The sequence below is a fragment of the Podarcis liolepis genome (genome assembly GCF_965112155.1).
Source record: "Podarcis liolepis genome assembly, chromosome: 16".
Classification (NCBI taxonomy): Eukaryota; Metazoa; Chordata; class Lepidosauria; order Squamata; family Lacertidae; genus Podarcis; species Podarcis liolepis.
This window is the reverse complement of record NC_139567.1, coordinates 17,210,632-17,787,347: the sequence shown is the minus strand read 5'-3', so window position 1 is coordinate 17,787,347 and position 576,716 is coordinate 17,210,632. Positions and strand designations below refer to the sequence as shown.

Here is a 576,716-nt window from a genome sequence, read left to right as displayed (position 1 = left end):
CAGACAGAAGGAGGGAGAGGTTCTAGAGGGGGAGGCGATAAAATGGTGAAACTTAAAAGCATGAAACTAGAGAAGACCATTTGTTCCCCTTTGCTCAGTTCTGAGTACATCAAATCCTGGTAAGGGCTAATCAAACTTTCTCTGAGGTGTGCATGGCTAACAAAGCATTAATACATTGCTTCTCTGCTTGAATGCACTTGAGGTGCAGTCATTTAAAAACTTTTATTTAAATGTACTTGTTTAAAAAGTTTATATCCCACTCCTCCCCTACCCCACCCAATGGATTCAATGTGGCCTACAATGTTGTTTTTGGTATTTGTCTGTCTTGGGAGACAATGGAGGAGTGAGCCTTTGGGGGTGAAGAAGAAGAAGAGTTTGGATTTGATATCCCACTTTATCACTACCCTAAGGAGTCTCAAAGCGACTAACATTCTCCTTTCCCTTCCTCCCCCACAACAAACACTCTGTGAGGTGAGTGGGGCTGAGAGACTTCAAAGAAATGTGACTGGCCCAAGGTCACCCAGCAGCTGCATGTGGAGGAGTGGAGACGCGAACCCGGTTCCCCAGATTGCAAGACTACCGCTCTTAACCACTACACTACACTGGGTGAAGTCAAACTGTTGGAAGGTTGCAGCACTTGCTGTGGCTGTAGAGATTGATACGGGAGAGACAAGTTACGTTGCGGTTGGGGCAGATGAAGGCGTCCGGTTACGCTGCTGCAGATGTACCATGGCATTTCTTCTCTCTGTGCTCCTCCCAGCAGTCATTTCTCCTCTGAACTGACACAATGCTCCCAACCTTGCTTGCAAATTGGAATACAACTCCTACTCAATTCATACACTTCTCCTGCATTTTATGCAAAAGATACATATATATTGCATACTTTACTGGTGAATGTGCTGGGAAGCATTGAGAACGTTGCATTTTACATCATATAAAGTGCTCCACAAAACACATTCAAAATGTGTATGCAAATGTGTGCACTGGAAGAAAACAGGATGGAACAGATCTAGCACTGAATGCCATTGAGACTGAAAATGGACAGCATTAGCTGCTCAGATCCTGGTGGGTCTCAAGTGGGTTCCCCAAGTGGGTTCCACTACCCAAATGGACATGGTCCTAGAAGCCATCCACTTTACCACTCAATGATCAAGAATTGTGGGAATATGTGGACTGGAGTATGTAGGAAAGAGCAGGTGGAAAATGATATTCCTTAAGGTATCCAGGTCCTAGGGATGATGAGAGATGGAGTCTAAAACATATGGAAGGTACAAGGTTGGGGGAGGTTGCTTTAAACCATCTTGAAAACACTTCCTGGCAGGGAAGATGGGCCAGCAGACCACCTTTTATCTGTTTCATAAGATGCCCATTGTGCAACACAGAAAGACCTTGACCAAGAGAACTTGGCTTTTGCATTGTCATGGCATTTTTCATCATAATGGGTGTATTTAGTAGGAAGGGACAGGGGAAGCTTTTTGAACTCCACAAGACAAATTGTGAACCAAGTTAATAGGCGCCAGAGTCTTAAATCACTGGCTGGCCAGCCAGTAGGTTAGCAGCTTTCAAAACTTTCTGAACTGAAGGAAACATCTGGAGGTGGCACCATTTGTTCTGGACGTTGCTTCTATGAATGATGCACTAAGACAATTTTCTGCCTTATCATAAATTCTGCAAACTCATGAACTTTGCAATCTCTCAAGCTCGGCACTATCTGGGAACCACTTATCTTGTGCTGAAAGCAATATAAAAACAGATGGCAAAGACGGCGTCGAGTGATAAATCAATGGCACTCCTGCCACTTGGTCTGTGGACATGTCTGAGACTCCCAAGTTGAGACAAAAGCACATTCAAGCTGGTAGAAAGGTAGAGGAGTAGGTGGCGTGGGTGGGAAAGGGGAGAGACAGGCTCCTGAGGGTGCAAAAACAATGAAGATTTTATTGGCCCAATGTGCTTTGAAGGAGATGGCGGGACCAAGGAAAGATGTAAAGACAGATGCCTGGCTAGGATAACCTACACCTGAGGTGCACTGAAGGAGGATACCTATTGCTGCCTGAGATGAAGGACCACCATAGTCTATGCATTGGTAACCCTTAAGGCTGGGTTACTGCAATGCACTCAAGGTGGGACTGCCCTTGGGCATGGTTTGGAAGCTCTATCTGGTGCAGAATGCTGCCGATGGGGCATAAGACCAAGAACATGAAACACCATTCATAAAACCATCTGTACTGACTTCCTTCTTCTGCCAAGCCTGGTTCAAGGTTTATCCCATCAGCAAGTGCCAAATGGAAATTGATCTTTGCTCTGCTGCCATGCCAACCCCTCTTGCCTCTGGTGGTCAATAAAGATTTGGTTTGATTTTCACCCAACACCTGGTGTCCCAGGTCAGTTATTTTGCAACTCTCGCAGGGCCACAGAATGCAGCTGCCTGGGCAATTTCGATTTTTCTCAGTTCTTCATTTATTCCCCATTCTTAAGTTTAGTTCTCAATGTTAGTTTGTGGGTTGTTGTTATTTAAGTACCCTGAAAATTCACCAGCAAATTTCTCCTAATATACAGATGTTTTGTACACACCTCTGCATAATGTACACATTTTTGCAGAGCCATTTTATCTCACGGAATGAGTTTTTTCACTAATACATGTATTTATATGCACACTTTCCCTAATATACACATTTTTTTTCTACCCATTACTTGGCAGAAGTGTGTTGCAAATTTCAGGAAAGTGCAAATTTCGAAGGATTTGGTGCAAATTGTGAAGGTTCAGTGCTTTTTTCTTGGCTGCATGTGCCAGTACGCACCAAATTATACTCCTGAAAGATGCATGTCAAATCTCTTCCACTCACACTCACTTTGCATACACAAGCATATTCCTCTTCTTTTAACCCTCACTGAACATCACTCATTAAACATGATTTTTAAAAAAAAAAAAAGTTTGAGAGGAGCATGGATTTCTCCTTTACTCTGGTTCCCAACTTCAAAGTAATTTCTTTCTCTATGATGGAAGGGGAGAGAAAGCTGCCATGTTTACAGGGGTACGAGCTGTTGTGGAAACACTAAAGCACTCAAGCATCCCCTGAAGTTGAAGCGTGCTGAGAATTTGCTGCGCTAAAACAAGTAGCCTTGTGGACATAGCTTTAGAGTCTACATGTGACAACATATGTACACATTTCCACATTGCAAGGGGTTGGGCTAGATGACCCATGGTCCCTTCCAACTCTACAATTCTGAGATTCTGTATAAAAGTGATCTGCTGAGAAACTACACATTATGTTGGTGTTCTGTGACATCCAACATACTTCCGTAAAAAGAAGGAAATGTCAACTGGGTTCCTGGTGCAGTGGGGGGGGGGAGGCAGTTTAACCTAGTTGGATCAGGCCCAATTGCCTTTATGATCTGGCCCTCGGACTGTCCATGAATTGGTGTGGGAGTTCTGTTCGTTTGGGCTGTACCATTTTTTCCCTATGCCATTCCATTCCCCCCCTCCCACACACATACTGCGGTGGCGCCTCCTCCCTCCCTCCTCCTGGCTTCTCCCCACCCTGCCTAGAGGAGGAAGGGGGCTGGGCTGAGCTGGCTCAGCATCTTTTTAAGCAGCGCCTCTCCGGAGACAGCCCTTTTGCGCCACTCATCTTCCCTCCGCCGCCGCCGCCACCCCTCTAATGTTCCTGTGGGCCAGAGAGTGGAGCAGATGAGCTCACTCTGCCTACCCATGAGAAGAAGAAGCAATGGTGGTGGTGGCGGCGGCAGCAGCAGCCCCTGGGAAGGTAAGCACAGCGGCTGGGGCTGGGGGGGGGGACAGATGGGGAGGAGGACTACTTGCCCTCCTCGCCTCTTCTTCCAGCTCCCCCCCCCCCGTGCCACTTTTCTGCCCTGCCACAAGGTCTGAGGGACAGCAGACCAGCTCGCGGCTAAAAAAATTTTGCCGACCCCTGGTTTAACCCTTTGTTGTCCCCATAAGCCGTTGATAGCAACGGAAGGAGATGTGACCACCATTTCCCCTCTCCACAGTTTATAACCACTCTAGAAAGGTGGTTTGGATCAGGGCTGTGGGGCAGGGGAAGCAGAGCGTTTGACTGTCCCCCACCCCCCACATGCCTTGGTCCCACTCCAAATAGCGCATCCAGGGGCAGCTTTCCGAAAAAGAAAACTCCAGTGTAATGTGTAGTTTGGTTCTTAGCCAAGTCCTTTGGAAGTCTGTACCGAAGCCTCTCAGAAATAATAATAAATAATAAATATTTATTATTTATAAAGTGCCATAAGAACAAGGCACTGTAGAGAAATTAAACTCGGATAACGGCCCCCTGCCTGCAGGCTTACAATCTAATATCATTCTCGACAATAAGAAATAATTATTCTGTTTTTAAGAAAGTTATCCATTTCTTGGTCCTGAAAGCATCCTTTAGTAGCAAGACTATGATGGCCCACATCCTGGAGAATAACAGAAAGGTGAATTTCTCCTGGAGGGGTTGGGAATCTGATACATTAACTATAGGGAAGCAACAGGTCAACAGTGCGAAGGAGGCCTTCCCTGCATCAATGCTAAATGGGAGAATCAGAAGCGGGCTTAGAATTGCAAGGTAAACAGAGATCCAGGCAGAGAGGATGGACAGAAATGGTTGTAGGCAAATGGTACTCATTTTTCTGTATGTGAATATATTATTTCTCCCAGCAGAGGGAATGTGAAAAATAAAATATATTCTGCCACTGCTGGTTGACTCGTCTCATTAATAACCTGCAAACATTCCACCATATGTTGTGCTTTTATCACTTGACTCAGATCATTATGACTTCATTTCAGAGGGGCCTGGAGTAAATGAAAAGCCATTCTGAAGGTTATTTAACTATTAAGACAACTATTAATTAAAGTTTGCCAAGTTTTAGGAGCTTGGAGGATAAAGAGACACTAAGTAAATATCACTTATTATTTAATAAAGAGGCGGTGATTGAAATGTTCCCCGTTTAGGCCACGTTTCCAGGAACGGGTGGGGAGAGGAGCAGGCCTTGACTAAATATTTTGCAGGCTGGCTGATGGCAAGCAAGTCCCCACAGAGCTGCCTGTGCATCACTGGTGTGCATCTCTGCTCATTATGGCAGGAGAGGAAAAGAACAAGGTCAGCTGGGAATAGAGATCACCCTTATTAATCTGACTATTATAGCCTCAACGTAATGACGTGACCAAATTTCATTTTTCCTGGCTTGGAAATCGCAATCTTGGCTGCTTGCAATGTTTGCCTCAGGTATGAGGTAAGTGTTAATTAACGCCCCCCGTTTTTTTCTCTGGCTCAGATTTTACCTCAAGTCATTGAAGCACTTAAGCCTCCTGCGCAATTTATTGCTGCTCCATTGGTAGGGAAATAGAAGGAAGGAGGGTACCTTGCAAAATGCAACGTCTGCAAGCCAGCACTCCCAGTAGAAGAAAGGGGGGGAGAGACCTCTCTGCTATCCTCTATAACCACTATCCTCCACTATGCTACAACAGCCAGCCCTCAGACTCTACAATTAGCTGGTGAGGCCTTGTTGGTGCTGCCACCACTGGGAGCTGCCTCGTTGGTGGTGACCAGTGACAGGGCCTTTTTGGTGGTGGCTACCATGTTGTGCGAGATGGTTGGACAGTGTTCTCGAAGCTACAAACATGAGTCTGTCCAAACTGCGGGAGGCAGTGAAAGACAGGAGGGCCTGGCGTGCTCTGGTCCATGGGGTCACGAAGAGTCGGACACGACTAAAAACAACACCATGTTGTGCAATGCCCTCGCTAGTGAGGTGCACCTATCTCCATCAATATTAACTTTCAGGAGGAATTTGAAAACATCCCTGTCCATTCAGGCATTAGTTAGCTGAAGAATACAGTTCATGGCAACCTCAAAATCATTGGATGGAAGCATGTTTTCAATGGCAATGTTTTCAGCTGTAGCTGTGTTAGAGCTTTTTATCTGTCTCAGAATTTTATTTGTTTTGTTTTAAATTTATGTATCTGTTTGCCACCCTGGGCTCCTTGGGAAGGAAGGTCAGGATATAAATCCAATAAAATATTAATAAACTAAGTAAATAGGCAAATAGCTGGAAGGAGGCTCATTGGGGGAATTCCCTGAACTGGGGCCCCATTGCATCCCTGGAGACTTCATCTGGAACGTGATGGAATCCAATTTGACACAGAAAAAACTGCACATTTTAAAAAGTGCTTCCTTAAGGGGGTGGGATAGTTTGGGTTTCCAAGGCATATTCTGAATTTACCCCATCTCTGCTCTTACCTCATGCTTTTGTTTTCAAATTAGGGTCGCCATATTTTGAAGAGCAAAAAAGAGGACACATTTGCCGACTTCTGCTTTTAACTATAGGTCTCTATGATAACTTTCGTTTTACATACCTTTGAAATAGAGGATGTGTCCTGGAAAAAAGGACAATAAACTTCAAAGTACGTAGCCTGGGAACTGTATCTATTATTCTAATGGGGTAAGGACCACAGCTCAGTGGTAGAACAGTTGCTTTGCATGCAGAAGGCCGCAGGTTCAATCCTCAGCATCTTCAGGTAGGATTGCCTGAAAACCTAGAGAGCTGCTTCCGGCCAGTGCAGACAGTACTGAGCTTGATGGACCAACACAGTTGAGTAATTTCACAGTGAGTTCTGCACCAGGGGACTGCAAGGGTTGCTTTGAAGCTGATTTTATCTAACGATAACCCAAGGAAGTTGGGCAAGCCATCCAAAATCCAACTGTGGAAGCAAAGATGCATTTTTGGAAACTAAACAGAGGAGCCACACACCCCTCAAGCAAGGTAAAGCCTGGTCCCAAGGGTCCATGAAGTCAGGATTGGTCCTAACCTTAGGAAAAAGGAAGTGACCTCCTCAGGCAGCAGACGCTGCTGGAAAGTTCTGAGGAGTGTTATGTATTCAGTGGTCTGTATTTGCCTGAGCTTGAGCCTGGATTCTGAGCTCCTGTGTTCTGATTCGATACATGATGTCCAATCACAGAACGTTTCAGGATTTGAGCCTCTGCCATTGGCCCTTAAACTCTGAGTTATGATTCGCAGCTTGGAAGTTTAGACAGCCAATCACGTTGGGAGTGGCCAAGACCTTCAGAAATGTGTGTGTGTGTGTGTGTGTGTGTGTGTGTGTGTGTGAAGTTGCTTTGCCCCTGTTGCCCAGTTCTGATAGTTCAATAAAGGTTATCACTGTTATCACTGTGTCTTGCCTCGTGGGAACCCAGCTACACTTCACAGTGTTTCCTACAAATCCTGCCCTGGCTGCCTAAAGTAGCCAGCTACCCCAGTGACTGCGGAGGACGCTACCCCAGCCAACCAGGGTTGAAGTCCGATTCAACTGTCAGTCCAGCCTGCTTTTTTGTGTTGAATAAGAACCAAAGAAGACTCTGGCTGCTGGATCATCCTGTTATCACCAAGGCCATGCAGGTGTCCATGGGATACAGGATACAGAGCACCCTGCCTCTGACAGTGGAGGGAGTTGTCTTCTCCTTCTGCCAAGCCTGCAAAACATCTTGGGCCAGGGCTGCATGAAATTTCACGAAATCTCTAAGATGTAAGGAGGGTGGAAGAGAGGAATGCAAGTAGTGATTTGAGCTTTTGCTTTTGAGAAAAGAATAGGAGAGGGGGACAAAACAAATGAATATGGAACAGAGAATCTAAGCAGTAAATCAGGGGATGAGACGCCTTAGCAATGTTTCTTAAAAAACAAACCAAGAAAATGAGAGGGCTTCATGCAACCACCATGCAGAGACAATAATCGCTAATCAAGTCAAAGTTTCATTCTAATCAGTTCAGTTGTTAAGGAAGGGGGGGAGAGAATAGCAAACGTCTCGGTTTGAAGAATTACCATTCATTACAGCCTCGTGCTTGACGATGGCACAGTCGTGGCTGGGTTGTCAGACTCATTATGGCCCTTGTTTGTCTTAAGTTTCGAGACATGGGCTTGTTTTTCATTGAAATTAGAAATAAAAAAAACACCTCACATCGGATTTCACCAGTGACCAAGGAAAATCTGGACATTGCATTGCCACCAATGATAGTCATAACAGACCCACTGAAAGCATACCCTCCAAGTCTCCCGATAGTCCAGGGACAGTCCTGGAATTACAAAAGCCAACCCAGCTTCTGATTTGATCCCGGAATTTAAACAATGGTCTTTGGTTTGAAAACTGGAGCATTACAAACATTCCCCTATTTTCAGTATAAAAGGGAAAGCCCCTTTTGCTCTTCTCTGGGATGGGCAGATGTGCCCATTTTGGTTTCTCTTGATTTCTTAATTTTGCAGACTTAGGTTCAGATTGCCACATTTCCACATAAGTTTGCATTTTTAAAAAGAAAAAGGAAGTCCTCACAAAAATTAATCACTATTTAAGTGTGTCATTCTTGTAGTTAACACATCTCAGTAAGCCTGTTGTTGTTGTTGTTTGTTTGTTTGTTTGTTTATATATGACAATATTTGTATATTGCTGTGTCATAAAAATGCATCAAAGTGATTTACAGAAATAGAAACATAAAACCATAAAATAAAGACCATAAAAAGTTAAAAACAAACAAATCAGCTGGTCCTGAAAGACCTACACTGGCTCCCAGTACATTTCCGAGCACAATTCAAAGTGTTGGTGCTGACCTTTAAAGACCTAAACAGCCTCGGCCCAGTATACCTGAAGGAGCGTCTCCATCCCCATCGTTCAGCCCAGACACTGAGGTCCAGCTCCGAGGGCCTTCTGACAGTTCCCTCCCTGCGAGAAGTGAGGTTACAGGGAACCAGGCAGAGGGTCTTCTCAGTAGTGGCACCTGCCCTGTGTAACGCCCTCCCATCAGATGTCAAAGAAATAAACAACTATCTGACTTTTAGAAGACATCTGAAGGCAGACCTGTTTAGGGAAGTTTTTAATGTTTGGTGTTTTATTCTGTTTTTAATCTGTTGGGAGCCACCCAGAGGGGCTGGGGAAACACAGATGGATGGGTGGGGTATAAATGTTGTTGTTGTTGTTGCTGCTGCTGCTACTACTGCTGCTGCTAAAGGATGTCTTTTTAATAGGCCTGGTGGAATAGAAAGTTTTCAGCAGGCATTTTCACAGATATATGCATTTTCCATGCACAATTTTCCCTAATGGATGTATTTTTGCATACTTTTTTTTGGTCGAAGGACTGCTGCATCTCGAAAAGTGTGAATTGCTTAAGTGCTGTTAGTCCTGCAGCAAAAATAATTGCTGGTCTGTGATACAGATTATTGTTTGGTATCCTCTGGTGTCAAGAATTTCAGCAAGAGGAAGGTAGGCTGGCTAACTCTCCATGGGCATTCCCTCCCATCCACGGTGCAGATGTGGACTGGCTTTAGATACCACTGTTCACTTTCATTTATGCACGCAAAAATGCCTCCCCACCTCCCTTCCCTTCCCTTGCGCCTCACCAAAAATTTACAAAACGCAGACTCCAGCGCTGCATGCAGAAAGGGCATTAGTTTTTCAAACACGGCGTGATTTACAAGAAAGAAAAGAAGTGATTATGCCCTCTGTGATTTACCTTCTCGATGTTTTACTACGGGAATAAATTGCAATTCGGGAAGTTGCTCTGGAATTATTACTTTATCTGGGGGAGCAGCAGCACCATGAATCTCGCACAGTGATAACTAATCCCCTCAGTGTATTTTGCAAGCACCACGCTGGAAGTTTAATTGGGGGCACTGCCATTTTGGGAAGAGGGAGAGTCGAACATCACAGGCGACACATGTTCAAGAACTTGGCCCAAGACCCGGGTCAGTCAGGTAGAAGACATCACTCCCTCGCTATAATTCTGTGTCTAACAAGAAGCTTCTCCTTCCCTCTGAAGCTAGAAAGCCAGTGAAAATCAAGCTTTCCCCTAATTATTTAGGATGGGTAACAGCCGTTTGACCAAATACATACATTGCCCTACCACGAAAAGGTTTTTAATCTAAGCATTTGAACTATTTAAAGATTATAGCAGGAGAGGCAGGGCTAAACAATGCAGTATTTGATGCTAGCATTGCACCTGGGAGAAAAAATAATGGCACCCAAGAATTTGACTCTAGCTGGGGTTGAATTTTACCCAGATTCTAGAGGTATCACCCTCCTCTGCAGCTGTTCTGCTCCATCTTATCCACTGTGCCTATGGTAATTTTAATAATGTGACAGAGAATAGGGTCTTTAGCCTTTAGGCTACTAGTTCAGTTGCTGCTCAAGGAGACAATGACTAGGAGTCATTCTGCACCTGGGGCAATAATTCACAGACTACAAGGCTTGCTGAAGGCTTGGGGTGGACTCATCTGTGACTCTTGCACATGATAGTCATTTCCCAAGAGTTTCCAGTCTGTAATGTTTATTGTGGGTGTGAATGAGAGGGAAAATGAGTTGCAGTAGCTTGCTCAAATACCACCAACATGGGAAATGTGAAGTCTGTGGTTCCCGTGATTGCAGGAACAATATTCTGGAACCCATTTGGGTTTCCTTTGGTTCACGTGCATCTATCCCTTGATGGCTGCTGCCTCAAGGGATGATGTACACACAGGAACTGTAAATCACCCCCATTCAAAGTATGCTGAATAATTTCCCTGTTGCTGACAATGTAATGGCTTCAGCAGAGTCTGTTCACACATTCAGCTGTCAACATCAAGGTCTGGGTAAAAGAGTGATTAACCTGCATAAATAAATGCAATTTCCTCCAAGTAGTGCACTACAGCGACTCTTCATTGTACCCAATAAAAGCACCAGCCATGGATCAGGAGTATATTTGAATTGCTCCTTAACTCCAGGACCAGTTTAAATGCTCTGTTCAGCATCCCTAAGTTGGTTCCCTCCAGATGTTTTGGGGCTACAGCTTCCATCAGCTGCAGCCAGTATGGCCATATCATGCTGCTGTTTAGTTTAGTGAAGACTGTCTTACAGCCTCATTGCAGTGGCTAGTATAAATCTCGTCATGAAGCTGCAGCTACTGCATGTGGAGCTGTATACAAAGTTCCCATTTTTCACCATGCCACACCAGATGCACAAAAGAAAAGGAGGGACAGTGGTGTGTAGGTGAAAATTGGTGCAAAGCAAGTCTGCAGAGCAGAAGAGAGAAATGGCTTCAGAAGTGGGCAAAGCAAGTCAGCAGGCCTTCCAGTGAACTAGCTATTGGAAGCTATACACCTGGTGAACTGTCAGAAGATGGTATCCCAGGCTAGACTAGATGCATCCCTCTTTGACCTGGACCCTGTATCCCCCCGCCTCCCTGCTCTCCTCTGCAAACATGTTGTTACTTATCCAAAGATAACAGCATGTTCATTCACAACAGCCTGCCACTGAGTATTATGCATGGCCTCCTTGGCAGATGGATGACTTTATACCTCTTTGGGTGTCCTTGTGCTACAGTGGAAAGAAGCATGAATCATGGCCAGTGGCGTAGCGTGGGGGATGCAGGGGGGCCGGCCACACCGGGCGCAACATCTGGGGGTTAGGGGGCGCAAATCCACGGGTTAGGGGGCGCAAATTACTTGTCTTGCCCCGGGTGCTGACAACCCACGCTACGCCACTGATCACGGCACACGTAAGATGCTCCCCTTGCTAATGTCACAGATGCCAAAGGGTATTCTTGGCGGAAGGATGGAAGTGTTGCCACTCCAAGGAAAAAGTGCCTTGTGCAGCCTGGCAAGAGTTTTGCTCAACTCTCTGCAGAGGCAAACAGAGGCTGCACGTGTATTACAGTCAACAATGGGCTGGTGGGCATCCCACTGTCCAAAGACAGCTGTGACAGTGGCACAGCCCCATACAGTAATATTGCATTTTGATTCCACCAAAGAACTCAGAAGGGCATGCATGGATCTTCACTATTGTATGCTCACATCAACCACATAAGACAGCCTTCACCAACCTGGTGCCTTCCAGGTGTTTTAGACTACAGCTCCCATTAGCCCCAGCCAGCAGAGGGCAGAAGCAAACCTCTGGGGATTGACTGAGCCACACACTCAATTTTTTGACAGTTATGATGCAGGAGCCACCCCCTACCCAATGATGTGGCCAGAGGGAATGGAGGCAGGCAGTGCTGTGTTTCCAGGGTTAGAGCCAGATAAGGCTCTCACTCATAGAGCTGGTGAGGGTATTAATAAAAGGCCTGTCCCATCTGAACCTTTTTGTGGTTTGGAAAATGACAGGGAAATGAATTGAAAAGTGTGTGATGAATGGCCAACAGGAAGGCTTATGAACACCCCACAAACAGATCAGGATGAATGCAGGGCAAATGCTCATTGTTGTATAACCTTCCTGTAAAGAAATCAGAAGGAATGCTCAATAAAGACCAGCCATTGTCTAACCACTGTGCACACTTTGTGAAAGCCAATCAGGACAAATGCAGGCAGCTGGAGGGACAACCAAAGTTAATAAGATTGTGGCCTTAAGTTGGGGTGACTAGCTGTTGTGGGATCACAACTCTCATGACACCTGACCATTAGCCCTGTTGGATAGCTGGGGGTGCTGGGAATTAGAGTCTAGCAAGATCTGGAGGTTTGACACCCATGACGTAAGTCACCCCAGTATACTGGATTGCATCCAATGTAGTGCTAAGTTACAATCACTTAATGTTACACATGTTTTGCTGGTGACATGTCTTGTACCAACAGAATACTATAGCCCAAGAAAATGCATACGCAGTCTACTGATAACTTTGTTGCATAATGGATTGCGCAATCTGTTGCACATGAATTTTGGCTATTGCAATTGTTGCGTAGGGTCCCTCCGTTGCACAACATTAAAACTTACCTGTTTGCAAGGTCAAGAGCCCTTGCCCTAGTGGACAAAGAAAGCTGGGTACAGCCCCTTGTGCCTGTATTCCAGATGTTACTACAAGGTAGAGTGCTGCTGAACTACCAGTCAAGTGTGGGCCAATTGAGTAACACACACACAAGTAAAGGGTAGATGCTTGTGTGTGAATGGGTCCTTAAGGTACAGTAACAGAACATATTATTCACCAAGGAGACATCCTCCCACCTCTTCTGGTTATAACCAGCCAGATGACCATAAATATGACAGATAGTGTGACTTGTCTTTGCCAACCAAGCAGTGTGTGTGTGTGTGAGAGAGAGAGAGTATGTGTGTGTGAGAGAGAGAGCATGTACACACACTCTTTCTTTCTGCCTTAATCAAAAAAGGGATTGTCTGAATTGCCATTCTAACAACCAAGTAAGCTGTCACCTTTTGCCTCTTTAATGTTGTCATCATCATCAGGAATGAGGACTGTGTTGATGGTAAATGGCTCATCTTGGCTGTGTTCACATCTGGTGCAAAATTTATGGCTACAATAAGAGAGAGGGGAGAGGGAAAGACAGATGCGAAAAATTCACTGGGTTCTTAAACAGAGGCAATTTAATTGCATTAGTCATGAAAGCGAAAAGCAGATCAAGGAAGCCACTAAGAGATAAACTAGAGGGTAGCCTCCACCAACTTGATGCCCAACAGTTGTTCAGTACAGATGGCTGTGCTGGCTAGGGCTGGTGGGAGTTATAGTCCAAAACATCTGGAGGACACCAGATTGGTGAAGGTTGCCCCAATGATGCAGCCTCAGATTTGATACTTGGGGAAATTCAGGCAGCAGTTCTCCAAAGGTGGAAAGAAGGGATGGTGTGGGAGTCTGCCCCAAATTAGTGAACCCTGTGACACATACACCTTAAGCAAAGACGGGAGTGGAGTAACATGATTAAGTCTGGGGTGATTTAACCTTAGCAACTCCCTGTCGATAAACAACCAAGAATTTGGGGTTCTCAGTATCTGGTAAAGGTAAAGGTAAAGGGACCCCTGACCATTAGGTCCAGTCGTGGACGACTCTGGGGTTGTGGCGCTTATCTTGCTTTATTGGCCGAGGGAGCCGGCGTACAGCTTCCGGGTCATGTGGCCAGCAGGACTAAGCCGCTTCTGGCGAACCAGAGCAGCACACGGAAACGCTGTTTACCTTCCTGCTGGAGCGGTACCTATTTATCTATTTGCACTTTAACGTGCTTTCGAACTGCTAGGTTGGCAGGAGCAGGGACTGAGCAATGGGAGCTCACCCCATTGCGGGGATTTGAACCGCCGACCTTCTGATTGGCAAGTCCTAGGCTCTGTGGTTTAACCCAATATAAACCTTCAGCAAGGACTCTTGATATTGGGGTTCTTGTGAAAGCTTATTCCCTGAAGTAGGTACAAATTAAAGCTGACTCATGATGGAAACCAAAACTCTATTTTTATTGACAAACACTCAAAGTGGGATAAAGCCTGATGGTTTCAATATTAAAGAAGTGGCACTTATTCTCTGCCTGAAATTCTGTTTCAGGTTTAAACAAGAACTTTTGAATTCTCCACGGCAGAACTGTTTGTATTAAAACAGTCTCCCCGTAGAATGACTATCCATTTTTACTCTTCCTGTAAAAGCATGCCTCAACCCTTTCTGGGTCCTTTCCCGCCACATAAAGAAATCAAACTGGTTTATCCTGCCTGACAAACCCCATAGCACACCTAGCTACGTCTGGAGCCAGGCTCTGTCTCCCCATTGACCTGCCAAATTCTGTCTTTACCATGCTCACTCTCTCCTGATTGGCCATTTCTCCTCCCTGCCATGATTGGTTAAGGGTCTACAACATGATGACGCATGGTCTGTCCCTCACAAACCTGAGTACCTAAATATTTATGCCATTGCAAACCACTTAGGGCTAATCCACACTCACTTTTCCTCCTCACGTTCCAGGCACAGATTCATGCAATTCCCAGCATCTGGCATTCAGACATGATGCCTCTGAAACTGGAGGTAGAACATAGCATTGTGGCTGATAGCCATTGATAGCCTTGCCCTTCATGAATTAGGCTAATGTAATGGCTCCAAAGTTCTGCCCATCGTTTCTGCTATAACTGTAAAATGTGGGTCTCATTTGAGCTAAATGAAGCCCTGACACTAATAGGATGAGCGAGGCTCATCATCACATTGGACACTATTACAACTGACCCTCTTCATTAAAATTCCCAAAGGAATTCTGAGTCCTCGTCTGTCTGCACTCCTGCCAGACACCTTGCCTGTTTCCTTTGAAGTGTCTTTAATTAACGGAGTCCAATTCATTCTGGGACTGGTCAAGTCCTCCCCAAAGATACACAATAGAGCTGCTAGTGTTTTCACAGGCATTAAACTTATCATACAATAGACGGAAATAAGCAAGCTTTGTACACGCTATTAACGCAAGACCTCTCTTTGCATACAATTGAATAAATTACCTTTTGTTATGAAACATTAATCCTCTTTGCTAAATGGAATAATTCCCACCTCGTATCTGTTCGTGAGCATTGGAGTGGCCTTGGAGCAAGCTCAGAGGCATCCATCTACTCGGCGTAATTACCAAAGGAACATGAGAACATGTCATTGTGCAAGCAGAGCGATGCCGGGTCAAGGAGTTGCCTATAACATACAAAGGTCTACAAAGGTCACCAAGTCAAAGGCACTGGAGATACAGAGAGCAAAGACGGGGAAACGATGGGGGGGGGGAGACACCAAGAAGGGCGAGAAATCACAGAGTATCTGTAAAACGTTAAAAGCACATTAAAACCATTTTGTTGAATTATATATAAAATGGAGATAATAAAATAAGGATGGCAAACATTATTCCTAGAGGCATCACTCGGCAAACACCTCACATCTACGGCTTGCATCCAAATAATTCAGATAAAATAATTTGTAATTGCAAATGATGGCAGTGTGCAGCAGCGGGTGGATCTCTGCGGTTTAACTCCCTGCAAATTTAATATTTTATCATTTACCCTTTTTTGTGCTAGTAGTAATGACCTACTCTGGGTTTCATTTGAATTATGGTGGAGACATGCCCAGGAGGCTGTTGGGTATATTTTTGAAATATTGCTGTGGATAATTAATTTTTTTATTTAAAAAAAAAAACCTTTGAAGTAAGATAATGCAGGTTAGGCAAATAAAATGAGCGAAAGGTGGAGATGGAAACTATGGGCACCATCCAGCAGACAATTCTCTTGTGCAGAGCCTAATGAAATGAGCAGAAGACACAGACACTTGTGCTGAGGGTGCTCTGATGCTCAATGAATGGCTACAAGATGGGAATTAATTCATTTAAGCAAAATAAAATTAATGTCTCATAACATAAAAAGGGTATTTGTTCAAGCGTGCACTTTCCTGTGAACCTCCCACTTCCAATTGGGTTGCGCCTGCAGTCTTCTGGAGCTTCAATCCCATATATATGACACAGCCATAAATAACCTTCCTTCTTTCTTATTCTGCTTGCTTAAATCCATGGAAGGGAGGAAATAGGCTGCCCCTGCCTGGGTTGAGATGATGCCCAGCCAGACTCAAAAGCATGATTTAAGACCAAAGGGGCAACTGATTGCAGATTTGAGGCCACACGTCCTCTGCAAAGTGGTGAATCTGTCAGATCACACTGTGCTTTCCTCAAGATCCTATTGCAGCTACTTAGATGGCTTGTGATGTGGGGGAGGGATCTTCGGACCGAGAGCCACATTCCCTTGTGTGCAACTTTCCAGGGGCCACATGGCAGTGGTGGGTAGGACTAGAGGCAAAAGAGGGTGGAGCAATAGATGTAATCCGTACATTGTACACTAGGGTACATGCCGGCCATTCAAAAGTCAAAGGTTTCTACACATACAATCTCTTCTTCATCCGTTCAGGGAAGAGTCATGATCACAGCTCATGCAAAAGCATTCCAGGAGGACCCAGAAGACCGTGCCTTTGGGAGAGTCTCAAGGGCCAAACAGAGAGTTGGAGTCCACATTTGGCCCCTGGGCCTAAGGTTCCCCACTCCCTATGTCATGTCTAGAAAGTGGGCTATACCCACAGTCATCTCGAAAGAAGGAAAACTCTTTCTGAGTCCAGTTTAGCCATCCTTGAACTGAAGAGGTATGCTTAACCTGTACTAGAAACTGGGCTGTTAGTGTTACAGCTCCTGCCTTCTGGAAACAATTGCCAGCTGAACTCAGTACATAGCTATCAACTTTTCCCTTTTTTTAAGGGAAATTCCCTTATTCTGAATAGAATTCCTCGCAAGAAAAGGGAAAAGTTGACAGCTATGACTCAGTGTGGCAATAGTGGGTTTAGGAAGGCTTTCCCTGAGCAATTCTTTAATTAATTTTATATCTGATGAAACTGCTTCGTTGTTTTTAGAGGCTTCTATGGCTGTCTTCTGTGTGTTTTTGTTTCAGAGTTTGTGGAATTAAATTTATTCTGTTTAGATCTTGCACTTCTGGGTTTTGGTCTGTTTTCACTGTGTACCCTGTTTTGATGGTTTTATGCTGCGGTCAAGAAATGCAAAATTAATAAAAGTAGCAGAGTTTAAAGACCAGAAGAGTGCCATTGTGCTCATGTACCATTTGTGGGTTCCCTGTAGGTACTTAGGAAGGTCTGGTCCAGCAGACCTGCTGTTCTTAAAAGCAATCACCTCGCACAAAACCCTTCATCAATGATCTCACTCTGCCTTGGAGCCCAGCAAAGGCTTTTGTTCCACTCATACAACTGTTGTCATTCCAGAAGTTCACTGCTCTTATTGTTAAAATGCTTCTAAAAATGGTTTTGTTAACTATCACTTTGTTTGCTGCAGCTCTCATTGTGTGTGTCTTTGTGACCTTTCTAGACAAAGCCCGTTTCGTGTAACCTGCCAAATTCACACTTTTTTTGTTCCTCTCAATAACCTGATGAAAAATAATTTGCCCTCTTCGGTCCGTTTTCTCTTATAGGGGAAAGCAAGCAATTTTGGATTTGTGTTATTGCTGCTAGGGACAAATTCTTTATTGGTTGTCTTAAATCGTTGCAGCTGTTTTATTGCTCTCTACCTGAATTGTAAACCACCTGGAGTGGCCCAGAACATACCAGGGGGGAAGCACCATTCTGCCAACTCTTCAGCAGACCAGAGTTCAGACCCCCCCCCCCCCAATGTATAGGATACTGTTGGAATGGGAGGCAAAGGATGATCAAGTAAAATCCTCAGTGATACACTGGGCAATAGATATTAGCTATAATATAGATGTGGAAGCATGGGAACTATTGTGGAATACGGATATAAAATTCACAGCATGCTATGGTTTAAGAGAAAATTATATGAAAATGTTATATTGATGGTATCTAACACCGAGTAAATTGGCAAAAATGTATAAAGCAAAATCAAATAAGTACATTGAAATACACTGAAAAATGTAAAGAGAAAGAATGTTATTTTTATTATATGTGGTGGTCTTGTAGTAAGGTTAAAGCTTACTGGGAAATGATATATAATGAATTGAAAAAGATGTTTAAAATAGCATTTGTAAAAAACAAAACAAACCCAGAAGCTTTTCTTTTGGGAATTATAGGGACAGAACTACTCAAACTGTATAGAAATTTATTTACATATGTAACTACATCGGCAAGAATGTTATTTGCCCAAAAATGAAAAGAAGAAGAAGTCCCGACAAAAGAAGAATGGATACAAAAACTTATGGAAAACACAGAAATGGCGAAACCTGCTGGAAAGATAAGAAATCAAGATAACAAACTTTTTTTTAAAAGAATGGAAATGGTTTACTGAATATTTACAAACTGTAAGCAGATAAGAACATTGGCGGGATTATTGTAATAACCTGCAGTTTTATAACAGTATACATTTAAAGTAGATGAAAAAATTATTAAGTTAATTTGAAATATGCAGAAAATATAAAAAATAAATTTAAGGAACCACAGAAAGAGGGGGAAGGAAGCAGAGTTTCAAAATTTTAAAATGATTGTAAAATTATTGAAATGTGTAAAAGTGAAAATCATTTTTTTTAAAAAAATATTTAATTCACTTTCAGTATCATAATTTCTTTCATTTTGACATCTCATCCTTACATCCATGATATTCCTGTTGTATTCCTTTATCTGCTGCCATAACTGCCATTTATTTTCTGTTGTATTATAACTTACATTGCAGTCATTTATTTATTCTCATTTCCTTGCCTATTATTCAAATCCTGCTCACGATTTCATTTGACTATAATTTTTTCCCCTCTGAAAAGAACCTCCACTCTTCTCGGCCTTTGGGCTAAGATCAGGAATAAATCATAATATATGCATTGATATGAACACTTTCCCTCAACATACACTCTCTTCCCCCCCCATATTGTTTGGCTGGAGAACTGCATTTTTTTTCTTTTTCAAAATTCTCAAAAGTGCCAATTCCAAAGGATGGATTTGTCTCAGCCTGCAGATTGTTTTGAAAAGTGCAAATTTTCTAAGTTCATCTTTAAAAGTGAGCTGCATCAAATTTCTCTTCCCTAGACGCTGGCAGGGTGCAGACGCTACCATCTTCACAACCCAGCGCTGTTGACTTTCCACAAGGATCCCTCCTTCGTCCTTTACAAGTTACACTCTTCTCCCAAGCCAAATAAACCTTACAGAAGACTTTCCCTCCTTCTTCCTTTCTTTTTTTTCTTTTTGCCTGGTTGTACAGCGCTCACATGCCCCTGACAAATGCACAACAGGCCTCTGCGCCGAGGCAGAACTGAATCTATTAGAACGAATACTCCAAAAAACCTCTGTAGGAAATGACAGCTCCTGACAAAATGAAAGGAAGTATCTTGTTCAGATCTGCACTTAAAACAATCCGGAGAGCCATTAGTATTCATCCCACATGATCTGGATGGAGTAATAGTGGCTCTATGAATAAAATTAAAATCAGGGAGCTTACACTTAGAGAGAGAGAGAGAGAAAGAGAGAGAGAGAGAAGGAAAGAGGTACCCGAGTCCAGGCGACATTACAATTGTTAATGATGACTGAAGATGCGCTCAAGTGGTCGGACCATCAGAGGAAGCTGCCAGAGAGACCCCCCAGAGAGGCTTGTGTAGGTAGGGAAGGATCTCAGATGCTAGGCACGCTTTGCTCCTTAGCTGGGTGGGCTTCGAGCTCCAGCAGGCGGAAGTAGGAACATTCTCTCGGCTGCTTACGTTATAAACAAGAGATGGACTGAGGCAAGAAGCCCATACAGCTGCCATGTCATCTGCTCTAGAATCTCTGCTCCAGGGGAAGCTGAGGTTGTATGGCAGTGAGAAAAGGCACTCTGCACATGTTCGAATGATTGCTCTCTAGAGCTCCGGGGAAAGGGAATGAAGGGGGAATTGCAGCATCGACTGAGAGGGCAGCTTATTTTCACAGCTGATAGCAGGGGTCTTGCAGAGCATCTCAACTATAGTGTGTGCCAAGGGGATTATTCCTGATGCCGCCCAGGCTTGATAGCTGGGTGCAAAGTTTATTTCAAGCAGGTTTTGATCAAGGGGGATGTCGAGGGGGAAGAAATAGGTAAAGGACCCCTGGACAGTTAAGTCCAGTCAAAGGCGACCATGGGTAGGGTCCAGTGCTCATCTCGCGTTCAGGCCGAGGGAGCCGACGTTTGTCCACAGACAACTTTCCTGGTCATGTGGCCAGCATGACTAAACTGCTTCTGGCACAATAGGATTGAAGCCAGAGCACATGGAAATGCCGTTTACCTTCCCACTGCAATAGTACCTATTTATCTACTTGCACTGGTGTGCTTTTGAACTGCTAGGTTGGCAGGAGCTGGGATGGAGCAATGGGAGCTCACCCCATTGCGGGGATTTGAACCACCAATCTTCTTATTGGCAAGGCCAAGAGGCTCAGTGGTTTAGACCACAGCGCCTCCCCCATTCCTGGAAGAAATGGACATAGCAATGGAACCCAATCCTAACCCCTCACTTCCTCGTGCACTGGGCCAAAGCAGTATTGCTCTTGCAACCCTACTGAAGGTAATGTCAGCTGCTTCCACATTTTGAAATGGAACCAGGCTGTGGACAGAGTGGGGCCGCCCACAAGCCAGGTTTTACGAACTCTGGTTTCTCTCCCATTGATCCCAATTAGTGTTTTTAAAATAGTGGCATTCTTGTTTTTAAAAAGTCACAAAATGACGAGAGTGCTTTTTTTGTGCTACCAATGTGAGACCATCAGGATAAGGTGATTCATCCACCTTCAATCCCCATGGCCGTCACCACTACCAGATGGCAACCTAATGTATGTATAACTCCTGCATTTCCACGATATAACCATCAAGTCAGCTTACAATGACCAAATTTCACACCCTGCGTAACAGAAAAGACAATAAATGGAAGAATATTTTTTTTAATATAGGAATATAAAATAAAATTCCAAAATTCACATTCAATCAGTCCATACTAAACAAAACAAAAAAACACCTGCTCAATTGCAGCATGCTGATTATGGGAAAGCAGACGTCTTTGGAAGGGTGGCGGCGGGGGTCCAGCAGCTGAAATCAATGCAAGTCTTAACCAGTTTCAAACCTTAGGATGGAGTTCATTAGCTGTAAAAGATCATTATAGAGCTATCCCAACTTCCTTGGGTCAATGAGATTGAAAGTGCTGCCCAGCTCTGCTCAGTGTGGCCACTGGATTCCAATTGCTTCTCCTGAATCCAAGAGTCTAAAATTATCATTTTTGGTTGGGAAGTTCTCCCTTCCAGTAGAGTGTGCCCTTGGGGTAAGTGTTCCTATGCCTCAATGTTTTCCTGCCCCTAATTTCAATCCCTTATGTTACAACATAAGTAGGCAATTTTCTTCCATTTTTTATAATATAATTTTTATCTAGGATTCCTTTCGGGGCAAACACATACATCGTTTCAAAAGAAACACTTTGGTGTTTGCTGTTCAAAACAAAACAAAACACCTTCAGTTGTCAGGACAATAACTTCCCAACCCAGATGTTTTGAACTACAACACCCATCGGTCTCTGCTGGCCAGAGCTGATGGGAGTTGTAGTCTAAAACATCTGGAGGCACCAAGCTGGGGAAGGTTAACACCTCCTCTCTCATTTCTGAGAGCTGAGGTTTCCTGGGTGGCAGCGCTGAGTTTTGACGCCCCCATGTTCCTGAAAAGCGAGGCAACATTTGCATTTACAATTTCACTCCTGGTCTCTTAGAAGATGCAGTGTATTATATCACAGGTTCTTAAGAGATGCTGGTATTATAGCAAGGGTAGACATTTTCCATATTCAGAAAAGCCACACAAATTTATCTCTGTATGTGGTGGGCGCATGTGGAAGGGAGGCCTTATGGTAACAGAAATATAAGCAAACTTTTAAGGCATCTTGAGGTGATGGAAGGTTGACCCAACAATACAAGCAATTCCCCCCCCCCCCCCCAGAATGCTGGAATGATTCAAAGAACTGCAATACCTCCAAAGCTTTCTCTTCCTCTGACAATTACCTATTTCTCTCTTTATTGCAAACGAGAGGTGCACTCCATCCCCCTGTTTTGCAGCAAAGGAAAGAGACTCCTTTGCAAACATGTTTATTGTGCAGGAAGGAACCGGAGCTATCTTTATATTGGAAGATTAAAGTCCTGCGCTGTCAGGACAGTTTGGGGGCACCGATATGTTTGAGGTGCCAGTAAAACGACGCATAATCTGGGAGCAGAAATCCTTGTAAGATCACAGGGGATGCTACGGCAAGCTGTCAACAGCAGAATGTTAACGAACAGTGATGCTTCTATCAGGAAAGTTTGTGGATTCGGTGTGTGTGTGTGTGTGTGTGTGTTTGTGGCTTCAGCCACAGTCTTGGGTCATGAGGAAGAGTGCAAGTAGCATACAGTGGTACCTCAGGTTAAGTACTTAATTCGTTTCGGAGGTCCGTACTTAACCTGAAACTGTTCTTAACCTGAAGCACCACTTTAGCTAATGGGGCCTCCTGCTGCCGCTGCGCTGCCGGAGCACAATTTCTGTTCTCGTCCTGAAGCAAAGTTCTTAACCTGAAGCACTATTTCTGGGTTAGTGGAGTCTGTAACCTGAAGCATATGTAACCTGAGGTACCACTGTAATAGAAAAGGCCTTCACTGAGGCTACTTAGTTACTTTTACATTTGCATAATACAAAACTGTCCAACCCATTACTAAAGGTAAAATTAAAAGGTAAAGGACCCCTGGACAGTAAAGTCCAGTCAAAGGTGACTATGGGGTTGCGGCGCTCATCTCGCTTTCAGGCTGAGGGAGCTAGCGTTTGTCCACAGACAGCTTTCCAGGTCATGTGGCCAGCATCTAGGCCCCAGCACTGACCAGTAGTGACTCTCTAGAGTCTGGCTGATATATTACCTGTCTTGTGTAACCTGATATTTCTAACTGAAGGTGCTGGGATCTTCAGCATGCAAAGCTGTTAGAAAGTGTTGCTGTTGTTTTCCTTTCATTTCTATACTGTTCTATATTTTTTGGGGGGGGGGATCTCAAAGCAGTTTACAACCTACTGTATTTTCTGACGTATAAGACTACTTTTTAACCCAGGAAAATCTTCTCAAAAGTGGGGGGTTGTCTTATACGCCGGCTACAGCAGCAGCTCCTGCAGCAACTCCCCACCAAAGGCTAAAACGACAGCAAATTAAATCAGAGGACACCAAGCTCTCTAGATGAAGCAGAAATACGCTTGAAAATTGGCCCCAGAAACCCCCGGCCACTGGGAAGTGGAGCGGATTTCCGAGCCGGACTGGAGACTGGTTTTTTAAATTTTTATTTGGTGTGCATTGGAAGAGGGGTAGTCTTATACGGCGAGTATATCCCAAACTCTATATTTTAACTGGGAAAGTTGGGGGGTCGTCTTATACACCCAGTCGTCTTATACGCCAGAAAATACGGTACATTAAAACATCAAATAAAGCAATCAAGTATAAAACATTACCAAAGAAAGTCAAATATAAAGTATACATTCAAAGCAACAAAATTAACAGGAAACTAGATTATTATCATAAAGTTTTCAAAATAAAACATTACATAGGGGGTCATTTTGGCTCTTTATTCTGGAACCCTTTGCCCCACCTGCAAGACATTTTGCTACCTGGAGATATCTGTTTCAGGGTCCGATGCAGAACCCTGCATTCCTACCTTCAAATAATAAATTGTCCCTCTTTTTTTCCTGGCTGCTGTGAGAAATGAGGCAGGAATTGGGAGGAAATTACGTCGCCGCTTCTGTTTTGCTAACAATAGCAATTCCTGCTCCTGAGGACACTATTTTGCTAAATGCCTCCCGTTCATCTGAGTGGTAAAATGTGACAACGAAATGGCGCTAGGATGTCTGTCAAGGGGTCTGGCTTCCGAGAAGAAAAACAGGCGGCTGTTTCTATCAGGAGAGAATGGTGTGTGTAAAGAAAATAAACGCCCACAAATGAGGGTCTCCTGATAGCACGGGAGTTTAATCTTCTCATATAAAGAGTGCTTTGATTCCTTCCTGTACAATAAATATATTTGCAAGGGGGAAAGGTGCTTGTTTCACTCCCTGCAAAGGAGAAGATGGAGGGCATTTCTCATTGGTGATAGAGAGAAAAGAGGCACATAGGCAGGGAAGCGTTTGAGATGTTGCCCAAACCTGGACTACTGGCATAGCTCAGTCAGTAGAGCATGAGACTCTCAGGGTTGTGGGTTTGAGCCCCATATTCGGCAAAAGATTCCTGCATTGCAGAGGGTTGGGCTAGATGACCCTTGAGGTCCCTTCCAAATCTGCAGTTCTATTATTCTATGACACACACCCCCCTTTGCCATTCCTCCCCAACAGGAAATTACAAAAGAGATGTCATTGTATGCACCACGTGACTTAGGTGGAACACACTGAGAGCCAGTGTGGTGTAGTGGTTAAGAGCGATAGACTCGTAATCTGGGGAACCGGGTTCGCTTCCCCGCTCCTCCACTTGCAGCTGCTGGGTGACCTTGGGCTAGTCACACTTCTCTGAAGTCTCTCAGCCTCACTCACCTCACAGAGTGTTTCTCCCATGAAAATAGGGGCAGCCTAAGGAAAAGCAGGACATTCCAGGATCAAATCAGAAACTGGGACTGTTTCTCTAAATCCAGGACTGTCCCTGGAAAAGAGGGAAACTTGGAGGGTCTGCCATTCAAATGGACTCTCTGCACATTATGTTTTCAAAAGGTTCACCTGAACAATGTAATGTGTAGATGCAGCACATTACCGTATTTTTCGCCCTATAGGACACACTTTTCCCCCTCCAAAAATGAAGGGGAAATGTGTGTGCATCCTATGGAGCAAATGCAGGCTTTTGCTGAAGCCTGGAGAGTGAGAGGCGTTGGTGCGCACCGACCCCTCTCGCTCTCCAGGCTTCAGGAAGCTATCCGCAAGCCTTGGGAGCCCGGCGGGAGTGCCCGCTGGGCTCCCAAGGCTTGCGGGCAGCAGCCTGCAGCCCGAAGCATGGGGCACGCTCCGGAGTGCACCCCGTGCTTTGGGCAGATGTCCGCAAGCCTTACGCGCCCGGCGGGAATTCCCGCTGGGCACGCAAGGCTTGCGGATAGCAGCCTGTTCTGGGGGCTGGGTGGGGGAAATAATTATTTATTTATTTATCCCCCCCCCCCAAAAAAAAGAGGTGCGCCTATGGGCCAGTGCGCCCTATAGGGCGAAAAATACGGTAAGTGTTTAGAACCACCTTAATCACACAGGTCCACTCATCAGACAGCTGGGACTGGGCACAACATTTCAACAAGTTTGCATTCACCTGCAGAACCCTGATTTGCTGTCATCTAAGCATGCCAATCAAATGAGTCATATTATCAACACAGCAATGGAGTAGCAGGACTGATTTCTGTATTTGTTGTGCGCAAGTTAGCTGGGAGGCTAGTTCCTAAAGAGTCTGAGCTCCTTGAAGATTGTTTGACATGGGGGAACTAAATCTACTATCCTGGTTTTAGTTCATTATCAGCCCTACAGTTTATCAACACTCCTGCAAGGACCTAAGAAGAGCCTTTCTGCTGGATCAGACCAAAGGTACATCCGATTCAGGATCCTGTTCTCACAGTTGCCAGCCAGATGCCTATGGGAAGATTATAGGCAGGACCTGAGTGCAGCAGTACTCTTTCCACTTGTGATTCCCAGCAACTAGTATTCAGAGACATAGAGCCTTTGAATCTTCAGACTGACTGGTGTATTTCTATCCTGTCCCTTCAGTTTAAAAAAAAACCCAAAAAAACTCCAAGGACAGAAGGAAAATAGGACTTAGCAAAACCAACATCTTGTTAACTTTGTAAGTCAGGGGTAGCCGTTTTGATTCCTAGAGACTATTCAGGCAGCACCTCACTTACACAGAACAGAATATGATCATCTTAATGGGGTTATTAATATCTGTCACTTTGCAAGATGGTAAAATAATGTATTGGATTTTGCTTTTTAATGCTTTCAGCCAAGAAGGTTATGCTAAAGCAAGAAAGAAGGTTCTTTATAGCCTGTCCCTTTCCTTTACATAACTTTATTGAGGGAGGAGGGGGGAAAGTTGACTTTGAACCCCATTGATTTCCCATTGGTTTTCCATTGAATTGAACTGAATTATGACCAAAGTTCGACTAATTTGTTCTGGATCCAATCCCTTGTAGTTGGACAACACACATCTTTAAGCAATCTTGCAGGGTGGATCAGCCTTGGTCAGACTGGTATCCTCCCGATGTTCAGGAGGTTGCTCACAGGGGCAAGATGGTTTGAGCATATAGTGTCATTCCCGACCTGACTGAACTGGCTGCCAATTAGTTTCTGGACCCAATTCAAAGTTGTTTGTTGTTTAGTCGTTTAGCGTGTCCGACTCTTCGTGACCCCATGGACCAGAGCATGCCAGGCCTTCCTGTCTTCCACTGCCTCCCGCAGTTTGGTCAAACTCATGCTGGTAGCTTCGAGAACACTGTCCAACCATCTCGTCCTCTGTCGTCCCCTTCTCCTTGTGCCTCCATCTTTCCCAACATCAGGGTCTTTTCCAGGGAGTCTTCTCTTCTCATGAGGTGGCCAAAGTATTGGAGACTCAGCTTCAGGATCTGTCCTTCCAGTGAGCACTCAGGGCTGATTTCCTTCAGAATGGATGCGTTTGATCTTCTTGCAGTCCATGGGACTCTCAAGAGTCTCCTCCAGCACCATAATTCAAAAGCATCCATTCTTTGGCAATCAGCCTTCTTGATGGTCCAGCTCTCACTTCCATACATCACTACTGGGAAAACCATGGCTTTAACTATACGGACCTTTGTTGGCAAGGTGATGTCTCTACTTTTTAAGATGCTGTCTAGGTTTGCCATCGCCTTTCTCCCAAGGAGCAGGCGTCTTTTAATTTCATGACTGCTGTCACCATCTGCAGTGATCATGGAGCCCAAGAAAGTAAAATCTCTCACTGCCTCCATTTCTTCCCCTTCTATTTGCCAGGAGGTGATGGGCCCAGTGGCCATGATCTTCGTTTTTTTTTATGTTGAGCTTCAGACCATATTTTGCACTCTCCTCTTTCACCCTCATTAAAAGGTTCTTTAATTCCTCTTCACTTTCTGTCATCAAGGTTGTATCATCTGCATATCTGAGGTTGTTGATATTTCTTCCGGCGATCTTAATTCCGGCTTGGGATTCATCCAGCCCAGCCTTTCGCATGATGAATTCTGCATATAAGTTAAATAAGCAGGGAGACAATATACAGCCTTGCCGTACTCCTTTCCCAATTTTGAACCAATCAGTTGTTCCATATCCAGTTCTAACTGTAGCTTCTTGTCCCACAATTCAAAGTGCTGACCTATAAAGCCTTAAACAGCTCAGGACTGCAATACCTCAAGGGCCACCTCTCCCCATATGAACCAACCAGTCCCTGTGATCACCATCTGAAACCCTTCTTTGCCTGCCTCTTCCATGAGAGGTTCAGAGGGTGACAACACAGGAAAGGGCCTTTCCTGCAGTGGCTCCCCTGGCCTTTGTTACATAACTTTAGGCGCCAGGCATAACTCTTCTCCCAGGCCTTTGACTTATTAAACAATCTATGGCCTTTTAAATTATGTGTGTGCAGGGGTGGAAGGTTATTGTTTTCGTTTGCTGTTTCGGCATGTATTTTTGTGGTTTTATATTGTAAACTGTCGTGTGATCTTTGGATTAAGGGAAATTTCAATAATAATAATAATAATAATAATAATAATAATAATAATAATAGCAGAACAACACCCCTCAGCTGGCTCGGACTCATAGGAGTTGTAGTCCAAACTGTCTGGAGGGCATCAGGCTCACACAGGATGGAAGAGATACAGGATGCCACACGTTTCCAAGCCCCTTTGAGACATTGGCTGAGTGTTTGGGCTGACACAAGATGCTCACATTCCTGTTGACATTTCCATTCCACCTTAAGGAGAAGACGTGTGGAACTGTTGTGTGTCATATGTCTGTTTACATTCCAGCACAGCTTGCTGGGAACTTCCGTTGTGTATAGCTTTCGTTTTTCCCTATTCTCTCTGAGAAGACGAGAGAGAGAGACGACATGTTTATTTGTCCTGATTTATGATTAATAAATCTGTAGTTGTAGTATGCTTCCACAAACCTCACGCCTATTCTGTGTGCACAGTTCGATTTGCTAATAGTGCACCCTGGCTTTGAAGCCCAGGTCGCTGATTTACGTCGGAGCAGAGGTGATGGTCTTCGCAGCGGGACGGCTGGAAGGAGACGGCCCAGCCGGGGCTAGTCAGCTGGCCTCCTGGCCCTCTGCATGCCGACAATACCACCTGCTCTGAAAAAATGTGTCAGCAGAATATTAGCAAACAGAAATGGTTTGGAGGAATATGTACTGAAAGCAATAAAACCATCACCATGCACTAATACAACGTACGAATGTAATTCCTTCCAAAAAAATTGTCACCTGTTGATATGTTTTTTAAGGGCTTCAATGGGAATGAAAGTGTTCTCCGATAAGGCTTTGTTTACCCTTAGTGAAGATATTTCATTCACTGTGTGATCCCTGATTGGCTAGAATTACCTCTGTGACCCAGCACTGTTCTTGTTTTAGATCAGCTTTGTTTGTCTTCATTGATGTCGGAACAAAGCTGAACCTCATCAGGTACATTACGTTGGGATGTCATCACATTCAGCACAGGACTCCTGACTGGCAAGGTTCCATCAAGGAAGAAGAAGAAAGACGACATAGCCAAGGGGAGAAAAATGACACAGAACCAGCAGCAGGCAGGAGAAAAAATAGCTGGAGATGGCTTCAGAAAAGGTACTATTCTTACATTTAAGTTTTTGGAGGGAATTATTCCTGCTTCTCTGAATATGTGCATTTTGGCCCATAAACTGAAATGGGTGAACATTCATTGCAGTCATAGAGAATGGTAAGATTTTATTTTTAAAAAAATGGAGCCTGAGGGCTTCTACATTTTCTGTTTGCTACTGCTGGAAATATCCTTAATAGGACTGCAATCTTTTAAACACACTCCTCTGAGCAAATGTCATTGATTTCAGTGATGCTTACTCATGAGTCAATAAGCTTAGGCTTGGGGCCCCTGGCATTCTCCTGCCAACTCCAGATCTCTTTCATACCATTTGCTTGCCCAGTAGGGAGAAAACGGGTGGGTGGAAGTTAATGTTTCTTGCATGTTCATGGAAACTGCAGACCATGGTGCACAATTGTCTCTGGGAAAAGGGAAATAAACCCAGCGGGTGGTCTTGTGATTAAGCCCAGGGCTGCAGAAAAGAGAGTCAATTAAGGCTCCTAGCAGGAAAGGCTCATTGCAGAATGGGGACAAAGTGTTTGGGAAGCAAGATGAGTAGGGTTGTCAACATGGGTGCCTCTTTTTCCCATTTACAGCGAGGCTTCATCACATTCACTTATTAAAGCTGGCAGCCAGTTTAAATGCTGCTCTTAAGTTGCGGGTTCGGCAGCCTCAGAGAAACTGAGCATCAGCAGAATAGGACACTCCCAATTATTTCCTTGCAATTTAACAGGAGAAGCCCAAGGGGGAGAAAGATTAGCATTTCAAGGCTGAAAAGCATACAGGTAACTAAGAGGCATGAGGAAGGATGCTAGTGCAGGCCAGGGACCCCTTGGCTTTGCCTGTCACTCTGCTCCCCAAGAATTGAGAGAGGGGCAAACAGATACTGCTTTGTCCAGGCAAAAGAAGACCAAGTCTGTCATCCATCACATTGACCATAGCTGGCAGCCAAGGGTACATTGACCATCCAATGTTGAGCGACCAGGTATTTGGGGAAAACAAGACGTAGGCTACAGTCCTGCTGCCACCCTAGTATAGCCGTTAGCGGGTCAGCCTGGGATTGGAGAAACCAGGCTCAAATCCCCTTGGCCATAAAGACCACCAAGCAAACTTGAAGGAGTCACTCTTCATCAGTCTGATCTGCTGCCTGGGGTTATTGGGAGGCTAAGATTCAGAGAAAAACATGTGTGCTGTCTTGAGATTCCTGGAAGGTGGGGTAGAAATAAAGCAAACAAAACCCAAAGCATTCTTACTCAGATGTAAGTCCCACTGAGCACAATGAGGCTTCCTCTTGAGTAATTGCTGTTGTTGTTGTTGTTGTTGTTGTTTGTACCCTGCCCATATGACTGGGTTGCTCCAGCCACTCTGGGCGGCTTCCAAGAGAATATAAAAGACAACCAAGACATGAGTAGACATGAAGAGGACAGCACTCTGAATTAGCTTCAGCCCTATAGCTCTCAGTTCATTTAGAAAGATGGTATATGCAGATGGATCTGGAAGGTTAAAGTTGTTGAGAATTTCATCTGTGAGTCAAAAGTTGTGTCTCCTCCACCATGTTCCAAGAGATATGGGGAGAGAGAGAGAACACCCATCTGCACCACCTCCAAAATTAAAAAAACCGAGCACTGTGCAAACTAGGGAAACAGATGGAAAATTTCCTTGCACGGTAGGCTAAAGTCATATTTGGGCCATTATTACTGTGATCCCCAAATCATCAACATTCTACAAAACTTCCTGTGGTTTTCTTTGCACTCCATCTTCAAAATCTGTCTGAATAGCTTTCTCCTCCAGGGCTTATTGGCACCTCCTTTTCCATCGCAAACATAATGTGCTGTAAAATACTGATTAATCAACCAATAATTGAGTTCTGAAATGTCAAAAACCCTATTGCATTAATATTTAGTAGATCACTCTAATGAAACTTACCTGTTCATTCAACAATGACTAACTGTTCTTTTCTTTCTCCCCTATTGTTCTTTCCCATGAATTTATGTTAATTTGACTTTTTCCTGAGAAGGGGAAAAACGGGATCACTTTGAAGACACACATTATTGTCTCAGAGATCAACGTCTAATGGGCTGCCAGCAATAAAGCTAAATCTGACTTACATCCGTCTGTATTAGATTCACCAGAGAATTTCACTACAGGGTGCCAAGGGATCCAGAGTGAACAAAAACATGCAAGCAGCTAATAAAATTTCTGGTTTTCCTTGCTAAGTTTTTAATAATAATAATAATAATCATAACAATAATAACAACTGCAGCAATAATGGGGGAAATGTGGTGTTTTCATGCTGGTTGAGATCCAACATTACCCAAGTTCCAAGCTCATTCACAGGGGAAAAGACAGGATCTATTTAATTAAAAGACGTTGCTGTGGTTTTTGAAAATGCTCAGAACTGCCGTGACTCCTAAACCTGATCCCTGAGGAACTGTGATGTGGAAGAAAGATAGGCTGGGTGGGTGGGGGACTTGAAGCGCACACCGTAGCCCTGCCTACGTTTCCGAGCACAATTCAAAGTGTTGGTGCTGACCTTTAATGCCCTAAAAAGCCTCAGCCCTGTATACCTGAAGGAGCATCTCCACCCTCGTTGTTCAGCCTGGACACCAAGGTCCAGCTCTGAGGACCTTCTGAGGGTTCCCTCATTGTGAGAGGTGAGGTTGCAGGGAACCAGGCAGAGGGCCTTCTTGGTAGATGCTCCTGCCCTGTGGAATGCCCTCCCATCAGATGTCAAGGAAATAAACAACTATCTGACTTTTAGAAGACATCTGAAGGCAGCCCCTGTTTAGGGAAGTTTTCAGTGTTTGATGTTTTAGCGTGCTTTTAATATTCTGCTGGGAGCCACACACAGTGGATGGGGCAGCCCAGTCAGATGGGTAGCATAATAATAATAATAATAATAATAATAATAATAATAGGCAGGTGAATGTAGTTCTCCTACCTTCCTCAGACTAAACCTTCAATAACATCCACATTCCTTCCACATTGTAAAAGTCAGGGCTTCTAGAATCAGGCAAAGTGAATCAGCCTCTGAATGCCATTTGGTGAGAATTACAAGTGGAAAGAGTACTGCTGAAATCAGGGCTGCTTGTGAGCTTCCTAGAGGCACCTTTTTGGCCACTGTGAGAACAGGATGCGGAACCAGATAGGACCTTGGCCTGATCCAGCAGGCCTCTTCTTCTGCTCTTTTGAGCTCGGGTGATCGCCGAAGAATGGATGCTTTTGAATTATGGTGCTGGAGGAGACTCTTGAGAGTCCCATGGACTACAAGAAGATCAAACCTATCCAATCTTAAGGAAATCAGCCCAGAGTGCTCACTGGAAGGACAGATCCTGAAGCTGAGGCTCCAATACTTTGGCCACCTCATGAGAAGAGAAGACTCCCTGGAGAAGACCCTGATGTTGGGAAAGATGGAGGGCACAAAGAGAAGGGGACAACAGAGGGTGAGATGGTTGGATACTGTTCTCGAAGCTACCAGCATGAGTTTGACCAAACTGCGGGAGGCAGTGGAAGACAGGAGTGCCTGGCATGCTCTGTGGGGTCACAAAGAGTTGGACACGACTAAACAACAACAGGGAAACAGAATTGTGGAGATGGGTTTTGATGGGGGGGGGGAATTCTTGTGCATTTAATCTCTCTGTGGGCCTAGAAAGGAATCGGGTAAGGGATTGTAGGACAAGACCTGCCAAGGAAAATAAAGAACTTATTTATGTATGCTACAACAGCGGCAAGAGTCTTGATAGCAGAAGGATGGAAGAATGAGGAAACCTTGACAAAAGAACAGTGGCAAGAGAAATGGATGAACTATGCAGAACTGGTGAAACTGACAAGCAATTTGTGAGATAAGGACAACTGTGATTTTAAAGAAGAATGGGAAATTTTTACAAATTATTTAAAAAGACCACAAAATGAACTGGACTCCTTGGCAGGTTTTGAATAAACATACACAAATTTGTTGAGGGTTAATATAGTAGATAGATAATACAAGGATGTATACAATTTTACAATATGCAGAGAACAACATGAGTTGAGAAATCAGAGAGAGGAGCTGAGGGAAGTCTTGAGGGGGCGGGAGGGAGGGTTTGTTGGGGAGGTGGGAGGGAAAATAAGGGGGGAAATAATGAAGATAATTTGTTTTGATAATTCGTTATGTTGAAATTGTTAATAAAAAAAATATTTTTTAAAAAAATAGAAAGGAATCGGGTAAGCTGCTCTGTTTGTACAAAAGCGGAGGACTCTGGGGGAGACCTTGGCTTCCCCATAACCCATTGGCCATGTGAAGTCAACCTCTCTGCATGTATCTCTAGACCTGTAGGGCTGGGAGGAGCGGTCTCTACAGTGAGCTAAGCAGTGCAACGAGATCCCTTTTGCTTGGAAAGGAGGCCCTATTTAGAAACAGAAGGCACTTCTGGAACTAATAGAGGAGTTCAAGGGACTTTGGAGTCGTGCCACAGGGCACCATTAAGTAAAGTTGCCTTCTCCGTCATCATCATAATGACAGAGTGGCCGAGAACAGCAAGCAAATGTAGGGGCATAGACAGCAACTGTGGCAGCCAAACCTCCACAGACTCCTTTGAAATAATAAACCAGATAGATCGGAGCAAGGAGTGAGTATCAGGGACGGCGGCATTGAGAAGGTAGCGGCAGGGTGAGCCACGCTCCTTGTTAGAAGCCCTGCAGGCAGGCGGAGATCCTCAGCGTGGCAAAGAGGAAAGACCATGACCCTTCCATGGCATGGCAAGGAGCCTTGCCTTTAAAGGCTGAGGGATTGCATCTTCCTAAGTGTGTTTTTTAATTAACACAAAAATGTGTCATCATAAAAACAGAGCTCCAAACCGTGGCTCTCAGTTACCCGAAAACCAGATTTATGGTCTCGATGTGAAGTGGTTAGGAAAGACATTTAAAAACAATTAGGCTCTCGGAGAGACAGATTCAAGCAGCTCCGACGGCACTCATTATGCCGCAGAACGGAAAAATAAGGCCATTAGGCTCACCAGATAACTAGGTTATTTGTACTTTTTGGGGAAAATGATTAGTTTCTTTTAATAATGCTTTCTGCCAGCAGTGAGAGGGGTGGGGGCGCCAGCCCTTCTCGCCACGCAATCCTGCACGTGGCACGTATGCCGAGTCACTGATGAAGGATGCTCCCATGTGACCCATCAAATCCAATTTTAATGTTTCATGATGCTATCAAAATGAATAAAAGGCAATTACTGCTTTCCTTCAGCACAGCGTCAGACGCCGCTGCCCGTTAAAGAATCAGCAGGAAGAGAAGAGAGCAGAGGCTGGACAGGGGAGGCATTAAGCACACAGTTGTCATTGGCCACGCCGTCTGCTTTCGAGGGTTTGTGGGTTTCTGTCAGAGGAGGACTCAATAATTCATGGGAAAGGAGCTCCAGAGGTGTCAAGATGGAACCTGCTTTGTTGCAGGTGCCTGGGCAGAGGCTCTTACATTCACGAGGGATCTCAGCCTGGTCCTTTAACATAGATTGGCTTGCAAAACTCAGGCTGTGACTCTCTGGGATCGCCCTACCCGAGGCCCCCCAGAACCAACAGCATCCACTTTTGGGAAGGCGAATAGGGGGGGAAATATATGGTACAAAATAAGCTTCAAGCTACATATGAATGCAACCTTCTGCAAACAAGTTCCGCTAAGGAGATTTTGCAGGGGGGAATTGTTTCTCAAAATGCATTTCTGCTTTCACTGATGAAGTAGGTCAGTTGCAAGGTGGGGGCACAATGCTTGGCCAAAGGTGGAGGAATGAGTTGGGAAAGTTAAGAACCCAGAGCTTACCAGCCATCAGGGTAAGCTCAGCAGCAGTAGCTGTGGAAGAAGAAGAAGAGGAGGAAGAGGAAGAGGAAGAGGAAGAGGAAGAGGAAGAGGAAGAGGAAGAGGAAGAGGAAGAGGAAGAGGAAGAGGAAGACATACCTTATATGTCAAAGGTCCCAGGTTCTACCCCTGGCATCTCCTGTTAAAAGGATCATATAGTGAGTGATAAGAGCATAGAAAGCTGCCTGTTAAACTATCAATCCACCTAGCTCAATCCTGCCTACATTGACTGGCAGTGGCTCTCCAGGATGTCAGAAAGGAAATGGTCCCAGTCCTTGCTGGAGGTTGAACCTGTGACCTCCTTCATGCAAACCAGGTGCTCTGGCACTAAGTTATGGTCCTTCCTGTCACTGAGCTATGGGAAGTACCTCTCTCCAAGGTGCTGGATTACTGCTAACCATCAGTGTAGAGACAATAGCAGGTTCCATAGTCTTGGTCGAAGGCAGCTGAATGATACAGCTTTGCATGCAAATGATAACATATCTGATCTCCATTTAACAGGACTAGGAAAGCCCCTGGAGAGTGGCTGCCAGGCACAGAGGACAAGAGTAGCCCAGATGGACCAGCAGTGGTCCTGACTCAGTGTGCAGATATACCACACTAGCTCTTTAGCACTGGCAGTTCTGCTCCTGGACCATTTTCTCACTTTAGTTTGCACTTTCACTCCATTATCTCCTCATCCATGGGCTTCATAGCTGGATCATCTAACTGAATCATGGGGGAACAAAAGCATGCATATGTGGAAAGGGTGGGGGAGCAGCAACGTTGTCCAATCATGTTTGTTGGTGCACACCCACTGGTGCAAATGAAATTAAGCATAGCATACCAGTATATAGGTCAAAAGGCTATAGTTCCATGGCACAACAGGCACTGCAGTGTGAAAGGAGCATTGGAAAGTGGGACAGAAATGCAAGCATTATAATCAGGAAAACTAATGCAGTATCCCCCATGTCTGAATGCAAGCTTAGTCTACCCGGAGGCAACTCCCCACAAGGCAAAAAAAAAAAAAATGCATTGAAGACTTCATTGGGTTGTCTCCAACAAGCGTCCACTCAGGGCAGACCCACTGAAATGAATGGACCCAAATCAATGAGACTTCGTACTATGACTAGCACTGGTTGCAACCCAATGTCATGACTTCCATGACTGCAAGGGATCGGCTCAGTCGGTAGAGCATGAGACTCTCAGGGTTGTGGGTTTGAGCCTCACATTGGGCAAAAGGTCCCTGCATTGCAGGGGGTTGGACTAAAATGACCCTTATGGTCCCTTTTAATTCTATGACTTGGAATAACTTTGAACCTTTCAGGCCCCTAAGTAAACAGCAGCTGGAAATGTAACACGTGTGAGGTGGGGCGGAACAGTGGGGCTCTGATTTTGCTTTCGAGAACCATCTCCTGGCCATCCCTGCTGCACCTTTGCCTCTTCGCTGCTCCTCAGCACAGCTTTGCCCAGCAGCCAGATGAGAAACACGATGACTTCTCAGCTTATTGACTCCTCTCTGCTGCAGATTGATTCAGGAGCTGTTAGTGGGTATTATATATATATCAAAGGGCCCTTTAGCAGGCCTCTGATGATGGGAGACGGGAGAGGCTAAAGGCAGGGGAAATGAGGGACATTATTTCTCCTTTTAATGGCACCATACTTTTCCCTTTAAAGAATTGCTATAGAAATGGAATATAAAAGAGTGTTTTAAAACAGCATTAATATTCTGGCTTAAACTGAAAAGCGGCAGGGAATTCAGAAAGAGGAACCGCTCCGCTTCCCCCCTTCCTTCAGAGTGGTGCCACCTCTGAAACACTCAATGTATTTTCATGTGTACTGGTAACAACACACAATTATTTCAACCGGATCCTGAATAAAACACAGTAAGCAGAGGGAGGTTCTTCAGACAATGGTGGCAGGCAGGCACATCTGTTTAGGGATCCAGCGCCCATTCACTTATGACATAGTGGGTGGGGCATCCTTTTTTTACACCAAAGGAGGCATGCAGGGGGGAGCTGAATCCTCCAACTCCCTCCCCCCCCCTCCACACACACTATCACTTCAGGAAGTTTTCCCTCCACCTGCCAAAACTGGGTCACTTCTAGTACTGGAGCCAAAAGGAGGTTGAATAGGGAAAGCAGAACTGAGCTGAAATTTCTTTGGCTGTTCTTCCCAGAGAAGACTTGTGAGGTTGTTCTCCCCACCCTCCCCAACAACTACTCCCCCCCCCCCAAATGCCACTGGGCAATACCAGGTCTTCTGCACTGGGGAAAGTGCTAAGTGATGCCTAGGCTGCCCACATGTTGCTGTCATGACTCCTTGCAGCATCAGCAAAAAGAAAACTGAAGATATGTGACTACCACCCCAAATGGCGAGCCTCACCTGCACCCCCCCCCAAAAAAAAACCCCCAGCAACTGCTGGGATAATTTCTCCTCCCTCTGAGGGATTTGGTGAAACAGTCTGAATTTGGGGACTGCTGTAGCTCATTGGTAGTGCATTCCCTTTTGACCTTTTGTATATCTCAACTGTTTTGCTTTTAAGTTAAAAATTGCATTTGTGGTTTCTTTTTTTAAAAAAAAAAATCCTGCCTTGTTCAGCTTTAATGAAAACAAAATGAAACCAGAGCTCAGCAGAACTCTGCAGGCAGCATTCTAGACAGCCTCACATTGTTAGGCCTATCAGAGGACACAGGAAAAGTAAGACTGGAGTGCAGGCAGGAATACACACCACTTGGCCACCTCTTAATTGTTCTATATTAAAAAAAGAGCAGCAGACACACAGCCCATTCTTCCCCTCCCAATAAGGGATTGTGGAAGAACGTGAATCCCTACACACATACACACAAGCTCCTTGTCTGTCATTTGGCAGGCTTACTCTACTTTGAAGGGGCTTTTGTGCCTGCAAATTTAATCTATTTTGGCCAACATAGGAAAAGTTACAATCACATTCCCCATTACAATGAATGGAAAGCAGGGGGCTCTGTTTTATGCAGAGTAGCAAACCTGCATTATAGACCAAAGTGGAGAGAATACAGAGTAACTCAGAAATGGACTGGGATTCTTGAAAACACACAGATGCAAGGTGACACTTGGGGCCCATGCACACTCTTAGCATGCTCATAATATATGTTTCAATCCTGTGGGCACTATTATATCACTCCAGCCATGCTGCCCACCTGCACTCCTCTAGTTCCAGACTCCTACGAGATCAAAGTGTAGGCTAACAATGACAGGGCAGCGGTGCAAGTGCTGCCTCATGCAGACAGACAGCAGGTGATGCAGTCAGACACTGAATGTGGTCTGTTGCTGGTCTCAGGCTGGAAAAACCTGCATGGAGACGAGGACCTGGATGCTCTCATGTTCCCCCTTTTTCCCCTCTGCAAAATGGCCAGACCAGGGAATCTGATGGAGGCACAGGAACAGACTGTGACTGTAAGATGAAGTCAGTTCTAGAGCAGCAGTCCAGGAAGGTAGGGACAAAGAGACATGTTGGTAAAGCTGAAGAACAAGGGGAAAGTGACAGGATCTTGGAGCCCAGACAGAGGTTTATAGAGGGGCAGGAAAGAGAAGTGACCAATCACAAGAAAGAGGGGTAGAGCCAAGAGCCAATAAAACTATTAGAGCCAAAACAGGGGGAATGCCTCATTGTTTCTATTGGAGATGTAGTGGCTTGGGGTACAGGGTGTCAGCCAAGCTCTAGAAGACACATGGTTCACATCCTTCTATAGGATGCCATTCCTCTTCAAGATTTCCTCTTGGGGAGTCTTGTCAATGGGACATTGTACCATACTTGAAGGCTTCCACTTATACATGGAACTCCTCCTTGTCGGTTCTGCTGTGGCCATAGGCTGACCACAAACATCTTCAGTAAGGTAAAGGGACCCCTGACCATTAGGTCCAGTTGTGACCGACTTTGGGGTTGCAGCACTCATCTCGCTTTATTGGCCGAGGGGCCCGGCCTACAGCTTCCAGGTCATGTGGCCAGCATGACTAAGCTGCTTCTGGCAAACCAGAGCAGCGCACAGAAACGCCGTTTACCTCCCCGCTGGAGTGGTACCTATTTATCTACTTGCACTTTTGACGTGCTTTCGAACTGCTAGGTTGGCAGGAGCAGGGACCGAGCAACGGGAGCTCACCCCATTGCGGGGATTCGAACCGCCAACCTTCTGATCAGCAAGCCCTAGGCTCTGAGGTTTAACCCACAGCGCCACCCGTGTCCCTAACATCTTCAGTAGCTCCTGCCAAACCCTTTCTTCCAGGATTGTCTGATTGAGGAAGAGACCTGGGGCCAATTTCACATGGCACAGCATTTAACACATCTCTGCTCAGAAAGCTTGAGGGTTGTGTGAATCCCGTTTTGAGTACAACAGATTGACCGAAGCATCTAGATAATAATAAATCACCGTTTGTAATCTTCATATTCCGCTCTGCTTCACATCCAACAAGGATCTTTGCTCCTGCAACTGCTCTGATGGCAGGGAGCTATTCTAAAATTACATGCCTCTAATAGTTAGGAATGACACATTACGGCCACGAGGGATTTCAGCCAAAGCGTCTGGAACCGTTTCAACAGCAATCACCTTCCTCATATCTACTCCACATACTGTGGAAGTAAATATTTCTGCAGGGAAAAATTACTTTGTAAATTGCAGAAATAAATCCACATGGAATGACCCAATAAATAGCAATTGTAGCATCCTGGCATTTTGCTGGCATCTGAGTCCATCCCTAGAAAAACTTTTCCCATTAAGAAAAAGGATCCCATTAAACACTTAAGACTAATTTCTGATTGAATGCCTGCTGGTGGAGGTGTGTGTGTGTGTGTGTGTGTGTGTGTGTGACAAAAATGCTTGAATCTAGCCAAAGAATCCCTGTAGCAGAGCACTGTATTCTGGCCATTTGCAGCAGCACCCATCATCTCGATCAACCAGGTATTTATCAAAATGCACAGGTCACATAATAGATATCATTTTCTGCCTATTTCAAGCCCTGTAGTTATTATAAGTATTATTATTATTATTAGAATTTATAACCCACCCTTCTTCCCCAAGGAGTTCAGGGTAGCAAGCGGATACACAGATTAAGAACAAAAACAAAGCCAAAATTCTAGAAATAATTTACAATGTAAAAGTCCTAAATTCTATTTAAAACCATTCTTCCATCCAATGATCCTAGAGGAGATTGGGGAACAATATTCTTCAGTCACAAAATGCCTGGGTAAACAGGAACGCCTTCCCATTCCTCCTGAGAGATGCAGGCAGCTGCACAACCAGGGAACCACCACTGAAAAAGCCCTGTCATGGGTCAATGCAATACAATAATACAGTGGTATCTTGGGTTACAGACGCTTCAGGTTACAGACTCCACTAACCCAGAAATAGTACCTCGGGTTAAGAACTTTGCTTCAGGATGAGAACAGAAATTGTGTGGCAGCAGCGGGAGGCCCCATTAGCTACAGTGGTACCTCGGGTTAAGCACGGTTTCAGGTTAAGAACAGACCTCCAGAACGAATTAAGTTCTTAACCCGAGGTACCACTGCACACCGCAGAATGCAGGTTACACAAAGACAAACAGTGGCAAGAGTGTGGTTGAGCAAATCCAGTAATGTTCACCTTGCAGCTGGAGGATAAAAGAGTTGGCACCAAGGAAATATTTCTGGAGAGTGGAGGCAGCTCATCAGGAGGGGAATAGCTGCTCCTCTAATTTTCTAGCAGGGGGGACAGACTGTATTTTATTGGGAGAAATTTGGGGAGGGGACCATGTGTCAGGCAGGTAGATGCCACTGAATCACACCAGGTGAGCCAACCCAGCGCTTCTGCTGCTGTGATTCCACTGTGCCAACATTCCCGCCATGGAAAATCTTTCACCACTGGGAAAATGGAATATCCATGTTGCTGAATTTCAGCTCCAGTGATTCTCTGTAGCGGGGGGGGGGGGTGGCTTTTCCCCTGGCTTAAAAGGGCATTGCCAATTAATTGGGCAACACTTTTAATTATATTATTTCCAATGTGTTTATCAAAGGTGCAGGTGCCTGGCACCAACTTAGAGGAGCCAATTCTTCCTCCTCTTCCACTCTCACCCCACTGAAAGAAATCCCACTTCTAAGCTAGACATAGGCAGGGGGAACCATGACCTTTGGCTCTCCAGAAGGTTGCTGGACTCCAATTCCCAGTGGCCAACAGGCCCAATAGTTAGGAGTTATGGAAGTTGGAGTCAAGCAACCTTCTGGAGAGCCACCCAGGTTCTCCGCTCCTGCTCTAAGACAAAGTCTGTTGTGCCACATATTCAAGCGCCGTGCAGAAAGAAAGTGAACATGCTTCTCACCCCTTTTGCTTTGAATAAAGTGCCATATTATGTACATTTGATATAGCAATGAAAATCCATTTGATTAATGGACTAAGATCTGTTTAATCCAGGGGCAGCCCTACCGCAATTTCCACCTGCAAAGAGTCAGAAGGCTTCATTCCTCCCAGGCTTGCCTGACCATTTCATCTATTTGGGTTTCATTTCGATTCCTCTCCCCCTAGCTGCCATTGATTGACTCACCCCGGGTGCCTTTCAACTCCCCTCTCTCGACATAATGTGAACTTGGCGTTTGTTTGCTCCTTCCATGGGGCTGTGCGTTGCCACATTTGTACCACAGGAAGCAGAAAACTAGTTTAACATCTCATTTATTTCATAGATGAGAAAGTAATTCCCTCCTGAATGATTGTCCTGAACCAACAATTCAGATAGTAGGAATTTACGGTGCCTGCCAGAGAACGGGGAGCGCACGGCTGAAGTGCCTGCGCAGAATGGTGCAGGAATATTTTCCCCCTCCTGTTAGCCTGAAGTGAAAAGCCATTAAATATGATTAAGGTTAAGAGATTGCTAAAATTACAAACAGCCGCCATTCAATTATTTTGCTCTATAAAATGCAACACAGATTGGAGTTATTCCTCCGAAATGTGTTTTTAGGAAAATAACATAACACAACTAATGTGGTTCGGAGTAGCAAGCCAGAGCGCAGATCCTTTTTCTAATGCAAAGCTAAAAGCTTCATAATTTAACACGCAAGTTCATAACTTAATGCCATCAGGGGTGTCCTCAGTAGAAAAAGGGAGGAGAGGAAGGAAAAAAGGGCCCTCCACAATCAATCGCCACCCCACCTAATATTCTGTAAAGATGCTGGGAGCTGTGCGAGTCCATCAATTTTATCACCCGTTAAAAGAAATGACAAGAGAACAGAACGCAGCAACTTGACATAACAGTTCTTTTAAAAATGGAGGGTAAATCACTTGGAATTTTTCTAGCATTCTCCAACATGACCACAGCTGGGATGGGGGAGTGGATTTATTGGGCTGTGGGAACTTGTGATAAAAAAACAAAATACTTGGAGTTAATAAAAAAAGCCAAAAAAAAAATATGTGTGTGTATATATAGGGGAGGTGGCAGAAGCATGTTGCCAAGCTCATAGTCTTTCATGGGAGGATACCAGCCATTTGGAGCCTGGCTTGCGCATTCTTTATGGCATCACTGCTGATGTTTAATGTGCTGCGAGAGTCTCCGTTGTGCTCCAAACAGCCTAACTGAGCTCAAATGCGTTTTCTGAGAGTTCTGTTCCAAAAGCTGAAAAAGAGGGGGTGAAAAAATAATAATCTCAATATGGATTTACTAGGGCCGGTGAGACTTGTGGTTATTATGGTTAATAAAATATGAAGAATTACATTATTCTACAAAACACACACACAGCGGAAGCTGTGTCTCTTGCGATGAGGTTCTAAGCTGTTTCCAAAAGCAAATAGGCCTAGGAGCTGAGCACAGAACATTTATATGTAATGGATCCATCAGAGGAATCTGAGGCAGGAGCGGGTGCAGCGGGAGAATCTCAGAGCTGTGGCGGGGATGTGCGTACGTTCTTTGTCTTGTGCTCAGACAGGCTATGGGGCACACTCTCCTCCACACCACCGAATAGTCACAGCCACCCCTTATCTCCAGATTGTAAGAATGCAAGGCCAAAAGTGGGATCTGTAGTAACGGGTAATGGCAGAGTTAAACACTGTATCTGATGCTTATGGGTTGGAGTTAAGACTCCACCCTTAAGGACATAAGAAGAGTTTACTAGGTCAGGCCAATGGCTCCTCATGTCCATCACCCTCTTCTCAGAGTGGCCCCACAGATGCCCCAATTGGAAGTCCAACCGAAGGACCTGAGCACAAGAGCACTTTTGCTTACTGTGGTTTCCAGCAGCTGATACTCAGATACATTACTGTCTTCTTCTGTGGAGGTGGAGCATAGCCGTCGTGGCGTCAGGTTTCAGGGAATCAGCTGCCTCCCCCATGGCAGTAAATAAGCAGATCAAATGAAAGGAAAGTCTTACCAGTTAGCTTCTTTAATAATCACAGTGAGAGACAAACAACACGTCTCCTTAGAATTGGCGGTGCTCCCAATTAAGGGCCACTCCCTGCTCCATCCCTATTAATCTACATCATTCCGACGTCTTGTAATCTGAGCTTGTACCCTCTGCGCTTTCTGTTCTAACACTCCCTGAACTCTCCTTGTCCTTGTGGATGGGGCAGGAATGCTGTCCAGAGACTGTGAATCTGTTAACCCTCTCTCTCCCAGTGTTTCTTCTTCCAGCTGTTCCCCATCCAGTATTTCCCAGCTTCTGCCTTCTGAACTAGGCCCCTCTGCAAACCACTGTTCCAAATTCAAGCTGTCCTCCTGTACCTGGGAATATTCAGGATTGGGGTGGGTGGGTGTGGCTCCCACCATCCCTCCTCAATGCAGCCCTCCTCAGCACGGTCCCTGACATGTGGCTAGTAGCTCCTTATAGCCTTACCCAACATGAATTTGTCTAATCTCTTTTAAAACCATTCATGTTGGTGACCATCACTGCCTTCTTTGGGAGCACGCTCTGCATGAACCCTGGGTCCCACTGACATTTTCATTTCCCGCAATGCCCTCGGAATGACACATTGTCCTTGTGGGAAATTTCAGTGGTGGCTACATCCATCACCAGCTTGATGCTGCTCGAAGCAGAGTGATGGGGAGGGTGGCGGTGTGTAAACATGGTTGCAGGGCGGACGTCAGCGGTGAGCGCCACGAGGGCATACGGTTCCCAGCATTTGCCCATGAATACAGGATTCTGACACCAGACCTGCCCACCATCACTGTATGCCTTCTGGTCCCTGGCAAAGACTTCTTTAAAGAGACCCTTGGGGGAAGTTGAATGGGTCATCTACCCTGTTTGCAGGCAATGTACAAAGTCTTAAACAGCTCAGGACCGCAATACCTCAAGGACCGCCTCTCTCCACATGAACCTACTCAGACCCTGAGATAAACGTCTGAGGCTCTTCTTTGTGTGCCTCCTCCATGAGAGGTCCAAAGGGTAGTGTCAGGGAACTGACATCAGAGCGAGAGGCGAAGGGGAGGCTCCCAGATGATGCTGGCGAAGGACCCATCAGCAGGGGGAGAAACAGCTCAGTAGAGGGAGAAGCAAATCAGCACAACACCAGGGAGAAAGGGGGGCAGATGGGGGAATCGGAGAGAGGGCTCCAGGACTCTTCACTGGAGATCAGTGAGGAGAGCACAGGTCCTCCGCTACCCACGCCCTCCCTGCGCAGAAGACTCCCGCGCAGTGAGAGGAGGAGGAGACTGGGTGTCAAACAACTTTTATGTTGGAAGAGGTTTAAGAAACGCCCACTGATGGATTCTGCCAGCGATTGAGGCAGCCACGATGAGAAAGGGCTGTGCAGTCAGAAAGGTTTAACAAGGCAAATTAGCCTAGAGAGGCACCAGTTTACGCACGAGTAACTCATACCCATTACAGGTAGCAACACACAAATGGGCCTTTTCTGCAGTGGCTCCCTGTTTGTGGAAAGCTCTCCTCAGGGGGTTTGGCTGGAGCCTTCATTTTACACCTTAAAGCGCCAGACGAAAAACGTTCCTCTTTAACCAAGCCTTTGGCTGATTGACATCTGTTGCCCTTTGAAAATGTGTTGTGGATTATTGGGTTGTATTTGTTTTTTATTGTGTATTTTCTGCTTTTTTATGTTGTTATTTCATGTTGTGAACCACCCTGAGATCTGCGGGTATAGGGTGCTGTGCAAATTTAAGAAATAATAATAATGTAATTTACTTCTCACGGAATTGCTATGCTCAGTGCACTTAGCAACCACTTGGGGGGATGTCATGTGCTTTAAATGTATAGTGTGTGTTATTTAGTTACTGGATCTATATTCTGCCTTCCTGCCAATGCATTATATAAAACGAAGACTGACAGACTCCTCGCATGGCAACTGGGAGATGATGGTCTCTCTGTTCCCTGCCTGGGCTCCCTCTTGTTTCTGCCTACCCTCAGGGTATGGAGGTTTTCAGTGGTACGAGGGACATGATTGCAGAAGACATGATTGTGCCATTTGACAACTTTTTTGGGGGGGGGGGGAGTGAAACAGAAAAAACCTAAATAAATAAAAACTTCCAGAGCCAGGATGAATCCAGTAGCACTCGATTCTCCAGCCTAGTTCCTGGAAGCCACTCTGTCTGCTGTGTGCCTGCGGCTTACAACCCCCTGGATGATAATATATTAGCCTCAGAAACAACACTCTCTTAGCCCAGGCTCAAAACAAAGCCAAATAAACTAGCAAAATTATTTGATAGTTGGTGTTCATTCTCAGCCAGGGGTAGGCAACCTAAGGCCTGGGGGCCGGATGCGGCCCAATCACGTTCTCAATCCGGCCCGTGGATGGTCCGGGAATCAGTGTGGTTTTACATGAGTAGAATGTGTCCTTTTATTTAAAATGCATCTCTGGGTTATTTGTGGGGCATAGGAATTTGTTCATTCCTTCCCCCAAAATATAGTCCGGCCCACCACATGGTATGCGGGACTGTGGACTGGCCCACAGCTGAAAAAGTTTGCTGACCCCTGTTCTCAGCCATGGTCTAATTTGAATCCCTCTCTGAATTCAGCTCCAATTGATTCATTCTCCCCCACCCATCCCCATGAAATTTAGGAACAGGATCAGCACAGAAAGTGTTAAACTTAGCTGCTGCTGCGACACTCTGAATAACAGAATTCTGTAGATGTGAGGAGGAGCAGGGAAAATATTAAATGGGGATGTGATATGAATCCCATTCATCATGGTGATGAGTGGAGGAGATAGGCCCGGGTGTCCCGCTGTGCCACATTGGATCGTGTAGAATTAAATCCACACAGCAAATTTTATCCCTCTCCCTGTCCCCCTCCCATATTCTCATACCCTCCAACATTTCTCCGATGAAAATAGGAGTATCCTATTTGAATAATAGGTTGAGCGTTTTCAGGTTATGCTCCGTGGTGACCCGGAAGTAACCGTTACTTCTGGGTTTTGCTGCTCGCGCATGCGCAGACACTCAAAATGATGTCACGCGCATGCACAGCAGCGAATCGCAACCTGCGCACACGCAGAGGTGCAGACACAGGTTGCGTTCACCTCAGGATGCGAACAGGGCTCTGGAACAGATCCCGTTTGCATCCAGAGGTACCACTGTAATAATAATACCTTACCCATCTCACTAGCTTGCCCCAGCCACTCTGGGCAGCTTCCCACATATATAAAAACACAATAAAAAACCAAAAATAAAAATAAGAAATATACAGGGCTGCCTTCAGATGTCTTCTGATGGTTAAATAGTTACTTACCTCCTTGACTCGGCAGACACCATACCTTCCAACATTTCTCTGATGAAAATAGGGGTGTCCTAAGGAAAAGCAGGACATTCTCAGCAACCAGAATGAGTTCTATAAATCTGGGGCTGTCCCTGGAAAATAGGGACCCTTAGAGGGTCTGAGCAAGTCCCCTGAGAATCTCAAAACATCCCTCCCTTTACTCATTGCCATAGTTGTATTGGATGAAAATAGTAGATCATTCTTTCACTGACAGGTTAGTGGAAGGGGGGGAGCCGATTAAAAGCAGAAGACATATTAACAAGAAAACAAAAGGCACATAACTTTTTTCTCAAGATGTACAGTACAATGAATTACTTTAATTTGCAACAAAAACTATTTTAGCAAAGGTTGGGAGGAAGATAGATCTTCATTTTCACTCGTTTTTGCAAATTGGTCTCCTTTGTCAACAGCCACACAGCAAATGACTGCGCCCAGTCACACATGCGCACACACACACACACACACACACACACCTCTGACATGCAGAGCATAATGGGCTTTGCAAAAGCAACTGTAGGGACACCATCCATTCACTGAACCAAACAAGCAAGCTGAGGCTTTAAAATAAGGCAATGTAGAGGAGAAAGATAGTGAAACCACTGGCTTCAGCCACCAGGATCATGGCTTCCCAAGATTCACATATTTAGCTAGGAAGCTACTTAAAGGTAAAAAACATATGCATTTAAGATATTTATAGACTATGTTCCAGGCAGACGAAGTTATTTCCATAAATTCATTAAAACAAGGACCATCAATAAAAATGATACCGCTTAGTTTACACAAAAAAGGAAGATAAAACACATAGGTGAAACAGAACCAACAATATTGCATGTTTTAAAATGGTTATTGGCAGTGCTTTTTTCTGGGGGACGCAAGGGTACCCCTAAACATTTGGTGAATCTAAGTTTGGCCTCATTGAAAGGCAGTATTTCAATATGAGTAGGTAAAGGATATATGATTAGGAAAGACATGGGTGGCGCTGTGGTCTAAACCACTGAGCCTTGGGCTTGCCGATCGGAAGGTCAGCAGTTTGAATCCCCACGAAGGGTGAGCTCCCATTGCTCAGTGCCTGCTCCTGCCCACCTAGCAGTTCAAATGCACATCAAAGTGCAAGTAGATAAATAGGTACCACTCCAGCGGGAAGGTAAACGGTGTTTCCATGCACTGCTCTGGTTTCACAAGAAGCAGGTTAGTCATGCTGGCCACATGACCTGGAAAAACAGTCTGCGGACAAACACTGGCTCCCTTGGCCAGTAAAGTGAGATGAGCACCGCAACCCCAGAATTGTTTGTGACTGGACTTAACTGTCAGGGGTCCTTTCTCTTTACCTTTTAGGAAAAGGAGAGTACCCCTAAACATTTTAATTTTTTTTCGAACAAAGCACTGGTTATTGGAGTACACTTCCCTCCATTCCTGACCATTGGCAATGCTGGTTGGGGTTGATTGGAGTTGGAGTCCAACAATCTGGAGAGTCACTGGTTACTCCCCCCCCCCCTTTATAACTAAAGCTATAGGCAACTAAACTAAGCTTTGCAAGAGCTGAGCTTCCTAGATAAAAGCAAAGCACTTTACAAGGGAGTTCCTTGTAAGCTGGTTAAAGCAAGCATTGTCGAACCTGAGCAAGTACAGTGGTACCTCTGATTAAGAACTTAATTCAATCCGGAGGTCCGTTCTTAACCTGAAACTGATCTTAACCTGAGGTACCACTTTAGCTAATGGGGCCTCCTGCTACTGCTGTGCAATTTCTGTTCTCATCCTGAAGCAAAGTTCTTAACCCGAGGTAGTATTTCTGGGTTAGCGGAGTCTGTAACCTGAAGCGTCTGTAACCCGAGGTACCACTGTAAATCAAAGCTGCCTTGCAAATAGATTTGTTATCCACTTTGTAAGCCTGAGTTGGACATGGGCGAGATCTGTGTGAAGGACCTTAATGTTATCTAGCAGCTTAGGCTCACTGAAGTGTATAATCAGCTCACTTGTAAAGGGGCTAATGTGTGGACTCTGCTCTGATCTTGCAACTCAGGTTGTGAGGGGAGAGAGACTCTGCAGGCAATAGCTTCTTCCATCTGCTTTGTCTCACCCTTCAGCCTTAGGAGCTGATTCTACTCGGTTTGCCATCAGGGGGTGGTTGGTTTCACCTGTGCCCAAGGAACCTTCAAAAGGGAGTTGCTGCCATGGGCATTATGTATATCCATATTTTAATGAGATGAACAGAGTGAAAGATTATGAGTCATGGGGGTGGGGAGCGTGTGTGAATGAACTTAACAGAGCTTAGTTTCTTTTTATATAATCATCATCATCATCATCATTTATTATTTATACCCTGTCCATTTGGGTTGCTATTTTCTTAATGTTGTTAATATTGTTTTACAGATTATAAACGCCGTATTGATGTGTGTGTATGTATGTGCGTATGCGTTCTTTAACTGTGTTTTATAGATTATAACTGATAAATTGTTGGTTATCCTATAGGCATAATAAAAGGTAAAGGGACCCCTGACCATTAGGTCCAGTCATGGCCGACTCTGGGGTTGCGGCGCTCATCTCGCTTTACTGGCTGAAGGAGCCGGCATACAACTTCCGGGTCATGTGGCCAGCATGACTAAGCCACTTCTGGCGAACCAGAGCAGCGCACAGAAATGTCATTTACCTTCCCGCCGGAGCGTTACCTACCGTATTTTTTGCATCATAACACTCACTTTTTTCCTCCTAGAAAGTAAGGGGAAATGTCTGTGCGTGTTATGGAGCGAATGTCTGCAGGTGGCGGGGGGGATCTGCTGCAGTCGTGAGCAGAGGATCCATAGTTCCCCTTCCTTCCCTCCTCCATGGTTACAAAGCATGGATCCACATGGATCCTCAGGATTTTTGCATTGGGCTACTCCAAACTCACTGTCAGATCACATGTCTGTGGCCACAGCATGAATCACAAAAATCATATATCCACTATTTCGTTTAGAATATTTTTTTTCTTGTTTTCCTCCTCTAAAAACTACGTGCGTGTTATGGTCTGGTGCGTGTTATAGAGCGAAAAATACGGTATTTATCTACTTACACTTTGATGTGCTTTCGAACTGCTAGGTTGGCAGGGGCAGGGACTGAGCAATGGGAGCTCACCCCGTCACGGGGATTTGAACCGCTGACCTTCTGATTAGCAAGCCCTAGGCTTTGTGGTTTAGACCACAGCGCCACCCGCGTCCCTATAGGCATAATACTTTATGCTGTATTTGTGATGTTCTATTATGTTCTATAATGTTACTCTTATTTCTTGTTTGTAAGCCACTTTGGGGGGTCCATTGGAATGAAAAGCAGCATAGAAATATATTAAATCAAATTAATCAAATTACACCCCAAACTGTCTTGCAAATGGAACAAGTGGAAGCATCAAATGAAGGCAGAAGAGTCAAACCTAACTCTCTTTCTTCATAGAAACTGGCAGGTATGTGTGATTTCTTTTCTCTTCCTTCCATTAAGTTAAACTTTAAACCAGTAACAAAATACAAAGCAAAAGGTTGAGGGGGTGGGGTTCAACAAATGAGCCTATTTTGTGCTGCCTTCTGGTGGCAAAAGGCCGCTGGGGGAAAGGAGCTTGAATATGTAAACACAGCAAAGGGACCTGGTAGGCACAAGGCAGCCTTTCATGTCTGCCAGTGCCATCCCCTCTCTGGTTATCAGGCAGGAACCCAGCCCCCAGCCCCCTGGAGCGTTTGATTGCTTAAGCATCTCTTTGCAAAGTGTTTATATCTTTTCCATGAATGTTTCATCAGATAGCAAAGCAGCTCGCACTCTTGGGAAACAGGCAGATGTGGAAACGAAGAACTCCCCTCTTCTTTTATTTGGAAAAATTCATCAAGAGAGAAGAGATCATTTATATTCTGTGGCCAAATACTACGGCCTGCAAAGATCCAGCCTTTGTGAGGCTTAACGACCTTTCTCCATCTCATATGGCAGACCAAGGTGGGCATTTCAGACTAGAATCAAAGGGCAACTAAGGCTATCTCTGCGCCATCTATTTCAAGCACTATCCTAGAGCCAAACCAGTGCCTTCAAGTTACAAGAAAGGGGATTCCGATTAAACATAAAGAAGAACTTTCTGACAGTAAGAGCTGTTCAGCAGTGGAACAGACCCCCACAAGAGGTGATGGACTCTCCTTCCTTGGAGGTTTTTAAGCAGAAATTGGATAGTCATCTGTCATGTGTGATCTAGTTGAGATTCCTTCATTTCAAGGCATTGCACGAGACGACCCTTGGGGTCCTTTCCAACTCTACAATTCTAGGATTCTATTGCTTTAAACAGTCATAGCTTCTCCCAAAGGCTCCTGGGAGCTGTAGTTTGCTAAGGATGCTGAAAGTTGTTAAGAGACTCTTGTTTCCCTCCACAGAGATGCGATTCCCCTGGGAAGAGAGTGATCAATAGTTAGAGCACTTGGGGAATTGTACCTCTCTGAGGGGAATGGGGTCTCTTAGCAAGTCTCAGCACCCTTAACAAACTACAGTCCCCATGGTGCGTTTGGGGAAGCCCCAACTATTTTTAAATGGTATGATACTGTTTTAAACGTATGCTGCTCCCCATAATTCTCTTCTGCAATTTTTTATGATATGGCCAAGCTGTTTTTGACACTTTCCAAGGGGTGAGGGAACCAAAAACAAAACAGCCTTGAAAACAGGAGTGGGGTGAATTTCATAAGGAGAGTTGACTTGCCTTCCATTCGATACTATGGGTAACATTATTCTTTCTCTTATACCTAAAAAAAACCCAACTTGTCCCAGATTGTAGCCAGGCTTCAGAGGCTCCTGAGCTCCCTTCCAGCTGTGCTTCCCTTGCCAGATCTAGGGATTAATGGTCAGTTTCAGCTTCTCTCGGTTTCACGTTTCTCCAGTCTTAAGTTAGAGTTTGTTCCATACTGCATATCAATTTGAGAATGATTAAAAAGTCCATGTGGAAAATGCATATTCATTTTAATGCACATTTCTTTGCATATACAGTGGTATCTCAGGTTAAGAACTTAATTCATTCTGGAGGTCTGTTCTTAACCTGAAACTGTTCTTAACCTGAAGCACCACTTTAGCTAATGGGGCCTCCCGCTGTTGCTGTGCTGCCACTGCATGATTTCTGTTCTCATCCTGAAGCAAAGTTCTTAACCCAAGGTACTATTTCTGGGTTAGCAGAGTCTGTAACCTGAAGAGTTTGTAACCTGAAGCGTCTGTAACCCAAGGTACCACAGTATACATTGATTGTATCCAAGCAATTTCTGCTAATGCAATGCATTTTTTGCCATGCAAATGTCGCCCCAAACATATACCCTTTTTTCGGCGGGAGGAATGGATCTCAAAGTTTGGAGAAATGTGGTTTGGTTTGGAAAGCTCAGATGAGTCCTGTTTGCTCTACAATACAAACTGAACAATTTTCTCCCCACACCTAGCCATTTCCCTCCAGCCCAATGTAAACAACATAATTAATGTTCAGCCCTTCCTCTGAAAAACTTTGTTCAAAGTAGTGTCTTAACCCAACATATTCCATCAAAAGCTGGGATGAAGAACCTGTGGGGACCCTCCAGATGTTGTTGAACTACAACTTGCTGACTGCTGAGACTGCTGGAAGCTGGAATCCAACAGCATCTGAGGAGCTTCCCCATCGCTGCTCAAAAGACACCGGATGTTTCCACCCAGAAAGCACCTCACTCCTCATTCATGCACCGTCTCCTTAAAGCTGCCTAGCAATAGGCCAGTCACTGCAGAGGAAATAATTCTCACCACTCATGAAGGCCCTGATATGTCAGAGGACATCCAGGACCCATAGATTACCTACTGCTGTCCATGTTTTCATTTTTAACTGCATTTCCCCCCACGGTTTGGAGATTTCAGTTTTACAGTTGTTTATGTCATTTCATTGCAAGCTTGGGGGTTCCTTTTATGCAGTTATAAATGACAATACCGCTGCTGTCAAGCCAAACCTCTATCCACTAGATCTTACAGACCCTCCACATGTCCCTATTTTCCAGGCAAAGTCCCAGATTTACAGAAGCCGTCCTGGCTTCTGATTTGATCCCGGAATGTCCTACTTTCCCTTAAAATGTTCCTATTTTCATTGGAGAAATGTTGAAAGGTATGGAGTTATTTGACACCCCCCCCCAAGCCGTCTGAAGGCAGCCCTCTATAGGGAAGTTTTAAAAAATGTTTTATAATGTTTTTATATATGCTGGAAGCTGCCCAGAGTGGCTGGGGCAACCCAGTTAGATGGGCAGGGAATAAATAGAATGATGATGATGATGATGATGATGATGATGACATCCCTATTTTCAACAGAGAAATGTTGGAGGGTATGATCTTACAGTGGCTGGAAATATTTATTTATGCCTCAAGTTCCTTACCTGGCCTCTGAATTTTCCCAGGACGCAGTTTTCAGGTGCAGTCAGTTTTAGCTGTTTAGAAGCGTGACCTGACTCTCACTGAGTCTCTCTCACTCACTTCCTTTCCAGCTAAAGGGGTGAACCTCAGCTAAGACAGAATGGTGCATTTTGGTTCCTTAATTCATTCCATGGCCTCGGCTATCCCAGGGTGATTACTCAGGTTCTTTTCCAGCCACAGAAAGGGCTCCGCTCCCCTGCTTTCCAAAGATAGAAAGTCAGAAGTGGCAGGTGTCACTAGAAGGGTCAGAACAGGAGTGTGTCAGTCTTTCGCAGGGGCCAGGGGGGAGTGTGAATTCTGTCACTTTTAAGAACCATGGGGACGGGGAGCCAGAGATGAAGCTGTGATGTCCACACTTTTGCCCAACAGGCAAGAGTCGTTCAGGTTCCCAGCCTCCCCCCTCCCCTCCGCCTATTTATCCTGAGGCCTTGCAGGCTTACGGCAAAAGCCATTACCACAGGATTACAGTTCAGTTTGATTCTCATCAAAGGCTCTGGTCACTGTGTATTTGCTTAACACCAGACCTTTCAGGCCCCATCAAATTTAACAAGCCTTGACAGATTTGGGATTAAACACAAAATGCCAGACAAATCCACACTTTCATCGAAGGCCCCGGTGAATGCAGCCGGATAGGCCGGGTTTTTGAAAAAGCGAAAAGCGAGAACAAAGAGCTAAAATTAGCTCCCTCGCACACGTCGGAGGGTTTTGTCACCTCAAAGCCAAGCGCCAATCTTGCCGTGAGAAGCTGTAAAACATGCCGTCTCAATGGCCCCCAAAATGTTAGGTCTCGAAGGGCACCGTCTTAGAGACCTCTGATCTCCCACCTGCTTTGTGGAGGCATGCGCGCCCTGGCCCAAGACAGCACACTAATGTGCTCTTTCATGTAAGCAATGCAGGCAAAAAAAATGTTATGAGCTGGTAGGGTGGCCATGTGCCGTGTTTTGCAAAAGGCAGTCTTCTGAACAGCTGAATGGCCCAAGTTGAGTTTAAAGATGAAGAAGGGGGAAAGGGGCAAACAAATGATCAAGGGGGTGGAGCAAGCAAACTAACCCCCCCCCCCAGTGAGGAAAGGTTGCAGCATCTGGGGATTTTTGGTTTAGAGAAAGGGCAAGTAAGAGGAAGCATGACAGAGATGTATATACTTATGCAAAGATCACCAGTGTTGAAGCAATGATTCTTCAACAACAACTTTGTTGGACTGGTCATGTAGTGTGGATGCCTGATTATCATCTTCCAAAGCAAATACAGTGGTACCTCGGGTTAAGTACTTAATTCGTTCTGGAGGTCCGTTCTTAACCTGAAACTGTTCTTAACCTGAAGCACCACTTTAGCTAATGGGGCCTCCTGCTGCTGCCACGCTGCCGGAGCACGATTTCTGTTCTCATCCTGAAGCAAAGTTCTTAACCCGAGGTAATATTTCTGGGTTAGCGGAGTCTGTAACCTGAAGCGTATGTAACCCAAGGTACCACTGTACTCTATTCCGAACTTAAAAATGGAAAGCGTAATGCTGGTGGTCAACAAAAGAGGTTTAAAGACTCTCTCAAGGCAAATCTAATTTTTTTTAGTATAACCGACAACTGGGAAACATTGGCTTGTGAGCACTCCCATTGGAGAACCCCCTTTACCAAAGGTGTCATGGGCTTTGAAAACGCTCCAGCTCAGGATGTAAGGGAGAAACGTGCTAAGAGGAAGGCATGCTTGGCAAACCCTCACCGTGATCAACTCCCACCCGGAAACCTACGTGCCCACTGTGGAAGGACATGTGGATCCAGAATTGGCCTCCATAGTCACTTACAGACTCTCTGTTAAAACCATGTTTATGGAAGACAATCTTACTCGGTTATGAGGGATCGCTAAAGAAGACGAAGAGCTTGTGCGTACTGAAAATGGATAGAGAAAAGTTCTTCTCCCTTGCCCATAACACCGGAACTCAGAGATATTCAGGACAGACAACAGAAAGTATTCCTCCATATAGTGTGCATGGGACTCATTCCCACAAGAGGAAGTAATGGCCACCAAGTTGCCTTTAAAAGAGGCTCAGGCAAATTAATGGAGGCTATCAATAGCTCCTAACTAGGCACGCCAACTCAGGTAGGAGATGGGGTGGCGGAAGTCACACATGACAACACAAAGCCCCAATGTGCATCCGTGCATCACACACAATGTCATGATGTTACATCAGCTCAGCTTCCATGGCCAGCAGCTCCTCCACCTCCTTCTCCTTCTGCCACGGCCACGGGCTGAGAACTGTTTCCCCTCCGTAGCAGGAGAAGGAAAAGGAGGAGGAGCCACTGCATTCCTGTCTTGTGCAACTGCCGCTAGCCACTTCCGGAAGTACATTGGCGTGGGCGGCCTAGCAGGCCTGCCGGCAGTTTGGCAATCCTTGTGGTGCTGGCACCAGTCTGGCAGGCCTCACGGCAGTGGCTTAACAGTGGTGACAGCCTGGTATGCCTTGTGCCAGCAACTGCCCATCAACTTTGGGGGGGAAGAGCTCAGCCCCACCAACTACATGGTGTGGGGGGCTGACATCACCTCAGCCCCTACAAGTTGGCACCCTGGCTACTAGCCATGATGATTATTTCCTTCCTCCGTGGTTGGAGGTAGTAATGCTGTTGAATATCAGTTGCTGACAACCACAGAAGAGAAGAGTGCTCTTGTGATTGGCTCCTGCTTGTGGAATCTGGTGGCCACTGTGAGAACAGGATGCTGGACTTGATGGGCCAATGGCCTGATCCTTCTTATGCTCTTAAGGGAGAGTAGCAAGACTTCAGAGCTGCTGATCAGCTGTTAACATCTGCACAACAGGCACATGGGTCTCATGGACACAGCTTCCCCCAGGGGTCCCCATTTGTATGTAACTTACAGCAATGATTTCTGAATTTGCAGCTTTACATAGAAATCAGCACATGCACATTTTTAATGAAAATCTGTACCATATTTCATCCTCTCTCTCTTTTGCGTGATGTATAAGTGCCCCACACTATGAGTTGGTTCAGCTTTTCAGATACCTGGATTCCAGGTGGTCATCCTCCGATAGGCGGGAACCCATCCCAGTCCCAAGGTAGGGCTGGGTCAAAGAATCTTCCCCAAGATATTTTGGCTGAATTGAAGAGAGTCGGTGGGTGAGCGAGGGAGTGAGCTACCTTGCCTCTTTTGCATGTTCAGGACGAGTGGGGCAGTTTTTGAAAAAGAAAAGGTTCTGACCTCCTTTTTACTCCTTTGCCTAGTCCTCAGACCTTAGTTGGCACAAAAGAGTCTTCGAGAAAGAGTACTCTTGCAGAGTATTGCTGCTTTTATTCTTAAAAAGTCTTCTTCTTCAACCACAACCGACAGCTTTTATACACACCAAACGCAACCAGCTTTCTACCATCCAACCAACCCACACCCAACACTAACATTGACCACTCTATATATACAAGTACAATTTGGCGAAAGGTTGTCTGAATCATTGTAGGCCGCTGACTCATGCTGACTTAGTTCTTTTAGCATTAAAGAAACAGCAGCAAATTTTTAGCCGTGACAGTTTTCATAAGTTTCCCTGGAAAGATGATGCTACGTCATGATATGTAATTGTCACAGGGCATTCTGGGAGAAGAAGAAAAAATGGTGGCTAGCAGCCAGGAGAAGCACCAGTGCTCTTGTGCACACCCACTCCTGAAAATGTCTACAATGCCCCAACTCCCAATTTCACAGCCTGCGAACTGGATCACATTTCAGCTCAGCCTGCATGTGACTGCATAGCAGCAATGAATTTGCTCTCCTACATCAAAAGGATGAGGTCAGAAATCGGAAGAGGAGAAGGCAAGTTTCAAGTCCATTTATGGTCATGTTATTAAACAGGTTTGTATGCTTTGTATCCTCCATGAACACAAAATGGGGTACAAATAAACAATGAACCGAGTAGTGCCAGTATCAATTAAATAGCAGTAATATCGCCACGTCTGAAAAGTCGTCCATTTTGATAAGTGGTGGTGGTGTATGGGGAGGGGTATTTTGTGTGCGCGCATGGACACGCATGTGTGTGAACATCTTCCCACTTCAAGGCAAATTTCTTATACATCACAGTGACTACCATCTGTTCACCTGGGAGGGGGGAGAAAAGGGGAATACCTAGAGCTAACGATGTCACCTGTCGCTAATGAACTGAGTGATTTAGGGTCATGACTTGTTTATTGGGAATGCTAGCATTCGCAGGATTCCTAGGATCTTTTGGTAGGAAGAGCAGGATATAAATCTAACAAGTAAGTATATAAATAAACTAAATGATATGTGGCAGAATGGTGAGAGCTCATCAGAAGAATGCAAAATAAGATCGTAGTTGAATATTATTTTATAAGAAACATTATATGGTCAGAGAGAGAGAGAGAGAGGAAGTGAGAAACCGAGATGAGCGAGGTCTCAATTGAACCACAGATCACATTTTCAGAATAGTTTGAATTTCAGGGTGAAACCACCACACTGCCTTTGCTAGTCCTGCAGGCAGCTGAAGTTCAGTTGCTCAGGAAAAAATCCATGCCAATATAGTCTTTTAACCCAGAGTTTTCACAATCCTGGAGGGCCTTGCAGTTGATTAATTTCACACACACCCCTAAATCTAGTTTGACTGGTATAAGCTCCTGTAATAAGGAAGGCACCCTGTTCTCCATTTTGATGAAAAGTGTACATTAAAAGTAGTGCTGCTCTCAGCTTATGAGTGGTAGCTCATATAGAACCATGGAATTGTGGAGTTGAAACGGATTCTGAGGGTCATCAAGTTCAACCCCCTGCAATGCAGGAATCTCAACTGAAGCATCCATGACAGATGGAGCCAACCTCTGCTTCAAAAACTCCAAAGAAGGAGAGTCCACCCCCTACCCGCTGAAGGAGTCTGTTCCACTCTCAAACAGCTCTTACTATCAGGAAGTTTTTCCTGATGCTTAGTCAGAATCTCATTTATTGCAACTTGGTTCAGGTCCTACTCTCCGGAGTGGAAGAAAACAAGCTTGCTCCATCCTCCATGTGACTGCCCTTCAGATATTTGAAGATGGCCATCATATCTCCTCTCAGTCTCCTCTCCTCCAAGCTAAACATAGCCAACTCCCTCAACCATTCCTCATAAGGCTTCGTGAACCAGACCCTTGGTCATCTTGGTCCCTCTCCTTTGTGCACATTCTAGCTTGTCAATATCCTTCTTAAATTGTGGTACCCAGAACTGGACGCAGTACTCCAGGTGTGGTCCGACCAAGGCAGAATAGCATCCTTTTCTAAGCATTCACAGACAGACCATTTAATTATCTGTTCTAGGACCTTTCCTGGTATTGATGTCAAGCTGTCTGGTTGGTAGTTACCTGGCTCTTCTCTCCCCCCCCCCTTTTTTTTTTTTTTTGAAGATGGGGACAAAATTTGCCTGCCTCAAGTCTTCAGGGACCTCACCTGTTCTCCAAGAATTCTTGATGAACATAGACAGAGGCTCTGAGATTATATCTACAAGCTATTTTGGGTGCAGCTCATCAGGCCCTGGAGATTTGAATTCATTTAAAGTAGCTAGGTGTTCCCTTACCACCTCTTTTCCTATAGTAGGCTGCAGCTCTCTCCTTGCATCATTTCTGCTGTCATCACCAGTTTGGACACGGCTTTCCTTTTGGGTGAAGACAGAGCCAAAGTAGGTGTTGAGCAGTTCTGCCTTCTGTCTGTCACCCAATAGCATTTCTCTGTCTTCTCCTTGCAGAGGAACTGCTACTTGACTGTTCTTCCTCTTGCTTTGAACATAGCTGAAGAAACCTTTTAAATTTATTCTTAACCTCTCTTGCAAGCCTGAGCTCATTCTGAGCTTTGGCCCACCTGACCTTCTCCCTGCAATTATTGGCTACTCTTGGCTACTCTTTCTTCATGATTTCCCCTTTCTTCCCTTTTCTGTACATGCCCTTCTTAAATCTCAGCTCAACTGTAAGCTCCTTATGCAGCCACACCAGTTTCTTTAGACACCTCCCACTTTCTTTCTTGGAGGACTTGTCTTGCTTATTACATTTCCAAAGGACACATACACACACACACAAAAGGGAAAGCTCAAAGCCAGTGTTGCACAAATGTATTTAAAACCCAATCAATTAATTGATTAAAAAGCCAGATGATTACATCGACAAAGAGCCTAGATAAGTTCCTTCATCTTTCTTGTTCCTGCAAACAAAGACGATGACCACACAGAGAGCAAGGAGGTAGAAGATGCAGCAAATTGCCTAGACTCCAGCAACAGCCAGGCCTGCAAAGTCCTGCTCTCCCCGCAGCCGCCAGCGTGCCACTTCCTTGGCTTCAGTCATTGATCTTGTTTAAGTTTACTCCTCCTGTGGGGGATGAGCAGCGCCCTTCTGCATCCTGGGAGGAGGAGTGATTTACCTGGGCGGCTTACCGTGAGCTACCGAGGCATGGGGAAAATTAATCACCACACTTTATCCAGCTCTCTCGCCTCCTTCTCCTCCTGGGGAGCTCAACACGCTGCTCTCCACCACTCCCCAGAAATAAAAGGCTTAAAAATAAAGGGATGGTATCGAGAAGAGGCCAATAAATCAGATTAATGTGGGCTGTTTTCATAGTGAGCATTTGAGCCCAGCACATCACAGCGATTGTATGCACTCTTTGGGAACGGGCCAAATGACTCTTCCTTTCTTATCCAGCCATCCCTTTGTAGCAGGGTGGGAACATCCGCTGACCTCCAACCCATCAGGTCACCCCAGAGGTGCCACAAGCAAAAGATGAGTCAACCACGGGAAGATGCCAGTGGAGGAGATGGGTTCTGATGATTCAACCAAATGATTCAGTCGAGTGGGTGGAACCGATGACTGTGTTAAAACAGTGTGTCTTAAAGGGTGACTTGAAGGAAAAGAGGGGAGAAATCACCTAGTAATAAAGAAGAAAGAGAGAATCATAGAATTGGAAGGGAACCCAATCCAGCTCCCTGAAGTGCAGGAATCTCAACTGAAGCATCCATGATATAAGGCCATCCAACCTCTACTTAAAAACTTCCAAGGTAGGAGAGTCCACCACCTTCCAAGGTAGTCCATTCCACGGTTGAACACCTCTTGCCATCAGAAAGTTCTTCCTAATGTTTAGTCAGAATCTCCTTTCTTGTAACTTGAAGCCATTCCCTAACATTTCCCTGATGCGCCAAGCTTGTAGAGAAAGAGAAAAAAGGGGAATTAGGCAAGTTAAGGGAGGACAGGGATATCAGAAGCTACTAACCATGGTGGTCATGCTCTGCCTTCATGATCAGGGACATCAATGTTTCTGAATATCAGTTTCAATGGGGGAGAGCTGGTCTTCTGCTCAGGTCCTGCTTGCAGTTTCCTCACAGGCATCTAGTCCACCACTGTGAGAACAGGACGCTGGTCTAGATGGACCTGATCCAGCAGGGCAGGCTCTCTCATGATAAATGCATGGGAAGCCAGGGCAGGGGCAGAATGTGCAATTTTTCTCTCCCCCTCCATCTATTTCAGTTCACATAAATTTTCAGTGTGTGCAAAGGGCTAACGAAATTCCGTTCCTACAGAATTCATTTTTTTGCTCAAAGCAGAGTTCTTGCTGTTGTTGTTTTTTGTAAGTGCCCAGCTCTTTGACAAACGTCAGAGAGCGAGCGAGCGAGAGCACTCTCCCTGCTTCGGATGCAGAGATAAGTTATGATTTATAGGTGGAATTATTTCTTGCCTGGAAATCAACTTGGATCCTGCCAAGAAGTCACTGCCTGATGGAATGCCACAGAGAGATTCGCTACCACCAAGCTCATCGGAGACAGGCAGATATGGCTGCGGCATTCAGACTCCTGTGCCCTTGTCTACCTGGGGAGGGCTAGCTCAAACAAATTGATTTTTGTTTGTTTATATTAAAATTTATGTCCCAGTTTCATTGTGGAAATGCTTTCTTAAGACAGCATGCAATATCTTAAGAAATAAGGACACCTGGATGGTTAAGTCCAGTCAAAGGCAACTATGGGGTTGCGGCGCTCATCTCACTTTCAGGCAGAGGGAACCGGCGTTTGCCCACAGACAGCTTTTGGGGTTATATGGCCAGCAGGACTAAACCACTTCTGGTGCAACGGGACACCATGACGATAACAGCGGCACAAGGCATTAGGAAGTATAATTGCACAATAATGGTGCCTGCTCTATTATCTTTGTCATGCTAGTCTTTGAACAAACCATCTAAAACCGTCATCTGAGCTGGTACAGTCATACCTCTTGTTACGTTTGCTTCAGGTTAAATCTTTTCAGGTTGTGTCCCGCAGTGACCCGGAAGTACCGGAAAGGGTTACTTCCGGGTTTTGCCGCTCACGCATGCACAGACGCTCAAAATTATGTCACTCGCATGCGCAAAAGCGGCGAATCGCGGCCCGCGCATGCGCAGACGCAGATTGCATTCTGCTCATGTTGTGAATGGGGCTCCAGAACAGATCCCTTTCGCAACCAGAGGTACCACTGTATATGCCTTGGCATTTAATTTATTTTACATTATTTTATTATTATCTGCATGGCCCTCCCCTCTCCTCATTCAATCCCCACAAAACCCTGTGAGGTAGGTTAGGCTGGGAATCATAAAATGGTAGAGTTGGAAGGGCGCCCTAGGGTCATCTAGTCCAACCCCCTGCAATACAGGAATCTCAGCTAAAGAACCTCACAGATGGCTGCATATGTAACTTGTTTTATATATGATTGTAGTGCAAATCACTTCAGGACGCTACATGGGAAGTGATTCATAAACGAAATAAATGCCACCATTAAAACAGCACAGCAAAGGAACATTGGAGGGGAAATTATCAAAAGATACCTGGGGAGATAATAGAGTTCGCAATGCTGGCTTAAAAACCAGCAAGGAAGATGCTGGCTGAATCTCTCTGGGAAAAGCATTCCATAATCTGCAGGCCACTGTAAGAAAGGGTCCTTCCTCTCATCCCTGCCAAGTCTGAACTTTGGTCTGGAGTGGGGAGAACAAGGGGAAGGGTCTCAGAAACTGAGTTCTAAAGCAGGCTTATACACAAGAGGTGGAAGAAAGGATCTGCTGGCCACTGCCCTGTGCGGTGAACTGCATCACTGCAGCTCCCAAGTGAAGAACATGACCCAGAAGCTGTCTGCGGACAAACGCCAGCTCCTCGGCCTATAGAGCGAGATGAGCGCGCAATCCCAGAGTCGTCCGCGACTGGACCTAACGGTCAGGGGTACCTTTACCTTTTATTTCCACCAGAGAAATGTTGGAGAGTGTGCAGTGTGACAGGATGAAATGGGAAGACTATCTTGATGTTTCTTGGGAGAAAAGCAATGACAAACCTAGACAGCATCTTTAAAAGCAGAGACATCACCTTGCCAACAAAGGTCCGTATAGTTAAAGCTATGGTTTTCCCAGTAGTGATGTATGGAAGTGAGAGCTGGACCATAAAAAAGGCTGATCGCAGAAGAATTGATGCTTTTGAATTATGGTGATGGAGGAGACTCTTGAGAGTCCCATGGACTGCAAGAAGATCAAACCTATCCATTCTTCAGGAAATTAGCCCTGAGTGCTCACTGGAAGGACAGATCGTGAAGCTGAGGCTCCAATACTTTGGCCACCTCATGAGAAGAGAAGACTCCCTGGAAAAGACCCTGATGTTGGGAAAGATTGAGGGCACAAGGAGAAGGGGACGACAGAGGACGAGATGGTTGGATAGTGTTCTCGAAGCTACCAGCATGAGTTTGACCAAACTGCAGGAGGCAGTGGAAGACAGGAGTGCCTGGCGTGCTCTGGTCCATAGAGTCAGACGCGACTAAATGACTAAACAACAACAACCTTGATGCAGCTGCACACTACCTAAGAACCATAGCAGGGACAGCACAGCTACCCAACATCTCCATTCCTAACCCCCTCACACACACTTCAGAGATGGTCTGTAGACAGAGGAGCAAGGCAGTTTAAGTGCTCTGTTGATTCCATCACCTCAATTCACCTCTCCAGCCGGCTCCTCCGTGGACAGCCACCAGCTCAACATCAGTTTCGTTGCAGAGTCCCCAGATAAAGGTGATGTTGTGAATCCGCCTGCCTTTCCATGACAAGTTTCTTTGCATTTTGTTATGAGAGATGCTCCATCCTCCCAGCTGAAGCATGGCAGACGCACACAGAGAAAGAGAGGCAATTAACACCTCAGTGTACATTAAACACAGCCGCTCTTCCTGCTGTATGTAGGCTGCCACCATGGAAAGGAGAAGCTGTGAAGAACATTTGGCAAGCGAGGGGCATCCCATCTCCCCACAAACCCCCTGATCATTCCTGGGCGCAGCGCATTGAGCATTTTCTGCCCTCGACTCATCTGGAGCCCGAGAGGTTTAGGCCCTTTGGAAGAAGAGGGATGAAGAAGGAAAAAAAGGTCTCTGATGTTTTATGCAAGCATCTGTTATGCTAAAGTAACCATCGCTCCCAGCTAGGCCCACCTGCTGCCTTTTTCAATTTTAAGTATTTCTAAGTAGCAATCAAAATCAGTTTAATTTGTTCTTTATCTCAGAAAAACCATTGTGCAAGAAAAATGTGACCATTATGAGGCATCAGGGAAAAATACAAGCCCTTTTATTTCCAGCCTTCTATATTCTATCAGATCACAGAGTCGTCATTATGCCAGTTGTATTTAATGCCGCTCATATGAAGAGAGCTGTCTTTAATCACCACAGATCTTCTCCCTTCCCTCTCACAAATGCATCTCTCTCTGCCCTCTTTCTCTTCCCTTCGTGCCCCCCTTTCCCTCCAAAGAAAAGAGCTTTTCTCTCTCCTTTCTTTACATAAATACTGGGGTTATGAATCTGTTATGGGTATCTAGGAGACAGCTTGGAAGATTTGGAGTGAGAGAGGCAGATACTGCGTCCACTCACAAAAGCCACTATTATGCGAGGATAAAGTTTACTTAGTATTGGTGAGGGGACACAATAGCATTAGAAGTTAATGTCACATACCAGTTTCTTGGAGGAGATTTCTTAAATAAATAACAATAGGGAAATGTGCGGCAAATATTGACTATATAACCAAGTGTACCATTCAGAATCGGCTTTGGCAGAGCATCCAGGTTAGCATTTGAAATATATATATATATCTATTTGATAGCTTTTAATAAGCTAAACAAATGAACGGTCAATAGGCTCAAAGGGGCATATGTAGGCCCATGACCAACACCCAATGAGTTCTGGTCCATTTCAGTTCAGTCAATTATTTCCTTCGAACATAGAAGTCTCTTCCTGGGAGGTGGAAGCCTTGAGTCTACCCTAAATAGACTACCCTAAATAACATATGTCTGGGATGTAATTAATGTGCTGGAGGCAGGATCCCCTCTACAAATGCCCTGCTAATTAATATAACCAGGCAGATGGGTTTATAGGGGACCATTTTTCTGATGCTTGCAATCACTTAGCCAGCATGCGACCCACACCAATTGTGTTTCCAACTTGATTGTTTGGGAATTCCAATGACTTTGACAAATGGACTTGTGTATTAAAACTTGGTTCCAGAATGGTCTTCCTTGTAGCAGTCACACATGATTAAAAAACAGCAACAAGCAAGTGTTGATCCCACTAGCATGCTAAATCATTAAACTGCATGCAAGATATGTCCTCTGCTTCCAGAGGAGCAAATTCTCCAGTACACTTAGAAGAGATGTGGAAGGAAGCATATCCACAGGCACAGGCAGGCAAGGCTGATGGGTCACCAACACCACTGCCACCCCTTCCCAAACTTACCAGCCCCAGCACCCAACACATCAAATTGCCAGTGATTATGGGAGTTGTAATCCCTTAACATCTGGAAATCCACCAGTTCCCCATCCCTGATTTATATCCCTGGCTTTCTGCATAAAAAGAAGTCCTTCCTTTTATCTGTCTTGAATCTCTCAACGCTCCATTTCACTGGATGACCCCATTTGGTTCTAGCATTCTGAAAGAGAGAGAACCTTTTGTGCACTTATATCATATTCCTGCTGCCACTACTTCATAGGGAGCTGCTTTATCCTAAGTCAGACCCTTGCTCCGTCTAGCTCACTATTGTATACACCAACTGGCAACTAGGGTTTCAGCCTACCTGGAGATGCTGTTGGGGGACCCTGGGACCTTTTGCATACAAAGCAGATCCTCTGTCACTGGGCTACAGCCTTTCCCTACTTCATCAGGAAGCCACCTAGGCAAACAAGTCATCCAAACCTTGCACTGTTGGTAAAATCCAAGCAGGAGGGAAGACACTCCTACTAAACTCTCACTTATTTATAAGCAGTCAGAGCTTAAGTGGTGGTTTCTCCAGCACCGCTCCTTTCCAGTTTCAAAGTGTGGATGAGTAATGGTTAAGACAGCTTCTGAGTTATAATGCACCAGGTACTTCCAATTAGGGTATTCTTATTAAAGTGTTAAGATAGTGAGAGAAGAAATGTGATGTTGCTTTTGAAAGAAAAATAAAGGCACTATCATCAGGTGGCTAACACTTACTCAACTAAAATCCTACAATAGCTGCGTCACTCAATGTGGTAGAGCCTTCTTGTAAGCTAAGCTTGGGTTATCCTGGTGGAAGAGGACAGACAAAATGAGTTACTGAAGACTGAGACAAACTGCTTCATGAATGAATGAATGAATGCTTCCTCCCCACCACAGAGTGTCAAGGATTCAAGAATTTAAGATTCTGTCTGTCTCAGGATTCACATATATGCACCTCTGGAGGAAAATGCCCAGCTCGTTGTTGAATTCATGCAAGAAACTCTACAAAGTCTAAAGATAAGGAACTGCTTCTTTTCCACACACCGTGTGCACAGGAGGGGTTTCACTGAGGACTATGAACAGAGGACATCTTTGGGGAGGAGACTCTGAAGAAGAACAGGGCGAATGGACCCTGTGTTTGTTACAAAAGGCCTAAGCAAATTCATGGAATGGGATCAGGTTATCCGTTACTACCGGCCATTACAGTTATAAGCTACATCCAGGATCAGGGGCAGCAGAGGTCTCTCTGCTGGTCTAGATAGACCTTAGGCCTGATCCAGTAGAGTTCTATGTTCTTAAGACAAGGGATGCACGAAAGCAAATAAAACGTCAGGAGAGGGGCATGTATTGAGTGAGTGAGTGAGACAGAGGCACACAGAGGGAAATGCACAGAACCTTTCAATTCTTTCGGCAAAAGCTGACACGTGGATTCCTGTGCGCATCTAGTGGGGTGGAAGGCTACCATGTAATAAAAGACATGCACATAGCAGCTCCAGCCTCCATTCTGATGAGAGCTAGGTTGCTAAGTTGCATAAGCCCCTAAAAAACATAGCATTCCAGAATGCATTGATGGAAGTATCTCCCCAGAACACAAGTGCTGGGGGCTCACTGCACAGCATCTCCCACACCTCCTTGTGTGTTTCCTTGTAGGGATTATGGGTGATTAATTTGCACACTGTTTCCATAGCTATTCAGATCACACAGGAGCAGCAGAGAAAGAGTAGCTGTCCCATGCCTTGGGCTTCAGCCTAGCTCTCACCTCCAGCCAGAGGGAAGCCTATCGGCCAAGTCTTCTTCTTCCAAGGAGCACAAGACAGACAGTGCCTACTGCAAAGTACTGTCCCTGTTCAGTCTCAAGTCTTAAAAAAACAACAACAAGGGGATGGGATCTATCTAAATGAGAGGACACAGCAAAGCACTCTGGGACAAAGAGTGCAGTGGTTGATGAGTGGAGAAGTCACTGGCCTTCCCCCACTTTGTCATGGAGAAGCCACTCCAGATACACCCCAGTCAGATTCCATAAGCAGGAGTTTTGAAGCTGAGAGAAGCAGTTATGGTTCTGTTGTATCCTTCAGCAACCTGCAACATCCATTTGCAAAGAGGAACCCCTTCACACATACCCACACACATCACTTTCCCAAGGAATCAGGATAAAAAACAAATCCAGTAGAATTAATCTGAGCCTTGAAAAGTACATAGAGCTGAAAGAGGAACTGGGAAAGAGCGTCACTCTTCCAACTTCCTCCTTCAGCTCTTAAGTACTTTACAGGGAGAAAAGGGTAACTACCCTCACTATGGGGGCAGTGAATGGGGGCGGCAACACACACACAGAGACGCTTCATGGCTCCCAGGGAAGACCTGAAGGGCACCACTGTGCCCATGGGCCCCACCTTGGTGACCCCTGGTGAACCTGCTCTCCTGCTCTCCAAAATCCTAACTGGAGCATATTTCAGAAGTATTGCAAAGACCCTTCTTAATTCTTGCCAGCTTCTGACAGAGATGGCAGGGTTATGCTTGAGCCGCCTCAGTTTTAATTGGACAGCATTTACAATGGTTTAATGTATTGTTGTGACACCAAGTGTAGCGGTTGAGGGACACTGCTAATACGGTGGGGAGTGGGTGACGGCAATGCAGAAATCTCATCTTAATAATGAAAGGCAGCTGCCAGAGGAAGAAGAAACACATTTTTTATTTATTTATTTATTTTATCTTTTTTAAAAGCCACCATCCTTGAAAAGTGGCAGCCACCAGGATCTCTTTGCCAGGCAGGCAACGAAAGGGAGCCTGCAACCAGAGGAGGTTGTTAAAGAGAAATGGCTGACTTCTGGCCTTGGATTAGTGTTTAATGATCCACACCTTGTATGCCGTCCTTTTAATCTATCGAAGATGTTCCCCCAGCTCACTTAAGGAGCCGTAACACTGTGTCTGCTGCCATGGAGAGTGGGGGGCTCTTTTCAGAGTGGCAACGGAGAGAGGGAAGGATCTTACAGAAACGTAGAGTTGAAAACGTGAAATATGCAGGAAATGTCCCTTTTTTATTCCTAGAGTGTGCAAAGCTTGAAGGAGGAATTTCATTTTGAAATCGCTTTCCCATCCCTTGGCATGTAGGTTTCCAGGGAACAATAGTCCAGCTGCCCATTCTAATGGCAGCCATTTCAATATGTCCTGCCTTTCATTTATTTTCATGCACACACTGCACCATGGGTTATGTAGTGGTGTTTTGCTTTACTGCTGTGCTGCAGAGGGCAAATCAACAAACATACACTGAACGAGTCTGAAGAGCTATCGCACAATTCAGTGAGACTGGAGGAATCAGCTCAGCACAAAATACATCTATTGTGGAGTATAAAGAAGATACCGTGATGCTACAGAACAGTCATCGTCATGGCATGGGAAAACAGAGAGAACGTTTTCTGGATGGATGGGTGAATGTGGAGGCAGAATCAACAGTTGGCACATTCCTGTTAAATGGCAAATTTCAGTTATGTCCACCAGCTGTTTCATAACCGTATTATGCTTTTTAATTTAATTTTTTTAAAAAACTACAAAAACCCACAACTGCAGATTTCAAGTTCAGTTCCTCTTTTTGCAAAATTATGTGGGAACATTCATATTAATAAGCAGCAAAGACAACGGAGGTGGTACCGCAATGCAGGGAAAAGTCTTATATCAGATTTCATAGAATAGCCATCTTTGCCCTACAATGACCTTTTTAATTTTTATTTTTAAAAAACAACCTCAGGTCAAGGCATAGGGATGTTGGAGAAGTGGAAACGGGAGCAGAAATGGCCAGTGTTCGCTTATTCATCCTATGTCCAGAATTGAAATCACGTTCAGAATTGGGGTTGGGGAGATGACTTGTAATCAATTATGTCTTGTGTGCAGACTGGAGAAGGTCTTCTGCTTTGCAGATTTTTTGTGCTGAAGGAGGTTTCTTCTCATGGACCCACTACCCATCCTGGAAGGGCCTGTGGTGTTGTTGTTGTTGAATTTATATACAGTGGTACCTCAGGTTACATACGCTTCAGGTTACATACGCTTCAGGTTACAGACTCCGCTAACCCAGAAATAGTGCTTCAGGTTAAGAACTTTGCTTCAGGATGAGAACAGAAATTGTGCTGCAGCAGCACGGCGGCAGCAGGACATCCCATTAGCTAAAGTGTTGCTTCAGGTTAAGAACAGTTTCAGGTTAAGAACGGACCTCCGGAACGAATTAAGTACTTAACTCGAGGTACCACTGTACTGCCCTATATCCACAGGTCTCAGGGTGGTATCAGACTGCTCCTTTCTGTTTCAACAGCGGCGGCTTGGGCCTCTTGCCTCCACCAAGAATATTTATTCTCTCTGTTCTCACAAAAGCTATTTCGAAGCTGCAAAGCCAAACTATGCCTAGTCCGTATTCCTGCGGGACCTCCACGCGGCAGCTCAATGTAAACACTGCATCTGCAGATGATGATCTGAACAGCCCCCGTGGCCATTCCTGCCACAGTGGCCCACTGAGGATGCAAAACACCTCATCTGTTACCCAGAGTTTACCGCTGCTCTGCGAGCAATATCTGAGGCTGCCGGGAAGGCGGCACAAAGCAGAGGCTGTCACCTTCCAGTCATCCTTTGCTACAAGCTCGCCGGGATGGGTCATCTGGAAGGAGGACCTCCTGACCCAATCACTCAAGGAGGCAGAGAAGGTGTCTGAAGAGCTGATGCTGAGATGTGCAGGCCATCATCCAAACAGGCAACTCTTCCTGGACAGGGTTTCCTCCCCACCCCCTTCATTGTCACCCAGAATGAAAACACAACACAACTATTTGTACTTTTGATTGACCGCTTTTTGCTTCTGCAAAAAAATAAATACAACAACACACAACTCCAAGCAACCTTTCTGAGAAGGCTGCTGTCTTCCTCTCTCCATGGATACCCCAAGCACTGCTTAATATTTAAGAGAGGAGGAGGAGAGATCCAAAGTCAGCTCAAACTGCATCGCTAATCGAGTACCCTTTCTTTTTCTATTCTCTCCTTTCTTTCAAACAGGAAGGAAGGGAGAGACCGGGCTCGATGGAAAGATAAGAGAGAAAGGAAGATAATGAGGTAGAGGAGTGATGGGACGATAGAGGCAAGCAGTGAATACAGAAGGGGAGGTGACTGGTGCAGCTGACCTTTGGAAAAATGTGGAGGGAAAGTCTTTTGGGTGTGGGGGGGAGGGAGGCTGCTTAATTCAGCGCTCCGCTTTCAAATACCAGCACAACCGCTGGGGAATGCATGATATTTTTATAACATTTCCCATTCCCATCAGCACCTCTCATCCCGAAGGATCTCAAGGGGCTTGTCAGAGAGAACGGCCTCGGTTTGCCGCCCAAGCATCTCCCTGTGCCTTTCTTCGTTGGGGTGTCCAGACATGGGAGTTGCATGAAGACTGCCCCAGACTTGGACTAAGGACCAAGGAAGCAGGGACTCCTCTTGAGAATTTTCACATTGTGGTGGTTCCAGAAATGAACTTCTTTTGGCCTAGAATTGTGTGGTTTATCTACTCTAATGACACTTGGTGACATTCCATTCTGCTCATACCCGCAAAGCATCTGTCTTAGGTCTTACTTAAGGTAAAGGTAAAGGACCCCTGACAGTTAAGTTTAGTCACATACAACTCTGGGGTTGCAGCGCTCATCTCGCTTTACTGGCCTTGGGAGCTGACGTTTGTCCACAGACAGTTTTTCCAGGTCATGTGGCCAGCATGACTAAGCCGCTTCTGGTGAAACCAGAGCAGCACATGGAAACGTTGTTTACCTTCCCGCCGGAGCGGTACCTATTTATCTACTTGCACTTTGATGTGCTTTTGAACTGCTAGGTTGGCAGGAGCAGGGACAGGACAATGGGAGCTCACCCCGTCGTGGGGATTCAAACCCCCGACCTTCTGATCAGCAAGCTCTAGGCTCAGTGGTTTAGACGACAGTGCCACCCACATCCCCTTACTTACTTACCCAGCAGGTAGAGGAATCCCTTGGTGATAGTAACTATCAGTAGCTATGAGCTACCCAGAAACATATGGGCAGGGAGGGGGTAGATTTGGACGTCAACTGGGCTCTAAATAATAATAATAATAATAATAATAATAATAATAATAATAATAATAATAATAATAATAATATTGTTTGTACCCCACCCATATGGCTGGGTTGCCCCAGCCACTCTGGGCAGCTTCTAGCATATATAAAAACAAAGTAAAACATTAAACCTTAAAAAGCTTCCCTATACAGGGCTACCTAAAGTGTTTCCTAAAGTGGTCCAGATGAGCAAATTTGTGGATTAGGTTGTTTACATTGTTATAAGAGTTTTATAAAGATCATATGTGTGTGTGTGTGTGTGTGTGTGTGTGTGTGTTCATAAATGTACCAAGCAAACACATACAAATATGTAAACCACATGTCTGAAACCCACAGAAAAGACCTGAAACCATTTTCTCTCTCCCAAAATGACCTCAAATATTTCGCTGCAAGGTCGAAGGAAATGGGAAATCTCCCCATTGTCTCTTTCACAAATCCTGTCTTAAGGGCACATTTAAGACATGAATAGGGTGTGAGCCTGTGAACTGTGACCTGAATTCAGGAATGAGTAGTTTTCATAACAAAAGAGTGGCCAGGATGCCCAGGTAATCCAATCAGGTAACCTGGCAGACAGGAAGAAACAACACACCCAGATTTCCACCCCTTCTCTGCTGTATTAAGGGGGTGTCTTGGGCCACACCCCTTCTGTGATGTATGTATGAAGTTTCTGGGGGTGGTCTTGGACTCCAGGGCGGGCAATTTAAAATGTCTATATAAGGACTTGCATGCATGGCTCAGGGTCCCTTCCCCCCCTTTCTGTGTGTGTGGGGGGGGGGAAACACCCTATTGCAACAGCTTTAATAAAGATCAGGCTTACAAGCTGCTTTGCTTCTCAAATTTCTCTGGTTGGTATCTGTTATTTCCTCCTACCGATAGAGAACCTAAAAAGAGGACTCTATATGGGCTCTTGGGTACCCCATAAGGGAAAAGGAGCAGTTTTTTCTCTCTCATAACATCTTTTTGGAGTGGAAGCAAAATGTATGGGTCTGTAATAGGCCTGTAATAGGCCTGAACCTACTTCTCTCTTAAGGCCATGAAGGTGGGAGAGAAGGTGGAAGAATGAAGTAAGACATGTTGGTGGCTTTGACTTTTGCCGTGCTGTTTTTCCTGCAAAGCTGGCTTCTCGTGGTATGTTATTAACTAGGATGCGACAGTTTTGTCATCCCTATAAGAAGCTGCTAGCTCTGTATGTAGGCAGAACATCCTATTGATCAGTTTGGAAGATATTCTGGCTGGTGGGGTCTTCCCCAGTGACATTGGCCTCATCTTGATAAACCAAGTCTTGGCCAGACCTTTAACCACAGCGTGAAGACTTGTGTTTCTTCCACATTGGGAAACTGCCATCTTCCTTCAGATTGCCTTTTAAGTGCCTCCTTCTCAGCACCAGTTATATCAGATTCTCGTTTCCATAAATAAGAATTAAACAAGCCCCTAATGAACACCATGCATATTAATCGTCTCCAGGTGAAGGTTAGCAGGAGATGTGATTGTAGCAAATCCACATTTGATTAGACTGAATTTAAAACAATAATAATAATAAAGCAGAAAGCAGGTAAAAACACACAGAAACCATTTTTGGAAAGGAATCAAAGTCATCCTGTGGCTGTTTTCCTGCAACTTCCGCCTCCTTTGTTCAATGTCATGTACAACAAATTTGTTTCTCTCCCCACCCTTTCCCTGCTGCAAAAGAATGAAAAAAAAAAGGAGGTGGCAGAGGGAGAAAGGGAAAGGGAAAAGAAAAAAAGGAGAAAGCAGCCCTGGCATATGAAAAGAAGAAAAAATAGGCTGCACAAGCCAGCGGTCCCCTTTCCAGCGTGGTTTCAGTATAACAGGTTCGACTCTTTTTTACCCAGCTGTCTAATAAGAACTCCTTAGAAAGTGAGAGACTCGTTAAAAGTCCCTCCTCCAGAGTCCAGGGTGAGAATTCGAAGCTGTTATATAACATGGAAGTGTCGGAGACCAGAGTGCCTCAAATCTTACACATGAGCTGTCTTCTTTAACAAATTAAAGGAGGGTTTATTTTTAACTGGCTGCCAGATCACAGCTGGGGAACACACTGTGCTAGAGATGGGGTGTGTGTGTGTGTGTGTGTGTGTGTGTGGTCACCGTGGCAGTGGGGAAATCACAGCAGGGCCCCCGAGATCTATTCCAGGGCTGGCTTTCAATTTTTACACTGGACAAAAGGATGGAGATACACACACGCACATGCACACGCGCACACAGCTCAATGATTGGCAGGACGGCAGCTCTGAATCAGACTACAGGGAGAAGGGGTTGCTGAGTACAAGGCAGTCTGAAAACCTGGTGACAAGCAGCTTCAGCACAGCAGGTAATCCTGGCAAGCCACAATGCTGTTTTTCCCCCTTAAATCAGGAGTGGGGAACAGGTGGGCCCACCATATGCTGGCAGGCCACAGCTCCGATCACTCCCACTGGCACAGCCAACTATTAGGGAAGGTGGGAGTTGAAGTTCAAGATCTGCAGGGGGTGGTGAAAGCGCTTCTCACACATTATCTCAACAACGTCCACACCATCCTTATAAGGTATGCCAGTACAGGGAAATGTCAGAATAGCCCCTACTGGTTTTGACCAAAACGTCTCCTTGACCCAACATCCTCTCTCCAAGCAAGATGCTCCAGGGACACTAACAAGCAGAGAGGGAACAGCCCTCTCCTGTTACCAGTACGTTTCCGAGCACAATTCAAAGTGTTGGTGTTGACCCTAAAAGCCCTAAACGGCCTCGGCCCAGTATACCTGAAGGAGCGTCTCCACCCCCATTGTCCTGCCCAGACGCTGAGGTCCAGTGCCGAGGGCCTAGCAGTTCCCTCATTGCGAGAAGCAAAGCTATAGGGAACCAGGCAGAGGGCCTTCTCGGTAGTGGCGCCCGCCCTGTGGAACGCCCTCCCATCAGATGTCAAAGAGATAAAAAACTACCTGACATTCAGAAGACATCTTAAGGCAGCCCTGTTCAGGGAAGTTTTTAATGTGTGACATCTTAGTGTATTTTTGGTCTTTGTGGAAGCCGCCCAGAGTGGCTGGGGAAACCCAGCCAGATGGGTGGGGTACAAATAAATTATTATTATTATTATTATTATTATTATTATTATTAGTCCTCTGCATGTGGTCTTCACACTTCTGTGTTCAGAGGCAGTACCTTTCACCTATCACAGTTAACAGTCATTGCATTTGTCTCATCCATTCCACTGCTGAACAGCTCTCACCACCAGAAAATTATTCCTAATGTTTTGTTGGAATCTCCTTGCTTGCCATTGGAAGCCATTGGTTGGGGTCCTGCCCTCTGGAGCAGCAGAGAGCAAGCTTTTCTCCATTTTCCCTAATAAATTTTGTTGTTGGCCTCCGGGGGTGAAGTTAAACCGCTGCGTTAGCAGCCCCAAGTTGTTGTTGTTGTTGTTGTTTCAATTTGATGCATCACCGTACACTCAAAGGTCTCAAGGCAACTTACATAGCAAACAAATAGTTTAACATGCAACAATAGTGCTGATCACCCCAAAGATATTCCCCAGTTTGTACATTTCCCACCATAACATTATCACAAATGATCGCCGTGCAACAGAGAGTAGCTCAAAACCATAGACTGAGCACTCAAGAGACAAATATCAGTATCCAAATGATTGGGGGTATTCACACACCCACGCAGGAGGGAGGAGCAACCCAGAACATTGGGTGCAAGCCCTTTGGCTCAAGACCACCCCCCAATACATCATACATACATCACAGAAGGGGCGGTCTACAGCAGAATCCTGTCTAGTAGGAAACCTGTTAATGGGTTTACCTGGACAGCCTGGCCATTCTTTTGTGATGATAAATACTTAATTCCTGAGTCCAGGTCACAGGCTCAGCATATTCATACACAAATGTGCCTTTAAGGCAGGATTTGTGAGCACAGAGACAATGGGGAGGCTTTTCCCATTTCCATTCAAACTGTAGAGGAATATTTGAGGTCACTGAAAGAGTCAAGATGGCTTTAGGACTGTTTCAGACATGTGGTTTATATATTTATGTATGTGTTTGCCTGGTACATTTATGAACATTTATTTTATATCTTAGACCTTATAATTCTCATAACAGGGTTGTTGTTTTTTAAGTCTTAGCCTGGTGCAGAAAAAAATGTTAAGACTTGGGGCCAAGCACATCTCCCTGAGAAGAGCATTCCAAAGATGGGGAGCCACAGCAGAGAAGGCCCTTTTATTCATGGAGGCCCTCTCTCTTGGAGGGGGGGGACTCAGAGAAGGCCCTCCTCCCAAGATGAACTGATGACCCAGGTGGGATAGTACAGGAAAAGACATTCTGCAAGATAATGAGATCCCCTTTAAAATGGAGCAGAGGAGAAAAGTGTTTGCTGCTCCTGCTAAAGAATCTAGTTGGAGGGACTTGTCATTCCCATCACTCAGTTGAACCCCACACTCTGGTCCTTTTGCAACTATTGTATAGGCCTTTGGGGTGCACCAGGAAACCGCTGCATATGCCCTTTTAACATCCACGCTAATCTCGACGCAGGCTCGTGTGCGTTTTGCAGGAGAAATTCACAAGGCACGAACCACCCCTTGCAGCAGCTCTTGAGCGTTTTAAACCAAAGCATTAAAATAGTTAAATTCCAACTTTCTTCCAGCGACAAGCAGAAGTGGGGGCAGGGGAGGGGGGAGGAAGAGATCCCAGAAGTGGAGAAAGGTCAACAAATGGCTAATAAATCGCTAACAAAAGGCACTTGGGAAGCAGCGGGCTAAGCCACGCAGCGTAAACCTCAGCAGGCCTCTGCTCGGCTCCTTTGCAAAAGGGATGGTTGCTATGGCAACTCAGGTAGCATTTTTAAGTTGGCAGGTGGTTATTCTTTGCCCTTGTCCTGCTGGGCAGTAATTAGCAGTTGAAACAATTGAATTCTTTGCACTCCTTAGTGCTAGGCATGACCATTCACTGCAATCCACCTTCGGCCAAACGGCACCCTCAGTTTAACCGCATCCAGGGCTGGCCCAAGACATTCTGCTGCCCGAGGCAAAGAGCACAACCACAAACACACAAACCCCATTCCACATACAAATGATGACTAGACTGGCAGCTGAACGTTACTTCAGAACTGGCAATGGGACAGCGTCTTCCATGGCACCTGACAGCAGCAGCCGAGTCTAGGAGAATGCTGGCGCCCCCCAGTATCTGCCACCTGAGGCACTTGCTTCGGTGTATCTAATGGTAGGGCCAGCTCTGACCACACTGCATCCCTGGCCAGCAACCACATAGGTGGGTTGAATGGGGCATGGTGGGTGTGCAAGTTTGTGTAATGCTGCCTGGACTTAGTCAACCCGCATTCACAACATACCAATTCGCCCAGGAGAACTGGAGAGGAGGCCAGTAGTCTAGAGAATGGAGAGCTGGATCCAGGAAAGGGAACTAATGGGCTGGCAGAGGAGTGTTGCAGCCCTCTGGCATCAGACAAGCCTAGTCAGATGCCTCCTCCTGTCAGTGAGGATGTAAACAAACCTTAATTATGCAGACCCAGCTCACTCAAAGGAATGCCCATTTGCTTGCCCAGTCCTGGGACCCTGGCCACTGGCTGTGGAAAAAGCTATGCCTGCCCTGCTCTTCAAAAGGGCAGTGCAGGGTGTGTGTTGCTTGTTGGATCAATGTTTTAGCTTGTGCACAGACCCCTCTTATGTACCTGCTGCACCTTGTAACCTGTGCCTTGCCTATGCACCAATCCGATTTATGAATTAAAGGCTTTTGCAGAACCTGAAACAGGAGTTCAAGTTCTTTGTCAGGCCAGGGCAAGGGGAGCCCTGAGGGAATCCAGCAAATGCAGGCTCAGTCAGTGGACTTTCCAGAAGGAAGCCCTTGTGTGAGGTTGAGAAAATGGAAATGTTGATGGAATGCCTCAATTTGGTTTGTCCATCCCCAGAGTTATGTGCAATTTTCTGGAATGGAAGGTTAATACAAATCCAGCCTAGACTAGATATGTAGACGTACCCAGACAATGTGAAAAGTAGAGAGGTCCTCCTGGGAAAACATCCAGCTTTTTATAACTCTTCTGTCTTCCAAACTCCTCCACTATCCTAGTTAATGGCCTTGACAGCTTCTCCCTTCACTGCAAAACTCAGTTATTCGTACAGATGATGAACAAGTAATTGTGGTGAAGACTCCCAGTGCAAACCTGCGTGGGCGCCTGGACAAAGTTCCATCTAATTCAACACATCCTGAAAGGTGACAGATGGACAGGTCCTGGCAGCTCTCAACATCCAGCTACTTTGGGAACTTTTTCTACTTTCAAACCAAACTGACGACACCAGGAAAGTGGCTGTCAAGCCAGCTGAAGGTGTCAATATATTAAGGACATTTGCCTGAGCTGGATGGCAACAATACATGCTTGAGATAATTTTATACCTGCTTCCCTGGGGCTTTGTACGTATCAGGCCCAGTGGTTCTCCCCAGTGAGGAGAGAAGCAGACCAAGGACATCCAAGGATCAGCCTCCTTGCCATATGACCTGTGGAACCTTTCCTGGATAGTCATTGTTAATGAAGGCTTCTTGATACAGTCAAGGGTAGCTGACACACCAGCCCATGCCAACCTTTGCCTCCTGGATGCTATGCAATCTGTCCCAATAGGAAGGAGGAAAAGAGACCAAGTAGACCCATTTGTATGATTGCTGGGCACTTGCTTACATTCAAGTACCTTGACCTAAGAAACATCAGGGACAGTGGAGTGCCTAGATCAGCTTATGGGGTGGGGCAGCCACAGACCCTCCAAGTGCCCCTATTTTCCAAGGACATACCTGATTTAGAGAAGCCATTCCGGTTTCTGATTTAATCCTGGAATGTCTCACTTTTCCTTAGGATGTCCGTATTTTCACAGGAGAAAAGTTGGAGGCCACGGAGTTATCCGACCCCTGAGCCATCTGAAGGCAATCCTGTATAGGCAAGTTTTTAAAAATGTTTAATGTTTTATTATGTTTTTATATATGTTGGAAGCTGCCAAAAGTGGCTGGGGCAACCCAGTAAGAAGTGTGGGGTATAAATAGTAAAATTATGGAATGGGACGTCCGTATTTTGATCAGAGAAATGTTGGAGGGTATGCAGCAGCCTGCTTTGCTGTTGCTTCCTGAGATGTGCAAGCACATGGCAGGAGCACTGGATGGGTTCTGCTGGCGCATGAACACCGTGCCAATCTCAGTGCAGCCTCCCTTCTCCTTCTCTACATTCCAGTAAACAGCAGTGGCATGGGCAACAGGAAGGCAGGTGAAGGCTACCACCCTGTCCATCACTACTGGCTTAGATAGTTTCCTCAACCCAACATGGTTTCCTCAACCCAAATATCAGATCGTTCTGAATTAAGTCATAAATAATTATTTGTGCAGTGGGATCATCACTGGGGAGTTTAGCATGTAACTTGAGAGTCCCATGGACTGTAAGAAGATCAAACCTATCCATTCTTAAGGAAATCAGCCCTGAGTGCTCACTAGAAGGACAGATCGTGAAGCTGAGGCTCCAATATTTTGGCCACCTCATGAGAAGAGAAGACTCCCTGGAAAAGCCCCTGATGTTGGGAAAGATGGAGGGCACAAGGAGAAGGGGACGACAGAGGACGAGATGGTTGGACAGTGTTCTCAAAGCTACCAGCATGAGTTTGACCAAACTGCGGGAGGCAGTGGAAGACAGGAGGGCCTGGCGTGCTCTGGTCCATGGGGTCACGAAGAGTCGGACACGACTAAACGACTAAACAACAACAATGTAGTCCCACTTTCATGCTGGGGAAAGGTTGTAGCTCAGCATTAGAATACCTGCCCTGCTTGCAAAGGGTTTTGACCCTGGCATCTTCAGGTAGGCTAGAAAAAGACTCCTGTCTGAAACCCTAGACAGCAGCTGGCAGCCACAGGATTTTAGTGTTGGAAGGACCACCAAGTGGCAGACATTCCAGACTGTGATTAAAAATCATTGTCAAAGAAGGGTCTGCCACCTTCAGAGATAGCTTCTACCCTGTCAAACAGCCGTTTCCATTGGGAGGTTTCTTCTAAAGTTAAAGTCTACTTTCTTGAAAGTCAACCCACTTTGGGTGGACTCTACCATCTGGAGCAACACAAGATGAATTTGACAGCTCTATGCGACAACAATGCCATCATCTACTCCACCTCTTACCAGATTTCTGATAAGAATTTAATGTCAAAAGCCCTGTTGAAATCAAAGTATACTACTGTATACGGTTCTCCAATCTAGCAATGTAGCAATTCTCTCTCTCTCACACACAAAAGATTTAAAGTTAGCCTAGGATGACTTGTTCTTGAGAAATCCATACTGGCTCTTGACAATCACAGTAATCTTTTCTAAATGCCCAGATATCAGCAGCTTAATAATCTATTCTAGAACCCTCCCAGGTATTCAGGTAATGCTGATCAGTCAGTAGTTGTCTAGAACCGTTTTCCCTCCTTTTTGAAGATGGAGACAACATTCGCCTGCTTCCAGTCTCCCAAAAGTTCACTGGCTCTCCAAAAACTCTTAAAAAATTATAGACAGATGCTCTGAGATTGCATATGCAAATCCCTTTAGTATCCTAGGACACTTCCTTCGGCCTTGAAGCCTTGCATTCATTCAGAGTAGTTAGTGTTGCAATACTCCTCTTTTACCTGTTTTCAACACTCAGCTAGGTACACTATTACAGTAATTATAATTGTTTCTTGAATTTGTTAGTTGCTTTATCTTGTCCATGCCAACTTACAACCAACCAAACATACAACCTTCTAAAAGACTCCAGATAGTTATAGAGGAAAGTTTATGCCTGGATCCTAAATATATATAATGATGGTGCCAGATGAACCTCCCTGGGGAGAGCATTCCACAAGTGGGAGCCACTGCAGAAAAGGCCCATTCTAAAAACACAAAGAAGGTCCTCAGATGATGATTTCAGGGTCTCTTCCTGTGTTCTGCTACCATACTGATGCCAGTTGTAATCTTCATTCAGTCCTCTCCCAGTTTGGGCCTAGAACACCAGTTTCGCAGGCCTCATATGCTGTGAGCCTCTGTCAAAAAGTCAGCTTCAAAAATCCACCAGATTCCTGATGAATTATTTTAAGCAGCGTGCTACGTTAGGGAGAGCAGCAGTAAACCAACATATTCCGACTGAAGTTCACTTATCTTGAATCAAGCCAAATCAATTAAACTAAAACTGGATACGAAGTGTTCTTTAATACTGCAAGCCAAGTTCTTGCTTTCAAATTGGAGCTATATTATGAATCGGTAGTTCACATGATGCCAACAGCATGTTTTCCAGATAATAAACTGAAGACAGACTAGAAGAAAAAGAAGATAAGAGGCCCCTGTACAAGCAATTAACATCAGAGAGTTTGGAAGTGCAGATTATTATTCATATATCACGCATATGCATACATACTCACATATTATATATATTGTAAAAGGTTGCAGTGACAAGAGATTACTCACTCTCTTTTATTGCTGTATTTGCCCCGTGCTTCTGAAGGTCACAATTCTAGCGTCATTCGCACTCCGAGAGTAATAGAATTAAAATAAGGCTCAAAACTGATCAAGTGTTTCTCCCTACTGCAGCAATAACACTGGGCAGTTAGGCCCCATCTGTCCAGAGACCAAAGAGTTCTGATTGGGGTGATTAAATTAAATTCACTTTAAAAAAAGCACAAATCACATTTTGCACTTTAAAAGAGAAGCATCTGCTTGCAACAGGGCACTCAGCACAGTTGGGTGCCTGGCTGGTGCAGAAGCAACAGGACCGACAAACTCTGGCATCCTTCTCTCCTTGGAAACCTGATAGCCAAATAAAGAGTCAGGTGCATTGGGCTGGGCTGAAATAGGCCCACTTTACTGATTTTGAACAAACCAAGCCAAAAAATGCCTGTGCAGAGGTAAAACCTCTTTAAGTGTGGGGATTAACTTTCAATGCCAGACAAATGGGGTGACAAAACCCCTGCCTTGGAAAAAGGTGACTACTGTCCACCCCTCTTCCTAGGCCACACCTTGAAGGTGAGTAGGTGGCTTTTCCCATACCACCAGCTCCAGGCGAATGTGGCAGGTTGGCCATGGAGGCAGTACCTAGCCAACTCCAGGATCCCACAGTCCAAAGAGCCCACCTCTCACCCTGAAATGTGTCTAAGGTGCAGTCATCTAGCTGAAACCTCCTGCCCCGCTTCCTGTAAAAAGGTAAAGGGACCCCTGACCATTAGGTCCAGTCGTGGCTGACTCTGGGGTTGCGGCGCTCATCTCTCTTTATTGGCCGAGGGAGCCGGCGTACAGCTTCCGGGTCATGTGGCCAGCGTGACTAAGCCGCTTCTGGTGAACCAGAGCAGTGCATGGAAATGCCGTTTACTTTCCCACCGGAGCGGTACCTATTTATCTACTTGCACTTTTGACGTGCTTTCGAACTGCTAGGTTGGCAGGAGCAGGGACCGAGCAACAGGAGCTCACCCCGTCGTGGGGATTCGAACCGCCGACCTTCTGATCGGCAAGTCCTAGGCTCTGTGGTTTAACCCACAGCGCCACCCGTGTCCCATCCGCTTCCTGTACCTAACCAAAAAAAGGTGACCAAATGAACCTATTTAGATATGATAGACCACTGTCTCCTCCTGCTGGCTATTCATTGTGGAGTAGATGGATAAACCAAACTATTCTAGGCCAATCAGTGGGTGGGCTAGAAATTCCTACTTGGCCCTGAAGATGCCAGGAATCACATTGAGAGTCAGGGAGAGAGGGCAGGTGTGGCCTGAAGGAAAATAGAGTGAGACTGGGGCGGGGGGCAGCCTCTTGAAGATGAAGGTAGCTCTGCTCCCTGCACCCATACAACAGTCATGATGTTGCAGTCACGTAAGGGAGCCAAGCTCTTCTCAGCCTAGTAGGCTGCAAATACGCTCTGGCATGCTACACAGAGCTGACTGGGGCGGTGAAATGGGGCTTTCCACAACTAATGCCTTTAAACATGGGGAATAGGGTTGTGATCATTGGAATCACAGGACCTTGAAATCAGGTTGAAACATGGGCTAAAGGAATGGATGTGTGGACATGCAAGGCAAGAGAGGCTGTCTGGGGTCTCTTCCTTGTTCCTCTGCTGCCCAGTTGCCCAACATTATAATGCCATACAGGCCACATATCTCAGTCTCATTGCATGGGATCGCTTCCCCACCCCAAATAATCTTGTGACCTCCCCATCCCCGACATATCTGGTGGAATTAAATTCCTTTCCCTTTTCTTTCTTTTTTTAGTAGCTTCTAAGTGCTCTGAGATGTTCAGTAAAGCAACAGAAATAGAGAATGAGATGCATTTTTAGACATTCAGCTTACACTATTGAGTCACCGTGGTTGCTTCGTGAACAGGGGAGAGTTTGAGATGTGCCTCCATTTGTAATTCAGTCGATTCCTTTTGGGGTCACCCAGAAGAAATGGCTTCAAATATCACAGTTACTCACTTCTAGGACTGGAATGATGAAAGGAAACAGCATCTGTGCTGGCTTAGAGACAGAGAGAGATGGAGGGAGAATTTAATTAATATATGTAGAACAATTATTTTACAAAATAGCAAGCTATGCTGGTGAATATACAAAAGGCAGCCTCACATTCACAGCAAGTTAACTTGTGAGCCTACATCAATCTTTTCCAACTTGGTGCTTTCCAGATGTTTTTGAGCTGCCTGGAGCTGATGGGGGCTGCAGTCAACAACATCTGGAGGACACCAAAGTTCGGAAAGACTGGTCTATATTAACAACTGGCTGTTATGCAAAATAGCTGCCAGTCTTGGGTTTTAAATTGGTTTATGCAGCAGTTAGCAGCTTGGGTGCTGCAGCTACCCAGTCCCATCCCAACCCCTTCTGTCTCATTCACACACAAGTATTGCTTGTAAGTATAAACAACAACACAACAGAAATGTCACTGGTAAAGAGAACAAAGGGATCTCTATTATAATTTCTTCATATTTACAAGTGTGCCTTTGCATTCTAAACTTACATGGTAAGAGCTGGTTTCTCATTGTTGCCTCATGCAGGAGAGAGAGTGGGGAGGGATGAAGGGGAAGATGGGGAGGTTGGGAGGAAACCACAAAGTATGTTTTTCCCCCTCCTGGCTATCTGTTATTTTCCACCCTGCCTTCTGCCGAATGCAGAAGTTGCTTATCCCCAAAAGTCAAAGTCCAGTTAATGTGTGAAAAAGAAAAGTGGGAATATTAATGTGTGAAACAGAGAAGTGGGAATATTGATGAGAGTGAACCATTTAGTGTTTCAGTTCCACATCTGAACTTTCTTTGGTGTCAACAGTCTGTCAAGGAAGGGTTAGATTCTTCTTTGAGAAGTATTACCATCACACACACACACACACACACACCCGAGCCAAAGGACTGGGCCAAAGCTACATAAAGCCCTCAACTCAGCATAGTACAACAAGCCTCTTTAAGGAGAGATCTTTCCCAGCCTGTGTCTAATGCTTTATTGTCTCTGTGCTTGCTGCCTGAGCAAGGGCATGACATTATTATTATTATGAGTTGGAGTCCAGCTGCAACCTCTGGAGGGCCAGAGGTCCCCAGCCCAGCATTTATGGATATACCTGTAGTTTGACCAGGCAGTTCGAGGTAGAGAGGCCCCCATTCCAGCAGCATAGCAGGGCAGGCAGGCGAAAGAAAACAAATGGCATCTCCCGACTTCCCCAGGTATTATATAGGCATTACTTCCAGAGGTACTATTATTGTATACACTATCAGCATTCCCCAACTGGATGCTCTCAGGAGGTTTTGTATTACAGTTCCCATAAATCCCAGGCAGCACAGCACACTAGTGGCATTCTTTCCTTCCTCAGACCGATTTTTTATTAACATTTGGGAGTTGTAGGGGTTTTTTTGTTGCTTGTTTAAAGTTTGCCTATATTCACACACATTCATATTCACTGCTATAATCTCTCTCTCACACACACATGCATAGAACATTCAACACATTAAAAATCAATTTTCACATTTTCCCGTCTATAAGACGCTCCCATGTATAAGACACCCCCTGTTTGGGGGGGACTCCAATTTAAGAAAATGGGAGGAGATGGGAGGGTACAAGACACCCCCAAATTTTGGACATTATTTTTTAGGGGGAAAGCCCAGTCTTATAAACGAAAAAATATGGTACAGTGGTACCTCGGGTTACATACGTTTCAGGTTACATACGCTTCAGGTTACAGACTCTGCTAACCCAGAAATAGTACCTCGGGTTAAGAACTTTGCTTCAGGGTGCACGGTGGTGGCACGGCAGCAGAAGGAGGCCACATTAGCTAAAGTGGTGCTTCAGGTTAAGAACAGTTTCAGGTTAAGAACGGACCTCCAGAACAAATTAAGTATGTAACCAGAGGTACCACTGTACTTCCTGTAATCTGGATCTCTCTCATTCTCTCTCTCTGGAGGTCAGACATAAGGAACTGGACCTGCTGCCTTCCAGGAGTGCTTGCCATTTGTCTCCACTTCTGTTCCATCAATCTTGTTAAACCAAGAACTTAACCTAAGTAGCTTTACCCATGGAACATCTGACCGCTCAGGGAATAGGGGGGGAGAGAGAGAAAGAGAGAGAATGAACAGAAAAGTAGAAAATAAAAAAGCCAAATGGGGGGGGGGTCATCCCCAGATCTCCTGTGTCCTTGGTCTAGATGTTATGGTGCTGAGACTGGCAATTTCCCATCATCACACACCCCAAGGGGAGAAGACATGACTGCAGAAATTCCTGCTGGAAGTGTGGACAAGGGTTAGACTGGAGGCTAGACCCTCTGCAGATTTAGTAGCGGCTGGGAAATGTACATTCTCCAGTTCCTGCAAGAGGTGTAAGATGCTGGGATGGAGCCCTGGTCCTCCTAATCTCTCTCTCTCTCTCTCTTTCCCTCCCTCCCCCTCCTGCCCGCCGCTCCCATTTCCATTTGGTGTCCTGCCGTTCCTGCTTGCCCAAACTAGTTTGCAAAACCCACTTAATATCAGAAAAGGGCTGCCGGCTGTGGAGAGTGGGGAGGAATCAAGCACCAGCAGCCTCTTCGATCTGCCGAGTGCATTTTCACAGCTCAAATTATAGGAGCCGCTTCCTCAACAAGGAAGCAAAGACAGCAACACGGAAGAATCGATGCGGAACGTGTGAGACCTCCAGGGGAGGGTGTGGAGCTGACTGGCTTGGGCAGGGATGGGGCCTGTTCTCTCCCCCCCCCCCGCCATAATACAGCTTTGTACTCGCTTCCAAGACAGCCTTGCCTGCAGACACAAGGAGGGAGAAGAAGGAAAGCTGCACATCAAAACAGCCGCTTCTCCTATAGGAAGCAGGATTGTGATATATACCCAAGTTCTGATGCAAGGAAACCTGGGCGGAGAACCTTTCTTTCAGCCCAAGGTCCATATTGCCTGAAGGACGCAGGTTCAGGGGTTGCATATCAGCCGTAGGTGGGGTCAGAAGGAGAAATGGGTGGGGCAATGGATGTGGCTCCTAAAGTGTCAGTCTTCAGGGAATGGGCTTCCTCCCTCCCCTGTGGCAGTAGATAAGCAGAACAAAGGAAAGGGAGTCTTCTTACCAGTTAAAAACTTTAATAATCATAGCGAGAGAACAAAGAACCCATCTCCTAGAAATGGCGGTGCTCCCAATTAAGTTCACCCCCCCCCCGTCCCTATTAATCTACGTCACTCCTACATTTTTGTAATCTGAGTTTGGAGCCGCTGTGTTTTCTTTTTTTCAATATATAAATTTTATTAGTATTTTCCATACAACAACAACCCGAAAGATATAGAAAGATAACAATACACAAAACACAAAAACCAACATTCAAAAAAATAATAATCCATATCTTACAAGTTAATAATATAAACACTAAAAAGAAAAACAAACATTGACTTCCACCAATCCCACAGCACCTCCTTTATCTCTCATTGTGTCTTCCTGTTTTCCTTATCATCTCTATCCTAACATCTAAATATAAATCCCTCTTTCTTATCCTTTCATTTCACAAGGTTATTCTAGACTCAGCCAAATTCCTGTCCTCGAACCTTGACTTTTTAATCTGAGTTTGCAGCCGCTGTGTTTTCTGTTCTGCCACTTTCTGAGCTCTCCGGGACTTTGGGGAAGGGGGGTGAATGCTTTCCAGAGACTGTGAATCTGTTAACTCTTTCTCTTCTAGTGTTTCTTCTGCTAGCTGTTCCCCATCCAGTATTTCCCAGCTTCTGCCTTCTGAACTATGTCCCTCTGCAAACCACTGTTCCAAATCTATGCTGTTCCAAATCTCCTGCTCCTGGGAAGATTCAGGATCAGGATTCAGGATTGTACTGTTTTATTGTTGTTAGCCGCCCTGAGCCCGGCTTCGGCTGGGGAGGGCGGGATATAAATAAAATTTATTATTATTATCAGGAGGAGGGGGTGTCTCCCACCATTCCTCCTCAGTGCAGCCCTCCTCAGCACGGTCCCTGACATAAAGGAGATCCAGCGTGGTGTAGTGGCTAGAGTGTAGGACTAGGACCTGGGAGACTCAGGGTTCAAATCCCCACTCAGCCATGAAGTTCTCTGGGTGACCTTGGGCCTGTCACTGCCTCTCAGCCCAACCTACCTCATGAGGGTGTTGTGAGGATAACATGGGGAGCAGAACTATGTAAGATGCATTTGTGGGCAGCGGCGTAGGCACAGGTCAGCCCAGCCACTGTGAGAGGATGGGAAGAACAGGGCTGGCTGGCTCCTTGGGTGGTGGACATGGGGGGGGGTTCCTGCAATGCACCCTCTGTGAAAAGGGCAGCAGTGGCAGAAGGTGAATCATAGAGTTGGAAGAGACCAGAAGGGCCATCGAGTCCAACCCCCTGCCAAGCAGGAAACACCATCAGAGCACTCCTGACATATGGTTGTCAAGCCTCTGCTTAAAGACCTCCAAAGAAGGAGACTCCACCACACTCCTTGGCAGCAAATTCCACTGTCGAACAGCTCTTACTGTCAGGAAGTTCTTCCTAATGTTTAAGTGGAATCTTCTTTCTTGTAGTTTGGATCCATTGCTCCGTGTCCATGAATCGCCATGAACCTGGTGAGTACCTGTACCTTTTATTTTTCTTTTAAAAAGGCTCTGCCTAAACCCCTTTAAAAACAGTCTTAAGCATCAATGTGAACCACCCAGAAGATGTGAAACACCATCGCTCTGGCCAGACAAACCATCTACCAACAGAGCCTCCATCCTGCTGGAATCAAGCCTCAGTCAGGCTTTCTTCTTCTTCTTATAAAGCACTCATATCCATAAAAGCAAAATCTATTTGAGCTGTTTTCAAATATCTCTCCTCTTGCCTTAATGGATTTTAATTTCTCCCCCCCCCCCCCCGCCACCCATCCACCAAATAATTTGCCTAAATCTGTGTCTTACTATCCAACAAAGTAACACAAAAGATAGAGGTCCTGGGTTATTTTAGATACTTTTAAAAAGAACATACACTTACATTTAATTAAAAGTATCTGCATTGGAGTGAGATTAATTAATTCTCCATCCACCCTAGAGTCCTCTCTTTGTGTTAGCTTAAATGAGGTTTTAAATGTTGTCTCCACGTCGTATCTCCAGACAACACTCTAGCAGGTACTGTAGGAGCGAGATTCATTTAGTCAGAAAATGAAACACACTCTGCTAGCCTCAGCCTTGGCTCCCGGTAAGCAGGGAAGGAGGAGGAATCTGGAGGCTGAATGAATCCTTTGCATAGGCCTTCACTGCAGAAGATTTTAGAGAGATACCCACATATGATCCATTGTTTCTGAGAAGATATGTCAAACAACAGGCCACAAAAGATGATGCTTTTAGAGCTAATTGACAAATTACAAATGGGGCCCAAATGCCACACATCCAGGAGTTCTTAAATAACTCAAATATGAAACCACTTGATTTTCAAATTGTGTGTGTACACAGTTTGCCAACAATATCAACCTCTTTACTAGAGAACAACTAAAAAGTATCCAATGGAACAAGTTTATTTTCCTTTCCTTTCAAAGGGATTCATGAGGGAACCTATTTTTATGAGCCCATTAACCTAATACATGTCCTAGAAATGGAACGTATTATTTTTTTAAAAAAAAAAACCAAATTCCTAAGCAAATAGAGGGACAAGCCATGCTTAAGAAGAATCAGCATGGCTTCTACACAGGTAAGTTCTGCCTCACCAGCCATTTAAAATGATTTGAGAATATTCAATAATGGAGAGAGGTGAACTGGTATGTTCACTGATTCCTGAGACTTTCAAAGGCCTCTTGAGAAAGTCATTCGAGGGGGTCTAAGTAAAAAACAGGATGAGAGTACAGGCCCCCTTATTTATCTGAAAGCAGGGGATAGAAACAAATAGAAAGAAAACACTATGATTTCCAAAAGACCTGTATTGGAACTAGTGTTATTTAACACTCTTAAAATGCTGTAGAATCAAGGATGAGTAGTGAGGTGCCTACCAAAATATTCCAGATGGAGAAATTCAAAGTAGGGTGTGAGGAACTTCAGAAAGATCTCTCAAAACAGGGTACTTCAAAGGCAACAAAAAGTGGATGTACATGCACATACTTTCTCATTTTTTGCACATTAGGACAACCCCACTACCACCACCACCACCACAAAAAACCCTTCATTTCACTTATGCACTGATGGGGTCTGAACTGACTGTGGTCCTGGGAGAAAGGAAATGTCATACCAGGAAATCCTACAGTTTTCTTTTCCACAGTTAAAGCTTCTAAAGTTTGGATTGATTTTCAGATGCACTCTGTCTGAACTGCATCTGACTCCATGATGTTGCTACCTGGGCGGAATACAATGACAAGTCACAGGGCGCCCAGATGAGCATAGGAAGCTGTCTTATATTAAGCCAGACCATTGGGTCCATCTAACTCAGCGTTTTCAACACTGACTGGCAGTGGCTTTACCAGGTTTCAGACAGGGGACTTTCCCAGCCTTATCTGGAGATGCTGGGGATTAAACCGGGGACCTTCTGCATGCAAGGCAGACACTGGAGCACTGAGCTATGGCCCTTCTCCTCCCAGGACCATGCCTGATCTGGCCCCCAACCCAGAGGAAGACCTTCAAGATGTGCTTTAAATAAAACAATGGCCAAGGGCTGAGTAGTTAGTACTTGTTCCTTTTCAATATATATTCAGATAGCTCAGTTGGCTATAGAATGGTGCTGATAATGCCAAGGTTGCAGGTTTGATCCCTGCATGGGACAGCTGCATATTCCTGCATTTCAAGGCATTGGACAATATGGTCCTCAGGGTCCCTTCCAACTCTACGATTCTATGAGTATTTTTATTTTTAATCTGATTTTCATGTCTTTGCTATTTTATATTTTGTGGTGTATGTCACTTGGAGGCGCTTGAGTGAAAAAATGTGATGATATTATTATTATTATTATTATTATTATTATTATTATTATTATTAAATGCAGGATAAAGTAGGGGGAGGTATATGCAACCCATAAGCATGTTGCATATTCTTGCCTATAAGGACATGTTTGCAATAACAAAAATTGTGTCATAACCCCCATGATAGAGGAAAGGGTTGCGGGGAGGTGTTGTGATACAGGACCACCACAGAATACCACCAGATTCCTCCGAGCTAATCAGATGGAGCTTCCTCCAAGCCACCAGCTTCATTCTTTCATGCCTCTTGCATTGCGCTCTCTGATCTACCAATCGCCCCACCGCTATGCTTGCACACGTCAGACTCCTGTAGCATAAGATTAATTGATAGGGGATCAGGAGATTTCTCCTCCAGAACAATGGGCCTTTTAGCAAGTACTAATAGGATGCCAATTAGGCTATTTACATTTTGAGTTAGAATATGAAGCCTGAAGGAGATTCCCCCAAGGTGTATGATTGAGGGTAATCTTGCTTGCAAGGAAAGGGCAAGGCAGAATTCCTAGGACACTGGATGCAAAGCTCCCATTATTACCTGGGGGTAATAATGCCTACAATGGGGAAGTTAAGTGAAGGAGGTGGCAGACACACAAAATAACCCCAGGTCTACCTTCTCAATTTGAGATGGAGGCCACCTTGCCAGTGACCCTTGACCTTTTATAATGGGAGCTTGCCAGAGCTGGAATCCAACAACATCTAGACGGCACCACAGTGACTACCCCTGCAATAAGGTGGAGCAGCTTCAAGCTTCACCTGAACATTGAGGTACCCCCTAAGAGGGCAAGGTTATTAGCGCTGGGTGGGGTCACTTCCCCTGTGTCGGGGTTCCTGACAGGGACTCAGATTCAGATAATGCACAAGCCACTCCACTTGAGGGGGAGCCCTTCTAACCTGCCCGAGGACATGACTCTCCCATCAGCATCTGAAGAGGACTACCCTGCAGCCTTTCCGGCTTCACAAATATGCATTAGCCAATGGCTGAATCATAGGCAATGTGGGCCCTTTAAAGATGGCCACCTGCTCTACCAAAGAGGTGGAGCCATTGGAAGGTCAAGCCTTGCCAGCCTTCTTAAACTTCCCAATGATTCTGGTCCCTGGTTGATGGAACATCCTTCCTAACTCAGCCACAAGGAGCTGTCCAGATCTCCCTTCCTGTACACTGAATGTGGCCCTGATAACTATTAGTGCTTCCTCTGCTGGCTGCAATCCGCAGCAGAACGTGGGTGGCTTTAGATGAATTCATGGAGAAGAAGGCTATCAATGGCTATTAGCCAAGGTGACTGGGTTCTCCCTTCCATGGTCAGAGGCAATAACGCTTGCTGGAAACTACAGGAGAGGAGAGTGCTCTCATGCCTATGTCCTGCTTGTGGGTTTCCCCACAGGCATTTGGTTGGATGGATGCTGGACTAGATGGGCTATTGGCCTGATGCAGCAGACTCTTCTCATGTTCTTATGTGAAACAAGGCAAGTGGTAGGCTGCAAGGTTGAACTGCAGAAGGTCGCAAGCTCTGCTTAGACAAGGATGACAGCCTGGCTCAGAAGGACCTTGAAGAACAGACGCTGGCCACAGCTGATGCCACCAGACTAGATGGAGCAATGGTTTGACTCAGCCAGAGGCAGCAGGAAAGACTCTGCTGCCTTTAGCGATGCTGCCATCACTGAGCTGGAATGAGATTCATGGCCCACCAGCTCTGACCCAGCTGCATCTCCAGCTTCCCTTCTACTCTGCTTACCTAACCTTGGTAAGTAGGGAATTAGATGCGAGGCATTTCCAGGAGAGGGATGGAAATGTAGCTGCATTTAAGAGACACCATAAAAAATACATCAGGCTTACAATAAACCTCGCCATAAAGGCACATGCTAGGGAGCTTATGTTTCATTTACTGTGAAGCCAGAATAACTACCAAGAACAACGACCTATCCTTGCCTCGCTCCACACCACTCAGTCCAGTTTCTGCTTCTGGAGCATGGTGTAAAGGCAAAATTGTTGGAACTGCTCAAGGGCCAAGGTACCTAGGCTTCATTCAGCCTGGAGCTGAGCGTCTGTCAGCTGGCTGAGTGTCTGTCAGTTCCAGACTTCCATAGAATTTTATGCACCCCTGAGAAGCCACTTGCCCTCAGCCTCAATGTAACATTGCAAGCAATAAAACTCAGATAGAATAAAATTTAAAAATGCACTGATTAACAAAACTCTTTGTTAAGTAACGAATGCTACATGAATCATCCCTGCACTGCAGAGGGTTGGACTAGATGATCTAGAGCAGCGGTTCTCAACCTGTGGGTCCCCAGATGTTGTTGGACCACAACTCCCATCATCCCTGAGCTCTGGCCTTGCTAGCTATGGGTGATGGGAGTTGTAGTCCAACAACATCTGGGAACCCACGGGTTGAGAAAGGCTGATCTAGAGGGTCCCTTTCTCCTCTTCCATTCTATGATTTCTAACAGAATGTCCAAGGCTTGTTCAATCTGTCAGACCACTGACTCCCATCAACCCCAGTCAGCACAGCCAGCGTGTGTCAGAGTCCAAGGTTGTATCCAATACTAGCCCTGCTCAGAGTAGACCCAGTGGTCCATCTTGTTCAATCCCCTCGGACTGACAGTGGACTTCCAAGGGCTCAGGTAGACCAAGATTTCTCTCAGCCCTTCTACATGACGTGACATGAATCGATCCTGGGACTTGCTGCGTGCCAAGTGGGTGCTCTGCCTCCCAGTCATGGACTTTGGTGCCTAGAAATACCTTCACAATCGCTTGCCTCTGATTCTTTTCCTCCTTGTTGTTCTGCATCTTTTTCGCCACACTTCTCCTCTCCTTCAGTGCATATACACCCCAAGTGGGGTGGTGGCAGCTGGAGCAGCGCTGCTGCTGCTCAGGCATGACCCAGAAGCTGACCTTTCCTCATGGCCTCACCTGAGCACACAGCCAGAGGTTGGGTCTCCTTGCTCTGGCTATTCAGCCCATCAGCAGCAGGTCTCCTCAAGGTCCGAGGATGTTTAAACCAACACATTTGCATCCAGCTTCTTGCAGGCGGCTCAGATCTCACCTGCAATTCCTATGACAAATCCTTATCAAAACCGCCGGTGGCAAGTCCACGGTGACTTTGTTCAGTCTTATTAGCTCTGCACAGATTAGCTCTCAGCAGCGCTTAGCCCATTTATACAGATTTCTGATAAATGTTTTGACTGATTTTCCCGACTCTGGAAAGACACACAGAGAAACTCCCTAGCTCTTCCAAGGATGCGATTACATTGAAAGGTATGAAATATTCATTACATTCTCTCTCTTTCAGCAGTGCAGCCTCCTAGAAATCCACCTTAGCCACATTCCCAGAGGGGCAAAGCTTAGGAAAAGGGGGGGGTTTGGAGGGGGAGGGAAGGTTACTTAAAAAAGCACACAGATTTACAAATGTGTCTTTGCAAATAGCATGAGCAATTGCATATTGTTGACACCACATTTTCTCTCTTTTATATTATTGTGAAATGAAGCTGATGGTGCAGAAAAGCACAGGGCAATGCAGCAAGATCACAAACCTTAGAAGAAAGAGGGGGTTGTGGTCTTTGGGGCATTCTGGGGCAGCACACATTAAACTATGGAACTCACTACAGCAGGAGGCAATGATGGAGACCAACTTGGGTGGCTTGAAAAGAGGATTGGGCAAATACACAGAGGGGAAAACTATCAGGGGCTGCTAGCCATGATGGCCATGTTCTGCCTCCTGTCGGAGGCAGTAATGCTTATGAATACCAGTTTCTGGAAACCATTAGAGGGAAGAGTGCTCTTGTGCTCAGATCCTGCCTGCAGGTTACCTACAGGCAATCTGGTTGGCCACTGTGAGAGCATGATGCTCGACTAGATGTGCCATGGCCTGATCCAGCAAGGCTCTGCTTGAGTTCTTATGGGGTTGACTTGTGGGACAGTAAGATTAAAACAGCCTGAAAAGAAGGTCACTATTGGGAGACTTTGGATGTGTGAAATGTATAGGCAGATCAGTGTGTGCATGTCTCTCTCACTCTCTCTCTCACACACACATATACATAATTGATTGGGGTATGGTCAGAAGCTTGCTGTAACTCACCCTGGGGACCTTAGAGTAAGGGGCGGGTAATAAATTAAAACAACAAACAAGAACACTGCCACAAATCTGGGTCTGCCTTGGCCGGCAACTTGAGAGTCAGCTACTGAAGCCAGAGCAATAATACTTTGAGACTGTTGTGAGCCCTTTCAGATCACAGCTGGTGAGCAAGGCTTAGAAAGAGACTTCATCTACTCCATACCTAAGAAACTCGGTTGTGTTCTGCCAGCTGTTTAACAGAGTAATATCTGTGTTCCTCAGGAGCTGTCCTAGGTCCTGCAGGGCCTGCTACTGATTCTCTCAGGTGGCTGCTTGATGCCTGCATCCTGCCATTTCTTACACATTGTCCCAAGCTATGCTCAACACCTTCCATGGACTTGTGTGAGCAAAGAGCTCTGGATAACCCCCGTCCTGCTTTGCCTTTCCTTGCCTCTCCTTGGCTTAAGGATTCAAACCTTCCACTCTCAGAATCTTCCTCTCGTTTCTGGGTGACAGGCAAAATTATGTAAATGGAGAAGCACTCTACCCTGACCCCACAACAATGGATTGCAATCTTCTTGTCCTCCTTGGATACAGGATGAAAATTTGCTGATGTCCCTTTCATGCAACCATTTAGTCCCTGCCAGATTTATCTTCCTGCTATTAGCCTTCAGAGTGCTGATTTGTTTGGCTGTCATTTGGACAAATGTTGATGGGCAGAAGCAAGAAGATTCCCCCCCTCCCCTCCCATTTTGCCAACCCGAGCTAAATGCATCAAGAGGAAAGGGGAGGAAGGACAAATGACTGACCCATAAAATAAATACCAGTCTTACAAGTTGCCGATACGGGTTAAGTATTGCAGGAATCATTTCAATGAATAAAGATTTAGCAGAAGGAAAGAGCCTCAGACTTCCAGACTAGAAGGGAACAGAAGCACAAGTTAATGAAACAGATGGATGAGAAATTGGGGAGTTGGCCTTTGATGTTAGGAAATATGGTTGGCTCAGGAGCTAACTAGCCTCAGCTGCTCAACACAAGACAAAGCAGAAGAAATCTAGGTAAGAAATCATTAGCTAGAGAGAAGCATTAATGCCCAGGGTTCCACTGGGTGAAAGGGTGGGATATAGATTTAATAAAATAAACTTGATGAGTTGGCAAGTGCAGCTTTTCTACAAAAAACAGCATTCTGAATCCAGTTCTTGTATACACTCTTGGCACTGTGATACATTGTGTGCATTGTGATACTCTGGGTTGTCCTGCCTTGCAGAAGCCCATAATATAGGACAGAGGTGAAGCAATAGGAAGCTGCCTTAGACCAAGTCAGCCCAACTGGTCCACACAGCGTAGCACTGTCTACACTGACTGGAGTTCTGTCCCAGCCCTACCTGGAGACACCGGGGATTGAACCTGGGACCTTCTGTCTGCTAAGCAGATGTTTCACCACTCACCTACAGTCCTTCCTCCATAGGACAACCTCATGCAATTAAATAACTCCTTCTGTTGGGAAGAAGAGGGAGAATTGTGTTGCCAGTGGCATGTTATGCCATGCCCAGTTCCCACCACCAATATAATCCATGGTTTTGCTAGTAGTCTTCTTTCCAGATTACACACTGTCTCCACACTTACTTAGCTTCACAACATGCTGGGGCTCCCAGTTCATGAAGCGAGCCACCTGAGGTCCATATTTAGTTCTGATCTTTGCAATATGGTGTGTTCCGTTCAGTCCACCCACCACTGATGATGCCATTGCTTTTCACAGACCTCCTTTCAGTTAGACCAGCAAATTCACCCAAATAGCTACTGATCTGTGGCTTTCCATTTCACTTCTGTTTCCATGTGGGTTGCTGCCATCCTCAACCAATCTATATTCATGTGTAAACTAGTCCAAGCTTCCCAAGCCCTAAGGAAACTTCAGACGGACCTTATTGCAGAAGGTTAAGAAGATTCATTAGAAGAGTTCCAAAAGTAGATCAGGCCAAAGGGGGACCCATCTAGTACAGTATTCTGTTCTCACAGTGACCAACCAGATGCCCCAGTGGGTAGTCCACAAGTAGGACATGAGAACAACAACATTCACCCTTCCTGCAGTTTCAGAAACTGGTTTTCAGAAGCATCCTGACTCTGATGGTGGAAGGAGAACATAGCCATCACGATCAATAGTTGTTCGATAGCTTTATCCTCCATGAATTAGCTAAACCTCTTCTAATGCTACCTAAGCTGGTGGTCATCATTTGATGATGTGGGAGCAAATTTTCCTTTGGGACTTCTCATCCCTAGGCGCTATTTCAGTTCAGAGCTGTCAGATGCAACTAAGGGTTTGTGGTGTCCATGACTGGTTGCCAGACCGCCCCAAGAGGTGCCCACTGGCTCGTGGGAGTGTCCAAGTAGCAGACAAGAGCCAATTGCGCCTCTAAGGTGGCCAAAATCAGCAGCCATTTCAACTGCTGATGTAGCCTGGAAAACAAAGGAAGCCTGCATAGCCTCAGTGACAATCCTAATCCTGAAGCCCAGTGAAATGACCAGAATAGACTGGAATGAGATGTATTTACTTCTGCACTGCAAGCTAACAACAAGCCCTTCAAACCTCATGGACTGCTGATTGACACAGTTTGAGCAAGTAACTTTCCAAGCCAAGGCAGCCCCGGGAGGGAGACCAGCCGACCTTGGTAATGAAAACGTAAAACAGGTCCGTTGAATAAGTAAAGAATTGAGTGTCCGTAGTGATTCTCCCGACCAGCTCTTCATTTCACTCCCTATTATTGTGTAACTGTTTGCTAAGGCACCCCAGAGGCTGGAATCTGTACTTGTCAGACGAGTGCTAGGATTTAATTTTTATTTCCCCCACCTGAACGTGTTTAGCTTAGGCCCCTTCTGCTCCCCTGCAAAATGGGCTGTCAGTTTAAGAAGGCTGGAAAAATCCTGCAATCCAGTGAAGGGGGTGGGTGGGCTTTAAATCACACAACTCCAACTGGGTGGGCACCTTTCTCTGGTAAAGCATGGCATTCTCAAAGCAGGGATAAAGAGGGACATAGCACTTCCCAATCCCACTCTCCAGTTGGGCAAGGATTCCCTGGGACTGAGGGTGGTGGGATGCAGGTCCTTCTATGGTGGCACATAAAATGCTTAAGGCAGCAATCCCTCATGGGCCATCATTAATTGGGTGTGTGTTCATGACCCTTTGCCCACTGTTAATAACCTACCTACCCTGGAAGCAGGATGGAGTGCTAGAGCAGACAAAAGTAAGTATATAAATACCTGAAGGAGTGTCTCCACCCCCATCATTCTGCCTGGACGCTGAGGTCCAGCGTCGAGGGCCTTCTGGCAGTTCCCTCATTGCAAGAAGCAAAGCTACAGGGAACCAGGCAGAGGGCCTTCTCGGTAGTGACGTCCTCCCATCAGATGTCAAAGAGATAAACAACTACCTGACATTCAGAAGACATCTGAAGGCAGCCCTGTTCAGGGAAGTTTTTAATGTGTGATATTTTAATGTATTTTTAATCTTTGTTGGAAGCTGCCCAGAGTGGCTGGGGAAACCCAGCCAGATGGGCAGGGTACAAATAATAAATTATTATTATTAATATTTAGTTTAGATCCTGGTAAACACAGAACTCAACCGGCTGAATGCAGCCCCCCAAATGAAAATAAAAGCTCCCAACAGCCCTTGGCAGATCTCCAGGGGAGGAATATCCCTCACAGCAGTTGGGAGGTGGTGGGAGCAGTGGTTGAACAAGGAGCCATAGCTCAGTGCATGCAGAAGGCCACAAATTTAATCCCCAGTGTTTCCAGGTAAGGCTGGGAAGTTGCATTGCCTGGAATCCTGGAGAGCTATTGCCAGTCATTGTAGGCAATACTGAGTGTGCTGAACATAAGAGGAGCCTGCTGGATCCGGCCAATGACCCATCTGGTCCAGCTTCCTGTTCTCACAGTCACCAACCAAATGCCTGTGGGAAACCTGCAAGCAGGAACCGAGTGCAAGAGCAGCTCTCCCCTCCTGCGGTTTCTGGCAACTGGTATTCAGAAGTATTACTACCCCCAGCTGTGCAGGTAGGTGAGACATCATGGCTAGTAGCCTTCCAAAGTTCCTCTCTACCATGAATTTTGTCTGATGCTGTTTTAAAGCCATTTAGGTTAGTGGCCCTCACTGCCCCCCTGTGGGAACAAGTTCCTCAGGTCAACTCTACATTGCGTGAAGACGTCCTACTTTTGTCGGGCTTGAATCTTCCAACCTTCATCTCTACAAGTTGTAGAGTTATGAGAGCAGGAGGTCTGACTTGGTAGAAGGAGCCTCCTCACGCTTTTGTTTAGCTGTGGTGCCCAAGTGCTACTGCACAGACCTCTCACCAGCGATATTTGAAAGGCAGGTGGAAGAAGAGGCATGGAAACAGGGTATAATAAGGTGTGCTGGGCTTAAAGCAGTGCTTCCCTCCAATGGGAATGCACAGAAGTCCACAAAAATTGGAAGATGCAAGCTGTCACTCCCAATGGGAAGAAGACCAGTGGTGTAGCATGGGGGAGCACAGGAGCAGTTGTCCTGGGAGCAAAATGGTTAGGGGTGCAAAATTTCAACACCCGGTGCTGTCTCAATACAGCTGTGAGTGCTTCCGTCACTGGGCTCTGTTGAAAACAGTTTCTCCATGAGAACCAAGAAGTGACCTCTCCAGACAACAGAACAACTATTCTGATCTCTGCAGCTGCGCTCCCCTGGGTGATGTGGATGCCATCAGGGGACAGCAAACTTTTTCAGCAGGGGGCCGGTCCACTGTCCCTCAGACCTTGTGGGGGGCCGGACTATATATTTTTTTGGGGGGGGGAATGAACGAATTCCTATACCCCACAAATAACCCAGAGATGCATTTTAAATAAAAGGATGCATTCTACTCATGTAAAAACATGCTGATTCCCGGACTGTACATGGGCCGGATTTAGAAGGTGCTTGGGCCAGATCCGGCCCCCGGGCCTTAGTTTGCCTACCCATGCATTAGGCAGCTGAATGCACATGTGTACACATTTCCCTCTGACACACCCCCTTAAACGCATCCCCGAGCGCTGGCAACCCCATGCTACACCCCAGTGGAAAACCAAAGGGTTCTGCATCAGCTGCCTTGCATGATGCCCCTTTGCCAGGAAAATTTAGGCTTTTAATCAGCCAGCAAAGCTGCAAGTGGAAGTGGAGAGGCAGAAGTAGCCCCCGGCAGAAGAGGGAAGGAAGCAGGAGGCAGAGGCAGAAAGAAGAGGGGAAGAGGGGAGCTGCAAACCGATCGGGAGGCGAGTCGTCGTTAGGTGGCCATCTTGGGCTGATTGCTATTCTTGTCGGCCACCATTTTGAGCGGTGCCTGCCAAGGCAGTTGTCGGAGCACAGATGAGAGGAGCGTGGCGGCCCTTGCATCTGGGAAGGTGGCGGCCCCCAGGGGACTCTGGAGTGCAGAGCACAGAGAGCAGGGGAGGGAGAGCTTGTGATCAAATATTCCTTTGACTGCCAGCAGCTTTCAGCTTTCCCCTCCGCTTGTTTCAAGTCTCCCCGAGTCCAGTCCACTCCAGTGCCAGCTTGGGCAGAATTAGCCAGGGCTCTGAGGAATTGGGGAACAGCAGCAGCAGCAGCAGCAGCTATGCCATCTGATAATAATAGCAAAGGGAGACCAGCTGAGAGGGACAGATTGGCGTAGGGGCCTCAGCGAGGCAAATGGGAACAGCTGAGGCCTGGGCACTTGTTATTTCCCTACATTAATGGAGCTGGAAAGCACAGAGGCCTTTGTGGGAGCCCTTCACAGAGTCCTGCTCGGGGCTACAGAGACGTTTATCGTCGCTGCTGGTATCAGTTGCGTGGACGGCTATATTTGCACTCTCTCCGAGATGAAAAGCAAAAGGTTTGGCTACCTCTGGTTTTTCAGGGACCTGGGCACATTCTGCCAGCACCTTGCATTTCTTGGGAATTCTTCAGCTTAGAGAAAGGGCAAGTAAGAAGCAACTTGATAGAAGATTATAAAATTAGGCATGGCATAGAAAAAGTGGATAGAGGAAAGGATTTCTTTTTCTCTCATAACACTAGAACTCAGGGATATTCGGTGAAGCTGAGTGTTGGAAGATTCAGGACAGGCAGAAGAGAGTACCGTATTTTTTTCTCTATAAGACTCACTTTTTCCCTCCTAAAAAGTAAGGGGAAATGTGTGTGTGTCTTATGGAGCGAATGCAGGCTGTGCAGCTATCCCAGAAGCCAGAACAGCAAGAGGGATTGCTGCTTTCACTGCGCAGCGATCCCTCTTGCTGTTCTGGCTTCTGAGATTCAGAATATTTTTTTTCTTGTTTTCCTTCTCCTTGTGGGTTCCCCCCCTAGCATCTGGTTGGTGAGAGCAGGAAGCTGGACTAGGCTGGCCAATGGCTTGAAGCTGAAGCTGGGTCTGGATCAGTGCCTTGTTAAGTGTAGTAATTTAATTCACTGAAATTGTAAATGCTTGTATGAATTACCATGTGCTTGAATTTGATTGGTTGGTAACTAAATACAATTTTTCTAGTAGTTCTCATGTGATTGGCTAACGTTAGTCACATGGGAGGTATCTAGTGAAGGAGAGGCTTCACCTTCTATGTGAAGCAAGATGGCTGTGTTTTAGAATCCACTGTGAACACTACTAAGTTGAATAGACTGCCGGAGCACTTCTTCTCTGCTTGGAAGAAAGAGAGCAAAGCCCCAGGAGAAGGTAAAAGTGGAAATCTCTCATAGGAGATTCAAGGCAAGGCCTAATTGAGATACAGAAGGCTGAAAGTGCTGAGCTCTGGAAAGAGAAGAAAATACAGTTGTTTAGAAGTTAGAAAAAGAGACTGTAAGCCCATGCTTGGATAAGCATGTGACTGTAAATATTATGCTTTAATTCATCTATAACTATAAGTTTCTGCAAGTAAAGTTTTTGAATGTTAAAATTTGGATATTGGCTTAATTTCCAAAGGGGGTGCCAGTCATATATATGATTTGAGCTTCTTAGCTGTGATTTTGCTACCCTCACTTCAACATGCCCACCTGGAAAACACATGAACATTGTCCTGAGTTCCATCATGAACGGACAGCAAGACATAAACGTAACGAACTGATTAAATCAATCACGTTGAAAACAGAAGTACTCTGCCTAAGCTTGAGAAGGAAGAAGGATGGTCTGACACTTTCTACATCACATTTCCCAAGGGTGAAACCTAGCTTCGAAAACCGGTGCTGGCAAAAATTCCAGGGCGCCTGGACTGCATACTAGGCCAGGTTCAAGGTTCTTATATTAGTGTACAAAACCCTAAATAACTTAATTACTGGATAGCTTAAGACCACTCTAAGCTTTCTAGGAAGGCTGAGCCATTGATCAAGAGATCAGCCCCATAGCAATCTCTTAAGCATGATATGGCAGCCGATTTGTTGGACTTTGCTCAACTTTCCTCCAACCCACACTGCTCCTCTCAAAAGGGTGCTAGAGAGATGAACCCATAAAGAGTCCAGGGCCTTCTTGGGTAATTGTCCATCTCTGAAGTTGATGGTTTGGTAATTACGCTTAACAGAAGCTGAACAGCCACCATCTGGGAATAAAGACTCAGAGACTCGACCCCAGGAATAACTCTGCCATTTACCACGCAGTAATATCCACACCGCACATTTAGGACTTTTACAAGGATTAATGTTTATAGGGACAAGTGATCACTGATACTGGAGCTATCTAGAATGACTGAAGTTCAGTTTCACACAAAAATAGAATAAAGTTGGAGTTCTTGTATTTCTTTCAAAATGTATGGGGGGTAGGGTTGGTCCATTTGGGAGGAAATCTGCATGTAAAACATGATGATGATGATGATGATGATGATGATGATGATAATAATAATAATAATAATAATAATAATAATAATAAATTTATTTGTACCCCACCCATCTGGCTGGGTTTCTCCAGCCACTCTGGGTGGCTCCCAACAGAATATTAAAAATGTGATAAAACATCAAATATTAAAAACTTCCCTAAACAGGTCTGCCTTCAGATATCTTCTAAAAGTCAAGTTGTTTATCTCCTTGACATCTGGTGGGTGGGCGTTCTAAAGGGCAGGCACCACTACCGTGAAGGCCCTCTGCCTGGTTCCCTGTCACCTCACTTCTCGCAGCAAGGGAACTGGACCTCACTTGACTCTGATTTTGATCACCTCCTTCTAGACTAGGGTTGGGGAAACCTGTGGCCCTCCAAATGTTCGACTTCATCCCTCATCATCCCTGATCACTAGCCATACTGGCTGCTCCAGAGTTGGAGTCCAAAGGCATTTGGAGGACCCATGTTTTTCCCCTCCCTCTCCTACATTTCCCAGGCAGCTGGAAGTGAAACGGGACCTCTCCCTTGCCAAGGTCCACAAATGGAGCTCACATGAGTAAATTGTATTTCACATAATGACCAGAGGTGGTATCCCGCTACATTTTACTCAAAGCAAACCCACTTAAATTAATGAACATGACCAAGTTATGTCCATTAATTTCAATAGGTCTGCTCTGGTTAAAACGTAGTTGAACACTACCAGTATTTCATAATGTATTACAATATATCTTTCTCATGATAATAGCTTGATGCTTTTCAAAGCTATTTCATTTTGAAAGGAAACATGTGCTGGGCCAAGGAGTCACCATCAGCACACCTCAGGTGTCTTCAATACCCTCCTCCTTTTGGAGTACCTTCGCCTTCCTTTCGAAAGGTGAAAAAATTGCAGCCAAAATCATTACTGCAGTTGGAGAAAAGAAACCCTAAGCTTAATTGCAACTCACTTTTAGAACAATAGCTTAAAAGCAGGCTATAGAATTGTCAAATGCATAAAATAACAAAAAAGGGGGGAACGACTTGAAAAGATGTTGCACTTCAGAGAAAATCAAGTGGGCGTCTGACATCTGTTTCAAGTTCGTTTGATTCAAAATAGGAACAAGACTATTTTGACCCAGAATACCTTTTCAAGCAGTGCAATCCCACATATAAAGTGTGTTCAGTGGGGCTTATGCACAGGTAAGTGTACATACCTTAACCCCTTTTTGCAGAGTCAAACCCTTGCCAGTTCCGAGGTTTGTCAGATATTAAAACATTAAATAAATCCTTCAAAGATTGGAATAGTTTCTCTGCTACTTCTTGCAGATTCAGACGCCAGAAAGAGAAAGTTTCATTAGAAGCAGATTAGAAGAGGATAACATGTGCAAGAGAAGTAATTCTTTTGCCAGCTGTTAGTAAATTGGAAATGGCACACTTACAATCATGTTCGATGCACTGCATTGAATTGCTTAGCTCAGTCCTGAAGTTAAAAGCGCAACTCACTCGGAGCTGCCGTTCCATAAATATTGCATGCTGGATCCATTCACCACCATCTGCTCCAACGGTGATGGGACACCTCTACTTTCCTGCTGCAGAGATGCATCTTTCCTGTGCAACAGTGGGGGGATCCGGAGCTGGAAAGGTCAGGGGGAGGGAGAAAAGGAAAGCAAACACAACCATCTTCCAGTTTTTAGGACAACTGGAGGTACGGCAGACAAACTGGAAGAGCAAGGCTCTTTCACAAGCAGCAGTGCAAACGAAAGAGGCTGGCAATGTACTTATTGAAGAGGAAGGAGCAGAGCAGATCAGGGAGACATCAGGGACACCAGCAGGATTCATGCCTGATTTGGGGCATAAGTAGGGAGAGAGAGGAATTAATTTCGCTTCACATTTTAATGTGGATCTACCTAACTTGTGCTTTCCAAAACAATGCACAAACCAAAACGCAGCCATCGTTTGAAACTTGCACTTCTCTGAATGTTGTGACACAGGTCTCCATGCATTAAAATTCACACAGCAATGAAACCATACCAAAAAATGCATTATACAGGGTGTGGGGGAGATTAAGGAAATAGTTTGCAAATACGTGCTCATTAAGAGAAATGTGCACTGAAGCGATGGCATATTTGGGTGGGGATTTTATTTTAAAAACTCATTCAAACAGATGCAGAAATGTGGTGAGCTGAATGTCAAGACGGGGAAAAAATCCCCCATCCCCGCCCCTACGTGCCAGCCTTGAGAATGGTTGTGGGGCAGGGAAGATAGCATTATGGAGCAGTCTTGGGACAAAGTGTATCTTACATGCCAAAAAAGATTGCAAATCCGCCCTGCCACTGCCAATCCCAGTCCCTTTGGGATCCAACTTCCTCAAAGCCCTGCCATAACGTTTCATTAGCAAAAGCCAGAATTTCACATCCCAAACAAAGTAATGCTAAGTGCAATGGATGTGTCAGGGAGAGAATGGATGATGCATTTCTGAGAACCAACTGCACAGAGAGCACCCAGGACCCAAATATTTTCCTGGGTGCTTGGTGCTCTCTGTGCAGCTGGTTCTCAGAAATGCATCCATTCTCTCCCTGGCATGTCATATGGTAGCTAAACAAATCTTACAGTGGTACCCCGCAAGACGAACGCCTTGGAAGACGAAAAACTCGCTAGACGAAGGGGTTTTTCGTTTTCTTAGCCGCTTCGCAAGACGCATTTCCCTATGGGCTTGCTTCGCAAAACGAAGCTTGCCCCGCAAGCTCCGGGGATAGCGGGGAAGCGCAGCGCGTCTTCCCCGCTGTCCCCGGACCTCTTTTGAAGCAAGGGGCGGCGGGGAGAAGATTGCTTCTCCCCGTTGCCAGCCCCGCAATCTCCGGGGACAGAGGGGAAGGCGTGCGCACCTTCCCCTCTCTCCCCGGACCCCTTTTGAACCAAGGGGCGGCAACGGGGAGAAGCGATCTTCTCCCCTCCGCCCCTTGCTTCAAAAGAGGGGACAGAGGGGAAGGCGTGCGCACCTTCCCCTCTCTCCCCGGACCCCTTTTGAACCAAGGGGCGGCAACGGGGAGAAGCGATTCTCCCCGCTGCCCCTTCCCTTGCTTTAAAACAGGTCCGAGGACAGAGGGGAAGGCGCGCGGCGCTTCCCCTCTGTCCCCGGACGGTCTCCATAGGAACACATTGATTGATTTTCAATGCATTCCTATGGGAAACCGTGCTTCGCAAGACGAAAAACTCGCAAGAAGAAAAAACTTGCGGAACGAATTAATTTCGTCTTGCGAGGCACCACTGTACTGAAATTTGCAGCATCAAGGGGGAAGGGGAGAAACAAATGTCTCCGGGGACAACCCGTTTTAGTTAGTTTACATGTATTTTAACAGATTGCTTCCGTACACAGGGAAAGCAAGCAAGCGCTTCCATACTTTGCAGCTGATCAACTGCTTGAAAACATTTCCTAATGTAACTGGAGCAATGGGTGCTGATGGTTGGTGGAGCCTTTGTATGAATAGATTTTACTATATGTGCAGAGATTTTAGTTTGATTTCTTTCTGAACTGTTTTTAATCATTGTTACTGAAAGATTATTAAAATGCTCAGAGTATTGAAAAGCTGACATTAGGTTAGAAATTTATTGTTATGTAAATGCTTGTTGGTGATTATTCTTATATATAGGCCGGCCCTACCATTAGGTGGAGTGGAAAACCCACTCTAAGCAGCAGATGCACTGATAAAGTGTTGGAGGACAGAGCTGCTCTGGGGGACGCTGCCCTATCACCAGTTTTGGAACAGGAGGTAACTGCTACCTGGCTCGACTTCTCTTTGTGGAATGGTGAGGGCTATGGGTTTCTCAGAGTCAGGCAGAGAAATGCTCTAGACTAGTCCAGTGTTGCTGTAATCATTTACCTTGTATATTGTGAGCTATCATGAAGGCAATTTGTTTTGTGGAAAGGCAGCCTATAATTTCAAGTATAATTGAATCCAGTTAGCGGTTGGGTTTTGAAGACACAAACTCTAAAGGGAGGCTTTCTTTATGCTTATTGAGGGACCTAAAGGAAAGAGGCAGGCAGTCACTGTAAGGGACATTAATGCTAGGCTAGACTAAGAAGGAATACCGGCTGCCAACACAGCAAAACAGCTCTCAGGGTCTGTTCTGACCCACAGGTCCGAATACAGGCTGGGGCAAAGGAATGACTGATGTCCCAGATGAGATGAGTGCTGCACCCCATAGTCCCTTTGACTGGACTAAACTGTCCAGGGGTCCTTTACCTTTTACTACTACTGATAATAATAATGATAATAATTACCGTATTTTTCGCTCTATAACACGCACCCGACCATAACACGCACATAGTTTTTAGAGGAGGAAAATCCGTAGGCATGCCACCCGTAGGCATTCCCTCCATAACACGCACAGACATTTCCCCTTACTTTTTAGGAGGAAAAAAGTGAGTGTTATGGTGCAAAAAATACGGTAAGCCCCACCCATCTGACTGGGTTGCCCCAGCCACTCTAAGCAGCTTCCAACATATATAAAAAACATAATAAAACATTAAACATTAAAAAAATAAATTCCCTATACAGGACTGCCTTTAGATGTCTTCTAAAGGTTGTATAGTTACTTATCTCCTTGGCTCAGGGATTGCATAACTCCACCCCTTCCAACATCCTAAGGAAAAGTGGGACATTCCAGGATCAAATCAGAAACAGCTTCTGTAAATCTGGGACAGTCCCTGGAAAATAGGGACACTTGGAGGGTTTGTGACAGGCAGGCAGCATGAGACGTCTCCCCTCTCCTAACTAGCTGAACCCAAATGGATGCTTCAAAGCAAGCAGATAAGCATAAATGACCCCATTTTACAGCTCACACCAATTAGTCCTTGGGTTATACTGACTACCAAGATGGCGATTACAGGCCATTTGCTCATTTGGGTTCTACACAGGGTCCAGCCTATTTTCCTGTTGGATCTAATCCTACCAGAAAGCCAGAAGGTGTAGCAGGGAAGTGGGGGGAATCCCAGATCAGAGTCGGATCAATATGATACGAGGGTTATGATGTCTCCCGAGGAGCAGCTCAAACCAATAGTTGGGAATTGTGATTGGAGCATCTGAGAAAGCTATTAATCCACCGTCAGGCTCTCCTCTTGATAACTGATGAGTTGTCTCAGATCAGTGCATCAGAGATGGCGTTTGTTCCTGATTCCTTTCACTGACACATTTGACTTGCGCATTAAAAATTACGGCCCCTTCTTTTTTCTTTTTAACATGCCACAAGTCAAAGCAACATTTATCACTAATTGCACAATTACTTCACATGGCACCAGAGATGGAAGCCTTGACTTTTAGCAATATCAAGTTTGCAGAAAAGTCAAGGCAGTAATTATGCGAGGCAAAATCATTTAGTAAATTAAAGTAATTCCTCACCAGACGCGGTTAAGATTCCATGGATTCCATTACTAGCATAATAAAATAATTGCACAATTAGGAGCAAATTACTTATTCTTTTAGAAGTGCTCAACTTACTGCAAACAATGTATTTTAAATCAAAGATCATATGCTTCCAGTTAATGAGACCTAGCGGTGTCTTTCCATATGGTAGACCGGGAGATAATCAGAAAAGTGCTAGGAGGTCAACTAGTGAAGGCTGTCGCTGGGCATTTCTCTTTCAGGGTCATGTCTGCATTTTCGTTATCAGATGCTTTCATGCCCCTTCCTCACTCCCAAAGCCAGTATAGCAATGCTCTGTAGCGTGCTCTTTTTGGGCAGCCAAATTTGCATAATAAAACACACCATTTTGCACAATCTTTACGATAAAGATGCAAGCTTTCCAAAGGTGGATGTGTTCCTTTAGGTCAATACTGGCTAATCCGTGGTTCTCCAGATGTTGTTGGACTCCAGCTCTCATCAGCCCCAGCCAGAATGGCCAATGGTCAGGACGAAGGAAGCTGGGAGCCCATCAGCATATGGAACTTAACAGCCCTGTCTGGCAAGCTTTAACCTCTCCCTAAAGCTACTAGTTTCTACGGCCATACTACCCTGAACACGCCCAATCTCGTCTGATCTCGTAAGCTAAGCAGGGTCAGGCCTGGTTAGTACTTGGATGGGAGACCGCCTGGGAATACCGGGTGCCATAGGCTTTTGCCTCCTTAGAGGTGGCGCTGTGGTTTAAACCACAGAGCCTAGGACTTGCTGATCAGAAGGTCGGCGATTCGAATCCCCGCAATGGGGTGAGGTCCTGTTGCTCGGTCCCTGCTCCTGCCAACCTAGCAGTTCGAAAGCACGTCAAAGTGCAAGTAGATAAATAGGTACCGCTCCAGCGGGAAGGTAAACAGCATTTCCGTGCGCTGCTCTGGTTTGCCAGAAGCAGCTTAGTCATGCTGGCCACATGACCCAGAAGTTGTATGCCGGCTCCCTCGGCCAATAAAGCGAGATGAGCACCGCAACCCCAGAGTCGTCCGCGACTGGACCTAATGGTCAGGGGGCCCTTTACCTTAAAGCTACTAATTAATTGAAGCCCCATTGCTCAGTAATAATGACATCAGAAAATCACTTCAATACTCTGCTCTTATAAGGAACTGCTGAGGGAGTTGGGTATACAGTGGTACCTCGGGTTAAGAACTTAACTCGTTCTGGAGGTCCATTCTTAACCTGAAACTGTTCTTAACCTGAGGTACCACTTTAGCTAATGGGGCCTCCCGCTGCCACTGCACGATTTCTGTTCTCATCCTGAAGCAAAGTTCTTAACCCAAGGTACTATTTCTGGGTTAGCAGAGTCTGTAACCTGAAGAGTCTGTAACCTGAGGTACCACTGTATTTAGCCTGGAGAAAAGAAGACCAAGAGGTGATGCGGTAGCCATCTTCAACTATCTGAAGGGATGCCACATGGAAGATGGAGCAAGCTTGTCTTCTGCTGCTCCAGAGGGTAGGACCTGGACCAATGTACTCATATGAGAAGAAACAAGATTCTGAGTAAACATTAGGAAGAACTTTCTGATGGTAAGAGTTGTTGGACAGTGGGATGGGCCACCTCAGAAAGCGGTAACATCTCCTTCATCGGAGGTTTTTAAAGATAGGTTGGCTGGCCACCTGTCCAGAATTCTTTAGCTGTGATTCTTACCTTGAACTAGGTGACTCTTGGGACCTCTTCCAACTCTACAATTCTATGGTGCTATGAATGTATTCCCCCAAAAGGTTATCATGCACAAAGATGTTGTGAACATGTGTGCAGATCGTCTCATATTGCAAAGCACAGCACAGCATGTGCGCACACCCCAGCTAGCGCACATCTTCTTAATGACACGGCTTCAACGCCGCTCTGCAATAGTTGGGCTTCATATTGTTGGATGCGCAACCCCACGAGCAAGTAATTCTGAACAGTGCTGGTTATTTCAGCAATGATTCTGGTGGATGTTTCATCAAAGGCTTTTGTGCAGCGTCCTTTGAGCCAAAAAGGGCCCATACAATCATCATCATTGTTGCAAGGACATTTGTTTTCCCCTCCAAACAGCACAAAACAGATGGCACATGCAGGATGCAACCGCCAGGAGTAAAGGGAGTATCTGTGCACTTGGGAAGCAAGCCCTGATATGCTGGCAAGGACCGGGGCTCCACAGTTCCAGAAAGGTGAGCCAGCCCAAGAACACACATACTGTGCAAGCCGTCCTTAGCCAGAATTGTTGGCAAAAGAGCCCTACGGTGGGTGGGACGAACAGCACAAGTCCATAAATAGATCCTAAATCCTCTATCATGCTTCCTATTTCCCCCCACAAAAGCCAGGCTTGGCAGAGTGCTTTGCGCTAAGTACCGGATTCTTAATGGGGCAGTTAACACTCCAAATCCAACTTTGAGCAGTGAAGCTATGGAAGCAAACAGTGGCTTTTAAGAGCAGAGGGTGGGTATGTGTTTGCATCCCCTATTAGACGGCCCTCCCGCTCGTTTTTTATTTTTATTTTGGTAAGGCATTGAATTCGCTGGCCTCTTTGAGCTCCAAATTATGAAAATATCTGCGGCTTAAAAGCAGCAGGACAATTGTGTGGAAGAAAGGCTGCCGTGCTAATCATAGCTCCCAGTTCCGGCAGATTGATCCAGAGCCTTGTAGGGCAAGCAAGCACACCTTGAGGGGTTGTGCGTGTGTGTGTGTCAGGAGTGGAAAACACAAGAGCAGCAGCCTCCGCGGTAAAGCACACAAACCCTGGAAGCATTGTGCAAGACACAAAGAATACAAAAGAGCGAGCTGCAAACTCAAAAAGTGTTCGTTGCTAGACTGCGGTGGATGGAGCCAGGCCAGTTTCAAACTGTTGCTTGCTTGATCAGAATAAAGGACGTGCACAGCACTGGCCAAGATAGATGGGCAGAAGTCCCTCAGGGTGGATTTGTGTCTTCACAGGCTACAGCAGCCTTCGTCAACCCGCTTCCCTCCACATGTTCTGGGTCACAATTCCCACCAGTCCCGGCCAACATGGCTGGTTGATGCAGGGGCTGATGGGAGCTGAAGTCCAAAGCATTTAGAGGAAGTTGTGGAAGTTCGAACTGCAGTTTGTTCATCAGCCATAAAGAGAAGAAATATGTATTTTTAAAGCAATACTTTACGTGGCAGGAATGGCACTGCATGCAACTGCTCCCAGCCAACTTTGCTCTTGGGATATATACTCCTCATTGTGCCAACACTGCAGTTCCACCCATGGCTCAGCTGGTAGAGCATGAGACTCTTAATCTCAGGGTCATGGGTTTGAGCCCCAGACTGGGCAAAAAAATCCTGCATGGACTAGATGACCCTTGTGGTCACTTCCAACTCTACAATACTATTTTCTATTATCTATAATACATTTTCCGTTCTGATTTGACCTGCACTGCATCCGATGCAGGCCTGGCACATTTTGCCTTAAAACAGATGTGAGTTGTGAACAGATGTGCACTCTTTTGTGCGCACACACGGACACACATGCATGCACACACAGAGATAGGCCCTGTACAAAATATCACGGGATGCCTCAGAAACCAGAGTTGCTCCAGAGGGCAACAACATGTCCTGTTGAAAAGCTTACTAGGAAGCCAAGTCTGACATCAGCAGGTGGCATCCTCAGGGAGTTGTCAGGGCCTTATGACTGTGGCAGAGTCCACCACTCCCATGACCTTTTGGAGCATGGTAGGGAAGCCAAACAGCAGCTTGCTGCCCAGCAGATTGGAGTGCTGCTCCCAGGCGAGCTCACCAGGGACCCCGCTGACATTGGAGGCCACCCACCACTTTGCCCAAAGCCCCTCAAACCTGGATCCCACCCTACGGAAGACTTCTTAGATGCTGTACTTATGCTGTGGAGTCCCTTGGGTGGCTCAGCTAAGCAAAGACATCACCTTTTAAGGCTGCACTTTGTCCTTAGGTAAGGTCCTTAGGGGACGCAGGTGGTGCTGTGGTCTAAACCACGGAGCCTATTGGGCTTGCCGATCAGAAGGTCGGTGGTTCGAATCCCCGCCATGGGGTGAGCTCCGTTGCTCTGTCCCAGCTCCTGGCAACCTAGCAGTTTGAAAGCACACCAGTGCAAGTAGATAAATAGGTACTGCTGTGGCGGGAAGGTACATGGCATTTCCGTGCGCTCTGGCTTCCGTCACAGTGTCCCGTTGCACCAGAAGCGGTTTAGTCATGCTGGCCACATGACCCAGAAAGCTGTCTGTGGATAAACACCGGCTCCCTCAGCCTTAAAAGTGAGATGAGCACCACACCCCATAATTGCCTTTGACTGGACTTAACCGTCCAGGGGTCCTTTACCTTTACCTTACTTTGTCCTTGAATGGGGCAAACACTGAGCACCCTGAAAGAGTTTTAAAACCACACCTCTTTGGCCAAAGCTGTTTTTCACAGGGACTCTTCAGAAAAATACACACCCATGCTATTGTTGCCATTTGGTCCAGTGGCTTTCTAATGCTCTGTATTTGAAGAATCTTTCCATATCACACTTGGTCTACTGGTCTCTTTTGTGGAAGACCCAGGAGAATAACCATGGGTGCAGCTTACATGGAGTACAGGACAGAGCCACACAAGCTGACTGCACATTATGGGAGACATCCAAGTAGTCCCACCTGTGGCCATACATTGCAGGTGAAGGTCACCAGCGGGACAGCCCTTTAGTTAACCGTCAACATGTTACCAAGGATTGCCAGGGTTCCCAACAAGCCGAGAACCACTGATTTAATCTTCTTGGGCAGTAACTTTCTAAATCCAAGAGTCTGAGACATTATAGGGAGTAATTTTCATTTTGTTGTTCCTGATTTTGCAATCTGTAGGGATGCTTTAATGGAATTATACAGCCCTGGTGGAGGTCATCCAAAGAAGATATATTGCAGACAGATTAGATTACAGAGAGGTTTTTTTCAGTTCAGGTCTGGCAGCCACATAAGCTCCAGGTATTTCTAAGAACCTGGGCTCAGAGCAGAAGCACCGTGTAGCTTTGCCAAAGAACACAGGCCCCCTTTGAATAGCATCATCATAATACACTTGGCTCTTGTGGTTTTAGGGAGTTGACACTTCTCCATGCGGCTGCTGTGCCAAGCTCTGAAAAACTTCCAGATGAGAGGCAATTCTGATCCAGCTAATTTTCTCAACCTGCTTTACTGTTGCATATTTGGTGCATTATATGAGGATTTGAGAGTTCTTGTCTGTTTTATCCCAGTAACAGCTCTGCGCCGTTGCTGCTGTCTGTCCCCTGATATTTGAATCCACCTTTTATATTGCAGGATTACACGATGCAACAACACCTCGTGTCTAAATTGTGGAATGCCAAGCTATCATCCTAGAATGCCAATTAAGACATGAGATCATACAAAAGAGGGAAGCGCAGAGGCGCACGATCGCTCCATGGGCACTTCTGCATCCACTGGGCTGAGGTGTCGAGAGACGCGAAAGGCTTGCATTTGGAATCTCATGGGCCAAGAATGGAACTCAGCCTAGCAAGCTGCTTGGAGTTGAATGTGGTGAGAAGCACAAGAGAAAAGGGACAGGCAACTTCAGCCAATGTGATTAGCAGCCCGGATGAAGCCTCATTATTGTACAGGTGTGGTGCAAGTATGAATGAGCCAGGCCTCCTTTTGCCCTGCCCTGATTTAAGAGCAGGACTTGCCACCTGCGCTCACAGGCTCCAGCTGTGTGCTCCTTGCTGCCAATGCTAAGATTGCAAGTGCATCCCTCCACTGCCATTTCCTTGACCCAGCCTTGAAGTGAAGAAGAAGAAGAGTTTGGATTTGATATCCCACTTTATCACTACCCGAAGGAGTCTCAGAGAGGCTAACAGTCTCCTTTCCCTTCCTCCCCCACAGCAAACACTCTGTGAGGTGAGTGGGGCTGAGAGACTTCAAAGAAATGTGACTGGCCCAAGGTCACCCAGCAGCTGCAGGTGGAGGAGTGGAGACGCGAACCCAGTTCCCCAGATTACAAGTCTATCGCTCTTAACCACTACACCACACTGGCTCTCATGAACTTTCGTGCTCATGGGCCCCAGCAGTCCAGTGTGTTCTGGTGCCCTGTGAAGTCTGGCAATCCACACTCTCTTCCCCCATCTGTTTTTGCCAACATTTGTTGTTGTTGATTCCATTTCTAAATGGCTATCTCAGAAGCGCGGCAGCCCTTTCCCAACATTTATCTCTGTAGGCACAAAATGGCTACAATCTGACTAAATGGAAGAGTTTGTGAGTGTGGAAAAGCTTCCTGGGCAGGGAAGCACTTGCTGAACCAAGCAAGCAATTCTGAATTAGGATTCCGCTTTGCTCCGTTGCAGGCTCAAAATGAGAAAAGAGGCATCGGCAGTGGCAAGCAAGGAAAGAACACAATGCTGGATCACACCAAAGGGGATCCACCTAGTTTGCCAGAGGAGTCAGAGTAGGGGCCTCCAAACAGAGCATGAGCACAGCAGCCTTCTCCTAAGCAACCGGCATGCTAGTAGAATCCCAGTCCCTGAACATGGAGAATTGACATCATCGTCATGACCAGCAACCACTGACAAACCTCTCTCCCTCTCTGCGATTGTTGCATCCCTTTTTGAAGCCGTGTAAAAGTGTGCGTGCACCCCCAGGCCCCCAGACCATTAGTGATTCCTTGATGGGCAAGCGAGGTGGAGGAAGGAGACACATGCAACGATTCCCTGCCCAATTCCTAGATTTGAATATTTTGTCTGCTGCTAAAAGGCTGCTTTTAAGTCTCTCCCAACATCAGCTCTGGAAGATTGAAATATCAATTACAGATCAATTTTCTCCTTAAGTAAACACTAATGCAGGATAAACAGTATTAGGAGATGCAATCGTAACATTGCTGACTTCAGGACAGACTGCCTGCTGCTCACAGCAAGTTTAAGCCTGGAGATTAATTAACCTGAGAAGATATCACTTAAGGAAGATTTAAGGCTATCAGGTTGGGAATATGAGGCAACGAGGCGCCGTGCATGTTAAGGAGGAGGCAGGCGAGTTCTAGAAAGGAGCAGCGAGCTTTGATTCCCTCCCCACCCCCCCACGGTTAAGGTTCTTGTTTTCCCCAGCACCGATTCGACACGGCTTTAAGGATTAGGTTCAAAAACTGGGCGAATTCTCTTTTTATAGCTAAGCCACTGTAAAACCACAGGCCACCAAAGTAATTCTAGTCCATGATTAGAATCGTTGTGGGAACCTCAAAAGCTTCCACACCATGACACCATTTGATGCAGACCACTTCTTGACTCAAATGAGTTGTGGGGTCTTCCATTTGCTGGGACTTCAGTCATTTCATCTCCCCACACCTGTTTCCAGCCTTCAGCTTGGCCAAAGAACCTTTAGGTCATTGTTTCCCAACCTTTTTTGGGCAAAGGCACACTTGTTTCATGAAAAAAATCTCGAGGCACACCACCATTACAGCCCCGTGACGTCAGCGTGCAGCGTCACTCCGGGAGGGACATGAATTGCTAGCAAATTACATAATCACCTCCTTGAGGGCTGGCTCATCTTCTCCGAAGGCAGAACCCCATTAATTAACAGCACAGACTCACACCATAGCCAAGACGAGGGGGGAAAACCTCAGTCATGCACAGTCATGCACATGTGGGGGCTAAATGAGGACGAAGACCGGGCAGAGAGCAGGGTTCAAATCACCCCACCTGGCCAGGACAATCCCTGGGTGCTCCCTTGGGCCACTCGCCTGACCCACCTCGCAGGGCTGTTGTTGCGAGGATAACACGGGGAGAACCAGCGCGCGCCCCCGGGAGCTCCTTGGAGGAGAAAGCGGGCGATGAATGCAATGCACGAAATATATGAGAGGCGACCAGGTTTTGCAGGTGAGGGGCCCCCGCCAGCCTCCGCTTCCAACACCCGGCGCAACGACGCCGAAGTTTCCCCCCGGGCTCGGCTCGGGGAGCAGCGCTGCTCCCCCCCAGCTCCCCTTCGCCCTCCCGGCTCTCTCTGCCGCCCACTGGGGACCCCCCTCACCTGCCAAGTCCGGAGCGCCGGTGGAAGTTGCATGCATGCATGCAGGGCGCCGTGTTTCCATTGCATTGCACTGCACTCCATGCAACGCCTGCACGCATGCATTGCCTTGCACGCCCGCCAAGGGGTCTCCCCGCGGTCCGATGCGTCCCCTCCGGCGCGGATGCAGCATTGCAAAAATAAACACACACCCCCGACGCAGCCCTACCTGGGGGGCAGCCTCCACCGCTCCGCCTCCGCGGGGATCCCCGGGCTCCACCCTGCCGCCCGATCTCCGCAGGGGCGCAGGCAGGCTGCGCGGGGTCTGCGCGGAAGAGCCCCTGCCCGCCCGGCTGCCGCCGCCGCACTCATTCCATGGCCGGGAGAAGAGCGCTTCAAACAAAACGCCCGGCCCGCCAAGCCACGCTGGGAAACGCCAAGCCTTGGCCGAGAGCCAGGAAGGGCCTCCCCGGAGGAGGAGGAGGGAGGCGCAGAGCGGGAGGGAGGGAGGGAACCCCAGGGGTCATCTAGTGACGGCGCCCCAATCGAAAATTTGACTTTAAAAAAAAATCTTTCGATTTTTTTAATTTTTCCCGCGGCACACCAGGCAACATCTCGCGGCACACTAGTGTGCCGCGGAACAGTGGTTGGGAAACACTGCTTTAGGTGACATGGATTTAGGCTACTAAAACAGATACATATATTCTAAATGGGGGTTGACCAATTTTAATACTACTACTACTACTAATTATATATATATATATATATATATATATATATATATATATATATATATATAATAATTTTTATTATTTATATCACGCCCATCTGGCTAGGTTTCCTGATACAGGGCTGCCTTCAGATGTCTTCTAAAAGCTGTGTAGTTCTTCATCTCCTGGACATGTGATGGGAGGGCGTTCCACAGGGAGGGCCCAAAAACAAATGTTTTTCCTGCAGGGGCTCAACTCTGGCCAGGAATTAATCCCAACTGTGATGCTAATTGGGCACCATGTTTTGCACTGTATTCAACATATTAATTCTTGTTGCAAACTGGTTTGGGTTGGCAAATTATCTGGAAAGTGGTATATAAATGCAGTAAATCAAAAAATTTGAGAAAAGAAATATGAATTTGGACTCCATGTGGGAATAATGACGGCTAGATATCCTCTCGGGAGCTGCCCAAGAGCAGGCAAGGCTGCACTATGCAACAGACTCCCATGTTCCATTGTTTTTCTCCTTCTTGGTCAATACCAAAATATGCTGTTCCGCTCACTGACAAACAGATTGTGGAGCCAACAGGTAGTGAAAAGGATGAGCAACCCACCACCCACCTCTGGTTGCTTTCAGAGAGAGATGGAAACATAACACAGCTCTTCTCAGATAATTCATCACGGCTCCTCAGTCTGACTGACATTCTTGACCTCTGGCTTACTTTCATTGTTCAGCTGCTATTGTAGGGAAACTGGGGGCGTTCTTTTGAAACATCCTAAATTCTGCTTCGCCAAAACGCACAGAAATGAGAGGCTCACCTTTGGGTTTTTTGGAGTAGTAACCAGGGAGCCTATACACACTTTGCACATAGCCTGGAGAAGACTGAGAGGAGATATGATAAAAAGGTAAAGGTAAAGTACCCCTGACAGTTAAGTCCAGTTGCAGGCGACTCTGGGGTTGCGGCACTCATCTCGCTTTACAGGCTGAGGGAGCCAGCGTTTGTCCGCACTGTTTCTCCGGGTCATGTGGCCAGCATGACTAAGACGCTTCTGGCGAAACCAAACACCGAAACCAGAGCAGAGCATGGAAACACTGTTTACCTTCCTGCTGGAGCAGTACCTATTTATCTTCTTCTTCTTCTTTGGCGATCCCTCATAGCCGAGTAAGACTGTCTTCCATAAACACAGTTTTAACAATGAGTCTTTAAGTGACTATGGAGGCCAATTCTGGATCCACACGTCCTTCCACAGTGGGGACATTTCTGCGCAGGAGTTGATCACGGTGTGGTTTTGCCAAGCTTGCCTTCCTCTTAGCATGTTTCTCCCTTTGCGTCCTGAGTTCAAGTGTCTTCAAAGCCCATGACACCTTTGGTAACTGCTGTTCTTCAACTGGAGCACTCGCAGGCCAGTGTTTCCAAGTTGTCAGTGTTTATACATTCTTTTAGATTTGCCTTGAGACAGTTTTTAAACCTCTTATGTTGACCCCCAGCATTATGCTTTCCATTTTTAAGTTCACAATAGAGTAGTTGCTTTGGAAGACGATCATAAGGCATCCACACAACATGACCAGTCCAGCAAAGTTGATGTTGAAGAATCCTCACTGCTGATCTTTGCTTCTTCCAATACACTTCCCAAGTGACGTGTAAAATTTTTATCTACTTGCACTTTGATGTGCTTTCGAACTGCTAGGTGGGCAGGAGCTTGAACAGAGCAACAGGAGCTCACCCTGTCGCGGGGATTCGAAATGCCAACCTTCTGATCGGCAAGTCCTAGAGGCTCAGTGGTTTAGACCACAGCGCCACCCATGTCCCTATAGTGATATGATAGCCACCTCCAAATACCGTATTTTTCGCCCCATAGGACGCACCGGCCCATAGGATGCACCAAGTTTTTTGGGGGAGGAAATAAAGAAAATAAATTTTATTTCCCCCCCAGGCGCTTGTGTGGCCGGCAGCGGGGAGAAGCGCTCTTCTCCCCGCCGCCTGCCTGCAGACCAGGTCCGGGGACACCGAGAAGATGCGCTGCGCCTCCCAGCTGTCCCCGGAGCTTGCGGGGCAGGCGGCAGGGAGAAGCGCTCTTCTCCCCGCCACCCGCCTGCAGACCAGGTCCGGGGACAGCGGGAAGACGCGCTGCGCCTCCCAGCTGTCCCCGGAGCTTGCGGGGCTGGCGGCGGGGAGAAGCACGGGTCTCCCCACCGTCAGCCTCCAAACCACATCGGGAGACAGCGGGATGGCGGCATTCCGCCTCCCCGCTGTCCCCCGACCTTGTGGGGTTGGCGCTGCGGCTGTCCTGAAGCCTGGAGAACGAGAGGGGTCGGTGCGCACCGACCCCTCTCGCTTTCCAGGCTTCAGCGAAAGCCTGCATTTGCCCCATAGGACGCACACACATTTCCCCTTCATTTTTGGAGGGGAAAAAGTGCGTCCTATAGGGCGAAAAATACGGTATCTAAAGGGATGTCACATGGAAGATGGAGCAAGCCTGCTGCTCCAAAGGGTAGGACCCAAACCAATGGATACAAATTACAAGGAAGGAGATTCCAACTTAACATTAGGAAGAACTCTCTGACAACAATGGAATGGGCTATACCACAGAAGATGGTGGCCTCCCCTTCATTGGAAGTTTTTAAACAGAGGTTTGGATGGCCACCTGCCAGGGATTTTTCAGCTGCGATTCCTGGATTGCAGAAGATTCTGCATTGCTTTGGGGGTCTTTCCAACTCTATAATTCTATGATTCTAGGGTTATCGGTTTGGACACAAACCAGAGACAAAGGGCTACCTCAATCTGTGCAAACATTCCCTGTCTTTTTTCTTTCACTGGCAATTTCTAGATCAAAAGCAGTGTGCAGCAAAATCCAGACAACACCACAGAATCATACCACAACTTTCATCCAAACAAATAAAAATCTAAAGACTAAAATCACACGATAAATGGAGCAAACAAGCTACCAAGAGCAATTCACGAATGCCTGGGTGAACAAAAGTGTTTTTAATTGCCAGTGGAAATACATTGCTGTCTGATCGCCAAGAAAATTATTTAGCATTCTACCTCTGGGGTTCCACTCCAAATATAGGAAACTGTTTTATACAGAGTCAGACCATTGGTTCATTTTCCTTGGTACTGCCTGTTCTGACTGGCACTGGCTCTCCAGGGTTTCATGTAGGAGTTTTTCCCAGTCCTACTTGAAGATCCCAGTCATTGAACCTCAGACCCTCTGCATGCAAACCAGATACTCTACTGCTGAGCTACAGATGTTTATCATCCTTAAAAGTGCCTCCCTCAAACCTTGGAGGCAATGGGTAGGGGCTGAAGTATTACAATAGACTATACCAGTGGTTCCCAGTTAGCTAAACACTGTAAACCTCGTTTTCCAAAGGCCAAGATATAGACCTCTTACTTTTGAAAATGTTGATATCTCTGGGTTGGTTTTTGTTATGTGAACGGTGGCACGGACCCCCTAGGGTCTGCAAACCACCAATTGGGAACCATGTGACTATTTCATTGAACTGGCCATTAGCAGGGTTGGAGGGACCCTGGAAGGCAGTTTCTATGCCTCTCCCCATTGTCAAATGCAGCTATTACTGCTGCAGCAGTAGGGTTAGCCAGAACATAAGCAACATTTTTAAACGTGGGTTGGAAAGTTAATATGGAGTAAAATCTGTTCTAGGGTGTAATCAGATGCGGGTCAAAATCAAGACAGGATGTAACCCAACACACACACACACACACACACACACACAGCCACAACAGTAAGGCTCAGGATAATGGCTTGCTGAGGGAAAGGAGTAGTAGAATTGTGGGTTGAAAAGCAGGCTTGTCAGGCCACCCTGGGTAAAATAAGCACTGCTCAGCAGGCTGCTAGCAACCTCTTCCTGCCGTCTTTCCCAGAAGTGGCTGGGAGGCTGGAATCAAGAAGGAACGAGAGACCCCAAAAGCATCAGCTGTGCCTCAGTCAAGGTTGGCATAGCAGAGGACCAATTCATGAAAGCTAGGCAAGTCCATGGCCAGCTCCCCTCTTCTGCCTGAAGAGCAAGAAAAAAAATAAAAAAAAATAAAAGGTGTTGAGAAGAGCAACGGTGCTGTGTTTTTAGTGTTCCAGAAGAAAGCATAAGCACAATATTTCTCCAAGGAAAACAGCCTCTTCTATTGAGCAAGGTTTCCCTTTTCTCGCTTGTGCAGGATGGTGAACGATGGCACCAATTAGAGCCCACACACCACCTTAGGGCCACCCGCCAATGTACCGGGAGATGCCATCAGCCAACAACAATAGTGGAAAAACTAATAACTCCATCGCCTGCCCTTCAGGAAACAGATTTCCTTTATTTTCTTTCCAAATAAGGGAAGGAAACCACTGGGGCTTCAGGGGAAAGCCTCCCCCAACAGCTACATCGGAGGGCATTTCTGCACAAATAATTTCGTGGGAGAGGAAACTCTAAAAATACGAGGGCGAGCAAGAAAAAGCAAAGACCATTCTGCCAGCCTAGAATACAGAGACATTTCCCTACCTGCCAGGGTGTGCTCAAGAACGTGACAGCCACCAAGCAGATGGAGGGATAAGTGCTTCCTTTCTGGCAAGAAGCTGCATAGCTAGCCCTTAAGCAATTGTTACAATTAGGAAAGGTGAAAAAGAAGGTAAGCAGTGCTTGGATTTTGGGGAGGCCAGAAATTAAGAACACAACCCACAGTCTCACCAAGAGATGGGCACAGACCAGGTATGTTTAATTTGTGAAAGGCCAGCTGCCTGTGGTGTTTGGGATGGGCTTGTGAGCCCACACCAAGGTTAGCCAACCTGGGGTCCTGCAGCTGTTGGTGGACTACAACTCCCATCTTCCATTGGTTATGCTGGCTGTGGCTGATGGGAGTTGTAGTTTACATTTGGAGGGTGCCACATTGCATCACACTGTAAGCAGCTTACGAATGAGAGCCATGGCAGACCTCAGAGAAGCACTTGCAACTGGCACAGATAGTTTAAGAAAAGCTGAGAAGCCAAGTTGTGTGTTTTGGGATGGAGGACTGGTTGAGCACACAAACATGGTGTCTGGTGGGGCTCCCAAAACAGGGCTGAGGACATGGCAGCCTGCCTCCTACTTAGGAGCATCCCTTGTAGATGCTGCCGCAAAAGAGTGCAGAACGAGACAGAAAAGTAGTTTTGTAACATTAATTTGTTTTTATTAAGAAGACAGATACTTTATAGTACTTCTTTTTCTTTGTAAAAATGGTATACATGAACCAATACAAAATGTGAATGGGAAGATATGAATATGCGTTTTCTTACACTGCAACATTGTCCATGGACACCTTAAAACAGAATCGGCCTAAGGGGGCAGAAGTAACGAAATGTCACTGGCGGTGAGTAAAGAACAAGCTTATTTGGCATCAGTTATGCATCCCATATTTTTCTTGGCAACATTCCTGTTTTGCTGTTGCTGATGTTATAAAAAATAAACTCCCCAACCACAAAGCCTAAGAAAAATCTCCAAGCTGCAAACCCCTGGGAAACAAGTTTGTTCTTTCTCCACTCTTAACAAAATCCTTGTAATCTAACCCTGTACAAATCAATACTTAACAATACATTTCAAACAGTGCACTGTATACTTGCAGGGGGGCAGGGGGAAAGAAAAGTAAAAACCCTTTAAAACTTGATATACAACTAAAACCCATCAGTTCCTGTTGTGGTTGCTCGTTGTGTTCTCTTCCAACGTGTGGGGCCAAAAACTTTTCGCGATCTACCTGAGACGGAAAACACCAATCAAAACACATGAACCTGAGACATGTCAACATTATTAAGTCAAAGTTACATTGGGAACACTTGCACGACTGTACACTTTTCAAAACAAGGATGAGCTGCTCAGGGAACGGTATGCCAGTTCTGTGATGAATGGGTAGAAAAAAGCCCCCTCCCCAAAACCCACCCCCACAATTTTTCAATCACTGTCTTTGCCCTTCCATGGGGTTGACCTGTTGTCTCAAGCAGTACAGAAGGCAGAGAAACAAGAGGGGCACGTTACAAAACTTTGCAAGAGGTCAATTGCGTTTTCATGGTTCTAAAGGAGAGGGAGGGCGGGGAAGGAAAATATTGTACGAAAAAGAAGGGGGGAAAGGGGTTTTATTTTGTGTGTAAAGGTAGCATCTGAATGGCTCTGCCAACAATTAAACAAACCTAAAACTCACAAATATAACTATTTTTAAAAGCCTTTTAAAATACATCTAGAGATGATATTCTCCCCTAATAAAACTTGGCATGTACGTAACATGACTGCCGCTAAAATTAATCCTTCAAATTCCTTAATTCCGTAATGAACTGAGGGGTTCCCTCATGAGCTAGCCTCTTCTTAATGCCAACCCTTTATCTGGTGCCTCATTAAAAAAAAAAAAAAAATCCTGATTCACATCACACGTCGCTTTCTCCTTTTGTTAAAAGGGTTTCGAAGCAGCGTATTATCCCCAAGGGGGGGTGGGGTACCATGCTCCCCCCTCCCCAGGAAAGGAAAGGAAGTGGCAGACACACAGACTTTGCTCTCTTCCTCCCGAGGCTTCAGATCTCCAACACTCACAAGGTAAACTTATTTTTAGTTATCTCTTCACCATGACTACCATCATGCAAGGATCAGTAATTTATTGGCAGATGGCTCTTAAGGCTGAGGAAGGAGGCCAGGGGCTGCGTTTGGAAGGTACAGAGTCAGGGAAAAGGAAATAAAGAATATATATATATATATATATATATATATATATATATATATATATATATGTATTCTTGATTTCCTCATACAAACTCAGCATTTAAGAGTTTGGATTGAGTAACTGGAAGGGGGGGGGGACTTTCCATGCTGATTTCTCCACCTCTGCTCTGACCTTTCTGGAACAGAGATGCAGGGCAGTCCAGCATGAAAACAAGGCGTCTTTTCTTCTCTTCCCTCCTGCCTTTTGTGAAGTCAAATCTGAAGGAATGAAAAGTTCCACACAGTCTGTGGACGGATACCTCAGCATGACCAATACCTGTAATGTACAGTACCTGCAGGCCGCAATCATAGCGCCTCACCCTCTGTGCCCTCTTTAGCAAGATACAAAAGAGAAGAAGAGAGGAAGAAGAAGGGGGCAAACCAAGACAGATAACATAATAATGAAGAAAAAGAAAAAGAAGTCGGCCGATTCGTATTCCTTTCACATCACAAAGTTTTTTCTTTTTCCTGTTTCCTGTAAATTACAGCAATGCGAGGCCAATTGGGAGCCAGCGTAGGGATCATTTGCAACAGAAAATAATTAGAGCAGAACTTCGCATTTCTTCCCTCCCCGCTTTCCCTTCTGCGACAACTCAAATTTGCCTACTTGCACGAAAGGAGCAGCCCTCATCTGTCACGGCTGTTTAGGGCGAGAACCGGGGAAATGCACTCAATACCCTGTTCCTGTACAGACAATATGGGCATGTCCAGCAAAGAGGAGTCAGTCTATAGACCTAGAATAAAGAACAGACTCCGCTCTCTCCCAGAGTCCACTTTGCTTGCAGGTAACTCAGCATGGTTCTGGGTCTCAATGAAAAGCAGAGCATATTCCGGACATTTCAGCCTATTTTGGCTAGTCTTCGCTGCGTTGGAAACCTGGGCAGCTGCAAACCATTCTCCTAAAAAGTGTGTTCTTCCAAGCTCTCATGACAAGGGAGTAGGGTGGATGATGAATACACTGAATTTCAAACGATGGAATCTAAGGTGTGCCGGTTCTCCTTTGATGACACAGTTTCAAACAACAACAACAACAACCAAAAACAACCCAGGAGTTTAAAAAAATGAAGGTAAAACACTTAAAAGAAAAGAAAGAAACCAAGTCTACTTTCAAGGGATCCCAGCAGGCAATTCCAAGAGAAGCTAGGAAGAAAAAAAGAATATGAAACCATCTGCTCTCCACCCCTCCCCTCCCAACGAAACAAGAAATAAAACAAGGCACAGAATTTTCTGCAAATGATGGAACTAAACTAAATCCAAGTTGGACTTGGCCCGAGAATCAAAAACCCAAAGGAACTGAGGTGCCAAACAGCAGAATGTACTTTACAAAGAACTCTATTACACAGGGAATCCTCGATGCTCCCCACACACTTTGCCAACCATTCAATAAAAAAAAAGAAGAAATAAAAATAAACAGCACTGGAAGGGAAAAGAAAGAAAAAGACAGAAAAGAGACAAAGTTTTAAAAAAAACCCAAAACCATAAGCTGGTAGCAACTTCCAACATCACAGTCTGTATCTTCTACACAGGGCCAGTAACTGTCCGCAGTTGGACACCTCATGGAAATCAAGACGGATCTAGATGAAGTACTCTTTCTTCTCTTCAGAGTTGTTCTGTCCTCCCTCTGCATTGATTATAGCTGTGTCTGCGTCGGCCGCATCGTCAGCTCCTTTGGCTTCGTGAGTGAAGTATGTACCTGCAAAGAGAGGAGCAACCGCAGGGGCTGAGACAGGGGCTCCATGGTGGTGGCACCAACTATCTGCACTGCATATACTTGTAGGCAGCAGAGCACCTAACTGCTGCCTGTTCCATTTAAATGCTGAGCATTGAATGCACAGCATGTGCCCTGCCACTGTTTTAAGAGCCCTCCCTGTCCATGCACCCTGCTGCTGAAGGATGGCAAACTGGGATAACTGCAATAAGCATCAAAGCAAAACAGGTTATGGAATTGGATACTTGCAAATCCCATCAATTGCAAAGGGTTCTTTGTGCCTTTGAGAGGTGCATGGTTGCCATGGGCGGAGGGTTGTCCTCTCCCCTCCATATCCAATAGCCCTCCAAATGCTCTCAAATTTTCATTTTGCTAGAGAAGTAATACTTGCATGTCCAGTTTGGTAACTCTATGTATTTCTTGTATTTAAAAAAGAATGGCATGGATCAGAATTGGAACCTGGGTCCCATTCCTGTTGCAGACAGCCCTCGTCGAGCTAAAACAAGGGTACATCTTGCAAAAAAAAAAAAAAAAAATCAGTCCACATGAAACAAACACCCATTAACATTCATAGGAGCACCTAAGGAACAAATGCACAACATGTTCAAATCAGAGTGAGGGCACTGCCTCCTTCTTCTGAACTTTGTGAAGTCATCTGCCTGGGCTTCCTGACAATCCCATACAGAGAATGAGAGCACTGGTTCCTCACTCTGATTTGAACTTGTGCGATACCTGTTTGGCTGGACTTTCTCAGGAAGAGCCACCTTTTAAAAAACAGCAGCCAGGTGACAGATTAGGGAAAGCAGGAGCTGCAAACAGGCACCAAGCGGCTCGTTCTCTCGCATGCAAAACTCTCAACAGGTGATGGCTGTGAGGTGCGTATAGACTCCTCCTCTCCATTTTTGTAGGGTGGGTGGGGGAGTTCAGTTAAGCCCCACTCTTGCCGATTTACCTTTGTGTCTTGCAAAGTACCGTCCCAGAATGATAAGGAGACAGAGCATCGCAAAGACCACCACGGCCACGACTCCACCGATCACGGCATGGTCCACAGCGGTGATGGCACTTTCCTCACCTGCTCGGGAATCTGCCACAATTAGAAAACAGTAAGTATTAATATCCGTAATAATGGCCACTTGCAAATCAGGGCAACCCTCCTCCACTTCCATCTGGGTTTTTATGTGAGTGTGTGTGGCTTTTTGGTTTTGTTTCTTTTAACAAGGGGGGAAAATAGGAGTACCCAGGCAAGTCAGCTCAGGCAGAAGAACAAGCAACCCAGCCTAGTCGGCTCACCCAGAGCAGCAATAAGACACATTTCCAAATGCAGTGGGCAAGTCAAGATGGGCAAAGCTGGGGCAAGGGGAGAGGAAGGAAGCACATGGAGCCCTGAATCGTTTTGGTTGTTGTTGTTGCAAAAACTTCCACGCCGATGTCCCCAGCACTTAACCCAGATGATGTCATCTCAAATAACCATTTACACAGCCAAACTGTGCATGCAAAAAAAGAAAAAAAAAGGGGGGGGACGGAAAGGAAAAAAGGGGACCCTGTTCTCAAATTGCTGTCTGACTCAAGGAGAAAACACTTCCGAAACCTAGCCTGATAATTTCAAATTCTGTGGATGTTGATCCCCTCCGCAAGATTTCTCTGAAATGAAGATAGCAAGCAATCATGACATGCTTCTTTATTTTATTTATTTAACAACTTGCCACACAATTAATTTGTTTTTATAAGCTGCTGCTCCCTCCCTCCCTCCCTCCACCTGGAGAGGAGGAAGGACTTGCGCGGCTGGGGAGAAATCCCACAACGAACCCGGAATGAGCGATGGCTGTGTAAAATTAATGTATAGCAATGTAAACAATTTTAATTTAAGAATGCAGCTACAACAGCCCTGGCTGCAATTCCAATGGCAACCGAGATTTATAATGTAGTAAAAAACAATTATTCTCTCGTTGATTAATACATTAACATTTTGGAATGGAAGCTAAAACCATTGTCGCCGCCCCCCCTTTTTTTATTGAGTTCAACTGTGACACCTCCATTAAAATGATTTACTGGCCATCCCTTACAATTTAAGCACAGCAGCAGCAACAGAAACGGTAAAATTCTTTTAACTTTACATGATTTGTGAAGTCATATGTGAAGGATTTACCATTTAAATCTTTCACTACAAGAAGCATACAGCCAATAAATCTGCCCTTCCACCCCCCGCAGCTGCCCAGGCACCTAAGAGAAATGCGTTTCACCAGGAAGAGCGAGTGTGCAAATTCCAGTCAATTTTTTAAGAAAGATTTATCTCAGCCTCTCTCCAAAGAACAGAGTCAATCTCTGAAGCCTCCACCTCTAATAATATTTGAAGTTTATCGATCAAGTGTACAGATCCGTGACAGCTAAAGGTAATGGTGCTCTTTGGAGGCGAGACCTGATACAATGCTTGCAGCAGGGGCTGGGAATTTATGCTTCCCATTGATATTTCCAATTCTGCTCCAAGATTAAGCACCAAAGGATGTAAGTAAATAACTCGTGACTGAGAGCGCTGTAAAACGGTTTAATTAAAAACAGTTTCAATTAGGAGAAGGGTCCTTCAGAGCGTTCCTCGCTGCTGCCGCCGCCGCCGCCACCTTTCAAACCGCAAAGAGGAAAAACCGAGGTTCACGTCGGGGCATCAAGAAGTGGGCTAAGGTCAGCAGCAGTCCACCACACACGGTTACCGTGCAACTCAAGGGCCCTGCGCACTGTCAATGGAGGATGAGCATCTGGCAAGCTTGCGAGTCCGCACAAAACAGGACCACAACCACTGCTCTGCTGGGAGCCAGGTAAAAGTGCTCTTTGGCAATGCACCCTATGAGTTCAGCTCTGCATTACGAGTTTCTTTTGGGACAGCTCTTGTGTCACTTGCCTGCCGGATGTTTAACTAAGGTCCCAAGACTCCATTCCCCAGGAAAGCCCAAAAGGCGAATCATGGAGAGGGTGCAAACTGGTTTGCATGACCATCTCCTGTAAATGGCAGGTAGACTGCATAAGGCATCTCTTAATATACGGGAAGAAGAGGATGCTCCAGATTATCTCTCGTTTCCGGGGGAGCGGTGTTTATGCAGGGTCGAAATGTGGCCCAGAGGCAGAGCCTCAGTAGGACAGCTCTTAAGAACAAGTTTCTCAAGGAGGAGAATGAACAAATCCCAAATGGCCAAATAGCTTCAGATCACAAGGGAAATTGCAGTTCTTCCATAATACCAGGATCCGGAGTAAGGAAACATTTATTTTAAAAAATTGCGCATGAATATTTAAATGAGAAAGATATTTTAATGCTTCCCACAATTAACAGGCTTATCGTGTTGCTTGATCAACAATCACATTCCCAGTGTCTCTGTGATCACAGCTTGACTCAGCTGGCAGCATCTTGTCATAACTGTTCTATGCTACTGAGCTACCAAGGGAAGGTCTAAATCCGTGTGAAATTAAAGATGCTATCACATTCTGGTAAGATCTGGTTCCGCCTGTCCTGTCCCCATGGATTTTCAGGTGGAGTCACCAAAATTTCCAGGGAAATGGTACAAGCAGAGCACACAGGCAAAAATTCAACCCCTGACCTGCCAGCTGGGAAGTTGCAGGTTTCTCAATGGGTCTATGTCCCCAACCTTAAAGGGCTTTTATTTCTGTGGTTGCTCCCACCAATTCCAAAGCCCTCTACAGAATACATAGAAGCATTGTTTAGAGACCCTTCTGACATTAGGATGATCTTGAGTGATGTTAGGGAAAACAATAAAAGGCTCTTTGCACAGTGCCTGGAGAGAATACATCCTTTTCTGCCAAGGTTGTCCACTGCAGATGGGACACACATGGGGGGGGGGCAACAAAACTACGGGCACCGCAGCTGATATACACCCGGCGCAGCTGAAGTGACAGTTTCTGGCATTCGGTTGATTTACGCCAGTTGAGCATCTGTCCCGCAACAGACCAACTGAAATATTGTGTCAATGTCACTCACTTGCCAAGCTCTCGTGGCTGCTGTTCAATTTGCAATTAAGTCAACAGCAGTAGCTCCTCATCTAGCCTGTTGTTCCCCAAAGAAGCCTGTGTGCCGCTTACCACACGCTTTTGGCCAGCCGAGTTTATTAAATGCGATTCCTTCCGCTGGGATCTGCACTCACATTTTTCTTAATTATTTCTACGAAAACAGAAGCTTTGCAGAGTGCACGCTCCAAGTTTATTTTATTTTGTGCATGGCTAAGTATCCTGTCTTTGAGGGTACATGTTAATTAAAAATTAACTACAGTGTGTAGAGGATGCTCGGTGCTTGCAAGCCAATGAGCATTGCACCTGTGGAAGACAGTCAAGAGTGCCTTCCTCACCTTAAAGGATAACAAGCCCATGCTTCCTCTATTAGATCATCAAACGAGGGGAGCCGTTCCTTTTCAAGTCAGTTTGCAGATGTTATTCTACGGAAGGCTTGCTAACATTGATCAATATTTGAGTTTCATTTCAGTCTGAATGCCCCCACTTCTGCACTGCATCCTAGGGAAGGATTCCTGGACCTCGACCCCTTACTTGTGCCTTTACAACAGTCTCTGCCCTGAAGACAGAAGACTTCTTCACTCTTTGAAGGGCACAAGAGTCTGATACCAATTCCAACTCTGGTCTCATTCACAAGCCACAAGTCACAAGTCATTTGCTTGCTTTTTAAAGACTGTTCAAAGGCACTCTTAGATCTACTGTAATTAAAGGAGAGCAGGAAAACTCAATCTATGTATATAGCAGAGGTGGTGGTCTATGGCTTGTTGACCTTAACGGTGGGAGATTCACACTGCAGAAAAACTTTGTTGCAAACAGAAGTTGTCCAGTTGTCTGATTCTTTAGGGACGCTCCCACATCCTCTTCCGCAAACCACCTCTCTTGGGCGCTGGAAGCTGGAGAAGAGATGCCACATCTGCAGAAAGGCACCCACCTCGCATCTCTTCTTAGACTTCTACTTCTCTGCAGTCTCTAAGCGCATTTTGGTTGGTTATCCATTTTTAGGAGAAAAGCAAAAGCCTCAGGGACATTTTATGCTTGCAATTTAGATTTTTTAAAAAAAAAGAAAGAAAGAAGGAAAATGCAAAGATTAGATTTGACTTCGTATACCCGAGTGATTTCTGAAGTTAAAAAAACAAAAACCCACAAAAAAAACACTGTGCTACCAGCTGGTGGTCTCTGCTGGCTGGGGTGCAATACTGGAATGAGCCTTGCTATTTTTAGATGCTTCTGGAAGCAAATCAATTTTTTTTTTATTTCAAAGTGTCACAAGATATTAGATCAGGCGTTTTCACTTCTTTATGTAACACTTTTCCTTTGAAGTCTTCCAAGTGCCAAAAAAAAAAAAAGTATCCCCAGCTGAAATAGAGATTTATCTGCTTATCGAGCTGGCAATTTAAAAAGTTACAATCTACAAACCCAGACGTACAGCAGCCCTGCAGAAATGACACGTGTGAAGCAGGACATGGAATTAAGAGACACACAAAGGACGGCATAGTGCAGAGTTTTCTGCTGGCTGAGATAATCTTTTTGCTTTGCAGAAATTCTGTATGTAAAGTTAACGGCTAATTGTAAAAGCAAACTCACAGTGACCATTAGATGTTATAGCATGCCCCAACTCAGCCCATCATGTGTTTGTGTTTGCATATGCAATGTGTGTGTGTGTGTGTGTGTGTGTGTGTGTGTGTGTGTGTGTCATTGACTATCGACCTGTGCCAGAACCAGTGGTAGGAGTGGGGGTGTGACGGATTTGCTTTGCAAACAAATATTGACCTTAAAAGTAAGTGTCAGCTGAAATGGTTGCCCCAGTTAACATTGTCTCTTTAGTTAAAGAGTGAAGCGGGGAGGGGGGGAGGGGGGGAGTCACCGGTACAGTACTGAAGAGGGACAAGCTAGATGGCAGGCTCTGACAAAACGCCACATTATTTGCTAATCCTAATGTGTTATTCTTCCTTAAGATTTGCTTTTCTCAGCAGCAATTCAATTACAGATGCTACAAATCCTTCTGACATGTAATTCCCTCTTGTCAGAGAGAGCAGTAAACGTATATACATGTACAGCTTTTCCATTAAGATGTTAATATACATTGGGGCACGCCGGCCTTTCCTCCAAGGAGCCTCCGGAAAGGTGGGCGAAGGAGAAATGGAACTGCGGAAGCAGGCTGGCTCCCAAATGCATAGGGTCAAGTTGTACAGGTGCTCAAATTACAGGGGGCAGAGCGGGCTCACTCTCCCCATAACTGTTCTGAAGATCCTGTAACTACACTGTTTTGTTTTTTACAAAGACCTACTAGGCTGGGAATGATTTGGCTAGAGTGAATGGGCAAGTTGGGTTGGGGGGGGGATGTTGATTTCACTGAGACCCCCTACCTTTGCTGCTGCAGCCTGAACATTGAACACTGGCCAGTACTGCAAGAGGTCATGATACCAGCAGAAGTGCCTGTACAGTGTTGGCAACAAGACTCAAGAGCTGCTGCTCTTCAAAAGAGAATTTTTCCCCATTGCAATAGCACAACTGCAGAAATGCTACCTGCACTGTTCGAGCAATGCACCTCTGAAAACCAGTTCCTGGAAATCACAAGTGGGGAGAGTGTTGCTTGTGGGCCTGACTGGCTGTTATGAGAGGAGTGCTTTGAGTTTGACTCATTTGCAAGTTTGCAAATTCCTGCCTTAAACACTTGCACCCTATCTGCTGCTTTTATATTTGCCCTAGAATGCTTCAAATAAGTGAATTCATCTCCTGCCAGTGAGAGCCCAACACAAGCCTGGCATTCTCAAAAAATGTGGATTGGCAGGATGTTAGGCTTTCAGAGAGAGAGAGAGAGAGGGAAAAAACATTAAAACTAAATGGCACTTCAATTAAAAAAGAGAATTCATACATCCACTTCCCCAAATATCTACAGAAGGAAGCAACATTCACCATAAATTCATAGCGTATTGATTTGACTTGGGACATTGACAGTTTATTCATGTGTGATGTGTAAAATCAGATCTCCAGGTCTAATGTAAGTGTTGATATTTGAAAAGCAGTTAAATGAAAATTAGCTGTTCCTAATCTTATTTAGCCATGCAATTTTACTTGGTTTCCCAATATTTTAGCAAATAAAATTCTGGCAATTACCCTGCGTAAAAGAGACACTTGATGCTTAGAACAAACTGTTTTGAAGTTACCTATGCATGCTCCAAATGATGCAGACATCCTAACAGATTATATGTCAACTTTGTTAAGATACGCATCAAATCTGCCTGACTGGGACTTGACCTAAATAAAAATATTACATAACATACAAAAAAAATAGAGAGCGAATGAAGCTTTGGGGCGGGCTTAATGGCCTATTATGGAGAACAACCTCACACTTGCATCTTCCTTGGGAACAGGGCTAGAGTAGCCATTATGCAAAGTGCTTCCCATGGAAGCTTCAGGCTTGGCAGGGGTCATGCAACATGAAGTTTCCATGCTCTTGTTCCCTCTGGAGTCGAAGGCATGCAGATTGAACATGGGCCTCAGAGAGCCAGCGCTTTCTGAAATGGGTATTTATTGGGGTGGGATAAGCCTACAAGAGACAAGAGCCCTGTTGGACCACATCTATCTAGTGCAGCATCCTATTCTCACAACAGCCAACCACATGTTTGTGGGAAGCCCACAGAGCAGGACCTTAGTGCAGCATCACTCGTCTCATCTGTGATTCCCACCAAGTGGTATTCACAGGCCCATTGCAGCCAACAGTGGACAGAGAACTTGGCCACTGTGGCTAAGAGCCTCTATCCTCAATGTCTTCTTTTAAAGCTGCCATTATATCTGGTTGAAGCTAATTCCACATTTTAACAATGTGCTGTCTAAAGAAGTACTTTCTAATGTCTGTCCAGAATCTTCCACCATCCAGTTTCATTGGATTAAGTATTCATGAAACCCAATTTTGCCATGCCCTGCATCATCATACACACCTCTAGCACATACCCTCTTGCTTGCCTTTTCTCTACACTAAAAAGCCCCAGATGTTGTAAGCTTTTCATAGGGGAGTTGCTTCATTCCAGTTATCATTTTTGCTGAGCCTCTTCCAGCTCTTCAATATCCTTTCTCAGGAGTGGCAACCAGAACTGTACATAGTATTCCAAGCGTGGGTGCACCACAGATTTGTAGAATAGCATTATGATACCAGCAGTTTTATTTTCAATTCCTTTCCTAATGATCCCTAACATGGAAGTCACCCTTTTCACAGCAGCCAACAGCTATCAACTATGACCCCAATGTCTCATTCCTAGTCAGTCAGGGCCAATTCAGACCCTGTGAGCATATGTGTGAAATTAGGGTATTTTTTGCCTCAATGTGCATCACTTTAGACTTACTTGCACTGAAGAGCAATTGCTATTTTACTGCCCATTGACCCGCTTCAGGGAGATCCTTTTGGATCTCCTCAAAATCCCTTTTTGTTTTTGCCCCCAGTAAAACTTGGCTACCTCCCTGCTCACCCCAAGTCTAGATCATTCATGCACAAGTTAGAAAGCACAGGCTAGATGGGCAGGCAGCTGTTGAGCTCAGCAGCTGGGTCAAAGCCTTCCTCTGAACTCTTAACTTTCCAATCATTTTCAACTTCCTTCTTTGTGGGCTGCTCTAGCTCTGGCAGCAGGGTACTCAATACATTGAAGCTTCTATTTTTTTAATACCTGGGGCACAATAGAAGAAAAGTACTTAAGGAACCCCAGACACAGGATGCTTTATTGCTATGATTTAACACATTTGCTCCACGGGGTCTTGTTTTCTTGCTCCTTGTTTAACTTTTGTGTGTGTGTGACTAAGTTATGTAGACAAAGGTAATAAAACACTCTATTTGCAAAGGGGGGGGGGAGCCAATGCTATACTAGCAAGCCTGAATTTTCTGCCGTGCACATTTTTGCTATAAAACCAAAGGGCTGATAGATCTCTTCTGTGTGGGCTCAGCATGACTGTTAATTTCGGCACATTTCGATTTAAGGCTCCCTCCTACATAAGTTTTAAAGCTCCACCATTTCTAAAGGGGAATGAATTTTTAATACTATGATGATTCCACCACATACGTACACATACCCGTGTGCATCTATAAATGCTTTGCTTAATGCTGCCAGGTGATTTATCTTTAGACATCACCGTGGAGAAGGTGTTTTATTTCAAAATTTGTAAGGGAAGCCATGGAAATCAAGCTTTGGTTCAAGGACCTTGGCATCAGCTTTTGCCTATATTGGAACTGAATTTACCTGTGAAACAACAGACCATAAGGGCTGATATGCTGGACCAGATGTCCTATGAGGACTTGTCTCCTCTGGGAACTCCTCTTGGAAAGCCCACTTTGGACATCATCAATTAAGAACTCCAAGGTTGGAAGTTTGATCCCCATATGGGAATGCTGCATGTTCTTGGATTGTAGGGAGTTGGACTAAATGATCCGTGGGGCTCCTTCCAACTCTGTAATTCTATGATAATCCTGAGCCCACCCTGCCAAAATCCCTAGATAATTACCCCCCCCCCCAATATCTAAAGGGCCCAGCATTTAGCTATTCAACCTCATTGTTCAGGATAAATAGCCATACAGCAAAGCTATCTCTGGCCAATTTGCAAGCAGAGCAACACAACTTGCTTTTTGCAAGAACACAAATCGCATTTGAAAGGAATGGGAGGTGCACCACAAGGAGCTGGGGTTTGGGTGGAGATCAGCACAAGCCACAAAGAGAAAGGGCGTGTGGAGGAAGCTTTTGTTTCTCCAGCACTAGCAGTTATGGAAATATGCACGTTAGATCACAGCCCAATCCATGAAATTTGGAGAAGGCCTCCAGTGGTTCTCTACCTGTGGGCCCCCAGATGTTGGACTACAACTCCCATCATCCCTGAGCTCTGGCCTTGCTAGCTAGGGGTGATGGGAGTTGTAGTTCAACATCATCTGGGGACCCACAGGTTGAGAAAGGCTTTCTTACACTGACAAAGGAGGCTGTGATATTGAGCAGGCATGTGAGAGCTTCAAACGGCACCCAGGTCCGGTCAAGTGAATCGGATTCACTGTGTAAGGACATGCCACGCAAAGTGGCAGAAGGGCTGGTGTCTCTGTCTGCGAATTGCAGGCCATGCTTATGTCCATAATAACCCAGAAAGGTTAAAACCAAGGCCTAGAAGAGCCAGGGACAGACAATATTATTCATTGCCCTAGTTTAGCGTTAAGTGTACTGCACCTATTCTAATTTATTGATGGGCTATTTAAAGCTGGTGTTAACCTGTTTGTCTTGCATTATAATTGAATTTGGTCTCTAATTTAAGTGAGCGAAATTCAAGAAGTTCATCCTTCCTCAATCAATATGTTCCCCTTCAGTGACCCATTTCAAGATAGCTTCATAAAAAATAATGTATTTTGTTTTAATAAATTTAATCGCTATGACAGGTGCTCAATTTTTATTGGCTGCTTCTCTAGGCATCCTTTTGCCAGAGAACAAAGCCATGCTTACAATCAATAGTAATTGATTAATCAGCATCCCCCATGAACAAAGGTGCTAATCAGTTTTTGATTAGTTAATCAAACTACATGGAAGGGCTACACAGGTCCTTTTTGATTGTGCCGTGTTCTACAACACATGTTAGCAGGAGCACAATCTTAAAAATGGGATGTGATCGGCTGGAACATGGTGAATAAATGCAAAGAGATTGCTTCACTTGTGCACAAATGTATGGGTTTGTCACATTACCAAATAAACTGAGGCAAGGAGCAAGAGATGGGATATAGTTTTAATTCTCTTCCTACTCATTCAACCTGACGCTATAAAGAGGAGTTCAAAACATACTTAGAAGTAGAAATACTGGTCAGAATCCAAGAGGAACCTTGGAATGGGGATTATGCTAGAATGCCATCATGCTTTTACACCATCACAATTTGTTTCACGGACGCAGAATGAACCTTTGGATTGCACCCCTCCCATCCCACTTGGTTAGAGCAGTTCAGTGTTGTAGAAAGAGAGGTTAAAACAAGCGACAGGAGGCCTCAATTTGGAAGAACTGTGGGCCTCTGACTGCTTGGGGGAGAGGAGAAATCAGTGCATGAGTCTTATAAAGTGCTATGATGGGCCATGAAAGAATTTCATGAGCAAACCATCAAGCCAAGCCAATCTGGATTTGTAGCCTGGTGTCAAACAATGAAGAGGAAGGTCCCTCATGTTTGCCATTGTGCGTGACCCAATCTGCAATTTTATGCAGCCAAAACAGACCCCACTCTCAACATATATTTCAACTAGGGTTGCCATATTTCAAAAAGCAAAATCCCCGACTCCAAAATTCAGCTCTTTTTTTGGGGAACAAACCCAGATTGCTGAGCTTTTTGGGGAAACCTAACCCAAAAATACTGATTTTAGATTTTTTGAGCTGTTTCCATTGCTTTTCCTATCACATTGACATACAGTACAGCCAGTTCAGCAAAATTCCCCCAATGCCATTTTTGCACTCAAAAACCAGGACATGTCAGTAATTTTCCGGATGTATGGCTAGCCTATTTCAGCTTTGAGTGAGTTTCATCCTATCTGCTGTTATTGCTGTATTTGAGGGTTGTAATATGTGAACAGCTGTGGTATCCCCCCCCCCACAAAAGTAGTATACAAAAGACAGCAACAATAAAAACAATAAATAATGGGGGAAAGATTGAACCTTTTGGGACAGTGTCATTATCAGATTGGTAAGAGGCGACATGAAAGAAAATTATTTTAAGATACCTTATCAGAGAAACCACAGAGGTTATTTAAAACCTGTCCAGTGTTAACAATTGTTGAGAGCTCTGTTAAGGCAGATTTTATGCATATGTTTTGTTTCTGCCTGTACCAACTAAAATTTCAGAATACAGTTCTGGACAGAATTAAATAAAATGCAGTTTATAGTACCTTGCTAAATCCAAAGATAATTCTTTAGGGATATTTAAGAGGATGGCTTGAAACTGCTGCTTTAGAACTGTTATTTAATTTATTTGCTGCTGCAAAATTTGATAAAAAATGGTCTCTGTTGATATAATTTGAACAAAAAATGTCAAGGTAAAATACAGTTTTGTATTTTCGTTCAAATGCAATTATTGGTTCTGTTCTCATTTTATACAGCCAACTAGATGCAGGGACGCGGACTTAGAAAAAATATTGGGGGGGGGCCCGGGAAAGCTCATGAATAATAAATAAGCTCATGAATATGCAAATAAAGTGGCTCCGTCCCTAAATAGGGCAAGCCACGCCCCCCCAGCCAGCCGATTGGCTGGCTGGGAGGTGTGGCCAGTCGGGATTCCCCTGTTCTCGCGGGATTTCCGGCAGTGCCTCCGATTAGGGCGCGCGGCTGGCTGGCTGGCGAAGGAGCAGGTGGGGAGGAGGCGGGGGACGGCGGCGGCGCTCTGCTGGAAGGGCGCCCGCCCGAGATTATTGGGGGGGCTGAGCCCCCCCCAAAAAATTTTTTGAGGGGGCTCGAGCCCCCTCAAGCCCCATGGAGTCGGCGCCTATGACTAGATGCTTCTATCAATTACTACTACTATTACTACTACTACTACTAATATTGCTATTTATATCCTGCCCATCCTTTCAAAGGAGAACAGGGTGGCAAACACACGTGATAAAACAATCAAAACATCTAACAATTGGTTCCTACACAGGTAAAAATCCAACATTTCTTATGTTATTCACCTTTATAATTTATGTTGTAACTGTTGATCTTTTTTATTTCTGCCACTTATGAGTTTTTATTAGTAATATCAGTTCTGTCAATCCCTTCCCCCCTTTTGGTTCTATAGGTATTTTTTAAGATTACCTTAAAAAACAAAAAGCAGATCTGCCAACACAGGATTCATTTCATGCTGTGAGTATCAGTGGAATACACAGCTATGGATTTTTTTTAATAGCACAAACTCCTCTCCATGTCTCCAGTCAACAGTGTAATTTCCGTCTTAGTACAGTATACATCTCTTATGTCAAAATGGAAACACATTTTATCCATTATAAAATATAGGCCATATAAACCCCAGCCCTGTATGCTCCCTGAAGAAAATGGCATATCCAAACAAACACTACGGTTGCCTGAACCCTAACTTCTCAATCGGAAAAAAGGGCCGAGCCTTAACTTGGATTAGTTAAATCTCCATTAGATCTCCACTATGGGAATGTGGAGAGCAAATCTCCACTCACTTGTGGGCTCTTGGACAAAACACCAGTCAAATTCAAAGGGCTGTTGAGAAGGTAAGAATGGGGTAACCCCCATGTATACTGCCTTGAGTCGAATGGGGCAGGGGAAGGGACAGGATACAACATAGGATAGTAAAATAAGAAGGACTACATCTTTTCCTGGCAAAGATATTCAATCTGCTGTGAAACAAATAAGTAAGGTTGGCATATAATTCATTTAGAGTCTGGTATGCAATGAAATAATTTCCCTCTTCTCTCTGCACTTAAGAGAATCCTGCCACATCCATTTAACAGCAGCACATGACAGAACAGGCAACCCAGAGTCCAAGCAAGGTTGTATTGGAGACACACACCCCTCACCCCTTTTCCCCACACAAACCTGGCATCCTTAAGTGTTTTACAAATGCAACAAAATTTCAACCGAACCGTTCTCTAATTAGGATTCAAAAAAATTATTTCCAGCAACTGAGCTCACAGCAGCTACTAGACAACCTGTAATATAACTCGCGGCGCTCTACGCTCCCATCACCTCCCCCCCTCTCGAGTGCTGCTATACACGTTGGTAAATTCTTGTCCTTATCAAGCGATTGGGAGGAGGAAAAGCCCAACGGCAAGAGGGGAGAGGAGAGGAGCAGCCATTCTGAATAATGGGCCTCTGCATCTGATTAGCTGCGATTCTGCCGCACAGCAATTGCACAATGGATTTTTGTTTCGTTTTGTTTTAAAGCAGCCAGGATGCAAACAAGGTGGAAAGCAAACAAACCCACAGACTGAACAACCACATTGGCTTAACCTAAGAACTAGCCCTTACCTGAGAGATCCCCATAGTCCAGCTCTTCGGCGGAATTTGGCAACTGAGTAAAGCCTTACAAGTAAAAACAAACTCATTTTTCTTTGTGTTCCTCAAGGGATGAGAAAACAAAACACTTAAGAACAGAGGATGAATTTCTCAGGGAAAAGAATAACGAAAGAAGTCAATCCCTCAGCATCTGACAAAAGCTTTTTGCTCAGATTAGCTTGCAAACGAGGCTCTCCAATCAGTTAATATATTTTGGGGTGTTTTTTTGTTTTGTTTTTGCCTCTTTTAAACCAACCAACCAATAGACTGTCAGAAAGATGTCTAGGTCTGCACCATTGAAAACACATGAAACATGAACAAAACATTCAGAAATCACTCATTCATAACTGCATGCAAAAACACGTCCCTCCCCCACCAAACATTAATTGTTAAATTTTCTGTATCACTTTCGTTTACAATTCTTGCTTTGATTATACACACACTTAAAATGCAAACGTTTTTCCAGCTTTTGGTGCACATTCTGGCAATGCTGGCTAAGACAGTCTATTGTCAATGTACAGCAGCCTGCCCCAAACTGGTGCCCTCCAAATATTTTAGATGACAGCTCTCATCAGGCTCAACCAGGATGGCTGTGCTCCCATCAATCCCATTATCACCTAAATGCTCATACTGGCTGTAGCCATTGGGAGTTGCAGTCCAAAATTAAAATTCAAAATCTGAAGGGCACCAGGTTGGGGAGTCAGATTTAGGACTATCTTGAAGTGCTCTTTTCAAAACTACAGCAGCAGCACATGGAGATTGAGAGTTGTTGCATTTAAAAATATTCTGGCGTGATCTGTTTTATGGAAAGCCATCTCAAAGTTGACAATGCAGCGAGGCAGAAACCCCTGCCTGGAACTTTCTTCTCAGCAAAATTGGTTGGCAAAACATGACGTTTGGTTTTTATAGCTGCCACTTTTCAATTTGTTTTTTAAAAAATGATTCATTTGCGGGAAAGTTTGGGTGCTTCTCAGCCAAAGGCTGCAAGGAGATGGCAGTTGATGGAGAAAGCTGGGTGTCACATGAAGTCCCATTGCCTTTTGCTACCGGTGGTGTGTGTTTTTATACCAAAAAACTGCACTGGAGAGAGAAGAGAAGAGCAGCAGCAGCAGCAGCAACAACAACAACAACAATGTGGGAAGAGACTCCTTGACCCTATTCCTACTTGCTGTCTCTTTCCAACAGCAGCCCCCCCCCCCCCCGATTTCTTTCCTACCATGAGGAAGGAGTGTATGAAACATAGATTTAGAGAGGCTGTTTTTGAACTGGGAAATGGCCAGAGGGTAGTAGATGCATGCTCCCCTTATATTGCTCAGGCTGATAGGCTGCAAAGGATAATTGTGATTTTTTAAAAAAAGTGAAGGAAAACACTTTTTCCTCTGTGTAAGACTGATTGCCAATGTAAAACCGGCTTCCAAAACCACCCATTATACAACACAGCACAGTCAAAAAATTAATTTTAAGATGCAGAGTGCCAAGCTACTACTTGCCCAGATTTGAGCTGGTACCTTTCCTCCCAAAATATCTGGGCTGCAGTTGCTGAACTGCTCTGCTAAGATTGAACAGGAGTCTGAATGCTAATCTGAAATAGGTAAGGCTCCGTGGGTAGTTGGGAACGCAGCTTCTGTGATGCTGGAGAAAACACACTGACATTTTACTGTGAAGGAGCCACTATCAATTGTGTCAGCTGCTTTAGCTTGTAAACAATAGCTTGCAGGTGCTTCTGTTAATAGCTAAGCTGTGCACATTCTCATAGCAAAGGAAGAGCTGCTGGCCTTACAAACTTTGATGGAGAATGTCATTTGCAAGTAAAAGAAAGGTGTGTACTAAGCTTCCCTCTCTGAGTGGGTAAGTTTTGTTTTGTTGTGGTCCCCCCCCCACAGGATGCAAAATTCCATGCGCCTGAGGAGGTATAATTATTGTAAATCACGGTAGGCTTTCCTTGCCTAGCTGTAAGGTGAAGAGTGTTCAGGCACACATTTACCTGTACGCCTGAGCTGCGAGTGGCCCTGACTAAGCTATGCCTTCCGCCGGCCACATTAATGAAACTGTCACACACTGCAGCTCTGGGGCTTGTGGGGATACCTTTGCAACTTCATCTCTTTGCAGTTTTTAGGTGGGAATGAATAACTGCTATCTCTTAGGGAGACATCACAGCTCGAGGCTGTGAACTTCCCTAAGGAGGCTTAGCTCACTGCACAAAGATAAAGGGGACCCAGAATTGGTATATTAGTGTATTTGGTTAGTATATTTGCATAAATGTTTGCTTTAGCTTGACTGGAAAAGAATTACGTTGAGATGTATTCACGAAGGCAGCCATAACCCTGGAAAGTCCCACATTAGAGATGCATAGGGAGTCAATTATAAATATCCAAATATAAAGGTCAACCGAACATGGTCCACTGGAAACGTCTCGGGTGCAAGCTCAGTGAAAGAAATGGGATTTTGCTAACAGCACAAGTGTGCCATTGAATGCACATTTGCAACACCTCTTTCCAATCAAGTTGACGCAAGTGTAGCTCCCAGTGAATTGCGCCCATTGTGGAGTCGAGGTGTGTCAGTGTTCACACGTTGCCACTGTTTTTGTCCAGGTTGGGGGGAGTTTGGCTCGAGAAAATATTTGCACTAATGCAGTGTGTCAGCAGCAATCTGATGTGAATTAGGAGCTTCTAACCCGCCCCGCACCCAACCAAATAATTGGGTCTGGATCGTAACTAGATTGTGCATTTGTGTGTAGAGACTGCAGCTGGCTGATAATCACCAAGTCAAGTGGACACTACTGATAAAATTATATGCTGAAGGAAGAAATATTACTGATTAGTGACAACAAACATGCCTTTGAAGCTACTACTGGAATTCAGAAGACTGCATCTCTGGGCCCTAAGGTCACACTTGTAGTACAAGAATGCAAGCTGACTCCTCAAAAGCATCATTTAGAAAGCTATTTTTATCTCCTCCAATCTGTTTCTTTTCAGAGGATTTTCTTCTTTCACTTAAAGAAAACCTTGTTTTCTGAAAAGTAAAAAGGGCAATGCTGAATTTTTTATGAAGCAAATGGTTTTTTATTTCCTCCGCCCACTCCACAAAGGAAACTGATCAGTTCAACCAGTCCATTTATATCAGAATCCCGGTAGACTTAAAAATGTCACCGAATGGCATTCTTAGTAGTCAAGAAACATGAGAACAATTATGTCTTGGTTTCTTCTTATTATACTTCCCATTTGGCTTTTAAAATATTTTATTCTTCATTTTTGATTAGGAAGCATTCCCATTTTCCTGCAAATTCTCTCTCTCTCTCTCTCTCTCTCTCTCTCTCTCTGTGTGTGTGTGTGTGTGTGTGTGAGTGAGAGAGAGAGAGAGAGAGAGAAATGAGAGTTAACTTTCCGACTGCATGCAACTGTTCAGTCACTTGGAATTAAAGAAGCTGGAATCAGTTGCATAAGAACAGCAAGTGTCTAAATACGTACTTGTGTCTAACGGGCACTCTGCTTTCCTTTCCAAGACTTGTATTTGCACAACACAACTGCACACTGCTTCCTAAATTGATTTCCAGAGCAGCAAACACATTTTTAAAAATAAAGAAATAAAATAAGCTTAGAAATACTACTCAAAAGGTCGTCTCATGGATAGGTCTGGAGAACAGTTATGCACTACAAACTTAGTCCAGAGGGGAGTTTAAGGTGCTGAATCATGTCTAGATAACAGTGTGCGATTTGGAAGAATACTGTCCAAAGGCAGGATATAAATCTGAATAAAATGAAATTGACAGAGGGGCATTTTGGAAATCCTTGTTATTATCTAAGTGTTGACTAAATGGGATTGTAAACAATAATCAGACACTGATCCACAGTTGTTTATGTCCATTAAAGTTTGCTATAAATGCTGTGAGTAGCAACACCCCTACTTTATTTACATGATGAATATTAAAGAGAGGAGGGCATTCACCTAAGACAAATTCTGTTCCCTTGTACAGAGAAGCCTTGATTAGTCATGTCTTTCACAACACATTTCTTGAGTTACTCAAGATGGTTCCAGAAGGATAACAGGGTAGGTCAGTGGATACATTTTCTCTGAAGGTAGATGGATATTTTACTGCCACATTTGATAACTGAGGGGCTCAAATAAGATGCATGGTTATATAGTCTAAGCTCACAAGTAAAATTGTTTTAATTTATATTCCAATATATGTATAATTACTGCTTGGACACTTTAATCATAGCAAGTTTCACTCACGATACCCTTCACCCTGTCAGATGCTGGTTAGAGGAGTCCTGCACAATATTTCCCCTAATTATATAGTGAGTTCAATCTCCATTATGGCTGAAAAGATCCCCTAAAGGTAAAGGTAAAGGGACCCCTGGCCATTAGGTCCAGTCGTGACCGACTCTGGGGTTGCGGCCCTCACCTCACTTTATTGGCCAAGGGAACTGGTGTACAAGCAGAGCACAGAAACGCCGTTTACCTTCCCGCCGGAGCGGTACCTGTTTATCTACTTGCACTTTGATGTGCTTTCCAACTGCTAGGTTGGCAGGCAGGGACCGAGCAACGGGAGTTCACCCCGTCGCAGGGATTCAAACAGCCGACCTTCTGATCGGCAAGTCCTAGGCTCTATGGTTTAACCCACAGCGTCACCCCTACTCAGTGCCTAACCAAAAAAAGGAGCAATATAAGTAAGTAAGATGCAAATATAAAATTATTTTACAACTTTATTTTTAAAGAGCATTTGCCTTAAAACAATCCTATTCTCCAAGGAATTTGGAGTAAATTAGTAACCTCTCTTTGATTACATTGTCACCAGGCTGTTGCTCCCCTGCTTCTTTTTATTAATTGGGTTGTTTTTAATAACTGTTTTCTTTTATGTATTATATTTTGTGCTTTGTTGGAAACTACCTTGAGATCACATTGACATGATGAAGGGCTGTCTACAAACTGGAGAAATAACAATAAACAAATGCATTTCCCCTCTGTTTTGCAATGTATATTGAACCATACTATGTCATTCGGAAGCTGGTTTGTCTTGGTCTGTGGCAATGGAAGGTATTGCTTGGAGGCACTAGGTTGTTTAATTTCACACCTCTCTCTTTTATTATTGTGCTTGAAATATGGTTTTTTACTGCTAATTTTTGTATGCAATGGTATTTCTAGTAAAATTTGCAAGGTTTTTGTCCTGAATTTTCATGTCTCTCAGAGGATGAGTAATTGCTCTCCCAGATGAATCTACACAATCTTTAACACTTGCAAAATAAGACCCTGTGCCCTGCTCACATGCACACTTTAGAAGCCAAGATATTTTTTTTTTGGGGGGGGGGAGGTGCCAGTACTGTGTGAGTAAAAAGGTAAAGGTAAAGGGACCCCTGACCATTAGGTCCAGTCGTGACTGACCGACTCTGGGGTTGCGGAGCTCATCTCGCTTTATTGGCCGAGGGAGCCGGCGTACAGCTTTCGGGTCATGTGGCCAGCATGACTAAGCCGCTTCTGGCGAACCAGAGCAGCGCACGGAAATGCCGTTTACCTTCCCGCCGGAGTGGTACCTATTTATCTACTTGCACTTTTGACGTGCTTTCGAACTGCTAGGTTGGCAGGAGCAGGGACCGAGCAACGGGAGCTCACCCCGTCGAATCGCCGACCTTCTGATCAGCAAGTCCTAGGCTCTGTGGTTTAATCCACAGTGCCACCCGCGTCCCATACTGTGTGAGCACAGTCAGTCAGAAAAAAAGTACTGAGCGTACTCACGACAACTTGCCCTCCATCTCTGAACATCTGCATCCAGTGTCCTCATACAGAAGTTAAATACAGCACTGGGGACAAAACTGTACCCAGCTGTACATCACAACGCAAAGACCATGGAGCCAAAACAGCCTCCCAGTTCTACTCTTTGCACATGACCCTGGAGGTAGGAACTGAACCACAGTGCCCATAACAGTGCCCATAAGACCCATCCACAGAGCCAGTCGGTCCCTGAGAATACCATAGTCAATGGTATCAAAAGTCGCTGAGATCAAGAAGCAGAAGCAGTCCCACTCTGCCTGTCCCACTCTTGATATAGGTCATCCACCAGCATGCCAAAAGCTGGTTCAGTCCCAGAATTTGTTCACCTGATATTGCTGCTTAATGTTTTGCTGCTGCCGCCTCTCTTTAATCTGATGACTGTTTTAGTAATGCTTTTTTGTTTTATCATTTGTCATTTTTATCATTTGTCATTTGTTGTTGTGAGTCATACTGCAGGCTGAAAAGTAGCATACAGATGTTTAATTTTTTATATATATAAAAAAATGCTGCAGAAAAATTACACCCATCATCCTGCCATCTTAAATTGCCAGTTATTTATTTCTTATTCTATTGCTGTCACACTTGTGATTTCAAACGTAGCTAGCCAAGATTTTTGCTTGGTGAATATTTTCTTATTGAGCCAATCCTGGACCACGTGAGAAGAGGGCAGAGACAGCACAAACTTCTGGGCTAAGACAAAGGAATAATTGCTGCTTCCAAAAAATAATAGTTTTCAGGCTCTTTAGTGACTGCCGATGCTGTTCCCCTTTGATACTGCTGTGGTTTTTCTCTCTCTTCTATTTCAATAACAGTTATATATATTTTAGCATGTCTTCAGATGTGGGCAGGCTGTTCTACATAGCTTTCTGTTCCATCTGAATGGTTGGGCAGCATGCTTACTTCAGAGGAGCCACAGAGCACTACTTTAGGTTGTGTTGGTGTGGGTGTACAGTCTAACTCACTACGTGGATCCTGCATCCCACTCACTTCCTGGGCTCGTAGGTCTGCTTTATCAACTTTGAAAAAGACATTGATTGCCCATATCTCCCTTGGGATATGTTGCTCCCAGTTTAAATGATATGACTGCTGAAACCCAATCTCCAGACTGAATTGCTGTTGAAAAGATGCTCCATTTGAGATGTCCCTAAAGCAGTGTTTCCCAACCTTGGGCCTCCAGCTGTTTTTGGACTACAACTCCCATCATCCCTAGCTAGCAAGACCAGTGGTCAGGGATGATGGGAATTGTAGCTCAAAAACAGCTGGAGGCCCAAGGTTGGGAAACACTGCCCTAAAGCTGGTCAACTGCATCTATAACCTGAAGGCCACTATAATTCTCTCTCTCTCTCAATTTTTGTAGCAGCACATGTGTGTGCATTGCAATGCTGCACAATGTCAGAACTTCAATGCAATGCATACCTTTAACAACTGGCATATGGTTTCTGTTTCAGATGAACCAGGAAGGAGGAGGAAACTGAGGGTTCAAAGCGTTCTACTGGAGATGTTAGCATTGGGGTCAACATAGCCACTGGCGCACTCCAGGTACTGTTGGAATACAGCTTGAATCATCCCTGACCACTGGCTATGCTGGCAGGGGCTGAAGGGAGCTGGGGTCCAACTTCTGCAGGGCACTATGTTGGTTAAAAAAGAGGCAGTGTAATGTGGCCATAACTGTGTGTGTGTGTGGGGGGGTTAAACCCACTAGAGAACTTATTGTGAAGTTGTTCAGAAGCACTTGTCCTGGGGAATTAGCATCACACTCGGAAATATTTGAGAGCAGCGTTTAACATCCTAACTCTGTCTGAACTGCATTATTGAAATGCATATCTGATTTAAAAACGACACTCTTCTGCTCTTCCTTTCTCTGGTAAGTGGTTCACTGGGGAATAAAGGGCATTGTTAGCATCATTAGCCAAAATAGGGTAGGTGTACTCTCAAGTCAAGCTTTGTAGGACAAATTCTTGGAATGACTTTTTTTTTAGGATAGAAAGGATTAAAAAAATCAAATCTCCAAAAATAGCAAGGGGTTGGCTTGTAGGAATCATTTGGTCCACCTCTCCAGCACGTGCAGCTGTCCTGCTTTGTTCTACTGATTTAGAGAACAGAAACTTTCCAAAAGGCATCTGCACTGCAAGGTGAAAGTTAAAAGGGAAATGGGATTCTTGAAAAAAGGCACTGAAGTGCAGCCAAAGCCAGAGCCCCAGCGTCAGCCACGAACAGCATGCTGTTATTAGAATTCTGACAATGAATGCAGAAGAGTGGGGGGAGGGGGGAAGCACACCTGGAAACCCGCAAGTTAAAGATCTCAGCTTTAAATGCAGTTGGAAGAGTTAAATGCTCGTGCTTTAAACTTGCCCATGCATAGCTGCTGTTAAGTCCTGCCTTGTGAGAAGAGAGATGGCGGGAGGTTGCTATAGTTTTGCATGCAGACAAACTCCTTCCCCCGCCTCCAGTCCTTTCGGATACACTCCAAAAAATTCATGGAGTGATCAAGCACCTCCCTCATATCGAAAAGCAGCCTGTGTCCTCAAATGAGACTTTGGGTATTGGGCCTTCCGCTAGTGTTTTAATTTGAAATTTTTGGAGGCAATCCATCTGGTTTGACAGGTTACCCATCATGCCCATCATGCATTTCTCACCATCCACAGACATGCTCACTTTCATTTGGACATTGTTCAGAACAAAATGGCCAACACACAAGAAATATCTGCTCAACTTCATACACACGCTGGCAATGCAAGCTTGGAAGGAAACCACAAAGAAGCTTCAACGGGGGAAGGGCAACCTTGACAAAGAAGGGACACCAAACGAACCAGGATCTTTTATTATTACTTTAAGGCAGAAAGCATATCATAGGTCAATTTGCCTGACATGCCTAGTAATTTATTTGTTCAACAACTTTCTCATCTCCAGTTTGGAAGTTATGGGGTGCTTGCAGTCAATATGCTGACCATTTTCAATGCACAAGGCATTTCTGGCTAAATATCTGATCTGTTCCCCAGTTTACTTTGGGCTATATTAAGGCTAAAGTTGACTTGATTTGTGGGTCTTGTATACCTCTAAAATGTGTGCATGTATGTGTGTGTTCTTGCATCATTAATAGTCCACTTTCCAAAATATTTTCCAACTATCTTTCTAATGAGTATCAACTATCTAATGGGCCGAACAATGTTCAAGTGTACATATTAGTAATTTCACTGAAATTATTTAGTGAAATTAACTTATGCAACCTGAGGTGACTTCAAGTGCAATGACCTCAAAATATTAGTTTTATTTATTTTAAAGATTAGGGATACCCATACAACATTCATGCCTCTGTTTCCTTAAAACAAAAGCTACAGTTTCCTCTTTGGGCAGCAACAACTGAACATCTAATTCATTCTTTTGTTTTGTTTTGTTTTGTTTTTGTCCCAGCTTTTACTTTTGTAAAACTCTTGTTCTGGAATTCTTTGCCCATTACCATAATGTTTTCTTTACAAGTTTTCAGATGCTTCTGTCATTAATGGTGGTCTCAATGGAACCACACAACCAATAGGACCTCAGTAAGTCTTAAATATCTTTTTGTTTACACAGTGCTAGCAATCGTGGCAAGTGGATACAAGGTGCTTCATAATGGTTCATCTATGTTGGTACTGTCAATCCCAATGAATCTTGAGTACAACTGAGACCCTTGGTTCATTTAGGCTGTTACTCTCCACCCTCAAATCCAATCTAGCTTGTGGCTTCTGTGACTGAAATGTTGCTGACATAAGAGTGGACAATGGGATGGGGGCGGATTAGCCAATTCTCCAGACTTCATCATTTATTTCAGTAGCAAGTGAGTCAGGACTAATGCTCAATTATAAACCCATCACTAATAATTGTTTATTAGCAGAAGGTAGCTTTAGCTGCTACTATAGGCCTGAAGCAGCAGACATACAGAGCTTTAACACTTCAGTGACAGTCAAAAGGTTTCAGTTAAAATGTCTACTCGTTGAGCCAAAATTCCTAATAGTATGATAATTAGAAATGTAGAGGCAAACAGAATCAAGCTAATTCCAGTGGGATTTTATCAATTTACAGTGGGCTCTCCAGTCTGCAAATCAACTGCTGAGTATGAAAATACAACATGCAGACTCTCTTAGGCCAAATAGACATCCAAGATGTGTATTTGTCTAATACACTTTGTCATCTCTTCCTTCAGCATTTGCCGAAAACTGAGGATTTGAGAAGGCTGACTTTGGAATTTCAAAGACTTCCTTTCCACACACGTAGAATACAGAGAAATAGGACAGCAGGACTATGTGCAGGAATGTTTCACGTCCATGCTTCTAACGCCTTTGGTGCATGCACTGTGCCCCAACTGCATGTGACTGGGGACTTCCAACACGGTGGCAACCACGGTGGCTGCTATCCTGAAAAATGTTCAGGCAGGCAGATACCAGTTCCATGTCTCTGCAATGACAGGCCCTCAACATATTATGTCCATCTCTATTAGGAGCATGCAGAGTGAAGACACTGGACATGCTCAAGTAATTCCCAAATGGCAACTGCAAAGGAAGACCTGGCACCCTACGCAACAAGGAAATCTGTTTTACATTAAACTAAGGTAAAGGTAAATGGATAAAGGGACCCCTGACCATTAGGTCCAGTCATGGCCGACTCTGGGGTTGCGGCGCTCATCTCGCTTTATTGGCTGAGGGAGCCGACGTGCAGCTTCCAGGTCATGTGGCCAGCATGACTAAGCCGTTTCTGGCAGCGCACAGAAACGACGTTTACCTTCCCGCCGGAGCGGTACCTATTTATCCACTTTGACGTGCTTTTGAACTGCTAGGATGGCAGGAGCAGGGACTGAGTAGCGGGAGCTCACCCCGTCGTGGGGATTTGAACTGCCAACCTACTGATCGGCAAGTCCTAGGCTCTGTGGTTTAACCCACAGCGCCACCCGGGTCCCACATTAAACTAATATTGTTATTTATTAGATTTCTATACCACCCTTCATCCAAAGGTCACAGGGTAGTTCACAATATAAAAACACAATGATAAATACCGTAATAATAAGCAAGAACAATTACCCTCCCCATTTAAAAGGCCATAGATTGTTTAATTAGCCAAAGGCCTGGGAGAAGAGGAATGCTTTCACCTGGCACCTAAAGAAACGTAATGAAGGTGCTAGGCGAGCCTCCTTGGGGAGGGCATTCCAATGTTATAGTGTCATGAAGAATTTGACCTAGTAGACCCCTTGTGAACCTTTGGATTATGTATGAATTGGATAGCCAATTACGAATTGCACAATAACCATAATGTGATGTTTATTACAGAAGTCTCCCTCAAGGCTGATAAAATAGATTGGGAGTGAGTGAACTTTAAAAGGATATCGGGTGGCAAAGGCTGGGGAAGACCCCAGTCTCAAACTCAGAGCTGCTCACAAGCAAAGCCAATGTACGGCCTTCTGTAAGTTACTGAACTCCCACTCCCGTCAGCCCCCGCCAGCCAAGCAAATGGCCAGGGTTGATGGGAACTGTAGTCCAACAACATCTAGAGGACACCATGTCAGCTCTTTCACTCAGGGCAATCATTCCAATAAGTTTCACCAAGTCTTGTGCTTCTTAAGAAAAAGACAGGGTGCACTTTTAGCAATAAGGTTATGGGTTAAAATTTAGTCAGGTAACTGGAATTTGTATATTAAAGTTATTTTATCAACCCAGTTGCTAGTCTGTGATACTGGATCCTACTTTAAAATCTGGGGGACGTGAAAGCTGTCAAGCTGTTTGAAGGAAGAGACGCAAAACAGGTGAGTGGGGTGAGCTTGCTTGTCTGTTCTGACCATGGCCAGGGAGAGCCCGTTGCAGTGGAGCATGTGTTTGGAAGCTTGCTAATGAAAGGCTTTCTGGTGACCTATGACACGACAGATTACTCCGTGGAACTGCCTCAGCATACTAAATGTCTTATGCCTCTCTTGCATACCTGAGAGATTCCCTGGGAATGGCAGGCATTACAATTAAAACAACACTTGGGCCACAATTTCCAAAGCCAGATTCCTCTGGAATGTTTCGTTCCGACTGTCAGAAATACTGGTTGCTGAAATGCAGCCATTCCTCTTGTTCTGCTCTGATATGCCTGCTGTTTTTGCTGGGTTTGGGGAATAGCTGGATGCCCAGGCCTGCAACAATTGAATGCTAAATTCGCAGCAGAAACGACAAGGCTAGACATCCCTTCGAGTCTTAAAAATCATGGCATATTTATGAGATCAGTCCACTTGAAGCATTAGTCCTCCAACCCCTAAAAAAAAAAACTTTATCTCTGGCTCCCTCATTTCTCTGCCCGCCCCCTCCGCCTCCTGCCTTTCCTCCCAGGCTTGCCTTGCCACTCAGCACAGCGCTGCTGAGAGAAAAGATAAACAGGAATGCAATACCAACCGTGAACTGCCGGTTCTGTCGTCGCCGTTGTGTCTACACACGGGAACAGAGGTTTGGAGGAAGGGAAGAAACAGGAGGAACAGCATGCAAAAAAAGGGAAATGGAAAAAATGGAACAGATAATATATGAGCAAGCTTTCAAAGAACATTGCGTGACAAGCAATAATAAAATGAAAGGCAAAAAGCATTTGAAGTGAGTTGCACTGTTTTAAAGAGACATGCCTTGAGCTTAAAAGCTGTGAGCCTGAGGGGGTGGGGTGGGGGGGACCCTTGTTTGCTTTGGTTCTGGAGATTTGCCAGCAGGGATGCTTTCTGGTGGTCAAGAGTTAGGGAGACATGCAAAGTGGGGAGAAACACCAGAGCCACCTGCTCCGTGGGGAAGTGAGCACAGGGACATCAAAGGGCTCCAGGCTATGAAAGCAGAGGCAAGTCTTGAAGAAGCTTTCATACATTCAAACATTGCCTTTGCAAAAGACATTCCCTTCTATGGGGGAATGCCAGAGGAGTCAGTGCATTACCTGGCTGCCGGGGGTCTCCTTTCCCTTTTGTCATGCACATAATACCTGCGGATGCTATGCAACATTCTGCATCCACCTGATCCCGGGGAATACCAATGATAGGAAGTCTCCCAAGAATGAATGCATACAACGCCATTGCATTCACGCTGAAAACAGGTCATCATTGAGGAGGTAGCCTTGCCTCTAGCAAGTCATGCATAGTTTAGATAAAGAGATACATATATAAAGACGACAGAACAGATTCCATCTTTGCAAACTGAAGAAAAGCTTTCTGCAAAGATCTCCATCTCTAGAGAGTGCTCTGTGGACCAGATACTGAGAAGAACTGTGAATGTTTCCACAAGTTTCCTGTTGCTTGGGATGTAACTAGAAAATGAAAGGGCACCCCAGTTCTAGCAGACTGTGCCGTTCTCAGTTCATTTTAACAGCATGCAGGCTAAAAGCATGACAGACTCCAGTGCTTGTGGAACTAAGTGGGTTGTCAAACGTACTCCTACCTTAGGGCTGTGAATGCACCAAAGAGAGGAACATTCCTAGATGGGACGTCCTCTGGCAGCCTTGCCCTCTGAAGCTTTACTGAGGGAGCCCAGTCCCGGTCTCAGGTGTCTCTTTGGGTGTAGAGGATGCTATGTATTCTCCATGTACCTTGCTGGAAAAGGTCTTCCCTACCTTCCTAAGGTTTCTGGACCTTCTGAAGCATCCCCAAAGGGTGTAAAGAGTTCTTATTCAAAGACTATTTGTATATGTCAAAACATACGTTAGACATATTGCTTTTGCCTAGTTTTGCCCACAGTTCAGCCATGACAACAAAAATTATCACATAAATCAGCTAAGCCTTCACTTGTTCAGCAACATTAGAATCCTAGGGTGGGCGGGAGTAGAGAACATTTCTTTTTTGGGGGGTTGGGGGGACTAAGGTTGCTTTCCTCCATGGGTAAACCAGCACCCATGAGTGAACCAACCCCCTATTCTCTCTCTGGGGGGCTGGGGCTTGCCTTCAACAGGGACAGACCCTGGAAGGAAAGTTAATTCACTGGAAGAAAAATGCTTGAAGTCGATTCAGGCAAAGGCTCTCAACTTCTTTTCTACTCTCCCAACTTCCGTCACTCTGCATAAAATATGGTTATGCGCATGGCTAGCATGGAAACGAAGTGAGCTGCTTGAGGATGGACAGATTGCTCTGTCCCTCTCCAGGCAGCTTGCTTGGCTTCCATGATGAGCAGGATGAAGAATGTTATGCCACGCTGGCCATAGGATCAGTGCTGGACATGCAGCCCCTTCCCTAAAGGTCAGAAGAGTGGGCAGGGGGCTGTGGAGGAAAGATTTGTGGGCCAGATCCAGCTTGTGAGCTAGCGCTTTGCCATCTGTGCTGGAGGAGTTGGACATAAAGGGTCCTGTCCCCCTTTCCATTTCAGCAACAAACTGATATACCTTTAGCTCCACACATGTGGGTTGGGGCCATAGGATTGGTGAGACGGCTGTTTTGGGAGCAGCTCGAAAAGTGCTAAGTGTTCAGAGTTTCTGCAGCGCAGCACAAACAAGGCCATTTACCTCAAAAGAAGGTTTGGGAGGTTCCTCTTTAGTTCAGCACAGGCAATGTTTAAATGAACAAAAGAATAGCTTTCTGCAAGGCTCCACAACATGTAATTGAGCTCATAAACTACCCTAGAACTTGAGCTTTTCTATTATTACAGAAGACAAGCACATGGAGGTGTTTCTCCACAGTTGACATGCCACCCTCAGAATCCAGAGACGGCCAGACTTTCCACTTAATAGAAAGCAGGGGCCATTTCCCCTTTGCAATCAAACAGAGGACAATGCATACTTAACTTTCCAGAGCAAGGGTTAGACAATAATAATAATAATAATAATAATAATAATAATAATACAGGTACATAATCCACATGGGGGAAAATACATGATACTTACAGGCTGCCACATTTTAAAATATTGAAGGAAAAGCAACACCCCCTTGCACAATTGAAATAGGTGTTTTATCAAGATTTATATGACAGCAATTCACCTATGGCACATCTTATCCTCCATTCTAACACAGATAGTTTTCCACTTTGCAATCCAATCTAACACACAGTTCAGGACCACCAAGCTCCTGTTCTCACATTGGGAGCTTTGGCAAAATTAAAGCATCAAAAATGCTTGACAGTTAATGAAATAGAAGTTTGAGGCCTGCCCCTTTCATCCTCAATTGCATAGCCTACAATGTCTCATTTTAACTGGTGGGGGATTCAAAGGTGTAAAGGAAAGGTCAGAGGGGATGCTAGGATTAAATTAGATGAGCTGTGTGTTAACGCCTGAAATTTCATGCTCTCCCCAGAATAATCGACTAACCTGTTTCCTCTATGTGTCTGTTTATGTATGGGGGAAATTATGTGAACTTCCGGTTCATAATTAAACCGTGCTGAAACCAGAACTTCTGCTCATATGATGGAAAAAGATTATTAGTCAAGGAACAGTGTTCCGTGTGGACAGTGCAGCTCGCTTTTCCCATCCAGGGACAGAGATCAGCAGGTAACAAACAAACAAAAATGAAACACAAAGTTCTCAAGCAGTTAAAAGGCGAACAAATATTCAAAGTCAAACAACATCATGTTGGCTGCAGCTGGAATGGCAAAGTTATGATTAGCAGATGGGCTGGGTGATCACAGCGGGAAATAAAGCAGTTAATGATTAAAAGGTGCACTGCCTCGAAGTCCAACTCAGTCTAGGCCATCTTCCCAAATGAGCTCCTGGTTTAGCAATGGCATTCATGCTGATATATATATATATATTCTTAAGGCACTTTACAGTGATGTCCAGGAACAAATGGCTTCATTTTCAAAAGCAGAAAGTAACACATAGAAGAAGAAGAATGGTTCCCCCACTCCACCCCACCCCACTTTGAAAGGAGGAGGAATTACCACCTGATTTGTCTCCTTGGGGTAAAAACACTAAGGGACAGATCAAAAATAATCTGCCAGAAATTCTGTAGGTCCCACAAGTGACAGAGGGGACAATAGGAGTCAATTTGCTAACAATACTATGGCATATCCCGTCCACAAAGCCACTAGTTCATGTAAAAACAACAACACAAGAGTGAATCAATTGTCTGTCCGGTCTTAAAGAGCAGTGACAAACTTAAAATTTGCTGAGGATGTGGAGTAAAAATAGTAATAGAAGCATGTCCCCCATTTCTCAGCATCTCCCTTCTTTCCCTCCCACCACCCCATCTATATGTATACCAACTATGTGTTTGCTTTTCAAATATAATCCAAACATTGTAACTGGGGGAAGAGTAGCCCAGCTGCAGGAAAACTGCATTCTAAGTATCAAGTTGCTTTTTATCTCAAGTGTTAGAAACTCTTTATAATAAAAATAAACATAACTAGATACCAAAGACATTAATATTTTGTCATGGATGATGTTATCTTACAAAGTGGGGTGGAGGTGGCATTGTCTATCCCTCTGGATATCAGTCATTTAACATGGTCAATGTAAAAGAACTACCCACCCCCCTAACAAGCCAGCCTCTGAGACAGCTGGGCAATATTAAGTTGAAACAGTGGCATTCAAACTCCTCGGTGGCACATTCTAATCCATTCAGATGGCTTCTCTCCAACTTAAAATTGTTCACTGAGTGTGACAGACTGGGGGGTTTAAAAACTAATCCATAAAATTAGTCCACAGTCTCTAACAGAATGGGTTCCGTAAATGAAAATCCAAGGACAGTTTTTTTTTCTAAAGTCCTAAATCTGTTGCCAGCCTATAGAGTCCAGGCAACTTAACTGCTCCTGCTTTGAGAAACTATGCTTTCCCCCAGAGTAGTAACTGTTTGTATAATTATCACCTACCTGAGATGCCATGCTGCAATCAAAGCATGCTATTAAGACATAATCTTGCATTTATTTGTTTTTTAAAAAGAAGAAAAAGCGGGTAATTTGACATAGAATTTGCACACAGAGCTGAAAGAGCTGCCATTCTGGGTCAAGATTATCGAGCTCAAGCACCCTATGGCTGGACGGGCATTTGCCCCTGGGATGCTTAGAAGAATGCATGATGGAAACAGATCTATAGGTGACTGTAAAAAGCAGGACACAGTCAAAATCTTCCATTTATTCCCACCTGCTTCAGCTCCTTCGATCTGCATTATGTTTCAGTTAAACTAGACAACTGCAGGATTTGCAGGGCAGAAAGAACACAGAAGCAGGGATGTAACAGGCCTAGACAGAGCAAGTGGAACCACCCTGAAAGGAAGGGGGCAGGAGGTGCCCTGTCTGACGCTGCTGCCGGAAGAAGAGCACACTATGCAAAACAGCACTTCCAAGCGAGAGCGTTGGAAGTGGCGCTTTGTACAGCGTCCTGCTTGTACTACACCCACGAGATAGCTTCATTTGCGGACCAGATGTTTCACAAAAATAATCAGGATCCGTTTAGTAGTTTTGTGTAGCATAGAAAATTATTTTTTGAAGCATGGAACTGCATACTGGGCAGAGATTTAACGCTTCATTCCACACAGCTCTCCATCCAGGCCTCCAGCCTAGTGAAATGAAGCATCCTTGAATGAACATGCAAAAGCACCTTAGCGCTGGCGTTGGGGGAAACAAAAAGCAATTTTAATCAAAGGTCACCCAATCCCAGCTGGAATGTCTCCTGTGCAAGTCCCAACACAGCAAATAGGAGTTGCACAATGAACCTAGAAGAATTGCCCCCCCTTTTTTGCAGGGGAGAGGGGTACCAGGAAGCCAGTTCAGTGTACCCAACATTTGCTGTCCTCAGCAGCTGATCCAAGAGGACAGGTGGGACCAATCCTGTCAACACAGCTGACTGACCAGAAGTGGGGTAGCAGAAGCCAAGGTAAACTGTACATTTCTTTTACAACTCCAGGAGCTTCCAGGTATGCTAGGAATGAAATGAGAAGCCATCAGAATACATGGAAGCTTAATATTACTCAAGCTGCCTTTCCCCCTTCAATTTGAGAAGTTTTCTTTCAATGCATAAGTGAAACTGGTTTCCTCAGAGCAAGGGTTTGATTCCATAAAAAGGAAAAAAAAAATGCTCTTGCTGGTTCTTGGCTGTGCACTGGCAGCAGAAACCGCTTCTCCTACTTATTTCTTCCCAGGTGTAGGGGGCTCTACCTCCTCCTCTCTTCCCTTTTAATGTGGTCACACAGTGGATGAAAATGTCAGGAGATCGCAACATCAACTCTAAATTAACTTGACATTTTACCAGAGACACAAGGAAGCCTCCACAGAAAGCCAAGATGATACAATAAATAATTTGCGGGAACTGAAGGTTATGCCAGTCTGTGAAATGCTCCTGGGAACCAAACGCCTGTCTCAGGGGATGTACAAAGGCCACCTTTGCAGCCTTCACCAAGCTGGTGCCCTCCAGATGTTTTGGACTACAACAGCCATCAGTCCCAGCCAGCAGGGGCGTAAGATGACCTCGGGTCTGATGGCAGCCACAAACCAAACCATCTGGAGGAAACAAGCTTGGCCAACCTGCTGTGGAGAAGGAAACGTGCCACACCGCAAAATTCAGTCTGGCAGAAGAACAGTGGTTGCTTCTTCTGAATTTCTGAAAAATGGGAAGGAGTGTTTCCAAACATTTACGTCCATTAAATATTTGTAGTGCAAATATGCACAAAAAACTCTCAAACAAATTTATCCATGTCTTACAACCAAAAAGAAGAAGAAGCTTGAGTCAAATGTCTGAAGCAATGTTTTGATAATGCTGATGTGATTCTTCCCTTGCATATTGTGACAGTAAGCACCGAATTAAAAGGTGATGTGAGCAGGTTTGGGCCTCCAATGAGTCAAATGCGGGGTTGTGTTGGGTCAAATATAAAATTTTAGACAGGCTGGCACTAATTTGATTTAGAAGACATTCAAATACTTATTTTAGATCCTCGGGTGAAATACCTCAAGTCCTTTGCTGAAGTACATCTCTAAAAACATAGGAAAAGCCTGCAAGATGAAACCCAGGTGGGCCCATCTATTCCAGCATCTGGCAGCTAGCCACAGTGGAAGACCTGAAGTTTCCCCAAAGCCTGCAAGAAGTTCATGAAAGCAATAACTCTCTGCCACTGGTGCTCCTCTGCCACCATGCCCAATACCCAATGACAGACCAATTGTCCTCCAGGAATTTGTCTAATTCTCCCTTTAAAGCTCATCTTGCAACAGCAGATTCCACAAATTAATGATGCATTGTCTGAATCTATTGCCCATTAATTCCACTGCATCTGTTGTTTAAAGTGGGGGGGAGGAAGACTAGTACATGAACATTTTTGTAACCTTCTTGCTGTCTTAACACCACGCCATCTCAGTCTGGGTTTTTTTTTTTAAACGCCATAATGTTGTTTTACAGGAAGGAAAACAGATAACATGTTCAGGCTGTGAGTGAGAGTGAGTTTTGGAGGAATCACGAAGTTGCTTGTGATTGTGCTGGTGCCCCTGCTGAAGACATAATGGAATCTCCATCCTAGGCATGATCCAACATGCCAGTTCCAGCACTAGGGACTCCATGGGAAGATGCTGAAGATGTCTTTTGTTCTATTAGCACAGAAACCAAGAGACAAACAGGGGAGGCTGCAAGCCCATGCCTGCAGTTGCAACACATGCACAAGCACCAATGTACTTGGGTGGAAGAACAATTGGTCTATCAGAGGAGGAGGAGGAAAGATAAACTGAACACACACACACACACAATGTGCTTTGCCCCAAAGAAAAGAAGGGTTTATTTTTAAACAAATATTAAGAACTTTTTAATTATCTCGCAGAAAATAACAGCTGTCCAAATGGAACATTTCAAGGGAAGACTCCAGGGGCAATTTAAATTATGCAGCTTGCTCTGCCATATCATATTGTATGTCTTAATGAATAAAGCCACAAGGACATTTTTGAAGTGATATAAAAGGGTGGTGGGTTTTTTTATGGGGTTGGGGGGAAGCGGTGCTGCTTGCCAGGGAGAGGGCCAAACACAAAACGAATGGAACCTGTGATAGACAAAGGGTTACCCAGTCAAATTATCACATGACATGCTTGGAAATGGATCTCTAGTTAGGGGAAGCTTGGTGGGGAGAGCATGAAGCATCCAGAGACTAGCCATCAAAGGCCAATGGAAAAATCATTCTTAATTACAATGTGGGCAAGAAATAAAATAATTTACTGTGCTTCATCAGCAGTGCTGGAGTTCCTTTGCAGGCACAACTAACTGGGGTCAGGCTTGAAAGAAGGCATTTGGGACTGATAACTGCAGGCTTCTGGCATAAAACAAATGATATTGCAACTATACTGTTAGATTGCCCCCACTCCAGGGACTATGACAAGGGGCTGCCAAGAACAGTGGGCTCATTATCACCTGCCCATTTTAATTTGAAGAGCTTGGGGCTTTATGAAGGTCACCCATAGCACCCAAGCTTGAATCTGAGGTAATTTACACCCACTGGACTTTGCAAGCCTCTATGTGTTTGTATATATAGGTTTTAAGCAGGTGGCAATGTGGGAAGGGGTAAGAGCAACAGCAGAAATGATCTGTTGCCCCTTGAGGCTTTTAGGAAAGCATTTTTCCCTGTGACTACTGCATAAAATGTTGGTAATTATGCTAATTTCATTTGGAGAATGGTTTTCAGTTACACAAACCTTTAGCACGGAAGGAAGAAAATACATTCCTGGAGTTTTATACCGACATTTAATCATTGGTGTTTGGCTGCTGAAGCTTTTAAGGCTAATGGGTGGCTCTAAAGTACTACAGAATGCAGCGAGAGAACGGAAATTCATTTCTGTACCCATTTGTCAGGCAATAATATACAAGGCAAATTTAAGCAGGCAGCCTACTCTCTTGCGGAAAAGGAGAAGGAGGGGGGCATTCGGTTCTCTAACCTTTCATCTGTTTGAAGAGAGAGAGCCCAAGTTAAATTCCATGCAGGAAGATATCAAGCCTTCAGGATAAGATAAATACGTACGCAGCTTGTCTGCTAAGACACAGCAACTCTGCAAGATCCCATCCATCACGGAAAAGGGGGGGAAGAATGAAAGAAGGGATTTGACAAAGTTGTCCTAGTGGCAATCTCAGCTTAACTATGCCTCAGTGCCAGATCATTTGTTACCACCACAAGGGCACTTTGTGCCTAGGGAAGATGTAGCTCTTGAGAAACTGTATGCAGAAGATATAAAATGGCTGGTGCGTGGATGAAACGCCTTGAGTTAAAGCAAAGGGTCCAGAATTACCCTCTGAGGAGGCCTGACGTTGGCTTAAAGAAGAGGGGTGGGGTGGGGGAAAACAGTTGCTTAAATCCAACTAAAAGCCAGGGATTACCTGTGGCCACAATCAGGAGCCTCAATTGGTCCCATTCACTGTTTTGATCTTCTGCTGAAAGAGCAAAGCATAAGATACCAAAACCCACATTTCAACAAAGATGTCTACTACTTACCTGAGTTTTGGAACCCATTATGCTGACAGGCCCTGAGCTAGCACCATTATATCTACTTTGAAGTGCACAAATGATCCGAAGCCCTCCAACTCATTTGTATAGAAGGACTGCAACATTTTTATTAATCGGTATTTAATACCTTTAATTGCCTAAAATGCCATCAGCTAAAAAAAGAACCAAATATATTTAATGTAAGTGCTTATAAAAACTGCAGAGGGAAATTACACCAGCTGAAAAGAGGCAATGTCCATTCTCTTGGACATATAGGAGGAAATGCGTGCTGTGACACACACACACTTGTTATCTAGGAAGAAAGAGATTTTTGCTTCATAAATATAGTTTTCACCCATATGTGAGTTTATGAAACATTAATCAATGGACAACTCATAGGAGTAATCAATTAATTTCTCTCTCACACACAAACACACACACAAATTAACACACACACACAAGGAGCCTGTGGATTCTGGGAAGAGATGGAAGATTCCAATTCATCAGAAGAGTCTTACAGGGGAAAGGGTTCGTTGGGTTCCTGATTGTGGCTGAAGGTAATATAAAGAGTGATGTGGAATAAAGAGGAAGGGAAGGACACACCACACCGCCAATCACGAAGAAGATTGCATCTTATCCGCAACATTTCCTGCAATGAAACTGAGCCATATTACCAGCTTATGTGGAATTAGACTGATAAAGCTTAAAAAGAAGGGGGAAATACTTCTTTAAAAAAATACAAACAAAAAATTACAAACAAAATCAGCAGCACCCAGAGGGAAATGTTGTGAAATTAAAATCCACAGAATCGGCATGGAAATGGCATAAAGAAGTAGTCTTATTATATTCATAGATGACAGCAACCATAGAAGCAAACAGACGGGTGAAGAAGAGGGATAAGTCAGTTCTTTAAAAGAATAGTGGGTGCAATGGTCCACCTATATGGAAACATGGACTTTGGAATCCCATTGGTTTCAGCTAGTTTTAAAGAAAAACTGAGGAGCCAGAGCCTAACAAAGAGGAACAACAAAATGATGGATAGGAAGCTGTCAGTGACTAGTCATCTTCCTCCTACTTCCCGGTATCCCTCAGAGGTTGGATGGTGCTGCAGAGAGAGCTAATTTACAGTCAATTCCCCCACCCATCCAAATACTGCTGGCCAGAGCTTTATTACTGTCTTTCCCCATGTGAGCAAGAGAATCCTTCCCTATCATTCCAACTTACATTATTTTTACTCTGAGTTTTAAAAAGCACTCTGCTTCGCTGTCCAGCACCAACTTGGGTGCAGTTTTTAATGCACACATATTTTGCTTTGAGCACTTATTCCTGAAGGAGAGTTTAGCTTGATACCCAGTCGCCCTAAGATGTCCTCTCCCATCGAAGTTACATTTTCACTTTTAGGTGGTGACAAAACAAAGCAGGATGAATGTCTTCTGGTCCGAAACATCAGATGCAAACCCCTAGCCATGCAGAAAAAAAGACCTCATACTACAAACCCCCAGAAGTCGATATTCTATCCTGAGGTCATGGCAAGACCTCCTATGAACGCAGAGTCTTAAGGTGTGAGCGGGGGAAAGTTAGTCGAGTCTGAACATCTATTTGGGATTATAAAAGCAATACAGTTGCCACAACTTAACTTGCCTCCCATGAAAGACACCTCACACCATGACGGTTTCAACTCAGGAAGTCATTTCTCTTCATCAGGTAGCCTGCTGAGACCCTCCACCCTTCAAATTGCATTTATCTGGAGTCTTCAAGTCTGCTCCTTGCACAGGTTTATAAGGCACATGTTGAGGTTAACCTGTGGACCACCACCACAAAGTGCTAGAAGGTAAATGGTGGGTCAGTGTGTGGGCAGACCCACTCCATAATGCTGCAGACAAAACAAACCACTCAGGCACTCTGAGAACACACAGAACCGATAGGAGCTTTGGTTTCTTAAGATCCTGGAAGGAGAAAAATGTAATGAGGCAAAAGGCTAGACAAGACAACAGAAAATGATAGCTAAGGCACACTGGAAGGAAAGGTTTTTGTTATTTGTACAGATCCATTAATTCTGAATCTCTGGGAAAGCAAAGTGGAAGACAGGGACATAAAGAGAGTGAAGGCACAACAACTGCCTCGAAGGTGAATGGCAAACTTCACGTTAAGCAAAGGGGAGATTGTAACAAGATCAAAGGCTGCCTGTGAAGAGAGTAGTGCAGTCTCACCTTCCGTACAGGACTCTGTCTGGCATCTCTTTGTATCGAAAGAAAAATAAAAAAAGCTGCAACAGAAGCATCCAGGGGGGTGGTGATGACAATGGAAGATGGGTTTGGCAACCATGCCCGGTTATCAGAAGAGGGAGAGAGCAGCTCACAGGAAAGGGTGGGTGGTACAAATGATGTTTGATGGCGGTTGACTGTGTAGAATGTATCTTGGCTCAAAGTGATGGGTGGGAAGGCAGGGCAGGGATTTAAAATTCAGAGGGAACTAGTTTAGAAAGCGTCAGGAAGAAGCTCTGTTTGTGTACGCTGTGCTGATGGCTGCAGGATACTGAAGCAGATTATGATAACTGAAAATCAAAACGAAATTAATTGCCTAGTATAAAGAAAGATGCTTGCAAATATACTACCGAAGCCAAAGTTCAAAGTGAGAATCAGTGCTTTACGTTTTAAAGCATGAATAACTCAAACTGAACCTGGGGGTGGGGGGCGCTGGGCAATGCTAATTTATGGACTCCCTGAGCAGGATGTTTGAGACTTCAGGGACCTCCATTATCAGAGGATCATTTATTGGTGGGCCCCACTTTCCAGTGCTAGCAAAACAAAATAATAATAATAATAATAATAATAATAATAATAATAATAATAATAATTTTTTATTTATTATTTATACCCCGCCCATCTGGCTGGGTTTCCCCAGCCACTCTGGGCGGCTTCCAAAAGAATATTAAAATACTGTGATACATCAAACATTAAAAGCTTCCCTAAACAGGGCTGCCTTCAGATGTCTTCTAAAAGTCTGGTAGTTCTTGTTCTCTTTGACCTCTGGTGGGAGGGCGTTCCACAGGGCGGGTGCCACTACCGAGAAGGCCCTCTGCCTGGTTCCCTGTAACTTGGCTTCTTGCAGTGAGGGAACCGCCAGAAGGCCCTCGGTGCTGGACCTCAGTGTCCGGGTAGAACGATGGAGGTGGAGATGCTCCTTCAGGTATACAGGACCAAGGCCGTTTACAAAAGAAAATAAATTAACAGTAAGCGTAAAAAATGTGGTGACAGCTCCCCTTCTCTCCTCTATCTCCTCCCCCAACCTCTGCCCATCTGCTATTCATAGAAAGTAACACACATTTCTGTTTTTATCCATGGTTTATGAAGGTACCGTACCTGTGGTGGTGGCAGGGATGGTAGTGGTTGTGGTTGTTGTGGGTGGAGGGAGAGTTGTGGGGGGATCTAGATAAAACATAAAAAGGGAAACAGAAAAAAAGCAAATTAAAAAATATGAGCAGAACATAAAACTGGTCAATAAATTAACAAAGAAGCAAAATAAAGGATGGCGGTTATACCCTCTTGCCCACCCTTATGAAGTAGGTCTTAAGTATCAGGAGAAGAGGGCAGGCTAAAATGCGAGGATGGGACTCCATTCATTTGGTGGAGAAGCTCTGGATTAGGATGACTGAAGCAAAGCAACACATTTCCCTGCCCTCAAACATTAGGACAAATTGGTGGCAGTGGGGTGGGGAGAAGCAACACACAACACAAAATTAGTCATTGATACGTGAGTGACATGGTATGGGAAAAGCCTGTGGGGGGGGGGGAACCAATACAAATGAAAAACAACAACACAAAGCAAGTAAAAAAGTTGCATGTTTTCTATGGCTAAGAGGACGGTTTGCAATGTATTAAGAACAATAATGCTTTGTCTTTATTCTGTCTTAAAAAAAAATAAATCTAAAAATTAGGGGCTAGGAGTGGGGCAGGCGAGAGAGACCCTGCTGCGCTTAACAGACTAAATATCAACAGCAGATGAGTACGTCTTTCCCTCTGCCTTTCTCCAGAGCAGTTAACTTCATTATTCTCCCTCCATCAATACATCCCAGCAGGATATAAAACTACTTCTAAGCCAGTAATAAATACAAAAGGGAACGAGAATGTCACGACTAAATATCAAGTTGGATGCATGGAAGATTTTAGTGAGATTTCTTTTAAAATAAAGTCAATGTCTTTGTGACTTATAAATATTAATGCTCTGTCTGGGCTCACAGATTTTCCTCCTGTTTAATATATCACATCCCTTAATGGTCCCAACAGATAAAGATGAAGGGGATTTCTCCCTCCGCCATTAAAAAAAAAAAAAAGAGGTAGGTGGGGGAGCACCATGTATAGAAGACGCTTGACCTGCAAAAGCCAACAGCAAACAATCTCAAGAAGCATCAAATATTTATCCAGAAGAGACAGCATCACGACTTCATAAAAAGTTACTGGGTGGAGGGAAGAAAAAGGGAGGGGGGGGAACCCACCACATATCTGTGCCCAAATGATCAAACTGAATGTGTTAAGTAGAGCACCAGACTTTGAACTCAGGAATGAATCCACAATAATGGAGCATGAAACAGTTCGGAGGCTTTTGATTTTAAATTTTATCTCGAGCATGTCAAACTTCTCATCATTGACACATCTGCTACTCTTTCATCTCCGAGTGAGCTCTCAGATTTTCTAATTAATACATCCAAACTTTAATTATGTGCTTCACCTTTATTGTGTTTGGCACAACTTCCTCAGGAGATAGGAAACATCACTTGGGTGCGGCGTCACTGAGTGAGAGAATGTTTGCAACCACCAAGATGTCTGGAGCAACTGCAATACCAAGGGGTCAAGGCCTCCGTTTGGGAAAACCTTCAGGCAATCAATTCAGCGCTCACCTAAGTGGTGAAATTAAAGGAGCTGATGGTCTAGACATGGGGAGGCAAACTAAGGCCCGGGGGCCAGATCCGGCCCAATCGCCTTCTAAATTCAGCCCACGGACGGTCCGGGAATTGCATGTTTTTACATGAGTAGAATGTGTCCTTTTATTTAAAATGCATCTCTGGGTTATGTGTGGGGCATAGGAATTCATTCATTTCCCCCCAAAAATATAGTCCAGCCCCCCCCATAAGGTCTGAGGGACAGTGGACTGGCCCCCTGCTGAAAACGTTTGCTGACCCCTGGTCTAGGAATCAGGAAGCAGAAGGGTTGGGTGCTCCCTATGGCACTGGTCTTCATCTGGTAGGTTAGTACCTGCTCCTGAGTCGCAGCCTGATCTGAGATGAGCGGCAGCAGTAGCACCACCACCAGTGCACACATATATGGTAAAACAGAAAAAGAAATGGGTCCCCCAATGCATGTTCAGGTTGGAAGACTTGGAAGCTAACTAGGGGAACTGGCACAATAACTTTGCCTACAACATCTGACACTTGATAAGAATCACCTTGCTTGATTGGACTGGAGGTTCATCTAGTCCAGTCAAGTATTTAACTATTTCCCTGAAAGCCAAATGTGGCCAGGGATTACACACAGGAGAGTGAGCTAGCTAGCAGAGAAAGGAAGGATCCTCTACCAGACCACTTGGTTTCTGAGCTATCTCCTTTGAAAGCAGCACAGAAACACAGCAGATCAGCAGAGGAGGGGTAGAAAGGTCCGCCTCAAGCCTTGTCTGCCAGTAAAAGGCATTTTAAAACTAGTATGCTAAGCTTAATAGAAGCCGCATGCTTAAGCTTCCTCTCCTCTCTTGCCAGCATGAAAAACATAAGGTACGTAGCCTCCTAGCAGGCCAGTACAATTTATTTTTATCTAGTTATCTTTTAAAAAAACAACAACCCAACAACAACTGATCTAATCCTGCATTCACCCTTCAAATGGGGCAAGTCAGATGCTGAAGGTGATGCCCAATCTCTGTGTCCAGGGCCTGATACTCAGAGTCAGGCTGTCTCTTGTCACAGAGGTGCCATTTTGAGGTAGATCTCTCTCCCCCTTCCACCCAAGAATCTGCTTCAAAATGTCATCAAGGAATTTACACTTATGTACAGCAACATGTCTGGTGCCTCCACAATCCTGTTGCTAACACATTTATGAAGGATGCAGTTCCCTTTCACACAAACTTTACTTGGGCTGGGGTTACTTGGAGGTTTTTAAGCAGAGGTTAGACGCCATCTGTCATGGATGCTTTAGCTGAGATGCCTGAATTGCAGAGGGTTGGACTGGATGACCCCTGGGTCCCTTCCAATTCTATGATTCTATGAGTGCTACCTGCAGATCCTACTTATTCAACTGAGGTGGACGCAGAAGAATCTATTGGTCGATTGTGCCTGGTACATAAGATTCTATGTCTCCCACTCAGCTGTACATGACAGGGGCTACTCTACAAACATAGTCATGTTTGACTAGGAACAATGTGTGGTTGGTTTACTACCTATTTTTCCTGCTGCCAGACTGTGTTGAAATGGGTGATTCCAAGCAGGCGAAGAAGCCGGAAACCAGTTTTGCTTGGTGAGTGTTTATAGACGGCATTCTCCCATATGCAATCAGATGCCAACATAAGATGCCATCAGAGGAGTAGCTGTTAGCTGGGCTTTGCAAGTTTGGTGCCGAAGGTTGGCTCCGCTGCTGATAATTTCTTAGATCCTTTGTTGCTTAAATATATTTGCGTGTTAATTTTTAAGCAGAGGTTTGATGGGCCTCAGCCTGAGACCAGGAACTTAGCCAAGACTGATACACAATTCAGGTCAGGAGATCATCAAGAAAATGAGGGCTGCTCCTTCCCTCAGATAATGTCAGCAAAGCTGACCTCTGCTGTAACTTTCCACAGGAGAGGAGATTCCAGGTAACACCCCCCCCCAGGTCAGAGAAAGAATGCATAGTACACTGTACACAGTACAGATATCCAGCTTCCACTGCCAGTGCATTTGACTATATTAGGCAGATACTGAAAGAGACTTTGATTTGATGCTTCCCATGGTACAACATCTTCAGATCCATGGTCCTCTAAGTGGCTCATGCAACAGAAAACCTGATTAACAATAGCAAACACCTAACAGGTTTTGAGTGATCTGGTGACCAACGTGGGGTCGTAGTGTTGTCTCCTGAGCCTTCTCAATTTTTAGCTTCACCACTTTTTTCATCAACTAAACTTGCAAGATTTGGCAGGCATGTCAGTCTCCCCCGAGGTGTTCCCACTGAAAATGGGTACAGGCGGTAACATATTTCAGTTTTGATTGAAAGCCTTGGTTTTTGGTTGAGGGGAGAAAGTATCAGTCCAAAGTTTTTCAGATACAAGGAAATGGTGGCACGTATGTGGAACGGTGCATTTGAATTTGAGGGATATGGGCATTATTCCATTATTAATTTTATCTCTCCTGTTCTCTTTGAAAGCATTTGGTTGTTTTCAGTGATAATCCTACTATTTAAACATTTTTCAGTGTAACAATGGCAAGGACAACCGTCTGTTCAACCCACCCATGAGAAGCTGTTCTGTAGGAAGGATTAGATTGTTTGGAAATGTTACTTTTCTAAATCCTAACTTTAAAAAGAATTCCCCCCCCCCCACCAATATTTCCTAAGACTTGTACACATCATCTGATATGCCCTGTCCTCCTAATCTTTCCAGCCCAATTAACTTCCATTCACACAAGTTTCACTTCTTACACTAGACTTAGGGGCAGCTATGGCCTATATAACCACACAAGGAAGTCAAAACACCTTCTCTGGAGCAACCACACAAAGGTAACATCATCAGGAGGGCACTCTCCTACTCTACACCACTAAAAGGTTCCTACCTGTATATGTACACATAATTTTGATGGATGGGCATCCATAAACTATGCAGTTAGCTGACCTATACAAGTATAGAGGGGAATCTCACAATGCCTCTCCCTGGGTGAAGATTGCAATTGGTGGGTTTCATGCTTTGTGCCCCGAGCAAACAAATCTACTGCTCTGCTCCAACTCTGCACTTGCAAACTAATGTCAAGGATGGAGGCCCATGATGGTTGGCAGATTATAACAACTTGGAACAGTGCACAGGGTCAGAAGCCCAGACTGAGCTGCTGCATCACAAGCATCAATATGCAGAGCAACGCTAAGCTGCTGGAGAGGGCAGACTTGGAGGCCGGGGGGCTGCGGGGAGGTTAGATGCATGGGAAAGGAATGACTGAAGGCAACTTACCCATTAAACATTCTGAAGCTGCAACATTTACGACAGAGCCTGCTATATAAATTGAATGCCCTACACATGTGAAGTGACATTTCATGGAATGGGACTGCAACCAACAATCACCCCCTAAAGTTTTCCTAGAAAGAGTCTTCTGGAACCGAGGGGATTCAGGAACACAATGATCTGAAAACAAGTGGCTCTCATTATTAGACGCCTTGATTTATCTGTCCACACTGGCAGCATCACAGCCTACAGAGCAGCAATGTGTTCATGTCACACAGAACACACCAGTCTTCCCAAGGCTGAAAGGACTGCATTCTGAAAGGTAGCTCCGGGGTGCGTGGGAAATTATTTAATTTTTCTTTTCGCAGGCTAGGATTACTGCTATTTATGCCACAACATTTTAAGGAATGGTAAAAAGAAACCCAGGAAAACAGAATTAAAGCAGGTACATAAACGGCACTTTTAAGAAAATGCCTTAGCAAATGTTTTCGTGCCTCTTTGGCAGCTGAAGACAGGCAGAATGAGACTTGCCTTTCCAGATTGTGTGCCGGGTTACATTATCTGCACACATCTTCAGTTATTTAACTTGCTAAAGAAGGCCTGGCTTAAAATAATAAAAACAAACAAACTCTCGTGCTCATTTTTTCAGATGCTTCTGAAAAGACTTCACTGGAATACAAATGGGAATATGGCTGAAGCCGTCCTGGATTGTGAAATGAAACAGGATGACTCCAAGATGTTTATTGCCCTGCCCCTCTTTGCATCTGGCAACTCCCCTTCTCCAAGCCAGCACTTAATGACAGTGCAGGCAGTAGTTGCTTACTTGACATGGGAAGAAAACACAGTCTGAATCAGATGGGGGAAAGAAGACAGAAGTAAACAGGCTTGGTTTGGGGTTTTCTGTGTGTGTTTTAAACAACCCACTCACTTAACGTGCCGAGTTATCAGAGGCTGCTTTCTCCATCAAACTGCTTTCTTATTCCACCCCCTCCCCACAAGCCCCTGCCCAGAATATTTGACAGCAATTCAGCATAAAGACATCTGGAAGAAGGGTGTGTTTGTCTCACGTACCGTATACATAAAGTGTGTAATCGGAAAAGGACATCCCCACTTCATTGGAAGCCTTGCAGCGGTATGTGCCGTTATCGCTTTTGTTTAGGCTGTTAATGTGGAGGTTTGAACCTGACACTATAACGTGTTGAGGCATCTCGTCGTCTACTCTTAACCATGACACATCTGTAGGCCTAAGCAAGGAGAAGACAAAACAAAACAATAACCCCAAATGCATTACTAACCCTTTAACTTGCATGTTAAGTCACTGTCATAAGTAGCATTTCTTTCTTCCTGTGATATAGTTGAGTTCAGTAACAAATATCCAACTTTAATGGGCAGGGAGAAAGAGAGTGAGAGAGAGAATATGCAATTGGAAAAGCAGGGAGGCTCAGCATTTTCTTTGTGGGGGCGCACACAGGAGGATGCTTGGGTATTATTTCTCAGCTCTGAAATTCTTTTCCATCAAAGTCTTAGCATCTTCTGGAAGCAACGCAAAACGTTTGTTGGAGAGAGACATAACTAAGGTAAATCAGTCCATAATGTCCTCGGTTTCCTTTGGCTTTCTGAATTGCAAAGAACACCAGAGACATAATTTCCAAGTGAGCAATCATCCCCTCTCTCTTCCTCTTCTCACACAGGATTTGGAAAAACAAGTTTAAAGCCACAATATGCAAAGCTTTACACATACCAAGTGAAGGATAATATACCACACGCAGGAATAAAAGGGCTCTGCAAGATACAACAGTTAAACAGAAAAAAGAAAAGCTGAGGGAAAGCAGCGCACAGTTCAATCCTATGCATTTACTTGGAAGTCAGCTCTACTAAGTTCAAGGGGAGTTACTCTCACGTAAGCATACATTAGGATTTCAGCCCTAGATCTGAATTCATAGTAAAAGATGATGGATAAAAAGTGACTGAGCCTGGGGTGAGAGGAAAGGATCAGTCTTCTGTAGCTAAAAATTTCAAAAGAGGAGCATATTGATCAGATATGTCTCTGTTAGGGTTCACGTGTTAAAACAGACACTGAAAAAGGGCAGGCTCAGGAGCAAAGAAGGAAAATACTGGAGGGGAAGGTCAACTTAAAACTGAACGAAATCTAAGCTGTGTTCACCGTGGAAAACAAAATCAGAGGAGAGGGAAAATGTAAGGGCAAAGCCCTTCTTATTTAGTATTGGTGGGGGGAGACCTATATTTTCTAGAATCTCACCCCTAGCAATTTCAAATAGATAACTTTCCTTAGCATTTTATCTGCAGTCTGACTGCGGCCAATGTTTCCTTTGGGCACTTCCAAGTTTCTGCAGCCATACAAACCTATCTGCTAGTCGAAGAGTGGAAGTGGACCAAGGGTGGGGGATCTGCAGCCCTCTGGGTGTGGCTGGATGCCAGCTCGCATCACCACTGACCACTGGACACATGGGCTGGGGCTGATGGGAGTTGGAGAGCCACAGGTTCCCACCACCCCAGGTTCCCCATGGGGTTCCCCATGGCTGCAGGTGCTTTCTCATGGCCTTGTGCTTCAGACATGCAATGTCATACCAATGCAGGAGAACAGGACTGGGTGCTGAACATGCTCAAGAAAAAGACCAGAAGGAGTCAGGCACTCTCCTCGAACAGCCCAGTAACGTGGATGGGCATGTTCTGACAGAGTCTCAGGTCCTCCACTTACTCTGGTTTGCCCTTCACTTGGCACAGAAGGTCGAGGAGGTCTCCTTCTCTCGTTAGAGGCTGCGCAGGGGAGTTCTGCAGGACTTGCACTTCAGGCTTATCTGCACATCAAACACACAATACAAACATCAATTTATACGTCTGCGTACAAAACAACATTCGAATGATATCAAGCAACCGCGTGTGCGCGCATTTAAACAGATTGTGAAACAAAAACTTTGTACTGACACAGCTTCACCCTCCTGCCCCTCTCCACTGCACCCGTCTAATCAGCAAATTATCCTGGCATTTTCCCAAATTAAGTTGACTAATAGCCTCCAAAGCCTAACGCACTGATAAGGAATCCGCACACCAAGGGCAGCAGCCCCACTGGTTCTTGCAAAATGAAATTTTGTTAAATTGAAGTTTATCTCTGAACTCACTCGAGCTAAAGGAAACTCATTTGCCTTCATGCTGAGGTGAAACGGCAGATTTGTGGCGCTCAGAATTGATACATTTTATCATGTATCATATTTTATGGGCTGACAATACTTTGTGCCGTGGCATATTAATACGCCAAGGCTCCGATGGGTGCATTTGTGCTAGCAAAAGCTTAAGGGAAGAAATGCCAGGCCGCTGCCTTTTGTTGGAACAAAGCAGAGACTTCTGCTCGTGCCGATGAATCTCGTAAATCCCCAAACACAAACACACCGAGGGATTAAAGGCATTTTGCACTCAGGGAGGCAGCTCAGAAATCCTTTGGAAAGACCCTGTAGGAACAAGAGCCCAAGTCCGCAGTTACAAAGTCCATTGCCTTCGACAACGGCACATGCGGAGCAACAAACAATCTAACCAGAACGCTATCAGCTCAAGGCAGCCAATTGAGCGCCGCTTTATCCATTTTGATTTACACACAATCCCACATCCAATTCCTGGAATTGGCAGCAAATCTGCACTAAATGAAAGAACTGAATGCAAGACTGTAATATCTGAAGGTGGTGGCGGCAGGTAAGAGAAGTTAGTTACATCTAACGGCGGGGAAAACCCCCCCCCCTCAAAAATCTGAAATAAAGAACAGCTTAGAATACATTTTTATATTATTTATTAATTTATCTATTCTACTAGTGATATTACCATTGCTTCTCATCCTGGGATATAAACAAGGTTAAGAAGACATTTGCACTAATTACGACGTACTCAACAAGTATTATTTTATAATGCTTATAATGTTTATTTTATAATGTTTAGAATCATTTTACAATAAGGATTGACTGGTTATTTTATTATTAAGACAGAGGGAACAGACTAGAAAATAATAATGATAACAACAACAACAACAAACAACTGCCCATCTGATTGGGTTGCCCCAGCCAACAAAATATAAAAACACAGTAAGACATCAAACATTTAAAACTTCCCTATACAGGGCTGCCTTCAGAAAACAAAATTCATAGAATGCTTTCAGAAAACAAAATTTATTTGCCTTTTTAGAAGGCACTGGGAGTTCAATAGGGCCAATCATTATGCAATCCCCACAGATAAGAAATAATGACACGACTTGTGGGCCGTTGGTTAGTGACATAGACAAATGCTATCTGGATTTTCTGCCTTGGATGCCCGTGAGTCTTGGGTCAGCCACACACGTTAAGAGAAAACACAAATCCATACATCCAGATAGTTAACTCCACAATCTGACATAGTTTAATAAAGTACCTTTATTTTCTCATATGGTCTAGAAAGAGTGACATACACAAGATTAAATAGCAACAACCAGGTTTTTTGGGGAGTGGGAGTTAGGGTAGAGCCCATTAAGTGCTTGATGAACACCCCCTCTCTTTTTTTAGCACAAAATAAAATTGCACATATTTTCAGTACAGGCTAAGACTGTGCAGCACACATTTCCGGAGGCATAGAATGCCTGCTCTCTTCACATTCTTGGGAGATAACAGTCAATATCAGCCTGTGCTGGCTTGACCACATAAAACTTTTCATGTTTCATGTCAGAATATTAGATGAGGAATGGTTTTTTTCCGTCCCTGTACCTCACAGCCTTATAACCCATATTTGAATTTCATGAGCAAATGAAAGTCAAACCCTCCCTCTTTCCCCTTCAACAGGAATGTCATGCTGGTCCTGATGCCCTTTACTCCTGCACAGTTACCAACCACAAATAAAGGAAGAGGAGAGAAAATAATATTGATTAATTGTGAAGTGCTTAACTGGCGCGCCCAAAACCACACACACACATACACACACACACATACACACAGAGGCACTAGTACTAAAAAACCGGAGCAGGCCAAATGCAAAAATAAGCGAGTCCTAAGGCATTTGCTAAAAAAAGAAGAGAATAAATTAATCACATATCAGCTGGTAAAGAGTTTCGTAGATAAGGAAAAGAAGAACCAAAGCATGAATCAAAGGAAGAGATGTGATGTAAGAAGCAACAAAGACCCCAAAAGAGACTACAGAGAAATCAGAAATGAAAGGCGCTAGAGGGAAGTAACATAATCTTAAATTGAATGTGAAAAGGGAAAAAAGGCAACATCATAAGCAGAGATGCATGATCGTATTTGCATGTCGAAAAAAATAAATAAGATGGGGCAGGGGAAGAAAAAAATCAAATTAAGAAACAAGAAGCTTAAAATGGGAAGACTACCTAAGGACTCTTACAATCATCCAATCTGGGCAAAATGAGAACACAGATGGAACAATGGGCAGAAATAACAGGGTGGGGGGAGGATCTTATCAATATTAGACAACTGAAAAAGGCTTGAAAAGGCTTGGCTAAAGATGGAATCACAGAAGGAAAAAAAAAGAGGAGCAATATCTTTGATTTGAAAGGAAAGAAAAATAGTTGCATCATTGACAAAAACAGACGGGAAGGGAAAAGTCCAAAGGGGGGAAAAATAAGAAATTTTGTCCTTGAAAGATTTAGCTTTAAAGAACAAGCAGACAGCTGTGAAGAAATAGCAAGACAAGATCAAAGATTTAAACAAGACGACAGATCAGAGATAGTAAAGAATAACTGAATATCATCAGCATAGACATGGCAACATACCAAAGGAGTGAATAAGAGACCATAAAGGAATGGGAATGAGAAGCAAAGGGTCCAGCGCTGAAACTCGTGGAACCCCAATTGGGGAAAGAAAAAAAGAAAAAGAACCATTAACCAATACAAGGTAACTACAGTTCACAAAATAAGAGGGAAACCAAGGAAGAACAGTACTAAGAAAACCAAGACCATTGGGGGAAGGCAAGGGGAAAGAGTGATAAATGGAATCGAAAGCAGAAACACCATAGCTCAGGGGTAGAGCACCTGCAAAAGGTCCCAGGTTCAGTGCCCAACATCTCTAAGGTAGGGTTAGGAGAGATCCTGTCTAAAGCAGAGGACAGTGGCTGCCAGTCAGTGCAGGCAATATTGTTTATTTATAAGATTTCTTACCTTTCAACATAAGGTCCTAGAGTGGATTGCAACAAATATATTCATGCAATTAAAACCAAGCCAAACAATTCCAAACAAAAGCAGCGCAGTGCAGGTCAACCAGAACAGAAGAGATTGGTCCCACAAAATACGTTAAATGTCCAATGCCAGGGTAAAAAGGATAATCTTCAGCCAATAATGGAAGCTGAATAATGACAGTGATAGAGTCTAGCTAGACACAGCTCTATGGGGAGGACATTCAACAATTACGGGAGGCCACAGAGAAAATCCTCTCCCAGACCCCCATTACTGGACTAGGTGAACCAATGCTCTGACTCAATAGAAGGGCACTGCCGATGTTTTTCCTATGAGGATGCATCAGGAAAACTGAATCTCGCTTTTTCTCTGCTTTTTAGGCAGAGAAAATTGGTTTTAGTGAATTACAGCACAATCCTACCGAGAAGCAAGTCTTATTGAATTAAATGGGGCTTAATCCCAGGTAAAGTGAGTTTGAATTGCACCTTAAAAGTTTCTTTACAGAAAGGGGGTAAAGTCACTGCGATTTCCTGGCTTTAGTCCTGCCCCATATTATTGAACAACCCATGACACATGTCACTACATCAAAATTGCCTCAGTGGATATTCTCCTTCCCAGAGGCTTTGTTTGGGTGGGACAGGGGACACGGTGAATAACCCATGTACTGGCTAGGGGGCAGCTGACTGGATTGCTGTGGGCTAAGCTGCAGAAACACATCTTCCAATAGATGGCCAGAGGAACGCACCACAGTCCTCTGAGCCTCTATCTCCCATCACGGCTTTCTCTGTGTCTCTCTCTTGCCTCTGCCTCATTGCAGCCGTTTTTTCAATGTCCATGCAGCTGCATAGGCCTGTACAATACCGTAAGGAAATGTGGCAGCCTATTCAAATAGAAGGCATGTGTGGAATCTGATGACATCTCGGGAGGCGTGTCGGACGGTGGGCAGCCTTGCAGTTCTGGCTGCCCTCGGAACCCAGTTAAGGACATTTCTTTCACTGTTATGAGCAAGTTGCCTGCCTGCTTTTCTGAAATGGCACAATTTCTAATGCACGCAGCGTTGGGAAGTGGAACAACCCAGAGAAGACAGGCTCGCAAATGCCCCCCTGAAATCAATGGAACCCAAATACTCAGCTGTGGATCTCATGGATTTTTATGGAATGTTAGCAGACCAAGGATCCCATAGCAACCTATGGGATCTCAGAGTAATCTATGGGGCCCCGAGGCAGCTTGCTTGTCCCAGGATGCTATGTCCAGCACGTCACTTAGCAATGAGAGGTAACAAATTCATTTGGAAGCAAGGACTACAATGCGCAGTTGCTCAGGAAATAGAACCATGGCTGACCTCTCATCCTATCTGGGCAGCTGGATTGATTATTCTGGGGTTCAAGTGCCATGTGGTGCTTGCAACAGATACCTGATGACCCAAATAGACTGGCAGTTGCTCTCCGGGATTTCAGATGGGGACAGTCCCAGTCCTACTTGGGAAAGCCAGGGATTAAACTTGAGACCTTCCACATGCAAGATGTTCTGCCCCTGAGCTACAGTCCTTTTCCTGGGTTGTGCCATTTCCTCGGTGGCCGAGGAAGCTGCTCCAACCTAGGATGGAACCTCCCAAGGAAGGACAGCCAGACTACACAAGCAACTTAAGTAGTCACTTGAGCCATGAGATGTGTCCCCAAGTCCTCTGTGGCAGGGCCAGGGATTACTCACTGCATCCACTTGACACAGAGGTATGCTCTGGGCTAGTGCCGCTTCCAATTCAAACCTAGAATGAACAACAGGCTGCAGTGGTTAGGTGGGTGGGTAAGAAAGGAAATAAAAATAATCTAACCTAGCATTACTATTCAGGTATGAAACGTAAAGGCTAGGAAGCACCACATTCCTCTTACACAATTGCACCGTTCTCTTATTCTCTCGCACAGTGATACATGTTTCAAGATGAAAAAAGAGTAAATCCTGAATCGCTATGTACAGAATGAGTTTTCATGTTCTCTCTTTTTGTTTGGATGTTCCTGTTAAAACAGTCTGTTAGGAACTATAAATCTTACAGCCTTTTGCTACCAATTATACTTTGCATTACTGTTTGGTGTAACACAGCTGAGAGAAGAGGGTGGGGGGAAACCAAGCCCAGCCAACAAAGGGAGAGGCCCAAATCATGAAAGAATCCATTTTGGTACCGAAAAAGGATTGCACCAAAATATTAGGTTTCTTTCTTTTTTCTTTCTTTCTTTTTGTTCCAAAGCACAAAAGCTTCCCTTTTTATTCACAGCAAAGAACAGGGGCCTCTGGGTTTAGGCCAGGGTGTAATTATTTCCCATTTTAAACCCTTTAACAGCACACTCGCTGTGACTGGGAGTTATGCTCACAGGGCCAGACTCTGCTATACTGTTCTTCATTTGCAGCAACATTCCTCAGAGAAAGCCTTATTAATGAGCTCGCAAACGAGCACCCAACTGGGAAATGTCACAAACAAGAGTGGCTAATGCTCCAGAAAATCAAATAACTGAACACTCGGCTGATCGTAGTGCCTTTCATATTTACAATAATAGTAATAATAATATAAAACCCCTTTAAATCACATATTCTGAAAGGGTCAACACCTCGCTGAACAAAACAACTCATTTATTTATGTTCAGAAATCTCCAGATGATAAATTATATTGATGTTAATCACTTCACTGCATACTATTGCAATTAATATTTGCACTCACCAGAAGCAAACAGATTATTAAAGCACGAGGTACCCACATATGGCTAGCCTCCTTCCTCCCTCTATTTCTTTCTCTTTTTTTGTTAAACATAATTGAGCACAGGGAATTCTCTTGGTTATGAACAACAAACAGAGGTTACAGCAGCTTCCCTGGGTATATATTTTTATAAACATGCATGTAGACATTATAAATATCTGTGTTCCATTAATTATGACTTAACTCTGCATTACTTCTCCTGGGGCTTAAAAATTCAGCTGTGCCTGTCTGCCTTCCCCTTAGTGTTACATAACAAAGGAAGGAGGAAGGTACTACAAAGGCAAGGGATTTTACACACACACACACACACACAAAAAAAACAGCATGCAAGACTGAGCTTTCCCCTTCTCCTGTTTGTTTAGCTCAAGCCCTTAATGATGCCTTAATGTATTTTGATGCTCCATTTCCCTTTTTAAAATTACATTTACCCACAGCTTCCTTCTCAAGCAACATAAGGAGTTGTGAGTATACAGTGGATCAGCCACCATTGGGGGCAAACCAATCTGCTGCACCAGTCCAATCCCATGGCATAACTAACTGGCTTGTGACTGCCACCCAAGTGCAAAGGCAGCTATGGCTATGTGCCCTTCCAGCAGACACACATCAGTTTCAGCTTTGTTCTCCTGGCATTAAGGCGATATTCCATTTCACATTACAGGGTGCTTGGGGACACCTAAGATCCTGCACATCTCGGGTGTCCTTTGGAAGCATCTTCCTCAACACACACAGAAAGCCAGATTTCTGAGGACTTTTCCACCATAGGAAAGTACCGTCCATAACCATAGCAAGATAGTCACGTTTAGGAATGTGTGACCGTGGTCCTACCTGGGAGCATCAGAGGTCAAAACCAGGGAGACAAGGCATGCCTACTCAGCTAGGAACATCTTCAGCACAAGTCCAGATGAAATGGATGGGAACCATTGGCCTGTGCAATTCTCAGACTTTGATGGGGCTTGTTCATGGGGTATGGACAGTCTTGGTACGTTGTTGTTTTTGTTTGTTTGTTTTTTTAAAAGCAATGTGCATCCCACTTCTCCTTCTATGTGAAGCAACTCGTGACAAAAGAAGAGAACCACAAACATCCAGACACTTTGCTGCTGAGAAGGGCATATTTTAACAGCTTCCAAACATGAGAGCAAGAGGAGATTGAAAATAACTGCAGGTCTATTCATTTAGCTCACAGGTTTCCTTGCATTGCATGGCTTATATATTACAACATTTTATACCACTTGTTAAAAATAACCCCTCTAAGGGGCATACAGAAAAGGTGTCTTCAGGATTGTTTTCAAGCCAGTGTCCCGCCTCCCACATCCTAGTCATGATTAGTTAAGGCTAATAATAATAATAATAATAATAATAATAATAATAATAATAATAATTCAGAGGCACCAGATGCTCCTAGGCTTCTGACTATGCAGGTGAGAGACAATTGTCTTCAGTTTCACAGGCATGCTTGCACCATGTTCCAGCAACCCACCACCCAGCCTGGAGTGGGCATGTTTAGCCAACTTTTGGTTTCCACTAGGCAGCCATTCATTGAAACAGCAAATGAAACCACTCGCTAAGTTCTCAAAGTTCTCACAGTGGCATCGATGCGAATAACAAAACAAAACCCAAATCCATAATTTCAGCTGAGCAGCCGCACGAAAAGCTCAGCTTAAATGAAATGCTCATAAAACCTTAAGTTAAATAGGTCAGACTTGTCAGGCGGAGATCTCGCATGCTAACTTCCAACAAAGTGAAATTGCGCTGCAGGAGGCTCTGCTTCTAATGGAATTACTGACGGGTGGAGAACAATAGCTAGGCAGGTATGCGGACAAAATCTATCCTTGCAAACACTGCGATTACCACATTCAAGGGGCTGTGGCAGACACAAAGCTCAGTCATCTAAGGAAAGGTTTACTGTACCAATTTAAAGTTCCCTTCTCCTCTCCCATTTTGCTCCCAAATGTGCATATGAGTTAGAAACATCCTGAATGGCTTGCAAAGGCACTCCAAATTCAGCACATAACTATACTTCCCTCCCTCTTCTTATCCTGTTTTGTTTGACCATTGCCCTCACAGTAGATTTTTCTCTGATGCCTGGAATTTACCCTGCATAGAAGAGTTAATATGTGGCTTATTTGTCTCTCAACACTAAACAGGCATTCCTGAAATTATAGCAAAGTTGGAGAGGAACAACGCAAGAATCAAACCACAAGTCCCTGTTCATTGTGTGGCCCTCTGTAGCTGCAGGAATCAAAGGCCACTGCTTTGAGGCCAGGTGGTGGAGGAGCATTTTGCAGATACAACAAGACATGTTGGAAGCGACCATCGATGGCTGTTTTGAGAATGAGTAGGCATGAAACTTGGGCTGGCGTGCTCCTTCCTCCCATTTCCTTCATATGCAAGGGAGAAGACTGGAAGCTTCCACTTCCGGTATGCAATTTATCCTGGTTGGAGAACTCTGGTAGGGTCAGAACAAACATCTGCCATATTGTTGCAAACTCCAAATGGAAGCTTCTTTTTTCCTCCCCATAATGCGCTGGAAGGGGGGGGGGGCGGGATGATCCTAAGGGAGGCCTCTGCTCTTTCTCATTAAAAAAAGGATGCTCTGCTGTTACATCTGACTCTAGACCTTAACTTAGTACTCTCCTTACAGGTCTTGTTAAGTGTTCTTCATAGTTTCTAAGCCGGGGGGTGGGGAGAGGGAAGAGACTCCAAAAACGGGTGCCAAATTTGCTATGTTGCCATAATAAAGGTCTCTTCCCGATTTAGCTTTCCCCCGTCCCCCGCCTCTCTTTTGTTGAAACGTTAGCGTGTCTGCATATTCAGGACTTTGAGCAAACAATAATTAGCTCACTGCCTTGAAATACCTCTGTAGATAATTTGAATTTTTCCTGCTAATACCTTCTCTTTTATTACAAGCCACTTCCTGCTGAAATTCCATCTCATACTAAGTACACCAAAGTGAGAAAATCGTTCGCTGTGACTGTGCATTCATTGGCGCGGCTCTCTTGATCACAGAGGCAGGTGCTGGAAAGGGAATGGCCGGGTCAGGTCACACGTGAACTGTGAAGCGGCGGATAACGTCCCGGTTCTTTAGCATCCCCCCCCCTTCCTCAAGGACTGCCTCTCCTCATCCTCTCCATGGAGGCTTATTGGAGGAGATGTGGCCTCTGATACACCACTGAGATGCCAATGCTTAGGTACCCCTTTCTCGGCACCACTTCAGGCCGCTGCCTGCCTGCAACCTAACAGAACGGTCAGCTGGTGTGCTTGAAACGGTGATTGGGAGGGCTACACCTTGTTCTGATTGCGAGTCCAAAAAGCTATTGAGAGCGTAAGACAATTACACCTGATTTTACAAGTGCTATTTCTCTGAAAGGCATGGCGTGGACTCAAAAGGCTGCTGCAATCTGGACATCAGGCAGCAGATGAGTGGGCTGTGCAATTTCTTCTGTAGCCCCATTGCACTGGCGGTACCAAAGGAGGGGGAAACCCAAGCCAAGGTTTGCAGCTTAGTGTCGGTTATGAAAAAGAAAACAAGAGAATGTATTGCTATGCTCCAAGATCACCCTTTCCTCACTAACAGGGGTGCCAAATATATTCTAATCCCGCAGTCTGAAAATGCAAGTGGCATATGCCACCCTCTGGGCAGAGGTTTCACCACCAACAGAAGACATACTTGTTCATCCAGGCTTTCTTTAATAGGATTCATTTTGATGCTTATTTTGTTTGGATTTGTTGTGTTTTATTATTGTTGCGTGAACCACTTTGGTACTGCCTTCTGCAAATAAGAAGCGGTATAGAAATCTTATTTTAAAAGATCTATTTAACCAAATCTATATACCGTTTGATTGCAGTGAGATCTTTAAGAGGTTTACAAGAGATGTTAAAATTATCAGCATAAAACCGCTAAAGCAATTCAAAATATTAAAAATAATTAAAATTAACAGTGAAAGAGATTAAAAATACACTGGCATTTATGTGGCTGGATAGGCTTATATAAACAAAATCTACATCATCATGAGTTATTATAAGACCAGGGATTCTAAACAGACTAAACTGGGAGTCAACTTCTCTTGTTGTGTCAGAAACTGGCAGAACATGCTCCGTTGGTAGATGGTTCAGTCACATACCTTCTCTGCCCTTCTGGTCACTTGCATCACATCTATATATATATATATCTCCCTTGGGTGCCTCAGTGGCACCCAAAAGCTGTCACCTGTGGCAGCTGGTTTGTCATAACATTTGTTCACAAAACTGACCAGCCTTGTTCCTAAGCAAGCAGGCAGCCTTGCAACAGTTGAAGCAACTTTGCTCATCTCCCTTTTTTTGCCTGCGTGCGCCTGTACATGCGTCTGTCTCCGTCTGTGTGTGTGTGGTTAAGCTTTTTTGATCAGACCTAACAAAGGTGCTAATGTATTATTAAAGCTAATGGAGCTCTACAAGAAATGTTAATGGACATTAAGTTTGCATAAATGAATTACACATTAGCACAGTAGCAAGACAGCTACAATCTGCCAATTTAGGCAGTATCTGATGGTTTTTGTTTTCCCATTATGGGGACATTACTCCCCCAATACTTTTGGGCGATATGAAAATTGTAAGCAGAATGCTCATAATGGAACAACATAATGAAGTAGAAGAAATAAATTAACACAGGGGCTTCTTTGTGTAATGTTATGGTTGAGCTGCATATACAAAAGACGTTTTGAATCACCATCTCCTGATCGCCCTGCTTCATTTCTGCTCCTCTGTGAACATGAAGAGGTACTGGGGGACTGGTGCCAGGTTGCTGCTCTTCCTTGTTTTCAAATGAATGATGTCACACTGCATGGGTCCCTTCCCATCCCAGAAAGAGGCCAGCCATTTCTGCCACAATTCTCAGCATTATTTCAGCATAAGAAACAAACAAGGAATATGCAGGTGCCAAGGCACCCCGGAACGGTAAGAGACCTCTGGCGCTCTTACTGAAACTGAAAGACACAGCTTAAGCAGATCAACAATCCAGCCAGTGGGATCTACTTTAAAGCATCCTGTAGTAACAATTCTTACATAACGGCACATACACTATCAAGACAGGGCAGGATTGAGATACCCAAAGCTTCCAAAAGTGGAGTTCTGTGGTACTCCTAAAAAAGGAGACATATTCATCTTGTCAGATGGAGGGACAGATGGACCCACCCCAGCATAATTTGGTTGCTAACTTGTACTTGCTGCTGCACAATGCTTGAAGCAGCTCATAACCAGAACCAGAATGGCTTACCTAAATGTCACCTGGGTAGTTCATGGCTTAGGTAAGACCTAAACACAGGGGTTTCTGCCTCACAGCTTCTAGAGTAGATGAAGAAGTGTGCGGAATTGAGCCGTAGTCACTAGACTCTACTGGCACTCCATTTTAAAAATAATTATATTTTTCATCAATACATTTTTTTTCCAATTCACTATAATATTATTTTACAAATTATTTAAACTTTGACTTCCCTTCCGCCTATCCATGGTTTCCTTCTAGCTTTCCATTTTTTCCTGCATATTGCAGTCCCTCCATACTTTCTCTTTCTCACTTTATCTCCATGTATTTTATACTGCTGAATTTATTCTAATCCTGCTAACGTTTTAACCTGTTTGCTGTAATTTTTCATATACTCTACATGCATTTTCCAATTCTCCTGATATACTCTATCTTCTTGTTCTCTTATTCTGATGGTTAGACCCACTGAATCTACCGGCACTCCAATCTGTTCTAGGATTTCATGTCTTTGTAGACGGCATTGATACATGTGTTTGTTTGTTTTTTGTAATAATAATACTAAACCTTGACACACTTCCATGTTAATATTTAAATGCTTAGTTCACATGTCTTGAGGCAGCTCTGCACTGATAGCACAAGAACAGATGATGAGAAATAGTTTGTCTTCAAAAAGAGCAGGGAAAGAATGCCTTAAACCCAAATTCAATACTTTAAACCTCTCATTTAATCAAATCAGATAAACAGCTTTTGTATGCTACAACGAACCATAATTGTCTAATCAATCGCTTTGGTCAAGCCATGTCCATGTGTGGGGCAAGGGGGAGGGGAGGGTTGTGACTCTGGTACTCACACATTACATCTAGGTAGTACTTGGTCTGCAAGTCTTTGACGGCAGGATGGTCTACCTGACAGACAACAGCAACCCCATCATCCTCTCGCTTGACCTTCAACGAAAGGCGACTGGTCACTGTAAACATGTCTGACCACTGCTCCTCTTCTGTTTTACCTGCATAATGGACATGAAAGGGGAGGAAAAAGAGCAGATAAATGGCAAATGACTAGACCCATGCCATATCTATCCAAGACCATCCTCCATCGCTGCATTTGTGTTGTCGTTTTCAACTGAAGTCACTTCTGCAATCTGTACTCATCTAGTAGTGACTCGCCTTGTTTAGCTTATCTATTCCAGAGCTTCTCTCCACTTCTGCAATTCTTAAATAGTTCAACTATGCATATGCTGACCTATTCATAACCCTCCAACAGGCATATTCTTGCAACCTTATTCTCTCTGTTTTTATTTGCACATTCCTATAATCTGTGGGTGTTTGTAGGGTGACAACACCTGCCTTTCATTGTTACTTTCCTACCTACATACTTATTGGATTAATTTGTGGCACACTGATGACCTGCACAAAATAAAGGGAAACAACTCATTTTTTAGTTGACAAGCAGCTTCTCTGCCTGGTGGGTCAGGAGGAAATTCTTAGTTGGCAAAGGTGGCCAGGTGAGTGGATGTTTACCTGCCGTATACAGCAGGAGTGGGGAACCTATGATCCCACAGATGGCAAACTCCCATCATCCCAGATCATTGGCCATGCTGGCTGGGGCTGATAGGCGTTGGATTCCAGAAACATCTGAAAGGCCAGAGGTTTCCCACATCTGGTATATACAGGGATACAGAGGGAAAAGAGGAGAGCTGGTATCAAAGTTAAGCAAACAGTTTTGCAATGGAGCAGGGCTGGCAAGGCCCTTTTTCAAGTCAATCACAAGGAAAGGAAGCCTGCGAGCTCTTATTCTCTTATTCGCTTCCAGATTTAAAGGGGGGGGCTATCTCCTGCTCATGATATTAAACACAAAATCTACAGCACTCGGCAGCGAGGATTAGGAATTCCAGGATGCCTTCCAAACACTTAAGTCAATGGAGCCAGAAATCCTCCACCCTCTTCCTCCAATGCCACTGCCAAAAGCCATCATCAATAATTAAGAGGGAAAGTGACTCCATGGATTTACATAATTAAAAGTAGTAATTAAAATATTTAAACAGTGGTACTGTTGAAGACCCAGCAAAATACAGCAGCAATGGGCTGAAACAGAAGCAGAAGCACCCTGCCAAAGGGAAGCCAATTTCAACAGGCAGCAAAAGGTAAGGGAGAGCAGGGAAACGCCTGGGATTAAAGTGGAAAGGCTTCCCAAAAATTTGAGATGCCTGGCTTACTTGTCAAGGAGGGGTCTATCACAAAACCTCAACTCGTGCTCCAGATCAACTGACAAAGCTACTCCACATTATAAAAAGACCACACCATTCGCTGCTCTGCACCCTTCTGAACTGATTTTGCCTTGCTGGAATGTGTCCTTTGCTATGGCAGTGCCTCTTGCTTGCCTGGAAGATGGAGATGGTGTACGTGTGTTAGCGGAGGGGGGGACATAGGAATCTCTGGCTTTTGCGTGGTTTGAATGTGACCTACTGGGGGTAAGAGTCACACCTGTTGCTCTGCCCACTTGCTGTCTCTGGTCTCACCCACCCCTGGCATGCAGCCCACAGAAGGTTGCCCATAATGAAATGCAGCTCTCAGGCTGAAAAAGATTCCCTTCCACTGTTTTGAGTTATTCTCTCACATCATCACAAGAGTATCCTGCTTATCAGCAAAACCATCTCTAAAAACCACAACCACACCATTAAGTTGATTGAGGGAGAAGGGGTCTACCAAATAGCTCCTTGTTGCCTTTAAACCATCTGATCACTGTGGGTGGTCTGCTGGCCAACGATGTGCAATTCAGCTCAATTTCTTCTCCTTCCACTGTGGTCTCCTTCTGGGCTTCGATCCTCAAGTTACGTGGTGGGACTAGAATGAAACAGCATACAGATATATAAAGATCTCAGCATGTTGTTGTCTTTCATGACACCTCCAAGAAACTGAACATGTGGGATAGCTGCTGGACAGATTAGAGGTGGATCAGCTGCCTCATAGAAGGTCCTCTTCAACTTACAATTTTGATTAAGGGAACACTTTGTAAATGCATCACCATCTGCAATAATTCTAACAGATCAAACATATTATAAATGCATCTTTAAAGTAGCACCCTGCTTTCGCCCTCCATTTGAATGTAAATTCCACATTTCCTATTCCAAAAATAATTAGCAAAAAATAGAGTAAAACAAACTAAGGGAGATTCAGGATTTTCAGACCGAGAGGGAAAGAAGAGGGTTATTTTCCAAAGAAAATAAATGAAATGCAACCCAACACAAATAATAGATTCTTCCATCAGAGAGCATTATTACAGAGAGAGCATCTTTCCTTCCTTTCAGGCATGTGTTCAGCACAGCTAAGTCATTTTTTTATTTTATTTTATTTTTTTGTGAAATCCAAAGCCAGAGGGTTGAATTGATCAATGAAATATAATCCGGTGGAGTCTGAAGCAGAAGAGAATCTGAAGCATAACCAGGGCCTGCCCAAGACATTTTGGCACCTGAGGCGAACCACAAAAATTGATACCCCCACCCCCGCCAGGGAAGAAGAGGTGAGTAAAGATCGAAACCAGGAAGAAGGGGGGGGGGGGAATAAGATGCTGGGAGTAGACCAGCAGCATCTCCTATTCATCGAGAGACCCTCGTAGAGGTGGTATGAGGGGAGTGCTGAGGAGGTGGCAGATCTGGCCTCCAAGAAGCACACCACAGTCATTGATGCCACTGTGGCAGTGGAAGCAGCAGGGAGCAAAACATTCATTGGAGGCTGGATCTGCTGCCCCTGAGGATCCTGCCGCATGAGGGAGTGTCCTACCCTTGCCTCATGGGCAGGCTGGCCCTGAGCATAACTACAGTATCACAAAGTCCACCAAAATGTGTAGATCTTTCCATTATCCTCTTCCCCACCTCCCTGCTAACAGGGTGGGTGGGTGAGAATGGATGGGATAGGCGTTTCCCCCCCCCCTTCTATTTTATAATCAGTAAAGACAATGTTAACACAGTTGCCTGATGGTACTGTGTTTATTAAATCAAGCATTAAAATAAAGATTTAAATGGATGTTGTTTATAAATGAGTGGACACATTTTCTTCATTGTTTTTGCTGTTATTGTACTAATGAAGCAGTTGCGCGATTCAGGTGTGAATAATATGTTCTGTTCTCTCCCCACCCACCAAAATGCAGGTAAGGAAGTATGCACAAAATGAATTGTGCAGATAATAAATTAGTTGTTTCTGGTCCATAAACAAGTGAATGGCACGGCGTCTTCAAAAAACAAAGGGAGGAGGAAGCACAAAGGTCAACAAGGCATGCAAGTCCCCTGTGGAATAGCAGGTTATGTCTGGTCTTCCCCTTGCCCCCCCCCACTTGCAAATAAGTCCCTACCCCCAAGAATGTAGGTGGAACTCAAAGCCATGTGATGCATGCTGGACAGGTCAGCCCAAGTGTGTATGTGTGTGTGCACTGCACATATACACACTGCCATGTTGCTCCTTCCTCTGCCCGAATCGTTCAGTCAGGGGAGAGGAGTAACACAAGAGCATCCCTGGAAGCACCTCAGCAGAAACGAATGTGTGTGTGTGTGTGTGTGTGTCCCCACATGCGCACACACTTGCTATCTTAGTTTGGGAAACATGAGAATAAAAAGCTCTCTTAATGCAGCGGTGTTAGGAAACAACTCTCAAGAGTGAAGGTAGCCGAACTTGAAATTCATATTAAAGGCTAATTTTAAATACCTTTTCAACACATATTAACATACTACAAACTGGAACTCATTAAATTGTGGGGGTGGAGGGTGGAGAGGGATGAGTAAGAGCGGAGAACCTATATACCTAATCAGCAAGTGTGATCTCACTTGGTGATTGCTTGTTGCAATTCAGGTTCGTTACTGGAATGTTAGGAGACAGCATTAATCTGGAGCTACGGCTGTTATGGTATTAGCAACTATTATCAGTGGATATGATAATCCCATAGTTGTGCCTGTTCTGTAATCTTCTGAACTATGAGAAATGGAATCACACACACACACACACACACACACACACACACACACACACACACGACAAACTTAAGGACTGGTGTCTGACAAGCACCATATGCCACGAAGAAGAGAGGAGGGGGAGGGTGTTTCTTGAGTATAATTTGCAGTAGGGGTTGAAGCAACAATTTGGCTGCATTTGGGTTCAAATCCCCCACTTTATGACTTGAATATCTTCAGAAGCCTGGACAGGAAAATCCTCTCCTGCGTCATATGCTGGAGAGTTGCTGCTCCATGAATTATACAGAGTAGGAATGAAGGAGTCATGGGGTTTGATTCTATCTATCCATCCATCCAAACAAATGTACATCTGTACGGAGTTCCTTATAACATTTCAGTGGCAAACCTGTTACCATCCCAGCCCCAACTGGGCAATAGGGAGCACAACAAAATAGGGTGAGGGTTTAGGGTACCAGGCATATCAAGGAACACCCAAAGGGGTTGCCATCCATACCAGAGTTTGGCATCCTCACGTAAGATGGGTATGTGCTAAAGCACCCTCCAGAATCTGGATGAGGCCAGACTACAGCTCCCATCAACCCTTACTACTGGCCATGCTGGCCGAAGCTTATGGGAACTGCAGTTCAACAGCACCTGCAGGAAACCAGATTGGTGTAACCTAGGTATTTCTGCCCTTCGGAACCATCTCTATTGTCTTTTAGGCACTTGCTTAAGACTTTCTTGAAAGAGGAAAGTGGTGATTGTTATACTACTTAGTATCAGTTCTGGATTTGAAAATGATTTTACATTTGCAGTGGCTGGTTTTTCGAGATTGTTTCATATGGAATTTGGATTTTTTAAAAAATAATTTTATATATACACTTGTTTTAAGGCTGTTTTTATTGTATTGTAAATTGCTTCAAGACGCCTTATAGGAAACAATTCATAAATGAAACTAATAATAACTATACAGTCGTTCCTTGGATTCTAAATGCCCTGGAACTCGGACGTTTTGGCTCCCAAACGCCGCAAACCCAGAAGTGATTGTTCTGGTTTGCAAATGTTCTTTTGGAACCCGAACGTTCAACAGGGCTTCAGCGGCTTCTTATTGGCTGCAGGAGCTTCCTGCAGCCAATCAGAAGCCACAATTTGATTTTTGAACGTTTTGGAAATCAAACAGACTTCCGGAACGGATTCCGTTCGACTTCCAAGGTATGACTGTAATTAGTAATAATATGGATTTACAGCGCAATCTGATGCACGTTTACTCAGAAGTAAGTAGCCTATGTTCAGTGATATTCCTTTCCAAGCAAGGTGACTGCAACCTCAGTTTTCTTTCCTGTTAATTCCATCAAGAATATGAAATACAACCTTTAGTGAAAAACAGCTTTGAGTAAACACATTTTACATCTAATAATTTTAACACTTCGGCAAAAGATGGAAGTGTGCAATGGTATATATATGGGGACAATATGATTACATACCCAGCTGGAAAAAAACAGAACTAAGAACAATATAAATATTGCCCATTATTTTACACTGAGAATATGGTCCAGCATTTGTGGGCTACAATTAAGCACACAGAGATCCTTAGAAGCATCATCACCCTGCCAAGAGGTGTAACTTCCTGCACATGCATATAATGCTTGATTTTTTTCACATTGTAGCACAGACTGTAACACAGAAGCTGTTACATTACCCATCATGCCCTTTATTAGATAGTCTCAGAACTCTAAAAATAAACAGAGAGGTTTGGAATAAAGCAATGAGTGCAGCCAAGAGTGTTTTGTCAAGGGACTAAATACTCACACCCTAATTGGCAAATATTTCTAACTTCTGTAATGGGTTTTGATAGAAGCTTGGATTCATGGGTGCAAATGTAAGGGTTTGGGGGAGCACAGAAGAATATGAGCTAAAGTAATTGCCTGGAAAACCACAAATGACACTCCAGACAGCTGTTGCCAGGGGAACAGTTATTTGCAACAGCTTCCTCCAGAATTTATGGGTTTGCCCACCTCCTGCCATTCTCCTCCATATGTCTGGAGAATGCCTTATGTACATGCATGTAAGGCAATACAAGTGTGTGGTAGATGAAGGCAACTTGGAACACATGATGAAGTAGTACATTTTGGGAGTGTGAAGCCAAGAAATCTTAATGTGTGTCTGCATGCTGACTTTCCCAGGTATAATTCTGTGGATTAGGGTCCTAAGGTTTTAACAAACAAATCTTCTGGATTTTTCTCCTTCTGACACTATCTTCATCCATCCCAAGACATGAAAAGGTGTGCTGCTGTCTACAGAACATTGCATGAGAAACAGCCCCAGTAAGGAGGATTTATTTCAGTGCCTGTGTTGAAGGTGAGATGGCTATAAAGAAGGTTTTAAAAATGTCCAAGAATCTGCTTTTTCCTCCCACCACCTTGCCACTCCCAAGTGAACTAAAGATGGAGTCTGGGGCTGACTGGTCCTTACCAAGCACTGTAATCGTCATAAAGTATTCCTGTGGGGGGTCCGTGTAGAGTTGGCAGAAGTATCTTCCTTCATCCGAAATGGAGACATTCGTCAGTGACACTCTGAGCTCACTGCTAGAGAAATTCACTAACTGAAACCTGCTGTCCTTCAAAGCTGTGGAACAAAGATACAATTAGAAACGGCAATGTTATGAGACATACAGTGCTTCCCTCCCAGAGAAAACAGTGAAAACCAGAAGCCTGGAGAGGTGGCAGCAGTGTTGACATGCAGTAGCAATACCACCCTCTTTTTCACATCCTGTTATTTTGGCTCATTATGTTACAATCTGGAAATAAACAATACTAGTACTCATCAATCAATACAAATAATCTAAACAAAAGCCCCATATCAAGTACTGATAATTACTCTCCCCCTTCCTGTCTACTTGCTCAAAGCTGCAGAAAGCCTTTAACAAATGAGCTGCTACAACATACAGAGCCCCGTTTCCCAGGCATTCCCAACCTGATGCCCTCCAGATATCTTTGACTGCAAGGCCCATCAGCCCCAACCAGCATGACCAATGACAAATTGGGTGGGGAGCAATATCTGGAGGGTTCCAGGCTGGCAAAGGATAGATGGACGGAAAGCCCATGAACAGAGATTTCACAAATTAAACTTGAGAAGGTTTATGACATGTGGGGAGAATGTTTAAGCAAACAACTTCCAGCAGAACTTTGGTTTTGCCAATTCATCGGAAACATTTAATCAAGCAACACAAAGCTGGAGAGATGCATTGCAGGCTCTTCCGAGGTCCAGAAGTTTAGAAAGTTAGATAAAATATATTAATCAAATAAATTGTTGGAAGTTTTCTGATGTTTTTAATACAACACCAAGTAATTTCTGGGACCAGAAGAACATGCATCAGTTCAAACACAGGCATATTCCTACTTCTACTAACCCCTAACAAATCTACTACCTACATCTCCCCCACCTATCCCAACATATCAAAAGAATAAAGAGAGGTGGTGGGAGAAGAGCACCATTTGTTTCTTAGCTCTTCATTCCAAGGGCTAGGTAATATACCATATTTTTCGCACCATTGGACGCACTTTTTTCCTCCTAAAAAGGAAGGGAAAATGCCTGTGCGTCTTATGGAGCGAATGTGTGGTCCCTGGAGCCAAATCGCTGTTGCCCTGCGCTGCTGGGGTGCTCTTTGGTGGGGTGGGGGAGGAGCCACGGTGCTCTGCCGGCAGCCTCCGTTTTCCCCTGAAGCCCCGGCAACGTTTGCAAGCAGCGGGAAGGCTGTGCGCTCCTGGGCTGCTCTGTGGGGTGGGCGGGAGGAGCCAAGCGGCTCTGCCGGCAGCTTTTGCTTTCCCCTGAAGCCCCGACAAGGTTTGCAAGCAGAGGGAAGGCTGTGCGTCTTTGCCCTGCGCTCCTGGGGTGCTCTTTGGGGGGGGGGGAGCAACACTGCTCTGCCTATAGCTTTTGCATTCCCCCTGAAGCTCCGACAAGGTTTGCAAGCAGAGGGAAGGCTGTGTGATCCTGGGGGGGAGGGGGGAGGAGCTACACTGCTCTGCCTACAGCCTTTGCTTTCCCTTGAAGCCCCGACAAGGTTTGCAAGCAGAGGGAAGGCTGTGCGTCTTTGCCCTGCGCTCCTGGGGTGCTCTTTGGAGGGGGGGGAGCAACACTGCTCTGCCTATAGCTTTTGCATTCCCCCTGAAGCTCCGACAAGGTTTGCAAGCAGAGGGAAGGCTGTGTGATCCTGGGGGGGAGGGGGGAGGAGCTACACTGCTCTGCCTACAGCCTTTGCTTTCCCTTGAAGCCCCGACAAGGTTTGCAAGCAGAGGGAAGGCTGTGCGTCTTTGCCCCACGCTCCTGGGGTGCTTTTTGGGGGTGGGGGGTGGGGAGCCACACTGCTCTGCCTACAGCCTTTGCTTTCCCTTGAAGCCCCGACAAGGTTTGCAAGCAGAGGGAAGGCTGTGTGTTCCTGGGGTGGAGGGGGGTGGGGAGCAGCAAATTGCTTTCTCTCAGTGCCTCCTAATTCAACTGCAAAGGATTGCCTAACCGGATTCTGAGCTCCATTTGAAGTTTAAAAATATTAAGTTTGGGGATTTCTTCAGGTAGCAGTTTTGCAGAAATAGTCATAAATACATGCAAAGCATTTCCACAATTCAGTATTAGTGAGCTCAGCTAAAACCGAGCAGGCATCTGGCTCAGTAACAGTTTAAACTAAACAACTATAACCAAAATAAAAAAATTCCTTCCAGTAGCACCTTAAAGACCAACTAAGTTAGTTCTTGGTATGAGCTTTCGTGTGCATGCACACTTCTTCAGATACCAATGCACACGAAAGCTCATACCAAGAACTAACTTAGTTGGTCTTTAAGGTGCTACTGGAAGGAATTTTTTTATTTTGACTATGGCAGACCAACACGGCTACCTATCTGTAACTGCAACTATAACCAGACATCCTGTGTGTTTGTGTGTGGACCATGTTTCTAGCAGCTAATCTTTATTGCTGAAAAGAGGCACTGATATTCCACTCCAAATCTATAATTCATTATACAAATTCTTACAAGTACAGTCCACCTATACCAAACCAAAAACATTGTGTTCTCTTGTTATTGAATGGAAGCTATTTATTTGCCCTCTTTTCCTCCTCTGTTCTTTGCTCAGTCACTCCATTTTGAATCTTCCTTTCAAAACAACCATGCCTGTTTTGAGAAAACTTCAGAGATTTAGGAACTGGAGCACAATCATTTGATCTCTTTGCTGTTCCTCCATACTCCAAGCACTTCTCATTTGCACAGCCCTGGTTTCTCTCCCTGACTATTAATATTTTTGATTAATAACAGTAAAATGCTCAAATTTTAATTTTTGTGACTGCTGCCAATACTGACTTCCCAGTGATGATGAAAACAGCTACATTATAATGGAATGTCTGTCCTTTTTCCAATTTCTTCATACCGTGGCTCGCTTTAAAGCAGCAAAGTGGACAGGAGCCACCCACTTTGCTGTTTTAAATAGTTTAGTACAACATTTGAGTTGGATTTTTTCTTCTTCTTATTTTCCTGCTCTAAAAACTTGGTGCGTCTTTTGGTCAGGTGCGTCCTATGGAGCGAAAAATACGGTACCTCACCAGCTCCTCCATGATGCCATGTTTCACTATCAGCCCTTTTGTTAGTCTCCAGACAAATTACGAAAATGTCTCCAGATTTCCCCTCCTTGCTTAGGGCACATGGCTGTTTGCAGAAGGATATCTCTGTCCCATTAATCCTGGCCTCACCTAATGCATGATTTCCAATTTTGAAAAAAAGGTGTCCCTGCAAAAAGAAGAACTCAGAAGAACCAAGTTTTGTGGCCTGCTGACATATCCATGTCAATTTGCTCCAAAATATTAGGGACCATATTGTTCCTAACTATAAATGCCATTTTAAAAAGGATGGGAGACAGGGCAGTCCCAGGAGAAAGATGGCTTGTGTTACTAACCTTGGGCTATAAACGACCCCGTATATATTAGTTATATTTTCCTAGAAAGTAGGCAAAGATTCCAAGAGCACTCAATTTGAATTATAACAGCGTCTCTTATTGATAAGGTTTTAAACACATGTTCAAGACCATCCTAACATCATTCTTCAGTTGGATTAAGGAAGGATTGGCTTGAACATTCCAACCACCGAGCCAAACACATCTCCTTATCCAATGGTAAGCACATCCTGCTTTGCCCTATTCGATTTGTTTGTGTCAACTAAATATTTTGGCACTTAATTGCAATTCAGAGTGAATTACTGTGGTCAATTCCTCTTGCACTGCAAGATGGTCTGACTCTTAAAAAGGTCTATAGCTAGTCTTTCCATTAAAGCAAGTGATTATGATTGCCTGCCTTTGCCTACTTACTGAAGAATTGACTAAACCTTTAAAATGTCTGACATTAAATTAAAAGGAGCCCTCAGCAACCTCTTTATCAAGATTTGCCAAACAACACAGAACTCACGTCTGAAGTCTCTGAAATAAATCGTCTGTCTATTGGGATTCAAGAGCTGAATCACGGAGTCATCACTGTTTCTGACTTTGCAGCTGATGGTGGCAACTTCCCCCTCTACGACAGTCACATCTTCTGTAACCAAATTCTGTCCATCACCTTAAGATGTTAAAGAAAAAGAAAAAGACAGGACAGGTCAACTCACATTCAGTCAATATGGAAGCCAAATACCCTCTCACCCCCCGCAAATGCAGCAAATTAGTTGTGAATTGGACACATGAAGACCTGTGGTTAAGTGAAGACATGGTGCACAGTACCCCTGACTAACACTGATTTGTCAGTTGCATTCACACACACACATACAGACACAAACTCTTTTGCTGGATGGGGTGAACAGCAACTTGCCTCAGGGAAATATGTGGCAGGAATGCTTGCCTCTCATGTCTGGCACCAAGGCCATCTTACCCATAGGCGCTAGGGGTGCAGGGCACCTGGGCGCCGGGCTCTCAGGGGTGCCAGGCCGAGAGTCTGGGGCTCGAGAGTTGAGTCTGGGGGAAGAGCCCACCCGTCGGTCAGAGCACCGCAGTGGGCTCTTCTGCAGGTGGCTCTGTGTCGTGAGTTTGGGGGTGACTGAGCCAGTGAAACACTGAGGCAGCCAGCTGGCTTCGCCCTCCTGCGTGCCTGGGACTGGCACTGTCTCCCATCCTCTCCCTGCAGCCATTCCCTCTGCAATGGTCTTAGACTAACAACATGCTAAGGAAGTAGTGGAACTGTGCAATACTTTATCATATTGGTATTTTAAGGCTGCCAGTAAATCAAAACTCATTGAAAACTTAGTATCTGTTGCATTATACCAAACAACCTAAACACACCAAGGACAAATTCTCATAGTGTCTTACTATAAGGATTATCACCTTCAACATTTTGGATATTAAAAGCTTCTCCCAGCTAAATGATTACAGCCATTTTATCCGTTGGAAGTTAGAAATCTTAAAAGAGCAAGTAGGACCCTTTCATAAGAGACTGCTGATTAAAGATTCATATTCTAATTCACTATTGATTTTAGATAAAATTTAAATTTATACACTACTTAACCAGACAAAAATGGAGTTCAAAGTAGCTCACACAACACAAATTCAGTTCATTATTTGTACTTTCCTTTCAGCAGATGCATACATTACACACCTGATAAGTAGCTTGTGTGCAACAACAGCATCCTAAGGCAGCTGTTCTGCTTAAAGAGGATGGGGGCAATTGGGACCCCTCCTGTTGCACATGCCAGGGGCTCTGATGACACACTAGTCACCTGTGACAGAGCAACACTTGCTGTTTGAGCAGAAAAGCAGCTCAGCAAATCAAAGCTGAACATGTTAAAACTGGAGATGTGCATGTATGGGCCTTTCTAATAAAAACCATATTCTCAAGGACAGAACTATTAAATGCATTGGACACCACAGATATCGCTGGAAAAGCTTCATTAGAAGGATGAGTGGAAAGACAGACACAGATACCATAATTATTTTGCTAAAAATAGGAGATGCTGCTTCTGGAGACAGGCTAAATCTGGAAGCAGCTGAAAGGTAATCCCATCTGGCTGTGAAAACATAACCCCTGGGAGAGACCTCGGAGGGGTGGGTTTGAGACGAGCAGATCTCTTCTTGAGACTTAAAAACAAAACAAAAAACCCCAACAAGACATGCATATGAGCAGGGGTGCCAACTTGAATGAAATAGGGGGCACAGGTAAGCACACACCATTTGAATGGCAATGCCCACCAACTTTGGGGGGCCCACCAACGTTTGAGGGGTCCTTGGCTCCTATGCATATGAGAACACATATCCTCACACACACACACAAATATCTCAAGCACAACAGACTGAAAGATCTAAAACATACCGATTAACGAAGTTGCAGCAAAACACAAATCAAGGCTAAGGAAGGGGCAGAAGAGTAGAGACCTCATTTCCAGGGTGCCACAGCTTTTAACTGTGTGTCTCAGTGATGGGCTAAAAGGCAGAAGGTTGCACCTCACAAAGCATTTTTGGTTGGTCTCTTTTAGTTACCGCAGCCTTCATTGTCTGTGCCTCATTTCCTTTACTATGGAACATAGACCTTTATGTAAATGTGCTTTTACACTGGGTACATTCCTTTATTTATTTTTTTCATTCCAGCAGTTTATCGAGGACCCAATTATGCACTTCTAGACCTAGCAGAAACTGCACTGACTATTAAGTACCCTGTTTACGGCTCCCTTCTTTCCTGAAAGCTCTGCACATTTTGCTGCAGGAGCCCAAACTCTGTGTTCACAGCAGGAATCTGTCAAGTCAAAAAACTCAACAGCCACCACCTGCCTGTTAGCGATGGGCCTTATGTAGTCACTGAGTAAGATTTTCAAATAAAAAGGGGTCAGGTATGCATTGAAAACTGCATGGGGGAAGTTGATCGTTTTTTCCCCTCTCATAACACAAGCACTTGTGGTCATCCAATGAAGCTGATTGTTGGAAGATGCAGAGTAAATAAAAGGAAGTACTCATCAAGCAGCACATAGTTAAAACTATGGAATTCACTCCCCATAGGAGACAGTGGAACTCACTCCCCATAGGAGACAGTGATGGCCACCAACTTGGATGGCTTTACAAGAGGATCAGACAAATTCATGGAGAAAACGGCTATAATGGCTACTAGTTTCGATGACAACAATGCAGCAAAATCCAAGATTACAAAGAATTTCCTAGAGCAGACATATTTATTTTTTTTCAATGTTCACCCCAAGCAATAGCTAAGGACATCAGAAGAGACCTACAGTCCTTGATAGCTTCATTTCCCCGTTATAACACTGTAACACTGGAGGCAGTTGGGGGGCAATGCGTAACCCCAGTGGAAAAATTTGGACACCCCCAAAGTTGTTAAGGAAAACCCAAAAGCTTTATTAAGACAACTTGGGAAGGTGTTATGGTGCACTTACTATCAAGAAGGAGTGGGTGGGATCAGTAAGGCATGGGAGCTTCCTGCTCTTAGAGGCCAAGTGCAATAGATACATTCGACATGACAGCTTAATTTTCCAAGGCACTTCCCTGTTTCAGCCTCCCTCCCTGTACACAGCTGAGGAATCACCACCACCGATGTAGCAATTGCACTGAGCACGACTGGCATGTAGTTGGTACCAGGCTACCCAGTACATCAAAGCCAAGCAAATTCTCAAATCAAAGGAACCAAGATTAAATTTATACTTTGCTGGCAGCAGGCAGGCACCGAGGAAGTACGTGCAAAATATTTGAGGGAAAACTTATCACAAGACATTGCCTAAAACAGAGTAAAAAAGGTAGCTCCATCTGATTGCACTTGTTTTCAGAGCCCAACTTCTACTTACTCTATTTAAATCAGCAGGTGATGCTTTGATAGTCCAAAAGCAGAGAACAAAATAAATTCTTCCATTCAGTTACCCAGTGAGCTAGGTAATATTTTACTGTCAGAAGCTCTGAATTCCCCCCTCCTACACCTTTTAATGAACTGAAGCCAGTGTGTCAGCAGCAATATCTAGGTTAGAGTATTAAACAATGCAGAAATGGGGGGTGGGGCGGGGGAAGAGAAGCACAGCTCTGCATTCTACGTTCTGCATACTGCCGCTTCTGCTTCTCTCGCTCCAGTGTAGCTTTTGAGCCAGCTCAAAGACACCAAGTGCAATCTTTCACTTGCCCATGGCATGAAATAAATAAAAAAAGTACAAACAACTAGGAGTTAAGGAGGAAAAAGGTACGCAGAGTGATGACTATATTGGGACAGGTGAGAGATGGAAAGTAGATAAAGGGTCCCCCAAACAAAGTAAGGCAACACTTGGCTGAAAACACCATCTATCTATGCATCCATTCCTGTGCCTATATAAAGGAGGAAACTATGCCTCCACTAATTTCTTCTCACAGGTGCCCTCTAATTCCCTCCTTCCATGAAGCAAATGGCAGCTTTGCTCTTTAAAAAGTTATTTTAAATCAGGAACACAATGCAGAGGAAAAGGTTAAAAAGCCTACTCTCCAACTGCCATAGCCCTAATCCTATTCCCCACACTCCCAGGCGTGGAACCTCTGTGATTACGGGCTCTCGCCCTTTGTCTAGCTTTGTTTTAGATTACACAGGAAAGCATTTGAGTCCTTGTTGGTGTTTGCCTTGCACAGGGGTCAGCAAACTAAGGTCTGCGGGAGGGATCAGGCCCAACTGCCTTCAGGATCTGGCCCGCAGACTGTCCGTGGATCGGCGTGGGGATTCTGTTTGTTTGGGTTGCGCCATTTTTTTCTGTGCCATTTCCACCCCCTCTCCCTTACACACATTGCAGCTGCACCTCCTCCTGGCTTCTCCCCGCCCTGCCTATAGAAGGAAGGGGGCTGGGCTGAGCTGGCTGAGCGCCATTTTAAGCAGCCCCTCTCCGGAGCCAGCCCTTTTGCGCTGCTCATCTTCCCTCCGCCGTCGTCACCACCGCCCTGGTGCTCCTGTCTGCCTCTCCATGAGAAGCAGCAGTAGCAGCGGTGGTGGTGGCAGCCCCTGGGAAGGTAAGCGCAGCAGCTGGGGCTGGGACTGGGGGCTGGGGAGGAGGACTACTTGCCCCCCTCGCCTCTTCTTCCAGCTCCCCCCCGGTGCCGCTACTCCAGCCCGTCACAAGGTCTGAGGGACAGTGCACCAGCCCGCGGCTAAAAAGTTTTTGCTGACCCCTGGTCTTGCACCTACTACATTTTTTCAGTTAAAGATACTGTTAAGCACCGACAGCATTGGAAACACAACATTGGCGGATGAAAGAAATTAAACAAAATGAATGCACTCTCTTCAGCTATATGAGGGCGGGGAATGGACAACCCTCCCTCCTCAAATATTGTGCCTCAGTAGAGGACTGGTTTGAGCCAAATGGCCTGAAGTCATCAAGAAGAGACAGAACTCAACCTGCCCACTAATGAATGCCCTGGTATGTTTTTGGAACCTGTTTCACACTTGTGGGATTTCCTTCACTTGGAGACTCGCCAAAAGCTAAGAACATTTTCAGAAACAAAAGACTGTATCATTTCAGTTGACTTCTACATGTCAACAAGGAAAACATTTTAATGACTCATATTTTATACATTAAGTGCAAATGTTTGGTCAACCAGAACAAACCTGTAAGAAACCTGTGGCTTAAAAAAAATAAAAATAAACATCATGTAACGTTTAAGCAGAACACCAGTTTTAATTCTACACTTGATTTAGGCTAATCTCTCTTAGATCAACCAAGCCAAAGTACTATGGAGACTGAAATGTACAGAAAGACTTTGCAAAGGCACCCAAACTACTGTGAGCAGATATTAATCTGCATGCCATCAATATTCCAGGCCACGAACGTCTAGAGCTAATAAAAAGAAGTACTCTACACAAAGCTTCTATTAATTGATGGAATTCGCTGTCACGGGATTTTGTGTGGTTTAATAGTATAACTGTTAAACAAAACAAAATACTTCACAAATTTATGGAAGAGAGGTTTGCTGAAGCCTATTAGTTAAGATACTACCTGCATAATTGGAGTCACTATGCTCTTGAATGCCAGTTGCTAGAAACCACAGAAGAAAGGCCCTGACTGTAGGCTTCTCACTGGGGAAACTGGGTGGTCACTGTGAGAACAGGATGCTGGACTAAATGGGCCACAGATATAACCCAGGAGGCCTCTTAATGCAATGGAAGCCAGCACTCGTAATCACCCAGAATTTTCTAAAATGTCCTATCTCTGTAGCCAACTCAACAACAACAATTCATTTATGTATTGCTTATATGCCAGAATGGCATCAGAGCATTTTTCAACTTTAAAACCAATCCTTAAATAAAAGGCACGATTAAAAGGAGCAATTAAAAAAATTTAACAATTAAAACAGTTAATAAAACTGCAAGTTTGGTTCAGTGGAATGCTTGCCTAAATGGGTGTGTCTTCAGGAGCTGGTGGAATGCCAGGAATAATGGGACCTCTTTTATTTCAGCAGGGGGAGCATTCCACAGCACTGAAGTCCCCAATGAAAAGGCCAATGATTATCAGGCTGCGGCAAAACTAACCAGGTTCCATAGTACTCTCACAAATGTAGGGCTGCGTAGAACCTAAAAAAGAAAATCACATTTGTTTTGGGAAGCAGCACAGAACTGATAGTTGGATGGCAGGGGCCAAAGACGGAAATCACTATTATCTGCCTAGTTTGCGAACTTGGGGGGGGGGGGGAGAACTAGCTGGTCAGTGTTAGAATGCTGAACCAGACCAACCTTTGGTCTGATCCACTACAGCAATACTTATGCTCTTATTGTTCACAAATAGAGAGGAAATAATTTATTCAATATAAGGCTGCAGAACCCATAGACACATTCTTGAGCAGAGCAAGCACTATCAAATTAAAAATACTGACTACTGCAGAAGGAAAATGTCTGCTGGAAACATATTCCATATTTTTTTCATAAACACGGCGCTCACGACAAATTAAAGTCATTAAGATTTGATTTCCATCTCAGCAATTATCAGCATATTCTTTTTAACATTTACTTTAAGACAATCCTATCTTTCAATTCATTAAACTCATTCTCCCATTTACGAAGTTCTATATCAAATCAAAATCCTATTTGAATTAATAAGAATTATGGGGAAAAGTAATTTAGAAATAAATGATCTGAGGTTCAAACCACTGAAGCTTTTGATTATGAAATACTGTACGGTTAAAACTAACCAAAGGATTTCTGCAGGACCCTCACAATGAAAGGTGTGGATCACCAATGCGATGGCACGTTAGGATGCAGGAGGGGTCTTCAGGTCCTCAAGGGCATTAATGGTGTTCTCATTTAGCCCACAAAGGCAGAGCATTCTACCTTCATAGGTACACTGGGACACTGAATAGGAATTAAAAAGCCTTGCTTGCTTTCATGGAATCTGTTATTCCCAGCCTGCACTCTAAGTATCAAATTAAAACCCGCAGCCACTTTGTCAGAATTAAAAATGATTAAATTGTATTAGACAGATCTGAACCAGACAGTCAATATTATAGCCAGCAGCACTCTCTTATGGGTGCTACTTGCTAAAGGAAAAAATCAGCATTATTAAACAGACAATGTAATCATGGTAAATAGTATTGTCAACTGGGCTACATTTTCATTTAACTCTGTTAACATTTCACTCTACTGCAATATAGAGAAACCATACCTAACAGAAAATTGAGTTTCATATCCTGAAGACTAGGTGTCAGGCACTGAGGGATAGGGACTGGGATATGGGTAGATAAGCCACGGGAACCCTGCCCTTTTCACCACTTGCTTTGGGACCTGTAGCTAGTGGTGCAGTGAAGGAAGAGGAAGAGGGAGCTCTGGAATTCCTATTGTTTGTGACAGATTAGGAGAGAGGATGCCAGAGTATGAGAAAAATAGCTTAGGAAAGACTAGATACTTCCCCTTCTTTTCTTGGGTGGTGGGGGCCCTACTTCAAATGGTAACCCTCCTTTTGCAGGATTGTTGGGCTTTTTAATTGAAAGGGGGAAATTGCATATCTGCTTACTGAAGATCTTCTGTTAAAGCTCAATCTGTTTTACAACTTGAATTTGTTCTGTGAATATTATACTCTTCTATTGTCAGGTGAGCCTAATAAACTGCTGCTCTGTAAGAGGGGTATTGCATGTTTGCTGTATATAGATCAACACAGCTGTTTGGATTTTGGGGCTCACCTTAGAGGAATGGCTAAGGTGGACATCATAATGAGCTCCTGCACTTCAGAATTTACCTACCTGCAGCAAATAAATTCTCAAGTAAATATTTGCTGGATCAGAGGAAACTCAAGGGAGCTGAAGTCTAAAGGTAATTCCCAACACTTCATAGTTCTCAGATACAGGATTGGCCTTCAGGTGAAATAGCTGAAACTGAGTGGATTCAGACAATAACACACAATAGCATTTCTAGCCATTCTATGAACAACAATTCCACACAGCAGACTGCTTGGCATGATTTTTACCCACCCTTCTTTCTTACAGCCACAACCACCAATCTTCTACTGACTCTTGTTAGTCCTCTATCCTCTTCCACTAGCAGACTAACACTTCTGTACCATAAGGAAACATGCAAAGTCTTCTGCCCAAACCAGTGTCTTTGATGTAGTATTTAGGGTCTGTATTTGCTAAGCACATCAAAAGCATTCACGGAGAAGATTTCACACATCCAGTTAAGGGTATGGGAGCAATTAGGGGGAAGAGCTGGCAATAAACATGTAAAATCAGTGTCAGAAAGAGTCTAATTAACCAACACAGAATTCTGTACCAGCATTTTCTAGGTTCTGCTATCCAGCTTGGTAAACCATTTTGATTGTCAGCTAAAGGTTTCTCTCGACTCTTGCCTCTCAGCCTAATGATTCAGGAACAGAAGAGCCTGCCTTATACTGAATGATACCATTGGGTCACCTAGCTCCATATCGTCTACACTGACCACCAGCAGCTCGCCAGAGATCCAGAGCACTGGGACTTTTTGCATACAAAGAAGGAGCTGTAACATTGAACCAAAGCCTTTTAGATGGGCTTTAGTCCATACCTGCAACATCTAACCTGACCTAGAGAGTAAATGTGGGCAAAAGAGGAAGAGAAGAAATGGGAACATGAAATGTCTTGGTGTCTCTAGAGAATTATAACAAACTTGTAAGAGAAGCAAATTTGGGGAGAGAACTGAAATGTTTCTGATTGATATTCATGATGCACAGATTTTTCCTCAATTAAAGTTAATTACCCACAAATGGAACACATAATAATCTGTGTGCTTTCTTCTTTTTTATTATTAATCTGCTATTGTGATGTTTAATGTTAAGTTAGAATCCTATCTTGCAAGCTTAGATATCCACTATATAGGCTTTCTGATTAGTTTTAAATTCCAAAAGCTTTTTAACTATGCAGTTTAAATATGTAAGCCACATAATAGACCATAATGGCTCCTTTGGAATCATTAGAACACATAGTAAATACGATGCAGCATGACAATAGTTTAAATACACACTCAGATGATAGCTTTGTAACAAGTGGATACTTTGCATTCTATCTGCTAAATGGGCACTTACATATAGATCATAATAATATCTCCTTGACAACAGTTAAGGTCTATTGTCTCAATTTATTGGCTCAGGAATCTTCTTGGTTGGGTATGGTGCTCAAAACAATGGGACAAAATAATACAAAATAAGTGATGTTAAAATAAACTCAGGAAGCTGCCAAATCTTGGAGAACTCAGCAATGAGTGGATGAAATACCACTCCTTATTTTTGTCTATGATACACACAAAATGCTGGGAGGGGGGGGGGACCAATGAGAGAGTCTCCTCTCAACACTTCTTAGGGCCTCCTACAACTTTTCAATTCAGGGGCAAATGCTGATGCTTGATGCTTCTTCAGTTGCTCATAATGAAAGTGAAATTTAACATGGTTTTTTTTTCTAAATTTCCCTTTACAGTAGCATCACCATAGCTGAACCATCCTAGCTAAAGCACCAACAAGGGGGTTTCAAAAGCATTTGGCTCCATCAATGGGGAAAATATTTTATATATGTCTGCCCAGCAAGTTATGGCACATCTGACTGGTATGGAGAGTTTACACTGATACAGACTGCTTCAAATCAACCATGACCCAAAATTCATAGTTTAGATTAAAATCTAAACCAGTTTAAGATAATCAGAGTGACAGGAAGTAAAGGATTTTGTTATTATGCTTATGTGTTGCCCAAGAAGCTCAGAGAATATGAGAGCTCCAAGCAATCCCTCATTAGTTTGGGAAGGGTCAAGACAGCAACAACAACGACTACTATTACTATGGTTAAATTTATTACCTGCCCTGCACCAGAAGGTTCCAGGGTGGATTGCAACAATATACAAGATAGCAATAAAAACAGTTTAAAACAAATTAAAATCACAACTGCTTAGCTTTAGAGAACAATCTACTTTCAGACCATTCGCAACATCAAATTCTAGAAACCAGAACGACATCTTATCAAAATTAGAACAGAGCTGTTTATCTATTCACCTCTGTTTTACATACAGAAGGTGCCAGACTCGGTCCTTGGCATAGACACAAAGGATCTTAGACATAGCTAAGAGAGATAGTCTTAAGATTTTGGATTCCTACCATCAATCAATAGCTGGCAATGCAGGCTGCACTCATGGCCCTGCCTCAATGCAAGACAAATGCACGATTTCTTTCCAATGTTTCTTTAAAAATGAGAACAATGGGTCCTCAAATACCTATTTGTTCAGCATAAACTCCGTACTATGGGAGCTGTTTTAAAGGGAAACAGTTTCCCTGATATGCAATGTACCTGGGTTTGCCTTTGAAGGCTTTGCAGTCTACAGCTGGTTCCAAATACAGCTGGGTTACTGACTGTGACCAGGTGTACGAAACATATGCTCCCAGGAAGCACTGGCTACTAGTTATTTTCTGGGTAAAATTCAAAGTGCTGGACTTCACCTTTAAATCTCAACATGGCTTGGGACTCATGTAACTTAAAGGCAGCATTCTCCCCCATGATCATGCCTAGAAGTTAAGAATGAGACCCCGTGCATTCAGAGGTGAGGAGGTCAGCAACCTGAGCCAGGTGATGTCCTCCCCAGAGAGAATCACTGGCACTCCATCTGATCCTGGGCACTGGGCAACTGTTTATCTGCCCTGGCCTCTTTTATTTTTATCTTCTGGTTTTAGGTTTGTTGCTCCTTTCATGTCATGTTATGCTCTTCTGCTGTTTTAGTATATTGTTTTATTGTGTTTTAATGACTACTAGCTGCTCTGAAAGCCCTTGGGCCAAAGACTGGGGTACACATATGCTAAATAAATAAGTCTATTTTGCTCCCGTGCCTTACATGCCAGCACACCCTGGGAAGATGGAATTTATTTGGCAGATGGTTCATGTATTTAAGTCTATTTTATGCAATTTTACTGAGAGACGTTTCAGTTTCAGCAGTAAAAAGAAGATATTTTTAGAGCCAAGAAAAATGGCAAAGACATGTTTAGATGCTTAATTAGTCCATCAAATGCTGAATTGTGAGGTATCGAACACTTCAGAAGTATCCGTTTTATGTACTTTGAGCTGCAAGAATCCCATTCTAATCTAATCCCATTAGCTTCAGAAGAGAAGCCCTATGTATTCCAAAGCACTATTTGGTAAAACGATGCAGTTTATATTCCAGAAGCTCTAATCACTAAATGAAATAAATTAATGTAAATTACTGTCAAATGCAGTATAGCTGCTATGTTTTAAAAGGCCTGTGCACTTATCTTGCTTGGCATATTATGACTGAGATGGGTTGCGAACTTAAATAGTTGGAGAAACTAAAGGTTTTGTTTATATAGCAGAACTAAAAATAGAGCCTCAAGTGATTTACAACCCTTCTTTATTGGCTGCTGGGAGACCAATGGCTTTTGATGCACCTGAACTGATCCTCAAACTCCATGGCTCCCGTTTCTCTTGAATAGCTCTGCAGGCTCTCAAATCATGGGATAAATCAATGGCAAGTTTGAGGGTAGCTTGCAAAGCTATTACCAGTGGGTAATGTGACAATGCACTGCTGGGGAGACTTCATGTAGCAAATGCGTTTACCTGTTCATATATTGTTTTATATAATGCCTTTATTCAAAATCAGAATTATAGGCAAGGCTATATAAAGTTAGAGGTGTGGAAAATCTTCGACCACCAGAATGTCCACAGGGTAATGAGAGCAGAAGGAAAGTAGGAGTTACGCGAACCACCTCAGTACTCCTTTTTCTATGCATGGTTTCAATGTTTTGTATTGCCTTCCTCTCCTACCATCCCCAAATACTGCAGAAACAGAAAAGAAGGATACACATCTGCAATTGCGGTATGTTGTTGTTGTTGAAATATGATTCAATGAGACAGGCTTTTATAAAATACAGGAAGTGTTGAAACAATTGCAAAAGTTTTGTTTTCTAAGTTTTATGAGAGGTTACAGCAGTTAAAGACACTGGACTTAACAATTAAGAGTAGTGATAGCAATTGTGGGAGGGGAGCTACCTCAGGATGACTGAGGAGAAGATCTCTTAGGCCAGAGGTTTTCAACCTTTTTGGGTCCACGACTCCCTTGACCAACTTCATTCTTTCAGTGGTACCCTGTGGAACTCAGGAGCCCAGTTATGTCACCCCTTGCCTGAAGAGCTCGCAGCCTCTCAACATTATTCAAACACCCTCCCTTGTGGAGTGTTCCCTCAGCCTCCTCTCCTGTCCCCTCTCCTTGAGAGTCCTCTGGGCAGCTGCAGCTGCCATCCCTGGTCTCAGAGCTGCTCCCCTCCACCCCAAAGAGAGGTGCTTCCTCACACTGCTCCATAGGGGCTTGGCCAGACCTAGAGGCACCATTCACCTGGGGAGCTTGTAGCCAGGCCTGCTGCAACAAACAGCTGTGCAAGCCCTTAGGAGGCAGAGACGTGAGAAGGCATCAGAGGAGGGAAGGAAGGGAAGAAGGACAGAGGCCAGTGTTGCCCATGGCACCCCTGACCATCATTCAAGGCACCCCAGGGTGACACGGCACAGTGGTTGAAAACCACTGTCCTAGGCACTCATCACCCAGCATTACTGAAAGCAATGTAACCTTTCTTGCTTTTAGTTCCTCTTCTAACCAAACGTTCCTCCTTCCCAATACAATTATAAAACAAAGAAACACCTTTGAGGTTTTTGATGCTCTGGCAAAATGCAGATATACCACTCACACTCACCCATGGTAAAAGAAAGGGGAAACAACTCCTGGAAATTATAGAATCCCAGCTCATAAATCAATCAGTTCTTCTCCTTGTAACAGAGAGGAATCCATATTTCTGTGTGTATGAAGACGTATTTTTACATTAAACATTTCAGCCCTTCGGGTCAAACTGAATGACCTGTTGCTTACACTAATAGGACTCTATGCAATGAAAATAACGTCTTACCCCAAAATGGAACGTCAGTGTTAGAAGAAAGCAACAAAACCTGGCTACACAACCCTTTCTTGGAGATCTCACATTTGACCTTAGATGGGCAGCAATAAGAAAGAAAAAGCATGTGTCTCTCAAAGGAGTGCTCTTTCATTGTGCATGACAGCTTTTCATATACACACCCAGTAGCCAATGATTATGTGTCAATTTGCTTATTGTGGTTGGGAAGAAAATCCACAACAGTTAGTACTGATCACTAATGGGATCAGAACGACAGTAATTTTACTACTAAGTTATAAGCTCTATTTAGTCCTCTAAGTATTCACACACAACCAGTGAAAAGCTACTTCAAGTTCAAGTTTCCACTACTTTCTTTCCCCAAATATTCATGCATATGTTTATATGTTAAAACTAGAGGCTCTAACTTTTTAAACCTCCCCTGAATCTTTGTAATCCCATGGTCTCTGTAGTGCCAAAATACAGCAATCAACTCAAGTAATGTTTCCTTTGCAGCCTTTATTCATGAGCTGATCAGATGGGACTGATCCAATAGACTGGATAGAGGAAAGAGTGAGGGGAAAGAAAGCATTGCTTCCAAAGCAGAATAAGACCAGCACCATTTTGCTCTTGTGAGTTCTGTTTAATACTATCACTACAAGATACTGGAACACTCCACATCTGGATGGAAAATTGTCAGACTCTTTTAAAAAGATGCTCAATTAGGAAAAAAAATGCTAGAAACTTTTGAGAAGAATGGACAATGTATGTTAATTGTGCTGACAATGTAAGACATTTACTTTCAATGGAGTTAATTTAGTGACATCTGTTCATGGCCAAGAGAATAAAAGGGACTATTTAAGATGAGGCTGTCAGCAAGAAAACATCAACACTGGGTGGCTTCGATTAGCCTCTTCCGGCCAAAATCATTGCAATATACTAAGAAAAGGGGAACAAACACGCCTTGCACATGGCAGCAGCCTTTTCAAACACACAGCAGTAAGAATATGAAGAAAGACAGGATGTTTCTGGAATCAAAATGCTGTGCTGGTCTTCCAAGTTCTGCAAGGCAATTAACCCCCTAATATTTTCAGCATACACTCACAAACTGTATATAATCTATATTGGTTGCCTTTACACAAGATGGAACTTTTGTCAGCACAGAAAGGAAGAGGAGACACAAGGCTGAATAAAAAGGGGTGATGACTGAGGACCAGGAGGAAAAGTGTACAGCATGGAAAGTCCAAAATACTTGTTTATTGAAAATATTTTTTATAATGCCTTGAAATTACAAGGCAGCATACAATAAACAATACGTTAAAACTGTAGCCACAAAATGAAACAGCAGCATACACAAGCCAGTGGAGCAGTAACATTAATTCAAAGCAACTGGCAATAGTTTCCAACAAAGGCTTGGGAAAATAAAGGATGGGAAATTTTAGCATGTGTTGGAATGACATAACTGCTGGTGCTTGCTGCCGTTCGGAGGGGAGGTGATTCCACTGAGAGGGTGCCACAACAGAAAAGGTGCTCCTTCACGTAGCCCTGTCACAAACCACTTAGCGCTTTACAGTGCAAAATTAAAACCTTCACCCTGGCCCAGCATCATACTGGCAATCAGTACAATGGTACCTTGGGTTAAGTATTTAATTCGTTCTGGAGGTCTGTTCTTAACCTGAAACTGTTCTTAACCTGAAGCACCACTTTAGCTAATAGGGCCTCCCACTGCTGCTGCTGCGCCGCCGGAGCATGATTTCTGTTCTCATCCTGAAGCAAAGTTCTTAACCTGAAGCACTATTTCTGGGTTAGCGTAGTCTGTAACCTGAAGTGTATGTAACTGAAGCATATGTAACCCGAGGCACCACTGTACAGTTCTTTGCAGAGTGGTATTATCGCATGTGGGAAGAAGGATGCTCTGTACCAACATCCCAACCGCTGCATTCTGCTCCAGCTGCAGTTTCTGGACCTGACTTAAGGGCAACCCCACACAGAGCGCATTACAATAATTTGATCATGATGTGACCAATACACTGGTCACATTGGCAAGGCTGTTTCTGTTCTGGAACAGTCATAGCTGATAAAAGGTGTTCCTAGCCACTTCACCCATCTGACACTGAAGTCTCAAGCAGTACCCCCAGACTACACAGCTGCTCCCTTGCAGGATGTGCAACCGTTTCTAGAAGAGAACAGATAGATTACGCATCTCCTGGAACCCACCCAGCCACAAGACCTCCACCTTCTCAGAATTAAGCTTTACAGGTAGCTTACTGAACCCTACTCAGCCCATGACTGCATCTGGGCAGGACATGTATGGTCACATGCCACACAGATACAGTGGTACCTCGGGTTAAGAACTTAATACGTTCCGGAGGTCCCCGTACATGGTGCTCCTTCACGTAGCCTGTCACAAACCACTTAGCGCTTTACAGTGCAAAATTAAAACCTTCACCCTGGCCCAGCATCATACTGGGAATCAGTACAATGGTACCTCGGGTTAAGTATTTAATTCGTTCCGGAGGTCTGTTCTTAACATGAAACTGTTCTTAACCTGAAGCACCACTTTAGCTAATGGGGCCTCCTGCTGCTGCCGCGCCGCCGGAGCACGATTTCTGTTCTCATCCGGAAGCAAAGTTCTTAACCTGTGGTACCATTTCTGGGTTAGTGGAGTCTGTAACCTGAAGCGCCTGTAACCTGAAGCATCTGTAACCCGAGTTGTGTAGTAGCAGTATAAAATTTTCTCCCTTGAAAAGGAACCACCCTCACTACCCTCATGAACAATGCGGCAGGAAGCGAGGGGACTCAAAGGCTTTGTAGGCAGCAGAGGAAGGCCACTGCACCCATGACCACCATGTTGGTGACCCCTGATTTAAGAGGTGCAACATGTACCTCAATTGTTCCTCCCACCCTCATTTCATCTGAGCCTGAGAACCAAGCAGTACAAAAACAGACAGTGAGAGCCAAGAACCACTCATAAAAACAACATTTGGTAACCCACAGTTTGTCGTGGCATTTGAGCTCCTGAGATGATTTTGGAAACTGTGTCAAACATGGCTTTTGTGTCTGCCTTAAGCGTTGCAAATCTCTGCACCACTGCCCAGTGCCTTGCAGATATTTGAGAAAACATTTTAAAACTGGAAAGATGTGAAGTCAGAAGTGTTCGTCAAAGGGTAAACTATAGGGAAGGGACTACTAAACAATGCAGAATGTATTTTATGAACCATAATAAATATACAGCAGCTACTTCAAGTGCAGACCACTAAAGGCTCTCTGCACGTTAGCATTCAACATTCCCCTAATAAGCACTGGTAATAAAGTAGATGTGTTGGGGGAGGGGTGGGGTCTTCAATGTTTTCAGTGGAGTCAGAAAGGGCTGTATTCAGCTCAATGATTTTGCCTTCTGAAAGCAGCAAAACCCCAGCCTCAGATGTTTACTGTACCTGCTTCAAGGGCATTCATTAGGACCGACAGCCTGCGTGACTGAAATTTGGCTGCAAAAGCAGTCTCTCTGCATCTCCCAATTCATTTCTCCTGCCAACGAGAGATGCTGAAAGCCTTCCAAATTGAAGCTTAGATCTGACATGATGAGCAGGAAGGATCTGTGTTCGAACACATCAGATACGCTCTTGGAGAGTGTGTCACCATCCATTGACATTACTAGAGAAGTGGGGGGAGGGGAGGAAAATAGGAAAGGGATACTCAACAAGCACTCACACTGTGTGTATGAGAGAGAAAGAACGAACACGCTCTGAGGGGGCAGAAAAGAATACATTTCGTTCATGAGACAGTTGTAAACAGATGATAATAATCATGCTGAATAATACTGCAAGGTGAAAATTACTCACACTTCTCATAAAGAAGCCGAGTGGGTCTGGATTATTATGTGAAGGGGCAATTTCTTACCTGAAAATTAGGTTTCTGTGACTCAGTCCTGCAAGTCTATTGTGATGGCTTACTCATTCCATCAGCTGCCACTCAAAAATGCAGAAACTGTTAATAGGAAGGGCCAATTCTTGCAACTTTGTTTTCAGATGTGACCTCAAACTGTTAGCTAAACGCAGGCAATAAAATTGATGGCTGCAGAGCTCCCAAGGCCACAAGGCTCAAAGGAATGGCTGAGGAGGAGGTGGCGGCTGCTAATCTGCACACCACCAGCCCCCCCTTCCTGCCACTTACCTCTCTTTCCAAGGCCCAGTCCATCAAGCCACTTTTGAGCTCCCTGCTTTTGGCACACAGTGCTCTGGATTGCAAGAGGTTCTGTCCCCTTCGATAAACACTAAATAGCTCATAAAGTTTAGGTGCTGTTGCTTTGACTTTCATAAACTGAAATGTGCACAGTGCTCTCCCCTCTATCTTGCTTTCCCTCATCATCTATTCAGTAAAGCAGCCGTTACTCCTACAGCTCAGGTGGAGAAAACATAGGCCACCAAGGCATGCAACCTGCTCAGGCCACCGTATAAGAGCACCTGCACAAGAACTGAGCTCAGCTTTCATAAACCAGAGCCCAGCACACTATCCACTTGGTTAATAGGGCAAAGATGGGGAACTGGCCTATAGTCTGGATCTGGGGCACTCGGGGTCACACCTGACAATAAGTTAGCTACAAATCTGTGCCAAGGGTTTTTGTGGACTGTTTCCACCCCCCCCCCACTCACAAATCAACAGCACAGGGGACCCATATTGGGAATTTAAAATGGTAGGGAGAGAGATTTTAACCTATGGTTACCAGATTTTTTTCAATGAATCCGGGGACACCTTTAAAAAATTTTTTTACATGCTTTATTATCCCTAACTACATCTATACATCAGCTGTTTTGCTGTCTTGAGATGTCTGGAGGAGGAGACAAACCTGGGGGGTAGAGTTGGAAGCAGAGTTTGAGAATACGACTGTGGGATGATCACAGAATCACAGATTTGGAAAGGACTTCTGAGAGGCATCTAGGCCAACCCACTGCAATGAAGGTACCTCAACTCAAGCCTTCCCTGCTTCAATTTGACTTTTGCAGTTCCCCGCCATCAGGGACACAATCTCGTTCATGTGCAGCTGCCCGGCTCTGCGCCAGTTCCACCACTGCTCCAGTTGGCCGAGGGGATTGAAGTCATCTCACCCCTCCGTGCCTTGCCCAGCAGAGAAAGTGCACCTTGTGCCCCTCCTGGGCAACTGCACGCTACCTACCTGCCCGTGACTCCTGAGCCTCCCCCAATCTCCTGCCCCCTTTTCCCTTTGTTTTGACAGATTGGGGGAGGCAGCGAACCCTATGTTTCAGTAGAGTGCATTGTGCCTAGGGTTGCCACCCGTCCCTAGAAAAACGTTGAGGGGTGGGAAGATAGTTTTTGCACAGGCAGAGGTTGGTGGGGGGAATCAAAGAGTGTGAAGGAAGGGGTTTGCACCTTGCCCGGCAGAGAAACCGTGCGCCTTGCACTCCTCCTGGACAACGGCCTGCTACCCGTCCGTGACTCCCGAGCCTCCCCCAATCCTTTTGACAGATTGGGGGAGGCTCAGGAGTCGCGGGTGGGTGGCCGTTTCCTGGTAGGGGTGCAAGGCATGCAGTTTCTCTGCTGGGCAAGGTGCCCGTGACTCCCGAGCCTCCCCTGATCTCCTGCCCTCTTTCCCCTTCGTTTTAAGGGTGCAAAAGAAGAACTTTGCACCTTGCCCAGCAGAGAAACCATGTGCCTTGCGCCCGTCCCGGGCCCAACTGCGATCTCTCAAAACGAAGTGGGAAGGGGGCAGGAGATCAGGGGAGGCTCGGGAGTCATAGGCGAGTGGCCATTGCCCAGGAGGGGTGCAAGGTGCGCAGTTTCTCTGCCGGGGAAGGTACAAAGCCCTTCTTTCTCACTCTTCGACCCCCCCCCCGCCACCTCTGCCTCTGCCTGTGCAAAAACTATCTTCCCACCCCTCCAGCTGCATACTACTCCAGGAGAGCAGGGTGTTACATTTTCCAGGGACATTTAATGAAATCTGGGGACGTTCCGGGGACGCAATTTGTCCAGGGACAGATTTGCAAATCCGGGGACTGTCCCCGGGAAACAGAGACGCCTGGTAACCCTACTTTAACCCTAAACCTCTCCATTAGGGTACTGATCTGGATTGGGTTCCAAATGCCTCCAATTTACATAGGGGGAAAACTTATTACTGAAGAGAATGGAAGCACCACTGTTTGTCCCCAGGCAAACTGCAGATATGCCCCCTGCACAATGCAGATCAGGTCCACAACAGGGGGTAAAAGCTTAAACATAACTTACCCACTTTAGAATCCCAAACCACATTAGACTCTTCGCTGCCACCTGTATGGGCAATTTGTGGCCAAAGAGGGCACAAGCTGCAGGACAGCATCCGTCCCCAATATACACTGCTTTTTCTTAGCAACACATGAGTGAAAAAGGCCACCCCATCAAGAAAGAAAATGCACAAAAACCTCTCCTGGACCTATCAGCTTCCATATCACTCACTTGGTGTTTACAGAACTACAGTACAAGTTTTTGACTCAAAGCTTTGACAGTTAAATAGATCCAGAAGAAAATAGAAGAGGAGAGGACCAGAACACATTCTATAATTTCACAAGCCTTAAGAACTGAAGACTGTATATCAAATCAAACTCTCAAAGTTCACCTTGTGCTAACATTTGTACTTTCAGACTTAATGGGTACCACTCATCCCTAACTCCCCCACAATGATCTAATTTTAAAGGAAATTAATGTGACAAAAGGGCACTTATTTCCTTGTCAATTCTTTTGCTTGCAAATGTAACTCAACTCTGCTAAATTCCTACTGAAAGCAAGTTCACGTTAAGAGCATTACTTGCTTTAATTGCAAGTTCCCTAAGAACGTTCTTTAAACTGTTTAGACCACTTTAGTACATTGCAGCTGGTGCTTGTTAAGCACTTGGTTTCCTATTCACTCAGACCAAGATCCTGACTCTTGTCTTACCTGATCAGGGATTTTCATGGCTGTGCAAAATGCTGTAGACACAACATGCGGTCGAGAGAAAAGTTAGGTCTGACTATATTTATGTAAAGATTTATACTATCCTAGCATGGCTTAAAGAGCCCTCAAGGGAGCTAACAAAACATAAAATCAATAAGAGATCATTTCCATAAAATTCAGCATATTAAACAGCAACAGCAGCAGCATCATAAAAAAAGCCATAGCTGTCACTGAAATTCACAGGTCTTAAAACACACAGTTAAACATCCAGATCCCATGTATATCAGTGCGACTTTGGCACACTAACCTTCTAGATTGCACTCATGAGTATCCCCACCTGCACTCCGAATTCCATATGCTTATCACTGTGCACATGCAGGGAACTCCACTCTGTCTGCTACAGCATATCTGAGGTCATAGAAGGCCTAAGATGCAAATACCACTTCATTAATTTTCCTCTGCCCCCAGCTTCCTGGGCATCACACCCTCCAAAGGCAGCCCTGCCATACAGCACCATGGAATGACCTGCTTCAGGTAGCACCATGAGAAGGAGCTAGATGAAGGTAGGGACTGCAGTCTGACTGATACAAAAAGGTGGGTTGTTTTTTTTTAGTGTTGATCCTAGTTAGGGGACAGAGGAGAGAGATTTGACATTGGCTTCAGGAAACTGGCTTGGACAACACCCATTATTTCAGATCAAGCTCTGGTAGGTAAAATTCCCAGCTGATTTCACCCCGTGTTACTTATAAAGAGGTAAAGAGGTGTGTGTGGTTGTCTGTGTGTGCATGTACCATTTGGACTTTTGCCTCTCGGGGCCTCAGTCTGTATCATTATGTTCCTCCTCCCTCAAAGCCTCCACCAGCATTGTGGGAACCCACACACTGCATAAGTATTTCCCAACCACATCAACATTAATCCACATACCACATACCTGCCACAATTGTCCATTACCAGTATCAAGCCATATCAAGTTCAGATTTATGACCCATCAACAGTGTTGTGATTAGGTGTCATCCCTGTCTTTCTGTTCCTCTGATATTGATAGATAATATTCTACGGCAGTGCACTGTCTGCCCTTTCAAAGGTTACAGCCAGTAGATATTCTAAAATCAATATGGATCTTATCTGTCACAAACCACAAGAAAAACACAGCAAACAAGATTCACACCACAATGCAGGAAGACTGACCAAACAGAAGCACTCAGCATGGATTTGGGAAATTGCAACTTCGTGCAAACATAACAGTTCTGTTCTGCAAGACCAACTAGCTAACCCTTTATTTTCCTTTCTAGCTGAAAGAAGAGAAGTGTATTATACAGTGGCTAACAAGCTCATGTCTTTTGAAAACATTAGCAAAATATGCAGTGTAGGTTTTATCCTAGTATTCATAACCATCGTAGCAACGCTTGCAAGGTTAAAGAAGATGCAGAAGGATAGCTATAATTATTACTGCTGGCTAGGGGAAGTATCATCTGCATCTTTAGCATTTCCAATTCCAAAAGTCGCTTTTCAGCCCACTTTACCTGAGTAAAGAGGGAGAAAAAATACAAAGGAAAATGTGTCTTCACAGCTCCCATTCTCTGCCCAAGTTCCAAGAGATGTTCTTGTCCTACCTGTAAGGATTTCAATATAAAAACTGTGTCTTTAGTGTTCAAACATAGCAAAGGCAGGAATCATCTGTGGATGTGGCTTTAGCTCAAAAGGTAGACCAGGATTCCCCTCCTGCCAGACCTGGCCCTCTATTCCAATAGGAAGGTTGCTGGGGTTGGGGAATCAAAGTGCAGCTGTATAAGTAGGCTAAAGAAGGCCCAATCAAACCCATAACCCATTAAGGTATAAAGCACCAAAAAACAAACAAAAAAGACAGAGGGCACCTGATTTAATACAGGATTGATTTACTAGCACATATCAAATTACAGCAGCAACAGCAGCATTGAAAATCACTCACAAACCACTGGCATATGGAAAATAGAGCCTGTTGCAAGCAGTTTCTTTTTCGGCTAGAAATGCAAATCAATAGCACAAGAGCCAGTAGGCTGAACTCCAACTTTTATTTTTACACGGGAAAACACACTTGGCACCATGCACACCATCTTTTGGCACTTGCCACTACGTATATATCAAACTCCGAAGACATGCTCATATTTTGCGGGGGTGGGGTGTGTGATTTCACAAACCTCTAGGTTAGATTACTGCAATGTGTTATAAGTTGGATTGCCTTTGAAGACAGTTCAGAAACTGCTAGTGCATTATTTGGTAGCCAGAGTGAGACCAGGAGATCAGAGCACAGAACCCCGATTCTGGCCCAACTGTCCTGGCTGTTTCCAAGGCAGTTCAAAGTGTTGGTTTTGACCTACAAAACCTTATAAAGCTTTTGACTCCAGTAACTTAAGGGCAGCTTTTCCCCTTATGAACCTATTGGCACCCTAAAATAGCCACCTGAAGCACTTCTCTGTGTGCCCCACCCACAAGATGTTCAGAGAGTGGCAACCAAAGAATGGGCCTTTTCAATGGTAGCTCCTCACCTGTGGAAGTTTGCCTGGTGCCAACACTAATTATTTCAATGCGATTTTTTTATATATTCTTCCAGGCCTTTGGGCAATAATAGTGTTCTAGTTTGGGGGCTATTTTTTGCATTTATCTTGTTTTTGGGTGAGGAAGCATATTCTTATTTTACAACTGACTATTGTGGATGAACGCTTTTATTGTGTAGTATTGTTTTAATGGACATGTTTGCTATGTATTGTATTTACTATGTATTATACTTCTGCAGTAGGTCATTTTGAGACTTCCTTAGCTGAGGGAAGCAAACAAATTAGTAATATAAATAAATAGCAAGCTGTCCTGCTCTGTTTTCAATGAAAGAGTGTCGGGGGATTCCTCTTTCAGGAAGAGAATGAAGTCTGCACCTGGGCTGCTGATGTGACCACTGCTGGGGTAGGGTCCACTTCCTTTCATGTTATGACCATCAACCACGGAAAAGAGGATTACATCCCTTCTATTCTGCCTCAAGGCCTTAGGAAAGAAGAAGAAAAACTCACTAGCATCTTTCCATAATGTTTATGATCATTATGAGCCTTGTGGGGAAACTGCTCCCTCTAACAGAATGACTGCTGACATGGACATAGCTAAAAGGGGGTCACTGAGAAACAAGGGGGAGGGATCAGTATGCTCACAGAACCCCTGCAAAAGCACAAAGGGCAGAATCCAACTTCCTTGCCCCATCAGTTTGCTCAAGAGGCACTTTCCCCCTCACCTCCCACTAGGCCCTCCCACATCTGTGCTTTGGAAGTTTTGGGGAACCCCCAGAATACATTTAGGGTGCGCACAGGAGAAACTGAAAAAACTTTGCATTGACAGGATACTTAATGCTACAATGGATACAAACCAAAGACCTGTTGAACTCCAAAGGGGCAACTACAGTGGACGCTCGGGTTGCAAAGGTGATCTGTATAGGGTGCACGTTTGCAACCCGCAGCATTCGCAACCCACAGTGGTGCATCTGCACATGCATGGGTTGCGATTTGGCGCTTCTGCGCATGCGCGACTGCCGAAACCCAGAAGTAACCCATTCCGGTACTTCCGGGTTTCGGTGGGTCTGTAACCCGAAAAAACACAACCTGAAGCATCTGTAACCTGAGGTATGACTGTACTACTGCGATCTGAACACCTCAGGGGGACAACTAAGTACCTTGAAAGGAGGAATGGCTGGCTAGACTCCTGAACAGGAGCACTTCACACAGCAACGTTTTGTTAAAGGTCCCATTCTATATCTAGCACATGTATACAAAGCCTAAATGTCAAATCCTCAGGAATAACTCACATGATTTGGAAGTTATTTTCTGACATTCTTTCCATGAATGGATGATAAACCAGAGGCTAGTCACACAAGCAGAAGGGAGTTGCCAAGGAACTGATCTCAAAGGAAAGAAATACAGTGGTACCTCGGGTTACATACGCTTCAGGTTACATGCGCTTCAGGTTACAGACTCCACTAACCCAGAAATAGTACCTCGGGTTAAGAAGTTTGCTTCAGGAAGAGAACAGAAATCGTGCTCCGGAGGCGCGGCGGCAGCAGGAGGCCTCATTAGCTAAAGTGGTGCTTCAGGTTAAGAACAGTTTCAGGTTAAGAACAGACCTCCAGAACGAATTAAGTACTTAACCCGAGGTACATCTGTAGGAGGACACCCAAGAGAAGGAACAGGATCTAGATTAAGGTTACCAGACGTCCCCGTTTCCCGGGGACAGTCCCCAGATTTACAAATCAGTCCCCTGACAAAATCCATCTATTTAGTAGGAAGTTGAAAAGTGTCCCCGGATTCATTGAAAAAAATCTGGTAACCTTAATCTAGATAGCATCAGCTATCCTCTGCAGTGGACCAGCCTTCTAACATCATGGGCTCCCCCCCTTTTTTTTTTGCAACACTCAATTAGAATCAATATTTTGTTATTAATGCCATTCTAATCCAGATCTCTTCTCTATACTTTACCCTGGAGTGACATTCAACACGGATGTTATGTTGGGAGAGCATGCAGCAGGAGTTAAACCTGAACAAGCTCACCTTGGATTTGTCAGTCACAACTTGTTTCTATTAGCAACTGAAGGTTGCTTCATGGCTCCTGCAGGTGGGGAGAAGAAGCGTGGCTGAAATATTCAGCTTTCATGGACAATAAGAGCACTCAGCGTGTTTACATTATTAGAACAAATTTGTTTAATGGCACATCCAGAGCCCTGCATTCATTTCCATATTCGTCACAGCAAGCGAACAATGCAGTGCCTCCCCCCACAAAAAAATACCCAGAATATAACGTGGGAAGGTGGAGGCCGGAGGGAGGGGGTGAAAAAGGAAAGAAGAAAAGGGGATTTGTATTTGCAGGGTTGAGGTCTCTGCAGCATCACCTTCATTTTTCCTCCTGAATTGAAAGGTCTGGCAGCTGTGTCAGCTTCTCGCTTGTGGAAATGGATCTTAATGAGAAGGTTTGTCAAGCAGACCGCACTGCCAGCTATTCTGAGTCCCCAACTATGCCCTGTCAAGGAAGCTACCAGAGTCAAAAAGCACAATTGTGTCCTTATAACATCCAAGGATAGAAATGAATATCCACACTAAACAACCCCAAAGAGAATGCAACCTATTTCCCCTATTTCCCCTTTCCTTTAGAAAAGATTTGTGTGCAAGTTTAAGTATGGTTATGTGCTTATTTTGTAAGCCACTTTGGGACCCAGATGGTGAAAAGTGGGGTAGAACTTTCTAAAATAAATCATTAAATCAATAGATAACAGGGTTGGGGTGCAATCACTTGGACAAACCTTGTTTTGCATCCTAAATGCTAGTTCAGGAAGCTATTTGCATTGAGGATAAAAAACTGTCTCCTCTTTCCTGGCTCTATCTAGTTTCCAACTTGCCACTTAAATATACAATACAGTGGTACCTCGGGTTACATATGCTTCAGGTTACATACACTTCAGGTTACAGGCTCCGCTAATCCAGAAATAGTACCTTGGGTTAAGAACTTTGCTTCAGGATGAGAACAGAAATTGTGCTCCGGAGGCGCGGTGGCAGCAGGAGGCCTCATTAGCTAAAGTGCTGCTTCAGGTTAAGAACAGTTTCAGGTTAAGGACGGACCTCCAGAACGAATTAAGTATTTAACCCGAGGTACCACTGTATATGCCTTTCTCTCCTGCAATGCTGCATCCCCTAACAAGGCTTTCTGCGCTTGGAGCAAGATTTGGTTACATAAGTGGGCCAAGGCCACAGCCATTTAGAGTGGGAAATATTTCATGCTGCAGTTGTGTTTTTAGGATTTTATTTTCAACCATGAGGACTAGCGTCTTTAAGCAAGGAAGCAGTTGCCAGTACTGTTACGGTAATCTGGACAAAAGCTTTCCATTACTAGGGAGAGAGACAGGTTTCTGTGTGCCAACCACAGATTTTTCAGAAATGACTGTAATCAGTATCTGGCACAAACTTCATTCACCCTCTCAATTCCCTAGCGATTTCTTCTATGATTATACGTGAATTGTTTCTATAAGCAAACAAGGCCTTATGGGCTGCATTCCAGAACTGGAAAGGCCTGCTCCTATCCACCATCTGAAATTGAAAACATTTCCACTCCAGGCTGCAACAAGCTAATTTATGCATTCACAAATGTAACCCATTTCTTGAGCAGTTTTAACATTCATAAGTTTGACAGATGTTACTGACAGTACATCCTTTGCAGCTTCCTAATCTTTCAAAACCCAAATATCTTTATTTCAAATGATGCTACAAGATAGAATGCTGATAAAACACAAGCTGTCGTTACAAAAAAAAGAGACGGGAAGGAAGAAACAAGATGATTCTTTAACTATCTCCACATAGAGACTGTTTATAGAAGTGTTCCTTTCTGACAGTATAGCTTTCTTATTTTTTTAAATTAAATCAGAAGCATCCAAAGCACAGGACAAAAAATAAATAAAATGAAGCCACAATACAGTAAGGCGAAGTACTATGGGAGCCTCGTGGCAGGAAGCTTAAAACAGAATGTTTATAAAGTGTTGAATCAGGGATGGGGAACCTTGGGAAGCACTCGGGACTCTCTGGGCCAGGCATAGGCCAACTCAGCCCTCCAGATGTTTTGAGACTACAATTCCCATCATCCCTGACCCCTGGTCCTGTTAGCTAGGGATGATGGGAGTTGTAGTCCCAAAACAACAGGAGGGCCGAGTTTGCCTATGCCTGATCTAGGCTATGTTGCCTCCTCAGGTCACGCCAGCCTTGCTCCATAGCCTTCTTGAGTACTTTGGGGTGACCATGGTTGTGCCTCTTGCTTCCTTGGGCGGAGCAGGTAAAAGTTGCATTTTTTGTCCCACTCACTCTTCCCTTCACCCACCACTGAGACATTGATCAAGATTCTCCAACCCCCTGTGCTGACTGAATGCCCCTACATTTCTGCCCACATAAACTCTCTGCATTAGAGGGTTGGAGAGGGAGAGTCATAGAACCAGATTGTCTACTGAAGGTAAGTGCTACCTTGCTCCTTCATGAGTGAAAACATGCATGCACGCAGTTTTAGTACTCTGGTTTGCCTCTACAGTTCTTTTATATTTGAAGATGCAGCCTTCCTGCAGGCAAACGCATACTCTAGGTGCCTCATATTCTCCAGCAGGCACACTATGAATTTTCTCTCTGATGGCTACGCCTCCCTCAAAATTATATAAAGCACTAGTTACGATTCCACAGATCCTCGCTAGGGGCTCTACTGCATAACAGTGGTAGAAAGGAAAAGAATGATTATGCCAGTCAAACAGATCCATGATTAAAACCTACTAATTTTAATTTCTAATGAACCAAACACTAAGTGCGTGCAGGAGAACCTCTTGCACTAGATTAACTCAAACTGATTAGCATTCCGCTGGCTTGGTTGCCAATGTATCCCAAGTACCTTTCGTAGAATACAGATGCAGATTCAAAGTCAAGGCTCCAAACATTTGGCTGTGTCGTCAACACCTTTGCTTTGGAAGCTAAATGCCCTGTAGAACTCCCATCGGCATCGGATTACCTAAGTCTAACAAAGGCAACTCACCTGTTTTTGATTCCCATTGATCAATGAATATGAACACCACACAGTGCTTTGAGAATTAAACATGTTGGTATAAGGAAGCAGTGAGAGAATGAAACTCTGTTTTCCCATGAACCTGTATTTTGAGGAGTAGCGGGCAGCCTATTGCTCTGGGCTATGAACAAAAACCAGGAGATACAGCTTCAGTGGATGCTATTTCGACACAAACCATAATGACATGAACTGAGACTTCATATGTGGGAGAAATATTTTGCTTAGGGATCTTCCTTCCTTCCCTATTCTAGAATCAGCAAAGTAACAGCTTGCCTTATAGCAGCCATGGGCAAACTCAGCCCTCCAGCTGTTTGGGGGCTACAATTCCCACCATCCCTGACTACTGGTCCTGTTAGCTAGGTGTGATGGGAGTTGTAGTCCTAAAAACATCTGAAGGGCCAGGTTTGCCCATGCCTGCCTTACGGGAAGGGCAGAGACAGTCTTCTGGGCATAATTAGGCGGGCATTGAGTTATTAGTCATCACCCCTCCTTCAACTAATTCCTGCGGATGGAGTCCATGGCAACCAAAAGGCTCCACCAGGCTGATAGGGGTTGCAGTCCAAACAATCTGGAGAGCACCAAGTTAGGGAAGTTGATTCTGGGCAATGCCAAATGTAAAATTAATAACTGTACAGCTGCACATACTGCCTAGAACCCAGTCCTAATCAGATGAGGCAAACTATTAAACAGCTGTAATCCCATCTCCCAGTCACCCAATTCTTTGCTAACTCAGAGATAGTGTTAAATAGCAGCTTGGCAATCCCCGCGGGATGAAAGTGACAGAACCCCCTCCAATCTATACTTCCAAGAAGGGATAAAACAGGTACAAACAAACAACAAAAGGCTTTCATCTGGATACCATATCTGGCTTGGCAATGATGAACAGCAGCCTAAAGGCCAACGCATTCATAAGTTTTAAGCGGTTGTTGCGACACAAACTGTCCTGATTTATCCCTATGATAAAGGCTACATAAAGCTACTTTGCTGTATTTATTATTTTAGAGAGGACGGGAAAATGTTGATTTAGTTCTCCATCTGCCACTGCTGGAGTTATAAATGTAGGTAAGAGATCGATGCAGGCGCCTTTACATATTAATCTATTTGCTGCACAATGTGCTATTCTTTCCCTGGCTTCACTATTGCAGTGCTTTGGAAGGCATCAAAAGGAAATAATTTCCACAGAGGGAGAATATCCACCCACTGGCCCTGCAGAGTCCAGGCTGTGAAGTGTCACAGTCAAGGAAGGAGGTGACGAAAAAGAGCTCGGCCAAGTTTCACAGTGAAGTGAAGGGGGCAGTTTCAGCTCACATGAGATATTATATATGTACAAAATGACCACAGTACAGGTAGTCTTACTGTAAAAGATTACTCTGTGTAAATGTATAAATGGTATCATTATCTTGCTTTATGGTGGCTGAACTTGCAGCAACGGGCCTATTTTATTGACACCATTTCATTATGGCAGTAGTGGCTAATCTGTGGCCCTCTCCAGAGGGCTACTCTGGCTGGCTAGCTGGGGCTGATGAGAATTTGGAATCCTATATCATCTGAAGGGCCCCAGGTTCTGCTTTTTGAGACTCCTTTCTGTAGCAGACGAACAGAAGATAGACTTCTGATTGTAGAACTGAGGCTATTCAAAATAAAACAAAGAAGGGATTTGTGATAGCCCTATTGCAGATAAGGGTGTCCTAGAGCACAATACAGAATTTGCTAGAACAATAGTATAAAGGTAAAGGAACCCCTGACCATTAGGTCCAGTCGTGACCGACTCATCTCGCTTTATTGGCCAAGGGAGCCGGCGTACAGCTTCCGGGTCATGTGGCCAGCATCACTAAGCCGCTTCTGGCAAACCAGAGCAGCACACGGAAACACCCTTTACCTTCCCGCCTGAGTGGTACCTATTTATCTACTTGCACTTTGACGTGCTTTTGAACTGCTAGGTGGGCAGGAGCAGGGACCGAGCAACAGGAGCTCACCCTGTCGTGGGGTATACAACAATAGTATGCAACGCAGGAAACTATCAAAAATGGCATCCTTGCACTTACACTCCACCAGCTTCGCCCTCCATAACACACAACTCCCACGAGTGTCATGATCATATCATGCGCTTCCCTAGCTGCCAATTACACCTCTCAAGGAACCACACGTGACAACACAATGATGTTGCTTACCCAATATTAAATGCTGCACAAAACATATAAATGTGGATGGCAGCTGCATATCTCAAGTAGTTTCACTCAAAGGACAACTGAATGTTTCAAGACTTTCTGCTCATTCCCACTGAAATGGTTTTCAACGTCCCAAGGCTTTTAATTGTCTGAACTCTGTGATATTCATAAAGGTGTTCAAGCTACAAATTATCAAGGCTTAAAAAATTACTTTTAAGATAGGAAAAACATAATAGGAGAAAGCAAATTTCATGGTAAAACAGTTGCCAGAGGCCAACTGTCAGACTACTAATAGTCTTGTGTCAATCATTAAAAATCCTGGGATTTGTACAGTATATGCTGGTGTCATTTGAGTCAAATTGTAGCTTTCCACAAAACAAACACGCAAATGAAGGTGGCATTTCTGTTGCTGTTTGCCAAGAATGCACAATGTCTCCCTTAGACTAGGTAATATTTAGGCTACAATAAGCTACTTTGGTACAAACAAATCTGTATTGAATTTGAATTGACTTTATGTATATGCTGTTGTTTTTTTAAAAAATAAACTATAAATTGTTTATCTATAGCTGTTGTTCTACATTGTTTTTATATTTAACCATATATATATAGGATTGCTTCAGGACGCCTTATGGGAAGTGATTCATAAGTGAAGTACTGTAAATAATATTAATCATAAACAAAACTCCAAACAAAGTGGCGATAAGAAGGCAGAACGGACTTGCCAGTCTCCAAGCGGTGAGAGACACCAGGACTTCCAGTGCTTACCTGGGGCTCAGTTCCATCGGAATAAAGGTCAATGGAGACTGCTGCATATATAAAGGTAAAGGTAAAGGGACCCCTGACCATTAGGTCCAGTCGTGGCCGACTCTGGGGTTGCGGCGCTCATCTCGCTTTATTGGCCGAGGGAGCCAGCGTACAGCTTCATATATACATGCAACCAAAATAAGATGGACAGGCTTGCAACATTAACACTGCTGCAGATCTTGCCTCCCATTAAGTTCGGAGGGAAGCCCACCTATAGCTTTGGATTTAGGACAATGAAGAGGCAGCTTCTAGCCCAGCCAAGATCTTCCATGCAGACAGCAACCCCCACCTACTTTTCTCCTTCCTAGGAGGGCTGTGGCACGCAGCCAGGTGAGGTGGGGAAAGCATCATCACTTAGTTGTTGCCATGGCAACATGGGCCACTCTGTAAGATGCTGATCAGGGTGCTTAACTGGCCAGCTAAGTCCATTATATTGCAAAGAAACTGGGTTTGACTAGTACAGCAGGTTTACCTACAGATACAGAATCACAGGTCTGGGAGGGACGCACCAATATTACCCAGAACAACACCCCACCAAAATAAAAATAAATCCTATGACAATAGTATTCATTCCACACATTATATAATCAGGGAAATACAAAAGTTATTTAGAGCAAGGGAGTAAACCAGGCACCCCCAACCTCCCCAACCCATTCAGATGTTTTGGCCTACAACTCCCATCATCCCTAGCTAACAGGAACAGTGGTCAGGGATGATGGGAGCTGTAGTCCAAAACATCTGGAGGGCAGAAGGTTGGGGATGCATGGAGTAAACACTACTCCTCACAATGCTTCACATTCTGCCCCTCATATCCATCACTCTGTCCTTCAGATGAGGAAGGAAAGGTGGCAAAAGAATGACTCCTCCATTCTGTCTTCAGCAGAATCAGAGATCTGCCTCTCCCATGACTTGAAATGGTAGATTATAGGGGTGGAATGAAGTATATTGTGCTCTGGGCAAGGTGTTTACTGTCCCTTCCTCTCTTATCTGTCCCTCAAAGGGAGATCAAAAATAGGGTCCAAACCCAAGGACAGGATCCTGCACCCTTACTCCTGGTCTCCACTCATATAATGAGCAGGACATGGAATTCACAAATGAACAGCAGCCACAAAACCATACGCCTCATCCACATCACCCATGTAAAGTTGGAACTGCAGCATCACCTGTGGTGCTCTGATTTGAATAAGACACTGACGGTTTTCTGCTGCATAATAAAACAAAACAGTGGTTACCTTTTGTAAACCTGATACACCACCAAACTGTGCTTAGTTTTTAATTAAGCTTTTATGTTCATATTCTAAGAAGTGTGTAGGCCCGGAGGTTTAAATTGCTGTTTTAAACCAAAGTAAACGGTAAATGCCTTTTTGCATGCACCGCCATTAGATATAATTATGCAATGGGTAAAACATGTGCCACGCTAGAAATGTCATTTGGTTTTACAGTTATAAACTCATCAACATTTATCAAAACACCGCCTCAAGAAAAAAAAGAAAAGAAACGGCTACAGCGAGAGACTTACGTTCATCGCTGTCTTTGAGAAAGCATGCTCTAAGGCAAAACACCACAGCAAAAAAAGCCTTCACATTTCATATTCTCATCTCCTTGACTGAAATGTTAATTTCCTCTTACAGGTCTGCAGCAAGGGAAGGGAGTATTTGCCGACACCCTGGGAAGATGAAGGGACTTGTTACCTGAAGAGCAGAAGACCGCATACAACATGAAGGGGTGCTGGAATATGTTCACCTGACCCGAGGTTTTAACTTACAGTAAATGGTTCATATCAGCAAGATGAACTACAATTTGTTTCCAAGGATTAGCAATCACAGGGTGTGGTTCTCTAGGCTTGTCACCAAGTGTGAATTTTGTCTGACCCTGTCTGCCTGAGGTCCTGACAATCACTAACTACACTGCTTCACAATCAAGATGGAAACAGAAGTAAGTGCCCTCTATTAGTTGGGGATGCCTCTTATTTCTTTACACTACCTCACTCTGGATTTCACCAAATGAGTAAGGCAGACACATACCGTCCCACATTCCTCAGATGAAAGTAGGGATGATGATAATAATAATAATAATAATAATAATAATAATAATAATAATAATAATAATAATAATAAATTATTTATACCCCGCCCATCTGGCTAGGTTTCCCCAGCCACTCTGGGCGGCTTTCAACAGAATATTAAAATACAATAGTCTATTAAGCATTAAAAGCTTCCCTAAACAGGACTGCCTTCAGATGTCTTCTAAAAGTCTGGTAGTTATTTTTCTCTTTGACATCTGGTGGGAGAGCGTTCCACAAGGCGGGTGCCACTAACGAGAAGGCCCTCTGCCCGGTTCCCTGTAACTTGGCTTCTCATAGCGAGGGAACTGCCAGGAGGCCCTTGGCGCTGGATCTCAGGGTCCGGGCTGAATGATGGAGGTGGAGATGCTCCTTCAGGTATACTGGACCGAGGCCGTTTAGGGCTTTAAAGTTCAGCACCAACACTCTGAATTGTGCTCAGGAACATTTTCATGTGAGGAATGTTGGACGGTATGCTGCCCCTACCCCTACAACATTTGTGTTTCTGCTGCCAGGCCCCCCAGTAGTTCTCACTCCCCCTCCCAACTGACTTTCATTGACCCCCACTTTTTCTGTCCGCCCCCCCCATCCCCCATGCAGAGCAATTCCTACCAGAGGAAGAGCGAGTGCCACCACCACTAAACCAACAGGACACCATACACCCTCCATGGTCCCAACAAAACCTCTGAATCCTGATTTTATTCTTTGGAACTTTTACCAAAAGAAACAAACACCAATGAATAAATTTTTGAAAGGGGCAAAGTTAGATGCACACACACAAAGCCCTTTAAAAAAAAAATAAAAAATCAAGACTCTGTGTGCTCTGCTCCGTTCCCCCTTTCTTCCGGCCCAGGATGGCCCAGCCGTCTGCCCAAGGATGGCGGCTGGCAGCAGTGGCCATGGAGAGGCAATGAGATGCTCCCTTGCAGCCACAGCTGCACCGGCTCATCCGCCTCCACAAGCTCGGTGGCACTGGCGGGGGAAATAGGGACATTCTGGGATCAAATCAGAAGCCAGGATGGCTTTTGTAATTCCAGGACTGTCCTTGGAAAACGGGACACTGCATGTAAGCAAACCCAAGACACTAATAACCCCGTTACCTCTATGAGTAAACCTGGGTTGTTGAGTGCCTACTGATTTAGAAATGAAACTAGCCACTCAAAAATAAGGGAGCAGTTTCTACATAACCAGGGGAATTCCCTAAGTACAAAAGTGGAATGCAAGTTTGCAAACCAAAATAAATGATTTTGGTTGTTGGGTTTTGTTAACTGAACTGAACATTGGTGCTATGCCAAAATGATCCCCTTGAGATAAGTGCCTTGAGTATCAAGAAACATTTGTCTGCAACAGGTAATAAAAGGTATAGCGAAAAGCACTTCATATTCTTGAACAAGGATTTCTGAAGACAAGAGAGGCTTATTCATAGAGTGAGGGTGACTCTATAGATTACATTGACCACACAAATGCCACTCCAAACACATTCCTAGAGGCAAATGAGTTATCATTTATTCAGTAAACGTATTTATAACCTACCCTTAATCTATACAGATACCAGAGTGGGGTACAAGACATAAAACCAACCAGCAAAAAGCACACAATAAATAAATCAACCAAATTATCACTGCCACGGACAAATTGAGGCACATAAAACAACAGAGCAGGCTGAATGATCACCAACTTAGAACAGCTTCAAAGCTTGAACTGGTGCCAAAATGATGGCAATGTTGGTACCAAACATACTGGTACTTCTTTGGGGAAGGCATTCCACAAATAGGGAACAGATATAGTGAAGAAGGAATGACCCTGAAGTGGAGATGCCCACTGTTATATGGAAATAGTATGCAACAAGACATGTACAATTTGCAGTGGGGAATGGTGGAAGTCAACATATGAAGGCTGTTTGAAGTGAAACATGGAATTTAGTCAACAATTTGGATTTTCCCATTCATGTATTTTAGCCATTGCCCTTACATATTGTTGACTGAGTGCTCACTGGAAGGACAGATCCTGAAGCTGAGACTCCAGTACTTTGGCCACCTCATGAGAAGAGAAGACTCCCTGGAAAAGACCCTGATGATGATGGGAAAGATGGAGGGCACAAGGAGAAGGGGACGACAGAGGACAAGATGGTTGGATAGTGTTCTCAAAGCTACCAGCATGAGTTTGACTAAACTGCGAGAGGCAGTGGAACACAGAAGTGCCTGGCGTGCTCTGGTCCATGGGGTCACGAAGAGTCAGACACGACTAAACGACTAAACAACAACAACATTGTTGACTTCTAAGATGGCCGCATCTATAAACTCCATGATGCGAGGGAATCTCTCAAGTTGCACACAAACCTGAGATACAAAAACTTTCTGAGATCCTCACTTTGCTCCTAAATCAGAGCTGCAGTTACTCAGTTGTTTGCTTTTTTAAAAAGAAGAAGAAACAAACTCACAGCAGACTCAGTGTGCACTGACCAGGCAGGGGTGTGTTTACTAACTATCTGGCTTCAATTTTTCCTTGTTTGGGCTCTAAAACTCAAGTCTATGTCAGTGGTACTTAAAACATGAGCTTTTAAGCTTCGGCTCCCTACTGTGGCACATCCTCCTTTTCAGAGCTTTGTCTTTCTAACCCCGACAATCCAATAGTTATCACCCAGGGAGGTTTGTCCCTTGAAGAACAAAACAGCTGGTGCAGAGAGGCATTATTTACTTCTTGCCTCTGCCCCCAGACTCTTTGTGTAACTTCTTAATAATAATAAAAAAAAACACCCAGTGATGATGGCCCTGGTGTTAACATCTCCCTCAACAATGTTTCTGGCCGATTAACACCTGCCATGTCCTTCTCTATAGCTTCTGCAAATAGAAAGGGGGAAAACAGGCAGAAATTATCTATTTACGGGACTTTGAATGGGTTCAGTTAAGTGTCAGTGGAAATCTATATATTTTTGCTTTTATCATCCCAGTTTCACTCCAACACCCTTTTGCTGCCAAGTCTTTTATTTCTTAAAATAAAGTCTATCTAGGGTCACCTCGTCTGCAAGGAAAGCTGACAGACACAATTAAGCCAAGCCATGATTTTTACACCACAAGATGGGTTGTAACATTGTCCATTTAACCTCACTGTACAAACTAGTAAAAGAAACAAAACTGGAACTGAAGGGAGAACGACCAGCACAAACAAACCTCTATCTATTGTTAATGTGTCCCCACTATACAGCAATATCAATAGAAGGTGAGCACCAGGTTTTGGCAAGTGTAGAGTCACAGAATTTGAGGGGCCCCTGCAAGGAATCTAGTTGAATACAAGAAATCCAGAGCTCTCCAGCCTTTTCTTGAAGACCTCCAGCAAGGGATGGGGCATCACTTCCCTAGGTTATTGGTTCTGCCACCTAACTGCTATTCCCAGCTAATGGTCCTGGCTATGCCATTAGGTCTACTCACTAGGAATGGGCTAATCACACTCTTAATCAGGTATTGTACTCAATTTGTGCTCAGAATACAAGCAAAATATCTATTGTGTTTTCTTGTCCTTTGGGGCCAACTGCAACTACAATAATGCCATATTCTTCCTGTATATACCTGACTCAATTCTCCTCCCCTTTCCCTGTTGTCTCCCTTGAGTCTTCCTCTTTTTGAGGCATGAATTTGTCCTGTCGTTATTTGCAAAGTGCCAGGTACATAAATGATACCACTGAATTAATTCACAATACCATTGCTATTATTATTAGTTTATGGTTTTTTTAAAAAAATTAAAAAATCTTTCCTACCCATGTTCACTTCTAGACCATCTCTAGCACCTAACCAAGTGGGCTCTTGAGTTCATGCCAACAAATACGGTTTCTTTCCAAGTGCTTCTTGGTTATATTTGAGGTGTTCAAACAAACAGGACTGGTAGCCTCAGTATACAAAAGAATGGTGCATTAGAAGATAATGGCAACTCCTCTGTCTAAAGCTCAATATTTCTTGTTTTTATCCACCAGAGCTATTTAAAAAAGCCTTACTGACTTGATTAGGAGTAATTTTCAATTTGCACCCCCCCAAAAAAAACCCCAGTATAGAATTCGAAAAACACAGACAGGTATCAGTTTCATGAACAAACTTAGTGTAGAAAGCCACTTATCTGCATTAACTGTATTTAATTTCAAGCTCTCTGACTCACAGCTTTTAAAGGAGGAAGGGGGGAAAACATACAAACCTGATGTGTTTTTATCTTCTCCTTTTCACCCTTTTTTAGAGCAAAGCAGAGAGAGAATATATAATGTATCTGAAACTGCTTATTAATTCTTCCTTTTACAGGTTAAGGAATGGCTATTGTAAAATGATGCAGACATTCCCTTTCAATCAATCCATTTGACATTTAATGTGTAGAGCATGCATTTAGAGTGTAGAGTATGCTTAAAATATTGTAAGTCCTTATAAAGGAAGGGGTATTGGTAAGGCAACAGGAATTAGGGTAAGAAAACAGCCCAATGCTTATTTCCATACACAAATGAGAGGGAGAAATAATCTAGAAGGAAAACACACCAGCACTGAGATAAAAATGACCCTTTTCCAGTTGTGAGCTTAACGTGAAACTTCCCCCAAAATTAAAAGATGAAGATAAAAGATTGTACTGCATAAAAGAAACAACATTCAATCACCTATGTACCTCCTGATTACACAAGGGTACATTTTAAGGATTCTGCCTGATAGATGGACTCCAACTCTCTTGCAAGATCAGAATTAAAAGTAAAGAATTAAATCCTTGAGGGAGACAGATGGAACAACCCGCCTAATAAAACATAAAAAGGGGTAATGGGAGTGTGTGGGGAGATGGAAGGTGATGAGGGAAGGGAGACTAACTGAATCTCAAGTCTACAATGGAAACTTGAGGTTTTGCCAGGGCACAGAACCCTAGGGTTGAATGTAAATATAACAGTTAAAAAGCAAATATGTCTGGATGGGGACACACACACAAACACAAACACAGTATCTACAAGAGAATATGCAGAATGTGCATGAACACATTCTAACTGACCAGAATTCATTCAGAACATTAGCAATGCAAAACATAATGTTTCTGTTTTCAAAATGGACATATTTAAAATTGGGCAGAGGCTTCCCCCCCCCCCATGTAGCACAAATTTCAGATGCTTGTCTGGAAAGGGATCAATCATGAATATGTAGGATGATTTTTCTCCTCCTTTTTGGTGTTTGGTTTGAGTTATCTTTGGCACTCTACCCTAAGAAAGCCATAAACAGCTTTTACAGCTTTGATGGATGACTATTTAGTTTAGGTTGCATTATTAAAACAAAGGCAATCATGAATCATAAGGTTTTACGGGTCGGATGTTCCTTAACACTTCCTCACATGCAAACAGAATTATGTTCTGCTCATTACAAAACCAGCCACAGGAGTCAAGCATTCTGCAGCAGTGCAGGGCAAGTTGGCTACACAGCAAGAGGGAAAGGGTTACTAGGGATAATGAGTTCAGTGTAATATACGCAGGGATCCATATGGAGGTGGGACATTGCAAAAGGGAAGGAGCTGCAACACAATGTGCAGAATTAAAGTTGTCGCTCATCACATCTGCAAACTGCCAGGAGCCACTTAATATAATCAAGTTTCAGACTGGAGCAACAAATCAGAACAGGCTCACTTTCAATAAAGAGATAGGAAAAGCAAATTGGTCTTTGCTATAATGCAGTTATAGAAACACTCCCTTGCATGATGAGGCAGTTGAGGGGGGCACTGTGGGATATGATGCTACATAAAAATGAGAGAAGCACTGAACCAGTTTGCAGCCCGGGCTTGATGTTGTGCCCAATTTCTTTACAACGAGAAGCACGGCATTCTACTAGAGTCTGCTGCAAGTTTGGGATAAGGTATGCTGAATTTATTTTCCTAAGGCTAGGCACAGAGCCTGAAGCAAAGTACAAAAGCTTGGCCGCCAAAAACAAAACCTCGCAAAGTCTCCTCATGGAGAAACTGCAGGGCCAAGGCTAATGTGTGGGCAGCAGGCCTGTGTGTACATGCGGCGATATTCCCTGCTTCATCACCATGTCACACACCAGCTCGAGGTGAGGTAGCTGAAGCTGGCTGCAAGGCAGAGCCCTGCCCATTAAGCATTTCCTTTTCTTATTGCTGATTTATTACTGTGTGGATCGATAGCTTATTTGCAGGATTTCATAATAATGAAAATCTATGCCAACCACCTCACTTTTTTAACTGGGGGAGGGAGCACAGCAGAAAGACCAGAGCACAAGAGAGACAGCGAGGACACCTCAATCCTTACCTGCAAAAGACCGGCAGCACTTGGCCATACCAGAACGGTCACATTGGTGCTCTGTGGAGATTTTAATGCAGTCCAACACACAAGCTCTTTATGGAACAGAAACAGGTGGCAACAAAGGTAAAAGCAGTGCTTTGGGGCAGGGGAGAAATCTAACTGAATAAACTTTGTGAGAAACAAGTTTTGAGGATTAGGTTCAAGACAAGTTCGACCTGACCAGAAGCCACTCACACAATCCTGCCACTTGCTCTTTCCTGCACCTGCTCAGGGCAGACATCTCACACAATCGGTACAGTTCACTCCTTTAGAATGGCAAGGCACAATGGCCTGGACATCAAGCATGCTTCCATCATGCTTGAGCTTCAGTGTCTCCAGGCTTGATGGGAGAATCAAGGGCAAGCAAGGAAGGAGGAAGCTCTAAAGGTGACTCCACCACCAACTGCCAGGACACAAATGATTAAAATGGTACTAAAAAACCAAAGATTATATTTCATGAATAATAGAAGCCTTCAAGTACTGCTCAGCTCACTTAATTGAAAAGCTACTCAAAACAGCTTTTTGCCAACACCAAATAATGCTGAATCATTCCTCAATCTCAATCACGAAATCAATAAGAAAACACACAGCAAGCCATAGCAGCTTCTCCATCATTTTCTGCTTTGTGACAACTCCATTTACTGTCGCTGCTAAAGGTTCAGGATGAGCTAGGCTTCAGTAAGAGCGAAGACTTTGAGTGGGCACTTTAACAGAGTTATAAAAATCTTATCCCTAAACAGATAGGTTATCTGAAGGGGGGCTTTTGTCAGTTCACTAACTAGGATGTAATTTTCTAGATCAAGGTTACTCAAATTATGGAGTGACATTCCCCAACATGCCACAGCAAGGGTTTTTATCTGTGCTGTGCAGCTTTTGTCCATTATGATGGCTGATTTCCTAATCCCGGCCACAATGTGACAATACATATGCATAGCCATCATACAAAAACATCGTAACTGGGATTGGAATGTGTAATTTAAAATAGTATGGTATTTGATTAGCTCCCCTCATACCCTGGGCAAATCACCCTCTCTTAAGTTCATCAACCTTGTTATTAGGACACTACAGTATATAAACTGCACCAATGTAGCCAATACACCTCCCACTCATTGCATTAATTAATTACTGACATTTGTCAGATTCAAAAGAAACACTAAACCATAGCATGGATTGTAAACTAACAACAAATCTTGGCTTAGGATCATGGTTTGTTTGTGGTTAACAAACTACAGTTAAGATGCTAGACAGGCTCAGCTTATCAAATAAACCACAGTTTAATAAACCATGGTTTACTGTCATGTACAAACCAGGCCATTGACTTGGCAGACTAAGTAAGACATTGTAATGTATCTGGTCCATGTATTTGGTTAATTCCTCTGGTAAGTAATAATTTGGCTGTGCAAACTTGGGGGGGGGGAGCACAAGGAAAAACCAAGGAACAGTGGAGAACAAACACCTGGAGTGCTTTTATTGGAGAGAGGCTTCTGAAAAGGATATTAATACTACGCTATGATTTATGCATATTTTCACCCCCCAATTTAACTTAAAGTAACTCCAAATTTTCCTTTTGTGCAACAGATAAGATATAATCATTGCATTCTTTCCTCCAGAGTCTTCACAGAAAAAAAAACCTTTTGTGGAAGCAATATCAGTTGGGTTTGAAAGATACAAAAAAAGAGAGACTAATATATGAAACAAATTTTGGATTGGGTTACTAAAAGCATCAACCTGCTTATCAATCTAAAAACGACATCTTTAAAGGTCACAAGTGAAAGAAAATCAGATATACTCATTCTAATTCCCAGCAAACAGGAGCTCACTGCTCAGAAAGCCTCCCTGAAGCGCTCAGTAACGTGACCTTTCACTTACAAAGAGAACAACAGATCCCTCTCTTTTGCTTCCCCCCTTCCCTTCATAAATTAAAGGCAGTGTGATACCATCAGAGCACACTCACCCAGCACTATCTACCCCAAACTTCTAGACACTTTCCAGATGTGGGAAGCCATGTTAGTTTCTTGCAGCCAACAGAACCAAATCTTGCGGCATTCTCAAAGAATAAAAGTTTTTTGTCGTCCTCTCCTCTCCGAAAGGGACACGGGTGGCGCTGTGGGTTAAACCACAGAGCCTAGGACTTGCCAATCAGAAGGTCGGCAGTTCGAATCCCCGCGATGGAGTGAGCTCCCATTGCTTGGTCCCTGCTTCTGCCAACCTGGCAGTTCGAAAGCACGTCAAAGTGCAAGTAGATAAATAGGTACTGCTCCGGCGGGAAGGTAAACGGTGTTTCCGTGCACTGCTCTGGTTCGCCAGAAGTGGCTTAGTCATGCTGGCCACATGACCTGGAAGCTGTACGCCGACTCCCTCGGCCAGTAAAGCGAGATGAGCGCCGCAACCCCAGAGTCGGCCGCGACTGGACCTAATGGTCAGGGGTCCCTTTACCTTTACCTCTCCGAAAGGAGCTTCTGTCACAATAAATTGGTCATCCACTGAGGTGCTACAAGACTCCTTGTTGTCTTCCCATACATTTGTGTTTCTTCCTTCTCCAAACATAGTTCTCTTCCGCAACACTCCCCACCATTCCTTGAAGTATTTGAAGTAGTAGGTGTGCAATCCAAGACCACACTAGAAGAATTTGGGGCCATGTTACAAGTTACTGGGTCAAGTGTGCACATCCCAAGAAGCCCATTGCTCTTGAGAATGATTTATTTTGGCCTATTTCAACACATATCTCTCCTTGCATTCCCCACCCCATGGAAAATTGGGATGAGAAATGAAATACAACAGGGGCAGTCTAAGAGATATATTCACTCTTTCCTCAATTTTGCAGCCTCAGAGGGAAAAGCTTGGTATAAATGGCATATATGATGCTGAAATGCAAACTGGGTTCTACATTAAGGCTCATGGAACATAAACAGTAGGAGTCAGCTGACATCTTCTCCTCAGTCCTCACCAATCACGAATAAGGAGCTTCCCTAATCCCTTGATCTTTGTGTGCTTCACAATGGATAACTATAGAAAAACAACAACTTACAGGACAGAAAATTTCTTACAAGCTGAAGCTGCTGTGGAATTTGCTCCTGAGAAAGATGAACATACAACGAAGCATGTTGCACATCTCCCACAAAGGTTTTCAGGATCTACTTTCCTGCTAAAATCCTCTGCATGTGAAAGATTCAAGGGGGCAACTCCCACAAAGCAGTCATGAAATATGAGACTGCGATCAAGAGAGCAAGACAAACTAAAATTAGGGGGCATACGATAGCACAGGTTGTGTGTGTGTGTGTGTGTGTGCGTGTGTGTGTACACACACACACACACACACATATTCATCTAATGTTGTCTGTTCCTGAATAAGGGCAGCAGGACTGCCAGCCTCATCTCCATCCCCCGTCAACAAAATTTCCCCCAGTGTTTTGGGCAAAAGGTGACTGTCTAGCTTAATTACCGTTTCAAAGACAGATGGACCACTCTTGCTCAGAAAACTTTCCTTCTGGAGTCAACAAGTCGCCTCATCTTGTGAACAAATTTAGCTCCATATGTTCATGAATAATTGATTGCAACGGTGGCGGCAGCAGCAAAGTAGATCAGGCGGCCCAACATATTGAATACTTTTACACATCAGTTTACCAAAGGCACCACTAACAAACCTGAATCAAACAAAAAGCTTGGTTTGGTTTTCAAGAGCTCTCTAACTTAGCAGCTTCACAGCTCTTTGAGCTACCCAAATTATCCCAAATTTATCACCTCTTAGTAGATGCATTTTGGTCTTTAATTCATCCATCAGCTTGATGCTATACAGCAGGAGGTATTTGCCAAATCTCCCAGCCACGTTAGGTGCAGGTTGCAAGCAATGGATGAGATGAATTGGCTTTATATGTCAGTCTGGGCGATAGCAGCTATTCCTGGAATAGATTTACATGAGCAGTCTGCTGCACAGTACTTTTGATCTTCATTTGTTTGAAAGGGGATGGGGAGAGGAGAAAAACCTAGACCCAGGCCTGATTCTTGTCAGGTCAGACTACTAAAAGCAAGCTAAGACATGGTGTATGCTGCTTACATATAAAGATGGCTGTTTAGAAAACCAAGTCTCCTCTGTGCCCCAATTTAATTATCTCAAAGACCCTTTGTTCTTTTAAGAAAAATGATACATTTTCTTCTGAACACTAAGTGAACCTGCGTAATGCAGAACTAATGATGGCACAGAGACTTGGACTTCTAATGAACTTGAAGCATTACTATACACTCCAATATTTCTCTGATGAAAATAGGGACGTCCTAAGGAAAAGCAGGAAATTCCAGGATCAAATCAGAAACTGAGACAGCTTCTGTAAATCTGGGACTGTCCCTGGAAAATAGGGACATTTGGAGGGTCTGCATTATGTATCCCAAATTGTCTGCCTTTAAGGCAGAAATCCCCACACCTAAAGTGTTTTCAAATCTCATCAGGTGTACCTCCAAACATGAGAACTCTGCAGCTTTTCAAGGCAGGCCAGTTTCCTACTGAACTTCTCCAGAGGTTTGGGCAACCTTGTCAACATCTAAGCTTGTCTAATCCCAGTGAAGCTTTGCCTTCCGCTCACTCATTTGTTCAAATGTTCAAACTGGAACACCCAGAACTGATTGTGGCACAATAAACAATGTATTGGCAGCGCTGGAGAGAGCAGAGCTACTTTTACATGAATCTTAATAAGTTCTGTTCTGTTTATTAAGCTAAAATGTTTATGTTCTGTCTTTCAATTCATTCGGGGCCTAAGGTAGCTAGTGATATATGGGTAACTCACATCTTATGCAAGGGTTCAGTTCCAGGAGTCCATGGGTATACACAAAAGTGCATAAAGCCAAGAACTCCCGGAACCAGTCCCCGTCGCAAGGTGGAGGACTGCTTGCCTGGCTTTGGAAGGAGATGTGAGGGCTCCCGCAGAGTCTTAAGAGTCCACTTACCACCTTCCAAAAGCCTAGCGTCTCACTTTCCCACATTTGGGAAGCCTGCAATCTGGGTGGAAATGAATAAATGGAGAATGAGTTTCCCACACATACCTGTTAATTCCCTGCACATACCTGTGCAAAGCTGCAATTGCACAAGTTAAATAAGCATAAGATGTGAGTTACCTGTTATATGATACAACTTATAAATAGTCCTACTGGTGTAGCGTGCCAACTCTAAGGGGAGGAGGTATCGCCAGCCCCTCAATATTCCTCAGCAGGGGGCTCAGCCCCCCTCCATTATTGTGGGGTCGGAGGAGGCTGAACCACCATGCTGAACCATCAGTGTGGCATCAGATGTAGGCTCCTTCTGAGTAGAAGAGAGGAGCCACAACCATTGAAGATGAGAAGCACTGGGCGTAGCCTCCTCCAAAAGACATGCGGTCACCCAACACTGTGTGTGTGATATCACAGGCGTGCTATTGCTCCGTCCCCCCAATCGTCGGCCCAAGGTGGTGACTTTGATGCTCATATAGAAGCTGTTACTCAAAAGGCAACGTACTGGACAAATTTCTTCCTTCAAATAAAAGTAGTAAAGGCATGAAGTTGCACATATTGTGATTTCTTCCTTTCCATACATAATTTGGTCCTGGCATTACTTAGAAGTCTTTCCCCCACATAATCCATTGTCATTGGGAGACTCCATGTTCCAAATGCCACTCTGCCTTAAGAGTGCATGGCTCTCTTTCATAGCACCATCCTTACAGAATTCCTTTCCCAGGGAGGCCTGCCAAGGTCCGTTATTCCATGTTTTTAGAAGGATGGTAAGGACCTCTTTCAGGAAGATTTTCAGGTATTGACTGATATCGAATGACTTTCGTTTTCTCCATTTTGGAGCTTTACTGTGCATTCCTTTACTGCTGTTGGATCACTGCTGTTGGGTTTTATTATAAGATGCTGTAGGTTTCCATGAATTAAACAGTAGACTATAAAGGCCACGATGAATGTGCTGAGTGAGGTGAATGACTATGCCAAGATGAAGTATAGAAATGTCACAGTTTCAAAGCAGAAAATTCACCAAGTGACATTTGCTATCTATCCCAACCTCAAATTATTTCTGTCTACCTGACCCAAACACACTCAAAACTGGACTTACAATGGTTTCAGCGACTTAGGGAATAGGGCCAGGCCTAGGAAACTAGTGACCTTCCAGATCTGCTGGACTATTTCTTGTATTATTATTATTATTAAACTTATAACTACAACACCCATTGTCCCCCACCACTTGGGACACGCTGACTTGGAGCTATTGCGAGTTACAAGTCCAGCAACATCTGGAGGGTCATTCGCCAGCACTCGGGTAAAGCAGTCATTAACAGCTGGACTAAGCCAATAGGTAGAGCCATGAAGCCTATCAAAATGACTGCAAGGCCAGGATGCAGTAAAGTAAGATATTATGAATAAATGAAAAGCAAAAACTTGAGATGTCATGCTTGGTAATCACTACTTATATTTTGTTTAACAAAAAGCTCAAGTGGATTATGATGGACCCGTCCACGCTTCTTACTTCAGGACTGCATTATTTTGTAATTCAGTATCACACTCCTGCTCGCTTTTGCAGTTTGACCTATTTTCTTCTTGGGTTGGACTGCCTGATGCCGTCTCATTGAGCAAAAGCACAGTGCAAGATGGCCATGGAAAATCGCTATCAACATTGTAATCTGTCTCCCTGATAGAGGTGAGATAGAGCACTGAGAAGCTGGCCGACAATTTTCCTTAAGTCTGGATTCTCATTCATATGGAAATAGGAGCTGAAAACCTTTCTCTGCGAGATTTGGAAATGTTTTACCAACCATGGAAGGAAATAACATTTGGCTTAATATTTAAACACTTATGTAGTGCAGTTAGGCAAGCAAAATCAGACAAAAAGAGAGAGTCATGTTTAGGAGTAATCTGTTCCATAAAACCCATCATAATTTCCCCCTGATTGAAAATAGGGATTTCAGATTAGCTTGTTTAAGTGCATTTTTACTGGCAAATGTAACAGTTTTCATTTTATCCAAGTTAAAATTAAGCTATAAATAGTAAAAGAGACACATGCCAGATGATTTAAATGAGCAAAAATAACTTGCTGTTCATAATGTGTGAATACTTCTGGAGTGAACTACTGCTGGCTGAGATTCCTCTTCTGTGGGATCTTGAAAATAAATCTGCTTCTAGCCATGTCTTGTTCATCTTTTCCTAAGGTGCAGAAAGGGTTTGAACACCTTTGGACTAAATTTGACATTAGAAGCCTTTGCCTGGCTACTTTCAAAATGCTGATAAATTATGTTGGACACCTAGTATTGCTGCGTGAAACTGTTGGGAAATATTCAAAATTCAGGCATGTTGGAAGTATGCAACATGAAATTATGTGGGGCCCACAGCATTTGCTGAAGGCAATGTTGTTGATGTTGTTGCTGCTGATATATTTGTTTATACGCTGCCTGTTTTCCTGACAGGTACTCAAGGCGGCTTACAGATAAAAGTAAGAACAGCTAAAAACATAGCTGAAGGAAAGAATACTGCATCACTTAGCCCAACCTAAGAATTGAATTCCCTAAGAAAAGGCTTTTCACTGACCCTACTCTCTTATCTAAAACTGCCTATTCAGGTCCTTTTTCAAAACCTACAGCTTTTAATGCTACCTCACAATTATATATCGTTTCAAAAGAATTCAGGAAATTGCAGTCCAGCCTTTCTTCTGCCCCAGGTAAATTAGTAGAAAAACACTTTCAGAGCTAGAATTAAACAAATTAAATTCTAATTTGATTATTATTCACATGCAGCAACTCTCTCTCTCTCTCTCTCTCTCTCTCTCTCTCACTCACACACACACACACACACACAGACCACACACAAACCAAGCAGTTATCAAATCAAGGCACATGTTCAAGACTACATTTTTACCTGCAGCAGTATGCTGCGATCTTTTTAAGGGTGGGTTTTCAATCAATACTTTTGAAAAAACATGCATGCTGCTGCTGAGGCCAAAACCAAACCCCACTCAAATAAGAGCATTTTTTATGGAGAGCACAAAAACTTTGCTTTGTTGCCGGCACCGCCAGCCCCCCCCCCCCCCGGCACCATCTTCTCAGGAAACTGAAGCCAAACGCCAAGCAAGCACCGTCTTCTATGTGCACTGCACAAATAATTAGGCCAGTAAATTTCCTCTCCCCACTCTCACGAAAACTCCATTCTCCAACAAGAAGAAATGATAATAGTTACGAATGCGTGCGTATTCCCCCGCTCTCCGCACCCCCCACCCACCCACCCCCGCTCCTCTTATGATACTGGAGGGGGTGGGAAGGAAGAGATACCATTATGCAGCACGGAGATGCATTACGGAAGCTTTCGCGTTGGAATTGCAAGATAAAACTGTTGGTTTCTATAGTATAGTGACCAAATCTACAGGGATATTATGTACAAATTGCCTGGTTAGAATAATAAATACAGGGTTCAGTTAATGTCAAACATGCCCAACACAGGGATCCACATCCCCAATTTGAAGAAAAGAAGAGGATCTTTGCCTGCCAGGAGATAAACTTAAGTAAATAATGTTTGCCATCAAGCCTAAATGAAGAATGACAGTTAAATTTTATAATCATCCTCCGTGCTTCAGGACTCACTTTATTTTCTCAGGCTCATGACCCACGGGTTACCATAGCAACTAGGAAATCCTACCTTATCAGACTCTTACATTTACATTCCTTGCGGCTGCTTCCCTTTATGAATTAAATCCATCACGGTCTTCTATTCTCAGAATAAGAACTTCTTAGGATTATCTTGCAGAAACAAGGATCAGAATGATGTGAGTGAAACACACAACGTAAACGCTAATTTGGCAATGGGTTTCTTCAACAGAAGCTCTCGCTATGGTGGAAATAAATGGCTTGCATCCATGCCTGCAATGGTAAAGCTTTGGCAAAAGGACTCTGCAAAACACAGAGCTGAACTGTGCCAGTTTCAGCCATTCATTGGACATTAGGTGGGGCATGATCAAGGACGGTGACCCTCTACAAATACACTGGAAAAATATTGTGAACACTCCACATAGTAAAACGATAGCCCTGAACACCCTTTGTACATAGCTTTCCTTCTCAACTACAGGGAACAATTTTGTATTACAAAAAGGGCACTTCTGTCAAAGGATGCTTACTGGATGTCTCTTCTGTGTTTGCAGTCATCCAAGGTCACCATGCAATTCAGAATGTTTATCAGTCCTGTAGGACTGTAAAGCTGGAGTGACTAACTTGTTGCCCTGCAAATGTTGGACTACAACACCCTACATCTCTGACCATTGGGCATGCTGGCTGGGGCTGATGGAAACTGCAGTCCAGCAATATGTGGCATTCCACAGGCCTGCCACTCTACTTTGGGGGTCCTATCACACACACCCCAAACTACTAATATTACTAATACGATTCTGATTTATAGACCCAGGCATCCAACAGGTTTGACGTCATTTGAATCTAATGAAGTCTCATGACTCTGCTTTGATCATTGTAGTTAGTTTCTCTACAATGGCATAGGGTTACAAAGGGCTCTAAATGTCACCTACAGGACTGACAACATTCTTTCTTGGTGGTGGCCAGAAACAAGCAACAAGATGGTTTTTGCCCTATGCTTAAAACACACAGACCTCAATATCCTGCGGCCCTAGGCTAGCCATGGAGAGATTACCAGTGCACATCTGAATAAGTTCCATAAAGTAAAATGTGTTTGCTGGTACTTTTATGGGTCATCACTATGTTGCAGGACAGTAAGTGATTTAGTTTGGAGTGGGTTTCAATGGACAAAAGGTTGTGCAAAACTTAGTGTGAAGAGTTGGGAGATTAGATAGATAGATGATAGATGATAGATAGATAGATAGATAGATAGATAGATAGATAGATAGATAGATGATAGATAGATGATAGATGATAGATGATAGATGATAGATGATAGATGATAGATGATAGATGATAGATGATAGATGATAGATAGATAGATAGATAGATAGACAGATAGACAGGAAGTTTTTAAAGTGCTGTAACATCAGACTCAGGGAAGGGTAAAATAAAATAAAATTATGAATCACCGGATTCATGAGAGGCAAACTGATCACTGTCCTAGCATCTTGTGAAAAAGTGAGTCGGGGCATCTTGACACTGGTCTCTCATGCAGGCACAACTGTAGATTACAGTTGTATTTATATTAGAATTATTTATGGTAAAGGAGACGATAGGAGAGCAGGCATGACTTGAGTGGCTCAATCAGCTGCCATAATATTTATATCCTCTCGAACAACAGAGACCATCAACTGCAGCAACCTCTTAAATCCATGAACATTTCCTGCTATAGCCTTTTGATTAACAGAACTCTGCTCTCCTGTAATGAAATTCATAAAAGCTGAGCCCATCGTTACAGAGCTAGAGGCATGCAAGAGTTTAATTTGGTTAATGCACTTTTTATTCATTATTGGTCTTTTATGAAAGACACACAGCCTCCAACTTGCAGAGTGCATTGCTTAATTACCCATGCTTCACTTTAAAAAAGAACCCCTCCCCCAACCCCCCAACCCCCAAGTATTTAAGTTGTCCATCAATACTCCATGCAGGGCAGAACTATGATCGATTGATGTAGTGAGTAATGCACAGTTAGAATGTCAAAGGAAGTTAGCATCATGCTGTTGCATTAGAAAGACTTAAAGAGTATATATTAAGCAAGACAATCAAACTCATTTCAACACACTCTACATTCTCTCTTCCTATTGATTTGTGCTGGTTTCTGCACATGCAGATGGAAAGTAACTTCATTCACTACCACCAACCTATTTGTTGCATGCACAAAAACATTTCCCAGACACCTTGTCTTAACTACTTTGGTACACAAAAGAAAAGCTCTTCTCCTGTGTACTGGCAACAAATCTGCAGGTGAGCAATCACAGCTGATTCCCCCCCTCCACATTCTTATTTTATTATAACTACAGAAATATAATCATTCACACATATAACCCTAATTCTGAAATGATATTAATGAAGGACAAACTACATATGTGCAATAACAGACGCCAACATTCGTTGGAAGAGCATCAAAGCAGGTATTTGGAAGTAAGGAATAGGATTGAATTTGATGCCTTGCTATTTCAATCCAAAGGTATTGAGTGAGTTTTACAAACCGTTTGCTAAGGACTGCTGGATTATTTTACTTCCTTGGCCTCCACAAAAATTGAACAGCTGCTTGCTGTCCAAGTTAAGGAACTGTTTTAGCATAATCCTTTCCATCCGATGAAAGGCTACTTTCCCACCACAGGGAATAGTTTCAGGATAGCAGGCTGTATTACTACTGTTGGCATTCAAGAACTAATCATTCCAGTCTAAAGAAGCTGTTGGGCTCTTTATTCATATATATATATTTAAAATCTGCATACCACGCTTCATACTAAGATTTCAGGTTGGTTCACAGTATAAAAATACACAATAAAAACACAAATGTATCGTAAGTACAAGAACAAAACAAACCCCTAACACCCACTCCGGCAAACACATTTAAAAGGACACAGAATGTCAATCAGCCAAAGGCCTGGTTAAAGAGAAATGTTTTTGTCTGGCACCTAAAGATGTATAATGAAGGCACCAGGTGAGCCTCCCTGGGGAGAGCATTCCATAAATGGGCAGCCACTGCAGAAAAGGCCCATTCTCATGCCACCCTCCAGATCTCTCATGGTGGTTGCACATGAAGAAGGGCCTCAGGAGATGATCGCAGGGTCTGGCTGAGTTCATATGGGGACAGGTGGTCCTTGAGGTATTGTAGTCCTGAGCCATTTGAGGTTTTATAGGTCAAAACCAGCAATTTGAATTGAGCCCAGAAACTAATTGGCAGCCAGTGCAATTGAGCCAGGATTGGTGTAATACACTTAAACAGTCTTGCCCCAGTGAGCAACCTGGCTGTCAAATTATGTACCAGCTGGTTTCCGAACTGTCTTCAGAGGCAGCCCCACATATAACATGTTGCAGTAATCCAACCTAGAGTTTACCAGAGCATAGGCAACAGTATCCCTGTCCAGATAGGGGTGCAACTGTGCCACTAGCCAAAGCTGATGGAAGATACTCTGCACCACCAAGGCCACCTAAGCCTCAAGTGACAGCAAAGGATCCAGAAGTATCCCCAAGCTATGTATCCACACCTTCAGAGAGGGAGTGTAACCTCATCAAGGCCAAGCAACCTCCCATCCATCCAATTCAGGGAACACCCAATAACAGTGCCTCAGGCTTATCTGGATTGTGCTTCAGTTTCTTGGCTCACATCCAGTCCATTACCAAGGCAAGACAACAGTCCAGCATATCCACTGCCTCACCTGCAGATGTAAAGGAGTAGAGCTCTGTGCCATCAGCATATTGCTGACAATATGCTCCAAAACTCCAGATAACCCCACTTAGCAGTTTCATGTAGATGTTAAACAGCACAGGGGATAAAACTGAACCCTGAGGAACTCCACATTGAAGGCTCCATGGGGCCCAAGGACCACTCTCTGGAAACGACCACCCAGTAAGACCAGAACCATTGCAAAGTAGTGCCACCCACCCCTAACTCAGATGGCTGCTCTAGAAGGAAACCATGGTCAGTGGTATCAAAAGCCACTGAGAGGTTGAGGAGAATTAACAAGGACACATTTACCCTGTCTCTCTGCTGACTGACGTCATCATACAGGGCGACCAAGGCAGTTTCTGTGCCAAAACCGGAACTAAACCCTGAATGAAATGGATCTTGACAGAATCTTAAACATCTCCAGCTTCAAAATAAAAAACTGAATTGAAATAATCTCTTGGACAGTCAGGAGTCCACACATTATTGGACTGCTACAAAGGGAGGGATGGCGTACCAAATATCACATGAAAACTGAGCAAGAACCAGGACAAACCTGACGGCATATTACGTCTCTGAATCCACTACTCTGAGCTTCTGTGAAGTCAGTGTTATCTATAAAGATGAAGTAGCTCTCTGTGGTTCAGAATGTCTCACCAGTACTTGAAAACCCGCAGTAGCCTTTTAAGGGGGGAAAGCAATGCTAAAACTAGTTGCACCTGGAGAATAAGCCTCCATTTTTAATGAATGGGGGTATGGGCAACCTGTACTTCCCTCTGAATTTGTATCCAATAGACCAATGCTAGATCATGTTAGTGCCAAAGGAATAGTTAGACCTATCAAGACCAAAGGGACAGATCTTCTGGCAGAAAAGGCAGCTCACCCTCAGACTGAGCACTACGTAGCAGCAACGACATATATGAATACTTTGGAATGTATCTCAACTATCTAAAGGCCCATCAGTTTAGAAGATTCACTGTCCTACAGTATGCCCATCCTTACCTGCCATCTCCTTACCTTACTCCTCTGACGTCAGGGTAGAACTTCTTCAGTGCTAGCGCCTCCCAAAGCTAGTCTTGGGCAGTATGACTGGTCCTGCTCCCTTCTTAATTATCCTAGCATTATGATATCAAAGATGAAGAAGCAGATCCAGCCACCATGATGTACTTTTTGGCAATCCGTAGAGCAGAATACCGTGACGATCTTTACGGGGAAGCTGCCTTTCAAGTTGTTTGGAAACTGTAGCTGGCCCAGAATCGCTCTGGTGGGATTACAGATGCGCAGGTGCCAAGACAGCAGAGAATACATCTTATCCAGGAAACGCACCAGGTTACCAGGGCATTTCCTGGTACATCTGAAGCTGCTGATTTCAAAGTTCTCAGTGGCCTAAGCCTTGGTTAAGAGGGAAAAGTCTCTGCCCCATATAGTTTCCCCCTCCTCAGTTGTAAAGGCTGACTCTGTTACAGTGGTTCCCTCATCTGGAGGTTTCTCTGTAGCAGCACCCTCCTTGTAGAACTGTCTACTCAGGGAGACCTGGCTGCCTTTAGATGTTTTCACTCACTTCTTGTTTTCAGATGAACTGTTAATACCTTCATTTTCAGGATGGCTTTCAACATTTAGATGGTGCATTACTGTACCCAGGTAGCTGTTATGTTCAGGTAAGGGAATGGCCATTCAGCATCTCTTCTGCATGCAGAAAGCCCAGGTTCAATCCCAGCATTTCTAGGAAGGGCTGTAAGAGAGCAACCACTAGCCAGGGTAGACAATGCTGAGATAGAGGGACCAATGGTCTGACTCAATATAAGGTGGCTTTCTCTGTTCATAACATGCAGAGTTACAACTTGCTTGTTTCCTTTCCTATTTTTATAGCTGGATTTATTTTTTTACTGCTATGCATATGTGTTTTTTGCATGGTAAGCTGTTTCAGGGGGCACATTTATATAAAGAGAAAGAGAGAACACACCTTTCAATGAGAAAGAACACAAAACACCACAAGGTGGTTTACATTTTACACAAACCAATCCATACAACTACTATAAAAAATAACAAAATAAATATAAATAAATGGTGAAATCTCAGCTCATGTCCAAATGCTGGGCATTTTTTTTCTCTCCCCCCAAAAAGTGTTTTCACTTATCCATGAAAGGAGACCAAGAAAGGAAAACAGCACATACATACAGATTTCTCATGGGAAAGCATTTCCCAACTCCAGAACCACCGCAGGAAGCAGGAATAAATAAATAAATCTCACTGCAGATGGTGAACACTAGGAGAAGCTTGCAGGCTAGCCACAGGAAGAAGAGCCACTGTGGAAGCCTCAGCATTAAAAAAAAAAAGGAAGTTCAGCCGATGCCTCCATGCAGAGATGTATTTACTTGATGGGGTTTTGCTTTTGTTTTTATCCTGCTTTTCAGGAATGCATCCTTGCAAAGCATCAATATCCTCACAAAGATTTAGGACTCTTTCTTCTTAGAAAGCAGGGCTAAAGGCTGATGCTAGTTTAGCACTTTCAATGCTGTATTTTTGGACATACATAAAAACTTGTTGAAGTCCTCCACCTCCACAAAAAAACAGAGAAGAGATCACAGGCTGGGTGATATTATGACTGAAATAAATATCTTGCCACTATAAGTGTTCCCCCTTCCTCTTGAAGCCCTCCCAGTGGCAGCAGATTTGACCCAAGTCACTGTACTTTCCCCATGAACACACACAGAGACGCACATATGAGAGAAGTTAAAATTCTATTATATCTAATTTTATTTTAAAATCTTCACAAAAGCTCAGAAACCATCAGAATGCCAGGCTGCAAGCATGATTCACAGAAGCTTCAAGGGCAAGATTTTTCCCCTCTAGGAAGGGGTAAAAATCACAAGCAAACACACAAGAAAAGCTGAGTATTACAAAAATGGGGAAAAACACATAATAGTATATTGTTCTTGGCACAAAAGGCCAACGTAGCAGACAAGGAAGCCTGCTGCTAGTTAGAGAGCAGGGGCCCAAGGTCAGACAGGCGCTCCGCCAACCATTTTTAGCTCTATGCCATCTGATCCTGGCTTGTGGTGCTCCTCCATAGGCAATGAATGTTTGATTTGCAACTTTAGTGCATTTAAGCTAGAAGCACAGGAGGTGCTGAAAGCGAACAGGTCACAACAGCCAAGCACACAAAGAACGGCACCCGTCTCCCCAAACACCCAGCACTACATCATGAAGACAGCAAGGGCTATTAAAAGAGGGGACATAAAATGAGATCTTTGAAGCTGCTCTCCTTTTCAGCTTTTATCCTGTCACCTTCCACTTCTTGGACAGGGAGTCTGCCATGGTGAGTTCACCTTTGGTTGACTGAGCCTTCTCAGATGTAACCACTTGGCACCTCTCTTTCCCTCTTGCCCTTGGAGGGGGGAAAGCATCTACAGGGTTGGAGGTATCAGACATATCCTTTGGGGCTTACAATGAAAGTAGCCCACTAGCCCCAAAGCTGGCACTGAAGGCAAAGGATGGGTCAAATTGCTTCCAGTGCTGTACCTGTTGAGAGGTGGATCCTTGAAAGAGTCTTGGTAAGTCTATTTTGAGGATTGCCTTCATGCAAGCAGGCTTATGCCCAAAGACCAATGAGGGTTCATATAAATTTGGCCCTGCCAAAACTTCTTCCACGCCACCACCCTCCTTCATCCCCTTTTTAGATGCTGTCCAGTCAGCTGTTCTGATGGGTTGATGATGGGCAATACCACTGAAACACATCAATTCATTAGCAGTAGCTTCAGCAACACTGGGATTTTATTGCTAGCCCAGAGTGTGTGACCTGCCCTAAGTATCAGATGAAGCTGCAGAACCAATAATGCATTAGTCAATTCACTTCAAAGGCGTATTTTACTCAGATCGCCCCTCTCCCTAAAGAAAAAATATGCATTATGTAATATTTTATATTATAAAATGCAAAAAGAAATGATTATAATAAAAACCAGGATGTAAATCAGTTTGCTGCACTATTCTGATGGCACCATTTCTGTTTTTCTCTCTATCATTTCTGATAGCTAATTTCTGTTGACAACAGTGTCAAGGCTGTGAAGGAATTTCCAGCACTTGTGTGAAGAACTGTGAGGCGCTGCTACTAGCCACTGAACCTAGGAAACTGCTTTATAATGAGAGATGCCATCAGTTCATGTATGACATTGTCAAGACTGTGTTACAATAGCTCAGACAGGGCTACCTGGATATTCTTCCATGGACTGAACTTTGACACTTTTGCATGCAAAGGAGGTGCTCTACCACTGGCATTATGGTTCTTCTAAATAACTTTACTCATTTGGAACTCTATGTGGACCACTAGTCCATATTAATTTCCTTCCAATATTTCAGCTGATTACCATATTCCTTTATGCTCAACTGACAAGTTACACAGGAACACATATGTTATTAATTTGGGTAAGGTTTCTTTTTTAAATAATAATAATAATAACATACTTTGATTTTATTCATCAACTTTTTGTTAATGATAGATTTATTTTTTTCACTACACAATTTTGTCTTTTAATACAGTTTGGTACCAGCATTTTAATTGGCTCCAAATCGTGTTATCTTCAATCCACTACTGCCCACCACATAAATTGACTAGATTGGGCTTTGCCATTCAGTTTCCTGACTCCATTTGGTATAAATAGCAGGTTTGGGGGCTTCAAGAGTAGTATTTGTCCTTGCCTGTAGGGAAGTCCCAACTCTGAAAAGAAAAAGGTAACATGAAAACAATTATAGGTAAAGTTGTGCCTTTGAATAAAGGATGTATCCTAAGTCCCTGGGAGGAGAAAGAAGAGCAGGACACTTCTCCTTGCCTCACATAACCAACCACAGAAGGCCCATTTTCTTTGTACAGTAATCTGGAACTGATCTCCATTTACACAGTCAGTAAAATGTGTTGCCACTAACGCACACTTATTTTCACCCGGTGGTCATACAATCTCAGAAAGGAAATATTGCTGGTTCTCCCTTCATGAATGATTCTATCACTTCTAGCCAAACCCTCATGAAGGGAATTAAAAAGATGTTGCTATTCAAATAGGGAGCTTATGCAAGGATGCCTCTTCACACTGTGGCAGCGATGCGGAATTAGAGAACCGCCTGTTAAAACCTGCATTTGCATTCTGCTCACCTCTGATACTGCTCTTGCAAAGTTCATTTGGAGCAGGATTAAGTCTCAGGTTTATAAAACACCAGGCGCTACAGGGATTGGGGGGAGGGGGGAGGAGTAGGAGGAGTAGGGAGTGGATTCATTTCATAGACAAACACTCTATAAAACCAAGCCTGTTTTGACAGATAGCATCAAGACGTGATCTGAATACCCAGGCAGGCCCCAGGAAAATGGTTGCTCAGGTACAGGTCTCATTCAGTAAATTAATAAAAGTGCATGGATTGACGAAAAGGGGGCAAGGGGTCGGGGGAGAACAACCTAGCAACTGGCATGTAAATCATGTCTTCATCTCAACTTGGCACAGTATTAAAGTTTAGATGCAGCACATCGAGGAGTTACAAGACAAACAGGTGCCTCAAATCATTTCAGAGCACACACTTGTCCAAGACATCCTCTGTGACACCAAAATCAATTTACTATCTCTTCACTAATAACTTCTCAAAAGTAAAAGGAGCAAATGGAACCACAGGCCCACCCATTAATCTAGCATGTTATGACAAAGCACAATACGCTGTTTTTACATTCCCAAATCAGGTGGCAGGGTGTTAGCCAACAATGGCTTTAATTAGTGCTACTTGATAGAATGAGTGGCATTGAGATGTGCCCAAATCCATCTTCATTGCTGCCATCTATAAACCTTGACAAGCTCCAAGAAGCAATCTGTCTCTTCTCTGAAGCACTCTGGAAATTCTATATGAGCCAGAGCCTGACATCCCATACACTCTATAAAAATGGCACTAGCGGGAAAGGTCACTCATCTCCTGACCTTCCCTAAACAAACTGAAGACGGTACTAGGTACAAGAACTTTTCCACACTGGAACACCTCTGCATTTCAAAGCAACCTGCTGTGCTTATTTAAGCAGACCCAGTAAATCAAACTAGTTCAATTTGTTTGGCAATCCAATTAAAACAAAAAACATCCACTGTATTAAGGAAGACAGCTGTAATGAAGTGCACTTAATCTTTAAAGAGCAAACACTGAAGGTGCACGTTTAAGTGAAAATATGTATCCAGTATTAGTTAACTACGAAAGTTAAAAAAAAGGGGGGGAATTCTTCCCATACCACATACCAGGTCACTTATCTATGCACACTCAAGTACGCATTTATGTACATATACACAACATGCATAGGCGGAGAGATCTGAATAGATTGGGAAGAGGGAGCTGTTGTTTTTAAACAAAATTTTAACAAGGAGGAATAGCAGACATGTGTACAACAAGGAAGCTAACATCCCAAAGCTACCACAAGAGAGCCTTTCCCAAATTATTTCTTGATGTACTGGAAACTTGTTTTAAACTCCCACTTTCCCCCCTCAGTACCTCCTCCTCCACTGCTTGCTCTAGTTAAATCTTTGCCATTGTTTAAAACCACAATTTTCCTCTCACTGTCTCTTCCACTTTGCTGCACTCAAACCTCTCCCTCTCCCTTTCCTCAGCTGCCTTCTGTGAGAGAGAAAAAGGATGCAGAGCCCTCAAATATCCCATGGCACTTTCACAGTGTTATTTCATTCCTGGCACCTTGTGCTGTTCTTCACATGAAGTTCCAGGTTCAATGCAATAATCTAGAACAGGTATTCTATTAACAAGCAAACAAGACACATATGTACAACATCCATCAACTGAGTGGGGGTTGTGGGAAAAGGACCACAGGTTTTATTATACGGTTTTTGGGTCTCATTTATCCTTTCATTTAGAAAATTAGCATCACCACCTCCACTCTTACATCTCTTCACTTTAAACATATGCCTTTGGCTGTGTGCCCATAAACACTAGACTGAAAACCTTAATTTCTTGGAGACAGCTAACAGTGAAGCCATCTATCTATCTATCTATCTGAAACCCCCACAACAGATGCAGAAGTCACGCACAAACTGCCTCAAATTATTAGTTCTATTGTGCTCCCTTATTGCATAATGGGTAGCATTTGATGTTAGTATTTGTTTCTCAGGTTTTGGTTTAATCTTCTCACTCCACCCACAAATCAACAAATGTCAAAAGCAAAGGATAAAGAGTAAAGCATGGGCTTAGGATATCATCACACTGCCACAAAGAGATTGTCACAGCACCTGCCCATTCTGGAAGTGCAGCATTGACACATTAGGGAGAACGTGCAATTATTTGCCAAGGCAGCTCTCCTTTCAACACGGCAGGAATAAAGACTATTTTTCCTGCATCCAGAAATGGCTATTTGTGTTGCCTTTTGAGCATGGGCATATTGGAAACTATACAAAAACAAATGCTATGCCTTAAACAAGGGCAGACCTAGTAAGGAAGTAGTTAATTAAGTTCTGATAAACAATGATTAAGGACCTGGTGTAAGTTATATTACTGTTCATCACTGTTAGGGAAAGAAGTTCATGTGCTCAGTAGTACCGTATTTTTCGCCCCATAGGACGCACCGGCCCATAGGACGCATCAAGCTTTTTTTTGGGGGGGGGGGGGAATAAAGAAAAAAAATTTATTTCCTCCCCAGGCGCTTGTGGGGCAGGCAGCGGGGAGAAGCGCTCTTCTCCCCGCCGCCCGTCTTGAGATCAGGTCCGGGGACAGCAGGAAGATGCGCTGCATCTCCCAGCTGTCCCCGGAGCTTGTGGGGCAGGCAGCAGGGAGAAGCGCTCTTCTCCCTGCCGCCCGCCTTCAGATCAGGTCCGGGGACAGCAGGAAGACGCGCTGCGTCTCCCAGCTGTCCCTGGAGCTTGTGGGGCAGACAGCGTCCTGCCTCCCTCTGTCCCCCGACCTTGTGGGGCTGGCGCTGGGGCTCTCCTGAAGCCTGCAGAGCGAGAGGGGTCGGTGCGCACCAACCCCTCTCGCTCTCCAGGCTTCAGTGAAAGCCTGCATTCGCCCCATAGGACGCACACACATTTCCCCTTCATTTCTGGAGGGGAAAAAGTGCGTCCTATAGGGAGAAAAATACAGTAATATTGTGTTTAAAACCTGATACCCAGACTACTGGATATATTTATGTTCCACCCATATACAAGGCTAGAACCAAGATTTTATGTTTATGTCTATTAAGGTTGGCATCTTATAAACTGATTCCCCACCTCCAGGCCAGATCAAAAGACATTCAAAAATCACCCCACTGTGTAGCAAAGGAAAATTACTTACTGGCATCTTGTTTCCATATCATCAAAATAATTCAATAAGGGATGCTTGGGATGATGTACTTTTGTGAAAACATATACATTTATAAGTTTCAAGCCTTCGCTCCAACTGTTAACGATATTTACCAGAGATAAAAATTATATTTTCAAAAACATTCTTAGTAGCACACTGAAACATTGTAATGCTTAGAGACACCAACCATTTAAGTCAATTCTAAACCTGAACACGGGTTAACATAGCTCATTGGTGGCTGACAAACATAAACTATGGTCTATGGTCTGGAAGAATTCTCAGTGACTACCATTGTCCTATAGGCAAAAAAGCTTGAGGGTAGAATCGAGAATGTGTTAAGGTCCAGTTTTTTAATGTGCAAATTAAAAGGAAATTTTGCAATGTTCTTAGGCAGGTGATAATTCTGAAGGTGTGGTAAAACATGAGACTTTTTTTTATATAAACTCAACGAACCACACAGCTAAAAACTGGAAATTCACTAGTTAATTATTTTTAACTGGACACTAGGTGATCAAGACAGTCTGTGCATGACCGTCAGCCAGCCAACTTTATAACAACGAATTCTCATAATTATAATACTAGTTTTCCTCTCTTAGATGTATGCCCTTTCCACAACTCTCACAACATATCACCTCCTATATCCCAGAAAAACCTTGGTGCTTTTCAGAAGCTTTGGACCACAACTCTCATTAGCCCCACTCTGCACAGCTGTGCCATCTGTTGTCCAAATGTGTAGAGGTCACCAATTTGGAGAAGGCTGCCCTAAATCCTTTAACAGATAAATATAATAATAAAAGTAATAGAATTCTAATACAGATAACACACATCATATGCAAGGTTCTGGGGGGTCTGCACGTAAACACAAAATCACATAAAGCTAGGAACCCCCAGAACAACCACCACTGCCCCTGCCTCTGCTCATCAGGCTTTGAGAAGGCAACACTGCCTTCCTAGAGTAAACACTTGTCTGATTTTGGGAAGGAGGTGCAAGGGCTCTAAGATGCTGCCAGAGTCCTTGTGTCACCTTCCCAAAGTCCACTATCACTGCTGTGCATGGGTGGCTGAATAAATAAATAAATGGAGAGTCGGTTTCCTTTGCTCTCCATTTATTTATCTCTCTGACACCTGTGCAAAGCTGTGATCATGCAGGTATAATAAGCATAAGATGCAAGTTAAAGGTAAAGGGACCCCTGACCATTAGGTCCAGTCGTGGCCGACTCTGGGGTTGTGGCGCTCATCTCGCTTTACTGGCCGAGGGAGCCGGCGTACAGCTTCCGGGTCATGGGGCCAGCATGACTAAGTCGCTTCTGGCAAACCAGAGCAGCGCACGGAAACGCCGTTTACCTTCCCGCCAGAGCGGTACCTATTTATCTACTTGCACTTTGATGTGCTTTCAAACTGCTAGGTTGACAGGAGCAGGGACCGAGCAACGGGAGCTCACTCCGTTGCGGGGATTCGAACCGCTGACCTTCAGATCGGCAAGTCCTAGGCTCTGTGGTTTAACCCACAGCGCCACCCGCGTTCCATATAAGATGCAAGTTACTTGTGTAATAAAATGCCAGTTGCTCTGTTAATGTCCTCCTTCTGCTGCATTTGCCTGCCACGCTACTTTCCTGATTTCACCTGCTTGCCATATTCTCTCCCAACCCAAACCTTTAAAAAGTCTCCTTCACTCTCTCTCTTTTACAGGGTTTAACACACACACTCTCTCTCTGTGTTAATGCTCATTCTATCCAAGAGTGCCTGGCCTATTACACATTGTTTCCTGTGATTTAGAATACAAACATACCCCAGTAGAACTGTTTAACATGATTAAATGTCCACAGGTAATGACAAGATTCTAACTCTAACCATACAGATTTTGATGCTTTAGATGGGAATGTGTTTTCTAAAGCTATCGGATCAAGGGGTCTGTTTGTATGGAATCGTTAAATGTTTGCATCAAAGAGACATAAGTAACATATGACAGCAGGAGCTGTTAAGTTTATTTTTGCTTATCTGACCATTCCCCATAGGGCAGGAAGCTAATGACTGCTCTCCATCATCAACAATTCTCAGTATTTACATCCATCCTGTTACCATGACAGCTGTGTCACTTATTCCCCAACCACTTCCACCACACAAACCAATCGCTCTGCATGAAACTGCAAGATGGAGTGCCCTGCAGTCATTATTCACCAAGCACTTTCATTAACAAACTGCCCTTAATTACAGAGGTAATTGCAAAATTATTTCATAGTAGCAATTATTTTTCTCAGCCCAATCCAAGCTATCTGAAGTAGGATTCTGTCTATGAATACGGCACCCAGCCAGCTCATCTTTGACCACAGACTGGCTTTAAATATTATACTGCTACAATGAGCTTGATACTGGGGGTGGGGAGCGCAAGCTAATGACCACAGACACTGGGATGCAGCTTCTGGCCCCAGAGGAGGACAATGTTCATTTGTGTTATATATATATATATATATATATATATATATATATATATATATATATATATAATGCATGGTGTTCACATGAGTAATCTTGTATTCTTATTTTTTATGCTCTTTTAGTTATCTGAGTTGTTGCAATTTGTTCAGTTATCTAATTTTACTCTCTCTGCCTGACTGCTCCCTAAGATCAGAAGGAGAGGCCCTCTTCTGTGTCCCACCTGGGGTAGAAGAACACTGGATGGGACAAGAGAAAAGGCCTTCTCGGTGGCTGTACCTAGGTGATGGTATACTGTATCTTTACTGTCCAATGCAGTAAGGGGCTAGTTTCCCTCCTTACTAATTTCTGCCAGTTGCCAAGGTTGTTTTTTATTTATTTATTTATTTATTATTATTATTATTATTATTATTATTATTATTATTATTATTATTATTCTAGCAGACTTTTTAAATGAAGCACACAAACACACCCAGAAAGAGAGAGAGAGCACTCAGGGTGTGAGGGGAGGAGTAGTACCTCGGGTGGGGGACTCATTATGTTTCTTCTGGGGTAGTTTGTTCACCTCTGGTCCCCCTGCTGCACTCAGCTCTCACCTAGGGCTCCTAGAAGCTGTCAGCATGCGACAGCAGCCACACTCTGGGAAATGGCTTTGACTGGCCAGCTAAACCAGGTGAGGGTAGTTGATGGGTCTCAAACCCTCGGTGAGTTAGGGACTTCCCTTGCACATGAAGACAGGCTCTGGAGCATTGAGAGGCTGAAACTAATAATGGGTCCAACTGTTAATAAGGCAGTTACTGCACATGCTGTAGAGGGAAGCGAGGGGCAGGTGCGGCTCATCAAACTGGGAAGGTAGCCCATCTAGGAAACGGAAAACTCTGATCCTAAACCTCTGCTGCCCCATGGGATATCTCTGGGAGAAGAAAAGGCTAAGGGGCAAACTCTACACAAATCCAGGATAGAGTCCCGAATATAGTTGGATGGCATCTTGTACTCCTCCTTCCGTCAACTCCTGCAGCCAAGCTGGTGCCAAGCGCATTGCTCTGCTTTCCTTTGGACCACATCGGTGAGGCCAAGAGTAGGGTCTTATTGTCTGGGCAGCACAGCAAAACATCCCTGGTGGAGGAAGTCACTGCTCTACACTTGACACACTTGTCACAAATTGCAGCAGCATCTGTGGGATCTCTCCTGTTGTGTCTTGGTCTCCCATAAAGTTTTTGATTGGCAAGCATCGGGGGATGCACTAGTTCAATTTGCCCCATGTGGTATTGCATAAATAGTACAGCAACACATAATTTTGTTAAAAGTGGATGTAACTACTGCTGTTGAAGACGTCGGTACTTCCTTGGGATCAGAATCTGAGCTGGTAGCAAATGATATTGACCCGAAGCTTGTAAAGACACATAACGAGTTGTTGGTGTATTATTTTTTTATGGACAATACTGTAAGACCTACTGGATCATATTCTAAAAGACTTAACCTCAAATATATAATTTCCATGTTATTTTATTTATACAAAACAGTACTCTGTCAAAGGGACACTAATTCACTACAAGAGATTCTAGCTAAATTTTAAAATCTGCTCTTTACTTTTTATCCATCCTCACTGGTAGAAACTATAACAACAACAACAACAACAACAACATTTAAACAACAACAACAACAACATTTAATTTATATCCAGCCCATCTGGCTGGGAGACTTACAACATATAAAACACAACAAAACATCAAACATTTAAAAAACCAAGATATCCTATACAAGCAACAAACAAACCAATAAATCAATAAAACCAATAACAACAACAATAATAAAAACAATACTAATAAACAGTTTAGTTATACCCAAATTAAAGCAACTGCCAACCCCAACTAAACATTTAACCACCACCAACTCGACAAAAACAAAACAGAGGAACCGAAATTAGAACTGTTTAAAACATTATAAAACTTTTTAGCCAGCTGCTCCAACCCAAGAGTTGTTCCAGCCATGTTGCAGTGGCCTCCCAAGAGCCTCTTTTAGCTGTTCAAGGTGAGTGTCAGCCCCACCCCCTAGGCCAGGTGGAAATGGCTCTTGCAGCAGGGAGCAGGCCTTTTTTCCAGAACTCAGGCAGCAAAAAGTCTCAAGAAGTGGCCTTCCAAGCCCTGCCAACAGGTATTGTAACCAAGGATGTCAGGGACTGTTGTGGTCTGCATGTGCTATGGCTGTGTGTGTGTGTGATGTAGGGAAGAAGAAAGCAATTTTAATATAAGAAACTAATTCATTTTCCAAGCAATCTAAACCTTGCAAGATGCCCACAGCTAAATATAATGTTACGGTGACAATTTCCGTAAGGCAGTGAGCAATTTTTCTCCTTAGTACAGTGAAACAAAGTTTAAGAGCTGCAGGCCAAGGCCAAAAATGAAGTTTAAAGCACTTTTGTTTCAGTATTATTTTCTTCCAGCGTTCAGATCTAATACTGAACGCCCCCCAGAACTCAGTCACCAACTATCAGGCCAAGACAAATGAGGTGCTTTTATGCAAAGGAACTGCAGCTAGATTAAAAACTCCTCATAGATCAACATTAGAGCCAGTAAGTGAAAGTATTTCATTTTGATGATTTCAAATTCTGCATTAATGAGAAAAATTGAGGCAGGTCCATCAATGAACCAACACATTGGACAAATGCATCTTCAGTGCCAGCTTTTGAGAACATTTCCCCACCCACCAAAAGCTCAAAAGTAACAAAAGCAATACCCTCTGGCACTATCAACAGGAGCCACTACAATGATTTGAGCTAATCATCCAGCCCTCTCCCAGAGGTGAGGACAATTGGTAAGGCTGATGTGATTAATTCTATGTCATTTCTGTGCCGGTCTGTTTTTAACATTCTCTAGAGCAAACATGTTAGCTGTAAGCATACAGTACTTCGGAAAATGCCTATTGTGAAAACTCACGGGGCTCTTCACAGTCTGAGAAAGCAAACATCATAAGACAAGCCTGCCATAAAGTCAGCATTTCTTCTTTAGTGACTACTCTTCACACACTTAGAAAAACACCCCTAATAGTCAGCTATGATTGCAAAAATAAAATAAAATACCAGAATAAAGGCTTTTAAAACCAATCAAAAAAGAAAATGTTTGCAGATGCAGGGTAAGGAGTTATTATTGCTTTGTCTGAAAGATTTTGCGTGTCAGTTAGTTCTGCTCCGCTCCCCCCTACACTGCCGACTCCCATTTCCCTCACGCAGCAGAATCAGATGATGCATAGATCTAGGCCAGCATCCTTCTTCCCACAATGGTCCACCAGATGCCCCCTTGAAGACCACAAGCAGTAGCCCACTCCCACCGTTGTTTCCCAGTAACTAGTATTCATAAGTATGGTGCCTCTAATCCTAAAGCTAGCATAGCCATTGTGACTAATAGCCATTGATAGCCTTACATACAATTTGCATACAATCATCTAAGGTGGTGGATATGACTGCCTAGCCACAGCTTTAATTATTTCCAGGGGGCACTGGGGGCTTTGTGGGTTCAAAGGAGGCAGGTAGCAGTAATGGGACTACTGCTGGTTTGAAGATAGATACCAGCATCATTGGGCAGAGACTGGCAGGACGTTGATGAGTGTGCACTAGGGAAATGGGGGCTGGAGTCTGACTTGGGAGAGAAGGGTGGGGATTGGTGGGAACTTGTACCTGCCAGGAGGCAAGAGTCAGAGCCAGGGGAGGAGAGCTGGAGGGTCAAGCACTGGAGGAAGAGGCAGGTTGAAGGGCCTGGTGCTTTGCTACCCCCTCCTGCACCGCTGTCTCCCAGAATTTTTGTAGCATTCTTTCACATGGAGGTTTAAAATGCCCCCCCAATGCAGATGCATTTGCTTATATATGTTGAAAACCTATTAAAAGAAGTCAGATATTGAACAAACAGTGTGAATGAATGCCAATTTTAAATAATTTCCCCCTTTCCACCTTACAAAAGCTATTACAGTGGTACCTCGGGTTAAGTACTTAATTTGTTCCAGAGGTCCGTTCTTATCCTGAAACTCTTCTTAACCTGAAGCACCACTTTAGCTAATGGGGCCTCCCGCTGCTGCTGTGCCCGCCAGAGCACGATCTCTGTTCTCATCCTGAAGCAAAGTTCTTAACCCAAGGTACTATCTCTGGGTTAGTGGAGTCTGTAACCTGAAGTGGGTGTAACCTGAAGCGGATGTAACCCAAGGTACCACTGTAATAAATAAAAGCTTGGGTAAATAGGGTGGAGTTCATCTGGTGCCTAAATTATGACTATGACAACGAAAATTCGAGACACACCTCAGAGGGGAAAGAATTCCAGAGCCAAATGCCATCACATAAATGTCTGTCTGTCGTAGACTGGCTGGATACAGAGGAGTGGTGGAAGGCACCAGCTGGGGAACCTGCAAGGGAAGAAGGCTCAGAGCCTGGGGGTTGGTGATGGGAAGATGATGAGTGATCAGAGGGAGAAGATGGGGAGGAGGAGGTGTCAGAAGCTGAAGAGGCAACAGGGTTTGGTGAGCAGGAAGAGTCTGTGGCAAAGAGCAGTCCAGAACCACAGGCAGAAGAGGAGGCTGGAGAGGAGGGGGTCCAAGAGGCAGAGTGGAGGCAGGCAGGCTGCTGAAGAAGCCAGGGAGTCCCCCCCTCCTGCAGTAACCAGTTCCCCTCCTGACTGGTCTCCCAGAACCTGAAGAGGGTGGAGCAAAGACAGACAAGACAACAGAGCCACTGATTGCTTGGGAAGGAACCAGGGAAGGAAGGAGGAGCCTTAGGTAGCTGACCTTCAGTCCTTGCAACTGCCTCATAGGCACAAGTTCTGCTGGGAATAGTTGCTGTGCACACTAGACCTGGCCTGGGCTGTCTTGTTTATTTGAATAAAGAGTTCACTGAAGCCATGTGAGTTATTGCGGACCTGCTCCTGGCACCTGCCCCTGTCACTGTCCTTTCCATAGCTACCTATCTAACTTCCAAAGGATGAGGTATCCAGAAAAGAACTTCAAGGAAATTATGTTTGCCAGGAAGAACAATTTGGCAACCTGGTGGCCTCCAGCTGTTTTGAACTACAACTCCCACCAGACTTCAACAGCATGGCATGATCAAAACAAGTACTTTGAACTGTGCTTGGAATCTGGAAGCAATGACTATATTGGAGAAATGTGATCCCTATGGCAAGCACCAGTTAATAGTCTGACAGCTGGCAACTGAAATTTTCAAACACCTTTCAAGTTTCTGGTCATTTTTAAAAAAATGATATTCACAACCAATCTGTGTGTGACTCTCTGCCATCTTATGTTTCAGACAAAAGGTTTGCAAATGCTGGCATTTGTCAAACTGGGATTGACACAAAAGTGTGTCAACTCAAGGTCTCTCAAACATGAGTTGATAAGAACTAGAAGTTTGTATGAACACTGCACTTACGCAAATACTAAACTCTGACACACCAGCTAATGTCTACCCATCGTTTTGCCACATTTTTCAGGTGAACTAAGGCATACAATGATGGCCCAGAAATGTACCATCTGTTGTGCCTCATTGCTTAATTAAACTGGGGCTGAGAACATTTGCGCAGTTCAAGGAATATGTGTTTGTAATTAACTACTGCTCTCTTATGTAGCATGTTATGGGGTTGTTTGAGGGTTTATTTGCTATTTAAGTCGCACAATGAATTATTGTGGTTATAGTATTCCTGACTATATGCACCACTTGGCATTTTTCCCACATTACTTGCGGAAATGTTCACCGTGCTTCTTCTGAACTATGTATTTTTTCCCAGTGGAACGTGCTTTAGTCAAAGCAAGAGAAACAAAAGCACAAGTCCTGCTTATTTGTGTAAATGCAGCCATCTCACTGGAATGCTGCATGTTTCTCATCACGTGAGGCAGAAGTGGATGGAAAGAAAGGAGTGAGGCTGAAGAGATGCAGGCTTTTGGAGCACAAATTAAAATGGTGCATTCAGATGAAGCCCACTAAGCTGCCCAATCAAGGGTTTGGTAGGGAACTTTTGCCGGCCTTTTATCAAGACTAACAGCAAATGGTACGGTTTTGCCTCCTGCTTCCTGTAGGTGGAAGCAAACTCCTTGCTGAAGCCAAAGGCACATTTGAAGCAAGTAAGCCGACAGTCTGGCAGAGCGCACTAAATGGATTCTGCTATGGATCACTTGTTGTGCTGACAAAGCCGTACTGGAGCATTTCTCACCCAACCAAGTGCCCACCAAGACAATGAATAATCAAGAGCCACAAGGATGTCATCATTTTACCAGCCACATAAGCAGGAGATTAAGTTTTAGGAGTGCATTTCATGGGGTTTTAAAATATATTCTCACCCAACAAAACCATTATGAAGTTACCATGCTAGCATTTTAAGAGGAATTTAGCTCGTCTTCCTATAAAAAGCTCATTTGATATCCAGAAGTGAGTTATCACAACCTACATTTGTTACTACACAACTAGCTATAGCATTTGCAAGAAAGCTCCATGTATTCACCTAAAAGTACTCAGTGGTCATACAATACACACCTACACACACAACCATCCCTCCCACCCTGCAACTACTACGGGGCACAGCTTATTCATCTTCAGACATACCCAAATCACTACCAAACACCGATTCAGGAGTTCCACATTCTTGCTGAGCTTTAGAGGTGAAAAAGGGGTAGCATATCATCCACATACTGGAGATACCATAGTTCAAAACGTCGACATGACTTTTTCAGCGGTTTCATGCCAATGTTTAATGGGGGGGGGGGGAGGCAGAATGGAAGGTCATAATCTGGAATGAAAGCTCCTCCTCCTCATCTTCTGAAAAAGAGTGGAACCAGTGCAGTTTTGTGCCTTTCAGACTCAACCTAGTGAGGTGGCCCAGAAGAATCTCATGGTTCTGAACACTGCTGAGAGTTCCAGAAGAATCAACAGGATTTGCAACCCATTGTCTAGTTTCCAATCTTAAGTCATTCACCTGGGTGACTAAGGCTGTTTTTGCCCAAAAATCAGGCTTAAAACTGAACCAGAATAGTTCCAAATAATAAGCATTATCCACACCCACATGGGGTTGAAGAGTTTCCACCTTCTCCGGCACTTTTCCCTAGAGCAGGGGTCTGCAACCTGCGGCTCGGGAGCCGCATGTGGCTCTTTTACACCTTTGCCGCGGCTCCGGAGCGGATACTAGCGAGGGGAGGAGGTGCATTGTGCGCCCCGAAACTCCCCACTGTGGCGGGCGCTGTACTGGCTGTGACGTCGCATGGGGGCGGTGCGTGCATTAGTCACGCACTGTCCCGACGTCACCTTCCCGGTTTTGCGGCTCCCAGGTCTTTTTTCTTCGGAAAAGGGGTCCAAGTGGCTCTTTTTGTCTTAAAGGTTGCAGACCCCTGCCCTAGAGGTAACTGGATGTCACAGCTCTGGTTTCGTAAGTAGCTTTGGTTTCGTAAATAGTGGTCTTCTCACTGCCTCTTTTAAATCAGTGGAGGTCACATCCTCCCTCAACAAGGCACTGACACCCCCAATATCCAGAGCCTCAAACCTATTCGGATAGCTGTTACTGTCCAGTGATTGCCCTCACACATCCAAGCAGTTTGCACAGTGTGAAAAATATCCATAGAAGCATGACAAGATGTAACAGATCCACGTCTTGGATATGTTACAACCATGGCTTCCAATATCTTGGGGGGGGGGCACATCCCTTCCAGAGCAAAAGTGCTGAAAGCTGGTGTTGGTGGTTGGGGATCACTGGAGTTGTGTTGAGAATGATGTGTGTTTTAAACTAACAATCACAAAGCAGTTCCGCTGGCAGCCACTGTGGAATCATGCAATGTCATACTCAGATGCAGCACTCCATTCTAAGCACTCACCGTAAAAAAGCACAACTTAACACTATGTTCAGATTTTTGGGGGGGGGGCACAGGAGAAAATTGCACTCTTCATCCAGAGTTCATCTGAATGTATAGCCTGCTTCCCCTCCGCCCCTGAGCTGAACAGTCCTCAATGTAATCTAGCAGGATACTTGACAACTGAGGATAGGGATGGGTGACCTGCTTAGTGCCAGGTGAAATTAGAAGGAATGCCTTGATTCATTTTAAACACCACTACATAAAAATTGCTGGCATTCATTCAAAACACAGCAGCCATAGGTCTCAGAACACTGAATTCAGCAAAGAATAGGAATCAACTGATTCATCCATGCAGGTACGGCAACAAACATGCAAGAGTAAGTAAGTCACATTGAGATGAGTCCTTCTCAGACTTCTAGGCTCTGCAGTCAATCTCTGTACAAGTTCCAGACTTGATTATGAACAAAATTGAATTACACAAATATTTCACTAAATATCTTTTTAAGCCTCATTAATATTAATTTCAAATCTATCTCCTATGCGCTTGGCATTTAAAAACCAATTTTTAAAAAGAAAAGAAAAAATATTCAACTAATTTAATGTGTGTATCTAGCATATGAATGAGCAATGCATGCCTCCTCTCTCTGTTTTGCTGGGCACCTGTAAAGCTCCAGATTTCGTCCTACACGTCACTCAAAGGCACTTTAGAATGATGAATTTTTAAAGCAGGCATTGGACTCCTAACGTATTATATCTTTCTGACCATTGAAGCTGTCAGAGGCTGAAAATGCACTGAGCAAGAACAGCCTCTAAAGAACACCACAGGGGCCTCCAACTCCTTACACCCGTGCTTTTCAACCAGTGTGCCATGGCACCCTGGGGTGCCCTGAATGATGGTTGGGGTGCCATGGGCAACACTGGCCTCTGTCCCTCTTTCCTTCCCTCCCTTCTCTGATGCTTTCTCACGTCTCTGCCTCCCAAAGACTTGCACAGCTGTTTATTGCAGCAGCCCTGGCTATAAGCTCTGCAGGCAAATTGTGCCTCTGGGAGGCACCTCTCTTTGGGGTGGGTGGGGGCAGCTCAGAGACCAGGGACAGCAGCAGCAGCTGCCCGGAAGACTCGCAAGGAGAGGAAGCTGAGGGAACCCTCCACAAGGGAGGGTGTTCAAAAAGGAGTGAGGGGCTGCCTGCTCTGCAGGCAAGGGATGGCATAACTGGGCTCCTGAGCCCACAGGGGAGCCACAGAAAGAATGCAGTTGGTTAAGGGAGCCGTGGAGTCAAAAAGATTGAAAACCTCTGCCTTATGCTGCTGTATAACAGTAGTAGAAGATGCACTAACACACCAGTTATGGTTGGAAATTAGCATTTAAAATGCAGTAAGTAAGAAAGAGCTTGATTAGCACCTGGATTAGCTGGTCTGACTGCTTCAGTCTCATTTTAAATACAATTCTGCAAGCCCAAACTAATAGACAGACAGACAGACAGACAGACAGACAGAGATCTATTTCATCTAGTTGCCACGACTCTGCACATTTTGCAGGAAGTATTGTCTGGGGTTGCATTATTGTAGGGTTGTAGGTGTTGCTGGAACACAATTCCCTGACTATTGGCCATGCTGATTGTGACTGAAGCACAACCTTGCCATCCCCGTGATGTTGTTAGAGCTTAACCCTCTAGAGACAAAACCAGTTTTGGTAACTTTTCATCCAGAACCTCAATAGTCAACCAAGACATAAAAGGTAAGCAAAATATTGAACTTGGAGGAGTGGGAACTGAGGATTACAATATCAGAAATACAGGTGGGAAGGTTGATTATCTAACCTGCTCACAGCCCAGCACAGGACTGGTTCTTTCAAGATGTATGTACCGGTACTTCATTTAGATGAAACTTTAAAAATGACTACTGACTGGAATCCCATCATTTCCAGAACAACCTCCTTTATGTGAACCGCCCTGAGACCTTCAGGTATAGGGCGGTATAGAAATAAAATTAATAATAATAATAGCAGCAGCAGCAGCAAACAGATTCCCTTTATCTGAGCCGCTCTCAATAAAAGGCCTGAGAAAATGCCTCACCACTTTTAAGAAAAGGTTTCTTGAAACCTAATGAGCAGGCGCTGGGAGCTCACTGGGCAGCTCAATAACTCTCCAGTCATGGAGACATAACCGTTGCTTCAGATAGACATTTTCATTTTCATTTGCTGATGAAAAGCAGTGGGGCAGTGGTTAATGTTGCAAAAGTGCAGGAGCTCATAGTGAAAGCCCCCTAGTCACAACCCAAAAGAAGAGACCAGAACCATGCCCCCAGGGAGAGCCCAAAATGTAGTTGCATTGATCCATTACATATTTACTCTCACACTCAACAGCAGCAGTATACAACATTACAATTCAGTTAGGACCATAGCAAGTTGACAAAGGGTGGTATAATAGTTAACATGTTGGAATTGGGTGGAGAGACCCAGGTTCTCATCCCTGATTAGCCATCTGGCATGACTTAAGTCCTACGCATTGTTTCCTGGGAGTAAGCTCCATGAAACTTAGTGGTGCATTCATCTGAGTACATAGATTCAAGCTGTAAAACACACTGCGCTTTAACAAAAGATATTCAGCCAGCTGAAATTCAACCTTTAGCTTTCAGTTAGAAAGGTAAAAGATATTGCAATGAAGTCACCCCCCTCCATTTAAACAGCTAGTATGCTATAAGAGCCCCATCTCAAGGAAGCAAGTAGAGAGCCTTGGTTATTTTCTTTTCTCACACACTTCTATGCTAATCTGTCAAACAACAGTAAAACCTGAAAGCCTCATTAGCACCTCATTCATTGGTAGTGCAAGGTGGGTTCATCATTACCCCTGCCCTGGAAAAAGTCCTGGAACTGCCCCCATCCCTTTCAATTCCCACTTGACTAGGTGCCTTTACTTTCCCTAGGTGAAAGTAGAGACACCTAATCTACCTGTCTTTGGCAAACAAAAACAAAAACAAAAAAAGCATCCTGCACATTGCACATATTTTAGGACACCCATGTGCTCCTCTGCAATGAGGTCCATCTATCTCATTGGCCAGATTTGCTTCTTGGCTAATCAGGGCCTTCACCAATGGAATACATATTTGATTAATATTCTCAAAATGAAACCACTAAGATTTCCCAAGTTTGCCTTGCCACACAGTTTTAATAATCTTCCTAGTAGGACTACCTATGCCATCTCTCTCACCTCCCCAGCGTCTGCAACTCAAAGCTTTTTAGCCTCGCTTGAGATTAATTAACACACAGTTTGCTTCCTTCGTTCACTGTATGTTGAAGCTTTCATTAGCAAGCTGGTGTCAACAATATCCCATGCAGCAGTTTGGTGGGCACCTTCTCAGTGAACTGGCAATTACTATCACCTCTAATCTTTTCTTCCCAGCTGGCTTTTGCCTCCATGGGGTGTGAGACATGCCAAACAGAAGTTTCATGCAAGGCATTTGAAAGAATGTTGCCGGAGCTTTTCCTAGCAATTGTTTCTGTGCCCTCTAATAGATTTCAGTCCCTGGTTTCCATATTCATACTATATCTCATGATGCAATAGCATCCTGTTTTTGCATGGAAAGGCTCTTACACCTGCATGGGAAAATGGAATGACATCATATTTCCAAAGAGGCATAGCCAGTTACACAAGTTCATTTTTGAACATTACACATGTTGTAAGAATATGGGGTTACAACAGCTACAACTTTAATCACACTAGATACAGCAGACAAATCAAAGGGGAGGACAAATCAAAGCAAACTGGAACACATAGACCTGTTATTTCCCAGCTCTTGAAATCCATATAACCTATGCTGCTTCACAGTTATCATTCCATTCTATTACAAGAGAAAAGGTTCAAGAGTGATGTAATACTGATTCAATACTCCCAACCTCACCAGCCAACACTTGATTCCTACTAGACCAAATAGCAATCTGGGGACGATGGATGGATAAGGATGGATAGCACACTGACAAGACACTATGCAATGGACCACCATACAACCTAGAATTTCTTTGCAGGTGCTGTTTCATCAACATTTGGTTAAGCACTAAGTCATACAGTCAATGCCAATGTCTGAATTAGGCCTGAAGTTAAACTGCAACCTGCAGGGACATGCATTTCATGTACTGGGGCAATCTGCTAAACTGAACCCTCTTCTGCTTGGTAACAGCACATACAATTTATGGTGAGGTCCGGTATTTGTGCTGATTTATGGAACTCTAAGCCAGTCATCTGGTCCCCTGGTAGCTGCCTGGATTGATTTGCCTTTGAGGGGGGAAATACAGCTATGTTAAAGATAACATCCTGCAATATTCATTCCTTGGGAGTTTATGTCACAACTAGACATCAAATAACTGTCATGACTTCCATGCAACTTAACTAATATGGCAATGAAAAGTTACCAACACACCATTTCCAAAATTGAATTTTGTATTACTATAACAAACTAGATCTGAATGCAATTTACTTCTGGCTTGTCAAGTTAAATGCTCCTGTATCTAATGCAATGCTCCTCAAACTAAAATTTGATGAATTCCAGAAAGAGCTTCATTTTTATACCGATCTGCCAAGGCAAAGGAATTATGCCAGCCATTTGTCATGATTGTCATTCCCAAGATAAGTAACAATCAAAATAACTTTAACTTACCTTAAGAACTATGGTGACAGTAAAATATCTCTATGTGTGCAGCTTCTATCACACTACAGTAAGAGATTACTTTAATCCGATCCCTTAGAGGGAAAGTTATTAGAGAACCTGAAAACAGTCCCAATTTCTCTAGATGAAGAGCTATATCTGTATTCCATCCTGAACGGGTCTAAGTGTGACAAGGTGATCAAAGGCTACTTTATCTTGTAGCTAAAAGAGCCAAATAAAGGACTGTTAGAAGCAGCGGAATCTGAAGTAGGAAAATCCAGGAGTTGCTTCAACCATAAGGAAGAACTGCCTACAGACTTAAGCTCTGAAATGATAAAACCAAAACCAATATACTCCCATCTATGAAGGCAACTCCACAACAGGGACTAGAAAGACCAAGGCCTTTTGATGGAGATTAGCAAATGCAAAGTTGTAAGACCTACTGTGGTTCCAGGGCATTAAAATATTGCATTTGTTTCTACACTGACTGAGCTCCCCTCCACTTCAACCTGCATGCTGCATTTTATTTTAATTCCTCCTTTTCTGCAAGGAGATCAGGATGGTTCCCCTTTACCCCATTAAGACGGGGTAGGATATAAGAGAATGACTGGTGCAGGATTACACAGTATAAAGGTAAAGGGACCCCTGACCATTAGGTCCAGTCGTGGCCAACTCTGGGGTTGTGGCGCTCATCTTGCTTTATTGGCCGAGGGAGCTGGCGTACATCTTCTGGGTAATGTGGCCAGCATGACTAAGCCGCTTCTGGCGAACCAGAGCAGCACAAGAAATCGCCGTTTACCTTCCCGCTGGAGTGGTACCTATTTATCTACTTGCACTTTGACGTGCTTTTGAACTGCTAGGTGGGCAGGAGCAGGGACTGAGCAACGGGAGCTCACCCCGTCGCGGGGATTCGAACTGCCGACCTTCTGATCGGCAAGTCCTAGGCTCTGTGGTTTAACCCACAGCGCCACCCCCATCCCGTTACACAGTATGCTTCGTGGCTAAACAGGCCTCCCAAATAAATTTCCAGCATAACCATTATTTGAAGTTTAATAACTCCCACTGAGTATCACTATAAAACCCAGACATCACAATCCCACTCCGAACTAGGAATCTTCAAAGAAGCAAGAGAGATTCAAGAAGTCTGGCTTTTTAGCCGGAGGAGGCAATGTAAGGAAGTGCTAAACAATGAACAATCTGGGCATGTTGGCCAAGTTATTTACTACAATTACAGAGTGGACCAGAACATATAGTAGACTATTGTAGAAGACAATCAAGACTCTGTTGCAAAGCAGAAATAACTGCAAGTGGGATTATTCATAACACACTCTCAAAAAAAAGATGAACACAAGTTCATGTGTGTGTGTGTGTGTGTGAGAGAGAGAGAGAGAGAGAGAGAGAGAGAGAGAGGGAGAGAATAAAGTATTGGGTAAACTGCTATTGTGTTCATGGCATGCTTGTGGGCCTCCTAAAAGGCATGGCCACTGTGAGGAAAGGATGATTAGTCTTTGGCATGATTCAGAGGGGTCTGGTTCTTAGCTGACATTTAGAAGTCCTATTTCAAGCCTCTCTAATTTCCAGTCCGCAATTCACATTTTTGTCAGTTCTACTGATACTGAAAAACAAAATTGTAATACAGTGGTACCTTGGGTTAAATACTTAATTCGTTCCGGAGGTCTGTTCTTAACCTGAAACTGTTCTTAACCTGAAGAACCACTTTAGCTAATGGGGCCTCCTGCTGCTGCCATGCCGCCAGAGCATGATTTCTGTTCTCATCCTGAAGCAAATTTCTTAACCCGAGGTACTATTTCTGGGTTAGCAGAGTCTGTAACCTGAAGTGGATGTAACCTGAAGCGGATGTAACCCGAGGTACCACTGTACTGTAGTATGATTGCGTACTTCAAAATTTTTCTTCTTCAGGAAAAAAAGTTTTGTACATGCAGAGAAAGATCAACTGAGAGGTTATGGAGTACACACAATGGAATGCAGAGTACATTTACAGGGTAGTCTCACATTTAAAAGAAAAACATGATTTTAATTGTAATACAAACGTTTATAGGCATTATGTAGTTCAGTAACACAATGGCCACATTGTAAGTGGAAATGCAACTTCCAGGACAAACTATGTTCCTTATCACAGGCCTAAACCTAGCACTTCATCCAAATGGTCACCCAGTCTTATATGAAAACTTTCGAGAGCCAGTGTGGTGTAGTGGTTAAGAGCGGTAGTCTCGTAATCTGGGGAACCGGGTTCGTGTCTCCGCTCCTCCACATGCAGCTGCTGGGTGACCTTGGGCCAGTCACACTTCTTTGAAGTCTCTCAGCCCCACTCACCTCACAGAGTGTTTGTTGTGGCGGAGGAAGGGAAAGGAGAATGTTAGCCGCTTTGAGACTCCTGAAGGGGAGTGAAAGGCGGGATATCAAATCCAAACTCTTCTTCTTCTTCTTCTTCTTCTTCTTCCAAGGAAAGCTACGCAGCGAAAGCTCTTCTTACAAGACATTTTACTGTGGTGACACCTGCCCTTTGGAATGTGCTTCAAATGAAAATCAGGCTGATACCTAAAGTTTTGGCATTTGGGTGGCTGCTTATAATTCATCTGATGACCCAGGCTTTCCCTGAGGGGCAATTCAACCATGTTCGTCTTCTGAATTGTGATGTATTTTATACTTGTTTTATGAATGGAATTTTATTGTTTATCCCATTCAGGCACAAATCAGACTGATACCTGCTCATCTTCAAAGGTTGTGCTCTCACGTGCCTTCAGAAGATATACCGGTGTAACATCTGATTTGTGCCAAACTGAACCTTCTTACTTGTTTCATAATAAGAGGAGGGGAGAATGGAGAGAGGATTCTTCCTTTTTAATGACAGCAGCATTGTATCATGTCCAGAATATTCCACAGGGCTGCATTAATCAAAATTCACCTGCTAAGAACCTTTCTGCAAGTTTGACATTTGAAAAACCCCACTTAAAAACATCTCTCACTCATATTCCTTTACTAGGACTCATCTACACCCACTTTTTACTGCCATGTAATTTTTTTTTTTAAATTGTCTTTTTCAGACAGGGCTTTGGAACTCGATTTTTTTTTTAACCAACCAGCTTAATTTATAGAGGGTGGGTCCTTTAAAAAAGGCCCCATTGATACACAGTAAACATGTTCCACAGGGCCTCTTTTAAAAGACTCACTCTGTATGTTACTGATACCTTTACTGATTTTATTATTGTAGTGTTATGTTTTCCTGTTGTACAGCACCTTATTGTGCTTTCCATGTAAGTGTGGCTTATAAATATTAAAATAAATAAATAAATGCAACTAAAATGCACTTTTATCAAGACCCCCCTTTCCCAAAGAGAAGCCTGCAATATTTTTAAAGGGGGAAAACGTAAGGAAAGAAAATGCTGCTCACTCCATTTCATACAAAAGATAACTGGTCAATAAAGTTGAATAAATGAAAAGGCCTCCACCATTATTGATAAATTTTACAACTAAGTTAATAGAGGTTGTAAATGACTGGGCTGAAACCTGTCATTTGCTAATCAAATGTAATACTTATTTTCCAAATGTAATACTTATTTTCCAGCTGCATAAGACAAATTATCAATTTCTGTAAATCATAATTAGTTCTGAGCTTCCAATTCTGCTAAAGATTAGATCTGTGGAGTTTTAAATTAGGAACACTTTAGTACTGCAGAAGAATCAGACGAACTTTCCGCCATGGCTGGGATTGCAAATCAAGGGTTATGGCCCTGGAGAACCTCTTGTATTAATTTTTAATTGTGATTAGAAAACACACATCTTAAATGTGTCTGAATTACACTGCAAACTAAAACGAAGAGCCTCAGCTCAAAATTAACACTTTACCTACAAACAGCATGTCTAAAATATCTAAATCCAGGCTCCTCAATGTGTCTGTATACATTTGGTTTTATAGAATGAGAACAGGGACGTCACAAAAAGCAATGTAAAGCCATCTAGTCTAACCTTGTGCCATGAAGCACGAACACTCAGTCAACCTACACAAGACTATAATGAAATCTTTTGCGAAGACCAGGGAAACTGCAGACACATACTCAAACAGGTCCAGACAACAGGCTGAGCAACAGGGGAAGATATAAGCCATTAAGGTACGTACTGCCATGTCTGATGTAAGAGGGGTGGGAAATCAGTCAGAGTTCCAAGCATGGGCAAAACATATCAAACACCATCACAGATAAAGTTTTATTGAGCCCATATTCATGTTAACTAACCCCCATGACTTCAATTGTGCCCAATCCTGTTGATCCAGAGGCAGTGATCTGTATGACTCAAACATACCCCTTCTGACCAATTGGCCATGCCTGCAGCCAGGGCTTTTTTTCAAGGGGAACTCACAAGAACCCAGTTCTGGCACCTCTCAGGTAGGTGCCATTGCCATTCTAAGAGCATGAGGGAGGTATTCATTGTGAATTCCAGCACCTCTTTTTCTAGAAAAATAGCACTGCCTGCAGCATCTGGTTTTGTATTACACAAGAATATAAGAAGAGTCTGCTGTATCAAGCCAAAGACTTATCTAGTCCTGCACTCTTGTTAAAATACCCAAAAGAATGGAAAGCCTGTCTGAACAAAACTGTTGCCTCCTGGTGACAGCAGAGTTGTCTGGGGCAAATGTTAAAGGATTTGCTTTTGGATTCCTTCCTGTAACAGAAATAAGTCAAAGAACGATAGATTGAGCAGCCTTGAGCTGCAGACTAAACACAAGTATTTGTTTTCTTTGGAACTCTATTATATTAAAAAGGGAGATGCTAATGTGACATTTTACCAGTACAAAGGGAAACTCTGTGCTAAAATTAGGGCATAAATCAAGCACAAATATTCTCTCAGACACATAGTCAACCCAGATTTCAACTCATCCTCTTTTCTACATCAAGAGTTGGATTAAATTCCATTAAGCATGTGTTAACAGCACACATCACTCTCTCTTTTTAAGTTCACCAGGAGTATAGGAACAGCAGCAGTCCAGAAAGATGCATTAGGTTTACATGAAAAACAAAGTGATTAGAAAGTTAGAAAACAGAGAAACTGAAATGTAGATCCTGTGGAGTGTGGGATAGTCAGATTATATTTCAAATTCAAGGCATTGGGCTAAACTCACACACATAATCAATTTCATCAACCCATAAAAGCAGCAGTGTTTAGAAATACAACAGACAGGAAGAACAGTGGTCTACAGTGGAGGAATGGCTCTCTCTCCCCCCCCCATTAGTCCATGCCCAACCCCCTGCACATCACTTGTGGCACCTGAGAGCACCAATCATGTCCTGGGAGAAGGGGTTGAATCCAGCAGCAGCATGTCCTATCTCACCGCTTGAGGTGCAACGGGGAGTGCTGTGTTGCCTTGCCACCACCTACCTACTCCTGCTGCCACCGTCTGTTCTGCTGCCAGTATGTGCCCTGCCACATCCGCCAATGGTGGAGAAGCAGTGCCATCATCAGGGCTGATTTGGGGGTGAGATCTCGCCCCAAATGGACACAATCTTGTCCCGAATGGACACAATCTAGCCCAAAATTGGCAATGATGGCAGCAGCACTTCTCCATCACTGGTGGAGGTGGTGAAGCACCCACAAGCGTGCCACCTGGGGGTCTTCTACCGCCTGAAGCAGCAACCTCCCCCTGCCTAATGGCTGGGCCAGCTCTAGTTTAATCTAACAATGCCATTGTGTGAACTAAACCACTTCCACTTGCACACTATAACTTCCCCTCCCTTTCCTTGCTCCAGTGGGAAATGAGAGGGAAGAGATTTTCATTATTATTATTATTATTATTATTTGTACACGCTCATCTGACTGGGTTGCTCCAACCACCCTGAGTGGCTTCCAGCATATAAAAGCATAATAAAACACTAAACATTAAAAACAAAGGGAAATCATTCTCCTTGCACCCTTATTTCACTGGACATAATCCTAGGAGTTTAAATTCACATGCAAGGAAGTCTGTCTTGTTCCCATCCCTGCCTCGATGCTTGGCTGCTTCCACTTTTCCGCTTGCAGCGTAAGTAGCTTGCATGCTGCGCTTGGCTGGCTCAGCCTGACTCAGCCAAGGGATACAGAACAAAGCGGGAGCAGCTGGGCTGAGCTGAGGGGCCCAGAGGGGGCTGCCCATAGGCTAGTCGCCTTGAGGAGGCCAAGGTGGCCATGCTCCCCATCCCGTATCCCGGATCTAGTTGCACTAGCTCATCCCCCAGCACGAGCGGACAGCTCCTAGCCCAGCTCGTGGCTGAGACACCCCCAACAGAAGTGAGTGGGTGCAGCCTCTGTGCTCTGTATTGAAGTACTCTTGCAGACAGACCACTTGGTCTGAGGGGTTGGACCGCCCTGATATGTAGCATTCAAGAAGGTGAACTGGGCAGTGGCTTCTGTGTGCTGATCCTTCCCTCCACCCTCCCCACACCTCCAGGTTGCAAAAATAAGCCAGCTCCCATGCACACTAGCTAATATTGGGAAAGCAAAACTATGTTCTGGAAGCCTGAAAGGATCAATAAAACAAGCTCTGAGGAAAACCCTAGTAGCAAGGGCCTAGCCTCTAACCTGTTGTACAGAATTACTCAAGGTAAGGGAAGCAAGATATTGACACTGCAAACAAAGACCAAGGAAATACAGTATGGAAGAATATCTTTTTTAAAGGAATGGAAAAGGAAAAAAGGAGGATTCTATTGGAAATAAATGCATAAGAAAGTCCTGCACCAAATATCCTGAGATGCAGTGGCTGGAACTTATATAGGCCATAGCAGTCTTTGCGAATTTAGAGCTAGGCTTTTATGGCACAGGGAAAAGGGAGGAGGACCAACTTCAGAACATTAATTAGCATCCCCTTTGTTCTGAACTCAATGAATTTATATCATCCTTCAGCACTGTTTAGCCAAAGCAAACACAAACAAGAAAATCACATTATTCTTTCCAATCCATACACATAAATGATCTGGATATTCACATTTAAAATTGCTATCATGGATTAGCTTAAGGCAATTATTTCTCTTGCCGCATTCTTTTACAATAATTTTTAAGAGAATTCATGTCTCTCGCCTAACAAGAAAAATGAAATCCCATTAGTTGTGTCTCCAAACGCTCAAAACGCTCCTTTTGTTTACAAAGGTTAATATCTCCCAAATAAAGGAACACACGCTGCCTGTTAAAATAATTACATCATGACATTTCAGAAAGGTTGGCAGATAGACATGGTTTCAAGTAAAGAAACAAACAAAATAAGCACAGAGGAAGTTTTTTAAAAAAGAAAAGAAAAAAATTATCCACGATTTAATAAATGAAAGTCATAGGTTATTCCATCATGACTGCCACCTCAGGTGATTGGTTTAATATTTCTTCTATTACATTTTCAGACTTACTATTCTGAGAGTCGAGTGACATGAGCTTTCAAAACCAGCATCCTGTATTAAGAGTTCAATTGGTTTGCTTACATGTGACCAGGGGTTTCCCCACAGACCGTCCTGTTAGAAGGAGCAAGCAGGTGTTTTCCCAAGACTTCATTCCATTGAGACTTCAAAAGGAATAGGAAGCTGCTCTTGGGGCATGGTCTCAGCTGCTTTCAGCTCATTGTCTGTCTCTCAGAGGGGCTTCACAGAGCCTACACCAAACCTAGATCAGGTTCATCACTGGAGGCATTGAAAATAAGCCAATAAAATTAACTATTTCTTCTTCTTCTTCTTCTTCTTCTTCTTCTTCTTCTTCTTCTTCGGATTGCTAACCTTCTTGTGATGTAATTATTGGATGTGTTCTATACATTCAAGGTCTTAATGTGGTGCTCACATATGAAGATGCAGATACACATTGTTGGAAGAAATTGCTGGACCCAAGAAGCTGAAGCTGAATCCTGATTAAGACGGAGACACCATGGGTGTATGGTTCCCTAAGTGTGGAAATTAATGATCTGCCTGGTCTTGATGGGGTTGTACTCCCCTTGAAAAAGTAGATACATACTTTGAGGATACTCCTTGATCCATCACTGGACTCTTCATCTCTGATCACTACCCACACTGCCTAGGGCTGATGGAAATTGCAGTCCAAAACATTTAGAGGGCACCGGATTGGAAACATCTGGTTCAAAGCAACACAACAGACCTGAGTTAACGTACAGGTCACCAGCTAAATAGGAATTTGAACTTAAAGGAAAAACCCATCCAGGCGGGGGGGGGGGGGGTCACCTTTGCTCAATGCAAGTCTTGTCCATCCACAACTTGTAATTTTACTCCATTTGTGCCCATTTCTACCTCCATTAAGCTGCTTTGAAAGCTTTTTGGGAGCAGAAGCAGGGAACAAATTTCAGAAATAAAATAAATGAGGCTATTTGCATTAGAAGGGGCTGATCGTTTTAAGTAGAGGTAGGACTCTGCAATTTCCCCAAAACGTAGCAGTGTGCTTTAACAACTTTGCTGTGAGATGTAATGAAGTACTACAGCTGACTCCTGAGAAATCCTTAATGTAACATTAGCATATTAACACAATGGCAAATTATAGTCAAAGCTATTTAAACAAGCCTAAGTACTCCAAGATGAAAAAAAGAGAAGAAAATAAGAACCAACCTTTTCTTCCCCCAGCTTTGTAGCAGTAAAAGAATTCAAGAGCTCAAGTCAAGGTTCCACTCGGATTCCGCAGCAGCTCACCTGAACATCACCTCAGCAACCAAGCCGACACCTACGCAAACTGCATTCTGCATCAGCAGGGTGTTCCAAAACTCCGCATTACCCAGGAAATTACAGTGACTTGCAAGCACAAGGGAGCTCAGGGGCACAAAAGCCAATTCGCTCCTTGTCTTTTGTGAAGTAAGCTAACGGAATTTGAAGTAAATATTGTTCATGGCTTCACAAAGGCAACATCACCCCTGATTCTGTAAACAAAGGCATTTTCAATGATGAGTGGGAATACTTCCAACCACTTGCTAACAAGAAAAAAACGGTACTAGAAAAGCTAGTTTAAAAAATAAAAAGTGACCATGTTGGTAACTTGACGCAACATTAGAATTCTGGAGCAAAAGTCATGCAATCCAGAAGTTCAGAGACTACTAATGATATAAGGGAGGGAAGAGACACATCAAGTTCTGCAGACAAATTCCCCACCCCAGTCCAGACAGAAGAAACAAAATTGCTTCTAATGTGTTTTACTGTCTTGTACTTATTTCTGCCAGCTGTCACAACACCCCTGTGAGGAAGGTCACTATTATTCTCATTTTACGGATGGGGGAACCGAAGCTGAGAGAAGTTTGGCGAGGGCAACCCGGTAATTTCTTGTTTCTTCCAACCACATAAAGCAATCATATTTTTTTTTATGATCTAATGTTTTTCTACATATTGCAAAAAGAGTCACATCTGCCTTACACGTCAAAAGATGGCAGAACTTTGAAAAAAGTAGTGTTCTACAGATGTTCCTCTAAACTAAAATATAATTTCCACGTCAGGATGACAATTTTCCAGCTGAGTGGTCGAATATACAGCTCAAAGGCATGTATTGCCAACAGAGATTGGATGCAGATGGCAAGGTTAGCAATTCCTTTCTTGTCCTATTAAAACTTCTCTTTGCCACCATAATATTTTGTAAATGAACGCTGCGAAGTGAAACCATTCTGGCATTTCGTATCCAGCAAAGGGGAAAAAATCTATTCTAGCTTTTCATCTGCTCTAATAATCTATTTTTAATATCCTTGTTAAACAGAGGTATCTTTTTTCTCTCGAGCAGATGTGACTTCTCTCACAGCCTAACTATTAATCACATTTGCCTAGTGAGAAGTTGACTTGCTGGGTCATCGTGCCTCTGAAACAACCGGTGCCCAAAGGCTCAGTCCTGCCTAGCTTTGCTTACGGTTAAGTTTATTAAAAATTCTGTCTAGAAGAGAAGGAAATCTTGGCACAGACTGAAAACCTCTCCTTGACACACAACTCAGCCTGCTTGGCTTTGAAGGCATTTTCAGTACCAGGACAGAATGGACTGCACACACAGCAGTTATTGCAGCTCAATCTTCTACCCAAAAGTAGGTCCTGATGAGATTAATGGGACTTGTTTCTAGGTAAGCAGGGAAGGACTGCAGCCTCAGAAGAGACAACTTGTCGCTCTCCTGCTGGCTTGCCAACAGAAGCAACTCAGGAAGTATGACAGGTGCATACCAAAATAAGCATATTCGGTATAGCATATCTGGGCCTGTCCCAAGGGATCAGACTTCTTAGAGAATTTTCTTGCCAGAGCCAAACTTGCAACCTGCCCATGCAATTTCATTACCTGTCCACAGTGGGCACAGAGAACATTGATCCCCTGCTGTATTAAAGCAACCCTTCGTCTGTTTGAGGTTTGTTTTGAAGCCCCCTTTGCCAACACTTCCAGGCAGTGCTTTTTTTCTTAAAAAAATGTTTGGGGGTGCTCTCATTTTGAATCAAGAAAATCACCATTTTATATTTCAAATTGGGGGAAATAAATGCAGTAAATGGACAAAAGTACAAAGATTCACAAAATGTTTAGGTGTATGCGTACCCCTGCGTACCCCCAGGAAAAAAGCACTGCTTCCAGGTAACCAAACCCAGCCCCCGCCCACACCGTCATCTCTTGTGCCATTCTCTGGAACAACAGTCACCAATGTGGTGCCCTCCAGATGCTGTGGATTACAATTCCCACCAACCCTGACCATGGCACTGATGAGAACTGTAGTTCCCATTATTTTAATTTTGTTAAGTCACCAAGACATTTTATTGTAAAAAGCAGCTGATGAATGAAATAAAATTGGGGGGGGGGGCGCGTGCAGGCTGCCTCCCTCCCTTGCTCTAGAGGGCTAATTGTAGCTGGCATTTCAGCTTTACCATAGATCATTGCCAGAATACCATTTTCTCTAGCAGCCTCTATTCTTAGGCAAGCAGGAAGAAGCCAGGCCATATTCTTGTAACCCTGCCAATTGCCCTGGAAATTTTAAAACGTGAGAAATGCATCTAGATATAAGTTTATAATGTTTTGTACTATTTTAAGAATATGCTGTGATATGTGTTATGCTTTAACATGAATGTGTGCGAATTTTAATTCACCCTAATTACTAATTTTAATTATTGAGGACAGTGGTACCTTGGTTTACGAACTTAACTCGTTCCAGAAGTCTGTTCTTAAACCAAAGCATTCTTAAACCAAGATGTTCTTTCCCATAGAAGCGGGAGACTCAATTTACAAATGGAACACACTCAACAGGAAGCAAAACATGTTCTTATTCCAAGGCAAAGTTCACAAACCAAAACACCTACTTCCAGGTTTGCAGTGTTCTTAATCCAAGTTGTTCATAAACTAAGCTATTCTTAAACCCAGGTACCACTGTAGTGGTTTTTAATGCAAGTTTGTGTAAATTCTGTTACCTGTTTTAAATTTTGTTATCTCACTCTGGGCTGTGATGGTCTAAAGACTAATGCAATAAAAGTTATTCTTATTCTTGTAACAATCCCCAGACTCTCTGAGACAGGTTATAAGCAAGTGCCATACATATATTACAAGGGTACAAATATCTAGAACAGGTATATCAAGCCTGTGGGCTATCAGAAGTTCCTAGACTACACTTTCCGCTATCCCTGATCACTGACCATGGTGACTGGAGCTGACAGAAGTAGAGTCCAATAATATTTGAAGGTCCACTGCTTCCCCAACTCTGACCCAGAGAAATCTCTGGCCAGTAACTGCTACTTGTGTAAGAAAAAGCAGAGCAATATATGCCAGAAGGTAACTGACAAGCAGTGTTTCAGTAACTGTAAAAGGAGGACTCTGAAGCCTGCAAAGCCATAGAGGCAAAGTGTTTCCTCTTCGAAATTCTGGGAGTGGAGGCTGGCATCAGGGTAGCATGGAGGTTAAAAGGCTGTAAACGATGAAAATCCTTCAAAACCTCATATACCTCTTGTTGCGAATTTCGTACATTCCATGACTAAATCATCAACACTACGGCGGCATTTCAATCTCTAGTTCTGCTGATGCTCACAAACCGAATGGTACTCGGGTGGTTTATGCTGTCAGCAGAACCCCTTGACTGAACACCATCTCATTCATAAGATCAAATAAAGTGTCTGAGAGGCAATTCACCAGGTCTTAAAAAGGGAAGAGTGATGACCTCAATCCCTTTAGGAAGGCTTTTCTCCTAAAATGCCTTCAAAGGAAATGAGGGGAGAGCAGAGGAGAAGGATTCCATAGCAGGCTCTCTCATTCATCATTCAAGCAGCCTAGTTTAGTGGCCTAGCCACATCCTAAACCAAAAATATCCACGCTTGGAATGACCCCTCTATCAACCATCTCCTTCAAAAGCCTAGCCACCCACCACTTCTTCCAAGCCAGCTTTCTTTCTTTTTTTTTGGGGGGGGGGAGACGGAGTTGCACCATACTCTTGTAATATCCAAGTCTTGGGTGTGAAGGATTCAGCATGTGTCTACTCCCATAGGGCCTTTCTGGGGATCAGTTGCACATACAGCTTACTGCAATCCAAGGCACACTTCTGAGCATCTAAGGCACAAAAGAAAACTTCCTCAGACTGTTTCTGGTGATGATGTTGGTAGATTCTATAAAAGCCTATGCCCTTCTAGCAAGCCCTGATTTCAGGGTTGTAAAGACATATTTTTGTCTGGGTCAGGCTGCACCATGACATGAGAATCAAGAACCGAGTGCAGAAATAAAGCTGTCAAGTATTAACTAGAATTGTTGATCCAAAGCATCAGGTATCAAAGTATCACCAAAAGTCAAGCTTTTTTGGATTCTTAGGCTGATTTTGGGGGAGAAGGCACCACTCTTGAAAGCTGCATCTGTGCCTGATACTACATGCCAATGTAGCATGAGCACGACTATGTGTCTAGCAAGCCTATGAGCTGCAGAACCACTGAAAGCACAACTTAACAGAAACAGCTGCATCCCATAACTGGCAACTGATAATCAGCTAGCAGAAACAAGGCCTGGACCAGCATCAGCCCAAGTATTTTGTGGCTCAGGTTGATCATTTGCAGCTTCTACAAACCTCAGATTACCACAGCAGCTATCTGAGTTGCTTTCAGCAGCAGGGAAGTGGCTTCATTCATGACATTGCCAAAGAGCCGCATGAAGCTCCAGGACAGCAACTGCAGAACAAGCCATAAATAAACATTTGACTGAAGAGAATGGTGTTTTTTTGTGTTTTTTTAAGCTATATCTAATACACACGTTGCATATAAATCCTCCTTGCTGAGACAGATGGTTCAGGCTTCTATTAGCAATGAATAATGAGTTGCGTAGTGAAAGGTGTGAGATTCTATTTAACCTTGTTTCTCCTGCTATTTTCCCCAATAAGTCTTGGAAGTGCAGCATTTAACATTTTTCCAGTTATGAAAAACCTTGAGCTGCTGCAATAATCAGATATTAGATATTAGATAGACACCAGATACCCGAATCTCTTTACAGGCACCAAGTACCTGTCTTTATTTAAAAGCCAATTATTTCCTATTTTATTCCCCTTTAAAATATGAGCTCAACTGCTCAAGATGACTAATATCTAGTTGCAACTTGAGAGTGGTACCAGCTGGATGGCATTTTATAGCCAAAAGGCAAGTTGGCACCACCCCATTTACTCCAGGATGTACAAATCATGGTTTAGGCACTCTGCTACAATTCCTTTAATTTTTTTTTTCCTACTTCTTCTAGTTTATTTTATTAAGTACAACAGTTATTTCCATGTCTGAAACAGAAACATCAACAATCTTTGGACCAGAGAAAGGACAGACAACTACAGTGGCATGACAGTTGAGCTAACCGAAAATATCCTCTCTCATTGTGGGTCTTATATCAAAGACAATCACTGCTGTTATATTAATCAAGATTTAAGGACTTCATTCCCCAGACACATGAATAATTAATTATTTTACCAAATTGTTGCATATTGGGCTGGAAGTGTCCTTGTCAGTCTTATTCATACAAAAAATTAAAACTGTTCCATTGTGAATATAATTTCTGAAGAGAGCTTGTCTCCTCACTGCCACCACACACAGTTTATAATTTGCTCCTTCAAAATGGACTAGGATGGAACTTAAAACGTTTCACAAAGGAAAGGAAAGTTCCTTTGTACATCATTGATAACAATGGCCTAATAGTAAAAAGGGAGGTAGCAAATGGCCTTTTACACAGACTGTGACTCAAGCCTAAAAGTTTATCTTTAGCAAAAATACAAAACAACTGGTAGTCTGGTGGCTGAATGACTCCCAGCACACTTTAGATACGAGTCCATTTTATTTAAAAGCACATGAAAATACTCACAATGTCTCCTAGCTGAGACTAGAATACTCACTCACACAAAACATTTGCCCTTGAGTAAATGGCTCTTAAAGGATATATGTGGCATTTCCCCTTTACACACTGAAAAGGGTAAGATTGTTAAGGCTTCCTTTCCTGCTCTTTCATCCAATAATTCTGGAAATTCTGAAAATGGAACTGAAAATAAAAGGGCTAAGTGAAGCAGCAGAATCTTCCTCCTAAGGTAGTCCAAAAGTGGCCAGGACAGAGATCTTTCCTGCCTGTAAGGATGTGGGGGTTGGAAGAGATTGCCAACTTGGCATCTTCAGACTATGATTCTATGAAAATGTCCAGAGGCTCTTATTATAGGAACTGACATAAAAACCTGCTTTGGATATGCTACTCATACAAGTGAGTAAAGGCTGTCATTTTTCACACCACTGCAATTATATTGCAAACCAAAACACACTCTCTCTCTCTCACACACACGCCCGCAACTCATTACTTCAAATATCCTTGTGTTGTCCAAAAAGGACAACACAATACTCTGGTTTCTCTTCAGATCATATAAATCTTTCGCCTTTTACCAAAAGGGAAAAACATGCACAAAAAGCAAATACTAGTGTAGACATAAGTATGTAGCCTGTGTTTCCTGCAAGCAAAGCCAGGGGCACCCAAATGGCTTCAAAGTGAAACCATTCCACTGAGCTGTTCATTATGTATGAAAAATGTGCCTACTTGCTCTATATTGCCTATACACTAACATCAGCACAACTGACTTTCTGAGTGGGTGTTTATTACACTACAGCATAATTTTCAATTATTAATGATGCACACTGACATTATCAAAGAAACTCCTCGCATTTTCAAATAGGTGGCAAACTTTTAAAGCCACAATAATTGGTTCTATTAGCATATGATGTAGGAATTGCTATACAAGATCCACCTTTTATTAAATATGTGTGTGTGTGTGTGTGTGTGTGTGTGTTTACACACACACACCCATCCATACACACACACTTCAACACACACACACACACACACACACACACACACACAGCTTATCCTGACATATTGCGACTCCTGTAATACCAGTTCTAATGCAATGACAAACTAGTCAGGATGGAAGGGAATTGCTGTCTCATGATGGGCATGCACACTTGGCCCCTCCTAAGACACATCCCAGGGTTGCTCAAGCGGTCTGAATAAGACCAAGCTTTCTCAGGGTCTCATAGTCTGCTATTGTCAGAGGAGAGTTGGGTTCCAATGTGAGCTATGGTGTGGGTAGTCCTGCAGAGCGGAATGTTGGAAGCAGCTTGGCCAGTGGGTTACACTGAACAACTTTGGGAACAACTTAAGGAAAAAGTGCAGTGACCCACAAATCCTCTTTCTCGGAATTACACCCTCTTAAGGGAGCCTTTCTTGCCAAGGCATACTGCACAGAGGACGTTCAGGAAGTCAAGAACAGCTTGCTGGTGAAGGCTGACTCAGAACATGTTGATCAGCACCAAATCCATACCATGAAAGAGGTTCAAATGACAGCCAGTGTGGTGTAGTGGTTAGAGTGTTGGGCTAGGACCTGGCAGATGAGGATTCAAATCCTCACTTAGCCATGAAGCTCACTGGGTGTGACCTTGGGCCAGTCATAGTCTCTCAGCCTATACCACCTCACAGGGTAGTTGGGAGAATAGCAAAGGGGTGGGGGAGAAAAATGTACATCACCTTGAGCTCCTTGAAGAAAAGATAGGAAATAAATGGAGAGAGAGAAAGAGAGATGGATCTTTCTACTTTGAGGCAACTGCTGCAAAGCAACTCAAGGGGGAAAGGACAGAGGATTAATAGAATCTACCCCAGGTATGTCCTGAGAGGCAGAACATATTTACCACCATCTTCTATGAAGCTGTCTAATAGCACAGCTAAGGGCCTGTTTCATTATCTTTAATTAATAAAAACAGCAGCATAAATGGGAATGTGCCACTCTAAAGCAGCTGACTCACTCCTGTGACCGTACAGACAAGTGTGTGTATAGTCATTCTCCATCAAGTACGGTAGGTTCAGGGGGAACAGCAGGATTTTTAAAAGAATGCAAGTCAAGGGGCTATGAAGAATTCTAATCCAAATCAGAGGATGAGAATGACTTACTATCCTCAACAACACAATACCGTCCATGCATCTTCAATACACCAGTCGTGTTATACACCAACATGTTAAGAGATACCACCTCATAAAAGAGGTGGGGTTAAATATTGGATTGGTTTCAAAAGGACTTGTGGGAATGTTAACAACTAGCAGATTGTGCCTGTCAGGAGTAACTGCTGCAGTGGAATGTTTTTCCTGAAAATGTCTGCTGGTAGAGAGTCACATGTAGGTCCTTCCATATTAAAGGTAAAGGGACCCCTGACCATTAGGTCCAGTTGTGGCCAACTCTGGGGTTGCGGCGCTCATCTCGCTTTATTGGCCGAGGGAGCCGGCATACAGCTTCCAGGTCATGTGGCCAGCATGACTAAGCCGCTTCTGGCGAACCAGAAATGCCGTTTACCTTCCCGTTGGAGCAGTACCTATTTATCTACTTGCACTTTGAGGTGCTTTCGAACTGCTAGGTTGGCAGGAGCAGGGACTGAGCAACAGGAGCTCACCCAGTCGTGGGGATTCGAACTGCTGACCTTCTGATTGGCAATTCCTAGGCTCTGTGGTTTAACTCACAGTGCTACCCGCGTCCTGCTCCTTCCATATTACAAGTAGCCTAAATAATCATTTCCAGGGGGTGAATCCCAGGGATTACTTTGCCCAGTGGGGCATTTCAGGAACTGGAGTGTTGTAGTAGAGAAACAATTTAACAGATGTGTTTTTGTTTTGAGTGGAGTAACTGCTTAGTATTTTATTGGCACAGATCATTTGCTTTTCCTACTGTAGTTTCATGGATTGTGAAAGTTTTATGTTCAGAATCTAGGGATGATGCAGAAAATAATAAAGTTACTGCAATGATATTGCTAGTGGTACTTTATAGGCCTGGGAAACCACATCCCTGTGCAGATCTCAACATTCTAAATAGGCAAGACTGAAGGAACAACACTTTTTTCCTGTATCCGTGCACTGAGTTATTTGAGGTTTGACAAGCACATTTAACTTCTAAATGTCATTCCACTTCCTATTTATATTTGAATGCGGCAAGAATATGAATGAAGATCACCAACAAAAGAAAGATGGAATGGAATATTACACTTAGGTCACAGCTACACTGTACATTTAAAATATTCTCATAGTAGTCATGGAGAATACTGGACACTGCATTTCATGAAGGGTTCTGGGAACTGTAGGTCTGTGAGGTTAGCACCCTTAAATGGCAGATCCCAAAATTCTTTGGGGAAGCCATGATGCCGCCAGTGGCAGAAGAGTGCTTTAAACAGTAGAAAAGTCCTTTAAAATATATGGTGTGTATGTGACCTCTTAGATTTGGAGGGCTACCATCACTAAAAGGCCGGGGCCCACTAAAGTTCATCTACAGCACTCATTTCACCCAATGCTCCACTAAATGCAGCCTGGATAGCTCAGTTGGTTAGAGTGTGGTGCACCAATGGTTGCAGGTTTAATCCCTTTATGGGGCAGCTGCACATTCTTGCTTTGCAAGGGGGTTGGACTAGATGATCCTCAGAGTCCCTTCCAACTCTACAAGTCTATGATTCTATTAAATTTTCAAATTCAAAACACTTAAAGCAGGCTTTCAAGGCTTTTGTGATTTCAGATCTTTTTGCAGCTGTTTGCGGCCAGGTGCAAATATCTGCTTCTGTGCCATTTTCAGGCAGCTTCTTCAGCTGCAGCAGAATATGGCTGGGAAGTGCATCTGAACATGCCTTCCAATGTATCCCTCAATGGAAGTAACAAAGGACAGCTGGGCGACATCTGTACTCTACCACATTATGCTACAACTAACAAACTACTCCTGAATGGACTGGAACAAGGGCATTATTTGCCCTCTTATTTTACCAACAGCGATACCTTCTCGGTTCTTGGTACCAACCTCTTTTGGGGACACGTTCGCAGACAGGTGGGGAAGCACCAATTCTCCCTTACCCTCATTGAGAATAGCAAGAGGCTTTGACAGCACACATAACCATTAGGTCAAACAAGGAACCAGACACCCAGACCACCTGGGAGGATTGCTACCAGCAACACAGCATTATACCTGGCTGGCTGAACAAGGTTGCTCAATTGTAGGCTGGAGACTGGGATCTTGGTCAGGTAAATCACAGGCAAAAACAATGGTGGAATTTAAAGAGATCATGCTAGTGCCCCCCCCCCAAAAAGAAGAAGACGATACCCCATAGGGTCTTGACACTGCAGTAGCAGCAAAAATTCAGAACCAGAATGTTGACACACTAGCCAGATGATTATCTCATCTATGGCCTAAGATCTGGGTTAGAGACTCATAATCGGAGACTGATAAAGCTTAGATAATAAGGCTCATTGGCATGAGGAGTCTCCTGGATCCCTAAATTAGTTACAAGCTGAAAGCGTCAGCCTAAAGTTTCAAATGATCCAGGTTCAAGTCTCTCTCTTCCTCTCTCTCTCTCTCACACTCACACACTGAGCTCTCTTGTAATTTATTCAAACTATTTGTGTATGCATAAGAAAGCAAGCTTTTTAAAATCTGAATGAGTACTGAAGTTACAGCCTCAAACATTCCCATTAAAACAAAAATGAGCTGTAAAGCCTACCACATGGAATCAGGAGAACTAGTAGATTCCCCAGAGTTCCAAACTCAATGTTTAATTATAACTGGTATATTAATGGCACCTTGAGAAAGGTCCAGCTTAGTTCAACATTACAGAGAAATCTCCAAAGCCAATCCCAGAGTAGCCAACATAAGAGAAGAACAGAGTTACTGCTAATACCACAATCTTTCTGGAAAGCTGCAGTCAACAAGAGGATAACCCCTATCAATCCACACACACCTTTTGTTGAACTTTCTACATTTCAAGTCCTCAGGCAAAACGAAGGGAATATTAAAAGAAGAAGAGTCAGTTTACTTATACTAAAGCCATGCAAGGCTCCATAAGGAATACTTACTTGCCCCAAGGAAAGGATTAGTACATTCTTGAGGAAAAGTGAGTTTCTAAAATCCCATTTGAAACAACACATAGAAGAGAACAGAGTGGGTTTTTTTAAAAGATTCTCAGTCACCCACATTTATTCACTGTACATTTTTAAAAGGGAAAGAGCATTTCACACAATCAAAAGAAATGCGGGTTCATCCACATGAATACAAATCTGCTGCTATATTTGCAAGAGCTTGCTCCCCCAAAAGCACTATTTTCGATATTTTTAAATGCCATGTGTTCAACTCTCCAAAAAGGAACTAAGCAAACATGCAGGAATTAAGATGGTAGCATTACACACTGAACATAGTTCACCTCCTGGGATTCTACTTTACAAGCAAACACGCATTAAACTTTTGCTACTGCCTTAATTGAGGTTAGAGTGGGAAAAGACTCTAGCCCAGAGGTCAGCATACTTTTTCAGCAGGGGGCCGGTCTACTGTCCCTCAGACCTTGTGGGAGGCCAACTATTTTTTTTTGGGGGGAGGAACAAATTCCTATTCCCCACAAATACCGCAGAGATGCATTTTAAATAAAAGCACACATTCTACTCATTTAAATAAAAGCACACATTCTAAAAACACCAGGCAGGCCCCACAAATATGACACATTCTACTCATGTAAAAACACGCTGATTCCCAGACTGTCTGCGGGCCGGATTTAGAAGGTGATTGGGCCGGATCCGGCCCCCAAGCCTTAGTTTGCCTACCCATGCTCTAGCTTGATTATTAATTTCCCAACTGCCTGACATCAAATACTAAAATGTTAAGATCAGACATAGCCTTTTTTTGCAACGGTTTCCTTGCAAATGAAACTCCCCAAACAGACTTTACCACTGTTCATCCCCTTCCTGTTGACAATTTTTCAGATAATTTTTTTGCTTCCTAATCCAGACTCCAGTGAAAAGTAAATTAACTTCTCATTGCCTCAAATTGCAGACACAACTAAGGTAGAGAAGTTTTAAGTTCCATCAGGTTTTCAGAATGTGACAGCAGGAAGCTGCTAGCAGCAAACAATTCCCTATAGTTTAGAAAAGAACAGAATGGAATGGCTCCCAATTTGCCCACAAATATGGAGTGCTTCGTCTTGCTTGCAGGCACACACACCAAACCCCATTTGTTGCTAAAGGTATCTTGCATAAAACACATAGATTCAAGGGCAAACCATTGTAGCATGTGCCGGATGCACTAATACTAACTCCTTTTCTGAGTGTCTGTTATTACGTAGCCAAAATGGCACCATCCTTGCTGCCCTGGGCTTGTTTGGGAGGAAGGGCAGGCTATAAATCTGGATTCCAAGGTTTGGAGAAGTTTGGAGAAAAACCCTATAGGAGCAGACAACCCAGTAAGCATTGAACATGTTCAACATGCTCAAGAGGTACAAAATGCTGGTTGGCTGCTAGAGGTGGGAGGGGAATGGAATGGAAACCCATGAACAGGAGCAATGGGATTGAAACAGCCTTCTCTAGCCTGGTACCCCTTTCGGTGTTTTGAACTATAACTTCTTCCAGTCCCACTCAGCATGACCAAGAGTTAGAGATCACAGAAAATGAACTTTTAACAATTAGTAGGGCACCAGGTGAGAGAAAACAAATATCCTGGGAAAAGGCATGGCTGGCTTGCACTCTGAACAACAGCACTCCACCCTGTAACCATTTATTGCAGTTCTACTTGTTTCAGGTATCTCATCTTTATCCAGCCTTCCCCCCTCCTCAAATTTCATCCTAACCAATTGCATTGAAGGTTAAGACGAGAGATTATGATTGGGTCAAGGTCACACAGTGACTAACACACCTGAACACAGAGGTCCATTTATGATAAAATGCTCTGACTGTCCATGGCCAAGACTGGATAGATGGAAATGGACAAGCTACCACTGTCCAGGAGAATATAATATTCCATCTGCTACATCTCATACCATTCATTCCACTTCAACAATCTGGGTAGCAGGGATATTCTCATGCATCTGAGCAGTTTAGTTTTTACCCTGAGTAGAATACTGATTATTTCCAGCTGTCATTTGGGGCTACAAGAAAGAGACCTGCAAGGAAGTCTTGGTGTTACCTGATCTCCATGTTTTATGATCTTGGGAGCTACTTCTTGTGGCAATTTACATTTCTAATGATCCAAGGAAAATTAGCCTAAATGCCTCTGTGACAAGGCATATGCCTAATCCCAAAGTATGTGAACTGTAGTGCTGTTTCCATGCACATCTTCAACTTACTATGTCAAAAGCAAGTTGGTCAAACAAAAGGTATCACCACCTCGCCAGCTCAGTTTTTTGCAAGCTCCACAGTCAAGGTGCAAAGAGCCACTTGTACATCTGAACCAAGTTTTGTGTAGAGAATGTATCACTCATTGATAATTAAAGCTATTCATGTACATTTGTCAGGGGAAGGAATGAGTCTCCATCTTGTAGAAAGCCTCCCTTTTCAATTTAACTCTGCATGTTTTGACAATAGCGCTTTTGAGAGGCATTTGTCACTAGCAAACTTTAGACAAGGTTAATGAAAGTTCTGTCACTTTAATGCCTAGCCTGCTTTAAATTACAGATGTCACACGCCATGACGAAAGAAAGGGCACGCTGCTATAGTCCCATAAACTATCATCTCCAGGGACACACAGGTAATTGCAGAGCTCATTAAAAAACTGTTTTAATTATTAATTGACCGTGTCAGAGTTGTCCTTTAGAGTCAGTTTTAATTCTTTTCTTTTTTGCAAGCATAATGCCAGTTGACCTACAGAACTTTGTGTACTAGCACAAAGGACCAGCAGGAAAGGTGTGGAACGTAGAGGGTACCATGGCAACGGTGGTTACATGGCAACCATGGGGGGGGGGCTTACCCCATTTTCTACAGTTAAATGGTAGGAGAGATTTGGTTTTCTCCAAGAACTTGCTTCCTGAGAAAGTAGGGAAGTAGAGAAACCATTGAGGGGTGGCGGGAAGTAACCGTATGCAATTGTGCTTCTACACAAGTGCTGGGTTCCTAAATCTCACAACAGGAGTAAGGGAGAATCAAGAGGAATCACAACAAGCAATTATTTCTACATTAATTTCTCACCAATCTGCGCACAAACACATTATGCTTTGTTCGTTTTAGGTTTTTTGCTTCTGTGTTTTACTTTTGTACATATCCTAAAGCAATCACCAGAAAAACACTGTTTCACCCAACATCCTGCTGGCTGTGGGAAGAAAAAGGAAAAGCTAGGAAAGTCCCAACTACGTTACTAGATATAGCATCTGGAGCATGGGTAGGCAAAGTAAGTCCCGGGGCCCAGATCTGGCCCAATCGCCTTCTAAATCCGGCCCGTGGACAGTCCGGGAATCAGGGTATATTTACATGGGTAGAATGTGTTCTTTTATTTAAAATGCATCTCTGGGTTATTTGTGGGGCATAGGAATTCGTTCATTTCCCCCAAAAAAATATAGTCCAGCCCCCCCACAAGGTTGAGGGACAGTGGACCAGCCCCTTGCTGAAAAGGTTTGCTGACCCCTGATCTGGAGAATGGGGGCAAGAAGTCTGGACAGCATCACTCAAAGCAGCTGTAATAAATATATTTTCTCTTTTGGCATTTGAGAAGCATGAGGGTGTTTCTCTCTGTTGTAAATGACCACAGCTGCTCCCAGAAAGATTCCACGCCAGAGAATAACCTCCTGGGGATTCATATTTAGAAACTAAGGAAGTGAAATGCTCAATTTAACCTTCCAATTCCTTAAAAGGTGCAACTAGCCATCAAAAATATTCACAGCAAAGACAGTGGTTACTTGCAGACCTCATGGTGCCCATCATTCCCAAGGTTGGCAGAAGAGGAAGATAATGAACTCATGTGGCCTATTGCAGGCTACTTTAGTGTGTGTGTGTGTGTGTGTGTGTGTGTGTGTGTGAGAGAGAGAGAGAGAGAGAGAGAGAGCGCACAAATGAAGGGGAAGATGTATTAAGGGTGTCCAGTTCTGCAAGAGATGCCAGTGGCAAGCTTAAACAGCTTAAACGAGTAATTTTATATTTATAAGGGAAGGCAATTCATTATGTCAGCTGACAAAGTGTTAGAGGATTTATTAGCAAGTTGAACTTTCAAGTGAAGAGAAAAGGAGAGCTCCCCAGTTCACTCCCTTATGAATTAATGTAGAGGTTCAAGCCACCCATTTCCATCCACTATTAATAAGCAGTTTCTAAGCACTGAACAGAACGGGGACTGCCCCCTCCTCAAGGAATTTGCATGCTTAGTACACTAGAAGAGATTGTAAGATATTGTTGGCTTTTTCCTATATTCAGTATTAAGTTCAGCATGGATAAGCTTAATTTGGAAACCTCAGAATCTCAAAAAATGAGTGCACACCTTTGCCTGGATTGGCATTTAACCCCAGAAGGGCTTCATTTTAGCTAGCTGGAAAAATCCTAGGAAGCCGAGCATCAACATACAAGATCAATCATAGTGTTGTTTATGATGTTTATACCACACTCTTCTTTTTTAGAAAGCTCAGACATTTGCTCAGAGGTTCCTTGGAGGCCTTCTGTTCTTGGCACTGAGAAGATACACACCATTCATTACTGGAAAGCCCTGCATGAAACTGACACGTAAAAGTGTGGTGTTATTTCCTAAATATTCGCTATTGTAGCCAGGGACTTGAATCCAGAACAAGATGGAGCATAAGTTTAAACGCAATACAATTTAAAGTTGAAAAAGGACTTTCCCATCCTTAAGCTGTATTTTAGTCTCCATCTGGCTAGCAGAACTGTTTCAAGGAATTGCATTGGGCATCACTAAGAAATGTGGAGTACCCATTAAAATTGTGGGACCAGTTTCTTTAGAACCCAAGGATAGGATAAGTCATCTCAGCTGAACAGCAAGCACCTGGATAATTCAAATCCAACAAGCAACTGATTAGTCAAATTACTCTAATTGGAAATAACCTACAGTTCCCCTTTTGCTCACGTATCAGTCCAACAGATCTGATAAAGATAGAGTGAGTGACAAGGGAGCCTCTGAAATAAGTCACTCTATGTAGATGCAAGAACCAGAGCATGCTTTTTATAACAGTGGGGTGAGACAAGTAATGGGGAACAAGCACAATTTTTTAAAGTAGTTTTTATTGAAGATTTTCTTGCATTACAATATAAACAAATAAACAAGGAAAAGTACATATAGCGTCTCCACTTTCTATTTGAAACTGAAAGAGAAAATCCTGCAATGCTAGGGACAATTCAAAAGAATGTAACAACTGACCATTATTATTTTTAAGAAGGGGAGGGGGGAGGTAAGTGATTAATGCTTAGCCACAGGTCCACAAACGCAAGAGAAGTGGGCAAGAATCACATACAATCACACACATTACAGTAAAGGGTGTGAAAAGCCTTAGAAAGGTGCAAGGGAGCAAGGAGCACATTTGAAGCCAGTTTTAAGTTCTTTTAAGCCCCAGTGACTTCAATGAGAGTAAAACCCATGCCGAGTTTCTCCTACTAATAACAATGAAATCTCCAATATGCCAGAGACTGTTGTGTCCCAGCAAGACTTCCCAAAAATTCAACAAGCCATAATTCTAAGGTAGGAGAGACTGAGAGGGCTCACGTTGAAAAAGAGGTAAAATAGTTACATACTGTGTAGGCTAGCCTTGCCCAGAAGCCACCCTTCCCACCCACTGCCATCCATTTGTTTAGAGTGCACCAGAAGGGGCTCTGAATGCGCACTACTGCACAGCCCTTCTGCAAGAAGATACATCACATAAAGCTTGGATTTTGCTCTATGAAGGCTGATATGGTGGCATGCTGCCAACTAAGCATTAACCTCACACCAGTTGCTCAGTGAAGTCACACTAATGGGGGGCTGGTGGTGATGGCAGTGTTGAAAATGGACTGAAGTGAAGTCACAGCAAGATTTGAGCCAACACTGTCCCATGCTGTGCTACACACTAGCAAGTGTAAGGAGGTCTAGTTACAGGAAACCCTCTTCCCAAGATACATAAATGTGCCCAAATGAATTGGAGGCCAGTGTAAAAATTCACAGCTTGCCCTTCTCCACATTTGTGAAACTAAGACAGGTATTTAGCCTTGTGGAAACTACAGAGCTTGGAGATAAGGAAAGGCAAAGCTAGACAAAGAGTGGGTTTTCATGAGAAACCAAAATGTAACACATTTGCAAAGAGCAGCATGCAAAGCATAATTAAAATATTATCTGCCTGATAGAAGTGCAGTATTCTATATTCATCTTCACTCAAGCCAAGATTAGCTTCCCATTCAGTTCAGAGACACTCAAAAGAACAGATTGTTCTTTAGAAACAGATAGTGTAGCTCAGGTAATACGAAGGTTTGTTGCTGTGCAGACACCTGAGAACAAGGGATGCAAATGCAGATAAGGTGGTGCCTGTTACCCAAATGGGTTTCTGGTGATGAGAGCTCACACAAAATTCAAAGCGTTCCAATACTTCTCCAGGGCACAAGGACAGCCAAAAGGAAGGACTGGGCATTAAGCATAGTCCATAGATAAATTCTTTTTAATAGATTTTGGTTAAGGATTGGAGCCCAGCGGATCACAGAACTAGGATCAGATAGGAACCACCCATCTCCCTATGGCCAGGTTGATGGCAGCCTTGGTCTCTTTCAAGACTCATATTAGGGCTTTTTTACAACCAGAATTTACTGGAACTCTGTTCCAGCACCTCTCAGGTGGGCGCCATTACCATTCTAACAGAATGAGGGAGGAGTTCATGGTGAATTCTGGCACCTCTTTTTCTAGAAAAATTGCACTGTGTCTGTGCACATTTCCACTGTTTCTGCCAAATGATGAATACTGTTTAACTTGAGTGGCAGAATTAAGAGGCCTCACCTTGGCTGTTTTGCATCTCCCAATGACTTGATTTCAATACACAGTTGCAGGCCCTTTCTCAAAAGGTGTGTGCACAGATCACTAAACAGACTATTCATAAAGTGTTTCAAAGAGCACTTCAGGAAGAATTGCCAAGTCTCCTTTCATTTATGTAAAAGGAAAACATGTATTTTATGATAAATATTATCAGTGCAGGAAATGAGGTTGCAAGGGTGACAGCAGATGATAGAGTAGCTTTACTACTTTTTATGTTGGGCACCAATTAGTTTTATGAGGTAGCAATAAAACAGCTTTCCTCCTCCCTACTAGACAACCAGTGAGTGTCAATTAGATCAATACGACCAATCTCTACTTCACCAACTCATGCACTTCAGATGTGTGACAGGGATTTGCCTAGAGCCTGGCAACCAGACTTGTGTCACAAGGATGGCCAAATTCCATGAGATCTAGGTGAATAGCTCATCTAACCAGCAGCATCTGCTACTCCAGACGCAGCCAGTAAGAGGCAATTTAACTGCTGAGACTCCCTGGGCCTCTCGCACTTCTTGATCCAGCTTTGCCACTGGAGACCAAGGGAGTCTCAAGGACTAGAAAGGCCTTTTACCAGCTGTGACTCGTGCAGCCGCTATGGCTGCTTTTGCACTGGGACAGCAGTTCAGGCACTGGTGACTTCAGGACTGGATTACTGCAATGCACTCTGTGCTTGATCTGGCTTCCCTCGTGCTTGATCTGGAAGCTGCAATTAGTTCTGCAGCATGGCTGCTAACAGAAGTGAGATCATCTCAGGATATAAAACCTATGGTCAGAGATCTGCATTGGTTGCCCATTTGCTACTGAGCCAAGTTTAATGTCTTACTATTAGTATATACAGACCTTAACAGCTTAGGACTAGTTTACTTGTGGGATCGCCTCACCCCATATGTACCCATTCAGCCACTTAGATCTGCAGAACTGGCACTGCTACAGGTACCACATAAAGCTCATTCTGCAGTTGTAAGGAATCAGTCTTTTAGTACAGCAGCACCTACACTCTGAAATCAAAGAGTTGGAAGGGACGCCAAGGATCCAACTCCTTGCAATGCAGGAATACGCAGCTGTCCCATATGGGGATCGAACCTGCAACCTTGGCATTGTCAGCACCATGCTCTAACCAACTGAGCTATCCAGACATCAGAAATGTGCACTTCCACTATACTTTTCAGTGTTTGCTTAAAACACTTTTGTTTGTGCAAGCCCATCCAGGCATGTACAAATTATATGTGTTTTATTTCTTTTTAGGTACTGTTGGTTTTAATTATCCTTTGAATATTTTTAAATTCCTGTTTTTAGCTTTTTGAATTGATCCTTTTAATGTTTTATTTATATTTTTGTGAACTGCTTAGAGGTCTTCTTAAATTCAAGCCGGACATTAATTTGATTAAATAACTAATCAAGCACATACGACCCTGGAATACAGAATATAATATTTTTTCTTGCCACTTGAGCCTGTCAGACAAACTATATTTAACCCAATATTGATGTGATATTCAGGATGCTATTTTAGAACACATGCTCAGCTGTTGAGGATCCACCCCATATATATAACAATCTCAGTCAAAGAGGCATGTCCAGTGCTCCTGTTCCTGCCCAGGGTTTTAGAGAGACTCAGTTAATTTCTACCTCTGATTGACTCCTTGAATGTTTAAGTCAATGATCTCAGGATAACAAAAGTCATTAAGACGATTGGACCTCAAAACTAGAATGACAGCAATGATGACAGATAAAAGAGTCCACAAATGTGCTTGCTGGAAGGGAACACCCTTCCCTTGCAGAGTGCCTATCTCAGCCCTATGTGAGAAACAAGCTGAGGTTCTCCAATGCTCTGTTTCCTAGGCTTCAGGGGAGAATTGTGGGCGTTTTATGTTTGGTGTACAAATAATTTCATGAGAAAATAAGTCAGAGGCGCTCAAGTTGAGCACAATAGCATGAACTTCTGGGGGTGAAGGTAGGGGCTCATCGTTTACCTAAGTCAGAAGTTCAGAAGCCATCTGAGATACTTCCAAAGCTAAGGAGTATGTTAGAAATAAGACCCTAGCCTTCTCAAGGAGCCAGAGAAGAGCAGGGTAAGTGGAAACAACACTGTATGGATGCTATACCCACTTAAAACTTTGTGGGCTCACCTGAGCGTTGACCACTACTGCAGCAGGGGTGCATATTATCAGAAGAATTGGCTGGAAAAAAATTGTCATGCTGCAGAATTTTGGGAATGGCCCAAAGTTCAGCCTTCAAAGTCAGCCCCCGGAGAGGGTCAACAACATTTTAAATTAGCAATTCTAGCCCTCAGTTTTAACACAATCCCATTTCCCCCCAGACATGTCAGAGTGGCAAAGTGTACTGATGGAAAAAGCATGAAATATATTCTTCAGCACAGGAAGCGGTGGAGGGGATTTATGAAAAGGTAAACTTCAGTGCAACATGTAATTCATTTTTTTAAAAAAGTAGTGCAAAGGTAGCGTGCAATGACATTCTCCAATATACAAGGGAACATGTTTCTGTGGTTAGGAGCGTGCAAAGTGAAAAGCACCTTAATGGCTAATTAGGCTCCTATATTAGCTAATAGCCCAAAAGAAGAAAGCTTCAGAGTATTATTGAATCACTGTCATATTAATTCTGGCTGTTGGTACATCATTGATTGATTTTATTTTTTGGAACCTTGTGAACAAACAGCTCTCCTGTTTCAAAGCACACACCACAAGCGCTTGCATTAGCAGTTAATTAACATGCACATTTGGTAATGAAACAAAGAGCAAGGTTTTAACAAGACAGGATTCTTTCTCCCTCAAACAATTACTACTTTCCGTATGCAACAAAGGTGTAATAAGCTTAATTATGCCATTCAAATTCAAGGAGACTTTCTGACAAGAGACTCCCCCCCCCCCCAATCAACTAGATGACAAACAGCCATCAGAGACCAGGACTCCTCACACTTTCAGCTGGATAGCTAGCCATGAGTTGCAAACAGCTACTTCCTTTGTCATCCAGTAGAAATGGCCAACATGGGACCAGGGGCCCAAGATAAATTTCCAAGCACATTCTCTGAAAATGGCTACATCCTAATTTCTGTTTTACCAAGCCAAGTGTTTTTAGGTGTTGACTAAGCAATCGTTTATCTGCTATATACCATGGATTAAAGCCTTACTCCCTATAATGATTATTTATATGCCCCTATGCTCACATACACAAATTTTCTGTTATCATCCTGTGTGTTCCAAGAAAACCCAGCCGCCACAAGGGGGACACACAATTGGACATTTTCTTCTTTGTCAGCAAAACACCTGAATACATCAGCTCCTAAGGTGCAAAAATCACATGCATTGCTCCTGCCAAATAGCTAGCTGGGCACCTTCTTCTTCAGACTTGTGCTCCATCCTAGCAGGTGGAGCAGCAGCGCGGCACACCTCCTCCAACCCATTCAATCTGTCTCTTCTGAAGCTGTGTACACAAGCAACTGGAAAATTCTGCTGCATGGCATCTCCAGCTCATTTATTCACTTTAAGCCCCTCCTAGTCTTTGGAGATAGTGGGGGAAAAGACAGAGGAAATTTTAACAGTCCAACTCTCTCTGGAACTGTGTCTTCCATCACTGTGTCTCCCTGCAGCTCTTCCCCCACCTCCTATTCTCCTGTCTCTGACTGCTCAGCCTCTTCCTCTTCCCCCTGCCTCACGGGTGGCACAGAAACCCACAAATCACTGGCCCCTTCCCTGGATCATCCTCCTGCCCCTCCACCTCAAATGCCCACCCTTTGGGCTCTTGCCTGTACTGGACACTGCGGTATACATGAGCCAACTAAGGCTTCCTGGCATGCATCTACCTGATCCCGGCAATTGTCTAGAAATGTGTATTCTCACTGACAGTTAATGGTGCCAAACCCGTATGTGTTTTCAGTGCTTAGGCACCTGAGATGGGGAGTATTGTTTGTTCTGAACCATTTTTAACATTGTATTTTAAATTGTTGTAGCCGGCCCTGGGGCCTTAGGGTGAAGGGCAGGTATTAAAATGAATAAAAATAATGTCACGGGGCAACAAAATATTTCTTGAAGTTTTGAAAACAAACACAAGAATCACATTTCAGTTAGTAAGTACAGTGGAACCTCGGGTTGCGAACGTGATCCATGCGGGTGGCACATTCGCAACCCACAGCGTTGTGTCTGCGCACATGCAGGTCGCGATTTGGCGCTTCTGCGCATGCGCAAAGTGTGATTTAGTGCTTCTGCACATGCGCAAGTGCCGAAACCCAGAAGTAACTCGGTCCAGTACTTCTGGGTTCTGTGCGGTGCGCAACCCGAAAATGCACAACCTGAAGTGTCTGTAACCTGAGGTACCACTGTATTGAGAAGGAAAACATGTAGCCTTCTTCCAGTCACCTTTGGTGCACCTCTGATACCATTAGCAATGCTGGATTTCCCCGGGGGGGGGGGGTGATGCCAATGAGAGTTGGAGGCCAACATCACCTGGAAGGCTCCAGGCTCGTCATCATTTCATTAAAGTCATATCTACAATCTGTCATATTAGCAACAAAGGGAGAGATTATCTGTTCCTGCAATGCAGAAGAGGGGAATATGCTTGTGCATACGTGAATATTGCAGCATGCCAGGGAACTGGCTTCCTAGCATGACCAATATCCACCACCCCACCTTAACCCTAACAGCAAATTGCTTGAATAGCTGGTGGGGTTGTGGGGAGAGAAGAGGGGGTTAATGGAAATAATGTTTTCATTTTAAACTATATAAATCAGCAACCGGCATTCTACTGTTCCACAAGCCTCCTTTATCCAGTTCTTGATCAAGCTATTTGCTAACATAATTGAAGCCTTCTTTGAGAGTCTTTACATTTCATTTTGTGTTTGGGGGACAATGCAGGAAAAAGACATTCACCATCCATCTTTCTTTACGTGCCCTAATCTAAACAGAAGACACAAATTCAAGAATGTGCTTGTGATGGATAGCTCCCCTTCTTGCCACAGTATGGCTTAAATATAACCTATTATGGCTCTCAGATCCCATTCCAGAAAAACCTGAATTCATACTTATTTTAGCCTCCCCTGCAGTCCTCGCTACCATACATACTTATTACAGTGCAGGGCAACTAAATTGTATTGGGGGTTGGGGAGTGTGTGTGGCGCGGGGAGAATGAATCAAGCTACCACGTGGACGTAGGGAAGCATGAACATATTTTAATATAGATCCACTCATGCCAAAGTTATGGGCTTTTCCAACTCTTTCAAAGCTGAGGAACAAAAGCATTACGCCCCAAATAAGCAGGCATGCAAGCCGGGACATTTCAGAATAATGAGAACTCTACTCCTGAGTCTTGTAAATGTTAAGAGATTCAAACATTTTTACAAGCAGCTAGGTGGAACACCACTGCCTTTCCACAGACTGCAGATTTAAACCAAATCATCAATCCTGTCAAGGCAAAATATAGTTGCTGTTTTCACAGTCAGGGTTTCCAGCAATAACTCCCAAGGGCTGAACTGTAAGGAGGCTGGTCGGGAACAAGAAGCCTTTAGCTGAAGAGTTACCAATCCTTGAGTCTGCAACAGGTGAGCTTAGCAGGGACAGGTGGAGTACTGCCAAAGAAAGCACAGGCTCTTCCCCACATTCCCCCTCTGCAAGGAGTCAAGCTTAGACAAGAAGGCAATACATCCAAAGCCTTCCTCTCTTCCGCCTCACACCACAACTGCAAATAGGAGATTGTGCCTTCCCCACCTTGTGCCTACCACTGCTGGGGATCAATGAAACTCCAGTTCATAGAGATCCAGCTCTATAGACAAGATGCAAAAATTTAGCAGGCGGGAATAGACTTTTTTTAAAAAAATATTTGCCAGGGGGAGCGTAGTAGCTCAATCCCCAGCATCTCCAAGTAGGATTGGGAGCTACTCCCAGTCAGTGTCAGTATTATTGCGCTAGATTATAGTACTAAATTACTTAGTACAGTGGTACCTTGGTTGTCAAACTTAATCCATTCCGGGAGTCCGTTCAACTCCTGGAACCGTTTGAAATCCAAGTCGTGGCTTCCAATTGGCTGCAGGAGCTTCCTGCACTCAATCAGAAGCTGTGGAAGCCAAATCGGACGTTCGGCTCCCAAAAAAATATTTGTAAACCAGACCACTTATTTCCGGGTTTGCAGCGTTTGGGAGCCGATTTGTTTGGGAGCCAAGCCGTTCGACAAACAAGGTACCACTGTATAAGACAGTGTCAGCACATAAATCCCCTTATATGATATTGAGACAAGGAACTTCCTGTCTATACCAATTAAAACATTCATTTCTTAGGAATTTAATTTTGAAAAACTATGTTGTCCAGGCACAATCTCCTCCCCCTGTATATACTGTATGTGTATGTATACTATACTATACTATACTATACTATACTATACTATACTATACTATACTATACTATACTATCTCTCTCTCTCTATAGATATATAAATAAAAAATACTTTAACACACATTAATACTATAGGTGCAAAATATTAGCTAGAGAAATGGGGGGGGGGGTTCTACAAAATAACTCTCTTTACTCTGAGCTTACTGTTGCACAAGCCCTGCATAAAACCGGCAATGCAATGGCATTTAATACCTCCAAAATTAGATAAGATCTAGAAAGTTATTGCTGGTACCATGGCAAAAATGTAGCAGACTTCTTCCACGTGTAAATGCTCAGGCATTTTTCAAAATGTTTGTCCCAGACTTATAGCCCTTTACTAATATTAATGTACCTATGGATCATCTGGTTTGTAATCTAAATTTCATACCCGATTTACAGCAGAATCCTAGCCATGTTTACTCAGAAGTTATATTGAATGCAATGTGGCTTACTTTCAAGTAAGCGGGATTAGGATTGCAACCTTATTTGCCACGAAGAAACACAAGTTCATATTAAATGCACTATTGGTCACTAGACTGGTTTATGAGTGTCACTGGAACAATAATAACAAGGAAATTTGTGGTCCTTTGATTTATTAGTCAAACAGATTGCATTCCGTAGATCTCCAAATGCATTCGAACTTGTTACTGAAATATAGAGCCCACTAGTTGTTTTTATACAGATTTCTTCATCACTGGGTTATGACCAGTTTGAATGGTCAAAAACCCATACAGAGAATGATGCTCTGCCTATTGCAAAGGTGTGTGTTTACTTACCATATTTATAAATGATATTTCATTGCAATAGTAGTACCAAGGCAGTTTCAAACAGTATTTAAAACATATAAAATACAAACAAAAAACATTACAAACTATTACAATCTACTGTAGAAATAACAAATGGACTGGCCAATATACTGACCAAATAAACCAGGGAAATCCTTTCAAAATTCCTAATGTTATATGGATCACGTTTACATTTGCATACGTTTCAATACTTGCATCAATTTAATCATTTGAAAAAGAAAGACAGTATTCTACTTTAGCAGCCTTAAGGCTTCTGTCTAAAGGAACCACCACCACCATAACATGGCAGTCCTCTTTTTATGAGCTCCTAAAACACGCTGGGCCAAGATCAAGTCTGTCTCTGGCATCAGAAGAGCAGCCTGCCTTTTAGGAATCAGTCACAAGGCCTGGGGAACAGGGAGGGTAACCCCAATTTATTTTATTTACTAAGGAAGGTGCGTGAAGTTTACAGAGATCTGGTACATTGGAAACCTTTGCAGCTAGCACTTGCTGGCAGATTTTGGGATTTTGCATCTAGCTGCCATTACCAGTGCTATTTTTCCAAAAAAAGAGGTGCTGGAATTCACCATGGACACCTCCCTTGTTCTCTTATAATGGCAGTGGTGCCCACCTTAGAAATGCCTGAACTAAGTTCTAGTGAGTTCCGACTGGAAAAAAAGCCCTGGCCATTACTGATATGGACCAAAATTATGTGGTCGACACTAAATTAAAGCCTTGATAAAACCTTGAAAAGTCATACCTTCGGCAAAAGTGTGGTCTAAAGCTTTACAAATGTGTTGTGCAGCTAAACCCACCAATCTTCTAGGTAACCAAGTAGTAGATGAAATCCCTTCCAATCTGAAAGCATATGAAAGTATCAGGATGAGGCAAGTAAACTTGCCCATATCACACCAAAACTTAGAAATCCCCATCTTTCCCTGTGGAAGGTGAGATTTACAGAGTATCCGTATTCATGTGAATATGTACTGATTTGCAAACAAAACTTGCAATCCACTCTGCCTGCTGCTCAGGCAACACAAGCCATTTGCTTTTATAATCAAATGTTTGCTGGTATTGTATTCAGCGGGATTTATTGCAGACTTGCCAGATGATAGAGGTATTACCTGTACTGCTGCATGCATTTACAAAAGTAGGCAGAGAATTAGGGTCCAAGAATAAGTGTGGTTTTCATTTTGTCTTTGTTGCCTTTCTTGATGGTTGGAAAGTGACTAATAGTCAAATGACTGCAGCATTCCATAGTGGGGATTCTGTAAAAACTTTGCGGGGCGGGGGAGAAGATATATCACATCAGGGATAAGGAAACTGTTGCCCTCTATAAGTCGTTGGGCTCCAGTTCCCAGCAGCCCTAGCCAGCGCTGCAAATGTTCAGGGATGGCAGGAGTTGTAGTCCATACAAAATACTGCTGAACCTTTTGTTATGTAAATACAATACATTATGTTCGTTTATATAATCCAGAGTATGCACGGCTGACGAAGCCCGTTTGGACAAAACAAGGAATTATCCTGGAATCCTTGTCTTATTTTCTGCATGTGCCATACTGTCAAGTTTTTTATCTGATACCTACTTACAAGGAACGCTAGAATTCTCAAAAGCGTCGACACGTGGGACACTACAAGATTAATATAAGCATTCCACATCGTGGTTATTGCTAAAATAAGAACTGAATAGACTGTATCTCCTGATCAATCAGCTGGATTTAAATCTCTCAGAATATGTTCCGCTCATATGATAATTTGGTCTAAGGAATTACATATTGTGACATGATATGTTGAACTGTTTTTTGAAATAGAAGTTATACTGTTACATACAGACTGTTACGTCGTGTGTGTCATTACCAGGAGTTGTAGTCCAGCAACAGGTTTACTACCCCTGCATTACACAAATATTTCCCTCTCCCAGTCTGCTAGGACTTTTCATGAACAAAACTAATTATCTTCCCTGAGTGTTTTGGGTTATGACCAAGTATGGCACACTTCCCTGTCCAATAGACCCTAAAGAAGGACACAGATGTGCTTGCAGAAAGGAAGCATACATGCCCGGAATGTGGCTGATTAATCTTTAACCCAGATGGTTCTTTAGTTAAGTCAACAGGAGAGCCGGGGAAAGGCATAATCAGTAACTTGTGCCCATGTTCTAACCATTAAGACAGAGAGAGTCATTTTTTCTTCTATTCTTTCAGAGCCCTAACCTCATGAACCCAGCGCACACACGCACACAAATTACACAAACTTACTGAAGCCTACTAAGCTTTAACACTGGCCTGCTAAACTTGTAACAAATATGTCTATGCATTCAGTGAAACGGTTAAAGTTGTTCCAGCCAAAAAGATGGGGAAAAAGAAGCTCTTTACTAATAATTCAGGTGAAGGCATGTCAACACATGGACAACACCAGCCAGTCATTTAGCCTTGACATCAAGCTTGTTTACCAGTGGCCAACCCACCACCACGCTGGAACACACTAGAATTCTATGCCCCTAGTGCAATTGACATTCACACGAAGTTCAAATTAATGAATTGACAATTGTTTCAAAGCCTGAGAAAAAGAATCCATGTACATCACTGCCTAGAAACTATTAACCTATCTGCAATAGACTGTAATAATTGAGCACAATTAGATATACAATTTAGACAATTCATCAAAATGGATGAACAAAAATAAAGAACTTTCCCATTTTAATCATGTTCTTTTTCAAAAGGGACAGGGCTTTTACTTCAGGCTAGTTTTTCACCAATTTCTTTATTGCACTCATTCTTTATCAGCAAACTGATTACAAAGGAGTCTCAGAGTTAAGCTGTGCATGCTGAAACACAGCTCTCTTTTTTGAAATATGAATATTCTCAACATCAGTTCCCGGAAAGAAAAATCTGGCATTCTAGCTGAAGCCAAAAGGCAATAGTTGTTTGGACCGTTATATGCATGTCCCATCTTTGCTATTCTTGAACAATAACTTAGCATGGCATGGTACAGCTTATGATTAAAGCCATTCCGGCACCCATCTTAACAATAGAAGACAACCTTTGAGGTCAAAATATGTCTGGATCAGAAATATATTTTCTTGTATGATGCACTATACTGTTGTATGATCAGGCTTATCACTGCTATATTTTGTACAACAGTACGACCACATCAATTTTAACCTGGTGCAGTTTAAACTGTAGAAATTAATTGAATGCAAGGCAGAAAGCTTGAAAGCTTCTTTTCACTGGGATTTCCTGGTGTGGAAAGAGCTTTTAAGCCTTGCATACCAGGTTCTGGGATGCTCCCAAGAGATCTCACAAGAGCATCCCAGAGGCTGGTAAGGAAGGCAGAGAACTTGCTTGGAAAGTAAGGACAGCTGAGTGGGGGCAGTTCTAAGATGGAGGGTCAGGTATACACATATTTGTGTATATGTGCCATCCCCAGAACATACCACAAGATGCAGTTGTACAGTACTGATACAGTATTTTGGTTTGCATATATAATTAGGTTATTAAATCACACACTATTTTTCTTTGATTTTACTCTTAAATTCTCTGTCTATGTGTCTTGGTTTATGTTAAAGGTTCTACTTGTGTTCAACATAATAGGGAATCAGTTCTGTGGCAGAGGTCTCAGGACTTTGAATGAGCTACACAGGCTGTTAGCAAATGAGGAGAGGGTGTCAGAGTCCAAAGAAACATATTAATAAAGGCCAAATATGTTAGTGGTCCTCATTAGCTTCAGAATAAAAGATATGCCCTCCGAGGACAAATGGGCACTACAGAGGAGTTGTTGGATATATGTGGTTGTGCAACTTGTTTTTATATAGGCATTTTTTGTTCATTTTTTTTTTTTATTTACTTATTTTTATTGCATTGTGCAATTGCTTTGACAGTCTTCATAGGAAGCAATTCACAAATGAAATTATTGATAATAATAATGACTTATGAAGCACTAGGTGGAAGAAGATATTTGAGGATAAATCACACATAGATCAAGGCTATGATCAGACATGGATTAGATCCAATGGAGATTAGACAGATGGGGAAAAGGTATCCATCTACATAAAGGGGCAATTGTCAGTCATTGGTAATTTAATTAATTAATAATAAACAGCAGTATAGATTCCTCCCTGTGGTTTACCATCATCTTCCCACTGCTAACATCCAAATGCAGTTTTTACCCCTAGAGCTACTGAAGAGAGTCAACTCTGATTTATATTGGCCTTTTAAAAAGCAGTTGCCTTTTAGCGATCACTACATATGAACTTAATTATTTGGGGCTTTTTCTTTAAAGAAAAGCTACTGCAGTATTTTTAAAGCAGCCATTGTCTCTGCATACCCCTGAACAAGTAAAGAAATGAAATGAAAGTTAAAGTCACCATAAAAATATTCATTGCTTCCATGTTCATTTCATTTTCTCTGGCTTCTATCATAAAAAGCTTACTGTGTGCTCACTGTTAATCTTCTCTGAGACAAGGATTTCTTATTCTAAGAGTTTAACAGCAATCCCATGCCTTTGGGCTATTTTCCCTTAAGGACGAGCTAGGAGTTAAAATTTACTATTTCAAATCCTAACCTCTCAGAACACCAACAATGCAGCAGTTCAAACAGAGACAGATTATGAACAAACCTGCTATGGGAGTGAAAAGAAAGAGCATTTAAAAATTACACCATTCTTCACCCTATAAATCTGCTTTTTCTAATATAAAGCAGAATCACTGATAGTAGATAGACTTTTCAATCCATCACCCAAATATAGTATTCTAGAGCCCTTGACCATAAATTACCCATAAGGAAATGGCTTAACAGCTTCTGCAAAAAGGCTGGAAAGCAAACGTGTCCTACTTCTTCCCTCTCGTTATGCAAATAAGGCTGTTGTGGTTATGAAACTCGGTCTTTTCAACAGGGAGCACACACACTCTCTCACACACAGCTTGCTGCTATGCAGGACAGCAGAAGTGGGGGGGAATGCCAGGTAGTGTATGCAGTCCATGCACTAGGTGGCTAACACAATAAATGTTCTTAAGCGCTTTTCACTGGTACATCTCTGTGCTCTTCCAGTGGCACACAGCAGCAGCAAACAAAACTCAGAGAAGACACGCTGCAGAGGATATGCATATTATGTAATGCTTTGGTAGTAGCAGCAACTGTAGCCACCAAGACAGCTCTGAAGGCTATGAATGCACAGATGCACGCGCATGCACACACACACACACACACACACACACACACAATGTGATGTGACAGCTAGCTTGCGCCCTTGGAATTGTGCAAAAGCTCACTACCCTAAAGTGAATTGACTGCGAGCTTCAGCGTAAAACCTGGTTTGGAAAGGAACATCTGCACACATAAAAGAAAACTAAAAACAGCCTTAATGCATTTTTAAAGGTATCTTAAGGCCACACATGAAGCAGCATACTTTGCTTAACGTTCTATATACTACACTCCCTCCTCAGCCCATTCTCTTGCAAGCAAGCCTGCGGAAGGAAAACAGTGTTCGGTGAAACTAAGACATGCTCAAAACAGTAAGATTTTAAAAAACATTTTTAAAGTTTTAGACCGGAGTTTATTGTCATGGAATTTTGTCTTCTGGAATAGACAAAGGAAGACCAACTTGCCCCCCCTACAGCATTCAGCTGTAGTAAAATGACATCATAATTAAACTGGGAGGGAGGTGCAATTGTAAAGAAGGCAAGGCTAACCTGTGGCACTATAACTCCCATCATCACAGACCCCCACCCATCCCCGTTGTACAGACTGCACATGCTATAAGATCACAACCCATACATATCCGTGTCATGCACTAAGCAGTACAGTTACTGACAAGAGCAGCAAGGTGTACGGTTTAATCAGCAGAATCAGGAAAGCTGTGTGAAATTCTGAGATGCCAACATCAAGTGCCTCATCCTGTGGGCAACTAGGCCCTTGGGATTCTTCCATGCCTCCATATCATCCCCTTTACAGTGACTCCATCTCATATATTTACTCTCAGGAATCTCCCTTGTTTGTGGTAATTTCCTAAAGTACTAGGTTGTTGTTTCTCTTTTTTTTATTAATTACACACACACACCTCGGGGTGAGGTCATGATACATCCATAAATAAGTTTCCATAGCAACAGACTGACGACTTACGGACACAGCATAAGGGTTTTTTTTCCTACAAAGTAGGAAGACTTCATTGGGGAACTGATTTCAGTAATAGTTACAGAAGCACAGGCCACTATTGGAAATGGAAAATTGTTTATATAAATTTCTTTGAGGTCTGGCCATATGCTGAAGTTGCTGAAAATCAGGACATTAGCATTATTTTAATGCACTCTTGTTATTTAATAATCCTCTGCTTCAAACATTAGTCTGTTACCATGGGAATGGCAGCGGCGCATCCACGGTACTATGGCTATCACGAAGCAGCGAAGAAATTATGAATAAGCTGGTTATTTCTAAAATTAGGAGCAATATGGAAACCGAATCATGAATTTAGAGTGATGCAGCTCTCTCCAAACACAACCTGGTTCTCCTGGAGTGAACCACTTTGGTGGGAGATTACAACAAAGCTTATCTCTAAGTGTGCTTGGAGGGCCCATCTGCAAAGCAACAACAATTCAAAGGAGCACCCAGAACACAAGGATGTGTATGAGAACATATAAAATATTTCACACAGACAGGTTTTTAAAATAAAGGTACTTTCCATGAATGAGGTCTGAAGACAAGTTTATATAAGTGTCAACCCAGATCCTTTGTGCACATGAAATCCTTGTGCAAACTGTCAGTGAACTGCTATTTGCTTTGCAGTCCCACTGCACTGGATTGCCAGCCAGAAATGCATCACCACTAAATCAGCTCCAACTCTTTGCATCATCTGCCGATTGCAACAGAAAACGAGCCCTTTTAACAACAAATATTCTCAATATTTGGTCTTTCTTATTCCAAACCTTGCAGAGGGACAAGTTAGTCATATAGTCTAGCTGGAAATTAGCCTTTTGGCTTACATTCCCAATACATTTCTCTATTAAAATTTAAACTGTGGTCATGGAAGAATTTTTCAGACCAACATTCTCATGTATCATAAAAAGAATTCCTGCAGGATTACACTGTTATTGCAAGTTAACACAGCAAACAATGAACTCATCTGGATAAATCACCTAGGAAATGTTCTTCCCTTGGACAGGAGCTTCAGCATTTTAGGGTGTTCCACACATGAAAATCGTCCCTTGGTGTCCATCATTATCAAGTGATGAACACTATGGAAGTGCCTTTTGGTGTACCCCACCCCAGTAGAGATTCAACTGGTGAGAACATGCTAAAGAGCTTTTTCTGTGGAAGCACCCAGACTGTGAAACTTCCTGCCCCAAGAGACTTGCCTTATTTCTTCTTTTGCTACCAAGAGATGGTTTTGACTTATCTTCTCTTTCCCTGTTATAGCGTTTTGCTATGCTGTGGCTTAGTTTGATATTACATTATGATATTAATGTACAGGCAGCAACCATTTTGTGCACATTCAACTAATGTGCACACGCCAACCTGCAGGCTATTTTGGACCCGGAAGAAGGCAAAACAGGGGCAGAATGGGGGGTGGGGAAGGCAGAATGGAGTTGGCTTCTCTGTGCTCTGCCAACACATTCAGGGGCCAGGAACGCAAACCCTGCACAAATCCGGGGGTTGCCTGCATTTTATATTTATTGTTGTCGGTATATTGTAAGTCAGCTTAAGTGAAGATGAGACATAACTAGGTGAGAAATAGACATGAATGAAAATCCATGATGAGGCTTTACCCAGAAAAGCATACTCAATGTGATGCAGACATTAAACTTGCATACTTGCTAAGAGTTCATCAAACCAATACCTGGAGTGTGTGCAGACACATGAGGTGTCACCAAAATCAGGTAAATTTAAAAGACTCACATCTGATAAGAATCCCACCAAACATTCATCTGAAATTAACTGAGAATGTGCAAGATGAAACCCTGCAGGATACACACACACACCAAAAAAAAAAAAAAATCCCACTTACTAATGGAGCATCTTTCTATCACTTAATTCCTTCCCACTGTAACATGGCTGCAGACTGAAGAACAGGAAAGATCAATTGGCACATCCAAACATTATATTCACTTACCTAAGGAAGAAAGAAAAAAAACACAGGAGAAAGAACTATTAGTGCTTGTAACAAGGCTGAAAATTTTGAGCTCTAGATAATAACTAGGCAGCGTTAAGAGGCTTTAATGGAGTCCCTGAGCACAGTTCATGTTACTCTTATTCTTTCGGATTCATTCTCAGGTGGTGTATTCTTAGTAATGGATGGGCCTCGTTAAATTCCCAGCAAACTTGCAAAGATATACGCCCACACCACTGACCGTTTTTGTGTTCTGTTGAAACTGGTGCATTACAAGAAGGGTACAAATCAGAACAGTAAATACTGCCACATCTCTGACATTGTTTCATTGCTTTAGTTTATGTAGGAGTTAAGGTGAAGACTTCATCACTCTCACTGTTATCCTATGAAGTAGGAGATTGGCATGCCTAGGCTGCATAAGGTGTTCCTCTTTTACCCATACAAATTTCCTGCACCAGATGAAAGCTTGCGCCAAACCATCTCAGAACATCCTGGGGCTGAAATGAGCCAAGATACCCCAAATTTAACAATACATTCTGGAATGTTCTCACTTCCCTAGAGAAATTCTATATTAGCAACTGAGGTGGAGGAAAAGTGGATTTCCAAAACAAGGTTTGGGGTGTGTGCGTGAATTTGAGATGCTTCCTATGTTGCTATTTTCAAAAATGGATATACTTTCTTGAAGCAACACTATGTACTGTACATCTGCATCACTTCCTGGGATAAGGTGGAGACATTAAGAGGCAGAAGCAAGATGCCAAAGCAGATTTTATCAAAATATAGTCACGCCTAATACTATATTTAGTGAATTTATGGTGGGAGAACCCCATTTCCATGCTGTCTTGCATCTCTTTTGCAAGCACACACCTCAAAGTGCTCCACGTTTTTAGCAAACCAACTCTCCTGACATCAGCAGAAAGGGGAGATCCTTTTCATTTGCATTGCATACAGTATTTTGTAAAACTCACAGAATGGGTTTCATCATGGCAAAATAGTGTACACCCCCCAAAAAAAATAATAATAAAATGAAGGAAATTTTGAAGAAGTAATAACAGCAGTTTACTACACAGAAACAATCATGGAGGGTCCTGCATGCACAGAGTTGTAAAGTGCAATTTAAACTCAGGGATGCTAACGGATGCTCAGGCTGGGTCTATCAATAGAGACTGCTGGCTACATTCTTGTCCATATAATATGCAGAAAAAAATCATAGTCCGCCCACAGCTACTAAAAGCTTTGTGTCCAAAGGTTTGTGGTGCCTGCATAGAAGTTGAAGATTTATAGGAGGCAAAAGTGTTGAACAAAAAGGAAGAACAACTTCTTGTGAGGGCAGAACTTGGGCCATAAATCAAGAAGGAACAAAGGGACTATAATGGCCCCTTTTAAGGTTATGGTTACGTTTATTAATTACACATTTAATTGCCACTCATTAATATCAAAAGCCTCTTTTTCACAAATGTGTATGAATCATAGTTTACTCATGTAAACCTAATCAAGGAAGGCAAAGATATTTGCATAAAACCCAGTGTAATTTTGCTAATAAGATGTGGATAGGAACTCGTATCTGTGACAAACACTTTTGCGTCAAGCAGTGATTTTCTTTCTGAAAGATTTTTTCAGGCCATTTAACACAATCAGCACCACTTGAAGTGAAGAAAACCTCCACACATCAAGCCGCGCCTGGAGAACATTCCAGACTGAAGATCAGATTTCATTATCAGTCTTATAGGATATTCTGAAATGCCTACATGGTTAAAACATGACCATCATTTTTAAAGGGAATTAAGGGTCTGTAATTTTTCCTCCTGAAATCCAAACTGCATGATATTCTTGCTATGTTCTTCAGGCCTAGGAGACAAAAACCACATCTTCTATTTTCCCTAGCTATTAACACACCAACAGTTTTGCAAAAAGAAGGCGATGTTCAGTGAAATAACCTCAGTGAAGCAAGTTTTCTGAGTGCTTTGTTTTACAAAATGGGAAATTCCAGTTTTAGGGGGTGCAACTTTTTCAAGGAATCCAGATGCGTTTTTCTCCCCAATTCAATTCATATGAGAAGATTAGAGCTTCGCACAGCTCCATCGAGTCCAACTTCCAGTTCCCCAAAGCAGCTACCCAGAGGCCTCCAGGAATCCCACAAGCTGTTATAGGTTTTGCCTCCTAGCAGCTGAAGCATTCAGCAGCTTACCACAGCTCAGTTTAACCATAACATTGTCTAGATCAGGCTTCAGCAACCTGGTACCCCCAGATACTTGCGACCAGAACTCCCATTATCCTCGGCCATTGGTCACACTGGCTGGGGCTGATGGGAGTTGCAGTCCAAAATTATCCAGAGGGTACCAGGCAGGGGAAGGCTGACTCCCATCTTAAAGCAATGCAAATGGCATCTTGTTGTAGCAAATTGCATGAATAATGTGTTGTGTGGAGTACATTTTCTTGTCTGCCCTGAATGTACCGCCAGTCAATTTCATTAGATAACCTTGAATTTTAGAAAGGGAGGAAAACGGCTTCCTAGCTACTTTCTCCACACCATGTATAATTTTATAAACCAGACTATCAAATCAAATAAAAAAAGTGTTACAGGTTTGTTAACTGTTGTGTAAACTAAATTTATTCATCTGGTACGCCCTGAAACAAACAAATATTCTGCTAGGCAGCATAAATATTTATTTTAACTCCAAGTGGAACTACTTCAAGGGGAGAGGAGGGAATAAAGGCAACAAATCTTAATGTCCCAGCAGCATTCTTTTTGTTACTACATTGCCTTGAATATTTTTTAATTGTTTTAAAATTTCGCTCATGCATTGAGGAAGCAGCTCCTTTTGAATCCAGGGAAGGGACAGTGAAGTCTGGCTCGGTTGCTACCCACAGCACAGTTTGATAATATACAGATAAAAATGCTACTTCCCTGTGATCATACAGCCCCAAGGCATGAAGGATGGGAAGAGCCTGCTCAAGCAGCTTACATTACTCCACATAACAAGAACAGCTCATTCATGGGTCTTTTGCTTCTGGTCATCCATTTACTGCCAGATTTATTTTTAGAAATATCCTACAGTACGCAATATCTGAAAGGGGGTGGGGGAAGAGAAGAACTGGGCAACAGAAACTGTAGGCAAAAGAAACCAGTATTCCATGCCCCCCCCCCCCAGTTAGCGGTCACGATTAGCTTTTAACTAGAAACACTCTCTCTACTTTATAAAAACCATGTTGTAAATTGCATGCACTGAGCCAGTTTCAAGTTGATCTCCAATTCATTGCAGGATTTATACATATTAATGTCAAAAAGATTGTGCAGACCAAATGCCAAAGTTTATCAGCTACCCAAAAATTAATTAGGAACTCTAGAGTTAAGCATCCAATTGAGCATTACGTGCTTTAAATCCAAGCCAAGAGAGACCTTGACAATAGAGCTTGGAAGATTATGGCTTAGCTAGAACAAAGACAGAAACAGGAATTGCTCAAACGTGATATTTTCTGGAAGGCAAGGCTCTAAATGCTGTATCTCCATAAGCTCAAAAATGTCAATCTACAAAAGACTTCTGGAATCAGAGTTTCAAAAGATATAGATATTGGGGAGGGGGAGAGATAATTATGCTGCTAAAATTAGCATAACCAAAGCTATCTCAGGAAATAAAAATAAACGTTAAGTGCTATACGAAACCTAGTTTCCAAGGTATCAGTATACAGTTGGAATCATGGTAGCCTCTGCCTTGGGGTCCACAGCAGGAGGTTATTAAATTATATATATTATTAGGACCACTTGAATTTCACAAACCTCCTAAGGTCACAGGATTCTGTCTTATACAGAGTGAGACCACTGGCCAGTCTAGCTCAGTATTATCTACAGAAGGCTTTGGCAATCTAGTAAACGCCAGATGCTTTTGTTATGCCGGCTGATGAAAGCTGTAGCCCCAAACACCTGTAGAGCATCAGGTTGGTGAAGACTGGCCTACGGTGACTGGCAGCAACTTTCCAAGGCTTCGGGAAGGAGTCTAGAGATGGTGGAGGCTGAACCTGGCACTTCCACATGCAACAGAATGTGGTATACAACTGAAAACCACCTACTCCCATCTTCATCTAAGAATACCCCTGAAACTCAAAGTGGCACTGAATCGCTTGCCTGTGAGCTACGAAGCCCAAGTCAAGGTGCTGGTACTGGCATACGAAGTCCCAAATGACTCAGAACCCAGATGCTTAAAGAGGCGCTTCCTCCAATACCTAGCAAAATGATCTCTGACACTGGCATGCAAGGCCTTGCTTGTGCTCCTGCCAACAGGAATAGCCATGTTTTTAACTATTGTGTGCAAATGGCTGTATTTTTGCTATCCTGTGCACCACCTTCAGGAGGAAGGAAAGTATAGAAACAAAAAATAATAATAATGTCAAAGTAAATTGGTAAAAGCAAAATCATACTTAAACTGAGTTTAAGCATAGGGTTGCTGGCAAAGAATAATACAATTTCCAATAAACAGCTTTACCCAATGGTGATCATTCCAGGAAACTGCAAAAACTGTAACCAATTCAAACTCAATGTTTGTGATCTGGTGGAGAAAGAGGCTTGAGGATACAGTGGCACCTCTGGATACGCACACCTCTGGTTGTGTATCCTTCAGGATGCGAACACGGCAAACCCAGAAGTATTTTTCTGGGTTTCACGGCGCACGCATGCACAGAAGCGCTCTACCACGCCGTGCGCATGCACAGAACAGGCACCTCCGGTTGCGAATTCCTCGGGATCCGACCGGAGCTCCGGAATGGATCCCATGTGCAACCGGAGGTACCACTGCACAATCTTTGGGCTGACCAACTTTTAAGTACAGGCAACCCCCATTTACGCAGACATTACCTTCTGGGTCATCGTGTGCATGAGCCTGCCCTGCCGTCATTCCGCAAACATGTGCAATATGCTAGTTGCCTGTACCATGTGCTGTATGCCTTAGTTGCACTGTTCTGATTTGTCTGTCACCTAGCCACCATTGGTAGGTACCTCGCCCAGCTCAAAAAGTCACCATTAATGCTTTTGGAGCTGGAGGATTTGTAGAGTTTTGTTGAGGGTGGGGTTGTTGCTGTTGTTTCTTTACATGTTTATTTTATATCTTGCGATTTATGTGGAAACTGTTCAATTTGTGAATTTTTTAATATTTTATTTATTGTTGGTGACTACTTTTAACCTGGAGGTAGGCTGTATGAACTGTGTATTGATTTGTAATGATTTGTTGGGTCTCTGGACCGTAATAAAGATTGTTGTTGTTGTTGTTGTTGTTATTGTTGGTGACTACTTTTGTTATATTGCAGTTATATTGTGTTGCCGTTTCTATGTTGTAAGCTTTCCGGAGCAAAGTTTGAATTGTGGAAAGGCGTTATACAAGAAAATTATGTATGTATGTATGTTTTGTTACATTTTTTGGCATTTTGAATACTTTAAAGTGAGTTCAATCTAACATTTGACAAAAGGGAAGCACTCAGATATAAACTCTTAATCTTTCACTGAGACGAAAGGGATGCAGAAACTAGCAACTAGGGAATACAAGCCTAACAAAACGTCATTTGAATAAAACCTCCAACTGAGCTCTCTGTGCTAACTTGCAATGTTTAGGAACAGCTGTGAAAGCCCAAGGAAGCCATCTAGTCTCAGAAAGTGCATTTCATAATTACGTAAGAGGCTAAATCCCATCTGTCCACTATCTGCTCTAAAACTATTCAATCATATGTCCATTTAAAAATGGGGGGAGGGAGAGAGAGAGAGGAATCCTGATCCCACAGAAAATCACATATCTTTCTCCTTCTCAACACCCAGGGAAGGATATTTCTGTGAAATATTGACACAGCTTTTAAGTTAGGATTCTGCTGTACAGCACTGGATCAAAAGGAGAAAATATAAAAAGTTTACCATAGAATAATTCCACATGGTAGATGTTATTGTAAGCTTTCATGAGCTTATGGGGTAAGATCATCTAGAAACTGTCAAGGCCAATGGCTGGCATGACAAAGGAAATGACAAGAACTGGGGGCTTGGGGAAAAACACAGTTCTGTTGGGTGGGTGGGTGGGTGGGTGTAAATGAACCAAAACATCTCTCACTGGATTTAACTCACAGCTGCATTTCCATCCCAGCTGCAGCAATGTGGGTTTCCCTTTGCCATCTAGCCCAGTCCATTTCCTATAAAGGCTGAATGCAAAAGTGGGTTCCCTCCCACACATGGAGTCCTTCTAGCATTACAGAGCCGAACAGCTTCTGCTCACTGCATTTCCTATCAGCAATGCAGAGCAACCCATCTCCTTTCCATAAATACTTCAGGACTTGTCAAACCAGCTAAGCAACAGTGCGCAAAGGAAGTCAAATATGACATGCAGGTGGAACGAGAGATTGAAGAGGGAAGTCTTACCAGGTCCACTTCTAGTAGTCAATCCTCTTTCTTAATGTTGCATTTAAATTTAAAGGAATCAGGTGGGTGTCAACAACGTAGAGCATATATCAAGCATGTGTGTCAAAAGTCACATCAGGCTCTCCCCCACCTCCTTTCTTTCTGTTACAAAGGCAGCACACATTAAAAAAAGTCTTACAAAAAGATGTCCAGGTTTCTAGGAGAAAGGAGCTTTATAGGGGTATAGGGTTATACCACAAATATTTCCAAGTGGACCTTCTGTTCAACCATATCAAGTGGGTTATACTGCCGTCATAACTTTGGATATGGATATTACATAGCACTAAATAGAATTATTTGCCACAGTTCAGGGTGGCACACCAATGACATAAAATACAAGCTGGTATCTTTTATATAATGACTCTGTAGGTCAAAGACAGTTGTCCTAGCTGTGACTGCAGTTGAAGAGAAAGGCAGGTGATCACATCTACCGTGAGTTGTGGGTTGTTTACGTTTTTTAACTTTACAGACTGAGTAGGAAAAAAATACTACTTATAGTAATTTCTTTCCTCCCAACTCACTTCACACATTTGCTGTTCCTCCACTTTTGGACTGCCCATTTGGTCTAAGAGAGTCCAAAGGAGAATACAACAGAACCCTACAGCAGAACTAAAACTTTTAACAGGGCAGATCCTTGAGTTTTACACATTAACTTTGCATATAGGACTTCTCCTTGCAAAACAGGAATGGGAGGAATGGTGGTGAAGGATTTACTAATACAACCAAGCACTCGTGAACTGTTTAAAATTAGACCCTTCTGGTTTGTTATTTAGAATTACTTCCAGATCTAATACTTGTGCATTTGGGAGGGGCATGCCACATGGTCCAATTCTATCCAATGTACCTCTTTCAAAATTAATTGACAACAATCCCTCCTTAAGAAATACGTGCCTGAAACCCCGGAAAGCCACTCACTGCCATTCAGTGTAGATAATACTGAGCTAGATGGGCCAAGTGGTGTCAGTATGAAACACATTCCAGTGTTCCTAAACAAGAGGAGGAATAGAGAAGAAGGCTTCTCTCCTCCGTGGCCAGCATGGAAGCACAGCCTACTAAACTACTAACTTTTGTGGGCAGCACATTTCCACTTCCAGCAGCACATTTTAATCATATAGTATATGCTCGGTTGTAGGTAGCACTGCTACCTAGTTGGAATAACTTGAACATTGTTTGAGATTAAATTTCCATTGATGTGCAAGCATGAGCACACTTTAAAGGTAAAGGTAAAGGTAAAGGTACCCCTGCCCATACGGGCCAGTCTTGACAGACTCTAGGGTTGTGCGCCCATCTCACTTAAGAGGCCGGGGGCCAGCGCTGTCCGGAGACACTTCCGGGCCACGTGGTCAGCGTGACGAAGCTGCTCTGGCGAGCCAGCACCAGCGCAGCACACGGAAACGCCGTTTACCTTCCCGCTATAAAGCGGTACCTATTTATCTACTTGCACTTAATTGTGCTTTCGAACTGCTAGGTGGGCAGGAGCTGGGACCGAAGACGGGAGCTCACCCCGCCGCGGGGATTCGAACCGCTGACCATACGATCGGCAGGTCCTAGGCACTGAGGTTTTACCCACAGCGCCACCCGCGCTTTAGCCTTTATCAAAATGTTAACCACATGGATTTTTTAATATATATTTAAAAAAATGAAATTTCTCTTCTACCAAGCAGGGGTTGTGGGGAGGGGGTAAAGCTAGCTTGGTGCTATTGTCTGAGCAAATGGTACAAGTTTCCATCAAACATTGTTTGCTCAAAATGTACTTGACAGCTTCAGAGATCTTTGAAAGGATGGCGCGTTTCAGGAGCCCCGATAACCGCAGAAAGGCCTTGCGATTCAAAATGATCAAAAGCCACTTAAACATTTCTATACAAAATATTTGATGTCAGAAGTTCAGAATTAATGCATTTATACATGTCTGCTCATAGGCAGATGCCCCGAGGTTGTTCTCTCAATCCATTCATCTACAGCTGTCTTCTTGTAACGCTTCATCTTGCCTGCCATCTACATCTGGGCAATTAAACTTCAAAATCTTGCTACAGGCATTAGTTTCTTCCAAAATAATATCAAAATGAGGGGTTGGGGAGATCTCCTTATCTAGTTTAGTGGTGTGTGACACGTTTACACAAATTCACAAAACATGCTTTTTTCAAGGTAAGCCACCTAGCCTTGTGATAGATTAAATCTTAATCATGCTTAATTGCTGTTAAATCAGTAGAAGCAATATCAGGCTGTCTTTTTCTCCTGTCCTCAGATTCTGGTACACAACACAAGGGTCATCATTCAACTATGCTACCGAAAAGCCACAGCTCCAGAAAAATCAGGATAGCCACAGGAACAGTCCTCATTACTTCTAGCCCACACAAGGGCAAACGAAGGGAAACACAAGAGGTCTAATTGGTCTTTAGTGAGAAAGCGGCTGAATTGCAGCCACTCTCTCCCAAGTCAGAACACTGTACATATTGTATTCCCCATGAGTTCTGCTGCCAGCAGGAGTGCCTTCAGTTCTGCAGGGAGCATTCAAATGTTGTGGGAGGCCTCGCTTTGGAGCTGCTCACAGGAGGGCTTGATATCCCCTGCTGCTTCTTAGGCATTTTGCTTTGTTTTTAATAATGGTTCTGCTGTTTCTCTACCAGTGAACCACCAAGTGGATCAATTTTGATGGAAAGGAGGCATACGTATGCTTTATATGATGTGTTTCGCTTAATTGCTTATTACATCTAAGTGTCCATTCTGTTCATTATAGAATATTGCATTTTGCTATATTATTGTTATATATTTTAAAGACCTTTTGATATATTTTACACACACACACACACACACACACATGTGCATGCACTGGACCTCTTTAATTTCAACACACAGTCCTAAAGTAATCCTTTTCCACAGAGGCTTCTGCTAGAAGCCCTTTGCATGAAACACTCAAATGTACGGAAACCAAAATAGCCGAAAGGAATAGAAGCCAAACTTCCATTAAGTCAAAGTCATTGCTTAATGAACTACCGTGGAAAACATTTATATACAGATAACATATAAACAAAAGCGCACAACATTTATGGGGTATATCCAGAAGTGCTCAGGAATAAACAATGTGGTGGTGCCATGGTATAACACACACACGTCGTTCCCAAAACCCAACACATATTGCCACATTTGTTGCCGTAGATAAATACATTGAGATGATGAAACAGAGAAAAGTCAACGCTTGAAGAAAATATTTCAGTAAGTGGAGTATATTGCAGGTGCACACATACTGAAGTCCCCCCAAGAGCTGCCATGTGACGAATTTGACTGTTCCCAAATAAGCTGCCATTAGCAACAGAGCTGGGCAAGTTCTAACTATGACAGAATTCAGAGAACAATTCCATTTACTGCAAAATAAGGCTTTAAGGCTAACGATGGGGAGGGATGGTTACAACAGAGCACCGAGATCCCTTCGGAACTCCCTTCTGCCAAAGAATGGCCAAATCTGAGCAACCTTCCGACGCACCATTTGCTGCTCTGATTTGCTGGAATTTGTTTAACAGCTAGCACCAGATGGCTTTAGTTTTCGCTGCAAGCCCATGATTGTGCAAACTGAAACCCTATTGTTTCAATAGGGGTGACCCAAAACCTATGTTTGGTTTGCTTTAAACCACTGTTACTTTTTCCAACCCTTATGGCAGAGGCCATAAATCAAACTGAAAAAGTGAACTCAGCAATTCAAAGACAGGGGAAAATGCTCAAGTACTTAAGATCCTTATTAATGGACACTTCAGGGTTTTATATGTCAAAACTTTGTAGGAGAAAAGACATGCTATTCTGTTTCAGTAAAACTTAAGAATTAACTTCCTTTTAGACGTGCTGTTTTATAACTTTAGAGGGGGGAAATCCTCCTGATAATTTGTGTGTTCAGTTTATGATTTACTACATACTAATAAATCTGAGCAGAATGCCAGAGGAAAGGATTACTACTGCCTAAATTCAATGCACCCATTAAAAATCTCAGCTACCCAATACTGTAGAGAGATCGGGCTGAAATTCAGAGTTGTAGCAGTTACCTTTGCATGTGGATAAGCCAAGAGGGCCATATTTTGGAGTGAACTTTCACAAATTTATGCCCTCAGACACATCATTTGAAAAACAGCAAGCCTGAACATGAGCAGGTTACTACTCTGTGCTAACCCTCTAATTCACTAGGAGAAAATCCTGTTCACTTTGACAGAATATCTGCTTTCCTTGCTTTGCTGCCCAACAAAAATAGAAGTTCTCAGATAAAAATCACCGACTGGGAACACCATTAACCTATATTGATTTTTGCAACAACAAAAAAAGAACTTTTGAAGTTTCAACTCATTTAAAATGTAACTGGCATACATATTTAACAGGATTCATTCTATGTATTAATCTTCCTTGTGATGTATTCCTCGAAGCATGACAGAAACCAGTTTGGGGAGGAGGGAGGGGAGAGCTGCCAGGCGCTGATGGTGCCCACTGAATGTGGACAATAAAATTATAAGCAACTTCTTTTTAATTTTAAAAGCAGACAGTGGCTCTTCCCATTCGGCTCTTGTATTGCAAGTACTCAGTTGCCTCAGAAACTCTACATACTGATGCCCAACAGTCAAGATCCATCTCATTCCTTCCATCTTGCTTGTTTTGCATCGGAGCACTTTAAGCTCCCTGGGGTGCTGGCCCTCAATGGAATGAATCCCCCCCCCCAGCCCCAATGTGGTTATTCTCGTGCAGTATCCAGGCTGCAGCGATTAATCATTCCCACTTTCTGAGCTGACATATCGAGGTGGGGAAACGACAACCTAAATGAGCAAGGCTGATTACCTGGGAAAGCAATTCTTCAAGATAGCACAGCTAACTAATAGCTCCATCTGCTATACAAACGCATCCGTAGGCCCCAGAAGCACCACCAGGATATGGCTAACAAAAGGTCTGTTGTGCCTGCCAAGTTTGGAATTCTCTCGGTAGCTACCATAAATATATTTAAAATTGAAACAAAAAAGACTACGAAAGTTTGTTACACGCTACATGTGGGCTACTTACTAACTTCCAAGGACTTGTTTTGCAATGCTCCTCCTGGCAAATCATTAAGACATTCAGATGCCTAACCATCAACTTTGGCATAGAAGATTTTTCCCTGCAGATTGACAATTTCTAAGCACTTTCTAAACCAGAGTGAATAGTATGTGATTCAACACCATAAATACACTTCTAAAGCATTTTCCCCCTGATATGTTGGTAGTTTTTTTAATAGACACCCCAGATACTTGAAGGAATGCCTCAACTCAGACAATCTTATCCATACTAAGATATTTGTTGAATGCCTTGCCCCCATGCTGTCTCAAATATGGTGAGGGGCAACCTGGAACAGAACTTTATCAGAGTTGGTGCCAACACTGGAATTCTACAGTCTCCAGGGAAATGCACCCACTTCCTCTCTGCCACCATTTAGAGTTGGATAGAAGTGTTTCGCTCCAGCATGCCTTTGGACTGATATGATTTCTCATATGGATTTATATTATTTGCTGCTGCTAATGCTTTGCCACTGATTTGATGAACTGTTTTCATATTGTGCTTTTAAATGTTTTTGTTAATAGATTATACTTATTTGTTGCCCAATACAAAACTTCTCTAGCAAACATACACAATTTATAAAGTCATCCTGCTCTGTCCAAGTTGTTGTTGTTGTTTTAATGGAAACTAGGATGCAAATGCTTTAAATAAATGTTTGTGTAAGGGCAAAGCAGCAGTATCCAATCCAGTGGTGTCTCCTTATTCATGTCAGTTATCCACATGTGATTGCAAGAGAAGGTCGGTGAAACAATGGTTTGCATACACAACAAAACATGAAAAATGTAATGACACACAGTGCTAGAAATTTATACAGTGGAAGCCCTTTAACTCAGGAAGAAACTAAAAAGGTAGAGCAGAATGAGCTGCAAATGGTTTTCCAGAGAAATAGTAAGTGAAATGTATATAGAGTTTTTCAGCTGAGACTAGATTCCAAAATGGCTAACATTTAATCACAGAATCATAAAATTACAGAGTTGGAAGGCGTTCCAAGGGTCACCCCCTGCAATGCAGTAATCACAACTAAAGAATCCCTGACAGATGGCCATTCAACACCTGTTGAATGAAGGAGAGTCCACCACTTTCCAAGGTAGTCTCTTCCACTGTCAGAAAATTCTTCCTGGTGTTCAGTTGAAATCTCCTTCGTTATTTGAATCCATTGGTTTGAGTTCTACTCTCTGGGGCAGCAAAAAAACAAGCCCTTCAAATATTTCAAGATCGTTATCATATCACCTCTCAGTGTTCTCTTCTCCAGGCTAAACATACCCAATTCCCTCAAATACATGGACAAAAAGTTTTGCAACCAATTAGGGATGCACAAAGTTGTTTATGGAAGTTTGTTTGTTTTTTCCTGGTCCCTTACAGTTTATATCATGGCCCAGGTCCCACAATCTCCCATTAGGGTGCAGGGAGGGGGTGTTACACAATGACCTGCAAATGACCTTGAGGCCAGGCTGGTGACAATGTTCCCAGCCCATAATAAGCAATCATTCCACTGCTCTGAATTAATAATGCTCAAATGGATAAATCACTGTACAGTGGTACCTTGGGTTAAGAACGTAATGAGGTCCGTTCTTAACCTGAAATGGTTGGGGCAAAGTTCTTAACCCGGAACAACCACTTCCTGGTTAGCAGAGTTTGCAACCAGAAGCGTCAGTAACCCGAAGCGTCTGTAACCCAAGGTACTACTGTATGACCACTTTGCTGGCTGGGGCTGATGGGAGTTCTAGTCCAAAACCTTCGGAGGGTACCAAGGGAAAATTTAGATTGTACCTGCACTTCATCTCAAGCAATCTCTGGACCAGTCACATTCAAATAAGAACAATACAAAGACACGCAATAGAATCAGTCAATACAGTGGTGCCTCGCAAGACGAAATTAATCCGTTCCCCGAGTCTCTTCGTCTTGCGGTTTTTTCGTCTTGCGAAGCACAGCTATTAGCGGCTTAGCGGCTATTAGCGGCTTAGCGGCTTTAAGAAAAAGGAAACAAACTCGCAAGAACTCGCAAGACGTTTCGTCTTGCGAAGCAAGCCCATAGGGAAATTCGTCTTGCGGAACGACTCAAAAAATAGAAAACTCTTTTGTCTTGCGCGTTTTTCGTCTTGCGAGGCATTCGTCTTGCGAGGTACCACTGTAAAAGCTTCTCAACCTGAGTCATTTTATCTGCTGCCTATGAAAAGAGCAGGTTGCTGTGAGTGCTGGAGGACCTGCTCCCTGCTTGGAAGGCCTTCTCCACCTGGCGAGGGGGGGGGGGCTCAGACTTAACAACAGCTACAAAAAGCTGGAACAAACTCTTGAGTTGGGGTATTGCTTGGGGTTTTTTGGTTGTGGGCTCTGTTGTTATGATTTTTTGTAGATCACAGCAACTCCCTTCACAGCAACTCTCCCCATATGAACCAACCTGGACCCTGTGATAATCATTGAAGGCCATTCTTCCTGGGCCTTTTCTGAAGGCTCCCCATTTGTATGTCCTTGTGGAAGGGAGGGGTTATTGGTTTGTTTTATTCCTGTTTTTATTATGTGTTTTGTGTTTTTATGCTGTGAACTGCCCTGAGATCTTTGGATGAAAGGCAATATACAAATGTTAATAAATAATAAAAATAAGTATCTCAAAAACCCTGCCCCATTCCCACCAAAGGCCTGGAGAAACAAAGGTTTCAAACTGGCACTGAAAGCAAGGAGACATGCCACTGCTACCTGTCCTAGGTTCGAGACCTTCCTACCTGGAAAATGCACCACATACAAATCCTGGGAGAGGTTAACAATTCATATGAGTGTAGCAATATGACTTACCTTCACCAGCCCTTTACCAACCAATACAACTGGCCCAAGGGCATCATCTTTCATTTATGGTGAAAGTGATAATCATCTCTGTCATAAAAACAAAGGTGGTGTCTCTGTGTCAGTACTAAACACTTAATGCTGGATAAATCTCTCCAGTGTGGAAAACACAACAAATCAAATCCATGAAGTTTGCAGGGAGGGGCTCCCATTTTTGCCAACACTCATCTAACAAATCACTTCCCCAGTAGATTCCCTTATAAGAAAACGTGGGGAGAATACTAGACATCTAACAAAATGTCACACTGAACTCCAGTTTCATCTTGATTTTGGGGGAACATGCATAAGCAAGACAGGCAAGCAACATGTTGTATTTCACCCACTTCAATGAGACACAAGCACCTCTCGTTCTCATTATGCTCCCACCTGTTGCTAGGTAACCACAAATGTGGCTTCAGCAGTTCACGCTATTATGCAGCAATTCTGCCTCTCCCCTAAAGCACGAAGCTACTCTGGGTAGCAAGCAAATTATTGTCTTCACAAGGAACAGGGCAGCCCATTATTTGCATTTCTTCGTGTTCTCAGGAAGTGCTACCCTCATTTTGTAAAGTCATTTTGCTGTATTTGCCAACAGGTAAGACGCTCCTGGAGATCTGAGTCTATCTTCTCAGAGACAGCAGATCATCTTGCCCCATGCCCAACGCAATCATTCCATACATGCCTTTCAAAAAGAAAATTGCCCACTGATTTGAAGTGTCAGAAAAAGTGTGATGCAGATGTTAATGCAGCCTGAATATTACATTAGCTTTTTAAAATAGGAGCAGAGTGTCCAAAAAATTGAGAAGGAATAGTTCCACCTCCACTCTGGCTGTCACATTTGAAAGGAGGACAATGACAAAGTAGAGTGTGTCCAGAGGAGAGAAACTTGTCTTAATAATTTTGCTGATTTTAGCTGTCTTTTATTGATAATTATGTTATTTCATGTGCAGTGTCTGATTGATTTATTTTTTGATGAAGTGGCTTATACATTTTTCTAAATGAATAATCTAAGTTGGTGATGGAATCAAGTCCTGCATATAGTCAAAAGATTTGGGTATGTTTCACTGGAAAAGAGAAGGCATGTTTCAATCTCTTACTTTTAATTTCCATTATCTTTAAATGTTTTCAACTACTTAACTGGGTTTTTTTTATAATTTTAATATTTCTTGTAAACAGTGTAGAGAGTTTATTACAATCATGTATATGTTTTGTAAAATATAATAAATAATAGTTTACCTAATATCCCACTTTGAGGGACAGTTTGCCTGATTAAGAGTTCTGGAGACATAATTCTGTGACAGTTCTGTTAGTCCAGTAAAGGTATTGCCAAAACTGTGGTTTTGGATTTTTTTATTCATTTAGAAGGGAAAAATGCAGACTCAAAGCCACTTAATACAAGACAGCTATGAAGTAGGGAGTAGACCTGTGCAAACATATCACTGATTCAAGCATCTCCTAAGTCTTATTTATTAAAGTATTTGGGATAAAGTCAAATGATGCTAGGCATGCATTCTTAGAAGAACAAGCTCTTTTGATTCCCTTAAACCGGGCAGGTATCTGACTTCACACACCATAAAAAGGAATGGGCTTGGAATTCTGTTTTACAATTGGAAAGCCATCCACGGTTTACTGAAGTAGTAGCAGAGCAATATTATTTATGAAGGGAAAGGAATGAATAATTGAGAGGTGCAAAAGCAATGAAGGGGCTGAACAAGAGTTCTGGTACACTGCACACTATTTCCACAGACATGAAATAAAGCAGACTCAAAAACAAACCGAGGTGCAATGGAATAGATTCACATCTGAATGTAAAAGCAATGTGCTAGGAGAACCAAGCTATGGTGCTAAGTATATCAAGCAATAAATGCTCAAACCTGGACAATGACTCCCAAACAGCTGGCCAGAAGCCACCACAGAGTCAGGATGGTTTACTAGCTTGGTAAATAAAAGAGCACTGCCCACCTTATGCACCCAACCATTCAGCTAATGCTACTTTAAGTTTCTCTTGCCAAACCTGCCATGATGAATTCAAAATTACTTTCTAAGACGTTGCTGGAAACAGCCCAAAAAGGGGACAGGGGATAATAATTTTTAGAACTATCACTGTATACTAAACTGATTCAGCACTCTTCTTCCTAGAAGACAGGCAAAATTGGAGTCTATGAACAAACAACGGTAGAGCTCTCTCCATCACACAGGCTTTTGAAATGACCGTTACCTAAAAAATACAGGTACACAGGATCAAACATTCAAATTGTGTCCCAAGCATAGGAACACTCCAACCACTGAACTTCAGGGAAAGCAGTTAAGCACTGCCACCATCATGATTTCACCAACCTCTAGTTCCCACCTATAGCCAGAAAGCAACCATCCCGTTCTAGATCAAGTCATGTTTGACCATCTAGGCTTTCTTAATCATTCAGCAACAAGCAAATGTTCTCATAGATTTTCCTCCCATCTTCCAGGTGAACCAGGATGACAGGGCCTCCCTAACCAATGAACGCTGTCCTTTATCACTTAACAGTCAGCCCCACCACCTCAAGTGCCACCTTTTGTCCAGTTTCACACTTGGGCAAGTTGTTCAAATGGAATGACCCTTTGTAGCATTTTTACATAACTTGAATGTGGTTCTATTATGTAAAAATCCTTTTGGGTTTCAGAAAAGCAGCATACAAATATCTTAAATAAAACTGATTGTGATTTAATAGTGGCTAAGTTTATAAAGAGAGAAAATTCAGCTACATTGGGAGGGTGGCGGTGAAGAGAAGCAAAGCCTTAGCCCTCTGACAAGATGTGCAGGAGTTAATTGATCCCACAGGAAGAGGTCTGAAAAGTTCACACACGCTTGAGGCAGCCTGCACCTCTCTACAGCAAGGCAAGGATCCCAAGTGAATTCTGATGGATTCCTCACAGCAAAGTGCATTTAAAGCAGAAAAAAGATGACAGATGCTCCAAATTCATGACTGTAGGTCTGAAAAGTAAACATGCCCCTTAAAGAAATCAAAATAGCAACAAAAGCACCCGCAAAGATGCAGTACATCCAAAAGCCAAGGAACAAAGTTGGCCTGCATTGGAGCACCATCCAAACAACACTCCTGCTGCACAATCTATGCAATACCCAACCAAAATGAAAACCAGGGTGATAGAGAATCCTGACACTCCCACTTGTGGATATACTTTCCCATTTCCAGTTTGTGCAAGTCAGTAGCTGGCTATAATAAGGAAATATAGCAATATATCTTGGGGCTGTACACTATCCATGCACTTTTAAGTCCATGCTTTTCCATCTATAATTGAAAATTACAGTGGAATAGAGTTTGGATGGTGTGGTGCACATGGAAAGATGAGTGCCAAGATGTTGGTGGAGGTAGTGTGGGAGGATGAAGGGCCCAGGTCCTCCCCTCCAGCTGCCCATCAAATCCCTGCATGTGCTGGCTCATGACAGTGTGCACCTGTCAGTGCAGCCCTGAGAAGAGAGAGTCTCACCGAGGCAACAACATCAACAGTAGTGCCTCTTGGTCTCAGGATCCCATGTGCCACCATTGCCTCAACTGCTAAAAGTTAGCTGCTTGTGGGCAGACAGTGAAAGGATGTATAGGCAAGGCTCGACCACTCTATCTCATGGGATCTGTGGCTGTTAGCAAGAAGCAACAGACAACAATAGGAACATAACCCCACCCACCCCAAACTCCAGCATACCCTCCATTTAACAAATTAACAAGCCCTCAAACTAATAATGCAGGAGAGTATGTATCATTAGCAAGGACAGGTTTTTACTGTGCCTCCCACCCATTCACCCCACATTCCTTATTTCTCTGCCATCCCCATTCCTGGACAATAATGGATTAAGCAGAAGCAGGTGAAGCTTTCCGAGAGGCACCATTGAGGTTCCCAGCCTGTGTGTGTGTACGCAAATGTGCATAGGATGTGTGTGCCAAACTGACCCAGGTGAAATAAAGCCAAATTTCGCCCCTCGATTCAGAGCCCTCTTATACTGAGGTATTGGATTAATAGCCTCCCTTGTTTGTCCAAACCTCCTGTCCCTGTGGGCTTTTTGGGTAAGAGCCTTCCACCTTCCTTAGCTGTGTTTGGTTAGGAGCACCCTGTTTGTGCCTTGTTCAGACTTAACATTCCAAGCACAATCTGCACTTCCAGAGAGGCAATCCATGTCTCTTTCATGCCCTGCCATGTTAAAGGTGACCTCCAGAGTGGAGAATGTGGGTAGCTTTGCCCAGAGCAGCCAAGCAGGACTCTCCACGCTGACCTTCAAACAAACATGAAGATCTCTTCTATGGGTAGATACATACAAGCAATGTTCCGCATTGTTTGAATCCAGGGACTATTTTCATGGGGAAACTATTTGATGAATTCACAGTTTCTTATGAAGTTTGGGGGGGGGGACAAAGAGAAGGACTAAGTTTTGTCTGACCAGCCAAACCTACCCTCCATGATAAATGCAAGGAATGAAGTGCCGAATGTCAGCAAAGGCCTTTGAGAGGCAAATGTTGTATACACAGACACTTACTTTGACATGTAAAAAATGCAGTATATCTGAAATGGGCAGTACGGTATTTTTCTCCAGCAAAATGTAAGTGATTTTTTTTCAAACAATGAAGCAGTAATAGAACGTGACATTATATCCTACATTCTAAACATGTCTCTAATCATTGCTATATTGTTAGTTCTGTGGTTTTACAGAAATGAATTTTATATTCTTTGATGTGTGTAATTTACTGTTGCGAGTGGTGAAGTTATGACTTATTTTTTTCCCTTTTTGTATTGTGTTCACATAGGCACAGAGATCTGACATTTACAGTTATTTTCTTCAGTGTGCTTTTCATGATCCTGCAGGCTTTGGCTAAGATTCTTGCGACCTCTACCCGTGCTGTATTTTCTAAAATGAAACTAAAGTAGTAATCTTATGCCTACTTACTCAGGAGAAAGCCCTACTGAACTGCATAGGGCTTATTTCTAAGTAAATATGCATAGGATTGGCTTGATATGTGTATCTGGGTGAGATACACATCTGCCCATCACACTGCTCTATGCAGCAATAGCTTTGAAATCTGTGGCAAGGAGCTGCAAGATGGAAAGTGTGTGTTTAAATAAAGAACAAGTTGAAAATACAAAAAAAAGGACATGTGAGCTCTGATCTGACAGAGGAAACATCAGCTTGCACAGCGATTGCCAAGGTGTCCTCTTTAGCCCTCAGATTCCCCCCCCCTCTCTTTCTCCCTAGTCATGTTCAGTAGTCATGTTTCGGGTCCCATCAATGAAGCTCCTTATGCAGCACCAGAGAACTCTTGCACAGCAGTCTTCCCCAACCCAGTGCCTTCCTGATGTTGTTGGATTAAAACTCCCATCAGCCCCAGTCACTGTGACCAATAGTCAGGAAAGATGGAAGCTGTAGGCCAACAACATTTGGAAGTGTGGACTGCAGCACTTAGCGCTGCAACATTTTAAAATCAATAACTGATAAGCCCCTTGGCTTTGGCACAGGCCTTATGTTCCATGGGAATTCCATGAGTCTATAGCAGAGTAAGCTCATTGCAGAGTGCTATCTATTCCTGCAGAATGATGGTGTCATTTCAACTTGCAGATGTACTATATTTTGTAACATTTATGCACCCTTATGATTAGCCACAGTTCAAAAGAAGCCCTTAAGGCACTGCCACCACCAACGCAAAGCAAATGCAAACAGCAGGGAGCTACACCAAGTGCAACATGTGGAGAAGAGTCCCATGCTGCTTGACCCAGATATTTCATCTTAAATCTTGCTTTGCAAAAGAATGTTGAAATGTCAAGTGCAATTCAAGTATTTTCCTCTCACAGCTTAATTTATGTACACCAAAACCCGGTGCACAAAAGCAGTATTGTGTTGCGCTGAAACTTTAATAAGCCAAATACTAAAATTGCCCATTCCCTATTTTGCAACATGACAGTTTGAGACCTTGCCATCCCAACAACTTAGTAAAGATCCCCATCACCAGCTCTTTGTCTCCCTCGGCATCCGAGTCAGGGATGTGGAAATACAGAGGCCTCCTGCACACAAGCCCTAGGCTGCCTAAGAATTTGCATGGTCCAGAGTGGTGATACCCTTTCACATGGATTGAGAAATAGCAACCTGGTCCATATTGTCTGACTGCTTTCCAAATACTGTAAACGACTAGTTTGGGGGTCTTCTGGCTAAATCTCTGGCTTAAGAGATTTCTTGTGTTTCTGCTCTTGCAGCCCCTCTGCACAAAGATACCTGCTCTGTGGATAGAGACCCTGTTTATAACTCTGCAGATTATTGCATAGGCATTTGACTGTCCAGTACTGACTTTCGGCTCAGCAAAAATGATAGTGTTTTGTAAACCCTAATCCTGACCTGACCCATTTCCCAGCTGCCAGGCCCATCCCAGCTGTTCTCATTTGAACCAGACTCTGCTGATGAATTGAAAGAGAGGTGAATAATGGAGAGAGAAGAGAAACTGTACTCAGCAGATAGTGGGAGGGAGGTGGAGGAGCATAATGAGGAGCTACATGTCTGTCTGGCCTATGAAAGTCACTCCTAATGCATGGGTAGCCAGCCACACAATAATCCTTGTGATTCAAGGGCACTCAGTGAAGCATATGCTTTCAGGCTGTGTGTAGACGTCAGGTGTCCAGAAATTATGAATTTATTTGAGGAAAAATTGAAATATGCAGCATCAATTTAATTTACTACTTTAAGAACAGAAATGCATTATGTATAACTTGGCACATAAAATGGTAGTTTGGCATATTACTGAAACTGTAAAGTATAAACGCCCTTGAACAAAACACTTACATTGTGGTTTTAAGTTGCTCTGGGTTACTTTTGTGCAAAAAGCAACTAATAATAATATTAATAATCTGTTTTACATTAAACAACAAGCTGCTGCAACCAAAGGCATGGATATTTCTGAAACTGTCCTGCTTTCTAAAAAGTTTGGCTGAAGCAGCTAGAAGAAGTACAGAACTAAAAACAGGGTCAATTAATTAATTAAACAGTGCATGAACAACTACAAGTAATAACTCTTTTCTCTCTTTTTTTGTCAGATGGCAAAATGAGGAGGGGGAAACAGGATAAAACCTGCAAAGAAATACTATCTTTGTTACTGTTTTAACAAAATAAAGTTTTTATTATCTTTCCTTCAGCTTTATTCCAGGAGAAAAAGCATTATAAAAAATTGAAATGCCTCATTACCAGAGCTAGTGGCAACGGGTAGAAACATTTTTTTCCACAGCAAGTTTTTTACTTTAAAAATGTCCTTCATAGACTCAGTAACAATAAATGGATGCAATGAAAGTCAAACTGGGCAACTGCAATACATATGTGTTATGTACTGAAGTTCTCACCCTCGGCCAGCAAGGGGATACTGTAGATATTTCAGGTTCACATATGCAAATAAGGGATCAAAAGTAACGTTCAGTGATTGGATAGTTACAGAAAATGGTTACTGTTGCATTCTAGTGGAGCTCTATATAAGCAGGCTGGCTGAACCCTTCAGTTCAGTTCTGTTCTGGCCTCTGAATAAACAAGAGCTGTTTGAAGAATCGCTGTCTCGTCTGATATGTTCACCCACAACAGTATGATACCTATCAAATTTAAAATCAATCATGCCACTGACTTTTATGAAGTGACTTTCTCTTCCCAATAGTTCTTCTGATATATTAAAATCATAATGTTACTAGTCTTCAGTGTTTTCATTAATTTTCTCAATATCTAAGGTGAAGTACATATTCTCATGTTTCAAAATATGAACAGGTATTCCATTAAAAAAAAACCCTCTGAATTTGGTTGAACATTTAAACCATGCTGAGACTACAATCCAAAACACACTTACAACAGTATGGCTCACTTAACACAGTGGGATTTCTTTCTGAGTAAACATGCATGTAACGGGATTGCAACTGCACTTTATTCATGTGCTATTGATAATCAATTTTTTCAGTTAACGCCTTTGGGTTTCTTAGGTGTTTATACAGCATGCAAAATTAACAAGACATAACTTTAGTAAACAAAACTTTTTTTTAAAAAAAAAGTAAAATAAATATGCCACATAAGTACTACACTGATTTAGGACTGTGGAAGAATTTCCAATTAATTCCTTCCCTAACTCCTCAGAAGACCCATGTCACCAAAAGTAACCAGCAGGGCCCAGTTCAGATTCTTCAGCTAAAGACACACCCATGCATGCCACCATATTCTGTCATGCAGCAACTTCACATGCTTTAAACAGAGAGGAATTTGGAATCAGCCCCTATAGGTGACCCAAGGCAGGCCTCAAGGAGACAGTGAGCTACTACCCATCACCACCTTCTCCCTGCCAGGAAGAAGAAGGGTCCCTCAAATGAATCCTGCAATTATCAGCACCATGGCATCCCTGGTATCAACAGAACAGCATTAGCTTAATGGTAGATAACCTGCTTTATATGTAGAAAGTCTGAAGTTCAATCCTTGGCATCTCCAGGAAGGCTGGGATGGACCCTCATCTGAAGATCCACCACCCCATGAGTGTAGTAGACAATGCAGAGTCAATGGTCAGACTATGCAAAAGACAACTTCCTAGCATTCTAATTGCTTATGTCTCACAGTATTGATGCTATAACATGCTCAGCCCTGACCTCACCAGACTACGCAACTGAGCTGGTCTATTTCAGATGTGTTTAGTTTTATGATTTCAAAAATTGAATTTAATAATTGATCTTATTTGGGGATTTACCATGTGTGCGGGAGATACAATAAATTATCATGCAGTCCAGAATAATGGTACAAGTTCAGTCACTTAAGAAATTAGCCTGTTAAAAGCCAACAAGCAGAGCGCAAATGCCCCTATGCCTGCTAGCAACCACTCAGCTGCTCTGATTTATAGTTCTGTTAGCTCTAGCCAATCATGCCAAGATGAAAACAGAAGGGTTATCAAATCCCTGTAATTAATACAGGAAAACACAATCTAGACTGAAGCACTTTTTGGAATTATATTATCACTATCTAAATGTTTCCATTTTTTTTATTTTTTCCCCTCCTTTTAATCTTGGAAGAGAGATGAAAAATGCCTCCGGAGTAGCAATTTGGTAATTTCACTCAAAAATCACCATTCACCTGTGTAGCATGGTTGACAGCTAATTTAATGCTCCCCAGATAAAATAAATTACTATTACTTTGTGTTTAAGGGAGAGTCTAGCATCTTGCATACACATTAAAGGAAGGAGTAGGTGAACAATTAAAAGTAGTATTTGCATGTTACAGAGACAGGCTAATAAAAGGAATGCGGGTGAGATTCCATAAATCCGCATTTCATGGCCAAGATACTGGTAATGATAGCTAAGCTACCTCTTCTGGCTCAATTCGGACTCCTGGCTTAACTCTCCTTTTTTCCCCTTGGCATCTCTAGCTGCCAATCTGCCCATGAGAACTTCTCGGTCCACAATTATGGTGATTAGAAATGAAACTCCATTTCAAGCAAGAATAAAAGGTGAGGAAAGCTGAGTAAACAAGATACAGAACTCAGGAGGTGCCAGGCCAGATCTGCTATTTTGCACTTGGGCTTACTTCAGTGATTTCATCCCCGCTTGCCTAGCAACCACATGTAGTAAATAACTGCTTTTTTAAAAGAACTACAAAGCAGATGCCACATTTGCGAGACTCAACTAATGTTAAGCGAGAGAAAAGGACAGAAGTAACACCAAATGGCATACTAGAACTGGAATGCCCCAGCCAAGCTGGAGGATAATAAGCAGCTCAGTTGTTTAATTCCACATGCTCCATGGCAAAATCATTACTATTTTATTGTTTATTAAATTTACATACCACCCATCGTCAGAGGATTACAGGGTGGTTTAGAAACACAAAACACATAACTTAATAACAAACAAAACAATGACACCCACCAACGCACACAGTTTAAAAGGCCATATACTTTTAAACCAGCCAAAGATTTGGGAGAAGAGGAATGTTTTTATCTGGCACCTAAATATATGTAATGAAGGCCCCAGGCAAGACTCCCTTGGGGGGGCGCATTCTGCAAATGGGGAGCCACCACTAAAAAGGTCTGTTCTTGTGTTGCCACACTACGAATCTCTGGTGGAGGGGGCACGTGAAGAAAGACATTTTAAAGGGGTGGGGGAGAAAAACTTCTTCATTCCTAAGCCTTATTTTTGCTCTCCTCAGAAGAAAAAGGTAAAGGTAAAGGACCCCTGACAGTTAAGTCCAGTCGTAGACGACTCTGCGGTTGCGGCGCTCATCTCGCTTTACAGGCCGAGGGAGCCGGAACTTGTTCGCAGACAGTTTTTCCGGGTCATGTGTGGTCAGCATGACTAAGCAGCTTCTGGCACAATGGAACACTGAAACCAGAGCAGCGCACAGAAACGCCATTTACCTTCCCACTGCAGCGGTACCTATTTATCTACTTGCACTTTTTGGTGTGCTTTCGAACTGCTAGGTTGGCAGGGGCTGGGACAGAGCAACAGGAGCTCACCCTGTCGCAGGGATTCGAACCACCGAACTTCTGATCGGCAAGCCCAAGAGGCTCAGTGGTTTAGCTACCTTTAAAATATTTTCTCATTGTCCTACACACCTGAAAGCTAAACAGGTCTGTTCCTGTGAGCTGTCTGGATGAGCAGGCATTTTAGCATGGCCATACCCAATTCAAAGCCACCTCCTTTCTGTTGTTTCCAACTTCTATACAAAATTAGCATGCCACAAGCCAAGGGTAGTTGTTTGTTCTGCTGTGTTTTGTCCTAGGTCCCGCTGCAAACAAGCATCTCTCCTTTCTAATGACTCAGTGGGATGCACCTCCTAGATGCTGACAGATAGTTTGAAGAACTCTAGCAGCTACCTGTAATATGCTTTCCCCCCTAACCTCTGCATAGTAAGCAGCTAGGAGGCTGAATCGAAATAGCAAGTATGTATTTCAAATTGTAATTCATGGCTGGGAGAGGCCTACACAGGAAATGTAATTTGTCATATTCTCTTCCCAGTTTGATGCTTTTAAGCATGTGCACAGCAAGGTGGTATCGAGTTGCCATTCCAGGTAAAAACCCAAATATTACCACAATCCTACAATGGACACATATCACAGTGAAGTGCCTTTTTTTTCCATCCACTGAAAAGCCACACTTCAACAATAACCACATCATTTCTCCCTTTGGTACTGACACACAAGAAGCATTAGGAAACATGCCAATAACCAAAATCGTTCTCTCAGTAGCTCTGTTCAAAGCAAGGGTCTCGCAGGTGCTGCCGAACAGCACAGCTTTCTGGATTTGGTCCCAAAGGGAGCTCCAGCTCAATCAGGCTGCTCAGCTTATCATCCAGCATGACTAAATCACTCCAAGGGCAAACCCTTCAGAATTACATGGACAACACTTTCACCGCTTTATAGAAAATGGCACATCATAAACCAAGGTAAATCCAAACTGGGGAAAGGTGTGGGAGAGAGATGCTTTAAAAAAAAAAAAAGCTACACAAACAAGATCAGGCATTTCAGGTTTCAAGCAATTCCTCACAGACAGAGAATATTACAAAACCCTCATAGTTGAAAATGGAGGCTAGAAAAAGCTTTGTGTACAAGCCATCTCCTCAGGTGCTGCTAACTCTTGCTTTTAACACAAATTCTCAGTGCAGCTATTTCCTTAAAAGCCACAGCCACACTCGTTTCGAATCATAGCTGTCTATCCTTTTCCAACAACACTTCCATTACATACAGAAGTTTGTAGACTGGTAATTCTTTGGGGGGGGGGGAGTCTTTGAAAAAATAATCCCCACTTAAGAAACCTAGCAAGCAAATCTGGCAAAGCCAATCTATCAAAGCCTTCTTTTCAACTAGGTGTTGGAGAAAATAAGGGATTTCACTTCTCCTCCTATAATGCAAGAATATTTCCCCAATTAAATTGAGAAAACACCAACATTTGTTTTTACTTTTGCAGTCTTAAGAAAGCCAGACTATTTACCATGTGCTATACATACATGAAAAACTAGTTCTGGTACTACCCACAGCAGCCTCCAACCCAAGGTTTATCAACAAAGTCAAAAACAGACTTCCCAAGTTTAGCTCCAATTTATTTTATTTTTAAATAGAAGTGAATAGGATGGAGTAAGGGGAGGGAGGGAAGCAGCGTGAAACTATAGCATTCGAAGAATATAAATATTTAAAAACATACAAGAGAACAGTGTTAGAAATTCCACCAGGTATATAAGCTCTGCACCAAATGATATCTTAAACCTAGGTCACGGTCACTACAATGGAAAGTTCTATTCCCCAGGAGGCTGGACTACAGTTCTAAGATTCTATGACTCCATGAGCTCAACTACATTCCCTGACTGGAGCTTGCTCTAGAACAATTTACTTGTCCCAGTATGGAAGAAGGAGAAATACACACAGTGGAAATGGAAGCATGACTAAGGCAGAGGTTTTTGAACTGCGAGTTCCATTCAGGTGGCCTGAGGAAAGGCTGCAGCTGTAGTCAAATAGATCTGTACTCAGTGATGGTGGATGGACTGCAGTCAAATCAGCTGGCTCGATGGATATGTCAGCCGCCAACCTGGAACCCAGAAATCTCCAGTAGCAAAACACGCCTGGCACCTGGGACATTTCGAACACTGCAAGAGAACTACCCCATAATAACAAAGTCATGGCCCCTGACACTGTCAACCTGAGACAGGGTCAATCAATGCACACTTAATGCAATGATGAGGTTGCTATGGCCCTTCAGCTGTTGGTGGACTGCAACTCTTCACATTCCTGGTCACTGGTTATGCTGACTAGGGCTCATGGGAGTTGGAGTTCAACAACAGATGGAGGGCACCACATTGGCTACCTCTGACATAATGGAAAGTTGTGGTGAATGGGCTGCCGTTTGACCTAAGAAAGTTGGGCTTTCTTGTGCAACAGGGATGCCAGGAGGAAGCTCTGCCTCTTCTAGCACTGCACAGAAGCCATAAATACTAGGCAAACTGCCTCAAAACTAGGGCACACAACATACATAATTACAACATGTCCATTTGTTCCGGTTATCACTTCTTCTCTGCGCTCTGAACATACCGACACACAATTGGGGTGGGGAACCCAATTAAAATCAAAATAAAGTCATTTGTGAAGTAGTCCCTTGTTGCAGCATTTTGCCACTTCAAAGAATTCCTGATTGACGCCCCCTCCCCCCAATTTGGAAGGGTGAATGCGTACACAGACTAGTCCAAGGTGGCTCAGAGGACAGGCCAGCAAGCCTTTTATGTCTTTCCCCCATGTACTTTGGGCAAGCGGGTGAGGGAATTCTCTACCCTGGAAGTACTCAATTATTTTAATAGGATTACATTTTAGACTGACTGTTTAAAACAGTCCCCTGAATTCATTAGCCTGCTAGCACTCGAGATCATTCATTTCAATGCAAACATATTTACATTTAAGTAAGCGCCTGGCAGCAAGTCAATTCCTTCTCCCACCTCCAGATTCATAGAGAGGTTCTTAGATACGACCCTACATATCAAACAGAAGGTTGTAGAATGACTGGTAAAGTCTACAGGAGGGGATTTAAACATCTAACCTTTCCTACAATTTTTCACTGAATAACCTTTAATAAAAAAAGCACTCAAATACAGATGCTAGTTGGAAAGATGAAAAGTTCATAACCGAAGAGATAATATTCTTTGCTTAATCATTCAGTGTTAACTATGCGGGCACTGAAAAAGATCTGAATACATTCCACCATTCAAGGCCAGGACATTGGGGAGCCATTTTGCAATTGCTCTTCAAAGGCATCTCTTCACAGATCAGCGGGGTGCATTTTGTATATGGGGGAACCGTTGCATGAAGCACCGCAAGCATAAACATATGGCTATTCAGTGCAATGAGTATTGGAGAAGTATTGGAGCATGCTGGGCTTTAAGTACATGGGTAGGGCTGGGTGATATATTGATATATTGTCCAACACTTGTTTGAAGTCTGTATCATGATAACAGTTTCATAATTTTTGAGCTGAAAATATATCACGAAATATGATGCTTGTGTGCTATGCAAAAGTCACAGCGTGGGAAAAACTGTGAAGCCAGCCAGTGCCTCTACACAGATCCATCCTTATTACGGACACTGTGACAAAACAGTATATCACAATGTTTAGCTGGTGGTATATCACAATGTTGAAAAACAGGTATCGCCCAGCCCTATACATGGGAAACCCAGAAGGGTACATGGCCAGCTCAAAATATGCTTGGGTTGGAGCGAAAGGAAGCTGCAACTTAGCCATGCATCATATTTTATTTTCTTCTCTCTTTTTTTAAGAGCAAGAGAATTGACCCAAGACACATGTGGTCACACTTTATGGTTCCTTCCACTCTTCTAGGTCATTTCTTTTAAAAAATAAATAAATATTTGATGAGAGACTGTGCTATTCTCAAACTCTCCAAAAAAATAATAATCAATTTCACCACTTTAAACAAAGAACCAGCTCTACTGGGACTATACCTACATTATTAAGATGTATAGCAACAACAACAAAAGCCTCAAACAAAACGTTTATTTACATTAACTGACACTCCCCTGCCCTTTCCCAAAAAGCCGAGGCTAAAAGGCTAGGCCAAACAAACAGGTTTTATTAAAGAAACCTGTCTTGAAAAAAACTGCAGTGAGAGGGAGCTCACAAATGGGGGCCACCTATCAAGTATGAGCCAGTAGAGTGGCTAAATTGTAATTTATCAGTCCCAGATTTAAAATCCTCAATCATAAAGCTCACTTGGTACCTTGGGTGAGCTACTCTTATTTGTTTGTTTGTTTAATAAATATGCCGCTTTATATTTTTAAGAAAAATCTCAAAACATCAATAAAACAATCTGAAGAAAGTCAAATATAGAGTACACAGTCAAAGCAACATAATTAACTAAAATAAGAATACTAAAATATTATCCCAAAGATTTAAAAATAAAACTTTACAAAGGAGGTCAACTACAGAATACACACCCTACAAACGAAGTTAAAAATCCTAAACATTTCCCAAAAAATAAATAAAACCATTGCTAAGTGAAGTCAAATATAAAATGCACATTTAAAACAGCATAACAAACAAGAGAATAAAATATTATCATAAGCATGACACAGCTGTTGAGCAGGCACAAAAAGATAGGGCAAAAGAACCCAATGGTTAGGGTTTGTTGTCAGGTGATGTCCTTTTGTTCTCCCCAGGCGCCTCTTTAAGTAGAGCTGGTGAGTCCCTTGCATGGAGCAGCCTTCACACCTCACAGCCAGGCATAAACTACCCTGCAAGGGTGTTGTGAGGATAAAGGAGAGATCATAGAATCATAGAGTTGGAAGAGACCACAAGGGCCATCGAGTCCAACCCCCTGCCAAGAGATAATATGACCACCCCAAGGTCTTGGTAGGAAAGACAGGTTTGCAAATTCAAAAAAATCAAAGAATTATTTGAGATCATGACAAAGGGGAAAACAGCACCTGAACTTCACCTTCTGAACCATGGTTGGAGACAGGTGCTTGGTTGTCTTTGTTCCCAATTGGCTGGTGTTTCATTCACACCTTTCCTCCCAGTGCAAGACATTACAAGGTGGTGGGCAGAGAGACTGATCTTTAACATAGCCCCAGAAGTCAGGCCAAGTGATGTGTCTGTGTAAAGGGTTGGCAGATCAAAGTTGGATTGTTCAAATCAGCAGTAATTTAAACCACAATGTCCAAAGTAACGGCTTTTTAAAAAATGTATTTATTTAGTAAAATTTCTATGCCACCTTTTAATACAAGACTCCTGGGGCAGGATGCAATTTAAAATAGTAAAACAGATCAATAAAGCTCAGTATAAAATCAATACTGTATAGCTTACACAGAATTAAGGGAAGATCATTTATACATATAACTTATACAACATTAGACCTCAAATCAGCCTGTCTGCCTGAAAATAGTAGCCAATTATTCTACATTCGAGGCTGTGTTAGAGTTAGGACTTAATTCTTTTTCCAAGTATCACATATAGATTTCAGGAGATTAATGCTTTAGCAGAGTCTAAGAATTTGATTTCTTTCTTGATTTTGATTGGCATATTTTAAAATGGAGGTGAAAGCATAAATCTATGCTGAAAATAACGATTATAAAACATGTTTGTTTCTGTGCCTTCTACAATTCTATATTCTCTGAAACCATGTTCAACATATACTGTTTTCTTGTCAATCTGCACACATTCAAGCACAATACTTCAAGTTGCATTCCCACTCCCCACAAAAAAAGGAAAAAGAAAAATGGTTTGCCTATACCCAACAAGGAAACCAGCTCCTAAATTACCCGAATTAGGCTAGTTGTGAGTTGGACCAGATCTGTGTTATCAGTCAAGTATTTAGAAGGATTTCACAAGAATGGGTGGAAAATCAAAGAGGAAAGTTGATCAGAATCTGTATTCAGGCTGTTGTTGTTTTTCATCCCACATAAAATGGCTGTGAGGAAACTACAGTGGTACCTCGGGTTAGAGACGCTTCAGGTTACAGACTCCGCTAACCCAGAAACAGTACCTCAGGTTAAGAACTTTGATTCAGGATGAGAACAGAAATCACACGACAGCGGGAGGTCCCATTAGCTAAAGTGGTACCTCAGGTTAAGAACGGACCTCCAGAACGAATTAAGTTCTTAACCCAAGGTATCACTGTACAATATGGTGTTTCTGTGTGTGTTTTGAGCCCCTTTACACCACCACTCCTCATACAGATGGACTACAAACTATTGGGAATATATCCAATAGGTATACAACACATCTAGTCACTATGCTCTACCACTCTTTACTGACATGGCTTCACAGTATGCCAACACCTTTGTGGCCTACTTAGCACAACACTTTCTCAGCTCCTGTACCGCAATGCCTCTCCTCCATCTAAGGCAGTGTTTCCCAACCGGTGTTCCGCGGCACACTAGTGTGCCGTGAGACGTTGGCTGGTGTGCCGTGGGAGGGAGGCGGGCGAGTCGGGCGGTGAGAGGCGGCGGCGGCGAGGATCCGCGTCGAGCCGGGGGCGGCTCCGTGGTGGTGGTGCCGAGGTTTCTCTCTCCATTCTCCCCTCACACACACACACACAGGAAATAACACAGGATCAGGTGACAGGACCCGGCCAATGGGGCGGCGGCGGGGCAGCGCGCGCAAAAGGGAGGAGCGCGAGACAGCGGACGAGGAGGAGGCCGGCATGTCCGGGCAGCAGCAGCAACAACAGCAGCAGCAACTCCCGGCGACGGCTCCTCAAGCCCCGGGCAACCCTACTCCCTCACCGGCCTCGGCCGCCCTCCTGCTCCACCCGCCGCCGCCTCCCCCGCCGCCGCCGGCCACCTCGGCCCCGCCGCCGCCCCCTCCTCCGCCCGCTATCGCCGCCACCACCACAACAGCCGCCGCAGCCTCAGCTGCCGCCGTCCCTCAGTCCCTCACTTTGCTGCCTCCTCCCCCCCCCCACCCCCAAAGCTTGGAGGTTCCCCGGCAAGGGGGAGGGAAAAAATTGAAAACTTTCACTTTCGTGCGTCCCTCCCGGCGTGACGCTGCGCGCTGACGTCACGGGGCTGTAATGGTGGTGTGCCGCGAGATTTTTTTCATCAAACAAGTGTGCCTTTGCCCAAAAAAGGTTGGGAAACACTGATCTAAGGTACATTGGTATCTTTATCATCTGGACTCATGGACAGGATATATCTGAGCATTTCCACCAGGACTTTGAAAAATTTCCACTCCACCAATCTAAACCTAGACCAGCCCATGCAACGCATTCACTTTCTGTTCATGACTGTTAAACTGTGTAACATACATGTAAGCACCACCTTATACAGGAAACCAATGAACCACTACACATTCCTACATTCTTCTAGCTTCCACACAGAACGCACTACCAAATGCTCTGTCTACAGTCAAGCCCTACAATACAACCACATCTTAGACGGACTCACAACTTTCCTCAAACTACAACACCCACCCAATGGAGTCAGAGACCAGTTCCTGCAGCAGAACAAGATGCCAATGTCTACTACTCTATCACAAAACCTAACAATGTCATCTACAGCATCAGGGTTTCATACACCTGTTCATTTTCCAATATGACACATGCCTCAAAGAGTTACTTGCCTAGTAACTTTATGTTAGCCAGTTTATAATAGCTTCCCCTGCTGACCACCTGAAAGCTATTCTTATACCTAGTTGATTTGTTATTTACAAGCCTGGATTCAGATGTGTTTTCTCTTGGGGGGGGGCAGGGGAATAAATTATATAGAACTAAAAGGACCAAAAACTAAAACCTTGACCATCACCCACCTTCATGCTGACTACCCCACAAGCCAATAGCATTCCTGCTATCAATTCCTGGGGGTTTGCAAAGAAGGAAGTGCCACAAACTCCTGGGACACATGTTTTATTGCTGCACTGTGTCTAGACTTCCCCTGATGACTTGACTTCCTCTATAATTAAATACATGCTCCATATTCTAAATCTGTTAGGGACTTCCAGTGCATTCTTTGGGCTCTGATGTTCTAGAACTAAGAGGACATTTCCCTGAAAAAGAAGTCAAAACAAGGGCATTTGGCAATTTGGGGAAATTACCCTGGGGGCCTTTATTTAGAACTCAGCTCTACACCAACTCCACTTGACTACTTTTTGTGAAAAAGGTTTCAAGATACAATCATGACACACAATGAAGAACCTTCCAAATGCCTCATTTATTCTGGTTAAGAGGCGATTCAGTGCTCCTTTGTGTCAAAATAAGAGGGCCACTGGGAGAGATAGAAACGCATACTGGTATTATCATGCTGGCCTGTGACCAAAAAGGTAATTAAAACCTTCCCCTGAACAGGTGGGCACCAGAAAACCCCACTATTATTGTCTGTGACTGCCAAGCTAATGCCTTTCAACATTCTACTTGTCATAGCAAGTCTGAGGGATTGGAAAGCCTATTTCTATTCTTTGACATTTGGCCCATAACAGAATTACTATTGATCTGCAGGGAGCCCCTAATAAAACAACAAGACCTCATTTTAGGATAGCCAAAATTGTCCATGGAAGACAGTAGGCAGTGACCAGTCTACACTGGTTTTGCTATAAAAATGTACTGAGGAGCAGAGAGAATAACTTTTTTATATATAGTGCAAGACAGAACTGTTTGCTTTACTGGGGTTTAGACAACCTTTAGTTATGAAGTAATGCTTGTTAACTCTGTGGTTAGCATGAAAGAAATCAAGCATTAGAACGGCTGGTACCCTACAATATTGTGGGATGGGCTGATCTGCCACTAGAGATTTATCACCTGCCCCACCCCCTGTGCCTGTAGCACCTGCCAGCAGCCCGGCCTTGGCCAATTGATATGCCTACCATGTTGCATGCAGACAATACACAACATGGTGGCTAGAATATGCATGATGACAGCAACTGTAACCAGTAGAAAATGGTGGTCAGCAACTCCTGGTATAAATATTGGAGAAACCGAAAAAGAGAACAGAGGCTCATAGGGCCTGAGAGAGCTTGCAATCTGACTGCTGCAGCTGATCTTTTTTCCAGCAACCAACCAACCCCTGTGCTCTGAAGAACTTCCAACCTATACTTGGGCATTAAAATATCTTAAACAGAAGCACCAGTATATACAAGATGCATCCTTCCCAATTTTTTGCTGATTCTGTAAAAGCGACAGAAGAATTATTACTACAAAACAGGATAATGTAGCAGAACTGAAAGAAAAGTACAAATTTAATGCGATAAGCATTGTGAGAACTAGACCCTCCTTGAGGCACACTGGCTTAAGTACATGTCACTTGTGATAAAGCAATCTCATTTGCCTTTTTTCTTCAAAAAGAAAACATGCAACATCTTCCACAGCCTCCCATTTGCATTCTTGTCTATTTGCCTGGCAGTACATAGTTGCTGCAAGGTTGAAACAGGGACACTTTTCAAGTGAAAGCAGTGGGCCACATGAAGTAGAGTTTGGGGCAAAAAGGAAGTGTTTTTAAGGTCAGACTAAGCTATTTTCATTTTTGTCTATGAACACTTTCTCAGAGGTCAATGTCGGGGAAACCAAGAACAGATGCGTACATATTCTATCCCATAAGCAATTTGTGGCATGTGTGGGTGAATCCCAGCTTGCAATTTTCAAACTAAAATATCATCTAAAGCCCTGCTTTCCCTTTTAATATACTTTGCAATGTTTTGGAAGACACTAGTTAGAAACATGCAGATTTAAACTGCACCATGTTATCTAAAAGCCAAATTAAGTTTTCTTTGTTTGATCTGCCATTCAGATTGGTTATGTTGCACATGAAAAAGTGGGTGGTTCTGCAGTGCAAGGGCAGAAGGAACAAAAGGAACCTCAAGAGATGTTGCACAGTTAAAAGAGGTAAATTATTCATAGTAATATGTGCTGGATTGAACTAGAAGTTTCAAAAACAATTTTTTCAGGGTATGATAAGCACAAATTGACCAACGTTTTGAAATGCTTTAGAGATTTATATTCCACCTCTCATTCCGATGGGTTCATGGGCAGCTTGCAAAATGCAAAAATCACACAACAGGAAGGGGGGGGTCAAAGAAACGCAGTAACCTGATAACTGACACCACATTACACTTTGAGTTTCAAATCACACATTTAGTCTGAACTTCTACAAGAGTCTGAGAACTGTTTAACCCTCTTATGGCAGAGATTTTAAAATCTAATGACATGAAGATGCTCAACTTAACCATTTGGTCTTCATTTCTTTTTTTAAATTTGAGGATAATGTTTCACAGCGAATATGTGGTAAATTAAAAGCAAAACACTGGCCAACCCCCCATGAAAGGCATTCTGCAAATCATAGTAGCCAATAACTATGAGCAGCTGGACTCTCAGTAACAAAAGGGTCTGCTTTTCCACTTTAGCAAATGAAAGGTAGGAGGAAGATTTTAGTAAGGAGCAGTGCTTTTCTTCTGGGAATACTCAACCCAAATGTTAAAAGCCTGGCACTTACTGTAACAACTTCATGGTGAGTACCAGCACCTTTAAAAAAAAAAAAGATCTGGAAAGAAGCGGTGTCCACTCTTATACCCAATTGAGACCAACTGGTTCATCACAACTCAACAGGAAACTGAGTGCAACCTCTAATTTTCCACCCTCATTTTTAATCATTTCACGTAGAAATCATCACTTTTCTTTAGAAAAAAACACCAAATTTGCCAGACATTCTCCCCTAAGTAACTTATGCCTATTTTGGGTATAAACCTTAACAGGAACTGTTTCAGTCAAGAGCAGCATTTCTTTATATCAACCTAAGAAACAAGAGAGTGGTGCTCCCAGCAACTTCCTATGTTACCTGGATATTTAAAAATGGGATAATTCACACGCACATCATGATACCGTGTTTTTGGTAAAACACACACAATATATACATGGAAAATATATTTGGGAAAGTGGTTTCTCTGTCTGCTTGGATGCCTCTTGAGATATCATCATCAATTGTGGCACAAGAGTTCCCAAGTTGTGATCTTTGTCAGTGTTTGGATGCCAGGCACCATTTTGAACAAAGATGGTGAACTAAAATGTGACTTTAACAAGATCTAAGTCACAAATTACACTATCCATTTAAAATTCACAATTATATTTTGGTTTTTAAAAACTCAAGGGAAGCACTAGAAACTCGTGTGTGTGTGTGTGTGTGTGTGTGTGTGTGTGTGTGTGTGTTCCACACTGGAGCTATACTGTCAACCAGCAGTCAGATGCTTCTTCCTAGCTGCCCACATTCTGTTATCATTTTTGGCAAATCACAATCAGCCCTTCAGTTTGAGCCAACAGAGTAATGTCTGTATGAAGCTCTGACTTCTTTGAAAAATAAAATGACTAAATCTTTCAGTGCATCTGACTTCATCCAAAAAGTATTTAATCTTTTAAAAATCTTTTTGCATTACAAATCATTCAACATCCTGCATGTGGCTCCACAGAACAGGGAAAAAAGACACACAATGGAGATAGTAATGAACTGAACATTATTTTTGACCATTGCACCAGTAAGTGTGAAGCATTCGCAGTGGCAGGTGAATGTGGTCTGAATGGTATTTGTCCTTGAAAAGAAGTGGCCAAGTTTTTTAATGACAGGTTTTTGTTTTGTTTTTAAAAGCAGCTTTTGAAACAGTTAACTTTTGTCCAACTATTTGTGTTATGATAGCAGAACACTGTTTCTTCAGGCTAAGTCAGACTCCCGTCCTTTTTTAATTCCTGCCAAGGCAAATTCATCTTCTCCAGTCTGTTGCAGGCTAAAGTTTTATCCAATTCCCTCCGAGGCCTAGAGTTTTGTAGGCACTTCAAGGTAGACTTGCCAAACCTTGCTTGAGACCAACCTTGACAACAGGCTTTCATGGTGGGAAGAAACCAGACAGGCAACTGACAAGCCTCCTTAGAGTATCCATGTTCCACTACAAGGCAAGTTGGCATCCAGTGTGATTGCTTCTAGCCAATAAATTAGAGAGGAACAAAGGCAGGACAGAACCACAGTAGAACTTCATTCACACACTACATGACAAAGGTATCAGTGGGAGATTTTTATCTGGACTGCCAAAAGAAGCTCTCCAGGAGCCCCCCACCCTGCAAAAAACACACACACAAAAATCCACTTGAATATACAATTGAGATTTTTACCTAGTGATTCTGGAACAGAAAAATTCAAGCGAACAGGTATCCAGGTTCATAGAGCGATTTCATTCCCCAGATATTGCACAAGCCCAGCCTGAAATAGTACAAACTTCACTTGATGAAGGAAAGGTGAAATGTCTGCTTCACTTATTTGAAGTTCTTGAAACATTTTGGTCAATTAAACAGCTACAGTGTTACCTCAGGTTACATACGCTTCAGGTTACATACGCTTGAGGTTACAGACTCAGCTAACCCAGAAATAGTGCTTCAGGTTAAGAACTTTGCTTCAGGATGAGAACAGAAATCGGGCTCCGGCAGCGTGGCAGCAGCAGGAGGCCCCATTAGCTAAAGTGGTGCCTCAGGTTAAGAACAGTTTCAGGTTAAGTACGGACCTCTGGAACGAATTAAGTACTTAACCTGAGGTACCACTGTATTCTCAACATTTAAAATACCAAGCCACATCCTAAAAAAAATCCAGCAAAACGTACTCCAAATTCAAACACAGTCCATTGCCTGCTCTAGCGTAACAGTCCAGGAACGGATACGCTAAACTGACAGCTACATCCTCAAGTTTTAATGGGATTTTGTTATACATACAAATTTAAAAATGAAGTCTTGTGCATTGGAAGACCTGGCAGCTTCCCAGCAAGCAGCCTAAATTTTCTGTTCAAAATACCACCTGTAGCTTTTACATAAAGTTCCCACTTCCCCACAGGAGAAGATAGCAGAGAGTTAAAAACAGGAAGCCAAGAGAAAAATATCTATATAAAAAGTGTACATGTAATAATGGTACAGACCATTGGGCAGCTGCCAGAAAAATGATGGAATGCAGTATAGTTTACTTATTTCTTTTTAATGGCTCCAACATTCCACCTGAAAAATTGGTCCCGGAGCTGTATAATTGGGGATAAAAATGAAATGACAGTTTCCATTTGTCAGCATGAAAGCTGATCACTTATATTTTTCATAGAGCTGTGGAGGGTGCATGGGGTCCCAAGGTTTACCTAAGAAAAGGATGAATACCAGACTTTCAAGATGTTACAAGCTATTTGAAACTAGTAAAGTTTCCAAAATGTCAAAGGAAGTACATAGCAAGCCCCACTCCAAGGTGGCTTTGAGCAAGTTGCTCTTTGCCTCATCTGCAATATAGGTATAAATTATATTGGCCTATTTAATGTTGCCATAGAAAGGATTACAGAAATAATGAAATTCTTTTAAATTTGTTGCATGAAGGGTAGGGAAGCTTCTTCCATCCAAGGGCCAAATTCTCTTATTGGCAACCTTCCAGGGGCCACAAACCAGTTATGGGTGTGGCCAGAAACACACCACTCTCCATCCTGGGAAGCAATGGGTATCACAGTTCAAGGACAAATCCCAGGTAAAATCACTGGAGATGCCCACAGAACAGGGTCTGTGAAGGGTGTGGTTGGGGCATAGCCTGGGCAGAGTCTCAAGGGCCAGACAGAGAGGTCGGGGGAGGGTGCATTCAGCCCCTGTGCCTGAGGTTTCTCACTCCTGCTTTCTAAATGCTTTCTAAAAAATGCTTTCTACTAGAAATCCCCAAACATCAACCATGAACTTCTTTTGCAGAGGCCCAATGAACTGAAAGGGCTATTTTAAATACCGTATTTTTCGCTCTATAACACGCACCCGACCATAACACGCACGTAGTTTTTAGAGGAGGAAAACAAGAAAAAAATATTCTAAATGAAACAGTGGGTGTATGATTTTTGTGGTTCATGCTGTGGCCACAGACATGTGATCTGACAGTGAGTTTGGAGTAGCCCAATGCAAAAATCCTGAGGATTCATGTGGATCCATGCTTTGTAACCACGTTTTTGCACCACTGCGACCCTAGGCAACAGTGGGTGCGTGATTTTTTTGGTGCAGGCTGTAGCCATGGACATGCAATGTTATCTGATGGTGAATTTGGGGTGACCCAGTGCAAAGATCCTGTGGATCTATGCTTTGTAACCACGTTTTTGCACCATTGCAGCCCCAGGCAACAGTGGGTGCGTGGCTTTTTTGGTACAGACTGTAGCCATGGACATGTAATGTGATCTGATGGTGAATTTGGGGTGACCCAATGCAAAAATCCTGAGGATCCATGTGGATCCGTGCTTTGTCACCACGTTTTAAATGGGGAGGGAAGGAAAGCAAAAGTCCCCCCCCCCAAGCCAGACAGGATATACGAAGTATGATTTCTTTTTTATTTACGGTAAATCAATTTTAATGTCCCTATATAAAATGCCTAGTGAAGCAGAAGTGAATCAGCCACTGTATTAAGGCTAAACGTTTGAAGAACAGCTCTCTATGGGGGGGGGGAAACACAATGAGGAAAAGAACTTTAAAAATATATATATAAAAAAAACATTATCACGTTATACTTCTTCAAAGAAGAGTATTAGGCTTTTAATGAAGGGGAGAGGAGAGATGCTGTAATCCTCCTGGCTCAGGAGATTCTGATTTACCAGACGCGTGTAGAAAGTATAGATTAAGATATTTGATATACAGCATATAAATCCAGAGATTTCCATGTCTCACTCTGCAATCCAGCCTGCTGTTACTTACGAGCAGGGAAGCAGGGTTTCTCTTCCAAACAAGCATACTGTCTCCCTCCAGCAGTACATTGCTTGGAGAAGCTGTAATTTGGAGGGGGCCTGGGGGCAGGGCTCTCTGCTTTTGGAAAAGAAATGAGAAACCTACCATTGTAAAGCAAAAGTCGTTCCCCCCACCACCACCCAAGCCAGCCCCCTCTCTCTCTCTCTCTCTCCCACCTGCATGCTTTTCGGCTGCCTGCGAGTCCCTAGAGCACGGAGAGGAGGAAGTGGTGGGCTGGAGCCTGCACGCAGTGTGTGTGACTAGGGAAGAATTAAAAGGAAGGACGCGATCCTTTCCTTAACCCTCTGCTTGCCAGGAGGGCAGGGGATTCCCTGCTCTTTGTTGAGTTTGAGCAAACGCAGCAATAGAAGCGGGCGGGCAGTAAGACCCTGAGGCAGAATGCAGGAAAGCTTCTGCCTTCCCTCTTCCCTCCGCCCGCCCGCCCGATCTTATTTTTGCCTATTTTGCCCCTGCGCTCCGTCGAGTCAGCTCCAGCGACCACACATTCGCTCCATAACACGCACAGACATTTCACCTTACTTTTTAGGACAAAAAATCTGCGTGTTATAGAGCGAAATTTACGGTACTTCCCATTCCTTCTGATGGGTACTGCAGCTGAGGATCCAACCACGTCTATGAAAAAGTAGCATTATTAAGAACAAACAAGACGTGGTTACCTGACTTTTCAAGTATTTAAGGCAGGCTTTGAAATAAATGTTAAGATTGTGTCCACGAGCAAGCCGGCACGATTGCAGTAAAATCCGCCCAACTGTTCCAACAGCTCACACCAGCCTGGTGCCAAGTGCTTATTAGCAGCCATGTTCATTGGTTCCCTTCGTCATCACGGCGCTTAGAAAATTCATTCTGCAGTTCCCTTAATTGACCTAAAGACGGACAATGCCTCCAAAAATTAGAAGTGGTTCTTATTTTCCTTGCCAACAGTGTCCCACCAGGCGTTGCTGCCTGATCAAGCCCATTAACTAAAGGAACTTGGTACAGGAAGCCAATAACCTTTTTCATTCCCACCAGAGGCCACCATCATCATCACAAAAGAATGATTATCTGACCAGGAGGTCTATTGCTGTAAAAAGGAAACATGCATATATAGAATTTTTGCTTAAATGGCTCCATTTTCTTAGTTGGTGCTAGAGATGAAGAATCCAGGAGCAGGAGGAAGGGAGGAAGGTGGAAAAATCAGGACATTATCAGCTTCTGGTGAGAAAAACTGAAATTCTGGGGAACAGTGAAAAATATTATTTTCTCATGAAATATGTTATTCTGGAACTAGTGAAATGCCTTTAAAAAAAGGATTAACTCACTCAAAATGTATAGTATAGAGATTTTTATGTAAGGCAATCCACAGTGTTAAAAGATGTTAAGACTTGGGTACACTGCAGGCAGGGTAGTTAACACTGCAGAAGAAAGAATGGAATTCAAAATTATGTTGACAGAATGGGAAACTGCATCAAAATTAACAAAATGGATTTCAGAGAAATGCAAAGATCTACATATGGCAACACTATCACAATCACCACACACAAATGTACAGATACCAAATGGGATGTAACCATAAAAAAGAGCAGCAGGAGCCCTGTAGTTAGTTAGTTAGTTAGTTAGTTAGTTAGTTAGTTAATAAAATTAATACACTACTTGAGTGAAAAAACAAAGAAACCTCAAAGCAGTTTACAAAAAGATAAAAGAAGAAAAATTTACAACCATATTGCATACTAAACAAGCATAAAGGTCATCTGGTCACAGTCTTCCCGCTATGGTAAAATGGATTGTATTTCAATATACACAGTATATAATAGAGGTATTTTTCCCCCCAAATGATGTATGCTCTTTAGGTAAAACATTTTCTTGTGCCTCAAGAAAAATCCACATATATCACATAAAATGAATTATTAAAACATTTGAAGTAGTTAGGCAGTTCATTATTTTGATACCTTAATCCAAGAGTCTGTGGATTTTCTGTAACTAAAAGCAAGGCAGCTTGTCAGCTACAGACCCTTAAATTTGTCCCTTCAGAAGTTTTCCTATCTGAAATATTAAATGTCGCTTTCCTTCTGTGCAGAAAAGTCTTAATGTTTTGCACTTGAGGGAGAAGTGTCCCCAGTTGGAGGTGGGGAACGAGTACCAAACAAAACCTTGCAGATTCTAGTAAATCAGACTTACAAAAAGTAATGTACCACCAAAAAAATGTGAATTATTTGGAAACATCTGCATGAGCTTCTAATCCAGTTTTGCAGTTGTTTGGATCAATTAGATTTTTTCATACAAAACACAACATACTTTTTCTTAAGCCCTTGTAGAAGTCTGGGTTATTATTCTGTCTTCTTAAGGTAAATCATATATATTTAATCCCTTTGCTTCCTTGCAAAGCAAGGAAGAACAAGAAGTGATCCTAGTACGTGTAAGATTATCCTGAACTATGCATACAGTGACATTTTCAGGGAAACTGAAGAACTGAGGCAATTCATGGTGACAAGAGCAGTCAATGTATTTTTTAAGAACAGGGGAGGTTGTTTGCAGGAAATCAAAGGCCAGTTAGGAAAATATCTGGTTTGAGTAAATTGGTAGAAGGCACTATTAAATATAAAAATAATTAATAATATAGAAGGGTAAGCCTTGTTGAAGAAGAATCAACATGGCTTCAGCAAGGATAAGTCTTGTCTGACCTTTTAGTGTTATTTGAGAATGTTGAACATAAGGACAGGATGATCCCAAATCACAGTATGTACTTGGACATTCAAAAAGCTTTTGACAAACTCCCTCAATCAAAAGCCCCAGAGCAAATATAGCTGCCAGACAATAAGAGGACAGGTTCTCTTATGTTCACTTTATTGTTGTTGTTTCAACCATCATGGTCATATCAACCACAGAGGATACACACACACACTAATACAATATTAAAAAACAGTATCAACCAAAATATATATTTACAATGAAATATACTACATAATTCTAATATACAAAAGGTTAAAAAATGGTTTATGAATCAGTAACTGGTTAAAGAAAAGGAAGCAGAGTAGGAATAAATGAAAAGTTATCACAACAGAGATACGTGAGAAAGTTGGTTCCCTCAAGGATCTGTACTGGGATCAGAACCTTCTCCTTTGTAATTAATAATAATAACTCTGGGCAGTTTACAGCATACAGTGGTACCTCAGGTTAAGTACTTAATTTGTTCCAGAGGTCCATTCTTAACCTGAAACTGTTCTTAACCTGAAGCACCACTTTAGCTAATGGGGCCTCCTGCTGCTGCCGCACTGGAGCACGATTTCTGTTCTCATCCTGAAGCAAAGTACTTAACCTGGGGTACTATTTCTGGGTTATCGGAGGCTGTAACCTGAAGTGTATGTAACCCTGAAGTGTATGTAACCCGAGGTACCACTGTATATCACAACATAATATCTGGAGTTACACGGTGCATATTTAAAGTATGCAATCCAAATTAACCCTGATATTCATATAAAATCATCCAGTCATCTACAGTGGGGACAAAGAATAACAATTTCAGAACTAGAGAGTAAAGAAAAAGGGAAATACTTGCACACTGCATAGTTTAAACTATGGAATTCACTATGAAAAGAGATACTGATGGTCACCAAATTGGGTAACTTTTAAACTTTAGCTTCCACATTTTTTTCTATCAATGCCTACTAAACATGATAGTTCTGGATCCGAATACCAGTAGCAGGGTATCATAAGTGGGAGAATGCTATTGAGCTCCTATCCTGCCCTTAATGATTCCTAGAGGCATCTGGTTAGCCGCTGTGGGGGAAATTATACTTGACTAGAACGGTTCGTGGTTTGATCCCACCAGATTCTTATTCTGGCTCTAAGCAGTTTGAGAGGAAAGGGAACCCACAATACAAAAGAGCTTTCTGTTGTTTTCTGTATCTCCCATCATAATTTTCAAAACTTGACTGCTGCTGAAGACTGCAGTCTTCCTAGTAGTAAACTCAATAATGCTCTCAGCACTTATGCAATCGAATCCATTCCCTTCAGCTAAATATGAAACTGAATATTTTATGCCATAACTGTATAGTCTCAAATCTCTTAAGCTTTTCCTAAATAACCACTAGTGGAAATGCCATTTCATCCTTACTTATGCTCATTCAGATCAAGTTTAAGTGAGGAAAGAGCCTTAAAACTAAACAAGTTTGGAAAAGGGATGTGACAGGGAACAAATACAGTGGTACCTCGGGTTCCCATACGCTTCAGGTTACATATGCTTCAGGTTACAGACTCCGCTAACCCAGAAATAGTGCTTCAGGTTAAGAACTTTGCTTCAGGATGAGAACAGAAATCGGGCTCCTGTGGCGCGGCAGCAGCAGGAGGCCCCATTAGCTAAAGTGGTGCTTCAGGTTAAGAACAGTTTCAGGTTAAGTACGGACCTCCGGAACGAATTAAGTACTTAACCCGAGGTACCACTGTACTACGCTTTGTACAGAAAATGTAGTCAAATAACAGATTTTCTTTTGATCTGCCACACAGATTGGAGGGGTCAAAGGTAATGCCTCTATTTTACAAATGCTATTAGCAATATAGTAGGAACCGCTTTCTAAAATGTTGCTGACATGCAGTATTGGCTAGGATTATGAGCAAATGGCAGTTGGTCCTTGAGAATAGCAAAATACTGAAATCATGCAAAAAAAATAATAATGCTTGTTTTATAGTATGGAGGTGAGTTCTCATATGGTAAATAAGTACTGCACCTAAACATAACTATTATTTCCACTAAAACCCCTTGTTTTCCAGACAGTATATTTTTAAAATGAAATTTAGCACCATAGGGAGCAACCGCAAAGCACTGGTGGTTGCCAGCTGTCAATAACAAGTGGCTAGAATATGAAACAAAACCACTACCTGGATGAACACCCGAAAGTCGCAGGGTGCACAACATTTTGATGCTCAAGTCAGAAGCAAAACTGGACACTCTACATATTGAATCTAAACATGTATCTTTCAAGAACACTCTTTCCAAAGAGTTTAAAGCACAGGCTACCTACAAATTCTGTGGCAATGGCAAATCTTGTGTGTAGCAGTGATGTGTTAATAATATATCTAAAGTGCAAAAGGGTAGTCTCCCATACCACCACCGCTGCGAGCCCTGTGTGCAAGTACTGATTTGCCAGCCAACTAGGCTGCATGCTTTCCTCTTCTGCAGTATCTGCCACGCCCTTGCCTCTGCTTCATTCCTTTATCTTGATGTTCTTTTGCATTCAAGATCACTATCCCCCAGGCTTGCACAGCCTTCTGCAGTTACTTTTCCAATGCTCAATGCCAGTTTGCCCCCAAGCTTACCATTTTTCTTAAATCCCTGTGTACTGCACTCATCTTCTGGCTGAGCAATGCACAGAGGGGAAAGTAAAATATTAAATGGATCGTTAGCATAAATGTCATACATTTGCCAGTTATCAAAACAGTATTTTATGCTGTAGAAAAAGCATCGGCCCTCTTTACTCCACCCCCCCCAACCTATTCAAGACGTGTCATGCTGCATTGCTATGCACCAAATTCATTTCATTTAAACATTTTTTTTTAACTCTACTCTTCCGTCAAAAAAAGGCTGCCAGAGCTACTTTTACATCAGATCAGAACTCAGACTCTGCCCTGGGGCTTACAATGTAAAAGGACAACACAAAAGGAAAGGGAGATTGGAGAGAGAAGGAAAAAAGCACACTCATCCAATAGGTCGTGGAGCTGGATCTAAACCTAATAGAATGGCTGCTATCTTCTCTTTCTTTGGCAGTCTCAGTGATCGTAGTAGCTGGAGAAGAAAGGGGCTCTGAGCTGGTACTCCAGGTACTGTGGAGAGTGCCTGACTACTACTTACTCTGTTGATGATGGCAAACATAGATATCACTACTAGCCTCTAAGAAATTTCCAAGAATGATTCTTTGAAGCAGAAAAAAAAAACTGGCACCTGAGCCTAGACCTGAATACACAACACAAAGTGAATTATTCTAACAGCAGCAAATTGCACATGGTGCAAATCTTCTTACTGAGCCAAATCATGTTGGAAGAGCTCTGTGTTCTGCTGTAACTTAACATACTTCCAGGTGGTGGCTCTGCTCCGAAGATGAAGCTGTTCACAGAAGCCACTAGTGTACTCAGTAATTTCCAAGAGTTTCAAACTGAGATGCTATATTGTAAACAGCTCATTAGATACCTTTTCAGCTCTCAAGGTGGGAAAAAACAGCAAGCTTTCAAAACATTGTTGCTGTTGTTTTAAGACAACAGCTAAAGGAAGTCTCTAGTTCACATGCTTTTGGAACTACACAATTATTTGCTTATTTACAAATACACCTATAAACTGCCCAGTTAGGAAATGTGGGGGGGTTGGGGGGGCTAACAATAAGAAGTAAGTTACATTAAAAGCTGAAAATCACAGCCAGAAAATGTTGACACATAATAAAAACCATCAGCAAAATAAAACATATACAGTAAGTTCCCAGCCACCACCAAAGTTTCAAATGTTAAACTCTAAAAATAGCAAAACTCTATTAATTATTAAAAGAAGTTTTAAATCCTGGGAAAATAGAAGGATCTTCACCCAGTACAGAAAAGATCAAAGCGTAGGTACCAGGGGAGCCTCTTTTGGGAGGGCCTTCCATATCCAGACCTTCTCCCTGGCAGCTACACACCATCCCTCATTAAGGGATGGCTTTGAGAAGGGATTCAGAAGAGCTTAAGGTCCAGGAAGGTTTATCTGTGAGGCCATCCTTTCAGTCAGCCTTTGCCACCTGGATGCAGTCTAAAACATCTGGAGAGCACTGGGCTGGCAAAAGTTGCTTTAAGAATTCTGGTCCCATTGTTTAAACTTTAAGGATTAAGACCAGGTGCTTGAATTAACCCTGTAAACTGACTGAGAGCCAATGCAAATGATAAAGCTCTGAGTGTCAAATTATAATACCACCCAGCCCCTGTTAGCAATCCTACTGTCCGTTTTGGAGCCAACTGAAGTTTTTGTGGCATTTTTAAAGGCAGTCCCACATGGTCGCTATATCAACCTAACATGACAAAAAGCACTTCTAACAACAGAGTCCACTAATGCCTCTAGTGACAATGCCAGATTCAAACACACTGCCAAACTGTGAACCTGATCCTTTAAGGAAGTGCAATCCCTTCTGAACACTCAGCTGAGTAGGCGATCCGTCAAGCTCATAGTACCCCAACCTTGTCTGCAAAGTGTTTGTTGGTTGGCCCTCAACCAACCTATTACCACATCCAATGGCAACATTAAAGGAAAGGACAAGTCCATTGCTTTTCATCTTCCATGATTAATTCCATGTACCAAATCTTTTTCAAAGGCCTATTCAAGATGAGTTATTTCCTAAATTTGCAACCTACTGATTTGCAAAAGAGTGCTGTGGCATTCATAAACCAAAATATGAAGAGAAAAATGTGGTTTTTTATAAATAAATAAAAGAACAACAACAACTATGGAGACTAGCTATCCGACACAGAGACAAAGCCACATGAAGCTGCACTGAAAGCCACTTCAGGATTCATATTAACTAACTGGACACTAACACACTCACCATCTGCCAACATTCACAATGAAAGCCATGTAAGAATGAAATACGGAACTCAAGCGACCGCAGCCCAATATATATTTTCTACGCTGTTTTAACTGCTGCAAGCAAGTTGCAACACATATATACTGACTAAAATAAGGCACGCAGAGGGTTTTAACTTAGCACTTTGCACCTCCAGAGAGCATTTGCTCACATTCTTCCTTTGCTACACTTGCTTCTCTCCACACACACAGACACCCGGCCTTGCCTTCTGTCCCTTGCTTATCTAAATAGACTGTAAGCTCCTTGGGAAAGAAAGCTGTGTGTTTTTTACTATTATTATGGAAAATACCAGTGTACAAACTAAAGGGCACTGTATAAATAAGCTAACAAGTTAACTGTGGAAGTTTGGTGTTCCAAAAAGGAAACAAGGCAGGTTCAAAAAAAACCAATTAAGCTCAACGGCTTAAAGTACCCCCCTAATATGGCTTTGGGACGCGGGTGGCGCTGTGGGTAAAAGCCTCAGTGCCTAGGGCTTGCCGATCGAAAGGTCAGCAGTTCGAATCCCTGTGGCAGGGTGCGCTCCCGTTGCTCGGTCCCAGCGCCTGCCAACCTAGCAGTTCGAAAGCACCCCCGGGTGCAAGTAGATAAATAGGGACCGCTTACTGGCGGGAAGGTAAACGGCGTTTCTGTGTGCTGCGCTGGCTCGCCAGATGCAGCTTTGTCACGCTGGCCACGTGACCCAGAAGTGTCTCCGGACAGCGCTGGCCCCCAGCCTCTTAAGTGAGATGGGCGCACAACCCTAGAGTCTGTCAAGACTGGCCTGTACAGGCAGGGGTACCTTTACCTTTACCTAATATGGCTTTGTACTTAACAAGATAAGTGAGTATGTTCTGCCTGCCTATGACGACTTCCACCAGTTAGCTGTGTTCATCATCAGCCTTTACACCCAATTCATGTGAGGCAGAGAAAAAGCTGAATAGATGCCTGGAAGCAGTAATCTGTGCCTGGGAGCCCAGATTATTGAATTGTCGTTGAGGATTTCCTTTGGATGCCCTCACCTTCTGGTGGCTATGAGGGAGAGATTCCTTTCAGTGGTGGCTGCCTGCCTCTAGGGAAAAATTCCAAGGAAGCTCACCTACTGACCCTGACACCATTTAGACACCATGCTAAGATGCAATAATATTTTGAGTTTCCCATGCATTTAGAAGAAGAAGAAGAGTTTGGATTTGATATCCCGCCTTTCACTCCCCTTCAGGAGTCTCAAAGCGGCTAACATTCTCCTTTCCCTTCCTCCCCCACAACAAACACTCTGTGAGGTGAGTGGGGCTGAGAGACTTCACAGAAGTGTGACTGGCCCAAGGTCTGGCCCAAGGTCACCCAGCAGCTGCATGTGGAGGAGCGGAGACGCGAACCCGGTTTCCCAGATTACATGACTACCGCTCTTAACCACTACACCACACTGGCTTTATTTTTGACCTTAACTGTTCAAATGTTGAGATGGACAATGCTGCAATAATATTTTAAGAAATGGGCCATTTTGTCTTTACTGTGTCATTTTTAAAAGAGCATTTGTATGCCAGTGCTCGGTGGCGCACGTTATAAAATTATTAAATAAATAATACACAAACCATGAGACAAGGCCCCCATCACAGATGCCCTGTATCTTGCTACCCAAATAAATGATCATGCTTTCGGCAAAACTATCTAGCAGCTGCCTGTTTCCCATTATCCTGGTTCCCAGCCACACTAATTGATTTCAGCATCTTCCTCCATTTAATCAAGCAGCTGGAAACCAGGCCCTGTCCAAGCAAGACTTGCCACTTGTCAACATCTGGACAGGTTAATTATTAGATGTCATTTGCTGAAATGCTGCCAAGAACTCAAGTGCGATGCAAACACCTGTGATGGTGGATCAACTCACTCAATCCTTCAGTCACCGCAGAAGGCAATATGCTGTGTAAAGGGGACAGGCTGGCCTGATCCCTTTTACATGAAATTAGGATTTCAAAACGTCCATTAAACGACGTTGCAAGATGATAAAAATGTTGCTTCTGTTTTACTGGAAGTGTTTTTAAACAGCTGAGGACTTAAAATGTTATATACTGCATTAAACATAAGTAATGTCTAATGTGCAATTCAAGCCTGGATGTGCAAGCAACACACAACGCCAAAATTGGGTACTGCCTCATATAATCCAATGTGTTCTCCAATTCTTCTTTCACCTAATCCTATCAGAGATAACTGTCCATATTTTTCTTGACTTACACTCCTATGTGAGTGCTTGTTATCATGAAACAGTTACAAGTCTTCAAAAAAAAAGTGAATGTTGCATGTCAGTTGTTAGAAAGCAATGGCAGAAGGGCAAGCAAATGTTTATACAGTGGTACCTCGGGTTACATACGCTTCAGGTTACATATGCTTCAGGTTACAGATTCCACTAACCCAGAAATAGTACCTCGGGTTACAACTTTGCTTCAGGATGAGAACAGAAATCACGCGCCAGCAGCGTGAGGCCGCATTAGCTAAAGTGGTGCTTCAGGTTAAGAACAGTTTCAGGTTAAGAATGGACCTCCGGAACGAATTAAGTACTTAACCCGAGGTACCACTGTATTAACTTGGTTACCCTTTATTAGATTCTGAAAAAACTTCTGCAGAATCACCATATAGCAGTGTATTCCATTTGTATTTTTAATATTTGAAAGCAGTTCCATATACATGTGATGTATTGATATATTAATTGGTTCATAAAGATTAAATCTGAAAAGTGCCGCATTGCTTTGGGGCATGTATCAAAATACGTAACAGCACAGAAAGTAATTCACATATTACCTAAATACTCTTCTAAGGAGAATTTTGTTTGATAAACATGTTTAAGTAAGCTCATCTAATTTGCACTCCCCAGTGTGGATTTAAACCTAATTAACCCATAGATACTGCACTTCTCCAAATTCTGTGATATAGTACATTTATTTGATTTTTTTAAAATCTAAATGCATGAAAAAGTGTATTTTAGAATAAAATATATTTAGGAATGTGTATATTGAGATAAAACACATTATTTGAATATGAATCTTCATACATATCTTTTAAAAATCATAACTTAATGCAGATAATGGGACAAAACTTATGGACAAACATATGCAAAGTTGAAAGAGACAGAAACTTACTGATTCATCTATTTCTATGGTAAACCCATAAAGTATACCAGTACAAACCATTCTGTGCAATCTGGTCTGGAGAGTTTGCTTCAAACAAAGACTGCATGGTCAGACTTAAGAGCAACCTATAACAGGAACAAACCAAACAGCTCTCTATTGTGTTGAGCAAGCAAGAAAAGCAGGAACTGTGTAGCCACAGGGGTTTTAGGGGGAAACAGAAATGGTACATTTAAATGCGACCAAAGATTTATCTAAAGACCATGTGGCTGAAATTACCTTTTACTGGGAATTTTGCAGTTCATAATGTTAGCCACACTGTACCATAAAAAAGGACTGGATTTGATCAAGGCTACAGAGAGCTTAGGAGAGAGAGAGGAAAGCAATTATACTGATGTTTACCCCATAGCTTGTTCATAGTCCCGCTTGTCCTGTGCCCAGAAAACATTGGTCTGAGTGGTTTTCCACTTGTTCCGTGCTTTCTCTGGACATGGGTCTGAGTGGTTTTGCCTTCGCCCCACTGCTATCCCTTGGACAACCCACTCTTTACCACTGAATCGAGCAAACATTGATCTGGAGAAAACCCGACTGATGTTTACTCCGCTTCAGTAGTAAACAGTGGTTTTACCTGGAGTAAAAGTGGTGGGGGCAAGCATAAGTGTAGATGAACCTCTTGTCAAGGACAACAAAATAAACACAACTCTTCTTTTAATTACTGTGAAGCACAGATAATCATTAGTGGTGGTAAGGGTTCAATAACAACTAAGTAACAGTGGTTCTATCCCATGTTTGCTCAGTGTCTACCGTTAGTCATTTGCATTTTTAGCATGGGTAAAGAAGGCTGATCACTGAAGAATTGATGCTTTTGAATTATGGTGCTGGAGGAGACCCTTGAGAGTCCCATGGACTGCAAGAAGATCAAACCTATCCATTCTGAAGGAAATCAGTCCTGAGTGCTCACTGGAAGGACAGATTGTGAAGCTGAGGCCCAATACTTTGGACACCTCATGAGAAGAGAAGATCCCCTGGAAAAGACCCTGATGTTGCGAAAGACTGAGGGCGCAAGGAGAAGGGGACGACAGAGGACGAGATGCTTGGACAGTGTTGTCGAAGCTACCAGCATGAGTTTGACCAAACTGCGGGAGGCAGTGGAAAACAGGAGGTCCTGGCGTGCTCTGGTCCATGGGGTCACGAAGAGTCGGACACGACTAAATGACTAAACAACAACAGGAATATCATCACTGAATTTCAAGTTTGAGTTAACACTCCCAAATCATTCTTCTGAGAGCATGCAAGTTACCACACCAGGTAGGAAAGTGGGAACCACAAACAGGAGTGCTTTTCTGGACACTAGATCCTATTGTCTCAACTTTCATAGATTTTGAGGTACCTGAAGTAACGCCAAACAACACAGTTTCTACGCCACTTCTCATTATGCACATCTAAATTCAGCACATGACTAAATGTCAGAAACAAGCACTCATTAGGATCAAGGCTGGCAATGTACATACACTGTGAGAACAGAAGGCTGCACTAGACATGCTTCTCTTTTGAAAAGACATGGTGATGGGTTACAGTTTTGTAACCCAGCAAGGTAGGCATTTTTCTCCAACCTCCAATAAACAACTAGAGACGGACATGAAATCCAAAAGGAGGGGTAAAACTTCCAGGGCAAGGCAGCCCACTTATCCAGTGCTGAATTTGTTGACTCAGGTGGGAAATCCTGCTAGACATTAAATGATCACGTTTCATGCAGTTGTGGAAAGTCATTTCATCTACAGGGCTGCTGGGGTTTGATTTACGACCATACAACTTCTTTGGTTTAAGAAAAAATGTATGTGGAAAAGAGAAGCAGAGATTTCAAGGAGGCTGGTGGACTGATACCGCAGAGAATGTTTCCGTTAACACTTGGCAAGCAAAGCCCACAGAACACAGATGAAGAGAGATAAGCTATAAAAACACCATTTGGGCTTACTTGCTAGAATAGCAGCTTGTAATCCAATTCCAACTCTTGCTGCCAAGTGTTACACACAATATATCTGCGTATCAAGTTCTCTCTCTCTGCCCCCCCCCCCCACTTTGTGGTGCAGATAATCAACAGACGAATAAGTAGCAACATCAAAAACAGCCTTTAGATGGATGGTGACAATCTTTTTAAATTTATGGACTAGAATATTTCTGTCACAGGGGTGGAGAGCATCTTAATGAAGGAACTACAGTATTAAAAATTTGTTGCTCTGTTTACTTCCAAAAACAAACACTTTCTGTAGCACCTTAAATGACTAGCATGGTGAAATGATAAATCATTTGTTTCTGTACATTTTGGGTCAATGCTCTGTTAAAAATTCATCTTCTTATGCACTGAATCTGCACGATCAATAACACTCCCAGAACCATCACCATTCCAAGATGTTAAGTCCCAAGAATCTAAAAATCTTAAATTGTTTCACTGGAAATTAAACTTTTAAATGTCAAAAGGCATTTAAAGGGCAGGAAAAGTGGCAGTGTTGCATAGAACCCACCATCTTGTCAACTTTGGACTGAAGTCACAAAATGGGATGGACATTTTTTTTCCCTATTCTGAGCAACCAGTTTGGCACATATTTTTAGAACTACTTTCTGTTGCTTACTTCTCTCCCCTGCTCTTTTCCACCCCACCCCCAAACTGCTTTGTAAGCTGCAAATATCACATTTGACTCATCTGGCTCATACCGACAATGATTCCCAAATGGATTGTTAGTCAAGTTTCACTGCTTTTAGGTTTATCCTTGGGGAGTTTTATTCAAAGCAAGTGTGACTACAGTAACCAGAAACTCTCTGTAATTTTCACTGGGAATGGGGGATAAAAACAACCCCTCCCCAACAGCTGTTCTGAACTCTTTGTTGAGACTTAGTATAAAATAAGAACTTTGGCCACAGTCTTTGCTACTGATTTAGAAACCAACATGTACCCAATTCCAGCAAGCTGAAACATTTCTTCTGGAGAACCCATCTCCTCTTCATGTTCTGCTACCAGTAACTTTCCCTATGTCCTTTATTCAGTGCTTCTCCATCAAGCGTCCTCTGTCTTACCTGGGTTGTGAACCCTCTGGGCTAGGAACATGTCACCACAAGGGAGGTGGATGGGGGAGCACAGGCATGACACACTGATAAAGCAGCAACACAATTCCTTTCCATGCCCCAGTGTGCAGTAAGCATGTATTCATGTATTCCAGTCCACATTCTGAAAGTCTAAACCTGCCAATGTCCCAGCCTCTTATGCCTATCACAGACAAGGCTGGATTATCAAGGATGCTCAAGCACAGGACTCCTTGTCCAATTATTCCCTTGATGCACATATGGAACTCCCCCACTTCAGAAATATGCTTATTGATGACACTGTTACTTTGAGAAAAAGCAGCTAAGGGACAGTCAGACAATATTTGATCTCCTAAAATTGGAAATATCTTCTTTGAACTCTATCACCCTACTGGTCACCCTGAACTAGTTTCAGAACTACGGAAGTCTGATTTTGAATGCAAAGCCACCATTATGTTTGAAATTGCCACTGGAAAGTAACTTACCTACACAAAGGCTCTGGGTCAGCACAACTAAAATGAAACAATCCTGGATAGACTGTGTCCACTCCATTGAACCTCTGTTGCACTGTATTTTTAACATATTTGCAGCAGAATTTAGGTATGCAAATAACTACAGATAGGTTTGCCCATTTACAGAAAAAAATGATTTGAGCCCAAAGTTGTTATCCACAGATCCTTGATGCTGAACACAGTGAACCCCTTTGGTTCCACAGCAAAGCCCTGTGAATCATTCGTTGACCCAGCATGAAGTACATCCATTTGTTTTGAGATATTAATCTTATTTCCAAATTCTGACCAACTGACAGAGCACAAATTGTTCATAGAATGGTTTCCTAATTTCATTTTTGTATTGCTTATAGGCAAAGGAAGGAGTTAAAACTAGCCACAGGCACAGTCAAGCCTTATATCCTAATTTGGCTCCCCAAGGCAAGCACCAAAGCTTGTTCTGCCATTATAATGGGTGGATTTAAAGTTCTCTTTATCAAGGTATATATTATAATGGGAGACAAAGAATTTTTAAAGGCTTTTCTTCCACTGGTGCTCTGCTCAACATCAAATGCTGTTATTCAGGCATGGAACTCCAAGGGCAATTGGCAATTTAGCAAGACATTCCTACAGAACATCCACCTGAGGTAGAGGGTAGCCCCAATGAATAAACTAGGCTAGAAATCACAGGATTCTTTCCACTAGCTGCTGGGAACTCCTAGATGAACATTGCTTTAAAACAGCACAGCAAGCAGCACTTAGCATTATTCTTCCTTCACTGCAAAATGCTTTTTCCCTACTTGAAAACAGAATGAAGTACTGGGTCACAGGCACCAGTCATTTTTATCTCCTTACAACTGACTGATCTGACCCAGAAGAACAAGGGCAGATTTAAGACAGACCGACTCAAGGAAGAAGAAGCAGTTGTGTAATGGGGTCCCTAAATTGCTCGGCAATTTTGTTAAGGTCCTTCGTCATCTGCTAAACTTATTTCCCTTTCCCCCCAATGTATTTTCCTCTTATCAACACAACTACCAGTATTCAAATGCAATGGGGTGTGTGTGTCATGATGGCCATTTATGAGTTAGATAAGGCCTTCTACGCAGGCCTCCAATCTGCTGCACAATCTGGCACTCCCATCAGACACAGAAAGCAAATCAACCTTGTGCAAAACATGGTTGTCTTTCCTTGCAAGAGCATTGAGAAGTTGGCGAGGGGCAAGAAGGAGGGCATTGTTCAAGACAACAAATTCAAATCGTGTTGGGTGGAAAGGACTAACTGACCGTTTTCGAGTTGCAACAGATACAGTATCATGGTCACATCTAAACTGTTGCATTCAACATACTTCCAGCAAACACAGAGTTCGGAAAAGATTGTAACCAGCAACTCATACACAGTTTAAAAGTTCAGCTTTTGGAATAGAGTCACTGGAGAAGACAGCTCTTGCCCAGTGTTCCTAGTTGAGGCAAGCTCATTCTGTGTGTAGGAGAGGTGGGGCTGAAAATAGATTTTGTTAAAGCTTGTGTCATAGGTCTTAGACATACCCGATGCTAGCCTCTTGGTAAAGTGGGACATCAAATTTATGAACTAGGCTAGAGATCTCTGTTCCTTTACATTAGGGATCAGACAAATTCATGGAGGGTAAGATTATAAATGGCTACTAATCATTATGGCTTCAGTGGTACCTTGGGTTACAGACGCTTCAGGTTACACGTTTTCAGGTTACGGATGTGCCGAAACCCGGAAGTACCAGAACGTGTTACTTCCGGGTTTTGGCACTTGTGCATGCACAGAAGTGCTAAATCATGCTTTGCGCATGAACAGAAACACCGAATCGCATCACGTGCGTGCACAGACGCAGCACTGCGTGCTGCAAACGTGCCTTCCGCCCGGATCACATTCGCAACCCGAGGTTCCACTGTATATGCTTCCTTCAGTGTCAGAAACAGAATGCCTCTGAATGTCAGTTGCTGGGGAAAAACATCACACAACTAATATGGCCCTCAAGATGAACTCATGGGCTTACCATAGGAAATTGGTTGGCCACTGCAATGCCAGGATGCTATAACAAGAATAGCCTTTGGTATGAATCAGACATGCTTTTGTGTTCTTAGAATCTCATGGCAATTAGAGCTGTCCTCATTTAGACAAAATGCCAGCCTCATCAAAATCAAAGTACCACACACATAACTTGAAGTGCAGATACTTCCTGTTTTGACCATATTCTCCTGTAGGTTCTCAAATGCCCTTCACTATTTTTTTAAAGATTGCAACAAACAGGAACAAAATGAACACCTCCTTGTACCCTAAAAACACAATTGTTTTCCAAAGTTATATGGCTTTGAAAAAGGGGACTTGGAATGAAAGTGCCATCTCAACCATAACTCTAATAAAAAAATCTAATGAATAAGCGCATTCCAGCAAGGATAAATAAAAAATTGCACAGGCTGATGTGGACAGTGAAGAATACAGAGAGGTATCCAAGTGAGTAAACATCAAATGAAGGATTATCCATATTTGTGAGGAACTCATTCCAGCAAGAAATTGAACCAGGAACCTCCTGCATCCAAAAGCAGCCAAGCTATCTAGTGCACTGAGCTAAGGCAAAGGCTTACCCTTCAACTGTGACTTGACAAAGTCTGGTGCCCTAGATAGGCTTCAAACAAGGCTCTCTTTTGGAGGCCTCCAATTCAAAATACACTGACCACAGCCAGCCACATCTCACTTCTAAGCAAAGAAACTAGGTACATTCAAAGCCAGCATGCTCAGCCAACCTCTAACACTCTGTCTACACTTTGAGGTCTTTTCATTAATTTTATGATGCGTTCACAGCTACCCTGGAACATGGACAGTGTTGTGGGCTGTGCAAGTTTCATAACCCATCAGCAACAGCAAGTTAAGAATTAGGAGGGTTGCTGCTAAAAATGTTTTCCAGCAACACGCACAGGCAAATCTATACCCGAAGGTGCGTTTACATATAATGCAAGGACTGTCAATTCCAGTCCACCCCCTCAGCTCCTGCAATTATAGGAAGGCTCTTAAGAGAAAAATGGCGCTTTTAAAGTGCTGAGGGCTGACAGAACTCAGATGAACCTTTCAGGAAGCTGAAAGTACAATCTTCCTTCCCACAGATTGTGATAGTATTTATACCCTGCCAAGTTAGGAGAAGGAAACTACTATTTATTGGTAATCTACCATCACCGATATAACATAACCTAAGTTATAAGCTTCATAATGTCCTCTAAAACTAAATTAAAAGTTAACTTTTTTTAAAAAAAAGTTTTATATGCACTAAGGCATATTTCATTTAGGAGATTCCAAAAAACTGGGGCAAACCCAGAAAGGCTCTAAGAATTTATGATGGAAGGGAATCCACAAGACATCTATCCCACTTCTCCCACTACCCCTTTCCTTAGAGCAGCATATCTTCCAATAAACATTGGTGGAAATGCGAGTCTCCCAAAGTTATATGTATCACTAGTGTCACTTAATAAATAGAATTGGTACGGAAACTAGGAATCAATAAAATAAAGAATGCAGCATTTACGGAACGGTTGTAATTGAGTAGTAGAGTGTCTGTTTTATATGCAGAATGTCCCAGGTTCGATCCCAACATCTCCAGGTACGGCTTGTAGACTCTTCTTCCCTGAAACCCTGGAGAACTGCTGCCTAGCAATGTTGGCAATAGAGAGCTATATGGACCAATAGTCTGCTTCCTGTTCCCTGTTTTTATATATTGGAATGTTGACGGGGGTGGGGGGGAGAGTAACTCAGATCCAAAGTCTGCATTCCGGAATTTGGCAGGAACAAAAGAACTTATGAATCTAAGGTTTCGCAAGTCAAATATTAACTGTTTGAAAACTTATTGCTCTGTTACAGGCATGCTAGAATGATCGAGTCTTGATTTGCTACCCCATGAGAATATAACAAATTAAATAGGGAATATTTAATATTCTGCTCGTGGTACCTTTGTACTTCCAACATACATGCAAGCACCCAGTGAAGCTTCTGCTGACATAAAGCCATGTATGACGCAAGTTCCACATGACGCATGTTGGGACTCCGCCCACCATTCCTCTCATACCCTTGCTGGTTTTCATGAACAAAGGCTGGATCGAGACACATCAAAGAAGTGATTCAGTTAAAAGTGTTGCAGCTGCAGACTGCTCCTCCAAACACTTGCCCCACCTCCCTGAAAAGTGTATCAGTTTAGAATACTGTTTTAAAGAAGGAACTCCCATGGCAAGTTTTTTCTTCCACTAACCTATCTCACAAACACTCAGTTTTGCAGAACTACGCAAACAGGAACAGATGTAGTGTTTCAACAATTAAGCTCTTTGAAAGTTGGGGTCTAGGAAGAAGCTTTTTCTTCACTTGACCTTCGCTGCCAACGGTAACTCACAAAAATCATGATTCCATTAATCACTTATCGGGTAAACAAAGGGACTCTTGAGAGCATATGAGCAGCACACAGGCGTTTGTGATGCAGAAGAGGGTGGATGTTTTCCCCAGAGGAAACAATGAGATCTATTCACTGTGAAGAATATGCTATGCCAATTAAATTTTTAGGTTGCATAATTATAATTGCAATAATGAATGGCAAAGAGCATTATTGCTTCCACAATGCAATTTTTCTATTCAGTTCAATGCTTCAGTTCCTGTCTTCCTTCAACTAACCTATTGTGCATCTTTGTATCAGATCTTTCTGCAGATTACTTTCAAAGGGTAATAAGAAATATTACATTACCTGAGTTGGAGAATAAGTTGAGCATCCTTGAATTGTGCCTATATATAAAATCTGTTCAAGGCATTTTGTAGCAGAAGCACAATGTTGTAACTATATTCAATTAATCTGCAGCATTAATGAAATTTCAGAGTGGCTTGAACATTTATGTCCCCTGCTAAAGCCAAAGAAACAGATAAAATTCCATGCTGGTCCTGTAACTCTCTTTTTCTACAAAAGCAATTCACCATTTCAGTTGGCAGGCAGGAAACTCTGGCCTTCGTTTCCTCCCCTGGCAGCCCAAAGGAGCTTTGACCAGCTGTTTCTTCACAACTGGTCAACCTGAAGAAATTAAATTGGAAGGGTAACAAAAAAGTTAATTCAAGATAGTTGCATGTGGAGCTACAGGAATCACCGAAAATCTGAAGGATTTCATTCTTTTGCCCATTTGCGCATACGCTTCCTCTTATCCTCACACTTATGCTTCACTGGGTCCAATAAGTTTTTTAAAATAAATTACCTCCTGGCATGTTACCATGGCATTTCAGGCTCCCATGGCCCTCCACAGTTTGGCCAGGATATTTCTGAACAGTTTCCAGCCTCTATTAACCCCTCTATTGATTCCCCATGAATGAGAATTTAAAAGATCAGAATAAAAAATGCATTTCAGAGTTTATAGCAGCCACATCATCTATAGAGGGAAGACTATGTCAATGAGGATAAGAAAGAAGGGACAATTTGACCACAACCCACCCACACTGGTGGGAGCATGGAGGTTGTTGCTCACTCAAAACTGAGAGGGGAGGAGGGAGGGAGGCTACCCATTTCAACTGGCTTAATCCAATGAGAATGCTGCTACAGTAGTCTACTTGGTCATGCTTAACATGCCCCTCTTTCAAAGCTGTGCAAACTATTCCAAGTTACCAAACAAAACTTCCTGCAAATAGCCAACAGAGTATGAATCTCATAATTCAACACAAAGTATTACATAGGTAATATGTGGACTGTGATCATGATCTAGTTAATGAGTGCCTTTTCCCCTGCACCCCAAGAACATTGGTACTAGAAAATGCTACACTAAGGAATATTACATTTACATGAACAAGTTTGGAGGCCAGGGTGTAACTTTAACCATGACTCAAATTTTGAGTAAAGGAGAGTGAGATGAGGCAGAAGATTTGAATAAAACACATTGGGAAATGAGAATTCTAGCTGTTTGTGCCATAGTCAGTTGCCTTAACTAGCTTCATACAGGCCACAACCATTTTAGGAGTGTCCGATATGTGCATGACCACGCATCACACCAAACCTGGAAGTGACCCCAAAACATCACAAAAGGGGCAGAATGGGCCATGGATGTTTGCAGACTTCTCAATGTTGCTTCACATATATGTAATTTCATTTAAAAGTGTGGTGCCTTGGAACGTAAGCCCTGCGGAAATTGGGAGTTGCCTGTATATATATTAGAAGAGCCATGAGGCAGGAACAATCCTGAACCTCAACCCCTGATACCATCTGCTCTAGTCCTGGATTTATTTGTATGGGGGGCTTCCGGGGAGGGTCTGCACTTTGCTCTGCTGCTCCAGCAGCATTGGAGAGCCACCCCATTGGTCTGGACCTGCAGTTTGGGCATCAGGCATGGAGACATCAGGAGAGAGAGACAAAAGGATATCTGTTTGGCATCTGTTTGCCTCAGGAGACAATGGAAGAGTGCACATTGAAGGGTTACAGCACCTGCTGAAGCTGTAGAGACTGATATGGGAGAGACATGTTTTATTGCAGGTGGGGCAGGTGAAGGTATCTGGTTTTCCTGCTACAGGTGCACCATGGTGTTTCTTCCCTTTGACCACACCAGAGTAGAGACCCAGTACCTAAAACCCACCTAGGTGGCGACCTCATGTTTCTGATAAAGTAGGTACTCACCCATGAATACTTATGCCCATGAAAGTTTGTGCCACAAAAAATCTGCTCTATCTTTATGGTGCCACAAATTTTGTTTTTTGCTGCAAGAGGTGAATACAACTCCCACTAGAGCTTGTCAGCATATGAAAATGTCCTCCTGACCTGAGAAAAACCTCTCTGTGTATGTTATTCTCACACACACACACTTCATAGCAGCCCTTTGCTTCACAACCAACCTTGAAGCAATCATAGTCTCTCCAGCTCAGTTCTCCACCTTCCAGCAAACACAATGTGGTGAAGATTAACCTAAATGGCCTGGCATTCACAAATCACTTTTATTTAATATTTTCATGGGCTGCAAATACTCAAAAATTACAGGAGTCATAAAACACAAGCCACCACTTAAACCAAGCCCAAACCCAAACCCAGGCTCAGTTTAAGGTACATTAAAGATTTTATTAAAGCTATGGTTTTCCCAGTAGTGATGTATGGAAGTGAGAGCTGGACCATAAAGAAGGCTGATCGCCGAAGAATTGATGCTTTTGAATTATGGTGCTGGAGGAGATGCTTGAAATTCCCATGGACTGCAAGAAGATCAAACCTATCCATTCTTAAGGAAATCAGCCCTGAGTGCTCACTGGAAGGACAGATCCTGAAGCTGAGGCTCCAAAACTTTGGCCACCTCACGAGAAGAGAAGACTCCCTGGAAAAGACCCTGATGTTGGGAAAGATGAAGGGCACAAGAAGAAGGGGACGACAGAGGACGAGGTGGTTGGACAGTGTTCTCGAAGCCACCAGCGTGAGTTTGACCAAACTGCAGGAGGCAGTGGAAGACAGAAATGCCTGGCGTGCTCTGTTCCATGGGGTCATGAAGAGTCGGTCATGACTAAATGACTAAACAACAACAACAAAGATTTTATAGTGCTTTAGAATGGAGCCCATTAAATCAAATTGTACTAGCTGTTGCACCTTCATACCAAAGTTTTTCAAATTCAGCATCTTGGCATCTAGCACACTAGACATTTCTAAAGCCAGACTGCATATGAATACTTACCTCCATGGTCACAAAAGTCTTGGATTTCATTTATTTAGGAAATATAATGTAGCAAAATCAAACCCCATCGTTTTCATCCATGTTGTCAAAACATTTAAAAGGGAAAAAAGACAGGATAGAAATTCATTAAACAGATGGATAAATAAATGGTGGCAGCCACATCCTCTCCTCTACCTACTGCACCCACGGAAAACTAGGTAGTCTGTTTGCTCTAAGAGCCTGACATTTTTAAATTCCACGGCCAGATTCCTCTCTATATGCAAAGATATACTGCAAGTTACTGCAATATTTATAGCCTGCCTCCAAGTTCAAGGCAGCCTACAACACCATCCTATTTCTGATGTACTGTACAAGGAAACGTAACCTGGGCGTGAAAGCAAATGAAAAAACAAGGAGGTTGACCAATGCTGTGCAGGCCAATGGCAGAGGTAGCCAACAGCTGGGGTGTTTGACGGACACTCCTCTTGTCAGCAGTCCAAGCGGGTTACGATGTAGCTAAAGGCAGCAACGATGCAAAGCGGAGACGTCAAATAAAATCAGCCTAATCCAGCAGAAGAATCCTTTCGGATTTCCCTCTGCATTTTGAGGTCAGTGAGGCAAAGAAATGAAGAGTTGGAGGCTTCTCATCACCTAGCACTATATCGAAATGCTATGGCAGTAGCAGACGATGTGATTCAGGGTCAAGGAGATATGGTAATCAAGGTCAGAGAGGCCAGTTGTCTTCAAAGCATGAACCAAGTTTAAGGTGTAAGGGAATACACACAAGAAGAACCACTGGCAATGCTTCAGTGTTTCTGAATTCTTGAAAGACCTCCTCTGTATTCCTTCACCTACACAACACAAGCTAAGAGCACCCCAAGGTCATTCTTGGGTGGCCAACACACCTACTCCTCAACCTCCAGCTTCCACATCTCCGCCAAGGGCATCAGAAATTTGCCAGAGCCTCCGCATGAAATGACCCAACCCTGGCCTCCAGCCCCATCACAATGGCTTGGCACATCCAACAGGCACAGTTACTGTTTTCTCAGCAGTTTAAGAGAAAAAAGAGTGCTGACCACAGCTCCAGGCAAGCTCTGGCTGCTCATTTTTCCTTCCTATTGAATCAATTAGCAATGTTAAATATTTAACACATTAGTCTTATTCCACTGCACAAAACATCTTCCAGCCAGGCTTGGGCAGTGTTAAGTGCAAGACAGGAAATGGACCAGAAGTGCAGAAAACATAGAGTGAACAGGGACAAAATGAGCACTTTGTTTAAGATGAATATATCAACAAACAGAAAGAAGAGCAAGTCACAGTTCGCTGGAAAAAATGCCTGCTTAGTGTGTTCTCTCGCCACTCCTCCAAATCTTCTGAATCTTCAGAAAGGCTGTTCAATTAAAACGTAACAGACTTATACAATAGTGCACTTAAGGAACCCCACTGACACATTCCGTGTTTGTGTTTATGTTTGTGTTTGTTTGCTTGCTTGCTTGCTTGCTTGCTTGCTTGCTTGCTTGCTTGCTTTTAATACCAAGTATGGCTGAAGCTGGAGGTGCTTCTGTATCTTCTGCATCAAACATACACAAGCACACACAATCAACAATTGGGAACAAGGCTATTACAAGACAGGGTAGGAAATATAGCCCCCGACCTGACTTATTGGAGTGACTAAGGGCCATAATTTTACCGACCAGTATCTGCAATGGTTAACAAACTATAATTAACATTACATTCCCACGCACACCTATGCAAGCATATTCTCTGCTGCAACATGGAAAACTTTACCACCAAACATAGCACAATATCAAGGGCAAGGGCATCCCAATTCAACACCACTGGTCAGTATAAGCACTGGTCCTGGCATTGCCTAGTCAAAGCTGCCCAGGAGTTGGAGCAAAATGATTCCTATATGGGCAAGTGCCATACTTATGAAATGCTAGAGACCTTAGCACACGGGTGTCAAACACAAGGCCCGGGGGCCGGATCCGGCCCGCCAGACCTTGTCATGTGGCCTGTGTAGCCGCCACCAGCCTTCACCTTTTATTCTCCTTTTTTTTTTTTACACAAGAAAGCCGCCTCTTCAGCGCATGCGCGGCAGCCTACAAGCCAGAGAACGTCTGCCCTCTAGCGGCGCCAGCCATTCTACACAGGAAACCTCCACTTTACATGCATTCAGGAAACCTCCACTTGTTTTTATATTGAGCGCATGCCATCCTGTGATGCGACAGATCCAACGGCTGCCTGAACCCTTCTCTCCTGTACTGTAAGTACATATGATGTATTGGGGGGGGGAGCTAGTTATTACTTACATTATTACAAAAAACAGTAATAATTGAATGCAGTGACAATAATTTATGATAATAAAGAGTGGACACATAGTCCTACAGATACAACCGGCCCTTTGAGGGTGACCAAACTGCTGATGCGGCCCCCGATGAATTTGAGTTTGACACCCCTGCCTTAGCAGTACAATCCCATTTTGCTTGGGACACTTCTTCGTTCAACATTCTAGGAGACAACAAGCATGATAAAATATATCCACTCGTGTCAAAGGTGGGCAATACTGCCCACATACAAGTAGTACCACTGATTGCAAATATGAAGGCAAGATGCTTGTTTCTGTATGAAACACAAGAACTTGTGTTTGACTTTTATACTACTGAAGACAATCAGTGTTCAGCCAGAACATGCTTGTTTTTATATGCATATCAAATACAAGCATTTATCTATTTTTCATGTATTGAGGTATTTGTTTTTTATAAAATTTGGTATATTTGGTTGTGCATTAGAGATGTCTTACAAAGTATTAAGAGCCAACAACAAAATTAAATACACAACAATCCAAACATCTTTGACAACAGAGAGGATTTAGGAGCAGTGATTTTTAAAACATGTAGTGCAGCCGATTATCAGAGCAACTTCATACATTAAAAAAGAAAGCTGAAGTAGAGATATCTTCCAAATACGTCCAAAAAGAAAAGAAGGGGCTCTCCAGATCACGGTGGGGATGGTATTTTTCCATAACAAATTAAATGTTTTATGGCTAGTATTAACATAGCATTAGAAACTATTTTATTTGCCTGGAAATGAGGTACAGTATATGGTTAAGATACAGACTGTGACCATCTCACACGAGGGTTCTGTTCTACCCAACTCACAGTTACTGAAATAAAACACAAACTGAAACACAGCTATCCATCAAAATTCACACTTCTCCAAATTTTGTGATGCAGCTCTCCCACCAAAAAATGTGTAGAGCAATGCATTATATTACTGAAAGTTGCTTGCAAAACGATGCATATTAGGAGAATGTGCACTGGAACGCAGATTAGCTTTTGTGAGGACTTTTTTAAAAAAACCTGGACACTGGCACAAAACTGCGGCAAACTGAACTTGAGATTGGAAAAATGAGAAACTGAAATAGCATATTTGTTCATCCCTAGATTCTTGATTTTGGAGGTAGAGATGAGACAGATGATGCTTAAGGAAGGATACTACTTGTAGACTACCACCACCCTATCCTTGCAAATTAATAAGGCCAAGCCTGCAGTTCAATGACCATTACCACATCTATTATTCAAATCTCATGGTCACTATCTGAGGGCAGACCCTCCACAAAAAACTCCCCTTTAAGCTACAAACTCTGGAGAATATGAATTGGGTTGATGGTAAGCAATGTGGCCTGTCATCATTTAACTAAGAGCAGAGACTCTAGCATTCGTTTTGAAGTTAGAAGGCTTTAGCATGAACTCTTGCTTGCCAAGTCAGGCACCAGCTCAGCATAACACCAATTTCTGACAGTAGGATGTTCATGTTTTGCAGACACTATTAACACAGTCTGATCTCACCTACCCTCCTATTATGAGAATGACAAGACAGCAGTGCTTCTCAAGCAGAGCTCACCTCCTCCATGAATAATCCCCCTCTTCCAAAATGCATATTTGTAGCAATAGGCAGAATTCTTCCTTCCCTGCACTACACTTATTAAGGCTTTCAAATGGTGTATCAAAAACGAATAGTTATGCTTTGTGCCTGTGGTGGCACTCCCAATTATGCAACCCAAACAGACTTTGATTAGCAGCATGAAACTTTGAAGGCTAAGACCAAATATATCAAATAGATCCAGGAAATGGGCATGGGAACCCTATGTTGAACCAGAGTCCCTTACAGTTATTTACCTTGTATACAGTCTATACAGTTACTCATTCCCATTACACAATTGTCACCATCCACTTCCAGAACAATCTAATTATACGTACCCACCTTGCTGCCAATGTGATATACATGGTTCTCTCTTCCATGTTATTCTCACAACAACCCTGTGAGTTAGATTAGGCTGGGAGTCGGTGACTGGCCCAAGGTCACCCAGTGGGGATTTGAACCCTGGTCTCCCAGGTTCTAGTCCAGCATTAACTATTTCACCATTTCAGAGCCAGTAAATTTAGCCATTTTGCTAATTTTTCTCAAGGCTGATTCATTGTCTAGCATGTATGGCAACTCTTGTTGTACAGTGGTACCTCAAGTTACGAACTTAATTCGTTCTGGAGGTCCATTCTTAACCTGAAACTGTTCTTAACTAGAGGCATGCTTTTGCTAATGGGACCTCTTGCTGCTGCTGCGCCGCTAGCACACGATTTCCGTTCTCATCCTGGGGCAAAGTTCTCAACTCAAGGTGACTCTTCCAGGTTAGCGGAGTTTGTAACCTGAAGCGTTTGTAACCTGCGGTGTTTGTAACTCGAGGTACCAGCTAAGCAGTTACCAACCTGACCCATGACAACTGCTCTCATACCAACAAGTAGCATCCCAACCCTACTGTCTATAACAAGCGTTGAAAGCATATTGCTTGGTGCCAAACACTTTTAAGTTATGGAGAGCATCTCAGTAAAAAGAGTTGCTACACAAAGATGGATCCACGAAATGTACCACAGCGTGACTTGAAGTCTGGTTGGGGTCTTATCCTACAGTGTACTAGTCCAATTCTCAATTCCAGGTCTTGATGTCATCACTTCTGGAAACTACAGTTCACCTTATAATCTGCCAACACAATGCTTTCCTTTATAATTGGGCATGGCCTCACAGAGCAACCTAGAAATGTAAAAGATCAGGGGTCTCCTCCTCAGAGTCACTGAATACCTACAGCAACCCGCACAAGTCTCTTAAAAGTCTGTAGTAATTGGATTCACAGCTTCTCTATCCCTGGGCATCCTGTTTCACTCTGTTTTTACTATTACAGTTTTTCATAAGGTTCAGTTTACCGCTAATGATTTTGCACCTTAAAACCCATCTCATTCTGCCCTTCCATCAACTGTGGGGAAAAGGAGTGCTTCATTCCTTCTTAGCCTTTCAGATATTCAATGCCCTCTCCCACACACCTACATCTTGCCGCAAATCTTTCCTAAGTAAGAAGACTCCAGTCTTCGGTCTCTTCACTTGACTTGTGCCCTCTGACCTTTGCTATCGTTTAACTTTCCTATAAACACTCCTCTAGCTTTTTTATTTGCTACATCAAAACTGGACACTGAAATGATGGCTCTTTAATCCTGTACAGAGCTCTAAAAATTATTTCCCAAGCCTTTGGTGCAAGATCTATGGCAATTCAAAACAGAACAAAGTTTAAGCAATCCTTGCAGCAGAATCACTTTTGCTGACTTTACACTGGAACCCAGAATCTTCATTTACAGCAAGCAGCTCAATATGCCACAGACATGTTGCACAAAGGTACAGCTTCATTTCTACCAAATGCAAAGTGTTTTGTAAGATTTCCATATACACACTTTGGGAAGCTGTAATCCATTCAGGGCTCCTAAGAATATATACACTGGTAGTTAAGCACAGCATTCCCACTGTTTATCTTGATGTTGGAAAGACCAGGCCACAGCCAACTCAACTGTCATGCAGCCAAGGTTACACCTTAGTATTATGGATAAGTTGGGGTCTTATCAAAAGGCTTATGTGAGCTTCTCCATCACTCCACACAATAAACTAAAGAGAAAAGAGAAAACATTCCAACAAGTTGAGGAAAATCATCTGCAATGCTTAGCATACAATGTTTTCCCCTGGCATTTACATTAACTCCTATTTTCTAATGCTTATACTTAATTTTTGATTAATGGAAAAGGATACACATCCCCTTTGAGCAAGATATACTGTGGATATCAATGATCTGCATGTATGCCAAGATATGTAGTGGAAAGAATCACAGTATTGCCACAATCTGGTATGTGAGAGCAAGTGTAGGCATAATGGCTGACATTTCCTGTTGACTCTGAATTAGAGCATCTTCTAATGAAGCTCACTTCAAAATCATTTTAAATCCATTTACTCATGTCAACATCAATGTACTCAGCATTAGCTACCAATTAGTAAACCGGAAAATATTCTTCAGATAATCTGAAATCGTGGTAAAATAGTCAACATGTCATTCGTTTACAACAAACTGCCCTATAAAACCAAATTACTGGAACCAGCTGTCACACACCAACACATCTAAGGGTGCAGAGCTATTTAAGCCTTTTTTCCCTCCAGAAAATGTTCCAATACCTGACGGTGGCTGAGTTGATTAATATTTTGAAGTGCAGACTGCTTTATCTGCTCTCACTCTATGCAACAAACCAGCCACCGCGTCTTTATTGATGTACGAGGTAATGAGGAGCAGTTGTAAGGATTTTTAAATCATTAGTTCAACCTAAGCACGATACAAGGGCCTAGCAAATTCTGCATATCAAGCTGTTCAAGCTTAAGGTTTGTATAAATGTCACAAGCAACACAGATTCTTATTAAGATTCCACAGGATTTAAAGTTTGCATTTTTAGAGAAGCCAATAAAATCTTCATCCTCGACTCCCAAATGCTTATCAAGACTATCTTTAAAACATGGTTGGTCTGTGTCAAGGTGGAGGAAACCATAAGAACATACAAACAGATGCCTCTAAATTCTTACACTTTTCAAATATCTGAGGCTTGCAATGCTGGTGACCTTGGAAAGGCAGGTTTGGGAAGTGTGTGTGTGTGTGTGTGTGTGTGTGTGTGTGTGTGTGTACTTCTGCATACTATGCAGAGTTATGAAATTCAGTGCCACAGGTTGCAGTGATAGACACAACCTTAGATGGGTTTCAAAAGGGGATTAAGACAAACTCAGATGTCAAGGAGATAAAGAACTACACAACTTTTAGAAGACATCTGAAGTACTGGGTAGTTTTTAATGTCTGACCACAACTAAAAGATCCCATGTCAAAAGCACAGTGCAATCTCTGAAACCAAGGAGCCACAAGGTGTGGGAAAGATCCTAATGCTTCCTGATCAGAGTTTGAGTATAACACATACAGCACAATAACCACAACATTTCAGCTGATAGGTGGTGGGGAATACAAGTTTACATATTTTTAAAAATCATTCCCTGCAAATAGTAAACTAGCCTATAACCCAACCTTTTATCTCTAGTTTTGTTTTCCTTTTGACAAGGAGCTCTTGATGCATAGCAGCATTTAAAATGCTGTTCCTCCCACCTGCAGTCTGAAGAGGCACATTCACAAACAATGCTATTCATTTTTTGGAACTGGTAAGTTTCATTCCTTGCATACTTATGGTTAAGCAGACTGCCCCAACATGCACCTATGGGTAGGGAGAGAATTCAAGAGAGAAATATTGGTTGAGCACTCAGCCCCTCCATGTCTCCATGTATAATTCTCCTCTCCAATTCTGTTCAATGCTTTTAAGTGCATCAACTACAAATATTATTATTTGTCCTCCCCACAAATCAATTTGAATAATCCCACTATTTAAATAAGGCAATATTTCAAGAGCAGTCTGCCACTTAAGACCCTTTCAGCATTTTTTCACTTTAATGCACTGGTTATAAATAAACTACATCAGAAGGCATTCCAGGGATTTATTTTTCCTTAAAAAAAATGTCTTCTGATTATGAAAGACTGTTTTGAAGGTCTTTTCCCCCCAATGCATACATTTATCATTTTCAGTTCTCTACTAGTGGGAGCATGTTTAATTCTTTAGCAGATGCTGCCAAATTAAGCTTCAGCCAGAGAGTACTTCTGTATTTGCTTTATCAGATTTTAAAACTCTAAAGCCTAACGCTAAAAAACTATATGAGAGTGTCACATCTCTCCATTTCAAAAATTATTTGGATACACATTAATCATGCAACAACACACTTCATAAACGGAAACAGTCAACAAATTGCAGTGCCTTCCTTTGATCACCCATGAAACAGGTATTAAAATAGTAGACTCATTCATATATAAAGAATTATTGTAGAGTTGTAGAGTTTTGCTGGGCTTTGCAATGCCCGCTTGTACCCTTTGATTGAAAAAAATAATAATCTTAAATTCTACAAGGAGGTAACCCAAGCTCCTGACTACATTATGCAACTCCATAATCACTGGTGTCTTGCTGTCACTCCTCAGCTTCTGAGATTACCAGGCATTGTTCACATACTTTCATGTATACTCTTTGTAACCAACAAAGGCTGGGTTTTTATTTTTTTTAAGATGAAAGTTGGCATTCTTAGGAAGCCAAATTATGTGCTCCATACGAATTTCTATGTTTGCACAGAACAACTTGCACAAAATGTCTGTTAGACAAAATGTCTGTGGTATATATCATTTTAATGATCATTTTGTACTGTTTTCATTGTGTTTTATACTTGTATGCACTGTTATGTTGTATGCACTGTTCCACACTTCCATGTTATTCTGTATGAATTAGAGGCATATAAATAGATTTTAAAAAATAAATAAAATACGCACTAATGAATCCTGTGAATGACATCTATTTGAAACATAAGAAAACCTCTCTCTCTTTCTCTCTCTCTCTCTCTCACACACACACACACGTCCCCCAGAATTTGTTTAGGTGGAATGCAAATGTAATACATATATGCCCCATGCCTCTTGAGGCCAGGATGCCTAAAGAGCATCTCCTCATAGGAGAGAAGGCTATCAATGGCTGCTAGCCATGATGGAGGCTAGGTTCTGCCTTCACAGTCAGTGGCAGTATGCTTCTGAACAACATATGCTGAAAACCACAGCAAAGCAGAGTGTTCTTTGCTCAAGTCCTGCTTGAGCTGGTTTCCCATGGGCATCTGGGTGGACACTGTGAGAAGAGGATCCTCTGTGCATGCTCTTATGAAAACCAGTTTAACACCTCACGCTAGATGATAGAAAAGGAGAAGCTTAGCACATTCACCAATATGATGCACTTCATAATTCCACACATGTTCCCATTTAAGAACAATTTTTTTCAAACTACCAGCACTTCCCTATAACATTAACATCCTTTGTCCAGACTCTGGGTCTAATTTTCTGTAGAGCCCCATCTCTAGATGTCCCTCAATGCTCGTGTCTAACAGCGCATTTAAAACTTTGTTTTATAATCAGGCTTTTGAGCCCTTCTAAATATTTTGGCAGCTTTACATTATCTGTTTTTGTTTTATATTAATTATTATTAACTGTTTTTATTATATGCCACACTTGTCTCCTTAAAGAAAGTGGGATACAAATGCTTTTATTATTCCCTTTCATTCTTCTTCAAAATGCTTATGAAACAGAAGCCAAGAGGCAAAAAGCAGGTCAAACCACTCAAGAATGTGGTATCAAGACTTCTGTTGTCCTCAAATCCATCTGTTTGCTGAATTCTCCCACTGAGCCACAGAGTGCGCTCCAAGCATCTGTCCTTGGTGGCACATTAAGCAGACAACCAGGAGGATACCTCATTGCAATTCCCCTTATAAAAATAACAATCATGCAACCAAGACAAAAAGTTATACGCATCTGCTTTAGAGAGCAGTGGACCGTCAATATTGGGTACTTTTAATTCCAATGAGAGAAGAAATAGAATTTAAGTCTGTGGAAGAAAAAAACACCAAGACACTTTGAAAATAAGCCTTGAGGATTAGATATTCATTACCTTTTTCGTAACAGCACTGAATTCATTCCTTTAAGCATAGTAGATACACTTCTTGCTTCAGATCACACATCTGTTGACTATGCAATCACATTTCAGTAGGTCAAGGTTGGTTAAGAGAACTTGATCTGGTGCCGCAACACTGAATTTTCACCCATGTGCAGTGCATTTGATAGGACCCCTCTAAATGGAATACAAGATGAGGTGTCATGCTTGAGCTGCCCAGCCTTCCTCAGGTAGCTGCATCACAGTTCCATGGTCTACCAATGTAGGCAGAAGAAGTTCAATAGCATGCCCTTCTGGAAGTGTATACCAAGCAAATTATCAGGGAAGATAGGAGTTGTAGTCCAGCAACTACTAGAGAGCCACAGGCTCATTCCACCCTGTGGGCAGACTACAACTACTAAGTTTCTTTGGTACGGCTCTTAAACGGATAGCTACACATTTCCACCAGCACAACTCCCATTGCTTCACCATCTGCCCTACTGCCAGCAATATATGTAGCAGCTTAGACCTGAAAACCAGCATTTTTTAATGGAAAAACACTTGAGCCAGCCACTGCCCATATTCCCTTCAAGACCTTGTTTTTGGCAGGCAAAAAGTAAGCAAGGTTTGAGGGAAGGCTTAAATGGCCTTACAAAATAAAGAAGGGGACAAATACTCACTTCTCCCCTGTCAAAGATATTCCGCTGGGAACCTTAGAAAAAAGCTTAATTCCATTCACCTCCTTGCCCACTTTGAAAGTAGCATTCATTTGCTGTTTTCTTTGGGCTGGAATTAAAATCCTACTAATTAAACAAGCCACAAGATCTAAATCCTGATAGGACAGACCAATCTAATTAAAAGCTATTCAAAAAGATGGTATTTTACATATCCGGAAGAAAGAAACCTAACCTTTCAAATTGGATTGCACTGAAGTAATGTGATCTATTAACATCTCAAATTATAGTATGCAAATTTTGATAATTCAATGGTATTTATAAGATTCAAATCGAGTAGCTCACCAGTACTGTACACACACTAAAATGGCAAATTTCAAGAGACTAAGGAAATTTGTTCATAAGCCACGCAGTCCCATGAAATGCCATATCTATCATCAACTTTTTAATTACCAATTGATCAGCATGTAGACGGTGTAATAGCTTTCAGCTTTTAATTACAGAACTATCAAAATCCCAACCAAAAAAGGGATCTCCAGAGATGAAACTGTAATGCTTGATTATTCATCACTGCATAATGAATGATTTGTTTTTAAATAAGATGTCAAGTTCCTTATGTAATCCATCTGGATGTGTTACTTCACAGGGCCCAATTTACCGATACGTCTTGAGTATCAAGACTCCTTTTTTTTCTTTTCTCCAGTTGTGACTGAAAGTTTTGGAGAAAATTTAGACATCATTCCAAGACAGTGAAATCATTATAAGCCAAACAAACTACAGCCCTTTGTTATGAATTCAAAAAGAGCATATCAATGTTTCCAGAAAAAAATCAGTCCGCGGATTATCAATATCCACATTTTGGAAGGGTTTGTCATATATTTGTAATCCCCACTTGAATAACCCCCTAGAATGGTACTGGGTTTCATGGAGTTAATCTAAATAATATGGTTGTAAAGCATGTGTTGAAGAAGGGTTGGTGGAGTTAAAAAGCTGACAGAAGTATCAAGAGCATTTGGAAGTAGAAAGTAAGGACCCTGAATTTTGACCAGATCTGAACTGACTAAATTAATGGGTGGCTAAATAAAAAAATAGCGCAGCTAGCAATTGACTATAAGATTATCATTCCCAACTGTCATAAGAACATAAGAGGAGCCATGCTAAATCAAACCAACCAGGTGCCTATTTGAAGCATACCAACAGGACATGAGCACAACTGCAAGTCCCAACTGCAACTAGCATTCAGAGGCATATTGCACCTGATTCTGGAGATATCAATTTCACCAACTATAAGCTCAGTGTCAGCTCCACTGTTATGCAGAGTGAAGTGGATGTCTCAGGTGGAAGATTCTGGGGAAGGGAGAGTGATACTGAGGTGCATATGCCAAGGATATATTACCTGCCCACCAAACTTGTCTATTGTCCTCAGATGGGGTGGACAACTCTGTCCTCTTGCTTGTGTTAAAAAAAGATTTAACAGCCAGCCTGGCTGGTTTCTGCAAATGGAAGTAGGAGGCGGCACCATCTTAGCCTCAGGCAGCCAAATGCCTTGGGCTGGCCTTGCGCAAGCACTTACAACATCCAGCTACAAGCTCTCCACATTAAGCACCATATTGTATATTTTTCCAAAATGCATATCCTGTCCTTCAACAGCCAATGAATCTGTTTCCATTGCATGCTAATATAAACAACTGAGCACATGAATGCAGGTGGGGTGGGGTGGAGATAACAAACTGCTATGCCTATAGCATGAACAGCACAAGGCTATGAGATGGAAAAGATTCCTCAATATACTTAAAATCAGTGTGTGGGAAGGCACAAAGACATTGATGCAAGCAGTTCTTGAAAAGTGCACTGACCTGCGAGATCAAACATACGGAAAGGTCTACTTTTATCACTATGCTAAACTGAGCAAACAGCAATTTATGCATTGTACCTTAAAGCTTGCCTTCCACAAACACATTTTCCCTCTGAAAAATAGGAGCAAGTCACTTCCCCAGCTCTTTCTAAATCCCACGTTGTAATTCAAGTAAATTTAAAGTGCACATATTTGAAAAGTGATGGGTGTCACTAATACCCCATTTTTCAGATTTTATTAAGCTGGCAAAAAGACAGAACTGGGTGAATTCATTCATATGGCCTTGGTCAAGGTCCCCTTCCTCAGCCCCAGGTTCCCATTTGCAAAACAGGAGAAGTGGATGATCTTGTCATGCAAGAACAGCTATTGAAGAGTTGTTTGCCACACCTTTGTCCTCAGGATATAGTTTTCCATAAGCCAAAGTGAAAAGGAAGTGCCACATTGTTCATCAGACACTGCTGTGGTGTTAATTAATGAATATAGCGAGATTTTGAAGAAACTGGCTTGCAAGTCTAGGTAGGCCTCAATGACTACTCCCCGAAGATAAAAGGGCCAATGCTTCTTGCCTTCAGGTTCAATTTAAATACTTTTGTATTAGCAACCAACCCCTTTTAAAGCTGCCATGTGAAGGTGACGACAAATAACTTCACTATGGGAAATCCTTTAAGTACAGAACAAGATCAATTAACAGATATACAAATAAAGGAGTGTCTTATGCCACAGGTGATTACAATGAATAATCATAGACTAGAAAGTGGATTTTAGCAACAGCAGCCCCCAAGTGGTTTTTTCATCATAGCTGTAAACATTTTAATCCACCTGTTAGTTCTTTTCGTTGGTTTCCCAAAACAGATACTTTTGCCTACATGAAATACCTTCATCAAATCATCCTTCATCCTTCATCCAATACCTTCAAATATAAGTTAGCATGAACTACTCTGCTGTATTCTAATAAGTTAATATAGGTAATCTACAAAATAAAGCTTTGAAAATCAGTTGGTGCAGGATGATATCAATGACCACTCTAGTTTAAAGAGTCTGCAGTACAGAATACAGTTGCTGCTGCAACTCCTTACTGATAAAACTCCTGGGTGTGCCAAGGACACTGCCCTTTCCTTTGGAATTAGAGTGTCTAAGAGGAAAAGTAGCACCATTTCTAAAATCCCAAACCATTTTCTTAACATCTCTGTTTCACCCTTGATATGCCTCTGCAAGGGCAGTGCAAAGATGGACTTAATTTGACACCTGAAACGCAGCGGTGTGAGAAACACTTTCATACGTATCCTTCCTTCAGCCAATCTCCCTCAATAAATTCCACCCCATCAGAACACTTATTTCTTTGTATTTTGGTTTTACGCTGCATTGCAAAGTTGAGAAACAACATTCATTTTACCCTTTTAAGACTTGGGGGACAGGAAGCCTTCAGAAGTCTGCTTAAATTGTGGTTTAACCCCCCCCCCCCAAAAAAAAACCTCTCCCTCTATTTTAGCTCCAGCACTTTTTTTTCTTGCATATAGTAATACAACCTCAAATAACCACAAAAAGATTATATCCACTCCACATAGGAGGAATTGAATAAGTTCCATCCATGTCAAATACAAACCATCGATCAGATATACCTGCAAGCCTTTCCCTGTAACCAGTGTTGGGTATGTGTGAGCTGCCTGTACTTTTAGGGAAGTTCTGGCACCAGAAGTGTATAAGACTCTGCATGTTTGGATAGGGTCTTGGTCAGATTCTGGTTTTGGCATGAACCACAAGAATCCTGACCTTTAGCGCTAAAATAAATCTGTATTATTGCATCCTCCTTGTGTGTCTGGCTCCCTTCCTTTGGGGATTGGAACCTCCATCCAAGGGAAGAACTGTCAGTGCAATATTTTTGCAACACCAGCTTAAAGCAAAAGGTTGTGTACCTAGTAAGCAAGGGGAAGAAAACTTGTTTAACTGCCCCCACTACAAGGCTGTTAGTAGCACTCACATTTCTCATTGCATTAACAGGTTTAAACTTAATAAGATTCCATTTACACAAGAAGGAACACGAATGGGAGATTCATTATGCATTTGTGCATTCAGAACTCTCCTGGGGTGATTTAAAAGCTGCATCATTGGTTCAGCAATAAGTCCTCCATTTTATTATGCTCAAACCATATTTCTCTGCAACAGTAAATGAGTTGCCGGCAAGAATTTGTCAGCTCTGTCCCCAGCAATGAAGCCGCTTTCAATTATCAACACTGTCTCATTGCACAAAGTCAAAGGGATTCATCTTTCTGTGGTCCAGCATCACCTCTATGTGGCAGCTGTACAAAGGACTTTAAGAACATAAGAGCTGTGCTTGTTTAGGATGAGATACATTGCTTTGCTTCTGTCACAAAAGAAACAAATTTATTTTTAAAAATAAAGGTAAAAAAAGAAGAACCCTGCTGGATCAGGCCAAAGGCTGATCAAGTCCTGTATTCTGTTCTCAGTGGCAACCAGATGCCTCCAAGCAGACCTGATGGGGTTGTCTCCATATACATCAGGCAAGTCCAGGCTTGCTTGTCAAGTCTAACCTGTTTGGTGCTATACTCAGGTCCATCCTGTTCTACTGCAGTGCAGCAGCCACTTGTGAAATAACTCTAAACTATTTTAACAGTTTTAGCAGTCCTGAACTCCAGTACAGCTTTGAAACAGATTCAAACTAAATCATCAACTAATCTCAGAAAATGAATGTGTTCCAGGGCCTTCCCATCAGATCCTGTATTAACAACTGCAGGAAGGAGGATTTTAGAAGAGACTGCTTCTCCCACCAATCCAATACTATTAAGGAAAAGAAGTCATCTCTTTCAGTTCTCCCTTTTCTACAGTCCACTGCAAGCACAGAAGCCTCACATCCAATTCCAAGCCTCCTCTTGGAGACACAAGAATCCATAATCTGCACAATACACACTAGATGGTTTTTTTAAAAAAACCACTGGTGAAAATTGCACACATACATTCATTGTTAAGATGTCAGATTAAAAACATACTCCAAAATATAATGCCCCAAAGCATCTTTTATATCCAACCATGTCATCCTATCCAATATTTATCTACAACTCTTCCCACCCATTGTCAGCATTATTCTATCACTTGCTCTTGACAATCTGCAAAATATGCCATCTGGCAGCTACAGGGTTTAAAGAATGCTACATTAAATTTGTACATTCTGTTTTAAAAGATTATGTGAAGCAATTCAAGATATTTAAGAACTTTAAATCAACCTAAAGTGATTACTATGGACAGAGCTCATGGGGCCCAGCTTAGGTGTCGCATTAACCTGGCAGTCAAAACTACTTAAAATGAGTGATGTTTCTTCCACATTTCGTTCTCTTCAAGAGCCAAGAAGAAAAAGAGGGGGGAGGTGAATGGTGAATGGAATGGGCCTGAATGAGCCAATTCAGCAGCCAGGGAGCCAATCAAAACTTTACCTACCACTTAGTTCAGGACAGCAATTTTTTAAAAATCATTTATGTGGACGGTTTCCAGAGGCATAGCTGTGTTAGGCTGTTGCAGCAAAAACAAAGCTTTTGAAGTTATTATGCCACAAGCTTCAGGGACCTGAGGTGCCACAAGACTCTCTTGCTTTATCTGAACAGGTGAGAAAACTACTAGTGCAAGCTTAGGTTGAAATATTTCCAATAGTGGCAGTGGAGAATCATAGAATTGGAATAGACCACAAGGGCCATCGAGTCCAACCCCCTGCCAAGCAGGAAACACCATCAGAGCACTCCTGACATATGGTTGTCAAGCCTCTGCTTAAAGACCTCCAAAGTAGGAGACTCCACCACACTCCTTGGCAGCAAATTCCACTGTCGAACAGCTCTTACTGTCAGGAAGTTCTTCCTAATGTTTAGGTGGAATCTTCTTTCTTGTAGTTTGGATCCATTGCTCCGTGTCCGCTTCTCTGGAGCAGCAGAAAACAACCTTTCTCCCTCCTCTATGTGACATCCTTTTATATATTTGAACATGGCTATCATATCACATGAGCATGGCTATCATATCACATGAACATGGCTATCATATCACATTTGAACATGGCTATCATATCATCACATGAGAAACCGATGTGGTGGCATATGGGGAAAGAGGCGGGGAAGGGCAAGAGAGAGAAGACATTGTTATACTGTATTCCTATATTTTTGCAGCAGCCAGTCAACCTAGCCTAGGGTGGGAAAACGGGATCTGCAAGCGAGTTGTGGAATACCTTGGCAAATACAAAATGCAAAGGAGGGAACAGGCACCAGTGACAGAATGCTTCCTTGAAAAGTAAGAGGCCACTGTGAAGCTTCCTGCTTCACTTCCTTAGAGTCCCCAGTGCCTTCAGAGTTCCAGCACGTCTGTTATGCACAGAACCATCTGCAGAGCCCGCCCACCCTGCTTTTCAGGCTTCATGTTCTTCTCATCAGCTGGCACGCTCTTATGTTTGTTTGTTTATTTATATTCCTGACGCCGAAGTATGTTGCCTCCAGACCTTACCATCACCTTTCCTTTCTTATCTGTTTCCTCCCTTAATTCATCACAGGTGACGCCCTTTCCCCTTATTTCTGCTTCAATCAGTATCTTGCTCCAAACACTGTTTACCTTCGCTTGTGTTTTGTCTGTTTACTACCTGGCTCTCTGCTCATTTCTCCTCCTCCGTTTCAAGCTCACTCACATTTTCATGCTCCCTTCCTGTACTCCTATCTAGTCCATCCGGTCTATCTTCTTCACTTTTTCTTTCATGCAAGCCACTCTCTTTCACCCTCCTTCTCTCACTGGTTTCACACACGCTCTGCTCCTGCTCCTATTTTTCCCATTTCCTTTCCTGCATATTAGGTTTCGCTTTCTCAGTGGATGGGACCCTGTACCTGAGGTGTCTCAAAGTCCTGCCTTTACCCTCCATCAGGCTGGATGGCATTGCTCTCTCCCTACAATGTCACTACCAGTCTGACTGGTTCACCTTCCCATTGAACTGCCAACACCTTTGTGCACTGTAGAGGAAACCTCCCTTGCTCCTCCCTCACAACTAAATCAATTTCCAGCTGAAGATCTCAAGCAGCAGTGCTGGGACAGGTAGAGCCTTTGTATGAGACAAAATGCAGTTTGCCTGGCTCACTGCAGGGCACTTTCTAACTAGCATCCCCAATTAAGGCAGATTGGGAAGATCTCTGCCTGAGGCCCTATAAAGATGGGCTTGATATATGCTGCCAATTAGGACAGGCAGCACTGGGTTAGATGGCCCACCAGCAAGACACTGCTTGATGACAGTCCTGTTACCCTTAACCTTCACACCTTACTGCTGTCTGCTTTATGGCAATATGCCAACCAGGCTCGAAAAGCAAACCTCCCTAAAGTCTCCTGGTTCCTCTCCCATCCCAAATATTCAAGATCTGTTACAAGCCACTAATTGCTTATTGCAGCTGAAGGTGGAGAGGTTTTTTGGTGGAAGCTATAGAGTTAAAATCAATGCTGCCTTCTTTCCCAGCAGGTGGTCATATTAGCAGTGAGCTGAATTTTCACTACTAAACTACAATCAAAACTCCCCCACCCATCAATTTAATTCTAGGCTCCCCCACTGACTAATATGTACTAAGGATCCATACACCATTTTCCTGGGCTCTGCACAGCATGCTTTAAAACTAGGGTGGCACAAATAAAAATTAATCTGCCTACAGAATTGAAGTTGCTGCTAAAGTGACCTAGATTTTCTGGCTCCATTAAGAGGGTTTCCTACAACAGGGAGCTCTAAGCTGGTCTCTTGGTGTCCTCCCCACCCCACTTAAGCAAGCAGGCCGACTCCACAAGCAGTTCTAACCTAACTGTTCCCCAAGCAAGCTGGCAGCCTGACAAGCTGACATTCAACCAAACATTAACAGCTCTGATGTTTGTGGATAAGCTTTCTACTTAACTTTGTAACCCCCAAGAATCCTAATTAGACAGTTCTCAAAAATGTGATAATTATACAGAATGACACTGGTGCAGTATATCAATATTAAACGGCACTACAAATTTATTTTGAAGACTTTCCTTTCTCCCCGCCACACCACACCCCAGGTCTTTTCTCTTTTAATTAAGATCATGGGGAAAAACATGGGCATAAACACTGAACATTTCAAAGATGTGCTGACATATCAAAAAAAGGAAGAGTGCCTGCATTTCGCTCAGAAACAGCTTGTACTGTATTACTTTACTTCCACCTCAGAAACTAAAAGAAGACACCATTCTGAATGGGGGGGGGGGGAGCTATGAACTTGAAAAAAACAGATTTTGAAGATAGAAAGCCCACTTGCCATAACCAAAATTATGTGATGAAGGTAAAAGATGCATGCATTTGCTTATTTTGCAAACGATTTTGGATGCACTAGAATTTTTATGGATTTATTTTCTTCCTTTAGTTGAGAATTATGTTTCGTAGTATGGGGAAGAACAGCTGGGATTCAAACTAGGAGAACAGAAAGCCAACTAGAGAGATTAACACATACCAAGTAACAATAGTAATAAAACTTCCAGAAACCCCAACCATATCCCTGGGGCCCGAGATTGCAGTCTTCTGCAGGTTATGCCTACACTCACTCACAATGCTAAGGACTCACAACAGTGCTTGCCTTCCACCAGGAGTAACTCAGAGTAGGGAATGTTGCTGTTGCCTAAAGAGATCCACACTACCACCTTTCCTGCTCCATTTTTTCTGCACTGGACATGAGGAAACCAAAAGTTCATAGATAGACTAGCCCTCATCAGAACCTGCCCCCAAATATCCATGGCAGTTTCTGTATTCCATAGAGCAATTATGGCTATATAATTTTTCTGTTGAAGATTTGCAGTCTGTCTCTGCCCACACCCACAGCAGCAATGACATACAGTGGACGCTCGGGTTGCTAACGTGATCCTTGCAGGAGGTACGTTCGCAACCCGCACGTCTGTGCATGCACGGGTCGCGATTCGGCACTTCTGCACATGCGCAAAGTGCGATTTAGCGCTTCTCCGCATGCGCAAGTGCCGAAACCCAGAAGCAACTGTTCCGGTACTTCCAGGTTCGACGTGGTGTGTAACCCGAAGCATCTGTAACCCAAGGTATGACTGTACTTAACAGATATGACCTCCAACACACCCCAATCAAGGTGTTTCCTAGTTTATGACAAGCTGGTTTTTCCTGAAAATATAGAACAAGCTAACCAAACAGCAAACCTTCAGAGTGATACAATTTCAGATTCAGATGACCCTCGCTACATTTGCACCACACTCAATGGAGTCCAGTCATCTTGAGCAAGGGGTCATCAAGGTCGGCAGCATTATGGAACTATGGTGCACAGCTTCTGTATTAAATGGGAAGAACTGAACATGGGAGCAGAGTTCTAAACAGGGGATTTTTACACACTGCCTGGAGAATTCAGGGACTAAACCTGGTGGCTTTCTTCAAGAAAAGGATGTGATCTTCCACCGAGCAATGATTCATCCCTCAATATGAACAGCAGAGCTGCCTACAGATCTTAGTGACAGAGAAAAGTATAGGTTCTCTTAAATAGGAGGCAGAATTGGCCAACTAGTTTCTTTCAACACAGTTCAATGGGAAAAGCCATTTATCTCACTCATTAACACAGTGCTTTCCAACCAACTAGATTCATCAAGCTTGTTGTCAATTTTTCAGCAGTGCACTTTGCAAATAAATGCTTGCTGGAAGCAACGCCGCCAGACAAGTGTTTAATGCAGCTCACATGACATGACAGTGGCCCCAGCCTGTCTGCAATGTCTACCAAGAAACAGCACCTGACATCACTTTGCACTTCAGGAAAACTACAAAAATATTTGTGGTTCCTCTGAAAATCTGGACCAGGTGATCTCACTTAATCTGTTCATAATGCTTACGCAAATACAGTCACGGAGCCAAAGACATTATAGCTATACAACTGCAAGGGAAACATTGACAAGACACTTGGATGATAGGGAGCAATGCTAAGAATAAAACTAGGCTGACAGTCTGCATGCCTCCAGCAGACATTAGGAGAAGGTCAAATGAATAGAAGACATTTAAGAAAGAAGAAACTACAATTCCTTGCAAAACACAGACACAAATGAAGAGTTGTTTATTAGCAATTTCTGCCTCAGTCCCACCTAATGGGTAGTTCCAATTATGTCTCCTAATTAATGTATAAGATTTAGATCCAAGAAATTCAAATTGAAAATACTTGGGGCTCTGCCATATTAAGCTTTGGGAAATCAAGACCTCTCAGATTTCATCTATAAACTAAAATTAAATAACCTACATCCAGTAGGGTAGCTAGGGGCAGGGGTAGGGGCAGGGGCAGGGGTGGGCTGCAGCGGGTGGGGGGCTGTAGGGCACCACAGGGGACTGTAGGATGGCATGGGGCCACTGAGTGTGGGCAGTTGGCAGCTACGGAATTTGGGGCATAGCAGCTTGACACAAAAACAGAATTCCTTTGCCAGCAATGGCTTCTCCATTCATTCCAGTGGAGCAAGACCCACATCCTCAATTCCTTTGCACCATCAGATCTGATTTCTCCACTGGAATAGTAAGGACAGTCTCCATGAGCATGCACTGATCCCTAAATTACCCTTACATGTCCTTAGAATCAATAAGATATTTAAGATGAAGTCCAGTAATTGCTGTGAAATAGTTAAAGCATTACATTATGACATTGTGGTGAAGGAGGTGGGGAGGGAAGAGGAGAGGAGTTAGTTTAGCAACACATGATGCTCAAGGCCAAAACAGATCCATTTCACCACGCCTCACAATATAGATGCAAGAAGCTGAGAAATGCTACAGCCAAAGCCATGACCTAAGAACTCATCCACAGGCTTACAAATATTGCTCTGTGTATTTGCACCTCACTTTGTTGGGAGCGGGGAAGTTGATGTTATAATATCCATTGGCTACAAACAATAAGAAATATGACCAACTTGTTACTAAACAGAAGCATCCAAGCCGATAACATCACCTATACAGAATGTGACACAACGCGGCTTATGCAGTAAAGAAAGGAGAACCTTGTCAGTGGTTGGAGGGGGTTGGAGGCTGACTGATATATTACAGCAACTAAAGGCGTCCAGCACAACATTCACCTCTGCAAAAATCACAATATGTTCCTTGAATAAGTTATAAAAATATATAATTCTAAGAGTTTTAGCTAGTAATTTATTCACCTTAGAGACATATACAAAATTCACAGGAGGCTGCTTGAGGACAATTTGCTTTCCACACAAATTTTTAGCAAAAAAAAGCCCTCCAACATTTAACAGCGACTAACTTCAGAGATTAATAGTGCAAATATTTTAAAGCGCTCTCACACAGCAAGAGGGGCTGCATTGCAAGCTCATTTACAAGACAGAAATGCAACAACAAGCACTTTCTCATGCTTAATCCGATAACTCTGATGTATCTTTTGAGGCTGTCGACTCTAGCTCATATTTCTATTTTTGAACAGGGAGAAGCAGCCACTTCCAAGTTTTATTGGCTGTGAATTTCTTCCAGGCTTCTCCATATATGGGATAATGTTAGAGGCCACCAACTGAAGGAGGTCACAGCTTTATTATTACTGTTATTATTATTTAATCCCACGTAAGCATCTCATCTCCCTTGATAAGTACTGTATACTGAAGTAAGCTGTTCCCAGTGCAGAGTCAGCCATTACTGCTTGTGGGGTTTTGGTCATTGGTGGCTTAAAGCACACTCGGTTTAAGTGCCCTGCTTCTTCCACATTCCTGAGTGAAATTCCTTCAACCTCTGCCTGCATACAAGCCTTGAGCATTAAAGTTCTGATGCAACGCATCACCAGCACTGTATTTAAGCACTACTCTGGTTGCCATAGGTGAATGGAAACTGCATGCAGGAGAGGGAGAGGACTGTTAGAGGAGATATGGACTGCCCCTGTTCTGTACACAGGATAGAAGCCAAGTAGGCTATATAGGGGCTCCCTCCTTCACATCCAGCATAGCGTAGCAAAAGAGCTCTCTGTCCCTCCACTTCCAGGCCCCAGTAGGTTAGGGATGTTTTTTCAGCAGGCTAGTAACTTTTGGGGTTTATTTACAAAGCTGCCAATCACCCTCCCAAAGAAATACATGGTTGTATATCCAAGCAAAGTCAGACAACTGAGAGAGAAACATGCAGAACAAAGCCATGAACCAGAGGGAATTGTAGACAGAAAGCCCAGGGAGCCCTGTGTATGATTTTTCAATAAAAGGCAAAAGACGGCAAGCAAAGGCAGCAGACTCCAACACCCATGATGGCAAAGAATATAATTAACACAAGGCTCCGTTCCACAAATTTTTCCAACACTGTTAAATATAGCTTTACAGAGGCCCCTAGCCAAGACGGTATTAAACATCACTTGGAAGCAACACCCCTCCCAGCTGTTTAGCTCTCACATGCCACAGGTAGACTGTACCTTAGATTTGAATTCAGGAAGTATGCAGTTAAGCAGCAGTGAAGAAAAATTACTGATTGACCAAAGCAAATTAAGGACGCTTCTCTTTCAATTCTAGCACCGGAACACAACTATTATTGCATGTTAATCAGATTCCATCACTTTTAAGGAACAGGCATGGTTAGTAGGTCTTAAATCAGTGGTGTCCCAACTTTTTTCGAAGAGGGCCAGATTTGATGAAGTGAAGGGCCATGAGGGCCGACCAAAGGGCCAACAAAAGTTGTTCAGCTTTTTTTAGGGTTGAAGTTGTTGAGGATTTTTTAGGATTTTACCCCAGAAAATAAACTGCCACAGGGGCCAGATTAAACCAAAATGGACTTTGGACATGCCTGTCTTAAACCATGGGTGGGTAACCTGTAGCCCTCCAGATGTTTCAGGACTACAGCTTCCATCATCCGTGACCAGTCAGCATGCTGTTTGAGAATGATGGAAGCTAAGAGTCCAAAACCAAAACTCCTCAACCCATCTTAAGCATTAGTCACTGGAACTTTTCATTATTTCATCCAAACGTACTAAGGTGCCCAAAAGTATGGTGTTAATGAAGCTTCCTAATCATACCATCTTTAAACAAAATTACTCCTGAATGTTCACATTTCTACTCATTCCCTATGACTGCAAGTGCTTAATTATTGGCAGCCAGCACATGCTTTGAGAATGAGGTTTTTTAAAGCCCATATCCCAAAGAAATCAAATTCTTCACCACTAAGTACACTCTTGAAAACCAGATCAGTGTAGTATTTTAGGAACATACACACAGATCTAAAATAAGGAACAACCCTTGTCACATTATGCTAACATATACAGTTTTGCCTTGGAGGAAAGTGTATGATGCTTCACCCAACCACTACTAAGGAGAACAAAGGGTATCCTTGACTTAAGTACAAATTTGTCATCCTGTCTGTCTGCGATTAAAACATTGATATACTGTGGGGAAATTAGCTGTGTGGACCAGGCTTCCCTAAGCTGGTGCTCCATGCATGTTGTTGGACTACAAACTCCATCATTCCTGGCCACTGACCAGTTGAGGAAAGCTGGTTTAGATTAAAAACTGACAATATGCAATGTCATCACACACAAACCTGGTCACATTTTATCTCTGCAGGTGTACCAGTGGTTTCCAAACTTTCAGTACCCCAAGGCACACTTTTTCAGAATTCACTCACAAGCTTTAAAAAACAAGTATTTTCAAGCATAAATAAGAACTACCCACAGCTTTGAAGTTGTGCACCTCATGGCTTTCTGCAAAATGCCCCACCTCTCGCAGGGGCAGGAATCGAAGACCAGGGGAACCAAGTAATGCAGAAATACAGAAAGTGGGGTTTTTTTGTGGACAGAAGCTTTAGACACACAAAAATTTGCAGATCTCTCATGGCACATCATTTGGAAAGTATGGCAGTCAAGCCAGTTTGGGAGGATTAGTGAAAAGACAAGGAGGCATTGTCAGGGGAGGGAGGGGTTGACACATCTGGCATGCAGGTAGAGACCCATTCCCTTCCCCAAGGAAAGCTAAGTGTGTGAGTCACTGCAGCAGATTTCAACACAAAAACAAGCTGAATCAGATGTGAAATACCCTACAATTGAGACGCCACTTAATTACCACAATGTGACCTGGAGTAGGCGGAGCAATCTCCCTTTTATTCTTGCTAATGACATATGAAAAGTAAGCTCAGACTGCTAGCAGAGGAGCCAGCGACTTGCGCCAGATGCAGTTTGCTTAGCAGAAAACTCATGCTCTGTTTTAAAGGCACTGTCACAAGTCACAGCAGTTTCTCAAGACGCATGCAATTGTAACATGCAGACAACATGACAAACTATCTGAGAGGAATCAAAAGCCCAAGAGTGCCACTCCTTAAAGTGTAATATAAACACAGCTCTCATAAATAAGGAGGGTTGTTGTTGTTGTTGTTGTTTGCGGGGGGCACTAATGCTTCAAATTAATTACAGAGCTTGTCTGTATGACTAATGTTTCCAATGCCTCCTCCAGGTGAGGCCAGATAACAAACCTGGAAGAAAGCCACACTTACAGTTCACATGTATTGTTGTAAATCTGTCAGAATATAACCAAGCAAGAAGGACCAAGGCTGCAGCCAAACTCTTCATTAATATGGGGGCACAAACGGATAGAGCACTTCAGTTACTGAAACAGCCTTCCATGTCACCATACATACAAACTAACAACAAAACACCAACAGAGTACATTAAAGTGGCAGTATTGTGGTACGATGAAGGTGTCTGGCTTGGGGAAAATAATTCAGTGTTAGAGAGAGTAGGCACGTGACAGAGAGATGGATAGGTTTGGTGATCAGGAATTGCCTTCTGCTCACTTCAGACTGGGATCTACTGCTAAATCACTGAATGATTTGTGGTAGATTAAGCAAGGGTTTCTGACTTGAAACAAAAGTACTGCCCCCCACCCTTCTAAATTAAGCTGTTAGAATCTATGATCTGTATGTATTCAGATATATATTTTGTGCTTGTATATAGGAAAACATGAGGACTTTGTGAATTCCAAAGTTACCGAGTCCACATTTCTCAGACTAATATGTTTCAAATTCAAGGCCTTTGGAGGAGGGTTTTTTTGCAGCTCTATTAATGACTAAGGCAATCTTCACCAACCTGGTGCAATTCTCTGGACTACAATTCCCATGAGCCTCAGCCAGCAGAGCTGCACAGACTGGGACTAAAAGAAGATGTAGTCCAGAAAATAGGACTGCCATATTTTTAAGAGCAAAAAAGAAGACACATTTGTCAACTTCTACTTTTAAGTATGGACTGCTATGACTCTTATTTTACATATCTGTTAAAAAGAGGACACATCTTGGAAAAAGAGGACATATGGCAACCCTAAAGAGCACCAGGTTGGCAAAGGCTGGACTATGGTATACTGAACTACTGTATGTCAGTGTAATTTGAGTAACATTTTTATTTACTGGAATCAGCAGAATATTGACATTGAAGCATGTATCAGAACCACCAATACACCAGCTTGCAACCTGCTGAATCAATAGGAGAGGGCCTGCAGAAAACAAAGCTTCTGTGCTAACAAGCTATTTTTTGTTGTTGTTCCATACACTTCACTGGCCAATATATATTTAAAACTCAACATTTTCCCTTATAGATATTTGAAGAAGCTTCACTCAGTTCTGCAAAGCTTCCTAATATGTTGGGATATTACTGCAGCTTTTGTTTGACTTGAGTGCCCATCATAAGTTTCTGAACAGACAGTAACAATCACAAAATTCAGTAACATCCCAAAACAATGCACATACTAAAGTGCTAAACTACAGTATCAAAAGATTTACTTCATATCTGTTTATCTCCAATTATCTCAACTGGTGCATTAATTCTTGCTGTCCTTCCCCTTTTTTGAGACATCTCCATATTTCTAACATGAAGCTGCCTTTAACCTCCTAGCTGATTTTTTTGCCTGATGATTCCTACTATGCAATTATATGCATATTTACTTAGAGGTAAGCCCCACTGAGTTCAATGGGACCTACTCCCAAGTAAGTGTGTAGCCTTAAACTCAAAAGCTTGCACTGCCTATCCAAAAGCCAGGAAACGGGGATTAAAACTGAACGGCTCCAACAAAAAATCATGTTAACCTACTTATTTTTTTATGTCTACTGCAAGTATCAGACTCTGAAACCAATGTAGGATAAAGCCTGTGTCCACTAAGAGATATTTGAAAGGTGTTTCCTCCTGCTCCTACATGAGATTATTCAGTGGCTGCCAATATTAGAATGAGTGCCAAATGGTTGTTTTTTTCAGAGCTCCCTCTCATCTTTGGGATGTTAGATGTTCACAAGAAAGGAACAAAGCAGGAACAATTCAGTGTCAAGAAAGCTAATCACTACCTGAACCTTTCAAGTGATAACACAAATGTAGTTGAGCTATTTAAAGCAAAATTAAGTGCTTTTGGTAGCTTTGAAGTCTCCATTTTTCAAATAAAGAATTTCAGTAAGTATGTTCTTCCTCTATCCTCTGTGGAATCTTTGACCACAAAGAAATGTGACTGGCCAGTTCAACTAATTTTCCTGCTGCTTCCTACTATACCATACACCCCCTGAAATCATAGCCCCTCAAGCTCCCCTGCTCATCCAACATGTCCTGCAAAAATAGCCTACTAATTATTCCACCATGTTCTGTGAACAGGTAGTTAAGCGGAAACCAGCTTTGAACTTTTTATACAAAAGATTTGCAAGTTGGTCTTCACAAATGATTGACAGAGGAGATAAACTCTCAACTTGACCAATCACCCAACTGCATCACTTTGGGGAAAGTGGAAATTGCACTTTGTTAAGAGGCATAGGTAAGGCATTTGCACCCAGCAGAACATGAGTTACTTATTGTGCTGTAGGAGGAAAAAATACAAATGAGAAAGTGCAATAGACAGCTGGGAAGCATCATCAAGGTGATATTCCAGAAGCCTGATTAAACTCCTAAACAAGAGTGAATTGCTGTGTACAGGATAGAAGGCAGAAGAAATACTCTGGGACAAACAAAAGGAACAGCCCTTACAGTGACCAACAAACAACCTGTTTAACAGAGAACTAAAAGTTTAAGGGGGGAGCAAAGGGAAGTTCACCCTTGACAACCACCATCCACATGCTTACTTATTGCTACCATCAAAAGCATGTACAAAATCCTGGAAGTACCAGGAAACTTGTAAATAAAATATTTAGACCCCATCAAACATTATCGCATAGAAAGACAAGCTGGATTTTGCATCTCATGACAGCAGCAAATATAAAAAATGCACAGCTGATGAGCTCAGACTGCGCCTCAACTAGTTTTACAGTATAAAGCAGAATATAAGGTTTAAAACAGAATTAAAAAATCATCCGTTGAGCTAAATTGCCAATTTTAAGATATACGGTAATCTGCTTTTTAAAAAGCACCCAAGCTTCTGCATTGACTCATGCCAAAGCTTTAAGAAGCTACAGCAGTTTCTACAGTTGTCTCTGCTGTGTCCCAACTACACACACAATAGACCAGGAACTTGGTCTCTTAAGGTATGTTGCACCAGAATTCAAGTACACAGAGATGGACATATATCAACACTCCATCACAGACCATGGAGGTTGTAAATGCTTTGCACAGTCCACTTATGCCTACATATTTCAGATGAATCATTTGGAAATTTCCAATCCCAGTCCTCCGCCACGACCACCCACAGCTCTGCTAAACATGACATGGGCCTATAACCGACTGCATAATCACTACCAACTATCAGGAGAAATTAAAACTAAATGTTCCTTCAAGCTCTGCAAAGAAGGAAAGAGAAACTTGTGGCCCTCCAGGTGTTGCTAGGCCTACAACTCCCTGGTCATGCTGGCTAATCTAAAGGGAGCTGTAATCCAACATTCAGAGAACAGTTTCCCTATTCCTGCGCTAAAGAAACTAGGAACTATGACTCCAACCAATTGTGAAACACAGGGCTAAAGTTACCGGAACCACACCTAAATACAACATGAAACTTCTTATACTGTAGGGTACTAGACAAAGGCAAGTTTCACTGGCTATTTTGTACCAAAGTGCTGTCGCCAGGATTCACCAAAAAGATTTAGTCAAAGATTCAACAATTAATGTACTCAATATATGTACCTCTAACAGCCATCATAAATGTGGTGCAATGGTTTGCGTGTCAGTAGAAGACTTGGTAGATGACAGTACAAACCCATGAAATTCACTGAGTGATCTTTGGCTATTCACTATCCTTCAGCCTAACCTACTTCACAGGGTTGTTGTGAGAATAAAATTGAGGGAGGAGTACAAAGTATGCTGCCTTGAGCACCTTACAGGAAAGGTGTGATATAAAAATAGTATAAATAAATAAATAAATGAAAATGTATATACAGTACCCGAAACCAGCCCAACTGAAATAGATACACTGATTTACAAAGCTTTCAGAATACACTCATATTCCAAGCATCAAGGAGTAGAAGAAAAATGGTCTGTGCTGTAAGGCATTCCACTGTATTCCAGACGTGAATACCAGAGTGCTCCAACCTATTTTGCTCAAAATGCAAGATGTAGCCAAAGAAATGTAAAGGCACTTTAGAGAGGTAAAATTATTGTGTTTCTACAGACGAGTCAGCCCAAACCCCATCAACAAAGTGCACATAGTATATGCATAACACTGAGGAAATTACTAGGTAAGTCATTTCTGATGCACACAAACAGGATGGTAATAGCATTTAAATAGGCAGTCTTTGATGTGGAATGAAACAGCACGCCTGATCCAAGGCAAAATACATTTTATTAACTCTGACCAGACACACACATTGGGTTAGAGGCTGACCCAGTCTCTCACACAGCACTGTCATTTAGTAACAGGGCAGAGACCATGTCTACAGACTGCTGCCCCAGCAGAACATATCATCGAACCAGCCCTGCCCAGAGGGAACAAGGGCAAGACTCCATTCGCTACTGAAGCAACAAATAAGATGTTTGAAACAAAAGCACTTTAATGTTTACACAACCAAGCAGCAAAGAGCAAAGCCAACAACGAAAGCCTCAATGCAATGAACCAAGGCCAACCTAACACTAAATGTAAAGCACTTTCCGAGTGCCATCCTATCACAATTGGTACACTATTAAATCACCAATTTGGAGTATCTGGACATCAGCGGTCCCTAGGGATGGCTGTTAATTATATGAAAATACACTTCTGCACCACACAGTACACAAACTGCACCCACTGATGGTAAAGAAACTGGACAAAAGACAACTAAACTCGTATGTTATCTCCCCTACCACGCTTCCATAACGAAAACAGGATGGGGGAACTATCTTCTAACGCTGACACAATTAACATGTTACTTTTGTGGTCCTGCCTTGTTCAGAGAAAGGTGGAACGTGAGTCAGAAATTAAAGCCATAAAATTAATAACTTTGTCATCAAGTCTAGCCAAAGGTAACAAGCTTGGCCAGGAAAGTGAGCTGTCCATAGCTTTTGGCAAACACCCAAAGATTTTGGGAAATATAAAACTTACCTGAACACAATAACATAGTGAGGTGCTAATATGGTGCTTTTAGGTCTCAATGGACCTTAACAGCAAAGGCAGATACAAAAAAATATTAATTATGCACCTCTCAATTACAAAAAAGTAGCTACCACAAGAAGATGAAAAACAAAGAGTTTAATTATGTCATCTGCAAAAGTTTAGTTACTGATTGCATACCATCCATCCAAAATGCATAGCCCTAAAAGCATCTCTCCCAGGGCTACAATCACTGCTACTAACACACTGTAAAGGACATTTTTTGTATCATCATAACTACTACCAAAATCCAATTGTGTATGCAAGATCTTTCTGCCCCACAACCTAAAAAGTTTTATTCTTCCTAAAGTGCTACGTTGGATTACCATGCACTGTTAAACGGCAGCTGTGTTCCACCCCAGTAGTGACTGCTTTTCGATACCACTTGGAATATTTCCTTTTTCAGCCTCATAGAAGCATTGTGAAGTTTAATTAACTGTAAAGCACAGCGATCTTCAGATGAAAGGTGCTATAGAAATGCATAGATTAAAGTTACCAGCTTATTTTAAACCAAGTCTTAACATTACCTATCCCCATTACAATTACCCATGCTTGAATCGTTTTTTGTGCTGCAATTACTACATGCTCCAGAGCACACTCCTGATTATCGTACTATTTCAGGAGCTTATCGGAAAGGCTCTCTCCTTTACACAACTTCTGTAGAATTAACTTATGCAGCAGTGACTTCAGGACCAGGTTAACCAAATGGGAAGAAGGCCAATGAAAACCATCTGACCATGGGAACCCAGGAGATTTGTATGTTCCACCAGGATTCAGCATGGAAAAATTTCTTCTATGCTAGGAGCCATCAAGAACACAAAAACTATCGACCTCTGAAAAGAGCTTGTAAAAGTCTCCTTTGAAAACAGCCACTTGCTTTGAAGCCTTCACAAATGATAGGTCAAGACCCACTGCTGAACTGCAGTATCCTTGCAGTAGCCAGAAAAAACAGGGCTTAAACATGTAAGGCTGCTTCCTGGTCAGGAAGATGAGTACAAGAGCTGAATCTCAAAGACAATTCCATTCACAGGTCTTGTTAACGGAATGTTTAATCAGCATTAGAACTAAGAGACTGTAGGCAAAAAGGCAAGTGCTTGACAAAGACAAGCAACAAATGCTTTGCCAGAGATCATTTCTAGAACACAGAGTCACTTTCAACTCTGATTGCCAATTTTTTTCTAGACAAATGGCTTCTAGGCTGAGACTGGTGAATTTTCAGTTCTGCAACAGTTGATTCTTTGTGGTACTCTCCAGATAATAAACATCCAATGCAAGAGCAAGTCACGTTTCTTCTATGGCACTGTTTAGATACTTCGTGTTTATCTTGCTGAGGGTTCCATTAGAGAAAACACTTTGATTTATGTAAACTTGCTAACTTTTTAAAAATCAACAACAGAAAGAACTCTGTTTTGTATCCCCTTCAAGCATAATTCACTTCATCCAAATTGTTACCTGTATTAGAACCTGCCACCATTTAAGAGAGTTGCCATATTATTATATTCACTGTGAATTTTGCCTGTGTTCTTATTTTACTGACAGAATGAAGCATTAAGGAATTGTGCATTCATGCCCACATGACAAAAAGCAACTTTATTTGAAGGTGGCTATTGCTTAGTGGTCCAGTTCTCCAGAACAAATGACTTGAATTGGTTTTGCTATGCTATCTAAAACCAAGAGGTGTGAGAGTGGAAACACGAACAGCGCAATCCCATAAAACCAGGGGCCGTTTTATAGTTTCACTCTTGAACACGAGAATCACCAGCTGGTGGAAGGAGGGACAGAAAATCCTTTAAAAATTAAGACAGCAAGATAATTACGTAAACTGCCTCCGAGTCTGAGCATATTGAATGTCTGGCACCGAAAGCTGACAGGCATCATGCTAAAGTGACATCTCTGTTTCACCATCTTATGATCAAAAGATCAGCCACCACCAAGGACATGTCTCTCTACGCTCCGCTCTTCAGTCAGCTACCCAAAACAATTCCAGCACCAGTACTGCCTTCTAGAACACTGCCGGTTTTTGAAAAAGCAAGTGTCACCTTTGTTGCAGTCAGCATTCAGCTTCAGGACGATCGCATCACTCTGGAAGGCACTATGTTCCAATGGAAGGTTTGCAGAGCCAGCATAATGAACAGAAAGTGACAACAGTTTTTCTTCTCTTCCTCCCTCCCCGACCCCTTTCCAAGGGGGCTATTCTGCAGAACTTGATAAAGCATGTACAACATACATATGAATACAGCTCTTTGTTCCAGAGAGCTGCCTGCGCTTTTATTCCCCACCGTTCTCGTATTAGTTAAATTCAATGGATCGCTCAATGGCTCTGTTGTTAGTCCAAAATGTCCTGGGCAAATAATGCTAGATGCTCTTGTCACACAAGTCAGTAAATGAGGCCTTGTACATCTCCAGTGACACACTGTAAATATAAAGTGGCGTTAATGAGGGATATTTTATCAATGCAATCGGACACAAGAGAAGTGTCCCCACCCCTCCCCCCCTGCTCTGCAGCCACCCAGTTCAAGAATGGGGATGTGAGGGAGAAAGGATGCAACAATGAGAAGGCAGTTACTTTGCAGAGCACCCAGAAAACTGAGACAAGTCACTGCTAAGTACTTCTGCCTCAGGGCTATTTCTTCACTCAGATACACTCACCTATTACTGTATTCAAAGAAAATCCATGTTAACCAACTTTCACTGAATGCTAAAGAAAATGATCAACTGTGCAAAAAGTATTTGGTATTAACAAAGAACCAACAGATAACATCAAAGAGGCTTCCATTAATCATTAGTAGCAAAACAATATAGGAAGTTTTGCCCCCAGACCAACAGGTTCTCAATGAGGAAGTTCTGACCGATGCCTTGTCTGCAATTTGCAGAAAAAGATGCATCAATTCAGACAATGTATGCATGGCTTGTGATTCAATAAAACAGCCTTTTGCTACTTTGGTGTGCATTTAAAACTGGGTGCATGCCAAAATGAAGAAAAAGATGCCACAAGCACACCAACCAGTGCTGTTTAGTTCAAAATCTTGCTTTAAAAAACGAGTGTTAGGCTGTAAGATATGTAAGAGAAAGAAGCTGCTTCCATGGTAACAGGCAACAGAATTTTCATGTAGCTCTGACATGGACCATAGAGCACACAGCCCCTCCTTTGCGAAGTAAACATGTCCTCTTTAAAGGAGGTAAACTCTTGTGTTCATTTAAAAAACTTAAGACCTACTGCTACTTAGAATGACTCCTCAACAAAGCTATTTTGCTACCAGTTAAGTGGCCTTGTGCATTCCTGTTTTCTGGCTGCAAAACAGATAATTCACATTACCACCTTCTGGTTTTCCTTCCCCACCCACACTATTTGCCCACTCTCACCTTGGTTATACATCACAAACAGACCCTCACATATCTGCTATTTTCAAGGCAGGGGTTCTGTAAAAATAAAGGTGCTCTTTCAGGAACGTATTTTATTACGATCACCAGAACTTGCATATATCCAAGACAGAAACCAACAGATTAGGAGCTTCCAAACCAGTCTACCACCTTCACTCATAAATTTAGAATTTTGCAGTTCAAAGCAGAAGAAAAATGAGGTTGAAGGGAATTCCCATTTATTAATTCAGTCCACCCTCAGTGTATAGAACAAATTGGATCATGTAATATATTTTACTCTTAAAACAAAAGCTCTTCATTGACTATATATCATAAGAGCTTAGCCCACCCCATTACAATTTATTCAACTGCACATTATATTTATATTAAAATGCATTGAGAGAGGAATGAAAAACAAGAAAAGCCAATAATCAGTTGAGAGATGAAAGCATTTTTGAGAGCACATCCCAGCTGAAGGTTCAAGCTCTGACAAGGACTCATTTGCTGCAAAGCTGGGAGGGGGGAGGTTGTTCCTCTCCTACCCCACCCCACTTCCCCCCTCACTTGTTGCTGTTCTTGTCACTCCACTAGTTCCCGGAGGCAAGCTGCAACGTCAAGCTGCTCTCTCTATGCCCCCCAATTCTTTCCACAGGAGGAAAGGGAAAGGAGTAGGTAAAGAGAAATCAGCAAACAGCATTATCTGAACCAAAGCAAAGAGCGATCTGACAGCGAAGTGATTCCTCTCTCCTCTTTGTTATTGAAAGCAAATACTGCCCTCTTCTTTTCCAACCGTGCCAAGACTGACTCTGCTATGGAGCAGAAAATGTTTGCAATAGGGACATAGGAAACAGGGAGATCTTGTGTAGGGTTCTTTTTTTCTTTTTTTTTTTAATTTCAGCATTTGCCAAAGCACAACACATGGGAGCCACTGCAGAGACAGTGCGCGCACACTACCCTTTCCTCCACCATCACCACCCTCAAGCCAAGCCCCTCAAATCCTTTCCTTTCTGCAAGATACGGACTGGCAGGAGGTTTGGAGAAGCCTGCGGGAGAACCTCAGGAGGCGGGCAGTTGCTGAATCCAAACACAGCCATGGATCAACTACTGAAGATTCAACACGCACGAATCACTACACAAAGCAAATCGAAGCACGGGTGCACTTACACACACACATACACACAGGCAGGGGGGTGCACATTCAAGACGAGTCCCCTCCTTTGCTGCAGCCCCCTTTTTGCCGTAGCTCCCTCATATCTCAGTGGGGAACGGCAGTTAGAGAAAAGGTTTTCACATTCAAACCAAGGAAAAAGAGACAGAGAGGGAGACAGGCAGGGACAACAGACATGAAAGCAAAATGAAAGGGCACTACAACTTCAGGTTGAAAGGCAAAGGGAGAACTGTAGTTAGCTCCCTCTAAGGGGCCATGGGGAGTTGGTGTGGGGCTCATGGACACTTTAGTGACAAAGGCAAAAGCAAAAAAGAGGAATTCTCCACTGAGTTGATAGAAAGGGAGACGATCGATGTGAGGGAACCTTGACGGAATACGCAAAAGGAAGAGAGAAGTGATAGCAGGAGCTGTGTCTGAACGAAGGAGCAAAAAAGTAGAAACTGGCACAAGAACAGGAATCAGGGGTGGGGGAGAAGAGAGAGAAAAAGAAGGGATGGAAAGAAAGCACAAATCACATCGGGCAGGGAGGTAAATGGACAGATTCGGAGGGGGGCAGGCTTGGAAAAGGCATTTGGCTAGACTCCAAGGGCTGTCAATGAATTGGGGGGGGGGGTGAGAGAGAAGAGACAGGAACGTTTCAGCTGATATTGCAGCTACAGAACAGAAGCAAAAAAAAGGGGATGAATGAAAGAACAATGCTCAAGAATGTGAAGGGTAGATTTATATTGTAGCAGAACAGAAAGAAGAGGCAGAGAGAAGAACTGATTTAAGCTCCAGTTCCGACATGCGAGGAGAGGGGGGAGGGGGACAAGCAAAGTCAACACTCTCGTGTGTGTGTGTGTGTGTGTGTGTGTAGCAAAGGCGAACAGAGAGAAAAAGGATGCAATGAGGATGGGGGTGGGGAGAGAAGAAAAGGAGGACCAGTTTGACGAGGGAAACACCGGGGGGGGGGGTGGAGTGAGGAGAAACCCGAAAATCCTAAAAGGAATTTGGGGGGGGGGGAGGGTGGTGGTGGAGAGAATTGCAGTGCACGGAGAGGGGAAGAAAAGAACAATAGTCCATGGCCGAAGAAGACACGGAAAGAGAAGAGAGAGAAGCATGGGGAAAGTAGAGGAGGGGAGAGAGAGAGAGAAATAAAAGAGAAAAGCCACCATCAGGTTTGGATTGCAGCAAGAGAGCAACGAAGGAGCCGAATGAAACGGAGAGGTGTGTGTGTGTGTGTGTGTGTGTGTGTGTGGAGGAGACAGCCTTCAATGACTGGGAGTTGTGTGTCTGCGTGTGAGTGAAAAGAGGCTAAAAAAGCGAGTCAGCCTTTCCAGCAGGGAAACTGAGGCAGGGGGAAGAAAGAGGGAGGGGAGCACTCGACCACCCTCCTACCCCTCTTTCCTGGGGGAGGGGGGGAGAGAGAGACGACCCCCCCTTACACACCCGGCTGAGGGAGGGGGCGCCCCTCTCCCCGCGAGGGCGGGAAGCGCCCTGAGGCGAAAGTGTGCGGGAGCGAGGAGGTGCCGTCCGTCTGCCGGCTCGCCCTCCTGCGTGCCTACCTGTGGGGAGCAGCGAGGCGGCGGCGGCGGCGGCCAGGAGGAGGAGGACGAAGGAGGGCGAGGGCGGCGTGAGGGCCCCGCAGGGCGGCGAGGCGGCGGGGGGCGAAGGCGAGCCGAGGGGCGGCGAGGAGGAGGAGGAGGAGGACGCGGAGGGGCCGAGGCCGGGCTGGTAGCAGTGGTGCTGCTGGTGGTGGTGCTGCTGCTGCTGCTGCTGTTGCTGCCGCCGCCTCTCCCGCTCTTCCTGAGTCCGAGTCCGGCTCCGGCTCCGACTCGCCATCTTCGGGCACCTGCTCGGCTCTGGCAGCGCCCCCCGGAATAGCAGCGCGAGCGAGCTGGCCGCGTAATGAGATGCGGCGACGTCAGCGCGGGTGGGCGGGGCGCGAGGCGGAGCCAACGGCGCTCTGGAGGCGGCGGAGGCGCGGAGGGCGGGCCCAGAGAGCCCCGGCCGCCTCGTGCCTCGCCGGCCAATGGGAAGGCGGGCAGGAGGGGAGTGTTGCAAAGAGGGGGCGTGGTCTGCATAGTAATAACGCGCCTCTCGTATAGACATGCACACAGCTCTGCGCTCGCTCGCTTTCGCCAGCAGCCTCGCCGCCTGCGTGGTCTTCTTCTTTGGCGATCGCTCGTAGCCGAGTAAGATTGTCTCCCATGAACACGGTCTTAACAGTGAGTTAAGTAAGTGTCTGTGGAGGCCAGTTCTGGATCCCCACGTCCTTCCACGACGGGGACATTGGTTTCCGGGCGGGAGTTGATCACGGTGAGGGTTTGCCAAACGTGGCTTCCTCTTAACACGTTTCTCCCTTTCGTCCTGAGTTCCAGCATCTTCAGTCCATGATACTTTTGGTAAAGGTTGTTCTCCAATTGGAGCACCCAATTGTCGCTGTTTATACAACTTTTTTTTTTAGATTTGCCTTGAGAGAGTCTTTAAACCTCTTTTGTTGACCATCAGCATTACACTTTACATTTTTAAGTTCGGAATAGAGTAATTGCTTTTGAAGATGATAATCAGGCATCCGCACAACATGACCAGTCCAACGAAGTTGATGTTGAAGGATTATTGCTTCGACACTGGTGATCTCTGCTTCTTCCAGTACACTGGCATTACTTCGCCTTTCTTCCCAAGTGATGTGTAAATTTTTTCAGAGACACTGTTGATGGAATCTTTCAAGGAGTTGGAGATGGCGTTTATAAGTGGTCCATGTTTCACAAGCATACAGTAATGTTGGTAGTACAATAGCTTTGTAAACAAGCATTTTGGTTTCCCTGCGAATGTCCCGGTCCTTAAACACTTCAATTGGGAGAAAGCAGGCGATGCTGGATTTCGGCATCAATGTCGGCCCTTGTGGAAAGATAATGGCCCAGGTAGGAGAAATGATCAACACTTTCCAATGCTTCACCACTGAATTGGATTTGTGGCTCTGCAGGGGGGTTGTTGGTGCATCACTTTGGTTTTTTGGAAGTTGAGCAATAGGCCAAGCTTTTTGTAAGCTTCTGCGAAGATATGTAGGATGGTTTGGAGGTCATCCTCTGAGTGTGCGTACAGTACGTTGTCATCAGCATACTGAAGCTCTATGACGGAAGTTACGGTAACCTTACTCTTTGCTTTCAGCCTGCTCAGATGAAAGAGCTTTCCATCTGTGTGATATATGATTTCTACTCCAGTGGGGAGTTTCCCTTCAACAAAGTGTAGGATCATGGCAATGAAAATAATGAATAGAGTTGGGGCAGTAACACAACCTGTTTAACACCTGATCCCACTGTGAAAGATTCACTTTGGGAGCCATTGTTATCTGTGATTGTGGCTGTCATATTATCATGGCAGAGCCGAATGATGTTCACAAATTTATCTGGGCAGCCAATTTTCAGAAGGACAGTCCACAGGGCATTACGATTTACAGTGTTGAAGGTCTTCGTCAGGTCAATAAATGCCATATTCAGGGGTTGGTTTTGCTCTCTACATTTTTCTTGAAGCTGTCGAGCAGTGAAAATCATGTCCACTGTCCCCCTAGAAGGTCAAAAACCATTTTGGGATTCAGGAAGGGTAGCCTTGGATATTGTTAAGAGACGGTTTGCAAAGATCCTTGCAAGAATTTTGCTGGCCGCAGCTAATGAAGAGATGCCGCGATAGTTTCCACAATCCGTTCTATCATCTTTTTCAAAGAGATTGATAATTTTGGCATCCCTAAAGTCTGCTGGGATCTCCTCTCTCTCCCAGATGAGTTTGTGAAGTTGTATAAGTTCAATTCTGCCCACTTTGAAGATTTCAGAAGGTATCCCATCAGGTCCGCTGGCTTTGTTGTTTTTCACTTGATTAATAGCTGTACACAACTCTCCCAGATTTGGAGATACTGCAAGCTCATCTTTGTTTTTGTTTTTGCAGAATTTGTGAGAAGACCTTAGCAGCTACGGGTGAGTTGTGGTTAAGGAGATGCTGGTAATGTTCTTTCCAGTTCAGTGCAATAGTTTCTTTATCTTTTAGAAGTGTGATATCATCTGTTGAGCATAGGGGGCATATGCCATGATTTATTGGCCCATATATGGTCTTTGTGGCTTTAAAGAAACTCTGTGTACCATGAGTGTCGGCAAAGTGATCCACAATGTCCTTAACAGCAGAACAGGTGGAAGACAACAAGTGGCATGTTACAACGGCTGTGAAGGCGGATGAAGCCTGCAGCAGACAAGAATCTACCACTCGTCGTGATACTCATGCCATCGGAATAGAGCCTTACTGCAAAGACTGTGTACTGGTCAGCGTGCACTGATCTACACACATAAAACAAATTAACGCACAGGCACCTTCCAAAAACCCACCCCTCTCATAGACATACACACACCTCTGTTCTCTCTCACAGCGCCACCGTCTGTGTGGTAAATCAGTGTGTGCCCTCTCGAGTTGCAGCGGGACGGAGCCGCCATGGAATTACTGTACCTGATTGATGCCTCCTCTGAGACGAGCATGGAGGTGAGGCCCCGCCCTCTCCTGAGTCTAAGCCATGCCTCTTCTGCTGCCAATGGCTACAAGGGGGCGGGGCAAGGTCTCCAGCTCGGCACCACATGCAGAGAAGCGGGTTAGGGAGCATCTGCATTGCTGCTGCTGCTGTTGTTGTTGATGAGAATGCTGAACACCTGCCATGCACCCTAAGGGGTGGGTTACAACAATTAAAACATAATATTGAAAGCAGTTTGAAACAACTTGCATTCATGGAAATAAGTTGAGTGCTAGAAATATACACCTCAACTGTAGAGAGAGGTTTATTAAGTGTTATTTTCACTTGTTTTCTTAATTTAACCAATTACCTTTCAATTAATTAATGTATTCATTTTCATCTATATCCAGGTATGTTATGGGCAACTGCTATGTACAGTGGCATCCAGAAGCGAACGCAACCCGCGCCTGCGCATGCGTGGGTCGCAATTCGCCGCTTCAGTGCATGCACGTGACAGCATTCTGACCATCTGCACATGCGCAAGCAGCGAAACCTGGAAGTAACACACTCCACTCCACCACAGTGCGCAACCCAAAAATACTTATCCCAAAGCTATTTGAACCCGAGGTATGACTGTATATATAAAAGGCAAAGAATCCCTGGACAGTTAAGTCCAGTCAAAGGCAACTATGGGGTTGTGGCGCTCATCTTGTTTCAGGCCAAGGGAGCTGGCGTTTGTTCACAGTCAGCTTTCCAGGTCATGTGGCCAGCATGACTACACCACTTCTGGTGCACCGGAACTCGGTGATGGAAGCCAGAGCACACTGAAATGCTGTTTACCTTCCCGCCGCAGTGGTACCTATTTATCTACTTGCACTGGCGTGCTTTTGAACTGCTAGATTGGCAAGATCTGAGACAGAGCAACGGAACTCACTCCATCGTGAGGATTCAAACCCCCAATAAGTCACTGTTTTCTTGGTAGCGGATGATACAATTTATGAGCCGCTTAAGAAAAGAGAATGCAAGCGAAAAAATCTGACAATCATAATTTTAAAAAGACTACCAAGAGCGTTGTAGCACCTGAAAGGCTGACAAATTTATTATGGCTTAGGTTTTCGTGGACTATCATACACTTCAGATGCATGCAATGCTGGCATTTGCATGAGGCAAGGTGAAGCAATTTGGCTCAGGCGGCAGATCACGCCTTCACTGCTGCCAGTCCCTTTTGCTGCTGCCAGCCCTGCTACGGCATCAGCGCCCTTACCCTCACCACTAGTTCTGGACCCTCGCCACTCTGTCATGGCCATGTGGTTGCAGCTGCAGGCAAAGATGCAATTGCAGTGGTGGGATTAGCAGCAGCACAGGCAGGGCCAGTGCATCCCGTTTTGCTGTTGCAGGCGATACAGGAAATCCTGTGCCGCTCCTGTCAAACCATCCCTCACCTCAGTTGCGCAGTGGCAGCAGGTTCCTGGGAGATGCCGCAAGATCTCCCTGAAATCCTCTGAGATCCAGTGCACTCTGTGAGATCTTGCAAGATTTCAGAAAGATCTCACGAGAAGTGTTGTAAGAACAAACAAACAAAACTTTTATCTGATCCAAGTGATAGAGAATTTATAAGTTATTAGATAATTGCATAATGTACCATGCAGGAAGATCAAACCAGCATTTAAAGTAAGAAAGGAAATGTGAAGCAGACACAATAAATGTGTAGGGAAGGAAACAAGAAGCTTGTAAAGCAATCCCCAAGGCCAAGCAAACACAGCTTCTCCCTTTCTGTTGCCAAACTCTATAATCCAGGATGGGCTTGTATGGCGCACTTTTACTTCATAGAATTTCTGTTGGCCACAAGCATTGCCTGAAATTTGCACAGTGGAACTGCATGCTCAGTATATATTAACACAGAATACTCAGCTTCTTAGCTGTGGTCCTGATTAGGCACTCTTGCCAATGAATTTTCCTGCAGCATCAAGCCAGTGCCTCTTCTGGTCTAGTATTCTGTTGCCTCCTTCACTGTCCATCTTTTTCAGAGCCCCCATTGGTGTAGTGCAGGGGGGGGGGAAATGAAGTTCAAGAGCTCATCATGGCAACCCCAATCACCACACTTCCAAGGTGAATCTACAGCTTTGCCTCCAAGGTGAACCCAAACAGTCAGGCAGCTGTGTACAATCTTGTGACTAAGCATCATACAGTGGTGCCCCGCAAGACGAATGCCTCGCAAGACAAAAAAACTCGCTAGACGAGTCGTTCTTCAAGACGAATATCCCTATGGGCTTGCTTCGCAAGACGAAACGTCTTGCGAGTTCTTGCGAGTTTGTTTCCTTTTTCTTAAAGCCGCTAAGCCGTTAATAGCTGCTAAGCCGTTAATAGCCGCTAAGCCGCTAATAGCCGCTAAGCCGCTAATAGCCGTGCTTCACAAGACGAAAAAACGGCAAGACGAAGAGACTCGTGGAACGGATTAATTTCGTCTTGCGAGGCACTAGATAACCTACAGGCTCCTTTCCAACTCTACAATTCTATGATTCTATGGACCCCAAGATCATCAACTGAGGCCCTTTTTCATGAGCCTCCTCCATGACAGGTCCGGAGGGTGGCAACATGAGTACAGGCCTTTTCTGCAGTAGCTCCCTTTTTATGAAATGTTCTCCTCAAGGAGGTTCGGCTGGCATCTTAATTATGCACCATTAGGTGCCAGGCGAAAATGTTCCTCTTCAACCAGGCCTTGGGCTGATTAACATACAATAACCCTTTTAAATGTGTTTGTGGGAGGGGGCTTACTGTTTTGTTTTTGTTATGTATTTTGAGACTTTTATCTTGTATTTTTATGTTGTGAACTGCCCTGAAATCTACAAATGTAGAACAGAAACAACAGCAATAATAATAATAATAATAATAATAATAATAATAATAATAATAATGATGATGCAGACAAAGGACTATCTACTTTCATAGTTTCTACTTTCAAATGGGATCCAACCACCAACAAATTCAGGTTGCATAATTGGGAGGTTTTACGCATAATTGGGAGGGGAGAGACTCCATCAGGCAAGGCCCCCTTCCACCTGCCTAGCTCTACCCTCTGCTTCTCAATGTGTATTGTATTGTTTTATGTACTGTGGCTTGCCGTTTTATTGATTATAGTTTAGATATTACTGTAATTGTTGAGTGGATTTCTGTTTAACTTTTATATGTTGATATTATTTTATACTATTCTAATGATTGTTGAATTTTACTTTTTTGATGTAGGTTGCCTATTTTAAAGTTATGTTTTATTATCACATTTTTGTATTGCATTAGATTGTTATAAGATGTACACTTTTTGTTTCTTCAGCTTGTAAAGTACTGTACCTTTGAGTACTGTAAGATAGGAAGGCAGTATACAAATAAAAAATGATGATGATGATGAAACCCGCTTCCCCAAAAGACCAACTTTTTGTGTTAAGGAAAGTGCCAGGGAAATGAACAGGAAAGTATGGGATTACACATGTTTTGATACAACATCGTCTAACCTCCCTGCAAACAAATAAGGATGCAGGCTCAATAAACAGATCATCTGGAAATGCCCTTGGTGAAAGAATAGTGCCAAGTCCAGAGAAAACTGCTGCTGTGGGAGCATCCCACCTTTTAAGTGAGTCAAAGAAAAAGCAATGGAAAATAGCCAGTTCTCTGCTTTGCTTTCAAGAAAGGAAAAACAAAACAAAAAAACCACCCAGTAATCAGAAGGCAGAAGATGGTTCACCTGGAAACTGGCCAGTGGCCTATCAGTGGGCTGTTCTCTTGCCGCTCTCCCCACTCCTGTTGCAGAATACCAAGTCACAACAAACCTCTAGCTGGGAAAACAGGCATGCTACCATAGGACAGCTTGTGACTGATTTTGATTAATTAAGTGGCAATGTGTGCCAAAGAGACTACACCTGGAAATTTGTCCCATTGGGTTTTATATTGAGAACCTATGTTGTTAATTTTCAAAACATCATCACTTTGGTTCAAGATTTACTTCCACATGTGCAGCACTACCTGGGTAGAATACTTTATTTTGAATCAATAAAGCTGTTTGGGGGATGTTGTTGTTTTGAAAAATGTATCTGAGTATACTGTTTCTTGTAGTATGCTGTGAGCCCTCTGTGATCTTTAATACGGAGCGGTATGCAACTGAAATGAAATAATTAAATCTAAAAAGCCTTCATATAACTAGGTCCTGGTCATATTCTTCTTATAATTGATTACATTATTATCTCTTCCTACTACCATGGAGCTCTGGGCAGCGGCATTCAAATTACACACACACACACACACACACACACACACACACACACACACATACACCACTTATATCTGCAAGGTAGGCTAGAGGGAGAAAGAGAGATTGGCCTGAAGTCTATATGGGAGGAAAAATATTAATCCCTGTGTCCCATGTATGTGGGTAAATAATAAAAGTATTGGTTGGGTGCTTCGATTCAAAACATGGGGCTAAGCTCGCCCTCCAGCTGGAGAGAGCTCCCAAGTAGTAGAGTTTAAACACACTAAAGTCAAACAGCGTCCCCTTCTCCTTGTGCCCTCAATCTTTCCCAACATCAGGGTCTTTTCCAGGGAGTCTTCTCTTCTCTTATTTTTAAATATTTTTTATTAACTGACCAATCAAATCAAATCACATCACATAAATTCCGAATTACAAAGCCGAATTTTAAATTTTTGTTGGGGGGACCCATATTTCAAGTTCCGAAGGGGGATTCCGATCATCTTCTTGCTACTGTGTTAATATCCAAATCAGTCCAAATAAAGTTCATAATTCTATCCAGTCTTATCTTGCTGTTTCCACGTCTCAGCTTGTTCATATATTTTTTCTTTTTTTCTTTATGATCTCTTCTGATAATCTCCTTAAGCAGATAAACACCAATTATATCCTGTGTGAATTTTTCCGTTCGTCCAATCCTCATATCGAGATGGTTTCCATATATCATCACTTTCAAAAATAACATTGCTCTTTCCATCATTAATCTCAGGATCTGTCGTTCTTAAGTCCCACTGAGGAGTCTCACCCACAATATAAAAACAGCTCTTTTCCTCCTCCCAGACTCAAGTCCTCCGACAGAGCTTGCTAACATGGCGACGGTATTTTTAACTGCGTCATTCCAAAGCTCTTAAACTTTCCACACTCTTCTTAAAACATGCTTTGGTTAGAAAATTTATCTTCACACAGTCGTAAATCCACAGCTTAAGTCATTAAAACGGCATTTCTGACTTGTGGGGGGTGGGGATTCTTGTTTAATCACATAGAGGAAAGAAAGGAAAGTTTTTCCCCCCTCCCCCATCCAGTCCCTTTGCCATACCGAGTCTTGGCATATCTTCTCATCATTGATTCTTGTTCCTCCGACTTGTCTTGTTTATCAGAGAACTCTTCAGTTAGCAGTCTTTACTCCCCCTCCTTCCTTGAAATATGTGCATTTGCTTCTTCCTAATTGTTCCTTTTGAAGTTCTTGCAGCTAGCGGCGCGGATCAGAGGCAGCGTCCAGGAGCACTGAGATCCACAGGAGGGCATTCTGCCTAGTGCCCCCATCCCCATAAATTTGGGGGTGGTATAGGGCACAGCAGGCAAGGGCAACCCCCCCCCACAACCTTGGGGGGGGGGTAGGGAGGCTATTTACTCCCATCACAGCCTCCTAATTACCTCCTGTGGGTCGGAGAGATGTTATTGTCAGCCATCTTCCAATGCACCCCTAGTGGCCCCTTGAGTCTTCTCTTCTCATGAGGTGGCCAAAGTATTGGAGCCTCAGCTTCACGATCTGTCCTTCCAGTGAGCACTCAAGCATCATGCCACTAACTAAGGCAAACAGTCTATGGCCATGTTAGCAGCGAGTGTGCTCTGGCACATTATCTCCACCAGGATTGTGCAGGAGAATTTCCCAACCAAGTGTATCTGAACCACAGAGGAAAGTGCAGCCTCCACTCCTCACTCACTTAAAAGCCCCCCCCCCCCAGTTTCTGAGCCTGTGACAGCAACTGCTCTTGCTTTTTCTTCATAGCAACAGGTGGGGGACTTGCTCTTTTCCTTTTAAACAAAAGCTGATTTTCCCAAGATCTCAATGAAGCTGCCAGCTTCTTTAATCAAAAGCCAGATTTTGTGAGTAATCGCAGTCTTGGAGAGTCCTAGACTCCATTTAATCTCTCTAAGAGTGCTTTTTTAAAGGCTTAAAATGCCACATGATTCATAAAGAAATCATTAGGCTTTAACAGACTGAATAATGTGAAAACAATCACCCATCCAATCTCAAAAGTAGGTTTGCCACCATTTCCCCTGGCACTGGTCTTGGGCCACTGACAGCATCTTTTGCCACTTAGAAATTGAGCAGGGAGAGTCCAGCCCATTGCTCAACTCCCTGCCAGGAATGCTTTGCCTCATATGCCAGGCTGACGGGGAGGATCGACCTCACATTCCAGAGATACGGGTGCAGGGACCAGCCCCTGTGGCAGACCCAGATGCCAGCTCTGTCCCCATGTCTGCCCTGCCACCAGCAATAAAAGGATATAGGAAAACAATTTCACACACCCAATGAAAGATGCAGGCTTGGGATAAGAATATCTGCTTCAAAGTCTCCTTCTTGAACTGGCAACCAAAAAGAGACTAGAGGCAGTGCTTGCCGGATATGTCACTGGAGAAAGTTCCCAAGGTTACTTGTAGCCACACTAAAGGCCCAGTCCTTACACTGCATAGTAGATAATGGGTGAGATTATCTTTTAGGTGTCCTGGTCCCAAGCTGCGCTATCTATGCCCTCACCTGCCCACAATACCCTTCAGCATTCTGCACAGGACAAAGAGGCCACTCTCTGCATAAAAGAATCAATGGACACAGATCTGACATCAGAAAGGGCGACATCAAACGCCAGAGGAGGGGCATTTCAACCTCCCGGGACACACTATCTGCAACCCCTTAGAGGGTCCATCCTGGAGTAAAGGAACTTCAAAGGGAGACAGCAACATGAAACCGCTGAATCACAATACATCAAGAAATTCAGCACCATCCTCTGTGGACTGAAGCAAGACAAAGGGTTTTTTCAAATCACATTATAGGTCTTCATTGGGTCACCCAGGATGCTTGTGTTCTTTGCAGCAACTTTTCCGTGGTTACTAAAGTAATTACCCTATTTTTCGCTCTATAACACGCACCCGACCATAACACGCACATAGTTTTTAGAGGAGGAAAACAAGAAAAAAAATATTCTAAACAAAACAATGGATGTATGATTTTTGTGGTTCGTGCTGTGGCACAGACATGTGATCTGACGGTGAGTTTGGGGTAGCCCAATGCAAAAATCCTGAGGATCCATGTGGATCCATGCTTTGTAAGCATGTTTTTGCACCTCTGCAGGGGCTCTTCTCTCGCTTTGCTGTTTCAAAGCAAGCCACAGAGGAGGGAAGGAAGGGGAACCATGGATCCTCTGCTCACGACTGCAGCAGATACCCCGCCATCCGTAGGCATTCGCTCCTTAACAGGCACAGACATTTCCCCTTACTTTCTAGGAGGAAAAAAGTGAGTGTTATGGTGCAAAAAATACGGTATTACTTTAGCACTTTCCTGCATTTAATTTCCCTCCGGCCAGCCCTTCCCCCAGCCATGCACCTGCAGCTAAGGATTATCCTTCGCACCTGTAAGGAAGTCAGCCATACTTGGCACCTGCCTTAATTACGAGGGGAGGAAATTCCAAAGAGATTCACCACTGCAGTTACTTGTTTCTGTTTATTTATCTATTTCATGTATATCCTGCCTTTTTCCTCCAAGAAGCCCAAGGTGGCATACATGGTTCTGCCCACAACAACCCTGTGAGGTTGGTTAGGGTGAGAGGCAGTGAGCTTCATGGCTGAGTGGGGATTTGAACCCTGGTCGCCCAGGTCCTAGTCCGACACTCTAACCACTACACCACACTGGCTCTTGGCAGGCAAGCAACCACTAGGTCGCTTTTTAAAAATGTGGTGGTGGTGGTGGGGATCTTGCTAAACCAAAACTGTCCTAATAAAAACATTAAATTGGAAGAAAAAGAGCAAGCAATTGCTCTCTTTAAAAAGGAAGTGATAATTAAAGGGCCCAGCAGAGAATAGGAAACAATGGCTTAATTAAAGGTCCGATTTCAGTAACCATTTGAGGAAGGGATGTTGTTCAGTGGTAGAGCATCTGCCTTACAAGCAGATGGTACCATGTTTGATCCTCAGCATCTCCAGCCAGGAAGGGCTAGGAATGTCCCCTGCCTGAAACCCTGGACAGCTTCTGCTGGTCAGTGTGGGCAATACTGAGGTAGATGGACCCAACAGTCAGGATTGGTAGGTATAAAGCAGCTTGCTGCATTCCTAATTTCAAAAAGAGTTGTATGCACAATCCGATGGGGAAAGTTGCCAATTGAAAGCTGTGATCCTAAACATGCCTTCGAGGGGGTGCATGTCCTGTTGAACTTGCTTCTGAATGAACGCTCTTACACCACAGGAATTCTCATTGAGACCTGCAGGTATAGGGCAATACAGTGGTACCTCAGGTTAAGTACTTAATTCGTTCCAGAGGTCCGTTCTAAACCTGAAACTGTTCTTAACCTGAAGCACCACTTTAGCTAATGGGGCCTCCGGCAGCCACCGCTGCACCTCCACTGCGCGATTTCTGTTCTCATCCTGAAGCAAAGTTCTTAACCTGAGGTACTATTTCTGGGTTAGCGGAGTCTGTAACCTGAAGCGTATGTAACCCAAGGTACCACTGTATATAAATTCAATTAAATAATAAAAATAAAAGGTGTTCCATAGAGGGTAAAGGTAAAGGTACCCCCTGCCCGTAGGGGCCAGTCGTGTCCGACTCTAGGGTTGTGCGCTCATCTCACTTAAGAGGCTGGGAGCCAGCGCTGTCTGAAGACACTTCCAGGTCACGTGGCCAGGGTGACAAAGCTGCTCTGGCGAGCCAGCACCAGCGCAGCACACGGAAATGCCATAGGGCCTAGTCCTGGATAATTGCAGATCTCTGCACTGAGGTTCGCACTGAGAAATCCTTACTGGAATCTTGTCCCAGGGAGCGGGCCCTGCATTTACAGGGAATGCAGCATTATTTTAAGTACCATGTGGAGCTACAATTTTACCTGTTCATCCTGCTAAGTGCCTGGTAGCAATTCCTCAGCAGCACTTAAGGGTTCCAGGGTGGGAAGGTCCTAAGAGTTCAACACTCAAACCAAAGCGCATTCCTAGCCTTTATATATTTACAGCTTTATGTTTATAGCTTTGCAGTTCCTCTTCCAGGAGGGACAAAAAGCCCCTTAAAACATAATTTTGATCCAAGTTTCCTGTTTTCTAACCCAGCCCCATTATTCTGGAGTGACGCTGACCGTCTGGGACCGAAAGATGCTGCTCTCAACCCCTTGTGAGAGAGGAGGGCTACCCACATACCAGCACAAATACTCCAAATCTTTTGCATTCCATCCAAACAAGAGGTGACCTGTCTGCTTCTTTGCAGGAAACTTGATGGAAAGGAAGTATGTCAAGAGAGCGGATGACATCTCCCTCTACCTCCCCTCCCCTCTATTCCATGTGTTCTCATTTTTTAATGCAAAAGCAAAGGCATGATTATTTCTTCTTCTCCAGCCTTCTGCAGCAGAAGCAGATCTTCCTCAGAGCACCATCCCAGCAGAAATGTTGCTTAGCAAACTCTGATCACAACACCTAACTGTTGATTAATAGAACCGGATGGGAAACCTGGAGCCTCATTCTCTCTCTCTCTCTCTCTCTCTCTCTCTCTCTCTCTGACGCGCGCACACACACACACACACACACACAGTCTTTGCCTTGTTATCCCTTAAACATTGAACAAATTGACATGTGCTGGAGTGGAAGGGGAGAAATTCACCAACTATCTCCAGCATTTTTAACGAGGCTGTTCCAAATGGTGCCACTCCAGGTAAGTTGTCACTTTGGGTTTACCCTACTGTCTTCTCCGGCTGAGTCTGAAGCTAAAATCGCTTGCGGCAAATGTTGAATCATGCTGCAAGCATGGACAAGAGAATCTCTCTCTCTCTTTCTCCCTCTCTTTCCCCCTCTCTTTCCCCCTTCTCCTCTGTTCCTGCTAAGAGTTGCTGTATGCTCCGCCTAGCATGGCTTGCGCCATTGCAAATATAGAGCTCCCTTCAGCTCTCATCCCATTGCTCACATCCTCATGCAATCCAGCTCATGCCTTCCCACTGCAAAATCTCTGGCAAAAAGTTCTCTTCCTCCCCCTCTCACCTTCCAAATCGGTGCACTTCTCATATATGCAGGAAAGGCAGCCTGATTTTTGCCCTACAGATTTTATAAATGAGAGCATGCTGTTCTCAGCACGAGGGGTGCCCTGCTCCACAAGACACATACAGAATCAAGGCTGGCAGAGCTATTACAGCTACATGACTCATAAAATAATAGAATGGTAGAGCTGGGAGGGAACCCAAGGGTCATTTAGCCCAACCCCTGCAATGCAGAAATCACAGCTAAAGGATCCCTGACAGATGGCCATCCAACCTCTGCTAGCCTGTTCCACTGTCAAACAGCTCTTAATATCAGAAAGTTTTTTCTAATATTTAGTCATAATCTCCTTTCTTGTAATTTGTATCCATTGGTTTGGGTCCTTACTCCTGGACCAGCAGAAAACAAGTTTGCTCCATCTTCCACGTGACAGCCCTTCAGGTATTTGAAGATGGGTATGGAAGTGAGAACTGGACCATAAAGAAGGCTGATCGCTGAAGAATGGATGCTTTTGAATTACAGTGCTGGAGGAGATGCTTGAAATTCCCATGGACTGCAAGAAGTTCAAACCTATCCATTCTGAAGGAAATCAGCCCTGAGTGCTCACTGGAAGGACAGATCCTGAAGCTGAGGCTCCAATACTTTGGCCACCTCATGAGAAGAGAAGACTCCTTGAAAAAGACCCTGATGTTGGGAAAGATGGAGGGCACAAGGAGAAGGGGACGACAGAGGACGAGATGGTTGGATAGTGTTCTCGAAGCTACCAGCATGAGTTTGACCAAACTGCGGGAGGCAGTGGAAGACAGGAGTGCCTGGCGTGCTCTGGTCCATGGGGTCATGAAGAATTGGACACAACTAAATGGCTAAACAACAACAACATCCTATCACCTCTCAGTCTTCTCTTCTCCAGGCTAAATATTCTCAACTCCATCAACTGTACCTTATAAGGCTTGGTTTCCAGACCCTTGATCATCTTGGTAATCATCCTCCGCACATGTTCCAGCTTGTCAATATCTTTCTTAAGCTTTGGTGCCTGGACACAGTACTCCAGGTGGGGTCTGACCAGAACAGAGCAGTACCATGACTTCCCTTGATGCAGCCTAACTGCTACTCAAACTGATTTATCTAATTTATGGAAAGGGAGGCACATTGTCTTCCTCTAGGACACTCCATATTGTTCCAGTCCAGGATAATGTTCCTCTCCTGGACCAGGTAAACAAATTGGTGTTTCGGGACTCCATACCTATACTCCATTTACCTTGGTATGATTAGACACCCAGCTCCCTTGCCAGCCTGGTTTTAATTACTTACTTTATTCCTTTCCGTAAGTTGCCGCATGTTATGACCCAACACTGCTCAAGCATCAAATTGAAGGACGACTCACATTAAGGATAAAGGTTTATAATAATTTAAGTATTCATAGGATGCAGAACAATAAGATGTAGGGGAATACAATTTGCATAATAAATATCAATATTGCAACCATTAAAGCAAACCATGACAAATTATCTGCCGCTAAATGACCAAGAGATTACGGAATGCAAATTGCAGAGGCCTGAACGCCAGGAGGACACTCCACAAAGGCCTCCGAGCATCCTGTACCTTTCACTTGGGGAGGAGTAGTAGAAGAGGAAGAAGAGTTTGGATTTGATATCCCGCTTTATCACTACCTGAAGGAGTCTCAAAGCGGCTAACATTCGCCTTTCCCTTCCTCCTCCACAACCAACACTCTGTGAGGTGAGTGGGGCTGAGAGACTTCAAAGAACTGTGACTAGCCCAAGGTCACCCAGCAGCTGCATGTGGAGGAGTGGGGACGCGAACCCGGTTCACCAGATTACAAGTCTACCACTCTGAACCACTGTACCACACTGGCTTGGCATTGTCGGAAGAGTCAAGGGATGCCTCATACACTGCCTGCTGGGCCCCCTCTCTTGTTCAGAGGGGAAGCCAAGCCCCCTCTGTGTTTGCCACTGCACATTTCATCATTATGATATTGAAGCGGGGCCTGCCTGACAGTGATTGAAAGCTGCTGAATAATCTGCCAGGGCTCCAGTCTCCCTGCAACTGGAACAAGCAGCTTTGCTAATAAGGGGAGGGAAGGTCTCATGAAGGTTGACCTGAGCTATTACAGAGAGTTTTGTTAACAGTCTACAGTTGGGCTTGCACAACGCTATTTTTGCCTCCTTCCTGCTACGAGGAGGCTGTTTGAAGGCATCTTATGATGGTGTCTGCATTAAGATCTTTTTGGCGCTCAGCAAAGGCCATTTTCTTCTCCCAGACCCTTTTAGAACACCGCCCTAGTGTATTTTAGTCCTCGGAACAAATTATTTTTAGCTGGGTTTTAAATGCGGTTTTAGAATGGTTTTTTTTTGCTAGGGTTTTTTCTTTCTTTTTTAAAAGTCTGGATAGTTGTACTGATTCTAACTTTTTCATTGTTATAATTTTTATTGTTTGGAGTTTTTGTGTGAATTGCCCAGAGGACGTTGTTAATAAATGGTCAAGAAATGTCTAAATAAATAAATGAGTATGAACACACACACACACACACACACACACACACACACCACTTTGGGGCAAATGGTAGTTTAGCAGAAGTGCCAGCCTGGTGGCAGAGCAGAACGATAGCCTAGTGTTGAATGGGAGTGTGACCATCACCCAGTAGCAAGCACCACAACCTGCTGAGTCAAGTGGTGCAATTTCCCTAACGGAAGGATTGACCTTCCTCTTCTGAATGGCATAGCCTTCATTCAGAGGTATGTATGTGATATTGGGAGGAGGGCATAACTCAGCAGCACAGCCCTTAGCGTGATTCAATCCCAGGAACACCCACCACCACCATCAAGAGGATAACAGGCAGCACAGCTGGGAATGACTGAAGAGCAAAATGACTGGTAGACCAACAGTGCTCTGACCCATTGGCTCATGCCAATGGCCCATCTGGTCTAGCACCCTGTTCTTACAATGGCCAACCCAATGCCTGTGGGAAACCCACAAGCAGGATTTGAGCACAAGAGCACTCTACCTGCTGTTGTTTCCTGCAACTGGCATGCAGAAGCATTACTGCTTCCGAATGTGGAGGCAGAGAACAGCCATCATGGCTAGTATCCATGTGTAGCCTTCTCCATGAATTTGTCTAATCCTTTTAAAGCCATCCAGGTGGCTAGCCATCACTATCACTGTCTCTTGTGGGAGTGACCTCCAGAGTTTAACTATGCGCTGCATGAAGAAAATGTTGCTGTGCACATCCCTCAAAGACCTGTGAGGTTTGCTTTCTTGCTGTATATTTATTTAGCCAGAGCCTGTGCAATCACACACACACACCCTTGCTTCTCTGGTGCATCACATCCACCTTGGGGGTTTTTATTGTTAAGCATTTCCATTTGTGCTTTAGATGTTTCGTGCACTTTGGCTTTTCTTAAGGCTTTTTCCTAATGCGAGGTTGTCTTCCACAAGCAGCTTTTCCTGTACGCCTTTTGAATCTGATCCCGTTAGGATCCTCTCCCTTAACATGTCATCCCCGTTGGGTGAAAGCTCAGTCTTTGAGGTTTAACTGGGTTGCCCACTCATCAATAGCTTCTGCTGGGCCCAGGTTTCTCTCGTAAACAAGCTTCCTCCGTAAATGTGTTTTTTCTTGGCATGCAGGCGGTCTCAGCAGGTTCAAAGAGCCTGCTTGGGTCTGTCTTTTCTGCTCCTGTAAGCTGGCCACTAGAGAGCCAAGCTCTACAGATGTCCCTGCCTTTTTGCCCAGTATGTATTAGAAAATGAGCAGCTTTTGCAGCTGCAGACCACCTCTGCCTCTGGTCCTGCAAATATCAGCTCCAATAACTCAATCCATGTTATCCAGTTCCCTGCAATGCTTCCAGCTTCAAAATCCACGGGTGGCACATTTCTTGTATTGTCTTCTTGGTAGCTGCTCCCATGCTTTGAAACTCCCTTCCTAGAGTTTTTGCCCTTTGGCAGGTGAATACTGCTTTATTCTGAAAGGCTTTGGGGAACTGACTTAACAACTTAAGGAAATGGATTTTAATAGTGCTGTGCTGTTTTTACTCTCCATACGTCAATTGATTTGCTTTTTTTAAAAAAATCTATTATAGTTTAATTACTTTTTAATTTTATCTTTACATACCTTCCAACATTTCTCAGATGAAAACAAGGGCATCCTATTCAATTATTATTATTATTATTATTATTATTATTATTATTATTATTATTATACCCCATCTATCTCAGTGGGTTGCCCCAGCCACTCTTGGCGACTTCCAACATGATATCAAAACATAATAAAACATAAAACATTTAAAAAACTTCCCTATAGAGGGCCGCCTCCAGAGGTCTTCTAAAGGTTGTATAGTTACTTACCTTCTTGGCTTGGGGGTCGCATAACTCCATACCCTCCAACATTTCTTCGATGAAAATAGGGTTGTCCTAAGGAAAAGTGGGACATTCCAGGATCAAATCAGAAACCAGGAGGGCTTCTGTAAATCCAGGACTTTCCTTGGAAAATAGGGACACTTGGAGGGTCTGTCCATAGCTGTCAACCTTCCCTTTTTTTGCGGGAGATTCCCTTATTCCAGCGCCGTTCCCCGCTGCTTCCCGCTGCTATCTCAGATTGTTAGATATCCCATAGACTGTCCCCGGGATAGGTGAGGCTGTTGATCCCTTATTTTCGAGGCTGCTGATCCCTTATTTTCAAATCTGAAAGTTGACAGCTGTGGGTCCGTCTTTATGTTTTTAGCTTTTTGTATTTTATCTGTGGAGTTTTAATTTGTGTAAGCTGTCTCGAGTATGGGGGAAAAGGTGGGATGTATATAACACAACAACCAACAACGCCATGTTCTGACAACACATATAGTGCTGTATTGTCTTCTGTTGTTTCCATGTGAACTCACTACAAGCAGAGTTCATGGTAAATCAACCTTTGTTCTCAATGAGGCCTAGGAGCATACACAGAGTAGTCACTGACTCCTCCAGCTGGGGGCCACACCTCTGGGTCAAAGGGACCACCTGCCAGATACTTAGTTGATAATGCATACATTAGACCCTGCTCCTGAAAATGTGTTGCAAAGGTTAGAGCCAAAGAAATCTGGTTTTGGGTGCCAATCCAACACAACGGTTAAACCCCAACCACATGATGCTCCTGTAGGTCAGCTGACTGAATCACAGGACATGCTCATCATCCACCTACCTCCATTGACTGCGCAGTCATGATAAACTTAAGGTAGAAAAATGAGCTAAAGTCAGCAGTGGCGGCTGCCATATTGCCTGTGGGGGATTTGAAGATCAGGGTGTTTTTGTCAAAGGCCAGTTCCTCTGATGATGTAGCTCCGTGGCAAAGCAGACCTCACTAATCATGCAGCCCGGCAACATTTTCTGTGCAACTGCAGCTTTCAGCGGAGACATTAGAGGCAGGACATTTCTCTGGCTAGAAAGATTCCTATCGCTGCATACGACATGTGAGAAACGTGCCAAGTTGCCATAGCTACTTAATAAAAAAGAAAGTTATGAGTACAAGGCGCTGCCTGACAGTAACACTTCCCCCCCTTCTCAAAATGCCACTAGTGAACATTCCTCAAAACAGGCATTTGCTAATATCTTTATATTTTAATGTAGCTGACTGAAAGAGCCAGATGGTGTTTTTGCAGTTTATAACTTATAATCAATGTTTGCAAAAACCCCCGATTTTTTAAAAAGCGAAATGAGAATAAGAGAAGTTTAAGTGCGCGTGATGCATGCTTCAGTTCAATCCATTTGTTTGTTTGTTTTACACCGTGCTGTCAGCATGCATAGCACTTTGCAGGATATGATTGGCAAGTGTTAGGTCCCTGTCCACAAAGCGCTTACAGTCTGAGGTAGACCATAGAGAAAACAACTGTGGGGGAGCAGGGAAGAGAGAGGAGTGGGAGTTAGGAACCAAAGTTTCAAGGTACAAATGTGGGCAAATTCAGTTACATGTCCTTAAACCTGAATGCATTTTTTAGAAGTATTTATTTATTCACAATATTGTTATAGGTGTGTTGGGTGCCCCAAATCTCCTAAATTCCTGGGTGCCAGATTCTCTCCCCCCCTTAAATTCCTGGGTGGTGTGGTTTAATCAGTGCCCTGAGTATTAAGATGTATTGCCGGATGTTAAGATTTAGCAGGGTAAAAAGACAGGCTAAACCGGTTTCCCCCAGACCGGGAATCCCCTAGGAGATAAGTCATTAAGAAACAAAGACAGCAGAGGCTTTGCCATACACAAATGGGGGAGAGCTAGCAAAGAAAATGCCAAAATTGGGGGGTGGTGGTGGTTCAGAATGACTGTGGTCCTGAAGTAAGTAAACAGGGGGAAAAGTGTTCGTTTTGAAAGCTTGGGGGGGGGAGGGAGTCAGAGCACAGTGTCAGTGGGGAGGAAAAATCCTTTCCAGTCTGGAAGTGGCAAGCAGGAGACAGAGATGCAAAGCCAGAGTTGAGGCCCCTTTAAAATCTGAGACTCTTGCACCTATGGGAGATGCAAGAGACCTTCTTGGCGTGTAATGCTGGGATTCCCCTATTGCAGATATCAATATTATGCAGCTTGAAGCAATAGGATGAATAAAAATTGACTCCTCTGGGAATAAAAATGCTCCAGACCCCAAATACGGTTTCCAAGCTTTACTAATAGAACTTGTTGCAAAACAGAACATAAAACGATGTCATGATACATCCAAATAGTTGCATACGACCGCATTCATTGCAAAATTTGAAGAAGTGTGAATTTCAAAGGATGGCTGTGCTTTGGTTCAAGTATATTTTTGGAAAATTTGAATAAGCTAAGTTTGCCTTTAAATGCGAACTGAATTGATTTTCTCCTCTCATCCCTACTCTCTTTCTCAGTCCTCTTCCTTGCATTGAGCCCTAAATGTCTCAGATAATCAGAGACCTGTTCTTCTTCCTTCCTTCCCCCTTTTTTGTTGTTGCTTATGCTGTAAAGAGGCATTTGCACTGACATTGCCATAAAAATAATATATTTTAATTATTCGCGATCGGTTTGTGAGCAGCAGTGGAAAATGCGAGCAAAACTTTTGAAGGGAAGTCACCAGAGATGTTTGCATTATATTCGATGGACACGTTTGCTTGTGGACAAATTGCTGCAAATGCAGCCTCAGCCTAAAGCTCTTCTTTACTTAAAGTGCATGGTTTAAGTAACCACAAAGATTAATCAGAGAGGCAATGGGCATGATCCAGAGAACTGAGGAAGCAGCAAAAATTGCATGCGTGAAGCAAGGATGCATTGCACATAGTGAGCAAATGCGTCCATCGGCTTTCATGTATAGCCATGCATACACATGGCAGTTTATTCTGTTTCCACAACTTTCCCCTAACTGTTAATTTTGGCATTGTACTTGAGCTTTCACATGGCATAAAAGCCACTTCAAGAAAACTACCATATGGAAGAGGCACATGTTTCCATCTTTGCTCTGTGGGAACTTAAGCTTGAGCTATAATAATTCTCTTCGCAGATGTACCCAGTTTAAGAAAATAGACATGGTAAGAGAAATAATTACAGTGAACCTGTGGCTTCGTTCACATGACAATTTACCCCCTTTTCACAACTTTTCCCTAACTGTTAAGTTCTATTTGAGCTTTCACATGACACTAAAACCACTTCCGGAACTATAGTGGGACCTGGTGCACGTTTATCATTGGTTTCCATGTTATTTGCTTCCAGAAAAAATATATGTTTGTAAATAATGTGGAAACGAGCATTAAACCTGTGCTATGTTCCACAATAGTTCTGGAAGCGGCTTTTATGCTCAACTATTATTTGGAATTTAACAGTTAGGGGAAAGTTGTGAAAACGGAATGAACTGCCAAGTGAATGCAGCCTGGGTTGCACAATGGCCCTGTTGCCAGAGTTTAGTTTTCCATTATTCCTCTCCCAACATTTTTCCGAGCTGCAAGTTGCAAGGCTCAGGATAGACAAGAGAAAGCACTTTTCCCACACAGAACACAGTTAAACTATGGAACTCACTCCCACAAGAAGCCGTGACGGTGACCAACGTGGATGGCTTTAGAAGAGGATGGGACAAATTAATGGAAGATAAGGCTATTGATGCCTACTAGTCGAAGGGACGCGGGTGGCGCTGTGGGTTAAACCACAGAGCCTAGGACTTGCCGATCAGAAGGTTGGCGGTTTGAATCCCTGCAACGGGGTGAGCTCCCATTGCTCGGTCCCTGCTCCTGCCAACCTAGCAGTTTGAAAGCACATCAAAGTGCAAGTAGATACGGTAAATAGGTACCGCTCTGGCAGGAAGGTAAACGGCGTATCCGTGCGCTGCTCTGGTTCACCAGAAGCAGCTTAGTCATGCTGGCCACATGACCTGGAAGCTATACGCCAGCTCCCTCGGCCAATAAAGCAAGATGAGCGCTGCAACCCCAGAGTTGGTCACGACTGGACCTAACAGTCAAGGGTCCCTTTACCTTTACCTTAGTCGCGATGGCATTGATCTCTCTCCATTGTCAGAGGCAATACACCTCTGAAAACCAGTTGCTGGGAACCACAAGCATGGAGGAATGCTATTGTTGCACTCATGTCCTGCTTTCAGGCTCCCCAGAAGAAGTATCTCTCTGGGAGCAAGATGCTAGACTAGATAGCCCTCTTTGGATTGATGCAGCATCCACCCAAGTTCTTTCTATGCTTCCCATAACAGATTTGTGCTCATCTGTTACATTCTCAAAACCAGGGCGTTTGCATTTTCACTCACCCTGAGCTCTGAGGATATGTTGGCCTATAAATCTAAGTGAATAAATACATAATGTATATTGTTTGTGTATGCAGACAATAAATCATTTCCCCATGTTTGTTCTGTGATTAGTTTTGTTAGTATACAAAGACCTTTTAAAGGCTCTTTAATCTTCCCATTTTTATTTTCAACAGGTCAGCAAAACAGATCTCTTGGGCTACTGGAGAAGTCAGAGGCAGTTCCGGCGCCTGCTTAATTTACCTTAGTCAGATCCTGCACCATCCTCCACTCCCCCCAATTGAAATGCCGTGCAAGTTCTCCCTGGGTTTTCCCACCATTTTTATGGGGTCATTTTTCATGGCTATAATGTCACTCCCTGAAATATAGATTTTTAAGCCTCTGCTACTGCAGGGAGGGTTTTGCTACAGTCCTGGCAATTTGAATTCTATCAAGGCATTATGTCATTGTTAGCACTGGAAACGCGAGATCCAGAGGGCATCATGGAAGGCAGGAATCTCAGTCTCTGTGGCTGAATGTTATTTTGCTAGCCCTGTGTGAGGAGATTTCAAGGTGACCCAAAGCTGCCTGCACTGGGGTGGGGGAACCTTTGAGCCTTGAATAATAAACACAAGGGAAGCTTATTTCGCAAAGTGGCATGGACACTGTTGCCCTTACTATTTCTTAGAGAAACAGGGCCACCCTCTGCTAGTCTCCACCATCCCCAGAAACCACCACCTTCTCCTCCTCCTCCTCCTCCTCCTCCTCCTCCTCCTCCTCCTCCTCCTCCCCTCCTCCTCCTGCATTTTGCCATCCTACGATGCAATTCTGCCTACCCCAGAGCCCTGGGATGGCAATTCCTTACTTGCACCCACTTCCTGCCTCTCACAACGCAGGCTGTTGGCTGTGCAAGCTCTGAGCTCATGCCACAACCAACCAGATAACCTTTAAGGTGCCACAGGACTCCTTGTCTTTTTGCCGAAGCATGCTGCCACCGCAACTCTCTCCCAGGGCTGGAAAGAAGCTACTGACACATCTCTTGATTCTGTCACTGTTAACAAGCTGCTGTGTTTAAAATCCAGGCTGAAGAGCACCAGTGGTTTGGGAACATGGGACCAGAGCACTGTCAGCTTATGTTGCCTCATGAAATAATAAGCGAAGCGCAGATCCATTAGAGGGGCTGCTTCACGGATTTGATCGTGGCTGGGTTTTTGTTTTTTATTAAGCCTCGCTTTTCTTTCTTATTTGAAGTTTTCAAGCTCTCGTCAGGATTCTCAAGCGAGTACCTTTGCTTTAAATATGTGTCGATTCTGCCACAGTGACCTTCTGGAAGTCGTTGGATTGGATGTCATCAGCCCCAGCCAGCATGACCCGGAGGGAGGGGCAAAGATGATGGGACCAGTAGTCCAACAATACCCAGAGGGCCACAGATTGTCCTTCCCCATCCCTGTTCTACAAATTCTACAAAGCTCCACAGTGAGAAGAAGCTGCTGCCACCCAGGTTCCACAGGTGTGCAGGTGGAAAGCCATCAGAGGTGTGGGGAACACCTGGGGTACTGCCCAGAGTGTCACATGCATGGTTATCTGCTTGGTGAGTAGATGTTGTGACTGTGTGTTCAGTGCAAAGAGCTCCTGGCCCTCAGGGAACAGGTTCATTACCTCAGGGTCAAGGTGGCTGACCTGGAGCCAGAGGCTCAGAGTTGTGCCCAACATGGGAAGGGGCCGTAGTGCTTGCAGACATCGCACATATGAAATACCGGTGCGCTAGGCTCCTCAGAGGGTCATGCCAGAGTGCTGGACCTTTGGTACTCTGGTGTGACCCTTCTGATGAGCCTAGAATGCTTTCCTTTCCAGTGCTGATGCTCTGGGCTTGTCAGAGGGTTGTTGTCAGCTGCTGGATTGAGGAGGGATGGTGGGAGCTGCCCCCCGTTCTCCCGAAGCTTCCCAAGGGCAGAAGGACAGTACTGATTTAGAACAGTGGTTTGCAGAGGGGCATAGTCCAGAGGAGAAAAGCTGGGAAATACTGAGTGGGGAACAGCTAGAAGAGGAACCACCAGGAGAGAGACAGCTGGTAGATTCAGTGTCCTTGGAAAGCATTCCTGACCCCCCCCTTCGCCTAAGACTGGACGGGCTTTGAAAGCGATAGAACAGAGAGCGCAGCGGCAACAAGCTCAGATTACCCAACGTAGGAGTGATGTAGATTAATGGGGACAGAGGGGGTAAACCTTTACTGGGAGCAACACCATTTCTAGAGAGAAATGCATTCCTTTCTCTCTCTCGCTGTGATTATTAAAGAAACTAACTGGTAAGAACACGCCTTTCGTTTGACCTGCTTATTCACTGCCACCTGGGGAGGGATCTGATTCCCTGAAGCCTGACAGTTGTGCCAGAGTGCTGGATCTTCAGTGGACGTGTGACAATGCACATCACACACACAAATGGATAAGGTTGACGGTCGGGAAGGCCATCCATTGGGAGCCTCCTCCACCCCCTCAACATTGAGGGGAGCTGGCCACTTGCCCAGAGATTTCAAGGAGGCTGAAGACACCTCAGCCCCCTGGAGTCAGTGTTCAAAATTAGCCAGGCGCCAGGTGCATTTTGCACCTGGTTTTCAACCACTTGCGACCAAGTGGAAATGCTTGGGAGCCAGGATGGCACCTGACATCTCCATCATCTGTAGCTGCATATCTGGGGAATACCTTGATCTGGACTGTTTCCACACACTAATGTAGAATTCTTTCACTTATAGTTAACTACACAATCAAAAATGAATTTCTGGAACCAAAAAGCTTTTTCTGTGCAGCCTAAGCGCGAGCAGTCGTCATTAAGAAAAAGAGGTCGGAATAGGCCAATATATACGTGGACTGTCCCTGGATGAAGTGACATTTCTTCTTTAAGTTCCCATAGTTCTTAAGCTAGCTCAAGGTTGTCAACTGAACTAGCCAGATGTTTAACTGAGATTCGATCAGAGTCAGTCCATCGTTTGAAAATTACCGCATTTTTCGCTCTATAAGATGCACCAGACCACAAGACGCACCTAGTTTTTGGAGGAGGAAAACAAGAACAAAAATATTCTGAATCTCAGAAGCCAGAACAGCAAGAAAGATCGCTGTGCAGTGAAAGCAGCAATCCCTCTTGCTGTTCTAGCTTCTGGGATAGCTGCGCAGCCTGCATTCGCTCCATAAGACGCACACACATTTCCCCTTACTTTTTAGGAGGGAAAAAGTGAGTCTTATGGAGCAAAAAATACGGTAAGTCTTCAGAGCTGTTTTGCTCCAGCATGGCAACTAGACACTCTGTTTTGGAGACTGTAACATTGGTTTAAGGAACCATTTGGTGCCTAGCTTGTATATCTGGGTTTCTCACAGTGCCTGCAGTTGACACCACTGCCTGAAGCAGTTGAGAGAAGCAGAGAGGTTGGTGGAAGGGACAGAGGCACCCCACTCCCAGTTGGTAGCTCCCCTGCTGTCACAGAGAAGACTGGTGTCACTCTGAGCAAGAGAAAAACGATCCTATAGAACAAACACATTCCTTGGGAAGTGACTAGATACCACCTGTCTCTTGTTACTCCTCCAAAGGCCGAAGGGCACCTGGCAGTGAGCGATTCGATCATCTGGAGCATACAGAGTTTGTTTGTTTTTAATGCTGTCTGAGCATTCAGACATCCTCCCCACACCCTCCAAAAACGAAACCCAAAACCCCCTGAAATGCTTTATTTACAGGAAGGCCGTCCATGTGATTTTTCTGCATTTTTGAATTGCTGCTGAACTGCTGGGAAATTTTGAATTCCTCCTCTCTGCTGTGCATCAAAATATCCATTCGCTTGCACTTAGTCCGCTCTGCCAAATGAAATGAAACAGTTGCCCATCTAACCCAAGAGCCATGCATCATGCAAATTTTTCAAAGGCTTCTGCTGTGTATAAGCCACACACCTCCCATTAGAAAGAGCGCGTGTCTGGGGCCTGTGTAACTCTTTGAAAATTTCAGAGTTTGCTAGAGGAGTCCAGAGAAGAGAATAATCAATTTAAAGCATTTTAGACTGAACACCTTCTTCTGAAAGACATTGGAGAATCCCAAGGATGCTTTTCTATTCCCCTCTGCAAGATTCAAGCGGGGCCTTTGAATGTCCCCATTCACCTGTTCCCAAACTGAAGAACTGAGGTTTGGGCTGTTCAGTGGTCAAGAAAAAGAAACACAAAGCCGCATTTCTACTTTTTCATGTGCTGCGACAACATTTTTAGTTGACGCAATCTCCTCCCACTCCCAGATCTATAGATTTTAGAGTACTGTTGCATAGCTCATAGATCCCGATATATATAATTTATTGGACTGGCTCTGAGATGAATAACTCATTTGTTCCACATTTAAATGGTGTATGGACCAAATAAGGTAATTGCAAAGAGAAATATGCAGAACTCTGCTGCAGAATCCAAAGGAAGCATCTTGCATCCCTGCAGCACTTTCAAACAGAGGGTAGCACTAGTCATGGGTATTGCTGAGAAAGATACAGAAAACCGAGTTTGTGTTATAATTCATCAAGCCGTACTGCTGTGCAGTCTCCATTCATTGCAATGGGTGTTGTAGGAGAACCAGCAGGCTGCTGGTAGGGTGAAACTGTCCTGGAGATACAGAAGTCGTCTTAGGAGGCCTCCTATGTGGCCAAAAAAGCTTGAGAAGATTTGGCGAGATTTGCTGGCAAACAACCATAACTTACAGTCTGTATGTAAGCCCCTGGAGGCGAAAGGGTGGCAGAGGGAGATGTCCCCAGTTATTCTTAGCTGGGGAATGACTTAGGAATGTGTCAGTCGTAGCCACCAGTTAAAACAGCTGAAAACTGAGGCTATGCCTCTCATCTCTCAAGTGCTTAACGAGGGATGGGCAACAAGGGAAGAGTAGCAGAGCATCTACATTCCATGCAAAAGGTCCCAGTTTCACTTCATCTTCAGGGAGTGCTGGAAAAGACTCCTGTTTGAACTCCAGCCAGTCATTGCAGACCATACTGAACTAGATGGACCAAAGGTCTGACTCTATCAGGCAGATTCCTACATTGCTGCATCTAGTGGAGGAGATGCTTGGGAGATTCCATCCATGGTATTGATGCTTATACCTTTGTGACCTCCTTTTGGTACCCCCAGCTCTTAGTTTTATAGGGACACTGTGCTTGAATGGGCTTTGAACCTCCTCTGCCCTGCTCTAGTCAAATGGCTCACTGTCTCTGGTCTACACAGAGAGGAGCAAATCTACAGGTAGCAGCCCACTCACAGGCAAAAAAAGAAAAAAGGAAAAAAAGGAGCATTTTATGTGTTCGTGCAAAAAACAAATTGCTCAAGGTGAGACTTATTTTTACAAGGCCAAGCAGAGAAGGACAATGTAAGTAGGAGGCTGGTGGCCTCTTGGGAACCTGCAGCCCGTATCCCTGGTGTGAGGCAGAGGGCTGTTCAATGTCTTGCAACTCTCACTTGTGTATAGTTTCCCTGAAGTTCATGGAAGTTATTTTCCAGCCAGTGCATTTTGCATGGCAGACTAAGATCTCAGGACCCATATTCAGCATGGTATAATCCCTAGTGGATACAGCAACCCCTTGGCGTGATGATCTGAAGGTGAGGGAGGCCACCACCTCTTGCTGAAACTAAGCAGCTCTGGGATTGGTCAGTGCCTGGATGGGGAACCACCTGGGAGCCTTTGTGGGTTCCCTGATGGAAGAAAGGCAATATATAAATGTAAGAAAACGAATATATGAATAAAATGTTGGATCAGGGCTAGGGAGACCCAGGTAAAAATCACAGCAACCTTGGGCTGGTCACCCTCTCTCAGCCTAACCTTGTCGTGGGACGGGAGAAGCGTGTATACTGTCCTAAACTCCCTAGAGGAAAGGTGTCTTAGGAACATGGGATTCTGCTTTATATTGAATCAAACTGAAGCACGTTCCTAGCCTTTCTATTTATAGCTTTATGTTTCTGGGAGGAACAAAAAGCCCCTTAAAAGGTAGTTTTGATCCACATTTCCTGTTTTCTAACCCAGGCCAATTCGCCCCACCACATACTATTGCCAAGTATGATAATGAAACAAAATCTTTGGATTTGGATAGCAACCTACAGTGAGTCTGGAGGTTTCTAGTCCTCATCAGTGCAGCGCCAGTCTTCATGATCTGATTTCTCTCCTCCCTCTCCAACTGGCAGTGCTTTGCAAAGAGTGTTGCTCTTTCCACACAAGGACAAAGGGATTTTTGACATAAGCAGGAAATTACTACGGACTGAAACTTTTAATGCCAGCATTCAATGGGAGGAATCGCCATTGAATTCGGTGTGGAATTCAATTCTGTTCCCTGTAATCTCACTTCTCGCAGTGAAGGAACTGCCAGAAGGCCCCCAGTGCTGGATCTTAGTGTCTGGGCTGAACACTGGGAGTGGAGATGCTCCTTCAGGTATACAGAGCCAAAGCTGTTTACGGCTTCAAAGAATGAAGTTTAAGCTTTTCTGAATTCCAATTTAGACTCAAACCAAAATGAGCAGCCTCTGTATTGGGCTGTTTTCTAAATACCAAATCAGAGTATATGACTGGATGGAAACTTGGTATGGTTCATGTTTTAATATAAACCTTGCTGATTCCCCAAGCTTCCCCAAGGAGCCAAAATGTAGCTATTCTTCTAAATTCACTCTTCTCGGAATTCTGTGATGCAGTTCTGCAACCAAAGCTGCACCTCAATTACGTACGATGGCGCATATATTAGCAGAAAATGCAAATGCAAATCTTGTGAAAGTAACACACACAACTGCATTCTATTAGGGGAAATTGCTTGGAAAAAATGTATCTATTAGGCAAAATTGCACACAAAAATGTGTTGATGGGTTTCCACGAGCATTTTTTTAATTAAAAAATTGCAAACTGATGCAGAAATGTGATGTGATGTTAAGAAATGTGAAAAACTGAGAGAAGCCAAATGGACAGATTAACCCATCCTGATTCTGAATACATGAATCTTCCGCTGCCCCGTTGGATACAGATCTTTCCTGGGCCTGGGCTGGGAAAGAAATCCAGCCCTGTGGAGTCACGAAAATATGCACACCTCCTCTGTGTTGCTCCCAGGTCAGTTAGTCATCTCTGATAGTAAAAATAACCAGGAAGGGTCATATTTCCCTCAGTCCTGCCAGAATGAGATGAAATGTTTTCAGATGGATTTGAAGGCACCAAACTGTTCCCCAGAGCAAAGATGAAAGACGTCACTGTAGTCAGCCTGGCTCCCCTGCAAGCATAACCTTTTTTAAAAATGGCTGGATAATGAGGAATAAGCTATAATTTAGACATAGTATTATTTTCACTGCTCAAATGGAGAAGTGGAGAGAGAGGGGGAAAGAGAGAGAGAGAGAGAGAGAGAGAGAGAGAGAGAGAGAGGGCGAGAGGGCCAGGGTACTTGATCGCCTTGCATCATCCCATTTTGCCTGTAGCCCCGCTGCCCCCTCTCTATAAAACTCGCCCGCGGAGCTGTGCCCTCAGCGTGTTGTTGTGACAAATTCAAAATCAAGAGGGTGCTTGAATTGGATTTATTACAATTGGAAAGACAAGAAATGGTAATCTTTATGAGCCAATGGCACGGCGACTTATAATAGGAGAATGAAATATCATTTTAAATTTAAAGCAAATTAGATTACCGAGGTCAAATCCTTCTGTAGAGACATCGTGTCTCTCTCTTATGTCTGACATCCCTTTTCAAGGCTCCGCATTAGCATTTAAGTATTTTTTAAATGCATCTAGCACTCGTACGGAAGGGAAAGTGTCAGTGAAAGTCAAGTCAAGAAGATTAGTATGGGTAGGAAATGGGAGCTATCAAAATAAGTGTTGGAGAGGAGACGGCGGCACTCTCTGCCCATGAAGAGAAGCCTTCCAAAGCAATGGGATTCCAGCACCAACCTCCTTCTGTCATCCCCGCCCTGCCGCGCCGGGACCCCCATGACCCTTGAAGAAAAGCAAAAGCCTGACTTCCTTTTGAACCTAACTCAATCACGGCTACCTCCCAGGGAGAGGAGGGGAAAAAAAATCTCCCCTGAACTTCAGAGATTTTATTTTAGTTTAATTTCCCTTCCCCCCCCCAAAAAAAAATCCAGAGTGGGGAATCAAACACATCCAGACTTTAAAGTGATACAGCTTTTAATGTGCTGGTGTTGGTGATGTGCTCTGATCTTCTCCTGGCACTGTTCCACCTTGCATCACTCCACCTTTTACTGCCTCTCAAAGATTTCTCTTCCTGACCACTCCTCAACTCTGCTCCGAAAGCAAGAAATGTGGGCTCCATCACAAAGCTTGCTGAGGACAGAGGGAAGAGTTGTCCTAGCACTGGAGTCTTGGGAATCTAAAGGTGATGGCTGCTAACCATCTATTCCAGGTGACGACACGCCTCTGACAAGGCCTCTGAGGCCTCTGAAGCAAAGTGAGGGGGCTACTTGTAGGCACCCCCATAGGAAATGAGTTGTCCAAGCCTACCAGTAGTTTCTGATGTGGGGGAGATGCTTGGCTCACTGATTGGCCTAGGCTTCCTGGCAGAGCTCATTGATTGGCTCCGTTGTAGAGCTGCCGGCGATGAAAACTCTTCCTTTTCCAAAGAACTCCCAAACCCAAAAGTGAACAACCAGGATGTCACAAAATTGAGAGTTCTTCAGGATCCTGTGAGGCATCGGGAAATGAGGGAACACAAAAAGTAACCAAATCAGATTATCTTCTATAGATCACAAGGACTGAGTTGGCAGATATAGTGCTCTGAAAAGTTTTATTTATTCCAAGTTATTTATTTGTTTTGATATTGTTCTTGTTCTTATAATGTTCATCATCACACATGAGCGCATGTGTGCAAATATATAAAATTTGACACTAAAACTTCAACAGATGTAATGAGAACAAAGCAGGGCTGTTTCTATATAATTTACTCCAATTTGTTTCATGTTTACAACTAATAATCGGCTCTTTTCTGTGTCCGGGTATAAGAATCGGTCTGTACAATTTCAAATTTAACACCTGTTCTCCCTCCCTCAAGGAAGCCCAGGGCAACTCACAATAAGTTACATAACGTGGGTCATATGTCACTTTCCAGCTTCACAGGCAAGATTGGGGGACATTTCTGCCTACATTTGAGATCCAGGGGGTGCATAGAGACTCATTTGAAAAGCTGTCAGAATGCTGTCTTGCTTTTGTAAAAAGATCTTGAGAAGAGATATGAGTTTTGTGGGGGGGGGGGAGACACAAAATCCTACTACTGTATAATTATTATTGAGTCTCAAAAATTGCCAGATGGATTGCTACAGGGGAAAAAAAAACACCCCAGCATAATCTACATTGCTAAGTAATGTTCATTTTCCGAATACCAATTGGATGGGATGTGGTCCAACTATCCCAATGCCGGGCACCTGTTTCCAAGGATCTTTGTAATGCTCAGCTGTTTTGAAGATATGTGTGTGTTTGTAGCTGCTCCATACCGAGAGCAGGGCACCCTCATCACAGAGTTCCAAAAGCATTCCTTTTTCTTCCTTTTTATTTCTGCCCCCCCCAACCCAAATCTGCATTGGATCCTAATAACAGGCTTGGTTAAGCTTCCGTCTCAACATGCCAATAGCTTCAGTGCCAAAACACAGTTAGTTAACACTCCCTGTGCATCAAAGAACGAAAGCTGGAACTCCCATACAATTACTGCATATCTCAGTGGAAGGTGGGATCATTAGATATTAGCAAAGTGCGGTGGAATAAAAATGATGTGTTAGCAGGGGTTCATTAAACTATATTTTCCAAGTCAGGAAGATCAATGTGCTTGCGCATCATGGATTAGGCTGTGCCGTTGGTCTGCTCCCCTCTCCGGAAACCCGACGACGCAATCTATTGCCGGCCATACATCAATGTTGTGGCGTTGCACATTAACAACCGAGCTGTAGTTTCCGCTTGTCAGTAGGAACGGAGGCACGAGACAGGGAGGGAAGGAGATGAAAACAGGGAGAAATGGGGTCATCCGGGGGATGAAACCTGGTGGGAGATTGATACTATTTGACCTCCTGCTTTTCCTGACCTTCATCACAATTCCTCTCCTCAGTTGTGCAAAATCTGATGAACTTCGCGGGGCACTTTCAGACCTATTATTTCATAAGTGGCTAAGTGATTCCACAGACCGGTCTTCTATATTTCTGTCAAAAACCTAACCTTTGGAGCAGCTCAATTCCTCTGGTGCAAAACACCGGCAGGAATGGGAGATTATGGAGGTCACAGCCCACTCAGCCCTCTTATTTTAGTCACTAAGACAAATTGGTGCAAGGCTGCTTTTCAGTGTCAAGGAATGAGGGTCCATCAGCTTTTTGTACAATTTTGCCATAGAGCGCACTCACTCAGAAATATTGTTTTTGGTGTGTGTGTGTGTGTGTGTGTGTGTGTGTGAGAGAGAGAGAGAGAGAGAGAGAGAGAGAGAGAGGAGCAGTTGCACATATTAGCACTGCAACAGAATTTCAAGGTTGCCTAACAAAGGTGATTTGTGGCCCCAGCACTCCATGTGTTGCAAACATGCCATATTATGACACCTGACTCTCGCAGAAGGTTTGATGTTGGCTTGGACAACTCCCAAGGGAACTGAGGGTGCATTTAATTGGCCCTCAGCTACTCTTAAGCAACATGCCTCTCTGTGAAGGAGGAGTTTGAGACTTGTCCTCTGTCTTGTCAGGAGTGCTAAAAGTTCATTTGAATACAAGCACAGAAAGAAGCCGCCATTCCTTTTCCAAGTACCGGGAGCTGACTGGCAATTGCCATCCTCTTTGTTGCTGCCTTGGGACTGGTGGTGTGCTGAGATTACCTCCATCTGTGCCAGCTGCTTTGCTTGCTACACGGGCAACCTGTGTGTTTTTAAGACATGCTTGGTCTGGGGCCCAGATTTTTGACAGGTTGAAGCTGGGATCTGATTCTGGCAAAGGCAGATGAGCATAAAATGCACTGGAGGCTGAAGGCTTGGGAGTCATACACTGGATTAGGCAAACAAGGATCGAGGGCTGAGATGCAGGGCAAGTCATAGTCAAATGTTGGGCTGGTGATCAGGCACCAGTTGGGCATAAAAAAGAAATGGCTGTAGTCAAAGATGAGCAGGTGGTTGGAGGTGAGGTAATGCAAGGCAAGGCAAGGCAAGGCAAGGCAAGGCAAGGCAAGGCAAGGCAAGGCAAGGCAAGGCAAGGCAAGGCAAGGCAAGGCAAGGCAAGGCAATACATTACTACAGATTACAAGGGCTTGTCCACATTTGAACATTAGGTAAAGGTAAAGGGACCCCTGACCATAAGGTCCAGTCTTGACTGACTCTGGGGTTGCGGTGCTCATCTCACTTTATTGGCTGAGGGAGCCGGCGTACAGCTTCCGGGTCATGTGGCCAGCATGACTAAGCCGCTTCTGGCGAACCAGAGCAGCGCAATGGAAATGCTGTTTACCTTCCCACCAGAGTGGTACCTATTTATCTACTTGTACTTTGACGTGCTTTCGAACTGCTAAGTTGGCAGGAGCTGGGACCAAGCAACAGGAGCTCACCCCGTCGCGGGGATTTGAACCGCCGACCTTCTGATCGGCAAGTCCTAGGCTCTGTGGTTTAACCCACAGCACCATTGAACATTACTTAGCTGTTAACCCACATCTTCCCCTTCACATTAGACCACAAGTATTTGTATATGAGGAACAACTTTGGTATTTTCCATTTATACAGGTAGGCATCCCCTTTGTGTTTGCCTCAACTTCTAATTAGTTGATTCTGTAGTGCCAATTAAATACTGACAGTGAATGTGCTTAGATAGCAGCATGGCACACTTGGGTGTTGTTATTTTATTTTATTTTATTTTATTTATTTCCCACTAGGAAGTGCACAAAAGCACACTGGCAGCAATTGTAAATTCTCAGTGCACAATTCTGAATGTGGTTTGCTTACATGGTTTTCTGGTTTTGTGCAAATTTGAGGGATCAAAATAAAATTCTCTCTCTCTCTCTCTCTCTCTCTCTCTCTCTCTCTCTCTGTGTGTGTGTGTGTGTGTGTGTGTGTGTGATAGAGAGAGAGAGAGACTATGCTTTGTTCAGGTGTGTACTAAAATAGTTACAAGGTCAGCTGGTGAAAAAAAACATGGAAATATTGTGGATGTAGTGGGTATGGAAGGGAGAATAGCAGAAAGTGATGATTGATCTACTCACCCCAAAATACCAAAACAAATCATTTGCAACTCTGAGTGCAGCAGTTTGGTGTCCAGTTTCCCAGAATTTATCAGACTATTCCCATACAGTGCAAATTTCAATTTAATGGGGGAAAGCAACAAGACTGATGTTGTTTGGGGGTAAAATCACATGCACTATGCAAATTAAATGGGAAATTCTGCCATTCTTGGCTACTCCAGTCACACTGGGTGGCTTCCAACATATACTGTATATAAACATAATAAAACATTGACCATTAAAAAACTTCCCTATACAGTACAGATGTCTTCTAAAGGTTGTATAGGTACTTATCTCCTTGGCTCGGGTGTCACATAACTCCATACACTCCAACATTTCTCTAAAGATAATAGGGATGTCCTAAGGAAAAGAGGGACATTTGGGATCAAAACAGGACGGCTTCTGTAAATCCAGGGCAGTTCCTGGAAAATAGGACGGTCTGCAACTAGGCTAAATTGTGGTCTATTTGGGGCTGTCTTTGAAGACAGTTCAGAAATGTCATCTTGTGTCGAACGCCTTGGTCCACCTGTTATTGGGTTTGGACAGATATTCTCATATGTCACTTGTTTTGAAATCTGCACAGACTGCAGGGCCATTTTGCTGCAGGAGGGGAATTACAAGATGTTGCCAGTCCCATCCAATGTATGGACCAGGCTGGCAACTGAATACACCACTACTCCCACTGATGAAGATCTTCCAAAGTCCTGTTGCTAGTTGCATCTTATGCAGCTGTTGGATTGGCCTTCACTGGGAGCACTTCTGGGTAGCAGTCCTGATGCTCTGGAACTCTTTGAAGAGAGATCCTCACAGCTTCCTCTCTTTTCTTTACACAGGCACTTAAAACCCTTTATAAAAAGAACTCTAAAATACCTTCACATACTGCTGACTGAGATCTGCTGACTTGGTTGCTGCTGTCTCTTACCATATTGCTTCGAATTTTAATTTAATGTGTGCGGAGGAGGATGACCAAGATGATCAAGTCTCTGGAAACCAAGCCTGATGAGGAACAGCTGAGGGAGCTGGGTATGTTTGGCCTGGAGAAGAGGAGACCGAGAGGAGTTATGACAACCATCTTCCAATATCTAAAGGGCTGCCACATAGACAATGGAGCAAGCTTGTTTCCCTCTGGTTCAGAGGGTTGGACCCAAACCAATGTATTCAAACTTGCAAGAAAGGAGATTTATTGACTCAGCTGACTAAGCATTAGGAAGAACTTTCTTACAGTAAGAGCTGTTTGACAGTGGAACAGACTCTCTCAGAAGATGGAGGGCTCTCCTTCCTTGGAGGTTTGCCTAAGCAGAGGTTGGATAGCCATCTGTCACGTATGAGCTAGTTGATATTCCTGCAAAGTAGGGGGTTGGGCTACCTGGCCCTCAGGGTACTTTGCAACTCTACAGTTCTATGATTCTACATTAGCTCTTGTTCTGCAGCGGTGGTGGTGTTTTTCAAATTTTGTTTGTCCTGTATCTGATTTTATTTATTACGGTATTTGGGTGATTGCTGAGACTTGGTGACTTTGGGAATGCCACAGCGCCTCTGAATGGGAAGCTGCCTCCTAGGGGTGGCCAATTTGAATGAACAGCCACCAGCCCAGAGTCGTGTTATTACTCTACGACGGTTGCTTGCCCTATTCAGGCCCAACCTGTTGTCTGAGGCTGGCAGCTGCCTTTTCAATATGACCGCCGATCTTGTATTGGCATAAGCTCAGATCACAGCACGCTGGGATAAGAGCCACTGCTGTGCTCCAGTCTCTTGCCTCGTGTTGTTCTGTTTGTTTTCTGCACAGGGATCACAACCCCTGGTGAAGAACACTTTTGTCATCCCATATTGCAAACCTGTCAGCTGACAACACAGTAATGAAACTCTGGGAAAAAAGGCAATTCCCCTTTTCTGTGTGGGCACAATAGGAGCGCTTGTCTGACTAGGGAGCGAGAGGGGCTCCTTTATTAATAGGGTCTTGCACATACAGAGGCTCAGAGGGCTTCAGAGGGAAGCTGAAAACCAGGCTTTCAAGCGGAAGGGAAAATGAAAGAGGAAAGGAGGAAACTCCATGGGGTTTATGGCTGATCAAGGATTTGAACCCACGTCCACACTGAAGGTTCTGGCCAGGGGTCTGTCTAGCTGGAACATGTGCACAGGAGGGTGACCAAGTTGATAAAAGGGTCTGGAAACCAAGCCTTATGGGGAACAGTTTGGGGACTTGGGTACGTTTAGCCTGGAGAAGAGAAGACCGAGAAGAGATATGGGAGCCATCTTCAAACATCTGAAGGGCTGGCACATGGAGGATAGAGCACGCTTGTTTTCTGCTGGTCCAGAGGGTAGGACCCAAACCAATAGATTCAAATGACAAAAAATGAGTTTTTTATATTAAGAGTTGTTTGACAGTGGAACAGGCTCCCTTGGAATGGTGGCAGAGTCTCCTTTCTTGGATGTTTGTAAACAGAGATTGGATGGCCATCTGCCAGGGATTCTTTCACTGTAATTCCTGCATTGGAGGGGGCTGGACTAGATGACCCTTGGGAACCCTCAACCCTATGGTTCTATGATTCTATAAAATATTCTACGGTGAAAGGAGTTCCCCACAGAAGGGCTTGATGACCTCTTGAACTCCAACTTCCTGCCTCTATTGCAAATCCAGATGCAAGTGGAGACCCTTGTCCTTAGCACCTGTCAACGTAATGAAGAGCTTTTCCCTATATTTCCATTCCCTCCAGTGTCTGATTAGGTGTTAATTGGGTGTCACAATTTCCTAAGCACTGGGCGAACACAGCAGAAGGTGCAGCTTGTTCCATAGTTTTATGAGAAATGTCATAAAGAGCACTTGGTTAATCGTCATTTGCAGTCGCAGTGTGCGAACGAGAGTGGGCTAGGATTCCATCACGCGGAAAGGTAAATTATATGGCAGCCAGCAAAGAAGCAAAGGTCGAGAGGGACTTTGCAGGTGCATGCACTATGTGCTTCCCATCATTGCAGAAAGAAAAAAAAAGAGTCCACCTGGTCTACCTGAAAGTCTTTATGTGTCAAATGTGGAGGTCCATGCTAGCCATCTAGCAAAACTGGTATTTCCTGGTCTGTGCAACTTCCGGCTACAAGTGGGCTGTTATGCATGTAGCCTCATTTCCTGCACATAGAAATCTAGCACACTAGCATTCGGCTTTCTGGTGTTAAGGAAGGCCTTCCCCCCTTGCTTGGAAAGCAATGCTATGTGTGTCACTCAGCCACCCACTTGCCCGCCACTTGAATTCTTATGTAGCATATAGCCCACTTGTACCAGCTGGCCCATTTAGGGAGAAGAAGGACAGAGGCAGGGCAGGAAGCTGGCCTGGGCAGAGGTGTGCAAGGTGAAGAATCCCAGCAGGACACTTCTGGGCAAAGGGAAGTGGGTGCAATGAAGGGAGGGCAGAGAACAGAACAGTAGCAACCAGGATGCTATTTATGCCCCTGTCACTGGATCTGTAGAAGGTGCCCATTAATCGATTCCTCCAGCCACTGTCCTTCCTCTGTGCTCCATCAACAATGCCAACCTTCTCAGGCGAGAGCTTTTGCTGCCAGACCGCCTCTGGGTACATTTGATTTTTTTTCCTAAAGGGGCATTGATTAGCAGTGTTGTCTGAAACATAACAATGTGCCAATACTTCCCTTGTTCTATGACAGATTGCAATGCCGATGTCGGGCTAATGCAGTTATTTCTCCTTATTATACACTAATGCTTACAAAATAGCTGACAGTTGGCCCAGCTCATTAGGGCAAATCGTTTTCTCCCCTGGCCTTGGAAGTATCCATGGTAATGGTCCACTTTTGTACAGGGGTAAGGCTTGCGGGGGGGGGGGGGGAGGAAGCCAAGAGCTACCCCCCTCTAGGAAACTCAGTTTCTCCCCACAAAGTACCTCCAGTTGCAAAATTATCTGCACTCCTGTCCTGTCTTGCTCTGCCCTGCAGCAACCTGAGAGGCTCTTTGCTCTAATCCATTCTCCCTATGCAGTTCTCAGTTTGGTGTCTCAGGAGGTTTGTAACCCTAGCATCCTCCCTGAGGCCTGGGATCTCCTATCTTTCATCTCCCACTTATTTCCATCCATCAGCCAGGTCCCAGGACTTTGACTTACAGACAGGCCTGTGCAATGGAATATCTCACAGTAGGCACTACTGGGAAATGGCCACATTGGTGCCAGGTGTGATGATGCTTCAAGGAGTTGCAAACATGCAGAGGGACAGAGGGAGCTGTCTTGTACCGAGTGAGATGATGATTGGTCCATCTAGCTCAGCACTGTCTACATGACAGGCAGCAATGGCTCACCAGGGTTTCAGATGAGGTATTGCCAGTCCTTAGCTGGAGATGCCTAGGACTGAACCTGGGACCTCCCACATTCAGTGCAGTTGTTTTACCACTGAACTGTGGCCCTTTCCTGTGCGTTCTCTTCTCTATGCTTCCCAAAGCAGTTTGGTGGGAGTTCACAAGCAAGAGAATGGAGGAATGGAGGTTCTCTCCAGGTGGTGTGTATGTGGCAAGGTGGTGTGTGTGTGTCTGCTGGGATCATCATCAGGGCTCTAATTCACCACCTTTGCTCAAAATGTCTGGCAGCAAGATGGAAGGGAGAGGCATAAAGAATTGTCTCCAGCTCAGTTTATGTAACGAGGTCACAAAGCAACAGAAGAATCAGCTTCTATCATGTTCCTTTAATCTCGGTCTTATTCGTGACAGGCTCTGTAGGTGTTGATGAGCCTCAGACATGGCTGTCATGAATTGCTTTGTATTTTCACATTTTCCTTTGCATCAATGAGGTCTAGAAACCACCACTTTTTAATATTAGAATGTCAAGGTACCTGGAATTCTGAAAGGGTAGTTTGGTTTTCAACAACGCATCACAGGGGAGGAGATACTTGGAGAAGTGCCTGTTTTGTAGACTAGCAACCTGCTTTGTGTGCTGGTTAGGCTGCAATCCTATACCTACTTTATCTGGAAGTATGCCCCATTGAACCCAATGGGATCTAAGCTCTGAGTGTACATATATAACATTGTGTTGTAAAGCAATCATAGCTAAAACAGGCCCATTTTGCAAGATCAAAGTATGATCACATGCTGATGCTACTTTCCTGACAAGGAAGGGTAAAGCTGTTAATCCAGGTATTTTCTGATGGGTGCTGTCATTAGACTTGCAGGAAAATGGGGTGTGCGGGGTGTGTGTGTGTGTGGATTTCTGCAGGCTGCTCCACAGTTGTCAGAATGTGGCAATGTGCTCTGTCAGACAACGCAAGTCAGCAAAGAGCCAGGAATGATCTGGTTCAACCCTGAGTGGTGACAAATGGGGTCTGTTTTGTTAAAACTTCCGAGATGTGCTGTGCTTCTGCCCTCTAAGAATAGAGATCCAGGAATCAAGGAGGCTCCAATAGTGCTTTGAAAGGAATTCCCATTATGGTGGCAGGGACAGGAAGCATTAAACAAATCCTGTGACAATCGTGTTTCACACTGAGAGGGGCCAATGCCCCTTTTCCAAGGCAACCTTCAAAAGGCGTCCCTGCAAAAGGCCAATTAAGATACTGCTGACTCCCACTTTGCATAGCTCTCTCTGGGCTCAGAAATCTTCCGAAAGAAGTTGGGAGCTCAGCTGGGGAATGTTTCCTGCCTCCCCCCTTTGCATTTCATGCCTCTCAACTCAGCGCGCACACACGCACACACACACACACACACACACACACGCCATCTGTGCACACTTCTGATGCTCTTGCCCTGCTCTGCACATGGAGGGGGTTGATTGAAAGTGCTCCACTTTCCACTGCTCCATGGCTTGATCATGCATCACAACTCCTGGACACACCTCACAACTGGCAAACACTTCACACAGCTTGACTCCATGCTTCCACTGCTGATAGGTAAACCGCAAGGGAAGGGAGAACATCGCACTGGTCGGTGCACCAGTATCTGGGTTAGAAACCTGTGGTCTTCCAGGTGTGGTTCAAAGTCAGGCAGCCATGGAGCAAGGCCTAGTCTGGAGCCACTCTCTGGCACAGGTTCCACAAAGACTGTTCACATACCCCTTGGTGCCCACGATGGCTGTCAATCTGCTCAGCTTGTGTTCAGTTCAAAGGCTGAACCCCAACAGGGTTCAGCTTGCATCAGGATTCACCCAGGGCTCAGCCTCTGCAGCTGCTTTTAGCCCAACCCAGCTAATGTGAAGTAAGAAGAGACAACAGTGTCTCTCAGGGCGACTTCATCATGCATCACCCAAAAGCACCCGGATTTCTCTGGAAACTTTTCAAGGGGCTTCCCACGCCACTTTCAGTCTCTTCCCTGACACTGCTTACCTCTGGCCTTCCCATTTAGGGGGAGCCATCTCCTTTCTTCTTTTCCTTGGTGAGGCCACAATCTTCTTTGAGGTCTCTGATTCAGATTGGCAGGCGCAAGAGGAAGCGTTCAATGAATGTGGGAGGGGAGAGGGGACTGAGACAATAGAACAGAGTGAAATTGATGGAGCAGCCCCCTCTTCAGCCTCCAGACATGGCTGATTCTGCTGCTGAATCAGGAATCCCAGAGGCTTTCTACCTGCGGAGGAGAGTGGGCTGTCAGAGACTATGGAGAATGGGGAGGGTTCTGGGGGATGGGGGGGGATTGTGGGGGCTGGTTTGATGGAACAGAGTAGGAGGATTCAGAGGTGGAGGAGGGTCTGAGAAAGAAGGAAACAGGTCCCTCTAGATGTTCCCACCACAAATTCCCATAGGGGCCAGTAGCTTGGTTTCTACTCCTCTGCTTGAAAGCTTGGCAGGTAGGTGGGGAAACTTGTTGGATCACAGCTCCAGTTCAGTCTTGTTATTGACCTTGGACTTGTGCACCCTGATCCTCGCCCCTTGACCAGACTTATTTCTGCTCACCCTTTGCCTTGGAAGAGCTCCTGCCCTGTATTTGTCTCTGTATGTTGCTGAGTCTGTACCATTCATTTGCTTTAGTAAAGTATCATTTCCTTACTTATAAGTAAGTTCACCTGCTGTTGTGCTGGAAATCCGGTTAGGGGGAGCCTGGTGCTCCCTTTATGCCATTTCCCTTCCACTCTGGACACTCCTGGGGGCCAGGATGGGGAGAAAACTGTGGGAAGGTGTGGGGCAGCAAGAGATCTAAATATAACACATAACAAATGCAGAACTCTTCTAGGTCAGGTGTTTCTCTTCGCTTTCTTTCTTCACTTACCACACAAACAAACAAAAGATCAGTTTCAGCAGCCTGCTAAAAATGTCCCAAGGACAGTTTTCAATAGATGGTGAAATAGGGTGACAAATGAGCTGGGGCTTAGAAATGAGGAAACAGAGATGTTGTCCTCTCTCTCTCTCTCTCTCTCTCTCTCTCTCTCTCTCTCTGTCCTTTTCTCTCCCCACCCCCGCAGATAGTAAGGGTTACACTCCACTCATCTTGCATTAGAACACTACAGCATAATCTTAATGAGGCTTAATGCAGGAGGAAATGGTGGTCCTAAAAATAATGTGGGTCTGGCAAAGTAATGACATCATTAGCAAACTCCAGACTTCAGGATTTCAAGCGCTTTTTATTAGACATTTTCTGTCAGTGCAAGATGTGTCCAGCAGATCCATTAGGCTTGTCAGCCAAAGTGAGAATGTGGAAGAGAGAATGAAGCAAAGCCCTGTGAAACCCCTTGTGACCACTCCAGTGTGTTGTTTTGTACGGATGTCTCCCTCCACTGTGGATCTCTGGGGCAAATGCTTCATCGCAACACAGAGAATATAGTGTGGGGTTATTGTGTGGCTGATCCGAGGGCCAAACTATGGATGACACCTTAACTGCAAAGTTCTACCCTGGAGTGCAGAGGATGCTCCTCCTCCCTCCTCCACAGGGGGCCTGATCCAGAACAGGGCCTTAGTATGTGGGTGGTTGAGGGCTTTTACCTTTTGACCCACTGTGATCCATATCTACACCCAGTGCTTTTTTTTTGTAGAAAAAAAGGGTTCTGGTACTCACCATGAAGTTGGTACAGTAAGTGTCACACTTTTAACATTTTTGGGGGGAAATTGCCAGTACTGCATACCCTTTGAGAATCCCCACGAAAAAAGCACTGTCTATACCTAAATGTGCTGTGGGTTAAACCACAGAGCCTAGGACTTGCTAATCAGAAGGTCGGTGGTTCGAATCCCTGCGACGGGGTGAGCTCCCATTGCTCGGTCCCTGCTCCTGCCAACCTAGCAGTTTGAAAGCACGTTAAAGTGCAAGTAGATAAATAGGTACCACTCTGGCGGGAAGGTAAACGGCGTTTCCGTGCACTGCTCTGGTTCTCCAGAAGCGGCTTAGTCATGCTGGCCACATGGCCCGGAAGCTGTCTGCAGACAAACGCCAGCTCCCTCGGCCAATAAAGCGAGATGTTTGTCAGCCTTGCCCCTCATTAAGTGCCTGGCACTTGTGTCCATGCAGGGAGCTAAATGATGTCTTGGTGTAATCCTCCGCTTAAAACCTAGACGGGCAAAGCTAGCCACACTCCATATGGCTGCTTCTTTTGAGGCAACAGGATCAGCCTCGGAGTAGGTGACTCGGATACTTTTATTTATAATCTCCCCTCACACTCTCTGCTGCCCTGCATTTCACAGATACCCTCGATGCTTGCAGATGGAGCTGCTTATAAATAAATATGCTGCAATGGCAAACAGCTCGGTTACATTCAAACACAGGTGCATGTCATCCACAGAAAGGTCATGGTGTATGGGGGGGGGGCTATACTGGGGGTCTGGATTTGGGGGCCAGCCAAATGGGTTTTCTCAGGACAAATTGGGCTGCACAGACACTTCCAATTCCACATACAGAAGCTGGCCAGATTGGAAGGCGAAACTTTTTTTCAGTTAGATTTTATTGAGTTCCAACATTTTAAACATATACGTACAATTAAAGCCAGGGACGCGGGTGGCGCAGTGGGCTAAACCACAGAGCCTAGGACTTGCCGATCAGAAGGTTGGTGGTTCAAATCCCTGTGAGGCGATGAGCTCCCGTTGCTCGGTCCCTGCTCCTGCCAACCAGCAGTTCGAAAGCACGTCAAAAAGTGCAAGTAGATAAATAGGTACCGCTCCAGCGGTAAGGTAAATGGCGTTTCCGTGCACTGCTCTGGTTCACCAGAAGCGGCATAGTCATGCTGGCCACATGACCCGGAAGCTGTCTGCAGACAAACGCCGGCTCCCTCGGCCTATAGAGCTAGATGAGCGCGCAACCCCAGAGTCGGTCACGACTGGACCTAATGGTCAGGGGTCCCTTTACCCTTTACCTTTACACCTAAATGCAAGAGTTTACATTTATCCCTGTTGAATTTGATATTGCTGGTTTTGGAGCAGGATTCCAGCCTGTCAAGATGATTCTGAATCGTGGTTTCATCTTTTTATGGTGTTAGGTACCCCTCCCAGCCTCATGCCATTTGCAGATCTGCTGAGCATTCCCTCGGTGACTTCATCCAAGTCCCTGGGTATGGTCTGTAGGCATTTGACCACTCCTTACAGAAGCCAAGCAGGTCTGGGTCTAGTCAAGGTTTGGACTTGCCCAAGAACCACATGTGTGCTGCCTTGGGTTCAGTAATATAAAAGCTGAATAGCACAGGACTTAGAACAGAGCTTTGTGGCACACCACTTGAGGCAAAGCCATGAAGGAGCACTTACTGGATACAGTTGCCCAGCCGTCTGTAGATCCACCTGCCATCAGCCCACATTAATAATAATAATAATAATAATAATAATAATAATAATAATAATAATTTATTATTTGTACCCCGCCCATCTGGCTGGGCTTCCCCAGCCACTCTGGGCGGCTTCCAAAAATATATATTAAAATACTCTAATACATCAAACATTAAAAGCTTCCCTGAACAGGGCTGCCTTCAGATGTCTTCTAAAAGTCTGGTAGTTGTTGTTCTCTTTGACATCTGGTGGGAGGGCATTCCACAGGGAGGGCGCCACTACCGAGAAGGCCCTCTGCCTGGTTCCCTGCAACTTGGCTTCTCGCAGTGAGGGAACTGCCAGAAGGCCCCCGGTGCTGAACCTCAGTGTCCGGGTAGAACGATGGGGGTGGAGACGCTCCTTCAGGTATACAGGACCGAGGCCGTTTAGGGCTTTAAAGGTCAGCACCAATACTTTGAATTGTGCTCGGAAACGTACTGGGAGCCAATGTAGGTCTTTTAAGACCGGTGTTATGTGGTCTCGGCGGCTGCTCCCAGTCACCAGTCTAGCTGCCGCATTCTGGATTACTTGTAGTTTCTGGGTCACCTTCAAAGGTAGCCCCACGTAGAGCGCATTGCAGTAGTCCAAGCGGGAGATAACCAGAGCATGCACCACTCTGGCGAGGCAGTCCGCAGGCAGATAGGGTCTCAGCCTGTGTACCAGATGGAGCTGGTAAACAGCTGCCCTGGACACAGATTCGACCTGTGCCTCCATGGACACCTGTGAGTCCAAAATGACTCCCAGGCTGCGCACCTGGTCCTTCAGGGGCACAGTTACCCCATTCAGAACCAGGGAATCCTCCACACCTGCCCGCCTCCCCAAGAACAGTACTTCTGTCTTGTCAGGATTCAACCTCAATCTGTTAGCTGCCATCCAACCTCCAACCGCCTCCAGGCACTCACACAGGACCTTCACCGCCTTCACTGGTTCTGATTTGAAAGAGAGGTAGAGCTGGGTATCATCCGCATACTGATGAACACCCAGCCCAAACCCCCTGATGATCTCTCCCAGTGGCTGCATATAGATGTTGAAAAGCATGGGGGAGAAGACAGAACCCTGAGGCACCCCACAAGTGATAGCCCAGGGGTCTGAACACTCATCCCCCACCACCACTTTCTGAACACGGCCCAGGAGGAAGGAGCGGAACCACTGTATGACATCTTAGTCTCATCATGGTAGAATTTGACAAATGTGTTGCTGAAATCAAGATACACTATGTCCAGTGAGTTCCATGATCTATCAAAGGAGTAACTATGTTTTTAATTGTTTATTTAAAGGGAGGTGGGGGTTGTTCTGGCATGACTTATTTCTGATAAACCCATCTTGGCTCCTAGTTATTAATGCATTCCTTCCCAGGTGCTCACAAACTGACTGTTTTGTAATCTCTTTTAGAATTTTGCCTGTTATCAACAGCAGCGACGACATTTGCCCACCTCCAGTTTTCCAGAACCTCATCCATTTGCTAAGAATTTTCAAAGATTACTGACAGGCTCTGAAATAACATCCGCAAGCTTCTTAAGCACCATGGGATGAAATAAATATTCATCCGGCTCTGAAGATGGAGGTTCCTAGATATGCATCTTCAGACTCAATCTATGATATACATTAAAGAAACTAACTGCACCTCTTGGGTCTACTTCTTAAAATACCCAGTAAGTTTATATGTATGAATATAGGGACAAAACGAGTGTTTATCCAATTGTTAGTTGCCACCTTTTGCTCTTGAACTGGTGAAATACAACTCTTCTGCTTGCTTGTTCTGTAGTTTTAGTTTATGCGTGAATTTCATAAACTTTTATCCTTTTGAAAGCATCTCTTCTAAATATTCACACATACCACAAAGGAAGAGTGAAGGGAATTGTCTTTCATAATTGTTTCAGCCCAGGCAGGGACTCAGTCACAGGGCATAAGAGATATCTCAGCCTCTTAGGGAGGAGGTTAAAAATTCAGGGACATTTAATTAGCAGCACATCCCCATATTTCTCCGGCTGATGGTGGTGAGAGAATACTGGTCTTTGAATAACGAGGAAACTAGAACAAGGAATGTAGGAAAATCCTGCATGCTGAGATCTAGCAACTTCGGGATTCCAATATCTCTGAGATTTCCCTGCACAATATAGCTGCATAATTCTACCCATTTCATCACACCCGGGATGGAAGGGGGAGGTAGGGTTTACAGAGACAGAACAATTGTGTATAATTTGTACGGTCAAGTCTTATTCCCCTTGCTCCAAATAAGGGATTTGACCATGGTATGAGAGTAAATGCTAATGGAAGCCAGTGCTTGAAGGCTCTTAGGCATTTGCCTTTTTTGCAGAGAAAACGTGCCCTGTGGTTCTCACTGAATTGCCATCTATCACCTTCTCAGAATAGAATCCCGGAAGGATGCCCAGGACTCAGCCTTGTGCCTATATATATTTAGAGAGAGAGAGAGAGCATTTTAAAACTCTGTTCTGGTGTGAAACATGTACACCATTTTCCATTTTCTTGTAATCTCTTAGCAAATAAATATACATGAAAGCAGCAGGTTTAAGAAAAATTACCTAAAAATGAGAACTCGGCATGCATTCTGATTCTTTAGGGTACTTGAGTACTGCAGGATCCCCCCGGGTCTAAAACATGCATGTTAATGCACACACACACTTGCTCTGAGTCCAGCACCAGGCCCTCAGTGTTTCCTTTGGCACTCCAGGTTGAATGGCCATCTGTCATGGATGCTTTAGTTGAGATCCCTGCATTGCAGGGGGTTGGACTAGATGACCCTAGGGCTCCCTTCCAACTCTACCATTTTATGATTCTGTGGTGTGCTTCAATATCCAGCTGGATATTGAAGAGTTTGAAAGAACCCTGAGGGTCATCTAGTCCAACTCCCTGCAATTCAGGAATCCTCCCCACAGCCATCCCTGGGTGGGCTCGAACCACCAATCGGGCTAATAACTAGATGCACTGACCCATTGAACCACTTATCTGTTTTTCACTTGCCATCTTCTCACTTCTTACAGTGAACATTGCTGCACTTACTCTGGGAGCTTTGACTGATTTCCCCCTCCTCACAACCAGACATGTTCTTGTCATGGTCTTGCACCAGGAATCTTTAAATGAAAAGCCCACCTACACCAGTAGCTCCAAGCAGATCTCCTTCCCAGTCCTTCCCATGTGGATCTGCTGGCACTGGTGCCTGCATCTTGTCCTAGGAACCCCAGAAAGATACCTCAGACACCAGGCTTCAGTGGCTGGACCAGGAAGTCCTTGGGAAAGACCCAATGAGCTTCTCTGTAGAAGACCCCACAGCTTGAAACCCTGCTGTCCAGAAGAAATCAATAGTTGCAGATACAATAGGTATATTGCCAGATACAATAGGTATATTGCGCTTCCATTTTAACTAACCTAGCCTGGACTAGAAGCTCAGGGATGGGGAACCTATGGCCATTCAGATGTTGTTGGATGGCAACTTCCATCAGCCTTGTGCATTGGCCACACTGGTTGGGGTTGATGGGAGCTGGAGCAGAAGGGCGTCCAGAGGGCCACAGGTTTCCCCGCCCTGCTGAAGCAGTTCTCTAGGAAGTGCTGAGACAACTAACTTTTTTTCTGCTTCAGCTGTAGGGTTGCTGACTGTGGCACTGAACCAGCATCTTGATTCTTAACCCAGGTCCATGCTTATTCTCCCCTTAAGCCTATAGTCTGTTCCAGAACCCTAGGCCTACGAGTCTCCATCTTGCCTGGGCTAGCTCCTTCTCTTTTGGGTGGCCATCTGACTCAATTAGGACAATTCCCCACATTTACAAGCCATAAACCAGTTGGTAACTCTTGCACTGGGACAGACTAGTGTCCTCCATAGATATTTTTTTCTTTGCACCCATACCAGGTGTTTCTTGGGACGAGCCATGACAGTCAAACTAAGACAATGGACTGTACAGATGTGCCTTGTATTTTTTCACCAAATCCCTGTAGATATTCCTTGTGTGGGTGTGGGTGAGTATCTGAAGAAGTGTGCATGCACACGAAAGCTCATACCAATAACAAACTTAGTTGGTCTCTAAGGTGCTACTGGAAGGAATTAATTTATTTTGTTTTGACTACGGCAGACCAACACAGCTACCTACCTGTAACTAGAACTGTGGATGCATTTGTGAGAGATGGGGAGAGAGGGTGGAAAGAGTTTTGTCAAGTTTTATTGCAATGTGATTACAGTCAAGGGAGCCTTTTGCACAGACCTCTGCAAGTATGCTAGACTCATTGATTAGTTTAGCAGTAGCTGACTTGTATTGGTGCTGTTAGAGTGTCACGTTGGGTTCTGGAGACTGGGAGAAGGAATTTCAGTTAGTGAGAAATTCCTAGGGAAGCTCAAAGGCCTTCACTTAGACATAGACAAACTTATATTACAAAGAAACAAAACAAAAAGTAATTATGAGGGCATCAGTTGGAGTTACAATTTAAACCTCATAATAAGAAATATAGCAGCTCATAAAAAAATAATCACCAATGGTCTGAAACATGAAATGGATGAATGAAATGCTTCTCATCCATCTTTCCTAAACACAGCCTCTGGCTTGGAGTTACACAAAACCTGAACAGTCCACTTTTCACTTTACCCAATGCAAAATGGACACAGGTTAGATCTTGAGAGGCAGTGTTGTGTAATGGTGAGGACCAGGAAGAGTCAAGTTCAAAGCACAAGTCAGCCATGGTGCTCATTCAGTGACCTTTGCAACAGTCATTCTCTCACCTAAGCCCAATCTACCTCTCAGGGTTGTTGTGAGAATAAATGGAGAGGCACACATGCTGCCTTCAGCTCCCTGGAGATCTCTCTCTCTCTCTCTCTCTCTCTCTCTCTCTCTCTCTCTCTCTGTGTGTGTGTGTGTGTGTGTAATGAATGGATCTTTCTACTAATGTCAGGGGACTGAAATACTTGGAATAATCTGAAGGGTCCTGCAGCAGGATCAGACCAAAGGCCCACCCAATCCAGCATCCCAGCATCCTTTTATCCCACAGGGTCTTCCCATGCCTGCATGGGAAACTCACAAGTAAAACATGAGTGCAGCATCAATCCTTTCCCACTCTTGTTCCCCAGCAACTGTTACTCAGAGACAGGCTGCTGCCCTGTATCCTAGAGGTAGCATAAAACAGTCATGATTAATAGCCATTGATAGCCTTCTGCCTCCTTAATGTTTTTGCGAGCCTCTATCATATCTTTCCCCCCTGCCTTCAGGTGCCTTTTTCCAAACTAAAATGGCCCAGATGTTGTAACCTTTCCTCATCGGGGAGTTTTTCCAGGTTCTGGGTAATTTTGTTAACTCTTTTCTGAACTGTTTCCAGCTCTGTATTATCCCTTTTGAGATACCTCGATTCGCCACAGATTTGTATAAGAGTATTGTAATATTCACAGATATATTTCTGATACATTCCCTAAATGGAACCTTCCCTTTTCACAGCTGCCACACACTAAGTGACCCCCCCCCTCCCAAGCTGAGCTATTCCCTCACAATCACAAAATCCTTTCCATGGTCAGTCATTACCAATCCAGCCTCCATCCACAAGTTTCTTTGAATGTATTCAAACATTTATATACTACTTTCCCTCCAAAGCTCAAACCAGCTCTCTGGTTATATAGGAGTTGGTGGCTGCTAAAGCAGGCTGGGACCCTTTAAATGAAAGGCTCCTTTCACAGAAGGTGGAATTAGCAGCTGTGATAGACTTGCAACTCCTGCTTAAGGCTCAGCCTGAGGATGGCTGCTGCTGAAACAACATCTGAGTTCTGCCTTGGTGAAGTTGTATGGAGCTGTCCTTGGTACTGCTGATGCCTCTGGCCTCTACACTGCACTCAGAGCAGAATGCAGCCTTTGGGCTGCAAAAGGTTCTCTATTCCTGTTTTAAAGGTTAAATTTTTCCTGAATGTGATTCAATTAACTCTTGAATAAAATACCACTACATCAAGCCACATCCCTGTCAACTGACCTGATGCTGTGAGCCTGACTCCATCCTGAGATAAGGTTTTGTGCATTGTAAGGTTGCGTTTAGCATCCGGAAACGTTTGGCTCACAAAAAAAATCCTCTGGCTCAGAGTTAGCAGCAAGTCCCTCCCTCTGGCATGCTAAAGAACACACAATGCCTTATTTTTCTTAATTATTCCTGATATTTCACCTGTCATGTTGTCAAACTTCCTCTGAGAGCGGCAATAAATAGCACTTCTCATCTGCTGCCCTTAGGGGACATTTGATATTTATTCCTGTGATGGGCAAGACATCAGGACTAATTAGGAAAAATGGGGGCCTTCCTGCACCCAAACAGGAAAACTGTTTGTTTTCATAGGGTGATTCTGTCAATCTTCTGCAGCAGCACGCGATGAGTTTTTAGTGACAGCTCCCAAGGTCCCTGTGCATTGGGGGGTGGGGGTAGCAGAAACAGTTCAAAGATAGGAAATGCTGGTCCCCCCACCCCCTCCAAAAATCAGGGCATCTTTCAGATGTATTACGACTCATCAGAAGAAGACAAAAACAGCAACAGGACCTCCTAATTTGTTCTCTTGCAATGTAAACTGCTGAGGCCTCAAGAGGCATAGCATTAAAATTTGGAGCGAGGGGCTGGGAATGTTTTTACAGTAACCCACTCATTCCAGGGCTTCTTTGATTTGCAAAGGGATTCACAATCTGGTTGCAGAAATAACCCTGTGAGGTCAGAGGCAGGTTGCTATTGTCTTCCTTTTACATGTGAGAAACTGGGTCTGTGTGTGCCTTGGCCTGGGTCAGACAAGGAGGCCTTGACTCCATTGGAACACATATCAAGCCCCTCAGTTGGAAAGAGGTGTCTTCTCTTTCCCATCACAAAAGATCAATTCCCTGTCCACTGTGTGCACTACGCTGTCTTATAATGGCCAGTTGGGACATTCTGAACATTGAGGACCTCTCATGCTGCCTGTCCTGAAAAAAACCTCCTATTTCATGCTATGATTGGCTGTTGTCCAGGAATGTCTCTCCAGACCAATTGTCCTGTTTCCTTTTGGCACAATAAAACAACCACAAGGTGAATGGTCCACGTCAATTTAAAGTGGTGATTATTTCATTTGACATAACTCTCATGTGGGGAGAGCTGCTTCTCTCCATGCCAAGCTAAACCCTCAGTGCCAGGGGTTTCCTCAAGAGTGATAAATAGCCAACATCCACCTCAGAAGGGAACATTCAAATGAAATAACAACCATTTGACAATTTACGTCATCTGGTGGCTAAAATCTCTTGTGAAGACTGTGCTGTATCAAAGATTGATGTGAGTTGGATGTGAGACATGGGAAGGTTGAGTTAGGTGGGAGTGGAGTAGCATCTTCTTTATGAGGTTTCTAAGGAGACAGTGTGGCACAGTGGTCAGAGTGTTGGGCTGGGACCTCAGAAACCAGGGTTCAGATCCCCACTTGGCCATGAAGCTCACTGGGTGAGTTTGGGCCAGTCACTGTCTCTCAGCTGCAGGTAAAAGTAAAGGTAAAGGACCCCTGGGGTGTAGCACTCATCTTGCTTTCAGGCCAAGGAAGCCAGCGTTTGTCCACAGAAAGCTTTCCAGATCAAGTAGCCGGTATGACTAAACCATTTCTGGTGCAACAGAACACAGTGACAGAAGCCAGAGTGCATGGAAACATCATTCACCTTCCTGCCACAGTGGTACCTATTTATCTACTTGCACTGGCGTGCTTTCAAACTGCTAGGTTGGCAGGAGCTGGGACAGAGCAACTGGAGCTCACCCATCGTGGGGATTTGAACCACCGACCTTCTGATCAGCAAGCCCAAAAGGCTTGTTGGTTTAGGCCACAGTGCCACTGTGTACAGCTCCTTGGAATATGTAAAGGTGGGGTATAAACATAACAATAAATAAAGGAGAATAATAATGAGCATTTGAGATTCACAGATACAAGAGGTGTTGCCATCTGCTTGGGACCAGGGCAGAGTGCCTGAAAACTGTGCACAGGGGATGTGACCTGAGTCATTCTGAGTCACTGAGGGTGCAACTGTTGAGCTGGGCATGTCCTTTACCCTCCTGTCATTTACTAACACTGCTCTCTGGCAAGAGTTTTCAAGGCAAAGGGGGTGATTTAAGGCAGGTTCTCTAGCTTCTGTTATTGAGGAATTTGGCACAGCAGCTCAACACCCCAGAGCAAAACACAGGGTGGTTGCTGGATCCTGGTTCATCCCCCAAAATTATAGACAGTGCATTGGTCCAGTAGAAAAACAAACAAGCCCCAAAGCCACATACCCATCTTAAAGGTAAAAGGACCCCTGACAATTAGGTCCAGTCATGGCCGACTCTGGGGTTGCGGCGCTCATCTCGCTTTATTGGCCGAGGGAGCCGGTGTTCAGCTTCTGGGTCATGTGGCCAGCATGACTAAGCCACTTCTGGTGGACCAGAAACACTGTTTACCTTCCTGCCAGAGTGGTACCTATTTATCTACTTGCACTTTGACGTGCTTTTGAACTGCTAGGTTGGCAGGAGCAGGGACTGAGCAATGAGAGCTCACTCCGTTGCAGGGATTCAAACTGCTGACCTTCTGACCGGCAAGTCCTAGGCTCTTTGGTTTAACCCACAGCGCCACCCGCGTCCCTCCAATACCCATCTTAGGACCACGTAAAATGTTGTACATTTGTGACTGAACTTTTGAGCTCTAGAACTCTTCATCAGTCTGGATGTTAAGCAAAACAGTGACTGGGAAAGAGGGCAGAGGAAAAAAAATCTGGGCCTGATGTTGGAGATTAGTCAGCATCATCACCATGTTCGGTAGCTCAGTTGGTTAGAGCATGGTGCTGATAACCAACAGGTTTGATCCTCGTATGGGACAGCTGCATATTCCTGCATTGCAGGGGGTTGGACTAGATGACCCACAGGGTCCCTTCCAACATTGCAATTCTATGTTTCTATGTTTTTTTGATGTACAGTTTGACAGTCTTAAGACAGAGTGTAGGAAGTATTGTTAGGCAGATTTAATTAGATCAGACTCTGTCTGGTGCAAAGCAGATTTCAGGTTGTATCAGGGGGCAAAGAAGTAATAATGGCTATTTCTCCAATTTTTAAAATCATGTAAGAATGTAACCATTTCCTGGGTCTGCTGCTTGGACACCGGAGTGTAGACTCACCTTTCTTGTCTGAAATATTTGAGCCGTCATATCGGCAGACTCTCTCCAGAGCCACTTGGTTAGTAGATGGCTGTGTGACCCCGGTGATTGGAATGTCCCACCTTAAGGAATTAATTGCTGATGCGGGAAGCAGTTAAGCATGCTCCAAACCATTCATTAAGCACTGTTTGAGAGGCAGAAGAGCAAAAGGCAAGCCTGGTCTCTTTGTCGCAGACTCTGCCGCCAGCTCCTTGCCACACACACACACACACACGCTGTGACTACGAGGAGGTCATCTAAGGTCCACATTTATATGGGCTGGGGCTTGGAGAAGAGCAGACTGGCTCAAGATTAAAAGGCAGGCAGCATAAATCCCAAGCCACATCTGACAAAGGAGGAAGAAGAATAACCTCAGGTCTCTCCGGCCCTCCCAGGAAAAGAGATTTACTAGGAGCCAAAAAATGGGGGGAGGTCTTGTGCGGTACAGATGCAAAACCTCACCAGCAGTTTAGATGCGCAAAAATGAGCTTCTCTCCTAGGGTGAAGGCCTCTTGCTAAGAGGAAGAGGAGGAGGAATTTGGGGTGCAGGGAAGAAAAGGGAGGTGCAGCACAAAGATGATATTCCCTTATGCTACAGAGTAGCGTGTGGTGAAACTGGGTTCCAGCGACATGCAATCAGGATTGGATCAGAGCCAGGGTGCTTTTATGCGGAGGCCCTAATGAGGACAAAATATTTGTTGTCACAGTCTTGTCAGAGAGCATCACAGTGTGCAGAGTATTCCCCCCTTAAGTTTTGCGATCTATTCTGCTCCAACATATTACTGGGGTGTGTGTGTGTGTGTGAGGGGTGGGGGAAAGAGATGATTATTTTGCTTGCAAATCTTATGTGCAAGCAGTCTCTTGTTTTAAATAAGCTGTCAAGCACACTTGGGTAGCCGGAGATCTTTGGTATCCAGAGACCCTGGGAAGCCAGGCTTTCAGAACCTACGAGCCTAAAAACGGGGGCACTCACAGTTTCCCTGCAAAATATTCAGATGTGACCATTATCTATTTTCCACATTCCATTCTTTATGGATGCACCATTTATTTACCGTCCTAAAGATGTCTTAGTATTGCTGCTCTTTGTGTCTATGTTTTATATATTTTTATTTCTAGATTGAGAAAAATTTCTTTTTTCTTTTTTTATACAATACAGCTGTTCATATTATAGTTACGCTATTGTAACTGGGTGTGTTTAAAGAATGAGATTTGGAAAATAAACACAATATTTGCAAATATCCATTCTTTGCTTTCTTTTTTAGGTTGGAATTCAGAGTTTCCAGGACAGTTTACACAGATTAGGTGAATTTGGGTGTTTGTTGTGGATTTCATCGCTCTGCAACATATACACAAAGAGTCACAATCTGCAAATAGCTGACAGCATCATTGCCTCTGCTCCCTCTCCATTTTTTTTTTTAAAACCCAGCTCCTGGGAGATCATAATTGCAGTGTTCCATGGCATGTGTGAATTCTGAGCTACTATGCACATAAGCCGTGTGATGTGTGGAGAGAGCAGGTCAGGTGGTGCTATAATGAGCCACACACATAGAACGGATAAATGAGAAATAGAAAATGTCTTCTTTACAGGGCTCCTGGCTCCCTTCATTATGATCTGCTTTTTGTTCCAAGAGGGTTGCAGCAACCTACTATGGGTTTGTTCCCACAAGGAGTTCATCAGAAGCACAGTTTAGGCTTGTGCTTTTTGTTTTGCAAAGGATGTGGTTTACTGAAAACACAACCAAGAAATATCCTACTACAGAGAGTACCAAGTTCTGTAGGAAGGAATAAATAAAGTGTGTGGTTCAGATCCCTTCACTGCCTTACTGGGTCAAATCAATGGTCCATCCAGTTGTTGTCAGGAGAGCAGCAGCATACAAGGAGCATACAATCTTCTGCTTATGACAACAGGGAAGTTTACAGGGTGGACATGAAGATAATGGCCACCACTTTCCAGGATATGCTAATTTGAAATTTGCTACCCTTGAACAGTGGACGGAGATGGCACTGTGGTCTAAACCACTGAGTCTCTTGGGCTTGCTGATTGGAAGGTCAGCAGTTCGAATCCCCACGATGGGGTGAGCTCCTGTTGCTCGGTCCCATTTCCTGCCAACCTAGCAGTTCAAAAGTGTTATGTACTGAAGTTCTCACCCTGGGCCAGCAGGGGAATATGGTAGATAGTTTTCACTCAGGTCCACATATGCAAATAAGGAATTGAAAGTGACGTTCAGTGATTGGATAGTTACAGAAAGTGGTTACTGCTGTGTTGTAGTGGAGCTCTATATAAGCAGGCTGGCTGAACCCTTCAGTTCAGTTCTGTTCTGGCCTGTGAATAAACAAGAGCTGTTTGAAGAATCACTGTGTCGTCTCATATGTTCACCCACAACTTAACAGAAAGCATGCCCCAAAAGTGCAAGTAGATAAATAGGTACCACTCCGGTGGGAAGGTAAATGGCATTTCCGCGCACTGCTCTGGTTTCGGTGTTCCGTTGCGCCAGAAGTGGCTTAGTCATGCTGGCCACATGACCCAGAAAAACTGCGGGCAAACGCCGGCTCCCTCAGCCTGTAAAGCGAGATGAGCGCCGCAACCCCAGAGTCATCTGCGACTGGACTTAACTGTCAGGGGTCCTTTACCTTTACCTTTTTACCCTTGAACATGGATACTATATTTAGTTACCATGGTTGTGAGCTGTTGAAATAATCACCCTCCACAAATGTGGCTAATCCTTAGAAAATGACCTTGCCTAAGTCCCTGCACGCCCTATGTATAAGGATGAGGAACAAGTTAAGAATGCATTGGTCAAGGCATCTGTCTGTCACTGATGGACCCACTGCTGACCAGCTTCTTTGGCAGGTGTGTGCCAGCCTTATTGCTGCCTCCTCCAGAGGGCTGAATCACGGACCAGCCAGCTCAGTCATTACAGCCAAACAGGGTTCCCCACCATGGCGACACATGATGACTCTGAGCCCTCCTTGTGGCTCTTTGAAACCAGTGCTACCTTGGGCGTGGGGAGGTCTCTGTTTCCTGATTTCCAATGGCTTGTGGAAGCTCTCCGCTAGAAAACCAACTATTCCCAACAAGCTGGTAGGCTAGCTTTTCGTAGCTACATGGCTGGTGGCAGCTCTGTCAACCTCCATTTTACAGCCCCAGGCAGGCATTCAGAAGAGGAGGTCCTTTGAGCCCCTAGAGGTCCACTCTGTGCATTTGGGAGGTCCCAAGCTTTGAGGGCAGGCAGGGGTGGGGTTGGCTTAGATGCATGTGAACCTGATAGTCACATGATAGTCACCACCCAGACATGGATCCTAATTTGAGTCTTGCACAAAGTAGAAGGCTTCCTTGCAAACTCTGAAATCAACTTTTGCAAGCTTTCCACCCAGCACCGTGTGTGGATTTGGAGATTAAACTTTGCTGCTAGAGCTTTGAAATTTATGATAATGAAGGCAACAAAAGGGTGAAAAACAGGTGGATTTATTTATTTTTTTTACGTGGGAAGGAGGAAGAAAAATGCCATCAGAAAAGGTCTCAGCTGCTGTGGTATCGAGAGATCAAGAGAAAGATTTGGTTGGGTTTTTCTTTTTCTTTTTCTTCTTCTTCTTCAGTTCAGTGGTGGCTGATGGAATTTGCGTTTTGCAGATGTAGTTTCCTACAGTAGCCCTGTAAATTAAATTAAAGCTATTTACTCTGTATTTACAGGCTTGCAAATAAATCTCGGGAAGCATTTTACTGGGAAAGGAGGGTGGGGGAAAGGAAAGGGGGAAATGTATTTTCCAGGCCAAATATAATAAAACAGTACACAGACCTCCTTCTCATAATTACTTATTAGCTAAGGGAAAAGGGAGCAGGGAATGGTGAGTTCTGGAATAATGCTGCAAGCTTTGCTGAAATGCTTTCCCCCCTCTTTTCTCACTTTCAGGTATGGAGGAAGGAGGGAGGCAGAGAAAAAAACAAAACCACTTATTTTAAGTGGTGGTGGGGGGGAAAGTCTCTTGAATTCTCCCCTTTGGCCAATATTTACTGCACTCCCTGCATTTTTAAACATACTATCACTGGTCAATGAGATGCTTTCAAAGATGTGCCTGATCTTCCCGGCCTATAATGGGAAAGGGGTGGAGGGTTGGTTTTTTATTTATTTATTTATTGTAAGAAGCAAGCGGGCTTGGCTTGGCTTTGTGCAGTGGGTGTCGTACAACACAGCCAGCCGCATTACTGAAGGGATCAATAGATGCGGCTCAGTGTGGGAAATGCACTCATCCTGGAAGAATTCGGGGCGGGGGCAAGAGGGGGGGGGAGAGGAAGAGAACAGAGTGACAGAACAATGATGGGAAGGCAAAATGAGACTGGGTCTGTGTGGGGGTGGGGATGCGCCGCTTTGCCCCTCCGCGTTCTGCGCCGAGCATCCCTGGTGAATAGCACTGCTCCAACCCAGCACAGCGGCACACTCTGGCTTACAATAACACTTGCTCCACAAGTGGCACTACAAGCGTGTTGCTGCCGCAATATATTTCACGAGGATGTGCCCCTTGACATTTTGCTTAGCGCTGATTTGCGTCCGCACGTGCTTCTCCTGACAAGCTCTCCACTGAAGTGGGTGGGGAGGGCCGAGAGAACTAGGGAGTTGTCACAACTCAGGAGCTTCTTCTTCCCGGAGCTGGTGTGGAGCTGCAAAAAAATAAAATAAAAATAAAAATAAAAAATATGTCTTCTTACAGGTTCAGGAAAGGCACCAGCAGAAATGAGCAGGTGAAATGAGCAGAGGGCTGGGTGGAGGAACTCAAACCCTGCAAGGGTTTGGGTAAGGATACCAGATGTCCCCGTTTCCCAGGGACAGTCCCTGGATTTACAAATCAGTCCCCATACAAAATCCACTGAAGTTGAAAAGTGTCCCCGGATTCATTGGAAAAAAAATCTGGTAACCTTAGTTTGGAGGGGCTCTTCCATTTGCAACTAAAGGGGGCCATGGCTGAGGTCTGATGAAATGGAGAACCAGGACAGAAAGACGGAATATGAGATTGTGGGGTCAACCGGTGAGGCTGATGATGGTCAGAGCAGGAAAAAGAACAGGCAACAGTTCACACATATGGAATTTACTGCCACACGATGTAGTGATAGCTGACACAGCTTTAAAAGTCAGGGAATGAAACAAGTGATACCTAAATTGTCCTTGGAGGCAGTGAGCCTCACTCTGGGATTTACAAAGGAGGGGAGCGTACTGCTGTGGCACTCAGGGTCTGCTTTGGGCTTCCCTTAGGAGGCATTTGGTTGGCCACTGTGCAAGGGCACCAGAGGATGGCGGGAGGCACTGTGGTCTAAAACACTGAGCCTCTTGGGCTTGCTGATTGGAAGGTTGGTGGTTCCAATCCCTGTGATGTAGTGACCTCCCATTGCTTTGTCCCAGCTCCTGCCAACCTAGCAGTTTGAAAGCATGCAAGTAGATAAATAGGTACTGCTGCGGCGGGAAGGTAAACGGCATTTCTGTGCGCTCTGGTTTCTGTCACAGTGTTCCGTTGCACCAGAAGCGGTTTAGTCATGACCCGGGAATTGTGGACAAATGCCGGCTCCTTCGGCCTGAAAGCAAGATGAGAGCTGCAACCCCATAGTTGTCTTTGACTGGATTTAACCGTCCAGAGATCCTTTACCTTTTACCTAGGGAGGACTGAGAGCTCCCCCAAAATTTCCAAGGAGGCTGCTGGGCCACCTCAAATATTCTGGGGTCTCTGCAGTGTTGGGAGATGCCATGGGGACCAGCACACCTGTACAAGGTTGTACTGGCCTGTGCAGCGTCTCCTGACATTGCAGGGACCAGTGCGGCCTAGCAGAAGGCTGCATGTGACACGTGCATGGTGTCACATGTGTGTGATATGTGACGGCCCTACAATTTTGGGGGCAACTCGGCGCCTGTGCCACTGTGAATATAGGATGCTGGTCTAAATGTGCCCCCTTTGGTCTGATTCAGCAGCCAGGTTCTTGTTATTCTTGTACATTCATGAGCGAGAGGACTCAGGATTTTCTTCCCCTGTGTTTGTCCTCTCAGAATGGCTCATATTTGATGCAACAATGATCCAGATGTTGTCATGCCTCCTCTGCCACCGTGCACTGCCAGATGTTGCCCTTCTAAGCGGAATCTCCTCTGTAGTAAATTACAAGAGTGAAAACGGAGCTCCCTTGTCCAGTTGGGGATGATCCAAGTGCTTAGAGAAGCTGCAGAGAGGCAGTGATCAGATTTTGGGGTCAGGAGGAGTTGAGCTTTGGGCCAGTGTCTTAAAGCAGAAATGTTGCCCTGGTGACTGGAGAGGAAGCTGAATGTCAAGGTGAGCAAATTGAATCAGGAGAGCAGAAAGGATGACCTCCCCCCTACCCGAATGGAACAACGGCGTGTTTCATTTTGCATTGTCAGTGTCAGGATGGAGGACAGTTAAGAAGAAAGACAGGGCTAAATTAGAAGCAAAGGCTACATTAGAGTGGATACTGAGACCAGGAAGTCAAGGTGAAGTGGAAACTGTATTTGGCAGTGATAATGCATGTCTTCCATGAAAGATAGGCTGGGGTATATTGAGGAGAAGGATGTGTGGTAGAAAGATAACCAGAGGGCCATTAGACCAGGCTTGCACAAATTGCTGTCCATCATGCACAATGCACCTAGGAACATTTGCTATGGAGAAATAGACCAGGTCAATGGACTCCCGTCCTCCTTGCTCAAGTTATTCTGTTTGCTCCAATATGGTTTTGACCAGTGACCTTATCTGCATGTCCTCTGTTACAGCTCCTTGTGGCTCCCCAGCTGGCTTTGCTCGATGGGCATCTTCCATGCCATCCTCTGAAATCACAGATGGGACAGATCTAATGCATTCTACTGCTGCTAATATTATGCTACACTGGATAAATAACACAAGTCCATGAGTAGGGCCCATAATAATGGAATTTAGTACACAAGAGGCGGTGATGACCACCAGCCATGATGGTTTTAAAGGAGTAGACAAATTAATGGAGGAGAAGACTATCAGTGCCCACCAGCCTTGATGGCTATGCTCTGCACCTATGGTCAGAGGTCGTATGCCTCTGAATATCAGCTGCTACTACTGCACTTGAGTCCTGCTTAAGGGTTTTCCATAGGTATCTGGTTGGCCACTGTGAGAAAAGGATGCTGAACTAGGCAGGCCACTAGCCTGGTCCAGCAGGCTCTTCTTGTCGGGCAGTGAGGACCCATAGGCAGATGCTGAGGCCCTAGTGTCGAGGATGTGCTTAAGGGCTCGATGATTGGCGCTTGCTCACCCTGCCCTTCTCCTCCCTCCACCTCTGACCAACTGCTACCAGTATCTGTACCTGGACATTCATATCACAGAGATGGAAGAATCCCTTGGAAAGACCTCTTTGCCAACCACTACTTCTCCCAGCCTCACACATCCCCAGGAGAATTCCAACCAGCCAACATACTCACTGTAACAACAACAACAACAACAACAACAACAACAACAACAACAACAACAACAACATGATAAAACATCAAACACCAAAAACTTCTCTAAACAGGGCTGCCTTCAGATGTCTTCTAAAAGTCAGATAGTTGTTTATTTCTTTGACACCTGGTGGGAGGGCATTCCACAGAGTGGGCGCCACTACCGAGAAGGCCCTCTGCCTGGTTCCCTGTAACCTCACTTCTCGCAGGGAGGACACCACCAGAAGGCCCTCCTCAGCGCTGGACTTCAGTGTCTGGGCTGAACGATGGGGGTGGAGACGCTCCTTCAGGTACCTTCAGTGGTACCTCGGGTTAAGAACTTAATTCGTTCTGGAGGTCCGTTCTTAACCTGAAGCACCACTTTAGCTAATGGGGCCTCCTGCTTCTGCTGTGCCACCGCCGCACAAGTTCTGTTCTCATCCTGAAACAAAGTTCTTAACCCGAGGTACTATTTCTGGGTTAGCGGAGTCTGTAACCTGAAGAGTCTGTAACCTTAAGAGTCTGTAACCTGAGGTACCACTGTACTAGGCCGAGGCCGTTTAGGGCTTTAAAGGTGAGCACCAACACTTTGAATTTTGCTGTAACATTGGGGCAGCGGATCAGAGAAGAATCCTGGCTTTGCCTGCTGAGTGTCTTTGACAGCTGTGCTTGGCTGCAAAAAAAGGAAAATGCAACCCAGCAAGAAGCGCTTTCAGTGGCCTGGAGGCAACCATCATCACCTGCAACCGCCTCCAGACTGAGCCGTTGTTAAAGGTGCAGTAGCAAAGCCCCCTTTAAATAAAAGTTTGGCACCCCTAATTTTAGTGGATTGTCTCTGGGTCTCCACCTCCTCTTGGTCCTCTAAGCTCCTGACAAGCTGACCTTCAAGAAACATTGTGAAAGCCATCACTTTAGCCGGGGCTGATGCCTCTGGGAAGTGATTGGATTAGATTGCTGTGGTTTTAGCTTTTTACGGTTTTTAAATCTTTCTCTGTTTTTTTAAAAGTATTTTTTTACCCCCTTTCTCCATGAATTATTTATTACATACATAATACATAACTGCATTATAGTTTACAGCTGGCATACGGAGGCGCGGAAGGGAACTGGCCCTCGCCAGATCCTCCCCCTGCCTCTCGATACAGAACACTGTATCCCCCCCCCCCACATATTTCACTGCAGGTGGGGGTCGGAATTTCCTGTAGAGCACCATCTGCACCAACTCCATTGAAGTGAATGGGATCAACGGAGGAGGAGTGCATCTTCTGACTCACATGCTAGACCCTAGCAGAGAAACGGGGACTTTGATTTCAGCTGATGTGGGGAACCTGAGTCCTAAAGGCTCTTCCGGGACTAGCTCAGGGGCAGAGAACATGTATTGCAAGCAGATGGTTCCAGTTCCAGTTCTTTGTGTTTCCAGGTAGGACTGGAAAACAACTCCCTGCCTGAAACCCTGGAGAGCCACTTCCAGTAAGTGTCAATACTACTGAACTACATGGACCATTTGTTCTGTTTAATCCTGTGTTATTACATTCAAGCCTTTGGTCCGGAAAAGGGTTGTCCTTCTGTCCTTCAACAGAATAGGGGTCATGGAGCCAGGGCAATAGGTAGCCCATCAGACATTCAACACATGATAGAGATGCAGGCCTACACAGCTAACGAGAAGGGAAGGATAGAGGGGGAAGATACAGTTGCCTTACCTTGTACTTGCTTTTGGTGACCACCATCCATCATTTCTGATGCATCCTCCTCCTGCACTATAGGCCAGTGGCCACATGACATTTCTGAGAAGGATGCTTGAGGACCACACTAATGATGTAGATTGACACGATGCCAGTACAGAGATGTGGGACAGTCTGGTGGCAGTGGCTTGTTTTCGTTTTCTTGGAAGATGAGAGCCACCCACAGTGATCTTGGATGCAGTCCAGGAAGACATGAGTGGGCAGGAAAAAGAAATGTCTCTGGTGGAGGAGAACTTCAGGGGACTCCAGGCTCTAATTGGAACACCACCGGGTGATCGCGCTGCTGATTGCCACAGGGCAGATGATACTGGAGTAAAATTTGACAGCTCAAAGAGTCCTCTTCCACCCCCTACAAAATATTCGTGGTTCATGAGAACAAAGCTGGAAATGGGAATTCCTCCAAAGAAAAGCCAGCCCACCTTGTGATGCTCTCCTTTTCTGGTGCCTCCCCCACCCCAGTTCAAACCCTTTTCATGTCTGATATTATTGAGAGGGGGGGTCTGTTTGCGAAGAACAGAAACAAAAAAGATGACAATCGTGTCTCCCTTAGAAAAAGCAACACTGGGGTGCATCAGGGAGGTACACTCCACAATATAAAGGCACAAGACAAAAAGTCTTCCCTTTGACTGCAAAGATTAAGATTTTCTCTCTCTCTTCTCTCTCTCTCTCTCTCTCTCTCTCTCACACACACACACACACACACACACGCGCGGGGGAGAAGGTGAAGCTAATGCTGCTGAGTTGCCAATTATTGTGCTCTCCCTGACGTGTTTTGTTGACCTCGTTGATTTCAGTCCTGGTTTCAGCGCATCCAGCCATCACCTGCTATGATTCAAAACCTGCAGGGCTTGGATATCACTGCAGAGAAACTCTTTGATAAGCTTGTTATGGATGCCAGACAGCTGCAGTCGTGTGTGTGTGTGTGTGTGTGTGTGTGTGTGTACTGTGCTAGTGGTTTCTGAGAGCAGCATTGCACATTAATGATGCCACCCAAGAAAGGTGTGGCTGTACTTACTGGGGTGGGCTTGGGAGTGAGGAGTGAAAGACAGGATGCGGGCGGGAGAATCGGAAGTTGGCAGAGTCAGAGGTGTGAGTTGCGATGGTGTTGCTTTTTGTGTGTTACCGAGAGGAGCGAAGGCTGACTGGGGAGAGAGAGAGAATCATAAGAAATGGAGTCCAACCCATCTAATAGGAGGTCTAGTAGAAGCCCTTCCCATTATGGGAAACTGAGGCACCAGGGGTGTCAACTTGAATAAAATATTGGAGGGGGGGTGTCCAAGTAAGCCCCACCCCAAACAATCAATGACATGGTGCATGGACACCATTTGAATGGCAACTTTGGGAAGGCCTAGCCCCCTCAAATATTTTATATGGGGGCAAGGGATCTTGACCCCTAGGAGTTGCCTCCTATGTGAGGCATCATGGGAACCAAGCAAATGATGATAGAAGGTGCAGCAGGCACCCCTTGGCAGCCCCAGGGTGGTTTTATGTTGCTGGATCTGAAGCCACACACACACGTGTTTGGGTCTTGCTGTGTGTCTCCTTCTCCTCTTGCCACAGTGCCTAGTCTTCCCAGCGAGAGAGGAGTTTACAGCATGACATGCTGGAGTCACATCTTCTCCACCACCAGGGCTGCTCTTCTGCCTCGTCCTCCATTGCTGGCTCCAATGAGTAGAGGGGAAATGCTCCTCAGATATAGGGAGGGAAAGTGGTGAGCACTAGAGTGGTGCATCATTTATTCGGCTTGATTTGCCCCATGGTTCTTTCACAACTGCATTTGATTAAGGAGAGAACTTAATTTGTCAGTATATTGATGACACTAATCTCTCCTTTCCAGCAAATTCAGATGGGGTGGTAGGCATGGGGAATGGATAGAGGAGGCCAGTGAGCTCTCCACTGTCTTCCATCCCTACCTGAAGTTGCTGGGGATTGAAACCAGCACCTTCTGCATGCAAAGCAGGTGCTCTGCCACTGAGCTATGCCCTTCCCAAATGGGAACACAGGAACCTGCCTCACAGGTAAAGGTAAAGGACTCTGGACGGTCAAAGGCGACTCTGGGGTTGCGGCGTTCATCTCGCTTTTCAGGCCAAGGGAGCCGGCGTTTGTCCACAGACAGCTTTCCGCGTCATGTGGCCAGCATGACTAAACCGCTTCTGGAACAACAAAACACCATGACGGAAACCCGAGTGCATGGGAATGCCATTTACCTTCCCACCACAGCGGTACCTATTTATCTACTTGCACGGGTGTGCTTTCAAGCAGCTAGGTTGGCAGTAGCTGGGACAGAGCAATGGGAGCTCACCCCATTGTGGGGATTCGAACCTGCCTTGCAGTAAGTCATCTAGCTTGGTATTGTTTACACTGACCAGGCAGTGGCTCCCCAGGATCTCAGGCAGAGGAGAGTTTTTCTCAGCTGCACCTGCAGGTCCTAGGGGATCAAACCTGAGACTCCTCTGCATGCCAAGCATGTGTTCTGAGACACAGAACTATTATGGACCGTGCTCAACCTATTGCAGACAGGGTTGCACTTCTCCTGAAGGACTGGATTCACAGTCCTGGGGGGCTGCCAGGCCTAATATTGGATACTTGCAGATGTTTTGTTTGTTCACATGCCCCAGCTTTTGGTCTCCAAATTCTCCCCTCCTCCAGGCAGCTTTCAGATTATATGCACACATCCAATAATACAATATATAAATTCAGTACCGTCCTGCACTGGTGCAACTTGGGCTCTTGCAGAGGATCCTGCTCGGTTGGTATTTGTCTTCGAATCCAAAACTCTGCAAACTCCCCAAAGTGTGTGTGTGTGTGTGTGTGTGTGTGTGTGTGTGTGTGTGTGTGTGTTGTTTTTAAGCAGATGTAAATGTTTAAGGGCAGACTTTACCCAAAGTAGCAGGAGAGTACTGAGTCTACCCTACGGCATTTACTGATATAACACACCATGCATGCAAACTCTCACTGATAATTGGAAACATTTGTTACCGTAGCTCTGTCTAGAGAGGCACTGACAGGCGCAGTGGAATGCTCCCCCTTCCCTCCCACATGCTTTGTATACGTTTCAAGAAATTCAGGATTCAGAATTTTTTAGCCAAGTTCATGACCCGTGATCAAGCAAAAACTCAAGAGTTCAGGGAATTGTTTTCACTTTGGTTCAGTGTCGGGCAAACCATTCCTCTCCTTCTTTCTCATCTCAAGACACTTCGAAAGAAATATTGGTTTCATGGCCACAAGCAAAGTCTCCAGAAGACTGCTTGGCAAAACATGCAAAAAACCAAAAGAGAGAGGAGGGTTTAAGAGGGTTTTCTATATGTGGAGAGATTTGGATAGACGTTTGTCCCCAACCAGGAAAGATCTGTCTGTGTCGGCTCTGTGTATGTGCAAAGCAGCTGTAGATGGAGATGGCAGAAGGAATATCCCTAACGGCACTGAACAATTGGTGAAGCATTTCCCCTTCAAGTCCAGCATCCTGTCCAGTGGCCAACCAGATGTCTATAGGAAGCTCACAACCAGAACCTGAAGGCAATAGAAGAAGAAGAAGAAGAAGAAGAAGAAGAAGAAGAAGAAGAGGAGGAGGAGGAGGAGGAGGAGGAGGAGGAGGAGGAGGAGGAGGAGGAGGAGTTCGGATTTGATATCCCACTTTATCACTACCTGAAGGAGTCTCAAAGTGGCTAACACTCTCCTTCCTCCCCCACAACAAACACTCTGTGAGGTGAGTGGGGCTGAGAGACTTCAGAGAAGTGTGACTGGCCCAAGGTCACCCAGCAGATGCATGTGGAGGAGCGGAGACGCGAACCCGGTTCCCCAGATTACGAGACTACCGCTCTTAACTACTACACCACGCTGGCTCTCAATAGCATTCTCCTCACTTGTGATTCTCAGGAACTGATATTCAGAAGCATTACTGCCTGTGACAGCGCAGGCAGGGCATAGCCCCCATCATGGCTAGTAGCCATGCCATGGATAGCCTTCTCCATGAATTTCTCTAATCCTGTGGTGGACGTGCAAGGTGACAAAAGCATATTGGGAAATTATTTACATTGAGTTGAAAAAAATGTTTAAAATTACTTTTGTGAAAAAAACAGAAGCTTTTTTTTTACTAGGAATTTTAGGTCCACAAATACCAAAGGAGCAGAAGAGACTGTTTACATATGCTATGACAGCTGCATGGATGCTACTTGCCCAAAGATGGTAGGAAGATAAAGTACCTACAAAAGAAGAATAGCTGACAAAGATGATGGACCATGCCGAAATGGCGAAAATGACTGGGAAGATCAGAGATCAAGAAGATAATAAATTTAATAAAGAATGGGGGGAATGTATAAGTTACTTCAAAGAACACTGTAAATAATTAAAAAGTTTGGCAGGATTATAAACAAAACACTTGCAATGCAGCGAGAACTATGGTGAGAACTGAGTATTAAGAAAATATGGAGAGCATTGTAAGATGCAGTTGGAAAAGAATAACAATGGAAAGCATGGAGGTGTGGAGGGAGGTCCAGGGATTAAGAGAATCCTATGTGTATACGATTACGATTTATATGTGATGATAATTGTTAAAAATGAATAAAAATATTTATTGAAAAAGAATTTGTCTAATCCACTTTTAAAGCCATCCAAGTTGGTGCTGATCACAGCCTCTTGTGGGAGGGAGTTCCACAGGTCAACTATGCTCTGTCTGAAGAATTGCCCCCCCCATCCTGAATCTTCTAATATTCATCAACATTTAGGTTGGCCATCACTATTGTCGGCAGTGGCGAAGCTACCTGCTCCGGCACCGGGAGTGGCGTACATTCGGGGGCATGGCTGGCGCACATCCCAGGGTGTGTGACATGCATCAAGGGGGTGCACGGCAAGTGGTGCACATCCCGGGGGTGCGCGGAGAGCACTGAGCACCCTAGGGGTGGGGGTGGGGATGGCCGAGATGTCACACACCCCAGATGGCACCTGGGGTGGACTGCCTTCCACCCCCACCTTCATCTGCCAGTGATCGTTGGTCACTTTTAAGCCTCAGTTTATTCAGGCCTTTTGGTGCATAGCCAGAGTGAGAAGCCTGTCGGCTCAAGTATTATTGTATTTGCTGTGTCTGCTGCTCCACGCTCTTGAATTCTGATAGAGGTTCTCATTCCTATTTCAACCATGATTTTGTAATGACTGTATCTTGCGATTTTTGTGTGCCGCTGTTGGCTGCTGCAGGAACAAAGGCAGGACGGAAAACCAACAAATCTCAGCAACAACAGCAATGCACACAAATAACCTTTGTGAGTCTTGGAATGGCAGTATGCAGCTTGGCTTGATTACAAGAGTCGTATGGAGTATTCTTCTGTTTAACACACACACAAAAACCAACCAGTTTCAAGGGAAAGCAGCTGGTTCGCTGGTCTCTGAATGGCTGTGCAGGAGAGGGAATTGCAATGGGGCATGGAGAAAGGGCCAGCCATATATATATATGGTGGACAATGAGAGAAACCTGTGCTGGTGAGTGGTATTAAAACTGCAATTGCCTAAGCTGGAGAGCAAGCAGGGAAGCAGATGGGCAGGAAGTGGGCAGACTGGAGAGGGGATCCTCCTTACTGTGGTTTCTGCAGCCTTCATTCCTTCCAGGAACATTTGCCTTGAAGAGCCATAACATTTCAGCCAGCGAAGCTTGTCCTGTAACTGCACCTGCATGCCACAATCCTGCTGCCTTTTTTCCTGCCACGAACTGTTAAATATATAACACCGGTCTTGAAAGACCTACACTGGCTCCCAGTACATTTCCGAGCACAATTCAAAGTGTTGGTGCTGACCTTTAAAGCCCTAAACGGCCTTGGCCCTGTATACCTGAAGGAGCGTCTCCACCTTCATTGTTCTGCCCGGACACTGAGGTCCAGTGCTGAGGGCCTTCTGGCGGTTCCCTCGCTGCAAGAAGCCAAGTAACAGGGAACCAGGCAGAGGGCCTTCTCGGTAGTGGCACCCGCCCTGTGGAATGCCCTCCCACCAGATGTCAAAGAGAAAAATAAGTACCAAACTTTTAGAAGACATCTGAAGGCAGCCCTGTTTAGGGAAGCTTTTAATGTTTAATAGGTTATTGTAGTTTAGTGTTCTGTTGGAAGCCGCCCAGAGTGGCTGGGGAAACCCAGCCAGATGGGCAGGGTATAAATAATAAATTATTATTATTATTATTATTATTATTATTATTATTATTATTATTATTATTATTATTATTATTATATCCAGGGCATCTCTCTCCCCACCATTAACATGGCTCGGAAAGTGCATCCTCGTTTTAAGAAGGCTGAGTGCATCTCCACCCCTATTTTAAGCTGAAGTCAAGTTGGCAAAAATAATGCAAAATATGAAGTTGTTGGCAGCCCCCAAATACAGCCATCTATACAAGGGAAAATAGGCTCTAAATGAAACCAGCAGCAGCCCATAATATTCCGGAGAGTCCAAAAGGCACCTGCTTTTCAATGGGATTCCTGGCCATTGCGTTAAATGCCTGTTCTATAAATACGCCCCACAATAAAGGACGCTTTGCGTTGTCCTCCAGCATCATGCAGAATTGTGTTTCCTCCCTTTGTGTGAAATGCACACGGCATCGTCTGCCGCCAAGGCCTGCACATTCTGTAGAGGAACCCAAGATGGGAAGGATGGGGGTGGCGGCATTAGGGGAATAAGCACCTGTGACTCTTTCTGGGACTTTATAATGCTGGAAGTAAGCAGAGCAAACAAAGGGAAAGGTTGTTCTGGTTGTCGGCTTCGCAGAGCATATGGAGCAGAGATACGGTGACATTATTTCTCCAGCGCTGCTGCAGAGCTGAACTGAAAGCAGTAATAAAACGATGCACAGTAGGTCCCCCAGCACAGCAAATGGAAGTTTGGGGTGGAGGCGAGGAGGAGAGAGAGAAAAAAAGAGAGAGAGAGATAAACAAAAGTGTGTGGAAAGCTCTGGAGTCTGGAGTTTGGTTCCCAAGAAGTCACTCACTTCTGGGGGCTCGGCGGCAATCATCCGCCCAGATTCCCATGGAGGGGTATAGATGATGAAATGCGAAGGCAGCTTCTTGCCCTCCCCTACACTGAGGATAATTAGATTTGTGTCCGGCTAAAGCTGTGTAATGTGATGGGTTTTAGAGGGGGTGGGCTGCAGAAATCTATATATAGAGGAAAGCCTGAGATGGATTTATAAAGGATCAGCATAAATGTCACCCACGGGCTGGCCTAGATGCTTCTGGCTGATAAGAATGCTGGGACTATAAAAAAAAGAACTGAAGGTGCCTGGCACTGAATCAGGCCACCAGTCCATCTAGTGCAGCTTTGACTGGCAATTTTTCTCAGGAGCCTTGGGCAAGGAAGGGTCTTCCCCAGTCCTGGCACCACCTGAGATCCTTTTCACTGAATCATACTGAGCTTGCGACTGAGGTTCCCTGTCCCCCCACTGCACACCATGTTCATCAAAGCCAAGGTGGGAATTTCTGAGTTCCCTGTTTCCCCAGGAATGTCAAGAGGATCCAGTTTCAGTCATTGGTTGGTAAGGACCATGGGAAGAAAAGTCGGCAGACAACAGACCTCATTACACCGAGGGCCTTCTTGGTAGTGGTACCTGCTCTGTGGAACGCCCTCCCATCAGATGTTAAGGAAAGAAACAGCTACCTGACTTTTAGAAGACATCTGAAAGCAGCCCTGATTAGGGAAGCTTTAAATGTTTGATCTTTTTAGTATTCTGTTGGGAGCCGCCCAGAGTGACTGGGGAAACCCAGCCAGATGGGTGGGGAATTATGATGATGATGATGAATTCCTTGCCTAATGATGTTAAGCAGGCTCCTTCACTGTATTCCTTTCGTCACCAGCTGAAAACATTCTTGCTTAGATGATCCTCTCCAGATGCATAGAAATCATACCTCATGTTACGTTTGCTTCATGTTACGTTTTTTCACGTTGCGTCCCATGGCGACCCGGAAGTACCGGAAAGGGTTACTTCCGGGTTTCACTGCTTGCGCATGCGCAGAAATGCTAAATCGCGCCACGCACCTGCGCAGATACGGCGCTTCAGGTTGCAGGCTTTTCATGTTGCTAATGGGCCTCCGGAACGGATCCCGTTCGCAACCAGAGGTACCACTGTAATTTTAACTTGTGTAAGTTTTAAAGTAGGGCTGAAAATTGTTCTTGCTTTTATTGTTTTATCTTTTCATAAACCACTTTGAGGTTTGTTTGTTTTTTACAATCAAGTGGTGTAAAATAATAATGAAATAATAATAAGTAAACCAACCAACCAACAAAACAATGGCTCAGGCCAGCCCAGATAACCACCTGCAGAGTGATGACAAATCTCCTTCCTTGGAGGTTTTTAAGCAGAGGTGGGATGGCCACCTGTCATGGATGCTTTAGCTGAGATTCCTGCGTTGCAGGGGGTTGGACTAGATAACTCTCAGGGTCCCTTTCCAACTCGACAGTTCTATGAGTCTTCTCAACCCAGCCCAGCCTCTCCTCCCGACACCTTCTCAGCACAACTGCTGCACATGCTGCCTACGTGCAACCAGCTTGTCCTGAAAACACCTCACTAATAAGGTGGGCTCGAGGCCAGCCAGCACATGGCAGCCAGGAGGGTGACGCTTTACATCCTAAGTGTTCCAAATATACATAACGTCGCACTTAATTCTGATTTAGTAGGACAGATCGGGTGTAATGGCTGCTGGAGACCATTATCCTGTAACAATGTCCTGTACCTCTGATGTTATCTCTTCATTAATTAAACACCAATTGGCTATTAATTGCAGCAGATATTTATCGTGGTTAGGATCGGTTACAGAAGTAGTTAAAGGTATTGCAATGACTTTCTTTTGTTACAGGCGGGCTGCCGTTCCACTTATCTCTTAGAGACTCCTCTGGCATGAGCAGTATCTTAGACATAAAGGTGTTTTTTTCCTGTTGTGGGAACAAAGAACCTCACTAGTTTAAAGACAGAGATGAGTAAGTGCTTGGAGGGTGTCTTCTTACTGGGTCTCCTCCCCTCTTAATTAGGGTTGCCACCTTTGTTCTGGCAAAATACAGGACAAGGCGGAGCAAGATGGTTGGGGTGGTTGGTGATTTTTTAAAAATAAATTCTGGTGCTGATGTGACTTCAAAGCAATCCATTACAATCTATTGCAGCCTAACACAGTGGCGTAGCGTGGGGGGGTGCAGGGGGGGCAGCCGCACCGGGTGCAACATCTGGGGGAGGGGAGCGCTCGCACTCGCAGCTCTCTGCCCCTAGGGCACAGGGGGCGCAAATTACTTGCCTTGCCCCGGGTGCTGACAACCCACGCTACGCCACTGGCCTAACAGAGTGTTCCCTCTGGATTTTGTCACAAATGCACACATGTGTGCACACATATACACATGAATTTGAATATCTAACTTTGCTTGGCTACCCAGAGCTTAAATACATGACCTTTTATACACCCTTTTAAACACATGCATTTGGAGAGAACCCCCAACTTTGGAGAGGGAAAGAGAGAGAGAGAGAGAACTGAAAAACAAGACAAAGCTGTATCAATACAAGGCATAGCCTTTTATGCTATAATATGGGAAAATCCTGTATTATACAGGACAGGTGGCAAGTAGTTATTGCTTAGTGGGGACATGAAGGATTTATCCACCCCTTAATATCTCCTCCACTCATAGTAGGAAGATTCTGCAGCAGAGCATATGGTTTTCATGCAGAAGACTGGAGAGCCAACCACGGCCATCTCAAAGTAAACAGAAATGCAACCATGTTGGTGATTGGTTGGGGAAGGTCCGTTCCTGGAGTGCAGCTGCCAAAAGGAGTTAATTGGGGGTAGTCAACACAGTTCCCTTCAGATGTTGTTGTACTGCAGCTCCCATGGTCTCCAGCACACAGGGACGATGGCCAAGCCATTTCTGGAGGGCATCATGTTGTTTGCTGCTGGAGTTATGGGGCTACATGAACCAATGGCCTGACTCAAGAGTCAAGGTAATGCTGGGGTTGTAGATGGCTTTGAGTTAGATTCCATTTACAGCAGGCTATAGCTAGTGCTGCTGTGGGTTAAACCACAGAGCCTAGGACTTGCCGATCAGAAGGTCAGCGGTTCGAATCCCTGCAACGGGGTGAGCTCCCATTGCTCGGTCCCTGCTCCTGTTCGAAAGCAGTTCGAAAGCACGTCAAAGTGCAAGTAGATAAATAGGTGCCACTCCAGTGGGAAGGTAAACGGCGTTTCCGTGCGCTGCTCTGGTTCACCATAAGTGGCTTAGTCATGCTGGCCACATGACCTGGAAGCTATACGCTGTCTCCCTCGGCCAATAAAGCGAGATGAGCACCGCAACCCCAGAGTCGGCCACGACTGGACCTAATGGTCGGGGTCCCTTTACCTTTACCTTATAGCTAGATGAGGTCATGGCAGGCTGACCATGACGGGGGGCCAGCTCCCTGTCACTCAGGTAGGGGTGCTATATCAACCAGGTGCTGACGAATACCAGAACCCTCCAAGCAGTGAGTCATTTCATGAAAGGTATTCAAGTACTGAAGGTTCATTATTTACCTGCCTGAGATTTTAAAAGCCAGAAGGAAAAGATTCTTATTGACAGAATAATGGAGCAGCGTTCTCATCCCCCTTTCCCTGATTAAAGTATTTTGGCATCATTCCAGCACTTACTGAGGTCAATGGGAGGCTTTCCATTGATTTCCAGTAGACTTTGGATGGAGTGCTGGCATCTCTGCCCCTCTGCTCAAGGCTCTTTGTGTGGGCTTTGTCACACACACATTATGTTTCACTTGTGCACCTGCGTGTGCTCCTGAAAACGCTACAAGTAGGTTAATGTAAGAGGCATGTGCAACATTGCAAAGGTTCCTTCACTGGTGAGCCAGGATTAGCTGGGGCTCCCTGCTGAGGATGCATTCAGTAGCAAACCCAGGTTTGCTGTGGTGTAATGTGTGCCTGGCGTGCTCTGGTCCATGAGGTCACGAAGAGTCAGACACGACTAAACGACTAAACAACAACAACAATGTGTGAAAGGGGACGTGGGTGGTGCTGTGGGTTAAACCACAGAGCCTAGGACTTGCCAATCAGAAGGTCGGTGGTTCGAATCCCCGCGACGCGATAAGCTCCCGTTGCTCGGTCCCTGCTCCTGCCAACCTAGCAGTTTGAAAGCACCTCAAAGTGCAAGTAGATAAATAGGTACCGCTCCGGCGGGAAGGTAAACGGCATTTCCATGTGCTGCTCTGATTCACCAGAAGCGGCTTAGTCATGTTGGCCACTTGACCCGGAAGCTGTACGCCGGCTCCCTCGACCAATAAAGCGAGATGAGTGCCGCAACCCCAGAGTTGGTCATGACTGGACCTAATGGTCAAGGGTCCCTTTACCTTTTACCTTTAATGTGTGAAAGCACCCTTTGTGAATGGGCTGAGAGGGCAGCTTTTCTTGCATGGGCAGAGCACATCCACAAGCGGTTTGAATTCTGATGCTGTTTTGCCATTCTTGTGCAGGAGATGCTCTGAGTACCCAGGTGACCCACTGATTCCGCCAGGGTGCAGTCGAGGGGCTCCTGCTGCAGTCTCACCTGCAAGAGCGGGCGGCTTTCTCCTGGCATAATAAGATGCCACTGACACTCTGCTCTCCTGCTTGCCCATCACTCTGCTTCATAGTTTTACAATATTAATACAATTCGAAGACTTTGGGGAAAAATAATCTCTCAGAGATATTTTTACCTGCTTTCAAACTATCAATCATTCCTGCATGTCACTGGCTCGTCTCCCGGCTCGTCTGCCTGCAGTTCTGCACCCAGTTAGAGCAAATGGAAAATATCATGTCATTTTAAAAAGTTCAACAAAAATGTCTTCAGCCGCCAATTTCGGAGATCACTGTCATTTAGAAGGGAAAATAATAACATGTCATCGCATGCAAATATCAATTGCTCTATCAAGGGTTGGTTCTGAGTAGTAAACGGCAGAGAGAGGCAGATAGTGTAGAAGAAACACTGCAAATAAGGCTTCAGAAAGATTGTTTTAATTGCTGCTGTTGTTTTTAAATTAAAAAAAAAGCTTTAAAATGTTGGTGGGAAACTTTGCACATCACCACCCAAGAGAAACACTTGCTCCCCTGGCCTTGAATATCATGCACTTTCTAGCCCTAAGACAAAAAATAAATATGAATTATCATCCATGCCCCACGTCTGTTTGAATCCATCATCTGCGTGTGCCATGATTCAACCACAGTATGGAGGGAGAATCATTTCCACTAGAGAATCATAATTTTTCATTTTTTAAAAAACAATGACCAAGTTTCTACTCCTCAGTGCTGAAGAACAGCTGCTTGAAAAATGTGTGGTGAGATATCAGCAGCCAGAAATGATAACCAAATAAGCCCTCTGATTGTCTTATTACTACTATTATTGTACACAGTGCAGAATGGGAAATTATCTCCATTTCAGAATTTGGATTTGCCTGGGCACAGAATTTCCTGAAACAAAAGTACACAGAGCATATGGTTTTGTGATCATAGTATGCAGAATTTAGGAATATGGTGGTATTTCAGCAAATAAACCAACTGAGAAAAAAACTTTCAGAGGTTTACTTGCTCCAGAACTTTCCCAAGCTCTAGAACATTTGCATTTAATGGTATTTATTTATTTATTTAGGCAAAGACTTAACACTTGGAGCCAGTCCCCATTCTCTGCTGCAGAGCTTTCCAAACTGTGTGTCGTGAGACATTACTGTGTCGGCTGCAGTGTGTAGGTGTATTGTGTGAACACTCCCTGTGTTCTTCCCGGGGCTGGAGAGAGGTTACTTTAACCTCCGGCTTGCTAGTAAAACTGAATTACTGTGTCGCAAAATGATGCATGTCTAAAAAGTGTGTCGCCAACATGAAAAGTTTGGAAAGCTCTGCTCTGCTGGTTCCCATTCTGACGTTGTTGTTGATGGCAACTGTCTATCTCGAGAGACAATGGAGTGTGCCTCCAGGGTTGTAGTCAAACCGCCACACAGACTAGCAAGATGGGTGAGAATGTGATGGCAAAGCCAAACCAGCCAGCTTGATACCAAATGGGGTGACTTGAGTCTCATGCCACCTTCCTTCCAATTTAACACACCACATTTTCTCAAGTTAATTGCTCAGTTTGCTTTGGCTTTCAATCTGTTCCTTTCGTTTGAACAACCATCCATCAGGTTTTCAACGCACTTTGTCTCTTGGGGCACACCAATGGAGCACAATGCAGAAAATAACCTTAGCATCACGATTCCTTTTTGCACTGTGTCCCTTCAATGTACACAGTGCATACTTGTGTCTGGATTAGTAGCAACCTGCATGGGGGGGAAAGACACAGCTGAACAGCAAGAAGTGAAAAGTCATGGCAACTACTTGTACACAGAGATCTGGAGATCAAGCATGGAAGATTAGCAGTTTGCTCATGCATTGGAGATACTCTGAAACAAGACCAGTGAATTCGGTTCCTAGGAACACAGGAAGCTGCCAAATACTGAGCGAATTCATTGGTCTATCTAGCTAAGTATTGTCTACACTGACAGACAGTGGCTCTCCAGCGTTTCAGAAAGGAGTTCCCAGCCATACCTAGAGACACCAGGGTTTGAACCTGAACCCAGATATTCTCTCACTGAGCCACCGTCCTTTCAAGTGAGAAATGGAGACGGTGAGAACTCTGTAAGCATCTACAAGGATCTGCTGGATTTGTGTACAGCGCTCCCATCTGGGGAACCTTTGACCTGCAGGTGGCAGCTTCTCATCCAGCCCTAGGCTAGCTCAACCCACCTAGGCTGGCTATTGGATTCAGTCCTGGTTGAGACTTGTTCTGCCAACACCATCTTTCAGAGCTCTGGCCCATTCCTGCAGCTTTGGCTACTCTTGCACCTTGATTTCCAGCTATCTCCTCAACCTCTTGGTTTCTCCTTTGGCCCTAACTTGTGGTTTGTCCTGCAACTCCTGGTTCTTGGCTCAGACCTTCTGCCCATGCCCAACCCTGTCTACATCTCTATACCAAGGAAAGACTCTCACCTTTAATGTCTTCCCTGCTGCATTTCCACTAATAGGGCTCTTGCTACTGGAGGAAGCAGAATCAGGAGTATTTCTGGGATGGTGCCTTCAGAAACAGCCATGAGCTGACTAGGCTTCCATGAGTCAAGCTTTGCTTCAACTGGCTGGCCATTGCTCATAAAGATTAAGGCGCCTTAGAGAAACTTCACAAAACCCAGAGATGGAACGAATGCGTCAAGGTGTCATATGAAGACAGTTGTTTCAGGGCAAGCACCGTGAAGGATCTGGAGAAAGTCACAAGCAAGGCAAAGGGAAACCTACAATCTGGCTCAGTTTGATTCAATTCAATCCCACTTCCGTGCGGTGACACAGAACACGCCTTTCCTTAAAAAAGAGTATCTGTGTATCTGAAGAAGTGTGCATGCACACGAAAGCTCATACCAAGAACTAACTTAGTTGGTCTTTAAGGTGCTACTGGAAGGAATTTTTTTATCTTAAAAAAGAGAGAGAGAGAGAGACACACATGTTAGGAAAGCAATCCCTGTTAAGCCGGCTGGCTCATACATGTACAGCTTTAAATAAAAATAATAAGCCTTCATTTGGAGGAAACCTCCTGGGCACTGGTAGGCTTGGTAGGAGATGGAAGGCACCTTGATTCAGCTCATCCCTGCCTCCTGAGTCAGATCTGCTTAGTCAACTGGCAAGAGCAAGCTATTACTGCTGTCAGCCTTGCAAAAGCAATATAGCTGTCGGAGGGTAGGCTGGAGTATTATCGCACATTCATAATGAACAAGCTGGCTGGCTCCTTGCCAAGTTCAGGAGGCTGCCTGGCAGCTGGTGGTGTGGATTGTGAGAAGCCTCTGCCCCCGTCCCAAACATGTACTGGTATGACTGGGCTTGCTGAAACATGGCGAGCATGGGGGGGTCATCTATATTTTGTGGCAGAGATCTTGGTTGTAGAGGGGAGGCCCCAGTTGATTAGCAAGGGCTTGAATATATTAAGTGGTCATTTCATCAAGGCAAGGAGCCCTCGAAACTTATTTGGCCCTGGTGTTATCAGGAAGGGTCATTTAGAACAGGGGTGCAATGGAGCAGATATACAGGAGAGAACAGCTCTGGGTTTCCCTCCCCGCCCCCCAGGATCAGGAGCAACGATGTCATCTGCCCAGGTAAAAAGGTAAAGGTCCAGTCGTGGCTGACTCTGGGGTTGCAGCACTCATCTCGCTTTATTGGCAGAGGGAGCTGGCGTACAGCTTCCGGGTCATGTTGCCAACATGACTAAGCCACTTCTGGCGAACCAGAGCAGCGCACGGAAATGCCCTTTACCTTCCCACTGGAGCGGTACCTATTTATCTACTTGCACTTTGATGTGCTTTTGAACTGCTAGGTTGGCAGGAGCAGGGACTGAGCAACAGGAGCTCACCCCATCGCGGGGATTCGAACCGCCGACCTTCTGATTGGCAAGTCCTAGGCTCTGTGGTTTAACCCACAGCGCCACCTGCATCCCCGCCATCTGCCCAGAGCGCCCGGCTAATTCACGCTTGCTCCCACAAGTGTATGAGGTGATAAAGAGGCTTTCAAGTTTCCCTACTGCTTGTGATGTATTAAGCTAGAGCATGTGATAGAACAAGGAAAACAACCAAGCAGAATCTGGTTGCGGCTTCTTTTTCTTTTTCTTTGACGGGGGTTTTCTCCTTCACACTAGCGCTTTAAATGGTAACACTTTTTTTTTTTTGCAAGATTCTTGCAGTTCTAATTAAAAGCTAAAGGTTGCAGTTCAGCTGGCTGACAATCCTTTGTTAAAGCTCAGCGCGTTTTGCCAATTGAATTTATTCTATAAACATCTGCTCTGTGACTGTCAAGTGATCCTAATAAATTGAGTGCTATTACTATGTACTGCTGCTCCTGTGCGTGGGGTGGGGTGGGGGATGTATGTTCATATCCTATTGGCCCATTTGAGTCACCTGACAATGGCTGAACAAGGAACTTCAGCACCTGCCTCTGGACAGCTCTGGGCTGACCTCACACATACGTGGTGCCTCAGCACAGGAGAGAGCAGCCCTTTTGCAGCCATTTGCCATAGATATAGTAAAACCTATGGTTTTCCCAGTAGTGATATATGGAAGTGAGAGCTGGACCATAAAGAAGGCTGATCGCCGAAGAATTGATGCTTTTGAATTATGGTGCTGGAGGAGACTCTTGAGAGTCCCATGGACTGCAAGAAGATCAAACCTCTCCATTCTGAAGGAAATCAGCCCTGAGTGCTCACTGGAAGGACAGATCCTGAAGCTGAGGCTCCAATACTTTGGCCACCTCATGAGAAGAGAAGACTCCGTGGAAAAGACCCTGATGTTGGGAAAGATGGAGGGCACAAGGAGAAGGGGACGACAAAGGACGAGATGGTTGGACAGTGTTCTTGAAGCTACCAGCATGAGTTTGACCAAACTGCAGGAGGCAGTGGAAGACAGGAATGCCTGGTGTGCTCTGGTCCATGGGGTCACAAAGAGTCGGACACGACTAAACGACTAAACAATAACAAAACCCCTGGGGGTGCTTGACAGAGGCCCTGGCTGGAGACATTCCCACCCTGACTTAATATGTGCTGGCTATTGCATCTCAATTGCCCTTTCTTGATCTGTAAGTAATCATTTTCACAAAAGCTCCCAGGTGTTCTCTCCCCCAAAATAACCTGAGAAATGTGGTTTACGCCCTCACAGAGCTATACTCCCAGCACCTTTAACAAACTACGATTCCCAGGTTTCTTTTAGAGGAAGCCATGGGCTTTAAATGTGCTCCAAATGCATGTTGTGCATGTGAGCATAGTCCAATGTTTCACAGATCGAGGAAAAAAAAATGCTTGCAACATCCAAAGGCTCTTTCCCACCCACTACCCCCTCTTGACTGCAGGCTCTCCTCCAGCTGTTACGCTTTATTAGTTTTCTTTGCAACAACCCATCCTCTGCCAATTTAAAAGCCAAGACAGCCTTTTTGCTGTCGATTAAGGGTATATTAGAAAAACACAGTTGCCCTGCCATATGTTATTGATGGCTAACAAATGAACATCAGAAGAGCATGGCTGCAGTTGGATCAGGCCAAAGGGCCCCCTGCTAGCCCAGAATACTCTTTCACGGTGTGGCCAGCTAGGTGCCTTTTGGGAAGCCCACAAGCAGGACCCATGAACAACTGCCGCCTTTATGTGAACAGATGCTTCAGCACCACCTGAAACATTGATCAATTATGGATCTCAACTGCATGGAAGGTTCCAGACATGTACATGCACAGATACCTAATTCTCACCTTTGCTTCAATGCATAGAGCTTGAGTCAGCCAGTGTAATTCTGCTTCCCATCAAAATCACACTCCAGGTGTGAATCACATGCATATACAGTAGTACCTTGGGTTACAGACGCTTCAGGTTACAGACGCTTCAGGTTACACACTCCTCTAACCCAGAAATAGTACCTCGGGTTAAGAACTTTGCTTCAGGATGAGAACAAAAATCGTGCTCCGGCGGCGTGGAGGCAGCAGGAGGCCCCATTAGCTAAAGTTGTACCTCAGGTTAAGAACAGTTTCAGGTTAAGAATGGATCTCCAGAACAAATTAAGTTCTTAACCTGGGGTACCACTGTATTTGGTATTCAGAAGCAGTCAACTAGCCATCCTGGCTCATAGTTATAAAAGGCCAATAAAACAATTGGTTCAAACCAATTAAAACTTGATGTGATCTGCGGAGCTTCAGCAGCCAGCTTTCTGAACTGACGCCATCTTAACCGGATTGAAGAATCCATTGACTATTCCAAATAGAGCTCAAAAGTGGGAGCGTGTGAGAAGGTGAGTCGCGCACCTGTGCACTAATGTGGCACCTCTGTGTTCATGTGCTCATGTGCCTGCATTGACAGAGACATGCCCTTGTGGGGTGATGCTCCCATTTTTCCATGCCATCTCATCTGAAGATTTTGGCGAGGATGGGCTTAAATCCTGAACAATCCTAAAAGCCGACAACGCTTTTAGCTCATGTGGACAAAATCTTAACAAGGCCTCTCCAAAATATACTCTCCTCGGTTTCCTAAAGGGGGGCAGATAAGGGCAATAATTTACCAGGGATCAGTTCCAGAAAACAGGGGCTGGAGGAGCAATGGGAGCATATGTGAAAGTGTTATAGCACAAATGGAGGATAATTACTATCTAAACAAGCCTTGCAGCTGTCAACGGGAGGGTGAGGCACCCAGAGCCACGAAGCCTCTTTCGAAGCAAGCGGAACTGTGCAGGAAAGCTCAGCTCTCTCCAAGTTTGAGTTCCCGAAGTTCTCGTAATCTGCAGCCATTTGCCCACCCTGGGGGATATGGTTTGACAGCTTTCACACAGAGTGGCACGCTCAGCCTTATCAGCCTAGATTACATATTGCTAATACACTTATCCGGAGTGCCATGTCCCTTGCCTATCTCAGCCAAGTTGGATAGCGGACTGAGTGGCAGAAGCAATGTAGGGAGGGGCGGAGGGAAGGAGAGAGGCAGCCAGGAACTGCAATTAAGATGTCCTCACTGCCTCTTGCACACAGGAGATAGGAGAGTCAACTGGCAGGTGATGAACAGAGCCAGGATGTGCTGACCTCCAGGCTGGGCTCCAAGGCCAGGCTGATTTTCTGGGTCTTGCCTGAAGGGACACATTTTACATTTATTGGTGATGGATTGACAGGTCTGTTGGATGGGCATTGTCTTAGTCTACAATATGAAACATCTCAGCCGCTAAAGGCTAATTCACATTTATCTGCAAGGACTGCCTTCTCCCATACAGACTCTCTTTGCTGCTGCGATTGGCAGAAAGTACCCTCTTAGTAGTTTCTCTGCCCTCAGAGGCTTAGGCAGGGGCAACCCATGAGAGGGCGTTTTCTGCAGTCGTCCCCGTTGTCCCTCCTTGCAGAAGTGTGTCTGGCACAGCTTCCAGCAAATGCGGAAAGCGCATCTCTTTACCCTGGCTTTTGACGCTTGAGATGTGTCTTTTTAGGATCCACCTTATTATTATTTTTTTGTTATTGTAGGTTGCGTTAAACTGTTTTTAATATTGTGGTTTAATGTTGTAACCTGCTCTGGGATCTTCGCATGAAGGGCAGATGAATGATGATGATAGTAAAAATTGACTCTCATCTTCCCTCTTCCAACTATATTGTTCTTTTACTTTAGGAGAAAAACACTTTATATTCCTTATTACCTTCAAATCACTGGTGTGACGGGAGGGCCACTTTTATTTCTTCTTTGCAAATGCAAGAACTGAGATGCCTTACATGCCCCAGTGGCGTAGCTAGCTGCTTGGGTGCCCAGTGCAGCGTGTGCATCCTGCAGCTGGGGGCAGGGCCAGCTGCCCATGGGGTCAGGGCACGCTGTGTGGAGCCTCCCCCTCAGCTGTGGGGCAGCTGAGGCAGAGGCGGTGGGCAGAGACAAGTCCCCCGTGGCTGTTTCAGGCAACATGGAGCCAGCAGGCGTCCAAGCCACCACATCACTCCCAGGAGAGACGCGTGGCTTAGGCACGCTGTAGGCCCCATGGTAGGTGATGTCCCCTGTGGTGTAGCGCCCAGTTCCAGCTGTGTTTCGTTACGTTTCTTGACTGAACTAAAAAGTTTTGTGAGCCCAATTTTATTATTATTCTTTTTTAAAACTCATATTTTTGTCATTTTGTCACACACACCCCTCAGCGGTGACACCCGGGGCAACCCACACCCCCTGCACCCCCCTTCCTCCACCACTGACTTGCCCTAAAGCTGCACACTGTGACTTGTATATCGGGCCAAACCCTCATAGGCATGAACCATATTTATGGACTCACACCACGGCTTGTGCTTCCATACTGTATGTGCAAAGGAGCTGCATGTTCACTATTGCTTTCTATCTCTACTTGACAGCAGCAGTCCACTGAGGTAAAGCAACACACTGTGGTGGCTTAACAATGGTTTGTGGTTTTCAGATGTAACAGGAACGCAACAGCCAGTGCAAAATATGGTTTGCAAACCAGCATCACACAGTGGTTTGATGTACTGGCTTGGCAACCCCTTTGGAATCATGGTTCGTGAGCTGACATTGGTTCAGACACAAAAAATAAACCATGGTTTGGCCTTACAATAGAAAACATTTCTTAATCTGCATCTATAATATAAACTTGCATATGGAAATCTGTGTCATTTGCTGATATGTAATGTGTGTGTGTGTGTACGTGGTCCCCCTGCCTCCTTCTCCTACATCTTCATAAGGGCTTTCCACCTTCTGTGCCTGAAAGCAACCCTCAGTATTCAATAGCACACTAGCCTAGGTGATAGAATGTCTTTTGTTGAAGTCCTGGAGACTTTGACAGGCTACACCACGTGATTCACCACCCTCTGGACAGCCTTATCAAGGGGCTGGAGCAATTCCCCTATGAGAAAAGGTTACAGAATTTGGGGACTTTTAACTTAGAACAAGGCAATGCAGGTGGCGCTGTGGGTTAAACCACAGAGCCTAGGGCTTGCCAATCAGAAGGTCAGCGGTTCGAATCCCTGCGACGGGGTGAGCTCCGATTGCTCAGTCCCTGCTCCTGCCAAACTAGCAGTTCGAAAGCAGGTAGTGCAAGTAGATAAATAGGTACCACTCCGACGGGAAGGTAAATGGTGTTTTGGTGTGCTGCTCTGGTTCACCAGAAGTGGCTTGGTCATGCTGGCCACATGACCCGGAAGCTGTATGCTGGCTCCCTCTGCCAATAAAGCGAGATGAGCGCCGCAACCCAAGAGTCGTCTGCGAGTGGACATAATGGTCAGGGGCCCCTTTACCTTTACCTTAACTTAGAACAAGGCAGAATAAGGGGAGGTACATGATAGAGATGTGCAAGATTATGTACAGTGGCAGAAAGTGCATCTGAGAGATGATATATAATGAAATTTAAAAAATACTTAAAATAAGCTTTGTTTAAAATAAACCAGAAGTGTTTTTATTAGGAATAAGATCAGAAAAGACTTTTTATGCATGGGACAACAGCCGCTTGGGCGCTATTAGCCCAGAGATGGAAAGAAGATAAAGTCCCTACGAGAGAGGAATGGCAAGTTAAGCTGATGGACTAAGCTGAAATGGCCAAGCTGGCTGGAAAACTCCGGAACCAAGAAGACAAAAACTTAAAAAAAGAAAAATGTGTAAGTTTCTTAGGAGACTACTGCAAGCAGATTGAAACATTAGCAGGATTTTGATCTCACTTGTAATGTAACAAATACCATGGATAATATGGATTGATATAAAATATAGATCATGGAATAATATGCAGTTATAAAAGTTGATAATAAGACCCATGGAGTAGGTGGGGGAAAGTCGTGAGATTCAGAGTAATCTCTATATATGGAGACACATTTTGTTTGTTAAAAATTTGTACTTGTAAAATCAAATAAAAATAAAAAGATCCTTTTTCTTCTTCTCCCTCTTCCAGAACATCTAAACCAGTGCCGGATTTACATATAAGCTAAACAAGCTATAGCTTAGGGGTCCCACTCTTTTGGGCCCCCCAAAAAAAATTAAAGGAAAAAAACCCTGGATGTACATTTCCAAAATATAAGATAAAAAACAAATAAAATAAAGCCTACATACAGAAACAGTGTATGGACCTATTAGGTCTATAAATTACAATATAGCATATATTCAAGACAAAAAACAGCAGTAATTTGTTGTTCACAAAGGACAGCTGGACATAGAAAGGGTCCCATTACCTTCAGTAGCTTAGGGCCTCATCAAACCTAAATCTGGCCCTGATCAGAACCCACAAACTCTAGTATAGGGTTCTAGTTCCCTGAAGCTGAATGTTGCAAGATTCAGGGAAAATGAAAGAAAGGACTTCTTCACACAGCCCAGTGTTAAGCTATGGAATTTGCTTGCAGAAGATGCAGTGATGGTCAGTAACTGGATTGGCTGTAGATGATTGGACAAATCCATGGCGGAGAAAGCTATGCTCTATCATCACTGCTGGAGGCAGTAAGCCTCTAAAGACCAGTTGTTGAGAATGACAAGTGTGAGAGAGTGCTGCCGCCGCACTCAGGTCTTGCTTGCAGGCTTCCCATAACAGGCATCTGGTTGGCCACTGTGGCCTAATCCAGCGACCAAACTCTTCCTATTTTTTTATATTATGCTGCAAAAATGGGGTCCAGGGTGGAGGAGGCAAGCCAAGCCATCCTCCTGGAGGTTCCAAACTTTGGTATCCTGGTGAATCCCAAGGCTTGTGGACCTACAGGGCAGAAGAAGCAAGAGTTTGGATTTGACTACCTGAAGGAGTCTCAAATCGGCTAACATTCTCCTTTCCCTTCCTCCCCCACAACAAACACTCTGCGAGGTGAGTGGGGCTGAGAGACTTCACAGAAGTGTGACTGGCCCAAGGTGACCCAGCAGCTGCATGTGGAGGAGTGGAGACGCGAACCTGGTTCCCCAGATTACAAATCTACTGCTCTTAACCACACTGGCTCTTAAAAACACTGCTAACTCCCAATCTCTGTTTCAATATCCCAATTGCACGTAGAGCGTTTTAAATTATGCTTTTAATATGCAGGCAGTGGCTCACGAAAAAAGAGAGATGCCTCCCTCTTTGTTTTTGAAAGGATCTAGTTACACTCTCCAGGAAAGAGAGGGATTCTCATCGCCCAGCAATAATGGCGAGATATTTTCCATGTTGGTCTGTGATTGTGTCATACGGGGGGAAAAAATAAAATAAAACACACACGGCTTAATCAAAGAGCTGCAGACACTTTTAAGTAATCGGGCTCTGCCTTTGCATAACGGCACATTTTGCCAGCAGCTACTCTAGTCGTCCACAAGAGACTGTAATATACATCAAAAATTCTCCTTTAGAATTATTTTTCTGTAAAGATTGGTCTTTTGAACTCTGGTGGCAAAGGCTTGCGGGTACAAAAACCTCTCCTGGCTTCTCATTTTTATTTTTTGGTCTCTTTCACTCATCTGGGGAGTGTTGATCTGACGGTTTCTGTCGGAAAGGATGTGACCATTATGAGATATTCTGAATGAGTACCAGTCCATTTATCAGCAATAATAATAATAATAATAATAATAATAATAATAATAATAATATGTTATTTATACCCTGCCCACTCCGGGCAACTCCCAACAGAATATTAAAAACACAAGACAGCATTAAACATTAAAAACTTCCCTAAACAGGGCTGCCTTCAGATGTCTTTTAAAAGTAAGATAGTTGCTTATTGCCTTGACATCCGATGGGAGGGCATTCCACAGGGCTGGTGCCACCACCGAGAAGGCCCTCTGTCTGGTTCCCTGTAACCTCATTCTTGCAGGGAGGGAACCGCCAAAAGGCCCTCAGAGCTGGACCTCAGCATCTGGGCTGAATGATGGGGGTGGAGATGCTTCTTCAGGTATACAGGACTGGGGCTGTCTATGGCTTTAAAGGTCAGCACCAAACAGCCATGTGCTTCAGGAATGAAGGGCATCAGTCATTGCATGAACTGGATTTCTTAAGACCCATTAAAACGAATGGGAGCTGGCAGGTAAATAACATACCCTCCAAAATTTCTCTGATAAATATAGAGACGTCCTATTCCATAGCAATGCTGATGATGATGCTACTATTTATATCCTGCTTCTCTGACTGGGTTGCCCCAGCCACTCAGGGTGGCTCCCAACATGTATAAAAATATAATTAAACATTAAACATTTTTTAAAAACCCTTCCCTATAGAGGGCTACCTTCAGATAACTCCATACCCTCCAACATTTCTCCGATGGAACTAGGGACATCCTAAGGAAAAGCGGGACATTCTGGGAACAAATCAGAAACTGGGGCGGCTTCTGCAAATCTGGGACAGTCCCTGGAAAATCGGGACACTTGGCGGGTCTGAAATAAGACCTATTGAGCTCAGCAGGACTAATTGTAAGTTGAAGGCAATGGGAAGCAAGTGTCCTGCGCCCAGTCTGGGGCTGGTGTAAAATCCTGGTCTTGGGGTGGGTGGGGTGGCCAGGGTTTCAAGGATATAGTGGAGGGTATACCCCACCCCCATTCAATCTACATCCCAGTCACAACTCTGCCCAATTTTGGGGCGGGTAGAACGGCTCTGTCTGCAAAGTGTTCTACCGGTGGCATGCCTGGGATGTTCTGACAACATCATATCTCATGCCTTGTGGGACAAAAAATGGACAGCTATCTCTCAGCCAGCATACAGAGCTGTGCCCCTGCTATTTTTGTGCTTTTCCAGCATATGGAAATGGTATAATGTTACAAACTGTCATAAATAGCTAAATGCAGGGAAACAGGGGGATGGGGCAGGAGGAGGAGAACCGAGTCCGTTAAATGCACGAAAAGCAATAAACGTTTCATGTAGTGGTTTTTTTTTATTTAAACAAAATGTAAAAAATTAAATCCAGTTTAAGCTTGTCTGACATTTAATGCCACTTCATCAACTGTTTGTATTGGATAATTGGCTTACAGAAACCACGTCCCCATACCTGAATCCTCCTCAAGATATCGCAAAGATGGCATTTTTAAAGAGCGTCTCTTTCATTTGCGTGACATGAGACAATCACGTTGTGACATGATGCGCCATCTGGCAAGGGGACATGGGCCCACACTCCCCAGAGCAGGTCTGAGCAGAGCTTTGCAGTGCTGAGATGGTATTATTTTTGCCTCATTAAGACCATGCCTGGGTACCCAGCACGGCGGCTTGCCATCTCCAGGACGAATGCGGCAATTCCTCTCCGAGCGGCGCACCTCCCTTAATGTTGTTTGCACTCAGTAATCCTGTTAACGGAAAAGGGATGAAGACGGTGTAGGATTTCTACAATTACCGGTAGCTTACTCTGGTCCCCTGAGCCTCCAGCTTCTTAAATCCTTTATCTGAGTCTCGGGGCATGTCTACACTGCAAATGGTGCTTCACAGATCCCTTCTGTTGTGGTTTCGTCATCTTTCCCTCTTTGTGAATGAGAGAGCATCAAGAATGCGATGGTTCCTGGTTCAGATCACACAGGGAGCTGCCTTATACCCAGAACCAAAGCTAGGTGATCTTGCGCCCCTGGCAGAACCATCCAGATTGTGCCCCCTAGCCACGGACAAATTAGCTCTTCTTTCCGCCTGTCCTCCACCCCCCTTCCACCCATTCAATTCACATACTCATAAAAAATTGTCCAGTAGCACCTTAGAGACCAACTAGGTTTGTTCTGGGTATAAGCTTTCGTGTGCATGCACACTTCTTCAGTTACAGGGTACAACTGAAAGTGTGTGAGAGTCTGGGGTCTTGGGGGCCCACAGAGCCCATCTTTGCAAGCTTGTGAGCAGGAGCCTATGTGTGGTGGCTAAGGATGAGGCAACATGCACAACCTTGATATTTGCCCTTACAGTGGTACCTCAGGTTAAGTACTTAATTCGTTCCGGAGGTCCGTTCTTAACCTGAAACTGTTCTTAACCTGAAGCACCACTTTAGCTAATGGGGCCTCCTGCTGCTGCCGCGCCGCCAGAGCACAATTCCTGTTCTCATCCTGAAGCAAAGTTCTTAACCTGAAGCACTATTTCTGGGTTAGCAGAGTCTGTAACCTGAAGCATATGTAACCTGAAGCGTATGTAACCTGAGGTACCACTATATATTGAGTCAGTTCATTGGTCTATCTAGGCCAGTAATGGCTACACTGACTGGCAGCAGCTCTTCTGCATCTGGAGTGAATGTCTTCCTTACTACATGTCACCTGCTCCTTTGAAGATCCCGGGAACCGAACCTGGGACCTTCTGGGTGCAAAGTATATGTTTCAGTGGTGACCTGCAGGCTTAGCAACATCGTGAACATTTGCATGTTGTTGGTTGTGGATGGTCCATTCACATGCGCCATTCATAACTTCTTGTTGCAGTCAAGCATGTGCATGTGTGAATCAGTCCCAATCAAGGGAGGTGCTTGCCTGGGTGTGAACTAGCTTTGAATGTGAGCGAAAGATAGCCCATGGGGTCATCTCAGAGCAACTCAGCAGAATGATTTATTTCAGTTCAGAGTCCCTGTTTTCATGGCCTGCCACTCAAAGGCCATCCTTCTGGCAGTTTCCAGGGACAGGATATTTTTAGTGGTGACCCCTCAAGCCCTGAAATTCTCTCCCTCCAGAGGTATGTATGGCACCAATCTGTACTGGATTTCACTCAGAGGACATTTTGTTTTTAGTCCGCTTGCTGCTGAAATGTGATATACTGGGGTTTTCTACCGCTGCTGCTTTTAGACTGAGGGTGGAGCTGTTTTTGATGTACGGTACTTAATTTTTTTTTTTAATGTTGCTTTAATTTTGAGAGCTGTCTGGGGAGGGCTGTGCCCTGAAAGGCAGGCTGAAAACCAATACATAAATAAACTAACTAATTTCCTCAAAGGGTTTTTCTGAAGCATATGAACATGTGATTGCTATCTTTAAAATGGGAAGGAAAATAAAGAGCACTTTCCATCTTAATGAAAGGACAGCTAGATTAATTAATTTGACTTCCCTCCGATCTTCCAGCTAGGGGCGTCATCCTGTTTCGGCAGTGACAACAACCAGGCAGGGGCCGGCGCTAACATTGGACAGAGGGAGGTTGGGTGGGATGTAGTGGGAGTGATGAGAAAAAGTTGGACGAGAGAGCTGTGTGTGGCAGGCATGGCTTGCTCTGTGCCCGCTAAGCTCTCCTGCTACTCTCAGATGTGATAAAGGATGCCTGGCCTGTTTAAGTAAGTTCCACCTTCCATATTATAGTACGATGAACTCGCGAGCAGGATTTGAGCTTTGAGCAACGGAAGCCATTCGATTATAATACTGTGTTTATGATTTAATAGATAGGGTGCAGCAGAAGGGGAGAAACTACAACTCCATGGAAAACTGGGTGGGAAGTCAATGAAAATAAGAGAAAAGATGAAATTGTGCTTTAATTAGTAAAGGTAAAGGGACCCCTGACCATTAGGTCCAGTTGTGACTGACTCTGGGGTTGCGCGCTCATCTTGCTCTATAGGCCAAGGGAGCTAGCGTTTGTCCGCAGACAGCTTCCGGGTCATGTAACCAGCATGACTAAGCCGCTTCTGGTGAACCAGAGCAGGGAATGGAAATGCCGTTTACCTTCCCGCCAGAGCGGTCCCTATTTATCTACTTGCACTTTGATGTGCTTTTGAACTGCTAGGTTGGCAGGAGCAGGGACTGAGCAACGGGAGCTCACCCCGTCGCAGGGATTTGAACCGCCGACCTTCTGATCGGCAAGTCCTAGGCTCTGTGGTTTAACCTACAGCGCCACCCGCGTCCCTGGCTTTAATTGTACGTATATGTTTTTAAAATGTCGGAACTCAATAAAATCTAACTGAAAAAAAGTTTCGCCTTCCAATCTGGCCAGCTTCTGTATGTGGAATTGGAAGTGTCTGTGCAGCCCAATTTGTCCTGAGAAAACCCATTTGGCTGGCCCCCAAATCCAGACCCCCAGTATAGCCCCCCCCATACACCACGGCCTTTCTGTGGATGACCCGCACCTGTGTTTGAATGTAACCGAGCCATTTGCCATTGCAGCATATTTATTTATAAGCAGCTCCGTCTGCAAGCATTGAGGGTATCTGTGAAATGCAGGGCAGCAGAGAGTGTGAGGCGAGATTATAAATAAAAGTATCCGAGTCACCTACTCCGAGGCTGATCCTGTTGCCTCAAAAGAAGCAGCCATATGGAGTGTGGCTAGCTTTGCCCGTCTAGGTTTTAAGCGGAGGATTACACCAAGACATCATTTAGCTCCCTGCACGGACACAAGCGCCAGGCACTTAATGAGGGGCAAGGCTCACAAACAGGTAGTAAGCTGGCTTAGGACGGAAGAGAGCGGGATGGGGGACAGCCGCAGCAGCAGCAACAACAGCTTTGAATTGTTCAACAAGGCAGGGATTGCGAGGCAGCCTCCTTCATGGTATTAGTTGATTATCTATTTCTGTCAGCAGAAAGTTGGGGGGGGAAAGCTTTATATAGAACATGCCCACCCCAGGCAACCCTTCCTGGTCGCCTTAAGAGAGAGAGAGAGAGAGAGACAGACAGACAGACAGACAAAGATGCCCCACGAGAGAGGCAGGGGGATGGACTAAGAAGGATCAGCTGTTGGAACGCCAGACATCAGCTGCAATGGCTGGAGGCCTCTGCATGGGCAGGAAGGCCAGGGCCCTGGGAAAGCTCTGGAAAGGGCCATGGTGGGTTAGTGTCTAGGTTGCCCGCTCTGTCTGCAAGCACTGGCACAGTGGGACCAGGGCTGCGGGGGTGGTGGCCCCAGGCACATGATTCTGAGGGCTGGGACGACGCCTCCTTCTCCTAGAGAGAGAGTACGGCTCTGCGTCGGTCAAGAGGACTTCCCCCACTGGAGCCAAGCAGGAGCACGCTGTGCTGCCTGCCCACCCAGAGTCCCTGCAGGGAGAAGCCCGCCCAACCAACATGGAGAAGGAGGCAGCATCCAAACCCCAAAGGCCTGTCCCGGTGCGGCTTGCCTCCCCACTGGTCACTTGCTATGGAGGCGTCTGGTTGCACCCTCTCAGAATCTGCTGGCATCAGTGTTGGAGGGCTCTGTTCACCCTCCATGCTCTGCCCCTGGTATGCATACATTTGCCTGCTCCAGGTGAACACATGCACACCCCAAGCACCAAAAACGCAGACTGCATCACTGCCTGCAAGGCCTCCCTTTTGCCACTTTTTAAGGGCACTTTTTCTTAATGAGCAAGATGAGCGGGGGACCCTTTCCAGCCGGAAGGCCATGTTCCCTCCTGAGCAATCTTCCTGGCTCCACATGACAGTGGTGGGCGGGGTCAGAGCAAGAGAGGGTGGAGCAATCAATGTGCATTTCCTCTTTGTACGCTAGGCATGCTGCTCTCTGTTCCCCTGTTCTAGGCAAGCGAAAGGAACGATCAGGACATGTTCCAACCAGGCAGAAATGCTCAAGGTGGCTGGAAAGCAGGACTAGAAGGAGCACTGCTTGGGGAGAGTGCTGAAGGCTACCTGGAGGGCCATATTTGGTCCCTGGGTCTGAGGTTTCCCACCTCTGGTGTATGGCTTAAAGCTGCTCGGTTGCTTTTGCACCCATTGTTTTGGTCCCATCCATCATGCAGATTGGGAGGGGGCAGGAAGTTGGTCTCCATCCACACAAAACAAGGACGGGTCTTCCAGGCTGGAATTGGTCTCCCAACTCCCTTCATCCATGATTGCTGGCCTCTGGGGCTCCTGAGAGTCTAAAATATGCCCCTGCTTTAAAAAAAGCTCTCTGTGAATTTCATTGCCAAGTTCCCCCTTGGCTGCCTGTTTTGCAGACTCAGGTAGCACAACTTCATGTCACAGTGAAAGACCTTGAAGAGTCCAGGAACAGCAGGCATGGCTGGTTACTAATGGCCTTCTATGGGGTAATCATTTATACATCACTGCCTTCTCCTTCATTTTTATTATCCACATTTCTTTTTTATTTTGAAATCTGCTTAGATATTATTATTATTATTATTATTATTATTATTATTATTATTAATGCCACCGCCTATCATTTATAAAACACCTACTATATACTAAGTGATTTACACTTTTTTAAAAAAGCATGATAGTCCCTACCTGAAGATTTACAATCTTAAAAGAAAGACATAAAAGGAAAAGGGGGTGAGGAGGGGAGAGGAAAACAAAACAAGAACTCCATGCACCGAACCACCAAGTGGTTCTTATAACGACCAGCCCAAGGATGGGGGCGGTCAGATGTCAGATGGTCTTTCAACCAAAGGGATGGAGAGAACATTTTGGTCCTCTCTCTCCACCAGGTGGAATGGCTGCTGAGAGGTGAGAAGAGGAGAAGCAAAAATGTTGAAGGCTACACCAGATGTTCATGAATGGCTAGCGATCAATTTCCACCTGGATGTTCTTTTCTCTGTGTGCTCCTTCATGCACTGGAGACTTCAAGCTGGAATTGGCCTCCTCAGTAACTTGATCTCTCCTTCTCATGGAAAAGGGTGTGTGAGGTGTGTGTCAGTCCCTATTGCTTCCTCCCAGACACAGAATGTTCCAGTAATAATCACCCTGTTTCAATCGTTCAAACCCATAATCTCCTAAGAACATCCCCTGGAAACTTGAGACAGCCTTATTCCTGCTACGCAGCTTGTTATACGTTTTGGAAAGACTCTGTCAGGTCTTTGGGGCCTTGTCAGTTTCAAAGGCCCCCGACCTTTTAATAACCATTTTCCGGCCTTATCTGAACGCTCCCTAATTCATCCCCTTCTGTCCCTGAAAAATATCTAAATCCTATTTAAGTTAATGCCCTTCATTTTCATTTATAAAGACAGATACAAAATAATTATTTCCTATCTCCACTGTTTCCTTATCTTCTGTCCTAATAATTCCTCACTGTCTCCCTTTCATCGTCTGTCAATTGCACAAAAAACTTTTTTTCTGTTAGTTAAAAATATTCCGTCTTCATCCTCTTCTGCTGTGCCTTTAATCTCCTCTTTCAACCCGTCATCTCCCCCCTCCCCGGTTTCCAAGACCCTCCAATAGACCCCCATCTCTTTCCCCCTTCGTGTTTGTGTTGCAGTCAGGCGAGCGGATATCTAACTGCCAGCTGGCCACCTCTTCAAATGTAGCCTTTGATGTCCAGGTAGCCCCTACCTTGTGAAAATGTTTTGCATAAACATGCTTTCTTCTGAAAATGAGCACTCCTGTCTTCACCTCACATGAAAGTGGTACTTGCAGATGCATCTCCTGGCTACCATTTGAAGTGTCTGATTAAAAGGAAACCGGGAGGAGGAGGAGCCCGTATAGGAGAGCAACCTGCCAGCTCCAAAAAAAAAAAAAAAACCACACACGGAGGAATGTTTTGGCCTTTGGAAACTTCAGAGGACAAGGCAAAGCTGGCACAGGTATAAAATGGTAACGATGAAAACCAACAACCAACACTTCCATACCCTCCAACATTTCTCCGATGAAAATAGGGGTGTGCTATTCTATCATTATCATCACCATCCCATTCATATGACTGGGTTGCCCCAGCCACACTGGGAGGTTTCCAACACATATATAAACATAATTAAACATTTTAAAATTTCCCTATTCAGAGCTGCCTTCAGATGTCTTCTTTTTTAAAAATAATAATAATAAATCTTTATTAATTTAAAATAAATACATTTATGAGAAAACAGACGTACATACAAGTAAACAAACATGCAATCAAACAAACAAATAACAGAAAAATCAAACCACCACACTGTAAGATACAAGAAGATTTATTAGAATTATCATCATATATACTCCTGATACTGAACACAATTATAAAACTTATAGAGGAGAAATTTAAAACTGACTTCCAGTTAATCAGATGTCTTCTAAAGGATGTATAGTTACTTATCTCCTTGGCTCAGAAGTTGCATAACTCCATACCCTGAAACATTTATCCAATGAAAATAGGGTCATCCTACCATACCCTTCAACATTTCATGGATGAAAATAGGGACGTCCTAAGGAAAAGTGGGTCATTCCGGGATCAAATCAGAAACCGGGACAGCTTCTGTAAATCTGTGACTGTCCCTGGAAAAAGTGGTCTGCACTTCTTGCAGGAGAACTTTTCGCTGCCAGATATTGTTCGGAGCTGAAATAAGCAGTGAGGAATGAAGGAAAGATCCAGTTGAGATTGACGAGCCAGTGTTTCCCAAACTTGGGTCTCCAGCTGTTTTTGGACTACAATTCCCATCATCCCTGACCACTGGTCTTGCTAGCTAGGGATGATGGGAGTTGTAGTCAAAAAACAGCTGGAGACCAAAGTTTGGGAAACAATGGATGAGACTAAGGGAAGGGCCTTTGTAGCTCTGTGGTAGTGCATCCGACTGGCATGCAGAAGATTCCAGGTTCATTCCACAATGGCATCTCCAAGTACAGCTGGGAGGGACTTCCTGACTAATAGCCCTGGAGAGCTGCTGCCAGTCAGTGTAGATAATACTGAACCCGATGGAACGATAGTATGACTCAGAATAAGGCAGCTTCCTGTGTTCCTATGGCAAATTCAACACAAGAGTTTCTCCCATGCCAGCTAATCTAGGAGCTTCTCTTTCCAACTCTCCAGTCTTAATGCTTTCTCCCCACTCCTTTACAACCTCTTCATGTGTTCAGAGGACCAGCAAAAGAAACCACAGGCAATGCAAGCAGGTCCCCTTTGCAATTCCAAAACACTGTGCAGTAAAATTCTTAGGGTTGCATCCTCGGCCCATTGAAAGGAATGGGCATGGCTAACTTAAGTCCGTTAATTGCAATAGGTCTGCTCTGACTCTGAGTAGAACTTAGCTGAATGGAATGCTTCATTCTCTATGCAATAGGGCTTGCTGAGTGCTCAAAGTCTAACCACATAGGAAAGCTATAAGAACATTCCCATCACAATACACTGAAGTCTAAGGCAGGTGTGGGGAACCTTTGACCCTCCAGATGTTGCTGAACTGCAACTGCAACTGCCCTTGGCCATTAGCCTTGCAGGCTAAGGCTGATGGGAATTGTAGTTCAGCAACATTTGGAGGCCCACACTTGCTTAAGGGGTTTAGAATGGCATATGATTTTGTAAACTAGAACCCAGTTCATTAGGTGCATGACGGGTTGGCAGATGTTTATAGGGCAGCCTCCTAACCTTGTGCCTTCCAGATGTTTTGGATTACAACTCCATGCACCAGGTTTAGGAAGGCTGGCGCAAGTTTACAATGGGATGTAGGGGGGATAATTGTCAAGGCCAGGTCAAAAGCCCATAAAATACAACAAGTATGGTCTGTGCACAGGACGCAGGTGGCGCTGTGGGTTAAACCACAGAGCCTAGGACTTGCCGATCAGAAGGTTGGCGGTTCGAATCCCTGCAATGGGGTGAGCTTCCGTTGCTTGGTCCCAGCTCCTGCCAACCTAGCAGTTCAAATGCACATCAAAGTGCAAGTAGATATGTAGGTACCACTTTGGCGGGAAGGTAAACGGCATTTCCGTGCGCTGCTCTGGTTCGCCAGAAGCGGCTTAGTCATGCTGGCCACATGACCTGGAAACTGTATGCCGGCTCCCTCGGCCAATAAAGCGAAATGAGCACTGCAACCCTAGAGTTGGCCATGACTGGACCTAATGATCAGGGGTCCCTTTACCTTTACCTTTATAGTCTGTGTTATAGCTCTACAAAGATGAAATGGATGCAAGAGTAGGACCTTGTCCTACCACTAGTTCAATCTTTGGTGATAAAACACAATCTTCCTAGCTTTGCTATGCTAATTCAACATGTATTAGTGGGCAAACCCCCCCCCCAACACACCCACACCTTGATTCCTAGAGAGTCCTAAGTGGATACTCTGAAACCTACTGATTTATTCAAGTTAGGGCTCCTCCACATGGAGCAAGTGGTGTGTGTGTGTGTGTGTGTGTGTGTGTGTGTACTGCTACATTTGCTGAATTAGCATAGCAAAGCTTGAAGGATGGTGTTATCAGCCAGCTACTACTCCTGCGGATGGTCACTGTGCTCATCTTGCAAACGTTGTGCAGGTAAACATCACAGCATTCTTGCATGTTGAGGATCATTAGGAAAGGCAATGAAAACTAAATTGCCAATATCATAATGCTTTTATACCAATCTGTGGCGTGTGACCACACTCGGAATACTGTGTACAATTCTGGCTGCCACACCTCAAAAAAGGGTGCTTTGGAGCTGGAAGAGTTTCTGAAAAGGGCAACCCAAATTCTCAATTGGATGGAAGAATTCTCCTGCGGAAAAATAATATATACAGTATATATATATATCCTCTCTGTTTGCAAAAGAATAATTTTGCTTTGCAAAAAGGTGAGAATGGTGGGCACAATAGACGTGCACATGATTCTGCATGGTGAGGAGAAAGTGAATAAGGGAAAGCAACTCTCCCTCTCCCATAATATTAGAACTCAAGGCCACGCAGTGAAACTGAAAAATGGAAAATTCAGGCAGACAAGAGGGTGTGTTTCTGCACACAGTGCACAGTAAAATTGTGGAATTCGCAACCACAGGATGTACCATAACAATGGCCACTGGCTTGGATAACTTTTAAATGGGCCTAAACAAACTATTAGGGACGTGGGTGGCACTGTGGGTTAAACCACAGAGCCTAGGACTTGCGGATCAGAAGATTGGTGGTTCGAATCCCCGTGATGGGGTGAGCTCCTGTTGCTCAGTCCCTGCTCCTGCCAACCTAGAAGTTCAAAAGCATGTCAAAGTGCAAGTAGATCAATAGGTACCGCTCCGGCGGGAAGGTAAACGGCGTTTCCGTGCGCTGCTCTGGTTCACCAGAAGTGGCTTAGTCATGCTGGCCACATGACCCGGTAGCTGTACGCTGGCTCCCTCAGCCAATAAAGCAAGATGAGCTCCCCAACCCCAGAGTCGGCCATGACTGGACCTAATGGTCAGGGGTCCCTTTACTTTTTTAAACAAATTCTTGGAGGATAGAGCTCTCTATGGGTTCATGGAGGCTGGGTTCTGTTTACAGGAGCAAAGGAACCTAGAGGCTCCTACCCAGTTGCAGCAGCCATCCTAAGGGACATTTTGGTAATCACTGTGAGAACAGGATGCTAATCTAAATAGGTTTTTGGTCTGATCCAGAAGGAGGTCTTCCTCTGTTCTTAGGGTAATTTTTTATGCTCATTTGGGACTCACAGCTGGCCAATGGTGTGGAACTTTTGAAAGCAAGTCCTCTGAAGGCAGACTGAAGGAACTGGTTGATATTGGCAATTACTTAATGCCCAGAGAAGGAAGTTAAAGGTAGCTAGGTTGGTGATGTTCAACTATTTAGAACAGGGGTAGGCAACCTAAGGTCTGGGGGGCGGCCCAATCACCTTCTCAATCCAGCCCACAGATGGTCTGGGAATCAGCGTGTTTTTACATGAGTAGAATGTGTCTTTTTATTTAAAATGCATCTCTGGGTTATTTGTGGGGCATAGGAATTCGTTCATATTTTTTTTCAAAATATAGCCCAGCCCACCACATGGTCTGAGGGACGGTGGACCGGCCCATGACTGAAAAAGGTTGCTGGCCCCTTAATTAGAACAAGGATGGGGAGCCAAAGGTCCTCCAGATATTGTTGAACTCCTGCTCCCATCACCACCACCATCATCCCTGACTACTGACCATGAAGGCTCCTGGGAGTCCAGCAACATCTGAAGGGACACAAGATCCCCATCCTTTATCTCGAAGGGACTTAGCTAGAGGAGCTGGAACCATCATCCTCGCTAAACACCCGAGGCAGAACAAGGTGCAATGCCTTATGAATAAATCTTAAGAAGAGCAGCCTCCATTCATTTCAAAGGGCTTCTCTTATTTGATTAGCCTTTTCTGCAAGTTGTTTTCATAAGAGAATGTATGAATGATACTCCTAATTAATCAATGGTGGTGGGGCGATGCACTTTCAACGAGAACAGATTCCAGTGCAAGGGATGCAGTGATGTAAATTTAACACGATAGGTAAACTTTTCACCCATGTCTCCAAAGAGCAGCCAGGTAAAGGAGAGTTTATTGTTTACCTTGATGGTCCCTTTCAGTTCACTGCTCCCATGAAAGTTTCACCACTCCTCCTAATTGCGGGGTCTGCAACCTTCCTTCCTACTCAGATAGAAGACAGGCAGAGGCAAAGGGGACTGGAAGCTAGTTAAATTTAATGTAAACTGTTTGCGATTCACTGGAAATGGGAAATACAGAGCATGAAAATGGAGGTGAAATCTTGCCTCCACTGAGTCCCATTGCATTCCCTTCTTGTGTAAAACATAGGACTGCAGAAGCCAACACATTTCCATTATCTTGATGTTATTGTTCTGTGTTTTATTATGGCACATAGTTATCTACAAAATTAAAACTGTACATCAGTATGATGGAAATTTAAATCTAAGCAAATAGCTGCCTGAGCTGGACTTCATAATTATGCCATTTGTAGGGCCAATTGCCACATTTTAATCCAGTTAGTCGTCATATTTGTTATATTCAGTGCTTTTTTTCCTGGGAGGACGCAGGGCTACGCATACCCCTAAACATTTTGTGAGTCTTTGTACTTTTGTCCACTTACTGTATTTATTTTTCCCAATTTGAACTATAAAATGGTGATGTTCTTGAGTCAAAATGAGAGTACCCTTAAACATTTTTAAAGAAAAAAAGCACTGGTTATATTCCATCCCTCCGCATTCACCCTGGCTTTATATCGGTGAGACTGAAGGTTTTATCCAATGCTGTCCATGGACAACTGGAACATACTTTCATTTGCACAGCAGAACTTCATTTTCCTCTACTCTTCCATGTAGCCCACCATGACCCCTCAAAATCTGCTCCTGATAGTTGGGGGACTGTTTGGAGGAGATTTTGGAGATTTTGAGGGCAGGCAGGAAGTCTGTTAGCACAATGTTGTCTTGCTAGAGTGGTGCATGCTCTAGTTATCTCCTGCTTGGACTACTGCAAGGTGACTTGGAAACTGCAATTAATCCAGAATGCGGCAGCTAGACTGGTGACTGGGAGTGGCCACCAAGACCATATAACAGCAGTCCTGAAAGATCTTCATTGGCTCCCAATACGTTTCTGAGCACAATTCAAAGTGTAGGTGCTGACCTTTAAAGCCCTAAACGGCCTTGGTCCTGTATACCTGAAGGAGCGTCCTCACCCCCATCATCCAGCCCGGTCACTGAGGTCCAGTGCCGAGGGCCTTCTGGTGGTTTCCTCACTGTGAGAAGTGAGGTTACAGGGAACCAGGCAGAGGGCCTTCTCGGTAGTGGCGCTTGCCCTGTCGAATGCTCTCCCAGCAGATGTCAAGGCAATAAACAACTATTTTACTTTTAAAAGACAACTGAAGGCAGCCCTGTTTAGGTATGTTTTTAATGTCTGATGCTGTATGGTTTTTAATATTTGGTTGGAAGCCACCCAGAGTGGCTGGGGAAACCCAGCCAGATGGGTGGAGTATAAATAATAAATTATCATTATCATCATCATCATCATCATCATCAATATCAATCCATCCTAAAAACAACGGGTGAGAGGCAGTGTGGTTGTATGGCTAGAGCATTAGGATAGGACTGGGAGTCCTGGCTTCAGATTCCCACTGAGCCATGAAGCTTGTGGGGTGGCCATTAGCCAGTATCCACACATCTCTCTTTCTCAGCTAACCTATACCACAGAACTGTTGTGAAGATAAAATTGGAATGGGGGAAAGAACCATTGCTCCACTCTGATCTCCTTGGAGGAACGGTGGAATAAAATACAGCAATTGAACAATGGAGTTGCAATTAAAATGAGGTGGATTTAAATGGTTGAGCTTTGCAAACGTATATCCAGCGATTTGTCTGATGCGCCCACATTAAACTGCAGCAGGCTTTGGGAAGCTTTTCTCACCTTCCTTGTAATAATGTGGGTCAAACTCTTAATGCATCCTGATCTGCAAAAGCAGTATCATTGGCTACTTAGGCCCATAATTCTGCACATCGAAATCTTATTCTTCATGTTCTCAATTCCTTGTGCTCCTATAAGAAGAAAGCCTGAATGTTCCCCATATATATGGTGTTGGCAACCAGCAACCTGCATCTTGAAAACCGCATCTGTTCCTAGGACCAGGGGTGCATCCACTCAATTATTCAGATTAGCTAGTCAGATTTCTAGGGACAACATTAACAGGAATGCCTACTGTCATCCATGCTTAATTTTAAATGTTGCAGACAAAAAGGCCTGGGGATGCTGTTGGTCTTCCTATTCAAGCATGCCTTCAGCTTTAGTACATTTACCCTGGGCTCTCTCTACCTGTTCCTGTTTTCAGCCTGGGAGACTTATGAATAAAGGCAGCTTTATTGGTATGTGCTGGCATCATCAGCTAGATGCCTTCTAGGGTTCAGCAAGAGAAGAGCAAGGGCAAGAGGAAGAGATTAGTTGGGCTTTGCATGCTGCAGGCTGACTCTGAGAAACTGACCAGCAGGAACTAGGTTATTGGTATAATTAAAAGTGTTTAAACTTGTGTGCCCTGAAGTCTAAGTTTGGAACAAGGGCTATGAGGCGGCTGCTTTCTGCCTGCCTGCCTGGCCAAGGCAGCCCACGTCTTCCCTTTTCCGTTTTATGCTGTTAACAGCACAGTATATGCAACAACCATTCAGATTGTGTCAGTAAAAATCCATGAAGGCTGCAGGCGAGCAATCTATTAAACTTGAAAGTTGTGTGATTTCTAAATAATAAGCAGCTTCGTCTGCCGAAATCCCAAGACTCTTATAAGCAGGGTTTTTATTTTTAACAATAAAGAGCTTCCCCGGAAAATTTCCCAATGTAAACCGACATCATAAAAGAGACAGATGTCGGTTCTGCCAGGCTAACAAGGAACTTTGGTATCCAATGGAAGGGGGCCGTGGCGTGCATGCCTGCACAGAGTTGAGGACTCCTCTCTGCTCTAGGGAGAAGCAGGCGGCTTCATCTTTATACATCTCTGTGAACCGGCACTATTGCATAATGTTCTTGGATCGCAAGCAGCCTTGGCTTGATGGCTCAGCCTTGCCACTAGCTGTGGCTGATAAATATTACAACAGAAAAGGGAGGTGGCCAAGGAGCAGAAAGGCAGTTAGCTCACATACTGCCTTCCAGGGAAGAATCAAGAGCACTGAGGCTGAGAAGGAGAAGAAGAAGAGGAAGAAGAAGAAGAAGAAGAGGAGGAGGAGGAGGAGGAGGAGGAGGAGGAGGAGGAGGAGGAGGAGGAGGACTTGATATCCTGCCTTTCACCCCCCTTAAGAAGTCTCAAAGCGGTTAACAATCTCCTTTCCCTTCCTCCCCCACAACAAACACTCTGTGAGGCTGAGAGAATTCAGAGAAGTGTGACTAGCCCACGGTCACCCAGCAGCTGCATGTGGAGGAGCAGGGAAGCAAACATGGTTCACCAGATTACGAATCCACCGACCTTAACCACTACAGCACGCTGAGTTAGAAATGCTTTGGACCCATCTGTGTGTAACTCTCAGGACCTGCCATTTCTGAGAACCAGAACTGGATGATACCTCATCTTTAGAAGGGGAGTCTACCCTGAACCAGTGCTAGGGAGAGACAGGATAGCTGCAGAGAACCCCTGACATCAGACACTAGAAAAATAACCAAACCAGGGTTACTGTCAATATGTGGCAGGGGAGCTAATGTGCTCCACTGGACATGCCACCCTGAACTGGCCACTTGCCCAATCCCTACTGGATCTTCAAGAATAGACTGAACAGTCCTTGAACCAAAACTTGGTCCCAACAACGCATGCTCTCTTGGCGCTATGGGGCACCCCCACCATGTCATAAACCTACTCATTTAGAGGAAGTATGACCATAAGCGCTGTCAGGGAACCTGCTGATGCACCAGGAATGACGGGCAGCCAGGCTTCATCTTTCATTATGAGAATGTATATCCTGCCTCTCCATCCCCAATGCCCACCAGCTAACAATCACGAGAACACAATAAAATAACAAATAGAAACATAAGAATAGGTAAAAGAAACAGCAGCCAGTTGCAGCTAAAAGCTAGCAAACAGCGCAATTGAATAAAAATAGACAACAGAGATAAAAACAAATCTGCCAAGGAGATCAAAACTTAAACTCTTGGTTGCTGCCTGAAACCAGCTCAAACAACAGCCTCTCTAAATCTGTTCCTAGTCCAGCTCCCTTCTGCACAACTCCTGCTTAGCACCACGACTGCTGGACAGCTCCCCTGACTTGCATGGAAGTCTGGAATGAAATACTCCCTAGTATTGCTTCTACCCATTGCCTGCATCCCAATTCCAGTTGCTTTTGATTGGATGTCTTGTCTTGAAACTGCTCCTAGTCTACCTACTTTCTGGACTGCTCCTCTCCTGCTCTGAGCTCAGTCCTCAGGCAGCCAAGGCTTCCAAAAACCCTCATCCCCCACACTAGATTCAGGATGCCAGAACAGGACAACAGTTGTTCCTGCAAATGGGATGCAGAGAGAACAGCCAATGGGCCCTGAGAAACCAATAATAAAGGCTCCTGGAGTTGCTCGTCCACAACAGAGGTTGCCCGTTGTGTCTCTGTGGGATTGCTTGCTTTGCTTTGGCTGCCTCCCTCTCAACCAGCATTGGTATGCATATGTAATTCTGCCCCTTTTTTGCTGTTCCATCTGCTTCTAATGCAGACACACAGCATGATCACTTGCCTGAGAGGAGGCTGCCTGATGCCTCTCTGCATAGGCTCTTGTGTGTTTGCTTCCTTCCATTCAGGAAGCAAGTTCAGATTTGCAGCTCATGCAGAATCATAGAGGACAGGCTTCTCTGAAGGGTGTTTCTAACTCCAGTTATTGGATGTTTGGGAAATGCTGGCACAGAAATTGCTGAAATCATGGTCCACCCAGCCTTGTGGTGAATTACTCCCAGAGACACAATTTAAGGCCCATCTGAAGTGCTTCATTTCTGAGAAAGTTCACAGCTGCAGACACTGGGCTCATCCCCTCTTTTGCTTGACCCATGTTTTGATCGGATTGTGTACCGATTAATTTTCCTGCGTCTGAGTGCTTTATTTGTTGCTCCACAGCTGCACCTCATGAAAATCTGACCTTACCCACTGAATTGAACCTCGGTTAAGCAAAATACCTCTTTGGGTTTTTCATGCACCTGATAAGATTCGATTCAATGGGTAAGATCGGATTTTTCGCAAAGCACAGCTGCAAAACGACAAGAAAAGCACTTGGACCTGGTGGAATTAATTGGCACACACTATGATCAAAATATGGGTTAAGAAGAAGTGTGGGTGAGCCCATTATAACAGCCCCCTTCCCTTTCCATGTGGCTGGGCTCCACTCCGCAGCTTCCATACATCATGGTCAACCCAGCCCTAGGCTGCTTGCATTCACCCTGCTCCCAGGGCAGCTGCAGACATTTCCTTGCTGCACAGAGAGGCACACCTTCCTAAGAATCCATCAGCATCGCAGAGAGGCCGGCGTTTCCCTAGTACACTTCAAATTGCCTTTTTTACACCTCACTGCTCTGTGCCAACCCTGATGCATGTTGTTTGTGCGTTTGCTTAGCGTACATTATCTGATCCGTCACCCTGCAAAAGGTGGGAAGCAGACACTGGTATCACTACACTGCTGCAGATCAGGCAGAAATATTTCTGTAGTGGCCGATGCCCCTTTGCTTGGTTCTTCCTCCAGTGCAGCTGCAGGGAGCACAAGACACTAATGGCTGAGGCCATGGAAGAGGCTTGGTGGGCCCTGAACTCCAGAGACAGGCCAGTGTTCAGAGATAGCGCCGTACCTCCGTGCTGAGCACCTTTCCAACCTGCTGCCGGGACTAAGCAGCATCACGTTAACAGGAGCAGACAGGCGGGAGGGGACGTCAGCAGCACTCACAGAGCAATTGTGCATATTTCCTCTGACGGCCAAAGTCAGAGCAGAGTCACTTGTTTGAGGGACGAGGAGGAGGAACGGCCCACCGATGCTGGTATAGAAAAAAAGAAGTCTGTCATTTTCTCCTTTGGTGGGCCTGGAATTTCTGCACACTGAAAGCAGCAGCCTCTGCACAAAGAGACCCTAACTTCTGAGACATAAATATATACCACATCAGCTATTTTAACTGAACTTGCAAGTATTCTTTTCCTGCAAAACGAGTGCGTTCCCCACTCTGGAATCTACAGCGTCTGCATAAATGCACCAGAAGTCCTTTGTTGTACTCACTTAAAATTATCCTGTTCTAATTTAGAGATGTTGTTAACTGGTTTTTGTTGTTTCTAGTTTTAGAGAACCAGGACGATTACAGTGTCATGCTAGGACCTGGGAGATGAGGGTTCAAATCTCTCCCTTGGCATGAAGTTCACTGCCTCTCACCCTAACTTACCTCACAGGGTTATTGTGGGGATTAAATGGGGAGGGAGAAGGACCGTGTATGCCACCTTGAGCTCCTTGCAGAAGAAGGTGGGTTATAAATGTGGCAAATAGTGTAATAAAATAAATAAACTACAGCAAATCCACCTGGTGCAGAACTTCACAAACGAGGCAGGTAAAGAGTTAGCCATTCACTTGTTCATTTTCTCACATTCCCAACAAAAGGTGAGGCAACCATTAATTCAGTATTAATTACTTCATTATTTGTTAATTCATTGACCCCCCCGGCTTCTTATTGGTTCTGGATCGATTTCAGCTTTAGTCTAATCCCTCTTGCAACCTGACTAAGCTCCTGGCCTTAGCGATTATTTGTGCAATAAATACTGTATTGTGGAGAAATCAGGTCATTTCCTTCCAGCCGTTTACATCCTGAAGCCAGTGGTAAGGAATGGAATGCACCCAGCTGCAAGGTTTAATCCAGCTGAGGCAACAAAAGAAAAGAAGAGCTAGAATGGACCGGTGGCAAGGTGCCCACAATGCTGCCCAATGGAGAGGATGCGAGGTTCCAAACATTGTTAGGTGCTGCTTGAGAACATAAGCAGAGCCATACAGAAGCAGCAGGTTGATCAGGCCCATCTAGTCCAGCATCCTCTTCTCCCACTGGCCAAACAGATGCCTGCAAACAAGGAGCCCTAATGGGAGCCCTAGTCCAAAGGAACTGCAGGGCCCCAGCCTGGTGTCATTGATAACCCAGTCCATGGACAAGCCTATTCCCCTGTGGGCATGCAAGCACATTCCCCTGTAGCTCTGTGTTCAGGGATGCAGGTGGAGCTGTGGTCTAAACCACTTGGGCTTGCCGATCAGAAGGTCAGCAATTTGAAGGGGTGAGCTCCTGTTGCTCTGTCTTAGGTCCTGCCAAGCTAGCAGTTTGAAAGCACACCAGTGCAAGTAGACAAATAGGTACCACTGTGGCGGGAAGGTAAACGGCATTTCCGTGCACTCTGGTTTCCATCATGGTGTCCTGTTGCGCCAGAGGCTGTTTAATCATGGCCCGGCCACATGACCTGGAAAGCTGTCTGTTGACAAACGCCGGCTCCCTTGGCTGGAAAGTGGAGATGAGCGCCACACCCTATAGTCGAATTTGACTGGACTTAACCTTCCAGGGGTCCTTTACGTTTTTGTGTTTGTTTTTTTACGGTGTGCTGTCCAGGGACCAGACTCCAAAGTCTGAGGGGGGGGGACCTTATGTTTCTACTGCCCTCTCCATCTTTCTTCCACCCCACCCCCCACAGTCGCAACCTCTGAGTCGCCATCAATTAAGAGAAGTCATAATTACAAATGAAAAACTGCAGACCTTGGAAGGCCTAATGTGTTTCCATTAGATTAAGTAGTCGTAGGAATGAAAAAAAATATATAAAACCTATACTTTGGATAATTAAACGCACACACCATCTGATTAAGATGTTCAGCAATACCACAGGAAGAGGGCTGGGGAGAGAGATATCGAGAAGGCATTGAAACAAAAACTCCTGCAGTTGGGCATTTTCAGTTTCACATTCCTCAACGCAGTGGGATAAAATGATCTTTGTGGAGGTTAACGAAGGTAATAAGTGCGAGTTGATGATACCAGCAGGAGCAGCCGGATGCTGACATGATCATCAAGCCTGTTTGTATTTCTAAGGAGGTACCTGTCAAGAGCCTGGCTGGCAGGCACATATCCCTCCCTCCCTCCCTCCTGCCTGCTCCCCCAGGAGTGTTCTGGGGTCTGGCTGCCCAGTAACAACAAAAGTGGGATTTGTCATCAAGTCTAGCTGGGAGTTAAGCAATCCATTTAGCTGGCATCCAGTGGCTAAAGCAGAGAGGTGGTTTGTTCAGAGGAGCCAAAGCAGGATGGGAACCAAATCTGGAGAGGTAAGAGGAACAGAAGGCAGGGATGAGGAAGCCTTTTCAGGTCAAAGGCCATGGGAAACCTTCTGGAGGCTGCATGCCACGGATGTGCAAGGCTAAAGGCAAAAGTGGGTAAGGCAATGGATGCAACTCTTACCTATGTACAGTGGTACCTCGGGTTAAGTATTTAATTCGTTCTGGAGGTCCATTCTTAACCTGAAACTGTTCTTAACCTGAAGCACCACTTTAGCTAATGGGGTTTCCTGCTGCCACCGCACCGCTGGAGCACGATTTCTGTTCTCATCCTGAAGCAAAGTTCTTAACCTGAGGTAATATTTCTGGGTTAGCGGAGTGTGTAACCTGAAGCATATGTAACCTGAAGCGTATGTAACCCGAGGTACCACTGTATCTTCTTTTTTTAATAAAAACAAAACAAACCCAAACAGGCACCTTTTGTACAGTAGGGCTGCATACCTGCCAGGTTTTTTATAAAGTTGTTTTTATTAAAGGATTTTCATAGTTTACAAGGGTACATGCAATGTCTCTGTTTTCAGTTCATAGAGTCCACAGGTCAGTAATGATCTTTCATTCTTTTGCTTAGCATATGTGCAGAGTTCTTGTGTGTGTGTGTTGTGAGGCTAGGCTCTTTGTTTGTCCATTTGTTTTTGTTGGTTGCATTTAGTTTAGAGCATGGTTGGTTGTGTTTAGTTGATTGCCGTGAGTTTTGTTTGTGTGTGAGGACATCCCAGCTACACACACACACACACACACACACACATTCTTGTTTTCACATCCTGTGTGTCAAAACATCATTTTACATCTATTCATTTATCACAGAATTCAAGAATGCTCACTAGAAAGTAAACTCCACCAAACATTATGGGACTAACTTCCAAATAAACACATATAGGATTTCATTATTTATTAGTGCCAAATCCACAGCTGGGCACTACTTTTACTGGAACCAACCAAAATGTCACAAAAGTGTGCAAGGATCCAAGTTTGCCAGAACTGTTCATTGGGAAAGATGTTACACAAAGCAGTGGGTTTGGGGTTTGCGGGGAGGAATGCAAAAGAATACAAAATTTAGGCTAATATTGTAGTCATGGGGTCAGCTTGCAGACTCCGTTTCAAGATGGTCAGAGCATGGACAAAGGAGCAGTGGCTTATTCCACCCAGAAGGTAAAATAAATTAAAAGCAATGCAAATGGAAAAGGATAAAGAAACACCGCTTGCCAGTCTTGCTGTAGGAAAAGGCTGCCAAGATATTCCTGTGACTGAGAAATGTATTTGAAATGAAACACAGAGGGAAAGCGAAAGAGAGAGAGAGAAAGAGAGAGAGATGAATGCATTAAACACAATTTGGCATTATTCACCCAACTGCTGAGCTCTAGGTTTGGGCTGTTACTGTGGAAACACTAGCATATAAAAAGAAAACAACTCATTAATTAAAGGAATTAAAAACCGATATGGAACGGTGGAGGCAAAAACGTGATAGGTTGCTCCCATATTTAACCCACTCTGCTTTTAGGAGCCTTTGATTTGATGTTCTCTGTTAAAAGGCAAGAGGCGAGGCTTGTTCAGTTTGGCTTGGTCGAGAAAGCAAACCATCTGCCCACCAACACACATTAATAATTGCTGAGATCCAGAGAGCCTCAGAATGGCAGGACAGCCGCGTACGGATCATCTGGCCTTCCCAGGCAGCTTAGACTTGTGTCAGCAAGATCCAATTGGCCAACACAAAGTGGGAGATGTCTCTGCACTCTGGGAAGAAGAACAAAGTCTCCTGGAAGGATTCACCAATGTGCTGCGAAGGCACTGCAGCTTCCCAGCAAAGAACCTGGGGTGGAAATGCATGTTTCTGTTAAAACTTCCTTATCATGGCATCGACCTTTTTGCTCTACTCATTGAGACCCAGAAATGAGCTGGAATAAATTTGGTGGGAAATGTTTAGCTGAAATTATTCTGTGAACCGCCCTGAGATCTTATGAGGAAGGATGGTACAGTGGCGTAGCAGGGGCACAGGAGAGGTTGCCTCGGCTCAAAATGGTTAGGGGTGCAAAATTTCAACACCCAGTGCTTCCTCAATACTGCTGTGCACTTCCATGGCCCCATTGAGAATGGCTTCTCCATGTGAACCAGGAAGTGACCTCTCAAGACAACGGAACGACTCTTCTTTTCTTATCTCTGTGGCTGTGATCTCCTGGATGAAGTGGGACACTGTTCGGCAGCTGAATGCGCATGGGTTCTCCATCTGTTTCCCTCCCTCAGTGTGGCCCCGGGCACCAGCAACCCACGCCATGCCACTGGGGTGATATAGGAATCTAATAAATGAATTTAAATTTTTTTTTGAACTATCAATTCTTTATTGATTAAAAGACTTGCATGTCTATACAAACATTATGTACTATCTCTTAACAGGTAAAAAAAGAAAATTATATAAAAAAGAAAATTTATAAAGAAATAAAGAAGTAACAAAGATAAGAAACAAAGAAATCAATTTTTTTTTAAATGAGACAAAGTTATTTACATAGTAAAAGTACTCATCCGCACAATGTTATATCAAACATATAATGAGAAGGATGGGAAGGAAATGAATTTAATTTTTTTTAAAAAGTGCTTGCAAAATTGCACATGAATAGACTGCCCTTCCTCAACCTGGTGCCCTCCAGATGTTTCAGACTAAAGATTCCCTCCCTACAGAGGTGTGCTAGACATCTGCATTACATAGTTTCATTGTCTGCTGAAGACACACCTCTTTGGCCTTTGACTATATTACTGGCCACCCCACCCACCCACAATAGCCACTCATAATAACATGAGAAGATCCTCCTAGATCAGACTAGTGGCCCATCTAGCCCAGCATCCTGACCTCACAGTGGTCACCCAGATGCATGTTGGGAGCCCATAGCAGGACCTGAGCACAACAGCAGCATTCTCCCCTCCTGTGGCTTCCAGCAACTGGTTTCCAGGAGTGTTACTGCCTCCAGCTGTGGAGGCAAAGCATAGCTATTGCAGAGCAGACCACATTATTGATGCAGCTGCAATTTGCTTTAAATATTCTATTTTTAAATTGTTGTAACCCACTGTGCAGCCCTATGGTGAAGGGCGGGTAAGGAGCCATAATAATAATAATAATAATAATAATAATAATAATAAATAGTAATCCATCATTATTGGATTATGTCAGTGCAGCACAGGCATAGCCCCATCAGCCCGGCATCCTATGGCAATTCTGGCTGGGTCTAGAAGCAGACATCGCTGATGTTGACAGCAGCTGGCATGAGAGCCCAGAAGGACTTGTGGGAGCCTCAGCCACACCTGGGCTGCAATCTTCCAACGCTGTTCCCTGAGTGACCTCCAGTTCTGCACCTTCCAAGTCTAAATGCATCTGAAAAGATGACAATCTACAACTGTCTTGCTTGCCACATACCCTTGCAAAGCAGAATCTGATTGTGGAAGGAAATGCAGGAAGCATTTATTACATCCTTGCCCAATCTGCAAGAGAAATTACAGCTCTGGATCTGAGGAAATTAGCAGACGAATGGAGTGCCTGTGATCAGACTGCACTTCGGACTTCATCAGCATTCAACACAGATTTATCACAGCCGGCAGGAAAGGAAGAGGAACGAAACACAGGAGGAGAGAGAGAGAGAATCCAAAGCGGGGGGGATAGTGACTGGCTTGTGAGTCTTGTGTTATTATGGCATAAAGGGAAAGTCTTACACATTTATAATTGACATTCTGCTAGATGGTCTCAAATTCCATCGCATAGCGCTGCCCTAAGTCAAGATTCTTTCAAGTCTCCTCCACATAATGCAAGACATAAAAGTCATTTCTGTCCACTGCAACTTCTTCAGATCTAAGCAAAGCCAACTGCGTGTTCGTCATTGAGAACAGAACAGAAGAGTGGCTGGCAGAGGCACAGCCTCAAGGAGCTTTCAAGTCAGTTTATGAGGATGAAACAGGGAAGCAGGAAGGGATTGGGGATTTAGAAGGTGTATCGGGGAGATGGAAGGGCGAATATGCCAATTTCAGTTTCTCCCAGCTTCTCATTATTCCAAACTTTAGTTCAGTTCTCCATGCAGGTATAGAAGTTAGCATGCTCAGGTTGCATATTTCCAAAAAACAAACAAACAAACTAAACTAAACAGCGTTTGTGAGCATTTTAGTGCAAATTTCCTCTAATATACACATATTGTACATGCAGTTTTGCCTAATATGCACATTTTTGCAAAGCTTATTTCCACTATTATTTATATTTCCCCTAGTATAACACATTGTGATATATTATGTTCGCTAATATATGCATTTTAATGCATGCTTTACTCAGCTGCAGTACTGCATTGTAAAATTCGGCCAAGTGCAAATATTACAAAGAAAAAAACCTGCTGTTGGTTCACATACTGTTTCGGAAAATGAGAATTAGGTAGAACTGAATCGAATTTCTTTCCTAGTCAAGGATGGAGTAGGAAAGAAATCACAAGGTAGTAGAGACACAGGCAACATGAAGCTGACATGGCCCAGACCTGGGTGGGGCAGAGGGGAGGCAAACAGAATAAGGATTCCAAGGAAGAAAGTATTATGAGAAATGGGTGCAAAAAAAACCAGTTGCCCATAGAGGGAAGAATGGCGTGTAAGGCAATGAGTCTCAAAATCCCTCCAGCCCCTCCTACCCTGGACTTATTGGAAATTGGCAGAATGCTTAATATACCCCTCCCAGTGCCATTCATCATTGTCAAAACTGGGGGTGTATTATGAAAATCAAGGGGACCTCAGGCATACCATTGAGAATGGCATATTTTATGGTGAAAGATTAATGTTATACAAATCACAGGCCCTGATCCTTGCTAGGCTGTCAGATAAATCCATCCCTGGTCTAAATGGCCTTATCTCTGTTGTCAGAAGGGTGTGGGGTGTGGAATCATATTCAGAACCATGTAGAGGTATTCCTGGCTTTCTGCAGCCTCTTCCTGTTGGCCACCTAAATGGAGCTTGTGGACCACAGTCTGAGAACCTCTGGTGTAAGGGATGAGAATGGAGCTAGGGCTGGGCGTCCAATGAACCAGGTTAGGAAGCCTGGAACGTGGTCGAGAGTCATTGCTTCAGCAAAACTGTAACCCCTTCCTGGTTTCAACCAGGCCCTGATCCACGCAGGTGATGCCATGCACTTTCCCTTCCTCCTGAGTCTGGGATTGTTCAGGGTGGCAGGAGAGAATATATTGCGCTAGCAAGTTCCTTTTCTTAGCAGAGTGCATTCCCCTTTACACCGCAGAAAACTTGTTGCAAACATGTGTGAGTTTCTTAAGACAATACTCAATTCAATCTGGCTTGTCCAAATTGAAATGTGTTCTAATATTTTCCTGGTAAGACCCCTTGGATCCCTCCTAAAAGAATAAAGACACCACAGTCTTATTCATCAGTAACAAAAAAGAAAGTTTACTCACGATCTGGCAGAGCACAGTGTGATCCCTGAAGGCAGGCTTAAAGTTTCAAACATAAACAAACAGGTTTACCCCAAAAGGGAGATTTACCTAGTGACTGCAGGCTAGCAGTCCAGCGGTTCACAGGATGAAAGGAAGATGGAAAAGAGAGTGTGTGGCAGCCTGCTTTGTCCTTTTACCAGATCTGGAAAGGTCATGCCCACCTACTAGTCACATGCAGGAGGAAGGATGCTCCAGGCCAGGAGGAACAGGAAGTTTCGACTGGTTGGACCAAACATTCCCTTGCATGTCCACTCTAGGAAAACAAGGAATGTTGTACTTGACTGCTCCCAGTGGATTACGTCCCACACTGAGAAGCCTTACCGGCAGCTAGCAGGACATTGCCTGACTTACCATCTCCTCTGTTTCTGTGGAAGATGGGGTGTATCTGAGAGCTGGTCAGGGACCCAGACAGGTAGTGTGGGGGCCTCCTCTGGTGAGGCAGGGATGTCCAGGACTTATGGCTCCTCAAGATCATTGGTAGTGTTGCAATCTGATGGAGGATACAGCTCCCTTAGCTCCTCGACACATCCCTTTCCCTCTCAGACAAATGGAACCAGCCTGCCCATGCATGGCCCGGAGCGAGTGCAATTCTTTATGTGGCCTCTTCACCCCACAATGCCTCCTCATGAAATGGGCACTCGTGCGATGGATGTTCCTTCCCTCTCGCAGGTGCCTGCTTGCTTAGCGGAGGAAGAGAAGCTGTCAGCCAACACATCTTTTTTCTTTTTTTTTAATTGAATAATTTAAACATGATTGATTTTTCCTGCTGGGTGGAAATGAAACCCGAACCTCTGGCAGATCATAAATGATTAGGAAGAAAGCGGCTTCTCTGGGCTGAGGCGAAGAAGTACCAGCAGCTCTCCTGACCTGGAGGAAGGAAGTAAAGGAAGGAAGGTGTGTGGGTGCCACAGAACAGCCACATGGGTTGTGGAAGAGCCATGCTCCTGATCAGTGGCATAGCGTGGGGGTGCAGGGGGGGCCGGCCACACCAGGCGCAACATCTGGGGGTTAGGGTTAGGGGGCACAAATCCACAGGTTAGGGGCGCAAATCCACAGGTTAGGGGGCGCAAATTACTTGCCTTGCCCTGGGTGCTGACAACCCACGCTACGCCACTGCTCCTGATACATGGCTGGGTATTATTGGATTGCTTTTCTTGGGGCTCTGACTCAGGCAAATGGACTACTTGTTCACATTTTAATGAGGAACTAGATTTTGAACCCATGCACAAATTTGAAGCACCATTAGGCTGCGAAAGATGCGCTTTCCCCAGTACTCCATCCAAACAATGCCTACAAAAATGCATATTAGCGAAAAGGCTGAATAAAAATGCATACCGTTGCAAAAACACACACACAAAAATGCATTTTATTAGGGGGAAATTGCATGCAAAAATGCATATATTAGTCAAATCCGCATACAAAAATGGGCATATTAAGGAAAGATTGCACTAAAATGCTGGCAAACCTTTGAGAGGATTAAAAATATCACAGATGGCTGCAGAAATGTGGATAACTAAATTTAAGACTGGAAAAACAAGAAACAGAGAAAAGAAAAACTGGAAGAGTCATATTCATGCTGCAGACAGCAGAGACACCAGACATGTGGTTCACTCTCTCTCATACACACACCAGGCAGCAACTGTTTTAGGGGCATCTGATAGGTGCGTGACTGCGCATGCACACATCTTGCCCAACCTAGAAATGACTCAAAACATCACTAAAAGGGGTGGAACAGGGCGGGGGCAGAATGGAGTGTTTGCAGGCATATTCAAGCGGGTGTTCCGATTATGCGCCATTCCACATAAGCGTGCATGTGGTGCCCCAGGCAAACCTGTTGCTGCCTGTACTCTTAAACAGCCATGGCTTCCCCCAAAGAATCCTGGGAAATGTAGTTTGTTAAGAGTGCCAAGAGTTGTTAGGAGACACCCCTCCCGCCTTACAGAGCTATAATTCTCAGCATCCATTACAAGCTAGTTTCCAGGATTCCTTAGGGGAAAGTCACGTCTGTTAAGGTAAAGGGACCCCTGACCATTAGGTCCAGTTGTGGCCGACTCTGGGGTTGCGGCGCTCATCTCGCTTTATTGGCTGAGGGAGCCGGCGTACAGCTTCCGGGTCATGTGGCCAGCATGACTAAGCCACTTCTGGCGAACCAGTGCAGAGCACAGAAACGCTGTTTACCTTCCCGCCGGAGTGGTACCTATTTATCTACTTGCACTTTGATGTGCTTTAGAACTGCTAGGTTGGCAGGAGCAGGGACCTTGCAATGGGAGCTCACCCCGCCACAGGGATTCGAACCGCCGACCTTCTGATCAGCAAGTCCTAGGCTCTGTGGTTTAACCCACAGCGCCACCCACGTCCCGTCCCATCTGTTAATGGGGCATAAATAAGAGTACTCAAAATGCATGTCGTAGCCACCTTCAGAAGAGGCCAGCTCCTAGGAGCATAGTGCTTTACAGTGAGTCAGGCCATTGGTCCAGTATTGTGTCCCCTGACTGGTGGCAGCTCTCCAGGGTTTCAAGTAATGCACTGAAAGGTGTGGGATGCACAAATGACTAATGGGTAGATGTACAAACACTCTGTAAGTGAATCATGATAAATGTGGGATGAATGCTCTTTGCTGTATAACCTCCCTGCAAACAAATCAGAACAGATGCTCAATAAAGATTGACTATAATCTAACCTCCATGTAAGCAAGTCAAGATGAATGCTCATTAAACAGGTAATCTGAAGAGGACTCAAAAGGTCTGAAAATGAATCATATGTGCTTGTAAACCAGTTTGGAATCTCTGCATCCGAAAAGTGGACTTTCCCCCTTCCCTACACACCTCAGGGGCATTTTCTCCTGTAGGTACATTAACAGCATTTGAAAAACAAATTGCATTTCCAAAAGAAAAAGGGGGGAAATTAAATGAAATAAATGAAATAAAAACCCAGAGAAACCATCTCCTGTTTAAGAGCTATTTGCATAATGTAACGTAACTCGTCAGACAACATTGGGGGTTGAGAATACGTTTTCTCTCTCCACACAATGCTTTAATGCAGCTGCACAATTAAGTGATTACATTTGTCAGATCTTTATTATTATTAAAATAAATATGAATCAGGTGAGGAATGGATTTTGTTGTTTCTCTCCTGCTCTGCTTGAAGTGCTTTATTTTCTCCCGCGAAGAACTGCAGGATATCAGAATGAACAGGCAACGCCAGGATGTCTGCAGTTCTTCTGCTCTTACCATGTGGGGGGAGAGGATTGACTGACTGACTGACTGATTGATTACCGGTAATTAATTAAAGTATTTATATCCTGCTTTTCTCCCAAGCTGGGATTCAAAGCGGCTTCCCACATTTAAATGCAATGCTATAAAATTCAAGGGAATAAAAACAGATGAGCGAGCAATAATTAAAACATATCAAAACATATTTAGGAACAGCAGTTAATATATAGTTTGCCCCAATAGCAGCCTAGCGATCAGCATTATGTGCACCTTAGTTTTCAAAGGCCTGTCTGAATAAGGTGGACAGAGATGAGGGGAGGGGAGACAATAATAGATTCCCCCCCCCCACAAAAATTAAAGCTGGTCTTTGGGATGTGTGTGTGTGTGTGTGTGTGAGAGAGAGAGAGAGAGAGAGAGAGAGAGAGAGAGAATTCCATAGGTTTTCACACCATTCACCTGCAGTTATTTAATAGCTTCAATACACCAAAGGACACTTCAGGTGTGCACTTAAGAGAAAGCAGCTTCTCCTCCCAGGAGCACATCTGTAGAGCATCTGTACACAGAAGGGCCCAAATGGGAGGATACCAGTGATTTGTGTTAATGTGCAAGGAGGGAAATCGTGGGTCCCAAAAGTCAAAGGCACAACACACTGTGGCAAGGTCATAGCTTGGACAGTGCAGAAGAAACACCTGCTTCTGGGTGAAGTTATTACAGGGCTCTTAGCTGGTAACCATTCCGTTCCAGATGGAGTTGTGGGAGGAACCAGGAAGGCAAAAAAGCAAGGGTTAAGGCAAAGAAACAGACCCACACAGAGCCCCAAGTGATCTTGATCAGAATAAGGAAAAAAGGTAAAGGACCCCTGGACAGTTAAGTCCAGTCAAAGGTGACTATGGGGTGCAGTGCTCATCTCGCTTCAGGCCGAGGGAGCCGGAGTTTGCCAACAGACAGCTTTCCAGGTCATGCGGCCAACATGACTAAACCGCTTCTGGTGCAACGGGACATTGTGATGGAAACCAGAGCGCACGGAAACGCTGTTTACCTTCCCACTGCAGCGATACCTATTTATCTACTTGCACTGGCGTGCTTTCGAACTGCTAGGTTGACAGGAGCTGAGAGAGAGCAATGGGAGCTCACTGTGTCTCAGGGATTCGAACCTGCCGACCTTCTGATCAGCAAGTCCAAGAGGTTCAGTGGTTTAGACCACAACGCCACCCACGTCCAAGGAAGGCAAAAAGCAAGGGTTAAGGCAACGAAACAGAACAACACAAAGCCCCAAGTGATCTTGATCAGGGTACATGAATCCAAGAGCAGCACTTGGGATGCTGTTCAGGCAGGGCGCTGGAGCCAACTAAATGCTTAAATGGGTTTTGGATTTTCAAGCCCCATCTTTTCTGAAGAAGCATTTGGTTCTCTGCTCACTTCTCCAAGAGGTGGCTCTGGCAGAACTGGGTCGTGGCTGGTTCTGCTCAAGCGGGGTTGTTCTGAGCAACCACTTTTGTGTGCGCCATCCTTGACGATGCAAAAGAAAAATAGGTTCGGCATGCAATTCATTTCCCCATGTGGAGTGACTCTTCAAATACACTGGAAACTATGTGCTTGCTGAATGCATTTGCATGCGTGGGACCCTGCGGTGTACATGCCTGCCTAGGTGGAAAGCTTACTGGTGTGTGCTGGTAATATGCCCTGGAGCCAGCCTGCCAACAGCAGCACCTATTTGGCAGCAGACACAATGCGGCTGTCTCGTTTGGGAGCTGGACTGCAGCGTTCCTGGCAGAGGTTGCCGTGTTGTCTGGCATGATGCTATCAGGCTTGGAACTCGCCACTGGGCCTGATAAGCTCTGCAGGAAGATAGAGAATTTTAAAATGAAGGCCATTCTAATGTTTGTGGGGAGTGAAATGCTGGAAGGCTGCAGTAAAACTGTATTCATTTATGACATTTAAATTGGGGGGGGGGGAGTTCTACCAGCATGTTCTACCAGGTTCCAGGAAGACTACATGCAAAACCAGCAGAACTATTTTCTTTTGCAAATACTCATCAGGGTATTGCACGGATATGCAGAATGTCTCCAAGTCTTGGCCCCAGGACATCTAGGTCAGCCTTCCCCAACAATGCTGACTGGGCCTGATGGGAGTTGTAGTCCAAAACATCTTTTTTTGTCATTCTTCTTTTTGGATATATTTCTTTTTAATATCTTTTCAGAAATGTGCTGGGTTTTCATACCCTCCAACATTCCTCTGATGAAAATCAGGAGGTCCCATTCCACAATCATCCTCATTTCACTATTTATACTCTAACCATCTGACTGGGTTGCCCCAGCCACTCTGGGTAGCTTCCAACTTATATAAAAACATAAGAAAACATGAAACATTAAAAAAACTTCCCTATACAGGTCTGCCTTCAGATGTCTTCTAAAGGCTGAATAGTTACTTATCTCCTTGGTTCAGGGGTCAGATAACTCCATACCCTCCAACATTTCTCTGATGAAAATAGGGACGTCCTGAGGAGAAGAGGGACATTCTGGGATCAAATCAGAAACCAGAATGGCTTCTGTAAATCCAGGACTGTCCCTGGAAAATAGAGATACTTAGAGGGTCTAGTTTAGTGCTCAATATGTTAAAAACCTTCAATAAAATTGTTTTTTAAAACCCCCAAAGATCTGGGTGGCAGCGGTTCAGGGAAGGGTGCTCTAGATGTCTATATATGACTCTCTTTTCTCACCCTTCCGCAAGGAGTACATGGGCTTATCCTATTTTGTCCTCACAACAAGCCAATAGGGTAGACCAGGCTAAGAGTCTACCAGTCATTGATGTGAATGAAGACCCACCCCACCACAAATCCAACATATATGGACCTCTGACATATGAGCATTTGGCTCTACTGACCATCTGCCCCAACGCTGTCAACTCAGCTGGCCAAGGTGGTTGCCCATCTCTTCCCCGCACTTGTTACAGAAAAAAGACCTGCCCAACAGCAGGCTGGGGATGGGTGAACAGGCTGGTGGAAGACAAGGGGTGAGAGATGCCCTCGTAGCATCCTTTCCAGTTGCCTGGGATCAGCTGTTAAATTTGTGGCCACCATCTCTGTGCCGAGGACTATCAGTCCTAAAAGTTAGGGCTTGTTAAAGATGAAGACACTGGAGGGGGACAATGTCTCCTTCCCCCCACCCTGCCAGTATAAGGTTGTTAAAGATGAAGACACTGGAGGGGGACAATGTCTCCTTCCCCCCACCCTGCCAGTATAAGGTGCCTCTCTGAGCTCTGAGCTGTATGGTCCTTCTGCAACTGTGATTTCTTTAAAAGCTGCAGAAAAAGCTGGTAACCTCAGAAGTCTTCAACATACAGCAGGGTCCATCTTTGTCTCTGCACCCTCATTATAAGGCTTGTGATAACAAGCCTGTCTTTTAAGCCATGGTGTTTCGCTTTTGGCGAACATTGCAGCCGATTAAGGAGCTACATTAAATGAATTCAAATGCGCAAAGTATCTGTGTGTGCGTGTGCAAGCACACCCACATGCATGCACACACCCTGGGCTCTAAAGAAACCCAGGAAGCAAGTTAAGTCGCAGTGGTAATAGCCTTGGGCCAGGCTTCCCCTACTGTGAAAGCTGCTGAGCCATCAATCAAACTCCACTCATTAACTAACCGATGCCTTAAATACCTCTCTCTCGCTCTCTCTCGGTGCCTCTCTCCATATATGCCTACACACACACACACGAAAGTGAAACATTTTGCTGACATCAGCACCCTGTCAGCAATTAGCCATGTAAGCTCCTCGTCCTAAACAGCCCGTGCAGAGAGTTCTCCTTATGTTGCCTCTGCTGTCATGTTATGGGCCTTCTCCTCCATCCTTAGCCCTTAAAAGAGGTCCTCTCCTGGCCTCTCCCCATTCCTGCAGCATCTTCACAGCAGGTGGGAAGCTCTTTTGCAGAACAGGGAACACGGCACTAATAGGTTTTCTCCTAATGACAGGTAATTGCTCTGCAGTCCGGATGGAGTTTCACAAGTCATTTTTTACCGGTGTTGGTAGGTGCAGATTAGCGTAATCTGGATCATGGAATCACCAACTGAGGATCCCATATGCACAGCGGGGCACCGGGAATCCATTTGCAGCACCCTCCTCTCTTCTGATGGAAGGGTTGTGGGGATCTGAGGTTGCAACAATGTTCTGCGGGAGGTGCCCAGCTGTCCCTGCAGCCGCTCTGCTAAACTGCTTGCACAGTGGGGAGAGCACAGAGTACCATTGTTCTACTGCATATCGGAGGTCACGTCCAAAGTAGAGCTACGTGGCAACTTTCATCAACTCAAGGATTTGTGCTTGGGCAACAAAGCTTTGCCACTTTATCTGCTCCCACGTCACGCCCTAAACCTGGGGTTTTTCCCAACTCTCCTGAAGCAGATTTGGAGAGGGGATCGGGCACAGGGATGGGGAGGAGAAGAGAGAGCTCTATTGCACAAGTGGAATTCCTTGTGCTGACTGAATGCTTCCGGAGTGAAAATGGCAAACAGAATGTCATTACATTTGGGGAAACTGCTTGCAAAAAATATGTATACTGGCCAAGACTGCCTCCAAAAGTTAGGAGAAAGGTTATATTAAGAGAAAATTCTGCTCAAATGCTGAAAATTTTTAAATTCGCAAATTGCTGCAGAAATGTGGGGAACTGGATGGAAGACGGGGGAAATGAGAAATTGAGAGAAACCAAAATTGACACATTTGTCCATCCCTACCGTAACCCTCTTTTCCAGTGATAGGCACCCTTGCATACATGATTTAAGGTGACCTTAAGAGGTCATCTGGCCAATCCTGTTGCCTCAAAGGCTGGGTCCACCTAAATTTTCACCTATCCTGCTCTAAACGCTCTCTAGGGAGGAGAAGGAAGAATCCAACCTATTCCTCAGCAGTCTCTGTCAGTGCTCCACCGCTCTTTCATGTCAACCCATGCAGGATAGCAGCAGAGATTAGTGGTTAGGAATCTCTGGCCGGGAACCCCACATCTTGGGATATGTAGAGGTGCCAGATCAAAGGATGGGCACCTTCTTTTGCAGATCAGCCCTTTAGCCCATCTGCGAGATGCTCTGCTCCCTTGAGTCTAGACTACGCCATCAAATGCTGTGGGCCAAATGTGGCTGCCACGAGACATCAACATAGTCCTCTATATGCCATTGCAAGCCACTTTTGAGCCATTCAGGACCCAAGGCAAAGGGCAAGACCACACCCTCCTCATCCCAGACCCCGTACAAAACCTGACCGGCCTGGAAGTTGAGTCTTAATTCTACACTCTCAATGAAGCAACACCTTCCATCATGCCTGAGGACATTGGGTTAGCTTAGAAGCTGCAGGGCAGGCTAGCTGAGGGGATTCAGCAGAAATGGCAGGGATGCTCCTCACTGGCATCTGCCACCTGGGGCAGCTGCCTCATTCTGCCCAATGGTAGAGCCGGCACTGGTATAAATGAAACTTTGAAAGAATGAAGAACCATGTTCACCACAGCAAATCCTTGGGTGACTCTAGCAGATGTGATGGCTGCATAAAGTGGCCTGGGGTGTTGCTATGCCCAATGACTGCCAAGGGCATTCTCATTTCATTGGAATGGGATACAGAACTGGAGTCTCTCAGATTGGCAAGCCCTTCGCCAGGGGAGGGACATGAAGGAAACCTTTGGGATTCCAGGCTTGGTCCCCATTTCCCCAGCAGCCCAGCTTTGTCTCAAAGAGAAATCCGGCTCAGGCGCCACCGCCCCCTCCTGCTCTCCACCCTGCTGGATCTGGCCCAGCCCTTCAGAGAACATGCACGTCCCCACAAAGCACTCTAGAAGGGACCGTGCTGTGCTAATGTGGGTTAATAGCCACCTCAGATTCAATTTCAGCTCCCCGAAGAAGCAGCCCCTCCTGGCTCGGCAGCACAGCCTGTAATACTGGAAATGGCTTTAGATTTGAGAAATTGGCACGTTGTCGTCCAACAAGGCAATTTCTGAATTGCTCCACGCAGCTGCAAGGCTTTGGAGGCGACACTGCTTGCATCCTAAGCAACAGGGATGAGAGCCTGTTGCCATCGCAGAGCCTCTTGTCTTCTCGCTCAAAATCCTCCCCCCACCACACCACCCACAGCAGCACTGCTGGCAGGGAACATGCGGAGCCCAGGATTTCCTTGCCCTACCTGGGAAAGAAGGAAGAAAAGGCCTCGTATGAAACAGTTCAGGTCCAGAGGGACCCGTGGACTCGGTTCCAACCAGATTCTTGCAGTGGCCAGGGACAAATATGCTCTTCCCAATTCCTATCTGTGGAATGGAAATGACATGCTGGGTTGTAAACTCAATGCAGCCCTCGTAACATGCAGCTTGGCTCGCTTTTGTGGGTCACTTCTGGTTGCTCGACAACTGCTTTCTCTGCTCTGTGGCCAGATTCCCACACGGGGCTTTGCCATGGGTGTCAGTGACAGATGAGCCCCCTTTTCTCTTGCAAAAGAATAATAATAACAGTAATAATCATAACAACAATAATTTATTATTTATACCCCACCCATCTGGCTGGATTTCCCCAGAGAGTCTAGGCGGCTCCCAAGAGAATATTAAAAACACAATAAAACATCAAATGTTAAAAACCTCCCTAAAGAGGGCTGCCTTCAGATGTCTTTTAAAAGTTGTTTATTTCCTTGACATCTGATGGGAGGGTGTTCCACAGGGTGGGTGCCACTACCAAGAAGGCCCTTTGCCTGGTTCCCTGTAACCTCACTTCTTGCAGTGAGGGAACCGCCAGGAAGCCCTTGGAGCTGGACCTCAGTGTCCAGGCTGAATGATGGGGGCGGAGAGATGCTCCTTCAGGTATACTGGGCTGAGGCCGTTTAGGGCTTTCAAGGTCAGCACCAGCACTTTGAATTGTGCTCAGAAACATACTGTAGGTCTTTCAGGACCGGTGTTATAATGTTCTTCCCAAACTGGGTAGCCCCCACCCCGATGCTTTGGATCCCAACTCCCCAGCCAGAACAGTCAATGGTCAGGGATGAGGGAGTTAGAGTCCAAGAGGGTACCAGGTTGTAGAATGCACACACTTTGCTGGATCAGACCAAAAGACCACACTGTCTGACATCCTCCTTTGCAAGGATGCCAACCAGATGCTTCCCCAGAAGTAGAACATGAAACAGCAGCCTTCCACTACTGTTGTTTCCCTAGCAGATGAAATTCAGGGGTACGCTGCCTCTTCCTCTGGAAGTTCCATAAAGACTTCATTCCCCCCTCCTCTGCTACTGAGAAGGGTTTTTCAGCATGAGGGCCACCTTCTGTTCTGGGGAGCCTTCCAGGGGCCACATGCAAATGCTGGGCAGTACAAAAGTGGGCGGAGCAATCGATGTAAATTTTAACCAGTGCACCATGGGCAATTTTTAAACACACCCACACAGTCCCTTTTCTTTTCTCTGCCCAGGCAAGCGAGAGGCATTAACAGACCTCAAGGACACATCTAACTGAGTTGGTTAGAGAGTGGTGCTGATAATGCCAAGGTTGATCCCCGTGTGGGACAGCTGCATATTCCTGCATTGCAGGGGGTTGGACTAGATGACCCTCAGGGTCCCTTCCAAGTCTATAATTCTATGATCTGAGCCAAGAAGATGTGAAAGAAAGTCGCTGGGGGAAGAGTGGTTGTTGGGGAGATTACCAAAAGGCCAAACAAGGAGGCTTAGAGGGCCAGGTTTGAAGCTCCCCATCCCTGATGCTGAGACAGCCACCTTCCAGAGGTTTGCCTAATCCCCTTTTAATCACACCGAAGGTAAAAAAAAGAAGAACATATGATAATTATTGTTCATTTCAGGGCTGCTTTTCAAGCCTACAAATCAAGGCTGCGCTTATTTATTTACTGCAAGCTTAAGTGATGCCCCCTTTGCCCTCCCGGCCTGCTCCTGTGCTGTTCACAGCGGGAATCAACTGATGCTTTTCCTGGCATGGAGAAGTGCATTCATCACTGTGTCTACACATTAAGTCACTGTTAAAGCCACAGCTATGGAGGCCAGTTGAAACGTTGGCAGCCTCAACACTCCCCTCCACATTTGGCGCTACAGGCCTTCGTGACACTTCTTGAGGGATTAGAGTAAACATGAGCAACAATGCAGAGAATCAGAGCTATCACAACAAACTAGCGCCCAACCACCACCCAATCGAGCAGCGTCAGCTCCCCGTCCCGACAGAGAGCTTGTAACACAACCTTTTCCGCTGAGCCTGGCGCCTTCCTCTCTTCTGGGGCGATGAGCACAGGCCGCATGATGACTATGGGGGAAAAGCAGCATCCTTTAACCCCTTCTTTGCTGAGCCACAATGCGCCTCCCCGTCAGAGCGAGACCATTTCCAGCATTTGAGCTTGCAGTGTTGAATCTCTTTCTGGGGAGGGTGAACATGTTAGCACAGCACAGCCACTGGCCATGGGGCTACCACAGTAATGAACTTTGTTGCACGTGAACTGTCAGCATCGCCCTTGAGCCAGTGCCACCAACTGGACTCATCCACTTCAGCCCTGACTGGGCCAGGCGAGCTGGGGTAGCACTTCCAGAGACCACCATCTGCACAGGAACAGGTCAAAGTGCTGTGGACTCACAGCTTAGAGTTGTGAGCACCGGATTCACTCCAACAAGAAGACAGTCGTCGCACAGCAGAGTATAGCAGAGTATAGCAGAGCATAAACGACTCAGAGAGCAGATCTGTAGAATATCTTGTTTATTCTATCTACAGCTATAATACACAACTATATACAGAGCTAAATGAGGTCTAAACGAAAATGCTGAACTGCACTGAGTGTCTGCAGCTGCTCTTAGCAGCAACCTTATCTATACACACGATCTCTCTCTAACACTCAGTCTCTCTCTCTCCGACACTTTGATGTGAGGCTGGAGCGGAATAAGTAGAGAGCAGAAACTGCCCCCTCCTCTTTGGAGAATCAGCAGAGCACATCAGCAGATTCTTGGATATGGGAGGGGTGAAATCTCCTCATGGGGAGGACATGGGGCTACCACAGTAAAGAACTTTGTTGCACGTGAACAACAGAGGTGCTTTTTATAATGCGAAATTGTTGTTGATATTTAAGGTGCCAAAAAAATGGACTGCCATGACCTACAGCTCTAGAAGTGGTTTTCATGGGCTGTTAGGGATGGAAGGATCTGTCAATTTTGGTTCTCTCAGATCCTCATCTTTCCAATCTTAAGTTCAGTTCTGTGCATTTCTGCAGCAAATTGTATTTTTTTTTATTTAAAAAAAACCCTCATTAAATTATTCAGGATTTTAGTTTGACTTTCTCCTAACAAACACATTTTTGTATGCAGTTTTGACTAATGTACACATTTTTGCAAGCGATTTCTCCTATTGTGCTGCATTTTTGTATGGTTTCCCCCCCCCCCTCACTTACATAGTATTTTATTCTGCACACATTCCCCTAACTGATGCTTTTTGGTAAGCCCTGTTTGGTTGGAGAACTGCATTGCAAAATTCAGAGAAGGTTTAATTTTGAAGGATGGCTGGATTTCAGTTTTCATACCATTTCAGAAAATGCGAATCTGATAGATTCACCTTTAAATGTAAATTTGAATTGAGTTTCTCCTCCAATCCCTATCAGTTGCAATATGGGTGGTTACTGCTGCCAGGAGAATGGAGCCAGGCAGGGCCCACTGAGTAGCTGCAATGGATTCCCATGGAAGAGAAGATGGTCCAGACCTGGATTACACAATCTCAGCTATGCAAAGAGTTCTCCGGCAAGTGCAAAAGTGAGCAGAGCTTGCAGACAGGTGTCAAGAGCACAAGCTCCTCCGGAGTCTGTCTTCTGAGGGAACCCCCCCCCCCTGACTTTGCACAGCTTTCTCCCAAGCCAGAAAGATTTTGAGGGCATTTATTTTAAAAAGACGAGGCATGTGTTTTATGGGTGATGCTCTGCAATTAGTTTCTGCTCTTCGCACTGCCAGACTCAATTTCCCCAACTTAAGAGCTCCCTAGCCAGGACAAAAAAACCACACACAAAAAAAACCACCAAAAAAATATTGGCCTCCCCAGGAAAGAGACAGGAGGAATCAGATATAATGAGGTATTTATAGTTAGGGCAGGTTCAAATCCTGTGCTTTGAAGAGGTTTATTAGCAGGGAAAATTATGTCAGGGTGCACCTTCTTCTATCTTTGCAACAGGCTAAGAGGAAATGCCTTCTCCTTTGCAACCCTGATTAGTGTAGCTTCTCCATTGTCCTCTAGTCCTTTAAGAGCCACTGGGTAGTTTGACAAGCTGTCAGCTCCTCTGCAAGGGACAGGGGGCTGTGATTGAGAGGGTGATCAGGCAATTGCACCTTGGCACCACGGTAATTGCACCAGACAGAGCTGCTTAAATACCACCAGACAGAATATTACTCAAATTAAAATGAGGCCTTAAAATGTCATTATTTGTGTCATTATTAATAGCCCTTAATTGTGTTCTCTAATCATCACGAAATTATGTTAGTATTAATAACCACGTCAAAGCTGCCTAGGGAACCGCAAGAACTTCCTAAAAAAAAAAATTTATGCCATATGTCAGTTCCCATGAATGCAAAATGCAAAGCTGGGAGGATTTTGTGCATCCAGCAAATGAGTAATGAGACAGGGAGGCACCAGGATCCTTGGAAAAGATATGCAAACATTTGGACCCTTTCCCTTAGCCAACACACAGAGAAGTCCTGGGCTTCCCCTCCACTGCCTTGAAAATTAGACAATGTCCTTCAAGGCAGGAACTCTTGAGGTTAGGCAAGTGGGGCTGGGGAGCAAGTTACATTTTGGACTGGACAGCTGTGTTCAACCTTCCCATTGTAACGGAAGGTCCTTGGTATAACTGATAAGGCTAGCAGTGGAGTCAACTTTGCATTAGAGGAAAAATTGGGATTGCTTGTATAGATACATTTAAAAAAACCCAATACGGAATTCCCTGGAATGCTGCAGAGTCCAAGGCATCTGGGGTGGGAGTGGGGAATAGAGGTCACTAGGAGAAGCAGGTGGGAACAAAACAATATAAATATACAGTAAATGCGAATAGCAAAATAGATAAAAGTCCCATGAATGAATGGGGGTGGGAGGAGAATGCAATTGGTATGACTGGATAATGTAATGCATAAAATCTTTAATCATGAAAATGAATGGCAATATGATTTTTTAAAAAAATCTTGCCCATCCTTGCCTTGTGTATCTACAGTTCTGAGACAGAGATGGAACAGAGTGAAAACCCTAATGGCCCTCTGCGGTATTAACATAATTAGCTAAATAGCTGAGAGTCTTTTCCTTTAAGGATGCCCCCAAATCTGCTGATGTTGAGAGAGACCCTCAGGCTGCCCAAAGTTTGGGCTGCCACCTGTGTTTACAGTCCAGCAAAGACTAGGGGGGGGGGGGATAATTCTGCATTGTGCCATGCTGAAATGTGTCCCCCAAAATAGAATCTCAGGTCACGACTTGAGGATGCCGTCTGCAGTATGGCAAGTCTGAATGGGGAGGCAATGGGGAATAAGTGGCAAGAACCTGCATATATTTCCCCAGATGGTTGGAAATGCAGGTGATTTTGATCTGGAAAATAACCTGGAGGAGAGCAGGTTCAGCAGCTTCTCCCAGTGCATTCTTCCTCCCTCCTGCCTCTGATTTTGCTGTAATAATCACCACCAGCAGCATCATCATCAAATTTCGAAGAAAGAAAGCTCCCTGGAATGTTTAGCTCCTTAGAGACGAATCTGCAGGAAAGCAGTGCACATTCACTGAGAGCAAAGCTCTCTTTGCGCCGGGGTTTATTATTTATTATTATTTTAGAAAGAAAGCCGAGCAAACTTTTAACTAACGTTCATTGGCCTGAAAAGCCACGGAGGAAGAAAAGCACTCTGGGTGTCCCCGAGAAAAGTCTCTCAGCCTGATCGGCCTCAAAGGTTCATGTGAAGATTTGGATTCTATGGCACTTTTGTGTTCCGGAAAGGAAGAGTCATAATAGGTTGAGGATTTTACAGAATGCAGGTACCCAGGCCCAAGCCAGGGTTAGCAAGAGAAATGTTGCCCCCAAAAAAGTGTCAAAGGGGGTTAATGATTTAAAAGGATCAAAGTCCACCCTGGACTATATTTAAAAGCGAAGCCACATGAAAAGTGCTTCAAAAGGTAACATGCACCATAATTCAGGCAACGAGTTGTTCTGTCTCTAGGAAACAGGCAGATGCCACTCACTTTAAGAAGAAATCCCAACAAATGGAAAGAGTGTACAGAACAGTTACAATTATGTCACAATACAGTGGTACCTTGGGTTACATACGCTTCAGGTTACATACGCTTCAGGTTACACACTCCGCTAACCCAGAAATAGTACCTCGGGTTAAGAACTTTGCTTCAGGATGAGAACAGAAATCGTGGTCTGGCGGTGCGGCGGCAGCAGGAGGCCCCATTAGCTAAAGTGGTGCTTCAGGTTAAGAACAGTTTCAGGTTAAGAACGGACCTCCGGAACGAATTAAGTACTTAACCCGAGGTACCACTGTACAGAACAGTTACAATTATGTCACAATAGTTGCCTGGCCATGTGACTCTCCATACACATCTTTCACCCCCCAAAGAAAACAACAACAACAACAACAACAACAACAACAACAACAACAACAACAATGCCTGTGAGGCAAAGTTTCTTGAGGCCAACACCATAAATCCCTGAAATGTGTAACATTGCCTTCCCGTTGGTGGAAGTGCCACAGAGCTCCGTGCTCCAAAATATTATGACTTGAGTTAAATGTAACTAGGAGTGTAAAAAATAACGGCACAGGAGATGTAAAAGGAGTTCACACAGGGCAGACAGCTCGAGGGGTTCTGATCTTGGAGGCTGCAATTCCCCAATCGCCTTCCTGAAAATGAAGGCATCTCTTGTTGAAAGGTAAATTTCGCAACAAGCCGAAGGCTGGCAGGGAGGCAAACATCGCCAGGGTTCCTCGCAGCAGATTTTGCACCACTAGCGAGCATCCCTTTGCAGATTGTAATGCAAGTCTCAGCCGGACAGGTTTGCGTTAATTGCTTGGGTGACATCAGAAATTATTTCCAAGGGAGCTTCAAAATGTGGATTTCCCACTTAGTGTGTGTCTTAATTAGAACTTCTCATGCCGGGGTGTTTGCTCATGAGTAGGTCTACTGACAGGAGCAGGGACGCTGGCCTGCTGCTTGAAATAGAGCCCTTTGTGCCCAGCTGAGCTGTCATGACCCTTTGGGGATTTGTGGGTACTTGTGGCGCTGTGGGTTAAACCGCAGAGCCTAGGACTTGCCAATCAGAAGGTCGGCGGTTCGAATCCCCACGATGGGGTGAGCTCCCGTTGCTCGGTCCCTGCTCCTGCCAACCTAGCAGTTTGAAAGCACATCAAAGTGCAAGTAGATAAATAGGTACCACTCCGGCGGGAAGGTAAACGGCATTTCTGTGCACTGCTCTGGTTCGCCAGAAGCAGCTTATTCATGCTGGCCACATGACCCGGAAGCTGTACGCCAGCTCCCTCGGCCAATAAAGCGAGATGAGCGCCGCAACCCCAGAGTTGGCCACGACTGGACCTAATGGTTAGGGGTCCCTTTACCTTTACCTTTAGTGGTGAGGGCAAGGCGCTCTGTACATGCTCAGCAAAGCACTATATTGTTATCTCACATTTCCTAGACATGTTAATGGAGAATAAGGCTTCTGTAAATCTGGGGCTGTGCTTGCAAAATAGGGGCATTTGGAGGGTCTGGATGGGCACCCTCTGGCTTGATCTACCAGTCAGGGTCTTATGTTCCTAGCCAGCCCTGATACAGAAAATATGTGGAGGGGCCACATTTGCTCACGTTAAGCCCTACTTTAGGGATATGGTCTACTGGTAGGTAGGGATAGAGAAAGGAAAATCATTTGGTTTGCTTTTTAATACGAACTCACCAAATTCACACTTTTCGAGCCGTATGTGCAAACCGAAACACATCTCCACCGAACAACACCCTTTCCTCACATTTTGCAATGCTGTTCTGCAACCAAAGAATGTGCAGGAAAGTGCATAAATCGGTGAAAAGTGTGTGCAGAAATGCACAGAAAGTAATGCAGAAGAATGCACAGAATCAGAGGAAGGTTGCTTGCAAACACAAATAAACAGGGCAAAATTGCGTACAAAAATTGTGCGTTTCAGGGAAAAGGCACATGGGAAGACTTACCTACTTTCATTTGAAACCTTTCTTTTTCTTGAAAAATGAAAACAAAGAGGAAAAACTGAACTTGAGAGCAGAAAAGGGAGAGAAATGGAAATAGGAAGATTTGCCCATCACTACATGTTGGTGGGGGTTGCTGAGGTGGGGAAATGCCTTCAGAAATGCAAGATGGTGCAGGCTGGTAGTTTTCCAAAGTCACACCTGCCTTGCCAACAGCAGGTCTGCTTGCCTGCCCTCCTCACTCTTAACTGTCAATGTCCATCCTCCCAAAGCATTTGTGGCAGCAGCTGCCTCTCCCCTCCCCTCCCTTCTCTATCTCTCCCTCCCCCTCCCTCCCTCCTGCTTCCTTGACAGGCCACGGCTTAACATTCTACAGGTGTCGTTGCCAGGCAACCCCCCCCCCCTTGTTGGAGAGGCTCTCTGCTGATGCCAGAACCAGATCAGACGCCCCACTCCTGCTACACTGGCAGATAGGCAGGAATTTGAGGTTTGAGGGGCTCTATAAGCAGCACACAAGGCCCCTTTCTGCTTTCGCACACAAATAATATATATGATGACTTAGAGTCTGCCCAGAACGATACCAGTTTTGACAGTGGCTCAGGAAGAATTCCTGGGACTCAGCTAGATTGGTAAAGAAACAAGCGTTGTATATGCGATACAACACCGTGACACCAGATGGCGCTGTGGCGTCCCGTCTTTCCCTAACGGATTTCCCTGTACAAGTTGGCAACGCGTTTAACCGAGTCACCTCTTTGACGTGTCTAGATCCAGCCCTAACGAGGTCTAGGAAGGTTCAAGCATCCCAAATTGACAGCAGCTTCCCCGGCTTCTGATTCCAATTCAGGATACCCCGATTTTCCAGATGCGGCACAGGCTGGAGCAACCTTCCTGGAGGCCACTCTAGGCCACACCATGTCTCTTGAGGCTGCAGAGTAGGAGTAGGAGGCAGAAGGCAGCAAAACCAAGAGAGGGGGAGGGAAGGAGTGGGGGAGCGAGCACGTTGCAGCAGCGAGTGGGCAGGTGAGGAAGGGGTCAGCAGTGAGGGAGCGAGTGATGGGGATGGTGACCTTTTGTCACAAAATGTCGGAGGGTGTGAAACAATGCTGTTGTGTACCCAACCCCTAGGATTTCTGCCCCTGTCCCCACAGCAGATGAAGCAAAGAAGGAAAAAACTTTGCACCAGTCCCTGGCACCTGGGCCCCTGGCAACACCAGGTGGCAGAGTCTCTGAGCCACCATTTTAATTTCCCACAATGCCCTGGAGTTGGGTGCTCCACTGGAAGCTCATGAGAAAGGAAAATGTCATCTCCCAGCTACCCTTGAGGCAAAGATACTACTGTCAGGCATGGCTGAAGGAGGGCATCGATAAAAGAGAGTGCCCAGCCCCCCCTCCCAATGTGAAGCAAGGGGTCACAACTGTCAAGGAGGGAGGGAGGGAGGGAGGAGGCCATTATCCCACCAGATGCAGCTTACTAGATCAAAGCAGCAGAACATTCCAAGAACGAGACCATTAGCTTGCACAGGAGCACTGACTATATTGCAACACGCTTTGCTTATATGCTTTTAAAATTATTTTACTGCAGTGTCTTTCATACGAAGCATGTCCTCTAAAACCTGGAGCTTGCTACTAGGAACTGGGCTATGGTTCGCCTGAAAATCCCTACAGAAATTGAGAGGATTCCTCACTTCTCTGATGTGGTTTAAAAGGGAAAATCGCCCTCAGGGGATCTAGTGGGTGAGGAGAAAGTGGGGGGAGGGGGCAGCGGGGGGTGGGAATGACAAAAATGATATTTAACACATTCTGTTGAGTGATTTTCTCTGTGAAAATATTAATGCTACACATATACAATCTAATTGATTCCTCAGGGCAATATCCTCTGACAAAATGGCCCTGATGAGGAGATAATTGAGTGTATTGAATTGTGTCCTGGGAGACCATAATGTTACAAGGCCCATTATCCTGCCCTTTCAACCCCCCCCCTTTTGTCAGGTGTTCCTGACTTTTTGGACACATCCTCTGAAATAAATAAGCCTGCCCCTTTAAACCTCTTCTGCCCAATTATACAAAGCAGTTTCCAAATCAAAGCCAATGCTTGTATCATCTACAGGTCATGGATGGGGTGGAAGAGCTGGGGATGCAGAGGTGGGACTTTTATGCAGCTCAGTTTGGATTCCCTTGACCCTGAGGGCCAATTCTCCTTGTTGCCAGTCCTCCAAAGGTTGCACACCCAGCATGGTGAGGGCACATTCCCACACACTTGTACACTGATGCGCCACAACCACACAAATAAGTGTAGGTCCAGGCTGGTGTGCCTTCAAAACAGAATTTCATATTTACCATGGGGGTCACCTGTGAGGAAGACAGTGGGATGCAGGCTCTGCTAGAAACATGGGGGTGACTGGCTTTGCCTGCAGTGCGCATGCTCTTTCCGCCTCACACTCCAGCCAGATGATGTTCACATCAGAATTTTTGGCTCTACCCACAAAGTTCCTTCATGCACAGGTTCTCAGATCAGACTAGGGTTGCCCTCTGAAGGAAAGCATCCCACACCTTTGCAGGTGAGTGAGGATTGTCTATCATCTATTAATTTTTACATTTCCTAGGTCCTGTGCATCCTCTCTCCTTCCCATGATCCCCAACTTATAGCTCATGGATTATCACCTCCCTGTCAAGCAAGGCATGTCCAGAGTGAAGGATTAACTCTTTCTTGTTAAAACTACACTTGCAAGTTATCATCAGACATGTCCACCAGTCCTGCGGCTCTCAGCTTTGCCTAGGTGTGCAACCGATGAGGTAGTTGGCACAACAGAGAGGACCTGCCCCCTACCTCAGCTTATGTGTCTTGCTCACCCAAGCTCTGCGCAAGCAGGCAAAGAGTGCATTTGCATGTGACCTGCTTCTGCTTCTCCTTCTTCAATCCTCTCCTGGTCCTGGGAGGCAGTAGAGCAAGAGATGTGGGGGCAGGAAGAGGTGGTCTGGAAACTCTTTAAACGGGCCTAACCTATCTCCCTTCTCCTGCCTCTGACTCTTGTCTTCTGGCTGTTACAGGCTCCCCCAGATCACTGATCCTTTCTTCCAAGTCAGTCTTCATCCCCATTCTCCCAGTACCCGCTCCTCAGTGTCCAGCCAGTCCCTGACAGGAATGGGGAACCTGTGATCCCCTGCCCAGATGTTGTTGGACTGCCATCATTCCTGACCACTGACTCTGCTTGGTAGGGCTGATGGGAGTTGGAATCTAGCAACTTCTGGAGGGCCAAGTGGTTACCTACCTGTCACAGTTCAAATCTGTAGACTCTGACTATAACTGAGGGAACAACCTGGCTCTGAAACAACTTTGTTTTCTCCCCTGATAAATAATTCTGCACCACCCACCAGATCCTTAACCTTAGCAGGTCGGCATGACCACAGCCTCGTGGGCTCTGTGTTTCTTGTAGCCAGGGCCAACACATCGACAGGAAGGTGCAAGCTAAACTGACAAAGCTGCGGGCTGCTTTCTTTCCCCCATCAAAACAACATTACTTATTTACAGTACATAGAGTTTATGGAAGTAACAGCAGGGGCACCTGCCTCTCCTCGGGCGTACATCACAGCGCACACACAGTCACAGCAGGAAGCCATTCCTTGAGCTAAACAGCAGCCTCCGCTCAGTGCCAAGGGAGGAGGTCAACACTTTCAGTGTACAGGTCATTCATTGGAGAAGATAGATTCACTTTCAGCAGGTTTCTCTCCTTACAATCTCTGTGTTGACTGCTCCCTTTCTCTACTCTTTCCCAAGGTAGGCACTATAGCTCCCAGGTGTTCTATTGGCTATTACAGTAGACAGCAACAACGTGCAGTAATGCATTCCCACACATCCACCGTTTGGAGAAATCCAGTTAACTCATGTCTTTTGAAGGCCTGTTTACTCAAGCTGTGGTACACTAATGTTTCTCATCATGAATTACTCAAAATGTGACCACCTCTTGGATACTCAGCCAGCACTCCATATTCAACACTTTCATCCAGAAATACTGTATAGCAACGGCAACCACCTGATAACGTAACAGCAACAGCAGATGAATGTGGAGTAGCTATCATGAAAAGTGTGGCATTGAGGTGGCCCTGGGAGAGCTAAAGTTCTGCCCTGTGATGTTGCATCTGTGATCCACGCTTGCAAATCACAACAAATGCTGCAGTTATCGGGGGTGGGGGACCAAATGTGCCAAAGCAGCACCGAGACATTTAATGAGCTATTAAAAATAAATAAATCAATTAGTGTTTTGTGGCCAAAAGCAGAGAAGACCCTTCCAAGGGAAGAACAAATGCTCCAGTTTAGGATCATGTAGGGCAGAATATGTCAGAGCAGGGTGCTTCCTCCTCTAACTCCCTTAGTCCCCTTTCCCTTCCTTCATTTGAAGCTAAGTACCCAAGCTGGGGCTCCAAAGCCTCTTTGGGAACAATGGCTCAGCTGTGGAAGAGCTGAAATAGTGGCAATAGGCAAAGGGAGGGGACAGCACCAGCAGTGAGTGGGTGGAGCTGTGTCTGCCACATGGCCTCCCTTGTGCCCTCTAAACTGTTAGGTATAATTGTTCAATTGTACATTTAAATGGAAAATGGGTCTGAATGTGTATTTCTAAGGGGCATGGGAAATTCCATAGAGCTAAACTAGAATCTCTCTAAGTGCCACCAAGTTGATGATTAACTGTTGATTCATCTCTGCTGATTCTGTCACATGGTGTTTAACCTTAGATCACATGAGTAAGATATTAAGTTGCAAATCACCATTTTGAGAGAATCTTTTCTCTCTCAAGTCACAGAACACAAAATACGTGCTAATGATCTCTGTCCTGAAGAGGAAACAGCTCCAGGCTGTAATGGAGTCTGTGTGGAGAGAAAAACCTTTGATTTCAGATCTGTTTGGATGTATCATTGTTTTTGTGTATGTTTGAAGAAAGTTCTGTTACTAAAGCTTTGAAACCACATTTTATGTCTGGAAAATTTTTATTCTAAGAGAAGTCATTTTTTATCCATCCTATTGTTTCAATAATAATAATAATAATAATAATAATAATAATAATAATAAGTAATTGCAATATTAATATCTGCAATATAAACCAACCTCCTGCTGTCAGGTGTCTTGGAGAATCATAGCTCTGTAAGTGGCGGTCTCCTAACAACTCCCAGCACTCTTAACAAACTACATTTCCCAGGATGCTTTGGGGTAAGTCATGGCTGTTTAAAGTGGTACAATGCTGCTTCAAATGGATAGTGCAGATGGGACCTGAGTCTCTGTTTCTTCCACCCTAGCTGGCTCTGTGAAAACCCTTTTGCACCTGTCTTTAAAGCAGCCTTTCTCAACCTGTGGGTCACCAGATGTTATTGAACTACAACTCCCATCACCCCTAGCTAGCAAGGCCAGAGCTCAGGGATGATGGGAGTTGAAGTCCAACAACTTGTAGGGACCCACAGGTTGAGAACCGCTGCTTTAAAGGCTTCCCCATTCTCTGTCCTGTTCCTTTGCAGTCGTTCCCTTCTTCCTCCAAACACTCCTTGACTTTTAGCAGCCTGTTCCCCATCACCTGTTCACCCTGTGATCTACAGCATTATCTCCCAGAAATTTTGACGAGAGCATCCCAGAAAGAGTCCTCCTCCATCTCTGTTGCTTAATCCCTCAATCAGGCGAAATGGAGAACTCCGTAAGCGGCTTAGGAGGACGCTTTCTGCAGAGAGGCGCCCAGGGAGAAAAATGAGGAAGAAACCATCTATTACAGCCCAAATTTTCAGGAGGTGTATTTAAAATAAATGCAGGAGGTGAGTTTCTTTTTTATTAGTGCGACTTTTCCCAAGGAGAAAAAACAGCAGGATTGAGTGGAGGTTAAAGTCTTTCATTTATCACTTGTGCAGAAAATAGGACTCAGAGCCACACCAGGGGAGCAGCTGCTGTAGCTGGTTTTTGAAAAACTTCCCAGAGAGCGGGGCTATGGATGAAAGCGAAATGGGAGAAAGGACCACTATAGAAGCTCTGTCTGAAAAGGGGAGCTTGCCCATACATGATAGGTTACCTTAAAAACAAAACAAAACAAAACAAAAAAACTAGTGAGAGATAACATCTTTTTCATCAGGGTGGTGTGTGGTGGGCTGTCCTGAGCACCGATTGCCTAAGGCAGGGATAGGCATAGGCAAACTCGGCCCTCCAGATGTTTTGGGACTACAGCCCCCATCATCCCTGACCACTGGTCCTGTTAGCTAGGGATGATGGGAGTTGTAGTCCTAAAACATCTGGCGGACCGAGTTGGCCTATGCCTGCTCTAGATGTTTGGAATAACAGTTCCAAGCACTTCAGATCATTGGGCATCCTGGCTTGGCCCAACAGCATATGGAGGTTGTCTCTGGTCCAAGCCACCATCAAGAAAAACATTGGGAGCTCCTGGAATTCCCCTTTTGGATTTTTATCCTATAGTCAGAGGGATGACCCTGGGGAGAAAGGGCACATGCACTCCTGTTTCAACAGCAGGAGACTGAAGTCTTAATGTTGATTATGTTGTTGTATACGTCCTTCTTCTCTAAGTGAAGAACTATTCTCAGTATAGTGCCATCAGACTTCATGTTCATTGCAGGAAGGAGCACTGGAGACTTGTGGTGCCTTTGCAGTGTACATCTACTCCATTTGCTAATATACATATGTGGAGCTAAAACAAGAGGAACTCTGTATCGCCAAGCTGTTTTCAGACTCTCTGCTCCAAACTTCAAATTGCTTTCTCTTTTTCTCACTTTCACTCTCTCTCAGATACACACATCGCCCTGCCCACCCCCTTATTTTAATGTTACTGTAGCCAGGGAGGTCACTTTCTCTTTGCTCCATTGTGTATCTCCTTCAATACACCCCAAAGAGATCTCCAGCTGCAAGGAGACGGTCTTTCAACAGTTAGTTAGCCCCTATTGATGAGACACCAAGCAACCATTCTGGACCCTTAAATTAGCAACCTCCTGCTGCTAATGGGCCTCCAGCCCAATGCAATATTGTGGCGGCACTCCACTCATTTCCTTCCTTGCACGTGGACTGTCTGAGTGTGGAAGACCAGTCCTGCCCTGCAGCTACATAGCTCAACCCCGAAGCATCGCAAATTAGTCAGAAAGCGGGAGACAAAAAGGACTTGAATGGAGCAGAAATGGAAGGGGCGCAAATGGGGAAGATTCTTCTCCTTTTCCTTTTGGCAGGAAACGGTGTCATTTGTACAAATTGCCAGCAAACTCCAGTCTGGGAGAGAGACCTTAGCAAGAAAAAGTACCAGTCTTCCCTGCCTTTCATGTAAGCGGGTGTCCCTTTTATTTCTGAGTGAGCAGTATCTGCAAGGGGAGAAAAGGAGCCCTTGTCAGCCTCCCGCACAGACAAATTGCTTCTCTCATCCGTGGGTTATCTCTCAGCTGTAACAATTGCCTGTCCTCAGAGGTGAGCGAAAGGGTCTCTCTCCAAACTCAAAGAGCTGAGCATCTGTCCCTCCCTCTGCTCTGGACGTTTGCTTTAAGCGTCACTCCCAGACAAGTAAAATAACCATCTTCCCTGCTTTTGAATTACTGGTCCTCCATGTATGTGGTAGTGCAGCAAACCCCATTGCCGGATGGAGGGGTGGAGAGCAGCTGGGTGCCTAAACGGAGTGACCCTATTGAAGCTCTGGGCCAGGGCAAAGACTGATCTGGCCATTGCACCATCTGATGGACGTGCGCCCTGTTGCACCTTTCGCGTTGCAATGGGAAACAGATGGCAGGGAAGGCTTTAATAAATCAAGGAGCCTCCTAATCTTGACAGCCAGGCAAAGGAGGTTTGTTTGCACCGCTGCCATTCAGCGTTAAGGCAGCAAGTTGGAAAATTTGCAGACTGCAGTGACACTTAGCAAGTGGGGGCATGTCCTCACCACACAATCATTCTGGCTTGAAATGCTATGCCATGCACACAGCCATCCCCTGCAAGGTGAACTTGGGGCTTGGAGTTCTGGAAACGAGCTCAGAGCTCTCAGCCACAATCATTTGGCTACACTTCCCAGGATTCCTGGGTGGAGAACCCAAGGCAGTTAAAACATGCTTAAGCTGGTGTGCATCAACTCTGTCTGGGGCCAAATAACGAGGCAAATTGGGGTGTTTGTCCTTCCTCTTCCCAAGGCAAAGTGTGATACTAATACCCTCTCCTGAGTCAGATTGGAATTCCCAGAAAGCCTCATGACATGTTACTGGGCCATTCTGCTCTGTATTTCATATATTTCTCTATGTTTTTTTCTAGGTCTGTGGGTTTGCAAGAAGTGAGGCTGTCCAAAATGTTGCCTGGAAGGCACTGAATAGTTGTTGTTGTTGTTGTTGTTGTTGTTGAAGCACAGTTAAATGTTTCATTCTGCTTCAACATACCCCACTTCCACGGTTTTCTGAATTATTTAGCTCTAGACAGCCCCCCATTGCGATGATTTTTTTAAAATATAGGGGGTTTTTTAGCTATTCTTTTTATAATCTGTAAACCGCCTTGAGTCCCTGCCAGAGAAAAATGTGAGGTGGAAATAATAATAATAATAATAATAATAATAATAATAATAATAATAATAATAATATAATGTTTATTGGGAGTCCCATGAGACGTATCAGAGGATAAACTACCACCATTAAGAAAGGCCAGTGTGAAGCTGCAGAGTTTTTAGTACAAGAAAGAATGTGCCTCCTTGTCCACCTCTTAATTATTTCACAGCAAGAAATATTATGGAAGAATGTAAATCCCTTTTACTTCCCTCACAAACAGCCCCTGGACTGATCTGTCTGCAGTTTTGGCAGGCTGGTTCCTGTGCCTGTAAATTCCACCTACTTTTGCACAAAGGGGGGAAAAATTGTAGCTGTTTTTAGATTCCCTCCCCCCTCATTATAGTGAATGGAAATATAGTGCTTCATTTTATACAGAGCAGCTAAGAATCTGAAACACAGTTCAAAGCGGAAAGAGCACAGTGTGACTCAGGAATGGACGTGTGTGTGTGTGTGTGTGTGTGTGTGTGTGTGTGTAACACAAGTACAAGGTGAATCTAGGGGACTGCGCACTCCCCTAGTATGCGTGCATAGATGCTTGCATTTATCTGCGCAAGTGTGACCTCTTCCTCTCTGCTTCCTTGCCTTCTGCTGCTCCGCAGAATTCCTCCAAACGAAGCTGATATCTGTAGCCACCTGGAGCCTTGCCAGTCTAGGATTGTACTCAGAACAACACGGGGGGCGGGGGGAGAGGCAGTTGTGGAATTTACACTGAGAGCTCCCCTCCCAGCTGTCAGTCTAGACAGACAGTTGGCCCTGCATGATGGATGTCAGGTGAGGGGCTTGTCCACCCCCGCTCCATGTCACAAATGGCCTCATTAGTTAGGGAGAAAAGGGGCGGTAGGAGCCTAAATGGCTAAATCAATAGCTTGGTGGTGGCACTTCAAGGGGGGGAGGCGTGTTCAGATAACAGATGAGCTTCTCGAAGCTGTTCTGAGCAGCTGTGGCCACATTAGACACCTAAGCGAGGGCCATGCATCAAAGAGAGGAGAGATCCAGCTTCTCACCCTTGGCATTCCCTTCACTTTCAATCCAGGTCCTTCAACGACCTGGAAGGATGTGTAACCTGCTGGCAAAGGGGGGCTGCCCATGGATGGATGAAAGACAGGTACAGAAACTCACTTGAATGGCTATTGAAGCTAACTTAAATGTCACCAATGGAGCATCCTTCTCCACTGCCCTTGAGGTCCAATAGGCTGGCTTGAGAAGTACAGGATAGCCCACCAATTGACACAGCCAGCCCTACCCTTCCACACTTCACTGTTGCTCCCTGCCCCTCCAGCAGCTTCTGCCTGAGGTACCTGCTTCACTCTGCCCAGTGGTAGTGCTGCATCTGGGGCTACCAAGTCTCCATTAAAAGGTAAAGGGACCCCTGACCATTAGGTCCAGTCGTGACCAACTCTGGGGTTGTGGCACACATCTCACTTTATTGGCCGAGGGAGCTGGCATACAGCTTTTGGGTTATGTGACCAGCATGACTAAGCCTCTTCTGGCGAACCAGAGCAGCGCACAGAAACGCCGTTTACCTTCCCGCAGGAGTGGTACCTATTTATTTACTTGCACTTTGACGTGCTTTCGAACTGCTAGGTGGGCAGGAGCAGGGACCAAGCAACGGGAGCTCACCCCATCGCAGGGATTCGAACCGCTGACCTTCTGATTGGCAAGTCCTAGGCTCAGTGGTTTAACCCACAGCGCCACCCGAGTCCATTGTCACCTTCCTAAAAGGCTGGACGCTCTACAGAGAGGGAAGTGTTTCTTCCTGTTTCAACAAGCCCCACTTTCCCATTTGCTTTTCAAGAACTTGTTTTTTCTCTCCTCTGTCTTTTTTTTTAAAAAAATGAAATATCTTCCCCTCTCCCCTCTCATTTCTTCTTCCCCTTGTAAACTTGATATTTCTTGCCGGCTTGTCATATTTCCTACTGGATTGGGTGTTTAATTAAAATCATAATTAAAATTGATCTCCTCATTATCATGCACCTGTTCTGGCACTCACAAGCCAGCATCCCATTATCTTCTGGAGGCGTTGAGTCGCGAGGCAAGGAGGAGACCCCCTGGTCACGGCAACCTCCGGCAGCAAGAGCTGGAGCATGCAAGGGATGGTTGTCTGGGGCATTCTTTGGGGAGGGGTGGAGTGAAAGAAAAGGGCTCATGGAAGAAGAAGAGCTGCGTGGAACAACAATGGAAATGGTGGTCAACCTTGTTTCCCCCCTCAATATTCCTTCCCATCTCTGGTGGCTGGGAGAAGAAGCTGCTGCCAGATCATGAGCCCCGTCATGGGGATTTGAACTGCTGACCTTCTGATCGGCAAGTCCTAGGCTCTGTGGTTTAACCCACAGTGCTACCCGTGTCCTGTAAGCCTCACCCAACCCAGCTGTAATTTGGGGATAATGAAGCTTGCCAACCTTACATTGACTGTTAGCACCTAAACCCCTCAAAAACTTGGGGTCACCCTACTCCAAATATGTTCACCGAGCCACCACAATCTTTGGTAATGGCACTTTTACAAATACCACATAATGTTTCATACTTGCAAGAAATCATCTTCCTGTTTTCTGAAACTTCCCGCCTGTTGCTTTTAGGCAGAGAACTTTGTCGTACTGTTTCTGAAGGCTAATAAAAGCTTTTTCGTTTAGGCAAACCTACCCAGACAACTAATTTTATGAGGCCCATTTGCTCCTAAATTCTGCTCATTTCAGCTATATTTTGATCTTTTTTATCATGCCTACTCTGTTGTTCTTGCTATTTTAATGAATATTCTACATCATTTTGTGTAAACTGCTTTGAGATTTTTTAAAAAGATATATTCCAAGTGGCATATAAATCTTGCTAAATAAAATAGAATTAAAACGTTCTGAAGATTACTGAGGAAAGGATTAATGCCTGAAATACAGCTCAAAGTGATGCTGGATAAATGAGGGAAGACAAAGGCACTCCCCCCCCCCAACTAGAGAGAAACTAAGAGAGACTCTCACTCTTGGGACCTCTTGTGTTCAATATCTTCATTACAGGCTTCGGGGCAGAAAGCTGAAGTGTGTGAGTGAGCATAGAAACCACCTTTAACGATAAAACAGAAGGGCCATCTTGCTTGCTGTTTCCTAAAGTGGACAGACAGGTGCCTTTGGAAGCTCACAAGCAAACCATGAAGATGGGATGGCTAACCACTGTTTATCTTCACCATTTGGCATTTAGAGGTTTCCTTTACCTATAGGAGGTTTCCTACACCTCCTATGGAATTGCAAAGAATAGGCAGTTGGAACCATCTTGTATCTTGGACCCCTATCCAGTGGCAAAAGCTTTGTGATAAAGAACCTGGCTAGCTGGAACAATCGCAAACGGACAAGCTCTTGAATTCTCTAATCCAGAGCTGAAAGTTTAAGTGTATGCGCACGTATAGCCATGGATTCAGCCAAATGAGAACAGCCACCTCAAGGACATGAGGTCTGCCCAAGACTGGCGGGGAATGGGAGACAGGACTCAGACAGCTCAATACAACCGTACAATTTGGCTCTATTGTCTCTGTTGCTTGGAACACAGCTTGTTAATAATGAAACAAAGCGACTGTCACACGTTCTACACAAAGATGCGCTGCGCCTTTCATAATGATACATAAGCCCCATGTCCTGTAGTGGAACACCATTTAGGTGGCTTTGTAGTTAGCAATCCAACTAGAAATAAATGCCATTGTCAAACCTGAACCTTTTCGTATGCAACTATCCCCATAAGTCCTGTTCATCCAAACAAGAGGTCGCGGAGTCCTACAGATTTCTGTTAGGCATAATGGGAGTTTTCACAAGTAATTATGGATGGAGATCCCTTTTAAGGACAGGGAGATAGGGTTGGGGATAATGAAGGTGCTGTGTTGGTATCAAGTTGTGACTCAAGGGCAACACATACTGTGAAATAATAAATCGGAGAACAGGTGCTGCATTTGGAATTTGAATGAACGAAAGCTTTCAACGCGTGTCACATCATCTTAAGCAAATGCTTACCATTTCATTTCTAATTATAACGTTGCAGAAACATGTAATATTAGTAAATGAAAGGCATTCTGTGAAGATTCACCTGAGCAAATAAATATTTGAAAGCAATTACATTTGTGGATCCAAAGTTTTGAAAGATTCAGGTTTCCTGCATTGTACTTTTTGCTCGTACAAAGGCAGGGAACACAGAAGAAAACACTGCCTCCCCCCCCCCCCCCAGGTAACACAGCAACAAAAGACTACAGAACTTCATCACTAGAGGAGCAAGGAATAAATAAACAAGAAAAAAAAGAAAACCCACATAATTTGTTTCACTAAACATCCCCATGGGAAGCACGAATTATGATACTGTTGGAGGAACCAAGGAACTCGTGTAGCAACAACATTGTTTATTTTATGACTGTTGCTATGAAAGACAGAAATTTTGTTAGAAAAATTGTGCCCATATGTTCTCTGTTCTGCAGCAAACAGCATTGTTGGCTGGGTGGGGGCTGCAACTTGGGGGGAAAGGGTTAAGTACCTCCCTTCACATCATGGACCCAATGTAAACCAGCCCTTCCTGTCTTCTTCCCGAGGAAAATTCCAATTACTGAACTTCAACATAACCTGACGTTTGACACTTTGAAAAGTCAATAATTTCATTTTGGCATTGGTCTGAAATGGAACCCTTCCCCCATTAACGTTTTTAAAATGGAGGCCCCCCTCTCTCTCTCTTTCATCCCTTATTCTCATCAACAAATAGGAACACAGAAAGCTGCTCTATAGCAAGCCAGACTACAGGTCCATCTAGCTCAGCATTGTTCACACTGACTGGTAGCCACTCTCCAAAGTTTCTAATCCTCCCAGCCCCACCTGCATAGTGGCTATTAAACCTGGGAACTTCTACATGCTACATGGATGACCTGAGTCCCCACTTTCTGGAACTCCATCCCCCAACAACAAAAGCTTTCTCCATAATCACACCTGTCTTAGAAGATGTATGTGAAAACAGCTGAATGGTAAGGCATGTGACCTGTGGCAAAAACCCGTAAATTGTCATAGAATCACAGATTGTAATTGGGATTGAGTGGGATTGAGTCCCAAACAGTCTTCTAGTCCAAACTCTAGCAATGCAGAAATCACATATAAAGAATGCCTGGCAAATAGCCATCCAACCTCTGTTTGGACACCCCCACTGAAGGAGAGTTTGCCATCTCCCAAGGTCCACATATGGTAGTTTGAGCTCCCTAGAAGAAAAGTAGGATTTAAATGTAATAAACCATACCTTTTATCTCATATTCCAATGAAGCTGATGTGAAGGGTGACAGAGATGCAATGCATTGTCTTAAGGGGTGGATGGTCTAGCATTAGGCAGAGAGGGATGGCTGCTTCAGGGGTGCGAGTGGCACTGTGGTCTAGACCACTGAGCCTCTTGGGATTGCCAGGCAGAAGGTCAGCGGTTCGAATCCCTGTGACGGGATGAGCTCCCGTTGCTCTATTCCAGCTCCTGCCAACCTAGCAGTTCGAAAGCACACCAGTGTGAGTAGATAAATAGGTGCCGCTGTGGTGGGAAGGTAAACAACATTTCCATGCACTCTGGTTTCCAACACGGTGTTCTGTTGTGCCAGAAGCAGTTTAGTCGTGCTGGCCACATGAACCGGAAAGTTGCCTGTGGACAAATGCCAGCTCCCTCAGCCTGAAAGCGAGATGAGTGTTGCAACCCATAATCGCCTTTGACTGGACTTAACCATCCAGGGGTCCTTTACCTTTACCTACCATACCTTGGGCTGCCTTTGAAGGCAGTTTAGAAACAGCAGCCAGTGCAGAATTCAGCAGCTAGACTGTTGACTGGGACCAGAATACTGGTACATATAACATTGACCCTGACCTGCCTGCATTGGCAGCCAATTAGTTCAAAGCACTGGTTTTAACCTATAAACCTTAGGTGGCTCTGGATCTCAATACCTTGGGGACCATCTCTCCCCTCGCTATAGAAGTACATCAGGCACCATCTCTTGAGTATTCATGGAAGGCACCCTTCTTCTCTCTGGCCTCTGAGAGCTGAACTACTCTTGTGAGTGTCCTACGATATACTCTCTGCTTTTGTTGTCATGTATCGTATTTGGGTCTGTCTTCATTTGTATTATTGGACTGCATTATCTTTCTATAGCTGTAACCCACTCTGGGACCTTATGGTGAAGGGTAGGACGCAAACATTAATATTATTTTACTAATAATATAGGATCACATCCAGCAAATGTCTACGCAGGGCAAACCCATTGAAATCAATGGGCCTAAGTTCATACACTCTAACATTTCTCCGATGAAAATAGAGGCGTCCTATTCTGTACCCTCCAACATTTCTCCAATGAAAATAGAGACGTCCCCGCCAATGAAAATAGGAATGTCTATTAACTTCAGAGGGTCTGTGCTGAGTAGGCTGAGCTTTAGACACAGGCCAATGATAATACATAGCAGCCATGGAACCCTTTCTCGTTTGGCGTGGATCAAAGGCCAGGAAGACCTGAGCCCAGAGCTGGCCTTTTTGCTTCCATGTCCTCGGATTGGCATGGCGAGGTTCAGAATTAGGCATTCCAGAAAGCCTGCACCCCTGCTTAATGTTTGCCTATGAAAAACACTAAATATTCATTGAGTAATTAGCCCATTCCGATTAGTGGTATGAAAAGACAATTCCTCCTAATTATAAGGGGATGTCAGTTTAGAAGATGCTATGCAGGTTTGCCAGTTGCGAGGCTATAACAGTCGTGTGTGTGTGTGTGTGTGTGTGTGTGTGTGTGTGTGTGTGTGTATGCACGCCTGCACACACTCCCTTTTGTCTAAAATTCAAATGAAATAAAAAGAACCCAAAGAGGCGCCTTGTGAAATCCCCTAACACAATTACTTTAGATAATTAAATATTTATCACAGCTGAAGAAATAAGCCCATTTAATGTTTCAGGCAAGTCAAAAAATCTCTCTCTCTTAATTCATTTTGCTTTAATTGCTTTCCTCTCGCTTCTCCGTACTTCCTCCCCCCGCGATGCCCCCCCCCAGCCCCACCATTGGGCATTCTGCTTCATGAAGGCATCGCCTGGCTTGTTCAAAAGGCCGCCCTCATCGCTCACTGGGACTGGGGGGGGTAGCCTCCCCCTTTTAGCTTTAATTGAGAAGAACGTGTTTAAGGGGACTTTTCTGTTCCAGTCACTAATTCCACGCTCTCCTCTTCACGAGATTTCTTTCCAACCGCAGGACGTAACATCTAATCCTGGCTACAGCTGAACTGAAATTTAAATCCCAAAATGAAATTTTTATGAAAGGCTTTATGAAAGGGTGTTGTTTTTTTAAATGGTGGAAATTTGAAGGCCATCATCTTTATACGGGCTCTGAGATAACATCCCAAATCCCTCGTTCAGCGCTGAAACCTCTGAGAACACAAGAAGAGGTTGCTGGATCAGGCCAATGGCTCACTTAGTGAAGCATCCTGTTCTCACAGTGGCCAACCAAATGCCTATGGGAAACCAGAAATCAAGATTCGAACACAAGACCCCTCTAACCTCTTGTGGTTTCCAGCCACTGGTACTCAGAAGCTTTGCTCCCTCCAACTGTGAAGGCAGAGCTCAGCCACCAGGGTTAGTAGCCACTGATAACCCTCACCTTCATGAATTCGTCTAATCCTCTTTTAAAGCCATTTAAGTTTCTCCAAACTAAAAAGTCCCAATGCTGCGAGCTTTTCACATCAATGTCACCTGATTAGCCTCCATGCTGCAAAAACCTTTCAGGCACGCCAGTTTTGCATTATTTCATAGGTTTGCAAACTCCGCATAAATCATTCCCCCCAATAGATTTCAGTGAATTCCATTTATTACTTGCACAGAGAGACAGTGTGGCCTAGCAGTTGGAGTGCTAGGCTGCAGCCACTCAGCAACGAAGTGCAAGAAGTGATCTTGGGCCCGTCAGGAACCATCATGCTAGCCAGCTTCACGGGCTGGTTATGAAAATTCAAAGGTTGGGGGGAGAGCAGCTGGCAAACTCCTCTGAGCAGCTCGGAGGGGTAGGATGTGATACAGGTGAAATAAATACATACACAGAATGTGTTTCTAGAAGCCTGAAATGTGCACCTTTTTTGGGGGGGGGGTTCTCTTAAGGGACAAAAATATCCACCAACTGATTGCAGCCACCCTCCTGATTGCCTGGCATGGTTGTCAGTTTGATGTTGCCAAAAAAGGGTTTTAAAAATAGAGTCTGCATTTTGCTCTTGTCCAAAATGGCCTCGTGCTCGTATCGAATTCCATGACAGCAGCATCAAATGCCTGGTTTAAAGTTGCTCGTGGACAGTGTGTACCCTTTTTGCTGGAGAGAGAGAAGAGAGCGCTTTGACATTAATCAGCCGATGCCAGGTTGGAGTGGCAAGGTACATGAGGCATTACCTATGTTTTTGCATCTAACTACAGGTATTTATAAGCACACAAGCTGTGTCCATTAGGGGACTGATAATGAATGGGAGCGATGAACAAAGCAATTTCCCAAACTGTTCAGGGCTTAAGTTTGTAAGTTTGACAACTGGTGGTGTTGGTGGTGGTTGTAAGATGATGCTGGAAATGTGAGATGTGTGTTTTGTTTTTGCATGGACAGGAGGAGTCCCCCCAACCCCAGGCGACCCCTGAGCGGAATAATGTCAACGTGCTATGGGATTAAATTTGGCCACAACTTTATTAAGTTTCAGATGTAGGGAGACCTTGGCTCAGGCACTGGGTGTTTATCCTTCCCGGTCCCCAGCTGGGGATCTGGGAGACATCAGGGTTATCCAGAATGTGTGGGGATTGGGCTGACTCTGGAGAACATATGTTCAAGCAGAGAACCCACTCCACGTTTCACCGCCGTCGCAGGGGAGAGCAATGACAACCTCTTGGCGTATGGCCAATGCCTCCCCTCAAGACCCCTTTAATGGGGAACCCTGGGATCACCGCCGCAAGGGGGGCATTGGTCATTGCTTCACCCCCCCTCCATTTAGCAAGATAGACTAAAGGATTCCGCCCAAGGCCTGAAACCGCCAAAGTTGTGACATTTTGCTACGGGAAAGGCAAAACCTGCCAATGCAGGAAAATTCCTTTCCGGCCTTCAACAGCGACCATGACATAGCAGCACCCGCGTACCTGTGGAGAAGAGGTTGACCTGCAAAAGAAGGCTTCACTGAAGGAGGGCAGGGTGGGAGAAGCTCTGGAGCCAACTGATGCTTCACAGGTAAGATTCACCTTCTGTTGTGTGGGCAAGGCGGTCCCTCCCCCTACCTGGCCGATTCCCTGGCAATGCCTCCCCAGGTGGGATTGGGCGATTAGATGAGGTAGGTGGAGACCTCCAGGTATCCATCCTGGGGAGGGTGAAGCCAGCCTATACTACACTGGGATCCGGGGGCTGCGTGCGACCACGCAAAAGGCGCCCCCCATTTGATGTGGGGAGTGGCCATTATTGCTGATCCTTGATGTTGTGTTATGCATTTTAGGATATTGACTTTTGTTATGGCCTCTTGCCAAACGACCTAACTTAAGCCCACCTACCCTCCCAGGTGTAAGTGTGTAATATGCCATATCCAAATCTTTTGTTGATTGAACACTTCCAGCTGCTGAGTGACTGATAAGCCAGGACAAGTGGTTGCCAGCTGCCCTGCTGAAGATGAACAGTCTCTGAGCATCAGAAAAGTAGAGTCTGTCTGACATTGTCAACAATTCCTTTCTGCCATTGCTGAATGACCACAAAGGAGCATAGGAAGGAATATAAGGAGCTACATTACACCAAATCAGACAGCTGGTTCATCTAGCTGAGTTTCGACTGTGCTGAATGGCAGTGGCCCTCCAGGATTTTAGACTGGAGTTTTTCCCAGCCATACCTCAAGATGATGGGGATTGAACCTGGGACTGCTGAGCTACAAATCATCCCGACAACTAACCTCTAAATATCTGGGATTGGTTGTTGGTGGTGGGAAGTTTAAGGTTAGAAAGTGTGCAGCCTCTGCAGTTGCTCCTACGCACACATCTCTGATTTTATGTATTAGCCAGACTGTGATGCCCAGAGTCAACAATTTCCTTCCTTCTCAGTGCTCCCTGTGCTAGTTTTTTCTAGAGCACTGCTTGTCAACGTCCTTGTGTCCCACTCCATGTGGGGGCCCCAGAGGAATTGTGCCTCCATTTCCCCACCCTTAAGAATGGACTTGGAACTAACAGTTGCATCCCTGTGCCCCTCTGGAAGCCTCAAGGCATGATGGGAAAATGGAGGTGATAGAGTTGTCATGCATGGCATGGGTTTTTCATGCAAAGAAAGCCCTCAGATGAACAAGGACCCCTTAGGAGACAAGTGTGTGACCCAGCCAAGACCACCAGGCTGGCAGCAATGGGGCCCAGTGAGCAGCCACACCCTTGTTTGTGTAGCCTCAGCGTGACCGACTCCAAAGACAGATGATCAGACAATTGGCACTCGCCAATGCACAGCGATGGCTTGGTGACCTGCCAACCTGGAGGAGCCAGTCTATAAATAGCTGCGGAGAGGACATTGATGTCACTCTGTGAATAATGAAGCCAGCCCTTTTGTTCCCAGCCCGCAGCCTGCATAGAGACGTGTTGTCGGACTAGCAAGGGTTGAACTCGGTCCTGGAAGGGATCCCGTCCATTTGGGGAGATGCTGAGCTGTGTGTGACAAAGATAATGGCTTCAGAATATGTGCCACCACAGGAGAATTCTTTGTCCGGGGAAACGAGGAGAGGAGGCTGCAGAGACAGACAGGACCTGGGCACAATCTGCCCCAGATGCTTTGGCGTTATTTTAAGCACCAGTTAAAAAGTGACCTCTTTGGCCAGGCCTTTGGTAGGGAGGGGTCAGGCTGAAGGGAGCTTAGGGCTGATTTATGATTGCAAAACTAGTTGGGGCACTATGTGCTGTGGGTTCTGATCATGTGATGTTTGCAAATGTTCTTGGTTGCTGTTTAGTGGTTATTATTTATTAAATTTGTACAGTACCCTATACTCACAGGTCTCAAGGCAATTACAACTAAAAATAAATAAATCACAATATAAAAACACAAAATGCATAATAAAAATTAAAACAACCCAGTAACCCCACCAACACATTTAAAAAGGGCACTGGATGCTGTGATTATTCCAGTTAGAAGAAGAAGAGTTTGGATTTGATATCCCGCTTTATCAATACCCGAAGGAGTCTCAAAGCGGCTAACATTCTCCTTTCCCTTCCTCCCCCACAACAAACACTCTGTGAGGTGAGTGGGGCTGAGAGACTGGTAGTCTTGGCTGGGTTGCACACTTGTCTCCTAAGGGGTCCTTGTTCATCTGAGAGACTTCAAAGAACTGTGACTAGCCCAAGGTCACCCAGCAGCTGCGTGTGGAGGAGCGGAGACGTGAACCCAGTTCACCACCTCGAGTTCCTTGGAGGAGTGGCGCAATATACTAAATGTAATAATACAGTGGTACCTAGGGTTACATACGCTTCAGGTTCATATGGTTCACCAGATTACGAGTCCACCACTCTTAACCACTACACCACGCTGGCTCTTACTTCTGTTTCTAGTGTCACCAGTGCTTGGGGTGGGGTGGGGAATGAGGTGCCGATACCCATCCCTGCATAAAAGTGTTGGGGTGCTATCACAAAATGGCTGCCACAGGCAGGAGAAAAAAAATATACTGGTATACCTTGCTGGCGAGGAGGCATCACAAAACCCCCCACACACCTTATTGTAACCCACCCAGAGGCTACTGCATGAAGAAGGATAATATTTTAAAATATCCATATAATAATGAATCAGTATATAAATATATTGTCTCAGCACCAGCAGATTAGTCATTAAAACCTTTCCTGGGCCGTTTCTGCTCTGGGTGGAGTGGATTGGCATTTGCTGCGCTGTTCCAATGCAGGATTAAAGATCCCCAACAGGAATGATGGACTGCTTGGTAGATATTGTTCTTGGCAAGGGGCTTGCCTGTCCTTCTGTCAGATTCACAGCTTGCTTGAACGACGGAAACAAAAGAACCCAAAACAATTTACCACCTGAAGGATAATACAAAGTCTGCAGTATCGGAGAGCCACAAAACGTGGCCAGGCCTGATCTGTTCTGCAGTCGCCAACCCCCCCCCCTCTCTCTCTCTCTCTCTCTCTCTCTCTCTCTCTCTCTCTCCCCCCCCCCCCCCCCGCTTTCCACACACATCCAGCAGCACAGCCAGGATGGGGTGAGTTCACCATGTCTCTCCACAGACTCTTAGGACATTGGTACCAAATTATGGAAACAAACAGTGCAGGTGCCAGTTGGTCACGTATCCAAGGCTCAGCCCAAAAGAGATGGAGATGAGAGAGCTTTTTTCTCCACCTTCCAGGATTGTGTTGGAGCTAGTTGAGGATACGGACTGACTAATAATTTAGGTATTTCTCTCCGTTTCTCAGTTTTTCGGTCTTAAACTAAGCTTGACATGTTCTTACTTCAATTTGCATTTTAAAAGTCAAAGTAAATGATGTGTATTTACAGTGGTACCTCGGGTTAAGTACTTAATTCGTTCCGGAGGTCCATTCTTAACCTGAAACTGTTCTTAAGCTGAAGCACCACTTTAGCTAATGGGGCCTCCTGCTGCTGCCGCACCGCCGGAGCGCGATTTCTGTTCTCCTCCTGAAGCAAAGTTCTTAACCCGAGGTACTATTTCTGGGTCAGCGGAGTCTGTAACCTGAAGCGTATGTAACCGGAAGCATATGTAACCCGAGGTACCGCTGTATTATTACGTTTAGTATATTGCGCCATTCCTCCAAGGAACTTGAGGTAGTGTATGTAGTTTCTACCACCTACATTTAATCCTTGCAACAGCCCTGTGAGTTAGGCTGAGATACATTGCTGGCCCAAAGTCACCCAATCAAGTTTCATGGCTGTGAAGGGATTTGAACTCTGATCTCACAGGTCCTAGTCTTACACTCTAACCACTGCACCACACGGCTGATCAGAGCCCAATATACATCTTTGCAAGAACTTTCGCCCCAAATAATGCTTTTTTGTATGCTATTTTAATTAATACATGCATTTTTATGCACACATTCTGCTAACATCCTCATTTTTTCCTCCCCTTTCTTTCTGTTGGAGAACTGCGCAGCAAAATTCAGAGAAGTGTGAATTTTGAGGGGTCACTAGCTGTGTTTTTGTTTAGGTTATCAAAAAGAGTTTTCCAAGCCTGACTTTTTGAATTAAAAAATTCCACATGCAGTTTTGCATTTAAAACTCACTTAGATCATAGTGCCATCATGACTACAGGAATAAAATGGGCTTTGCTCTGCCACCCTGGTGCTAAATGCATTTCCTTGGGACCAAGCGCCATTTTATTATTGTAGAAAAGAGTGACTGGTTTTAAAAGTAAAAATAATAAAATGGGAAGAGTATGGGCATGCACATGCCTGGCTGGCTGTTCCCTGACCAAAAACTGCTTTGAAAAATAAGAACAAAAGGAATCTGCGTCAAGCAGTGCCACAAGCCTTGGTGTGCCCTGCCATGCCCATGCCAGCCCAGATACTAATGTCAGAGGTCACCAATTTTTTAAGTCAGAGAATGCACCCATCACACAGAGGCTGGCCACGTCTTTCCTTTTCTTTGTTGGGGTTCCTTCACACCGACAGTTTACATGATAACACTTCATTGCAAGATTGTGCATGCATTTCTAGTGAAAAGCTAAAGGTTGTATTTCAGTCGGCTGGAGTTGTTTTGTTAAAGCCCAATGCGGTTTACAAGTCAAATCTACAAATTAAGCAAAACTATGCAATCAGATCGAAGCACCACTGAGCTCAGGAAACTACACAGGGTAATCCTGATAAGTTTGATATTATGCTATGCACTGCTGCTTTTATACTGTATATGTGTTAAATTGACACAGCTGCCTGCATATTTGGACTTTGTGAGTATGACTAATTATACTAAGAGGTATCCCTACTTGTGGGAAGAAATGCCATAGTTTAACTATGAGCTGTGTGATGAAGTCCTGCCTTTATTTTTATTGTATATTACAAAATGTATGTGCTCTTGATTGTAGAAAACCCCAAAGTGATTCACAAGAGGTAAAATTATCCATAAAGGCAACATATACGGTAATTTAAATGAACACCGGAAGAAATCAAAAGACACCAGCATCTATGTGTTCCTTTGGTCTGAATCTTCCAACATGCACCTATGCTTCTGGGTTCTAGTGTTGTGAGAGAGGCAGAATTCTCCTTATTCATCCTCTCCATCATATGTATCATCTTAGACACCTCCGTTATGTTCTCTGTGCCCTTTTTTACTAAGCTAAAAAGCCCCAAAGATTGTAGCTTCTCCTTGAGCTGCTCCACCAGCCCCCGAATCATTCTGCGTGCCCTTTCCTGCCCCTTTCCAGCAGAGTGGAAACTGCATTACCAAGGCGACACATCCACAGCGAGGAAGCAAAGAAAATAGTCCTGTGACAGGTACATCTGTAACACCTAGAGGAAGAAAGACTACTTGGAGATATATATACATGGATACACACAGAGAGAGATACAGATATGTATATATTTAACATATGTAATTATAGCACTGAGTGTTGTTTGCTTTCTCTCCTGCAGCTGCTGCCATCCTGCAGTTTGGCCCAGCGAAATTACAGTGGAGAGACAACCGTCTGTCTTCAGCCGGGCGGGCTGCCTCTCCACGGTGACAGTGAATCAGGAAGGGAGCACAGCACAGGCCTCTCCTTGCAGCTGCTTCCAAGGCTTTGTGAGGCAGGGCAGAGCGGGCAAGGCTGGGGCACTTGGTGGCAATGGCAGGCCACTGTGGTGGGGCTGGCTTTCATTTCAGAGGGTCCCAGGCAGGAGCCTCAGCCAGTGGAGGAGTGTATGCTCCCGCCACCTAGGGTGGGCGCCTGGGGCATGCCCTTGAAGGGGGCGGGACGTGGGGCACAGAGGGAGCCCGCTGCACCTGGCCTGGCCGGGCATGAGAATGCTCCCTTGGTGTTGCCCAGCCAAGGAGAAGGGTGGCAACACTGCCGCTGACTCAACTCTCTCCCTGGCCACTCGTTGGGGATGAAGGCTGGTTGAGCGGAAGGCAAAGAGACCCTCTGCACATCGCCCAGCCCTTGCCACTGATGGGCGCTCTCTTGTGCACTGGGCGGGGGAATCTCAGGGGGGCCTGGTTCATGCCCCCCTCCCCATTGTGCGCCCGGGGCAACAGCCCCCTGACAGCCCCCATACTACACCAGTGGCCTCAGCAACAGCCCTGGCTGGATTTTGCCCCAGGCCAGTAAGCAGGCAAGAAAGAGGTATCTGGGACTTGCCCTCTGCATTCCACAGGTCTATGCCAGCCTCTTCTCCTGAATTTCCAGCTTCCTTTCACCTTTTTGCTACAGGAAGACATTGGATGCAATTGCTCAGTAGGAAGACAGGAAACCATTGGTTCTTAAGGTTCTAGCCAAATAATTTGAAAGCATGGGGGGACTGCGGGAGGGGGACAAGTGCCAGCTTCCCGACAGTTTCTCAATTTCACTGAAATCAAATTCAAAGAGGATTCATTTATTAGATCGCAAGAAAGCGTAAACAGATTAGACTGCCAGCAAAATAGGTGTTTGCTGTTTTACATTGACTTAACGGTTTATTCAATAAAGCATTACCCTCTTTCTGCCTGAAACCCCTGAGGCGGCTTCCAAAATTAAATGAAATAAATCTACAATTAACTGTTGCAATTAATAAGCTAAAATGAATTAAAACAAACAAAAAGCCACTAACAGAAGCAGCAGCAGAATAACCAGTTTTTTTAAATAACAACCCAAAAAACTGAGCTAAGATGCTCTGAAATTAAATTTCATCGAATGCACTCAGGAGTAACACAGCTTTTGGCTGGCAATTGGAAGACAGCAAAGGAGGAGCCAGGTGGCCTTTGTGGTGTTAGGGGGCAACCACAACATAGCAGCCCCCCACCTCTGGAAGGTGGGGTACATGAGTGGGGTTTAGCAAGTGGGCAAAGTCATAGAATCGTAGAACTTTGGGGTCATTTAATCCCAGCCCCTGAAATTCAGGAATCTTTTGCCCAATGTGGGGCTCAGACCCATGATGCTGAGATTAGGAGTCTCCTGCTCTGCCAACTGGGCTATTTCAGATATTGGAGCTGAACCCAGAGCCAGGCTGGTTAGGGCTTGATGCAAGGATGGTCACATTGTCTGGGCCAACAGGCACATTCAAAGTTTTCAGAAAGTACCGTGGTCGACTGCTTCACTCTGTTCTTGGGTGGTCTGGCACTGGGGTAAGAGTTCATTGACCAGCTGGTGCAGGGGTAGGCAACCTAAGGCCCAGGGGCCGGATCCGGCCCAATCGCCTTCTCAATCCAGCCCGCAGACTGTCCGGGAATCAGCATGTTTTTACATGAGTAGAATGTGTGATTTTATTTAAACTGCATCTCTGGGTTATTTGTGGGGCATAGGAATTCGTTCATTTTTTTCTCTCTTCAAAATATAGTCCGGCCCCCCACAAGGTCTGAGGGACAGTGGACTGGTCCCCTGCTGAAAAAGTTTGCTGACCTCTGGGCTAGAGAGATAGAGCTGGAGCTGGGAAGGAGCTGGTGCAAATACATTTCCCCATCATTTTAAAGCCTTAGCTTTCAGAGTCCAGCTGCAGATTGCCCGAGAGCCTGGTCTACCCCTGAGGAGCAACTTCCTCACAAGTATCCATTTACTTTAGGGAGGTCCTTGTTCCTCAGATGGGCACATCGGCAACAGGCAGCTGACTGATCCTGCACCCAGAGGTGAAGCAACCTGCTCTGGTACCCGAAGCGGCACTCATCTCAGGGCGCTCATCCCAGGGGGCGTGACACGCATCCTGCATTTCTGTGGTGTGGCACGATAAAGCCCTGCAGCCCCCCTGAAATATGCCTTTTAAAAATGTGCTTCAGGGTTTGTTTCTTTTTTTGCTGCACCTTTGGCTTCCTCACTGTGATGTCATAATGCCAAAAGGTTTTTTTTAAAAATTGTGAGATGTATGGTCCATTGAGAAGTAGTGACCATTATAATAAGCAAATGATAGGTGTTGGGGTAGCCCCTTCCACTTTACCCCTACCTGACACCTTCTCCCCTCAATTTGAGGGGATGGGAGTTATGGTCGTCGTTCCACCCCACATCTCAAAGGGTCTCTCTGGGTGATTGCTGGTCAAGGGATGTGCATGAAACTGGTTTTATTGCAGAGTTTTGAAAGAGATGGAGCCATCTCACACCATGCCTGGAACCCCAAAAATCTATAAAGGATTTCCTTTAACGATAATCAAAAGGTACAGAAGAATGATGTAGTAAATAGAGCTCAGCTCCACAACTGCAGCGGAGCAATAAAAACAAATCCCGAGTGGGATACGTCCCTGTATATTTTGACGACTCCTTTTGCCTATTTGCAATTCACTCCCTTTCCAAAAAACACTGGCAAGGTTTAATTTTGTGAGTTGGCTCACCCACAGGAGATTCCTGCCTGCCTCTGCCTGTCTTAATTTCCCTAAACTGTGAAATCTCCTGTAGGGTTGAACTGGTAGAAAAACTCCAAATAAACGGTAACACTGTCAAAATGACTTTAAAACACACACACACACACACACACACACACAGAGAGAGAGAGAGAGAGAGAGAGAGAGAGAGAGAGATTAGGCAAGTATTAAAGGGTTAATGAGTGTGTGGAGCAGTTTTCGAACTTTCCAGATCATTAATACCTGATACAGAGAGGGAAAGAAAAGCAACCTGGCTAAGAGTCAAAGGAATTATAGTTATGGATGGTTATAAAAAAGGAGGGTAATAAAGAGTTGGTGGACTTTATGGGGATCTATAAATTATTGATAAACAATTCAATAAACCACTTAACCATTTATTAACCTTTTTGATTTTTTTCCTTTTCTTTTTAATGGTTGCATCCAGAGGCAGGCAAGGCCACCCAGGCTTTTCTTTTGCAGGGCGCCGGTGAGGTGTACCACTGTTTTGAGCCCCTTCTTTACTTAAATTTTCAGACAGTGGGAGAGAGACTGTCATTTCTTCTGGAATGTGCATCATCTGCTGCCACCATTCCACAAAGGATGCCCTAGATCAGTGGTTCCCAACCTTCCCCCCCCCTTTCTTTTGCCATGCCCCACCTAAGCATCTCTAAAATCATGATGCCACCGCCCATGACATATAATTCTTATTATTCAAAAAGTGAACACCTATTCATGTGGAGGAAGCCTAAAAGGTCATTTGCTGTTAATAACTCATTCTCAAATTGCCCCCTTAAAATTAAACTGTCCCCCTGTGGGGCATGGGCCCCATGCTGGGAAACACGACCCTAGATTAACACAAAGACTGGGGCATTCTGGGAAAATAAAATACCAGCGGCCATTTTGTGGGGCCCCCAGGAAGTCCTGGCCACTAACCAAAAGCTGCCTAAGCCTTCTGAGGGTGTGGCTCCCATCCCAAGCAAACCCTCTGTGCCAGCATCTCAGAGCCCTGTTCTTCAGGGGAGGGAAGTCACTGCGGATGGAGTTGCCTTCATCCAAATCCCCTGCCCTCCCTCTCAGGCAACCCTCAACTGAGGCCTGGTGTATTGGATTTGGAGCTACCTGGTTTTTGTAGGGCAGGCTTCCTCAAACTCAGCCCTCCAGATGTTTTGAGACTACAGTTCCCATCATCCCTGACCACTGGTCCTGCTAGGTAGGGATCATGGGAGTTGTAGTCCAAAAACATCTGGAGGGCCAAGTTTGAGGAAGCCTGTTGTAGGCTGTTGGAAGGCGACTACTACTACTACTCAAAGGGCTGCCTGGTCGAACTCCACTTTAAAGACAGAGAACCCAAAGAAGAGAGAGGTGGTTGGGTGGGGGGAATTGAAGTTTAATTATCAGCACCTGGACAGCAGACTCAGCAGGCACACAGGTCTTCAGGTCATGGTCTTCCCCACAATTTATTGTATTTCTGTTTCAATAGGTCAGTTGGTTAGAGCATGGTGCTGATAACACCAAGGTTGCAGGTTTGATCCCCATATGGGACAGCTGCATATTCCTTCATTGCGGGGGTTTGGAATAAATGATCCTCAGGGTCCGATCCAACTCTACAATTCTATGACTCAGTGAATTAGAGCAACATTCCCTAAATGCATATAAATTAGCACTTGCAAATTTTATGTCTTTCTTTCTATTAAATAAATTTGCACGCCACCTTTCTGTACGAATCTGCTCAAAGAGTCCGGCAGCAGAAGAACAAAAATGCAAATCAATACATTGTTAGGATAGCAGTCAAATGCTGAACCATTTCAGAATGTAACAACCACCCGGTTGTTTGATTATATGAAGATTATAACACAAGAAAGTCGTCATAAAATGAACTATCAATAAAGTGCAACATATAAATTAATTACAAATATAAGATAGGCTCAGATGCATAGGCATGTTGGCAATCATATATACATTTATGCAATTTAGCGTGCCCTCTCTTAGCGATGCATAAGCAGCCACTCAGGCAAGGGTGCTGTTGGTGTGCGAAAGAGCTACTGCTGGAGCTTGCAACTTTCATTGCCGCTATCCCTCTGGAGCTGGGAAGTTTGCCAAGGCCTCCTGCTGGTTGCTAGAAGTAAGACTGGGCTCCGGAACTTGACACCACAACCATCCACTCCATCCCAAAACAGACCTGGTAGCTCCCATGATCTTCAGCCCACCCAGGAAGCCACCTGCCTAGCCCAGAGCTCTTGTCTTCATCTTGCAGTTCCAATGGTGCCTTTTATGAAACATGCTTCAAGGTAACCACTTGAGGAGGTTTAGCAGCAGGACAGGGTTGTGGATGACAGCTACCATCAGATGAATGAACGGCAGGCGCCAGAGCGATGACAGTTCCATAAAGCCTTGTTATTAGCTGTGCTTTGTGTCAGGTCCCTTTTCTGGCAGCGAGGCAAGTCCGACGGCCTCATCAGGAAAGAAGGGAGACAGAAGAATGGCAAGGAAGAACAATGGTGGTAGCAGGAACACTGGACAAAAGTCATCTCATCCGTGCTTCCTTGTCAAGCTATAAGCATCACGCTTGGACTGAGCAATTCCTGTAAAATTTGCCCTTGTATACCCTAGGCTCCCATTTTTTCATCCGCCAACCAGGCAAGCAAGAATCATGATCAGAATTTGACAGTACATTCCGGCCAGGCAAATACACTCAAGGAGAAAGAAAGTAGAGCTGCTGAAGGATGTGGCTTGGGAAAGTCCTAAGGGCCAGACAGAGAGATCTGGAGGCCACATTGCTCCCCAAATAAAAAAGCCAAAATAGGCGCAATTAGGGGACATGGGTGGCGCTGTGGGTTAAACCACAGAGCTTAGGACTTGCTGATCAGAAGGTCGGTGGTTCGAATCCCCGTGATGGGGTGAGCTCCCATTGCTCGGTCCCTGCTCCTGCCAACCTAGCAGTTCGAAAGCACGTCAAAGTGCAAGTAGATAAATAGGTACCGCTCTGGCGGGAAGGTAAATGGCATTTCCGTGCACTGCTCTGGTTCACCAAAAGCGGCTTAGTCATGCTGGCCCCATGACCCGGAAGCTATACGCTGGCTCCCTCGGCCAATAAAGCAAGATGAGTACCGCAACCCCAGAGTCGGTCACGACTGGACCTAATGGTCAGGGGTCCCACACCTTACATGTGTGCACATGAATTTCCTGGAGGCTTTTGGTATCACCCTACAGTCAGAATTTTGATTGCATGCTCCATGCTCATTTAACTCCTGAAGGCAGCATAGATATTGGTGGGGTTGTGTGATTAAAAATATAAACCTGTGTTGGTCATCTATTGATCTGTTGGAAGAACATAGTGGCATAGGAATCTGCCTAATACTGTCTGAGGCCATTTCGGTTTACCTAGCTCAATATTGTCTACACTGACTGACAGCAGGTCTCCAAGGCTTCAGAAAGGTAACATTCCCAGCTCTGCCAGGAGATGCTCTCTGAGACTGAACTGGCAACCTTCCGCATGCAAAGCAGATGCTCTTCCACTGAGCTACAGCCCTTTGACACTTTTATACGCTCAGCCCCACCAGATAATGGACACTCATAGAGCAAATTGTTTGTAGCAGAGTCACCTAATGTAGGATTCAAGACGTTCCTTTTGCTCCCCAGATCAGAGGAAGTTGAGGTTTTCCTGCTGGCTTCCCAGAGAAGCTGGCTGGGCAAGGCCACAATCCCCTGTAAGCTAAAGAGTCACTGGGTGGGGGAATGGAGGAAAAGCTTGGCCTTGTTCTTCTTCATAGCTTGTATTATTGCTTGGGAACCTGGGGGCACATCAGAGGCAGGAGAAAAGGGGGGGGGGAGGATGCAAGGCCAGCTGGAGAACAGAACACTAACGGACTGGGAATATCGATGAGATGTCTCAATCAGTCTGTCGTGCTCTTCACTCCCTCCCCACCCTCCTCCCAGCAACCAGGCAGGAGGCAGCCTTGTGCATCTAAAAGAGATGGTGTCAGCTGATTCTAGATCAGGGGTCAGCAACCTTTTTCAGCCGTGAGCCGGTCCACCATCCCTCAGACCATGTGGTGGGCCGGACTATATTTTTTTGAGGGAAATGAACAAATTCCTATGCCCCACAAATAACCCAGAGATGCATTTTAAATAAAAGGACACATTCTACTCATGTAAAAACACACTGATTCCCGGACCATCCGCGGGCCAGATTGAGAAGGCGATTGGGCCATATCCAGCCCATGGGCCTTAGGTTGCCGACCCCTGTTCTAGATCATAAGTGACCCATAGGGGTAGTTATTCTTTAGGGTGTTTGGGTGCTTTCTTTCCCCCAATGGCGAGATGCATAAGGAAATTGCAAGTTGCAATGAAAGAGCTTTTGGCTTGCTGGGAATGGAAGACTTTGAAGAGCCAAAGCTTTGCATCTTACCCAATGCTGCTTCTATTTATCTGGAGCGCTGTCTTTAGCATATGCTCCACCGGGGTGCAAAGATCCACCCAGCGCCCCCAAATTTAGTTTAGCCCCCAAATCAACTTTTATTATGCTTATGTCAGACACCACGCTTACGCCTTATCTCTTGTTTTCGAAAGAAGGGAGGGAAAAGAAACAAACTTTTTTATTTGCTCATTTATTTACAATATACTTATACTTATGTGTACCCCACCACCACACTTAAACTTATAAGTATTGTTTAGGCACCTACTCAGGAGAAACATCAGTTGTGTCAAAGGTGTTGCTGACCCTGCTGCCGCATAGCAGCTCAATACAATGCATAACAATATTTTGATGTAAGAGTTAATTTTGTGTGCACGGCGCTGTTGAGAATGACAAGCGCCATCGTTGACTCATCTGACAAGCACTGCCGTTGTGAATGACAAGCGCACAAAGTCGAAAGTCCTTTAGTGAAACAGTAGATATACATTTCGGTAATGCCTAGGTATATATGTATTTTGTTTTTCTAGCTTGATCAAAAGTGCTTATTATTTCCTAACAGGTAGATAGTTAAGAGCTTAGGTGGCTACAGTGGCAGGTGCCTGGCACCCCCCAGAATTCAGCACCTGGGTGCCCCACACCCCTTGCACCCCTGGGTAAAGATGGCCTGGAGGAGAGGCATGTAGATTGGACCTGAAGTGCTCCTGCCAGGTTCGTGCACTTATTCTCCCTTATGAGGGTGCCCAAATGCAAAGTTCTATATTCAGGAAATAAAATAAAATAAAATAAAAGCACATGTATTCCAATTGCCCTAAGGTGATAGGAGAGGCAGCTGTGAACATATGATGCATATATAGAAATAATAATAATAATAATAATAATAATAATAATAATAATAATAATAATAATAATAATTTATTTATACCCCGCCCATCTGGCTGCGCTTCCCCAGCCACTCTGGGTAGCTTCCAACAAAATATTAAAATACAGTAATGCATCAAACATTAAAAGCTTCCCTAAACAGGGCTGCCTTCAGATGTCTTCTAAAAGTTGTTGTTGTTCTCTTTGACATCTGGTGGGAGGGCATTCCATAGGGCGGGCGCCACTACCAAGAAGGCCCTCTGCCTGGTTCCCTGTAACTTGGCTTCTCGCAGTGAGGGAACTGCCAGAAGGCCCTCGGAGCTGGACCTCAGTGTCTGGGCTGAACGATGGGGGTGGAGACGCTACTTCAGGTATACTGGACGGAGGCCGTTTAGGGCTTTAAAGGTCAGCACCAACACTTTGAATTGTGCTCGGAAATGTACTGGGAACCAATGTCTGTCTGTTCCTCTGCTGTTACAAGCAGCAGTCAGACAAGCCAAGTCCATCCTAATCCTGCGTCCTCCAACTTTCTCCAGTACGGTTGGAGTAAAATCTGCCTCTGCCTCCTAGCTGAGCAGCCATTCCTATGTGGGATTCTCTGTTCCTCTAAGGGGAAGGACTGGAGCTAATGGAGCTAATTCACAGGAGGGCAGATTTTAGTTGAACATTTGAGGAAACTCCTGGATGGAGCACTTTGACCTGTGGGTGCTGGGCTTCCCTTCACTGGAGGTCTCCAAGCAAAAGTTGGGCTGCCATCAGTTGGGGAGGCTACTCTAGTCCGGGACTCCTTCCTTCAGCAGGGAGTTTGACTTGGTGGCCTACAAGCCTTCCACCAACTATGATTCTTTGAGTATGGCTTCTGGAGGAACGCTTTCCCTTGCAAAAACAATGATGACCAGGAAATGGCAATGCTTCTGAATAAGAAAGTGGTATGTGCAGCTCACTGATCCATCTTGTAATTCTGTTTCTTTCAAATTGGTTATCTTTTTGGGGGTGGGGGGGTGGGGGTGGCGGCATGATGAGAGGAGCATGAAGGGCATATTGACCATGAAACTCACCTTTTTTATTTTTTCCATTTCCAAGGCTAGTTGGTTTATGTAACATGATCTTTCTCTCTCCCCCTAACATGCACACACACACACACACATCCATGCTGCACCTCCGTGCGTACTTACGTGGAAGTAAATCCACTGAATGCAATGGGACTTGCCTCTGAGCAAACACGCACAGGGTCAGGCCATCAGACGCACAAATCCTCTTTGTTCCACATGCCAGTGGGAGCTGGGGATTCAGTGCTCATTCAAATCGATGGGATGGTCAGTGGTGCATTAGAAATGACCTTTTACTTATTTAAGAGGATGGTGGAAAGCACTGAAGAGTGCTGTGTGCTAGTCAAAGAAAAATAAACCAGCCACCACCTTCTCCCTCCCTCTCCCCACTGCAGCTCCTCTTCAATGACGGGGGAGGGGGGGAATGTGTTCTAAATCTGCCCAGGCTGGTTTCTCCTGCTATCTTGCACTGTGCCCGCTTTCTGCCCTCCAAGGGGTCCCAGGTACGAGGCTTGGCTTGCCCCAAGCTTCCTGGCACTTGATCAAGCATTTCCAGGATGCTGGAGGGAATCCCAGGGTTTATCTTGTGCTCCCAAGATATTTCCCTGGAAATTCACCAGTCCTGCGCCTTTGGTATTTTCTGCATTTGGGGACGGTTTGGAAGGGCAAGCTGAGATGTGGGTGGCCTTGATGGGCTAGAGGGAAGGAGATATATTTGGGCAACTTTAGGGTCTGGAAACACAGACCAGAGACAGGCAGGTTAAGAATAATGGGTGTGGCATAGTGATGGGGGATGAATTCAATACAGTGCACATTTAAAAGCAAACCTGCCTAATTTGCTTTTGCCTAAACAATAGCACAGGGACGCGGGTGGCACTGTGGGTTAAACCACTTGCTGATCAGAAGGTCGGTGGTTCAAATCCCCACGACGGGGTGAGCTCCCGTTGCTCGGTCCCTGCTCCTGCCGACCTAGCAGTTCGAAAGCATGTCAAAGTGCAAGTAGATAAATAGGCACCACTCTGGCGGGAAGGTAAACGGCGTTTTCTTGCGCTGCTCTGGTTCGTCAGAAGCGGCTTAGTCATGCTGGCCACATTACCCAGAAGATGTACGCCAGCTCCCTCTGCCAATAAAGCGAGATGAGCGCCGCAACCCCAGAGTCGGCCACGACTGGACCTAATGTTCAGGGGTCTCTTTACAAGCTGAAACACAGGTGTCCTTCAATATTTGCACTTCTCTACATTTTCTGATGCACTTCCCCAAACAAGCAATGTGTATGATGATGCACATTGGGAACGCGGGTGGCTCTGTGGTCTAAACCACTGAGACTCTTCAGCTTGCCGATCGCAAGGTGTGCAGTTCAAAACTGCAAGCCAGGGTGAGCTCCATTGCCATTGTTCTGATTCAGGATTAAAGAGCAGGTTTTCTTGCAGAAAGCAGTGGGGGGGGGGGAGTGCTCGGATGAGGACTGGGAAATCACAGACCTGTGCCTAGAAAGCACGGGGTGGAGGCAGGTAAATGTGGATGAGCCCTCAGTTTACTTTGAATGGCCCTGGCTCCATTCTTTAGTCTATTGCCAAGGTGTGTTTTTGTGTGCAAACTTTAAAAGGGGAGAACATAGGAAGAGCCTGCTGGATCAGAACAACGGCCCATCGAGTCCAGCATCCTGTTCTCACTGGGATGCGGGTGGCACTGTGGTCTAAACCACTGAGACTCTTGGGCTTGCCGATCAGAAGGTCGGCAGTTCGAATCCGTGAGACAGGGTGAGCTCCCGTTGCTCTGTCCCTGCTCCTGCCAACCTAGCAGTTTGAAAGTACACCAGTGCAAGTAGATAAATAGGTACAACTGTGGCGGGAAGGTAAACAGTGCTTCTGTGTGCTCTGGTTTCTCTCACAGTGTTCCGTTGCACCAGAAGTGGTTCAGTCATGCTGGCCACATGACCCAGGAAGCTGTCTGTGGACAAATGCCAGCTCCCTCGGCCTGAAAAACAAGTTGAGCGGCGCAACCCCATAGTCGCCTTTGGACTTAACTGGCCAGCAGTCCTTTGCCTTTTTAAAAAATACCTTATGATGATGCATATCCTAGTATGCCTAAAATGTATGTATCAGTGGAAATATCATTAAGGGCGCATTGTATTAGGGAAAGGTGTTTCCTGAAATGTGTATTTTCTGCAAAACTGCATACAAAAATTTGTACAGTAGGAGAAATTCACTAATGCACTTTCACGATGACTTAAAAACAACACTGATGTGCTCCCCATGTGGGGAACATAACTTAAGACTGGGGGAGGGGAGAGGCATGGAGACAAATAAATGAGAGATTTGCCTATCCCTGGTACAGGAAAAGAAGGAAGCAAAGGAGTTCCCTTAAGGCAGCAGCAACAGAAGTTCTAAAAATACTGGTACATGTTTTGCAATTTAGTTTAATAGATCCAAGAGCAAACCTTTAATGAGTCGAAGGTTGATTTGAAATGCTACCGCAGGTGGCCAAATGGGAGGCTGATTCCAGTGATTTTCAGAGGTAGGAAAGCTGGATGAACTTATTCTGTGTTTATGATTTATTTCAAGTATTTGTATACTGCTTTTCAGCAGAATAGACCACAAAGTGGTTTACAAAGGAAATCAAGCAAAGCGAAATACAATACACACAGTATATGAAATAGCAAAACAGGTAACATCAAAGTGCACAAAATGTGATTTGAATCATGCAGGGTCGAGCCAGAGTCTATGTTCAGATTCCATCCCCAATAACACAACCGTACCTCAACTTGCACACTTCCTCCCACACTTGCATGCGCGCACACTTGTGCACTCTTAACAATGACTGATCCTGACAATCTCTTAGCTACATAGGGAAGAAGATAGTTCCACACCACTAGCAGCCTAAAACCATGAGTCTTAAACAAAATCTAATCTAGGTCTCCACCAACCACAATAAAAAACTGCACATCATTCACCCAAATACTCATTCACCTTTGCAGCAGATGAGGAGCCAAGCTCCCACCCTGGCCATCAGACCCCAGTTGCCCCCTCTGAAGTGGGGAGTCTCCAACAGAGCCTGTGGAGCTCTTCTCAGCACTGGGCAGGTGACATTCCCCCCACAAGTCACATCATGTTGTAGGAGCACCTTTTGTTCTTACAATACATTGAGAACAAGTCTGCCAAAGGTTCCTAGACACAATGGCTGTGTAAGTACTTCCAGCATCAGAGGCAATACCAAGCCGCTGGGAATCACAAGTGGGGTGAGTGGCGTTGCACTCAGAGCCTGCTTGTGGGCTTACCTTTGGGGCACCCAGTGTTCAGCCTATACTCGAGTAGGACCCTGGCAGAGACACGTGCCAGACTGGCATGTTCTCTCCCTCCTGGTCGATCGTTCAGGAGCTTCATAAGCTTTCTTCTGCCCGAACATCACAGCGACCAATGCCAACCGACACCAGCGCACTTAGGGATCCACAGAGTGTTAGCAGTTTGCGTAACAGACCTCAGCAACTCAGCATTTTGGCTAATCTACTTTATTTACATATAAACACACACGGAGCACTGTGACATGGCTCCCTCTCTCTCAAGCATCAGACAGCAAAGAGAAAAAGAACAAAGGACAATAGTCCCACTTCACGGAACACGGTAACACAAACATCCTGTCTCCGTCACTTCCCACTCTGTGGAGTCAAAACATACACTGTCATGTGATAGACAAAAATCCCATGACTGCAATCATAGATCAGGAATTCTAACACCCAGTTGGTCATTCTGAGAACAGGCTGCTGGACTAAGTGGGCCTTTGGTCTAATCCAGTCAGCATGGCTCCATGTCCTCACATGACACCCTTCTGAGGAAACTTCCGAAGAAAAATATGAAATGGCAGTTTGTACTACGTACCCTGCAAGTGTCCTGGTAAAACCAGGACATCCCCTTTTTTGTGTGAGAGCACAGTGGCCATTTTGGGTGCCATGAGCTCACATGATTGTGTGCCGCAATCTCTCCCCCCATAAAAGTCCTTTATTCAGGGCCACAATCCCATGCAGCACCCCAAAATGCACATTTTTGGGGGCACCGTGCTCTTGTGTGAGAGCACAACTCTGAAACAGATCACATCTTTTGGACTCTGTGAGCTCATGCAGGTCACGTGACTCATGCAGGAGCATGGCTGGAAAGATGTGCATCCCAGTTTTGGGTCCCAACATGTTGGAGGGTATGGCCATGAATTGTTGTTGTTTAGTCGTTTAGTCGTGTCTGACTCTTCGTGACCCCATGGACCAGAGCACCCCAGGCACTCCTATCTTCCACTGCCTCCCGCAGTTTGGTCAAACTCATGCTGGTAGCTTCGAGAACACTGTCCAACCATCTCGTCCTCTGTAGTCCCCTTTTCCTTGTGCCCTCAATCTTTCCCAACATCAGGGTCTTTTCCAGGGAATCTTCTCTTCTCATGAGGTGGCCAAAGTATTGGAGCCGCAGCTTCAGGATCTGTCCTTCCAGTGAGCACTCAGGGCTGATTTCCTTAAGAATGGAGAGGTTTGATCTTCTTGCAGTCCATGGGACTCTCAAGAGTCTCCTCCAGCACCAGCCATGAATTAGGTGTCAACAAAGCTGAGTCTGGGATGCCAATTTCAGGACAACTTTTACTCCCCCCCTCTAAAAACAACCTTTTGATTCAAGTGTAGAGTGCATAGCATGAACAATGATCCTCCTTTCAAACTAGGTCTCTGAAGAAGCTGATTTTATGCCTCCTAGTTGGGTCTCCCAAAAAGGTGGGCTTTCCATTCTTTACTCTGCCAAGGTTAGGCAAACAATTCTATTCTGTGGGACTCAACATACTTTTTATACAGGCAAATCAACCTCTGGAGGATAGTCAGGGAACAGCAATCAGAGAAGAATTACTCCAAACTGTGATTGTGTGTGCAATATTCAAATCCACGTGGACCTAAATGTAAATGGCGCGAGACCCAGGTGATGGAACAAGCTCTGGCAGGCCTTTGGTTTGCATAAGTTCTCTTCAAGTATAACAGCAGCAGACACATGCAGTTGGCAGAAGATGCCAAGATGCTTTTAATGTTGGCATGCACCAAAGCCTCCTTTGCTGATGATGGCATGGTTGCCATGCTAGGCAGCCTGTCTATTTATTCCCTGGGTTGCTTGGCACCTAATGCCAGAGGGCAAGTGTCTGACCAATTTGTGAGTGGGCACCAGGCCACCTGAACAGATGGGCAAAAGGGGAGGCTGCCAAGGGAATGTGGATGGGCTTCAAGTAGTTGTTCTTTCAGAGGGCAGAGTTTAAGCCATTCTTCTTCTGAAGGGCTGCCTTGGAGCTCTGGTCCAATGGCATTCCCTCTTCCCTTGTTGCATTTGGAAAAAAAACAGACTCTCCCCATCTCCTGAAACCAGGCCTGAAAGGGACATGTATGATGTTTTCTGGACACAAGAGATGGTTGGTTGGAGGGGCACAGAGGTGGGAGGGTGAAATTGTTCCAAGCGTGTAAATTCTCACACCTCTCGTTCCCTTCTGTCCATTTGTGAGAAGCCAAGTGGAAATGGCTTGAATCTCATCCTCCTCTGCCCTTCTAGCAGGGACAGGCTGGCAACCATCACTGAATGGATGCCTTTGAAAGCAAGTTAGCAGAGTGGGGAATGTGTGCACATGTATCCATGTAAGTTGGCTGTTTCTGATGTTTTTGTTAAAAGCAACGAGGTGGCGGTATGGCTGGGACTGAATAATGAACTAATCCTAGCAGCCCCATTTGAACACATGAATTTCTGATCAATACAGCCTGTTTTTATCGATCCCGTTACTCCCTGTAACGAACTGATTACGAGAAATACAGCTGAAAAGCGAAACGCCAAAACACATCTTCCTTCTTCCTGGCATGGGGAGACAACCTCCTTTCCTCGTGGTGGCCAAGGATCCACGACAGTTTTGAAAGTTAATTTAAATTTAGACCATCTAACCCTCTCGGCTGTGCTAGCCTGGCAGAGCAAATAAATTTGGGGGTGGGGGTGGGGGAGAATGCCCTCACACTTTCCATCTCAGCTGGCATGAATGGCACGACCTTCAGGTGTGGTGGGGGTGCCTGCCACTCCCAAACATTAGTATTTGTGGCCTTCACATTCTACTGGAGGGCTTTGTTTGTGTTTGTGGTGTGTGTTGGGTTTTTTTTGCTAACTTGTGAATTTACTAGGCATTCTTTCCATTTCAAATGCAAAATCCTTGAAGCATCCCCAATGCTGGGCTTCAGGAAGACATCAGCTATTCAGAGAATCAAAGTGAGCTCTCCTTTGAAACAAAACAAAACAAATTCTAAAGTTTTAAAAGGTGCATGTTTGATTTGGGTAAGGCAACCAAAGCTCACAGGGCTTGATTTATTTATTAGGAGCTTTGAATTGTCTTTGTTTGGCTTTGGCGTGTTTATCTGGAATGCTGCAGAGCAACCCCCAAAGGACCTGTTTCCAAAATGTCCAATTTGTGGATTCATTGCACAGCTCTGGGCCCGGCTCTACATCTGCATCTCCCTGCAGCAACTGGTGCCGCATCAGCGCAGAGGGAAGCCACGAGGGTTGGTGGGCTGAGGGGATGCATGGATTCACATGCAGTTGCTACAACCTGGAGTGACCCACTAAGAATTATATGAAACCACCCCCCCCCAAAAAAAATCCTTCCAGTAGCACCTTAGAGACCTGCTAAGTTTGTTATTGGTATGAGCTTTCGTGTGCATGCACACTTCTTCAGTTAACTGAAGAAGGTTTTTGTTTTTTTACTACGGCAGATCTGGCATCCTCCAGATGCTTTGAATATTGCAGTTCCCATCAGTTGCAGCTGGCATGTAGCCACAAACATCTGGATGGCAGCAGAGTAGGGCTTTCCAAGTAGGAGTGGGCAAATAATGCCACTTTCTGTTTCTTGCCATTTCTCATTTTTTCAGTCTTAAAATTCAGTTCTCCACATTTCCACATCTGTTTGAGATTTTTTTAAAAAAAAATGTCCTCATGAAAATTCATCAACGATTTATATTGATTTTCTCCTAATATTTTTCACTTGCAAATTTCCCTAACATGCAGATACTTGCAAAATGATCTCCTCCAAATACAATGCATTTTTTTGTACACAAAATTCCTAGAAGTGAAAATTTCAAAGAATGGCTGTGTTTCAGTTCACGTATTGCTTATGAAAGCCAGTGGCATAATGGTGGGGGGCACACAGGGGTGGTTGCCCTGGGTGCAAAATTTTTAGGGGGTGCAAAATTTCAACACTTGCTGCTGCCTTGATACAGCTGTACTAGGCTCCATTGAAAACGGCTTCTCCACGTGAACCAGGAAGTGACCTTCCCAGGCAACGAAACAACTCTTCTTTTCCTATCTCTGTGGCTCTGATCTCCTGGGTGACATGGGACGTGATTAGGCAGTTGAATGTGCATGCATACTTTGTTTGTATCCCTCCCTCCCACCCTTTCCATTTGGCCCTGGGTGCCAGCAATCCATGCTACACCACTGATGAAAGCACAAATTAAGTAGGCTTGTCTTTAAATGTGAACTGAATTCCTCCTCCATTTCTTGGGCCTCCGGGCCAAGAGGTTGACTCTGCTAGCATGCCATTTGTGCTTCTCTTCTGCCTGTTACCTGCTGTGGAGAGGAGAAAGTGCTCATTCAAGGGTTTCCCTCAGCCTCAAGTAAGCATGTGTGCTCCAGAGCTGGTCATCTTCTCTCTGAAGTTTCCTTTCCACTGTTTGCATAACTTCCCTGTGACCCCCACTCTAAGAGCATGGCTAGTTTGGGCCTTTGCCAGAGACTCACGAACGCACTGTGCTCATCTGGAACCTCTTTAAGGAGAAGGAATCCCTCCAGCTGCTCACAGAGGAAGCGTTTGTTTGGGCTGTCTCCTCCCAGAGCTTTGGACAGTGGCATTTGCTGTTGGCTGCTCCTCCCACCGGCTTTCTCCTTCCCCATCAGGGTGTCCTCCTGCATGCGAACAGGAGGCGCTGTGTAATATCACAGGCCTGCATGGGGCACAGCAAAGTGATGATTATAGCTGCTGGGAGATGAGAGGGAGCTGCGCATCTGGAGGTGATTTGATAATGAACAGGCCCGGCTTCTGTTGGGAGAGAAGGTTATTAACTCCGACTTAAATTGTGACTACAATCCCACATGGGAATGATTGCGCAGCTAGGAGAAAGAGAGGCCAGGTTTAATTCCAGCAGTACTGGAGGAAGGGGGAAGAAGCAGGATTAGGATGTCTGGCTGGGATTTGACTGCCGCTTCTACGGACAGAGGAACAGCAAAAGCTGCCTTACCCTGAGTCAAACCATTGGTCCATCTGGTCCAATACTGCCTGCACTGACTGGCAGTGACTCTCCAGGGTTTCAGGCATGGATGCCAGGAATTGAAACTGAGCTACAGACTTTCTGCCTAATGATCCTTGGGAAAACCAAAGTTCTTTGGGGAATGTATCACTATGATTATGTTGTTGACCATGGAATTAGAAGGCTCTCCTGTGATACTTTGTTCTCATGACCTTTTGTAGCAACAGGTTACCTAAGATAATAATAATAATAATAATACTAATACTAATACTAATACTAATACTAATAATAATAATAATAATAATAATAATAATAATAATAATAATTTATACCCCACCCATCTGGCTGGGCTTCCCCAGCCACTCTGGGCGGCTTCCCAAAAAAATATTAAAATACTGTACTACATCAAACATTAAAAGCCTCCCTAAACAGGGCCGCCTTCAGATGTCTTCTAAAAGTCTGGTAGTTATTGTTCTCTTTGCCATCTGGTGGGAGGGCATTCCACAGGGAGGACGCCATTTTAGCAAGTGTCATGTTCACCCTCCACCAAATCAGCAACTTCTAATTCTCTGAAGGTTAAAAGTAAACGGCTACTATTATTTCCCAACCCTTTTCTTTGTTGCCCTGGAACCAATCCATGTCCGAACAGAAAACTGCTGTCCCCGTCATACCTTTGGCCCTCAGGCTGCCCAGCCAGTTACAACACAAAGCAGCACCTTTGATCTGTGATTCACTTTGAAATCCCACCTCGGATGCATTATTCACCCTCGCGGCTTCCAGCTCCACTGCAGAAGGCAAGTTTGCTGCAGTTCAGCAGCTCCTGCCCAAGCCATGCTGCCAGCCACCCTCATCAGTTGCTCTTCATATTCTGATGACGGCGTCCTGCCATAATGCAATAATCCTTGGGAGGGAGAAGTAGACACTCAATAAAGGGCTTTCAGCTCTGGTAAACAGTTTTGTTTTTGTCGAGGTGTTTACCTCACTTGGCAGTTACTTATTGGATCTTCTCTGCCCGCTTCCAAACATTATGGCTTAATTATATTTCAGAAACTCAGCACTCGCAGACACACAGAGTTGGCTGTAACTGCCAGATTGTGCCTCTGATAGGGTGTTGTTCCTATAAAGCGTAATATACGTTTATTTGTATTCTGCTATACAGAGTTAAGGCAGTAAAGTTTAGATGTGAATCCCAAGCCGAGGGCAGTCCAGAGGCACAGTTTTGGGGAGGGAATTCAATACTTTCAGGGTCCTAGCAACTCCAATAACTGGATTTTTGCCCCCGACGACACCTTGACATTTTAAAAATTAGCTCTTGTTCTGAATCTAGACAAAAGGTCGCACTATTGGAATATTGCCGGGGAGGAAACATTCCAAAAACCTTTCAGGCAGACATGTGTGCCATCCAATTATTTTCAACCATGGAACAAATATTTACACCTTGGACACTGAACTGGTAACCCTATCAACATAAATTGTTTGCTCTTTACTTTTGAAATTCTTTGAGCTGCTATTATATACATCACATCTCAAAGCAAACCTCAGCAAACACTCTACCTAGCGACTCTACCTAGCAAATTTTGTCATGGGGCTGGTGGGAAGAAAGGCAGCAACAGGAATTCTCCAGAATCTGGGTAATAACTAGAAAACTACTTGCTTTCAAATTGGATGTTTGTAATCTAAGGGATGAAGGAGAAGACTTTTCTGTATACAGAGCCGCTCACCAGTTGATACCATCTTTTTGATCCATTTCCCCCCCCCCCCCAAAGCTAGCCCATGCCAGAAGGAGACCATTAAAAATGTGCATGCCTTTAAGTTATCAGCAAACAAGACAAGCTCTTTTGTCTGTTCCTCATGGAGAAGAAGCAAAGCAGACATACACCATGGCAAGCAAACTTTCCTTCTTCCCCAGAAGGATTTGCTCTGCCAAAAAGCCCATGGTTGTGTTTGCTGTTAATAATGGGCATGCAGAAGCAAGAAGGAACAATAATTAAAAAGTGAGGATCACTGCTGGTGTTTCTGGAAGCCAACAGAGCTTCACCAACAGGTGGAGGGGTCAGAGGGTCAAAGACCCATTCTGCAACAGGGGTCCAGCGCGGTCCCTGTCTCCAGCATCCTAGAGCTGCACAATCAGCATGGGGAGGTAGCTCCTCCCACACACACACCTTTGTGCTGATTGGAGCCAATCAGAGTGAAAGGAGGAGAGTTAGCCACTGAAGATTGGCTCCTCTGGAGAGTGACTATAAGCACATGGGGACAATACTTAGGAGCTGTTGTTCTGTATGCTCGAAAAAGTAAGCATCTAAGAACACTGAAAACATAAGATGCTTCAGTTTCATGAGAATACTGTGCAAGCCCTGTTACACACAATGGAACCTCAAA

General features: G+C 44.3%; 1 protein-coding gene and 1 long non-coding RNA gene across 10 annotated transcripts; one reads left to right on the top strand and one right to left on the bottom strand.

The window, feature by feature from the left end:
- Nucleotides 1-120,121: 120,121 nt before the first annotated feature.
- On the bottom strand, nucleotides 120,122-405,671 carry CADM1 (cell adhesion molecule 1). Of its 9 annotated transcripts, XM_083481080.1 has the most exons (12): nucleotides 405,269-405,641; nucleotides 192,192-192,338; nucleotides 188,219-188,371; nucleotides 183,513-183,650; nucleotides 181,658-181,813; nucleotides 169,388-169,487; nucleotides 167,740-167,912; nucleotides 161,865-161,930; nucleotides 149,567-149,599; nucleotides 137,376-137,429; nucleotides 124,357-124,488; nucleotides 120,122-123,389 (listed from the first exon to the last, which is right to left on the bottom strand). In XM_083481080.1, the coding sequence occupies exons 1-12, from the start codon at nucleotides 405,543-405,545 to the stop codon at nucleotides 123,271-123,273; spliced, it is 1,548 nt and encodes a 515-aa protein (XP_083337206.1). In that variant the 5' UTR covers nucleotides 405,546-405,641; the 3' UTR covers nucleotides 120,122-123,270. The 9 variants fall into 9 exon arrangements, 7 of the variants coding, with proteins under 7 accessions (XP_083337206.1, XP_083337207.1, XP_083337208.1 ...); XM_083481081.1 differs by lacking the exon at nucleotides 137,376-137,429; XM_083481082.1 differs by lacking the exon at nucleotides 161,865-161,930 and having other exon boundaries at nucleotides 405,269-405,628.
- A 165-nt stretch (nucleotides 405,672-405,836) lies between these two features.
- Nucleotides 405,837-408,719, top strand: LOC310696092. The gene is made up of 3 exons (XR_014520412.1): nucleotides 405,837-406,022; nucleotides 407,646-407,674; nucleotides 408,603-408,719. It is a non-coding gene; the product is annotated as an uncharacterized lncRNA (long non-coding RNA).
- Nucleotides 408,720-576,716: the final 167,997 nt, after the last annotated feature.

Excerpts from the sequence above, each read along its gene's own strand:
- CADM1 (XM_083481080.1), bottom strand. The coding sequence starts at position 405,545 with ATGGCGAGTCGGAGCCGGAGCCGGACTCGGACTCAGGAAGAGCGGGAG. Across the intron at positions 183,651-188,218 it reads TATGACGATTACAGTGCTTG|TCCCACCACGTAACTTGAGG; the intron begins GTAAGGACCAGT and ends GTTTCATTCTAG. Across the intron at positions 169,488-181,657 it reads GTACTACCTAGATGTAATGT|ATAAGCCTGAAGTGCAAGTC; the intron begins GTGAGTACCAGA and ends TTTGATGTGCAG.